Source organism: Tenebrio molitor, chromosome 6, assembly GCF_963966145.1.
Source record: "Tenebrio molitor chromosome 6, icTenMoli1.1, whole genome shotgun sequence".
In the NCBI taxonomy this organism is placed as follows: domain Eukaryota; kingdom Metazoa; phylum Arthropoda; class Insecta; order Coleoptera; family Tenebrionidae; genus Tenebrio; species Tenebrio molitor.
The window spans coordinates 2042925-2583311 of record NC_091051.1 but is presented as its reverse complement, the minus strand read 5'-3'; the positions used below and the strand labels follow the sequence as shown (position 1 = coordinate 2583311).

The following is a 540387-nucleotide window of genomic DNA, read 5'->3' as shown; positions in this document are numbered from 1 at the left end:
GTTAAAAATTTAAAAAGTGTTCGTACCGATACGAATATTATTAGGGGATTTGTGCGGAAAGGTGGATCGATACGCACCGGTTGACCTTAGTGTGATGCTGTTGCATGTCGGCCGATCTCCGCACACATCTCGTCGAATCAAGTATTTATGTTCGCTTTAAGAAATGTCATCCGTTGCTTAAATAATTCTTTGACGAAATTAACACATTGACATTCACCACACGATAATCGACTCGTTAAATTTCTATTTTATTCAAATCCACCGAAACTGTTTAATGTCCGTTTGCCGTCTTCTTAATTTATTGAAATAATCAAATTTTATCCTTGAATTTTAAGCAGAAAATGGGACACCACCATAAATTCTTACCTAGCGATATGTTAATTGATTTGTGATTTCAACTTTCCACTGACAACTCGATTCTGCGTAAAAGTTCCGAAACTCCGTTTAAACCAGGCCTGGCTTCAACTACCACATGCACGGCATATGGTTAATACGCGTGGGGTAATTTACCCTTTCCTCCGCATTGCCTCCACCGAATTACATTATTATTATTTTTATCGCTTCGACGTGTAATTTGGAGTTTCTCATCTCATCTGGTCACCTGTCAATGGAAAAAGTGTTGCCACCGTCATTATTCCTACAAAACGTTTCATTCATTTGATAAATGTTTTTTTTTTTAAACTAAAAAAATACTAGAAAAAATCCCGAAAGTTTGATGTCGCCCAGTACAATACCAAATTCACAACAAATTTTGCTGTTGTGAAAAAACACTGCAAGACTTGATCCAATCATCAATCTGCACAGTCCAATCGTCAATAATTGTCGTTGTCCAATCATCAACGTTCTCAGTCCAGTCATCAATCTTTTAAAATACCAAATTCACAACAAATTTTGCTGAAGAGCTACTGCAAAACTTGATCCAATCATCAATCAGCACAGTCCAATCATCATTTGTCGTTGTCCAATCATCAACGTTCGCAGTCCAATCATCAATCACAGGAGGTGACAATATTTGTTGATGTGAGGAGTAACTGGGCGAGCGAGACCGTCGATGATTTTACTTATTTGTGGAGGGATCGACTGGTCGACTGTTGGGCAATTGCGACGGTGCAGACAGTCATTTTTCCCCCGCACCAGATTCGGATGCAAACTTGGGGTTAGCAAAACAGGCGGGATGGTCCATGCGGTTTCACTTTCCTAGATTAGAGAGGCTGCGAGTCGCGACATCATTAGCCAGCAGTATTCGCCAGATTATTGCAGGTCTCTTCGTTCCCCTTTATTACTCCTCGTTCGCAATACCCCCGTCAGCATCACTTGACCACCCTGAGAGGCGAATCTCATTTTCGCAGTCTCCCAAAAATTGACCATTAGCTAATTGTTTGTATCGAGAAGGGGACGCCCGCCGACATTTATCCCGGAGTGGCCGCAATATATTTCCGCTTTTGCCATATTGCAAATACTTCATGAATCTTTAAGGCGAAGTGTAGACACCGGAACAAGAAGAATGGTCGGTTCCACTTTGTTCTTGGATTTTTTACGAGCAGATCTTCGTCGATCGTGTGGAGTAGTAGCGAAAATCCATAATTCGAAGGAAAAAGTGTTTGTGCATGATCGCGGTGTTTCTTTAAGCCCGTCTTATCGGCCTAATTAATCATGAAGAATTCAATGGACTCCGGTGCGCCGTCGAAGGGTGCAGGAAGTCGAGCGAAAGAGAGAGAACGAGGGTGGCATCCACATGTAGACACACATAGAACCGAGTTCAAAGGGATCGCTCCCGTGATATAAAAACATAATAATCCGGAGAATTTTGCGGAAGAGCCCGGACGCGGCTTATAAAAACTGACAGCGGCTCTATGGTAATGCATGTTTTAACAGTTTACGATGAAATATGGACTACCAGTTGCCAGTGATTAATTGATTGTGTAATTTAAGTGCAAATTGTGAGTTAGTTGCTTATGGCGCCGGCAGAGAGCGGTCCACTCGATAAAACATTAAATTATCTCCGGAATCCGGAACAAAGCACGCTTGCAGACGTCGACTACGGTTTTATGGAGACGCAGTGGCGGCGGAACAGGGCAAAAATTAGTCCCACATCATATTACACTCTATAAAGTCATTACGACACTTCCCCGACGTTATTTCTTACAGGCCTACGGCTATTAACGAGGCTCGCTAGGAGGGACGCGATGCCGTGGGGTTGTCAGCGAGGATCGGACCCTCTTAAGGGATTCCTTCTGGCAACGGATCCGATACTCTCGCTTCCCCACGTCCCTCCTTTCCTCGATGATTTATATAACTTGCATCAAAACAAAGAGAGAGAATTCGATGAGGACCCAAACAAGAACACCAAAAGAAATTTACGACAGGGTGAAGGGAGAAAATTGAACAGGAAGGGACCAGGAACGAAATGGGAAAGGAGCAGGAGCCGCTGAAGGAGATAATAAGAATAATAAAGTGTACAGTGAGAGAAGAAAAAAAAGAAATGTCGAAGAAGAGTGGAATATGGAAGATGCTGACAGGGAACAACTGTGTAAGGAAGAAAGGCGTTAGGAAGGGATGTTTGAAAGAAGGAAGGACAAAAAAGAATATGTGAAGGACAAGAGGTTAGAAATGGATATGAAGATAATCAAAATAAGGGTAATAATGGGGAGGATGGATTTAGTGCATGAGAAATGAGAAGAGAGAATAAATTTTGGCGAATGAAGAATGGGAACGTAGTAGACATTTTCGTGGAAAACGGGAAATAAAGATAACTTGGCAACCTTGCACGTCTGATTTGGTCCAATCACGCGCCAGGGCGCGCAATTCAAATTTTGTATCCTGCCGTTGCCCCGATATATCACAAACTCCCCACAGAAGACAGACTCCTGTTCCTTTCATCTCGCCCAAACACAAAATAACCAATTCCATCACCGTATTTTACGATTTCCGGCGCTCTTAATTCGTCTCGTTAACGATTAATTGGCGATAGATCCAGATCGAATCTCTTTGCGGCAAATCCAGCGTGCACCCATCCCTTTCCATAAACCTGTAATTGAACAAGACTGTAACCGATTAACGTCGGATCAACTTTAACTGCGCTCATTAACAATATGTTTACGTTGAAATTAAATCGGCAACTCTCATCGAATTCGATACGTCTAGATCCGCCATCACGATTTAATATTTAATCGTTTAATCGTCTCCGAGGCCAATATGTGACTTGAAATTGGATATTAATTGAGTTGCCGGAATAAACGATAAGGGACTCTTTTGGGCGGTTAATTGAAACTTTGTCAAAGACGAAACGTTGTTTGTGTTGTCGTTACCGACGTCGGCGGCGTTTAACTACGTTTATTGACCGAAATCGAAAAAGCAAAGAAATAGGTTAAGAGTTTGACGTTTCGGCGCCCAACATGGCGGACAAAATGGGAGTCGCGGGGAAGAATTTTTGGGGGCAAAGTGTCTGCCAGTAATTACTCCTCTAGAAAAGGAAACGGTGGAGTGTCAACTCCTATCTGGGATTATTTATTAAGCTATTAGTGTCAGCGACTCTTTTTCGGACATCACTAACAGCATCTTGCATTCCAATAATATTTATTTGACAGATGCCATTAGACATACAGCGTTTCCCATTCTAACAGCGCATTACGTCGCCAACAATGCCCACTAATAAGGACATATTTATTCGAATATAAATAAGCGAATAAATTCGAGATTTTATTCAACCGGACGGCCATCTATTAGATTTGTATGGTTTACTTGCGGCGTGATGGGCGGAAATCGATAGTTATGGCGATAAGCAGAACTAAAAACGTAGGGGTGGATCGCTGGAGCGGGCGCTTCTGTAAAAGGGCCACGTTACAACCCCGTGAATGATTTATTCGCCGTAAATAAATAAAGTCCGGAGTCGTTATAAGACGAAGGGATTGTGACGCGGTCTTGCAGATTTACAAATTAATACGGTGGGGTGGAAAGTCAAACGGGCCCGATCAAAAATAAAACCGCAATCGCCGCACAAAGGATAACGCGATTAAATTAATAAAAGCTTTTTTACATGTTCATCTAATTGGCTCGCAAATCTGAATTTATTTAATTCTATTTTCCCCTCGATGGCTTCGTGCCGCTCGAATTACGTTCGAAACGTGTTTACAAGAATTATAACGATTTCAAACACATTTATAATTTTTTCGACACGATCTGATCGGGGAAATTCGACGGGAATTAGTTTTTTCCGCGAACGGGCCGCCGCCCCCGGAGCGCTCCTCCTTTTTCGGATATTCCTATTTATTTTGATAATAACAAAGTGTGAAGTGACAAACAGCTGCAGTGTTGTAGAAGTTAGAACTAGGAGATTTACGGACCCATGCCGTACTAGGCTCTCTCTCGCTCGCCGCCCCTCTTCGTCACTCTTTTAAACTCCATTCCACTCTGAACCTAATCGATTTCGATGACTGAACGCCAACATTCTGTTTAAACTACAGACTTAACACGAAACAATAATTGCTGTTGTAATCTTTTAATGGCAACTCTTTGCCAATTTATTAACCGGTCTTCGGGAGGCTTGTAAGTGGTAAGGAAGGCTGTCGGGAGGACCTGCCGAAATTATTCAAATCGGGACGAGACAAAGACGTGAGCGTGCAAGGACAAAAAGTGACTTTGTTGGAGTTTTTTGATTTAATGTGACGGCTGCCTTGTGGGTGTGGTCGCTATCCTGTTAACACGTGTGTTTTTCGGTTCGGAACGAGCAGGTAGATGACGGAGCGAGTTCTTCATCTTGAAATGTGATTCTCCATCAGCTTCACAACGTTTTAAAGTGTGAAAATTCTAGTTTTGACGCTGCTAATTTTTTACAAAAAAAAAAGGAAAAAGGACGAAATTACAATCTTTTACCATAAGTTATCTATTTGTTTGTTTCACATCTTCTACAATTTCTCAGTTTTGAGCGACGGAAAAATCCAGTCATAACACTTTCCTCTTGGAATTTCTTTTTGGGAAATACACAAAATTAATTCTATTGGTAAAAAAACATTTTCCAGGGCTCGTTAGATCCTCAATTGTGCTTGCAGACATTTTCCAAGGAGGACCAAAAAATTTGAATTTTATATCATCAAAATAAAAAAATAAAAACAAAGAACTTTCTTTTATTTTTAATGAACACGATTCTATTTTTTTTTAATCCTAGATCCTGTCATATCCTCAAACATACTTTTATGGTGATTTTTCTACTGACAAAAATAATTTAATCTTGAGAAAAAATCGTAATTATTTTGGTTTTTCAAGACAAAAGATTTTTTCTTCTGACATAAATTGTGTGTGAAATTATGTACATATTTACATCTTCTCTTATATTTTGCCTTGTGAGTTTGTTTATTATCCTGTTAACCTCTATTGGTTCTCAGTTTTCAAAGATGGAAAAATTCAATGATAGTAAATAAATTTGATTCATTTTCTCTCAGAATTTCCATCTAAGGATTCATGTTGCATAAAATCAATTCTTAAAAAAAATTCAGAGCTTGTTAGAACTTGAGTTCAGTTTTCTGAAGGTCATCTGAAAAAATAAAAAAATTCACGTTTGTTTTATTAAAATTAACATAAAAGGGCTTCCAGTTTTTTAGAAACAAGTTAGACCACCAATTACTTTCACTGTTTGGAAAAAAAATTAAGTTACCAATTTTCTTAACTGAGCGCGAGCTTTGTCTTGTGGGTTTATACACCATCCTGTTAATATGTAGTTTTTCAATTCTCAAAAGTGAAAAATTCACCTTTTGTCTTAATTTCCATCTAACAAACTTCAAAATACATCAAATCTGTTGTTTTACGACCAAAATTCTTAGAAAAAATTCTCAAATCCTGTCAGATCCTTAGATTTGTTTGTAGACTCCTCCCCGAAAAAAGTCTAGACGAAACAAATTTTTTCGTCGAATGATCTTTGTAATGAGGAAGAAAATCATAATAATCGAAACATTTTCTCCATGTCCATAAATTGATTGTGAAATTAATTATACGTCCACTTATATTTTGCCTTGTGAGTCCTTTATTATCCTGTTAACCTCTAGTTTCTCAGTTTTGAAAGGTGTAAAAATTCAATGATAATGAACGACTTTGGCTTATTTTCTCTTAGAATTTTCGTCTAAGACTCCAAATCTACTCTGAAGAAATTCCAAAACTTGTCAAATCCTCAGTTAGACTCACAGACATTTTCTGAAGATCATCTGCACGATCAAAACATTTTACGTCATCTGATTCTTCCATTTTCAAAATGTTTCAGTAAAAAGAATATAAAAGTGCTTTCAGTGTTTCAAAAAAAAGTTGGACCACTCTTTAGGAAAGAAATTAAAGTACTATTTTTCCTTTTTAAGAGAGAAACCTTTGCGAAATGATTTGTGTACACTTTAGTTTTGCCTTGTGTGGGTCGTACGCTAATCTTGTTAACATATATTTTTTTCAGTTCTTAAAAGTGGAGAAATCTAACGATAATAAATCACTCTGATACTTTTCTCCATCTAATAAACTTATAGTTTATAAATACATAAAATCTGATTTTTATGACCAAAACTCTTAGAAAAAAACATCAACTCCGAAGACAATCTGGATTAACAAAAATTGTACATCAACTGATTGATTCCCACTTCACTGTTGCCTTGTAGGTTTGTACATTATCCTGCTGACATACTTTTGAATTCTCAAAAATAAATATTCTATGTTACAGCTCAGGTTACATAAAATCTATCTTGGTAGAGAAATTGCAAAAGAAATATTTTCCAGTTTGTAAAATCTACAAAAAGAATTGTATCGGGTCTTCATTTAAATTTCTCCTCAAAGTAGGCATTGAAGAGTCTATTGTGAACGGATCACGCATCAGCTTTTTAAATCTAACCTAACTTTTTGCGTTGTTTAGTTTTTACTCGGCAGACAGACGAGTGGTTCACAATCAACTTTGAGGATAAATTTAAATGAACATCCGATATACATTTCTTTGTGTCCGATTTTGAAATTTTGAAAATGTTTCAACAGCTCAGGTCTCGAAACAGAACAGCGCTGTTCGTTTTGATTGGTTGATCAGTTTAGAATAGCTCAGGTGAGTTCGTTCGGAGTGCTTCGAACCATCTCCGTTTTGCGAAGTCAATGATCATCATCATCGCCACAGCTTCTGTTATATCCGAACTCATAAAGCGCTAAATTTATATCCCGTATTTCCATCTTTCCAATTACTCTGAGTACTGGCAACAGTGAACAAAACAACGCAGCCTAACAGAATTTGTGAATTGCATAATAAATGTAATATTGTCACCGAGATTATAACCGAATTTACGTCGGAATGTTTGGATTGACGCTATTTAATTACGCCACCGTCAGAAGGAAAACACCGCAACCCTTTCCGAAAACTGGGAGATTTTTCCGTGCCCGGATAATTATTTACGGCGGTCGCCGCCCGAATATGGGGTAATGCGGCGGCGTTAAATTCGCCAGATATTTATACAACCCTCAAGAAGTAATTGCGAACATAAACTTTAAACTTATTCACCGAACTCAACCTGGCTGCCATGCGTACTGGGACGCGGCCTCCCCTTTATTCGACAAGTAGGATCAGGTTATTTCATTTTCCACCCTCCCTGTTCCGTCCACGATTCCACATCGCTTTATGACAGGGATAAGAGAGTTTAGATAGATATGTCAGCTATAAAATGTTGTTTCGTTCCTCGACGGATGTGTACGTCGCACTACGACGGCCACTTTCAACGTATTTGAATTTATCGCAGCAAAACGGTCACTGCGAGGACGTCGCTCTGCCCCCGCGCACAATCGATAGCTTTATCAAGTGATAAAGCTGTTTGGACATCTGTTACGATGCTTGTTTACCGATGGGCCCCCCGCGCCCCCCGACGATCGAATTACCGGGGCCCCAATTAATTACCGTTTCGTTGGTGTCGTCGAATTACCATTTCGGTCAAGTCCGGGAGGAGGTTCTTGGGGTGGACGAATCCGGAGCGATTGTGCAACGGCGAGGTCGTTAAAGCTTTTTACAGTCGATGATGAAGGGGATGAGGCTGCTGTCCTGTCATAAAATAAATAAAAGCCAAAGAGATACTTTTTCTCGGGCGCTGCCAAATATGAATAAATAAATTGTTTTTGCACAATTGGGTAAACATGTTTATGGTAATGGCTGCGATGGCTGGGAGTGACAAATACAAAATATTTATCACTAATTTTAATTTTTGCTACAAAGAATATTTTACAAATACGAGTACACCTAAGTATAGGAAATTATCGTGTAGGTCATTTTTCGCTGTTGCGAGGCCCCATCTATACATCATGATTTAGAGTTTTAAATTTGTCTGTAATGATGTCATTTTTACCTATTAAAAAATATCGGGTCATTTAAATTTATCCTCAAAGTAGGCGTTGAAGAGTCGATTGTGAACGCACCACGGATTACAGACCACGGATCAGCTGTTTAAACCCAACCTCACTTTTTGCGTTGTTTGTGTTTTTACTCTGCAGACTGACGAATGGTGCGTTCACAACTGACTCTTCCAACGCCAACTTTGCGGAGAAATTTAAATGAACACCCAATACTTCTTGGGAAAAAGAATCATATCATTTACATCAATTTTGCCTTGTGTGTTTACACACCATCCTGTTAACATATGTATAGTTTTCCAATTCCTCAAAACAGAAAAATCTAACGAAAGTCCATTCAAAAATCAAAAAACCACCACCTGTTGCTTTAGGTTGGTAAAATTTAAAAAACCCTAGGTAGATATTTTTCCATACATAAATTATGACATTTATTTGATTCAAAATAAAATTCAATTGCTTTGAATTCCGTTCAAATTGTTTTATTAGCAGCACGTTTCATTTATTTATTGATTCTTATTATTTTTACTTAAACATGCCCAGAAAAACAAGACATTTAATAAACACTTAACCTCAAAATGACAATTTTCACCAAATTTTACACTAAACAGCGTTGCCGATAGTAATTATCGAGGAAAAAGCGACGTTGGTGGTTTTTGATTTTTGAATTGACTTTTTTAGGTGCATAACGATCCTTGAAATGATAAAAATAATTTAATTCCGAGAAACAAAATCATAATTATTGTAATTTCTTAAGATATTTTTTTTCTTTTCCTGTTTTAATAAATAAGATTAAGTTTTTAAAACCCACTCAATTTAGACAACAACAAAGTCACTTTTTACCTACCTTTCGCAAATCTCCAAATTTAAAACCTGATAAAACTTATCAAGATGTGCTACTATTGTAATCTAAATCGGTCAGTGACAACGAACTTATTGTTCCCGTTGATAAAATTCTCGATTAATTTTAACCTGTTCCGGGTTTTAAATTGAACGATCGACTCATAAAAAGGAAACATGAATATTGCGACGTTAAATTCCTGAAATTAGTTTCACAGTTCTGAAAGCTCGTCCTTTGGCTGTAAAATTTTACGACGTGAAGAACACATGCAAAAAGACTGTCAGAACAAATTCCCTCTGAAAGTACTCAGTTTGCAAAACACGGTACTTACATCTTGCAAAAAAATTTTCAAAACACAGTCGTGAAGTAGTTTTGTAAAGAAAATCCAATTTAGTCTAGTCTGGGAAAAGCTGATCGGTATAGATCTGTTGCAAGGTATTTTTTTTTTTTTGATGTAGAAAAATAAACGCATCAGTTTACCATTTGGTAAAAAACTGTCGCGATAAGAAGGAAATTCTTTCAATATGTTATTCTGAGCATTTAATCAATATTACCTTGGGCGATATTGGCTGTAAAAGTGTTTACGACTTTGACTATGCTCTGCAGCGCGACTGTTTCCACCGATATAATATAAGTGGAGGAAAAGTGCATTTTTAAGCCGCCCCCAATTAAATCCGTCACTCGTGACGGCACGAATCTCGACACATGTCTGTTCGATGCATCCGGAACGAATTTTATTATTGCGGTTGGTATTCCGCAAGAATATTGCTGTTGCCATCGAGATTACTATTAAAACAGACGTACTAGACACAGAGAAAATAACTGTGTAGGTTGTTCAGAATATAGATTACTGTTTTATTCGCACAATAAGCTTGTTGATAAAACAGTGCCGTGTCAAATTGAGATATCATTTTTGTATGAGAGCGAACCGGAAAGATTCTTGGCGAAAGTTTATGAATGTCGAATTTGAATAAATCGTTCGCGGTCCATTTGCCGCCTCCATATTAATAAACAAGGCGTTTAGGGGAAACACGACGCCCCTTTTCAACTGCGCTAATTCCTCCAGTCTGTACCGGTCGTGCGATAGCGCGCACCGTCTTGTTGTGACACTTTTTAATTTCGGAGGGACTAGATGTCGCGGGAGGTTATCGAAAAATCGCTGTCGTCGAGGGCCTCCAGGTGGGGGCGCGATCGAATTAATTAGCCCCGTCGGTTCCATGATTAATTTTAGTTTAAACTAGTTCGGCGGGATTCATCCTTGGGAGGAGTCTCTTATCGTGATATATTTGATCCTGGTGAGAGCTGGGAACAGCGCGAACGAGGCGGCATACGGGAATAAACCTATAATTAGAATTCCTGCTATGTTAATCAGCTTGTTAACTGCTCAACTGGTGACATAATTTACCACCTCCAGGCGCGATCCATATGGAAATCTCCCGGAGAAAAATCGACGATCGCTCAATCGCTTTGTATCGATGGTCGACTGGAAGCTTGCAGATAACTCGTAATCGAGCAGCTGTTTCCTGTTGTGACGTCACTTCCGAGTTACACGCCGTTACACTTGCCAACTTGCACTGTTATCCAACGTGGGAGTGTATTTATTAACAGATTCTCGACGCGAATTACGACGGAATTCGGATGATTTCATCCAGTTGGGGAGGCCTAAGTAGCACAAAAATCGGCTCTAGTTGCACCCAAGTCCTCCATGATACTCCACCAATTTTCTCCAATTGGTCTAAAAAACCATTTAAAAACGTTGCAGGCGTGTTTAAGTTTATTCAAATCAAACAAGCTACGGAAAGGGGAACAGTTAAAATTTGTAATTATCCAGAATTGTTAAGAATTTTGCAGTTTTTGGAAAAAATCTCTTGAAAGGTGATGAGTTTGACAGATGTACAAGAAGAAAATGTTAAATATTGAGTTTCTACTTTTAGTAAGTTCTATCTTGCCGTCTATTCTCTCTGGTATCTCATTTTTTATCACATTTTCAACAACATAACCTCACTTTTTGACAGCTCACCTAGAATTTATCAAGATTCAAAATCGAGCCTCGCAGCCTGATTCTTTGACAGTTTAACAGCAATTGAAATTAAAGGAAAAGAAGAAATAAAATACGAATCCAATTTTATTACCTACACTGACCAAGTAGTAGGTTAATTGCAGTTTTTCAATCAATATTTTTGTTGTTTTTTTACTATGGCCTAGGCTGCCTAAAGACCACAAAAATCTTCTCCAAGACGCTGCATGTTGAACTGTTACGCCTAATTAGTCCCTCTTCACACTTAAATCTTCCCTGGTAACCCACCGATGTGATCCAATTGGTGTAAATCATTCCAAGGGTTCTAGTCATGTTCAAGAAAATTCAAATCAGTCAAGCAAGCCACAGCAAGGCCAATAGTGCAGATTTGTAATTATCCCGAAGTGACAAGAACTGTGCAGTTCTTGGAAAAAATGTTGAAAGCTGATGAGTTTGGTAGTTCTGCAACAACAATTTGTTAAATATCTAGTTTCTACCTTTAATAAGTTCAGTCTCACCGTCTTATTCTTCTGGTAACTACTAACATAACCTTACTTTTTGACAGCTGAACTAGAATTTCTGAAAATTCAGAATCGAGTCTCATAACCTCATTCTTTGATAGTTACTGAAATTAAAGGAAAAGGACAAATAAAAGTCGAATGTAATATCATTAATTTTATTGTGACTGGTGTTTTTTAAGTGAACTTGAACCTGGGCAAGTAGCAAGTTGATTACAAACTTGTGAAGTACTGTCTAAAGTCTTGTGAAGTTTTGGATTTTTTTTTACTGTGGGCTAGGTGGCCTAAATGTCATAAACATCTGCTCCAGGACTTCCACCGTCTTATCCCTGTGGTAAATATCTAATTTTTATCAAATTTTTAACAACATAACCTCACTTTTTGACAGCTCACCAAGAATTTATCAACTCAAAATCGAGCTCTTGACCTCATTCTTTGACAGTTACTCGAAATGGAAAGAGAAAAATTAATTTGAATGTAATTTCGTTAATTTTATTGTAACTGGCAATTCTTTATGTTTTTAGCCAAAAAAATCTGTTCTAATACTTTGCAGGTTGAATCGTTCCATCTGATTATCCCCTCGTCACACTTGAGCCTTCTCTGGCACCCCACAAGTCGCAACTGTGGGACCACTATTGTTCACAAAAAAATATTATCCTTGTTTGAGTGGTGCAAGAGATGAAAAAAGCATCGGAAATGGAGTAGCAGCGCTCGAAACGAGACAGCGAGTCTAATTTCTTTCTTTGGAATAGTTATTAGTGGAGCTGGTGAATATTTCTTTGTCTAATTCTCCTGATTCTCTCTACTCGTCGGTGGCAAATTCGTTTGTAACAGTTTTTTGTCGGGCGCGGTGATTTCAAGATCCTTTCCATTTTTCTGCGACTCCTCGAATCGCATTATCCTTTCCTCCTCGACCTATTCGTTGCGATATTGAAAACAATCGGGAAACCGTCGGCCGCATTTAGAGTCTCGTAAATATGTGTTTTATCGCATGCTTTATGCCGTATTTACAAGAACCAGTTTTCTTTTCATCACGAGAGATAATAAATTTGATGGGGGTTGGTGTGTCGAGGGTTAGCTCCCTCGCGCCAAATCGGGGACCGCCCGACAGAAAGGGGCTGTCGGTATCGAACTCGCATCGCTGCCCTCTCCCGTCCTCCGAAAAATCGGTGCATCGCCCTTGCGGGGGCACCTGAGGGCCATCGATCCGGCAACTGCAGTTAAATGATGGAAATCAGTGGGCGAAAGCCAATTCGGCGATGCGTTGTTTGATGTTTATTTCTCCAGTCAGGGTATTAAGAATATTCCCCAGTTCCTCAAAGTTTGATACGGTCGGGTCAAAGGGATGAGAGTTCTTGGGGCTCGAGGGGGAGGAGGACGGCGGAGAGAAACGGAGCGTCGCCCCAAACAGCTGCACCGGTCCGATAAAGAAATTCTCTTCGTGCGACCAACATGTGGACAATTTCCTTTTATTAAAAAAATCGCAACATTTTCATAGCCCGGATTTGCGAATCCGGGCCGTAATGAAACCGTCCGGATTCCCACGAAGACAGGTGGATTCCGATCGCGACTAAAAGGAACTCGACATTCAAATTGTTTTACACGCTCGACTAACGTCCCGCTCCTCGTCGCCGCCGCCGCGCAGCTCGCGCCCTCTCTCTCGCCGCCCCCGCTCGATCAAAGGATATATAAATGATGTTTAAGGGCCTCAATGAGATCTCGTGCCTTTCCTATCGAATTAACTTCATCAAGTGGTATTTACAGCTGCAATACACCCTTAATGAATTGGCGAATCAACAATTACACCCTGAATAATTGCATAAGCTCCATCCCCATTAGTTCGCCCCGCTAAAAAAAATCATCCTGACGCTGCAATCGCCCCTCAATTAGCGCACCTCCGACTTTGCCAAATACTCACCACTTTTCAAGACTCAACCAACTACTTTACGGGGGCGGTTTACGACTCCTGTTATTACATTATTTCTCCTTCTGTTGAACTTATTTATTGCCGAGCCCTGATATTTCCCCCGACTATATTTAATTTCCACCCCCTTCATAACTTTCCAACATCTAAGTAAATTCCGGACTAGGAATTAAGAAATTTTTTGATAAATCGATGCCAGAATGCCCTCTAAATAAAGAAACTGGACGAATTTCGAGACAACAACATCGGTCCGAAAGCAGAGTCCTGCGGGACGCTCTCCACAAGTCACATAATGCAACTAAACTGTTCCGGTAGGTTTAATATGCTTCTCTGGCACAGTGGTTGTTCCGCCGCCCCCTCACCTGAGAATTAGCGGTATTAGAATCCGGCGGTAACGACGCCGTCCCCAAAATTCCGAATCCCGCGTTATGACATCTCCTAGTCCGTTAAACAGTTTGCGGTGTTTATATCAGCGGGAGCGGGTGCTAACGAGCTCCTTTCGGTCCTAGTGTCAACTAAATGTTGTATTTTTTATGGGGGCATTAAGACAAGCTTTCCGAATAAATGGGAAGCTCCGTCTCATCTGACAAACGGCCGCGGCGCGCCTCTAAAAGACACCGGAAATAACGTAACTTACAAGCAGTGTGTTTTGAAACAACAAACCGCGGAAACGTTAGTTCTGTGTTATAACAACTGCGAACGTTGAGAAATAGGTTTGTGTGTATCACGCCAACACTTCGCCCGCAATATCTCATTACTATGGCAAATAATAGAGTGCGTGGGCCATAATTCGGGCGATTCTCCCCTCGAGACGGTTCCTTCGGTTGAAATATCCGTCAAATATTGAAATAGTGGCGGTCCTGGATTGGAGTCTTGATGCGCACCCAACAAGCGACAAGCCAAAGCTAATTAGGCGATGACACAGACAAACGCACGTTCGCAACGCTGTCGATGGTATTGACACTTGCGGACCGCGGTCTAAACGCGACCTTGGCGCTTGTAACGGTAAAGATTTGAAAAATTAATTGCTGATTTCGGATTTATTTGCATTCCGGCGGCAAGTGGGAGCCGAAAGAGCGTTTTGTCCGCCAACAATGATACTTTGCACAAAGGTACACGTGTGTACCGTGCAACAATGAGAAACATCCGAAAGGAATTTTTTCAGATTTCTTTAAATACATACATATTCAGATATTGTAAACAGGTGTAACGCCTGAATTTATTTCCACGCGGAGTGGAGTCGGCACAGCATTCTACGCAGAATTTTTTCAAATCACTCGATTCTTTTGTTTTTTGCATAAAGCCAACGAGGATTATGTTTATGCAAGAGTCACACTTCTCCCTCGGCCCTGGCGCGAGCTGCGCTTGTTTAAATTAGACAGATCCAAGTTTAAAATTTTTTTCGACCAAATAAAGCTTTGATTTTTCAAATATTTTTGAAAATTTTTTTACATGCAAATTTTAATTTTTGCGCTTAGAAACAAAGATTCAAAGATGGTACCTCTTATAGAATCACGTATCAAGAGGTCTGTGGTAAGATTTTTGAAAATTTGACAATTTTTGAAAATCTTTAGGAGTCGAAAGGAGGAATTTTGACTCTTCTGAAGAGTTCTTGTCTTCTAGGTTTAACTAGAAATGTACAGAGCGACTTCGAGCACCAGAGCTGTCAAAAATAAATAAATTTGGAAACTTTTCGACTAAAAAGGCGAATTTTGGCAAAGCGGGAAGAAAATCCCGTTCACAAATAAGTTTAGTCTGGACCCTCAGAAATTAATAAAATAAGAGGTTCTAGAGATTTTGTCAATATTTTTTTTTTCTTTCGTTACACTTTTGTGGATTCATCTGTCCAGAACTCCTCTTCTATTTCTATTTTAGAACCACGTCATCCCACACTTTACGAAGCAAGTGTAAACGACCTACGCAAGTTCAAAGCGCAAATGCGTGCTTTTTGCTTGTTCCAGCTCGTCGTCTTAATGAAGAATTATAGATTTCTTCATTATCGGCAATTAGTTGACGAGCTTCATAATGAAGGACGAGAAAATTGCCTTCTTTGAAAAATGATCCGGATTCATGGAGCCGTAACTCAATTCCGGTGACTCCGACTCCCGGATTATTCCGTTATCTTTGAAGGATCACAAAGTCACATTTACGCAGTGAAGTGGGCGCTGCAACAGCTAATTGATCCAAAACAAAGACGAACGCAGAAAGGTCCAAACATAAAATTCGAGTGAACTTGATGCATTTAGGAGTGTCTGATACGCAACGGTTGTGCTTGCGGATCACCGGCCAGGAAGTTTTCAACTAGTTACAGCAATTACAAAGTTTTTAATATGGTGCTCTAGCAGAACTTGTAAATAAGTAACACTTGCTCGTGCGCTGTATTATTATTTTGTTAAAAAGCCTCCGGATTTATCGGTCGATACTTTCAACATGGCGCAACTTTAATGTCAAATGAGTAAAATATCCGATTCAAGTTAAATGTTAAATTATCGTAGCGTAAACTTATTTTCGAGTTGTCGGGATGAAGAACTGCCACTTTGATCGAGATTAAGTTTGTAGCTTTTCAGTTTTAGCAACTTCATCAGTACGGTTTACAGCTCCTGAAAAAATATAAAAGATTTAAACCGTCTTAAGCTCATTACCGCCTTCGCTAAAGTCCTCCCCTTTCATTTAAGACTCGCGGCCAATAGGGGGTTTTACGATTGTGACTTGTTTATCCGACCAGTGATCACGTGTACGGACCCACGTACATAATTAAAAATACATTATTTACTACGGGCATGGCGCACAACAATTCTGATTGGCATTCCGAAGTGAGCAAGTCGGATTTAATGACAAATCTATGAATGATTAGTTTGCGAAATCGGTGTTGTACCCTGGATGTGTCTAAAAATGTAATATTTTATGCGAGCGATTGCTCTCGGAGAATTTTCAATAAAGTCGAATCGTTTGTAATGTAAAATTAAATTCTTCGGCGAGACTCTTTTGCGATGCAGATTCGGGCGCGGAGTCCTCAAAGCAGCTTAAGATTGTGCCACAATATAATAAGTTATTACGAATCTAGAGGGGGAAGAGCCCGGCGAGTAGTTCTGTACGATACGATAAAGATATCGCGTGTAATACTTTAATTAGAGTATTTTTTAGATGAGAAGTGGACGGGCGGAGCCTCGCTTTATATCGTAGTGCGATACAATTGAGACCACGTGACGGGACCATCTCTTGTTTGTTTTTGATTTGACAAATAAATCCTTGAACCTAGACGGAATTGTTCGGAGATGTACCGATCGGGGAGGCAAGTGCTCGTGTCAGGTGACTCCCCCGAATCCGATTTTAATTAATTCGCGAAGCGAAGGTTCGTAAATTAGCCTCGATGAAAACATTCCTCGGGAACGAGTCAACACCCGAGAAGGGCATGGGCGGAGTCACGATTCGCGTTGTGGTCAGATAGGGTATCGGCCACGTGACGTCCTCTTCTCGCGATCCCGCTACGGAACTGATCGATTTAATTGGGGGGTCGAGGTGTGGGGCTTCGGCGTGAACCGTGTCCGTTGTTGTTGTGAAATGACGACGTAATATTCGAGGGTAATGGGAGCGCGGTGCAGAGAGATCAGATAAGTCGCCGTAAAATAAATATAAAATAGCCATCCTTTTCTGAGATAACAGTTTTGTTTTGAAAGAAAAAATATTTGAGCAGCGGGATGCCGATAAGTGAGACGGAGGCGGGCGGCGGTCGAGGGAGAAGGAGCGACGATAATCGATAAGGGGCAGAGGAGCGGTGCGGGAGCGACGGAGAGGGAAGAAGACAACAAGTTGGGGCCGGAGAAAGAACACAACTTGCCGCTACCGCCGGCGTACCAAATGACTGTTATTGAACACTAATGCATATACATTTATTAGATTAAAATATCTGTTACTTGCATGCCGTTTACGGAGGATTTTCGGAGTCTGGCGCTCTTCTCGTTCCTTTTTCGACGCTTTTTGCCCAACATGGCAGCAGACATCATTTGCCGCCTGTTACCCCTATTAGTCTTTCCATTATCCGTACAACTTGTTACCGAAATCATTTTCAAACGACTTAATTCATTCCGGTTTTTACTCCGGTAAACGACGCTCACCACGCACATACGCACGCTCTTCGACGACACTTCCCAAATCTACTCCTCACGGTTTAAATCGCTGCCCCCATCGACCACTTCTTTGTTCCATCGCAATGCACCAAATACATTATTCACAAAGAATGCTCGCCCCCTTTGCCAATCTCACTCAAACTTCTAACACTCAATAACGGGGACGACCCACCCAAATCTGACCTCTCCAACAAACCAATCCTCTCCCAAAACTCCCAAAAGAACTAATTCTTACATGTGAGGTTAGGTCGCGACAGATCTGTCATCTGTCACTTTCTCTCAAAAGTGAGGTTACCGTCAACCACCACAATTTATGGTAAATCAATGCATTTTTCACCAAATCAATTGCTCTATCGCCGTTTTCGCAAAATTGCATTCAAACAGGTCCCAATTTGAGCGTCGAGAGTCGGCGATCAAAACAGATGTACCAGAAGGCCTAAAAATGTCCCGCTGCAAACATGTACCCACAAGGTGAGCCTCTCAAATGTTCTGACAGTTTTATTTGCAGTCTAGGACATCGACAGTCTCGCTGCACTAAATACCAGATGTACTTTTTACAACGGAGCAATCAGGGGGCACTTCCGAGTTAACTGTTAAATACCAGTTGTGGCGTGTTGAAAGTGTTCTAGATGCAAAAGCGGTGACGGTACTCTTTACAGGTTCAATAAAAATCGAATTTTATCTGAAACTGCACGTTAATTATCTTGACATTGTTACCTAACCTCACTTTCGAGAGGGGCGAATGACAGTCGAGGTCGAGCTGGGGGCACGCTCCAGACAGCAAATAACAGTCAAGACCGACTTTTAGGTGTTTTTATTAGAAACTTCCACCTGTTTCCTGACAAAAAACCGCTCACAAAACTAGTTTGTCTACGAAATCGGACAATCTGCACCGAATTAAAATAAACGGAATTTGTGTAGAATCTCTTTTTTGTCGGGTTCTGGCATTTAACGAGTGGACTCTCAATTTGATAAAGTGAAACTGCCACCAGAAAAAATTAATTTCCTTATATACAGGAAATCGACTGGACCTTGTTATTAATTGTTGTTAATGATGGTGTGACATTAACAGAAGTGTTTGTTTTAATTTAATACGAATAAAGCTATCAAGCGATCGAATTATTTAAAACAATTTGGATATAAAATAGGTAATTAAACAGGTGTCAAGGAAATGGAAATTTTATTTTATTTATTACAGAAGAAATTTAGTCAGAGATTGATTCAAAAATGAGAAATCTCTTTTAGTTTAAATCCGTATTTTCACTTTTTTATTCTTCATTTTTCTCTATTCCATTCTACAGCGTGATCAACAATGACTGAGTCTGTTGGCAATGAAACAATTGAAAATACTGGTGATTTTTGTCTAGTAATTGGCACTGACCACGCACTGACCGGATTTTTTAACTTGAGATGACATTAAAAACATTCTTGGTAATGCAGGTTATGTTTATACTATTACAAAAATTAACCTTCGTTGGTAAATTTTAAATTTGCCAAATTTCATTGTTACCAACAGACTCAGTCATTCTTGATCACTCCGTAGATTGTTTTCTATTATCTTTTCATCCAATACACATAGGTACAGTCGCGGAGTTGAGTAAACCGGGCTTACTATGATAAATAAATAAATAAATATTTTAATAGTAACCATAGAAAGAGTAAACCGACTTACATTAGCGAAAAAACATTGTCCTACTTTTTTCTGTCCGCGACTGTATATTTTACTTGTTTTTTTTCCTTTCGGTCTACTTTTTTCAAAAAATATTTTGGTTGCGTGTCGTCGCTCTGATGGTGACTGTTTTACTGTCGAAACGTGCGTTCAGTAATAAAGAATATTGGTGCACCTAAATATTTTGATGTTTTTTTTCCCTATTTTTTGAACACCCGTTATAAACTCTTCTTCTTTCTAACTGACATTCCTCACAACAATTCTCTTGTGCTTAATCTGTTTTTATCTTCATATTCTTTTCTTTCTTTTGTTAACTTCTTACTCCACATCTTTCTCGTTCCAGATATCTTCCTATCTTATCTTTATCTCCCTTTACTTCATTTCTTTCCTCCACGAAAATGTGCTTTGTCAGACACACTTAAATTCCACCAAATTAAATTTTATTAATCAGTGTTTACGAGAACTGTAAAATAATCGAATCTCATATCACTTGTGGCATATTTTTAACATACACAAACAGTATCGTTTCGAATCGCTTTTCTGATCAATTTTCCAATTTATCGTTTCAGACACACTCAGCGTGAGTAAAACTTGTATTGGGGTGAATGTACAATAGGCACCCCAAAAGAGGGGTCCAGACTGTTATTTACTCTTGCTTGCATCACTACCACAACACGCCATTATAGACATATGTCCATAAAAGTAAAAAAGGAAATTACAGAGCTACTTTGGCTTTTATTAAAACGTATCCGTACGTCCTTGGACCTTCAGCTGTCATTCTGTCGCCTTCAAAAGTGGAATAACGCTATTGGTCTGTCAAGATAAGTAAAGTTTCTTAATAAATTAAATGAAAGTCCACTTTTATTTATCTCGCAACAGCGTACCGCAGTAACAGATTGTATATTGGACAGTTTTATGTCTCAATACACGTTTCGTTTCACCAACAATCGACTTTCAACACTCAACTGGATATTCTTTCCGATTGCTCAACCAAAAAAAGACTTCTTTATCGCGGTTTGTGACAGCCGAGAGACACATCACAAGCGGACAAAAAGCACAAAAAGATTCCAAACTGGAACAGGTATGAGTGCAACGTGAGCAAAAAGCGATCAAGTGTGACACCGGAAGTTGGTGGAACAGGTGGAGCTCATCCAAACTGGCAAAAACCGAATTGATTCTTGTAATCGAGCCGTGGGTGGTGCGGGTTCAGATTTGGTGGTGCAAGTTCAGAGTGGCAGAACTGACACCCGTTGAAAAAGCGCGGTGCAGCGTGCGGGACTTCCTGGTTGGCGCGAGATCAATTAAGTTATGAATTCCTTATAGCAATTAGAGTATCCATCGGTGGGATAAATGAGTAGTGGAGATGGTGGAGGTATGGGTGTAATTACGCGAGATAGATGGGGGATCTGGTGCGACCATCGGAGAGTCTAATGGCAAAGAAAGCAAGAGCATCATCTGATAATTCACCTAATAAAACGATTACCGCACAGCCCGGAGCCAACGAACGACCTTCGCGATTTTTCTCCGTCGGTCGAAAACCCCGCTCTGGTTCAACGCTCAGGAGTAGCGGCGCAGAAGAGAGAGAAAATAAAATAATTCGTACGACGACCTGGAGCGGTCGTTCGTCGGAGCGGTCTGGAGCGGCGTCCTCCTCGAGGAGTCGGTCGTATCGACCGGCGGAGCGCCTCCAACAGGTCGATACGACCGGAGCGCCGTATCTCCTCCAGTTTAAATCATGTTCTCACCACGAGGCACAAATTATTCACGTCTAGACGAGGTTCTTTGATGTAGTCAGCGGACCTCGTCTGCATCAACCGTTGCCCTGGACGAGGAGAATTTATCGTCGGTGCGCCGTTATCGCGAATCCTTCGCGAAGTTTGTTTATGAAGCGGTGCGTTCGGACTGTTTCCACCTAATTAGAATCACCCCCAGCCCCGGCCAGGCCTGCCGGTAATTAGGATGAATAACGAGGTACATATTGTGCTGTGCCGATATTAATTTCGCCGTGACGGTGGAGTTCGCAGCGACGAAACGTCGGCCAGACATGCGACCGCCGTTTCATCAAAAATTCTGCACTGCTAATTATCGACGAGGAGCGAGTGGTAAATCTTCGACGGGAAGTCGTACATGTTGACGATTGAAAATTTCGCAGCGCCGTTTCTTCGTTAGCGATATTGATTGATTGTGCGATAAGACGGAAATGTTTCGATAGTCGCGCCAGAAATAATGAGGCGATTGCTTTTTCGGACGGTTGACGGTGAGGTTGGCGACGAACATTTTTCTTTGGAATTTCAAATTAGGGTAATGGGGGTCATTTCGTAGCATAACCTTGCACCTTAGGCGACTGTTGTGGGAAACCTTCACGTGGTAAGTGTGGAACATTTAGATGTGCGGCAAATGTCGTGCGCGAGATATCAAATTTTAATTAGCTTGTGTTTACCTAGTTACAGTTACATTTTTAATTAGGAATTATTTCAAAATTTAAGCAAGTATTTAACCAAATAGAAGTATTGCTTTTTAATTGCCCTCTCGTCATATTTTCAGGTCCTTGCTCTTATTTTTTCCTCTTCTGTCTACATTCTCTCAGCAGATGTTCCGTTCCTTTGAACAAATGTCTTTGTTTATTTTTTATTTTTAATGCTTCTGCATCTATATTCTGTCCTCTGTTAATTGAACCCGGATTCATTTCTTTTCAATTATCTTCCACTGAATCGTGTTTTCTTCTATTTATAGTTTCATCTTTCTATTCTTCCTTCTTTTCTTTCTCTCTTCGTTCTAGGACGTCTATTCTAGATTTCTCAATGTTGCGTCACACTTTCTTTCCTTTTCTTGTATTGTTCCACAGTTCAATTCTATTTTGACACGGGTTTTGCATCCGAAATATTTTATCGTTTTTCTCATTCTTCCTTTCTTTTTTTTATGTATTTACACTCACTGTATTTTTCTGCCCATATTCTTTTACCAGATACATATTCTGTTCTTCCTAGTAGATGCATATATACAGAGTGTCTCAGCTAAGACTTTCGAGCCTAATAAACTCAGTTATTTTCCAGCGGATTTTTGTGAAATTTATAATGCAGATATTTTAGACACGGCACACACGGCAACGTTCCTGTTTATGCGTTCATGACTGTAGAAGTTGAATAATTTTAGATTAAAACTGTGCAAATGCAAGAAATTGTGCCGAAGTGAGTGATTTTTTTAGTAAAAATGATTGAGAACGTCCTTTACGTAATTTCAAAGATTCTATGTCTTAAGGGTACAGAGCCCAAAGTACTTTTTTATTACACAAGATGTCGAAACCTAGAGCCAACAAAATGAAGCGCACCCCACACGGCAAAACTCACTTACAAAGATAGTTATACAGGGTGTCTCAAAATTCGCGAATTCCGAATTCACAGCGTGGTAGGGAAGGCCCCAGTGGAGATCGAAAAATACTTAAAAAAAAACGCTGTTCCTGAAGAAGATATAAGCACTTTAATTTTGTTTAATATACAGGGTGTCTCAGCTAAGACTTTCGAGCCTAATAACTCAGTTAATTTCCAGCGGATTTTTGTGAAATTTAAAATGCAGATATTTTAAACGGTGAAAAATAAAATCCCATTAATGCAATCACCCAAATTTTAAAAACGTAATTTTTACATGCCTTTTTAAAATGTTGAATCAATTAAGATTTACATAAAAAATTGATCGTCAATAACAAATGCTGTAGGGAAAAACTCGTCCTTGAAAGACGTCTGGTTTACAAGAAAAAAGCAAAAAACTGTGTTAAACGTGGCTGCAAATGCAAAAACGTAGACGCGTATGAAACAAACGCGCAATTTTGCAGAATTTTGGCCATCCCTTTTCGCAGAAGCGCAGGTGACATATTTGACGTTTATCTTGCTAACTTTACAAACACTTACAAAGTTAAAGACAACATTTGGACGTAATTTATTATACTGGATGCTTTAATTCTTCCATAAAGGACTAAAACACGATCGGGATATTTTAGCAAGGTAATTTAGTTCACGTACGCTTCCTGTGTCTTCAAATAAATTGACGACTCTCTTAACCTTACATTTTGACGGTGTCATTGAAGTTCTTACGACACTCTCCATAGGCAATTCTTTTTTTCCTTTGAAATTGAAATTTCTGCCGCTGTAGTCTATTTTTAGAGTATTTTCAATAAATTTTCACAATTTGACGTTTCTAATAAAGCGTGTCCAATTTTGACAGACTTTAAAGGGTGTACAAAATGTTGCTTGGCAATTAATCATCAATTGTTTCAAAAGGTAACTGCTCAAATACCTTCAAATTTTACATTAAATTTTTAACGACAAAATCTAATCTTTTCGTAGAATCAGACAAGTGATTTACTTAATTGTTTGTGTAGACCCCTATTTTTTAATGTTTAACAATCTAATAATAATCACGCATAATTTTCGATAAAGGAAACATGTGTTAAAATTACATTTTTTAACTTGAGGTAATTTTATTATTATTAATTGAACCTTCACGGTCTAAAATATCTGCATTTTAAATTTCATAAAAATCCGTTGGCAAATAACCGAGATATTAGGCTCGAAAATCTTAGCTGAGACACACTGTGTATATATTTTTTCTATTTCCTTTTTGTGTCTTCTTCTTTATCCTTCCTTTTTATCCCTCATTTCTTATATTCTCTCTCCCATCCCTTTTTTCTCTGTCATATCAGTTCATCTTCCTCTTTATTCTGTTCTCAGCCTCATTCCTTTGTTTTTTGATTTTGTTTTCATTTCTATATTTATTACGTATTTGAAATATTTTTTCTCTTTTTTTTTTCAACGTTATATCAGTTCCTTTTTACGATGTTTTCTTGTATTCATTCTCTGCGTATTCTTCATTAACTCTTTTTTATTTGTCATTGTTTGCCTTCCCTTTATTTGCTCCTTCATTCTTATTTTATTTTCTCTCTGACATTTTTATAATATTGTACAATCCATCTTCCTGTTTATTCTGTTTTCAAGCTCAATTTCTCCTTTTTTAATCCTTTTTGACTTCTTTCTACATATTTCCTTGTGTACTTAATTCAAGCTCAATTTCTCCTTTTTTAATCCTTTTTGACTTCTTTCTACATATTTCCTTGTGTACTTAATTTTCTTTTTTCAATATTTTTTCTTTTCACTCTTTCCTTTCTTTCTCTTTTGCCGCCCAACATCAAGTCAAAGTTTCTCTTTTCGATATTTCCTTGTATTAATCTTCATCCTCAGCGTTTTCTTTCTCAACTCCACTTCTTTTCCTTTTAATTGTCACAGTCTATCTCGTTTCCAGTTCAAATCCTTTCTTTTGCCTCCCTTATTTCTGCTCTCGCCCTCCTATTTCTTCTCCTTTTGTCCTAGATTCATCCTAAATTAATTGTTTTCTTGTCGAAACAATCTTTGTTCAATTCAGATACGTCACTACCTCGACCACTCCATTTTTTCTTCGAGATCTCACAAGACCTGTGCCCGAGTACAACGTGTTTTTTCCGCGTCGTCTCGCGGCGATACCATGGCCTATCGCTGAACAACGGCGTGACGTACCTGCAAACGCATACCGGAGACAAATGCGAAAACGCGTAAAGGGCTGGCAGAATAAATTACACGGTCAGAAAAAAGTCCAGCTGCGCCACAACACCCCGCTCATGCCCATCAGATCTGAATTAATTAATTAGCAATTGTAAACGTGATGGGGGCGTTTCGGTTGCAGTTTTTTCGGTGGGAGCGAGCAAAACCGCCGCCGCGTGCGAGTAATTAAGCGTTTCTTTCGATTCGAATCTGGGACCTGATCCGGCTCACCTGATCGATCGATCGGAATCGACGAATTAATTTTTATAATTGGAGGTGATCCTTTCGGCGCGTTAATTTATTAGAACCGTTAAAGTTGGCGATCCCCCGTATCGTATTAAACATGTATGTGAATATCCATTAGTAATTCCATCCCCGCTAACTTGGTGCTAACATACTGAGCTCTGTTTGTGTAGCAATATCTACTGCAGCGGCCCTTCCGTTTCCTGTCTTCTTCCTCTTTGTGTGGCCCGCGAAGGGGGCCCGCTGCGGAGCTGGTCGATTGCACGAACAGCATTTGCCTACTAACAGGTTATGCCGTGCGGACCAGCTGGGGTTCCTCCCGGCCGCCGTCGACGCCGCCGCTGGCCGACTGCGGATAAGCAAAGCCGATTTGAACGGCGGTTTTGTGGATTTTAAGTGTTTTAAATGTTAATTATGTTTACATGTGTTGCGGCGCTCCGCCCCCTTCTTCTGCCATATCGCTTCGGAAATTCTTTTCGGTCGTGCGCATCGATTTTATCACCTAAATCCAGGACCGATCTTGTAAACATTTGTAAGCCGGCCGTGTTGCGCCACTACTTCAATGTAAAACAGTAAACTTGTGAAGTCGAACACGGTTTATTGATGAGAGATGTGGAGTTTACTGTTTTGCAGCTAGACGATGCGACGGGATCTATAATTTTATTACGTGACCGGGGGCGGCGGACGGGCGGCTCCGACTCAGGGGGCGGAAGAAGTCAAATTCGCACTGTTTACCTCCCGAATGCTAACGCACGGATTTCGCACCCAGAAAAACACTGAGGTTGGGATGTTTACCGGACTAACCCCAAGGGCAAGGATCATCACTTAGCTCACCTAAGGAATGCACAGTAATTAACCAAAACTGATGTTATTATTATTATTACCCTCCACGTCTTTTCGTTTTCTTGACCCTCAAACTTCATTTTTTTTTTGTCCTAACGTTGGTAATCGTTTTTTGGACATCTCATGCCGTCAAGGTCATGCAAACTGTCGTTTTGTTTTCAGTAGTGAGGTTAAGTTACGCCAATACACGAATAGTATGAATTAATGGTCTGTAATGACTAATCACTAACTAAATCCTTTCGTCTGTTAATAATTTTAGTGATTTTTTGGTTTACTGCCTCTTCAGATACCGCTACCAATTTAACCTCAATTGTCAAAACACCAGATTTTGCAACTTATTGCGAACATATGTTTAAGCAACAACACCTTCGAAGGCTAATTGTGGGTAGCTTTTTTTCATAGCTCTCTACCTATGTAGTAATATCCTAATAAGACAAGAGATTTTCTGAAAACAGTAAGATTGGAAAGCTTGATAATGCGAAATCATATCTATTGTATTAAAACCGATAAAAATTGTCACAACAACAATACAGGGACATTTAAGATTTTAGTGATTTTTTGTTATTAGGAATCTGAACAGAATCGGGAGAGACCAGTTGAATTCAAACATTGAGGACATTTCGCCCACAGACACCATTTTGTAGTGCCTATGGGAGCTCAAAAAATGGAGGCTTCCAAGTCAATTTTAAAGGTAGATTACTCAGGAAGATGAGGGGAATCCAACGGTACAAGAGTCATTGCTGTATCTTCAAATAAGCGAGATCCTGTGTCTGTCAAAGAAAATGAAAAGAACAAAGAATTATTGCTCTGCAACCATTAAAAAATAAATAAATGAATGAGTAGTTATATGAAAAATTGAAGAAAAAGAAGACTTCTTTCTCCAAAGAGAAGAAGTCTGTCAAGTATGATGTATGAAGAGGGTTTAAGGGAGGAGTACGGGAGTAAATAAACAGAGTCCCTGGAGTGGTTCAACTGTCGAATAAAACAGGCACCCGAACTGGAAAAAAGCAAAAACCTGCGGACAAAGACGGTCCATAAAGTGATAAATATTAAACGTTGTCGGATTAAATTAATTAACTTTCGCAACCCCTTTACCGAGGCGAAAATCCCGTACATATTATGTCCGATCCAGCCCCGCCTGGGCTCGGGAGCGCGCGCTCGTCCCAAGTTTGTTTTATAAAGTTAAACATAAAGCCCCTGAATTATTTCAAGTCGGATAACACAGCTATCAAGATAATTGTTATAATTTTATTGGGATCGTGTACATCAGTGTCTAAAACAGCGTGCAGAGTTAGGAAGCGAATATTACACCGCAATTTATCGATCCCAAACAACTGGCGCTGTAATGTGATCCGAGGTTTTGACATGATGATCCCTTTAACAATAATTTACAGCACAGCCGTTATCAACTACCGCTGCACACAGCCCGATCGCACCTATCGGGGCGGCGCCCCCGAGACCGGCGCCCCCGGACGGAATCCGCCCTTTGCCAGATTTGGCGGCGAAGTGGCGCTAATCGCACGCGAACCTTCAAATTCGAACATTAATTACTGATCGGCGAATTAATCGAACGCGGGGGCGGCGATCACACCAATTAGCATTTTCAATCCGACCTGTATTTTAATGCGGCATGGGCGGCGGCTTTTCGAAAAAGTTGTGAAACCTCGCGGAATGCTAATCGGAAACTGGTTTGTTTTCGCCAAAAAAATCTCGCCGAAAAAAATCACGTCGAAAGTGTCGAAAGTTATAGTTTATAATGTAACAGTGACAGAGGCGGACTAATTATGGTCTAAGTTCGACTTTCGATTTTGTTTGTTTCGGTGGATGAACTCTGATGGGTCCCGTGCGAGACCGACTTTCCGCAATGGTAACGTTGGTAAAAATTTGTCCGGCAGAGCAATTTTCATGTTGGTAATGACAGCCCAGTGACGTCACTTCAATAACCGACCGGTTAAATTGTGTAGAAGAGAAGTTTTGCTCCTGTTGAATTGACGTCACGCAAAGTGGAATTTGCACAATATAGCGACGCGAGCCGACTTCCAATTAAAAATTAAACAAGTCGGGAAAATATCAGGAGGAAAATAAAATTGAAAGTGGCGAAAATGAAACGAATCTCTCGATTATTCGATTCATTCTTTTTCTCGCTCTGGCGTTGGTAATCGCCCGTCAAGGTCATGTACACCGTCGGGGTCGTCGTTTTGTTTTCCAAAGTGGGGTTAAGTTTTAAGAAGGTAATCTTGTAGTTTACGTCGCCCAAACTGCGCATCTCATACGCGCAGCCCCATAGACTCTGCATTGTTGCCAGATGTTAATTAGAATTAAATGCATCTTTTAGTTGGATGTGTACGACTCCAATACGTTTGTTAATTGATCTGTTTCTCTGGTTTAGTTTGTGTTTGGTACTTTTTTAACTTTGTTTCGAAACAATGGGTGGTAGAGGGGCTCCTGCACAGAATATAATTGTATAATTAAAATCACCGTCACGTGATGTTAATTGTGAATTTTCTCTTATTCGATACAAATAAATAAGTCTGGCAACGCTGTACACATTCAGCACGGTGCGCGAAGCGATGCGCAGTTTGGGCGACGTAAACTACAAGATTACCTTTAAGAATAATATTAATTAGTGGTGGTGAGTTTTTTCTGTTGTTCGGAAAAAATCTAACAGATGTGTGACTAAAGCAATCTCGAAGGTGTTAAAGTGGGATGACTCCCTCGAAGACCTTCAAAACACTCCCATCAAAATCTTAACAGAATTCAGATTACCTAATAATTCCTAATAACTAACTGAGCCCTTCGAAGGTAAGTTTTTGGTTTAATTTAATCAACTGACGAAGAGATGGGTAATTAAAAGTTTCTGAAAGCAATATTTTTGCGTTTATTAATTATTGTGTCGTTTGATACCACTATCAAGTTAACCTCACTTTAAAACAAGGTCTTGCAACGTATTGCGAACACATCTTTAAGCAGCAACACCTGTAAAAACTAATTGAGGGTTGTTTTTTTCCTCTTTACCCAGGTTTCAAGTTTGACGTTCATTCATGTAATTATTTAACGAAGATAATGAAAAAAACAATCAACCAATGAGAAAGAGCTACGTCACCGGATATTGAAATGGAAATCTAGGACACTTTAAGGTCTCACACTGTGCAAATCAGAAGACATTTAAACTTATTTGGACAAAATTTCTACATAGATTTTATTAGTTACGGTCTTGGAGTTTTGATAACTTCAATTTTTTGTTACTAACCTCACTTTTCAAAAACACCAGATTTTGCAATATAATTTTATTTAAAGAACAACACTTCTGAAGAAGACTAATCACAAAAAGTTGATATTCTAAACCGTCATCATTCCAAGTATTTTGAGGATTTTTTTGCTACTTTTCCAAACTAGATCCTAAAGTTTTCTTTTTCATTTTCTCTCATTCATTTCAAGCCATAAATATTAAAATACAAATATTATTTTTTCCATTTCTTCTCTCAACACCTTCACACCTTTCTTTCTCTTTTTTCCATACTCATCCATTCTTTTATACTGTTTCAGCTATTATTTCCTCTCACTTCTTGTACTCATTTAGCACACTTCTCAAAGTGGTTCCTTTATTTTTGCAAAGCTTTTTTTATTTTTGGTTTCTTTTCTTGACTTTACATGTTTCTTCTCATCATTTTTCCCCTTTAATTACGAATATTTCCATTTTTCACTCCTTTTTTCCGATGTTTCCTTTCTTTCTTATTTTCACTTCTTTAGATTCTGTTATTTCTTCCATTTCATCTAACTTGTCACAATCTAAAGTCTAAACCAATACATATATTCGTGATTTTTGTCAACTTTTTTTATCACGAGATTTCCAAATTTTTTATACTTTTTTTTTCCGTACTTAAACGTGTTTGTTGTTTTCAACTTTCTAGTAATTTTTTTTTTTATAATTCACCCCAGTTTCCAATTTTATCACTTCTTTTTAATCCACATGCGGTCAATAGTACGTGAATCCGAACTTCCAGGTGGCTATCACCACATCGTCTTGTGATAACTAGTACTTGCTATGTGAAGGTCAACGCACGTGAATAATATTTGCAATTTCTTCCTTATACGCTTTACGTTTGGACTGTGCATAACATTACTCTAAATTCTAAAGCTGCAAGAGAACAAAGTCGTTCATTTCAGGTCTTATGAGTTGGCAAATTCGATTGATTTCCTTTTTGTAAACCGTAAGAACTGGATCGGTTCCAGATAAATTTTCTGAAACATAAAAACGATTAACGTTTTTCTCATGTCAACAGCGATGTGTTTACTTAGGATAAAAGCAAAAATAACAATACTGGTAAAGGTCAATCGGTAAATTGCATTGTTGTGAAAAAAGTCGGCGAATCAAAAATAGCGACAGCCTTATCAAGCTGCAAATTTAGAAATTAATAATAAACATAAACTAAAACCCGCGAATGGCAGCCTTGAGTTGGTGAAACAGCACTCAAGGTTGCCCGTTCGTTATTTTTGTTTACAAAGCTGTTCTGCTGACATTTCGAGTGAGAAATTCTCTTGATTTCGATTTCGAGTTTGATTTTCGGTTGGATATCGACGCGACGCCACTGTTCGTCGTCTAATAATACTCGTTCGTGGAATTTAAAGCGCTTTTCGAGCCGACACTAAGCAGCGAACGCATCACATTCGGTGCGATAAGAGTTCTTCCGATTAATATTCGAACGATGTTGACCAGAGTTGACAAATTAAACCGAACGAAAGTCGCTTTCGTCCGGCTCGTTTCCTCTCATTAAGCGAAAAAATCGACGTAATAAAAGGATTCAAACAGCTTCACTAAAAATATTTACTCTCCATTGAACCGTAAAGAAGAGTAATGAAATGCTCACATCCTCGGTCGGGGCTTGTCTATTTTGACTCACAACAACCGATCCCCCTGATTTTTTCGACCATTTCGGGCACGTCCCGGACACTTGAACTCGAAATTTTTCCGTCGGTTCATTTATTTTAATTGTTGTTCAAATTCTTAATTAAAGTTAACGTTACGCACTAGCGAGCACTTTAGTGAAAGTAGGTTGACTTAGCCGTTTGAAATTGGTCAGAGACATACGTGACGTCGCTACAAACTGCATACTTTACTTCCTATTCTTGAGGCGAACGAATTTTCATTTTCTCCAAAAATTTGTTCATCATCAAGCGTCCAAACGCGTCCTTGTCGCGATGCTTCGACTCTTTCAAAAACATCCCTGACGGACTGTCCGTGCACTCTCGTCGATTTCGTCCAGAAGAAGCGTAGAAGAAGCTGAACAATAACTAAATGAATGTCTTTTTTGTAACGGATCCGTTAATTATTATTGCCACGTCCGTAAATAACTACTTAAAAAACAATAAGGCAGTAAACGATAATCAATGATTTTAAATTCATATTACCATTATTATGGCGATCATGATCATAAATCATTAGTTGTAAGGTCGTGAAAGGCATTAAATTATTGCCTTCGAGCGGGTGAGGCAGTGTGCCCCGAACGCCATCTCTCGTCCAGCGGCCCAAACAACAACCGCTAAAGAGCGGAACGTTCAAGGTTGCTGTTTTGGACAACTGTAGGTACGTAACTGTTTATTTAACAAATAAAATATGTTGGTTCTGATTAAATTTGTTATGGAACTTGTCACCTACAAGTTAATTTCATAATATGAATGTGTCATAGACAAAATAAGAACATATAGAACGCAAACTCCCTATACATTTTTTGGGCACAAAGCGTTTACCGCCATCTCTTATCTTGGTGACGGTGCAAAATCACAGCCTACTGGATGCGTTTACCTTTCCTTTAATTTTTTATCATTGCAAATTTTCACAACAAATTAAAACGTCAACAATAGGTACTTTCGATATTTTATTTTCAACAGTCTTTGATACAGTTCTGCTTTATTTTTATAAATATTATTTATAAATGCTATCGTTCCCGTATCCTACCATTTAAAATTATATTTTACCCCTTAATGTAAATGTGGTTAAATGAATTATTTTACCAATAATTTTATCTTCAATTTTATTTTTAAGTGAACGAAAAATTAACATTAGGTAGGTACTTATGTTTGAATTACCGTTGAAATTTTGCTTTTAATATTATCGGCCGAAGTTATGTTACTCAATATAATTTGGAAAATATTATGAATCTTATAAACATTTTTTACATACTCTAAAAACCCACACTTGCCACTTTCTGCTAAATTTTAGTATAAATCCAAAAATCCTTCCAATGTGCTGTTTTTTTAATCCAAAATTTTTTCCAAAGTAGGTACATATTGCGTAAATGAAGGACTCTTTCCTGCCAAAATTTTGTGTGCCCCGGATTTTTGTAAACTCCACAAGCAAAAGGTTTCTCGCAACGTGGGTGAAATGTCCCTCCCTCCAGATTAATATCAAAGAGTTTGTCAAAAAAGTTATTGTTTTTGTAGTTCCCAAGTCTTCATCATTTAGGTTTGTTCTACCTGTTAGTTAAAATATATATTAGATTATTAACAACAAATGTTATTAGAAATTACCACAGTTAACTAATAGCGTGATAGTTGAATTTATCATGATTATGACGACTCAAAACTTGAGTTGCATAGGACATCTTTTGGATCTTATCTGCATGTACATGCAGATCGTAATTTTGTGGTGGGCTCTTAATTCGCCCCACGCTGAATCATAAAGATAAACCTTCACTATATGGTCCAATTTCACACTTAAAATTTCTTCGTTTACTTCCCAAACCAAATCTTTTGTTATCCTATAATTTCTAATTCCTTTAATAAGATATGATGTATCAAATAATGGTGTAATCTCTTGGTCTTGAAGTATTATTTTTCTTCCAATTTGTTGACTGTTTTCTATATAAATTTTGCTTGATTCTCTCAACAACAAATCTAGCAATCTTAGCAGCGGTACTACATTATTTGTGAACGTGATACAGCCTCATTTTGAATTACAAGATAGTGACATAAAGATTGACACTGCTTTGACTGATTTTTAGATTATTGAGATTACTTTGATTTTAAAGTTTTGACTTTTTAAAACATTTGCGCCCTCTTGCGGTGTGGTGAGGGTGCGCTAAACGATTTTCCAAAAATTTATTAGGAACTTTTCATTCTATAGTATTTTATTTTCTCTATGGAATGTGTGATGGTCGAGCGCCATCTTTGGACGAATGAATCAAATAAGCGCCATTTATGTATAACTGGTTGCCTATCCAAATTAAATATTTTACTCAGTTTATTCACTCTCATATAGATAAACCCTTCTTATGTTTATCTATGCTCCTCATTTAAAGTCTCTTCATACATCATACTTGACATTTGACAAACTTCTTATAATAATGTCGATTTCATCAATTAAAGGCAGCTTCACGGTTCTTAAAACAATTGAAATCGCTTCTATTCTTCTATAAATCTATACGCGAAGTTTTGCCACCGAAACGGTTTTCTTTCATTTTTGTGTTATCCGTAATGATAAAGATATATAAAAAGGGGTATTTTTTACTTGTTTCGTTAGAAAATTTATAAATGCCGCCTCCAAGTTGTTGAGGCAGTATGGAGGTAGTTAAAGTCACTAGATGTATATTTAGTGACTTTAGAGGCAGTGATATTGGGCAGTGAGTCCCGAGCGCCATCTCTCGCGCAATGGCCCATACAAGAATCACAGCGAATGTCGTAAGTTCTTCTCGACAACAGTAACTGCATAACTGGATGATTAACAAAATAAAATGTGTTACGTAATCGGTTCTGATTAAATTCGCTGTCGAACTTGTCACCTATAAGTAAATTTAATAATGATAATATTTGATGTTCGAGCGCCATCTCTGAGCGAATGATTAAATAAGCGCCATTCATGTATAACTGGTTGCCTGATCAAATAAAACGTCATTAACTCGGATAAAAACTCTTACTTAAATCCAGTCTTTTTTAATCTGGTCACGATGTTTTGTTATGGAAGTTTCGTGTAGAATCTTTTTTTTTGTGGGAATGGAAAATAAGAGAGCTTCCGTGAGGCTGTATATTTTTTAATCGTCTTTATTGCTTCAACAGTACAATAAAAATTTATTATAATAAATATGTTCCCGCTGCGATACGTCCGAAAGCAAATAACGATTGAAACAGAAGAGCTTAATGACACGTACCATGAGCAAAATTAGTGCTTAGTTATGCTTCCAACAGTAACATGTATGAATTGGTTGATAATATTTTTAAAATAGAGATTTGATTAAGTAACGAAAACCTTTTTTTTTTTTTTGAATTTTTTTATGCTCGCACAAGCACCAAGTGTTTTTTATCAAGTCAAATGATGGACAAAACTCGAAGAAAAATTTAACAAATCGCTTTAGACTAGTTGGACATTTGAATACTTCTTCCTAATTGAATAGAAATGTACAATGTATATTATGTATATTATTCGATTTGCAGAGTCTGCTTAGAAATGAGTAGGAGTAATATTGCTATCTTGTTTTACCAGCAACAACAGAAAAGGAGAAAGTGTTTCGTTGTAGATTTGTTAGTAAAATAAGAGCGATCTGGGTTCGTCAACACAAAGAGTTGCTGATAAAATCCTGACTGTACAGTATAAAGTTGTTCTGTCTGTAAAATGTACAAATACTATAATTGAGAAGTTTAAAGTTCGGTTAAACATGTATGCATTCAAAACAAGTTTAAACTTCTCTTTAGTTTTGCAGTAGTTTGGTGTTTATAAATATAGAGCGCTAGTAGCGTGAGTTTTACAAACTACTATAAAAGCTCTTAGTTATAGAGCACAAGGCAAGTGTGGCCAAAAAATTCATTTGATGCTAATCATTAATTTAATGATAGACGTGAATGTTATGGCCGTTTGTATTTATCTAAAGCTATTGTTAATTAATCATTGTTCACCATATTTACATAATGTCGGAACAACGCAACATGCTGTAGATGTCACAATTGTACGAAAGCTAGATGAGTGATTCAGTTTTGATTTGTACAATAGAATTGAATCTAAGACGATTTGGACAGCGTTGCAACGTAAACGGCTGTTCAAATCAGAAGAACCGAACGAAACAGCCTAACTTGGTGGCAGGCGTACTATACTCGCTACGAAAACCGCTAAAATCCGCTAGAGAAAGTCCTTGGGTTTGCGAGAGGACGGCGTGAGCACCGGCTCATCCAGCATTTTGGTAGTTTCGGTGGGGCTGGTGGCCGAACTTTCGGGGGACGTCACTTTGCCGCTGGTGGGGGTGGGGACCTGGGGGGCCGTGCCCTTGATCCTGGTCTTCGAGCGCCTTTTCCTCAGTATGATGGGTCCCAAACCCGTGCCCTCCGACGTGCTGGGCCTCGTCATCAGCTCCGTCGGTCGCTCCGGCCCCGTGGAAGACTTTTGTTTGGGCTCGGAGTCGCCCTGCGGCGAGCTCGACCCGCTCTCGGGGCTCATCCGCTTCGCCAGCTCCGTCAGCAGCTCCTCCATCCGGTTCATCTTCTGGTTGAGCCGCTGGATCTCCAGCTTGACGTCCACCTTGAAGTCCAGCAGGCTGACCATCAGCTCCTTGTAGCCCGGCGGCGCGATCGGGTCCGGGAGCGGCGTCTGGTACATCGAGGCCGTCGACGGGTCCCGCAAGCCGCAGTCGTAGCTTTGCATTTTCCTGAGGGAGAGGTTGCGCGAGTGAGGCGGCTCCACTTCCACCATCTCCTCGATGGTGTCTTGACGCGTGATCCCGGGGGTGGAGTTGGTCGACACCTTCTGCAGCTTGGGGAACACTTTGTTGCCCGAGCCGGGGGTGGGCTGGCTGCCGGAGCTGCCCGAGGACGACGAGCTGGGCCGCTCCTTGACGGGGTCCTTGGCGCTCAGGCTCCGCGTGAAGGACTGCTGCGCTTGGGTCGAGCTCTCCGAGCCGGAGTCGAGGCTCGCCGAGCCCAGCAGCCGCCCCCACTTGCTGGCGCGGCCCGGGGTCGGGCGGGCGACCGTCGTCTTGACCCCGCCCCCGCTGCTGTCGTCCTTCTCCGCCACCGACGACAGCTTGGTCGTCGACACGACCCGCGTCATCGCCTTGTCGGCTGTGTCCTCGCCCTTCTCCACGTCCGACGAGTGCTGAGAGTTCGTCGTCGGCTGTTGCTGACTCCTGTCCCGCCTGAACTTCGAGAAGATCTTCCTCACCAGGTGGTCCTGGTTCTGGTCGAGTTGCGGCTCGTTTTTCCTCCTCTCGGCCAGTTCCTTCTCCCGTTTGACGTCCGCCACTTTCCTGAATATAAGCCGGTGTCGCAAGTTGTAAGTCAGGATCAAGTTCCTGGCGAAGCTGTTCGCGAAAGCTTGATAAAAGTCCAACACCTCCAACAGCTTGTCCCTTTTTATCGTATGTAAATCACAGTATGTTAAAGCACGCACGTTCGCGGCAGACTGTCCCACCGCGTTGTCCTTCCAGAAGGAGTCGCCGAAAACGTCGCCCTTGCCTGGAACGAGCACGATCTCTCGAGTGTTACCCTCGGTAATCGAATATCTCACCTAAAATGGCCACCACTTCGTCGTCTTGGATTACCTCGAGTGATCCGGTAACAATGAAACAAAGCGAATCGATGGACTCCCCGGTGTGGTAGAGAAGGTCGCCGGGGGCCGAGTGAGACATCGTGAAATGCATCGCTAACGCGCGCAGACAACCGTCGGAAGCCAGACGAAAAGCTGGATGCTCGTTGAACACTTTTCGATTTAAATGGACGCAAATATCAGCCTTCATGTCCTTGGGACAGAAATTCAGAACCTGGAAAACCATCAAAATACATTCGGATCCTCATCAGGCATAATACCGCTGCAAGTGGGACCGCCGTGACCTCACATAACCTCCTATAAATGTCAGTAATGTCACTTGTCAAAATTTGGCACGATGACGTTTGCCACCTGCGACGTCAACACATAACCTAACTTTTCCCAGAAACGAAACAATCTGTATTCGTATTTGCATTTATTTTAATGAGGAAGCGTGATGCATGAATCCTTTGATAATTACATCAAATTCCCCCTGCGAGCGTTAATAATGAAGGAGAGTCGCGTGTTTCTTTATTGTGTCAGGAGGTAGCAGATGGCGACAATGGGAGAGCGCATTTTAATAAAGTTTGTTTTTGACAGAGCCAATCCACTTTAAAATAATATTGCGAGACGGGAAGTCCCTTTGAGTTTTTATCAAATATTTAAATTTCTATTGGATATCCGTCGACGAAAATATTTGTCCTGAATGGCAATAAGTAAATCTGCATTTGAACGGCAAACAAGTCGATTGTCCGCGTCAAAAACAGGAAAACAGGAATCGGGGGCGAGGCGCGGCAGTACCTTGTCCTGATCGAGCCCTTTGGTCATGGCCCACGTCGAAACGACATAGTCCATTACTCGCTCCGACAGGGCTTTGGGGACTTCGTGCAGTTTCATGAACTCCCTGACGTTGTTCAGCATGTCGTGGTATTTGGCCGTGGCCGAAGTCATCTGCTGAATTATTGTCGTCACGTGACCGAAGATCGTTGCATAGAGTAGCGCTGAAAAGAAAAAGTTTTGCAAGGGGCGCACCGGTCGCCCCTCCGGCTTACCCGCAATGATCATCATGCAGATCGTGAAAATCCGCTCGTTGTCGGTCTCGGCGGCCACGTTGCCGAACCCCACCGACGTCATGCACGTCATGGTGAAGTAGAGCGCCGTCACGTACATCGTCTTCCTGGAGGGGCCGTTGATCAGCTCGGGCGTGTTGGTGTCGTTGGGCCACACGTACGAGTAGGGACTCTGGGTTATGTTGGCCAGCTTCCACAGCCAGCTGTACTGGACGCCGTTGTCGGCGTCCGACCGGCCTATGGAGTACCAGATGCAGGCCAGCCAGTGGGCCACCAGCATGTAGAAGCACAACAGCAGGATCAGCATGGCGGCGCCGTACTCCAGGTAGCGGTCCAGCTTGCGGACCACGCGGCCCAGCCGCAGCAGGCGCACCACCTTCAAGGCGCTGAAGAGGCTCCCGATGCCCTGAAAACGCCCAGAAAACCTTCACAAAAACTCGGGGGGCAACCGACAGGCAACGTACATCCTCGTCGTGGTCGAAGGCGTTGAAGACGTCGTAAGGCAAGCAGCTCAGCAGATCGATGATGAACCAGCTCTTGAGGTAGTTCATCCGGATGACTTTGGGGTCGGAGACGACTTCTCCCCCGGGTCCCACAAAAGTGGTATGAAAGTTCAAAACGATATCGATGAAGAATATGACGTCGACGATGGAGTCGACCACCAGGAGCGAAACATCTTCGGAAGTTTTATTCTTGAAGGCGACGTTGTACGGTACCATTATCGCCGTGTAAAACGTGAGACACAGAATGATCCAGTCCCAGATGGCCTTGAAAGCGCAGTAATGTAGCAGGATATGGGGCGGAGTCTTGGGCGCTTCCTGACGATACTGGGGCATGATGTCCGCGCTCAAGCTCATCATCTACAGACAAGAACAAAGAGAACAATCCGAGCAGCATGGAAGGAAAACTGGATGAGTGTCGGTTCGTCGATGGGGTACGACATGACTGACTTGTGCCAGATGGGACTGCTTCGTGGTGTCCTTGAGATTGGGCAGGTGCGACGAAAACTGCGAGACCAGGACCGAGCGGCTCCTGGTCACGGATCGGGCCAGCTTGGCGAACTTCGACAGTCCTAAAACTGCATTTGTGTTTGTTTACGTTCGAGGAGGACCTGCAGGCTCACCTCCTTTGGCGTCGTCCGTCTCGATGGGCTGCTTCAAAGCGGTGATGTCGCGGAAGGTCAGCAGGAACAGGACGACCAGGTCCCGCTCGTTCTTGATCGGCGAGATCTGCAGGAGGAGCCATAGCGGTGTTTCTATAAAGAGACGACAAGACATGATCGCTCGCTCCACCTCCGCTCTCGACACAATACAATACTGTATTGCTCTCTGATGATGCTTTAAGCTGCCAAACTATCAAAGCTGTAGTCTACGTTTTAAAACTACTCTATCAACTAGCTGATGTGTGGCTTTTCGTGCTGTGTACAACTTTACGGTTTTAAAAAAAAAACAATCCACATTTCTCCGTCCGAAGCTCGAGCTTCGACAGCTTTCCCGCAAAATCATCTAATCCAACTGGAAACGGATCGAATCCGCGAAATTCGACACGCGTCTGGATTCGCCGAGAGGAAACTTACCGATGCGCACTCTTAGACTAATGCCGGGATCGTTAAATTCCATTATTAAAACTAATTTTGTTTCTCGGTAGCCAGTTCCAGGCTCGCGAAGCACTCCGCGGGGATCAATTAACTAAAAGAAAGCTTCCGACACGCCCAAATTAAAACTTGGACGCTTTTTAATATCAGCTCTACCTCCGTCGAATCAAAAAATTCCAGGACGGACTGGCGGTGTTGTGCTCTTCTATTCTGCACGTGTCGTGTCTCGAACGTCGTAAAAATTTTAACGACGTCAAAATCCTTGATTTATTCTATCCTTCTGTATTTGACGCGATTACGTTAGCGCTACGCTAACTGCAAAATCGATACGTCCACTTTGCAAGAATCGCGCCCCAGCGAAATGGATACGAAGCGGAGACAAACTGATCATTTCGCTCCGAAAAAAAAAATAGATACACGTCGACCTCATCAATTATTTATATCGGCTACACATGTTAATCCGTGCCCTTTTTCACTCGTCGATTCGGTCATAATCGATTTCACCATTTCTATGAAAAATTGCTGAATTGCTGGAAGTGCGAACGTGGAGGCGGCGCCGCAAAACAAACAAAGTTGCTGTTATCGCCACTTTGCCGTTATTTAAGGGTGTATTTTCGTTTTTAATTGTGCTCATTTATTTGCTCTTCAATGGCAAACGCGTTTTGTTCAAGTTGTTTATTCGCAAACACGTTTTGAATCAGAATGAAACAGTTGACTAGATTAAAAACTCTTTTTTTATTTTAAATATCGCAAGATTATGTTCCGAGATGTTCAAGTCAAGTTATCCAAAATATTGCAATTCTATCTTGACAAGATAAGGCGCGCCCCACACGGCAACGTTCCTGTTTATGCGTTCATGACTGTAGAAGTTGAATAATTTTAGATTAAAACTGTGCAAATGCAAGAAATTGTGCCGAAGTGAGTGATTTTTTTAGTAAAAATGATTGAGAATGTCCTTTACGTAATTTCAAAGATTCTATGTCTTAAGGGTACAGAGCCCAAAGTACTTTTTTATTACACAAGATGTCGAAACCTAGAGCCAACAAAATGAAGCGCACCCCACACGGCAAAACTCACTTACAAAGATAGTTATACAGGGTGTCTCAAAATTCGCGAATTCCGAATTCACAGCGTGGTAGGGAAGGCCCCAGTGGAGATCGAAAAATACTTAAAAAAAAACGCTGTTCCTGAAGAAGATATAAGCACTTTAATTTTGTTTAATATACAGGGTGTCTCAGCTAAGACTTTCGAGCCTAATAACTCAGTTAATTTCCAGCGGATTTTTGTGAAATTTAAAATGCAGATATTTTAAACGGTGAAGAATAAAATCCCATTAATGCAATCACCCAAGTCTTAAAAACGTAATTTTTACATGCCTTTTTAAAATGTTGAATCGATTAAGATTTACATAAAAAATTGATCGTCAATAAAAAATGCTGTAGGGAAAAACTCGTCCTTGAAAGACGTCTGGTTTGCAAGAAAAAAAGCAAACAACTGTGTTAAACGTGACTGCAAATACAAAAACGTAGACGCGTATGAAACAAACGCGCAATTTTGCAGAATTTTGGTCATCCCTTTTCGCAGAAGCGCAGGTGACATATTTGACGTTTATCTTGCTAACCTTACAAACACTCACAAAGTTAAAGACAACATGTGGACGTAATTTATTATACTGGATGCTTTAATTCTTCCATAAAAGACTAAAACACGATCGGGATATTTTAGCAAGGTAACTTAGTTCACGTACGCTTCCTGTGTCTTCAAATAAATTGACGACTCTCTTAAACTTACATTTTGTAAAGCCTACATTTGGATAGTGTTCCACGAGAAAACGAACTGAAGTTCTTACGACACTCTCCATAGACAATTTTTTTTTCCTTTTTCAACAATATTGAAATTTCTGCCGCTGTAGTCTATTTTTAGAGTATTTTCAATAAATTTTCACAATTTGACGTTTCTAATAAAGCGCGCCCAATTTTGACAGACTTTAAAGGTGTACAAAATGTTGCTTGGCAATTGATCATCAATTGTTTCATAAGGTAACTGCTCAAATACCTTCAAATTTTACATTAAATTTTTAACGACAAAATCTAATCTTTTCGTTGAATCAGACAAGTGATTTACTTAATTGTTTGTGTAGACACTTATTTTTTAATGTTTAACAATCTAATAATAATCGCGCATAATTTTCGATAAAGGAAACATTTGTTAAAATTACATTTTTTAACTTGAGTTAATTTTATTATTGCTAATTGAACCTTCACGGTCTAAAATATCTGCATTTTAAATTTCATAAAAATCCGTTGGCAAATAACCAAGATCTTAGGCTCGAAAATCTTAGCTGAGACACCCTGTATAGCAGTCCCGATTTTTTTTTATTTCCATATTTGGACTACTGAAGTGAGCCCCTACAACGCTCATAATTCGGAATCGGAATTCGCGAATTTTGAGACACCCTGTATATAATTATTTAAACAATTAATGATAACGGTTAGATCAACAATTGAAAGTTTCTTTTAAATGTTTAAATGCAATAAATGTAATTTTTTCAAATTTACTATCAAATTATTAAATTCTTATTTATTTAAATAAAATTGAATCTTTTAATTCTTTTTGAATAAAATATAATTAATCAACTTAAGCACATACTTTTAATTTATTTTTTTTTGTGTTATTTAATAATATGCCATTTCACCTGACAAAGACTATTTTTATTGTTATTATTTATTACAGCGTAATAAGAAAGAAAGAAAGAACTATTAGCGACCGAAAAAACTTTTTGAAACATCACTTAAGGAATTTTTTCTTTGATACATATTTTATTTTTTTTTTTAATAAAACAAGATCGTGCACGCTCTACACGACAAGATTTACATTCTTGTTCATGTTTCATTACTGCAATACGACTGAATAATTTAAAATGAGGAACAACGCAACCCAAAGTGAGTGGATATATTATTTTACTTTTTATTCATTAAAAAGTTAACAAAATTCCCTGATCCGCCTAATGTTAGAGTGACACTTTTCAACTTTTTGTCAGTATTGCTACTAACTTTTTTATATTTAAAAAAAAAAATCAAACCAAAACGTTAAAGAAACTGTCGAGCTACACAATATAGATTATTATCGTTGTGTAATTAGGAAAAGATGCCGGTTTAAAAATGAAAATAGAACACAAAAGCGAAACGACATCGATCGGAGTGCTAGAAATGTTTTCTTCGTAAAATTATTATTTTCACGTTGTGTATCAGATTTGAATAAAACACACATCAGTCACAAATTTCTCCTTTTACACCTTTTCCAAAGGAGAAAATTAAAGAGTCGGGGGGTTGATGGTGGTAAAAAAAAAAATCCATTCAACCAGAAACTTATGTCGCTTATTAATGTTTAATTCATCGATTCGGGCGACCTCCAGGCAATATTGTCAAAGCACGGTGAATAATAAAAATCTAGGACGAAATGATTAAGTCCCCCTTTCGGCAACCAAAAACAAAACCGAACTTGCACATATCCAACGAAGCGAAAACTGGCGACCAATCGGCAAGTGGGTGATGTCGTGAATTTTTGACGTCCAATTAAGCGCTCCGTCGGACCATGTCATATCAATAAAGCGAACGTTACAAAATCACATTTCCAAAATTCCCTTTTACGACCCAGTTGCATGAACAAACATCCTTTTAAAGGATTAAAACTCGATATAATTTCTCTTTGGGAAAAAACCGCGGTAACGCGCGTGGAGCACGCAACACGCACAGTGACGCGATTTCCTTCGCGATTCCGGAAAAAAACTGCATTTTTATGTTACAAATGATTGAATAATTAAGTGAAATCAAGCGAGTGGCAATAACCGAGGCGTAAAAGCGGCCAAATTGGCCGTCACAAATACGCTTGCAGAATGAAAAAATTAGATTTCGTCCCGGAGGATGAATGGGGGGCGGCGCAGACGTGATGTTTACCCGAGAATCGCCACTTCGAATTGATCATGAATTTTTAAGTCGAGTGTTGATTGACATGCCAGTAACTAGCAAAAATTATTTACAGCATGCTTGAAACGGAGGAGACGCGACTGTCGAATCGTGTCGTGCAGGACCAAGTCCTCGAAGAAGTCGGAGTTCTCGTTTGCAAAAGCGAGAGAGTGAGATAAAAACAAAACGAAAGAACAAAACTCGTCGTAAAGAGGACTGTCACAAAGAAAAGAGGAATCGAAAAAGTTCAAATTCTACAAAGCGTAAATGTTACAGAAGAATTAATAATAGGAAATTTTCATAGCCTGAAAGAAGTGAGAAATTACTAGAACTACATACCTTCTGGAGTGCCTGTAGAAAAAAATAAAAACGAATTTTAATCAGTGCTCTCAACAAGGATCATTTAAACTAACAATTTCAAAAGGAAAGCCGGTCACTTTCAAATTTTCGTCGCCGACAACAGAGCTCTCTGTTTCTTATATTATTCAACGAACGGCTGGTGAATATTAAAGACGTCGTGAATTATTTAGGACGCGGCTCTTTTCGCACACGACTCTGCATTATTCAGCGCAACCTTCAGCTTCTTCGAGAGGGCTCTCGATAATTGTTGGGGCTCGGTCCCGGCGCATCCGCCAGATCTCGACGAATGCATTTACCACCGGATGGACTACCGTTCGCATATCTCGCGCGTGTTTCAACACCACATCAATCTCTCAAATCGATCTGGTCCACATCAAAGATTCAGTCGTGCACGGCTCGACTGCCGGGATTGGGTGAAAGCCCCATCCAAATTGAATTTGCACCAGGACTGAAATCTCTTGCATTCGTGGGAGGCGCGACCCGACAACTTTCTCCGGACCGAGGAGATAACGGCGGAAAACTAAAAAAAGACATTTATAGATTACACCGGAAGCTGCCAACTTTCGCAGTTTCTCAGGTTGCCGCGGAAAGTTCCGATTCCACCAGAACAAACAATCTACATTTCGTCCTGTTGCACCAGACGATTTATCGCCATAACCTAACTTTTGTGACGTACGCGGATTCGAACGGTGCGAAATTGAAACCGGTCGAGCGCGCGAAATTCGAAAATCACCCGTCCCAACTGAACTGAATTGAAGTGAACAAGTAAGAGGCGAGAGGGGAGAAATGAAACGGAAGAAGCAGAGATGAACGGTGGTGGTATTATAGGTTAGTCGGTGAAAAGCGGCGCACAGAATAGTTTCGTTGGATTATTTGGGGGTGTGTTCTGTACACTGCTTTCCAGCGGGTCGCAGATAGTCTAGACGGTTTGGTGATGATCTCCCGACTCGAAAGGTGTTCTGATCATGCAAACGTGTCCATTTTAATTATATAAGCGACTAAACTCTCTCTAAACATGACAACACTCAGCCAGTTGCAACATTTAGTACTAATTCCCATTCAAAATAATTTTATCGTTCAGTTTTGTTAAATTTGAGAAATACTGAAAGCTACATACCTTTGTTTTCTATACAGAACATGCGCGGTGCAGGAGAACGGACCGGGGCAAACACACAGTATAGTTAAGTACAGATAAAAATTTCTTTTTATTTAATTCTACAACTTAATTAACGTTTAACGTAATTAAAAGAGACACATTTCGCGTTGGCCGCATGGTCGTCCAGATCGATACGTATAGTTTATTGTAGGTGAAAAACCAGCGGCGGAGTCGTTTCTTTGTGTCAGAGGTCGCGACAAAGCTTTGGTCCTTTTGCTTTCGGCGGGGCTTTTCCTAATTAATTCCGTTACGAGCGAGATCGCATGTCATGGGTGGTTAATGCGAAACCAAACAAACCCAACTGAAAAACAAACAAACTCTAGCGACTCTCTATCGGGCCAAGTGTCGTCACTGCACTTGTACCATTTCGTATCACTCTTCGTTAACTCGAATCCTGCCATAAATAACGGAAGCACCGACTGTCGCGAGCGACCGAACCAAGCTCGACACTTACTGTTTTTCTTGTAGAGGAGGATCTCGAACTGGTCGTGCAGCTGGTGCTCCAGCACGTGGTCCACCCTGCTGATGGTCTCCTTGTCCGTCAGCTCGCCGAACATGAAGGCGCACCTGCACGACTTCTGCATCACCTCGGCGCGGTTGTAGCCGGAAATCTTGCAGAACGACTCGTTGCAGTACACTATGGGGTAGTCGACTATCTGTGCGTTCGCCAGAAGGAAACTGCTGTCGGCTGCAAATACAAATTCGCAAATTGATCAGTATTGATAGTCCGGGCTGATTGATGCTCGACGGCGATATTTTTCTTCGCCGTCGTGTCGCTTTATTGCGATTTCGACGGACCCCAACGACTAATGGGCGACGCGTGCTAGCCCCGTCACGCATCCTGGTCAAGGATAACCGACGGTTTTCTTCAAATTTCTCCACGACAGTCGTGAAGCTTTATAGGGCGCGATAAACTACAAATCCATAACGCATTTTAAATGCAAAACGAGGTCGCCATTAAAGCTACAATGTCGGGAGCCTCATCGTTTTCACTTAGACGAACCCCGCCGCACAATAACAATACTCTTCTATCAAAGCTGCCCCCGATACAGGTGCTTCTGCATAATACAGTACTGCAGATGTTGATTACCCAGAACAGTAGCGTCGCGTGCACGATTCTCGACTTATCACAGCAGAAATCATGTCGAAGAATAAAGACCCCATTCGCTGTTGTGGCATTTTTTGCTTCACAATTAAAATAAGAAAATTTGCGCAAATGACATTTGTGACACATCACAAACGTCACTTTTGACATTTGACGCTAATACCGCCGGCTCGTGGGCATAAATAAGAGAAAATGAGCGTTACCTTTGAAGTGGAGGGTAGTTAGGGGGAAAATGCGGTTTAATAAACTTAATCCCGAGAACTGAGATTATTAGAATACAAATGAACATTTCGAGGGGATGGAGTCGTTACGACTCTAGTGAGCGCTGCATAACTGTCGTTCGTGGCATTAAGCCCAGAATTTATCGTTAATTATCGATTTCGAACCCAAACGGTACAAATGTTTCATTGGAAAGTTGAACGAGCTGGGCCAAAGACCGGAGAATGTCGTTAAAAAATCAAAAAACTTGAAACCCCGCAACAGATGTCACTCTTGACGTTTGACAAATTACAGATGTCGCTGTTGACATTTAACGCTATTAACGTCGGTTTAGCGCTCGCATGGAGATATAAATCAAAGAAAATGAGTTTTACCTTTTGGAAATGCAGATAATCGGGGGGGAAATGTACGTTCGCGGGTTTAATCAGTTAAATCGAGATTACTGGAGGTGATCGTTGCAGTTCAAGTGAGCGCTGCAATCATGTCGAACGTTAAAGTTGAATTTATCGGTTGTAATAGCTTCCCAGCTGCTCAAATCGATAACTGTTACAACAAACACTTGATTAAATTCGTTACAATGACAGCTAATTGCGGGGTTATTAAAATGGTTTGTAATAATATTGTAGTGGTGTGCCTATAATACAGTCCTTTTTTTTAACAATTGTCAATGTCAAAATTTCCTCAAAGACCAGGCTGTACCGCCCTAAAACCTCTCGTTTGGGAACATCTGTATCATAAAATCTCCCTAGATCAGAAAAGTTTCAGGTGTAAGCAAATTTTATACCAAAAGGCAATAAATAAAGACGATAATGACCCTGAAAACTGCAACCGAACATATTCAGTAGTGCAAGCGCCTTTACAATTGACATTTTACGTTGCCAATCTAATAACCATCAAATAACTAGTAGCTCGTACCAACATGACAACACTTTGACAATTGTTTTAAAGAAAAAATGGACTTTACACGATGCACTTATAGTATGTTAAAAATTGTTGGTTGCCTAAACACGAGGAGCTTCCAAATGATAATAACAAATTGGAGTAATAATTAATGTCGTGCAGAAGTCCACAGACCATCAACAGAATTAAGACTTTCAAAACCCGTATAAAACATGGGAGACACTGACAACACTAGCGCTGCTCTAGCGTTAGGCCAAACTAAATTACCGAATTTACTCCTTAATCCGATCGGGAATTTCCGTTTAAAAAGAAGGTTGATTTGAATATTAATTAGTAATGTCATCAGTAATTTTGAATTTTCTAATTTCTGTCAAGGTTTAGTCAATAAATTGTATAAATTGTTCTACAAAATAAATTACTCCAAACCAGTACCTTGAGATAATTTTTTGTTATCTTTTTATTTGGTAAGTTATCTTTTTCTTTTTGAAAAAGTACGAAATATGGTTTTTCAGATCGCAATTTTTATTTTATTTATTTGGATATGGGAAAAATTTAACATAAATGCTTTGTAAACAAGATCGGCGATAAAAAATAAACATTTTAAATATCCAAAATTAGAAGAACAAAGGAAACTATGGATAGAAGCTTTAGGTAAATGTTGCACCACCCTTCAAAACAGATAAAGCCTTTATTTGCGAGAAACATTTTAGCAACAATTTCTTTGCTCAAAAAACAAAACTCCATAAATACGCCCTGCCGTCGATTTTTCTTCGTGAAGACAAACAAACTTCAATAAATAATGTTAGACCAGCTGAACAAATTGAAAATTCTACGATTACTGAAAATCCCACTGTAGAGAATCTAATCCTTCCTGTTATGCCCAAGGCCCAAAATAGACACCCAACAAAATCTTCTAGTGTGTTGCAAATACATACTTGAATGCAAGAAAGTTAGTAGTCGTACTTCAAAAGGTAGAAACATTTATTATATGGACCGATATCAGCGAAAAACAATTTCAAAATTAAAAAATCTTTTGCACGATTCTAAAATTATCTCCAGAAATTTTAGAAGTTAACGCAAAATCAAATTATTGAACTAAATCCACCCTTCAATTCAGTTTCACTCGCCTTAAACTAGCCCACTCATGCCCAAAAAATCCCAATTTACACACAAACTCGTTTAATGAACTACTAATTTGTTGTATATGTTAGAATTTGTATTAAAATGTTTAATACTTATTTAGTCGTTTCTATTTTTTTTAAATAAGTATCAATTTAAATCAAATTGAAAAAAAAAATAGGCAACTAGGTATAGAGAAAGTCAGATTATGCAACTTGTTATACATTAGTTTGGCCTAACGCTCGGGCAGCGCCACTTGAGCGTGTCTCCGAAAATGTAATCCCACTTGACAGTCTTACTATAGTTTAATTGTCTGTGCAGAAGTCTGTATTGAAGAAAACTCTTTTGCTGCTTTAACTAATTCGACACATTCTAATCTACACATTACACAAATTAAAAACAATGAAAACGGGAGAGTGATAAGTGCGCACTATCAAATGTCAAATTTACAAATCCAGAGGAGTCGGCAAATCAACGTATTTGTACCGTGAGATCATTTAAATTTATAATTAAAGTAGGTTATGACGTTTAAATTAGATCGGCAACAGTGTTGTGTTGTTTTAATTTAAAAGAAATGAAGCACTAGAAAATTCAAATAACGAGTGACTATTAAAATTTTCACGTAGGGTTGGCTATGGATCATTCTTTGTTTTCCGTTGCACCTTAGACACTGACAAGTTTGACATTTCAGTAAATGTTTTTTCTCTTAATTTGGCGTTTTATTTGACATTTGTCGTTCGTTGTTGCGTGTGGCTAAAGTAACAGAAAAAATAAAAACGCGTTCAAAGCCGACTCCAAGTGAAAATTTTAATAGTCAATTTTATTGACAACCATAGAAAATGTTACAGATACAACTGTTAACTCGCCGTTTCATATTTTGTATTGAATTTTGAAGCGTCAATTTGACAATTCAAATCAAGTTGTCAACAATGTTGCCAATCTAATTTAAAGTCATAGCCTACTTTAATTATAAATTTAAATGATCCCTCCGTAATAAATCTTTACAAGACATTGCGATGTTCTATTATTATTGTTGGATAGTGTTAGAGTTATCGTGTTTTGCTGTTTTTCTTGTACAGCTCGAAATTGGTAAGTTCAAAAACGTATTGCCTTAGAGAGTCCTATGCGATCTTGGGTGGGACAAACTTTCCTCAAATCTGTTACAAATATTTCCAACCCCTCCAAGGCCGACTGAGCCCTAACCCCACTTTTTCAACAAAGAACCGACACTTTACACGTTACAAAAGTTTGAATAATTAGTAAAATGTCTCGGACATGATTTATTTGTGCGGTGATTATCGCAACGTATAAGCCGTGTGTCGAAAAATGTCTTATCTGGAAGGCCCCACCGTGTTTCGCCGTATCAGCGTTATGCTAATTGAAATTTAAATTCTAATCTGTTGCCGAGCTTATGTTATCAGCCCTTTCGGCTATTAACTCCTTAAAATCCTTCTCGGGTAAAAAATGCTCAGCTCGGAGATGCCGGCTAACCACGAAATAATTCACGTGCTCTGTGTGTACAAAACATTCTCACGAAATTCGCACGGGGGGAAAAAATCTCGGCCCCCGTGTTCCGGTATAATTAGAATATCCAACTTTCCGAAAGTAATTAGCGCGACAAAGGTCGCCCCGTAATAAGCAGCGGCGAGGTTTCGGCGTCAAACGCGATTTACCGAAAAATTCACAAATTAATAAGCTGTCTAGGATTCGAGCCGGTCAAAAGCGACCTTTCTCTTGTTTAGATGGAAAATCTAATTAAGCTTCTCGGGGGCGGCTGAATTTTTCAAACAAATGCCAAGAACGGAACTGATGCACTACCAGAACCACTCACTGCATCTAAATATTGCAAAGAAAATTTTCTCGCTTCCTTTGAAGTATTGCAATGAACGCGCCTTCCCCGCGGCCACCCATCCAAATACCGCCCGCGCCCTGTCTTGCTCCACCCCATTTTCTTTATCGTTAACATTACTAATCGGCGTGCCCTTCCGAGTCATCGGGTCGACCTTCGAGATTACTTATCGACCGAATCTGATTTGCCTACACTCCTTGTTTTATCGACGAAGGAAGAAAAATTAATAGAGAAGCATTCAACGAACCGTGCCCCCTTTCGCAGAAGTTTATTTTTACGAGCCCGAGCGTGGCGTTTGAAATTTTCTTGTCCACCCACACCGGAGAAAAGTGCGTCGAGTGAAGGAAAATCGCCGCGAATCGATACGTTTGCAGTGAATATTCCGGGGCGTACCCGAATATTGTCGTGTGATTCTCCCGCGGAACGGATTAAGAAAAATCCCCAAGCACAATATTAGCCGATTGCATTTTATCGCGCTGCCGATTTCTCAGATAAGGCGAGCTTTCCTGGGCCGAGCGGAAGTCGAATTCTAAAGATAACGCAAAGCTCGACCTTGGTGGAGGCACGTAAGGTCGACCGACTCGATTGCACTCTATTAGTCGGTGTCTTCGGAACTTTTTTAGGCCTGAGTATGTTTCCACCAGCGCGATTTTGTATTTTGTCGATGCGAGTCGTTGCAAGCCAGTCCGGTATCGATTCGTTAAAAGCTCGACCGGAGGGATAGTTCGGGACGTCGCTCTCCCAAATGCGAAATTTTAATTTCCGTCGCTCCATTGTGTTACCTGTTGAGACGCGTCTCGACTTCTTTGTGCCGATACTAATTGAGCCCGGAAGGTCTGCGACTGATGGCGCGCTTTATCCAAAGCTGAATTATGAAACGTGGCGTTTCGGGGGGATCGTTTTCAGTCATCCCCCGAAATTAACGAGCCCCTAATAAATTTCGCCGATACCGGGATTGTCTCGTCTGCACCAACACAAAGTTGGCGTGTTTGCCGTAAGAATCAAATTTATTATATTAGTCGTCGTCGTCCTTCTCCCTCGCTCTTCGTCCTGGCGATTCGATTTGCATCGGCTATATTTTCATTGGCCACGGGGGCCGTTAAAAAGCCTAAATAAATTATCGGAGGAATAGTCGCGGCTTAATTAAACCGCCAGGTTTGTTATTTTTGTGACACGTCCCGGGAGAACATGACGCCCCTTTATCAAACACACCGCAATTTACTACCCCAATAAAATTTCGACGATCTACCCCTTCGAATAGTTTTCGTTTGGGGGGGTGAACTTTTCGGTAATGAAGCAGTCGACGGTATCGTGACGCGGTATCATGAATATTAATTTATTCGGCTGCATTCGGCTTGTACACTCCTGACTCGTTTTAAAAAGATTGCTTATCTAATAAATTATTCGTGGAAAATACGTAGTTGTCGTTTTTCTGCCTGAAATGTTAGACTAAGTGTGCGGATTGTTGTGGGCGTAATGGACAAATAATACAAAGGAACGGTTCGATATTCCACTGCGCGATTAGAAAATGCCATAATGTAGGTTTTATCGGGTGGAATCGAGATCGTTTGTCAAGCAAAAAAATTTCTACACCGAAGAAAAGAACAATGGTTTCGAACAATTTCATAACGTCGTGCAAGTAGTACCTGCTTTTGTTTTTTGTTTTGTTCTTGAAATGTCTGCTGGTAAAAAAGAAATAAAAGAAGCATAGGAACAGGTGGTGTTGAAAACAATTTGGAAGGGAAGAAATGATTATGAAACAGTTGTTCTGCAAGAAAGGCGACTCCAATCAATTTGGCTAGAAAGAACTAAACAAGAACACGGTGAGAGGAGAAAGTTGTAGACATTATCTAAGGGCCCGATTTCAGTCATGGTTTGCAAATAGGTGGTGCAGCGCAAATGTGTAGCTATCTTTGTCCTACACATTAATTATCAATATGCGTCATCTTTCTCTCTTGCACCGTTACCATGACAACAACAAGTGCGACCGTCGCAAGTCAACTTGAAATCGGTCTCTTAGATACTTCTAGTTCTGGATTGCTAGATGGTCTTGACACGTGTTACAAAGTGTATTTCAAAAGTGATGGTGCGTTCCACTGACAAGTGTCGAGCTGGAAAGTCTGCAGAAGTGCTTCAAAGAACAATTATGACGTTTGTAGTTTGTAAAAAATTGTAGGTAGAAAAACGTGGAAGACAGAAGAACGTCAAAAGAGTAAAAGCAGACACAAGTCTAAGATGAGCGCAAAAGAAAGCTTTAGTGTTGTTAGATTTGGAAGAAGATAGAAAAGAAAAAAAAAAGATACAAAACAGTATGCGAATGAAGATTTTCTTCTTCAGATGCAAGATACAGGGTGTTATTGAAAGTTGTACAGATATTCTCGGAAAAAATATCTAAAAATTCTGTCAAAAAATAAAATGACATTTATTTTTTGAGCTACAATTTTTTTAATTGCTTTTAGTCTTCTACGTTGTCCTACAACCTCGTAGGTAAAATTTCGGCACATTTTAAAAATACACCCTGTATATCATGTTTTATAAAATGTACGCCATTTTTTAATTACTCACAAAGTTCTTCTGACGCCAAGAAAAATTCAGATGATGAAATTTTCGTATAGAATTTGCAGAGCTTTGAGAAATCTGTGCAAGTGTGCAAATGAAGAAATAGAATCTCTTTGTTCAGATGATGAAGAAAATTCATCAATCGGTGAAAAATCTTTATATCAGAGATTCCTAGAACTCTAAAGACACCAAAAGATTTTTAAAAGTTTTTCTGGCTTCTATAAAAATCCAAGTGATAAGATTCATTTATACAGGGTGTCGCAAAATTAACGTATTCCAAGTCGGGGATCTTGTAGGGAAAAATCTCAGGAATCTCGAAAAAATAAAATAAAAATACGGGGGGGGTCTTTACAAAGATATATGGGTCTGAAGGTTCAAAATTTTTATCATGTTTTCTTCAAATAAAAAATATAAATGGTTGAAGATGATTATGTAAAATATTAAAATATAAATGAAAAGATACATATTTCTTGAAAAAACAGCTTTATCTCGGAAAAATAAGTTTTATTTTTCCAATTTTTGTTCAAAAGGGAAGTACAACATAGCTAGAATATTAACCAGGTACTTTTGAACAAATATTGGCAACTTTGATATTTTTTTCAAAATGACAGCAATTTTTTTTTTAACATTTTTACTTGGTCAACAGGATGTCCCCTACTAAGCCCCGAACTCGGAATACGATAATTTTGCAACACCCTGTAGAATTTACAGATCTTTCAAGAGAAGAATTTTAATGAATCATATAAAAAACCAAAAATCTCTCTTTTTGAAATGCTCTTTTGACTTTTAAATTCTTTGTAAAGTTTCTAGACTCATCAAGAAACCAGAAACTTCGTAAAATGTGAAAATCTGTATAAGCAAATGACGAAAAAGCTTCTGTTGGTCCAGACAAGAATCTTCAAATGATGAAGAACCTCAAAAGACGAAAAATATTCATATGCCAGAGATTTCTAGAACTCTACAGATACTGAACGATGTTTAACTTTTTTTACCCTCACAAGTCTGCACTTGCGACGAAAAAAGGTGAAATATGAAAACTCTGCAAATAAAAAAAAGAAGAAGTTGTGGCCCTGTCGATGAAGAAATTGAAAACGATGAAAAAAACCTTCATATGCAAATAATTCGTAAGTTTCTGCACTGAAAGATTTTTGAAATATGTATGTACATATTAGGCATTCACGATCTTTTTGGGACCGAGTTGGCTGTGATTTTTTCTTTTCATGTTGGACTAACTGACACAGTGATGCAACGGATGCAATTTTTTTTTCTGTCAGTGTCTGTTCGACATTTTCTTGCCACCGGATTGCCAGATTTATTATTTTAATATTCGTAAGAAACTAAATGAAGTATGTAAAAATAATTTAAATTTCCGTCAAAGGAACAGTCAAAATTGCCAAAATAATTTTATACGATAAAAAATTTCTATTAAACGATTTAATTTAATTTAAAAAGGACAGATCAGATTTAAGAGATCCGGCAACAATGTACCTATTCAGAAAATACAACCCTAAACTGAAAACAACCTAACCTAACACAAAAAGTGTCAATTTCCTTTAGGGAATTTAGTTATTACCGAGGTCCTGCCAACAAAATCACTATATGGTCATAGCCAACTCGGTCCCAAAAAGATCGTGAATGCCTTATATTTACAATTTTTTTCTGCCACCGAAAAAATTTCAAATGATTGCGATTCTTTCGTTGAGGTTGTCGATATTTTAATTCTGCACAAGAGCTACTACAAAATGTTTGATGTATGCAGTGATTGGAAAACATTTGTTACTTTATGTAATTTAGGTATTAAAATAAATTTTCCCCGGTATTGGTAGCCAGAATGTTGTTAAAAAGGAAAAAAAAACATCAGAAGATTATGCAATGGAAAATAAATGGTAAATAACACTGTTGCCGAGGGTCGCTAATGGCAATAAAAATAATTGTACCGGATTAAGCTCTTAATTGGAAAAGTTATGCCGAAGCCGCAGAATGCTCCTTTATCGATTACCACCCCCTCCCCGTCAAAATCCACCATCGCCCCTAATTGAAACGCATCTACCCATTATCTAGGTCAACCAACATCTTGATTTGTTTAAAACCTCTCCCGTTCATTTATTCCCGCAGCTAATCAAACTCCGCCGCTACAAACCGAAACCGCCACCGTCCAGTTTAATTGCCCATCAAAACCGGAAAAAACCATCCGACACAATAACAAATTCCATCAGCAGCGGCGGCGGCGTTGCTGCGCCGATAAATAATTATTTTTCGCATGCCACGTAAATAAAGAGAAACTGGAGCGGAGTTAAAAATAGAAACGACCTACAAGTCGAGAGGGTTGCGGAAAGAGACGGGACGACACGAAGGAGGTCGTTGACAGGACGCCTCGGCCGAAAATAGAACGCCGGGGGTTATATTTATATTAGGGATGCACGTTGCAAGTCGACGTTACGCAAATCAAATATTTATGGTGGTTGAAAAGTAGCGCACGGGGTGGATGATCGAGGGCACGATTGATTATCGACAATAATGCATCCAGGGAGAAGGGGGGAATGCACACGACTTACGTAATGAAAGGGGTGGAGTGGGGAGGATCAATCGAGTGAAGGGTGGACACAACAACTCGAATTGTCATTGAACAATTTTGGTGGAGGCGCCGGGACACGACACCCCCATTATTTATACAGGACGTTGCAAAAAGCCACCCCGATCGTTTGCAGTATTGATCGACGGCGCTTAATCTAATTACCTTGACTCAGATAATGACGATGTCCGATTAGTGGCACGCGAAATATGCATAAAATTAACTGGAAAAACAAGTTTTTTATCCGAACACTCGAAACTCGTTGTCACCCTATCCCCATCGTTCGTGTTTTGGAAAAGCAGAAGGGGCGAATAACTCGGTGTCGGTTTGCGTAGAGCGGCACGCGGGAAACCGCGAGATGCGATGCACCAAGCCGCACAAACTATTAAGCGCGTACCACGAAGCGGGGGTCGAAATTATATGTATTTACCTTGTGCGATCGCTAAATTACTTTCGATAACATCTTGATCATCCGTGAATTAATCAAGACGAAGAACGATCCGCGATCGATCTAATTTAATTTAAACGAGATCGACGATAATGAAGGGTGGTTTCAATAATTGACGAGGAAAAATGTTTCGACACATTTGTGGTTCAGAGTGTCTTTTTATTTTTAGTCTCGGTCGCAATTGATGCGTTTTAATTGGAAATTGGAATGTGCTCTGCGTGGGAGAACCACTTCAGATGAGATGAAAAAATAACAAAAGAACAAAAACACCGTGAAAATTCTTTTTTATTTTTTTATCTATCTCGTTACCGCACTTCGTCTGCGTTTTCGGTGAAAGAAGATTATATTTTAAAATAATTAAAAAAATGAAAGGGTTGGCAATGGTTTGCGGCGGTTGAAGTCACAATGTTGGACGCACTCAAGTGTTGAGGGTTATTTTGTGGACTTGAGGAGTTTAATTAAACAATTAATAACATAAATTGGATAAAAATTTCATCACAGGTAAATTCGGGTAAAATTATTTCTTAACGAGAAACTGCTTTTTCTAGACTTTGCGGTGACCAATTATAAAAATGGTGGATGCGCCGGAAAAGTTTGAATTTTTTTTTTTTTTAAATATCGGATGTTTGATAAAGAACGAGATGAAAAAAACTGTAGCGAAGAAAATTGGTGGATGCGTCGAGGAAAGTACAAATTGAATGTGTTAATGTTTTTAAGACTTTGCCCAAACGAACACGAAAAACGTTATTCAATATTCGGCCTGTTTGCATCACTCGGCTAACGCCTCGTGCTTCAAACTTCGGCCTCATACCTGAAAAGTGATCTGACAACGCTACTCATATGAACATAACTATTTCATTTCATCTAGAAAAAATTGACCGTGAATAAAATAATGAATTAAGCAACGAGAAGTAAAAAGTTGTTAGGTTCCTAATCGCTTTCCATTGTTTTTTCTTAACTGCAACTGAAAAAAAGCGATAAAATAGTGTTAATTTTCAGTTGTCGTCTTGCCGTTGTCGGTGTCGGTTGTGTGAATCTGCGGAAGCAATATCGAGTACTCAACATTCGTACAATTGTGAGAAAAGTTCGGCATCTCCGAGGCCCATGGATCTTATAAACGCCAAAGAGAACATCGTGGTGTACAACATCCTCGTCGTGTTGAGACTTGCACGTCAGCATAACATTTCACACAGTACTATTTGGCGAATATTAAAGATGCAACAATTATATCCGTACCATGTGCAAAAAGTTCAGTCTAGTGATTTACCACGTAGATAGGAATTTTGCGAATAGATTTTAGCACAAGACAACGTTGAATCAAACTTTTTAAATAATGTGATATACTCGAGAAGGTGTGTTTTTTTTATAACAATAGGGAAGCACTTGAACAAATACCTGCAATAATAATTAGAAAACGTGCTCAATGTTGTATCAAAAGTGGTGGTGGGCATTTTGAACATTGTTTTCTATAACAGATGTTAAAGTGTGCTTTTATCTTCCAAATCAACAGGTCAAGCAGCATTTTTACTGCAAAGGTAGATAAAGTGCTACTTTAACAGCAAGGGTAGATAAAGTAATTTTTTTTTATTACCCTAACAACGCTCATACTAGCGAGATTTTAAACCTGACACGATTAGTAATGATTTAAAAAAAATGTTTTAATAATAAAATACAAATGCTATAAAAAAAGATAGAATATTATACGACAATAAAATTAAATTATCTTCTCGAGTGTAATTAGCGTCTCGACGTTAAACAACGCTCTCGAAGATAAAATATAATTGCATCGTCTTGTATAATAAATAACTATTATGATAAGAATCGTTGGACTGTTTTTTATTTGGAGCTACCAAGAATTAAAAATTATTTTCATTTGGTTTCGTAATAAAGTGTGTAAATACTAAATAAATCCATGTTTTCACTTTTACTTACGTTCATTTTTTGTGGGTTCATTCTTTTTATTAGACACAGTAATGCTTTCATGGACGCGTACCTCAATTTCTGCAAAATTTTAGATGATTTTTAAAACGCTTCAGGGTATTTTTTCCCCAAAAAGTTACTAAAATTTAACTTAAAATTATTATACCATTTCTGATACACCCGGTTTGTATTTATTTACAATGAAATAAATTTTGTATGTTCGTTTTATAATAATTACAAATTTTCGCTTGCACAAAAAAATCTTGGCCGCGAAATCCTTAAACATCCTCGAGATTGTCTTACCTCGGCCACAAGCGGCCTCGGCGACAATTTTTCTCTCGATACGTTAAAGAAAGATTTCGTGGCCTTGATATAGGTACAAATAACTACATATTTGGTTTTTTGGTATCATAAGTAAGTCTTTGTGAATCTAAAAGTAGTGTCACAAAAGAACTTTTTGTGAAACTGTTTTGGTTTTTTTTTTTTTTAATACGTATTACGTTGGTATTGCTGTAATAGCACGCTGCCCAAGGTCCGGCATCTCTAGCGAGCTATTTTTTTTCTACTCCTATGTTTAAAACGCCATTTACCGCATCTGTTTTCATGACGTTAAGTGATCTTTTAAATACACCTTGACAAGCTGTGACTTTGCGCGCTTTAGTCACGAGGTGAAGTTAGCAACGGGCTTTTTAGTCACGCCCATAGCAAAAATCATGTGACACTCAAAATGAAGTTAGTTGTCACTTGTCAATTGACGTTTATCAGCTTCGAATTTTATGTTTAAATTAACGTTGAATAAGGAAGTTACGTGTTATATTTGCATTGTTCATTTGGTTGTAGAAGTATATTATGCAACTCGTTTATAAACTTCTCTAGACACTCGTTTATTGAACACTCGCTCCGCTCGTGCCTCATAAAACTGATGTCTAAAGTGCCGTTTATAAATCTTGTTGCACAATATTCTACAATATCGGGCCTTCAGAGAAATATATATTTAGATTTTAGAGTAGGCGTAGCCGACATTCTAATTCTGTTAACAGTGTAAAGTAATTTTTGTAGGTAACCAACTATTCTCCGGAGTTACACAGGTTACATAGTAAGCTTTTTCCCAATTTCATATTGTCATATTCCGTGGAGGGGGAATAGGGAGAATGCACTACAAATATTAAAAATATTTTCTAACCTAATTTTATTTCTTTAAAATGTCATTTTCTACGCTGGAAAAATGTTGCAAACAATTGAATTTCCATAGGTTACTCTAAATATAAATTTATTTGAAGGCCCGTTACATGTTGGTTAAATAAAACGTAGAAATTCCACTTTACAGGTTGTTCTCTGGTAAATTTAATCAAGCAAACTTTTTTCGCTACTTATTGTGAAATTTTTAATTTAGTAAAATAATATTTTCTCGTTTATTTAACCAAAAACAGTATTACCCAAAAGGCAAACAACAAAACAAAGAAATTATTTAAAAAATGGTGGGTGCGCTAGGACCTTCTGTAGTCAAAACATAAGGAAAATCTTCTTTTTCTAATATTTATTTTAAAATTAGTTCGGCGATAAAAGTGGCGATGCGCGGGAATAAATCCTGATTCGATGCTTTGATATTCTTGTTGTTTGACAAACTAGATATAATCTAGAAATGACTTTTTATAGATTTTATGGTGATAATAAACATAAAATCACGATATAATAAAAATAAATAAAGGAAATAACAATCGTAAATATTTCAACGCCTCTCTTGCTTAACAACTTGGATGGTTTTTTACCACAATTTTTTTTTATATCTATTGAGTAATATTAAAAGGAAACTAACGTAGATCCTATTAAAATATTCAGATGCAAATAATGTATACGATTACGATTCCAGTACAGAATTTTAATATCTTCAAGATTCTGAAAAGAAGAATTTTTGTGAAAACCAACATTTCATATTTTTTAATATCTGTCTTGTTGAAATTTGCCTGTTTGTTTGTCTTGGAACAGTGTTTTTTTGTGGAAAATATTTATTTTAGCGATGGATTCAATTGATTAATTCATTAAAGCATCCACTCATTCATTTTTTCGTTTACGATAACTTCTGCAAAAATGCACCGATTGCAATGTTTGTCTGTCTGTCAGAATGCTTTTTCCTGTGAAAAATATTTGTCTTACCAAAGATTTAATTGATTAAAGCATGTCTGTCTTGTTGAAAGTTCTTGCGAGTTTTGCATTCTTTGTCGATCGAGAAAATGTAAATTTTGTGGAACATGAAAAATCTTTGAAAGACTTTTTAATTATCCACAAAGTTTTTCTGGTGCCGAAAAATTCAGATGATGAGACTTTCGTATAAAATTTGCAGATCTTTTTAGATTCTCAAGAGAAGAATTAAATTACATACGTTGAAAACGTCCAGTTATCAGTTATCTAACAACTTGGACGGTATTTCTCCCACGATTAGTTTTTATTTCCTTTCTTTATTTTAATAAAATCAATAAGTCACTGTTGAAGATGAAACTAATGTAGGTTACATTAAAACTTGAACTAAAAGACAAAAAGTCTCATCTTCTATCGGAAATGGAAAAAAAATTATTTTCACGACTAGTTGTGAAATAGTTATTTGTGTATCAGGACCCAAAAAGTGCATCTTTTTCGTCCGAGTCTGAGCGAGCACAAAAGGCACTTTTTTGCCGAGGTGCACCCAACGTTTTTCGTGTTCTTTTAGAAAAAATTTTTGAAAAACATGAATTAATTGTAAATTTTGAGGTTATCTTTGACAGATCTCAAGTTAGGTATATAAAGTGAAAAATTTATATTTTTAGTTATATACCACTTTTCACGTTATGTATTTCGGGAATCGAACACGAAAACAAAATATTCTATTTGGATCGAATCGTGTTTCGCAGATTTTTTCGTCACAATTCAAAGAAAACTTTTATTTTTATCTGACACTAACAACAACGAGAAGCATTTCTATAAAACATTTCGCCACGTCCGTACTTTGACGAGGTGCTTGAAATATGAGAATTGTTTTTGTGGGGGGAACCGTAACCGACTCTCCCATGAAAAATGGTGGATGCGCCGGGAAAGGTCTCCCACATTTCAGTTCTCAATGAGATAGAAGTGATTTAAAAGCTGCACTTTACAGAATTCGCTACACCAAAACGTCACACTCCTGTCATCGATTGTGACTCTGCAGCCGACGAATCCGCCGAGAATCGAACAATCTTTCTTTGAGAAAAATCGCCGCCTCCTCAATCGAATTAAAAGGTGATCGACCTTTGTACGGCGACAGCTGCCATAAACCAAATTCACTTACTCGTGCCGAATATCGAACTCTTATGTTTTATGTATGAAGTTGTCAGAAAACTTGGGGAAATGGTTGCCCAACAAAACATAAAAAGATGAAGTCGAGACCATCCGAAAATCACATCGCGTCCTCGTGCCAACTCGTTCCGTCACATTTTATGGACGCGACCAATTAACCAAAATACGACTCTCGTGATCCCTCAATTCTTCTCCTGGTCCCTTTTAATCTGCTAATGATGTTTTTAATTGTTCGCCTCGCCGCCAAAATACGCAAAGGGTCATGTCATCGCAAAACCGATTCATCTCTTAACAACGGAGCAAAACCTTCCCGTCTTGTTCTCCACCTGCACTCGGCACAATTTGCATTCCCATCCCGGAAGCTCCATTATCGATTCGGAACCCATGAAAGCCCTGATAAATCGCCGGTACGACCTCGGCACTCCTCCACTAACCCACATGCAGGCCAACCTGCAAGGTCATTGCTGCACCGTCTAGACAACGCATCGAGTGCGATTATTCGCCGCGATCGATTCGGCGAAAAATTTTGCATGGAACGAGCATTTCCTTCCTCAGCCCTATCCGGAAGTTCGTCGCTAGGGTCAACACGTACCCGAGAGCCAACAAAATAAAAGTTAATTGAGGCTCCGGAGCACGCTCCCACGACCGGCTTCTCTCCAAACGTTGAACTTAAAAGGAGCCAAACAAATACATCTCGAGATGATAGAAAGGCGAGATAAGTGAAAAATGAGGAGGTGGCGAAGTTGGGGATTTGTTCGGGGGCGGTGAACTTAGTGCAAAGTGCAAAGGACTCGCCGTGGCACAGATTTACTAGCGGAAAATCACACCGGAGGGTAAATGTTCTGTTAATGGTTTACTACCACCTTAACAAACCAACAAATAAAAATTGGCAAGTGGTAATACTTTTCCAGTTAGTGTTATCCAGAAATGGGTGAATACCGATGGGAAGCTGGGATTAGTGTTAACAAGTTCTTTTAGTGCATCATCTGGTCCTAGTCCTCTAGGTCCAGGTGAGACAGAAAAATTGGACACCAGTTGTCTAGATTACCATCCCATCAGGAGTGTTCGCATTTATGGAAAAGCCATTCGGTTGTAAGAAGTTGCGTTATCTCCGCCGGAGATATCATGTAGACATAGATATCATGGCGAAGCTATCTCGTGAAACGTCGTTTGTTCGTGCCCGACACGCCACTATAATTTCAGTCGGGACAGTTTCTCGGGCCCCATCGAATCTACACGCATCCGCCATCTTGCCTCATGGGAGTTCCCATCAACAGAGGCGCAAAACTCAAAAGTCAAAAAAGAAATATTTGTAAAGCAGTTCGCGACGTGGCCGTGTCCCGTGCGTGGCGTAAACTTACGTTGCGAGTTCGACCTCCTGATGATGTTTTCGAGGAAGGTGTTTTGTGGGGCCACCAGGCCCCGTCTCCCTCCCGGCATTGTTCCGCTCGTTGTGTTCAAATGTGTGACGATTCGGGTGTCATCTCGGCTCCGACATCGTCAATCCCACGCAAAGATCCTGAAGAAGCCACGACGAACTGGACACTGTTAGCCGGAGTCTATATGCCGCAACTTCCGCACCATGACGACGCCGGAGTCAATTTGGTCGGGCGGCACATATTTCTTCGCACGTGCATCCCTCAACACTGCGCCCCGCGCTCGCACGCCCCCTCAGAGAAGCCGCCCCCGGCCGGACACTTCATCCCCGCGGTCCGTCGCCTCTTTCTTTAACATCTCCAAGTGCGGCGGCGAGACGGAGCGAACATGTTGCGACGGTACGTTCCATTATACTGACGGTATAAACACGGTGCCGGCTGGATATCGCCGCTGCTTTCGGGAAAAATCGAATGCGACGCCAGCGCCCCATGTCGGGACGCAACGGCGTCGTTTCGCACTAAACCACATCGGATTTTGAAGTAAGACGGCTAGATGAAGGGACCGCTCGTCTTTCATTGTTTTTCACCGGCATATTTTACTTACAAACAACGTACGCTCGGGTCAACCCTAACGGACACTTCAACTCGAAGAGGATAGGATGGGTTAGCACAAAACACAAATATTCGTTTCTAAATTATATTCAAACTAAACGTCGACACACAATTGCAAGGCAACAACCTGCAACAAGAAAAATAATTACATCAGCGTGTTTCGTGGTTTGGTCGCAAGAGGGCTCCACCGTCTCCACTCCGTCCCCTCTCCCCTAGATGGCGCTCCCGCTTACCTCTCACGCAAAATTCGCGTACTTCTCCCTTTCCGCGTACATTTCCGACAAAAACTTGAACAATCTGTGCGTCTCGTTTCTCTGAACAGTGTCGATAAGTTTCTGCTTCTGGAGCGCGCTCCGTCGAGTTTCCTCGTATTTCTTCACCAAATCTGCGAGATTCACCACAGCGATGGTGTTTTCTTCCAATTCTAGGATCCTCGCGCACATTTCTGCGCACTTGTGCAGGCTGGACTCCAGTTTGTCGAAGCTCCCTCTGTCGGTGACTTTGTGGACGTTTTGCAGAGCCACTTTTTTCGAAACCATTTCGAAAATCTCCGACAGCTGCTCGAGAGTCCGGGTCAAGTCGAGATTCTGACTCGATTCGACGAAAGCGTCGAGGTTTTTCTCCATCGCGTCCAGGAGACTGTCGATCAGTCCCGACATCTCCAGGTCTGCCAACTCTCGGTTCAGTTTGCGCAACATCAACTTGCTCTTGTGCAGATTGTCTTTCTGAATGGCCAACTGGTCGGACACGTCTTCCTCATACTTGTTGCAAAGTTGTGAGATTATTTCTTGCTTCACGAGGGCTTGCAAGTGGTCACTGGTGGCAAAGTCACATTCTAGCTCGTAGTCGATCTGGGGTTCTGCCAGATTTAACAAACTACCCTTGATGCTGGGACAACCTGTTAGGTTTGTGACACCTGTCAGGTCCAAACACGATTGAGACCTCACAGATTTCGATCCAGTTCTAGGCTTAGTTCCGGTACCTCTACGTTCCAAGGTCGTGGTGTTGGCGTTTGTTGGTGTCCGAAACTTTGACGCACTGGAGGGACCTCTGGACTGGCTCTTCGACTGGGGCGTCGACCTTTTGGAATTCATTTTGCACACAACTAACCGTTTCGCCGTTCAAATTCAAAATGTTTCTAGGCCAATGGAATGACAGTTCTCACCGGTTCGAATTCCCATTACACCGAAAACAATTTAAAAAAACGCTTATTCCCTCCTGAAATACAAATATGTATCATTTAAACAAGATGAAATTGTACAATTCAGGACTCGACCAGTCAATTACGAGCCCCAAACGTATTTTTTTAACGTCTAATAAATAAATTTGTTGACTTGTTTGTTGTGCAGTGTTGCCAACTCAACTCGTTGCCCTTTAACCTAACCTCACTCTCATAAAAATAACATTGACATCAACATGACATTGAGATGTCTTTGTAGTGCAGTGCAGATTTGGTGATAAAAGGTGCCACGATGCGTAGCCGGAGCAACTCGGGGGTGCGCCTCGACTACTACCAGAGACTGGTGCACAGGATCATCATGTCGAACCAGAACCCCGTCACTGGGTTGTTCCCTGCAAGTACGGAAAACAGTCACGCCTGGATCCGCGACAACGTGTACTGCATCTTCGCAGTGTGGGGGCTGTCGATGTCGTACAAAAAAATGGCCGACCAAGACGAGGACAGAGCCAAGACGTATGAACTGGAACAGTCTTGCGTGAAACTGATGAGAGGTCTTTTGATGGCCATGATGCAGCAGAAAGACAAAGTGGAGAGGTTCAAGCAGACGCAGAACCCTCTGGACTCGTTGCACGCCAAGTACGCGTCGCAAACGGGCCAGATAGTCGTGGGGGACAACGAATGGGGGCACCTGCAGATCGACGCGATCTCGCTGTATTTGCTGATTTTGGCGCAGATGACGGCGTCGGGGCTGCAAATCGTCTTCAACTTGGACGAGGTCGCGTTCATACAAAACCTCGTTTTTTACATCGAGTGCGCGTATTGCACCCCCGATTACGGGATCTGGGAGAGAGGCGACAAAACCAATCACGGCCTTCCCGAGCTGAACGCCAGCAGCATAGGCATGGCCAAGGCGGCGCTGGAGGCCATGAACGAGCTGGATCTGTTCGGGGCGCGAGGGGGCCCCTACAGCATCATACACGTGCTGGCGGACGAGGCCCAAAAGTGCCAAGCTGTCCTGCAAGTAATTTAATCTTCCCTTCGGGCGAATTTTTGTTTGCAATCGATGTTTCAGTCGATGCTCCCGAGAGAATCCAGTTCCAAAGAAATCGACAGCGGACTTTTGTCCGTCGTCAGTTTCCCAGCTTTCGCGGTGGACGACCCCGGCCTGCTCCAATACACCAGAGACCAGATCATCGAGAAGCTGCAAGGGCGCTACGGCTGCAAGAGATTCTTGAGGGACGGCTACAAGACCCCAAAAGAGGTAAAGTCACCGAGCGCACTTGACACGTCTTAATAAATCTTTCAAGGACCCCAGGAGGCTCTACTACGAGCCGTGGGAGCTACGGATGTTCGCGAACATCGAATGCGAGTGGCCGCTGTTCTTTTGCTACATGATCATCGACAACTGCTTCAGGGGGAACAAGCAGGGGGCGGCCGAGTACACCCAACAACTGGAAGACGTAAGGCTGTTTCTGTCGGTCGAGACGAGACGATCGTTTGTTTCCAGATCATGGTGAGGACCGAAGACGGGCTGAGACTGGTGCCCGAGCTGTACTCGGTGCCGGCGGAGTGCGTGGCCGCCGAGTACAAAGAACCAGGCACCCAACAGAGAGTCTCCTTGGGACACTGCCCGTTCCTGTGGGCGCAGTCGCTCTACATCGTGGGCAAGCTCCTGCAAGAGGGCTTCCTGGCGCCCGGGGAGCTGGACCCGCTCAACCGCCGCCTCTGCTCGGAGAAGAAGCCCGACGTAGTGGTCCAGGTGGTGATCCTGGCGGAAGACAACGAAATCCGCGACAAGCTCGCCGAGCACGACATCGTCGTCCAGACCATCACGGAGGTGGCGCCGATCGAGGTGCAGCCGGCGCGGGTCCTCTCCCACCTGTACACCTACTTGGGTACGTCTCGGAACCACCCGTTCGAACCCAGTTGATGGACTGGACTGTTGCAGGCAGGAACAAGAAGTTGGGGCTGTCGGGGCGGAAATCGCGAGACGTGGGTATTTTAAGCACCAGCAAGTTGTACTCGTTGGGGGATAAGATCTTCGCGTTCACGCCCCAGGTACGACCGAATCTGTTTGTATAATGTAGATTTTGTTCTCTATTTTACCGACCAGTTCACGGACATGTCTCACAATTACATTGCGAGCGACTATGAACTGATGATTGATATTTGCAAGAGCGAGATAAATTTCTTGAAGTCGAGCTGGCAGAACATGTTGGGCCGACCACTTGTTACGATCGCGTGCAGGAAGCTCCACCTAGGTACAGTAGGGATTTGACGGGTCAAGGGTGTGCCCCCTCTCCTCCCCAAAAAAAACTAACTGTCTTATTCGACCTGTCGGACTTGCTCTCATTATTTGTTTTGATTTTTTTGTATTTTTTTAATCGTGTGTCGCTTGTTTGCTAAGACATGGTATGTGGTGGTGTGTTGCATGTTGCGTCCTGGGTTGTTAGAATGTTGATATGGAGGAGTATTACACAAGTTACGACATGGCTCTCTTGGCTGATAAATTAGTGACACATTTCGCCTTCTTAACAATGAACTGGCGAAATATGCTTGGCAGGCCCACCATTACGCTTGTCGCCGCCAAAAGCTACTTAGGTAATGTTTTTCCGAGCAGATTGTCGATCGAGTCGCTTGTTTGATTCATCGTCGCGCCATGAACGACTAGTATTTGTCATTTTTAGACGAAGGCAAGATCCCTCTGGCGATGATCACCACGATGAAGAAGCTCAAGTCGGGGTACATCAACGGCACCAGAGTTACCCTAGGCAATCTCAACGATTTCTTGAGCACCAGTTGCATCACGAATTTGAGCTTCTTGGGATGCCACGAAGACGGTCTGCCGGACAGTAAGTCGCAGATGCGCGGGGTCGTCACGGATGTTTCTCAAAGAAACGTAGCAGTTGGCGGTGAAATTTGCCGCAAGCGTAGCAAAAAGTAAATTGATGTGATTACTTGGTTGCCTAACGACGAGGGGTTCTCAGGTGACGTAATTTAAAGTAAAAAAAAATTGTAAGAAATAATTAAGGTGATGAGTAAAAACACGAAGAAAAACGAGTGTGAGCTGTCAGATTGACAGATCCAGAGAAGGCGGCGAATCACTGCCAACTGCTAAGCGAGAAACGTTCGTGATGATCCTGCGTTCGGAGTCGGTGATTTAAATGCGGCCGCAGGACTCAACCCGCAAGTCCAGCAGTACCTGGAGGACCACCTGGTCAAGTCGCTGTCGAGCAAATCCTCACTGTTGGTGCATTCTTCCGCCAGGACGAAAAGCAGGAGTTTGAGGAGGCGAATGTCGGTCAAAGGGGCCATAAAGAAGACCAGGTCGATCAACGTTGACTGTAAGTTGGGGCTTTCGCACGCCAATCACGTTAAACTGAATTCAGGTGACATTTTCATGCGACCGATCCTACTCAAACACGGTATGTAACATTCATTTCTTAAATATTAAATAGAAAATGAGGTCACACTCGGGTTCAGTTGTGACCAGGGAATCAATCCCAGCACTGACTCGCGACTCTGTAGACGATAGGTGTCCCGACGAAACGTCGCAAAAGTAGAGACAGGCGCATAGGTTCCCACTCGTTTTTAGTACACGAGCCACGCCCTGCTTTTTATTTACCGCGATACGGCCACGCCTCGGTTTTTATTTACCACGGTGCGGCCACGCCTCGCTTGTGTTTGGTGCGGCGTAGCCACGCCCCTCGACCAATCACGCGTAACGCGTCCGTTTTTCGTCGTCGGGACACTTGGAAGGTAGCTCTGGCAGTCGGTGCAGATCTAGATGGTTGAAAACTTTCACAGCGGAGACTTTGGGGATGGAGGGCAACGCCACGATAGAGCGCAGGGGCTCGATGTTCATCACGAACTGGCAAGACGCCGTCGACCATTCGGGCCCGCAGGAGCACCTTCGCTCGCCGTCGCCGGAGGCCCCCAAGGCCGACCAGTCCAAACCCCCGAAGAAGCTCGTCCCGAGCGCGAGCGTCACCCGCCACAAGAACAACTCGGAGGCCCAGTACGCCGACACCGAGGTCGACGAGTTGTTCGCGATGCTCCGCGAGTCGGAGTCTCTCGACGAACAAGGCGACATCCTGCAGTACCTCGTCGACTCGAAGGGGCTGGACTTCCACACGGGGATGCTAGACTTCGGCAAACCGATCACGGTCAGAGACTTGCTGAAAGGCCTGTACGAGAAGGCGTGCCAGCAGAAGATGTGGGGCCTGGTGAGGCACACCGCGGGGATGTTGGGCAAAAGAGTAGAGGACCTGGCCAAAGCCGTGACCGATCTGTTAGTCCGCCAGAAGCAGATCACCGTGGGGATGCCGCCCAACAACGAACACACGATCACGGCCCCCTTGCCGGAGAGCGAGTTGAGACTGTTGATACACGAGGCGTACGGAGAGGACGACAGCACGGCGATGTTGACCCAGGAGTTGCTGGTCTACTTGGCGATGTTCATCAGAACCGAACCGCAACTCTTCATGGAGATGTTGAGATTAAGAGTGGGGTTGATAATCCAGGTGATGGCGACGGAACTCTCCAGGACTTTGATCTGCGACGGCGACGAAGCGTCGGAACACCTGTTGAATCTCAGCCCGTTCGAGATGAAGAACTTGCTGCACCACATAATCAGCGGCAAAGAGTTCGCCATCAGCAGCGGTAAGTCTGACAGGTGTCAAAAATTATTTGACAACTGCTGTCAAAAAAAAAATCCGCAAGGTGGCGACGTTTTTCGATATATCTATGGTTTCAGTGGGCAGAGGAAACTTCTCGATCGTCAGCAACAAATCCAGCCGCATCAGTAAAGTAAGTTTGTTCCCTCGGGAAACCGCGTCGCGTTTATTCCAACCGTTCCAGAAAAGCCACATCAGTCTGGGACAAGAGAGCGGTGACGATCTCATCGAAGCCGACCGCCAGGGGCAATGGTTGCGACGCCGACGACTAGATGGCGCTTTGAACAGAGTGCCGCGCGACTTCTACCCCAGAGTTTGGCACGTCTTGGAACGGGTAAATTCTCCGAGTGTTTTGTAATCGTAGTCTGCAAGTGCGTTTCAGTGCCAAGGAATCGACATAGCCGGGAAGGTCTTGCCGCAAAGTCTCACCCAAGAGATGACTTCCGGCGAGCTCAAGTTCGCCCTGGCCGTCGAGACCGTCCTCAACACCATCCCCCAGCCCGAGTACCGACAACTGATCGTCGAGGCGCTGATGGTGTTGACTTTGGTGGCGGAGTACAACGTGACGCCCACTCTGGGAGGGATCATTCAAGTGGAACACCTGGTGCACATCGCCAACGAGTTGTTCCTGGACGATCAGGTGCGTATTTCGTTTTGGCCGCGCGTCAAATCTCCACGTTGGCGCTTTCAGATGAAGTGCGACGGAGACGCGACTCTCTGTTGCGCCAAACCCAAAGAACTGAGGGAGACGTCCAAAATGGGGGGGCTGCTCTGCGGGGGAGCCGCTTACATATGTCAACACTTCTACGACAGCGCCCCTAGCGGCTGTTACGGAACTATGACGTACATGACGCGGGCCGTAGCCGTGACATTGGATTGTCTCCCCAAACAGGGAGAAGTAGATTGTACAATCAGTTAAACTATTTTATACGGGGTTGTGCAATAAAGTACTGTTATGAACACGAGTTTTATTATTTTGTTACCAACACTGCTCACCTACAATTCACGTCTCTTTGGCGAAGGGATTGATTTTGTTCAACCAAGCACTAGCTCCCCTGCGCAATTTATCGTGAGCGGAAAATGTAACCAGATTATGTAAAACCTTACCCAACCGCGACTTCTTCACCAGATTCCGTTTTTGCCGCCTCTTTCAACTTGTCCAACAGTTGTGACCTAAAAATGTGTTTCAAAGGAACCGGTCGGTTTTTAGCCTCGATTGACTCTTCTAATTTTTTACACGCCGCACTGAACGAGTAACCGTACCATTCGATTTCTTCAGAAGTATACTACAAAGTAAAAAGTAAGAACCAAGAAAACAACACAATTCGATTCTTACAGCAGTTAAATATTGTTTGTATTTGCTATAGACTTCCTTTTGTTTTTCAGGTTTGTTGTGATAACTGGGGCAGCCTTTTTCCAATTCTTGTAGTATTTTTCTTTTCAAGGACAAAGGCAGTAGCGACTTCAAATCACAAGCGGGAGTCTGTTCAAAAAATTTATTTTTTACACAATATGATTTTTTTTGTACCTTCACCTTTAATAGATAGTGATCAAACCCGTAATTTGAGTTGATCAGACTGATGGTGCGCTCTGTGACGATCACCGAAATGTATTTATCTAAGACTTCACTGTAGACAACCGAACGTTTCAAGTGTGGCATCCAGAAGTGGGGGACGCGCCTTCTGCGCCAGTCCCTCACCTGGAACCCCTGCACCACGCCTTCGCCCCCCCACATGTGCTCATTCGACTCTTTGGGGTAGATCACCTGAATTGGATAGTTCTGGACTGGGCTCCTGAAACTGTGGTCGAAACAATCTGTTTTGGTAAAAATGGCGCTTACACTTCTCCCGTGAGCTCGTTTCGTTTAAATTTCCCCTCCTCGGGGATGTAATGAACGGCCGTGGGCTCAGTCAGCCTCCATTCCTTGTAAAACTTTTTGTACGCTTCCGGCAACAGCGCTCCGGTGCCTTTGTCGAAAATTCCCGGTTTGCAGAATTTACCTAGAGTCTTGAGCGCCTGCAACGACTCGATATTAATCTCGACGGGGTCGCTACCGCCTCGACCGTACCATGGACGACATTATCGTGAATTTTCGGCGAAATTTGTTTAAAAATTTGACATAACCTAGAAATCACCAAAAGACCAAACGAAGTTTGACAGTACGGCGTGCAATCAAGGCGGCGCTCACAGCGGTCCCAAACCTAAACGAGTCGCCACTCGCTCCAAATCAAACAATAAAAAATGCGACTGGACAAATTCGACGGAATCAAATTTAATTCGCGATCGTGAAAGGTCGCCAGTTGAATTTACGGCGTGCTCAAATTGCTGTCGCGTCTTCGAGGTCACGAGCCGCCTCTGATCCGGTTCGTGCACCAAGGCCTGTCGGAAACGCGGTAGGCCAAATTGATTGTTGTGGTCGTTGGAACTACTCGACCACGTGGTCAAACGTCAAAGTCTCGCGCCTTTCTTTGGGGACCCGGACGAAGAAAATCCCTTTTTTATTTTGTAGCCCGCCAAGAACCAGGGATTTTAGTCCGTTTACCCGCTAAAATGTTAGTTTTAGCGGTAAAACGTGGGTTTTTTTTGTTGGACCGACCCCCACCACGCGCCGATAAGGGCAACGATTCTTCGAGTATGCAGTCGAGTTTTTCCTTAAACGGTTTCGGCTCGTTAATTTAATGGCACGTTCGAGATCCGCATAAAATAATTAAAAGGATTCGTCAACAAATGGGGATCGACGAAAACTCGGACCATCTCTTTATTAAAATTTATTTGTGTGTATAAAACTGTTCAACTTACATAATAACTAATGCAAACAGTTAAAATTTCTCGTTCGTACATTTATATAATTATATACAATATAGATATACACTTAGAACTAGGCACTATTTACAATAAAATAAACGTCTCCGGGGATGGGATTTCGTCCGAGTCGCTTCGCTCTCTACGAGGAAAAATAAATGTCCGCGCGACTCGCCGCCGAAACTCCATCGCCGGTCTCGATTCGTAAAATAAAATCTATAAGGTTTTTGCAATTGTATGAGAGACTAAAATGAGGTATATGGAACGTTGAACTATTGTGAGCAAAATTTATAAATAGTTATTGGCAGTGTAAGTGGTGGGAAACGGTCGTTATGTACAGGTGTCTAGGTGCCGGCGGCTCCTCCCTTATATACAACAAATTCTCTTAACAAACTACGTAGTCGCATGCGTAAGCATGTTACGCTAGTTTACCGCGATGGATAAATCCAGCCTTAGGTACGTTCAAGGCCCTTACAGTACAGTACAGTAACAGTAACATAGTATTTGACGAATAAAAATTTCAATTCACTATCATCGCATCATAGTTGAATTATTACGATCACATAAAGTTGAAATACCTACAGTTAGAATCACACTTTCTTAATAAACTAACTACGTAAGATTTATAGTTTTATACAATACTTTCTCATAATAATAATATAGTAGTTATTGCATTGGTTGACTTGGTCAAATTTGGAAGACGATTAAAATTAAGTAAGTCATCGCTCTGTATTAGAGCTAGCAGTCTTTGAAGGTTATTTATACTACGCAATCTTCTAAACAACGACTTGCGCAATTTCATTTGTTTATCTGTTTAGAAGCACGTTTAGGAACAGAACTTAGTGTAAAAAAAAAACAAAAAAACTGACTAACATTTAACTAACATTCACCCGGCAGAGAAGCAAGATCCAGTACAGATTAAAACGAGCACAACAAACAAAACTGGTACTTTTTCCCAATTGATCAGTTCGTTGGTCTGTGATATTTTTATTAACATTTTTTTTTCAATTTTTTTCGTTCAAGCGTAATTTATTGCCTTCCCCTAAAGCCATATCATCATCATCATCATCACGTCTTTGCACACTTTCCTCAAAAACAACTTGCGCGAAAACGACACCACCGTCGTGCTGATCACTTGTTCATCACACGTCAAAACATAACCTCGTGCACGTCCGTCGGCGTGGTCGCCGTCTTGTAGTCGCGCATTTTCCCCGGAGGCGGCGTACATTGTTCCGACCTGGTCACCTCGTCGTCACACACATTTTTCCTGTCCTCGACCACCCCCTCGAAGTTGTCCTTGACCATCCGGTCGATCTGCGTCACCAGCTCTTGCATCAGCTCCTGCAACGAGAAACCGCCCCGCGTCACTCCTCGTCCTCGTCGTCCCGTCGCGACTTTACTCACCGTCTCCGGCACGTCGACCATCTTGGCCAGCTTCTCCAGCAGCCCCTCCTGCGACTGGTGGTACTTGTTGACCCAGCCGAGGCCGCACAGTGCCGAGACGACGCTGGCGCAGGCCACAGCGCTGGGATAGCAGTGCATGAAGGCGCACTCTGCAACAGAACGACGACTTCCATTATAGCGGCGCGATTCGAGCCTTGCAATTATCGCGGCAAAAAGCCGACGAGGTCCCGAAGACGTGACGAAGCGCTCGCGGGCTCACCGCTCCTCGTTCAACCGCGCCGGCCTTGACTGGGACTCTTCCTAAATTTGGATCGTGAGAAATGCAGCGGCAGTGCCGGGGATGCACATTCCGCGACGGTGTGCCCGCCCGGTTTTTTCTGCGCAAGCTACGACGATCGCCGCGATAATTTAATTGAACAGTCGCCGCGCGGGGCCCCACGGGGCGCTCCAATGCACTGCCGAATCGATCCACGACCGACCACAGTATCCTCCAACAGGTGCTCCCCAGGGCTCCACTCTTCGATCCCCGTTTTGAACTGTCACTGCACGAAACACACGGAAAAATATCCGACGCGAAATTCCTCTTTCCTGGTTATTTGTACAAAATAAGAACAGTCAAAGCGCGAACGAAGTTATTTTGATCGTTTAAATCGAGAAATGAGCTCTGGTAATAAAAATGATAATAATGACGACCGCGCAGCAATTATTATAATGATGATGGTAATGATGATGACGAGTGCAAAACGCGTCTCTGGGACTCGGGGGACTCCTGGAGGTCCCGGCACCGTTTCGGTGGTTTTCTTGGTCCGGAATTCTCTGTGTGCGGGCCGCGGCGAATCGCCTTGCCCGCGTCTCAGACACAAGGCTATCGGGTGACGTCAGGGGTCAACAAACTGGCTTCGAAGGGGTCCCGTGTCCGGCGCGAAATTGGCCCAAATTGCGCCTCCGGTGCGTCCGACGCGGCGGCGGCGGCGAGCCCGATCGGAGGCCCCCGGAGCGCGTGGGTGTCCGTCCGTCCCGTGAAACGGACGAACGACCGCCGACTCCGGGGGCCACGGTTAGGTGCGGGACCTTGAGCTCTTTGTTTCGGGAGAGAGCGCGACCGTTACAGCAGACTCACCTTTTGCACACAGCGCGATGAGGATCTTGGCGTGCTTCTTCACCATGTCGAGGTCGAGGCGGACGGAGTCGTCCAGGTCGAGGCGGGCGAGCAGGTGGGGCAGGAAGTCGAGCGGGACTATGGCGACGATGTCCCACTTGAGCTTGCTGAGGACGAGCAGCTCCCAGGACTGCAACAGGACCATATCGAGAACTTTACGCGAGCTCCTGCGGAATTCGGTTTTTTCGCAGCGGCGGAGAGCGAGAGGCGTACCTGCGGCGGCGGGAGGCAGCAGGGATGAAGGTCGCGGCCACTGGCTCGCGCGGAATGTCCATTAGGCGGCGAAGACCCGTCCGGCCTGTTCGCGGGATTCATTAACAGGACGATCGTACAAATCGAATTAGCGAAATAAGATGGCGCGGCGCGAGGTTCTCATTACGGTCAACGGCGGCGCCACCGCCCCAACAATAGACACGGCTGTCGCGGCCGGCACTTCAAACGACAACCCCGAAAAGGTCCCGCTCCGTTCCGGGAAGGGACCACAAACAATCTACCTGTTCCGAGCAACAGGTACCTTTCCGAAGGAAAAGGATGTAGTCGCGTCCTTGGCGATTGACGCGATGACGGTGTCGTTTTGACAGGTCTGGAAAGCGTCGCCGACACACGGAAAAACTACGATCGACGTTTCCTAGAATGCGAAAGGTCAACGAACGATTACTCGCCTAATTATCACAAACAACGATGATAAAGAAAACTAAACAAGTCGCTTTAAAAACAGCTGACAGGTGAGTCGAGGTATTTAAACCTGACGTGGTGCAACGTTGCAATCCGGCGTGCCGCGGTGCGGGAAAATTCAACAAGAAGAGGATCTCGACCGGGACCTTTGCGAATGAATGTCGCGGGGTCACCACGAATCAGCTGTGCGTCGTGTCGCGTCGCGTCTTGTTTCTTATCTCCCGTTCATTCATAATTCGCCGCGTCGATTTAGTCTTCGACCACCACCACCACAATAATCACCGCCGCCGCCGCTGCCGCCTCGCCTGACCCTACCGCCGCGCTCTTCCGTGTTCTCCAGATTAGGCCCGATTGTTCTCGCGAGAAACAATCCTTATCGCGGCATTGTTCTGCCCCGGCCCCGCCGCCGCCCTCCAGAATCGATCAATCTCACACTGATAACGCTCTCTCTAATCTGAACGACTTCCGCTTCGGATTTTTTAACCCCCGGGGCTACTCACCGTCAGCATGGCCGTCGTTATGCTGTGGTCGGTGTAGAAGACGAGGGTCTCGGTGCTGAGGGGCCTGGGCTCCCTCAGCTTGGACGCCATCAGCATGCAGGCGGCGCCCAGCAGCTGGAGCTGGCTCTTCTTGATGTCGGTGGTCATCAGGAACCTGTAGAGGTAGTTCATCGCCAGGAGGAAGACCTCGTCTTGGCACGCCTGCTCCTCGCAGACCTGCAACGGTGAGGTTTTTAAAATTTAAAAACCCACTTCCCGTCTCGATTTAAGGCCTTTCCGGCGGCGAGTCAAGGTCGGGTGGTCGTCGCCGCCAGGTGCTGCGTTGTTGCCAACCGAAAATTCGCCCGTCCGGAGGTTCTTGACCTGGCGCCGCCGCTCCCGGTCTAAGGCGGTCATTTAAACTTTAAACGCGCCCGCGGGACTCACCTCCATCATCCAGCCGGCGACGATCTCCACCATCCTCGGGTTGACCTGCGACTGCTTCATCAGCAGGCTCGAGTTCGCGGGCAGGTACCTGCCCTCAGTCTTTAACATGTTCCTCAACACTCTGTCCTGGAGGAGGGTCTCGTCGTAACAGGCCGCGATGTCGGTGTCGGTCGTCTCGACGCAGTGCAGATCCATCCTCTCTCTCGTCCGGACACAAAGATTTAACACTACTCAAAACGGAATCGCTTCGACCGCTTCTCGTTCCTATCACATACGTCGAGGGAGTTGCTGGTGCTGGTTTATGGGTGCATGGAGTTGTTGTGTCTTTCGTCTTGTTTTTCGTTCGGAGGTGTTTCTGTTACTGGTGTTCAGTAACCAATGATTTCGCCTGGCAGACCCGTACGCCTAGGTTTCGGGTGTGTTCCCCTTCCACCGACCCAGCAACGACTCTCGTCGACGATCGCGGCACAAGCGCAGGATCGAACGACGATCATTCATGAGTTCTGCACTTGGACCTCGAAAATTCACAAACCGGTTATTCGAAATTCACGCCGGAGGCAGGAAAACGTGACGACTTCCCGCATTTTCCGCCGGACAGACAGACGACGCCCTCCTAATTGGGCATTGAAATCACCGCAGAGACGTAAATGCTTAAAAATGCAGACGCCGATGCGAGATGACGTCGCGCCGTCGGTGCATTCCGCAAAAGCCGTTTCGCCTCACCTGTGCCCACCTACCGACCGTGCATCGACAGCGGAAAGCTCGCTCGCCGACGGAATAACGGGGGTCCTACATGGGAGCCTTGCGAGCTTTTATCACATTTAAATCCTAGCCGTGACGTTTTGTTTATAACGGTCAAATACCAACGAAATACAAACGCGACAAACATCAAAGCAATATTGATTTGCTGGAAATAAACACAAATCATCGTTAAATTCTATGCCGGAAACGGTCGAGTCGGATTTTAACGAGAATTTTGCAAAATCGAATTATTTAAAGAAACTTCGTTTCTGCTAACAAATAAAATACTCTGCAGGTCTGGTTTCAGCGAACGACTTTTTTCCAAAGCAAAAAGTCGGTTAGAAGTTGTAATTAAAGAAATTATTAATGACTACCAATGACTGAACAATGCTAGATTCCATAAATGGAATAATATCGGCCAGAAAATAGGTCAAAAAGTTCCCACAAATACTCCGTAGACAATAACAGAACACTAAAGTCCATTCAAAAATCAAAAAACCACCACCTGCTGCTTTAAGTTGGGAAAATTTAAAAACCCTAGGTAGATATTTTTTCATACTATGTTGATAACTAGAAATTATGACATTTATTTGATTCAAAATAAAATTCAATTGCTTTGAATTCCGTTCATATTGTTTTATTAGCAGCACGTTTCATTTATTTATTGATTCTTATTATTTTTACTTAAACATGCCCAGAAAAACAAAATATTTAATAAACACTTAACCTCAAAATTACAATTCTCACCAAATTTTACACTAAACAGCGTTGCCGATAGTAATTATCGAGGAAAATGCGACATTGGTGGTGTTTTGATTTTTGAATGGACGCAAAGCTCAAAGTGAAAAACATGGTCAAAACTAAAGTCTGTTTTTTATGATCAGTTGTCAAAGTGTTGTCAGGTTGGCAGAAAATACGAAACAGTGAATTTTATAAATCACGTTTGGAACATTGATTTTTGAAATTGTCACCGATTGTCACATTTGACAATTGAAATTTAAATTAAACACGTGTCTCAAACTCATAAACATATGCAACATAACCTCAATAATGATCTAGGCTCTAGGGGAAATCTAGGGTGAAACCGAGGTAGAACTGGACCGAATGTCAGTGATTTTTTAATATGTATACAGTTTGGTATTTTGACATTGACAATTGATTATAAAAAAACGGACTTTAATTTGTCGATTATCACCTTTTTCCGTAAGATTCTCTTATCGAAATAAAATACAGACGTTCAAAATGTGCGATCTGGCGCTTGTTTTTGTTTCCGTTAACGAATGTTGTGGTTTCATCAGCTGTCAGATGTCAGACGTCATTTCTTTTTTGAACTAACCAACAAGACTTTTTCCAGGAGTTCACGGGTGATAATTTGATGTTCAATAATTTTTCTGAAGGCTCGATAGATAGTTTCACACAAAGAAATTTCCTGTTTAGATGTTTGTTGCTCTCGCAGGATACATTCCGCAACGGAACAAAATTAACATAAAATACAAAACTTCCATTGTTGAGGCATGCAAAAACAATTTGATGCCGACGTTGTGGAAAAAAAAACAAAAACAATCTGTTGAGGTCGTCATCTCTTATTCAGCGGAATTTGGAAAAAATTGGGCGCAAAAAATTCAAACATTTCACATATTTCAGCCGTTTCAGGGCAAGCCATTTCTAATTGTTTCAAGCTGCGAAAAATAGTACATTATTTAACGAATTCCTGCGTAAATTGGGCTTTTTTGGCTTGAGTGGGCCAAACGAGCGTTTTAAAGACCCATGAGTGCCAAAAAAAGACCAATTTACATAAGAACGGGTTGAATACAACGTTTTTCTGTTCGACGGGCCCCTTAAAGGCTCCATTTCGCTTAAAATCTTGAAAATTAGCTTGACGTTTCGTTTTGACAAGCCGTGACATTTATCAAAATCCGTTCACACAGGCGAAAATTCTCAAATTCTGACAGTATCGACCAAAAATTAAATTTTTAACACGTTCAAAAGAAATCTGCCATAAATATTTCACATCTCAGCGGTAACAACTCGAAGACGGTTACTTCTGCGAAATTTTCAACCTGTTTTGGTGAATAGAAACCCGTTGACTGTATTTAGGGCCAGCTTGTATTTGCGACTCAAACTGTCAAACTCGTGACAAGTCGTAAAATGGCCGCCTCCGACCGGAAACCGTTTCGAACCTTTATGAACGGGCGTCAGGACGCCGTACGCCGCCACCCCCGTCGCCGCCTACCCACCGACAATAACCGGTGCGGCGGGACCGCTCGGGGGTCTGCGGGGTTGATGATGTATCGGTCTGGGCCGTCCATTTAAAATTTAAAGGTCCGATTAGTGCCTGTGGTGGTGGAAAGGGAGGGTGGGCAGCCACTTGTTCGAGACGCATTCCACATGTGCGTCGACATCCTCGTTGCCGACTCAGCTGAGCTCTTCGATTTCGCGTCGTCTGGGAGCCGGCGTCGTGTGAACGGAAGCGGGAGGACTTTTTCAGCGAATCGCTCCCCGACGAGTGCGGCCATTTTTAAAATACCTGAATCGTTGTCGGCCCCCTTTAATTTATTCGTTTTGAGGGCGCCGATCGTAATTATCGGCCCCAATACGGTCCGCCCTCGGAGAGAGAGCCGTTCAGGTGAGAATCGATCTCCTCGCGGCCAATTAAGAGCGGGCGCCCTCTCGCACAGGTGCAGGGCCGGCTCCGGACGAGTTCGTTCAACCGAGAAAATCGCGATCCGACGGAGATGGTGCACGGGTAGTAAGAGAGTGACGGGAATCGTTAAGGATGGTCGTTTGGCGCATTCGCGATTAGGTCACATAAAGCCGGCCGTGTTTATGCCACTTTTCCCAGAAGAGGGTCAACGTATTCGCGAAGACACCCTGGGAATGTGATCGCGCCACGGGAGCGGATTCTGCGGACGTTTTCTTCCGAAAAAGGAGCTGGCTGCGTTTCTTCAAACTCCACATTATCACATTCGGCTATTTTTAGTCGCCGGTCGCTCGATTATTGCACGAGATGTTAATGTTACATGATGCAGCCACCAAGAATTCCATTTCTTCCGTTTGTTGTTAATTTTGTTTAAATATGCCAACGGCATGCGACCTTCCAGCGTTCGATAAACATTATGAAAGAATCTCGGGATATGTACAAGGTTCAAGGAAACCGCGACGGGGACGGTCGTGTTTGCACTTCGAAATCGTTCCCATGGACCCGCATGCAACAAATAACAAAACTGCACCGGTGCCAATTATTCCTAAAATTGTTGTTGTTGTTGTTGAAAAAACCAACCGATTCTCCTCATTCCTTCTCTGAGCAAGTAAAACCTATCCAAAGGTGGCCCCGATCGACGATCGCGTTGCATAACTCGACGAGAAACTGCAACACATATACCGGGTGATTCTCATCGAGGATTTGCATACGTCGACGTGAAGAGCACGTATCACGTGTACGGTTGCAACAGTTGCAGCTGAACTATCACTTTTCTGATAAGGCAAAGTTGTGTGCACTCGTGAATCAGCACAATTGCAACAATTTGCATACAAACCAATTAAATTACATTTACATCACAATATCTATGTCACTTTATGTTATGCGATGCGTAGTGTAAATATTCCCTTTGGAAGGACGAACGAAGCAAACAAACGGAACTGAACGTGTAGAAAGAAGCATCCAACAAAGAGGAATCCGTTGCGAAGAGAGAGCCAGTCATTTGTCTGTGGATTCGTTTTCTAGGTTAAAATTCTAGAAATAAATGATGACAATTTGATTTATTTTGACTTTTGAACTGTCATATTTGAATTTGACAGTCTAGTGTACCAACATAACATCGTAAATGTGTTGCCAAACGAACAAAAAACATGTCAACATTTTTGATTTTGGGAAAAAAAAATCTCTCGAATTCGAGTCGAAATCGGAAAAACGAAAGTCGAAGTTGGCGTTGAAGAGTCGCAACTCTGATCAGCTGTTTTCTAACCTCACTTTTTGCATATTTTTAATATGCTGTTTGAAAAATCAGTCTTTTTTAAGATGAGTAGTTGATCGGCTGTTCAAATCTAACCTCACTTTTTGCGTTGTTTGTGTTTTTAATCTGCAATTTGAAAAATCTGTATTTTTAAGACGAGTGGTTCATTCGCAATCGATTCTTCAACGCCAACCTTGACGCCAAAGTTAAAAAAACACCCTTTACCATCTCTTTGGGAATTGCTTACTAGTCCCAAAGGACCAAACTAACATCTCTGAAACAAATCGGAGAAAATTAAACGTGCCTGACCATAGACACTTGCATCGATTGATGAAAATAACATTATTTACATTATTATGGACCCCGCACTGCGCGTAGTGTAAATATTCCCTTCGGAAGGACGAAGGAAACAAACGGAACTGAACGATTAGAAAAAAGGATTCAACAAAGAGGAATCCGTGCCACCAGAATCAGAAGAGAGAGCCTAGTCATTTCTTAAAGAGTTGTCTGTAGATTCGAAATTCTAGAAATAAATGACAATTTGATTTATTTTGACTTTTGAACTGTCATATTTGGATTTGACAGTCTAGTGTACCAACATAACATCGTAAATGTGTTGCCAAACGAACAAAAAACATCTCAATCATTAAAAATCACTCGGTATGTCCAAGAATACTGTAAGGGAACTACAGCCGTTACAATTTTTGATTTTTGTTTATTTTCGTATTTTAAACATTTTTCAATTTTTACATTTCTTCAAATTTGATCTCTCGAAGCAAGATTGATATAAAAGATGTTCAAAAAGCGTTTTGCTAAGAGGAAACCAACAGTACCGGAATCATCTTCTTAAATTAGGTACTTCAAAAGAAAGCTACGGCTATCTGAATATTTAAAAAAAATGTGCGAAAAGGGAACATTTTTGATTTTGGAATAAAACTATCTCTCGAATTCGAGTCGAAATTGGAAAAACGGAAGTCGAAATTGGCGTTGAAGAGTCGTAACTCTGATCAGCTGTTTTCTAACCTCACTTTTTGCATATTTTTAATATGCTGTTTAAAAAATCAGTCTTTTTTAAGATGAGTGGTTGATCGGCTGTTCAAATCTAACCTCACTTTTAAGACGAGTGGTTCATTCACATTCGATTCTTCAACGCCAAATTCGAAGCCAAATTAAAAAAAAACACCTTTCACTATCTCTTTGGGAATTGTTTACTAGTCCCAAAGGACCAAACTAACATCTCTGAAACAAATCCAATCTTTAATTCCGCAGCCATAGAAATCGGAAAAAATGAAACGTGTCTGACCATAGACACTTGCATCGATTGATGAAAATAACATTATTTACATTATTAATATTATGGATCCCGCACTGCGCGTAGTGTAAATATTCCCTTCGGAAGAACGAACGAAACAAACAAACGGAACTGAACGAGTAGAAAAAAGGATCCAACAAAGAGGAATCCGTGCCATCAGAATCAGAAGAGAGAGCCTAGTAATTTGTTAAAGAGTTGTCTGTAGATTCGAAATTCTAGAAATAAATGACGACAATTTGATTTATTTTGACTTTTGAACTGTCATGTGTGGATTTGACAGTCTAGTGTACCAACATAACATCGTAAATGTGTTGCGAAACGAACAAAAAAACATGTCCATCATTAAAAGTCATCCGGTAGGTTCAAGAGTACCTACTGTAAGATCAATATAAAAGGGAACTGCAGCTCTTAAAAAACGAAAATGGCGAAAAGGGAACATTTTTGATTTTGGAAAAAAACCATCTCTCGAATTCGAGTCTAAATCGGAAAAACGAAGTTGGCGTTGAAGAGGCGCAACTCTGATCATCTGTTTTCTAACCTCACTTTTTGCAAATTTGCATATTTTTAATAAGCAGTTTGAAAAATCAGTCTTTTTTAAGATGAGTGGTTGATCGGCTGTTCAAATCTAACCTCACTTTTTGCGTTGTTTGTGTTTTTAATCTGCAATTTGAAAAACCTGTACTTTTAAGACGAGTGGTTCATTCACATTCGATTCTTCAACGCCAAATTCGAAGCCAAATTAAAAAAAAAAACACCTTTTACTATCTCTTTGGGAATTGTTTATTAGTCCCAAAGGACCAAACTAACATCTCTGAAACAAATCCAATCTTTAATTCCGCAGCCATAGAAATCGGAAAAAATGAATCGTGCCTGACCATAGACACTTGCATCGATTAATGAAAATAACATTATTTACATTATTATGGACCCCGCACGCGCCTCCATGGTACCCCCATCGTGCACAAAACAAAAATCCCTCTAATTGTAAGAGGGGTGGTTCGTGGCGGCCGTCTTCGATAAACCGCCATTTTCCCACCCCCTCGTCTTCACTTTCCGTTCGAGCGCCTTGACCCAAAACGAAGAAACCACCCCGACGGCGAATTTATTCGCGTCGTTCGCCGCCACCCCCGTCGAGGCAATTCGATAACACTGTCGCCAGGAAATTCGAGTCTGGCCGAAAATCTCCCTGGGTGTCGTCTTTCATGTGAATTCTGCAGCGAGTGGTTCTCGGAACGACCCAGATTTATTAGTTTGGAAAACAGACTTGATGAGTGGCGGTGGCGGTGGTTGTTGGGTGGGTGGTGTGCACAAAGAAACTTGTTAAAGACTTCCGACACTTCCGTCCCGAGCGAGACAGATTTGCTGTTAAAAACCAGTAAAACATTTTTATTGTGCTGCAACAGCGGCGGCTCATGGGTAGTAAAAGTGCGACGCATCTGGTGGTAAAAAATCCGCCCGATATCCAGCCACCAGAAGATAAACAATGGCTTTGGCGAGAAGACAATGGGCGAGTTGACTTGTTGCAGTTTCCTGTCTAACCGGAAGCGGTAATAAATATTAAACACGATTTAGAAGGAGTGGGCCGGGACGAAGGACCCCAAGCCTCGAATCGCGTCCGAATCTATCAACGACATCACTGTCGCCGAACTCGGCCTCCATCCGCAAAAACCACCTGTCCGTTGAATTTTTTGCGCGCCCACCCCGTAAATAACGTCGGATTAAGGTGAAATATTTTAGCGCCGTTACGGCTTTTCGCAGGTAAACGCGCGGCGTTTCGGGTGCAAACCTTGACCTGGAGGCGTTAGGAATTCCATCGGTCGGCCATTAATAAGACAGTTTACAAGAAGCGCGGCCTCTCAAACGGTCCCAACATCCTCCATAAAGCGGCCATTAAGTGCAGATCCGCTGCAACTCGTTCGCTAAACAAACAAAAACACAGAGAGCGGCGCTTCGAGAACGGATCCTGGCGGCGGTGGTGGTGGTGGTGTTTACGTCGGGGGGCCCCCAAACGGGGCCCGCTTTGTCGCCGGCGTCGCCCCGGATAAAATATATCGATCCCCAATGGCGAAAGATAAGTATGGGAAAGAAAGATCCTGTGGAATGCGGCCCGTTCTCGTTTACAGGGCTGTCTTCAGGTACTCGCTCCGTCGTTGTTCTCCGTCAGGTCTCGTGTTTTCGTCGAATTTTCGTTTTAAATGGGCGTCGTCCTCTTGCCGTGATGACAATAATAAAAATCGTAGGGGTCGAGGAATCCCTCCACCTGTTGCGTACACGCCCGGCCCGCTCTTGTTGTGCCAACTTTCGGCATCACCTCCTGGAGGCCCCGACGCTGCTCCAGATAAAGCCGTTCCAAAGTCGCCGCCTCGTTTATCGCCGATTATTGCAGAAGCGTCGACCGTCCTGGCCGAGAGGTTATCCTCTCGATTCGCGGAATTGCACTGCCCCACTGTTGCCTCTCCGACATCGCAAACCTACCTTGAACCTGTCGTAAACTCCGTCCGAGAACTCGACGAAGGAAGCGCTGCTTCCTCATTACGGGATTTTTTGACGAATTGTTTTAATTGGAGGATAGGGGGCGGGTGGATTCTTCGCGCCCGTTTGACCGTCTCTCAGACCTCCTCGATACCACCACCATCTGTAACGAATTATTCTCCTTATTTAGGGTGTCTACTCCCACTTTACACTTCTGTTAGTCCTTGATGTTTCCATTAATTATCAAAAGGAGAAAAAAACCTGATGTAGTGTTCCATTCCTCACGATTTATCTGTTATGATTGCCTGCGAGGCGTGATGGGCCACGGGGGAGGCCCCAAAAAACCTAATGGAATCAGATACATTTCACTTTTTTCGTGTCTCGACTCCTCCATTTCGAAAAACTCGTCCAAATTTCGTCGACAAACCGCACCATTGATCCACACATTTTTCTATCTGCCAAGCCCCTTGTTGTCCTGTTTCGACACTCCTGAGGTGTTTTCTTTGCCGAGATAAGCCGACTTTCTTAATACACATGCAAATCTAATTTTATTTATTCGGAATGCCGCTAAAAATAGTCACCGCAGCGACATAACCTCACTTCTGAAAACAACGCCATTTGCATTTCGATGTATTTGACCGTTCCAATAATTTCCTTCGCATCTTTGGTACGAATTTCAATCCGACAACACGTGCAGTCGCTTTTTTCTTGTTCGAACAATTGTCAAGTGACTCACGCTGGGCTTGATGAACTTTTATTGTAACAGGAGCGTAAATATTCAAAAAATGTGAACGGCAGCATTTATAGAGCTGATGCAATGTAATTAATTTGACGCAAGTTATCTCCGGAGTCATTGTATTTAATTTTTAAATACCAAAACAGCTGTTGATTTATTTATTTACTTCGATAAAGACACAACACTCCGATTGTTTCGTCGTCGAGCTTTCGGAAAAATCTTTGTTTGTCGCCTGCGCCTGCCCTTTGTGTTGTTCGGTTGATTCGCAGCAGGTCCGCATTATTGTGTGAAGAAGGTATTTTCCTTTTAACTCCTTGTAAAGCCTCCGTCGTAAATCTCGCATACAAATCTCGGAGGTGTTTTACCTGAAATTCCTAAAATTCCCACAAGAGACTGATAGAACGTCGAGCTCCTGGCTGGTTCGATTAAAATATTTTTTTTTAGACAACTGGCACCTAACCAGATAACATATGACCCAACAGAATTCGACTAAAAATAAATATGTAACGTCTTATCGTTCATTTCATTTATTCCTATCGATTTTTATGGTATTCCAAACGGTTATTTAAATTTTAAAAGCACTACCAGCACTCCCTCGCTCTTATCGAATTTAAATACATAAATATATTGTCACTTGTTATTAAAAACGTTACTTATCAATTTATTTTACCGAGTCCTTGCTCAAACATTTCTCCACGGGACAAACAAGCCCCACTCCTTTATTTGCCATTTTAAAGGGAGCTTTTTTCGGTTGGAGACGGCGACATTTAACCCTGGTAAAGGCGCGCTGCTGCTTTAATAATATGTTAAACACAAGGACGATGACGTCAAACATCCGGTGTTAAGTTTTTGTCCAATCTCAAGTAGACCCCCCCGATTTAAACGATGGTGATTAACCCCGACTGGAAGCTCTCCTTACTTAATTAATGCTTCGTTAAGGCTCTAAATGTGCTTTATCTCGTCGAACGTGAAAAAATCCTCTTATTTAGTCTGCACGATTGTATTAAATATCGAATCGACCTATTTTGGCTTCTGCGATCCCCGTAAAAGTGCTCAACACCGGAGGGTAGTGATAGGACAAGCTGGACAAACAATTAGGCTAATTAGGCTTCGCCCGGATTCACGTGGGACCAAAGCCTGACCTGCGCTACGGGAGCCATGTTGCGAACATGGCGTCCGGAAACTGTCATCACTGTCATTCTCACTTAACTCCTTGACCACCAGATCGATCCAAAAACGGAAACGGAGCGTGATGGGGGCTGGCGGCGTGACGTGCCCGCAACGCTTGAACTCAGGGGAATCCCCGACTAAAATATCTACAGAACCAAACACAAAGAACTCAATTTGATGTTACTTATCTAAGTGTTAAACGGAATCGATACAGGTAGGGTATCTTATCTTCTGAACATATTTACAAAGAATAAGTTCCACGGTAGTGCGTATTCAAAAAATTAAAGTGAAAGTTTTGTTAATCTAAAGATAAAGAGTCTTGGCATCTGTTCGAAGAAGACATTTAAAGAAATTTCAATTTTACGATGTGCTTTGACCGTTCCAGATGTTTCAAAGATCTTTGTCCTATCAAAGATCGCTACGTTGTAAACGTCATCACCATGAGCCGATATCACCATCACCATCACCACCACCATGGCCATTATTATTTTTAGTCTAATTGAGTTGAAACACGAGCCAATTCTTCATTGGCGTCGTAGATTTTCGTAAATTCTTCCCTTCTGGGTGAAATTTTTCCCCGGCGGTGTCTGGGCGCCCTCCCACGCAGCCCGCATCCCATTTTGGTTTATTTTGCGGTCTCGCCGGGCCGATTGTAGTCTGATACCCGGCCGAAATCGAGTTACCTCGTAAAATTTACAACGAACGCGTATCAGATCGAGCGAGAAAGGGCCCGCCGGTTTTTGCTTTGTTTCTCGATTCCCCTTCGGGGTGGAATTATCCCGAATCCGACGCTGGACCGACTTCACGGCTTTACAAATGATCGCTGGCGGGGGGTTAACAACCACTCTTCTAGGAATGCCGGTCATGTACCTGTGAGCTTTCCCGAAATTTATCGGTCGGCTGTCCGGGGATAATTTGAGCCCCCTCACAAATCAAACGGAGAAAATTTTTCGCCAGCCTCGGAGCCAATGTTCGATCGGCAAACATCATAAACGAATTAGCCGAATTGCGGATGCGAGGGAGGCGAGGTGAACACCCGTGGGGGGCCCCGGTTCACGTGAATTTCGCGAGGTTCTCCTACGCGGACGCGTCCTGGAGGAGACCGCGCGTGAAACTTTTTTTTTATTCTAATTGTTGCGCCAACAATGTTATCAACGTTCTTGGTCTACTTAAAACTTGTTTTTGTTTGACTGTTGCTCTATGTTAAGTCGCTCATTATCCTTGCAATTAGAGGTGCGTCTTTCTGTCTCCATCTTCGATAACCGAAATCCCAACCAAATTCCAGGTTAAGATTCCTGCTGCCATTTTTTGTTCCATTCGGATTTTGATCGACTTTTTTTCCAATACAAAGACACGGAATTCCAACAGTTGGACTTCCAGTTTGACTAGAAATAACCTAATTTACTGTCTTCGATTTTATGCTCATCTGGTTCAAGTGCCGACGAGTTTACGGTTTTCGCGGGAAAAACGTCCCAATTCGAGGTTATCGACGAGCTTTTTTTTCAAAAATCCTTCAAGCACAATTTTCAAAAGAACGTCTTAACCTCATCACCTTCAAAAACCAACCATCATTCTCGATTTGTACTACAATCTGCGCTCGACAAAGCTCAGACGTGACTTTAAAAAGTCACAGCCTAGAAAGTGCGAAAAATTAGAAAAAAAAATCGCTGATAAGTGTAATACCCGTCATAAACTATCTTTCGCTTTTTGCTTATTCAAATATTATACAAAATGAGCACAGGTAGTCTGCCTGGTGTGTACTTTTCTTATCTCTCTAGTTTCAACTATCTGGCACGCATGATTTTGGGGAAAGTTTTAAAAATATCGATTCTTCAGAAATTGTACGTTCACTTGTTCATTTTTCCAAGACGTACCACAGTTAGAAACGTTTATCATCCCGTGTCACATCGACCGGTACCACCTCCCAACAATTTGGACCGACCTCTAATTAATGAAAATTGAAAAATTGCCATTTATCGAACCCCGACCCTTGATTATAGTACTTCGAAAAGTATAGTGTGTAGCGATTAGAAAAATATTTTAACGGTAGTACCACCATCCACGGAAAGGGGAAGGAGGTAGAGCGCCTGGAATAGTTATTTTCATGTGAGTGGCGCTGTCAGATTACTTTTCAGGTATGAGGCCGAATTTTGAAGCACGAGGCGTTAGCCAAGTGCTGCAAAACAGGCCGAATACCTGAAAACTGACAGCGCACGAATATTGAACGTTTTTCGTGTTCATTTGGGCAAAGTCTTAAAAAACATTAATTTATTGTAAATTTTGAGGTTATCTTTGACAGATGTCAAGTTAAGTATATAACCGGGAAAGTTTATATATTTAGTTTCCCAGTTATGTATCTCAGGAAACGAACATGAAAAAAATTGTGTTTCATTTGGTGCCGGATCTGGTAGGACTATCGGCTGTCAAATTGAAAATGTCAAAAGTACCGCATGATCGAACCCGTGATTTACTATGTATATGGTACAGAGACATCACCGCAAATTCAAATTAGTTCAAACAACGGTAATAAATCAGCGTTCAATGCAATTCCAGCCAATAATTCCCGACCTAGAGCCATAGATCTAATTTCTTGCAGCAGGATTTCGGTATTGAAATGCAGGCGGTGCTCAAAATGTAATTGTGAAATGAGTAATTTATTTAATTCGTACGGAAGAGTCATCAATCAAAAGCTTTAATGGTCGGCGAATGCCCCTTATATAAGAACATGGTCGGAGGACAGGTTTTGAAATCGGTTTCTCGGTGGGATTCGTCTTTAATTTGTTGGAGCTAACGGTGCCGAGGGATGGTGGTACCACTCGGGGTGGGTCCGGTTTGGGACAGGTCAGTGTTTGGGTGGCGAGCTCTCACGCTCTCCCTTCTGGCGGGGATCAACCCCTCGAACTGATGGTGCTTTCTCCGCGGAAACCACCGCCGCCGCCGCCGGGGTGCCGCGAGACCCGAGGCGGCGATCCCCAATGGCCCTTCGCCCCCCACACGTCGGCGGACTGCACACGGCGAATAGCCGGCGCTGCATTCTTGCGATGCTATCGCCCTCTTTAATATATGGTCTGGCCGGACGCTAACTTGCAGGAACAAAGGATCCGGACTCGCAACACCTATTTAGTTGCTGAAATTGAAAGTAGATTAGTTTTTGTGCCTCAAAGGCCGACGGTGAGGTTTCGACGCATACGAATCCGCATAATCATCCTCCGGTTTTATACGTATGCTGATATAGGTGGAGGAATTCTAGGGGGCCGTAATGAAATTTTAACGACCGCTATCGTCGAATATTCGGATTAATAAGGAGTTTTTGCGGGGCCGCGCCGCAGAGGTCACCAAGGGGACCCATTCTGGGCGCGGAAAAATTCCAACGGCGCATTAACGTCTCCACAAAACCAACAGAAATCGGAGGATGGGTCCGTGATTAAACAACCGACGTTTCCACGTACCAAGGTTCCGGAAGCTTCTCTTCTTCGAAAAATTGAACCTCTTCGATCGGAGGAATTTGACCAACAAGGGAAAATAAGAGTGCGGGTGCCAAAACCAACAACCTAAATTATCATTGTGCGCTTTGGAAAACTGGCAAAATCTGCACGATCAAGAATGTGGTGGACGAAATTATGTCTACTGGTGGCGCCACCACAGCACGAATCTGCAGCGACTTGAGACAAAGAAGACGAAAAACTTCGCTAGACGAACGGAATAAATCAAGAACCATAAATGCGGCTGGGGTATTTAAAAGCCACCATCTCTTTAAACCTCCACGTTAAAAATATCGCTTTACCACAGCGACTCTGTCACCATAAACCTCGTCCAATAAACCGCGCAATATAATAATTTGTCCTTTTCCTAGCCGATATGGGCCATCGGTGCGGATCAACTGTAAAATTTTACCGAGACTGGAGCTGTGATTGCGAACAGATGTTGTTTTCTCGATATCGATTTCGTCTCGTGGTGACCGAATAAAAACGCTATTTTTCTGGTGCATTCTTGCTATGATTAAACGGATGGAAACCGGCTCGCTGCCTTCATTATTTTTAATAAAATGTGGCGTAGCTGCCCGATAAGGGTGATCATTCGGGATGTTTCGAATTTCTTCAAACGGAAAATATGCGTTTTGTGGCGGCTCACGCGTAAATTAACCCACCAGGGAGGGTTTCAAATCTTCACCTTGTCAAATGAAAAGAAGAAGAAAACAATCTTCTGTTTCGGTGTCACAATGAGCATTTTGTAACATTTAGAAGACAATTCGAAGTTTAATTGTCAATGAAATGACATTGCTTCGTCAATACCAACCCAATTCCATTAAAATAAAAGTCACTAGATAATTATTTTATATTTTTAAAATTAAATTAATGAATTCACAAGACATTTTTTGAACTCACTAACTTCAAAATGACATTTCGCAAATGCAACACTTAACTAGTGCTTCAAAATCATCCAAAAAGCATTGGCCTTTTTGAGCATTCTGAAAATAATTTGACTTGATAATAATAAAATCTGGTTTACAAAACGTCATTTCTCCAATTTGGATGTTGAAAATTTCGAAAGAATGAAAATAAATCTCTATTAATTCGACTGACACTTGGGCAAGCGCCATCTATTCACTAAATTGGGAACTATTGGGTAATAATTTAAAAATGCTAATGTTCGTTTCAAAAAATATTGTACAATTTGCACAATCGCGCAAATGAAGCACTCGCTCCTTCGTCGCTTGTGCGCTCATGTTTGAAAAATGTCTTGTCGCACTCGGTTCGTAAGTAACTATTGTCGAACTCGTTCCTTGAGAGCACTCTTTGCTGCGCTCGTCGTTCCCTAAACCCTCTCGTTCCACAACTCGCATAACTGTTGTGGCATTTTGTTCGTCAAGTCGGACATTTTTGGAACACGAAATGGATCGCGCGTGGGTCCCATGGGACCCGGAATTCCGGTGTTCCGGCGAGTACGTTGATGCAAAATTGGCGAATTCATCGCTCGAGGAAAAAAGGAGGGAACCCGGTTTCGCCGACACCTAGCACGTTACGTCATATTCGTGGTTAATTTATAGAGCCCGTCGACGGAAGGACAAACCGGCGGCCATCTTGTCGAAACGGAAAACCATCTCGGAACAGTTTGCGATTGCGAGTCCATTCCGACCCACTCCTCTCGTGAAAATAAATTATTTAAACAACATTCGAATGGCATGAGTGTGTCTTCCGGCGATTAACGTGAATAATTTTCGCACGTTTCTTAAGTAGAATAAAAGCTCCGGCGAGTCTTCAACGGCCGCATCTGATCTGATATTTCGCGTTCTCGTCGGGGGTCACGTCGAGTGACCCCCGTCCGTGTCACCCCTCACGACCCCGTTCTCCTGGCGAAAGAGAAAAAAACAAGAGAACGGAATCGAAACGAGTGTCAACCGACAAGACGGAGCGAAACTTTGATGAACACAGTTCAGGCGCAGATGTTAAGGATAAGTAAACTAATAAAAGTTAATTTTTTTCAGTGACGTAATAGCTAAAACATCAGGCATTTTATCCTTGATCGTGAATTGTCCGAGGCACCTTATAATAATACAATCGCGCCGGTTCTCAGACCTCTCTCCGGTCATGAAGAATTCCACAAACGTATCGTCGGCGTGCATCTCGGCGAAAAAATTTGCAAAAATTTTCGTTTAAAACAGGTATCCAGTTCAAGGTGAGAGAACATTGACTTTTAAAGCATTAATGGATTAGTCACTAGAACAAACATCGTCGTCGATTTTCGTTGGAAATTTTCGTGAGCACTCGACCATCTTTAATTGCTCGTGATTCCAGCAATTCTTCGACGATTCCGTCTTGAATTTTGATTCCATCCAGGCCGCGAAGGTATTTCGGCAACAGACTCGCTTTATAATTATCTCGTTGAAGAACACAATCCCGCTCCCGTCAAAAAACTGTGCATAATTCTTTCAACTTCGGATTTGTCACACTCTTTTTGCTCGATTTGTATTTATTCACGACATACGATTCCGATTATGGGGAAAAATTATCCTTGGACGACGTTTTTCTAGCTAGTTATGTTAATTTGCGCAGAAGAAGGTTAAACCTGGTGCGGTCGTTCTCCATCTTGTTGGCGTGTGTAGCCTTGCCATTGACACTTTGCACTCCGATAAATTTATTCATTTATTTGTTAATTAATTATTTATACGAAAATTTCACACAACAGCCTTCGTTCCACCAATCTAAATTGTAGATTTCGTCACTTGTTTGTGGTAAAAGGGACCGCTCTTCATAATTAAATTGTCATTTGTACACCCATATGTTTCACGACTCGAAACCCCTACTTGCAGGAATTGAATGAAACTTCACTTTTATTAGCTCTATTCCATCAATGCAACCGCATGAGTAGGGGTCTCTGATGATTAAGCATCGAGGGTCCAAATTGACAATTCAATCGTTCCAGATCATAAAACACATACATCAATTTAAATATTCATTTTCAAAAAACTTCTTCATTATTTTTGTTTTTTTCTGGGCCACTCTGTACACCACCCCGCCCGCTTAATCAGTCGTGCCGGTATTTCGTGTAGTCCGACAATGAGACCCGCACTTTATTACTGCGGTACCATAATTAGGGCCACGACTATTTGAAAAGGATAAGAAATTAATGGCTCGATTAGAATTGTTAATACATACTCCCCCGCCGCTCGCCGGAAGCAGAACCAGAAGACAATCGTGCGTGAGCGTCGCCGAATAGGTTTTTATTTGTGAAAAATTTTTGGCAAAGAGTGCAACGTACACCGCAATCCTTGAACACCCACCGAAAATCGTTACATAACCCGATACAGCCGTATTTTTTTTCGTCGTTTTTGGACAAAGTTCACGCTCACACCCACCGTAAATTAAAAATTCACCGACTGGTTTCGTTTCCTTTTGGTAATGTAACCGTCCCCGGATTTTGTCACCTGTTTTTGATCGAGACAAAAGCTCTTTTTTCTCGTCTAGCCATAACGGTCTCGGGTTGCAGACTGCAATGTAGACATTTGGCACGTGCACTTCAGGAATCCCCCGTGTACAGCGACAATGCTTTCGGGGAGGGGTTGAAAGCTCTTGCCCTCGACTTCTCCGAATTACAAAATTACGAAACGAATGTTCATAGTACGGAATGCAGTTGGTGGAAGTGTTGTCGAGGACGTGATTGGCGTTTTAACAACGGTTGCGTCGACAGACAATATGGATGCACTATTTCCTCTCCGTGGGGTTTTGCTGCTGGAATATTCTTCCTTGAACTCCCGGTTCCGGTTTGCGCCGGGAGTCGTTGCCCATCTTGACCACGTTTCGCACAAATCCTCCTCAGTTCTCCGCAGTGACGATTTCGGTTTTGCACGCTGCTCTGGACCGTTAGCTTTCGACAAGCCCTTTGTTACGCAGGGCTTTGTTTTCGCAGCTTTTGTCGCTTCTTCAAACTGGATGTTCGCAAAATAACCCTTACCAATTTGTCTCTTTCAAAAGGCAAATCTAAGAGAGTGCACACACGGTTACGTTTAAAAAGACGGATTCTCTAAAACCTTGCACGCTGAACGCATTTCCGGCAAAAATAATCCTTAATTATTATGATAAATAATTCGAGGCCATTATACTCGTACATTATTTTATCCACATCTGACAATCAGTGCGGAACGAGGAGTGTAACCAATTCCCACAGACATGCACCATAGTTACTGTATTTAAAAACCTCAAAATTATTTTGTTTAAACAATCTCAATTTTAAATCCAGTCGTGAGACCCAAGGCTGTTCCACACTATGCAAATCCTTTTGAGCGTTGATTGTGGTAATTTGAAGAGCTCAATTGATTTTTTTGTGATTCTTGATCACCCATTATCTTGTCAATGAGGTACTTTAGAATCTACACGGTGTACAGTTAAAGTAATAGCATATAATGAGACCGACCGAACTGAAAGCCAAACTATTTACACACATTTCATCTCTAAGAGATACCAATGAGGCATGGAGGTCTGTTCTTCATGGATATCATCCTTAATTCTGCCAAGTGACTGAGCTTCCTGTCTATTCACTGCATAAGCTTTATTTATGTAGCTTTCAAGGGGAGTGGAAAATTTCAACGTAAAAGTGTCTCCTCAATTTTCAAGTGTTTCTCAAAACACACACATTTTGTTTGGATGCTTAAAACACACGAATCAAATGAAAAATATTGTTGGCAGTTGATTAATTAAAGTGTAATACAAATGTGGTAGGGTAGGTATTTTCCAGCGCTCCAGCTAATCAGGCACTCGGCTCCGCCTCGCGCCTGAAACTTTACAGAATGGGCGTTTTTTCGTTTATGAAAGAAAAGATAATTATGTATAACAAATTACCACACAAAATAATTTTCAAAATCGTTTAATTCTGTCGAGTTAACGATAACGTACGCTGACGGCCCAATTAAGACAAATTAAACAGTCAAAAAGATAGGTAATAAAAATAAACTTCTTAAATTAATCGATTTATCAAACGATGCCTCCGACGTTTACCTTTCCTAAAAACATAATTACACAATAAACATGAGAAATCTTGTCACCCCTCAAACTTGTTCATAATTATCTCGGTTTTGAGCGAAGTCAAAACGAATCGCTGGACCCTCCCAGCGTGACCACCATAAACCATTGTCGAGAGGCTTTCTGGCCCCTGCAGCAACGTATAATACCCGGTCCTCGTCCGTTTTTATTGCGGAATAAGTAATTAGCGCTCGGGCGAGAAGAGCCGACGACATCGCGTTTTCTGTTTCATTCACCCCGATCGGCGTGTCATTGAGGAAAAACGTTTCGTATCGCGACCACCCTGAACACGGCGAAACCAGAGGAATTCTGTGTCGATAGGTCGGGGCGATAAGCCGGCCGCAACCGCAACACCGGATTTAAAGGGCGCGAAGAGCGGGAAAAGTGTCGACAGCAGCGCGCCGATATCCTCGGAAAAAATGTCGAAATTTGTTTACTGCTCGGTACAAAGTTTGTGTAATTGTAAAAGTAATGGCTCGGCCGGCGTTATCGCTGAACCGTGGCGGGCGCGAGAAGGTTTTATCAGCTGAAACGCCGCCGCTCTGAATAAATTATCGGCGATTGCGTAACGGGCGAGCTGGCGCGGATTGTTTAAAGGCCCCCTAGAACCTGCCTTAATTTCGGCCATCGACTCATTAATTAAGACGCTCATTTCCCATGTAAACTGCTTTGTTGTGTCGGATCAGCGTTGGCCGGCCGACCGTAAACGGTGATGGCCTTTTAAAAATTAAAAGGACCGCGCGCGCGCGCCTCCCGGACGCCGCCTCCGCCCATGGCCCGGTAACCGAACCCCCTGAGAATGCGGCGGGACCATCCGAAAACAGGAATTCCAAATTGGTGCTTATTTATTTATTCTGTATCTCCTCTTTCGGCTTCTTATCCGGCTGTTTACTGATGATCTCGGAGCTCGGCGGCGGCCGAGACCTACCAAACGACTCGTTCCCAGCCACCAGGGTAACTTCCAAGAAACGGGGATGAATCGGGGTTGGCCTCGCTGACATAAATATGTCTCTAGAACCGGTCGGGTCGGGTTTGCCGTCGCGTCGCTCTCGCCCGATCTGAATCCCATGGAGCGACGCAACAGAAAACTGCCGAAGGACCGGTGGCGCTTGGGCAGTGGAATTCTCACATTTTTCCCAGATATCACGGAAAATGGGGCCTTAATTAATCCGTCGGCCATGGAATTATACAGAGGCAATTAACGTCGGGGGGCTTGACGAATCGTGCTCGTTCGCCGTGAAATTGACAGGATCTTGTGTTTTTGATTCTGACCCAATTTGGTAATAAAACGAAAATAACTAGACACGATTGAAACATTCACACCGTCACAAATCACCAAGCAACGACTTAAACAACACATTTTATAAAATAATAATAATAATAATAATAATGATGATTATGACAGTACTAACGATAGCGACTCCAATCACCATGGTAACGATGGCTCACTTTAGACAGACCACCAACCTAAAAAGACGAAAATCTTTCAATTTTTTGATTTTTTCTTCTCCACCGGAATCTGAAGAATGCGACTCAATCAGTCCCCACCTAGTGATCTTCTCAATCGTGTCGTCCCATTTCGGTAACATTTGATCTTCAATTCCCATCGCCCTCGTAAAGTCTTCGTTTTTGTTTTTTATCGAACGGAACAACATGACAATCGTGGCGTTTCGCACATTAATTCTTACCTCTTTTGAATTTGTTAAAAGGCAATTTCTTGTCTTCGTAGATTCATATCTAATGGAGACACCTTTCAATCATCATTAAGATTACATCGACCGTTTCGAGACAAAGGAACGCACTTGGATTCTTTCGTTACCATTTTCTACCCTTTTACTTTTGATTGTTCGATTATTATTATTGAAAATGAGCGCTTAATTAGGATTTTACGTGGCGACGTGAAAGAGTCAGGGCGATGGAATTTTAATTGGACATTTCCATAACTCGGTTAGAAATTTCCACGCAAAGTGAAGGTGACAGTTTCCAAGTAACAGAAAAAATTATTCCGTGGTTTAACGTCGACCAGTTTAAAGTAGGTTTAAAGTTTAAATGGTAATTTTCATTTTTCTAGAAATTACTGCTTGCTAATTAACACTTGCCTTGTCAAAATGGATAAATGTTTTATTTATGTTCAAAAGAAAAACGCCTTGACAAGCATGAGTGTAGAACAAATTTACAACTAACTAACTTCTCTATGGACAGAATTGCTTCAAATTACTATAATATTGTTCACAATCATAATTACTTTCCACTAAATTTAACATTGAAGATGGCAAACCCATTTTTTCCACAAACAAATTAAATCTACTTCAGAAAAAGATATATTTTGAGCAATTTAAAAAAACTTCTCACAATCGGACGACACGCGTATTAATTTCAAACAATGGCATAATAATGTGTTTGGTACTGTCAAAGAATAATAGAAATACTGGATTCTCTCATGGGCTGTGACCTTGGAAAAATTGTAAATAAAAACTGAAAACTCAAATTCAAATACATTCAAATAGACGAGAGAGAGAGAGAGAGAGAGAGAGAGGAAACTAACACGAATGACGATGTTTTCCGATCGGTTTGCGCAGATATGACTCATAGCCCATGAGAAAATCCAAGACCTTTGCTAAAGTCCATTCAAAAATCAAAAAACCACCAACATCGTATTTTCCTCGATAATTACTATCGGCAACGCTGTTTAGTGTAAAATTTGGTGAGAATTGTAATTTTGAGGTTAAGTGTTTATTAAATGTCTTGTTTTTCTGGGCATGTTTAAGTAAAAATAATAAGAATCAATAAATAAATGAAACGTGCTGCTAATAAAACAATATCAACGGAATTCAAAACAATTGAATTTTATTTTGAATCAAATAAATGTCATAATTTATAGTTACCAACATAGTACATATGAAAAAATATCTCCCTTGGGTTTTTTTAATTTTACCAACCTAAAGCAACAGGTGGTGGTTTTTTGATTTTTGAATGGCTTTAGGTATCGCGCGTTCAAATGAAATCCTGGGCTGGGAAGGCGTTGGAAACCATCAATTGTTGTGCTTTTTTAATTTTATTTTATGTCCCGATTAAACATAAACAAATGTCATTCGTGTCAAACGGCGGGAAATTCAAACTTTACACTGTTCTAAACGGTTTAATTTTTCCAACGCCTACTCACTCCAGGATTTCATTTGAACGCGCGATACAAGAATAAATGGAAATTTCCAACAAACTAAGTGGAAATTTCCAAATTTCTATCACAGTGATGGAACAACTTTGAAAACTCCCCTTATTTCCCATTTCGATCGTGGAATTCAATTTTCTTCTTTACTGTTACAGAGAAAAGTGGTGAAAAAAAAAATAAACGGGAACTCCGAAGAGAAACGGAAATTGCCAAAAACACAAACAATAAATTTGTCCCAAAAGCCTCGTTTTCGCATTTTGTCCTTCAAACTGGGCCCCCATTCTCGTCGATGACTCTTTGCCCTGGAACAGTGTTATTTTCCGTCAGACCCCGATAACATTCCCACGTCACGTGAATTTACGATTGTCTGCCAATAACGCGTCGCATGCGGGCTGGTTGTGTTGTAGGTGAGGGCGAAAATGTCGCTTCGCTAATTTCGCTAAATGGCTTAATGGGACGTGTCACTCTTTGCCAATTACGACTTTCCATACTCGGTGGTCCCGATGGGAAACTCGAAAAGCCGCACCTGCGGTTCGTACGCACTATCCATTCGGAGAGCGCTTTAGCGCATGAATGGTGCTTTTTACTACCGATGGTCTGGTCTAGTCCATTCTTGTCGTAGTACTTGTACTTTGGCCATGGTGCAAAATCGGATGTGAATAGCGTGGGATCGCGATTCGATCTTGCTTTCTTTCAGGGAGGTCCCGCTGAAAGGGCACGGACTCCTTTATGCTTCTCGGAAATGGGTCCAGCTCTGGAGACGGCCGAGGTTCAACTAGCCAGATGTAAATTAATTCACGACGGCGAAGGCTGTTCAGGTCTGCGGTGGTGGCGCGAAGAAATGTAGTTTTCAGCCCGACCGGATAATTAAATTTTAGTTTTTCTTGTCCGGCGCGGCTGGAAAATCCCCTCCAGAGAAGATCGCTTCAATTATCGACCACCGTTGGGGGGATAAAAAGTCGAGTTTGTTGTGGGACGACAGATTCATAAATTAATAACTTGATGATGTGATGGTATCTGGACGAGCATCAGGTTTTCGTTTTCACAAATGGACAAATGCACCAATTAAGACAATAACAGGAATTATTAGGGATAAATAATTCATCGAGAGACGACGTTCGAATGAATGAAACACTGGTGTTTTTTTGTCTTAATTTTCCAGCTCTCTATCAGGTCTCTCATAAAAATTGATACAGCCTACATAAAACCGCAAGCGATTGATAAAAATATTATATTCATTCAAAAATGAAACCGGATGATTAAGAAACCACAACTTGTGCATGTGTTGGCAAAAACTGGTTCTTATTAATGTTATAATTTTTCGAATGTTTAGTTTTAAACGGCGTACATTTTGCGGTCGCTCGCCGCGAGAAACCCGAAGGAATTTCACTCGGCCAAGTTGGACGATGCCTTCGAAAACACGACCCTTCGGTCCTTCCAAGAACTCGCTAACGAGCCGCCATTCTACGCTGGGGGTAAGGGGAAAGTGGGGAAACTCGAAATGGGGGTTGCTTGTTTCCGATGCCGCTTTTTATGCACCCGACCCCAATAAAACTACCATTATCGTTCCGACAAAATATCGATCCGGCCAAACGAAGACTGATCTTCCGATCGCTTATCACGACGAGGAAAGCGATTAAAAGCTGTTCCGAACACCACAACGCCAACGGAGGAGGAAGCCGCAAGAAATAAACCGCTAATTATGTAACGACGATAAAACAACGGTACAAGGAAAAATTCACACCAATAGAAGTGGTGGAACTGTTGACAATGTAGCAGCCAGATGAATGAGCCTTGCAATTGGTAAAAACTTGAAGAAACAACTTTGGCAGCTGTTCAAATCAGGTTCGTTTCGTTATTTTTCAAAGTACTTAGTTAACAAGTTTTGAATAAAAAGTGGAAGCAGGAATGAGAGTCTTGCCAGTACTTTCCGGAGTGCTTCATCGCAGGAGTCGCCAAAGGTAAGTCGAACTGGGTAAGTGCTTCGAACACAAATAAAACACCATCTCTTTGTCACAACAATCTGGTCCTTTGAGCCGGACCGAAAAGTGGAATTTTTAAGAGACAAGAGGAAAAAACTGACGTACAGGAATCGAACAAACTTGTCTCAAGGCTTGCAAGTTTCATTTTAACTGTATCAATCACAATTACGGATTTTGGTACTTTGTTGGCAGGACTCCTCGCGTTTTGGACAAAAATTCCCTTCGAGGAAGACTGAAGTGAAACCGTCCAGATATTTAAAAGTACCTAACGGTACTTTTTGACCCCGAGCAAAGCCACCACCATCACGGTCCCATTTATTTGTATAATTAAGTCGCCATCATATCTGGGCCGTAAACCCAAAATAAATAGCACGATTAACCCTTTACGGTACGGATGCGTGTAGGCTGTATTTGCCCAGAGTCTATATTGTGGAGGCAAATATAAAAAATTCCTCATGTGGTATGGCGTTAGGTGTCGGCTGACTTTTCAGGGGTTGGTTGACACTTCTATGCTAACAGTAATGAATGTGCTCCTACTTCAAATAAAAAACATTCCTGGGATGGTTGTGGTCTTGTGTTTACCGAAATTATTTAATGAAAAGGATTGCGGTTTACCCAAGGAGCTCTTCCTGGGAAGGAAATTGTAAATTCGTAATTAGTGGAGTCGTCGTCAACACCCTGCGGGGGGCGTTGTGTGTCAACAGCGCACACGGGAAACGGATTTATTTTAATTTAAAGCCGCACACACACGCTACACATGGAAAAAAAATACAAGTAATAATAATATCGTCCGGTATTGTGTGGTAATAGTGGTGTGAGTCACCTGACGGGCATAAGCATGCGTTTGACGACTTGTCGCGTTGCGTCCGCAATATTTATGTCGATTTTAATTGAAGAAGAAATCACCAGGAAAAATGAACGGCCGTCAATATTGACACGGCAACGCCGCAAACATTCCACTCGGCCAATATTTAATTTACAAATTTGCCAGGAATTAATGGATCGCAAGTTTGAATAATGCGCCACGTCAATCCGACGTGGCAGACACGAAACGAGCCGCTCATGTATATGAATGAACGGCGGGCGTGGTGGGGGCGCCGGTGGTGGGGGTTAATGAATGAAGAGGAACAACACGTATGCACACGACGGTACCACCAGAAGAACCATTTATTGTGGTACACAGGACGTCGTAATTTTTTTTTATTGCGATCGGCGAATTTCCCACCCACGCGCGTCCACCCGGCCGCCCCCGCGTCCCATCGAAAAAAAACAATACACGGAAAAAATCCGACGAGTCACGTGGGCAGGTCGACGGCGGCGGCACATCAAGGGCCACTCCACCCCTGTCGAATTCCAACCCCGGCTCTCGGGATGACTTTGAGAATCGACGCAACAGGTAGAATGGGTGTTTGTCGGCCCCGATTGGATTTTATTGGACGTTGTGTTCGATCAAGGTCGATCGCTGGGGGAAAAAAATTTCGTAATAACAACGGAAGAATGAAAAAGGCAAGTGCGGTGGGTCCGCGAGGGCCCCGTGTTGGGGATCGCCGTTTTCGCATACTAATTCTCACCCATAAACGGCCCATTAAAAACAATTACATTCCGCTGTAATGGGCGCAATATGAGGAGTTAAGTGGGGTCGAACGTTGCTTGTACTGCGGACACTCGGGACACTCATGTTAGTCAATATAATCAAATTAATTGATGCAATGTCGTAATACTCCAGTATAGAACAATCGGACCGGCGGCCGGGCCTCGACTCCGGTTCACAACCGCCGAAATTAATAACAATCGAGGGGGGCCCCCGCGTACACAACGGAATCCTTTTTCCGACGACGAATGTTCTTAGTCCAGACAAAAGAAAATTTTACACGCGCTCAAAAATTATACCAGCGAATGTTTCAAAATAGAGAGAATAATCTATAAAATCTGTGAAATTATTTGTAAAAATCTTCAACAATAAACATCAAAATTTTCAAAAATTAACGTTTTTTTTTACAACCATTCAACAATTAAATTCTTTTTTTTTTCATCCCCTAAATTTTATTTGTTGTAACATAAACAACCTCTTTAAAGAACAAAAGAATCTACAATTTAAAATTAATTTTACAATAAACAGTATACACTAGAGTGCATTTCAAAGTTTAGTAAAAAATGGAAATTAAAATTGTATCTTTTGCACTGTTAAAAATCGAAAATTATTGGAAACTACTTCTGATCGGCAGCAAACACTTCTTTATAGTATCCAGACGGTACTACTTGAATTTTTTCAAAAATTTTCAAAACTTCTAAGTGCATTTTTGAAAGTCTTTCATAACAGCCACGGGGTCATTATAAATGATTGTCTCATCGCAGTAGGCGTTGGTGACGTAGTTGAATGTGCCGCAAGCTTTATAATATGAGTGCGACTAGCATCGCCGATAGGTAGCGCTGCTGGCGGTAGTGTAATGCATCTGTCACAATAGTGTTAATGGTAATGTTAATGTTAGTGTTAGCCAGAATGTTAATCTTCAGAACATTGGTGAAACGTTCAACCGTTCACAATAATGGTGATGGTGATGTTAATGTTAGGAACGATGTTAAGAGATTCAGAAAATGTCTGGTTCTTTAACATCTTCGTTAACATCTACCAATCACCATCGAGAATTTCACGCACGCGCAGGCGCAGTGACACTTCACACCACGTTGACAGCTGTAAGAGTAACATTCCGTTAACATTATTGTGAACGCTGGACTTTACTAACATCACCATTGCCATCTCCACTAACATTATAACATTACCACTAACATTAACACTATTGCGACAGACCCATAAATTTGTCTACTAGTTTGTCTAACGTTGCGAAGCTAGCGGCACATCCCAAATTTGTGTGGGTTTTCAACGCCAACTACAATGGGACAATCATTTATAATGACCCTGTACAAAGTGTCTATAAGAGAACGTATATCAAGAGTCCTGTTCCTGTGGCATTATGCGGCTCCATAATTTATTGTGTCGAACTATGTTGACCGTTGAAGCCGTCAAACCTGCTGTCAACAGTCGAATGTCAGATTATTAAATCTCACCGACAGTTGTGAGTTCGACGTCTTAGTTGCTTTGCTTGTAATTTCTTCAGTTTTTCATCTTACAACAGTTTTTATTAAAAACCTGTCATTAATGGACTTACATAACCTATGTTTTTCTATTTGGTATAGATATGCTACAGAGCGGCAAAAATCAAATATGTATATTCGAATTCCACAGCACTCTTGATGTACCTACATTCTTTTATAGACACTTTTTTTTTCAAAACCTCAACGATTTTTATAAATTCTTTGAACAATTACCCGATTATTTCCTCCAGTGGGAATGCATAATAGGATCTGATAAACCGATTTGTACCACTCATATATTTTTTTAGTGCTCTTAGAATTAATGCAAGTGATTACATGGGTGCCGTCGTAGATTGACTAGACTATATTGGCGATTCCAGATAAGCTTTACGCCCCCTATTGATGTGACGTTACAACGTCGTAAATGTCACTCGATTTGATTTAAACGTCAACACGCTGTCATTCTGTTTCCAAACAAAAGCGCACCAAAACAAGAAACACGACTTTTACGTTTCTCCTAGAAATAGGCAAAAATCTAAGAAAAGCATAATTAAATATGTAATAGCAAAGTAACTATAGACAGATAAGAATGAATTATATGCACATGATTTGACATAAATATGCATCTTGGTGACGTCCACGAGATGACAGATGATTTATAACCATCAAAAACGTGTTCTAGTTGGCACCTGGCAACTAGGGTACCTAAGTGGACTAGATTTTTTAAGTACACGTACAAACTTTTCGACCATGTTGGAATAGTTTATTTTGATGTTTTTATCTTTTTTGTTACTAAAAAATGAATTTCCACTTGAACTGTCAAAATAAACAAGAAAAGAGAAGTGGCATTCATGTTGTTTTGACATAATGAGAGGCCATGGAAATTTTGCGTTTAATTTGGTAGTAGGTAAAGCTGTCTGTTGAATTAGGTTATGTTTTTCAAAATTTGAGGTTATAAATAGCGTCAATGTCTAGTACATACATTGTTGTCAGTTTTACCAGTTTGCAATAGAAGAATAGTCAGACATCGCGGGAAATTCAGCAACATGTTATATTCGCATTTAAAGTAAAATTATTTTACAGAAAACAATTTTTTTTACGCATATTAATAAAAATTAGTAAAAACCTCTTGTTATAAAGAGCACTCCCGAGACTGTTGCTCGACATTTTTTCAAATTTTATTCGGTTATTTTATTACTTAAACTTCTCAACTCGTCAGTTGAGGTCAGCTGTCAAAATCCCACAGAAGTTATGTGGCAGTCTGTCAAATTCTTTCTCTTTTTGCTTAGTCTTGTCTGTCAACTAGATCAGTATTTTGAAAGTCTTGCGAATTTCCATCTTGTCTGATTTGTCAGCTTTGAGAGAAAAAAAGTGAGGTTATGAGCTAAACCACCATCCAGTTCGATCTCCCACCGTGTCAGACATTGCGGTTGTTAATTTTGACAATTTCCGTCGAGTTTTTGCATTAATCAATCATCTACAACCGTCGAAATGTGTTCGTCGACCAATCGGGAGCGTCCGTCGACGTCTTCGTCCAGTTTTGGAGGGATCCCTTGTCGGTGATTGGCATGTAATTGGACTTCTAGGAACAATATGAGCTTGGTATGTGGTTGCATGTAGGTGTGCATATTGCGCAGATAGGAGTTAACGTACCTTACGCAGGTACTTGGAGGACCACCACATTGCAGAGTGGACCATCAACATTGTTTATTTTGTTGTGGCTATACCGCATACTGTCACGTTTTGTCGGTAACTATACATCCGAGCCGCGAGTCTATAAGGCAAAAACGCCCCGGCCATATAAGACTCTCGAGCTTATAAATCGCACCAATATGGTTTATAATTGTTACAAGAGCGGACAAGATAATTGATCCAATTTTTTACCGACAAAGGACGACCTTAATGGAAAATCCCTTTTGGACGCCCCCCATTTACATACCAATTAACAGACAAGAAACGAACCGCATACGCACTCCTTTTTCCCGCCCTCTCCACGCGAGATGACTAACACTAACTGTGGAATGTGGGAACATTTGCAAGCATTATGTCATTCATCGACGAATTTGTTATATTGTTATGTATGCACTTACATAATTTTTCTCGTCCTGAACGTTTCTAGGAACGTCATTTTATGGTTTTCCAATGCACCGACCAGTGATGTCAGTTCTTTGGTACTTTGAAACCGCGTGAGAACCGGACAAATGGGATTTAAAGAAATGTGCAAACGAGTCTTTGATTCATTCTAATTTAAGCGCCAGGGTTTTTAAATCTTTCCACGAAACGCATTTGCACATTTTTCCAAAGATGCTCACGTACAGTGTAGCCCGGCAACGTTTAATGTCAAGGCGACTTGTATGTTTTGACCCCTTCGACGAACTCCATGTTTATCTTCCAGAACCCGTCAAGAAGTATATAATCTTTAATGCGCTATTGGACCGCGTTTTATTGAAAATGATGTAATGCACTGCAATGTAATCTCAATGTTATCTCAATTCTGATTCCACAGGAAGTTGTATGTATCAAGTTTATCTTTCGAATGGCATATTTATTTCATTATGTTCGGGTCTGTTTCTTCGCTTTCTTACGCAATTTCTCTTCTCCTCCAATTGTTGCTCCCATGGAGGTTGCTCCCAACAAGTCCAAACCATTTTTCCAGAAACAATTACGTTTTCATCGACCACTAAACTTGACATCTTTCATTATCTCAAATATTTTCAGCCCTTTAGTATGTATTTTTTTAAATACTTCACCGCTGACGGTTAAATCTTTATTTTTCCAAACAAATAAATGAGCAACCTCAACTTTTGGGTAATTCTCTTCGTCATTCGTTAGTCACAATGCTGACAAAACTTACCCAGTTGAAAACACCATCATCACCACAACTGCACTGTAATTTAAATTTTTTAAAATTTAAATAGCTCTACCGAGACAGTGTTTTATTTATATTTTGTTTACAACTGTACTATGTGTCAGTTATATCCACCCATTAAGCAACCGCGCTGATAATAACATCTGCTACCTTATGAACTTGACCGACATATACGACAGTTTTTATCAATCCTGACGATAATTTCAAAATTTCAATGAACAACATTTCCGTAGTAATTCATGCTTTTGTCGAACAAATTGTTGTCGAATTTTGCTCTCGTTACTCACGATATTTGCCAAAACAAACTACAAAGAAGTCCGACGATAAATATCCTTCTTTATGCAAAATGTACGTTCGTGTTATCAAGTTTGACTTTCAACTCGGTTCTAAGAATGGACGCCAACCTCACATTATTTTTAATGAATGGGTTTCACTGTGGCGAGTTTATCAAATTGTTGTCCAATTCAAAATATTTTGAAAATTTTGCGACGCCGAGCAAATTAAGGGAGTCTTTTCCAGTGCGGTTGAATTATTTAATTGAGTGGGAGGGGGAAAAGCAAAAAAAGAAAATGTGATACATTTTTTGAATAATTGACGTTATTCATCAAGTAACAAAGAAAGTCTTGTTAAAGAAATTAAGGAAACAGAAATTGTATTATTAATGTAGGAAGCAGATATAAGAGGATGTGAGATATAAAACTGTGAAAATTGTAGCGGAGAGCATGGCAAAAGCAAAGGCCGCCAGAAAAATTAATTAACGTTGTGAAGGAGAAAATGAGAGGAATGGAAGATTTGGAGACCAGAGAAGAAAGAAGTTGGTTAAAACACAATCACTTAAAAAGGTTAAAATATTTGGAATTTACAGTGAGGAAAATGTAGGATATCTAAGATAAATAAAATAATAACTGGGAAATGATGAATTATTACTAATTAGGTATAATTTTTTTCTTAAATAAAGATGACAATTTCAAAAGAATTATCACTTGATAGTAATAATCGTAATTATAATTATATCCGGCCTCGATGCTGTGGCCCCCTTTATATGATAACAATAATAATATGTATATTTGCCAATATAAAAAACAGAAAATTACATGTTCTTCTGGCACGTCAATAAAGTACATATCTACATAGTGCAAGACGAAAATAAGAAAGTAAATAATATAATCTTGCGGTAAAAAAAGAAAGAAAGAAAGATATAGTGGTATCACAGAAAATGACAAATTCATTTCAGAATAAAACCATTCAGAATAAAAACGACGTGATTAAAGTTGCTTTAATACGTTAATTTAAATTTCAAAGTTGAGATTGTTTTCGGCGAAACTACACCGGACAGTTACACCACATTCCATTTTCATCGCTCCTCCTCGCAACATCTTCGACAAAATTCGTTATCTTTGTAAATAAAAAAAAAATCCATCTGATAAGTTCCCCTGGTACTGTTGTGGTTACGAAATCGTTTCTTTTTTTCCTTTTCGTCATCGTTCCTCGTCGACAACTACCGACTTTTCAAGGTCCCGATTTTCCCATGTTTATCCGATTATCATCTCTTGGTCGGGCAATTAATTATATTGTTCGAGTTTTAGCGAGACGACTTCCATATCGGTAGGATAAAACGAAAATCGCGTCTCTCTCGGGCAGGTCGTACCTGCTGCACATGCTCGAAAAGTTTGTCGTCGATATCCACCCGATCACAATGGACGAATTGGCGATGCGCTTGACGCTTCCGCTATGCGTGCAATTAAAAACTTGACAGAATCGCCGTCCGTGTTCCCATGGAGAAAACGAGACGAGATTAGATCCTAGGCGAAGGCTGAACCGCCACTCTCAATCGTCCATTATCTATCGGAACGGATCGTTCCTCAAGTCTGGCAGTGTATTGTGTTACGCATCGCACAATATACATCCACCCACCAATAAAGTTGACTCCCTCGGGGACACCAAGACGCCGACCGTCAACTCCTCTCCTCCTATTATTATTATTATTATTATTATTATTAACAATACATGTGTGAGACCGTCAAAAACGCGTGTGGCCATCTTGTGGGGCCGTAATGGCAGAAACAATAGAAGTTGCGCCACGATCCGTTCAACTCAACAAAACGCCATAAACTTATTTATGAATTGCATACTTGCTTTTACGATCAAAATACTCCATTGGCAGCCGCTCCAAACGAGCCAGATATCCAACGGCCCGAGAATTTTATCGGAGAGTGATTGATAGTCGCGAACTTAAGGCACCAGAGCTTTTACACGACGACCGTTACTGCAAAAAAAAAAATCCAGTGCACCGGTCCCGGGGGATTTTCCTCTTGGCGCGTCAAATCGAGAAGTGCACGGGCGGAGCCGCGAATTCCATTGCGTTCGCATCGGATGCACGCCACGTGACGTGCTCTTCTCGTTCCAGGACCGGGTCGGGCACACGCCACTAACCCACAAATTCTCGTCCTCCGCAGTTCACGCACCCGCCGCGACCGGCATCCAAATCAAGGTAAGATCACTCTAGATTTCGGACACGTAGTCGTGAACGCGGCCTCGCAATTAAATTTCGGGTCTATTGTACTACCAGGGTCAGCGGGATTATGGGAGAGAGCGAGGCGGCGGTTCTGGCGTCCGGTAAAAATGCTAATCGCCGGATTAATTGGTCGGTGGCTGGTTTAATTGCCTGGCTGCCCTACGAATTTAGAGATCACCAAGCAAATTGCTCAATTGAGACGGACAACGGGCGCTTTACATTTACCAACCACCGAGTGGTACGCACATGACTTGAAAGGAAGAGAGGTCCGAGCTGATTCAGTCTTGCATGCATCTGACATCCGAAATTGCTCCGCAATGGAACACGTCTTGACGAAATGCGATCATGACGACGATCAAACATTTCGAGGGCGGTGGCTTTTTCGGAGACGAACCCCACAACGACTCGACGGGATTCAACTCGGGCCTCGATGGAGTACTAACGCGAACTTCCTCGAGGTGTTTTTGCGCGGTGTGTGGTCTTGCGTCCTTTTGCACGAATAAAATTTTCTACAAGAAAAGGAGCAACACGCACGAAACGTGTACACAAGAGGACCCATAGGTGAGCGTCAGAGGTGTTAATTTAACAAGACTGGATGCACAATCGTGGTCATTAAGCGTCTTTGCTACAAGTCGCTATTGTTCGGTCTTGACCTATCTTGTCTCTATTTTTATCTCCTAACTGCAAATCGACAAAATACAATTATGTATTATTATTATTATGGCAACCACCACCGAGTTAAATATAAAATTGTTCGATTTCTAGTTGTGTACAAGTTTAAATAGATTATTGTATGAATAATCTATTGGGAAATTCGTCGAAATATCGTATTTCTTCAGTAAAGCTGTGATAATAGATAATGTAAATAGTTTATCAACCCAAAATATGTAAATCAAATACGAGAGTGATAGATTTGGTACGAAAATAAATAATCCCAATAGAAAAACAAGAACATCGTACGTTGTATCCGGAATAAAATAAATATAATAATAATAATGATGATAATAATCTGATGTTTGCATCAAGTATGCTGGATTCAAATTGTTTTCTAATTTCAAATTCAGACAACGTTTCGATTATACTTATGTAAAAACATATGCAGATGACTTTTTTGACCGCGACCAGAATTATTTTCGATTTTCTGTTTTTAGAACTTATCACATTTTAAACGGCTAAAGTGCGACTAATTTTCGTAAAATAAAAATGCAACAATGCGACTGGAAAGAGAATAATAACAATGAAGTGTTGAAAGGAAAACAACTCGGTTTTATTTAGCTGGTAAATGTGGTATGTATTATATTTGAAGAGAGCAAAATCACTGAAAACTATCAGTTCTGGTGTCATTTTTGTCGAAAACGTCAATAATCAGTGGTGCCAACTTGAAACAACACCGCCTGCGTCGATATTTTGTTGTTGGTGATAAATTAAAGCTTTTAATTCGTTAATCTCGAGTAATGGAAGAATTCGATGAAACACGTTGTCCACGTCCTTCGTTAAATAAGACATTTTTCCGGTAAATATTCAGGAGAGTAACCTCGACTCCGTTGAGAAATCTGAAATTGAGACAGAGAACAAATAATAAGAAAATAAAAAGTTCTGCTTCATTTGCTCGACACACAAGTCTCGTTTGGTAAAACGTTTTACAAAACACAACACTAACACTGAAATCGAACAATTTTAGTTTAATTTGCAGCAGTTACAACGCACAAATGTCAGTAGACAGTGATGCCGACCAGATGTATCATGGCCTACTACAGTTTTTTGTGTCAGAGGGTAATAATGAGTTCGATGGAATGCGTATTTTGAAAATTTGAATTTCTCATCAACAACACGATTATCACCTCGTAATTAACATGCCAGCGGTTTTACCTGAAAAAATAAAACCGCTACTAATTGCGACTGCACTTGTGTTTTTGTTTTGGTAATTAAATAATTATTCTACCACTTACCTTAAAAAAGACGTTACTGTTTTGGTCTTGAAGGAGATAACATCGAATACCGGAAACGTGTCGAGTAAAAGGAAATATTTGATTAAAAGCGATAATTTTTGCTCGATTTTTCGAGTCGGTGGGACTAATGTCAACAAAAAAGTGGTGCCAACCTGATTCAGCACGGCCTACCTCGATCGACCAGGACATCGACGCTCGATAAATTAATCAAGTTTGATTAATAAATAGCACGAAAATTACAACAATCTGATTCATTCCTCGTTTTGGACGGTGCGTAATTATCACTTCCCACGCTGTTACAAAAAAGCTTTTTGTTATTTATATGGGACGGTAACCTCAATCGCGTAAATCCCGAGACGCGACGACAAAGACGGAAAAAATTAAAACTGGTATTAACTTATTGTACATATTAAAATGTGCATTATTCATCGCACACCCCGAGAACCCACTGGTTTTTATCGAGACGCACCGAAATTGTTGTTAATAATTACGCCGCACAAATGTCAACAATCGCTGATACCAACTGTACCACGGCCTGCTCTAATTATCGATTTGGGGGGTGCGATAAATAAATTTGAAGAGAAGCTCCACCAGAACTTCCGTTTTGTTTTTATTTGGTCAGTCGGATCGTTATTCTTTCGTTTACCTCTAAAAAGATGTTTCAGTGTGTATTAAAGGGGTTAACACCGAACACGGTAAAAATCTGGAACCGCGACAGGAAACACAGACACAAAAAGACGTTTACCTTCCCACTACACGTCGTGAGTTAGCGGTAATTAAATTCACACTCGGTCCGCAGAAGTGTCCAATAAATCGACATTTTTCACAAAAATCAATATTTCTCGATGAATTTTTGACAGTGTGGAAATGTCACAGTTATGCCAACTTGATACGTCATGGCCCACTCGATTTGTTTCGCTGGGTTAAAAATTTCCAATTACTTACGGAGTTAGTGCTAGAAATGAATGGAAACGTTATTGTAGGGTTAGGTATTTAATAGAAGACGTTGTTTGTTGGTGGGATTAGCGGTAAAGTGTGCAAGGAAATAAAAAGATTTTGGAAAAGGAAATTGGTTGTCACCTGTCATTTGTGGGTTGGGAAAAAACAAAATTAAGAGCGGGTAATTTGAATTATGACATAATGATGGAGATGATTGAGTAGCGTCTGCGGTGTTTGATCAGTTCGGGGTAATCATGTGCTAAATGTCTCCTGGTGATATTACGATGATCGTAGATGAGGCTCACGATGAGAATTTCATCTCCAGACATGTAAACACCGGATTATTTAATTATACAACTTTTTCCACAGTTTGTATACACTATTTACCCGGCAGGCAGGGTGGGAACCAAATAAAATTTATATAATGGTGCTATTTTACGACGCCCCCTAAAACATGGGAAAATTTAGGAGAAAAATCCCGAAGGGCGTTGTTCGGCGGCGTTTTGATCGCGCTGTACACGTATTCTTGGAAGTCGTTCATTCATAAGAAGCCGGCAAAAGCGGCGACGAAGAGAGCCCCAGCGCTCCCAGCGAGAGGGACCAAGACGGCGACACCGACAAAAACATCTCTCGTGAAGTTCACAGCGACCCAGACAATTACTGCTCATCTCTTGCGGGCGGCGATGGCGCCCGAGAGCCACGTTTTCGGTATTGTTTGTCGAACGGGGCCTCCGGGCGCGGTATAATCATATTTCATCTTTGGGGGCTCGCTGGGGCCTCCGGAACCTTGAACCAGTTCGGTCGCCGCGAAAAAATCGGACCAACAGGCCCAGATCTAACAACAAAACAGTTCTGGTGTTCTCGTCTCGGAGATGCTGAGAGACGGTTTATGGGTTTCAGCAAGGTCGAGTGTTTTGTCTTCAATTGGGAGTTTTTTCGCGGCACCAGCTCCAGATTGTCGGAAGGAATGCGGTAATAAAATTATAGCTGAGATAGTCGATAACATTTCGCGCTGCTGCTGCTGCTTTAATATTTCAGGTTTCAGGTCATCTAAAACAATGATTCGATACGATTTTATGTTGCTTTTACACGCTGCTTCAGGCTTCAGGTATTTATTATCCTACACATACCTATGTTTCATCCAAAACGCCACAGTTCATAACACACTATTGCCATACCAGGGGAAATAATCGTGATTGTATTATCGGACAAATTGCAAAAGCGTTTTTCTCATTTCCACCGACGGCTCTCACGGTGGCTCAGATACGCGACAAAGGCTCCTTATTTAACACCACATCACGCGCATTTCTCACCTTCAAGGGAAGAAGCTCTTTCAGGCAACCGAAAAATACAGAGTTTTTTTCAAAAACCTCCATTTCCTTGCTCTGAGAACAATCACGATCCGACTTGAAGCGGGAGACCGGAATTTGAAACATTATTGACCGTGTGGGCCGTAATGCGCCAACGGTGTTAAGGTGTTTGTTGGTTCAGATGATCCGAGGATTCCGAAGAAATCCATGAGAATGGTCAAGGAAAACATTCTCGGGGGACCACACCGCTCTTTCACACAGCAACGTCTTAATCAGACCATTCGAGCCCAGCAACCAAATTACATTTTTACAGTGTGCAGCAAATAATTGACTTTCCCAAAACATTATTGTGTTTTAATTTAAGATAAACCTTGATCGCACAAACATAAAGAAAAAGCAAAAGATTGGAATAAAAGGGTCGCAAAGCTTTGTTGGAACTTGGAATTAGTTCCAAACGACGTTGCTCCTCTAATGTATCATCGACATCGAACAAAAATCGTAAAATTGATAATGTTAACACAACAACAGATAACGCACCAAGTTTTGAGAATTTCCAAAAACGAAAAAACTTTTCGAGCATTCGTTCCAGGCGCAAGACAATCAACAAAAATATAACAAGAAATTTGAATTAAAATGAAAATGTGGTTCTCTGAATTCTAACCTCATTTCAGTCGACCATAGAAAACGACCTTGTGAGGTTGTTTTAATCTTGATTATTTTTCGACGCAAAAAGCACGAAAACATTATCTAAGGCGGATATCTATCACTATCTCGAGACAAAAATATGAATTTACATTATTTTATACAGTAATATCCAAAGCATTAAACATTTTTAAAACAAATTTGATGTCTAGCTTCGGAGTAATAGATCGATACAGTTAAAACTGTGGTTAATGGAAAAACTCATAGAACTTCACTGAAATATCTTATTTTTTCAAAATTTACTCACAACAGATGACACGAAAATTTTAAGAAGTGAAGTTTGGCATCCTTGCTTTCATTGATAACGCGAAAATCTATTTTTGTTGGATTCACGGGCGTTGTATTTCCGCTTTACTATTTTTACTTTTGTAAATCTTCGGTTACGCGGAAATTGTACATTTTTTAAATCTATTTCTTCGAACATTTCTTACGATGTGACGTTGTCAACGGCTGTTACTCGCGGTCGTGCAATGTTGCCATATCTATTTCATGTAAATCAACTTTACTCGCTCATTTATAATTTTTAATTTTCAGCGATTTAAATATTTAAAAATGCATTCAAGGGTCTGCAGCATTGTTACCGTGTAAATAAAATGAGTATTTAAAGGTTCATACAATTTTTTCTTCCAACAGAAAAACATAAATATGAAGCCGGAACCGGAACGTTATAGATATGAATTGGGGACTTGTCGTTAAGTTGGCACTACCAGCAAAAGTAACTAGGCGCGCCAATAAGGTATTTGGAATTTATGACAGATCTCACTAACGTACAGTTCATTTTAAATTATAGAGTACACCTGAAAAATCAAGAAGTCGATTTATTACAGTTTTTTCCACATGTAAATTAGCCTTTTTGAAATTTGAACGTCATATTTTTGAATAGGTTACGTAAGTTTGACAGCATAAAACGTCCCAGATCTTGAAATTAACTGTACAGTTCAATCATAACTTTTAAGCGGCCTTGAGTTTGACAATTCACATCCAAAACGTTTTTGCTTTACTTACTTACATTTATACCGGGTGACTTTTAATGACTGAGACAAATTTAGTGGGTTGACACTCCGGAATAATTGGTACACCTGGTCATTTGCCAATGAGTTGTTTGTTGATTTGCTTTCTCAATTAATATATGATAATGTATAATGATTTATTTTGGCTTTTGAACTGTCATATTTGAATCTGACATTCAAGTGTGCCAACATAAAATCGTAAATGTGTTACCAACCGAATAAAAATAATTTCAGTCATTAAAAATCACCCGGTAGGTAAATGAAATATAGTTTATTAGTTTTATCTAAATCCTAAACCTATTTTCCACTCAAAGAAGACGAAAACATCATTTAAGGTATATCGATTACTACCCCAAGATAAAAATGTAATTTTTATAATTGCAATGGGTCCAGTCCACTTAGGCTTAGGGCCAGTTTATAGAAAGAGAATTAAATTGTAATGCGCGATTAACACATGTATCTGAAACTTTGATTGGTTCAATCTAATCACGTGTTCAGTTAACCTCGCATTTGATTACAGTTAACTTAATTTCGCTTCTGTAAACTGGTCCTAAATGTTTTAAAATCGTTAGAAACGTTTAGTTTCGTAGTAATAAATCAATCAAGTTAAAAGTTTGAGGAGGTTAACGGAGAAACTCACTGAAACCTTACATGTTTACAAAATTCAACCACAATAAATCTAAGATAAAAATTTCTTAACACCAAATGTGGCAACGTCGCGTTCACTCGACACTAAAATCTTTTCTTCTCTTGTTGAGTTACTTGTCTTGGTTTTCCACTTCACTACTTTTTGTCTTTCAAATCTTCCACATCGTCTCGAAATTGTTCATTTTTTGGATCCATTTGTTCAAATACATTTTCCGATTTGACGTTGTCAACAACTTTTAATCATTCATATCTACTTGACATAACTGTCTCTAATCAAATTATTTACAATTTAAAAATACAATCGTAAGTCGTGCAATCATCAAATAAATAAAAATAAGCGTTTCAATGTTTGCATAATCATAATATGCAAAAAGTGAGGTTAGATTTAATGTGTGATTAATGCATAACAAAGTTTTCTTATGGGTGACAAGACGGTAGAGCTCGGTGGCCATTCCGTCAATTCCCGAAATATTGTCTTTCATTTGCTCGTCGAACAGTTCCAAGTAATAGAGTAAAATGCGACGTTTCGATGACGATAATTTAATACATATATTATTTCGAGTGTAAATGAGGCATTTAAAGGGACAAAACAACGAAAGTAACGTTTAAAAAACCGATAGCACTGTTACGTTGTAAATTTTAATCACAAATTTTTGTTGTTAAAGTCGCCAGAGACATCCGGTATATACGGCGACGTCTAGATATTCAGTTCACTGATGCGTTGGTTTAATAATAAATGCGCGTATACAAATGATAAATATGTAAATTGCCACTATTATTACATGTTTACCTAGAGATATTTTTTACAAAAATTTATTCAGCTTTACAGTTATGTCTACACACTAGTTAATTAAACAGTAGTGGCGGTATAACGAGCAACGTTATTTTTCCACGAAATGGCCACCTTACAGTCCAGACTTGACCCTAGAAATCGTAGACGCTAGAAGCATGTTTCGTATGACGTAACGAAAGCTCAAGCAAAATTCTTGTTTAAAAATCGAAGGCGAAACCGTTGGTCGGGACCAGTTCCGATTCACTTTCAATTTTCGCATCGTCGATGAAAAGTGGAAGATTGGGTCTGTTGTGGGAGTGGAAAACGGAGCTGGTGTCTTATGTAATCCGGTGCCGCCAAAAAGCGCTGTAGGTGTTCCGTACGCGAATTTTTCCCATGTTAGGTGTAGGCCGAAGGCCGCTCCGGAGGTGGGCGAATCGTGATGAATGGCCCCCCGGACGAATTTTCAGGGGACGGTCGCGATTGGTTCGACTTTCCGCCGTCCCCGAGAACCTTGGCGCGTCGAAAAAACCACATTCATCACGGCGGCGCTGCCTAATGACCGCAATAATTCATAAACCCATCCATATTATAAATTTGTCGCCTCGGGAAGGCCCCACGCAGAGGCCTCTTCACAGAGGCGCAGCCGGTATCGCCGGCCCGTTTTTATCGGCCTGAAAGGAAATACCACTGCGAAAACTGGCATCGCACCAGGCCGTAACGTCTACTTCCGGTCGATCTGGGTCAAAACCGCAACAGGTGCCGCCGAAAGCGCGGCCTTGGCGGCGGCGGATCCCGCAACATTCCGATTGGCGGGTTCGACGCGCATCGGCCGGGGGCGGCGGCGAGACGGACGCGCCGCGTTCGAACGACCAGAATGATTAGTGAAATCTGGTAACAGCTGATTGTGTTATCGTCTGCAGAATGCGCGTAGTGGGAGCGCCGTTTCCCACGCCACGAGTCGTGACAAGGACGAAGACTTGTAGAATGTATTCAGCAGGGCGGAGGGTAACAGGTCGGGACGACGGCGGACTTGGAAGCCCTCCAGCTAGCCGCAGACCAACGGCCAGGTCGACAGACTTCCTTTTCGAAAACGAGCCTTTGACGGACGCGCTGGGGCACTCGCGGACCGCTCGACCGTCAAACCGCTACAAAATTAAAAAACAACCGCCGGCTTGCACACCACAATGAACTTCTTTCTACTCACCGCGCCGCCGTTCGAGCTGTCAAAATTCTAACCTGACATTTTCAATTTCTCATCCAGACGCTCTTCTACAACTTGTACTCCACTTTTAAAGTGACAACGCGCTTATCTTCGATTTGTCTTGCTTTTTACCCAAAGAAATCGATTTAATAGTTTTGGATTAGTTGAGACGTCGAAATTTAACATTGACATTTACGTTGGTACACCTGATCCAGATTCAATTTATTTCTAATCATTTCCCATTAAATATGCTGCAAGAGTGCAAATCAAGATCGAAGACTAAAATCAATCTTAAAAAATTCATATAAAACAACTGTCACAACTCTACTCGTCCGTTTTTTCAAAATGGGAGCTAATAAAAACTGTCAATGTTCCTAACCTCAAATTTGAAGATTTTGTAATGATACAGTGTGGAACTAAAAAAGATTTTCTCGATGTGCACTTCAAATCAAATTGAACGAGATTTACCTAAACTTGACGATATTTCCCCTCGAGTAAGATCTTTTTTTTTGAAACCTGCATTTAGAAAAGCCTACACCAAGAAATTCCTCATTACCGCAATTGCAGCAGTTGGACAACAAGATAAGAAGAATCGATTTTATCTAATTGTGCCTGAGAACAGTTTCATTGCATTTGGTCAATGGTAAAGACGACTAAGAAAGAAAAAGGTTTAAAATAAAAGTCGGTTAATAAAACAAACTATTTGCGATTTAGACAAAATTCTTCACGTGAATTACTCTTTTATGATGCTTTATCTAATCTTCAACTGCAAATAAATTACACAAATTTGTACTTTCCAGAATATATGCGGCGAACAAACGGCGCCTATTTTATGCCAGTATCAAAATCTCCACAAGGTAAGTCTCAAAAGAGGCGTGGACGTTTGGATTAAGTCCCGATTGGGGCGTGACCGCTTGACGATTATCCAATCAATCATTTACTCTTAACCAATTACCGATTGCACATATAATGATCTTTAATAAGATTAAGACTGAGCTATGTCTTAATAAGAAAAACAATCAGGGACGCTTCACCTCGTTAAAAAATCTAGTTCGGGGTGTAGCTCATGTGTGGTTATTTAAAAATTAAAGAAAGACTCGAACAAAGTAGAATTTTCCAGTCATTGTCTAGTCCTGTGGCAAGTGTGACTTATTGAATGACTTATTTTTTGTAAGTCTCCTCAGTGTTAAAAAAACGTGTCAAATTTGCCATCCTTGAACACTTAAATTAAACATATTAAGTACATATAAACATATACAAACATATTTGGCAAGCCATGTGTTAATAAACTTTAATGTGGTTTATGCTTTGAACTTTTTAACCTTATAATCACATTAAAGTTTGTTAACACAGTGTTCTCTAAATCTATCGCATGGATACGTGACCAAATTCGACGTTCAAATCACGATTTTCGATTTTCAAAATCGACTCCACAATTTTTCGAAACGAAGCAAGTGAATCGTGACGATACGGTCGACCAGAAGACACAATATCCTCAAAATATGTAAAAATATACTTATTATCGTTCGACTTTCTCATGCGTCATTCTGAATGTCAACGCCGGCATTTTTAAATGTCTCGTTTATTTTGGTTCATCCGGTATAAAAATTGACGTTTGTCTTAGCACGAACGACAACTGTCAATTTTGACATTTGTCTTTTGAGGGAAAGAAAAGTGTTAATTTGGCGAATGCAAGATTCGTCGGAGTGTGATTGTGAGTATAAGTTAGTTAGATTTGTTGTAGGGAGTTAATTTGTGGTGAAGATTTTTTGGGGACGGCAAAGTGGTTTGTTGCCCCCCTAGGTAAAGTCTCGTTGGGGACACTTAGTATCTTGCTTATTGCCATACCTACAATGAATAATTCATGTGAAAAAAGCATAAAACTTTAGACATTATTATCAGAAAATTATAAATATGTATAAGCATATTCATTAAGGCCGCTCGAAGCGTAGACATTGCAGAGTCATCGAGGGACGTCGGTAGGGCCCGGAGAGTCCGTTCGAGAGCCATGTGTGTCGCTACAAAGCCGGGGGCCCCAGTTTAAGGGAATCCATTACGACCCTCGACTATTTGTAGTAATAAAATGAAGCAAGAGGTGATAGTAAATTATTAGAATACCGCGCGAGCCAATAAAATCTCTTGTAATTCTGTAGTTTGGCTAAATAAGGATGCGAGCAGCGCTGTCCGAGCCGGTCCGTCGTGCATGCGGAGCGCCGTTTCGCCTTACAATACGATTCCGATCCTGTTTTTACAGTCTAATGGTCTAATCCCTTGGCAGTTAACTTTACGACGGTCCGATGAAAATGTGCCAGTTCTTGTTAGACATTCCTCATTACTGGCCGGAGAGGGGCCCGACTTAATTCAAGGTCTCGGCCAATTAAACGCAGCCCCTGCTCATCTCCGACAATTAATTCCGACCATTAACGGGAAACTGGTGCGATTATGCGGGCAATTTTAACCATACGTCTTGTTAAACAGTGCCGCCGAAAAACTGGCCTTGGAAATTCGTAATGACGTAATTTGGACCCGTGTGTGGGCACATCTAGACCCGGCCGGTTGCTCTACTTATCTTCCCCAATTCAAGATCAGACGCTCATTCAAGCCGTCCCAATTCACATCCTCCTTATCTCGACTCTACTTATCTCCTCCTAGTGCAAAGATACCATTCTAAATATACTCTGCACACACAAGCTTTCAGTTGACCTGTCTTTCTTCATCTGCTTCAACGGTCTTCGGTAGTTCCAATGCCCCGTAGCTCAACTAATTCCGCCGCAATCGAACTACTCGAGACCGTGGGGCCCCACTCTGACGTTTGTTGTTGACAGTTGACAGCTGATTCCTAATTTTACACTTTAACCCGTGCCCGTGTCCTACGAATTCTTGTTAACTTCACAAAACAGGAACAATGTCGGAACGTAAAGTTTTAAACGTGAGTAAAGGTCGTATTGGAAATTGAAGCACCTACTTAACCTCACTTTTCAGAAATACTATCCCCCGGATTTCGATCCCTCGAAAATTCCTCGCATGAAATTGCCCAAAAACAGACAATACACGGTACGATTGATGGCACCGTTCAACATGAAGTGCAAGACTTGTGGGGAGTATATTTACAAGGGCAAGAAGTTCAATGCTCGCAAGGAGGATGTTGAGAATGAGGATTACCTAGGAATACGCATATACCGATTCTATATCAAAGTAAATGCTTAAAAAGTATTGATAACGTTATTTTTTGTCGAAAGAAAAAAATCACCGTGTAAAAAAGCTTTTAAAATTTTAATCAGGTTATGCAACCCACAATGCACGCGAGCAGAGCACGTGTTGCATAAGCAGCGCGCGTGTTGCATGATAACGTTTGGCCGGTTTAAAATGCGTTTGATTATGCTTGTTTTTTTTTTTTAACAGTGCACCAGGTGCCTGCAGGAGATTTCGTTCAAGACAGACCCGCGCAACACCGATTACGAGATAGAAGCGGGGGCGACGCGGAATTTCATGGCGTTGAAGCTGGCAGAGGAGCAGGCGATCCGAGAAGAGGAAGAAGCGAGGGAGGAAGAGGCGAGCAACCCGATGAAGCTGCTCGAAAACAGGACGAAACAGTCGAAGAACGAAATCGAGTTGTTGGAGTCGCTGGAGGAGCTCAAGGATTTGAACAGGAGGCAGCAAGCGGTGGACTACGACTCGATGCTGTTGGCCTACGACCCCACGATCTCGGAGCGGGAGCGTGAGGAGAAGCTGCAGCAGCTGGACGACGAATACATCAAGTATTACGTTCGAAATCGGAGCGATTTGGGTGGCTGAAATGACAGTTTTCAGGACGATCAAGTTTCAGAGGAGCGACAAGAGGAAGTTGGTCGTGGAGGAGGAGATAGTCGAGGAGGAGCCCGAGGTTAAGGTGGTGAAGGCGGAGAGTTCGTCGAGCGTGAAAAGTCAGGTTGCGAAGAAGAGCGCGACGTCGAGCAGGAAGTTGCTGTCGGGACTGGTGAAAATCAAGAAAGACGAGCCCAAGGAGGTGGGGAGCAAGGGGTTGTCGCTGTTGGGGGCTTACAGCGACAGTGACGCAAGCGATTAGGTGGGAAATAAAGCGAGTTTTTCGTTAGGGTTTGTTTTTATTGTTACACTATTACATTAAAAGGGCTCTAGAGATAATCGTTTCAAGGTTGCGTGAGAAAGGCCTGATGAATTTAATTCTTGATCTGAAATGTAAAAAACAAGGTATACTCGTACAAATCAGACGCCACGACAATCGACAGAATTAAATCCTTCAAACCTTTCGTGTTCCGAGTCAAAAAGTGCCGTCGTCCGTGTCCGAATTACCCGACTGGTTCAATCTGTCGTAAATATCGGTAATGGGAACCGCCCCGTAGAACTGGGACGTCGCGTTGAACGACTCGGTGAACGATGCGAGTTTCCTCGGGCCGTTTGTGGCTTCGTCGTTGTTTGAAGGTTTTAATTCGTGTCCGGGTTGGGCCGTCTTCCCGCCGTTCGACACCGTCAGTTTGAGCAAGTTAATGAAATCCTCGCACGACTGGTCGGCGTGCTTTTGCAATATCTGATACAGTTTCCCCCTCAACTCGATCTGCTTGCGCAGCTTGCCGCTGATCGGCTTGGTCTCGCACGACGACCACGAACATTTCACGTTCACCTGATTCTTGCCCCCGAGGGGCAGTTTCATTTTCTTGAGGTTGTCGAGGCGGGCGCGGAGATGGTCCACCTTTTTCACCGACATGCCAATCAGCGACTCGGACACGTATTGCGGACCGCTAACGCTACTTTTACCCACTTCCGTATCCGCGCAGCTCGCCTCCTCCGGCTTGTCCGCGCCGAGGGTCGACATGCAGATCTGGCAGCGGTTGCGGTTCCACTTGTCCCCGCACAGGTCGGCGCGCTGCTCGTACTCCTTCAGCTGCGCCTTCAGCTTCTCGTACGCCTTGTCCTTCAGCACCAGCTTCTCGTGGGTCTTGTAGATCGTCTTGTTCTTGAACTGGATCTCGTCCCGCGCCTGCGCCACAGATCAGATCACGTCCCGACGCCACCCCGCCGCACTCGTCATCTACCTACCTCCTGCAGGATGTCGCGCAGCTTGTGCGAGTATTTGAGCGCGTTGTCCTTCTCCAGTTTCAGAGCGGCCGCCAGTTTCGCGTGAGCCTTCAGCGAGCTCTGCATCTTGTTGATCTGATCCGTCTGCTGCTGGATGGTCGTCTGCACGTCGCTCATCTTCTGCTTGTACTCCATCATCTCCATCCAGTGGCTGTCGCTCGGTTTGTACTCGATCGCCGGGATCGACTCCGCCGCTCTCGTGCTTATCTCTTCGACCTCCCTCTCTTTCGCCTCCAGCAGTCTCTTCGTCTCTTCCAGTTGCTCCTCCAACACTTTGGACTTCTCGGCCAGCGCTTCCTTTTCCTTCTCCATCAAGACGAACTCCTGGTCTTTGATCTCGAGTTGCGTCTCGATGTTGCGGTAGAAGTTTTGCTGTTGCACTTCGCTCGTCTTCTGCAGCTTCTCCATCTCCTTCACCCTAAAGAAAAACAATTTGTAACATCAGTCGTTGGTCCAAACATCAACAAGGGCATCAATCACCTGACCGCCGACTCTTCTTTTGATGTTTGGACTTTCAAGGGTTAAATGAATTAAGACTTAAATTAGTGTGAGAATATATTTTACTGGACTATTTCAACGCATACACCGAAGGCATGATCAGCTCATTGAGGGCTTTCAAAGTAATATTAACTAGACACCTTGTGTCGAATTGTGATTGCTTCTCTGTGAATTTTTGCTGCAGAAGTGCTTCGTTCTTCTTGAAGTCGTCCTTTTCCTTCATCCACTGGACTTCTTTACGGCGCATCTGCTCTTGCAGCTGCCTGAGAACAATCGATTAATCCTCCTCGACTTCCTCTTACCCTTCCACTTACTTGAGCTTGTTCGACATGTCGGTGCTCTTCTCCTCGGCCTCTTTGGCTTTGGTCTCCAAATCGGTCACCTTGCTCCGCATCGTTCTGCTCTTCATCAGATTCTCGTTCCCCACTTTCTTCTCCTTCTTCAAGTCTTCCTCCAGTTTCTAAACACACGATTAAAACCTAAACAAAACTACCTCGAGCACCGGACTCACGGTGGTCTTCTCTTGCAACTCGCTGATGGTCTTCTCGTAGGTGGACTTCTTCTCGTCGAGCTTCCTCGTTAAATTATGGATGTTGTCTTCGCAGTCTTGAATCGTCTTCTGCTGCTGCTTGATCGTGTCCTCCAAGTCGGTGATCTTGAGGGTCACCTCTTCGCTCAAGTTCCTCATCTTCATCGACTTCTGCCAGTTGTTGATCAAGTCTTCGATTTTCTTCTCGTTTTCGTTCATGATCGTCTCCACCGACTGCTCCAACTCTTCCTTTTCCTTCTTCAGATCTTCCACTTCTGCCTCGATCTCTGACGGTTCCATCGCCGATTTGGACGCACTCTCCAACATCCTCACGACAATGTCACGCTTCACGATACACTTTTTGCAGACTTTGACGCACGCTTCCAACGCTTTCTCGATTGAATTTTTCAGGTTCATCGCAGTTTCAGCTGCGGGATTCTCACCGGCACCGTCCAATTGATTCCTCAAATCGTCCGTCTTCAGCGAGACGATCTTCAGCTCCTCCAGCACCACCTTCTTTCCCAACTCTTCCAGCTGCTTCTTGGTCCTCAGCAGCGACTTGTGCATCTCGAGGAGAGGTCTCTGCTTGTCCACCAGTTCGGAGTGGAGCTGCAGCAGGCGCTTCTTGTTGTTCATGAACTGCACCTCCAGCGTGTTCTTGTTGATGACCGGTCCGAGGGTTTGGCCGCTCGGGTGTCTGTAAGTCCCCGTCCCTTTGGGGCTCTTGGGGGCGTTGCTGCCCGACTTGAGCCTCAGGGGGATGCCCGAATTGGATTTTTTCTTGGCGGCGGCGGCGGCATCCTTCTTCGCTGGTGGGGACGACTTGGTGGTGGGTTTGGCCGATTTGGTTGTGGGAGTCGGGATTCTAGGCGGCTCGGGGAGCGGGAGTTCGTCTCTGGCGGGGGTGGGTTCGCGGCGGAAGAGTTCTTTTGTCTGCGGAACGCGCTTAATGGAGCAAAAGACCGATAGGGACGCTCTAATACTCACGGTTTCGCAGGAGCTCTCTTGGCTGCTCCCGTCGACTTCCTGCGCCTCCTGCTCGGGTTCTGAAAGGATCAATCACAGTATTTAGGCCGCGTTAATAAGTCGCGATTTTTAGTCGACCGTTCAGGAAATTGGGCTTTCTGGGGGCGGCGGATATTACCGACAGCGACTGCACTACTAAAACGTTGTCGGCTCGAATCAAGCCCCAATTAGCGCGGCGCGGCTCAACCACCCCTGATGGGGTCGCGCGAAAAAATCAAACAGAGGGTTGCTTACTTGCGACGATTTCTTGATGTATAGTAGTCATGACTAGTGCAATTTGAAAAGGGCCTTTCTCATAATTCGATGTACATTAATTTCCCACAGAGGAATTTTCCCACAACAAAATTGATAATGTCACAAAATTTTATAAACAAATGATTTTATAAATAAATAATCGAGCGAAAAGCGCCGACCTGATTTCGCCGAAACTTCGCAACTCGATTGAAAGTTGCGTCTTGAGCATTCTTCAATTTTATTATCGACTTTTATTTTATGTGGGGATTTCCGGTGAATCAAAGTTGCCCAATTCTATCAAACGGAATGCCGCGTGCAATAAACGAAGAACAAAATTAATCAAGTTGCATTAAGGGATTTGTGGGGCGCGCCGGGAAATTAGCTATTGATTTGGGATGATGTCGGTGGAGGGGTGGGCGCGTGCAGACAGGTGGTGAAAAAATTAGAATAATAATTCAATAACAAAGCAAAGGGAATGGAGTGAAAGGGTCGACAGGTTAGGAAGCGATTGCTGAGAGCGTTCGGTGAACTGTGGAGCAGGTGAAATGAAACGGAGGAGATGAAAAATTGCCTGAAAAGCACTGATTAAAAATGAAATTGATAAATGGCGATAAATAAATATTTGTAGTGGCGACATGTCGGCTGGTTATTAATAAATTGCAATTATAAATTTCGATTTAAATATGAAGCAAAATTTATTGTGTGTTTGTTTGGATAAAGAGATAATGGAAATTATCAAATTTATAAATTTAGAAACAAATGGTGGAGGTGCCGGGATATTTGTTCTCTAAAGATGGCGATATCTCAGTGGTCGTTTGTGCTAGATCAGATCTACAAACTGTGTTTTATAAATTCGATAGTGGCGAATTGAATACAAAAGCTGCAAGACTCTATTTTATTTAGTAATAGTCAAGAAAGCCGTTAATTTATATTGCAAACATTTTTTTAAAACAATTGTCAAAGTGTTGTCATGTTGGTATGAGCCACTAGTTATTTGATGGTTACTAGGTTGGCAACGTAAAATGTCAATTGCATGTCAACCACTTTGATGTGGAAGCGCTTGCGCCACTGAAGTCGCAATTTATTTTAAATTTAAAATAAAAAGTTAAATGAGTTACCACAAGCAAGGATCTGGGATCCTAACACAGCGAGAAAAATGAGGTATGATTAGATTATGTGAAAAAATGCAGACAAAAAACCCACAATGCTAATGAAAGAAATTTGTAGTAAAGCTGCACTGATTAGGAACTGATTACTTGATTAGAGAGGACTGGAAAAAATTGATGGGAAATCTACCAGTTGAGGAATTCCTCCAATAATAATTCAACTTTCCGCAGAATCAGATTCGGAAGGCCCCCAATCGTCTGAACATGAATACACTGCTTATATTACCCATTAAATAAATTCCCATTTTCCTTTTTACTTGAATATGTTCAGTTGCATTTTCCAGTGTCTTTATCGTCTTTATTTCTTGTCTTTTGGTATAAAATTTGCTTACATCTGAAACTTTTTTGACATTTTAAAATTACTGACATAACCTCAAACCTGATCGAGGAAGATTTTACGGTACGGTGTGGTCTTTGAGGGAATTTTGACATTGACAATTGTTAAGATAAAAGGGCAATAGATCTAATCTAAGAGATGCTATCTTTAGACGTAATTGTGACGAATCGAATGCAAAAACTGGATTATTTGTATTTCATTTCTGCGGATAATAAAGAAATCTGCAAATTTGTGTTTTGCAATAAAGTTGGGGGCGCCGAATATTTATTTCAATAAAGCATTATTTCAGTGACACTTTGCACCACATCGAGTCTTTTGTAGACTTGATGATGACAAATTGAAATCTGTAAAATCCACTTGCAGAAATTCCAAACATATTAATATCTTTGCATTTCCAAAATTAACATTTTTGGTGACTGTCCTAAGAGACAAGCACTTGCCTCTAACTTAACAAACATTCTTTTGGATACTTCCAGCTGAAGAGAGAACAACTTTCGACACTGTTTCTGTAATTTTATTCTCTATTAAAATACTAGTTCATGTTTTCGTGGCGTTTCATTTCTTGCATTTAATTCATTCCGCACGAATTAGTTCCCATTTTCATACTTATTTACTTATTCATGTTGTTTACCATCACACTACGTCACCCTAATCCAATAATAACACTTTTACTCTTGCTGCCACAAACCCCCCGTCTGTCTTCTCTGTATCGCTGTTTGCATAAGTTTAGGCTCTCTGAACCTGACGCCCCACAAATATTTTTATTAACCTATCCTTTTGTCCAATGTTTTTGCACCTTTGGTAAGACTTGTGTAATTTAATTTTTATTTTACATCACTTCGAACCAACCAATAGAAATTATCCGTCTCATGTTTTTGCTAATGTTTGAATCACAAAAATGGTGAATGCCAAACGATACAAGAAAAATGGTGGAGGCGGCGAGATGTTTAAAAATCAGTACCAGTTTATATCTCCGTTATCACTCGAGTTAGATCAAATCCAAGGGGAGTCATAAAATCCCAGTTAAGTAATTGTAATTGTTGAAAAATAAGTGTGCGGCAAGATCTCCCAGTCTGAATCTAATTGAGTAGTTTTGGGAAGAGTTAACCATCCGGAGTAGTCGGCGTTTGGCGCGCCACCCCTTTCAGTTCCTCCAAACAAGTGTCGAACAAAACTTCCTTTGAGCAGTTGACGAACACGGCCCCCATTATGTACTTGTGAGGCATCATCGATCGCATAAACCGGGATTATGCTCGTTATAATGACGCCTCTTCCATCCGACAATGAGACTACCTGCCAACTTTAAATCACTTCAAAGAAAACCCTCCCCAACCAAATCGAATTAATTATAATCTCGTTTCGCTTAATAAACGGCCGCGTCTTCCGACACCGGGAAACGTCTCGAGATGAATAAACGCCGAACTCGAACGGATCACAATGACTTCCTCTCCGTCGAGTGGGCCCCAAAATGCACAGGAAATTCAATTTGATTCGGTGACGAGTCGGTCTCGGTACGTGCCCGGCGCACGTTTTTACCGAAACGTTGCTATATACCGGAGTCGGCGTCGCGACGCCTCAGTTCGACGCTGCCTACGCCGGATCGACGTCACTGGCGGTGCGGAAGAGCGCAACACGCGAAGTAGTGACAGTTTCGGTGTGATCGCGATGGTGCTCATAACTGGTAAGTGCTCTCGCCATTTTCACTCATGTCTTCATGATCTCCCAATCGCCCAATAATTCTCGATTTTACAACGATTATTCAACTATCCAAGTGAACAACACGCAGCAACGACAAATATTTCCAAACAACTCAAATATTACTACTTCTCTTGCTCTTGCTTGTTCTTTTGTACGGCGAGGAGAGTCTTTACGAGAGAGCGTAATCGTCGAAATTACCTCGTTAGATATACTCGTTTGGTCTTGGAAATAGTCATTTCAGACACTGAATAAGATTAAAATTTAAACACAGGATTATACTTCAAAGAGTTCTCAAGTCTCTTCGATTTGTTGTAACTGGGATCAAATTTCATCGAGGCGTAGTCAAATTACTCGATTTTTCAGTCGCGTCCTGACAGGTTCATCCGGGGACACATCTGGTGACCTGGAGGGTCAGCGAAGTGTCACAGGTCTCCCAATAAGTCAATTCGCTGCACGGATGGAACATCTGTCTGATGCTTTCAACGGATATGTTTGGGACCGCTGACGTGCGATATTCTGTTGTGGGGAAAAGCATAAAGTGCAGAGATCCCTGTCTGTCAGATGTCATGAAAATCAACAATTTGGAGGAGAATGATTAATCTACATAATTTTAGGCCCCCGAAGTAATTAAATCGTTGTAAAAATGATCGGGTGATGGATTGTTTGACAAGTATGAAATTCAGTGGCTGTCAAACTTTTTGTTCGGACCTTGGGTTACTACCAACTGTGGGGAGTTTAAAAACGAGTGAAACTTTCATTTAGAATATTTTTTAACAGATGTGAAGTAGAGCAAACTTTTGGTTCTTTTTTTTAAATCACAATTTGGTTCAGTAAAAGAACCAATGAGAAGACGACACGTCACCGACTGTGCCTGGTCGTAATTGATGAAATTATCGATTTGCAATAAAATTAGTTTTTTAATTAAGATAAAAATTAATTTCCGTTCCATACAGGAAATTATTACTGCTTCTGAAATCTGCCGTTTACTTATTTTCTGCGAACTCGATTCTTGCTGGAACTATTAAGGAAGCAACTAAGGAAATTGGAATCGAGAACGAATGAAAAGAGAAAATATTGCAGCGAGGCCAACAGTTTTTTTTTTACACAAAACGAAAATGCTTTGATTTATTGGCGAACGATTTGAATAAATGGGATTTTCGTTAATTGGAAATTTTCTCCAGTGAAAAAAAAACTGTACAGAGTGACTTAAAAGATTTTCGTTTAATTGACCAGATTTGTAAAGCTTATGACCTTGAGAGTGTCGGGTCATTTGCGGCGGAACCAGAGGAAAGAAAGAGCTTTCAAAACAGAAATAAAGACAAACAGAACAAAACACAGCCAAAAATAATAATGGTGTTTAGGATTACTAAATATGAAAAAAATAGTTTTTTTGAGTTTTTTCTAATTTTTCATGACCTAGTTAAGTAGCATTTTGTAAAAAGAACTCGAAAAGCATCGCCTTAGATGTCGTATTAACGGTTTCAGAACTTTCAAAATTCAAAATTTCTGAAAAAAATTTCCAAAGTTTTTCGATTTTGGCCACAATTTTTTTCTTTCGAAAAATAGTGTAGGTGATAAAATGATTCTAAATAATGAAGAATTATTGCTTTACGACATTTTTAAAAGACGTTAAATTGAAGAAACTTGAAAATACAGTTTTTTGACAGTTTTTCGGAAACAGCAGAGCTTGATAAGATCTTTTTATTTGGAAAGAAAGAATTTGAGAAAGTGAATCCAACGGTGCCAGAACTGAGGACGTAGGGGCCATGTTAAGGGAGGAAAATTTTACCAAAAACTGAAAATTTTCGAAATATTTTGGCAAAAAAAATTCTCTCGAGTTATGTCTAGATTAAAAGTGGTGTAGCTTGACAAGAAGATTCTAAATATGCAGATGTATTTATAACCTTTACAAAGCATGTTAGGAGAAAGAAACTAGAAATACAGTTTTTGATATTTCTTCGAAAAAAATCATGACAAATGCATTCACGTTGTTTTGGCATAACGGGAGGCCATGAAAATTTTGCATTTAATTTGGTAGTAAAGCTGTCTGTTGAATTAGGTTATGTTTTTGTAAGTTTGTGGTTATAAATAGCGTCAATGTCTTGGCATTGTTGTCAATTTTACTAGTTTGCAACAGAAAAATACTCAAACATTGCGGGAAATTAAGCAACATGTTATGTTCATTTTGGCATGTCTGGCACTTTAGTGACGGAAATCAAACAGTGTGTCCAACGTTAAAAAAAATAAATCATGGCCTTCCACTATGCCAGAACAACGCGAACGATGTTAAAAAAACATTTCAAAGCCAAAAAGCAGGCTGAAAATGGGAATGCAACAGCCTGAAAATTATTGTTCTGGACGCTATACAGGGTATTTCCGGGTGATAATGAGCCCGGCGGAATAGAAAATGCAACCCACAATACATTGGAATGTCCTGGTTGGACATGGAGGCGATACATATCCGGCTTTATCTCCTGATGTATTGTGGGTTGCATTTTCTATTCCGCCGGGTTCACACATCTTGTTTTCAAGTAGGCAAGTTCTAAGAGACGTTCTAAGTAGGTATAGATTTGGAATAAAGCTGTAGTACTCGTGAGGCTCGAGAACATCTTCTGAAGCTCTTGAGATAGTTCTGGTGAAAGTACCTGTAAAGCTGTGAGTACTTCTGAAGTTCTCTAGATGATTCTTGTGAGATTCGCAGATTACAGCGATGCCCAGTTACTTTTGTAAAAGGTTTCAATAACACTTGAGGGCGTTTCTTATGCAAATCAGTACATTATGCGACCCACGAGATAAGAGTAAACCCTTCACAGCGTGCTAAAATACAATAAGGAGATAATCGCGCGTTAGATAAGGTTTCTGTGGCGACAATGAAACGCAGAAGCGTCAAGAAGTACAAGAAATGCGTAACAAGCAAAATTGTCGTTTAGACAAAACAATCTCGACGTAAAAAAAATCTAAAACGACACGTCAAGGTCTCAGATAATTTTCCAGTTTTGCAATTTTTAACGAGAATATTTTAATGAGTTGTTTTAAGAAGTCTCTGAATCAATACTTCAAATGTCAAGCTTCAGGTCACAAATCTCACATTTTGCAAGGTGCAACTGTTGCGAATAATTAAAAATAGCAACAGACAGAAGGAATCGAACACGGGATTGGATTCCGGGCGCGATCCATTTCCGTAAAATGTTCCGGTGGCCTGGTTTTTGCGATGCATCAACAGAACCAGTCCCGAAACTGCACAGACGTGATAATTATTTTGACGAGAGTGTGTTGCCTTCAAACCGAACAAAAGCAAACATGCTAAATAATGCCGAAAGCGGAGCCGGGACGATTAAAGTTTTGAAAGCGCAGCGAAATTAACTCTGTGTGTATCCCGTACACCGTTCCCGTTAATTATCGCCGGGCGTTTAAATTGTATTTGATGGGGGCGGCGTAAAGACGGTATTTTTCCGGCGCATTATCAATTTGCATTGTTCCAGGAGAGACGGCGAGAGCGGTCTGGACCTGCTTGGTATTCAGCGCTGCGGTCGGGGGCGTCAGCCTCCGCTGCAACAGGACTTCGCAAGGACCCGCCAGGAGCAACCCGGGGCACTTCCGGATCGAGATCTCTGGGAATCCGTCTACTTACGTCCCGGGGGAACAGTACACCGGTAAGACGGGTCCGGGATTTATCCGGGTGTTTCGCGCCACTTTTTCCCCGATGTCAAATCGATGGTCTAATTAAAGGGGTCCACGAGTGCCGCCTCCCTCGAATGGATTCTTCCGCCGCCTCACAATGCCTCTTAACTGAATTGTCCAATTAGTCGCGTATAATTTGCGACGATTTTTATTAAAGTGAAATGTGCACTAGCCAGGATCTAATTTCCGTTCCGGAGTGCGTATTTACATTCCTAAGCTGCTCACTGGATTTTAATGTTTTTAAAACAGACGGGGCACAAAAATGAATGAATCAGGGAGGCGGCCTAATCCGTCTCGATTTGTTCTCGGGATATAATTAGGTCCGGATTTGCATAATTCTCGACGGAATTATTTCGAATCGCGGAGTATTTTTTTAATTAAAACGCGAAATATAAAATAAAGGGCTATTAAACGTCGAACAAAGGATTTTAATTCCCACACACAGGGAGATGCTATCAGGATCGTTGCCTTTCAATGGAAGGGATGCTTTCGCTGCCGAATGTTCCCCCCTTAATAATCTAAAGACAAAATCAATTTCAATTTGCTGTATTTACCGACGACTTACTCCTTGCGTTTTTAAACGGATACAAAGAAATTAAATATAACCGGTTCGTCTTCGTTTAAGGAGATTATATTTCCGGATTCGCGTCTTGTTCTCTGCGCCCTTTTATTTCTATTCGGGGAGGCTTAAATTATTCACTGATCGCCATTAACAACCCCTCCCAAAGAATAAGAGGAACGATGGATAATGTTTTTTACAATACATACAATATTTTACGACGGAAACCCATTTGCTTACGATGACCGCGAAAGGACTCTTATTGCAAACTATTTAACTGCTTTTAAAACCAAATTACAATCATTAGTAATGGAAATATTGCATATCAACCATTTTTGCAACACAGTATTCTGTAATATCGGCGCATCTATCATATTTTCAAAAATGTTTATTATAGATTTACTTTGAAGTACTGAGATTCCAGGATTACTGCGTTGTTTTTGTCACAACCAGCTCTACAAGATACAGCTTTTAAAACTGATTTTCTTGAAAAAATTACAAAAATATGGATATTTATTATTAGGTATCTTGGTGCATCCACCATTTTGTATATTGGAGACGCCGGAATATTTTTTAAAGTAAAAACGATGATATCTCAGTGATCCTTGGAGCTAGGTAAAATCTATAAAGTGTGTTTTGTAGATTTTGCTGTGAGAAATTGAATTGCATTGGTCCATTCGAAGCAATTGTTTACAAAACATTGAAATTTGTTTGGGAAGAAGTGGTGGAACCGCTAAAAAATTTGTCCCTTCATTTTTCGCTTCTTATAGATTCAATAATGGCGATTGTGTACAGGAAGCTTCATGACTTTAAATTTAGCGATAGTCAATAAAACAGTTTAGGTTATAAATTTTTTGCATTAAACTGCATTACTGTATATCTACGGATAGTCAAGACATCTGCAAATTTGTGTTCTGCAATAATGGTGGAGGCGCCAGGATATTTTAAAAGTACAAACAACGATATTTCACTGACTGATTTGGACTAATTACACCTAAAATCTTTTCTTTATGGATTTAATTGTAACGACTGAAATTCAAAAAACTACATTCATGCATACTAAAGACAGCGGAAAATATGTTTCCCTAGACTGGTGGAGGGTTTCTTGTGTTTCCTTTGCCGCAACTAGCTCTACAAAACACAATTTTCACTAGGTTATTGATAGGGAATTTTAGATAACGCTAAATCCAGCCGCAGTTGGTATCTCTCGAAGGCGCCATTTTGGCAGAAACGTCTTCTCGCGTTTTTCGACGTGTCCGCAAATTTATAAAGTTTTGGTCCGAAATTTCCGAATTCAAAAAGGAAATGCCACGTCGTCTTCTCAAAATTGAGACCAAACGGTCAATTTTGACTTGTTTCGAGACATTTATTGAAGCCAACGGAAAACAACTCATAAAGACGAACATATTAAATTTAATCATGACACTAATTACTGTGGTGAGGAATTCATCTCTTTCTGGCAGGTTATAATTGCATAAATCTATATCGTTTTATTTTACTTTAATCCCGACTTTAGAGAACGGCAACTATAATAACGGTGTCGTGATACGGCCCATTTTTATTAAACAACGCAATTAATTGAAGGTTTGGTGACCTTCAGTAATCCCAGGTATTTTTCGCGTTTCTCTTACTGTCAAATGACCATTTCCTTCATTCTTCATTTCTATCGAGAATTGCATGCGGTGATTTTGAGGTTTTGAAAGTGAATAATCTGTACCTGGAGCTGGACATAACCCCACTTTTCAACAAACGTGATTTTTGTTAGTTTCTCCTACTACAAATATTAATTTCCGTTATTAATATTGATAAATACATTGAGATCATTGCTTTACATCATTGTCAAGTTTTGACATTTTCACATCACACAAAAATTTACTGGAAAAGACAGCTAAACAGCGTCTACTATTTTTTTCGTTGCGGTCACGATCAAAGTGAATAGTCTCAGGTCTTGAGACCGATATTCGTCGTTTGCACAGGTACGACTCATAGCCCATGAGAAAATCCAAGATCTCTACTTGCCCTCTAACTTAAGAAACATTGTTTTGGATACTTTCAGCTGAAGAGAGAACAACTTTCGACATTTTTTCTGTAATTTTATTTTCTATTAAAACACCAGTTCATGTTTTCATATCGTTTTATTTCTTGCATTTAATTCATTTCCCACCAATTAGTTCCTACTTTCACACTCATTTACTTATTCATATTGTCTCCCGTCATACCACGTCACCCTAATCCAATAATCACACTTTTACTCTTGCTGCCACAAATCCTCCGTCTGTCTTTTCTGTATTGCTGTCTGCATAAGTTTCGGGCTCGGTGAACGACATAACAAAAAGGTTAAACTACTGAAATTAAAAATGTTTGCATCAACGCAGCAACCTGAGACCATAGAAGAAAAAAGTGGATGATAACAAAGATTTTGAGCGGACAAGGTCACCCGGAAACGATGATAGAACTGACTGGAGAGAAGTGAAAAAAAATTGATAATTTATCGGTGAAGCTGCGCCGCCTTTTGATCCGCTAATTAAGAACGTCGTCGCTTTTTTCACTTCCGCCGAGCGGAACAGTCAAACCTCCGGAATATCTCTGCCCCCGCGATGATAGATGATGACAAGACAATGGATCATAATACGCTTCTTCCACGTACGCCACCATTTCACTTTCCTCTCCTAACGACTAAGTAAATCCGAGCAAACGGGGCCGGCGCGCGGCCCCCCGGCGGGGGCAGACGGTCAAGAATGATTACCCGCTGTTCGTGACACTTGACATAAACGCGAACCGGCTCGCGGCGACGCACCCGACAGATAAATCCGGGGATGATGCAAAACCAAGACAAATTTGACGGCGGTGCAGTAAAAAGTGCACCACCAGCCGCACCACGAAAATTATGTACATAATTATTAACACCCCCTAAGCAGCAGCCCCTAAATAACACCGAATGATAAATCTCGCGAGGGTCGGACAAGATTTAACTCGGACGGGAAATGTGGTTTTTTCCGGGAAGAAATGAAAATTATCGATTCGGGCTAATACGAGGGGGTGGTTTGACACACGTAATGCGAGTGTCGAAATTTATTGCGAATTCTTTTTCATATGTCACGCGCTGCTCCCAAAGGGTGCACCTCTGACGTTCGCCCCCGGGGCGCAACCCGCAAATTGTTTCTTAAGTGGATGTTTATTCCAATAAATTATAATCGTAATCTCGGTTTAGAGCAGCTGTTTCTTGTGTCGCACGGAATTTACTGCACAAACAGATTGCACCGCAGCATAAAGGAAATTTGAGAGGGAGGGAAAAAAGGGTTGCGCTCGCTCCGGACTCATTTCCGGGTGTTGTTTAAAAACTAAATATGAAGAGATGAAATGTAATCGCGTTAACGAGACTATGAGTAAAACAGTGATGTAAATAAAAATGGACGAATTTTCTTTGTGTGGGAAACGTACTCGTAAGGTTTTCCCTCGAGGCAAAACGAACAAATAGAAACTCGCTCGAGATGCTTTAATTGTGCTTGTAATTTTCCAATTTGTTAATTCTCGTTTTGTGTATTTTCCATTCAACCGCCAAAAGTGGCCGCAAAGCCATTTATAATCCGGCTTTTTCCTTGTTTTCATCAAAAACAATTAATTCCAGGGAACTCAACAAAATTCTAGCGCAGTCAAGCCGGATTTAAATATTTCACCCGGACTCGTCGACTTCGTCGAATCAAGAATTTTTATTTAACGTGATGGATCATCCCGTTCGCCGTTATCGGATTGCCATTAAACTGTTATTCGAAGATTATGATGTAATTAAAATGGAATTGTGGCGCTAGCAAATAGTGTATTGATTAGTTGCGGATCAACAGGAGCGCTCGCTGGCCCATTTAGATATTTACTTTCATAAAAATGGAATGTTCTTTGGGGAGGTGTCGTTGGAATCGATGGGACGTCAAAATGAAATTGTGCGACACGGAGTGGTGTAATGTAAAATGTCGAATAAAAACCAGCAGGAAAGAAAATGAATCTGTTCGATGGATGTGAATAAAAACATTTAAAAAATGTGGGACTGGGTAAAAAGAAAATATGAACGAGTAAATGAATAAATGAGAAAAAGGGAAATTAATTGGAGGGGAATGGATCACATACAAGAAAGCAAATACTACGGTTACGACAGCTGTAGTCTGTTTTTTTTTTAATCAAAGAACCACCAACACCGCTATTTACACTCAAAATAGAGCTGGCAACATTGTACACTTTTGATTATTAGGTTAGGTAGAGATATCGCGCGTTCAAATGAAATCCCGGGCTGGGGAGGCATTGGAAACCGTCAATTGTTGTGCTTTTTTAAAGCGTGGATTAATTAGAGCATGTTGACAGCTAACCTAAAATTTAAAGCCCAAAATATCTTACATTTTTCTTTCTCTGCAATGTTTTACACTAAGAATAGAATAACGTAACAATTCCTATTCTCGAAGCAAATATCTAAGGGCACCTTCTGCTGAAAACAAACGTGTATAATTATGTCGCGATTAAAAATAAACAAATGTCATTCATGTCAAATGGCGGGAAATTCAAACTTTACACTGTTCTAAACGGTTTAATTTTTCCAACGCTCAGGATTTCATTTGAACGCGCGATATTAGTAGCGTAGCATGTTAAAAAAGTTAATAACAACTAATAACAATTAATTTGAGAGTTTAATAAATGTCGCACTTTGCGAGGCATTTTTTATAACACGTTCAAATTTTAAATGCGAGTTTGCGTATGACATTAAAAATGACAGGCGTTGGCTGTTATAGCCAATAGATATCATTAAATTCCCTAAATTAGGTCGTCCTTGGATTAAAAACAGACTATAGTATTTTAATTTAGAATGAAATTACGGAGTAAGTGTGTGGAAAGCTGATACTTACAATGAAAAATATGAATGTTTTTGTTTTGTCTTCGGTTGGAAACACCTAAAAGTGTGTTTCTTAAATTACATAAGGCAGTAAATGTCGTCTCTTAGAACTGTCACCAAAAATACTAATTTTGGATTTGCAAAGATATTAATATTTTTGGAACTTCTGGGAGTAGATAAAGAAGAAAATTTGCAATGAGCAAAAATTGTGGATGCGCCGGGATCTATATTTATAAATGCATAAATACAAATATCGCGCGTTCAAATGAAATCCTGGGCTGAGTAGGCGTTGGGAAAATTAAACCGTTTAGAACAGTGTAAAGTTTGAATTTCCCGCCGTTTGACACGAATGACATTTGTTTATGTTTAATCGGGATATAATTGGACATGTTTGTTTTCAGCAAAGGGTGTCCTTAGATATTTGCGTCGAGAATAGGAATCGTTAAGTTATTGCATTTTTAATGTAAAACATTGTAAAGAAAGAAAAAAAAGAATGATTTTCTGGCTCAAAATTTTAGGTTAGCTTTAAAAAAGCACAATAATTGACGGTTTCCAACGCCTTCCCAGCCCAGGATTTCATTTGAACGCGCGATATTATTGTTGTTATTTTCTCAAGTAAATAATATTTAAAACTTGTATCTTGGAAAGCTTTTTGTGAGAAAAGGATGCAGCAAAACTTTTTCATATAAATAGTATTTTTGCCGTTTTCTTGACTATCCATAGAGATAAATTCATGTATTTTTTGTGATGTAGTGATTGGCTACAATTAAATCTATAAAAACATATTTTAGATTTGATAAACCTCAATCGGTTGCTGAAATATCCTTGCTTTTGTTTAAAAACTATCCTGGCGCATCCACCATTTTTGTAAAATATAAATTTGCAGTTTTCTCTGCTGCTGCTAAAGTTACAATCATGAGGTTTTTTGCATTCGATTCTTCAGAATCGAGTTTATAAAAGGCAGTTTTTAGATCGGATGTAGTACAAAAGGTCACTGAGATATCTTTGTTTTATTAGAAAAATATCCCGGCGCATCCACCATTATTCCAAAACAATAATCCAATTGAATCGACTGTTTTTCGCATTGAACTTGTCACTGTTTCTATAGATCTTGTCAAGGAAGTGTGAAATAAGTAAATCAGAAGTCGCCATCTTTAACAGTAGATATAAAAAAGGTCTAATTTGCAATTTGCAAAAATGGTGGATGCGCCGAGATTTGTAAAAATCATTGCTGCTATCTGTGTTGTGTCTTTAGGTAAATAACATTTAAAACTGGTATCTTATAAAGCTTGTTTTGAGCAAGACGACGCAGAAAACCTCGAATCTCTATGCCCAATAGTATTCCTAAAAACTTTCAAATATTTTTTGTGGGTCAATATTGGATGCTCCGGACTACGACAGCGGTGTTTTAAAGAATTGCTGATTTCTTAGTTTGTTTTTCTCTACAGAATTGTAGAATACAAAGTTTCAACATTCCACTTAATTCCAGATCCGACGAAAAAGATTTCCCGGCGCATCCACCACTTGAAAAAATTCCAAATTAGCATTTTTAAAGTTTAGTTTTCGAGATAGCGAATTTCGTATTTGACTCGTTCCGCTTTAACGAAATTCATGAACCGCACTTTATAAATCTGATCTATTTGGCCGAACAATAAATTTCCCGGCGCATCCACCATTTCCGAAGGCGTCGACCTTGAACGAATTAATTAAAGCCAATTATTGCAAACCTTCATCTAGGTGCGCACTTTGCTGATCAAGCAAGACGTCCATCAATTCCGGCCAAGTAATTGACTGTCGCTCCAGCCTCCCCAGAATAGTAAAATTCGAGTGTATTTGTTAACTCGAGCCCCGGAATCTCATTATATCAGCAAAAATCTTGTCCGTCAGCCTCTCCGGCCCGTCCCTTGTCGTCATCAATCACGCCGCAACTCAGTCTCGCCCCTCGCCACCCCCGCTTCTAATTAGCAAATCAAAAGATGCCGTCTCTTTAATCTCGATAATTATGAATCACGCGACTGTTGGCAGTTTTCTTGCGCAACGCCGCCGAGAGCGACGACGGAGAAAAATTCGTCGACTTTATGCTGACCATCTCGGGGGAGAAGCGCTCCGCCCCCGGCCCCGCTGTCCAGCTGTACGGGGACTCCCTGACCCGGTTCAGCGCCGATTGTCCCAACACGGTGGTGGCGGCCGACTCCCAACCCAAATCCGAGATCCAGGTGATTACGGCGAACTGTTTACGGATTAGTCCGGAATTCGCCCCGAGATACGCTTTTGAACGCTGTTGCAGGTATTGTGGCTCGCTCCGGCGACCGGAAACGGCTGTGTGGCGTTCAAGGGGGCCGTTGTGGTTTCCGAAGGGCTCTGGTACGGGGAGGAGGGACCCTTGACGAAAATCCTCTGCGAGAACTCGCAGGACAACGGCGACGTCCAACCCAACGTCTTGAAGCACTGTTGTGCGTGCGACGAGGCGAAATACGAAGTAATTATCTCCAGAGAGATTTTTTGACCACAATTCAAACTCGCAAGACCGAATCAGGCTTTACTCAAATAACAAAGCAATTTTTAAATTGTTGTCAACAATCTCCTCTTCTTCCCCTCGACGCTGCGCACCTTCCGCACCCCCATCTCGTTCTTCACCTCCAATTTGTTCTCCGACAAGGTCTTGTAAGTGGCGAACTTGGCCCTCAGCTTGTCCAAAATGTCTTCGTACTCTTCCACCTGCTTCCTCAAGACTGTCTCGTTCTGTTGGAAACTCTGCACGACAATCTTGGCCTTCTCGTACTTCTGCAGCAACTCACAAAACGCCGACTCCAAACTGGCCAAATCACTTGTACTGGCAACTTCCTCTTTCTTGGCGTTCCTCTCGATCACCACCTTCTTCAGGAGGTTGTCATAATTGCACAACACCTTCTGGAGCGCCGCCTCTTTGTTCCTATTATACTCCAACTGCTTGCGCAACTCCCTGTTCTGATTTTGGAGCTCGACGATTTGTTGCTCCATGTTGGCGACCTTGTCGTCCATCTCCACTGCTGCCAATTTCTCCGTATCACTAACTGAAACACAACCGAATCAGAGACAACTTCACAACACTTCACCCGACTCACTCTCCTGAGAACCGCGAAAAAAAATCCTGTATATCTGATTTAACATTTGAAACATTGTGTGACACATTTTGACGGGTAGATCGCAACCTGCTGGATCCAAATTGTGATGAGTTTTTTTCTCCGAGGTTACTTTCGAGGGTCTCTGGTCGAGGAACACTCACCCGAAGGATTTTCCTTCGAACGGGTGACTGACAAGGTTTAGCGACATCATAGGGGCGTCGCACACCGTCAACTACACCTTCTGGAGGTATGGGGATGTTGCCAGCGAAGGGTTGCGTCAGCTCGCCGAGAACGGAAACACGAGGATGCTCGAGAGCGAGTTGAAAGCGAAGGTAATTAAAGTCGGGAGAAAGAAAGAAAGATTAATTAGTTGAGATTAATTTTATCCTGCAGAGCGATCACATAAGGACCATCATCAAGGCGAGAGGAATCAGCTATCCTAATATCACGGGGAAGACGTTCGCAGTGTTCAGAGTGGACAATCGACACCATCTCATGTCAATTGTGTCGATGATCGATCCTTCTCCTGATTGGATCGTCGGAGTGTCCAGTTTGGAGTTGTGCTTGAGGAACTGCTCTTGGGTGGAGTCCAAGATACTGAACCTGTACCCGTGGGATGCAGGGACCGACGACGGGATAACCTACATTGTGAGGAAAACTATTTTAACAGATGTCACTCAAAGAGAATTACTAATGAAGGTTTCGGCAGTTTAAAAGCCATCAAAGAGCTGCCAGACCCCTTTCGTTTAATGTAGATTTTGTTGACTTTAATTTGAACAACCCCCGTTACCAGTAGATCTCCCTTGCAGTCCCCCAACCAGCCCTCCTCGCCCCGGCAGGCCATCAAGCGCATCAAGCCCAACCTCGACCCGCGCTCGCCCTTCTACGACTCCACCGGCGCCGAGATGAAACCTCTAGCACGTTTGTACCTTTCCCGGCAACGCCTCTACGAGAAGATCTGCGACCCTTCGATCGCCGAAGACTACGACGACAGCGACGGCTGCGAGACCGAAGAGTGGTCCGACTGGTCCCCGTGCTCCGCCACCTGCGGCAGAGGCGTCAAGTACAAGCAGCGCCGCTACAAGAGCGAGGAGAGCAAGTATGTTTGTCACAAGAAGCTGACGGAACGGGCGGGGTGCGAGGCCGTGCAGAAGTACTGCCCCCACCAGCCCGTCCGCGAGGTGGAGGACCCCATGTGCGTGCTGGGCCCGTGGAGCGAGTGGTCCAGCTGCAGCGTCACCTGCGGCAAAGGCACCAAGACCAGAGACAGGAAGTACAAGAACAGGTCGGCGGCGAAGAGTTGCGCCGCCTCCAAAGTGTACCCGCCGAAGTTGCAGGAGAATCTGGAGTGCCAGGGAGAGGGGAAGTGCGAGTTGGACGAGGCGGAGGAGGTGGGGGAGTGTCGGGAGAGACCTTGGAGCGAGTGGTCGCCGTGTTCGTCGACTTGCGGAAAGGGGTACAAGGTGAGGTACAGGATGTCGCTGTTGGGGCAGAAGTGGCCGGGGGAGAGTTACGACGAGGTGGAGGAGTTCGACGACGAAGATCCGTGCAGTCATGTGAAGATGAAGGAGAGCGTCGAGTGCTTCCAGAAGGCTTGCGGGGAAGAAGAGCAACCCGAGAAAGGTGATTCCAGATTGCTCTAGTGTTGTCATGGTTTTGGTTTAGGTGTGGTGTGCAGCTTCCCGAAGGACGTGGGGGCCTGCAAGAGCAACATCGACCGCTGGTACTTCGACAACATCAAAGGCAACTGCGAGATCTTCAGCTACAGCGGCTGCGACGGCAACGCCAACAACTTCCGCACGCTGGAGCAGTGCCACAAAGTGTGCGCCGACTACCAGAGTGAGTCCCTCTCTATCAACCCGCAACAAAACACTTTTCGTTGTTTTCCCCTCCCCCAGAGGAGCTAATCGCCAACCTCACGGCGCACAAACGCCAGCTCGACGTAACGATCTCGGGGGTGCTCTCCTACAACGTCCAGAACGACGCCATCAATGGTAATAACTGTGGTAATTATCTCTTAACGGCGGCTCAATCTCCAAGTGACCGCGCGCCAGTTTCAGCGCCGTCGTATCGACCCTACAGCCAGATCCAAGTGGTGAACGCGACCGACTGCGAGCTGACCAAGTGGTCGGGCTGGGGGCGGTGCAACGTGACGGGGCACTGCGGCGCCGGATACAGGACCAAGTACAGACAAATCAAAGTAGGTCAGGGCGAGTCGTAGACTTGGAAAGACGTGGCGGTTGCAGGTGCGGCCGACGGAGGGGGGCAAGGCGTGCTCGAAGAGGTTGACCAAGAGGAAGAAGTGTCACGTTCCGTGCACCAACGATCTCGACAGGAAGACCTTCAATTTCAACAGTTTTGATAATGTGAGGGTCGACTGCGTGATGTCGCCGTGGTCCGGTTGGACCAGGTGCGACCCAGGGTGCTCCCGCAACAGGTACCAGGAGAGGTACCGGCGCGTCCTGGTGCATCCCACCCCCAACGGGACTCCGTGTCCCAACAGGGCGGACAAGAGGCCGTGTCCCTGCGACTAGATCATATCAAAGAGCAACGATGTATTGATTTCCTGATCAACGAGTAGACCGCACCATATTAAGTATTTTGTAACATAAGGGAACTAAAGTTGTGACAATAACTTGGGCGATTGTAAAGAAAGTAGTTTCAGGTTTTTTCCAAATATACGTCGGACATTTAGGGAAGATTTGGCCGAATCTGATTTTTTTATTATTTCGTAATAAATGTATCAAATGAACTGGTAGCGTCAGTCTGTAGAAATTATGTTTTTACAATCATTTCAAAATTTCTAAATCGTTGTAGTGGTGCTTGCTCTTTACGTCTCGTCTTATTTGCATACATTTTTTATCTTACTAATTTTGAATATCGATATCGTGATTGTTCAACATTCACCAAATAAAGAATATAATTTAAGTACCATCTTGTTTTATTTCCCAAGGTCAAACAAGTCATCCCAATCTAAGCTTCTTCATTCCGTTGAAGCTAATATACTGCCGTTGTTTTAAAGAGGACATACCACTTTACACACTGTGAAAATTTCAAAGAGAAATATTGAATATTAACGATTTTATCTTGAATTGATTTTGAGACATTGCACCACAAGATTACAAAACGCTGTCAGTTACCTGATTGGCTCCGAGTTTTTCTATCAAGATGAGCGAAGGTGTTGGCCTTGTTTTGCAAACACCTTTTTATACGCTGTAAAAATTTCAAGGCGAAAAACTAAATACAAAAGAAGTTAGCTCTAATTTAATTTGGCCAACCCACCAGGCTTACAAAATGGATGTCAGTAACCTATTTGGATCTCAGTTTTTCCATCAAGCTGACCTGAATTATTGTTGACCTTGTTTTAAAAGGAGTATCAATGTCTATAAACTATGAAAATTTCAAAGCGAAATATTAAGTATTAAGAAAGTTATCTCTAATTGATTTTGACAGATTAACTCGCAACTCTTACAAAATGGCTGTCAGTTACTTAGCTGGATATCAGCGTGGCCAGCGAGCTGGGTCAAGTTCTTGGCCTTGTTTTATACGTCAGACACTGCTTTATGCATTGTGAAAATTTCATGGAAAAATATTCACTAAAGTCTATTTTTTCCTGGTAGGCGGATGCGCGCTCCATTTACGAAATCCTGCAACGAAATGCGGCGTCTCTATTGGTTAGTGGAATAAAATAACCAATAGGGAGGTCGCACTTTGTTGCGGGATTTCGTAAATGGCGCGCGCATCCGCCTACCAGGAAAAAATACACTTGTACTAAATTGTTATCTCCGGGTGGGCTCCGGGTCGGCTCCGGGTAGTTTCCGGGTCGGCTCCGGGTGGATTCCGGGTCGGCCCCGGGTGGTCTCCGGGTCGGCCCCGGGTGGTTTCCGGGTGGTCTCCGGGTGGCTCCCGGGTGGGCTCCGGGTAGTTTCCGAGTCCGCTCCGGGTGGATTCCGGGTGGGCTCCGGGTTGACTACGGATGGGTTCCGGGCCGTCTTCGGGGTGGGTTTCCCAGTGGGCTCCGGGTCGGCTCCGGGTGGTTACCGGGTCCGCTTTCCGTTTCTGATTTCTGAGAAATCTGGTTCTAGCTTCATCAGTTCTGTGGTACTCATCTCATCGTCGTGGCATGTTCCGTTGTCATTAATTTGACTTTTGAAATGCAATTCTTGTCTTTGGTAGACCATTTACAAAGAAGTAAGTCCAGTAGAAAAAGACTCTTCAGATATGAGTAGGTCTCTTCTAATTGAAAAAATTACCAAAGAAATAATATTTTTTAAGTATCATTCTAGTAATTACATTTTAAGTCTCTTTGTTTTCTATGAAATGACAATTTACCTTTTTAATTGCCTGACAACTGTATAATATGTAACGATAACAATGGATGTAAAAATGACGTGTAAAGCGATAATTTTTTAAGTTCTTGATAACGCTACTAAAGAGGTCAAAATTTTAATTATAGATTTATTTTAGGAAAAATTTAGTCTATTGGACTGTTGCTATAATAAAACTAAATTAGTCTTGATCCCCTTGTAACCCAATAAAAACAATTAAAAACCTGACCTTGAACGACCTCACTATCATTTTCTACTGTTACCGCAACTATTCAAGGCTTGTTGCTATGCAGGTTAGTTTTGCGTTCTCTTTTCTCCTCCTCAGTGGTCTACCCCCAGATCATTTAGAATCCTCCATCTTAAACAGAACCAAATTGAAGATTTTGCAGACGATAGGTAGAAGAGAGCATCTCTGGAACTCCTCCGCTTGGAAACTTTCATTTCAAACTTGCACGAGATGAACCAATGGGCCTTGAAAAGTGAGTCGATCAGAAATTTCTTCTGCGACTAGTTCTTCTCCTGTTGTAGTGTCCAGCAGTAAGACTGGACTTTTGGATTATAATCTGAACTGGCACAGTGACTTCGACGAGTGTCTCGAGGTGAGAGATGTGGTCGAGGGACAGTACTGCAGCGTCCGTTTGAAGGACATGGTGGAGGTGGTACTTTGTTCATGTTTGGTACTGATGGACAATTTCTAGGGGGGAAGCTTGAAAGGAAAGACTTTTCGAGAGATGTTCGTGGGGGTTTGTGTCCCCAAGTTGTGCACGGTGGAAGAGTTGAGACGCTTCTGGAACTACACTGAAGAAAAGTTCAAGATTCCAGTTGGTCCAGATTTCGACGAAGAGTTGTGTCTCTACAAGAACACACCAATGGAAGTTTACGAGATCGACTCTTGGATCTTGTAAGTTCTCCACAATCCCCAAGCTCTCACAACATTTGCCCTTGCAGTATTCTTCTGGGAGCAATTGCAGCACTCGTGGTTGTCAATACACTTTGTGACGTTTGCTTGAGCGGATCTAGAGGAAATCCGAAAATCTGCACGATGTTCTCGCTTTACACGAATGGGAAAAAATTGGTGTCTACCAGTTGCTCCAATGACACCTTGAGGTGTCTCCATGGGGTCAAGGTACTGAGCATGATGTGGATCATCTTGAGCCAAGTAACTGTCACGAAACTGTCGTCCATTAATATCAACGCCATCGACGAATGGAAAAATCGCTTGGAGAATTCAGTTTTCTTCGCGGGTCATTACGCTCTTGACACTTTTTTTTCCCTAAGTGGAATCTTGATCGTCTACACCCATTTGAAATATTCCCAAGAAGGTAAACCAATTTCTTTGGGATTTTACACGCGCAGATTCCTCAGGTACTAGATCAGAACAGTTGCGACAACGCAATGGTACAATTTGATCGTAGGTTGGTACCATCTCTTTTGGCTACTGTCTTGATTTACCTTAGCGTGATCAAGTACCTGGGCGAAGGCCCATTTTGGACTAGAGCTGCCAAACTCACTGCCCAAAACTGCAAAACCACCTGGTGGGCCACTCTATTCTTTGTCAGCAATTTCGTCAGGTTTGAAAATCAGGTAACTCTTCAATTTGGACAGATTCTGATTGATTTCTAGTGCGTCCAGCAGGCTTGGTACTTGTCGATGGAGGCTCAGTTCTGCGCCACGGCACCACTGGTACTCTATGGTCTCAAGAAGAATTTAACCAAAACCTTCCGAGTCCTCTTCTCGACTTGTTTAGCTTCAACGGTCTACACTTTCATCACCACGACTGTTACAGACATCGGATTCGTACCATTCTGGGAGTATACAATTCGATACTTGCGAGAACAAGCACAAACAAGTTTTTTTCCAGTCTTGATGGTTCACAACTGTTTTATGTCTATTTTTCTCCCGTCTCTCGCGCGCCATCTTGGTTGATCGGAGTGTTCTTCGGTTATTTGCTTCACCAATACAACTCCAAAAAACTGGTGGTCCCAGCCAAAAGCAGAACAGTTTCTTGGGGCGTCTCTTTGCACGTCATGCTGGGTCTCATTTTGTACCATCATATTTTCGTCAAGTACGGCCACAACGTTCTCCGTTCGGCCATTTTCAACAGTTTTTCGAGACTCTTCTGGTCTCTCGCTGTCTGTTCCATAATTTTCAACTGCACCACCGGACATGGAGGTGAGTCGGTACTACTTTGAAACTTCACACGAATGTTGTTGCAGGAATCGTCAACAGATTTTTGAGCCAACCTGTATTCACAGTCGGGGCCAAACTCACCTACAGTATGTACTTGACACACGAAGCCGTCATTCAGTTTTTTACTCAAGACCAAAGACAATCCGGGTACTTCAGTAATTTGCAAATCGCAAGTTCAATGCGTCCAAAAGATATTTTTATTTTGATTTCTTGTTGTTTTAGTTTGTCGAGTTCTGTGGCTACTTTGCGGCTATTGTGATGAGTTCGGTTGTTTTGTATCTTGTATTCGAAGCACCGGTAGTGGCGTTGATGAAGAATTTGCAAAATGACAAAAAGACAAAAAAATACTAGGAAGTTGAAAGTTAAATAAATTCAGTAATTGTTCACTTTAACTGCTTCTGGAATTTTCGGGTTTTTCTGGCTAGACAGCCTCAGGGCGTCCTCCTACATCGTTTTCCACCACTCAAACCTTGTGCAAATGAATTTTCCTTACCCTTTAGTTATACAAAGACATTGGCGCGACCTTGACGCGACCTTGAAACACAACAAGAGGGAAAAAAAAAGGATTTGCACAAAGTTTGAATGGTGGGAAACAATCTAGGAGGACGCCCTGATGCTGTCAAGCCAGAAAAAATGCGAAAATTCCAGAAATAGTTAAAGTGAACAATTACCATAAATTATTTAAAAAAAAATCGATGTATCCTAAAGAATAATAAAATATGTAATTTTCAATACAATATTATCTAGTTTGTACACTCTGTATGCACATATTCCTAAAACATGAAATTTTGGAAATGGAACTGTATATTATTTTCACCTTGAACGCATTTCATTATCGCTAAAACTTTTTGATAACTTGTTGGTGCATATTACTGCATATCGCCTTCGTTACCAAAGCGTCGACGATGAAATACATTTTTGCAATTTGTGTTCTACTTCTTGTTCCTATTGTTCAACCCAAGATTTCACTTCTTCATCCAAAAATGATGTTGCATTTATTCTACTCAGAAATGGTGCATTTGGTGGACATCCAAATCGGTGGAACTCAATGCGCTTCAGATTTGGAAGCATTCTTTGCAGACTTGTCCGACATGAAACTGTGGGCTTTACAGAGTAAGTTGTTCCCCCAAATCGGCAAATTTTTTATTTTCATCAATTTTAGTGTTTGACGCTAACAGTAAAGTCAATCCTGGTGTCTTGAACGCAAACCTACGCTGGTACGGCAATTATGACCAATGTCTGGACATCAGAGAGGTTGTTGGTGGACGCGTGATCGAAGGACAATACTGCAGCGCGTTTATAATTCCAAAAGCTAATATGGTTGCGTACTTTTTACAGGTAAAGAAAAAAAAAGTTGTTTGCAATCTTGACGCACAAATTGTAGTTATTGAAAATTCAAAATGAAAAAGCCAAGGCACAAATTCTCGAGAACATACAAATCTATCTGGGAATCTGCATCCCCAAATCGTGTACGGTCAACGATTTGAATCTGTTGGGCAACAGCATCGAGAAGCTTTTCAAAACTCCCTTTCACATCGCCTTTCAGGACGACTTTTGCACCTCCAGGACCAAATCGATCGCATCTCCAATTGATGCTTACGTTTTGTAAGTCGCTCAACATAACTTGTCATTCCTCCAACCAGTTTTAGTTGTTTTTTTGGCATCGTCTTGGCTGTCGTGGTCGCCAGTACCGCTTACGACTTTTATTTGCGGAAGCTGCGGAAGAAACCAGACTTGTTTGTGGTGTTTTCGCTTTACACCAACGGAAAGAAGTTGTTGGGGACACATTGCGAAAATGACAATTTGAAGTGTTTGAATGGGATCAGAGTCTTGAGCATTGTGTGGGTGATAGTTGGTCATTTATTTATTATTAGAATTAATGCTTCAAACACCAACAATCTGTACGTTTTGATAGAGGTACTCGTAGTACCGCTTGTGTCTCAATACAGATTTTAAATTGTCACAATTCCAGTGGAAAAATCACATCGAAAATTCCGTCTTTTTCGCGGCATCCTACGCCGTCGACACTTTCTTCTGCATGAGCGGAGTCTTGGTCACCTACGTCCAAATGAACTATTCGGAGAAATTTACCATCAAGTTGTCTTGGTTTTACCTGTTCAGACTCTTGCGGCTTGTTCCCGCTTTAGTGGCAACCATTTTGATTTCCGTCAGTGTAGTCAAATATGTTACTGAAGGACCTATTTGGCATGCCGTCCTCAAAAAATACCTGACAAATTGTAAGGCCACTTGGTGGACTACTCTACTCTTTGTCAACAATTTCGTCAAGTACGACGACAGGGTAAGGGGTACTTGAGGTACAGTGTGAGGTCTAAACAAACCGACAGTGCATCCAGCAGACGTGGTTCTTGTCAGTGGACACCCAACTCTACGCAATGGCGCCTTTGATTCTCTTCTCTATCAAGAAAAACCCTACCAGAACCTTTCTCGCCATCATCATCTTGTGTTTTGTGTCCATGGTGTACACCTGGTCCATAACAGTTGTCAAACATGTTGGATTCGTATTGTCTTGGGAGTAAGAAAACTGAAGCCTGCTTGTGAAGTTCGTACAAATTCTTTTCTAGTCTTAATACCGAAGACAATCTTTATGTTTACTTCTCCACGTTGTCCCGCATGCCCGCCTGGTTGATCGGAATAGTCTTCGGGTACTTCCTCTACCAAAATAAAAATAAAAAGAATTCAATTTCGCAGCTGGTCAACATCACTCTCTGGTTGGTGTCACTGTGTTCGATGCTTGTTCTGGTCTTATACCACGTGGTCTTCACGAGGCACAATTACGACGTGACCAGATCAGCATTTTTCAATTCTCTGTCGAGACCTATTTGGTGTCTTGCGGTGTGCTCCATCATTTACAGCTGCAGCACCGGACGCGGAGGTAAAAATCCCCACTTCTGACACTTTATACTTTGTTTTTTTCAGGTTGTGTCAACACTTTTCTCTCCCATCCGGTATTTGTCGTTTTGGGAAAACTCACCTACTCCATGTACTTGATTCACGTTTTGGTCATTTTTGTCGTAGTAGGAAATCCGAAAGAATCCACTCACTTCAGCAACTTCGAAATTGTACTTTTACCAAAATCGACGACCCAACTAATTACATTTTATTAATTGCATCTGTTTCAGTTTCACGACTTTTGCGGCATCTTCGTTGTGATTTTGGTCTGTTCCTTTGTAATTTGTCTTGTCTTCGAAACTCCAGTCATGTTGGTGATAAAATATTTTTTCGGACGAAATACTGAAATAAAGCGACCATAAAATCTTATTGTCTGTTTTTAATTCTGTTCCTCTTGTCTCCTTCACGCAAAGATTTTGAACGCTCTGTGTGCTGTTTGCCAAAAGATTCCCTAAAGAAGATTTCTTTTTCTTTTTTGGTAATTAATTTAGTTTCACTCATTTACACTTTCACCGCGAAATTTCTACTTTACTGGAAGTATCGGATGTTCATTTAAATTTCTGGTGAAAGCTGGCGGTGAAGAGTCGATTGTGAACGCACCACTCGTGTAAAAACACAAACAACACAAAAAATGAGGTAAGATTTACACAGCTGACGCGTTCACAATCGACTCTTCAACGCCAACTTTAACCGGAAATTTAAATGGTGGAGATCAAGTAACGACATAGAATTTCGGATGCATGGACAACTGGATTACAAATTAATTTGATCGGTCTTTACTTGCATAATAATAATAATAATAATAATATAGTTAATATTCAGGCATCTCATGCATGGCTTAAGAAATCAAATATTCACCCTGAGACGGAGGGTTTTATATTTGCAATACAAGATCGTGTTATAAATACAAGAAATTATAAAAAACACATATGCGGTTTACAATCGATAATTGATAAATGTAGGATTTGCGGAACTGAAGGGGAAACAATTGAACACATTATTTCTTCTTGCACCGTTTTGGCTCAAAGCGAATATAAAAAACGACACGATATATTCGCTAAAATTATACACATGAATTTAGCTGTTAAATTCAATTTATTAAAGAATACACAACCACATTATAGTTATACACCAGAAAGTTGTTTGGAAAATGACAGTTACAAGTTATATTTTGATAGAACAATTTTAACTGACATTCATATTAAGCATAACAGACCAGACATTATAATTTTAAATAAACAACAAAAGCAAGCGTATCTTTTAGATATAGCTGTTCCAAATTCACACAATATAACACAGACATATAACACAAAAATTAATAAATATTTAGAGCTGTCCGTTGCTATGAGAAATCTTTGGTGTTTAGAAAAAATTTCGATTTTACCACTTGTAATTTCAGCAACGGGAATAGTACCGCAATCTCTTTTTAAAAATTTAAAAATTCTGGATTTAGATAACACATTGGTAGTTGAAATTCAAAAAGGTATATTATTATACTCATGTCACATCGTGAGGAAGTTCCTTAACATTGACACAGAACATAATACACAACAAAGTCAAAATGTGGAGGCAAGACGCCGGTAATTATGTTGATAAGCACTGCACTATTACTTGATAGTAATATCCGTAATAGTGTATGTACTCCGGCAAAATTGCCGTGCCGCCGGGTGGAGGTGGGATAGAGTATAATAATAATAATAATAATAATAATTTTATTTAATAATAGTGAGAGTGCCGTGACAACTGTCTAAATGTCAATAAATTCGCTCTCTAATAAAAACGCGCCAAATGTTGTTGCAAGTGCTTCACTGCAATCCAATGGTGCTACACTAGTTAAAAAACGCAAAAAATGGACTATGGAAATGAATATTTTCATTATACGGGAATATTTTCGGATCACGAAACTACAGGATGTTGTGAGTACTTACAGGCTTGATTTATTTAAAGCATTCCAAAGTAAGTACCCCCAGTTTCCTGTTACTATTCAAAATTTAGCTGACCAGAGGAGAGCCATTATGAAGAAAAACTATATCCCTTCGGCAATTTTAGAAAAGATCAAAAATGATGTAAAGTTAGAATTGTCAATTAATTATTCTGACAATAATGAAGTTTCTAATAATTTAGTTGAAAATTCTGTTGAACCGCAAAGTTTACCAAATCATAATGACTCTTTCTGTTGTCAAAATAATTCAACACCAAACAACACGATACAAAACGACATAAATAATTTAGACTTGAGTTATAATGATATACATGTTATTAATCAAAATTTTTACTACCATCAAAATTTTAAAGAACAAATTGAAGATGAATTTAATAGAACTCTGAACGAATTTGAACATATAGAACCATTTAATAGACCACTATTACCTAAACAACAAAGCTCCAAAAAATTCTTTGCAATGATTGAAATTTTAAATCAATTCATTTTACCTAAATTTGTAAATAACACGACAAGTTTTAAAAAATTACACAGTATTATATATAGTGGAGCTTTAACAATTATCAGATTAAATGGATCAAAAGAAATTGGCCAGACAAATAATATAAAAGCGAAAGAATTACCAAAATGGGAACAAAGACTAAATAAACGTATTAATAATATCAGACGAGATTTAGGTAGAATAACTCAATATTTAAAGGGTATAAATTCTAATCATCTAAATAACTGTATTCAATCGATTTTAAATAAAAACAGAATACATTGTTTAAAATATAACGAATATAATGAAACATTAATAGAAATTAAAGACACTTTATTACAAAAATTGAATATTTATTCTAAACGATTAAAAAGATATAAAAATAATAAACAACGGAAATTTGAAAACAAACTATTTAGAAATAATGAGAAGTTGTTTTACAAAAATTTAGCAGATAATAAAACTCAAAATAATAATGGTATACCAAATATAAATGAAATTAAAGAATTCTGGTCAAACATATGGTCAAATGAAGTTCAATTTAATAATCAGGCAGAATGGATTCCTAATTTAGAAAATGAGATACCAGATAGTAATAATCCACATCATATTCAAATTAGCCTTGAAATTTTAGTTAAAAATATTAATAGTTCACATAATTGGAAATCCCCTGGAGGTGACCAAATTCATAACTTTTGGTTAAAAAAATTTACTTGTATTCATAAATGCTTACTTGATCACTTTAACGGATTTATTAGGGAACCTAACACATTTCCAGAGTTTTTGGCCCATGGTATAACATATCTGAAACCAAAAGATTCCGATACTAAAAATCCATCAAAATATAGGCCAATCACATGTCTGCCTACAATTTATAAAGTTATGACATCTTCCATTAAGGTAATAATTTACGACCATTGTCAAAAATTAAATATACTTAATGAAGAACAAAAAGGTTGTGTTAAAGAGTGTTTTGGTTGTAAAGAACAACTCATAATAGATACGGTAATAATGGAACAAGCTAGAAAAAATAATAGAAATATTTATACCGCATTCATAGACTACAAAAAAGCCTATGATTCAGTACCACATTCATGGTTAATTAAAATTCTTAAAATTTATAAAATTAATTTGGATTTGATTAACTTTTTATCACATGTAATGACATTTTGGAGAACTACTTTAAATTTATCAATAAACAATACTAAATTAAAATCCGAGCCTATTCAAATTAAACGGGGAATTTATCAAGGAGATTCTTTAAGTCCTTTATGGTTTTGTCTAGCCATTAATCCTTTGACAAATCTATTAAATAGCACTGGATACGGTTTTAATATTAGACATAATAATACCACACTATCAAAATTAAATCACCTTCTTTATATGGATGACATAAAACTTTATGCATCTAAAAAGAACCACATTTTATCTTTATTAACAATAACTGAAAATTTCTCAAATGATATTAGCATGAGTTTTGGTATTGATAAGTGTAAAACGCAATCAATATGTCGCGGTCATTACGAAAATTTAGAATATATAACTAAAGAAGGAGAAATCATTAAAAATTTAAATAAAGGAGAATTTTATAAATATTTAGGTATTAATCAATCAAATCATATTCAACATTCAATTATAAAAGAAAATTTAGAAAAACAATTTTATTTAAGAATTAAATCTATTTTAAAATCAAAATTAAACGGTAATAATTTAATTAAAGCAGTTAATACATATGCTGTTCCATTGTTGACCTATTCTTTTGGTATTATAAAATGGTCCAAAACTAATTTACAGAATATAAATATTCAAACTAGAGTTCTCTTTACAAAATTTTGTAAACATCACCCCAAATCTGCTATTGAAAGATTTAATTTACCACGCGAAAATGGTGGCAGGGGTTTTTCAAATCTAGAAATTCTACAACATAATCAAATTGCTTCACTAAAAAATTATTTTCTTAATAGAGCTCGTGATAACACTTTTTTTAATGCTTTGGTTTCAGCGGATAAAGGCTACACACCTTTAAATTTAAGTGATAATATAATTTCAGATATTGTTGAGCCAAATATACCTGACACTATAGCAAATATAAAACAAAAGTCTTTACATGGGAGATATTTTAAAGAGCTAGAACAGCCAGAAATTAATATTCAAGCTTCTCATGCATGGCTTAAAAAATCAAATATTCATCCTGAGACTGAGGGTTTTATATTTGCAATACAAGATCGTGTTATAAATACAAGAAATTATAAAAAACACATATGCGGTTTACAATCGATAATTGATAAATGTAGGATTTGCGGAACTGAAGGGGAAACCATTGAACATATCATTTCTTCTTGCACCGTTTTGGCTCAAAGCGAATATAAAAAACGTCATGATATATTCGCAAAAATTATACACATGAATTTAGCAGTTAAATTCAATTTATTAAAGGATACACAACCACATTACATTTATAAACCAGAAAGTTGTTTAGAAAATGACAATTACAAATTATATTTTGATCGGACAGTTTTAACTGACATTCACATTCAGCATAACAGACCAGACATTATTATTTTAAATAAACAACAAAAGCAAGCATATCTTTTAGATATAGCTGTTCCAAATTCACACAATATAACACAGACATATAATACAAAAATTAATAAATATTTAGAACTCTCCGTTGCTATGAGAAATCTTTGGTGTTTAGAAAAAATTTCGATTTTACCACTTGTAATTTCAGCAACGGGAATAGTACCGCAATCTCTTTTTAAAAATTTAAAAATTCTGGATTTAGATAACACATTGGTAGTTGAAATTCAAAAAGGTATATTATTATACTCATGTCACATCGTGAGGAAGTTCCTTAACATTGACACAGAACATAATACACAACAAAGTCAAAATGCGGAGGCAAGACGCCGGTAATTATGTTGATAAGCACTGCACTATTACTTGATAGTAATATCCGTAATAGTGTATGTACTCCGGCAAAATTGCCGTGCCGCCGGGTGGAGGTGGGATAGTAATAATTCAAAAATTAATTTAATTTAATTCAATAAATTAAATTAAAATTTAATTTATAATTCAAAAAGGTATATTATTATACTCATGTCATATCGTGAGGAAATTCCTTAACATTGACACAGAATATAAAACACAAAAAAGTCAAAATGTGGAGGCGAGACGCCGGTAATTATGTTGATAAGCACTGAACTATTACTTGATAGTATTATCCGTAATAGTGTATGTACTCCGGCAAAATTGCCGTGCCGCCGGGTGGTGGAGGGTAAAATAAATGTTTATTGCAGCCATCCAAAAAAAGCATAAAATAAATAAATACAAAGCAAAACCTTGCTAAAATGTAAAATTTTGGAAATTGGATTGTTTGTTCTTTTCACCTTGAACGTTAATTATCGGTAAAATTTCTTCATAATAGATAAGAGTCACTATTTACGCACATTTCTAACAATCGTAAACTTGTTAGTGGGTATAGCTTCCATTGCTAAACCGTTCACCATGAACTACATTTTTGCAATTTGTGTTCTAATTCTTCTTCCTATTGTTCAAGCGAAGATTTCACTTCTCGATCCACAGCTGATGTTGAATTTATTCCATTCAGAAATGCTACAAATGGTGGACACTAAAATCGGTGGAACTCGATGCGCTTCAAATTTGAAAACATTTTTTGCAGATTTGTCCGACATGAAACTGTGGGCTTTACAGAGTAAGTTGTTCCCCCAAATCGGCAAATTTTTCATTTTCATCAATTTTAGTGTTTGACGCTAGCAGTAAAGTCAATCCTGGTATCTTGAGCTTAAACCTACGCTGGTACGGCAATTATGACCAATGTCTGGACATCAGAGAGGTTGTTGGTGGAGGCGTGATCGAAGGACAATACTGCAACGCGTTTATAATTTTGACAGATAATCTAACTGCCTATTTTTCACAGGTAAAGAAAATAAAACGTTGATTGTAATCTTGACGCACAAATTGTAGTTATTCAATATTCAAAATGAAAGAGCCAAGGCACAAATTTTCGAGAACCAACAATACTATCTGGGAATCTGCATCCCCAAATCGTGTACGGTCAACGATTTGAATCTGTTGGGCAACGGCGTCGAGACGCTTTTCAAAACTCCTTTTCACATCACCTTTCAGGACGACTTTTGCACCTCCAGGACCAAATCCATCGCATCTCCAATTGATGCTTACGTTTTGTAAGTCGCTCAACACAACTTGGCATTCCTCCAACCGGTTTTAGTTGTTTTTTTGGCATCGTCTTGGCTGTCGTGGCAGTCAGTACCGCTTACGACGTTTATTTGCGGAAGCTGCGGAAGAAACCAGACTTGTTTGTGGTGTTTTCGCTTTACACCAACGGGAAGAAGTTATTGGGGACGCATTGCGAAAATGACAATTTGAAGTGTTTGAATGGGATCAGAGTCTTGACCATGGTGTGGGTGATAGTTGCTCATTTATTTATTATTAGAATTTATGCCTTCAACACCAACAATCTGTACGGTTTCGCAGAGGTACTCGTAGTACTGCTTTTGTGTCAATACAGATTTTAAATTATCACAATTCCAGTGGCAACAACGCATCGAAAATTCGGTCTTCTTCGCGTCATCCTACGCCGTCGAGACTTTCTTCTGTATGAGCGGAATCTTGGTTACCTACGTTCATATGAAGTACTTGGAGAAATTTAGCATCAAGCTGCATTCGTTTTACCTGTTCAGACTCTTGCGGCTTGTTCCCGCTTTAGCGGCAACCATTTTGATTTCTATCAGTGTAGTCAAGTATGTTACGGAAGGACCTATTTGGCATGCCGTCCTTAAGCAGCACCTGACAAATTGTAAGGAAACCTGGTGGACAACCCTACTCTTTGTCAACAATTTCATCAAGTACGACGATATGGTAAGTGGTACTTGGGGTACAGTGTGGCCTAAACAAATCGATAGTGCATCCATCAGTCCTGGTACTTGTCAGTGGACACCCAACTGTACGCAATGGCGCCTTTGATTCTCTTCTCCATCAAGAAAAACCCCACCAGAACCTTTCTCGTCATAATTACCTTGTGTTTTGTTTGCATCGTGTACACCTGGACCATAACAGTTGTCAAACATGTTGAATTCTTAGTGTTTTACAAGTAAGAAAACTGTAGCCTGCTTGTGAAGTTCGTACAAATTCTTTTCTAGACTTAAGCAGGAAGATCTTCCTTATGTCTACTTCTCTACATTATCCCACATGCCCGCCTGGTTGATCGGAATAGTTTTCGGGTACTTCCTCTACCGAAATAAAAATAAAAAGAATTCAATTTCGCAGCTGGCCAACATCACTCTCTGGTTGGTCTCACTGTGTTCGATGCTTGCTCTCGTCTTATACCACGTGGTCTTCACGAGGCACAATTACGACCTCACCAGATCAGCGTTTTTCAATTCTCTGTCGAGACCTATTTGGTCTCTTGCGGTGTGCTTCATCATTTACAGCTGCAGCACCGGACGCGGAGGTAAAAATCCCCACTTCTGACACTTTATACTTTGTTTTTTTCAGGTTGTGTCAACACTTTTCTTTCTCAGCCGGTATTTGTCGTTTTGGGAAAACTCACCTACTCCATGTACTTGATTCACGTTTTGGTCATTTTTGTCGTAGTAGGAAATCCGAAAGAATCCACTTACTTCAGCAACTTCGAAATTGTATTTTTACCAAAATCGACGTCACAACTAATTATATTTTATTAATTGAATCTGTTTCAGTTTCACGACTTTTGCGGCATTTTCGTTGATATTCTAGTGTGTTCCTTTGTGATTTGTCTTGTCTTCGAAACTCCAGTCATGTTGCTGATAAAATATTTTTTCGGACGAAATACTGAAATAAAGCGACCATAAAATCTTATTGTCTGTTTTTAATTCTCTTCCTCTTGTCTCCTTCACACCAAAATTTTCAACGGTTAGTAACACGCTTTGTGTGATGTTTGTCAAGAGATTCTGAAAGAAAATGTATTTTTCTTTGTTGATAATTAGTTTAGTTTCATTCGTCTACATTTTCATAGCCAGATTTATACGAGGTCATTATAAATGATTGTCCCATAGCAGTAGGCGTTGGTGACGTAGTTGAATGTGCCGCAAGCCTCATAACATGAGTCAGACTAGAATCGCCGATAGATGGGTCAAATCTATAGGAATTAAATTTAAAAAAATCAATTATTTATTTACATTTTTTAATGAAGCCCTGCAACCCCGGTTTTTGCGAAAAAGATGCCACATGTCAAAAACGATGATAGATAAGTGTTGACAAAAGGACGTTTTGAACTAAAAATTTAACGTAGAATCCAATTTTGAAATAAATGTGGTCTTTCTATAAAAAAAAACATGGCGTCGATTTCCAGTATTTCCGGAAGTGTCGCCATTTTGACAATATTTTATTTGAACTTGGAGCAGTCGTTTATAGTTGGCTACCAAATGTCATATTAATACGATTTTGGGAAATCAGAAAGTTTCTAATGAATTGAGAAGGATTTTTTAAAAGAAAAGAACACGAAGAAAAAGAAAAATTTTTTTAACCAAGATTATACATAATTATAATAGTGATTCAAAATGATTGTGGATAAATATGGCAACTATGTACGAAAATTTATGTGGCAACTGTGTTGGTGAAGTAGAGTTGAAATTTGTATGACATTTCATTATTTCATCATTGTAGATTAACTTGACAATTTTCAAAATTGCGCGACTATGAACTGTCAAAGAAATGTCAACTCTATCTTACCTACAGAGTTGCCACAAAAAATTGCATATTGAGTTGCCATACTTACATTCACAATCATTTTGAATCACTCAATATACAGGGTGTCTCAAAATTCGCGAATTCCGAATTCAGAGCGTGGTAGAGAAGGACCCAGTGGAGCTCGAAAAATAGTTAGAAAAAAAAATTCGCTCTTCCTGAAGAAGATATAACCACTTTAATTTTGTTCAATACATAGCAGCCTTCATATCCACAGTGACAAAATACTATTCTATTAAGTACATATAACATTATTTGCTTTGCGCACTCTATATGCATATACATATTCCCAAAACGTAACATTTTGGAAATTGCAGTGTTTGTTTTTTTCACCTTGAATATTAATAATCGCTAAAACTTCTTGATTATGTAAATTTCTAACAATCGTAAACTAGTTGGTGCATATCGCTTCCATTGCTAAACCGTCCACCATGAATTACATTTTTGCAATTTGTGTTCTAATTCTTGTTCCCATTGTTCAACCGAAGATTTCATTTCCCCATCAACAGCTGATGTTGAATTTATTCTACTCAGAAATGGAACAAATAGTGGACACTAAAATCGCTGGAACTCGATGCGCTTCAGATTTGGAAGCATTCTTTACAGACTTGTTCGACATGAAACTGTGAGCTTTACAGAGTAAGTTGCTCTTGCAAATCGGCTAATTTTTTATTTTCATCAATTTTAGTGTTTGACGCTAGCAGTAAAGTCAATCCTGGTATCTTGAGCTTAAACCTACGTTGGTACGGCAATTATGACCAATGTCTGGACATCAGCGAGGTTGTTGGTGGACGCGTGATCGAAGGACAATACTGCAACGCGATTATAAATCCAACAGCTAATCTAACTGCGTACTTTTCACAGGTAAAGAAAAAAAAATGTTGATTGCAATCTTGACGCACAAATTGTAGTTATTCAATTTTCAAAATAAAAAAGCCAAGGCAAAAATTCTCAAGTACCATCAAAACTATCTGGGAATCTGCGTCCCCAAATCGTGTACGGTCAACGATTTGAATCTGTTGGGCAACGGCATCGAGACGCTTTTCAAAACTCCTTTCGACATCGCCTTTCAGGAAGACTTTTGCACCTCCAGGACCAAATCGATCGCATCTCCAGTTGATGCTTACGTTTTGTAAGTCGCTCAACACAACTTATCATTCCTCCAACAGGTTTTAGTTGTTTTTTTGGCATCATCTTGGCTGTCGTGGTCGCCAGTACCGTTTACGACGTTTACTTGCGGAAGCTGCGGAAGAAACCAGACTTGTTTGTGGTGTTTTCGCTTTACACCAACGGGAAGAAGTTGTTGGGGACGCATTGCGAAAATGACAATTTGACGTGTTTGAATGGGATAAGAGTCTTGAGCACGATGTGGGTGATAGTTGGTCATTTAGTTATTATTAGAATGGATGCCTTCAACACCAACACTCTGTACGTTTGGACAAAGGTAGTACCGCTTTTGTGTCAATACAGATTTTAAATTTTCACAATTCCAGTGGACAAATCACATCGAAAATTCCGTCTTCTTCGCGGTACCCTACGCCGTGGACACTTTTTTCTGCATGAGCGGAATCTTGGTCACCTATGTCCATATGAAGTACTCTGAGAAATCTACCATCAAATTGTCTTCGTTTTACCTGTTCAGACTCTTGCGACTCGTTCCCGCTTTAGTGACAACCATTTTGATTTCTGTCAGTGTGGTCAAGTATGTTACAGAAGGACCTGTTTGGCATTCCGTTCTGAAAAAATACCTGACAAATTGTAAGGAAACCTAGTGGACTACCCTACTCTTTGTCAACAATTTCATCAAGTACGACAACAGGGTAAGCGGTACTTGAGGTACAGTGTGGCCTAAACAAATCGATAGTGCATCCAGCAAACGTGGTACTTGTCAGTGGACACCCAACTGTACGCAATGGCGCCTTTGATTCTCTTCTCTATCAAGAAAAACCCCACCAGAACCTTTCTCGTCATAATTACCTTGTGTTTTGTGTCCATCGTGTACACCTGGACCGTAACAGTTGTCAAACATGGTGGATTTTTACTGTTTTGGGAGTAAGAAAACTGAAGCTTGCTTGTGAAATTCGTACAAATTCTTGTCTAGTGTTAAGCAGGAAGATCTTACTTATGTTTACTTCTCCACCTTGTCCCGCATGCCCGCCTGGTTGATCGGAATATTCTTCGGGTACTTCCTCTATCAAAATAAAAATAAAAAGAATTCAATTTCGCAACTGGTCAACATCACTCTCTGGTTGGTCTCACTGTGTTCGATGCTTGCTCTCGTCTTATACCACGTGGTCTTCATGAGGGACAATTACGACGTGACCAGATCAGCGTTTTTCAATTCTCTCTCGAGACCTATTTGGTCTTTTGCTGTGTGCTTCATCATTTACAGCTGCACCACCGGACGCGGAGGTAAAAATCCCCACTTCTGACACTTTATACTTTATTTTTTTCAGGTTGTGTCAACACTTTTCTCTCCCATCCGGTATTTGTCGTTTTGGGAAAACTCACCTACTCCATGTACTTGATTCACGTTTTGGTCATTGTGGTCGTAGTAGGAAACCCGAAAGAATCCACTCACTTCAGCAACTTCGAAATTGTACTTTTGCCAAAACCGACGTCCCAACTAATTATTAATTAAATCTGTTTCAGTTTCACGACTTTTGCGGCATCTTCATTGATATTCTGGTGTGTTCCTTTGTGATTTGTCTTGTCTTCGAAACTCCAGTCATGTTGCTGATAAAATATTTTTTCGGACGAAATACTGAAATAAAGCGACCATAAAATCTTATTGTCTGTTCTTAATTCTGTTCCTCTTGTCTCCAAAATTTTCAACGGTTAGTAACACATTCTGTATGATGTTTGCCAAGCGATTCCAAAAGAAGATTTATTTTTCTTTGTTGGTAATTACTACATAATTAGTTTCACTAGTCTACACTTTCATAGCCAGTTTGGGAGTATGAAATTCAACACTTTTGAGATCAAGTTAAAATAAGTTTATTTACGGAAAATAATTTAGAGTTTTGAAATTTACCACCCAAAAAATAACGTTCATAATCAAGACGGCAATCATGATGACAATAAAGTACGGATTACAAATATTTTTTTTGAATTGAAAAAATTTCTTGGCCGGCATAATATGCTTTGACAGTCATTGCAAAGGAGATGGAATAAAAAGATGCAAAAAAGTACTACTTTCACTACGATTTTTCGTGTAAAAAAGTGCCACTTCCATTAAGTATGATATGCAAAAAAAAATTATAACTTCTGAAACATTGGAAATAAATAATGGTTTTTTCCTAAAGGTTTGGCCGATCCTTTGCGCCATTAGGGACATTTTTTAATGTGTCAAACCCCTACAATAATTTTTCAAAATGATAATAAATAGTATATTATGTTATGAGGAGCAAAAATGAAGTTTTATGTGCTGCGGCTGGTAGATTGGCTGCCGAACGCAGTGAGACGTGTTAAGAAATCAGGTAGGAATTTCAAATGATTTAGCTAGTTTACTTTACTGCCGCTCATCAGCGGAGATAATAACTTCGCGGACGCCCTCAGCGGACATAAATAACTTTATCTGCCGCTCTCAGCGGAGATAATAACTTTATCTGCCGCTCATCAGCTCGTTAGATGCCATGACAATGAAGTGACACTTTAGCATTATCAATGCAGCAGGATAATGTCATAATTTACGGACGTTTGAAGAAAAAAAAAATGTATAATACATATAAAGACAATCTGGGTACTCCATCAATTTGGAAATTGCAAGTTCAGTGCGTCTGAAAATATTTTGATTTTGATTTCTTATTGTTTCAGATTGTCGAGTTCTGTGGCTACTTTGCGGCTATTGTGATGAGTTCAGTTGTTTTGTATCTAGTATTCGAAGCACCGGGAGTGGCGTTGGTGCAGAATTTGCAAAATGTCAAGAAAATTGAGGCTCCACTTTCCAAAAGACAAAAGAATGCTTGGAAGTTAAAAGTTAAATAAATTCTTTTAAAAATCGATGTAATGTATTCAAAAGAATAATAAAATAATTTCCAATAAGTAGATACAACATTATTTGCTTTGCTCAATCTGCATATACATATCCTCAATACGTAAAATTTTGGAAATTACACTATTTGTTCGTTTCACCTTGAATGTTAATACCTAATCACTAAAACTCCTTAATAGCAGATAAAACTCACTATTTATGCAAGTTTACAAACGTAAACTGGTTGGTGCATATCGTTTCCATTGCTAAACCGTCCACCATGAATTACATTTTTGCAATTTGTGTTCTAATTCTTGTTCCCATTGTTCAACCCAAGATTTCACGTCTTCATCCAAAACTGATGTTGAATTTATTCCACTCAAAAATGGTGCAACTGGTCGACACCAAAATTGGTGGAACTCAATGCGCTTCAGATATGGAAGCATTCTTTGCAGACTTGTCCGAGATGAAACTGTGGGCTTTACAGAGTAAGTTGTTCCTCCAAATCAGTTAATTTTTTATTTTCACCAATTTTAGTGTTTGACGCTAGCAGTAAAGTCAATCCTGGTATCTTGAGCTTAAACCTACGCTGGTACGGCAATTATGACCAATGTCTGAACATCAGAGAGGTTGTTGGTGGACGCGTAATCGAAGGACAATACTGCAACGCGCTTATTGTAATAAATAATATAACTGGGCATTTTCCACAGGTAAAGAAAAAAAAATGTTGATGGCAATCCTGACGCACAATTTGTAGTTATTTAATATTCAAAATGAAAAAGCCAAGGAACAAATTTTCGACAACCAACAAAACTATCTGGGGATCTGCATCCCCAAATCTTGTACGATCAACGATTTGAATCTGTTGGGCAACGGCGTTGAGACGCTTTTCCAAACTCCTTTTCATATCGCCTTTCAGGACGACTTTTGCACCTACAGGAACCAACCGATCGCATCTCCAATTGATGCTTACGTCTTGTAAGTCGCTCAACACAACTTGTCATTTCTGCAACCGGTTTTTAGTTGTTTTTTTGGCATCGTCTTGGCTGTCGTGGCAGTCAGTACCGCTTACGACGTTTACTTGCGGAAGCTGCGGAAGAAACCTGACTTATTTGTGGTGTTTTCGCTTTACACCAACGGGAAGAAGTTGTTGGGGACGCATTGCGAAAATGACAATTTGAAGTGTTTGAATGGGATCAGAGTCTTGAGCATGATGTGGGTGATGGTTGATCATTTATTTGTTATTAGAATTAATGCCTTCAACACCAACAATCTGTACGTTTTGACAGAGGTAGTACCGCTTTTGTGTCAATACAGATTTTAAATTATCACAATTTCAGTGGCAACATCGCATCGAAAATTCTATCTACTTCGCGGCACATTACGCTGTCGACACTTTCTTCTGCATGAGCGGAATCTTGGTCACCTACGTCCATATGAAGTACTCGGAGAAATTTACCATCAAATTGTCTTCGTTTTACTTATTCAGACTCTTGAGGCTTGTTCCCGCTTTAGTGGCAACTATCTTGATTTATGTCAGTGTAGTCAAATATGTTACACAAGGACCTATTTGGCATTCCGTCCTCAAGCAATACCTGGCACATTGTAAGAACACCTGGTGGACTACTCTACTTTTTGTCAACAATTTCATCAAGTACGACGATATGGTAAGTGGTACTTGGGGTACAGTGTGGCCTAAACAAATCGATAGTGCATCCAGCAAACGTGGTACTTGTCAGTGGACACCCAACTTTACGCAGTGGCGCCTTTGATTCTCTTTTTCATCAAGAAAAACCCCACCAGAACCTTTCTCGCCATCATCATGTTGTGTTTTGTGAGCATGGTGTACACCTGGACCATAACAGTTGTCAAAGATGCTGGATTCGTACTGTTTTGGGAGTAAGAAAACTGAAGCCTGCTTGTGAAGTTCGTACAAATTTTATTCTAGTCTTAATGCCGACGACAGTCTTTATGTTTACTTCTCGACCTTGTCCCGCATGCCCGCCTGGTTGATCGGAATAGTCTTCGGGTACTTCCTCTACCGAAATAAAAATAAAAAGAATTCAATTTCGCAGCTGGCCAACATCACTCTCTGGTTGGTCTCACTGTGTTCGATGCTTGCTCTCGTCTTATACCAGGTGGTCTTTGTGCGGCACAATTACGACGTCACCAGATCAGCGTTTTTCAATTCTCTGTCGAGACCTATTTGGTCTCTTGCGGTGTGCTCCATCATTTACAGCTGCTGCACCGGACGCGGAGGTAAAAATCCCCACTTCTGCCACTTAATACTTTGTTTTTTTCAGGTTGTGTCAACACTTTTCTTTCCCATCCGTTGTTTGTCGTTTTGGGAAAACTCACCTACTCCATGTACTTGATTCACTTTTTGGTCATTTTTGTCGTAGTAGGAAATCCGAAAGAATCCACTCACTTCAGCACCTTCGAAATTGTATTTTTACCAAAATCGACGTCCCAACTAATTACATTTTATTAATTGAATCTGTTGCAGTTTCACGACTTTTGCGGCATTTTCGTTGATATTTTGGTGTGTTCCTTTGTGATTTGTCTTGTCTTCGAAACTCCAGTCATGTTGCTGATAAAATATCTTTTCGGACGAAATACTGAAATAAAGCGACCATAAAATCTTATTGGCTGTTCTTAACTCTGTTCCTCTTGTCTCCTTCACACCAAAATTTCCAACGGTTAGTAACGCGCTTTGTGTGGTGTTTGTCAAGAGATTCTGAAAGAAAATGTATTTTTCTTTGTTGGTAATTAGTTTAGTTTCACTCGTCCACACTTTGATCGCCAGATTTATACGAGGTCATTATAAATGATTGTCCCATCGCAGTAGGCGTTGGTGACGTAGTTGAATGTGCCGCAAGCCTCATAACATGAGTGAGACTAGAATCGCCGATAGGTGGCGCTACCGGGGTAGTGGAAATCTGTCTGCATCTACAAGTTTGTCTAACGTTGCGAAGCTGCCGGCACATCCAAAATTTGTGTGGGTTTTCGACACCAACTGTGACGGGACAATCATTTATAATGACCTTGTACTACATTGGGAACATGAAATTTAAACACTTTTTAAATCAAGTTGAAATAAGTTTATTTACCGAAAGTAATTACTACAGAAATTTTAATCCGATTGGAACCTATCAACAACTTCTTGACAGCCGTTGTCATGACCACAAACATATGCCTGGCAACCGTTGCCACGGGCAAGAATTCCATGCTTTTTAATTTTTTACTCAAGACCGAAGACCATCCTGGTGCTGATGGGGACGCTGAACGGGGAGATTGCGAGTTAGAAACAAATCAACAACCTATAGTCTGTTTTTTTTTTTATCAGAGAACCACCAACACCTCAATTTACACCCAAAATAGAGCTGGCAACATTGTACATTTTTGACCTAGAATGAAAAATCTCATCCAATCTCATCATATAAAAAGTGAGGTTATGTAGAGGTATTATTAGCACAGCATGTTAATAAAGTTAATAACAACTACGAGTATGTAATAACAAATAATTTGAGAGTTTAATAAATGTCTCATTTTGCGAAGCATTTTTAATAACACGTTCAAATTTTAAATGCGAATTTACGTACTTTCAAGGACATGACAGGAGTTGGCTGGTATAGCGAATATACAGGGTGATTCACGTGGCCCGTTTTTTAGAAACTTTCTGATTTCCCCAAATCGTATTAATATGAAAATTAGTAGCCGACTGTAATCGATTGCTCCAAGTTCAAATAAAATACATATTTTCAAAATGGCGACACTTTTTTTCAAAGACGTTCGTAATTTCGACAGAAATGCAGCAAATTGGCAATAAGAAAGTTATTCGTCGTCAAACTAGAGACAAAATTTGTAATAGGTTTGATTATATGAGAATAAATTTTCCTTTTGAACCACTGACAAAAATTGGTTTCCTCAGAATTTATTTTTTCAATCTATTTAGTGAAAATTTAAATTTACCTAGACATTCCTTTTTACGGCGTTTATGAGAAATTTGACACTGACAATACATTTTTGTGACATTTCTCAGTTTTTTGTTTCCGCCACCAAATATGAAAATACTTGTATGTCATCTTTTTCTCAAAAAGCGGGGTTGCAAGACTTCATTAAAAAATTTATAACTCCTGAACCATTGGAAATAAATAAGCGTTTTATTAAAAATTGAATTCCTCTAGGTTTGGCCGATGTTTTGCGCCATTAGTGACATTTTTTAAATGTTTCATACGCCTACTACAATTTTTCAAAATGATAATTAAAAAATATATGTGGTACAATATAAAGACAATCTGCTTACTCCATCAATTTGCAATTGATTGATCCGAAAATATTTCTATTTTGATTTCTTATTGTTTTAGATTGTCGAGTTCTGTGGCTATTTTGCAACTATTGTGTTGAGCTCTGTTGTTTTGTATCTTGTATTCGAAGCACCGGCAGTGGCGTTGGTGAAGAATTTGCAAAATGTCGAGAAAATTGAGGCTCCACGCTCCAAAAGACAAAAGAATACTTGGAAGTTAAAAGTTAAATAAATTCTTTTAAAAATCGATGTAATATATTCAAAAGAATAATAAAATAATTTCCAATAAATAGATACAACATTATTTGCTTTGCTCAATCTGCATAATACGGTGCGATCAATTAAAAAATAAATCGAGTCAGCGTGTTACCTGTGGCAACCCATGCTATAGCGTAGGCTCCAAAGCAAACTCGATTTATTTTTTAAATGATCGCTCGGTACACATCCCCAAAACGTAAAATTTTGGAAACTACACTGTTTGTTCGTTTCACCTTGAATGTTAATACCTAATCACTAAAACTCCTTAATAGCAGATAAAATTCACTATTTATGCAAGTTTCTAACAATTGTAAACTGGTTGGTGCATATCGTTTCCATTGCTAAACCGTCCACCATGAACTACATTTTTGCAATTTGTGTTCTAATTCTTGTTCCCATTGTTCAACCCAAGATTTCACGTCTTCATCCAAAACTGATGTTGAATTTATTCCACTCAGAAATGGTGCAACTGGTCGACACCAAAATTGGTGGAACTCAATGCGCTTCAGATATGGAAGCATTCTTTGCAGACTTGTCCGAGATGAAACTGTGGGCTTTACAGAGTACGTTGTTCCCCCAAATCGACTAATTTTTCATTTTTATCAATTTTAGTGTTTGACGCTAGCAGTAAAGTCAATCCTGGTATCTTGAGCTTAAACCTACGCTGGTACGGCAATTATGACCAATGTCTGGACATCAGAGAGGTTGTTGGTGGACGCGTGATCGAAGGACAATACTGCAACGCGTTTATAATTTTAACAGATAATCTAACTGCGTATTTTTCACAGGTAAAGAACAAAAAATGTTGATTGTAATCTTGACGCACAAATTGTAGTTATTCAATATTCAAAATGAAAGAGCCAAGGCACAAATTTTCGAGAACCAACAAAACTATCTGGGAATCTGCATCCCCAAATCGTGTACGGTCAACGATTTGAATCTGTTGGGCAACGGCATCGAGACGCTTTTCAAAACTCCTTTTCACATCGCCTTTCAGGACGAGTTTTGCACCTACAGGACCAAACCGATCGCATCTCCAATTGATGCTTACGTTTTGTAAGTCGCTCAACACAACTTGTCATTCCTCCAACCAGTTTTAGTTGTTTTTTTGGCATCGTCTTGGCTGTCGTGGCAGTCAGTACCGCTTACGACTTTTATTTGCGGATGCTGCGGAAGAAACCAGACTTGTTTGTGGTGTTTTCGCTTTATACCAACGGGAAGAAGTTGTTGGGGACCCATTGCGAAAATGATAATTTGAAGTGTTTGAATGGGATCAGAGTCTTGACCATGGTGTGGGTGATAGTTGCTCATTTATTTATTATTAGAATTTATGCCTCCAACACCAACAATCTGTACGTTATGACAGAGGTACTCGTAGTACTGCTTTTGTGTAAATACAAATTTTAAATTATCACAATTCCAGTGGCAACAACGCATCGAAAATTCTGTCTTCTTCGCGTCATCCTATGCCGTCGAGACTTTCTTCTGTATGAGCGGAATCTTGGTTACCTACGTCCATATGAAGTACTTGGAGAAATTTAGCATCAAGCTGCATTGGTTTTACCTGTTCAGACTCTTGCGGCTTGTTCCCGCTTTAGCGGCAACCATTTTGATTTCTATCAGTGTAGTCAAGTATGTTACGGAAGGACCTGTTTGGCATGCCGTCCTCAAGCAGCACCTGACAAATTGTAAGGAAACCTGGTGGACTACCCTATTCTTTGTCAACAATTTCATCAAGTACGACGACAGGGTAAGCGGTACTTGAGGTACAGTGTGACCTAAACAAATCGATAGTGCATCCAGCAAACGTGGTACTTGTCAGTGGACACCCAACTGTACGCAATGGCGCCTTTGATTCTCTTCTCAATCAAGAAAAACCCCACCAGAACCTTTCTCGTCATCATCGTCTTGTGTTTTGTTTCTATCGTGTACACCTGGACCATAACAGTTGTCAAACATGTTGAATTCTTAGTGTTTTACAAGTAAGAAATCTGAAGCCTGCTTGTGAAGTTCGTACAAATTCTTTTCTAGACTTAAGCAGGAAGATCTTGTTTATGTTTATTTCTCTACATTATCCCACATGCCCGCCTGGTTGATCGGAATAGTCTTCGGGTACTTCCTCTACCAAAATAAAAATAAGAAGAATTCAATTTCGCGGCTGGTCAACATCACTCTCTGGTTGGTTTCACTGTGTTCGATGCTCGCTCTCGTCTTATATCACGTGGTCTTCATGAGGAACAATTACGACGTGACCAGATCAGCATTTTTCAATTCTCTGTCGAGACCTATTTGGTCTCTTGCGGTGTGCTCCATCATTTACAGCTGCAGCACCGGACGCGGAGGTAAAAGTCCCCACTTCTGACACTTTATACTTTGTTTTTTTCAGGTTGTGTTAACACTTTCCTTTCCCATCCGGTATTTGTCGTTTTGGGAAAACTCACCTACTCCATGTACTTGATTCACGTTTTGGTCATTTTTGTCGTAGTAGGAAACCCGAAAGAATCCACTCACTTCAGCAACTTCGAAATTGTATTTTTACCAAAATCGACGTCCCAACTAATTACATTTTATTAATTGAATCTGTTTCAGTTTCACGACTTTTGCGGCATCTTCGTTGATATTCTGGTGTGTTCCTTTGTGATTTGTCTTGTCTTCGAAACTCCAATCATGTTGCTGATAAAATATTTTTTCGGACGAAATACTGAAATAAAGCGACCATAAAATCTTATTGTCTGTTCTTAACTCTGTTCCTCTTGTCTCCTTCACACCAAAATTTTCAACGGTTAGTAACACGCTTTGTGGGATGTTCGTCAAGAGATTCTGAAAGAACATTTATATCTTTGTTGGTAATTAGTTTAGTTTCACTCGTTTACACTTTCATCGCCAGATTTATACAAAGTCATTATAAATGATTGTCCCATCGCATTAGCCGTTGGTGACGTAGTTGAATATGCCGCAACCCTCATAACATGAGTCAGACTAGAATCACCGATAGATGGGTCAAATCTATAGGAATTATAAAAAAAAAACAATTATTTATTTCCAATGGTTCAGGAGTTATACATTTTTTGATGAAGCCCTGCAACCCCGCTTTTTGCGAAAAAGATGCCATATGTCAAAAACGATGATAGATAAGTGTTGACAAAAGGACGTTCTGAACTCAAAATTTAACGTAGAATCCAATTTTGAAATAAATGTGGTCTTTCTATAAAAAAAAACATGGCGTCGATTTCCAGTATTTCCGGAAGTGTTGCCATTTTGAAAATATTTTATTTGAACTTGGAGCAGTCGTTTATAGTTGGCTACCAATTTTGGGAAATCAGAAAGTTTCTAATGAATTGAGAAGGAATTTTAAAAGAAAAGAACACGAAGAAAAAGAAAAAGTTTTTTAACCAAGATTATACATAATTATAATAGTGATTCAAAATGATTGTAAATAAGTATGGCAACGATGTACGAAAATTTATGTGGCAACTGTGTTGGTGGGGTAGAGTTGAAATTTGTATGACATTTCATTAGCGTGCATTTTATTTTTATTATATCATTGTAGATTAACTTGACAATTTTCAAAATTGCGCGACTATAAACTGTCAAAGAAATGTCAACTCTATCTAACCTACAGAGTTGGTACAAAAAATTGTATATACAGTGAGCGGCAAAAGTATGGAATAAATTCATTAAAAATTAAACAAAATTTTTTTCAAAAAAATCTTTGGACTGGTCAATTTTAGTTTATAAAAATACATATTTTAGTATAAAATAAAATTCCAAGCAGTCATTTGTTTTCGAGTTATTCAATGGAAACCCCCTATTTTTTTTCTTGATTCTGATAGCCCTTTTCATTGTCTAAATAACAGTATAAAATTTTTGTTATCTTACATAAGGAAATTTTTGAGAAAAAAAAAATTAAGTTGGAAAAAATAAATTTTATAACGATCAAAAACAAGTCAAAAACTGTGTTAGTAAGTATTTAAAATTATGGAATTAATTTTCGAATTGCCATCCCCCAGCTTGTTGACAATAAGCAAGTTTATGAAGAAATTCCCCCTGTTTTAGTTTTATCCCAGCACCCAATCAAAATTAAAATTTCTATACGTTGTGTTTCTGTTAAATGAGTCATTTTCGGAAATGTTTTGTAAAACAAATAACACATACGAGTAAAATTGACACTAACATTTGACTGTTTGAATTACCTACTTGATTTTTTGACTTGCTTTTCTTCGTTATAAAATTTATTTTTTCCAAATTTATTATTTTTTTTCTCAAAAATTTCCTTATGTAAGGCAACAAAATTTTTATACTGTCATTTAGACAATTAAAAGGGCTATCAGAATCAAGAAAAAAAATATGGGGTTTCTATTTAAAAAAAGTATCGATGACGTCATCACTCGAAAACAAATGACTGCTTGAAAGTTTCTTTGGTACTAGAACATGTACTTTTATAAGCTAAAATTGACCTGTCTAAAGATTTTTTTGAAAAAAATTTTGTTTAATTTTTAAGGAATTTATTCCATACTTTTGCCGCTCACTGTATAGTTGCCATACTTACATCCACAATCATTTTGAATCACTCAATATATAGACCAATGTATCTTTGTGGGGGGACTCCCGATTTTTTTTTTATTTCCATATTTGGACTACTGAAGTGATCCCCTACAACGCTCTGAATTCGGAAATCGCGAAGTTTGAGACACCCTGTATGTATAATATAAAGACAATCTGGGCACTCCCTACTCCATCAATTTGCAAATCGCAAGCTCAATGCGTCTAAAGAATTTTTATTTTGATTTCTTGTTGTTTTATATTGTGGAGTTCTCTGGCTATTTTGCAGCAATTGTGATAAGCTCTGTTATTTTGCATCTTGTATTCGAAGCACTGGGAATGGCGTTGGTGCAGAATTTGCAAAATGTCAAGAAAATTGAAGGTCCAAAATACAAAAGAATACTTGGAAGTTGAAAGTTAAATAAATTCTTTTAAAAATCGATGTATCCAAAAGAATAATAAAATAATTTCCAATAAGTAACATATTTGCTTTGCGCACTCTATATGCATATACATATTCCCAAAACGTAAAATTTTGGAAATTGCAGTGTTTGTTATTTTCACCTTGAATATTAATAATTGCTAAAACTTCTTGGTAACAGATAGTACTATTTATGTAAGTTTCTAACAATCGTAAACTAGTTGGTGCATATCGCTTCCATTGCTAAACCGTCCACCATGAACTACATTTTTGCAATTTGTGTTCTAATTCTTGTTCCCATTGTTCAACCGAACATTTCATTTCCCCATCAACAGCTGATGTTGAATTTATTCTACTCAGAAATGGCACAAATAGTGGACACCAAAATCGGTGGAACTCGATGCGCTTCAGATTTGGAAACATTCTTTACAGACTTGTTCGATATGAAACTATGGGCTTTACAGAGTAAGTTGTTTTTGCAAATCGGCGAATTTTTTATTTTCATCAATTTTAGTGTTTGACGCTAGCAACAAACTCCATCCTGGTGTGTTGAGCTTAAACATACGCTGTTACGGCAATTATGACCAATGTCTGGACATCAGAGAGGTTGTTGGTGGACGCGTCATCGAAGGACAATACTGCAACGCGTTTATAATTCCAACAGATAATCTAACTGCGTACTTTTTACAGGTAAAGAAAAAAAATGTTGATTGCAATCTTGACGCACAAATTGTAGTTATTCAATATTCAAAATAAAAAAGCCAAGGCAAAACGTCTCGAGAACCAACAATACTATCTGGGAATCTGCATCCCCAAATCGTGTACGGTCAACGATTTGAATCTGTTGGGCAACGGCGTCGAGACGCTTTTCAAAACTCCTTTCGACATCGCCTTTCAGGAAGACTTTTGCACCTCCAGGACCAAATCGATCGCATCTCCAATTGATGCTTACGTTTTGTAAGTCGCTCAACACAACTTGTCATTCCTCCAACCGGTTCTAGTTGTTTTTTTGGCATCGTCTTGGCTGTCGTGGTCGCCAGTACCGCTTACGACGTTTACTCGTGGAAGCTGCGGAAGAAACCAGACTTGTTTGTGGTGTTTTCGCTTTACACCAACGGGAAGAAGTTGTTGGGGACGCATTGCGAAAATGACAATTTGAAGTGTTTGAATGGGATCAGAGTCTTGAGCATGGTGTGGGTGATAGTTGGTCATTTAGTTGTTATTAGAATTAACGCCTTCAACACCAACAATCTCTACGTTTTGACAGAGGTAGTACCGCTTTTGTGTCAATACAGATTTTAAATTGTCACAATTCCAGTGGCAACATCGCATCGAAAATTCTGTTTACTTCGCGGCACCCTACGCCGTCGACACTTTCTTCTCCATGAGCGGAATCTTGGTCACCTACGTCCATATGAAGTACTCGGAGAAATTTACCATCAAATTGTCTTCGTTTTACCTGTTCAGACTCTTGCGGCTTGTCCCCGCTTTAGCAGCAACCATTTTGATTTATGTCAGTGTAGTCAAGTATGTTACGGAAGGACCTATTTGGCATGCCGTCCTGAAGCAATACCTAACAAATTGTAAGGAAACCTGGTGGACTACTCTACTCTTTGTCAACAATTTCGTCAAGTACGACAACAGGGTAAGCGGTACATGAGGTACAGTGTGGCCTAAACAAATCGATAGTGCATCCAGCAAACGTGGTACTTGTCAGTGGACACCCAACTGTACGCAATGGCGCCTTTGATTCTCTTCTCCATCAAGAAAAACCCCACCAGAACCTTTCTCGCCATCATCATCTTGTGTTTTGTGTCCATGGTGTACACCTGGACCATAACAATTGTCAAAGATCTTGGATTCTTGCTGTATTGGGAGTAAGAAAACTGAAGACTGCTTGTGCAGTTCGTACACATTCTTTTCTAGTCTTAATCCTGAAGACAATATTTATATTTACTTCTTCACCTTGTCCCGCATGCCCGCCTGGTTGATCGGAATAGTCTTCGGGTACTTCCTCTACCAAAATAAAAATAAAAAGAATTCAATTTCGCAGCTGGCCAACATCACTCTCTGGTTGGTCTCACTGTGTTCGATGCTTGCTGTCGTCTTATACCACGTGGTCTTCATGAGGGACAATTACGACGTCACCAGATCAGCGTTTTTCAATTCTCTGTCGAGACCTATTTGGTCTCTTGCGGTGTGCTTCATCATTTACAGCTGCAGCACCGGACGCGGAGGTAAAAATCTCCACTTCTGACACTTTATACTTTGTTTTTTTCAGGTTGTGTCAACACTTTTCTCTCCCATCCGGTATTTGTCGTTTTGGGAAAACTCACCTACTCCATGTACTTGATTCACGTTTTGATCATTTTGGTCGTCGTAGGAAATCCGAGAGAATCCACTTACTTCAGCAACTTCGAACTTGTACTTTTACAAAAATCGGCGTCCCAACTAATTTATTAATTGCATCTGTTTCAGTTTCACGACTTTTGCGGCATCTTCACTGATATTCTTGTGTGTTCCTTGGCGATTTGTCTTGTCTTCGAAACTCCATTCATGTTGCTGATAAAATATTGTTTCGGACGATATACTGAAATAAAGCAACGATAAAATCTCATTGCAAAAAATTCTGAAAGAATATTTATTTTTCTTTGTTGGTAATTAGTTTGGTGTTACTCATCTTAATTTTCATCGCCAGATTTCCACTACACTGGGCGTAAAAAATTTAACACATTTGCAAACAAGTTAAATAAATTTAAAAAATTGTACAAAAATGCAGAAATAAAAATACAATACTTTTCTTTGTGTTTCAGTTTCAATGTATTCCCAAAAATTTCCATCAATCGAGAATACAAAAAAAAAAAAAATATGTAGAGTAAGGAAATAAAATACCAGAGAAAATATTTTTATTATTTTTGATTTGTCCCTTATTGACTGCGCCTGGACAAGTCTAGAACCATAAACCTAGTTCACAAATCAAATCAGAAATATTTCACTTTTGGAGCTACGCCTGATAGTGTTGCTCTATTTAAATAACAAATAATCATTAGTCATTAAATGAAAACTATTGCTGTTATCTACTTAATTAGCATAGTATAACATAGATAGTGTCAGCTATAAAGAAAAGGTGAACGGAATCGAGGCCGGAGCTGATTACTACGTCATTAATAGCTGCAAATAATGAGAGCTTGATTACTGATTCAGTCACACTCAATTTCACGTCGTCTTTGTCCTTGTTTTAGCCACAGTACTCGCAAGCACATGATTTCAGCTTGGATCAAGCAGAAACTTCGACAATTATTATAATTATTCAAAAGGGGACACGGCATCGAGACCGGATTTATTCATGATTATGGATGATTAAGTGTCCACGTCACAATAAAAACGTTTTCATCGTAATTATTAGGACCACAGTATAGGGTTATTATAAATGATTGTCCCATCGCTGTTGGCGTAGTTGAATGTGCTGCAAGCCTCATAATATGAGTCAGACTGGCATCGCCGGTAGGTGGCGATACTGGCGGTAGTTTTTACCTCCGGAAATCTGTCTACTAGTCTGTGTCATGTTGCGAGGCTGGCGGCACATCCAACATTTGTATGGTTTTCAGCGCCAACTGCGATGGATGTTTTTCTCTTAACGAAGAAAAAGTGATGTGACGCTGAGTAGTACCAAGATTACAAAAAAATCAATTCTTAAAATAATCTTATTGTTTCATTATCTTAAAATCTCTAGACGGTTTTATCAGATGCAACCGGCTTGCTTATCTGATTTGTCTCCTATTGATTACGTCTGAACTAAAACTACGATCCTAGCCTTCAAATCAAACAAAAAAAAAAAATTAACCTACGCCCTTGGTAGTGTTGTTTTATTTTAAATTTTATTTTATTTTTAAACTATTCAAATTGTCTATACAGTTATCACAACATAGATAACACTCTTGTTTTTATAATATTTGACAAAACTCGAACAACCAATTACAATGTCCATCACATAACTACGTGTTCTACTCCATTGTAAGTACCAAAATAGTACTTGCATATCGTTTTCCACCTAACTAAATTTTATCAGAAAGGGAAATCCCTGCTGAAAAACGATTTAAAGCCAATTTTTGCATTTGTTAAATATGTTAATATAACCCATTGGTACTGCAAAGTAGTACTTTACAATCACTTGAACACGCGCGTTTAGTTTTATTTGTTTTTAATCTATTCAAGACCTTAGTTTCCTAGTTTCCATTTGAAAATCGTCTAGTGAGGTACCACCATGAAAGTAGTACTTCTCCTCAGTTCTCTTGTCGCCTTCCTTCCTCTTATTTTAACTAATGACGATCTCTTCGATCCTCAAGTCGTACCCTATATACTAAAAGAAAAATTAATATCGATCATTGGCAACAAGCTCGGAGACACAGAATGTGGTACCGATCTAAAAATTCTTGTTACAGATTTGTACGGTGTCAATCTGTGGGCCGTCAAAAGTGAGTACCTACTTTTTGTAACCAACTCATTGGAAATTGTTTGAATTGTAGTGTGGGACGCCTCTGGGAAACTTCCAGCTGGAATTTTGAGCGGAAACAGTCACCTAACAGGAAACTACGACTTTTGTCTCACCATCAAGGAACACGTCCACGGTCGTACCATAGAGGGACAGTACTGTACCTTCACTTTAGTTAGTAGCAACAGCACCACCAAGTCCCAACTAAAGCGTGTCATTAACGAAGTAAGTACCAGAAATGTGAGAAAGCGAAATGGTACCCAAAAGTTTCAGGTGGCAAGACAAAGAGATGTCTTTGATTACGTCTTCGAAAACACGGCACTGCTTGGGATTTGCCTACCGAAATCGTGCACAGCTGCAGATTTGACACGGCTTGCTACGCAAGTACAAGAGCTCAGTTTCCGTTTCGACGACAAGTACTGTCAGTACCGAGACAAACCAGTAGAGTCTTACGGAATCGATTCATACGTTTTGTAAGTCATCGAGGGTGTGTAAACGCGCTGATTGTAAAATTTCAGTTGTTTCTTTGGTATTGTGATCTCGGCGGTACTTGCGAGTACCGCGTATGACGTCTATCTCCGTTCGACTAAACCCAAACAATCCACCGTTTTTCGTGTCTTCTCTCTTTACACCAATACAAAATCGCTGTTTTCGACCACGCCCGACAATGACAGACTTACCGTTTTGTATGGCATAAGAGTACTCACTATGGCGTGGATCATTCTAGCCCATTTGGTCTCCATTAAAAGTGTTTCAATAAGCTCAAACACGTTCTATACTATCCAGGTACTCTTTCTCTTGGTCTGGCTCAGAACTGATTGTTTGTCTTTCAGTGGTCAAGATTCTTGTCGTCTAGTTTCGTCGAAGCGGTGACCTACGCCTTTGATACATTTTTCGCCATAAGCGGCCTCCTCGTCACTTACGTCCATCTCAAGTACTCGGAAAAAATCCGAATCAGTTTGTCCATGTTCTACACTTACAGGATTCTCAGGTTGGAACATTAATAAAAAAAATCAATTTTTAGTTTGTGGTTCTAGGTTGGGACCAGCGCTGTTTGCCACGGTACTGATCTACACCAGCGTACTCAAACACTTGGGCGAGGGACCGTTGTGGCCTTATTTCGTCGATGCTGTCACGGCGAGGAGCTGTGGTGGGACTTGGTGGGCCACTTTGCTCTTCGTCAGCAATTACTTCACATCCAACAGTCAGGTACTGCACGATCGCGGTACTTCAAATTGTGAACGGTACTGTTCTAGTGCATCACTCAAGCTTGGTACTTGTCTGTGGACACCCAACTTCACATACTGGCCCCACTCTTTCTATTCAGCATCGGGAAGTACCCAAGACAAGTGGTCAAAGCAATCATCTGTATCTTTATGGCTTCGATGTTCTACAGCTTCATAGCGACTCTGGTCAAAAACTTGGAGTTCGTAACGATGCTTGGGTACCACACTAGTACAAAACTTTCCCCCATTTCATTCGTTCTTCCAGGTTCAGTACCGACTCCGTGGAGTACCTCCACTTCTCGACTTTGGCACGTTTGCCCTCGTGGCTTGTCGGAGTCGTTTTCGGCTACTTCATCTACCACTCAAGTTGCAACAACACGAAAATCCCCAACCGCATCAACAACATCTTGTGGACAATCTCTCTTTCGACGATGGTGGTTCTCGTCCTCTCCACTACCATTTTTTTGAGGAAGTACCACACTCTCCTCTTTTCAGCAATCTTCAACGCCTTCGCCAGACCCTTGTGGGCAACCGCTGTGTGCTTCATAGTCTTCAGCTGCACCAAAGGATGCGGAGGTGACCTAGACGTTTGCAAAATTTCAAATAATTTCGAAAAATTCCAGGACTGGTCCACAAGTTTTTGTCGCACCCTGTATTCGCGGTTTTGGACAGACTCACGTACTGCATGTATTTGGTACATGGGGTTATTGTGTTTTTGATTGTAGGGAGGCGCAGGTATCCCACCCATTTCGGAGATTTGCAAAATGTAAGTTTTTGGAAATGGAATTTTGAAAAAAAATAATTTGACTTTAGTTTTTGGATTTTTGGGGGACTTACGCCCTGAGCTTGATTTTTGGAACATTCTTGTGTCTCGTCTTTGAAATGCCCCTCTTGTCGATTATGAAATTTCTCCGCAGGATCAAGATGGGCCAAGAAACAAAGGATCGAAAATAAAACACCAAAGGAAAATCCTTGACTCCTTTATTTGTTATTCTGTCATGCAACAATAAATTTTTTTATCGCACAACCTAAACATGCAAATTTTACTTTATCCAGTCACATAAAAATTGCTTCATTTAGTAGTACCGAGTCTTACCGGTACTGAAACAGTAAAATTATTTCAAAACCAAAAGCACCAATGCTTTAGAGAACCAAAGTGCAATAATTGTCACTGTCTCGTACCACCATGAAACTCGTTTTCCTTTTCTTGGTACTTCTGTACTCTCCCTTTTGTTCACCAATCAACTTTCTCTCCCCACACTTCATATCAACTCTAGTAAAGTTAAAACTCGATTCATACATTGAGCGCATCATCCAAAATCCCAGATGTGCTTCAGACTTCAAACTGTGGATTTCAAGCTTGCTCCGTGGAGAACTTTGGGCCATCAGCAGTAAGTACTGTAAGTACTGACCAAGTAGTCTCCTCTACATCTGTGATTGCAGTGTTGGATGCCAGCGCCAAACTAAACTCCGGCTTTTTAATGGGCAATATCTACTCCTTCGGAAATTACGAGCAATGTTTGGCGATCAACGAGCCAGTCGGTGGAAGTTTGATCAAAGGACAGTACTGTAATCTATTTCTCGAACCACTTAACCACACGTTTGATCAGGTGAGAAAATAACTATTGCTAGTCTCGTAAAAAAATCGTGTCTTCTCAGATGGTGCAACTGATGGGTGTCGATCCGGTACCACCTCTTGTAAAAGAAACACTCTTCGTCTCGGACGTTTGCATTCCGCATTCGTGCACAAGTCAAGATATGAACCATCTTTGGGATGCTCTGGAACAGGTTTTGAAGCCCCGAGCTCGCTTTGTTTTCCGCGATGAGTACTGTCACCATGAGGGGAAACCGGTACGACCCACCGCAGTCGACACGTTTTCGTTGTATGTTCAAGGGTGCTTTCGAGATTTCATTTCCCTTTTAGCCTGTTTTTTGGAGGTATTTTCGTCACAGTACTGGCTAGTACTGCTTATGACATCTACTTGCATTATACCAAGTCCCAAAAAAATCTTTTGGTGATTTTTTCTCTTTACACAAACTCCAAGAAATTGTTGTCGACGCGTTTAGAAAATAGCAGCCTGACGTGTCTGTATGGCCTGAAGTTCTTCAGTATGTTGTGGATCGCATTTAATCATTTCCTACTAGTCAGAGCTGTACTACCTAATTCTAATGGTATCTACATAGCCACTGAGGTGAGTACTTTTGTGTCAATTTCTCTCTTAAGTTGTCGAAATTTCAGTGGAAAAATCGCTTCGAAAACTCCATCTTCATCTCTCCACAGTACGCCGTAGAGACTTACTTTTGTATTGGTGGTTTGCTGATCTCCTACGTCCAGTTGAAGTACTCGGAGAAATTCAAAATCAATGTTTTGTCATTTTACATGCACAGAATCTTGAGGTGACTCTTTCACCATAATTTTCAAACACCACTACAGATTTTTTTCAGATTGACACCAGCTCTACTCGCCACGATGCTATTGTATCTCAGCGTGATCAAACACGTTCTTGAAGGTCCCATCTGGCTCTTGATGATGAAAAAGATCGTAGGGAACTGTAGCAGTCGCTGGTGGGCCACAGTACTTCTAGTTTCTAATTTCCTCCCATTTCGACAACAAGTGATCCACTATAGTCACAAAACCACACAGTACTAATCAATCTGTTCTAGTGCATCGAACAGTCATGGTACTTGTCAGTAGATACACACTTGTATTTGATAGCCCCTCTGATTCTATTCCAAATCAAAAGAAGATTCTCAAGAGTCGTTTTAGCGATAGTTGCGATTTGTTTCTTCTCTATGGTGTACAGTTTTGTGATGGTACTGGTACATAAACTAAAAGCAGTGCTGATCCTGGAGTAAGACACGCTTACAAACTAGTTCAACTAGGTGACATCTGCTTTTAGTACCGACGACAAATACTTGAGCTACATTTATCTGTCACCAATCAACCATGCACCAGCTTGGTTGTTTGGGGTCTTGACCGGGTACTTACTCCACCGCCAGGACTCCAAGATAATCCACATGACCAAAACGACGAATCTCATTTTGTGGGCTGCTTCGCTCGGTACCACAACACTTCTTATCTTGGGTCAGACTGTTACCACCAGAAACTCCAACAACTTTGTCTTGTCAGCTGTCATAAACTCTTTCGCCAGACCCTTATGGTCTCTCGCAGTTTGTTTCATGATTTTCAGCTGCAGCACAGGACACGGAGGTCAGTACCAAGTTTACAAAACCTCAGATCTGCGAAGATTGTTTCAGGTTTCGTCAACACTTTTCTCTCCCATCCCCTGTTCATTGTTTTGGGGAAGTTGACCTACTCTATGTTCTTGACCCATCTAGGAGTCATCGATGTTTTACTTGCGGGCAGTATGCGCCATCCTGGCTACTTCAGCAATTTTGACATAGTACGTCTCATGATTTCAATTGTTTTGGTATCAAAGAAATGTTTCAGTTTTGCGACTTCTGGGGGATATTCGTCGTGATCTTGGCCTGCTCTACTGTGATGTGTTTAGTTTTTGAGACACCGGTTTTGGCGTTGATGCAAAGTGTGGCGAGGAGGAACCATGCGGTACTAAAGAAACCTGACGAGTCTTGATTTGTAAACAAAATAAACAAATAAATGGTTTTGCGCAATTCTGTCTTTGATTTGTATCATATTACACGTGTAGATACTCCGTGGTGGATCTCGATGGTACGATCAGTACCAGTTGACGATTTTTAAAAACAACTCAAAAACCAACTGCTTTCGATCATTTTTGAAATGTTTGGAGACTGTTGAAATGGATGCAAAGATGGAAAAAATCCAAGGATTATAAACAAAACACAAACGGAGAATCCTTAAGTCCTTTATTTATTATTCTGTCACGCAACAATAAAATCTTATCATTCCGTAACCTCGACATGGAAATTTTAATTTATACAGTGACTCAAAAATTTTGTTAGTACCGAATCTTATCGGTACTGCAGTAGTAAAACTACAACTAAAACTCTTTATCAAATGTAAAGTGTGTTTCAAAACCATCGTCATTGTTTGGCACCATTCGCAATGGTCACCATGAGACTACTTGTCCCTTTTGTGGTACTTCTCTACCCTCCACTTTGTCCAACATTCAAATTACTTTCTCCACAACTCATAAGAGGTGTTCTGAAATCCCAGATCTCTTCCCACGTTGACCGCATCATTGAAAATCCCAAATGCGCTTCAGACGTCAAGCTGTGGGTGTCAAGTTTGCTCCGTGGAGAGCTTTGGGCCATTAGCAGTAAGTACCTAATCGAAACAATCTTTCCTACGTTGTTGGTTGCAGTGTTGGACGCCAGTTCTAAACCAAATTCGGGTATATTGAGCGCTAATGTTTACCACTTCGGGAGCTACGAGCAATGTTTATCCATCAACGAGTACCTCAAGGGAGACGTTATTAAAGCACAGTACTGCAATGTGTTCATCCAACCACTTACGAACAGCTCTTTTGATGTGAATAACGTGAAGAAATTACTATTGGTTGGAATTGACGAAAAATGCTTTTCAGATGTTGAAATTGATAGGGATGGATCGGGTACCACCGATTGCAGCAGAACTTCTATTCGTTGTTGATGTTTGCGTGCCGCATTCTTGCACAAGTCGCGATCTGAATCTTCTTTGGGACTCTATCGCGGAGCCTTTCGAGCCCAAATTCCGTTTTACTTTCAAGGATCATTTCTGCCACCACAAGGACAAGCCGGTACGACCTACCGCGATCGATACTTTCTCATTGTAAAGTTCTGATAGTCTGCTTTCGCGGTTTAATTTTTCATTTGTAGCCTGTTCTTTGGAGGCATTTTAGTCACGGTACTCGCCAGTACCGCCTATGATATCTACTTGCACCACACCAAATCCAAAAAAAATCTGTTCATCATTTTTTCTCTTTACACAAACACCAAAAAACTGTTGTCCACGCAATGTGAAAATAGTACCCTGACTTGCGTGTACGGACTGAGATTTTTCTGTATGTTGTGGATCTTCGTTTCTCATTTTATTCTAGTCAAGATCGTATTGTCCAACTCCAACTCTTTTGAAATCTCTGAGGTAAGTACCTACTTTCGAGTTATTTCCCTCTCAGATTGTCCATATTTCAGTGGAAAAATTACTTCAAAAACTGTATTTTCATCTCTGGACAGTACGCCGTAGAAACTTACTTCTGCATTGGCGGCTTGCTGATCTCCTACGTCCAGTTGAAGTACTCAGACAAATTCAAAATCAACCTTTTGGGATTTTACTTCCACAGAATCTTGAGGTAAGTTTTGGACCACAATTTTGATCAACTCAACAGATTTCTTCAGATTGGTACCAGCTCTGCTCGCCACGATACTGTTGTATCTCAGCGTGGTCAAACACGTTTTCGAAGGTCCCGCTTGGCTCCTACTGATGGAAAAAATCGTGGGGAACTGCAGTCGCCAGTGGTGGACCACAGTACTTTTCGTTTCTAATTTCCTCCCGTTCCGACACCAAGTGATCCACTGTTGTCACAAAACCACCCAGTACTAACAAATCTGTTCTAGTGCATCGAACAGTCATGGTACTTGTCAGTGGACACACACTTGTACTTGTTAGCCCCTTTGATTCTATTCCAAATCAAAAAAAGACCCTCAAGGGTCATTCTAGCGGTACTTGCGACTTGTTTACTCTGCATGATCTACAGTTTTGTCGTAGTACTGGTACAGAAACTGACAGCAGTGCTGCTCGTGGAGTAATACACGTTCTACAAACTAGTCCAACTAAGTAACATTCGTTTTTAGTACCGGCGACAGGTACTTGCACTACATTTACCTGTCACCAATCAACCACGCACCAGCTTGGTTGTTTGGAATCTTGACTGGGTACTTGCTCTACCGTCACGGCTCCACAAAGATTCAAATTCCCAAAAAGACGAACCTCATCCTGTGGAGTACCTCGTTCTTTGTCATGACGCTTCTTCTCTTGAGCCAAACTGTTGCCACCAGGAATTCACACAACTACTTCTTCTCGGCTGTCTTAAACTCTTTGGCTAGACCTCTGTGGTCTCTCGCAGTTTGTTTCATGATTTTCAGCTGCAGCACAGGACACGGAGGTAAGTACCAAATCTTCAAAACTGGAGATCTGCGAGGGTTGTTTCAGGTTTCATCAACACTTTTCTCTCCCATCCGGTACTTATAGTCTTAGGAAAGCTGACTTACTCTATGTACTTGACTCATCTAGTGGTCATCGCTACTTTGACAACTGGAAGTCTACGCCAACCTGGCTATTTCAGCGGTTTTGACCTGGTACGTATCAAGATCTGAAGTGATTTGGTACCAAAGAGTTGTTCCAGTTGGTGGACTTTTGGGGGATATTCATTGTGACCCTGGCCTCCTCTGCTGTGATGTGTTTGGTTTTTGAGACGCCAGTCTTGGCGCTGTTCAAAGGTTTGGAAAAGAAGTACGACCCAGTACTGAAAAAGGAGTAACCAAGGCGAGGCTTGATTGGTCAATAAAATTAAAAATAAATAGTTCTGAGCAAATCTGTCTCTTTTTCGTATTACATAAGTAGTTGGTGGGGCTCGATGGTACGATTAGTACTATGAGAAAAACACGGGTTATCACGAGTTGAACTTTCAACACTCCACGCAAGGCTTATAATAGTTCGAGTGGGTGATAATAGACAACAATAACCACAATACTAAAATAACCAGCGCGATTAGCGTTTTATCTGATTTTGTATATTTAGTTTATCTCATATACTTTTCCATGCGTGGTTTCAGAAGCTCGAGTCTGAACCATGAAAGTAAGCATCGTCGTTTGTCTCCTTTTTGTCGTTAGTACCCACTGTAGCTACATATGTGACGTCTTGGAAAGCTCCGTCGAAGACGAGGTCAGTCCACAATGCATGGAAAAGTTGCGAATCGTGTGTAACAACCCGGACCTGCTGTGGCGAAGTAAGTACCACCCAAACGCGTACCCCTCTCACCGCACTCTTCCAGTGTTCGACTCCTCCTCCAAGTACCCCATTTCCGGAATGTCGTACAGCAACAACAAAGACTTGGGAAGCTACGACGACTGCATCGACATCAACTACGAAGTGTTCGAGGGCAAAGTGATCGGAAAGTACTGCGGGTTGAGTGTCGCAGTTGTAAACCTGTTCCTCGAGCCGCTACCCAACCCCTTCGCGATGGACATCCCACCGAAGAACTTGGCCCAGATCCCGACGGTACTGCCGGTACTCAACATCCTTCGCTTGTTAAATCTGCACTTGTAGATCAACTACACGAAAAATCTCGACCTGCGAAGTACCTTGAGGGACGCCACCGACGACTACTCCATCACAGTTCTGTCGCTGTGCGTTCCGGATCAATGCACTCCCGAGGAACTCGGCAAGTTCTTTATTTGGGGACAGTTGGAGAACATCAGTCTGGTCAACTTCATCACCGAAGTACCTTGCATGACGAAAGACTCAAACACCACGTTCGAATGGGGCGACATCTTCTTCACGTGAGTACCAAAACTGTTGCCTCTTCGTGACTGACTCTCCCTCGCAGATCAGTACTTGCGCTGGTTCTTGGATTGGTCGTGTGGTGCACTGCGTACGATGTTATGCTGATGAAGCTCAAAAGGGGTAAGTGGAGGTGATCTTTAACTCTGAAGCATTGAGATTTTGCAGAGCCGGCCCATCCGATTTACTTGGCCTTTTCGGTGGTGACCAACGGTAAGAAGATTCTTCACGTGAACAGGAGTACCAACCCGAACCAGATCCAGTGCTTGAATGGTCTGCGGTTCATCAGTATGATGTGGGTGATCGCCGGACACGGCTTCGTAGCGATGGAACAAGTACCAATCATCAACTACGCCGAGGTCGGCGCGGTAAGTACCAGAAGTGTCACAATTCGAGTGCAACCACCTCTTCCAGTACATCGACAACGTGAAAGCGCAATACATCGGCGCGGCACCCATCTCCGTCGACACCTTCTTCTTCCTGTCTGGATTTCTGCTGGCGTTCGGTTATCTCAAAACTGCAGCGAAGCTGCCACCTCTCAAGCAAGCTCTAGGAGTACCGCTGATGATGGTGCACCGCTATTTGAGGTAGTTCTTGTGGAGGTTTCGACGAGGGAGTGACCGGTTCTTCTAGGTTGACTCCCGCCATGGCTATGATGTACCTCACGGTGATAACCATCTACAGGCTGACCGGGACCGGACCTCTTTGGGACATCGTGGCCAAGACGATGCGAGACCCGTGCAAGCAGTACTGGTGGAGCTTCTTCCTCTACATCCAGAACTACTACAACTACGACGACTTGGTGAGTCTCCAACTAGTACTTTCTGGATAATCTTTTGTTTTGCAGTGCATGACCCACACCTGGTACCTCTCGGCTGACATGCAAATGTTCATCTTGGCCCCTCTGGTACTCATCCCCGTCGCAATACTCATCAAAGCAAACCGTTCGAATCTCGCGATCTGGAGCCTCTTGGTCTTGATCGTGATCTGCGTCATCTTCCCCATGGGCATCAGATTCGCCGACCAGACCATCGACAAGTAACCACCCCAAACGCATCCCACCCTTTCTGACTTCTTCTTTCCAGCGTGTACGACACACACTCGCGTTTCAACAACTATCTCATCGGGATGCTCTTGGCGGTGATCATGCGGGACCCCAGATTCAGCAGGTTCCCCTTTCACAAGGTAAACACTTGGTCCCGGTTGACCCCCACTCACTACACTTCCTCTAGATCACCAACTTGGTAATCTGGTGCTTCGTCCTCGTCGCGTGCGTCGCCTTCAACCTCTACTACCACAGTATAATCCGCGTCTACGAGCACACCTCCGACACCCTCTTCTACGGACTGTACAGACCTCTTTGGTGCTTCTCCCTCGCCTGGTTGATCTACTCCTGCTACCACGGCTACGGGGGCCCCGTCAACTGGTTCCTGTCGCTTCCGGTCTTCCAAATCGGGGCGCGCTTGTCCTACTGCATGTACCTTCTCCACGCCGTCATCCAAATGTATTGGGTGGGACTCATCAGGACCCCCTTCTACTGGGGGGACTACATGGTCGTAAGATCTTCTCCGCTCTCCATCGTCCCAACTCTTTCATTATCTTTTTCAGTTCTACATCTGGTGCGGTCATTTTGTGGTGACGATGGTGCTCTCAGCTGTCTGGTGTCTGGCATTCGAGTCGCCCATGATCACCATCGAAAAATACCTTCTGGGGGGTGTTGGTGAGTCGATGCGCAAGTCTTACTTGTTGCTAATATTTTTGTTGCAGGGAAACGCCCACAGAAAAAAAATACCGAAGGCTAGAATTACCTAAATGTATTTATTTTTTATTAAAGTTTTTTTGCAACGGATCTTGTTTTTTTTTTTGGTCTGGGTCTAGGTTGAGACGCGCCAGACTATCAAGGTTTCCACTTGCTCCACATATTTTCGCAAAATTCTCCGCCGATAATGACTTTATCGATAATGACAGTCACTAGTTAATTCCACATTAGACATAAGACATAAAAATCTAAGAGACAAAAGATTTACTCGAGTGGGTGATAAAATCTGGGTACTTCACGTACACCTGGCACTATTATCTATAGTTTATTTTTTAATCAAGGAACCACAACACCGCAATTTACACCCAAAATAGAGCTCGCAACATTGTACACTTTTGACATAGGGTGAAAAATCTCAATATATAAAAATTGAGGTTATTAGAGATATTAGATATTATTAGATTATACCGAGTGACTATAAATGATTGAAGGAAAATAGTGGATTGGCAACACTGATGCAGTTGGTAGTGCAAGTCTTCTCGTGCATCATCTGTCAATCATTCCTATTTAGGTTAGGTTAAGTCACGAAGTACTGCTCGTCAAATCTTAGATGGCCGCTAAGGATGCGCAGAAGAGGGAGTGCGATGCAAGATGTGGAACCGAGATGCGACAAGGTGAAGCGGTAAAGTGGGGTATAATTCTGAAAAATACACTCAGATACAGAAATCGACTTGTCCTATCTCCGCGTTGTCGACGAGATTTTAATCCTGTAGCTGTAATCTACTGACGTATTGCGAGTCCTCAACGTATTTGTGATCTGCAATTTTTATTACCTAAATAATAATAAATAGGTACCTTTCCCACTAAATTTCCGACGGCATTGTAATTTTTTCATTTCTCCTTTTTAGTAAAAGGACACCCATAAAGTTGCTCTTATTGTTAACACACGTTGTACATTTTGATAATTACGTCTCATTAAATTTCAAAATCATAAAGCACTGTAAATTTTATTGAAGTACCTGTTCTTGCTATTTTGTCGGTGGACGAGTCGATTGGACCGTTCGCTTAAATTACAATTACAAGCAGATGTTCGTTATTCGCAGTGCTTCAGCCACTTTTACATAATGCCGTAAACAATTTCCCAGAATTCGAATACGGTAAGATGAGGCACAAAGAATTATTCATTATTTTAATAAACTGTTATGTATTACGAAATCAAAGACATTATTCCATATACCTAATTCATAATGTCATATTAATCGTTTAAATTTAAAATATTAATAACATAATTACATAACATTTTTGTTTTATATTTAATACAAAAATTTCCGATAATATTGCGGAATCTGGAAAAGTGCCCCGAATGCTTGCAGCGTTTCCACGTTGAATGGCAAGAGAAATCCTCTCGAAAAGGAATTTCTTTGATTTTGAATCGCCTGATTCCGCGATAAATATGTTTCACTGTGCTTTTAAAAGCCATGGTTTGGAGTGTACCAGTGTTTCCATTGCTACTCCTACCGTTACCATTGCGCATCCGAATCTCAGCGGCCATCTAATATTTGACGAGCAGTACATTGTCGATTTAGATTTTTTTGACGTTTGTTTCAATTTTAAAAATTGCGTGTGTCATGCCAACGATGTTGCCAACTAAAGATTTCAAATGTGTTACCAACATAACAAAATAATTTTCAATCATTTATAGTCACTCGGTAGTAGCGCAGCATGTTAATAAAGTTAATAACAACGAATAAAAAAGAGTGTGTGCTTAACAGCGCACGACAGAAGTGAAAACTTCTATGATGCTGGTTACTGATTTTACCTAAGTAATATAATAATAATACCGAGTGACTATAAATGATTGAAGGAAAATAGTGGATTGGCAACACTGATGCAGTTGGTAGTGCAAGTCTTCTCGTGCATCATCTGTCAATCATTTCTATTTAGGTTAGGTTAAGTCACGAAGTACATTGTCGATTTAGATTTTTTTGACGTTTGTTTCAATTTTAAAAATTAAGTGTGTCATGCCAACGATGTTGCCAACTAAAGATTTCAAATGTGTTACCAACATAACAAAATAATTTTCAATCATTTATAGTCACTCGGTATGTACTTAAGTCGTGGAGGGAGAAAAGACTGGAGATGGCATTTCCTATGCTTCCCATGTTAAAAATCCGAACCCTCTAAAAGCACGTGCAACAACCTTTTATGACCCAGTCCACAATGCGCTAGATAAAGAAGCACAATGCGCCTGGAAGGAAGGCGAAGGAAGCCATTGGCCTAGCGTCTATATTCAGAAACCTTTTATGACTCTGTAGTTTTCGCGGGCCGGTACACTTATTTGAATTAGTGCCATCTCCAGTCTTTTCTCCCTCCACGACTTAAGTACTATGGCGGCCAAAACATTTTGGCCGTCACTTTCTTGACATTCAAGTAAAATATAAATAAACCTTTATGAATCGTAACCCCACTTTCGATTCTTGTCATTTTGACAATCAATTTAAATTGTTTGAAACTCAGATATTCCAAAAATCCGACATGAATGAACAAAATTAGAGCAATCGTACATAGATAACCTGAGGTAAGCGTTCTGTGCAGTAGAAATGACAAAATAATTTTGAGTTTTGAAATTTACCACCCAAAAAATAACGTTCATAATCAAGACGGTAATCATGATGACAATAAAGTACGGATTACAATTTTTTTTTTTTTTGAATTGACAGACAATGACGGCCAAAATTTTTTGGCCGGCATAGTAGGTACCTATTCTATAAAAAATATATCATTATGGATGACTTGGAGAAATAAGGAGCAAGGCATAAATAATTAATATTATTTAAATCCAATGGTGTTTTTAAATAAACATAAAAAATCTGTATTTTTCAATAGAAACTGCAAATACGTCCGCTTTTAGAGGTGCACTCTGCCAAAATTTGTGAGGTTAGGTTTGGATGTTTAAGTTTTATTTTCTTGACGGTGATATTGAACACAACAGAAGTTTTCATAGCAATACCCTGTATTATAATAATGTGTCCATTTTCCTCTTCACATTTTGCTACACAAATTTTTCCTATAGATGAATTGTTGAAGCCATATAATTGAGAATTACGTATTAAATCCTACATTCATCTGTAAACTTACAATATTTGCCGTGTCTTTATCGATTATATTATATAAAACTATACAAGGTACAAGCCACAATACATTTTCAAAAAAAGCCGGACATTTTAATTTCAGTAGCCAGCTTTTTTCGGAAATATAGTGTGGGTTGCATTTTAAATTACGTCAGGCTCATTATCATTTGCGAACATTTTTAATAACACGTTCAAATTTTAGCTGCCAGTTTGCCTCCTTTCAAGGACATTAAAAATGACAGACGTTGGCTGGTATAGCCAATAGATATCATTAAATTCCCTGAATTTAGTAAAATTTTATATTTACAACAGGTCGTGGTTCTTTGATTAAAAAATAGACTATAGAATTTTTTCTAATTACTCCATTTTGAATAAAATAATATGGCAATTGACCGCCATCTTCCAAAGGGGTACAGCCGTGGCTGGAGTCACCGAAAAAATCTATTTTTCAACTCACTAACTTCAAAATGACATTTCGCATCCAAAAAGCATTGGCCTTTTTGAGCATTCTGAAAATAATTTGACGTGATAATAATAAAATCTGGTTTACAAAACGTCATTTCTCCAATTTGGATGTTGAAAATTTCGAGAGAATGAAAATAAATGGCTATTAATTCGATTGACACTTGGGCAAGCGCCATCTATTCACTAAATTGGGAACTACTGGGTAATAATTTAAAGATGCTAATGTTCTTTTCAAAAAATACTGTGCAAACCTGGATGCGCGAAGACGTTTCGGCACATTCGCGCAAATGAAGCACTCGCTCCTTCGTCGTTTGTGCCTCAAATAATGCGCTCATGTGCGAAAAATGTCTTCTCGTAAATAATTTACGACGAAAGCTCATTTTCATTAATTTTTCCCCTGTCATTTTTATTAATTTTTCCCCTGATAACGAACAAATCAATTAATTAACTTCAACCTGGTCGACCTTTACCTTTGTCCATCCAGATAGCGTAAAATTAGATTTCAAAACGATTAGTGATAACATTACACCACTCGAAGCAGATAATCTGAGTCTCGGTTATTGGTTTACTCTGACACTAGTAGTCCCATTTTATTTACAACCACTTGGACCTCTCTGATTGAAATGCGACTCTTCGGTGCAATTCTCTTCGTTTTCGCTTTGGTGCAGAACTGTAGGTCTGATGGCATGTGCGACTTCTTTTACAATTTGGCGGCGAACATCACCGCCCCCTGCCTCAAGCAGTTGGACACCGTTTGCAACAACAGTACCCTGGCGTGGCAGAGTGAGTACCTACCTACTTGTTCCTCGACGTTTGCAAATTATTCTTGGTGCGCAGTGTTCGACGCTTCCTCCAAGCTCCTCACGTCTGGGATGACGTACAGCAACGTCATCGACTACGGCAACTTCCCTGAGTGCCTCGCCATAGACTACGAAGACCAAGATGGTCGAATCATAGGAAAGTACTGCGGCTTGTCCGTGATAATTGTCAACATATTTCTGACACCGCAAACTGAAGAGGTCTTGACGCGGTACGGTTTCGAGACCAAACCCACGTCGCCCCAAACGGTACTGCTGAGGTACTGCTTGGCACTCTCTAGTTGTCCGTTTTAGATTTCTCGGGACTTGTTCGAAACGATGGATGCCGAGTTGAGGGACGTCCTAATCGACGACGTTCCGTACGTTTTGTCCAAGTACTCGTCGTGCGTCCCCGACGCGTGCACCCCGCGAGAAGTGGGGTACTTCTACTTGTTCGGACACCTCCCCGACATGAACATCACCCTTTTGATGTACACCGATTTGCCTTGCGAGACTGTCAATTCCAACACCACCTACGAGACCGGAGACGTCGTCGTGATGTAAGTCTAAACTCACCTCTTCCTCTCATGACACCAACTTGCAGAGTTTTCTTCGTGGTGGTGGCGCTCTTGATGATCGCGAGCACAATCTACGACGCGCTGTGCCAAAACTTCAACACAGGTGAGACCAAACCAACCCAACGATCGGGTACTGATCGGTACGGCAGCGCCGTACCACCCGCTCTTGCTCTCCTTTTCGGTACTCTACAACGGCAAGAAGCTCCTGCAGATCAGCACCAACACCACCGAACAGATCCAGTGCTTCAACGGGATGCGCTTCATCAGCATGATGTGGGTGGTGGCGTTCCACGCCGTCTCAGTCTTCCAAGCGGGGGTGGTGGGTCTCGAGAACTACCCAGAAGTGGTCGAGTGGGACCAAACCTGGACGGCGCGCTACATCCTCTCGGGGCTGCTCGCCGTCGACACGTTTTTCTTCATCTCGGGGTTCCTCCTGGCCTTCAGCTATCTGAAATCCGCCCCCGACCAGAGTCCAGTCGCGCAGCTGATTAAAGTACCGAAGATGTACCTGCACAGGTACTTGCGCCTCACTCCGTCCGTGGGGGTCATGTATTTGGTCACCATCACGATCTTCCGGTTCTTGGGGTCGGGTCCCACTTGGAGTCTCATCGCTAACTTTATGAAAGACGCGTGCAAAAAGAAGTGGTGGGAGTTCTTCCTCTACGTCCAAAACTACACCGATCCTGACAACATGGTAAGAAATTGATCTGTACCGTGCTGCGGTAGTACCGTGGAGTTTCAGTGCGTCAACCCCATGTGGTACCTCTCGGCGGACATGCAGATGTTCATCCTGGCGCCTCTGGTACTCATCCCGACTTCACTCTTCATCCGGAAGCACTTCAAAGCGACGATTTGGGCCTTGATGGGACTCACGGTACTCTCAGTCGTGATCCCGATGCTGATTCGGTACTTCGTCGACGAAGCTGCCGGCAAGTGAGTCATCACCAAAGTACCAAACCACGTTCTACTCGATTTTTAGTATTTACACAGCCCACGAGCGTTTCAACAACTTCTTGATCGGCATCACTTTCGGCGCCTTCATGAGGATGAAGAAACACAAACCTTCCATCTTCAGCTCGGTGAGTACCACACCAAGGGAGTCACCAAATCATGCTGAAATCAGTGGGCGAACTTCGCCCTTTGGGTCGTAGTCATTGTGGTCTCCTTGTTCTTCAACATCTACTGGCACGACGTCCTCAACAACTACGACCTCTTGAAGTACACCCTCTTCATGGGCTTCTACCGACCCGTCTGGTGCTCGTGCCTCGTCTTCATGGTGTACTCGTGCTACCACAACCAAGGGGGCCTCATCCAGTGGTTCCTGACCAGACCGGCCTTCCAGATCTTGGGAAGGATGTCGTACAGCATGTACGTCCTCCACTTCCTGGTGGAGATCTACGCCGGCGGTACTCTCAAAACCAACGTCTACTTCAGCAACTACTTCCTGGTGAGTTTTGGACTCTGCACAACATCTCGCTAAGTCTCGATTTGCAGTTTTACAACTGGTGCGGACACATCATCGTGACCATGATAATCGCCTTCTTCTGGGTCCTAGCTTTCGAATTTCCGATGCTCACCATCGACAAGTACCTTCTAGGGGATGGTGAGTACCACGAGAGGGTCGTGGCGTTCGTAATTTTTTTCTTGCAGACAAAAAGTCGGACAAAAAGACCGGCACCTGGTGCTTCAAAAGGACAAAGGATTGCAGCGAATGATAAATAAAACTATTTTATTTTAAAAAATATTTATTCAACCCCCTGACAATAAATAAATAAATAAATAAGCTTAAAGGGTGGTTTCAGTGAGCAAGCGCCTGTTTTGCTCGATTCGAATTTCCAGAAAAATCTCGTCGTTCTTCAGGAAGCACCCTTTGGTGAGGGTCCCGTGAGGTATGAAAATGTACGAGAACGACGACTCTTGCGGCTCTTCGTTCTCCTCATCCCCCGTCTGCCTCTTCGCAACGATATGCTTGGAGAAATTCTTCGGCTGCAAAACGACCATCAAGAGGGTCAAAAAACACGACAGACTTACATTTTCCACGTTCTCCTGGTCGCGCAGCGTCACCGACCCCTCGATGTGACAAGGCCACTTGAGCAAGGCGTCGTGGTCGCTCTTCAGCACGTGAATGGAGACCAAAGCGTACCGATCCTTCCACTTCTTCAGGCCGTTCAAGTACACTAAAATCTAGAGTGGATGTCGAGCGCGTCCGCGATTGTCACCGACTTACCCTGATCTTGTAGCCGTAGTCGTGGGTGTAGAAGATGGGGCTCTTCAGCACCGCGTTGGACTCCTTCGACTTGGCCATCTTGTCATCGAAACTCGAGATTTTCCAAACCAGGTGTCCGGGAGTGGCAGTCCTGCAGTCCGCGGACGCCAGGTTCTCCAGAATCTCCAGGTCCAGGCGGAGCTGGTCGACTTGTTGGGCGAATTTGGCAAACTCGCGCTCTTGGATTTCCAGCTTCTCGGCGGTTTCCGACGCGATTTGGCTGATGGTCTTGATGTCAAAAACCACGCTGACGTTCTTGGTCTTGTGCTCGTCCATTGACTGTTTCAGCTGGGCGACGTCTCTCTGGATCTCGTCTGCGGCGCGTTTCTGCTCGTTCCACAACTCCCCAACTCTGTCGCTCTCGTGTTCGAACAGCTCTTTGAACTCGTCCAGGTTCTTGGCAAATTCGAGGTTGGCCTGTCTGTTGTAGTTTTGTTCTTTGAGGAACGTGTCCCGTGCCAGATTGATGTCCATCTGGAGCTGCTCCGCGACCATCAGCTTCTGCTGGCAACTCATCCACTGGTACTCCCCCTCGCTCTTGCACTTCTCCAGCACCGCCACCGCCTGCTTCAGCGCGTCCAGGCGAAAGTCCACCGCTTTTTTCCACTCCAGGACCACCTGGGTCTGGTACTTGAGCTTGTCCAAGTCTTGCTCCTTCCACGTTGGCGCGTTGGACGTCGAGGCCAGCTCGTAATTCGCCAGTCTGGTGGAGAGCTTCTGGAAGTCGCGTTGCAGACGCTCCAGTAGATCTTTGCTGGGGGCGGCGTTCTGTCTGCGGTCCAGCGAGGCGGTGGTGGGGCCGTCGTCGTAGGTCTCGATGCAGTCGGTGGTCGTGGTGAGCCTCGTCATGGAGCGCCCCGGTCTGTTGGGGCACTCCTTCTTGTGTTGGGGCATATCCATGCGGGGGACGTACGAGCCGCATTTGTTCGGGCACGTGATCAAGACGCTGCCGCAGACGGACGTGTGCCCCTAAAATGCGGTCGATAAAATAGGAATCTTTTCGGACTTAAATTTATAATTATTTTTGTGCGATGTGACAATCAAGTGCAAATACAAGACGTGTTTTAACAGGTTTTGATGACGTGAGGTGTTGAAAAAAGTGTCTAAAGAACTGACCTGAGTCGCGGAGTGTTTTGTAGTTTGATACTAACCATTTCGGTTTCGTTTTGGATCTTTTTGTGGCAAAAGTAACAGGTAAAGGGATTTTTGTGACGATCCATCGTCACAGGTCAACACCTCAACTGGCAAACATTCCGCAAGCGGAGCGATAAGATTAGGTGAATGAAAAGCGATAAAGGATGTTTGAGCGATGCGTAACCAAAAAATGAGACAAGGTTAATTGTATACCAGCTTTTATTAATCCAATTAAAGTATAATTAATTAAAATGAAACCGTTCGACAGTGGTCAAAGCCAATACTAAAAATTTCCGAAGGTCCTAATCCTAGATAAACGATACTGAAGAGGTACAGTAGAAAAAGAAGTAAAAACTGAAATGACACTCTATCGTGGAATAATTTAATAACCACAACGTAATTGTGCTGTTTTTGATCATTTTTAACACTCTATTAAAGCATGATTATTCCTTTGGGCGGAGTCACCCCAAAGCGACAAACTCGATATATACACACAAGCGGCTTCGACGAGACAGATCCGACACTGCGACCCACGCCATCACTTTGAGTCCACCCCTGTTGAGACAAAAGAACCGTTACAATTGACTTTAGTGACTTATACAATAAATTTCTGTTTTTAACCATAATTAAATTAAATAAAAAAGGACTAATATCGAATTTCGGTGGATGCGTCGTCTTAATGCCTATTCCCGGGTCTAGGTCCGTTCCTGTTTTGTCTAGGCCTGTTGCTGTATCCGTTATTGTTCTGGTAATACGACTGGTTGGGTGCGGGTCTCGGGGGCCGGTTCGCCGCGTTCTGCTGTTTGTGCACCTCCTCCTTGAGCACCTCCTCGTTGCCGTTGCCCGCGACGGCCATCGCCTGCGGGGGCAGACTCGGCATGTTCTGGAAGAGCGGCGGGAGGGGTATGGGCGGCGGCGGCGCGCCCACGAAACTCTGATTGGTGAACGTCTGGCTCGGAATCTGTTCGGGCGGCGTGTCTATCTCAGACTCCTGCAAGAAGAAGAAGCTTCCCGTGCCCAACATCTCGGTGATCGGTCTGGGGGGCTGCTGCTGTTGTTGTTGTTGTTGCTGCTGCTGCTGTTGGTAGAAGAGTTGCTGCTCGGGCGTCAGCGTCTGCTCCATCGGGGGCTGCTCGGCGGCCGGTGGGGGGATCATCGGCGGGGGCAGCGCGTCCATCGACAACATGTCGATAGGGGGCAGCTGCGGTGGCGGCTCCTGCGGCGCGATCGGCTCCAGGCTGAGCGGTGCTTCCGTCGGGGGCGCCTCGAGTTGTTCGCCCTCGACGAAGTTCTCAAACACCTTCAAGACCTCCATAACTGTCTTGTCCGAAACCGAGTCGAGTACTCACCGGTGCTTGGTCGAAGTAGCCGCTCTCGTGAATCTTGCCGAGGACTTCCTTCACCTGGTTGTACGTCCCGCCGAATACTTCTTTCGGCTTGCCGTCCACCACCGCCAAGAGGTGCTCGGCGGCGGCTTGCACCTCGTTCGTGAAGGCGGTAGGATTGCCGGCTTCGTGTTTCGGGGTCACGGCCGGGTACAAGTCGTCCAACAACCTAAACAAAACAAAACCGACATCGTGACGACGCTGTTTGGGACCACGTCCATTTTGCGACTCACTTGAGCTCGGACTCGGTGAGTTGGGCGGCGCCGTTCTTGCCGTGGAGGAAGTCCTCCCGCACGGCCTCGTTGCCCATCTGGTTGAGGGCATCCTGGACGAGGAGGATCTCGCGGAGGCGCGCCAGCTCAGCCTGGTTCTTAGCGGCGGCCTCCTTTTTCGCCTGCTTCTTGGCCTCCTTCTCGGAGACGACCGCGATGCCTAGGAACTGTTTGTAAATGTCTCGGGCAAACTCCAGCGTCTGCGTCACCTCATTGTACTTAGCTACGGCAGTCTTCTGGTCGGCGTTGAGCTCCTTGCCGGCGTTCTGCAGGTCCCGGTACGACTCTAACTTCGACTGAAAGCAACGACAGCGTGAAGGCGACGGCCTCGATTGCGAAATCGTCATGAACGCGGCGGAGCTCCGTACCGCTTCGGGGCCCCGTGTGACTCACCTTTCGTTTTTCGAGGTTGCGGATTTTGTGTTCCACGAGGGTTATGACTTGGCGGAGGGGCGTTGCGGCCGACGACGAGTCCGGGAGAGCGCTTTCGGGGGACACTTTGTTATCAATTTTAACGTTCGCGGCCGACGGCATTATTTTGAATGTTTTTCGGTTGCGACTGAACACCGACGACGTTTCCCTACTAGGCGGAGCAGGGCGGGCGATGGCTGTGGAATTTTTTCAACGGAAATAACACAAGGAAACGTTCGAGATTTGTTGACAGCACAAGGGATCACTCCATTGAAAAGCCGACACTGCACTGGCGGAAGCCGCCATTGATGCCACGCCATTGGTCGACACTGCCGGAATTCGCTCGTCGGCGGGAGATTCGAATCGCGCGGGACAAGAAATTCTCACAAAATGTCAAAAAACGTTTTATTCGAGTGGTGTGCTCTCTCAAAAATCACCAAATCTTTCTTTTTGTAAGAATATAATAAACAATATCACTTTTTTATACAAGTTTTAAAAAAATCGAGCACAAGAAAATGCACAGCATGACATGGCGATCAACCATCACTAATAAAAAGTTATTACCTAATCTTCTCTAAACTATATTCATTACATAGTTAAACAATACAATTTTATTTTTATATAAACTCTCGTCAAATATAATATACACAATTTTGATATCTTCAGTGTCCTTAAAATTTAAGTAAGAGTCATTTTTTATTACAAAACATCACTGCACGTACACTGAATTATTTTTCATCTTCAGACTGTACTCTATACAGTCGATCTCCGCCCAAGAAGTACGTACCTCCAGAAACAACTGAAAACAAAACACGATCATACATGCGACCCCGCCTCCACCTCGCCTCTCACCTGATTCAACCAACTCTCGTCCGCCAACAGTTCGTTTAATATACAGGTTGTATCCTTGTTAGGATCACTAGTCCGTTTTTCACCGACACGTTTCGCACATTCAATATACATCAAGTACTTCTGATGAGTCACTTTGTTTGACAGTTCGACGCGCGCCGCGCACAATCTGCACATCAAGAAGTTCTGCAAAAAAACAAAACAAAACGATTTTCAAACCGAACAAATAAAATGTGAACGTTTAGTCTGCGGTCCGCACAACTGAAACAAATTTATTCATAGCAGACTCGTTTGGAGGACGATCCATCGAGACACGAATGCTGCAAAAGAAAATCCAATTCGACATTCAAGATGTAATAATATTTCGTGTGCGGTTCGCTTCTCGTTTTTCCCAGACTTGCATTTGTGTTTTAAATTAGCGACTTACTTTCTCGTTCATGGCCTTGGGATCCGGCTGACACCCCTCCAGGGTGGTGGAGTTGTAAGGTTGTCCGTACATGAGCACCCTGACGGCGACTTCGAGCCTCCCGCAAGCCGCGCAAGTCTTACTTTGGACGTCCGACGGGTTAACTTCTCTGATCACGTTGAAACACGGCCACGTGCAGACCGCCGCTTGGACCGCCGGCGGCCACCTCAACAGCGCCAGCAATTTCTTTTTCTTGCTGTCTGTGATGTCGTCTATCGTTTTTACGTTCGACAGGAAGTAATCATCTGGAATCGAACCGTCATTCCTCGATGGTCCCCCCAAAATCGATCTGTCTTTACCTTTCTCTTGGAAAATTTCCGTGAGGAAATTACTGTCCAGAGCTTGCGATATCAGCGTCTGTATGTACACCTCAAAGTTGTCCTGATAGCCTTCGCAGTCTTTCATGCACTTTTGTTGGTAGTCGTGGTCGATGACCGTCATTTCGTTACGTAAGAACTCCACTATCGTCTCTACTTGGCTCTGGCATTTGTACCTCACCGGTATCGAGATGTATTGCTTTTTGCTTTCCGGCGTCCACGACGTATACTGAAATGACACTTTTAGAACCAACCGACCCGACACGGTGAGTGATACCAACCGTTGAAATGTTTCTGTACAGGGTCGAACCGTTCTGTTCGAACGGTTCGTACTTTTGAAGAAGAGTTTTCCCGTCCACCCTCCAGATGGCGGGCCAGTCTTGACTCAGTTCAGACCTGATCACCACAAAATCGCCCGGCTAAAACAAAATTTCCACAACATTAACAAACGAATAACGCGCCCACACACCTCTCCCCCCTCACCTTATGTTGTCTTCCCTTTAATCTTTTTGACTGCATGTGCACACAAAAAAATTTCCAAAAAAAAAACATTAAACGAAACCTACTCACCTTGAAGGGATTCTCGTCGTTGGCGATCAACGTGTTGTTGGACAGAGAGGCGGCGATGTTGTCCTCCAGCGTCGGCGGCGCGTTCTTGTTTTTACTCCCTGCAACGTGAACGTTACATAAATATTACCAGCATCGAAAATCTACGTAACGTGATATCTTTTTACCTTTGTTTTTCTTGTTGTTGCCGTCGCTGACGTAGCCGTCGATCTCTTGGATGCCGGCTCCTTGCGCTGCCGCCGTGATCAGATTTCGTTTCTTCTTGGAACCAGCTGAAAACCCAAAACTGCACTAGAGATCAAAACGAAAAAATATCCTTACATTTGCGCGATTTCTTCGAAATCGGGATGATCTCCTCTCCGTCTTCTTTCGCTTGCGGCGTCCAGGCCGGATCCGAGTCCGAGTCCTGAAACTCGGGCGGTTCTTCGATGTCGTCGTCCGCTTTGATCAGATGCTGAAGGTTGGTCTTTTCCTTGGCCGCCCTCTTCGTCGACTCCCTCCTCGGAATAACTTCGTTCTCCTCTCTCCCCTCTTTGCTTCTGTCTTTATGCGACTGCTTCTTCGGCCTCTTCCTGTCGCCTCCGCTCTTCGTCGACCTCCCTTTCCTCGCCTTGTCCTTCCTGTCGTCCTTACTCTGGCAGTTGAACTTTTTGCTGCCCCCGAAGAAATCGTCGTCGGAACTGATTCCATCACTGTCACTGTCGAAACTGTTCCGTTTCCGTTCTTTCGGCAAGGGGAAGTACCTGGGATCGTCTTGGGGGTCCCCTTGCGACAAGCGCGTCACCGTGATCGGGGGCGGCGGTGGCTGTTGCGTCATCCCGTTCGTGTCGGCGGGTTTCTCTTCGTTCGCTTGGGGCTTCGATTTGGCCCACGAGGTCTGCTGCTTCCTGTTGCCTCGAGCCACGGGAGGCGGCGAACTGTCCCTCTCCCCTTGCAGAAACTTCAAGTAGCTGCTCATGAAGCCGGAGCCGGGACCTGTCGGCTTGTCTGACGTCTTCGTCATGGAGTTCACCGGTTTGCTGGTCGGGGCTCTCGTTGTGCCTTGCGACAAGAAATTCAGTTCTTCCTCGATGTTGGGAACGACCACTTTAGGCTGGTCCTCTTGTTGCTGGAATTGGGACGGTGACGGTTGCGCGTTTTGATCGGGGTACGTGTTGATGGGGGCCAGCTCGACAGTCACGGGGAATTCGGCCGAGTGGGGTGGCAGATGGAAGGGGGCGAAATATGGCAACGGGGGCGGCGGGTGGTGACCGTGCGGGTGCGGCACCATCAAGCCTTGATGCTGCTGGTGGATCGTTTGCGTTGTGAAAATCTTCGACGTAGGCGGGGGCAAATTCCACCTGTTGCAACAAACAAAAATCAAAACATTTTTTTTCTCGTATTTATCGACCTTCAATACCTGTCAAAATCGAAATAGGCGCCGTTCTGTTGCTGGTTCTGCGCCGCCGAGCTGTGCGCCGGTGGCGGTATCCTCGGTACCTCGCTCGGTGGCGGCGGCGGCGGTTTGTCGCTGCTCTTCCGCCGCTTCACCGGCGGCTTCACCTCTTGTTTCACCTCGATCTGGGGCACTTGACAGCTCTGCTGCTGCTGCTGTTGCAGATTCTTCACGATACTCATGGGATCGCCTCGGCAGCTCGACAAGTCTTGCAGCGTCACCTGGTGGCCACTGTTCGAATCGAAATACGCTTGCTGTCCCACCCGTTGTTCCGCCACAGCGTTGTAATTGTTGTTTGTCTGAGCGGCGCCGGTGAATTTGCGAGGGGCTTGTTGTCGGTCCTCCCAGCAGTTTTGATTGTTTTGTTGTCTGTCGTACCTCTCTGGAAACGTCTTTTCCGTATTTAGAGCCCGAGTTATGACCGACGGATAGGCCACGTTGCCTGTCTGGGCGGTGGGTCTGGGAACCGAAACGTCCAAAGGGGAGGGTGGCGTCACTTGGTTGCTACTCTGTTGGGGCGAGGAAATAGAGTTCATGGGGCTATTGTACATGGGGTAGGCGGGACTGGGGGCATGTCCCAGAGGCGAGGCTTGAGAGTGCGCCTGAAGAGGACTCGGCCTCCGCGGCACGACAACGTTGCAATCGGGACCGTTGGAATTGTAGTCGGATCCGCTTTTAGGCCTTTGGAAATCCTGTTCCGGCGTGGCGTTCTGCTGGTAGTGCCGATAGTTCGAATTCTGGAACTGCGGGGTCCTCTTTCCTGAGTAGTTGAGCCTCCCGGGGGCGTCCATTATCGAAAAACTGATGGGGGAGGACTGACTTTGGGGCTCTTCGTTGTTACGCGGCCTCTCCGTCTGATTGGCCAGGTCCGGATAGATCTTGGTCTGGGCCTTGGTCTGTATCTGGGGGGTGGCTTGTTTGATGGGCCTCTGCGGGTTGGGGGAGGTGAGATAGGCTCTGGGGGCTTGCGGCACTCGGTACTCCTTTGTGGCGACGGAATTCGACGGGGAGGAGACGATGCAGGACTGGATGTTGGAAGCGTTGGACGAGGTGAAGGACTTGGTGGTGGCGCTGTCGGCGAAGGTCGCCTGGAAGAAGGTGCCCGCCGCCGCCTGCGAGGGTTTGGATGGGGCGGCGGGGCTCTGGGCGCGCGTCGCCGCCGTTTTGGCCGCCGCCAGTTGCGAGTTCAAGTGGTTGAGGCTCTGGGCGGCGGCGAAGTGGGCGTTGAAGTTCTCGTAGGCCGCCGTCTTCGCCGTAGTGGTCGGCACCACGCTTTCGTGCGGCAGAATCCCGAACGGGCTGTTCTGCTGCCAGCCGGCCCCTTGCTCGAAGAAGGCCTGCTGGTGGTAGTCGCCGTCGGGCTGCTTGGAGGCCAGCGCCCGGTGCTGGGTGACATAGTGGGCGGCGGGTTTGGTGCCGGCGTGGTGGAACAGCGGGCTGAAGACGGTCTCGTAGCCCACCGGCGTGGGGGACAGGAAGCCGCCAGGCAGGAGTTGCGCGGTGGTGGTCGGCGGCGCACCCGTCGTCGGCAGGTGGTGGTCGCCCTGCACCCCCGCCAGACGGTTATAAGAGGCGTAAGCCGACCATGGCCCCACGGGATCCATGACTGTCTCTTAGCAGTGGTTTAGCCATCCCATCTGCAAACAACGCCGAAATTGACGTCGAGCGAGTAACCTTGACTGGCTTTTCGGAAATTCCTGTTTGGGGGCCGACAACGGCGGCTTATCGTGACCTCCGACGTGAAGCCGACCGCCGCGGCGGCTCTCCCGGGGAGCACCGCCGCCGCGGGGGCGCCTTCACGGCGGCATCGCGCCCGCCACACTTACTTCTCATTGAGAAAATTCCGATTCAGCAACGATAGCCCTCGTCGGTTCTGGTAAATATGGCTCCATGTCTTTGAAGTCGCACCGATCAAGATTCACGCAAAATAAACAACATAAAATTAAAATGACCTCACTAACACAACTCCAGTGCCCGGAACACGTGAGTCACAGGATAAAAAACTAAAAACATTCATAATTAATTCGGTCATTTGCGTATTTACGACATCGTTTAGCCACCAAACTTTATTCCGCCATTTTATTATTTCACTAACAATGGGACCAGCGCCATCTTTGTTGGCCTTCAAATAGATCCGCCAAAATCAAACCACCAAGCTTGTTTACATGGAATTTATTATTACAATTTTAATTACAATCTCATCTAACGGAATTCTCGACTATAATTAACGAGTGTACAGGTTGCGAAACTACTTTGGCTTGTCGGGTCTAAAGGGCTCCAATCCGGATCGCCCCACACGTATCACAACAACGAGGTGTCAACATCAAAATAATTTCACAATTTTCTTACAGTATCACAATCAACTCACGAAATTCAAACCGTTCCATCCAATGTCAGAACTGAAAGTACAAATTAACTTACAAAATCACAAAACAATGAGTAAATTTGATCCCTGTTTGATCAGTACAAAAAATCGGCGGGCACGGGAAGACAATCGGCTCAGTCACGTAACGAAAAATAACATTCTCTTTGCATAAATTACTGGTAAAACGAATTATGTAAAAATAAAAAAACAAAATCTGTTTACTAGACATAGCTTTGGCAAGGTTAGAGGAATCGTCTTTTTTTTTCTAAATGATTTAGGCCACTTTAAACAATATATACAAATTACAAAAATATATGTACACAATATCACCCTGAAAATGAATCATAATATCAGCGGTAAATAAAGAGACTAGAAGAATTAGACGTGAGATGAAGGCGATGAAATTCCATGAGTTACTGAGTTTTCCAGGACGACGTCCAGTTCGTCCAGAGGTAATAGAATTTGTCTGAGGAACGTCAACAGGCCGCGGTTCCTCAAAAACGAACCTTCTTCGTACATTTCGAGGGTCACTTTGCACCCGGCCATCGGTACCAGCATCCGATGCAGCAAATGCTCCCTTAAACAATTTTACCTGTCAAGATGACAGAAGGCGGACTCGAAGCGTCGACCAATCACGGGGACACATGAGTGACCGCGCTACCAACCTGAGCGAGGCAAAAACAAAATGAACTAGAAATTTACCTGACGCTGAGACAGATAAACAACTGGAACTTTCCGTCCTTCCCCAAAGCTTTGCTGGTGCACATAATCTCGTCGACTAAATGACAGTAACATCTCCACACAGCTACAGTTTCCTGGTGATTGCGTTCTAAGCTGGCCGTTCGATTTCCGGCGCTCTCCTCGAGCAACTCCCCCTCGAACTGTTCCTTGACCCTTACTACAAAAAACTGTTACGTCTGCGAAGGTACACCTGTCACACCTACCGAAATAATCCCACAGATGGTTTTTCCCGACGAACAGTCGCGCGGATTTGAACCCTAAGAAGAAGACATTCTCCAGACAGTGCACCAGTCCGTTCTCCCCGCACAACAGCGCCGTCAAAGTGGTGTTCCTCTCTGAGTTCCTCCTGTAATGCCACTTGACGATGTTATTGACGCAATCCCCCAGCATGTGCTGGATCTGGGACTGTTTCAGCTCGGTGCGCGGAGGCCCCGGCGAGCGGCACCGCGGCGGAGTGCGCCCCATGCTGCCGCTCTGGTTCAGCTCCTCTCCTTCGACCTGCGTCGGCATCAGACTCCCCACCAGGAGTCGCTCGGTCGACCCGTCGTCCACCCCTCGTCCCAACCACCTCCCGCAAGGGAACTTGTAAGTGTGTCCGGTGATCTCGTTGCGCACCAGGACGTAGTCGATCATCCAGCGCGCGTACAGCCCCGAATTGTCGTGGCCCAGCCTCAGAGTGGTCAACACGCCGAGGTTGTGGTGTTTGTAGTCGAAGTTCGTCGTCGTCTTGGGCACCGGGATGCGCCTGGTCTCGGACAGCGTGCCGGAAAGGACGACCCACGCGTTGGCCGAGGTGGTGGCGCCCTTCTTGTTCGGGACTATCACGATGCGGTAGGGTATCACAGTGGTGGCGTAAGTGCTGGTGAAGCAGAAGTAGTCGACGGCGTTCAGCGACAACAGGTGGTACAAAAACTGCTCTTTCTCTTCCTCGCACCGCAGGAAGGCCGAGCGCTTGTACAAGCCCCTGAGGATGCTCTGGTCGGACAGCAGGGCGCGCAAGTGTTTCGAAAGCTGCTTCTTCTCGAGGGCCAGTCGCACCCAAGCTTTCGCCATGCCGATTCCGGTCTTCACGTCGGTCATAGCTTGCACGTTGCTAAAACAAAAAACAAACAAAACGTTCTTGTTGGGGGTTGCAGAATTCTGACACACCTGACGTCGAATTGAAGAGACGCCGGCATCGGGGGCATCTCGCCCTTCAAGGTCTTGTTGTCCCGCCCCCAGTTCTCCAAGTCGGCGGGGTTCAAATATTTGTTCTCGAGCTTGGGGTGCTGGTGGGCCTCTTGGTACGTCATCAGGTGTGACCACAGCGCCGACTTGCCTCGCTTCCTCTGGAGGCCGTGCGACCAGACCCTTTCCAAGAACTCGCACAGAGAAGCCACCAAAGTGTTTTCCTCGACGGCGCCGAAATTGTCGGCGGCGTTGTTGCTGGAGAGGGTCACTCCTTCGGCCCCCAACTTCGCCAGCAGCATCCTCTTCGTCTTCGCCTTGCAATCTTTGAGCAACTTCTCCACAAAAGTCCAGTTGGCTTGAGCTATCAGAGCTGGTGACATGTCCTGACTGGTCTTGTTCTTGTCGGGCAAGTGGGGGTGGCGCGCGAACGACAAACCCTTGCGCAGAGCGCTGGCTCTGGGGATGCTCCCCTTGTTCACCACGGGCGTCTTGTTCAAGACCTCCTTGTCCAAAATCGGGAAGTACCGAGTGGGGGTGGCTTTCGCGTTCGTTATCTCCCTCGGTGTGGGCGACTCGAAGTCCGGATTGGTCAGTCTCCTTTCCAGAAGCTTCTGAGTGTCGTGCGCGCTGGTGCAAGGTTCGTAGCACAGCGACCTGATCAGGTTCTCGCCCCCGTAGCGGTCCTTCAGCAACTTGATCCGATTATCGAAGATGATCAAGTTGTTGTCTTCCTCCCCCCACAACGACAGTATCTTGTTGTCGATCAGGGTGGCGAACATCTGCGACTCCAAGAACCTCCACAAGAAGAGTCGGTGCTGCTCGGGTTGGTCCGACAAGAACGACGCCTTATCGAAGTTCTGCATCGAATCTCTGTTGTTGAACCAATCTTCCTTGTCTTGATTGGGGAAAATCACGAAGTTTTCGTACGAGTGGAAAATGTGCACGAAACGGTTGAGAAAAATCTCCCGAATACAGTTGTTGAATCGGAGGTCCTCGATGTACGAGTCGGTGGGTTGGGGGGTCTCGTTCTGGTCCAGCGCCACCCCCGTGCGTCTCACTATGTCGGCGATCCTCTGCAAGGCTTCGGACCGTGCGGACCCGGGCGGCGACGGCGGCCTCTCCCCCTCCAGAGTGTCGTGAATCGACAGCTTGCGCCTGTTCTGGGGGCGCCCCGGCAACGTGCAACTCCTCGACATGATCTCCTGGGAGTTGCGACTGTTCTCCGAGTTGGGCACGTGCACGCCGTACTTGTCCAGCGCGGACCAGATCTCGGCGGTGAAGGCCTCCAGGTGCGGAAACGTGGCGGTCTCCTCGGGCCGCTGCACTTTACACTTGTCGATGTCCACGTAGCAGAGCGTCGCCTCCGAGGCGACTTTTATGTTCTCGGAGGAGGCGTACAGTCCCATGAGGAACGGGACGGGGGCGTCGAGGAAGTGGTGCAGCGACGCCGGCAAGATCGGGACGTAGACGTGGGGCCAGGTGAAGGGGAACAGCAGAGAGGTGATGCCCTCCGCCACCACCATCAAGCGCTGGCAGTCGGTGCTTCGCAGCAGGATCTGGTTCTCCAAGAGGAGGCAAGTGAAGATTTGCACGACTATGTCGACCCCCAGCCAGAGGAACATCAGTCTCATGGAGTAGTCCAGGTGGGGGAGCTCGAGGGGAGGGGCGGGGCACTGCAAAACCGCCGTGACCGGGGGGAGATGGGGGTCGCACGGAGGTAGCGAGATCAGGAGGCTCTTCCCCGGTGAAGGGAGTTCCACTTCGTGCAACAAGTTGAATACGTAACTCTCTAGGCTGAGGCATGTCGAGGTGACGGCGCGCTTAGGCACGCACCTGCGCACAAGTGTCAACAATTAATAGTACATTGTACAACTAGTTATGAAAATCATACTTTTTTCATGAATTTGGAGCAAATGAGGGAAAAAAAAGAGACTTTCATAACGTGTTGTACAAGACATTTTTTTGCATATTGTTGTAAGTTGACAAATTTGGCCTAAAAAGACTTATTCAAAATAAAAAAACAGAAATGCATACATTACGATTTTTTGTTAAAAAAAGTGCTACTTGTATTACGATTTTTCGTTAAAAAAAGTCAACTTTCATAATCAATATGCAAAAAAACTATTGATAATTTACCTAAAAAGATTTTCTAAAAATATTTTAGCTGCTTGCACGTACGCCGACTGACTGATTATGTTGATGCTCTTCGACACAAAAAGCTTGTCTTTGGATATATCATAGTAAGTTAAAGCTGCCCCACTGGGATTGTGTGTACTTAGCTTAAAGTGTCTAGGGAGAGAGCGAGACTGGGGCCCTTGATTCTGCGCATTTTGTATAGCTTTGACCTTCAAACCGCTCGACAATTCGGTAATATACATCGCCTAAAATTGGAATTAATATTTTTTATTTTTAACAAAAAAACAAAAAAAAAGACCTGAAGAGTTTGCATCGCGTTGCAGATGTCCCTGTTCCTGACCTCCTCATAAAACACCAAACTGAACCCGTAGCACCGTTTCCCGTCCTCCCTGGTGATCAAAAACGAGTGAAAAATCGGCGCTTGCGTGACCGAGTGTTTTTGGGTCCTGAATTTCAGCCCTTGGGGCAAGCAGAACTGTGGAACTTGCGTTATTGACGCCACAAAACAACCACGCGACTTACCATGCAAACGGCGGAGCTATCGAAAGGGTTGTGGGACACGTTTTCGGGGTAGTGCGCCAGGACTTTGCTTTTGTACGAGCGCTCAAGAGGGGAGACGTGCAGGTTGTCTTCTGCAAGAAGAGAGGGTTACGGTTTGGGGGAGGTTTTGGGACTAGTACCTGAGAATTTGTCGGGTTCCAGGCCTGAATTCAGATCCAGGCCGCAGATAACGAAGTAATCCGCGAATTTGTTCATCTTGTCCTATTAACTTAACCTAAAAGTTGTTTGAGACGAAAGCTGTCAGGCAGAGAGCAGAAATCAATGGTTTTTATCACAATACATTTTTACTTAAAATTAACGGTTTGTACTTTTTGCGTCTTAAAAAATATGTTGCATATTTACGCTCTAATTTCTTTTAATTTTCGGCCATTTTGTGTTTTTGTCGGAGGCTGCAACTTTCTCGACACTTTGACCTACCAACACAAGACCCACTCTTCATAATCAACAACAAAAAAATATTTCCATCAAATTTAACGTTTCATTGCATTTTTATCTGCATGACGATTAATTTGAATTTATTGCGTAAGCGTATTGACCAGATCGGGACCAGCATCTTCGGGAGTAGTTCAATTGCGACGATTTGTCATCATCTGATTGTCAAAAGTGTCAAACGTCAGAAGTTCAAAGTTGTGTATAAAATGGCGTAAAGATTTGTTTAGAAGAATATTACTAGGGTGTGGCAATTAATAGTAACTATTATTAATAATTTAAATTATTTATTAAATCATTAGTTATAAAAAATTTGTTTTTTGGAGCGCCCGCGGTACACACCTCGGACTAGTTTCACGCCGAGCGTGCAGGTTATACAACTCCTTTTTTACTGTATTTTGACGAGTGAATCACAAAAATGTTAATATTTTGCTACAAGTCGCAACACAAAAACGCCACCCTTATACTTGACGATTTAAATTAAACAATGTCACGATTAGCGGACTATTTTGTCGTTGTTGGTTATGATCACGAAAAAGAAAGTGAGTATGTCATCCCAACTCCTACATTTTAAAAATTTTCCACAATTTCAAGGGAGCGGTATCAGTAGCGGCATAATTTTGCAAAGATTTCCGGAAAAAGACTGGTCAGACACACCGTTTATCGAAGGAATCGAATGGGTACTAAATTTGTAGTTGATAAAAACAAGACAACAAGGATTTTTTTTTAGTTTTGCCAACCGCAAGGATGGGCCCTCTCAACCGAGCGGCAAGAGCCGAAATTCTTTGTCTCTGTACTTACAGATATAGACGCAAACCGCCACTACTGCGCATGTCTGTGCTTCAATGAAACTGTGTCAATCACACCCAGCAAACCCGTCGACGAGGAGGAAGACACCGTCGAGAGCGAGACCCCTCTCGTGCGCCCCATCCCCGCGATCTCCCACCACAGCATCATGTACGCCCCCAAATGCCTCGTTTTGGTCTCGCGATTGGACTACATAGAAACGTTCAGGAACTGTCTGGGGATAATCTATTCAGTCTATGTGGAGAGCATGCCCGTCCCTCTGGAAAATCTCGTGGGGAACATACTCGGGTGCATTCAGGTCCCGCCGCCGGGGGGGCCCCAGGTCAGATTCAGCATAGGGGCGGGCGACAGACAAGCTCTACAGCCGCCGTTGAGCCCCTCACTTCCGGTAACGCACACTTCCGTTAATCTGCTGTTCCATCAGTTGGGTAAGAACGGGTGGAGCGAGCCGCCGGAGTGATTGCAGAGTCGCTTTTGCAGGAATTCGAAACGTTTTAGTTTTGTTTTGTGCCATAATGACAGAACACAAGATTCTGTTCCATTCGAAGAGTTACAATCGACTGACTGAAGCGTGCAGGGCGCTTACGGCGCTCATGTACCCCTTTAGGTACTCCCACGTCTACATCCCCCTTTTACCTGCAGCTCTGGTCGAAGTTTTGTCCACCCCCACGCCGTTCATCATGGGGGTGCACTCGTCGCTCAAGTACGAAGTCGCCGAGTTGGTAGGTATCTCTGTCATTTTACAAACCTTCCTATCATTTTACAAACCTTTCCAGTCATTTTACAAACCCTCCTGCCATTTTACAAACCCTCCTGTCATTTTACAAACTCTTCCAGTCATCTTACAAACCTTGCTGTCATTTTATAATTACCAGAAAAATATTTTCAGATGGACGTGATAATCGCTGACCTCGACGGCGGCTCCATAACCATTCCGGACGGCATCTCCTTGCCCCTGCTGCCCGAGCCCCTCCTCAGCCACACCCAGGAAGCTCTCAGTCTGATCCTGCAGCCGGAATTGAGCTGCGCCGACCACGCGTTCCCTCCGTTGGCGGTGCGCGCCCCCCAGCCCGTGATGCTGGACAAAGAGATCAGAGCCGTCTTCATGCGAACGTTCGCCCAGCTGCTGCAAGGCTACCGCAGCTGTCTCACCCTGATCCGCATCCACCCCAAACCGGTGATAACCTTCCACAAAGCGGCTTTTCTGGGCGAACGCAATCTGAAAGAGTGCGAGTTCACGACGAGAGTGTTGGACTGCATGTTCTTCACGAGTTTCGTGGCCGAACGGGGGCCACCGTGGAGGCCGTGCGACGTCTGGGACGAGCTGTACAGCAGTTTGGGGGAGCTGTTGAAGGCGGAGAGCCAAGATTCGAGGCTGGTGTTGGTGCACATCCAGGAGTTGGCCCAGCAGCTCTACACCAACGAGACACCCAATCCGCAGTCGTACTCGCAGAAGATTCTTGTGCCGCCTGACGGGGCGTTCGCCAGGATACACCAGCCGGTGCTGCCGTTGATCAACGTGGATCAAGTGCAAACGATCATCGACGAGGGCCTGACGAAGAACAACCTCAAGTCGAGGTGAGTATGGCGGTGGAGTGGCGAAAATGGACGGAATTAATTTTTTATTGTGTTTCTGGATTGCATTAGTGGGGATTATGCTTGGTAAGTTTTGGTGTTTCGTAATTCTGTGCTTTTTGTATTTCTTTTTGCGATCTGCTAATCCCGCAAAACCTTCTCAGTACTGGCCAAAACGGTAAAACATCATCCAAAATTATTTTTATTGCTTTTTGTTTTGGCCTCATAATACTTCTCACATTTTCCACACGTTCATCTCATTTTTCCTCACTCCCAACTGTCCTCTAGTGCACTTTCGCATCATCTCAAAGTGCAGAAACATTTAAAAAAATACAACTTTATTCACATATCAAAGACTCACCAACACCGCAATTTGTATTGAAAATACCACGACGTGCCTATTAAAACCGGCCTGTGCATTATGAAAATGTTTCCCAGAAAGAGCCACTTTTCGCCGATGAGGTCGCGACAAACGGGCGCTTCACTAAAAATAATAATATAACAAAGAACAATCAGAACACTAAACACAAAAACAACGAACAATATGGAAAAAATGCACGAATTTAATTTCAAACCAGCAAAAAACAAGGAGTTTTTTTACTTCAAATTGAAAATGTCATTTGAAGATGAATAATTTTCGGTGACAAAAACTTAAGATGAATAATATCCCCAAAAAGCGCCCGCTCTGCGGGGATCACTCAAACTACTCTTTTGAACATGGCGGTCGCGATGTTAGATTAAAATTTAACCAAATCCCGTTTAATTTAATAAAATTTTATCGTCTTCAGTCACTGTGGGATTATAGGAACCGAAGTCAACAGGTAGTGGATCTTTGATGTGCGAACAGAATTGAAATCATTATTTCCGAAGTGTTTTTTTCCACAAGGCGATAAATCGTGTTTTTCTAGTTACGCATCAGTTTATGCAATATTTTTTTTCACTAGGTTGGCCTCGCTGCGCCCGATCCAGCCCCGCATCGTACCGATGGGACCGCACATATCGAACCTGAACGAAAACAAAAACATCGTCAGCAACTCGGCCCGACGATTGGAAGTGTTGCGCAACTGCATCAACTGCATATTCGAGAACAAAATCTCGGACGCCCGGAAGACGTTTCCGGCGGTGCTCCGGGCCCTCCAGTCCAAACAAGCCCGTCTGGCCCTGTGCAACGAGCTGGCGCAGCACGTCAGCGGCACCAAAGCCATGCTGGAGCACCAGCAATTCGACCTGGTGGTGCGGCTGATGAACTGCGGCCTGCAGGATGACTCTTCGATGGACGAGCACGGCGTCGCCGCCGCTCTGCTCCCCTTGTCGACGATCTTCTGTCGCAAACTGTGCACCGGCATCATCCAGTTCGCCTACACTTGCATCCAGGAGCACGCGGTCTGGCAGAACCAGCAGTTCTGGGAAGCCGCCTTCTACCAGGACGTCCAGAAGGACGTCAAGGCGTTGTACACGGCGCGGTGCGACGGCGTGAGGGGCGAGTTGCTGGCGAGTCCGACGTCGCCGAGGGACAACAAGGACTACAGCTGGTCCAATCGGAGGTCGATACTGAACCGGGTCCAGGAGTCGACGGCTCTGGAAATAGCGGCCGAACAGATGAGGATATGGAATTCGATCGATCCCGAGAAGCAGAAGGAATTGATCACGTGCGAGGAGAACACTATGTACAGCCAAGCGATTCACTACGCCAACCGCATGGTGTACCTCTTGATCCCTCTGGATATAGGGAACAAGACCAGCAAGCAAGAACTCTTCGACGACGAGAGGGCCAGCAACAGTATGGCGAACAGGTCGGTAAAGCAGTGGCGATGTGCACATTCACGACACTTGTTTTCAGCGTGGCGGAAAGCGACAGCGCCGACGCCGAATCCGGTTTCGAAGATCAAGATCCGGGAGAGACCGGAATGACGGTGATCCGGATGGTGTCCCGCTTCATCGACAAAGTCTGCAACGAGGGGGGAGTCACGCGGGACCACATCAGAAACCTCCACCAGATGATCCCCGGGGTCGTCCACATGCACGTCGAGACCTTGGAGGCGGTGCACAGAGAGTCGAAGCGTCTGCCCCCTATCCAAAAACCGAAGATTCTCATCCCGAACATGTTGGCGGGCGAAGAATCGATCATGGAAGGGTTGCGCGTCTACCTTCTCCCCGACGGGCGAGAAGAGAGCAGTCCCGGTCTGCTAGGAGGTCCTCCGCTGCTCCCGGCCGAAGGCGCCATCTTCCTCACCAACTACCGAATCATCTTCAAGGGAACCCCCTGCGACTCGTTCGCCTGCGAACAGGTGGTGGTCAGGTCGTTCCCAGTGACCTCCCTGACCAAAGAGAAAAAGGTGGCGGTGCAATACCTGGCGCATCTCGACCAGTGGCTCCAAGAAGGCCTCCAGCTCAGATCTTGCACTTTCCAACTGATGAAGCTGGCGTTCGACGAAGAAGTCACCGCAGAGAACGTGGAAACATTGAGGAAGTACATCCACAAGATCAGACACCCGCCCGATGTCTTCCACCACTTCGCCTTCACCGGGCAGGTGGTGGTCAGTCAGACGCCGCTCCACAAGGGCAAAGAGAAGAACGCGACGCTGCGAGGTTTCGCTAAGAAGACGCTGCTGAAGACGGCGCGCAAAGCTGGCTTCAAGCAGAAGTCGTCGTCGAAGAGGCAAAAGTACGTTTTGCCGAACACGACGATCTACAGCAGCAACAAGTACATGACGAGTCCGGGACGGATGAGTCTGCCCAACACGGACGACTACAGTCACGACGACGACTTGTCGATCGACGATTTCGAGACGGGGCCGTCGTCGGTGCCGCCGGCGCCCACCGACGCCAAGACCCTGGAGCGCCTGGTGGAGCGGAGCTACGTCAGGGACTGGCAGAGGTTGGGGTTGTGCAACGACAATTCATCCCCGACGAACGCGAGACCCGCTCCCGATCAATTCAGACTCACCACCGTCAACTCCATGTACATGATGTGCAGAAGGTGAGCACCAGGTGCACAAATGTCGGCAACGCGCTACACTTTCGCTTGCAGTTACCCGGCTTTGTTGGTTGTTCCGGCGACGGTGACCGACGAGAGCATCCGACGCTTCTGCCGGTGCTACCGCCAGGGAAGGATTCCGACTACGACGTGGCGCCACCCCCGCACCAAAGCTCTTCTGCTGCGCGGCGCAGGCCACCACGGCAAGAGTGTGATGGGGATGTTGAAGAGCCACCCCACTCCGAACGCCTCCACCGAGACCACCTCCTCCTTCGAACAAGAAAAATATCTGTCGTCGTTGGTCTCCGCCACTCCCATTTTTTCCCTTCGGCACGGGTCCGCCTGGGGCATGTCCGACAGCTCGCTAAGTGTCAATTCGTTGTTTTTGGCAGCCGACGATCCGCTAGGTGGCGCTACTCTCACTCCGGAAGTGGCCCGACGGTCCAAACCTCTCAAAGCGATGGGAACTCTGGCGTAATCACCGATCAGCCGTCGGTAGACAATGTTGTAATGTTGGATGGGTTGCAGGATGTTTCCGAGGTCTTCGGGTGGCAAAGGCCCGAAGAATTTTGGCCGTTGGGGGTCGCTGAAAGACAGGAGACAGAGTTCGCAAGCGTCTCTGGCCAACGTGCAGCAGACCAGAGGCAACATCAGACATTCGACGGACGCCGACAGTGCAATATACGGAGTTCACACTCTTCAGCGGGCGGCTTTGTACATCCTGGGCGAGAAGGCGCAGATGAAAGGGGTGAAAGTGGAGTCCGCCCCCAAGACCGATTTCATTCCGGTGGAGTACTACGACGTGAGGCACACCAAGACTGCTTTCAAGAAGTTGATGAGGGCGTGCATACCGAGCTCGGCGAGCGACGTCCCCGAACAGAGCTTCCACAAGTGAGTGAAAACTGTTTTGGTCGGAATAAAAAATGAACGCGAGCGTTCCTCCAGGTTGATCGAGAATTCCGAGTGGCTGCAGCAAATCCAGAACATCATGCAGCTGTCGGGCGCCGTCGTCGACCTCCTGGACCTGCAAGGTTCCTCCGTGGCGATCTGCCTCGAGGACGGCTGGGACACCACCGCTCAGGTGTCCTCGGTAGCGCAACTCTGCCTCGACCCTTTCTACCGCACCCTGGAAGGCTTCCGCGTCCTAGTCGAGAAGGAGTGGATCGGCTTCGGGCACCGCTTCAGCCACCGCAGCAACCTCAACGCCAACTCTCAGGCGTCAGGTTTCGCCCCCACGTTCCTCCAGTTCCTCGACGTGGTCCACCAGATCCAGAAGCAGTTCCCGATGGCGTTCGAATTCAGCGATTTCTACTTGAGGTTCTTGGCTTACCACTCGGTCTCGTGCAGGTTCCGCACGTTCTTGTTCGACTGCGAGCTGGAGAGGGTGGAGAGCGGGGTCGCGGCGGTCGAGGACAAGAGAGGGTCGCTGACGTCGCACCACAAGAGCGTCGACACCATCTCCGACGACGAGAACATATATCCGGGGGGGCGAGTCGCCGGGACCACTTCGGGGACCAATCTGGGGCAGAGCGTGTTCGACTACGTGGAGAAGCAACACGCGAGGACTCCGCTCTTCTTCAATTTCATGTACACTCCGGATTTCGAGCATCCGGTGAGTTTTACCGAGGCGAGGGAGTGCCGAGTAACGAAGGGGTTTAGATTTTAAGGCCGCAGTCCCACGTGCCGTGTCTGGAAGTGTGGCAGTATTACCTCGACGAAAATCTCAACCACGGGCCGGAGTACGACCTCGAGATTATCCAACTGGACAGTCAGCAGGAAGAGGAGGCCGAAGCCGCGGACGGAATCTCAAACAAGTCCTCCAGAAAAATCACCACGCTAGGGTAAAAACCAAACCCGTTTTTCTTTCGCTTCATTTCACTTTCCTTTTCAGTTATGATTGCGTGAACAAGTGCGTTCCAGATGCTTTTAGTCATTTACTCGAAGAAATCCACAGGTTGGAGACCGAACTGGGGCACTTACCTCAGAAGTGGAAGGTCCTCTGGGACAAACTGGAGCTTCCCACGACAGACTCGCTCACCGTAACTCTCGCTCAAATTTTCCCTTCTCTGTTTCACAGTTTCTTTTGCAGAGACACGCTTCGTTTAGCACGGCTCTAGTTCGATCGCACGGTCGCCTGGTCCACAAGAGATCGACTCTGGAGATTTTAATGCGGGGCAAGATGGTCGGGGCTGCCGAAACCTCACTAGTCTACTCCCACCCTCACCGCTTCGAAAAATACAACTACACGACGCCGACTTACTGCGACTATTGCACCAGTTTGTTGTGGGGACCAGTGAAGGTGGGTGTTTCGGCGGGCTAGTGCGGTCCAACAAAGCTGATTCGTGATTTCAGACGGGCATGCGGTGCATGGACTGCGGCTACAGCTGCCACGAGAAGTGCATCGAAGGGGTGCCGAAAAACTGCACGAAATACAAAGCGATAGCGGACAACAACGCATCACAAACGATCACCGGCACGGGGGGCGACAACGGATCGGTCAGTTCAGGTTAGAATTTTTTGACAGACAGCTCGGTCGGTAACTGTCACGGCCGCCTCGATTCCAGGTAGCGCCCGTCAAACGTCTAGTCAGCAATACTACGACCAGTTTTCGTCGAACGTAGCGGAGAATCGGACCCACGAGGGTTACCTGTACAAACGAGGGGCGCTCTTGAAGGGGTGGAAACAGAGGTGGTTCGTCCTCGACTCGATCAAGCACCAGCTGAGGTACTACGACGCGATGGAAGATTCGCACTACAAGGGTTACATAGGTAGGTGGCGCTGCGACGTTTGTTTGACAGGTGACAGACGAACGGTTTCAGATCTGGCCGAAGTGATGTCGGTGTCGTCGGCGACTCCGGCTCCGGGGCCCCCCAAGAAGACAGACGACAAGTCGTTCTTTGACGTGAGTGTTGGTACGGTGTCAGGTAGGTTGGTTGTGAGTGTAAGTTTTTGTTGCAGTTGCGCACCAGTCGCCGCACGTACAATTTCTGCGCGGCGGATGCCGCCTCCGCACAAGAGTGGATCGAGAAGCTGCAAGCTTGTCTACAGTAATACTCCTACCCAAAGTTACTTTTAGTCACATCCCTATAATAGGTTGACAATAAATGTTTCATTTTTTAGTCATTATTTATATTTTTATAAAAAGCAAATGTTTATTATTTAACGCACAAGTCGTACTTTTAGTTGTCGCGCGCTGATTTTTATAATTGTACTTTGTAGGATACATTTGTGGCTCAAACAGATAGTTAGGTCAGGTCTCGAATGTTTCTCATCTAACATTGATATTTCGTGTCAGGTCCACTTGGATCGCCGCCCGAGCTCTCTAATATCACGCAAGCATATCAATGTTGTTCGGTTTGATGTCGAGAACTGTTTGTTAAGTTATTGTTTACATATCATTTATTCATGTGTGTATATTACATTCCGTGTTATTAACACCTGACGCTCGAGAGCGTCCTCGGGGACCCTCTCGTACGGCACATATAGCCTAGGTGGAATCGCTGTTATATTTGTGATATATTGTTAATTATTTAGGTTCTTGATCACGTTAACACGTCTCAAAAGTATATTTCCCTAGCTTAATATGCAATGTGAAATAACTGCCAAAGTTAATAAACCAACATTTTAAAAAAACTAATTCTTTCGAACGGGTTGAGCTTGCACTTTTATCAACTGAACGCGATTGCACGTATACGGTGTGTCGCGAAAAATCGATCCTTCGAAATAATCGCATCTGTCAGCTGTCACGTGTCCAGAGTGACGCAAAAACATGACTGACCTTGGCGATGTGACCAAACCAAAACAAGTTGTACGTTTTGATTATCAATTTATTTACAATGTATTGTTGATAAGGAGTATAAATATAAGAACGAATCGTACAAAATAAGTTGAAAAACTAACTCTTCGTAATAATTGTATATAAAAATATGTAGCAAAGTGTCTGCCGACAAAACAATTTCCTAGACATCCAACATTAGTATCATATGTGGATTACAACTGTATAAACATCACATTTCGTCTAGCTAACCTATCACTTTTCCCTTGAGTTATCTAAAATTAAATTAACGACTAGCTATACAATTTCCTTACTTGAGTTAAGAAGTTTTTGATTGCTACTCTACGGGCACCAAAATGGAAGATTTTCACAGAAATGAAGGAAAAAAATTGCTCTGATGGAGTCGCTCAAATGCAAATTAAACTAACAATCATTCTCTCCATTATCACAATCTTTGACAATCAGTTCGAAAAATATTGCTGTATCTGCTCGCCTAACTAAATTAACTAATCACTGGAAATAACTTGTGGCACTTCCTCCTGTTCACAATTCAAACTAAAAGAAACGTTACATGCTGCTGCTGGAATCACCTGGAAAATGTAAAAGATTATCGCTGTACGACGGTGTCGGCGAGGCTCGACTTGCTGAACTGAAGCTGCTCGCCGAGCTGATGTCCTCGACGTCTTTGCTGTTCAACTCGGCAGATTGCTCTCCCCCTGAAACCACTCGAAAACGTTAAAACAAAACGAAAAACCGAACGAACCGACAGAAACTAACTAAACAATGAAAAACCCAACTCCAGATGAGATCTCTTTATTTTTATTTTCTATTTTCTTTAGTTTAGTGTAATGAAATACAGATTCACAATGACCTTAACTGTACTTAAAATAAAACGTTAAAATTAGACTTATGTACAATTTTACAGAATTTTGTCGAAATTGAGGTGAACACATTTAATACTTATACGTTATTTTAAAAATTTTAAAAGCTGCTAATCCTCGACCACCATAAAAACAAAACGTCACGGGAGCTGCTCGTTTCCGGTTGATTCGCAAAAACGCGAAAATTAAAGAGAGATGCCTTACGTACGCCAAGATTACGTCCTAACGTCGACAAAAAAAGGTTTTGTCATGGTTATAAAACTCCACCGACTTGATAACTGTGTTGGGGGGACTCGAGACGATTTTCGAAACGAAAAAAAATATATAATTGAATAACGCCGTAAAAAGATGAAAATCAATTACACTTTCAAGCGCAAATAAAAAAGCTGATATATGCATTAACGCTTCATTCCAAATGTGCAGCGACGTCACGACGACGACGCCCTCTCGCACCTCCATAATTAACTAATTCGTCAGTTCGCTCCACACTACCGCTTTATTTACGTTTTTTCTTCGACTTCCTCCTGGAAGCTTTCGACGAGCTTTGCATGATCTGCGTCGGGGCCACATTGTCATCCTCGACGTCGACGATCGGCGGAATCTTGCTCGAGTCATCGCTTTCGGTCGTGTCCGCCGGGGAACTCCCGTTCTCGTCCGACGACTTGTCCATCTTCAACAGATTGAAATCCTCCCGAGATTCGTTCTTCGTGTTGACGCTCTCGACGTCCACGTCGATCAGATTCTTCGGCAGCTTGACCGTGACCGTCTCCACCGACCCCTCCATGTCCATGATCTTCGGTTTGGTCGCCGCCACCACGTTCCACGACTTTTTCGGCGGATTGAGCAGCGTCTCGCTCTCGATCAAACTCGCGTTCTCCTTCTCTTTCGTTATCTTCACGCCTAGCTTCGCCTTGGGCTTGCGCGTCTTCCTCGTCATCAGTTTCTCCTCCTCCGACGAACAAGTGATCTCCGATTCGGTCTTGGAGTCGCTCTTGTTCAGAGCGTTGGTCACTTTCTCGCTGCAATCCTCGGCGTCCTCGAACTTGAGGATGCTCTCGAACAGCGGACACTCCTCCTTGATCGGCTCTTCGATTTTGAATTCTACCGGTGGCAGATCGCCGACGAAGCTGTCCAAGACGTCGAGAGCGCTCTTTTCCAACGAGCAATCTGGAAACGGGCATTGAAAACGACTTCCTCGAGGGGCGCGGCGGACTGGGGCAAAAATCTTCTCGCCCGAATCCACTCGCTCCGCCCCGCTTTCCCACTCACCCTGCACTTTCTCTTCCCTCTTCTTGTTGTTGTCTTTTTTGGCTTTCGTTTCCGGTCTGTTCTGGTTGGCGGTGTCGAGGTGCGCTCTAGTAATGGCAGTTTTGTTGTCGCGCGCCTTCGCCACCTTCGGCGAGCCCTCCCTCGACCTCGTGATATGTTTGGAAGATAATCTGTTGTTCTTCTCTTTGATTTTATTGTCGTCTTTCTTGTTGATAATTTTGACGGCCACTTCCGTGTTGGCTTCCAGACTTTTGGTCAACATGTTTTCGGGCGGACACGGTTTCGGCTTGCTCTCCGAATAGAAAACGGCTTTCGGCGCCACTACCGGCCTGAACAGGGCTTCGTCGCAGTTCTCGTGTATGACGGCGTCCTCGACCACTTCCTCGGCGGTCTCGTCGTCGGACTGGACCGTCACCACCGTCCCTAACGGGTTCACTACTTTGGCGACTGTCGCGGTCGGTTTCATCGACACGATCACGCAATGCCCACCTGAACAGAAAAAGCCAATGGCAGGTATTACTGAGGCGTCAAAATCGCAAAACGCTTACAGCTGCTCTATAACAATGGTGAAGAAGCATGCAGACATGCAAGGGTCGCACCGGTCGCACCTCAACCGTGTTCCGGAGATAAAAAAAAGAAATTAAAAAATATATAATGAATGCGGGAGGGTTAAAGTGCACTGTCTCGACATAAATGTTAATCGTCAAGTGGTCAGTTTTCCTGCCTTTGGCTAGTTCTGGTTTAGGCCGCCGTCAAAAGTGACAGCGGGGGAGACGCGCTCACTAAATAGCAAAGCCAGATGGAAAATGAAAGCACAAGAGGTCTCGCGGAACTGCCCACCCCCGACTATACTTTTTTTTTAATCATCATTATTCCCGACCTCTGTGCCCCGTGAACGGATGATAGGAAAATTAAACCAGTCACCAGGTGTGAGAATAGTCTGAATGGAAAATTTTTGTTAGTTTCATTTTCCACCAGTTGTGATCGTGTAATTTGTGTCAAGGAAAATTCAACCACTTTGTCCCAGCTATTGTGAATACCAAGTTGGGGGAGTTACAACACAAAAGACAAATTCCGTTCCGTCTACTCAAAATGGCGTTTATCAACAGTCAAATCGTCAATTAAGATTAACGTTAATTGACACCTGAAACTGACAGCTTAAATAACAATTTCAAAATTACGTAATACCTCAACTCTGCCCTTCGACGAGACATTTTTCCATTTCAACTTTAATCATCTCAACACAAATTCAATTTGACACATGTCAATTTGCACCGCTGTCATTCATCGCGACAACAATACAAAAACAAAAACTCTAAATTTCGCAACCTGTCACAATTTACCAAACGCATCCAAATAAGTCCAAGATGCAAACGATCACCAGAATAAATTGGAGGTTTTGCGATGATCTTTCGAATTAGTTTGGCATTGCATTTTGGAACGTTCTAGAAATGCAGTCGATTTGGAAGTCTATCTATGGTTTTCAATCTGGCGTAGTAGGCCGTGCTGTCGTAACAAGTGTCATTTGAACTGTCAATAAACGTTTTTCACATAAGATATTTCTTAAAGTAAATTTATTAATTAATTCACTTCTTCAATCCTTTTTTATTTGTTATCGGTACGGATGTCTTCATTGTGTTGTGGATTCCCTGCGAGTTGTCCAAATTCAAATATCAGAACAAAGCGTGATAGTGGTGCAGGTAAAAAAGTATCACCACGACTCTATTCGATAAAAAGTGAATAAAAAGAAAAAAACACAAATTACATCACTAGCATTACCGTTTTAGTTACTGGGACCTTTAAAAAAAGACAACGAAAGAAACCTGTGTTACCTGTGTCTCTTATTCCCGGAGATTCCAACATGGCGTCGGCCAGATCCTCCTTGAGTCTCGTCTCGCCGGCACTTCCCACTTCTTCGCACGCCTTGTGATATGTGTCCAAGAAGAGTTGCTCGCAGCTGCTGGCCGATCCGGATTCGATCAAAATGGCGTTGGCTTTGCTGACCGGCATGTTGACCGGTTTGGAACGTCTCACGTCGACGGATCGCGTCTCCAGGACCGTCCTGCAACCGAAATCGATCGATCGTGGATTTGCGTTCGTCTCGAACTCTCACCCGTTCGTGATGGTGTAAGTCTTGAAGGTGAACTGGGGTCCCATCCAGAGCCTCCTGTGGGGTCCTAAGTGCGTGACGATCTCCACCTGTGACAGCCAATGGTCGTCGTTGTCGTCCGGTTTCGTCTTCTTGTAGAGAGGCACGCTTTGAGCTACGAGGTTGAGGTTGTCTTCGGACATCGGCAGCGGGACGTCGGCCGCGTGGAGGCGACGATGGAGCGACCACTGCGCCTTGGCGCACACCTTCAGCTCTATGGCCGTGTCATTGCAGACCCTCTCCTTGGGCACGGACGCCGACGGGTGCGGCTCCAGGTCGTACTGAATCAAGGTGCCGTAACAGGACATCACGAAGAGACTCTCCACCGGCTTGACCTGGGACTTGTGAGCGGCGTCGCGCGGCCCCTTCGACACCTCCATCCAGGCTCTCGGCGCCGAGAAGCACGCCACCACCCTCAGCGAGATGTTCTCCTCGGAGGAGGACGACAGTCGCTGGCGTCCGGCGTGCGACCGCGGGGGCATCGCCCCCGTGTTCTGCACGTAGACGGGCTGGCGGATTTGAGCAAGAGGGCTGACCACGGTGGGCTGCGGGTACGGCGGGAACCTCGGGTTGCGGTAGGGGAACAGGTAATTCACCGGAGTCTCCGTCAGCGAGACCGGACTGCTGGAGCGCCCCTCGGAGGTCAGTCCCGCCGAGCGCTGGTACCGCGACATCTTGTTGACGACGTGTGCGGTGGCGTGGGTCCGCACGCTGATGTTGCCCCCGTACGGGGTGACCGGAAACACGTGCGTGGTGCCCCTCAGCGTCGACACGGTTATCCAGCGGGAGTCCGGCGAGAAGCACATGTCCTGCACCTTGGCCGAGGTGTCGCCGCGGTGCAGGATGTACAAGTGGTGGACGGCGGCCAGCGCGGGACCCCCTGGATGGGGCTGTATCCGGAACACGTGGAAGTCGTGGCCTCGCTTGTCGCTCGTCAGCAACAACATCCCGCTGGGGTCGAACGACAGACACACGATAGCCTCGGTGTGGGCCACGAAGTGGGCTATCACAGCCTCTTGCGGAATAAAGTTTTCTTTAGAGTTGATGTTTTTATTCTGCAATCGCAAAACGATCACTTCGTACCCGAATCACGCGCCTTCAACTGCCTCACCTCTATGTCTAGAATTGTTACTATGCCTTTCTGCGGCCCGTCCGCCGCCCCTCCAGCTTGGGGGCTGCTGGTCGACGAGCCCGGCTTGAAGTGCGGATTCCCGGTCAGACTCCCCGCCACCGACTCGGTGAACTCTCTGATCCCGCGCCCCAACGACTTAGCCGCGTACAACACCGTAGCCGTGTAACTCTGAAACTCATCTCGATCAACACCGAAACCTCCACAATCGACTCCCGTTACCTGCACCCCCTCGCCTTCATTCCCACCGCCGCTCCTGTTGCTCGCGACCAACTTCTTCTCGGCGTAAGCCAACCACCTAGCTCCCAGCGTTATCGGATTCGGTTGAACACCGGGACTCAAATAACAAGTCGTGATGCTTGCGCGACTTTCTAACGTGAAGGCGTCGAAAACGGCGATTTTCTCCGGGAACGACACCACCACCGAGTGTCGATTGGCCAACACGTTCAGGATCGATGTTTTGAATTGGATCTGTTTCACCTGAAAAAAATACGATGTACAGGGGGGAACCTAGAGGTGACGGAGCGTCATCTACCGGATCCGGTACTCCCCCCTTCAAGGAACGAAAAGTCAAAGTGCTGTAGTTGCTGACGGAGTCGCAGAGGGCGATCAGGGGCCGGCTGGAGGCGAACAAGTCGACGCTCTCGCCGCCAGTCTTGAAGGGCGTGGGGATCAGTCGCAGCACGCGGAGGGTGCTGTGGCGCCACGACAGGATCTCGGTGGCCTCGCCGGTGGCGGGGATTGCCCAAATCTGCAAAGGCCGCATAAATCAACTCACGCGACGACAAAATGGACGTTTAAGCGCAACGGCACACCTACTTTGGTAGACGGAAAATCGTGAAGCTGCAACGTCCAGCATCTCGCCAGTTGCCAACAGCGAACTCGCCCGAGGTTAAATAACACTGATTCTAGGTAAAGATATTTTATGATTTGTCATCATCAAGAGGTTATGTAATGTAATTTGTACATTTTTCTTTATGTCAAAAAACGATTTGACATTAGATCGTCACAACTTGATTCAAAAATAAATTCTTGATTGTTCAATAAACATTTTGTATCGATTATTTGGCTTTAAAAAATTAAAGAGCATTGTATCGTTCCTCTAAATTAAATATTTTGTTGAGAAATAAAATGACAATTGCTGTATTTTTTTTAAATTTGTTTACTCAAACATCACGCAATAAGTGACCATCTCTCATGCTTATCTATTGCCGTTCAAGTCCCAGTGCACCGTTTAATTTTTAAAACATTACTCACGTTTAAAATTTGTATCAACTATCAACATTACCTCTGCATGATAATTATTTTCTGTAGAACACCCTGCTGATCTATTGACGTGAAATAATCTATTTTTGTAAAGTATTTTTGATTTTGACAGTTTGCAGCAATTGACACAAGCTGACTTGATGTCTTGTTTAAAATATTTTTAAAACCTTTTTGGAATCTGCAAAAAGGTTGTTGCTTTGAGAATTGTTGTAATTTCACGGTTTTAATTGCATTTTAATGTTCAAAGCCGAAAATGACCGCCAGTGTTATCAGTTTTTAATGGGAAGCTGATTGTTGGGCAAAGACAGGGTTGTGAAGTTTTCAAGTATCAAAGTGCCACCTACGCGTTAGTAAAAAAATGGAGAAAAAAAATACATGCCTGTATGCCTGTGGTGTACCCCAGGACGAGTATCAGCGGCGGGGGTACGACGTTATCGCCGTCGTATGGGAGCCCCGGGGCGGCGTCGTCCTGGTCGATCTGTTCGAAGTGGGCCCATTGTATCTTGTCGTCGAGTTCCGTGGGCACGTTGTACACCGTCGGCACCACTTCGTTGATGAATCCCGCGACGCTGTCCAAGATCGTGGGGTCGGTAACTTGTTGAGGTGCGACTGTGGCACTCCCCCCGCCCGATCTCGTCAGAGATCTGGAGCGACGAGGCGATTCAGCAGACATGGTTTTCTCGTTTTCGTACCTGCAAAAAACGGCGACATTGAACTGTTGGACAAAGGGTGTGGGTAAACAGATGAAGGACAAAGGGTTAAGCGATCCGGGCCCGTTGACAACCTCGCGACGCTGTCGACCGTACGATCGGCCGCAAAAGTGTCGGGTGTGCGGGTGAAATCACCCGACTCACCTTGTTTTCGATGCTGATCAACATTTCAACTCCCGAACTGCGTCATTTCACTGCTGAAGATCTAAACAATGAATGACGTCAGATTTTGACGACAACTCGGGCCTAGATCGACGCGGGGGCGCCCGAGGGCCCCAAACTCACCATCAAACCAGCTCGAGGGTCACTTGAAACTTTTCCAAACACTATCAATCAATATGCATCAGTACAAAGAACTTCTCCTAACGCAACGAACTGTCACTGTCACAACATAACAGAAATCAGCTGATTGGACAACATTGGCTGTGCGCTCGCGGTCGATTTAATTTTAGCAAATGGAGGGGCGACCCTACACAACAAACAGTTATCGCCGTCGTAAACATTTATTTAAACAATTATCGCCGATCGCAACTCGCGAAGCTCTCCACGAAATGCAGATTTGCATTTTGATGTTGGTTTTCGCGCGTCTGGGGGCGACCTTGAAACCCGACGTCCTCCTCCTTGTCGTCGACGACTTGAGACCGGCGCTGGGCGTCTACGGCGACAGGAATGCTCGCACCCCCAACATCGACAACTTGGCCTCCAAGAGTTTCGTCTTCACAAACGCATTTGCACAAGTACGTACTGAACAAAAGTGAACAGTGGCGGCACCAGGGGGCACCCCAATGGTCCTGCTCAAACCCATTTGACCTTCACATCTTCACAAACAATTCTGACAATAACAATTTTCATATATTTAGGCGAACAATCTGCTGAAATTATTCTTTTCATAAACAAATTCAAAGGTTGCTGTGACAATCTGACGTGGCGCGAAATTCAAAATTTTGAACTGCCGATCTGGGTACTCCACCTTCAAGGTTTTTCTTTTAGACTGAGTCCTGAATCAGTGGTTCGTTTGCAGCAAGCTCTCTGCGCCCCCAGTCGCAACTCTCTTCTAACCAGTCGCCGCCCGGACTCCCTCCACCTCTACGACTTCTACAGCTACTGGCGCGACTCCGTCGGCAACTTCACGACTCTCCCTCAACTCCTCAAAGAGAACGGCTACTATACCCAATCTGTGGGCAAGATTTTCCATCCGGGGATCTCGTCCAACTTCACCGACGACGCTTTGTACAGCTGGAGCGGCAAGCCTTTCCACCCCAAAACCGATGCCTACAAAGAGTCGAAAGTTTGTGTCAACGCTGACGGACAACTCGCCCGCAATTTAATCTGTCCCGTGATCGTGAAGTCCCAACCTGGGGGTACTCTACCCGATCTAGAATCTCTCGAAGCCGCCTCCGAGTTTCTAGACAACAAAGACAAAATCACCGGCGGCAAACCGTACTTCTTGGGGGTGGGATTTCACAAGCCCCACGTTCCGTTGAAGTTCCCCGTGGAGTACTTAGGTGTAAAAAAACCGGAGTAGCTGGACGGGTAGTGACTCCACTTTTTCCAGATTTGCACCCTAGGGATGAGGTGGTACTGCCGACGAATCGGTGGCGGCCGCCGCTCTTGCCCCCAGTGGCGTGGAATCCGTGGCTCGACGTCAAAAATCGCGACGACATTCGCCGCCTCAATCTGTCTTTTCCTTTTGGGGTGATGCCGGACAACGTGACGAGAGAGATAATCCGCAGCTACAACGCCGCCACCAGTTACATCGACGATCTCATCGGACGGCTGTTGAAGAAAGTTGACTTGGACAGTACCGTCGTGGTCTTGATCAGCGACCACGGTACAAAAACACGAATTCAAGCTTCATATATTGCAATGTTTCATTTTTTGCACTCAGGATGGTCCAGAGGCGAACACGGCGAGTTCTCGAAATTTAGTAACTTTGACGTTTCCACTCGGGTCCCACTCTTGATCCACGTCCCAGGATTGAGCCGTGCGGAAGTGATCGTGGATCAACTTGTCGAACTGGTGGACCTCTTTCCTACGCTAGTAGACCTCACTCAGGCGGCCCCAGCTTTAGAGATTTGCGCAAGAGACGGTCACAACTCGAAGCTGTGCACCGAGGGGCGCAGTTTGGTGCCGATTTTGGTGGCGAACGAGCGCAAACAAGTATTTTTTCTTTCGCACCAATCAATTCTTTGTATCGGAACGAGTTTCAGGTTTCAACAGGAAAAAGAGCAGTTTTTTCGCAGTATCCGCGACCTGGGGCTTTCCCCACTCAAACCCCGGACAGTGACAGACCCAGGCTCAAAGATATCAGTATCATGGGGTACTCGATAAGGACGCCGAGGTACAGGTACACCGAGTGGATTAAATTCAATCACACGTCTTTTATGGCCGACTGGACAACAGTTTATGGGAAGGAATTGTACGACCACCTCATTGATCCGCAAGAAAACATGAATCTGGCCTCCAGAGGGGAGTTAAATTTCGTCACGAGTTCCCTGCGAAAGCAACTGATCCTAGGATGGAGATATGCTTGAATGAGGCACTTGAAATTCGTAAATCTGTATATTTAGAAATAAGACCAATAATGTAGACACGTGGTATAAATAAAAAGATTTTCGTCAAGACTTTTTTGGAAACGTTTGAACTGGCTTTGACCTTGATCTTGTTTCGGAACGCACCCCAGATTTGTCAAAAGCTGTCATCTGTCAGCTGTCAACTTGTATTATAATTCAATAGTAGAAAATAAATAAATAAATGCAATATTTGCTTCCTGTTCCGTTTAATTATCTTGTAAACGGCGATGGAAATAACGGAATCGTCTGAAAAGTCAGTTGCGCGCATGGAACAGTGAACAGTTGTACACACCGAACCGGTGGAAAAGTTTCGAAAGACCTTTGGGGGAGTTTCTCCGGGAAGGATGTCCGAAGATCGAAGAAAAATGAACCGGCCGAGCACCGGGACCGTGCCAAAAATCAAGTGCAGGAATAACACGTCATACGTGAACGAGAGGGACAGTCCCAGAAGCTGGACCAACAATCTGGTAAGTGCGTCAAAGCTTCCGCGAGCATCACGGTGTCCTCCGTCTAAAAATAGGTTTTATATATAGCCGACACGTTGATTCCTATTTCTGGCATGTTCCTTGTAGGCGGCCGACTTCCACAGGCTGAATCTGTCCGACTACTTGAGGAATTCCAGGCGGAATTTGCCGCCTCACTGTGGGATGAACGCCGCCACCGTCGACGAGCAGCGACACCTGAACCCCACCGGTAAGTAGTCCGCGTGAAATTCGCGTCGTGACCCGATTTTGCAGTGAATGGAACTGTGACGCCCAACACCAGCTCTTCCACGTCCAGGCGGAACTCGTCGGGGACGGTGCCCAAGTGCGACAACATCACCAAGTACCCCGACAAGCGGCAGATCGAGGACAAGCTCAGCCAGATCCGGGAGTACCTCCAGATCACCACGTCGCTCATGTCCAGCATGAAGAACACCGACGACCAGGTGAGTTGGGGGGCCGATTAGCCTAATTAAAGTAGTTGATGAAAATTTCGTGTGTTCAGTTGGGCGACGCCGCCGAACGAAATAATTTGGCGCAAATGATTAACGATTTGAAAGACAGTGAGACAAAATTAGTCAACATTTTAGAGAGTATTGGCGAGGATGGGGCCGAGGCGGGGGACAGAAACGAACAGGTGACTGTGTGTAGTGTCCTTGTTGTCTTAACGCCCTGTCAGGCTTGTTAACACCGCGTCTTCAGTGTGCTTCTCATCCACCGACTTTCATTTTTTTCGTTGAGATAGTTTTCTGATCACGATCGGTGAACATGATCGCTTTCCAGACGGACAGAAACGACAACTACTCGGAAGGGGACAAGGTCGACCACACCAACCGCGAGATGGAGCTGCTGCGCGACCAGCAGATGACGCTGCTCAGTCTGCAGCAAAAGGCCGAGAACAAGCTGAAAGACGCGCGCCAGATCCAGGAGAAACTCATGATGGCCCAATGTGAGTACGTTCCAGAGTCGTCTCGGTCGTGCGGAACTCCGTCTGTTGCAGACAACGTCAACAACACGACCACCCAACGCGACAAGAACCTGACGAGCGTCCAGGACTTCGACGCCGCCATCAGAGAACTCGAAGAGAGAACCAAAAGACTGAACGAGCCGCGAGGTTCGAATTCGAACCTCCAAGACAAGCTGCTCGCGGAGGTGGACAGTCTGCAGAACCAGATCGTCAACTTGCACAACGTCAACGACGACAGAAACCAGCTGATCCAGGTGCTGGACAATCGCGACAGCGAGCTCCGCGCCCAACACGTCGAGCTCCAAAGCAAACTGAGCGAGTTGCAGACGAAGAAGATGCAAATCGACCAGCTGGTGGCGCAGCTCCAGAATCTCGAGGACGTCGACGACGACGACGTCGGCGTGCAGGTCAGAAGGATCGTCACGATGAAAGACCAGCTGTCCAAGTTGAAGGACATGCTGGAAATCGTCAAGACCACGGAGACGGTGATGCAGAACTCGAATGGCAGTCTGGAGGAGCAGGAGGCGGCCTGCGACATCTGCACCAAAGCAGAGAATTTCCTGCAGAAGGACGTGGAAAAGAGGAGGACGCCGGTGCCGGTGCAGCACGAGAGCAACGTCCGCTACGACAATACGGGGGCGCTCAACAAACAGGTCAACAAGAACCCGATGACGTACGACAGGCAAGCCGGGTTCGGGGGCGCCAAGCCCAAAAGCAGCACCAACAGCAACAAGGTGGCCTTGCAAGTGGAGCTCGAGGCCAAGAAGAGGGAGTTGGAGGAGATCATGGGCAAACATAAGGGTAAGTCGAGTGGTGACGACAGAATTGACGTTAAACGTCGTGAAGTCAGTCAAATTTAAGGCAGAGCTGCCAATCGCATAAAGCAAAAAGCACCACATGATCAAATAAAAATTAGAGTTAAAAATGACATCCAAGTTACCTATGAAAAGTAAAAGCCACTCATTCTTGTTTGAAATGTCATTGTTCTTATTTAGTATTTTATTAATTAAGCAATAAACGGTAGTATTGTGTGTTTTATCATTTTCACAAGATGGTTTTTACTTTGGACAACAAAAAATGTATGTTTGAATCGTGTTTTGTGACGAGCATGTGACGATTCTCTAATCGGTTATGTATTGTTATGCTTGCATAAATATTAGGTGATCATCGATTTTTGCTTTTCATCGGTAAGTTTGGTGTTTTATTTATCATGCGGTGCTAGACTGACAGTTATGGAATCGTCTTTGTAGCTGGCACTTCAAATTTGAATCATGACGTCGGCACCGACAACAAATCCGAATTTAGCTGTTCAAGCAACGCCTACTTCGATGCGGGACCCGGGTGGGTCCCCATGATGCCGGATCACAACCGCTTCGACTCGAGCGAAAGGTAGGCAAGAGGTAAACAGAAGAAAAAATGTAAATTGGAACGTATCACTTGTAGCGACGAATGTCCGGAAGACATCAACGAGTACCCGGCCCTCAACGGCCACCCCAACCAGCAGTTCTCCATTCCGGTGCTGAACTACCCCCAGATGAAGCCGGAAAAGTGCCGGTCGGACCACAGCGCCGACTACGTCCACTTGCAAGACCCGGACCGTCTCTCGAGCATGCCTCGTACTCCCGAGCGCAACCCGCGCGAGAGGGCGCGCTCCAACAGCGAACAGGGCGGCAAGAACCAAGTGCAGAAGCAACTGGAGCTGATCAGGAGCGTGTGCGACTCGATGTTGGAACAGCAGCAGAGCGTGAACTTGCGGAACAACTTGACACCGAGCTCTCTGTACTCGGAGCCGAGGAGGTTCGCCTCGCCGAATCCGCACTCGATGAACGCGCTGGTGGAGTCGCCGTGGGCGCAGGACCCCGCCGCCTACCCCGGATGGTGCGTTGAAAGCTGTGAGAAATCACGGTGACCCGACCAGTTGTTTCAGGTTGGCCACGAACACCCTCCAGACGCAAGCCTTCATGCTCAACACGCTGAACCAGTGCTGCCAGATGTTGTGGTTGCAGCAGCGCGAGCTCATCTCCTTGAGACAGACGGTGAATCAGATGCAGGAGTCGCACTTCGACAACCAGAGCCATCTGGCGTCGCCGATGAATCCGGAGGCGCGCTCCAGGTCCAACCAGAAGGTCAACCAAGTGGCGGCGGCGTGCTCGATGCCCAACTTGAACCAATACAACATCCCCTCCGTCAATCTCGATCCTTCTTATCAGAATAACATGCAGAATGCCAGATTGCTAGATCAGTGTTTGAATAACGCCAATTTGTCCGGCAGCGAGCACATTAACAACAGCGTTTTGCATGCCGTCAATGCTAACATTAACCCGATGCCGTCGCAGATGTGGAACGGACAAGCTCTGAATAACCAAGTCGCCCCCGGTAACAGAGCTAACAATTACTGGGACAATTTCCGAAGGTAATCCAAACCAGAAAATTTTATTTTAGTTTTTCGTTTTGTGTTTCGTTTTGCGTTTTATTTTCGTTCCCCTTTTACCCCAAAACCCATCCCCCCATCCACCGATCGGGGCGAGAATCGATCGACTCTCGAACAAGTGAGATTCTGAAAGGTGGCGCCTCCGCGACCGATGACCACACCCCCTATCGTTTCAGCTACTCCCGCCAGAACCTCCTCTCGACGAAGAGCAACGAAGGCTTCCAGAACATCTCGACTTTGGAGCAGCGATCCAACAACCCGTTCGCCATGATCTCGATGTCGAAGAGCAACTCCGACCACACCTCGTCGCAAGAGAACACCCCCCTGAGGCGGGCCCAGTTCGGACGAAACTCCTCCGACAACAGGAACAACTCGGCCGTGCCCCCCGACGTGCTCAACGTCAATCACAACGTGAACAAGTCGACGGATCCGAGGAATCTCAACGAGAACGACTACGCCTTCGCCTACAACGAGATCGGTTCCAACAACTGCAACATTCCCGAAGAGCAAATCTTCAAGGAGTGCGTTTCGGAACCGACCAGTCGGAGGAACGAGTGGCACGAGGAGCAAGTCGAAGAGCAACACCCGAAGTGAGCGAGTCCGGCGAGGGGAGTGTCAGTGCTTGAGGAGTTGTTGCAGGTCGAAGTTGTTCGAGGAGTTGCGCGAGAACGTCTACAAGGAAGTGGTGACTTTGATCTCGGCCAACGAGACGCGGCCCCACTTCCTGATTCAGCTCTTCAGGGACTTGCAGATGATCAGTTCGGACCCGTTGAGACTCAAGATCCTGCAGTCCATCCAGACGATCATCACTCACTCGTTGATCTCGTCGAGTCACCACAACAGACAAGTATGCGATCGGTCGAGCGGGAGGAGCGACGATCGTGATCGGTTGTTCCAGGTGCTGGAGCCGCAGCCCCCCGATCCGGTCATGACCGACGGCGGTTTTTCGTTGCAGTCGACGGTGTGGTCCAAGTCGCTCAAGAATCCGGCCGTGACCTCGAGGAACACCTTGCACATGGTGCGTCCAAATCCAGCGTGAAAAATCGTAATTGTCGTTTTTCAGGAGAGCGAAACGGCGGAAAGCGAGAGCGTCATCAAGGAAATCATCCCGTTCTTGAACGACCACGAAGACGACGTCATGACCCATCCGTTCTTGGTCACTCTGAAGCAGGTGTTGCTCGAATCGGAGTCGTTCCAAGAGACGGTCCGCGATTCCGTGTTCAAGAAGCACTTCTCGAACGTGCTGGACGAAGTCCTGGCGCAGTACCACGGGAAAAAGTGAGTGTCGAGGAGTCGAGCGTAAAAGTGGCTGAACGTTGTCGCGTTTAAGAGTTCGAGACGTGAAGATGCACCTGATCCAGACCACAAACGAGCTGCTCAGAGGCGAGTTGTCCTTCATACAGCTGATCCAGGACACCTGTCCGGAGAACTGCGACGGCAACGACATCACGGCGTTCGATTCGCCGCCCAGCGCGGCGACGAACGGCCAAGGCGACGCCGTCCAGATCCAAAACGGGGACCTGGCGGAGGCGGATCAGGGCCGGGTCGAAGACGACGACGTCGAGGAAGAGGGTGCGGTCGGGGGGTTCTGGGAACTGCAGTTGGACCCGCCCCCGGTGAGTCACCACGAACGGGAACGCGTCCAAGTCGCGATTATTTTTGGCGCGATCGTTTCTGTCATCGCGATTTGGACGGATCAACAACGAAAATATGTTTCAGGTGAGCACCGAAGAGGTGGACGTCGCGGCGATCGACTTCCAGAACTCCGCAGAAGTAGGTAAGTTGCGATCGGCGGGGGCGAGAGACTAATTCGGGGCGGTTCCAGTCGCAGACCCAGTTCATCAAGCAAGGTTTGGATCAAGTGCCGACTCGCTTGCCCACCAAGTCTCGCTCGAACACGCCGAGCAAAGGTAACGAACCGTCGTCCGCCGAGTCGTCCAGACTTTGACCCGCGTGATTTCAGATCGGTCGACCTCTTCTCGTTCCGATCATCCAGATCAATTTTAATTTATTCATATGTCGCATACTCAATAGGATATTTTAATTAACAATGAAATAAACGAGAAAGGACTCAACTGAAGTTTTATTTGACCAACACAAAATACAAAAATATTAAACTCTTAACTAACTAATGATACAAAAGCTCCTAACTGTTAATGCGACTATTTACACAAGATTTGTCAGGCGTGATTCGAATTTCCTCACAAAAAATCCGCCGCGGTTCTACAAACCGTCACTGTTCCAGTGATACAGAGCACAACCATGCGTCTCTTTTAGCAACTCTTCCAGCAACTCCTCGCCCGGATCGGGTTTTTTCTTGGCACTTATTTTTTCTGAGGAAAAGAGCGGGGTTGAGATGGTGGGTGCAACGGCAATTAAACTACAACACTACGCTAAAATCTTATATGTAATGGCCCATGATGCACCGCGGCATGTCAGCGACATGGCGCAACTTTGCCTCTCGATTTGGCGGCGTGGGGGCGGGCTCGCAGCCGAAAGGACTAGATTCTGAAATGCAATTGTCGAATTAAGATCGACCCCACCTCCTGCAGCGTTAAGCGGCGACTAGGCAACCAGCGATGCTGGTCGCGCTTTTGAACGGTGCTGCACCCCACGCTGGTGCGGACCGCGCTGTACACTAGCGATAAGCGCAAAATCGATGCGAACAAATCAAAAATCGTTCGGGCAAATTCGACAATCGTGGGGCCCCACGGGAGCCCCGTTCGCACTCCCCGGGGTTCTAAAAATAAACACGACTCACCGTTTTGCCGCCGCTTTTTGAACTCCCGAAAGTTGTCGGCGAGCTCCCAGGCGCGCTTCCGGCTCCCGCGGTGGCTGGCGGTCTCACATTGGACTTCCATGTAGCACGCGTGGGGCTCCAGGGACTCGTTCTTCCGTTTGTCCAACGGCGCCTGGTAGCCGTAGTATCCGTTGGAGGAGAGGTTCGTCAGGGCCCCCGAGACGCAGTTCATGTTGTCCTGGACGATGGGCAGCATGTTGAAGTTGAGGTTGTCTCGCATTGCTGGAGTAACCGCGTCGTGCAAGCGTCAGCTGCTCGCTTCCTAGTGAGATTGCGTAGCTAAATAAATTCCGGCTGCCGGTACCGCGCCGCAACCAACTTTCACTTCTGACAGTGACGCCGGTTTGGCGCCGCTTTTGCTGCCTTACCATTCAAGAAAACCAAGACAAACTCGAGGAAGTCACGTGGGGCGTGGGGTCCTTTTAAAACGGCAATTTTCTCAAAATTCTACTTTTGAAGGTCGGGACCGTTCGGGCGACGCGACCCAGTCCGAGTACTTTTCCGTTTGGCAGCCGGTCTTGTAAATTGTTTTCTCGACCCCACGTTCGATTATATCGATTGGAAACAACGCGCGACGATGACTTTCACTTTCAGAATTAGACCTGGCGCCGACTATACCCCCGACAAGCCCCAGTTTGGCCCAAGTTGACATTACACCTGCCATACATTTTAAACCAATCGAATTGTCGCGGCGTCAGACCTGCCAACCATACACAAAAAAAACCTTATTTTCTTCTACATTAAAATCTTTCTACGTTCGAAAACGCACAAATTTCGACCAAATCGTTCACATCTATTAAAGATTACTCGAACCAGATCCCCACAAGATTTATTTACGTTTGATTCTAGTATTTTTGAAAAGATCTGAACAAACCGAATCCCCCTAGACAGGTGTCACCCCACTTGTCTCCCCAACCAACTGTCACACTCGCGACATAACCTATTCTCGCCAGTGATGATAGTTTAGAAATTGTTTATTACTCAAATTACGATGATCGAGACTACGCCCTACTCGCTTTTCAAGACGGTGTTCCTCTACTCAGCTCTGATTTTATTCGCACCGATATCGACGTTTTTTGGTTTGAAATACTTCTTCTTTGAAGGTGCGTCACTGGAGAAATCATTTAAACAATGTAAAAGTGTCGCTTTTAGGTCTGATCGGGACTGGAAATCTAGCTAGTAATGTGTGGTCAGCGGTCATGGCGGTGGTCGTTTTGCACATTGCGCTAGGAATGTTCATTTACAAAGCTTACTTTGAAGCAGGCAGAACAAAAGTGGATGAGAAAGTGGATTAAAAAATCATATTACGTTCCATTTTGTAAAATAGTTGTTTTGTATAAGTATTAAAGTTGTGTATGTACAATCAAATACATTTTTATCGCTATTAAGACAGGAAAAAAGTGTAATCTAATCAGGCAAGTTGACTTAAGTCACGTGTCGCAGCGACCTCTCTCGTAAACTCCCGACAAATGTGAAGTACCACTTGTCCCGTTTGATTGGTCGGTCAATGACCGGTGGTGCAGGATTGGTGGGGATTTAGCGCCAAAAAGGCAGCTTAAGTAATCATGTAGTTACTTAATTTGTTTATAAATGTACAAGTTGAAATAAATTTTGATAAAAAGTATATAGATAAAAGGTTTTTCTATCGATCGATGAACGGAGATAACGGACACCGAAATTGGATGCGTCATGTAACGGTGCCGCTTTTTTAATCCCGACAAGCGATGGTTCTCAGTGTTCGGTGATTGCAAAGCGAACTAGACTTACGCAAATGCGAGAATAAATTACAATACATTTGAAAAAAGCAACTCGTCAAAAGAATTACTTAAAAAATAGCTTTGCCGTCAGTCCAAGGTTAGCAGATAAGAATTATTTTTCGCCGTTTTACATTTGTAAAGAGCGCGATAAGAATTCAGTTTAAAAGGTGTCGGTTATTGTGGTGGTGATTCACAAAGACCAACATGAAAGACTTGAACGCGTTGAGCAGGCAAGAACTGGAAGAATTTTTCAATTCTTTCGATCGCGTCTTGTGCGATGTTGACGGTAAGTTTAGCACAACACCATGAATTGTTACACACGGAGAGATTCAGGTGTGTTGTGGCTGTTCCTGGAGCGAATTCCTGGGACGGACGATGGAGTCCGCGCCCTGAAGAAGCTCGGCAAGAAGGTGACTTTCGTCTCCAATAACTGCACCAAAACTCTGCACTTCTACACGAAACAACTGCAGTCCGCCGGTTTTGACATCGAGCAGGACGACCTGATCACCCCAACCCTAGCGATGATCGCCTACTTGAAGAAGCTCAACTTCACCAAAGAGATCTACGTTATCGGCATGACTGCGCTGCGGAAAGAGCTCGAACGTGCGGGATTCAACCTGGCGGACAATCCGGTACTGTTGCATTTTGCCCCGACTCGGTACTAACTCGCCTTGCAGCCAGATCACATCGAGGAGTCCTTGCAAGACTTCGCCGCCAACACCATCGTCGACAGCGGAAAGGTGGGCGCGGTGATCGCCGACGCCGACATCAACTTGAACTACCTCAAGCTGCAGAAAGCCGCCACGTACCTGAAGCGCCCCGAGGTGGTCTTCATCACGGGCGCCACCGACTGCAAGCTCCCCATCGGCCTCAACCACGTGCTCCTCGGCCCCGGCTACTTCCACAAGATCCTCGAGGACATAACGGGCCGCAAGCCCATCGCCATGGCCAAACCCAGCCCGATCCTGAACGACTACATCGTCGACAAGCTGAAAATCGAGGACAAGTCTCGAGTTTTGTTCGTGGGAGACTCGTAAGCGGCCCGCGGCGGCGAGCGCCTAATCTGTCTCGTAGCATTTCAGAAGACATGGCTTTCGCGGCCAAGTGCGGCTACAAGAAGCTCCTGGTTTTGAGCGGCCTGGCCAAGAAGGAGGCCCTCGCTGATTGGACGTACCCCGAAGACTACAAACCTGACTACTACGTCAGCAGCTTAAAGAGTATCCACGATCTAGCGTCCAAACTCTGAATCTGACATCTCTCCTGTTATTTGTCTATTGTAAACACGTAAAACAAGTTTCGAGTCGATTGTCACAATTGATAATGACTGTGTTAAATTAAGTAAATAAACTTGCGGTACTTTTAGCCAAGGTTATACAGATAAACTCGTTTTCTATTTCTATCTAGTGATAAGTAGTGACAAGTAAAAAGTGCACAGTTAAGCATGAAAAATCTGAGCGCCGTGACCAAACAAGAACAAAAACAGTTCTTCGACTCTTTCGACCACGTCCTCTTCGACGTAGACGGTAAGAGCGTGATTCAGAGCGACCGGAAGTATTTGTTTGTCTATTAGGAGTGTTATGGCTCTCCCAGAACAACATTCCGGGCGCCAGCGACGCAGTAAAGTCGCTGAAAAGTCTCGGCAAAGGAGTCTCTTTTGTGTCTAACAACTGCACCAGGACTCACGACGAGTACTACGCTCAGTTGAAAGCGGCAGGCTACGACTTGGACAAGAACGACCTGGTCCTCCCCGTCCTGGCCATGATCGACTACTTGCAAAAGCGCAACTTCACCAAAGAAATCTACTTGATCGGGATGACCCCCATGCGGTCCCAGCTGCAAAAGGCAGGCTTCAAAATCGCAGACCCCGCCCCCGACAGTATCGAGGAGTCGGTGCCGAAGTTCGTGCAGATGAGCATCGCCAAAAACGACAAAGTCGGCGCTGTTATTGCAGATTTGGACCTGAACGTCAACGTGATCAAGCTGCAAAAGGCCGCCACGTATCTCAAAGATCCGGAAGTGATTTTTATCACGGGGGGGTCAGACAGGAAGTTGTGTTTTGGACCGGGGCAGTTTATGATAGGACCCGGGGCCTTTCAGGAGGTCATTGAGGACATAACTGGGAGGAAAGGAGTCCGGCTGGCTAAGCCTGGCTCCGGGTTGAACGATTTCATCAAGGAGAAGTTTGCATTGAAGGATGCGTCGAGAGTACTTTTTGTGGGGGACTCGTAAGTATTTGGACTTGTGGGGAGATGTTATTGGGTTGTAGAGTTCCACAGGATATGGGGTTCGCGACGAAATGCGGCTACAAAAGGTTGCTGGTGTTGAGCGGGTTGACCCAAAAGGAGGAAGTACCGACCTGGAGATTTGCAGAAGAGTTGCGGCCTGAGTATTACGTCGACAGTCTCAAAGATGTCTACGAGATGTTGAAGTGAAGCAGTTGGATAATTTATTGCGAAAGAAATAAAGACAAAATATTTGTACTGGGATTTTTTTGTCAATTACCTACTTACATGGTTTTTTTTCGAGAAACTTTTTGTTGCGAATCCGAACCAAATCGGGGTTCACTTAATTAATGTCTTGGACGAGTGGAATAACAATACTGGAGCGGCTTTGGCACAAATTTGTAATTTCTTCGCGTTATCACTTTTTTGTTTGTTCCTCATAATAATTTCTTATGGCCCTCTTCTCTCGCGTCAATAGAACCCCCCTAGTTCGTTTTGAACTTTCCATTTTAACCTTTTTACAAAATACACTTAAATAATTTTGCAATTTATTTGACAATGTCAATTTAAACAAATGAATAGTTTGAAAAATTAAAAAAGCATAGATGACAACTGGGCAATATGAAAATAACTAGTGATTTAATTTAACCAACCTAACAACTGGAATTTTGATTTTGACAGTCCAGAAGTTTTTTGAATGGACTTTAGAAAAAGTTCCGACCACAGACGCCATTTTGTGGTTTGGAACTTTGAAAGCCAATGCCAAAAAAACAATCCACCTCGAAGCTAACTTCTTCAAGGTCATTTTACTCGGCAACTATAGATCCTAGACTGGACTAGTTTGCAGAATATCAATCTGGAGCTGAGAGAAACCGAATTCAAACATTTTCAATATTTGACCTGTTTTGATATCGAGCAAGGTTGTCTCCCGGTTTTGTTCGGGCAGAACTCGCTCATCAGCCGACCAATGAGTGCGTTTTGCCCGCTCATTGGTCGGCGGGCCAAACGCTCTCATTGGTCAGCCAATAGATGACGCCGGCCGAAATTCGTCGACTTTCGTTCACGCCCTAAACTTGTGCGTTTCGTTCACTCCTCCCCTTTCCCTCTACAAAAAAGACCGCGACTCCGTACAAGCGAGCTGGACAAAAAGACAAAGCTCCACGGGCCACAAATCGACACCGGCCCCGAAGATGGATTCGACCGCCCCAGAGCCACTTTAAAGAAAGTTATGTGCAGAAAAATGAGTTGTTTTTTTTACGATTATCTCGAAAATGAAAAGAAAATTGTACGATTTTCTTGGCTCAAAAGAAGCGCCTTGACGAGAGGAAGTCAATGGCGTAAGATTCATTGCGATATGTTGATTTATAGGGGAACTATGGCCGTTTACATTTTTTTTTCTTCAGCGAAAAAAAAAGACGGGAACCTACTATGTAATTTCTTTAATTTGGTTAAATACCGTCAAGGTTAGATCCGCATTTTTATTGTCGAGAGATAAGACAGTTTATCTCCGTTTAGACGTTAGTAGAGTTGACATGAAGGACCTGCAATCTCTCACCGTCCAAGAACTGGAAGACTTCTTCAACTCGTTCGATCAAATCTTCAGCGACGTTGACGGTAAATCTTCCCTCGAGTAAATTTTGTGTGATTTTCCGATTTCAGGAGTGTTGTGGAACGTCCTGGCGACCATCCCAGGTACTCAAGATGCGGTAAGATCGTTGCAAAAATTAGGTAAAAACATTGTTCTTGTCTCAAACAACACAACAAAATCCCTCGAGTTGTACCACCACCAACTCCAGTCCGCCGGTTTCGATTTCGCAATCGACAACATTATCACTCCGACGTTGGTGATGGTCTCGCACCTCAAGAAAGAAAACTTCTCGGGGAAGATTTTCGCCCTTGGGCCAACCCCCCTGAAGCAGGCCCTCCGACAGGCAGGCTTCCAAGTCGTCGACAGCAAAGTACAATCCACCTGTTTCAATTCCTTAACACTGTCGGCTCGTTTCCAGCCGGTGTGGATCAAAGAGACCCTCCAGGACTTCTCCAGGAGCGTCTCCGTTGACGAAGGGAGCGTCGGCGTTGTCATCTCTGACGTTGACCCCAACTTGAACTACGTCAACCTGCAGAAGGCCGCGACGTATCTGGAGAGTCCAGGAGTGTTGTTCATTTTGGGGGCGACCGATATGAAGGCCCCGATTGGACTTGGGAAAGTGGTGGTGGGGCCGGGGTATTTCCACAAGATTCTCGAAGAGGTGAGCGGGAGGACTGGTCTGCGTACGGCCAAACCGAGTCTACGTTTGGCCCAGTTTGTAGAAGAGAAGTTCCAGGTCAAGGACAAGTCCAGGGTTTTGTTCGTGGGGGACTCGTAAGCGGTGAGTAGGTGCGGAGGTGCTAATTTGAGGGCAGGATTCCAGAAGACATGGGCTTTGCGACTAGCTGCGGCTACAAGAAGTTGCTGGTGTTGAGCGGGCTGACCAAGGAGGAGGCGCTGGAGGAGTGGGGGTTTCCGGAGGAGTACAAGCCGGAGTATTATGTGGACAGCTTGAAGACTGTGCACCACTTGATTGCGGCCGTTTATGGAACTACATTGTAAAAAAAAATTGAATAAACAATTCCTACTTAGCAAATTGAGGTTTATCTGTTTGATGTGGCTTAGCCGAGTTTTTGTCTAAGGTTATGAAACACGAATCATGTGATGCGCATTAATTGTTAATGCAGACATTTTGTTGAAGTGTCAACATGAAGGAGTTGAATTCTTTGAACGATCAAGAACTGGAAAGTTTCTTCGACTCCTTCGACCAGATTTTGACCGACATCACCGGTAACAATCCCTCTCATAACAATTGTCCCTCACTGAATCTTTCAGACGTATTTTGGACCATTTCCAAAAACATTCCTGCCGCAGAAGATGCTATAAAATCCCTAAAAAGATTAGGGAAAAAAGTTGTTGTCGTTTGCAACAACACCACAGTCCCTCTCGACTCCCACCACAAGAAATTCCTTTCCGCTGGCTTTGACGTGGACAAAGACGAAATCGTGACACCCACTCAGATCCTGATCTCCTACTTGAAGAAGATCTCCTTGACCAAAGAGATTTACGTGTTGGGGATGCCCGCTTTGAAGGAGGCTCTCGCAGGAGCCGGCTTCAAACTGGTGCAAATCGGGGTATTGTTGCGATCTTGCTGAAGCAACTTTTTAATCGGGAAGTTTCCAGCCGGAGCCTCTTCACGAGACTCTTGCAGAGTGGGCCCGGGCTGGCGTCATCAACGGAGACAACATTGGGGCAGTCGTTGTGGATGCGGACTTGAATCTCACTTACACTAATTTGCAGAGGGCGGCGGATTTGCTGGGGGACCCTGAGGTTGTCTTCGTCGCGGGGGCTTTGGACCAGAGACTTCCGATCGGACAGGACCGAGCTGCCATCAGTCCTGGATTCTTTTGCAAGATATTGGAAGATATGACAGGAAGGGTGCCGCTGCAACTCGCCAAACCTGGTCGACTTCTGGGGGAGTACGTCGAGGGAAAATACAAAATCGAGGATTCTTCGAGAGTTTTGTTCATTGGAGACTCGTAAGAGGTGAGTTGTGGGCAAATGTGCTAGTTTGATGGTAGAATTGCAGAAGATATGGAGTTTGCGAGCAAATACAAGAAGTTGCTGGTGTTGGGTGGGGTGACGGGAAAGGAGGCTCTTGAAAAGTGGACGTTTCCGGAAGAGTACAAACCGGATTATTACGTCGACAACTGGAAGACAGTCCACGATTTGATTTGCCGCATTTTTGAAAATAAATTGTAATTTGGACGGTGTTTTGGATGGGGTTTTAAATAAAAGAAAAATAAAGAATCAAAAATGAAATCTTGAATTTTTATTAAAGTTCTTATTCCAAGCCCAAGCCATGACAGACAGCCATTTTGACGGCAAATGCCCAAATGGTTTCAAAGCAATTTGTTTGTTCCGGCGAAAAAATGTTAAATCTCACAAAGAAGTTTTATGTCATCGACAGTTGTAGTGGATTTTCGCTAGGGTTGAGTCACAAAGAGATGATAAAGACAATCAATCTGTAATTTGTGTGACTGTGCACAGTGAGAGACATAACCTCACTTTCTAACCAAGAACTGATTCTTCAACTCCTGGATAGGTATTTCCAGAAGAGTATAAACTGGACTATCACGATCTGGACACCATCCAGAATTGTATCTTGGGTGTCATACCACAACGTAGCAGTCGCGAATGGCGGCAAAACAATTTCTTCATGTTTGGACAGAAAAATGTTAAATGTCACAAAACAGTTAGGAGTTAATTTCCTTGGCAGTAATAGTGGAGTTTTCGCGAAGGTTGAGATGAAAAAGATCATGTGCGGGCATCATTTCGATCAATTTAAGTCACAATGAATGACTTAAACTTAACCTCACTTTCTAACCAAGAACTGATTTTTTTTTTCAAGATCTGGTTGTTTCCACGAGAGTACCTACAAAACAAACTCAACTATCACGACCTTAACACCGTCCAGAACCCTATCTTAGGTTATTTTTGTTTCAAGTCAAAATCCCACATAATTTTTCAAATTAATTTGGCGCATCTGACGTCACACTTAGGGAGTCTGTCAACACTTTCATTATTTGTAAATCTTTGGCGGCAAATCTGACCTTCCTTGTACCGCCGTTGAATCAATTAATTGTCCATAGATCAATTAATCAATCTACAATTATTTTTTTCACATTCCATTCCATTTCCATTGTGCAACCACAATATGTTCCTTGTTTCGCAACCTCTCGACATGCAAAACTTGTGTTCTCTTGGCCGCAAAGCTCAAAAGCTCTTTTTCAATTATTTTGACAAAATCTGCGATGTCAACGGTAATTGTGTCACTTTGCAAGCGTCAACTCTCAGATGTGTTGTGGCTTTCCAACAAAAAACGTTTAAAAACGCTCGGAAAATATGTAGCTTTTGTGTGTTACGATTTAGACAAAAACAAACTGATCACGCCGATTCCGGCATGATTTCGTATCTGAAGAAAATCAACTTCTCCAAAGAGGTTTATTTTATTGGAATGGCAGTAACGGCACCGTTCAGGAACACACAATCGCCAAATACGAGTACAACGATATAAAAAATTCGACGAAGAGATTCGTTGAGATGTTTCGAAGATGACAGAATCGGAGCTTTGGTGGTGGACGGCGTGACGGCAACGTGAACACGACTGCGATGCAGTTGCAAAAAGTATTTTGCAGAATTACCGAAGATATGAGCTTTTCTACCAAGTGCGGCTACAAAAAATTGCTGGTTTTGAGCGGACTGACGAAGGAGAGCTTGGATCGTTGGATCTACCCTGAAGAGTACAAGCCCGACTACTACATCGACAGTCTCAAAGACATCCACGACTTGCTGCTCAGCTTGAATCAACACTGAATTGTAAAGCTTCCAAGCGTGAACTAAACAAAGAAAAACTAATCTCGTTGTTTGTTGAGGGTTTTCAAGTTTAGTCCAGTTGTGTAACTGAAGCCAGAACGAAGCACTCCAATTCCGGTCCCAAAAAAGAACAAGATATTTGTACTATGCTGGCAAGATAATAATCAATTAGGCACTTGAAGAACCTCCGCTTCGACAAAGAAATCTTCTTGACCTCGTTTTTGTTGGCTGTCAAATCAGTCGTGTATAGCTGGTTGCCTGGTTCGCGCTTGGTGCAGTGCAATCCTTCGACATTTCGCTCTCCACTGCTACGTAAACAACCTGAAGGACATCCGGTAATACTCAAGGCTGTGCAATTAACCGAAACCGTGTTGAAAATACGAATAAACTCGAATTTAATTAGTTTGTGTATCTGTCAAACTGGTAGTGTATTACTGGTTGCCTGTTTGGCTCCTGGTCCAACCGCAACACAATTTTTTCTTCCAAACGGAGTCACATGTCCTCTTTATCTGGTTTCAGAAGCGAAAACAAGACTGAACGGTAAGACCAAATAAATATTTATTTCGAATTGCACTACAACGATTAATGCTCGTTGTTTTTCCATCTCTCAATCGTTATCACCTCGGAGATAAGTTTTTATTTTAAAACTTGTTTGCCGAATCAAAGCCAACATAGATTGCTCGGTTTAACTAGTCCGAACTAATTCCTGAGTGGTTTTTAATGACTGCAGCATTGTAAGTTGAAAAAAGTAATAATTACGTGTCCCGATTGTCGCGATAATCGCAATTATTACATTATTATATTTGCTTTTTTCTCGTCCGTTTTTTTTGCAAGAGAAAATATTGATACCGTGTTTAATAAACGTGATTTGATTCCAGCGAAATGACGCAACTGAATCTAAATAAATCACGAGCAATGTTTGTCGAAAATAACAGTCTGACTATATTAATTTACAACCAATTATGATAAGAACTTATGGTGAACATATTTTACATAACGGACTTTTTTAGTCGGCGAAAATGGGTCTGAATAGTGTGACACAAACTGTGCTCGTGACAACTGTGGTGACCGCGGTCACCGTCGTGGGGGCCCTGGTTTACAAGAAGTGGAAGCAGATCAAGTTCCCCTCGAAATGGGAGAAAGTCGGGACCGTGAAGAAGCTCCACTTGTACCCGCTGAAGAGCGGCCACAGAGTGGAGCTGCAGAGGGCTGAGGTGACGGACGTGGGGCTGCGCCAGACCAAAGACGACGACAGCGTGTTCCAGCTGCGAGACAGGCGAGTTGCGCAACTGTAAATTTTCCATCGGTTATGTAACGGTTTCAGGGTGCTGGTGGTGTACGGAGCCAAAGACAATGAGTTTCGCACGGCGAGGACCTACCCCAAGATGGTCTTCATCGACGTGGCCATCTACGACGAGGACCATCTCGCGATCGACGCCCCCACCATGAGGACCCTCTACGTGAAGATCCCTAAGCGCGAAGAGAACAACACCACGAGCGTCAAGTGCTGGCAAAACGAAAGAATCCAAGGCATCGACTGCGGCGACGAGGCCGCCTCCTGGTTCTCCCGCTACATCATCGAGCGCGACACCGGCTTGCGCCTGGCCTACAACGACGCCAACCAGAGACGCGACATCACCAAGACCCACCAGAAGATCCTCAACTACTACAAGAACCTCGGGAACCAGTCTACCGTGAGTGCGTCGCTCTCTGCACCAGCCGCGACTAACTGAGCTTCCAGGGTCTGTACTCGGACCTGACTAGCGTCTCCCTCATCAACCAGCACTCGGTCAACGACTTGAACCACCGAATCGGCAACTCCGTGGTCGCCGTCGAGAACTTCAGACACAACATTATCGTCGACGGTCCCGACTTGGAGCCCTACGACGAAGACACCTGGGACTGGATCAAGGTCGGCGACGACGTGGTCCTGAGGAACGTCAAAGACTGCACCAGGTGCACGCTCACGACCATCGGCCCCGAAAACGGAATCAGGGATCCGGAACGGGAGCCTCTGCGCACTCTCGAAAAGTATTTAACAGCGCTCCCGGTGAACACTCTTCTTACGGGTTTGTTGCAGGTATCGCAAGCACAGCGGACCCGAGGCCAGTCCCAGACTGGGCGTCAATCTGGACGTCAGAAGGACCGGATTCATCAACGTCGGGGACCCGATCTACATCGCCAGGAAAGAAAGCGAATAAAGACGATTCTAGCCCACAACAAACTTGTCCTGTATATTATGTAATCAGTTGTACTAGACCATATTTATTTCCGTTTCGTGCCTATAGAGTCACAGTAGATTGTCCGCTATGCTGTCGTGTTTGGGAACACAAAAAAAAATTATATTGATCGTTTATTCCAAGCTTGTTTGAGTAAAATATGACCTGATCTAAGCAAAACATTGCACAAAAAGAATACTCAGCACATAACAGGTATCGCATGGCCTAGATTTGAACGAAAAACGTTAAACATGTAGACCCACACTTGTGCAGGTTATGCAACCAACAATTCACACTTCAATGGACGTCTTATCAAAAAGTAATAAAATATGCAAGAAAACGTAACGATACTAAAATAATACGATTAGGATTGGTGCGGATATCACATCAAACTGTTTTTAATCTATCAGACTTCCTCTGATTTGATCAAACCGATTTGTTCGCTTTGCTTGTTGGGTTTCGGCGGGTTTGACACTGGATTCTGTGAATAGAGGTACACCGCGAACATGACAGTCGCGATGGCAAGAACCGTGTTCAAATAAATGGGGATGCTGAAGAAGACGTAGCTCAACACAGCTGTCAGGACTAGCTCCAAGGCACTTGCGAAAGTTTTCAAAATAGAGTTTAACGTTTTTAAAAAGAAACTAGTCACGATTCCAATCGCCGCGTTGTTGAACATCACGAGTAATACTTTGTAGTGGAATACTTTGACTAAACTGTCGGAGGTGAAGGCAGTGGCCAAGCTGCCTCTCACCCCTAACAAAACTACATTGCACACTATGGAATCTAAGTACATGAAAATATTCTGGATGAAGATATTTACGTCAGCGCCTTGCTTCTTTAAGAGATACTCGTTGTAAACGCCCGCCAGACAGGAGCAGAAGATCTGGATCAGGATGAAGATGCCATTCAAGCCTATGTCAAGTTTGGTGGTTTTTGACTCATCTGAGCTGGTCTCAGTCAAGTTGACTTGTTTCAACATGCACCCACAAGTCAAAATGACCAGTGACAACCACTGCTTCCTACTGAGAGTTTTGCTAAAGATGACCTGTAAGTCAATAAGTAGTGGTGAAGAGCTGGAGGGGAGGTACTCACTTGAAATAATATTCCAGTAACTACAACTCTCAGTTGAAGTAATAAATAGTACGTTGTGGGGTCAAATACTGACAAGTTGATGAAAGAGAGGTTGTTGTAGAGACAATACAAGAAAGCAGGTACAAAATACAGTCCTAGGACCTTCTTGTTTTCAATTACATTGTGGACTAGAGATTTTGGGGTGTTGCTAGAAATCTCCTATTAGAGGTTTGTCTTGGGGAAGGTGTGGTACTTACTCTTTGCAGTAGAGCACAGAGGAGGCAATTAATTTAAAGACTTCAGTTAGTAGGACTACTGTAATGATGTTGTAGTCATACTGGTTGTCTGACTTTTGTGAAGCTGTTACAAGTATCCCTGGAAGAGAGGTGTTAGTTTTGGTGACTAAATTAGAGGTGCATTTTTACCTTGTCCTACAAAGAGTAAAATGTATGAGACAAAGATCACAAAGCTGAGTTTGGTGGGGAATAATTCGGTCCACGCCAGTGTCGACATTTTTACATAATTTAATACGTGGACGACAAAAATTTTAAGTATTCCGACGTTGACTAGTTAAGTAAATACCATTTTATTATCTATCGACGGTGATCCATTCTCTACAAAAACTTTTAGGTTATGTCACAACTAGGATTATTTAAACTGCGATAACGTTGCATAATTTTTCCGATTCGGCAACGGAGGTTCTTATCTGCAAATGATAAAACTCAAAATCCGTGGTTTTTCCATTTAAACGCCGAATTAATTTAAATAATTTGAAAAATGTGAGGCACTTTAACCACTTCCACAAATGTCATTTGTCACAATCATATGAATTGTCAATTGGTGTTGGAGTGAATCTTTAAAAATCTATAATCATCCCTTGATTTAACAGTTGTGCGAAGTTGTCGTTGATTTAGTTGGAAGTAATGACGATGCACGCATCGATGGGTGACGGAAATAAGAATCGAGGTGTGATATACAAGGACAAGAGCAAGCCGGCCGATGTCCGTCACAGCAACATCAATGCCGCCAAAGGTAAACACAATTTTTTTAAGGGAAATACGCAGAAAAAAGTTGTGTAGAGAGGTCGTGTTGAATTTTCACGCTTGGTTGTACGAGGGGGTAAAATTTTGTTGGCTAACTCGGTCCGGTTTCGATGTTATCGAGCTTTTAATTTGCAGCTGTGAGCGATGCACTTCGTACGAGTCTGGGCCCCAGGGGCATGGACAAAATGGTAAAAACGTAAAAATCATAAATTTCGCGCTCGTTAATCGATTTGTATTAGATTCAGACCAGCAACGGCGAAGTCACGATAACTAACGATGGGGCCACTATTTTGAAACAGATGAACGTGATTCACCCCGCGGCTAAGATGGTGAGTCAGGTCGGGTCACCGCAACGAACAAGGGGGAATTGATGTGTGATTCTTGTAGTTGGTGGAGTTGTCACGCGCCCAAGACGTAGAAGCAGGCGACGGGACCACCACCGTGGTCGTTATAGCGGGGGCCCTGTTGGACGCCGCCGAGAAACTGCTGTCTCGCGGTATACATCCGACTGCCATTTCCGAGTCTTTCCAGAGAGCCGCGGTTTATGCCGTCGAAGTAACGAGACCTTGGAATTGGGATTTGCAATGTTTTTATTTTTTTTTTTAAATTATAGATATTGACAAGTATCTCGACTCCAATTCAGTTGGATAATCGCGAGCAGCTTATCAAAAGCGCGTCCACGTCTTTGAACTCCAAAGTGGTGTTCCAGCAGTCCAGCATATTGGCTCCTCTGGCTGTGGACGCCGTTCTCAAAGTGGTGGAACCAGGTGGGTTTGAGACGTCGAGAGACGAGCTCAAACTGATCGTGTTATTTTTGTAGGGCGCGAACAGGTCGTGTCGCTGTCAGATATTAAAGTGATCAAGCAGATCGGGGGCACCGTCGAAGACGCCGAATTAATTGAAGGTCTGGTCTTTCCTCACAAAGCCGCGAACGTGAGCGGCCCCAAGCGCATCGAAAAAGCGAAAATCGGTTTCATCCAGTTCTGCATTTCGCCCCCCAAGACCGACATGGATCACAACGTCGTGGTGTCCGATTACGCGGCCATGGACAGGGTATTGAAAGAGGAAAGGACCTACATCTTGAATATCGTAAAACAGATCAAGAAGGCCGGTTGCAACGTCCTTTTGGTAATTTCAGTTGGTTGAAGTTTTTCGTCTTGTGCAGAAGAGAAATTTCAGATACAAAAATCTATCCTTCGGGACGCCGTCTCCGACCTGGCCCTCCACTTCCTGGACAAGATCAAGTGCATGGTGATCAAAGACATCGAGCGTGAGGACGTCGAGTTCGTTTGCAAGTCTCTGGGGTGTCGGCCCATCGCCTCCCTCGATCACTTCACCGCCGAGAATCTGGTGACGGCGGAACTGGTGGAGGAAATCGGCGTCGGGGGCAACCGCATGGTCAAAATCACAGGTGAGATCGGAGAAAACTTGTCCGATCTCGATCACTCATGGGCGGTTTCAGGGGCTCACAATGCCGGCAAAACGGTAACGCTGTTGGTCAGAGGGTCCAACAAGCTGGTCCTGGAGGAGGCGGACAGGTCGCTGCACGACGCGTTGTGCGTGATTCGCTGTTTGGTTCGAAAGAAGGCGCTGATCGCGGGTGGAGGCGTCCCGGAAATCGAGCTGGCGTTGAAGTTGGCGGCCTTGGCGGATAAGAAAGAAGGAATCGACGCCATCTGCTTGAGGGCGTACGCCAACGCTCTGGAAATCATACCGTTCACTTTGGCCGAAAACGCCGGATTGAATCCGATTCAGGTGTGTTGAGCAGGTGACGACACCAGGTGGCGCTACAGTATTGTCAAGTAATGGCCTACTAAATCAGAACTGCGCTGCGCTTATTATTGTTATAAGCGAAGCGGCAGTTCTGATTTAGTAGGCCATGGTCAAGTAAAAAATGCCATCCGAGTTGTCTATGAAAAAAATTTGATAAATTGACATTTGAAATGTCACCACTACTGTCGTTTAGAATTCTATCAAGCACTTGACGGTAACGTTGCGTTTGGCGATTTTCACAAAATGAAAAAAGTGTAAGGTTTATGAAAACTATTTTGTGACGGACAAGTGACAGTTGTGTAATAGACTTGCCCAAAAAATTGTGAGTCATCAAAATTTGTGCAGAATACTTCGCCAGTGGCGGCGCAAAAACGTAATTATGGAGGTGAATCTAAAAAAAAATCAAAATTGCCAAATTATTTTTTTTAAAAGAGAAATTACGTCGGTGGCGTCGCCATCGGCCCCCAGCTCCGCTGTTTGTGTAAAAATTACATGACAAGACAGTTTTGTTTTTTACCGAATGGTACATAATGCGTGGAGTTAGACTGTTACAGAGTTGAGAAATCGGCACGCCAAGGGCGAAACTTCGGCGGGGATTAACGTGCGCAAGGGTGCGATTTCGGACATCTTGGAGGAAAACGTGATCCAACCGCTCTTGGTGAGCGTCAGCGCCATCACGTTCGCCACCGAGACGGTCAGGTCGATTCTGAAAATCGACGATATCGTAAGTCCAACTTTCAACATGTTCTTCCCGTTCATAATTGTTTTTTTTTTCACAGATTAACACATTCAATTAGATAGATCTTTCGTTTGTTTTGTAACTCGTTTTTCAAATAATATACGTGCACCACATGTAACTACTGATAGTATTAATAAATGACTCTCGCCTAAGTGTAGTTTTATTCGGATTAGAAATAAAGACAAACGATTTTTTTACAAATGACATCCTATAATAAAATATCTACAATTTTAAACAACAATAATAAATATGCAAACTGCAACGCGCTTTAGAAAACTATTCTTTAATTTTTAACTGCTTTAAAATCTGTTCGGAAACAACCTTGGTTGCCTTGTCGGCGTTCGGGATCAAAAACCTGTCCATGTCCGAAATGATCAAATTCTCCCCGTCCGGCACGCCGTACTTGAACGTGATCAGTTCGGGGTGGCGCTTCCTCGCCGTGATTTTGACAATCGCCGACAGGGGGCGTTTCACTATCACCTCGGCGACGCCTTTCCTGTCGGCCATCTCTCTCAAGACGATCAGCTCGCTGTTGGTGACGATCAGGTGGCTCCTGTACATGAACCCGTTCACCTTCACCTCCTGGCAAGGGAAGTGCTCGATCACCTCCGGCTGCTTCAGCCACGACTGGATCTGGACCAGCTCGCGCGTCTCCTCGTCCTCCACGTTCTCCACGTTGGTGACGTTGTCGTGGTCGTCGTCTATGCTGAACACGGGCGCCACGTTCCTGTACCTCTTGCCTATCTTGTCGCTGCTGCTGACGTGCCTCTCCTGCACCGGGCTGCTGTTGGGGTTGACGATGTAGTCGATCAACTTCTCCTTCACCTCGGCGGACTTGGACTTCATCGCGGCGGAGATCTTGCCGAAGAGGTCGGTCGACTGGCCCGACTTGACGGTGGCGTGCGCGGCCTCCTGGTAGAGGGGGGCGCACACGATGCACTGCCTCGGGCTGTGGTCCTGCAGGTACTCGCCCACGTTGTCCGAGAAGTAGTCGTGGATGGCGGTGTAGCCGCCGGTGAGGAGCGACACGTACTGGGTGTGTTTCTGGAGGAACGACGCCACCACCATGTGGGTGTACTGGTCCTCCTCGTTGCGCCCCGACCCCAGGAAGCACAAGTGCTCGCCGCCCGCGCTCGAGTTGTGCGCCAGCGCCTGTTTCTGCGCCGACAGCAGCCCCTGGACGGCGGTGCCGAAGGCGCTGGGCTCCTGCAGCATCAAGTTGCAGTCCAGGTGGAACGCCGTGGGCAGGTGTCCCGCGTTGTACTGCTCCACCGGTCGACAGTCCACCAAGAAGAATCTGACGGCGTCGATGTTGCCGGTCTCGTGAGCGGTGTTCTCCACCAGCTCGTTCACGGAAACTGGAAGACACAGCGCCTGCGATACAAGCGCCGACTCCTCCCCCCGGCCGTTGTACAGGTTCTGCATCAGGTCCGTCCGGAAGCTGACCGGGGTCTTGAGGGCGTAATACTGGGCCAGCGAGCAGAAGTCGCCGACGTCCTCCGCCTCCAGAGCGCACGGCATGTTGGCCAAGTTGCCGACGATCACCTCGCGGGACTCCCCCTTCATCGAAATGATCTGCTCGCGGGCGTTGATCACCATGATCAGCGACAAGAAGAAGATGAAGAAGGGGTCGGACTGCTGGAAGTAGTAGTCCCACATGTTGATCACGACCGGGAGGTTGCAGGTGGCGGCGAACAGGGACTGGAACCAGGTCTGACAGTACTTGTCGGGGGTGATGCGTTTCGTGTCGAGGAACGAGCACAGCTCGGGGTCGTGGTAGAGGAGGAGCAGGCGCAGGATATGGAAGGCGTTGCCTTCGGTGTGGCAGCTCTGGGGGACGTAAGTGTCTCGGATCGCCTCAAACAAGTTGTAGGTGGTCGAGCGGGGGACTTTGAGGGTCAGCAGGGGCAAAAGTAATTCGATCCATCCGTTGTGTTTTTCGTACGCGAGGTTGCGACTTTTGCAGTAGAACGTCAGAATCGACTCCAGGTCGGAAACCACGGACAGTTTGTCTTCTTCGTCGTTTCCCAGCTTCGAAACAAAATTCGTACAGTCTTCTCTTAGCACCGATTGGTTTGGCAGGTCGTAGATTTCGTTGAAATGATCCAATTGGTTGCCCTTGTCCCTCACGTCCAAGCATATCTGCAACGGAAACGTTACGTAGCGGGGACCAAGCATCGTTGCCGTTGCATTTATCGAGTAATAAATTGATTAGTAAAATTACGAGAAAGCGTTTCGTCACGGTCTACAAAAACTAATAAATTTTATACGACTCGGAAATTTTCCGCAAAAAATCTACCAGTTCGGGGCGCGTTGGGGGGACTTACCTGCCAAACTTCGGACCTCAGAGGGTCGGGCAAGGGTTTCCCTTTGCAGATGCAGTAGATGTCGGTGACTGAGCACTCTTCCAGGAGCGCATTTTCCAAATCGGCCACCCTGACACAGAGACACAATTCAGGGGTGGAAAAACAAAAATAAATAAACGACAATGCAGTCAAACACGACACACACGTACATAAATAGCACGAAAGTGTCGAAAGTACGGACAATTTGGGAATGACCTACCAGCCATTGTCGTCGTCAATGCTTGCCATTTTCACATATTAAACGAAAAACGCGACTGCTATTCGAAAAATACCACATACAACGTGTCAAGACTGACATCCAAAACAGGTGATAGAAAAGTGACACATTTGACACACATTACAGCTGATAAAACATTCTCCTAGGTCGGTAATGCAGGCACCTGCATCCAGTTTTTATCGATTTGTCGGCTTTTGGACGACTTCCAAGCCGCATATTTTTTTTATTTCGGTGATAAAACGCGTTCGATTGGATAACCGATAACCGTTCTTACACTATAAAAAAATGGTACCGTTACAGAATTATTAAAGAACGACAAGATCGTCTGTGGCATTTTTGTGTTGTTTATAAAATCGGCTCTTCGAATGTCGTCTCTAACTTGAATAAAATCGTAAAATACGCCGCATTTCTGATATTTAATAAATTTGTGTTTACATTCGCAAAAAATAAAACAAATGGAATCCAATTGTGTGGACTAAATTTAATAACTTCACACGAGTTTAATTTTTTAACGGTTGGTCTCGTAATCGCAGTAAAAAAGTCCGATGAACTGATATGAGTTTTAGTGAGACTATTAAAAAACGATTATATTTTGACGAACTTTTCCTTTCAAATGATTGGAAATTCTTTGGAATGCCCACTGAAGCGTTAAATTTTGTTAGGACGTGAATATCGTTCAAAAATTTATGAAAAGTAAATTTTACATCGATATTTTGCGTTCGATACTGGAACTTCGTTTAAAACAGTTTTGGGAAAGTATTATTTTGTGAAAGTGATCAAAAAGAAAGGGGGAAAAGAAAATTTTATTTAAAATTGAGTGGCGGTCTGTCAGCCGGCTGTCAAAAGTTATCGGCTGTCATACCGGTTACATAACCTCATTTCGATAAATAACCAAATAAGATAACAATTTTGTGTGCGGGACCCCTAAATAACCGTGAAAGTGTTAATAAATGGCCTCATCTAACACCGGTTCGAGTTCTTCAATCCCTAAATGGCAAATCGCTCTCGGAATAGGCGCGGCGAGCGCCCTAGGTCTCAGCTATTGGTATTTGAGAGCCGGCAGAAAGCCGCAATTAAAAGACACCAGTGACACAATTTCCATCGACGAATCAGTGAAAGAGCCCGAGAAAGAGCTGACCCCTCTGGAGGTGGCGCAACAATACAAAACTGAAGGAAACGACTTGTTCAAAAAAGGTAAATTCGACGAAGCCATACATTTCTACAACAAAGCGATAGAGACGTGTCCGGAACAGTTTAAAACAGAATTGGCGACGTATTATCAAAATAGAGCCGCGGCCTACGAGAATCTGAAGAAATGGAGCAGCGTGATCGCAGACTGCACAAAAGCCATAGAGTTGAACTCAAAATACGAGAAGGCGCTGATGCGGCGGGCCAAAGCCGAAGAAGTGGTGAAAGACTGGGAGAACTGTCTCGACGACGTGACTTGCGTGTGTTTGCTGCAACAGTTCCAGAACCAGACCGCTCTGCTGATGGCGGATCGCGTTTTGAAAGAATTGGGGAAAAAACACGCGCAGGAAGCCATGCGGAATCGCAAACCGGTGATCCCGTCCAAGAGCTTCATCAAGACTTACTTCTCGTCGTTTTCTGAGGACGTCGTCTACAAGAAGTTGGTCGAGGTGGGCGATCCGTTGGGACAAGGGGACCTCACGGGCTTCCCCAAAGCGAAACTGGCCTTCGCTACAGAAAAGTTCGACGAAGTGATCACCGCCTGCACCGAAGAAATCAACTCGAGCGAGTCCGAATCTCCGTTCAAGATCGAGGCGCTGTCGCTCAGAGCCTCGTTCTATTTCCTCACCGGATCCCTCGAGAAAGCGCTGGAGGACTTGACCACCATCATCAACACCGAAAACTGCGACGTCAAGATCAAAGTCAACTCGCTGATCAAGAGGGCGTCGATCTTCATGCAGAACGAGAAGCTCACCGAGTGCCTTCAGGACTTTGACAAAGCCGCGGAAATAGGACCGGAGATCTCGGACGTCTTCCACCACCGCGGCCAGGTCAAGCTCCTCATGGAGAAGACCGACGAGGCGATCGTCGACTTCAAAAAGGCGGTCGATTTGAACCCGGACTTCTCGGTGGCGTACGTCCAGAAGTGCTACTCGGACTACCGACACGCCATGCAAATCCAGGACGTGCAGCTGCTGATGGAGAGTCTGGCGAATTTCCGCAAAGGCATCGACAAGTTCCCCAAATGCATGGAGACCTACGTCCTCTACGCCCAAGTCTTGACGGAAAAGCAAGACTACCAAGAAGCGGAAGAGCTGTACAAGAAGGCGGCCGAGATCGACGCGAACAACGCGTCGATCTACGTGCACAGGGGGCTGCTTACGCTCCAGTGGAAGGGCGAGATCGACCAAGCGGTCGACATGATGAAAGAAGCGATCAAGATCGACGACAAGTGCGAGTTCGCCTACGAAACCCTGGGAACTGTCGAAGTGCAGAGGTAGATCGTCGAGTCTTTCGGTTTTGTCGTATTAATCGATCAATTGCAGAGGGAATCTCGTCATCGCCATCGAACTTTTCAACAAAGCCATAGTTTTGGCCAGATCCGAGATGGAACTCACCCACCTGTTCTCGCTAAGAGACGCCGCCACGTCACAGTTGAAAGTCACGTCACGTTTAGGGATTGATTCGCAACATATGAGTAATAAATCGTAATGTTCCTGAATGAATTTATATGTTATAATCACACCTGCAAGTCATGGGCTTTTTCAAGTCGCACTGGGTAAATTCTTGTGAAAAGGTTTGTCACTTGTGGGTACGAATTAGCTGATTAAATTGTTGTAAACCTTCCCAAATTTATTTAGTGTAAATACGGCATTCCAGAGAATTACCCGAAAATTTTTAGTGTTTTTAAATATACTGGTGCTTAATAAATATATCAATTTCTATGCGGTCGCCCTTTCATTTCGCGCTGGTCGACGGGGGTCACATGGTCGATGCACGTGACGATTTTGACCAATGACAAAATTCGAACGTCACGTGCCGCATTATTTACATTTGACGGTATTTAAGCGGTCCCGCCAGAGGTCTTGTTTAAGGCAAATTGAACTTATCGCGCGATAACGATGATAAGAAAGTCGGGCACGAATCGAGGGTCATCCCCGGACGGCCCTGCACCTCCCCACTTTTTCGCGTGGGGAATGAATCATTCGCTTTCTTATTTTTGGTGCAGTGTTAAAGTGCGCACAAAAGATGCGATAACAGTGGCTTATTTTGCAATTTCAGACTTAAATTAAGTCAATTGCGAGGGCCGAGTGGTATTCGATTGCAAAAACGAGAATGTGAATGTTTCCTTGAAACATGTCGAGGAACACGCGTGGTACGAGATTTTTAACACAAAACCCAACAAAGAAATTCACTCGAGACCATTTCAGAGTACGAACCCATCGGCGAAGCCTCCTGCCAGCGTCTAGACTTGAACCTCGAAGACATCCAGTGCGATATTCAAGGCTTTAAAACCAGCCCCACGCGCTCTTTCCTCTACCATTTTTTCTCCGTAGCCCTCCTGGGGGTCCCCTACGTGATATTTAGCTGGTTTTCGAGACTCAAATCCGTCAGATACCGCAAATGTAGTTTAAAACAAGCGAACGTCGTCTTAAGTGAGGTTATGTCATCTATTTTGGGACCCCTCTAATCGAATTTTCAGTCACAGACGTGCACGGTAACCATGATTTCGCCCAAATCAAGACTGAAAACGCGCGGGTGCCCCGCGGGGGGCACCTGCTCCTGCGATATTTCCACTACCGACACGCGAAATTCGTGTGGAACCCCGACGAAGAAATTTTTGGGGCCCTGGAGCGGTTGGTACCCCCGCAAACGACCGACGAGTACCTGTCCAACATGGACGGTCTGTTTTACGACGACTACGTCGACTCGTGAGTAGACCAGAGTCGGTTTCGCCCCCTTGACTCCAGTTTGCAGGTTGAAGCTGTATGGCCACAACAAGATCGAAATTAAGGTCAAGTCGTACTGGAGACTGTTCATCGACGAGGTGTTCAACCCGTTCTACGTCTTCCAAGCGTTCTCGATGACTTTGTGGTGTTTTGACCACTACTACATTTACGCCTGTTGCGTTTTTATACTGACCATGTTTTCTGTGATTGCTGCGCTACGACAAACTAGAAAGGTGAGCGAGGCTTATTTCGTTGTGAATTTAGTTAATCGTTTAAAAGCAAAGCGAAGCTTTGCATGATTTAGTTGAATCCTCCAAGTGCCATAACGTGAAGGTTTTGCGGCGAACTCTTTTGTCTGAGACTTTGTGCCAAGACGCCGATCCTTCCGAACTCGTCCCTGGGGACTTGATTGTTCTTCCCAAGACTAATTTTGTATTACCCTGTGATGTAGTATTATTAACGGGACAATGTATTGTGAACGAAAGCATGCTGACTGGTAAAAAATACAAATGTTTTGTCTTGTTTTCTTTTTAATCGGTTATCGAACAGGTGAAAGCGTGCCCGTAACCAAGACAGCCCTCCATTCGAGCAACGAGACTTACGATACGTCCGCCCACAAGAGACACACACTCTTCTCTGGTACTCATATGATACAGAGTCGATATTACGGGGGCGAACATGTCCTAGCGAGAGTCGTGAAGACCGGTTTCGACACGACGAAAGGAGCTCTGGTCAAGAGCATCCTCTACCCGAGCCCCGTAGGCCTCCAGTTCTACAAGGACAGCCTCAAATTCGTGTTGGCACTGTTCGTCGTGGCGGGCGCCGGAACCGGATACTGTCTCTACTTGTACATCCACAGAAAGGTTCGATCGTCGCCGCCCCCACGAGTCGCTTCTAACGATCTTTTGCAGGCTGACATTCGAGAAATGGTGATCCGAAGTCTCGACGTGATAACGATAGTGGTGCCACCTGCACTACCCGCCGCCATGACAGTCGGAATAGTTTACAGTCAAAGCCGCCTCAAAAGACTCGGAATATTTTGCATAAGTCCGCCAAAGATCAACACTTGCGGCAAGGTCAAGCTGACTTGTTTTGACAAGACCGGAACCCTGACTCAAGATGGTCTGGACGTGCACTCCGTCCTTCCGTCCGTCGACTCGACATTCGCGGAGCCAATCGCCGAGTGCGATCTGGATGATCGCAGCAGGCTCGTGCAAGCCATGGCCACGTGTCACTCGCTCACGCAGATCGACGAAGAACTGACGGGGGATCCGTTGGACTTGAGCATGTTTCAGTTCACGAAATGGGTACGTCAAAACTGTCATTCGCGTTTTCAAGGCCACGAGTGTCATTTGCCAAAATTATTTTTTTTAGCATCTCGAGGAGCCGGGGGAGGATGAAACGACAAGATACGACATGTTGGCCCCGAGCATAGTGAGACCGAGTAAAATAGTCAAGTTGGAGGAGATAGGAGACGCTCCTGAGTTCCCTTACCAGGTGGGAATTATCCGTCAGTTCCCTTTCTCCTCGACGCTGCAAAGCATGTCTGTGATTTGTAAGGAACTGAGTTCCCAAAGCATGGTCGCCTTCACTAAAGGTGCCCCAGAGAAAGTTTCAGCCATGTGCCATCCTCAAACTCTTCCCAACGACTTTGCCACTCGACTCTCGCAGTACGCCGCTCAAGGTTACAGAGTCATAGCTTTGGCGTACAAAGAGATGCCGGCAAGATTCAAGTGGAAGGAGGCACAAAGAGTGAAGAGAGACATCGTGAGTGGCATTTATCATGATTTTTTTAATTGTTGAGGGTTGTGTTGTCAGGTGGAGTGCGATTTGATTTTTTTGGGGCTATTGGTAATGCAGAACACTCTAAAACCCGAAACCACGCCGGTGATCCGTCTTTTGCACAACGCCAACATCAGAACCGTCATGATCACAGGTCGGTCGAATTTCCACCCTCGCCCTCTTCCTAACGGTGTAATTTCAGGAGACAATATTTTAACCGCAATCTCTGTAGCTCGCGACTGCGAAATGGTCAAAACAAACGACCAAATATTTGTCGTGGAGGTCAAACAGAAAGATTGCTGCGCCCCCGAGTTGGTTTATCAAAGCATCGGCTCGGCCAGCGTCCCGACTGGTTGCCCCTCGAGCGGTTGTCTTTCGCTCGACTGCAGCTTGAGCGTATGTTTCGCGTCGTTGTTTCGGACGGTTCTGATCGGTCAGTTGCAGCACCAGCACTTGGCCATCGACGGAAAAACCTGGACGCAGATCAAGGCTTTCTATCCTGACCTCCTGCCGAGTCTGCTGGTCAGAACAACGGTGTTCGCTCGTTTCCAACCCGACCAAAAGACGCAACTCGTCACGTACATGCAGAGTCTGGATTATGTCGTGTCGATGGTGGGAGACGGCGCCAACGACTGTGGGGTAAGAGTCGCGTTTTTGACAGGCGAAGACTCGAGTGAGCGATTTTAGGCGTTGAAAGCCGCGCACGTCGGAGTTTCGTTGTCCCAAGCCGAGGCGAGCGTTGCGGCTCCGTTCACGTCGGCGATCCAGGACATTTCGTGCATCGTCCACTTGATCCTGGAGGGACGGTGCGCGTTAGTTACCAGTTTCGCCGTCTTCAAGTACATGGCGCTGTACAGTCTCATCCAATTCACGACCGTCTTGATTTTGTACAAGGTGAGAACTGATCGAAAGCTTGACAATTTGACTAATCGTGATTTAAGCACCACTCGCTTTTGTCCGACACCCAATTCCTCTTTATCGATCTGGTGATCACGACGACTTTAGCTGTCACTATCGGGAGACAAGGTTGGTATCGCTAAATTCCCTAGGAAATAAATGACGCAGCGTTGCAGGTCCGGCGAATAGACTCGGAGTGAAGAGACCACCAGGATCGTTGGTCGCTGCCACCAACTTGATTCCCATCGTACTGCAAATTTTCACTTGCGTAGCTGTCCAAATCGGTGCCATGTACTTTCTCTACCAGCAAGACTGGTTCGAGCCAGTTCCCGACAGAGCTAAAGGGGAGGAAGTGACGCAGTGTTGGGAGAACACGGTCATGTTCGTCGTTTCGTCCTTCCAGTACCTCATCCTGGCGTTCGTCTATTCGAAGGGCAAGCCCTACAGACAGATGTTGATCAGGAATTTTTGGTTCTTGTTTTCCGCCCTCGCTTTGACCTGTTTTCAAGTGTGGTTGTTGATCGCACCGTCGAAGGAAGTGGCAGAATTTTTCCAAATCATGTATCTGCCGCACAAAGCTCGCGAACAAATCTATTTCAGGGACAAGTTGTTGTTGATTCCGATCGCACACTTCCTGGCGGCCATCTTTATCGAGGTGACAACAATGACATTTTTATTGATTGATGAGGTTATGTCACAATATTTTTTAAGGTGGGTGTTGCTGATCGGAATTGGTTGAAAAAAGTCATCCATTGCATAAGACGCAAGCGACTTCCCAAAAACAAGTACAAATTGTTGTTACAAGATAACGATATTAGTCTGAATTTATTGCCTTAAGTTTTAAGATATTACACGAGAGTATTATGTTTATACTGGCTTGATTCAATACAGAATCTAATCAGAATCGATCGTTTTATTTATCGTTTCCTTATCACGTCTTGTTTTTTTTTATAATCTTTTGAACAAAGGTGTAGTCGATTGATATGTCGTTTGGAGTAAATTGACAATCATGGCGCCTTTCAATGTAGACAAAGTCATTAAAACGCTACTCAGCGGTAAGTGATTCCGATTATTTTGCTCCACTACAGTTTTATTGTAGCGCAAGACAGTAACAAGACGAAGAAAGTCAACCTGAAGGAGGATGAGATCACCACGTTGTGTCACAAAGCGTCGCAAATCTTCCTCGAGCAGCCGATGCTCTTGGAGCTCGAAGCCCCTTTGAAGATTTGCGGTAAGAACCAAACGCCAGTCGAGTTTGTAGTATTTTGTGGGTTCAGGTGACATCCACGGCCAGTACAGCGACCTCTTGAAGCTGTTCGGGTTCGGAGGGTACCCCCCTGAGGCGAACTACCTCTTCCTGGGGGACTACGTCGACAGAGGCAAACAGTCGCTGGAGTGCATCTGTTTGTTGCTAGCGTACAAAATCAAATACCCCGAGAATTTTTTCCTGTTGAGGGGCAACCACGAGGTGGCTTCAGTTTGCAAGATTTACGGATTTTTCGACGAATGTGAGACTAATCAGCGACCTGACTTTGACAACACTCAACCTACTCTATCTAGGTAAACGGCGGTACAACATCAAACTGTTCAAGACCTTCACCGACGTCTTCAACACTCTACCGGTCGCGGCGGTAATCGACGACAAAATCTTCTGCTGCCATGGCGGAATCAGCCCCGACTTGTTGCACATAGGCCAAGTCAGGTCGATTGTGCGGCCGTGCGACGTCCCCAACTCTGGTAAATTTTCGGTCGTGTTGGGGCACCCCTAAAACTGTAATTACAGGGTTGCTGTGCGACTTGCTGTGGGCCGACCCCACCCCCGAGTTGGGCTGGCACGAGAACGACCGCGGAGTGTCTTTCGCTTTCGGCCCCGACGTGGTTTCCAAATTTTTGCAGAAACACGACTTGGATTTGGTCTGTCGAGGGCATCAGGTCCGTCTTCACTTTTATCTTTTCGTCCGCTAATACTGTTTACTGTTTTCAGGTGGTCGAAGACGGCTACGAATTCTTTGCCCAAAGAAAACTAATTACCGTGTTCTCGGCCCCCAACTATTGTGGCACTTTCGACAACGCGGGGGCGCTCATGTCGGTCAACAGCGATCTCTTGTGCTCTTTTCAGGTCAGTGGAAACGCATATCCCACAAACATATCATCATTAAACGTCAGTTTAGATAAAAAAATTATCTCGCTGCAACTGTTATCCTAAAAGGATTAGCTTTATTGCTCTTGTATTATCACCAGTGAGTCACGCTACATAAAAACTGACACGTGTGGCTTTAGGCTAGCGGAAAGAGATAACCACTGATAACATATTTATTTCATCATATCTGCAAACAAGTGCAAATGCGAATTTTTTACAGATTTTGAAACCACAACTGAGGACCATCAGGTGACACGCTGAAACTGCAATTGTCCAAATACACAAAATTCCTACAGCTATACTCTTATCAATACCTGTTTAAAATACAAGTGCTTATATCCTGATTGACAGCTCGCAGTGTTGTTAGATGTGTGCGTCGTTCAAAAACTCTTCATCGTGTAACTGTGCATATTTTGGAAATTCGAACGTTTCGGAATCTTCCTTGTCGTCGTCGTCGTGGAATATTTTTCGTACTGTCACAGTCAGCACGATTATTCCGATGACCGAAGCCACGATCACCACATACGAGACAGTGTCATCTTGAAAAAAAAAGCGTTTAATAAATATTTAAACAAACAACTCGAACTGACAGTTTCCTTTGGTTTTGTCCCGATACTGCGCCAGAGAGTCGTTGGGAACTATTCTCTCGGGTCCTGTCGGGACGACTGTCGCGGCGGCTCTAGAAGTCGGTGTCACTGCCGGCGGATCCGTCACCTGACTATACTCCAAACTGAAATCAATCGTTTATTTAGTTATGTACAAAGTGAGACGCCACCTAGACCTACTAGTAGTAACCCAAATATTTGCAAGAACATTTGACGTAGTTGGCGATATTTTGGACGACTTTGCAGTTGGAGCGCCACTCGCTGCGGTACACCAGACACTGAAAACACCAATCTAAAGAGTGTTCGAGCTTCGGAAAGCTCTCACGTTAGGTGTGCCATCCGCAGATTTATTCTTAGGTAGGTAAATGACGATTTCAGCCGCTTCATTGATGTCGCTGGTGTTCAAAATGTCTGCGAAGTAAATCACACCAGTCTTGTCCAAGTAGTCCTTGAAAATCGCCTTCCCGATGCACTTCAGTCTAGCGTCCTTCACCACATTGCCCAGTCTGATCCTTGCAAATACCTGCCACGAGTTCCCCTCGAACGGTACGGAAATGAGATTGTTGAGCAAATTCTTGTTCAGTTTTTCCACCGACAGGATCACCGTCTTCAATTCTGCAAAACAAAAATTCGCTCAAGATTTCCGCTCAAGCCGACTCACCTAAAGTGAATTGAGCTTTCTTCAAGCTGACACACAGCTTCTCCATGTAGGTGGGCAACTGTTTCCGCAACTTCTCCTTCTCCAGACTGATCTTGTGGGGGTCGTTGGTCGTCGTGATGATCAATTCTGAAATTTCGATGTAATTCCTGATGTCGTGTAAAGAACTGGCCCGTTTGACTCGATTCCATAAAAGCTTTCTTTGGGTGTATCTTTCCGACTCGTCGGAGAGTCTATTCCGCAACTCTAACACTTTCTGCAAGTGTGACAATTAGAAAAAAAAAATGCAATCAGGTCCAGGTTTACGTTGATGACACTTTCGGGGAGCTGCAAGTGAGAATTGTAGTCGTTGACGTTCTCCATTAAGTCGTTGGCGATGATTTTCTGGTCGTCCGTGTAGTCCTCAAGCTTCAGGAGCTTGTCGATTTCTTCGGCGACTCTGTGCGAGATTACCTCGCGCGTGGAGTTCTCCTCTTGGGACTTGTAGCTCTGCAAGATGACGAAACCTTCGAGGAAAGCTCTGGAGTAGTCGGCCGCGTTCATTCTCGTCAAAAATCTCTGCAAAATCGCTCTAAAAATCGTCAAAAGTGTGGACAACCACGGTCGAGTAAATATTACTGAAGATCGACTCCTTCCGGTAGTTTGGTTTGTATCAGCGGTCCCAAAACTCGCCCGCACGAGTTGAAGTTGTCGCAGCCTTCCACGAAAGTCTGAATTCCATCCTCTGCAAGAGTGAGTCAGTCCAAGACTAGCAACGTCTCAACTTTACCAGAGTAAGGAAGTGTCGCTTCACAATTGGTCACGTCGCCTAGATTCCATAGAATCACGTCGCGGTTCCCCAAAATATATCCAAACTTGTACAAAATGGGACCATCACCGTCTTTATCTTCAGCTTTCGAAGTTTTGAACATGAATTTCGTGAGGAAAGCGTCACCGTCAGAGGGCACCACTTCCAGATCTTGCACGCTAGGTGGCGCGTTCGTCTCGATTATTACGTCACTCGTCGCTGTCACAGAATCGGTTAAAACCGCTCCAGTTTCGTTGAATTCATCCAGGACTTCGTCACTCGACGGACACGTGATGGTCAAGCGGAACAAGTACTTGGCGTCTCCTTTCAGGCCCTCCCAGGAATCTATTTCACATTGTACAGGATTATTGCAAATTTTTCCTACTGTGCCGCCTACAATACACAGTGGACTGTACTTTGAAAGCAACTCGATGTGATTAAGTGGTTGTCTAAAAAAAGGTCACAAATAACAACTGATAAAACACTTTTTTGCTTATCATAATGAAAGTAGCACTTTTTCACACGAAAATTCGTAGTGAAAGTAGTACTTTTTTGCATCATTTTATTCCATTTCCTTGGAGATGATTATCAAAGCAAACCTGCTTTTTTTGTAATTTTTCATAAATCCCTTTGCACCAAATTTCTCAACTTACATCGATATGCAAAAAAATAGTGTGTACAACACGTTATGAAAGTCTTTTTTCACTTCTTTGCTCGTTAATCAAACTGCAAACTCGTGAAAAAGAGAATGACTTTCACAACTATTTGTACAAATAACTATTTGGTACCTAAAATAACTCGTGACACCATAATTTACATTTCGAAAAGCGATAAACGACGAAAAGTGCAGACAAGTACGAGCTGTCAAATACGTAATGTGTAAATCACAGCCGCCTACGATTTTAAAAACAATGGGCCGGATCACGACACCCTTATTAAATTTAATCATGACTAGTTACCATGGTGACGAATTCATCTCTTTCTCGCAGGTTATAATTGCATAAGTCTATATCGTTTTATGTTTACTTTAATCACGATTTTAGTTATGGGCAACTTTAATAACGGTGTCGTGATATGGCCCATTGTTATTGCAAATACTGACCAGAAGGTGGCGGTATGATCAGATTGTGTCTTCTGTCAACTGTCCCATTGTTGAATTCTTCGAGTTCGTGCAAGAAGAAATCTTCTTTGGTGGTCACATTGACGATCGCGTCGACGTTTCCAGGCTAGAGACTGGAAAACTAAAAGTACTGAGAAAAATGACAGAACTTACCACTTCGGCCAGGTCCAACGGTTCGTAACCATCTTCAGCAGGTGACGTCCACTGGAGGGTGCAAGAAGTTTTCAATTCGTAGACGGAGGCGTGGATTTCGATACCAGTCGACGGGTTTGAAGGGAACTCGATTTCTTCGATGTCCACTATGGGGGCGTTGTTGTTGACTTCCACGATACAAGAGTCGGTCAAAGTGGCGTCGTTCTTGGAGATTTCAATCGAGACTTTGAATCTGTAACGTCGACAAGACGGTCGCGTGATTTTTAACATTTCTACTCTTGCACCACTCACGTTCCAGGATTCTTAAACCCTGACTCCACTTCTAACTCACTGTCGTCACCTTCGACCTGACATTCTTCGTTGTTGGTCAACTCGAGACAAGACCACGAAATCTGCAAGGTCTGTGTCAAAACAAAAAGTCAACAATCTTGGTACTAACTGTCATCTCTTCGTCACTGTTGTCCAAGTCTCTGACGTACGCCTTAACTCGTACCGAGCGACCAGTCCCGGTGGCCAACCGCTTTACAGGGAGCCGCAACAACACCCCTTTACTCAGTACCGTCACAGTCTGCAAGCTCTGCAAAAAATACTACCATCAGTACTGCATCGATTCGTTGGGAATTGGTACATTAGCTATAGTGGCGCCATCTTCCACGCTGACTAAATCGCACTTGATGGTGTAGACCAGCGAGCTGCGAAAAGTGTCAGGTGGTACCACCAACTCCGCACTTCTGCTCGGAAACCGCGTCGAGTTTTCCCCCACAAGCTCCCACTTGAACTGAAAATCTCAATTACGCAAAACTCGAGATCGTTTGTGGGGTTTACATAAAACGAAGAAACGTTGGAGCAGATGTTGACGTCTGCGCTTACGACATAAGCGGCGTAAGCGTACGAAGTGTCCGGAGCCAAGAGAAAAAGCGAGGCCATGGGTTTTGTTACATTTTTTCTGACACTGTCGTCGACGTAATCCAGCGTCAGTTGTCTTTCTTGTACGACGGTCCCACCGATCAGGGTCACGTTCAAGATGTATTTAATGCCGGGAACGAACTGAAACAAGCTCTTGATCACTTTTACACAAGCTCTGTCTAGTACCATTGAATTGTTGACTTCGACCAGTCCACTTTGAAGTTTTTTCGTGGGATACGTTTTCAAATAGCGGTCCAACTCTCTGACAGACCTCCACAGCAGCAACGTACATCTCTGATTGTTCTGGCACTTTTTCCCGATCGTGTGAAAATTCACGTCGAATTTGTAGCCCACGTTTTGGGCATCTTTCCCTAAAAGCCTGGCCCAGATTGTTGTTTTAATCCACACCTGGTTTACCTGATCGTCGTCATTTCTCTACTGACGTCCCTAACCCCGCCATCTTTGTCGCAAATGTACTCGGGCAGCCCGATCCTGATGCTGAGGTCCTGGGATCAATCAAATAAAAACTGCTCGTTCTGATTTATTAATTTACCTCATCACACCTAACTGTTATTATTACAATAAATGCGACAAGATTTTGTGCGTTCATTCTACGTGCGCCGATCCTATTGACCCTACTGGACTCAATAATCGAATGATATTGACCTAGTTCCTAGTTGAGTGTTTGTGTTCCATCACTAATCAAGTTACTATAACGACTCGATTAATTCATTTCTTATCCTCGCATGTTGACCAAGCTAATTTTGAATTGGAGCAACACAATTAAGTAGATTGCTATGGTGGCCACGCTCTGCAACAAAAAACTCCTCAAATATTGGTGTGACTGTTTGTTGTTTGTACCGCTGTGATAAGTTCGCGGTTGACCACGGTGTACCCTTTCAAGGACACTTTGGGAGGGTTCATCTGGATGGCGGTCAGGAACAGTTCGATCTCTTTTCTGGTCGCCGGGTCCACTGTGGTCAAGTTGACTTGCATCAGCGACACTCGAACCTTCTTGGAGATGCGCAAGGAGGCTTGATGGGAGCAGTCGCAGAAAACGAACAAGAGAAGAAGACAATAAGTGGCGTCGACCAGAAGACCTATCTCTTTGAAGCTGAAGCGGATGCCGTGGTCGACAATCTCCGAGGTGAAGCCGTAGACCTTGAACAATGGTGGTAGAGCGTGGTCGCGTTGACACTCGAGCTTACAGCCACGGTGATGTTGGTCATCATGAAGAGAGAGTAAGTGGAGTAGGTGCGCGCGTAGGCGTTGCCGAGCTTTTGCAAGAGTTCGCTCAAGGACAACCAGAGGACTCTGTAGTGGGCCACGATGTAAGCGCAGCAGTTGTGCTCGATGTCCTAAGATTATCCGTCAAGAACAAATTGATCAGATCGGTTTGACATACGTTCTGGAAGCTTTCGGCCAATGCGGTACTCGCGTTTCCGATAGCTCTGCAGTTGATGTACCAGAGGGCGCAGTTCATATTGATCATGGTGATTATGTGCAAGTAGGCTGTGGTGTGGTAGAGAGTGAATCCGTCCAAGAGGGCGCTCAGAGTTAGGAGAAACACCACCGCGAGAATAAGACATCCCAGACTGATCACGATGATCAGAGTGCTCAAAAGCGGGAATTGAAGATTCTTGCCTGCAACGAGAAAATGAGTGGGGTGCCATCGAGGTCAAGACTAGGACCGGTGATTTTGTAGTAGTGCAGTTGGAACGTCCCCCAGCTGTTCTTGTAGTCGCACACTTCGTAGGCGACGCCCCAGCCGACGAACGGGACCCAAAAGTGCGGGATCAGGTAGATTATGAAGATGATGGAGTAGATGTACTCGTCGAATTTTTTGCTCTTGTTGAGGAGGATGTCGAAGCGTTCGTAGCCGACCAAAACGACGAGCACCGAAGTGACCACGTAGAAAACGTAGGCGTAGAGCATCGGGATGCTGGTCCAGCTGAAGGTGATCCGCCCGATTTGGCCCCTCTGCACCGGCATCACCCCCAGGACCTTGGGACTCGGGTTACGACAGGCGACACAGCTTCGGGGACTTACCCTGAATAGCACCAGAAGGAGCTTGTGGTCGCGGAAGAACTGGTCGTGCTCGTCGATCACCTGACCGTCCGCGGAGTCCAGTTGGGCCCGTTTGGCGATGTCCCGCGCCCGAGCGCTTCCTCTCACCCATTTCGCGATCTGCGAGATGTGGAGCTCGTTGCCGTAGAGGTCGGCCAGGTCCGACACGTCCATGATGAAGCGAGCGAATGGGAATGCGAGGTGAAGGTGTTTGCGGTGCAATTAAGTCGCTGGATAATTCAAAGGATCGATCGAAGGGCAAGAAAACGAGCCGCACGATTGAATTTTTTATTACAAAGAAACTCTGAAATTTACAAAAATATGTATACACAATAAGTTAACCCTGAAGAATTTAAAACACAACAAGCGAGAAATAAAAAAGAAGACGAGATGAGTGCGGTGCTAAAAAATCGAAACGTGTTAAATCTTCATAAAAAATGGACGTCAACGATTGAGCCTCGTAAATTTCGCGTGGGAAAACCAACCGAACTGAAGAGAAACCAGACGAAATGCACATTGGTCCTAAACTACTGTACAAAATCTACCATTATTGTATGATTACGTCGTCATATTTCCGCGGAACGAAACCAAACATCCAAAGGCAAGATTGTTGATTTTTTTATTATTAGAAGTTACCCAATTGTCCGAATAAAAAAGTCGCGGTTCGCGCCAGATGGACTCACGAAATCCCCCTTTCGTTAAGTACATGCGCTCGAAAATTTCCCATTTTCCGGCCAAACTCGACACCTGGAATGCAGTCACGCGTCTCACAGTCCGACAGAAATAGTTACGATTAAAAACGAATCAATCACAGTCGTCTTTGCGCGATCGAATTCGACCGAGATCGAACAATTTGCTCGTACGTTTTGATCGGTGGTTGGCTCGCATCCGTCCGACCTGTCACAGGTAGAGCCTCACCAGACAGATCAGGTATGCGAGGACGGAGCGCTAGTAAATCAGATAACTGCAATAGTGGTAAGCTGCTTGGAAAATCTGCACGTGGATGTACGTCGAGATGATGAAGAAGAGGTGCAAGATGGCGAAACGCAAGTAGTCTTGTTCGACTAGCTGGCCGTGTCCGTTGTCCCCCGGGAACTCGCCCGTCCGGTAGAACATCTCCAGCATCTTCTCCTTCTCCTCCCAGCGGTCGAACAGCCACTTGGTCAAGTTTTCGCTGTCTTGGGGCAAGTCCTTGCACGGGTACAGTCTGTAGAAGAGGGTGGTCCGACAGGGGGGCCGGTGCCCGAAAACTATCGACGCCAAGTCGATGGGCTCGCCGTTCGGGTACGCTATGGTGATGTCGAGGACCCACTCGAGCGCGGACGCTGCAACAACCCTCCGTACATCACTGTCGTCACCCCTCCGCCTGCACCCACCTCTCGAGTCGCAAGAATTGTTGTTGACCACAGATTTGGGCCCCACAGTGTCCATGATCGCGTGCATCGCTCCCACCCTCGGCAGCGACACGTTCTGCAGCAGCGGCAGCCCGTTCTTCTCGGCGTACCGCTGCGACACCGCCTTGCGCTTCCTCAAGAAGCCGCCCTCGGGGAACAACACCATCCACTTGCGGTTCAGCGGCACGTACATCGCCAACAAGTGCTTGACGAGAGCCTGCAGCGACTTGTCCCGCTTGCTCTTACCCTTAAAACCGTCAATGTCACATCAAACAAACACGACAGAGGCGCTACCGACCGACATTATGAAGAAGTCTTCGTGGAGGACGCTCACGATTCCGAAATTCGTGTACTTGAACAGGCTGTCCATTATCCACATGATGTTCGGGAGGATCTGCTTGCGCGAATTGAACGTCGCCATCAGGAGGGGCACGTCGCCCGTCGACTGGTGGTTGGCTATCACGAGGGTCCGGTCCTCGATGCATTTCCTTATGTCATCTCCTACTTCGACCACTGAAAAAGAAATGATATAAAAACGATCACAAAGCATCGTTCGGATAAGTTGCGACGTGTTTTTTCTGAATTTAATCGCAAAAAAGGAACAACCAAGGTTGCTGACAACCAACATGAAATAATGATAATGAGCGACGAGCGGTAATGATCGACACTAATTTTCTTAATGAATGGAAAAAGCACCAGCGTAATTTTTATTTTTTTAAATTATTTTCAAATATTTCAGACATTTTATTTGTGATTACTAGAGTGAAGTTAGGCGATTTAAGATTTTGTTGTTGTAACAGTGTGACACATGTCAACTGTCAAAGTTACATTATTAACAAACTAATATTTTCAAAATCGTTTAAATTATTAAATTTTGCGTAAAATTGTACAATCAACGTATTCCGTCGGTTCCCGGTTCAATTGCCACACTCAAAATGCGGGAAAAATTCAAATTTGACTCTTTCGCACTTTTACTCTGACCCTTACGCAAATATTTATTACTGTACAGTTAGATGAACAAAGAAATAACCAGATAATATTTATTGACGTTGCATGTTTACTCTGTTAATTTATCCAGTATATTTTCTTTAATTGGGCCCGAGTTGTTTACTTAATGATAAGAATAGTAAATGCACTGTGTTATTGTTAGTTCTGTAAATTATACAACTTACATTAAATATTTGACATGCGTCTAACGTGATTGACGATTAAAATAGAATTTGCTTAATTAAACAACTACTACGAACGTTTTTCAACCGAAGTCGTAAAATGCATCAAGTTTAGTTGAATCACCGGTTTGTTGTGGTAATTTCGTCTGTTAAACGAAAACAATTCAAACAGCTAGCGGTAAAAGTACGTTGAAAACGAGCGAGTAACGCGTCTGGTCGGCGACACGGCGCACATCGCTCTTATCATGAGGTGACTCTCACGAAACAATACGAATTTGGGGGCAGGATTTCAAGGGTCACGGGCAGAACAATAAACAGCAGCGCTATCATTGTTTGCGATTCGTCCTTAATCTGTTTCTCACAGCATTTTAATAATATTTTGCGGTGATCGACTCGGACAAAGTCGATAGATTGATGGTGCGGCCGCCTCCGCGCGGATACAAACCGGCCAACCTTGTACGTTGAACGCGACGCCTCATTTCTATCATCGTTGGTCGTCACCTTCCATGCTCGAAAATCTATGTTATTGGGTTACCAAATTCACAAAACCGGATTCTCGCAATCACGCAACTATTGTGTTGCGAAATGAGCGGCATTTTCAACTCCAGAAAAACTAGTCCGTTTCGTTTTATCTTTACGTGACGGTGGATTAGAAGTTGACGCGTGTATTTGCTTTTATCTAATAGCAAATTAAATAAGTTTTAGGTGTTCCAGGTACGATAACGTGTCTCGAGAGTTTACGCAATAGCGGCGACCTTATGTCGGGCGATGTTACCGTCGTATCCCGCTGACCAGCTCCACATGGAGACCATCGCCAGCAGCCAGTGGAAGAAGTATCCCTCTATCCTCCAGTAGACGTCGGGGTTGACTTTTCGCAGCGGCGACAACAATACCATCCACACCACATACGTAGGAATACAATACACGTTATTCACTAGAATAAAACACAGCCTAAATAGCGCTCTTGGTATCTTGTACCAATTCCTGAAACAGAACAAACAGTTGAATGGAAGATCGATAGGGTCGGGTGGAGGGTGGCCGGGGCATCGATAGCTCCCTTTGTGTCGAAGGGGGCCCGGCCAATTCATCCGACTACGCATCGGAACAAATTAAAAAAACAACTCGAACAAATACAACCGTCTTTGATGCGATAATGCGGCTTAATCGTCGTGGGCGTAATGGGCCTTTTGTCGACCAATTCGAGATGGGCAATAAATCTGCATTGTCCGCGCTCGATAGAATGTTAGGTTATGTTGTCGGAAGTGTCGGTGCCGCTGAGCACTCGACTCATTCACCTTCGACACCTGTCTCGAAAAGGAAAAGATGTCACCGAGGCCGCCCCCCACATTTCCACGATTATTATGTAATAAGCGACAATACGATTTGGAAAAAATCCACTCACCGCATTAAATATCGAATATTATCCATGCTTCTGCCTCTTCTTCACTATCTTTGTCTCATTCCTCCGAGTTGGGCCCCGATTTTTGCCAAAAAACAAACCACAACACTGCACCGCCTTGTGTTTGTACGAAAATAAATAATCGATGGTTCATGCACGCTAACCCTTTGAATAAATAAAGAAAATGCAACTGCACATTGGCTGGTAAATTTACGATTTTATTTTTATATGCACACTCCGAATGGTAATTATAGCTGCCGATTTGTCCATCATTGGGTCTTTTCGTGTCGAAATTCGAATTATTTCGATTGTGACGGACGCTTCCGGGAAACAAAACACATTTTATAATTTCACGTCGAACTGATGGTTTTTTCAGTAATTTTTCTTTGCGTTGCCGCTATCACATTACAATTTCACCTGCGGTAATCAATGAAAACAGAGAAATGATCTGATAACAATGACAAACTTGACGGGCAGTTAAATGTCAAACTGACAAGGCGACTCAAGCGCCATCTGACGCGCTACGACCGGCGCCAAATTAAAAACGTGTATTTGGGTTTTGTACATTTAATCGTCGAGAATGTCGTCGAGCCACTGCTCCAGGTCGTCGCCGCTCGACTCTGTGGGCTTTGGGGGCGGCTCCGATCCACCTAAAAAAACAAATTTCGAAAAATGCGCAGTCGCCAAATCGACGTTCATTACTTGGTTCTGGCGACCATTGTTTAGACGTCTTGTCGTCAGGGTCACTCGCGCCGTCTGACGACTCGCCCTCTGACCCGAAAACCGGATCCGCATCTTTTATTTTGTGATAACTCGACAAATATGACGAATAATCACTTATGTTATCCTCAAGGGTGGTCATCAGCCTGTGTTGATTCTCCTAAAGCGCAATTCACAGATTAATCGCACAAACACGTGTCAGCACACCTACAGTAAAATAATTGTTTTCTATGCTACTTCTGACATGGAATGGTATTGTAGACAAACTCTTATCTAACAGGGTTAAGTCTAGATCGAACAACATTGAGGGATTTACGGGTTCCACAATTTCTCGGACGTCGTCCTTGTCGCTTTTGAATTGAAAGTGGCTGCCGCGAGTGATGGGGGCGTTGGCCAGAATCGCGAAATCCGTGCTGCTGCTCACTTTGTTCTCCACTTGTTCCTGCTCGTATCTGTCCCAGTTTGAATCCAGCGCGACCGCAGATTTCGTTTTAGCCGGCACATGACCCGCTCTACCCTTGTTGTACTTTTTTTTGTTCGTGCGGTGTTTCAACCCCCTATGACAAGCCCGTTCGAGATTAAACTACTACAAACTAGACGCTGATGACGCACCTGCTTTTTTGGCTGTCGTCTTGGTCCATTTTATTTCGTAACGAACCCAAAAAATAAATTAAAAATTACAACACATAACCTTAACGTTTGTTTTGCATGGAGGAAGTGGTTGATGTCACGTGGCTGTCAGTATTTGTTTTTCTTTTTTCACAAAAAAACTCATACGTTTTTTAAATTTATTAACAATTTTCTTCACTTGAATTTCGCTTCTGCGAGAAAAAACTGATTTGGAACAGTTAGTCTCGATTATATAATAAATATTTGCTTTTTGTTGTTGGTAAAGGCAGTACGCAATCGATCTTTGCAAACACGTTTTCTTTTTCTAATGAAACTGCGTGACTCATTCATAATCATAACACAAATATAAAACAGAGTTTAATTATGAAACCGGTAGGTATTCAAGAATTGGAAAACGTTTTTTTTTTCTATTCTTTTTTTGATCTATGGTTTTGTGTTTATGTGAATGTGACCTTGAAAATTGCAGAAATGGCGTCAAAGTTTGGTATTTTCCTGTGCTAAGTGTGCACATTTTGTGTAAAGAATTGTCGTCGAAACATCGTGGCTGCCAATCGGTGAGTTTACGCATTCGATTTTGAGTAAATTTTTATTAAACCCGAACCGTTCAAGATGTCAAAAAGCACAACTGACATATCGTTAAGTAAGACATTGTCCTGGCTCCTGCGACACGCTGCGACCAAAGAAGGCTTGCCGTTGTCGTCAGAAGGCTTCGTCCCGGTCTCCCAAATCCTCAACCACCGCCAGTTGAGGGGTAAATACACCGTCGACGACGTCAAGCGAGTCGTAGCCAACAACAACAAACAGAGATTTTCTTTGCGCGCCAGTGGCGGAGTCTTGGAGATCAGGGCGAATCAGGGACATTCGCTTCCGGTGAGTGCCCGTCTTGATCGCTTCAGATGAAAAACCGCAGTTTCAGACCGTCCAGGACTTGGAGTTGGTGCCACTGACTGATCCCTCATCCACCCCAAATGTCATCCATGGGACCTACTTGGAGCATCTCGACGAGATCACGCGAGTAGGCCTGAGCCGGATGACCCGCAACCACATCCATTTCACCCACGACTTACCTTCCAACAAACACGTGATCAGCGGCAGCCGCAAAAACGCGCAAGTCTTCATTTACGTCGACCTCGCGAGGGCGCTTGCTGACGGCATCCAGTTCTACAAGTCCGCGAACGGCGTCATTTTGAGTCCTGGCAACGCGAACGGCGTCTTAGAGCCGAAATATTTCCTAAGAATTGACAAAAAATGACTTCCCTCCCCACCCAATACCATCAGTGTAAAATATGCAAAGTACCCGTCGTACCGTCCGTCTGGGCGCAACATATCAAGGGCAAGAAACACGTCTCGTTTTCGCCCAAAAAAATTGTTGTGAAAGGTAACGAAAATTTCGTCAGTTGGCTGTCGGTAACGAGTGCAATTTCAGGAGATTTCGATAAAGAGAAGGCCAAGGAAGTCCATGAGTACTTCGCCAAGTTCGGTGTTATCACCAGCGAAAACGTTAAAACCGAAGAGGGGAAGGTTTTGGTGGAGTACACTTTTGAAGAAGTGGCGGCGTACACGGAGATCGTACAGACGGAGCACAAGCTTTTCAATCAGAAGTTGGAAATTTGTTGGGAACGGGGTAAAGCAGTCGTCCCTCAAACTGCCGCTGCAAATAATTCGAAACAGGTGCCGGCCAAGGGGGCTCCTAATGCTGCTAAATCTGTAACAGAACAGGTGGCACTGGTGGCAGGTTCGTCGGGAGGCGTGACGAAGACAGCTGCGCAAGACAATCGCCCTTCCACCATCCAAAAGATGGCCGCTGGTGAGTATCTTCCCGGAGTTATGACGTCAGCGAGGGTACTTCTCGAACCTTTTGTGTGTCGCTCCGCAATTGTTGTCCAATTTGTCTAAAATTTTTGGTTAAATAAAGATGACTTTCTGCCCTTACCTTTGGCCTCGGGTGCGTTCGGCCCCGTCGTAAATCTCGAACAACCGCCGACTGACACGACTCTTGAGATTGCGTTATCACATCGTATTTATCAGTTGTGCGATAACGACTATAACCTATAACGAGCAATTCGGTCGTGCGTTCAATTTTCGTACCGTGAAACCATAGAAATGCCCTTACGGCCTGATTTTACCGTTTTAGCGGAGTCCGCGACGTACAAGCTTCAAATATTGGCGAGCGTGAAAGAGGGGGCGACGTTCGCTGACCAGATGGCCATCCTCGAGAACAAGCTCAAGGTCGACCAAGCCCAGGTCGAGAACAACCGCAGATTGATTCGCAACGACTTAACCGCAGCCCTGTCCCCCATGTTCGCCCTCAACAAGATCTACTTCTTCGGGTCGAGCATCACAGGTCTGGACGTGCCGGGCAGCGATCTGGACGTGTACATAGCGAACGTGCGCCAACAGTTCAAGTCTGAAGTGATGATGTTGAAGTTGATCAGAACTCTGATCTTCAAATGCAGAAAGTTCTGCGACGTCTTGTTGATCTCAGGGGCGAAGATCCCCATCATCAAGTGCATACACACGAAGACGCAGATATGTTGCGATCTCAACATCAGAAACAAACTGTCGGTTTGCAACAGCGAGCTGATCAAGTATTATTTGAGTCTGGACGAGAAGCTTAAGCCGCTCATGATCATGATCAAGTTCTGGGCTGAGCGCTGCGGTCTGAAAAAAGTCAACTATTTCTCGAGCTACGCCCTCTACATGATGGTAATTTTCTACTTGCAGCAGGAACCGTACAGTCTGCCTTCAGTATTAGAGTTGCAGAGGCCCACCCCTCCCGATATCGTGGACGGGTGGAACGGCTCCTTCGCCCCTCTCGATTTCGAGAGCGAGGCGCTGACGCATGCCTCGATGTTAGATTTGGTAGCGGGATTTTTCAAGTTTTACAGCAAATTCGACTACGCGGGCTACGTGGTGGCCCCCTACGTAGGCAAAGGCATCGAAAAGACTGGTTTCTTGAAGCCTTTCGACCTACCAGGTTACTATCACGCCTATTCGAGTCAGCACCAGGTGTTTCAAGTGAACGTCAGCATCTGCATCCAAGATCCTTTCGAACATTCGAGGAATGTCTCAGCTTCAGTTCCTCACAATTGCGTAGGGAAATTCGTCGTTCTGTGCAAACACGCCGCACAGATGACGACGCAGTCGGAAAAAGGACTGCTGTACAAACTGCTGATGAACATGAGTTCACCTCTCAACGAGTACGCTTTTCTAATGAAGAAGGACGAGGAACGAGACGAGAAAGAGTGGATACAGTCGATTAAAAGTACAACGTCCAAGTTGCTGAAGGAAGTGTTGCGTTACGATGTTACCGAGATGCCGTCGTTCGGAGCCGACCACATCAGTTACACTTGTGTGGGAAAGTGGAACGTCTGGGAGAATAGAGTGAATATTATGAAAAATTTGCAGAGCGAGCTTCCTCACGATGTCAGCGAAATAGATAAAGAAATCGCTGTGACGACATGTATCGTAAAATATTTTCCAAAAACTTTGCAAACTTGGTTGGTGGTAAATTTGACATTTAAGAAAAACCCCTGCAGGATGGAATTCTTGGCCAAATCAAAAACTAAATGCAAGGTGTTCCTGCACGTCAGCCATTTTATTCGTGTCAAATTGGAAGAGTGCATGGAAAAAGGGGCAGTAGAGGTGGATGATGTTGCGAATGAGGCAGAAACGGAAAAAATGGCGGAAGGCGAGATCCAACCTGTTACAAAGTCTGCGGAAGTCGAGGAAAACGCGCCAAGTAAGTTGAAATTGAAGTGGTGACAGGACGTGATTTGGGGAATTTTAGTTTAGATCGTGTACTGCGTTTAATTTCAAGAAGATGGCCGTCGTTGTTTGAGTGGTATGTAAATTTGTATTGTTTTTTTTTTAGATACCACGGTGTCTGAAGTGTCGCAAGTGGACAATATGATCAAAACAGTGGAGGAGATAAAGAGTGATGAGAAAAATTGCGACGAAAAAGAGTCCAGTAAACAGGCAGAAAGTAAAGATGTCGGTAATGATTTTGACAGCGTGGAAAAAATACAGAATGAAGTGAGCCATGACGTCAAGACAAGTGAGAGTGTCACAAATGACGTGGGTGAAAAGTCAAAAACCCAAGAAGAGGGAGAGATCGCGGACGAGGAGGAGGAGGAGGAAGAGGACGTGCCGGCGGATTTCTTCGACGACTTCTCCAATCAGGACTTCATGGACGGTTTGGACATTGTCGACGCGTGGGACGAAGACACCAAAGTGGCGGAAACCGAAGCCGTCGTCACCGAGGACTCCGACAAGAAGTCCCACTCTCCCATCAGATTTGTTTCGAAAGATTCGAGAAAATCATCGGAAAAGCGTTTGAAAAAGCAGGCCAAGTCTAGATCGAGATCGCCTCTGCGGCGGCACAAACGTTCTGATTCGCACGGCCGTAAGCGGTCCAAGTCCAAGTCGCGCGACAAGATGCGGGCGGACGTGCGTCGCGATCCTGAAAAGACGCGACGCGACATCACCAGAGACAAGGTCAAATGTGCCAAGGACAAAGAGCAGAAGTTGGTGAGCGACAAGCTGAAGATAGTCGAGACGGGGTTGGTGCCGCCGGGTACGGAGATGGAGGCCGATTTGGGGACGCTGCTCCGCGACAGCAAGCCCCAGCCGACGAGCCCCGCGGAGAAACCGCGCGAAGCCAGGCCCGCCGAGAGGAGGTACTCGAGGAGGAGCGGCAGCAGGGAGGTGCGTAAGTCCGCGAGGTACTCGCGCAGCCCTCCGATCTACAGGGTGCGAAACAGAGAGCGCGAACCTGGATATCGGGTGCGTAGACGCACCGGGAGCATCGACTCGAACGTGTCGGAGCGGGAGCTGTGGATACGGTCGTCGCGGAAGAGGACGCGCTCCAGGTCGAGGGAGTCGCAGCGGACCAAGCAGAGGAAGTACGAGGAAGAGAAGAAGAAGAAGAAGACGTTCCTGGAGGAGATCAGGGACAAGCTGAACGAGGTCAGGCCGCCGGTGCCCCAGGCCCCGGTGCAGGTCATGTACGGATACAGCAACGGCCCCCAGCACCAGATGCCCGCTCCCGCGCCGGTCCCCGCCCCCGCTCCCAATCAGTTCTTCCAAGTCGGTAACAATCCGGCCTTGCAGCAGTACGATCAGAGCTTCTTCATCGGTGAGGGGTATCAGAACGTGATGATACCTCATCAGCAGGTCGATTTTAATATGATGGGGAGTGCAGGTAATGTAGTTCAGCAAGTCCCAGTCGGTCAAGTGGCGCCGATGCAACCGGCCCCGACCGCGGTTAACTTGCCTCCGGTGCCGCAGCAGAAGGCGCTAGTGTCGCCCAAGGTATCGAGTGATAGTGTTGCGAAAGCAAACGAGCAGAAAGATAACCACATGACGGATGATATTGACAAAGTAATTCGTTGCATATTAGTGTCTTACGTTTCATATAATCGTTTGTTGGATTTTTCTAGCTCTTTGCCGACAAGAAGATTTCCCTATCAGATTTTCTGACTATTACCGCCAAATGTGAAGGTGTGCCATCTTTTTGTTTTGTTGTTTTTTCGATCGTGCGCTTCTGCCAACTGCTCCCAGCGGAAGACGTCTAACAAGCGCGACGCACGCGTTTGTCAGCGGTGGTCGTAGTTTCCGCCGGGAGCAGATGGTAGATCGCGACACCGCAACCCTCACAGCCGATATTAATATGTTTATTTCGTTGTTAGTTCAATCGTCAAGTCCGGAACACCTCCAGAAAAAGATCAAGGGTAAGTGCGATGTTTGTTTTGTTAAATGTGCTCTCGAACCTGTTGGCCGACCGAAAATACAACGGATTGCTGCTTGCAGTAATATCGCGGTGTCAAGACGCCATCAAGGCGATGAGCGAGGACCGTAAGTTCAGCGGACGGCTGTTGGTGAAACCGTCGACAGAGGGGAAGAACAAATCGGAAGTGAAGTACCAATCGCCTCTCCGCAGGATACCGATAGTGCGTTTCCAGTTCACGTCACCGGCGAAGGCGTGCGAAGAAGTGGACAGTTTCGCGACAGTTCTTGACAAGATCCTCCAGAAGATCGGCGTGCTGCAGGAGATCGTGGACTTGAACGAGTCCACGGAATCGGTGGCCAAAGTGCTGGCGAACAGCGCGTTCAGCGACGAAGAAACGGCGGCGTTGACCCTGAAGGCGTGCCTCTTGAACTCGAAAAAGCCAACGGACGGCGTCGGATGCGAGGAGTGCAAGAAACGCAAAGCGATAAAGCACGCAGAAGTGGGTTCTCAATGTGCGAAAGAGACGAACAGCATAGGTGTGCAAGTGAACGAAGAAGACCTTAATCCGTCGAGAACACCGTCGAAGAACGAGTCGATAGCGTACCTCACTCCAGCGCAGCTGTTGGGCAAGGACAAAGACAAGGAGGCGGAGAAGGAAAAAGAAACGGCGGAGGTGTCGGAGAAGATGGGCGAAAAGATGAAAGTCGAGACGAAAATGTCGCCGTCCGACCGCAAGAAAGAGAAACCGAAAGCTCCCGCCTCGAGAGGGGGCAGAGGAGGTTTCAGGAAAACGCTCAAAGATAAGCCTCCTTACAATTTCGACATGACCGGATACGAGTTTCTCGAAAGAAGAAGACCGCTCCTTGAGGATCCCAGAGATTTCAGGAACAGGTACGGCGGACCTGTGCGTTTTCCAAGACCGTTCCCGGACGAAGTACCACCTCACATACTTCACCTCCACCAGTTCAGAGAAGACGCGAACTTCACCGATTTCGCACAGCCCTTGAGAGGCAGAAACCCCAAGTTCGGACCCAGATTTTAAGTGCTTCGAGACCGACTCGCGTGACATTCAGAGTGTTAATTAAGTTTGAATCTTCAGTTCCTGCGTAACGAAGTAGTGAGAGACTGTCAGACCACAAAAGTTGGACTATTCTTTTTTTTTTATTTGTCGTTGTAGTTACCTAAGTTAAGCTAGCTTTAATTTTTTCGTATATTATGAAGCTGTTATGGAAAATGTGAAATAAACAAGTGCATGAATGGATCCGTTTGAGTCAGTCCCTCCGATCCGGCGGTGGTTGCGAAGTTTTTGTTTATTAACGTCCCGAATCCGTCGCATCGGAGCCTGTATTAAAACCGGTAAATGTCAGCTTGGGGTAGGCAATGGAACAACAGCGTCCGTCTAAGAACGCAGTCGCCCCAATTTAAGTATTGATCTTGAGCGAACTTGTCTGGCGTGCAAGGAGACCAGACAGCCTTCGCGATCTCCTCTCGAGCAGGCACCGGCTGATGCTGGAGCGGTTCCGGAGCCACCGCTCCGCCCCCCGGAGCTAATCCCGCTCGTTCCAATGTTTGCCGAAATAATTCCTGACGAACGCGGAAATTGCCAGCGTCGTGGCGCTAGCACATCGTGTTTGCGTCTTTTCCAGCGATCAACAAGTCCGAGGGACCCTCTCCTCGGCGGGAAATCGCGGTCTCACCGATCAGTCAGACAGGTCGGGGGACGAAGCGACCTGCTGGACACGAGCTGCAGGTCCGGCCGTTCGCCAAGACCAACCGGGTTAGCGCGAATCGAGTCTGGCGAAATCGAGAACGGACGCACAAGTGACGTTCGTGGGGATTTGTTATCGCCAGACTGATGAAAAACGAGACGGAATTTTCTTTTATCGATAAGAGCAGGACAATCACGGAACCGATTTCACCAAGCCTAAAATATATAAAAATTCGAGCACCTCGTTCGCGGTCTAATAGTTAAAATTTATGAAAGGTCAGGCGAGGGGTGATTCGTTGCATGAAAAAACGATCGGGGAGTAATCGATGGTTGTTGGTGAAATAATTTTATTTTAAGGTAAGTGACGTATTTACTTCGAATCCACTTTTTTATTCATGTATTTTATCGACTTGCAGCGACGATAATTTATGATTTGTATGATGAAAATGTGCAATAAATGCTTATTTAAAAATGGGCAAATGATGTGTTTTTTTTTTCCTTCATTAATGTGGCGTCTTAATTGGATATTAATGTGGCGTCTTAATTGGATAAGGACGCGTGGACCAATTAACTGGTTGCCAGTGCTACTTGCACGGTATACAGGGTGTTAGTAAATGGTTGGGAATAAATTTCGGGGTTAATTCCTTATGAAAAATGTGGCTTGAAACCTAAATAAAGTTTTTCGTTAAAATGAGTAGTTTTTTCAAAAAAAGAAAAAAATTAAAAGAAATGTATTCTGACATATCTGTATTTTTTTTTGAAATACTGCGAAATAATGGTTTAAAGAAAAAATTTAAACGTGGAACGTTGAATTAAAAAAAAAATCAAAACTAATGCGACTTTAGGCAGACAAATGAACTAATTGGAGAAATTCTCCAACAGTGGACTACATTTTTTTTTTTTTTTGAGAAAACTACTCATTTTAATGAAAAACTTTATTTAGGTTTTAAATCACATTTTTCGTAAGGAATTTACCCTGAAATTTATTCCCAACCATTTACTAACACCCTGTATATTTAATTTAAAGGGCCTCAACTGTCCTGGGTCCTAACGCCTTTATTAAATCCGGCTGTGATGTCGAAGATGTTTTTCCAATAGGTGGATAAGAAACAAGTGATAAGATAAAAAGCTATCTACATATTATCTATTCATTTTGATTGTGACCACTCCCTAGTAACTTTTCAGTTGCTAGGTTATTTATGGGGAATTTTAGATAACACTAAATCCAGTCGCAGTTGGCAACTCTCGGAGGCGCCATTTTGACAGAAACGTCACGCTCACAGAAGACAGAATGGAGCACGACTTGCGCAAACGTTTTTCGACGTACACTGTGCGCATATCTATAAAATTGAGTTTTGGTACAAAATTTTAGAATTCAAAAAGAAAATGCCACGTCGTCTTCTCAAAGTTGGGACCAAACGGTTAATATTGACTTGTTTCGAGACATTTATTGAAGCCAACGGGAAAACAACTCACAAAGACGAACATCACCAATAAAGTTAACTCTATTTGTGCTTTTTTGTTGTACATTTTGGCTAGTAAGTGTTGTAGTTTAATACCTTCTGCCTTTTCATCCCCTGTAAATCATTTTTTTGAACTTTCTGTCTGATAAGTTTTTATCTGAAAATACTTATTTGTATTAATCAATGCTAATTGATTAGTAATCCCCAGGCATTTTTCGCGTTTGTCTTACTGCCAAATGACCATTTCCTTCGTTCTTCATTAATATCGAGAATTGCATGAGGTGATTTCGAAGTTTTTACGTTAAATAATCTGTACCTGGATATAACCTCACTTTTCAACAGACGTGATCACAGAATCAGACAGACGTTTTTAGTTTCTCCTACTTCAAAGATTGATTTCCGTTATTCATATTGATAAATACATTAAAATCATAGCTTTACTACCGTGGTCAAGTTTTGACAATTCTGACATTTTCACATCATGTTACACCACACAAATATTTAGTGTAAAACGTATGCAGCACACAGCTAAACAGCGCCTACTATGTTTTTCGTTGTGGTCACAATCAAAGTGAATAGATATTATTTATCTTACAGGTGGATGCGTATTTAAGATAAGAAACAAGTGATAAGATAAATCGATATCTCTTTATTACCTACTTTAATTTGTAATCGAGTTATCTATCAATCGGAAATCGTATACATATATACCATTCACGATGTTTTGGCATAAGGGGAGGCTATGGTTTCATTTTTTAACGTTGGATACATGTTTGATTTCTGTCATCTCTGCTGTCACTAAAGTGCCTGACATGCGGACCTATCAAAATGAACGTAACATGTTGCCGAATTTACCGTAATCATAATTAAGCGACTTTAAGACGTATTGATGGTGTTTGTATTAGACTGCAGAACATATTTTGAGTAAGTTACAATGAAGTCAAGTTTTTTTTTTGTGTGTATAAATTGAATCGTAGGTGAGTACAAGAAAAAAATGTAACACGGATAGTGAAGGAAGAAACAACGACCCAAATGAAATGGCACAGGGGTTTTGTAAGACCTATTATAACTTCGCGATATAGTTGTGAATTTATGGCTTCAGTCTATTTTGAAATGTACTCCTGAAATTTGCCAATATTTTTGTAGATATTGTGAAGAACTTATTTCGGAAGATTGGGCAAAATTAATGTGAAATCTTTCATTTGAAAACGTTTTTCCTTTAAAAATTTCATTAGGAGAATCTGACTCGGAATTTGATTGGGATTTTGAAGCAGGTAATGATGATTCAGAATTTTCTAATGAAATTATGGAAGTTGAAATTCTTTTGTGTCATAGACAATGGGTGTGTAAATATTTTGCAGAAAAATTCGAATAAAGTAAGGCTTAATAAGTAGGTATAATATTTTATACAATCTAGTTCTAGGAATGTTTTGGTTAAAATGAAAAATTCATTGAGAAGTTACTAACTGGTTGGTTAAGACACTGTATAGGTGGGTTATCTAAGTGGTGCATAAATTAACAGGAGCCCGGTCCCTACTATTCTGTAGTTTGTTCAAGTCAGTTTCCTGTTTTGTTAAATTGGATTAAAAATGTGTGAGTATTGTTATATTGCAAACTAGTAAAACTGACAACAATGCACTAGACAATGACGCAGTTTATAACCTCAAACTTAGAAAAACATAACCTAATTCAACAGACAGCTTTACTGCCAACTTAAATGCACTTTTTCCATGGCCTCCCCTTATGCCAAAACATCGTGAATGGCATATATACATGTCGTTTCTTGACCCTAACGCATTTATTAAATCCGGCTCTGAGTTCGAAGATGTTTTGCCAATAGTTGGATAAGAAACAAGTGATAAGATAAAAAGATATCTACATATTTATCTTACAGGTGGATGCATATTTAAGATAAGAAACAAGTGATAAGATAAATCGATATCTCTTTATTACCTACTTTAATTTGTAATCGAGTTATCCATCAATCCGAAATCGTATACAATGTCGTTTCTTGACCCTAACGCATTTATTAAATCCGGCTCTGAGTTCGAAGATGTTTTCCCTACAGATGGATAAGAAACAAGTGATAAGATAAAAAGATACCTACATATTTATCTGGATGCGTATTTGATAAGATCGCTCTTTATAGTTATCTTAAATACAGATTAAAGCTTGTTTTCGTTGATGTGTTCTTATCTTATCCACCTGTTGGGAAAACAATGTTCGAACGGAGATAAACTGCCTTTTCGAAGGAGCACGATTTCGAGGCATAGATGCATTAAAAAGTACATCTATGTGTCGATGTGACAGGTGTCGCCTCCTATAGCCTCCGCCTCCGTTTTGCCATCTGTCGGGAGTCGGTCGACTTGGGCACTAGTCGGTTCGCACAAAGTCGTGCGCGTCCGCGGCAGAGTTCGGCGATGCCGCTGCACCCAATAACAGTTGCCATGTTGCTTGTTGTGTAGGACAGTGTAGGATACAACGGTTTGCTTCGCATTTCCAGCCGCGAAACCTCACAGAAATCCCGTTGCGACGCCCCCTTCGCATCGTCCGCGGTGTGCCCCCGTGGCGTAGAGTGGTCGACACCCTCCCCGTCGGCGTCGGTGGCGGCCGGCCGTTCCCACACACGTGTCTGCACTGTCTGCGCGTCCGACGTTCTTGAGGTGAACGAACGTTCTCTAAAAAGTGAAGGAACTCTCGGGGGTGTTTTGTTATTGGTTATGACCCGTCGGTGATCGTCGACCTGAGGGTGGCGGCGTGCACTGCACGCACATTTGTTGTTATTTGTGCTTTTGACCCGAGCCGAAGGTGCGTTCGCGGAGCAGTCCATTCGGAGGGGAGTGCGCGTGGCGCCGAGTTCGCGGCCTCCAGGCCGAGGGTGGCGGCGATGACGGCGGTGGCCGTGGGGGCCCGCCGCTGAGGCGCCCGATCCTCCCCTGTCCGGAAGTGGCGGTGTCTGAGGCCTAGCCATCGCTGGCCTTCGCGAGGTTACTGGCCGAACCACGCGGTATTGTTTACGACACCATGTGCCGCTAGTGCTCTTGTTGTTGGTTGTTGTTGTGGTGGGATAATGAGCCCCGGCTGCTGACACGGCTCAGGTACTCGAGGGCTCCGTTTATGGTATCGAAGGAGCCCATGGCGTGGCGCACGCAGGACAAGCCCATGCTCATGGACAAAAACAAGCCCAAAAGTAAGTACAAAACACAGACACAATCCCAGCCATCCCAGCTGATCCCCATTTTTCACACAACCCCGACGCCCACACACACCATTCTCGCCAATATAATAAGCACACACGACTTGCCAAATTAACTGCACGACGATCAGACCGAAAGACCCGTGACGTCATCGACGTGCACTAGCCGCCGGGATAAACGCATCCACATCCCGTCTCCCGACCGGGATAAGTCGTAAACTTTGAAACTGTTATTGTCGACTCCGCGTCCCGAACCGTCGTTCTTCGCCGACGTTAATTTTAGCGTAATTGGAGACGCAACCCTCACCAACAAATTTCTTGATCCTCTATCTGTCATTTCCAGCGGCCCAACAACCAGAACCGACAATAGAGAACGACCGGAATCACGACCTGCAACGACAATAAAAGACTTTTTAATTCGATAATGATGATTTACGAGCCGAATTGCGTCGTCGAAACACCAAAACAAAAATGTCGCCGCCGTCTGCTGGACAAAATTCGAACTCGCAACCTGTCAAAACGTCTTATCTTGAGAACAACGTGCGCGTGAACATTTCTGTAAATGGACAATTAACGAACGAGCCTCGAATCAAGTCCTTCGCCAAGAATTCCACGAAAAAGGAGATCAAAAATGTTAATATTGTCAGTCACGTTTGTTGTTTTGCTTTTGTGGGAGTCATCGAGCCGTCGGAAATTCGCGATTTGAACAGTCGACGTTCTGCAAACGAACAACTCCAAAATCAAGAACAAAATTTTTCAAGACAGCAAAGTAAATGATTAAACGATGAGAACAGGTATCCATAAATTATGTCCATTGTTTCGGTTATTTTCCGCAAGCGTATGACTTTTAAGCTTTCTGTGTGAAAATTTTCCTGCGTGATTCATACCGAGTCGTGAAAGTGCTTAATGTTGTAATTAATAAGCGTACATGACTTGCGAAATCGAGAACACAACGGTAAGGTTTACACCCTCGCATTTTAGAGAAAGCACCCTTTGTTCAGGTGGACCAGATCTGGCAGATTCAGTTTATCGAAATGTCAAATTTGTTAGGTTTCTTGGCTCCCCAACGCAAAAATCTGAAGGCGAAACGTAAAAATCAAAGCGTTGCATGGAATAGATAGCTCGAGTTTCGTTGTGCATTGTGTTGACATTTTTTGTGTCGTGTTGTGCGTCGTGCAGTACGAATGTAGGGGGTGAGGGTGGCAGACTTGCTAAATTGCGTCGCACCCTCGCACTTCCAAGAAGTCTCCCTCGATCAGGTGCCATGACGTCATCCGTCCTCTTGACCGATACTGCGATCCGTGAGGGTCGCGATCGCTTTTTTGCTTCGTTTTGATGTTCAACTGTTCGACCTGATCGTTTGTTATCGCGGCGGACTAGATTTCCAGCAGAAACTGAAACGCAAATCACGAGTTTGGAAGTTTTATCAGTCGGCCAGGTAGTCGGGGGTGGTTTGCAGGTCCGAATCGGGGTGAGATCCGCGCGTGGCGGGGAGTCGACGAGCGTGGCGATTTTGTTGCAAAGCTTTTGTGTTTGTCGACGGGATCACGATCGATCGAGACTTGCGGTGACTAGTCGAAATACGAGGCGCCAATAGATTTTGTTTATAATGTGTTCGAGTGCAGAGGCAAGAGATAAAAATCCGATCTGTCGAGTGTTTGACGTCATCGGTGTGGGGTCCTCGTTAAATCGATGCATTCCGCGTTCGTTTTGTGACGTCGTAAACGTCGAACTGTCATTGTTCGGGAATCGCATCCCTCCCGTCGGTGATTCGGGGATAATTGGTGGTGCAACCTTGAAAGCGGGATCGCTGGATCAGCACCTGTCACATCCAGTGGCGTTATCGGGCGAGGTTATCGCATTCGATCAGTCGATCAGCCAGTTCTCGAGATAAAGATGTTTACCAAATGATAATAACACAATGACAATAAAACAATGATAAATAAAAATAACGTCTCGTCGCCGTTCGATATCTGATAACTGATATTTATTTATACAAACACAAATATGTCGTGTGTCGAAGAGGGTACCTGGACGGGCACAGTTGTTTGGCGACACCTGGTGGCCGAATAAAACGTCAACTGTCATCTTGACAGTGTCATTTTTGTTTTGTCCCGATGATCGGGACTTCGACCGGAACTTATCAGTCTGGTGAATGATAATAATTAGTCCGTTCAAATATTTGTAAACGTTTCCCAAACATGACTAACAAGCAACAACATTCGAATAACAACAAATAGAAACAAAACGCTGTGACGTCACGTACAATCGTTTCGATTGGCCGAGATAAACAAAGCATCCGAGAAATTCGGTTGTTCCAAATTCTCGATCGCATCAACAAGATAACAGCTGATACGAGCCCAAACAAGCACGTGCTAGAAACCGATTGACGTCACATAATTTACGAAAAATCATTTCACGGATCACTTGATTTGCTTCTCGGCGAATAGGACACGGGTCCGGTGGAGAATGTGGCCGAACACGCGAACAATTGTCGAGGGACGAGGGTGGACGTTGGGAGTTTGGCGGCCACAGGGGGAGGTCTGATCTGACGTGTTGGCGTTTTGATTGACACACGTGTGAAGTTTCGAGGTCGCCAGTCGAAGAGACGCATTTTTGCGCGGCCGGGTCGGGGGGGAAACGTGATTTTTTTTTGGGTAATCAAAGGTCAGTCTTACCCCCGTTCTGTGCAACGAGGTTGCGCAAAGACGACCTTGTCGCCCGCCGCTGTTTCGCAAGTTGTGCAGTTCGCAAGGAGAAAAGGTTGCGAATTTGAGCCACCAGCGACGGAATAAAGAGCGCAGTTGGGGCAATAGACCATGAGAACCGTGGAACAGAATGGTATTTGATTTAATTAAAATTGCACCAGAACCGGAGCCATTCCGGATTTGCGCTCGAAAACAGTTTGTTCTAATCAAACAGATAAACCTAGAGGGAATCGGAATGTTACAAAGTGTAAACGTTGACTGGACGCAAGAACAAAATAATAATAATAACAACAGGAATGGTGAGGGCGATGGAGTCGTCAACGAACGAATTCCGTAGCAGTTAGAGTGACGGAAAAAAAATTGCACAACAAGCGCCAATCGGAGGACGGTCTGAGGCCGTTCAAAGTTTGAGGTTATGTAAACACTTGTGCGACGCCAGTTTATCTATCATCCGGCCCCGTCATGTAGGTGCAAATATTGTTCGTGGGTATTAAATAATAGCGTCATGGCGGTATTTACGGTATCAATCACGGGCTGCGAGAAAATCCCGCCGGATTAATTTTTGCGGTTTTTGTATTGAGAATATTTCCGCGCTTATTAATCATCCTCGGGGGTTGTCCCGGTCAGGTCAGGTGGTAGAGGTGGTCCCGTGTCCGTCGCACCTTTCGGGGGCGACGACCCCGCGCCCCATTTTGTAAATAGCGCGCGTCTTTTTTTAACTCGGGTAAGAGATAGATAATATCGGCGTCCGTCGATGGACCAAAGTGCACCACCCCCGCCGCCCGGTCGTCAGGAGTGTTGGGGAAGAAGGACGAACGTTATCTGTAGCACACGCGAAGATTAATTACGGGGAGCAAGACCGCCGTCTCCAACAAGAAAACTGGCGGAATTAATTAATGCCACAATAATATCTCGGCGTGTCAGGGTTGCGATTGTCGCCGGCGCTAATACGTCGATGTTAATTAGGGACGGACGGGGGCGGTTTTTCCGGGGGTGCCCCGGAAGCCGGGACGAAATCATCCGGCGAAGATCGTCAGGTCGGGGGCCTTACGCAACCGGGAGCAGATGCGGCGGCGGCGAAGTTTTCCCGAACACCTAGTAACAAAGCGCGCTCTCTATAAATACCTGGCGCTTTGTCTGGCCGGCAGTCGGGGGCCACAGACGGCCTGGAAATAGACGGCAGCGGCCGCATTGCTAGGAAGTCATCTAACCAAACTCGCGGGCTATTATCGTATCTCGTGTCGGTGTCGTCCCCGCCAGCCTCGCCCGTCCGAAACTTAATTGTGATCAATTAAGATTCCTCGCGGAAATTTCGACGAGACGCAAATTGATTTTTTTTCTGGTCTGCGGCGGCGGCGGCGCGCCACCCCCGTCGCCTTCCTCTCCGGAGCCACGGTGCGTGATCCGCGGAGGAAACGCGAAAGCGATCGTTTCCGAAGTGAGCTGTCCGCGTGCACGTCGAGATGATGGGATTTGGTTTGACGACCGGGGCTCGTACCGGAAGTTTCGCCGGCCATTGTGAATTTTGGAGAATCCGGGGATCGCCGCCGGAACGTGACCGTCGCACGGAGTTCGTGTTGCAACCAGGATGTCGTAATGCATCGACGAGCGCCGCCATCCCAGGACGCCGTTGATGCTGCTGCGGGTTTTGCAGATCGAGGTGTAGGTGTGGATGTTGCGACCGGACAGATTAAAGGAGAATCTTGCCGAATGGCAAAGGGGGCAGGTTGAAGGATGGGCCTTGGGGCGCGAAAGGAGGAGGCAAATCGTGTTGATTCGTTTTCTTGCAAGAAATTCCAAAAATTTTTGATCGCCCTGTTCGCTTTTTCATGAAATTCGTCTGGAGAACAAGACGAATTCAACAGTGTTAAAAAAATATCTCTTTGGTGCCTAATTATGAGCGAAATTCGTTGCGAACCGAAAGTGAAGTGTACACCTAAACATTTATAAAGAATCAGAATCTTTGAAATTAAGACCAAAAGAGAAGAGCTCCTTTGGAAAAGTGTTGCATCAAAATATCTTCCATAATGAAGATTAATTAATCTATGGTCCTTTTTGAGATGGTTAGATGGAAAGAACTAGAAAGAAATGTTTTGTGCATTTTTTCCTCCTCAAGCTATAGTACATACTAGATTAATGGAAACCAATTCAATAAAAGAGGGTTTTGCAAAGAGGAATCCGGTGGTGTCAGGATGATCGCCTTGGGTGCAATATTGAGAAAATGGTGATCCATTTTTCAAAAAATTGCCAAAATAATTAAATACAATTTTGTCAAAAAATTTGTCTCTCGATTCGGTTTTAATGACTCGAATTCGGAAATTGCAAAACTTGCAGTCTAGAATGCATTTTTACCGAATCTGAACAAGAAGTCAATCCAGAATAGATGCTTTTTTGATTTTGTCAAGAAGTTATCGTCTTCAGGATCGGTTGAAGTTTGGATCAAATGCAAATATTCAACGAGCTAAATTCAAAAGTAATAATTTTTCCGCCGTACAGCGCGATACTAACAAGTACGAATAGAAAAAATAAAGAGATACAGGGCTACATTAACGTTCACTAATATAAAGTGAATGGGCGGACTTGTCAAAAAAACTAGAATATTTCAGCGACGCCAAAATCGTTCCTTCAGAGCTGATAATAGGCGAAATCCATTGACAATGGAAAGTTATGTGAACGTTAAAAAATTGGAAACAATCATGGTCACTCAAATTAGGACGTTTGAGAAAGTGTTGAGGCAAAAATGTCTTTTTCGAATTTGCGTCTCTAATAGGTCTATAATAGGATTCAAGTTGGAGTCGTTTATGGCTAACTATTAAAGCAATTGTGGTTTAATAGATCTCTAAGAAAATTTTTATCAGTATTATTGTCATTTACGCCAAAAAAACTTCCAATATTAACGTTCAAGCTCTACTTTTTAACATCTGTTGCAGATGTTGTTGCATCCGTTACCTTGAATTACCAATTAATACAAAATTCCCTAGAATTTGAAAAATTTATTTTTTTATTTAGACATTAAAAAAAGGGTGCAAATTCGAAAAAATAACATAAAAAACTCGTTTTATAAGGACATTGGCGCACTCGTCCCATAGAAAACTCCCCGACGGATCGTTTTCTACATCTGGGACACGTGCGCCAAATCAACGCTTATAAAACTTGCTCCGACCATTTTAAGGGTGGTCAGATGGAAAAAAAATTTTTGCGATTTTTTGCGAAACGATCAGAACTAAAGTCCATTCAAAAATCAAAAAACCACCACCTGTTGCTTTAGGTTGGTAAAATTTAAAAAACCCTAGGTAGATACTCTGTTGGTAACCATAAATTATGACATTTATTTGATTCAAAATAAAATTCAATTACTTTGAATTTCGTTCATATTGTTTTATTAGCAGCACGTTTCATTTATTTATTGATTCTTATTATTTTTACTTAAACATGCCCAGAAAAACAAGACACTTTAATAAACATTTAACCTCAAAATTACACGTTTCACCAAATTTTACACTAGACAACGTTGCCGATAGTAATTATCGAGGAAAATGCGACGTTGGTGGTTTTTTGATTTTTGAATGGACTTTAGATGGAAGCTGACTTGATGAAGAGGATTCCATCTGGACCAGAATCCTCGTCCTCAAAGAAACAATGACCATTTTGGCGATCTTCGATAGTTTAAAAAAGTTCAATCGTCCACCATACCACTCTGACCTAACACGTAGTGGCTTCTTACTTGAAAAAAAAAAGCTACGTGGTTGAAGATTTTCTAGTGAAAGTGCCTTCGACGATCATTTTTCAGATAAATCTTCTGATTAAATGTTTCCAAAAGTAAAAAAAAAATTGGTATATTTATAACATAAGCAATGCGTTCGTCGATGCCGGTGAGGACTACATCGAAAAGTGAAACCTGAAATTTTCAGAATTCTCTTGTGTACTAATCTCGCTTCCGCCGGACACCTGGTTCTGCATTTTTTAGAATTGACGTGACGGTTATTGCGGAGGTGTAAAATTTTTCTCCGTAACATATTTGATGACAGAAAAACATCTGAAAAAAGTTCACCTTTACGAGAGGTATAAACAAGCGGTTTCAAGGATGTTCGTTGCGATTAACAACTCATATTATCGAAGGGATTAACAATTTTGCCATAATCATGCAATAGCTCGATGATGCAATCAGTATCAGAGCGCGTATATGATTGGTAAGCTCGACGGCAATTTTATTGGTCGAATTGCGTAGCAAGTGCACCCGACGAAAAAATTTCCACCAAAATAAATAAGCAAAACAAACAAAAACCGTCTGAAGATAATCAGCTTATTTAAAAAAAAATAAAATAAATAAACAGTAAAATGCAAAACAGTGTTCTTTGTTGATGATAGACGGCGGTTAGAAGGAATGGCGGCAAAATGGTTTCTTCTTGGCAAAATTCGACGAATGGAACGTCCTTTGAAGAAGCGGGGCCTTGATGTTCTTCCTGGTACGGCACCATGCATCCTAGATGTGGATCACTGTACCTGTTTTTTTCATCCTAATTTTTAATAAATGGGAATTTGTGTAAGATGGTCGGAGGGCGGCACTCTCTTTTGACTTTTAAATTTAATTATTTAGCGGTAAAGTTTTGATGCGTCGTAAACTTTTTTAATTTCCTTTTTTATCCTAGACTAATTTTGGTTTTTTTTTTTGCGGCGACGGTACAGAACCGGGTCCAGGTGTTTTCTGCAGTTGTGCCAACGTTTCGCTACGCTACGTACATGCAAAGTAAAAGTTGTGGTCTTTCTTAAAGTGGGTGCTGAGTCATTTCGCTTTGCACACTTCTTATGTCACACGTTGCGCCATCGTCTCGACCCGACTGCGTTTCTGTTCTGATGCAATCCGTCTTCGGTGCTCCCGAACTTCCTGTTTTCGGCTGTTCCTCAATGAGTCGGCGGCGTTTCCACATGTTCGGTGGAAAACCAGGGTGGGGATGACACATGCACGCTAAAATTACAATGTGCACGCTAAAAATAGGCTTCCACGAAGCGCAATAAACATTGCATGATTATTTTTATGGCGGCGTTCGTTCTCTCGAGCGGGTCGGTGGGCGCAGCGCCGCCCCACGCGAAACCGGGTTGCATGGGTTGATCGGCGGCCTGAGGATGGCGTACGAAACGTCGCCGATTGACCGACAGACAGAGGTAACGACTCGCGGAGCGGTTCCGCCCCACCTGCAAGGTGCCTCCCGCCCGCTGCCGTCGCGGCGACCCGCGTCTCGCCTCCCCCGACCCCGTTCCAGCCGGACTCCCCGATTGTGGACAAGGGGCTCGGAGATGAGAAGGGGAGAAGTGTGGAGTCATATTGATCTGCGCGGCGCACTCGAAAATGCCACCTCACAAATGCGATGTTCAACTTGAAATATCTGAAGTATTGCAGAAAATAAACTCGGGGGGCGGGAGTATTTTTTCTGGCGGCGGAAAGTTTTGGAGGTGTCGCGCGTCCGGGGGGCGTCGAAATCGCGGAACTTCCGGATGACCCCTCCGGGTCGCGGGTTTCGTCCCTTCGTGCGGTTCGGCGTCGGGGGAGGTCTCGTTTTTTTTGGCTCGCGCATAATCGAGCAGTCGCGGCGTTATTTACACAATCCGCAATTTCGCCCCAGGAAGAGTCTCCTGTTGTTCCCCCGCCCCCGGAAAAATTCCGCAGGCAAAGGAGACCGCCGCCACCTAAAGTGCACAACCGCTTCGATTTGCTCGACTCGAGGTGCACTCTTCCAGATGCGGCTGATTAATTTTTGCGGCGATTAATTATTCGGCGGGGGGCTTGATTTCCAAATATCGGAAAGAGTCGACGAGGGCTAATGGGCGATTCCCCGAGTGACACTAATCCTTATTGGGCACGTGATGGAAATTTTCGAACGTTGGCGGCGTCGGATGGACTCTTAATCGGGGGCCTTCCCGGAAAAATCCGCCGTCCGTTGGAAAATGCGCAGCAAAAACTTGTCCACCTTTCCGCCTGGTTAATTCCGGAAATGTTGCGAACTCGCCAGCGCAAGACTCTGATGGAACGCGTCGCGATAACCGTGGTAATCATTTTGCGCGAAAACTGCGCGCCATTAGTCTTATAATTGCGTGTTCCAGATGCTTTATGAATATTGGCTGCGAGATTAAGCGTCTCATCTTCTCGTTGCGTGAACCCCATTGTTCGAACCGCACGGTCGACGCAGTCAAACGCCTCTTTGTTTACGATCGGTGCGCCAGATGGATGTCCTCATTGTCTCTGCGGGTCCCTGTTCGGCGCGAAGGACGTCTCGCCTCCCGTCCGCCGCCCTTTTCATCGTGCGCCTTTTGGAAAAACGGTCCTCGAGGAGTCCGTACCTTACCGAGGAGATGCATGCGCAATGGATGCACTTCGAGGGATATCGAACAGCGGACGTGACGCGGTTTGCACACGGGAGGGAACTGCGGTTCGATCGTTGCCGAAATTAACACCTCCACGACCGAACGGGTTGATAACGAGGGCCGGAGACGAAGCTGGAACGCGTTTCCGATGGGTCCAGACGGGGCGGATGGTTCAAGGTGGTCGTTTGCGCCACCATCGCTCGCGGTTGCATCATTTTGTGACGTTACCGGTCTTTGATTAATGTCCTTGTCAAAGAGAAACGATAACGGTTGTTCAAGACGTGTCAAAAATCAAATTGGAACACGCTTTTGGTGGATGGGTGTCGAGTTCCAAACGAACTCGATGGGACTCAAGTTTGCCAGACTTGGTGCTCGTTATCGCCACAATTACTCTATCAAATTGTATGTTTTTTCGTCGCTGTTTTGGACTTTGGACTGTAATAAAATTGTCGCAGACGCACTTTTTGTATCTTTTTAAATTTCAGATAACTGGAAGACTAAAAACATTCGCGTGCGTCGTACCGAATTCATCCAAACAAACCGAATAGGATTCAGGTACGACACTCCAGGTGTCTCTTGTCGCTCTGGTTGGTATATTTTTTCTTGTTCTTTCCAAACCAAACCACCGTCTATGCCGTCTCACGTTTTCGGATCGTGAAGGAGTGTTCCAAACGAAATTGATAGGATCCCGGTGCGGTCTCCCCTGTGGCCGTTATCGCTACAATTACCGTATCGGATGGCACCCTTTCATCCCTTCCGGGCTGGATGCGTCGTTCAACTTTCATGAAATTATCCCAATTCGTCCGTCGACGGCGTCCGCGATCTTCCGCCTCCGTTTTCATTATCGCCTCCTCCACCGTTTCCTCCGCTCTTCGGTTCGTCTCCTTGTTTGTTTACGTCTGTGCGGGCTCGAGCCGATCGAAAGGGGCACGAACTGTCGCCCCCCAAATCGCTTTTTACGAGTTCTTGAACCGCGGGTAACGCGATCCGCCTGGGAGCGTCGGGGGTTTTCCCCGGTCATCGGAGAAGAAATGCAGCGGCGGAGGCGTCCTCGTCGGCGGCCGCCCCCGCCTTTGTTCGGAGAAAGTGTGTCGGCGCGCTCTCCCCGTCGCCACGGCAACAGGATGTTAATTTTAATTGTTACCGGAGGATCCGATCCGGCCGTCGCGCGTTTCCTGCGATCTTTGTGCGTCTCCCCCGCCGGTCGTCGGGGACGTCATCGCCGTGGCCGCAGCCTTGACATCGTTCAGCGAAATTTACGACTCGGTCGAATTTAGGTGTCGGCCCCGCCGGCGATAACGCTTCGAGCAAAGCGGTCGATAAGCGATCGATAAGGACGCAAAAGAGGCGGCAGGTGTTGCTCGTGACGTCGCCCAGGTTCGAAATTCGGCGGGATCGATTTCGGGGGGCGGCGAAAGAGGCGCCGCTCCTCGGAGGCGTACGTGTGGCATTTTCACGTGTCACAGTTTCTCGGCGTGCCCGTTTCGCTCTCTCCACCTCTGCGGACGAGTTCCTCCCGCTTGACGACAAGCGCGAGGCGCAGCGGCGGAACACGACGCATTTTCCGACTGCACACGGAAAACACGTGAAGACGCCATCTTATCTATTGACTTATCAAGGTCGCGCTCGTCTCTGTGCTCGCACTGTTTGTAAACAAACACGGGTCGCTTTCGTAAAGTCTACGAGACCGTCGTCGTCGTCGTCTGCGGCGCAGTTGGCGGGGAACGAACCGGTCGATGTCGACCGCCGAAATCGAATTTCCCAGAAGAAGGCGTCGCGGAAGGCTTTATCTCGTCGGCGGCGCCGACGAACAAATCCGCACCGTCATCGTCGCCGCGTTCTGTTTGTCGGAATCGGCGAAACGGTCGGGTGCGTCGGAAGGCCGACGAGGATTCGTTCGCTTGTCGTCAGGGGCGTTCGTGCTTGATGTTTCTAATGGGAGCGCAAGGTCTCCAGGCCTGATAAGGAGGCAAAAAATTGCGACCTAGACGAGGAGGAAAAAAAAATTACAACTGTTACAATATTTATTAGAATTAAGAAGAAAATAACACAGCTGCATGACCCCGGCGTTTGACCCCGAATTAGCTACCCCGCTTTTTTCTGTATGTGTCGTTCTGCTTTATTTACACCACATTGAGGGTGTAAAGGAACCGAACTTTATTTTATGCTAGTTGGTAGATTATGAATTATTGTCCAGATGTTGCGGACTTTGGTGCATTCTTAGGATTAGGTAACTGCAGCTGTCTTAATTGGTTTTTTTGCATAATATCGACCCCAACGAAGGGTCTCAAGTTTTGTAATAGCCCGCCTATAAAGGGGGAGATTTTTGTGTATGAAAAACAGTTCAGAATTAAAGTTTGTTAAGGAAACAAGTCTTTGATTGCATTTTCTCCGATACGCCTTACACTTTATTTGAAGTTTGAGTTTCACTGGATCCTGACAGAGAAGTGAAGAGCTCAATATTAATTTATCAGAAGTGGGATAAACTATTTTTCTTTAATAATTTATCAGAAGTGGGATGTTACCTGTGATACGTCCGCGAATTAAGTGTAGTACGGAAACAAGCTAAAGTGAATTACTGAAGTTTCGATTGTGGGTTTCGCGATTTCTCCGGGACTCTGAAGTGTATTGCGGGAAGTGAGTACGGGTACGTGGGTAATATCGTATCGTCGTATTCTGAGGGTGAAGCCTAGTAACGGGATGTCTAGGTCGGGTTCACCAAGTGCCGGTGAGTACACTGAAGAGGAGGTCGAAAACGCCAGATTATTGTTGGAACTGAAGAAGAAGCAGGCGGAGGACAACACAGAGAGAATGCAATCTTCGGCGCATGCAACAGAACAGTTGATGTCTGTGGATGCGGTGGTGGAGCTAATTAGGAGATTGGTTCCATCAGGGGCGTCACCTGCAGGGTATGCAAGTGATACGATGACGACGGGTGAACCGACACCTGGAAATTTTTGTGTAATGCCAGATCTGACGCAAGGGTTGAAGGCGTTCAGTGGCAGAGGAGGGTATTTCGAAGCAAGGAACTGGCTTCGGGATATAAAGGCGATGGGTAGAAGACAATTTTGGAACGAAAATATTATTTTGGAGATGGCGCGACAACATCTCCAAGGCAGCGCTCTAAATTGGTATCGTTACCATCAAGAGGAAATTCGAACTTGGAGTGAGTTCGAAGAGAAATTTCGGGAAAAGTATGAAGATACGCGAACATTGACGGAACGAGTTCATGAGATGGAAGCTCGTGTACAAGGGAAAGATGAAAGTGCGGAGGACTATTTCTATACGAAAATGCGATTGTGTCGGGAGTTAAAATTGGAGTTCCAGGAAAGTAAAAAGCTAGTGTTGATGGGACTTAAGTCACGAGAAGCGGCTAGGACAATTTTGCTTGCGCGACACTATGACGAGACAAGTCTATTAAAGGACATTTTAGACAGTGAACAATTTTATAAAGGACAGTTATCGGGTTTACGCGAGAATCGGACGGAGTGTTTGGCTGAAAAAGGTAAAGACGTACTTTGCTTTAAGTGCCAGAAAAGGGGGCACATTTCGAGAAACTGTACGGCAAAAATCGGCGAAACGTCAGGCTCGACAGGAGAAGTACCGGTTTCCTTCAGCAACAAACAGTCTGCACCGACAGCGACGTCACAAGTGATGTGCTTTAAGTGCAATGAGATGGGACACTATGCGAATCAATGTAAGAAGAGAGAGAGAACAACAGAAGATTCGGCAAGACAAAATGTAAACGTGGCAACGGAAAACAACATTCTGTTCAATGATTCAAATCTCAAGTTTTTCAAAGATGCGAAGATCAATGGAAAACAACTAAGAAGTTATGTAGACTTGGGAAGTCAGGTGTGTGCTCTGCGCGATGATTGTATTGCTCAGTTGCGTTTGAATTGTAACTGGGCAAATACCAAAGAAATTGTGGGATATGGTGGTGCAATCACTGCAACCTTGGGGGACGTAGATGTGAATTTGGAAATAGATGGTGTTGTCGCCAAGGTGAAGCTGCAGATAGTACCCAAGGAAAGCCAGGAAGTGCCCTTGTTGGTGGGACATCCGTTTACCGAGCAAGGACATATCCAAGTAATCAAAACCGCGAATGAGCTTCTGATTCGTGAAGTACCTGTGACAGAAAATATATCGACTTCAGAAGTGGCTTCCTGGGCGAGAGATATGTCGGTGATACCGAATAACTTCTTGGGACACGTCGTCGTAAAAACTGATGTGCGCGAACGTGAACTCTGCGTCGAAGGTGGTTTACGCGAAATCGGGGGTGTTGTTCCGCGACGTGTGGTAACCACGGACAAGGAGGGTGAAGCAGATTTGCCCGTATTAAGTATTTGTGGTAGGGACGTTACCGTCATAAAGAACGATAATAAGACAACAGGTGAACCGTATCGCGAAGATGTTTGCCGAGTTGAATTAAAAGACAATCCGATTAAGGTATCTGAAGTCAGGACCGAACTAAGTGATGACGAATTTCTCGAGCTACAAGAATTGGGGTGTATCAACGTCTTCAAGATGGATCTCCATCTGACAGATAACCAGCCAGTCTTCAGCGAACGCGAGGAGGTACAGGAACAGAAGAAACCGGATATCAACAAAGAAATGGACTCAGCGTTTGCAAGTGTTGTGCGAAAGAAAAGTGACGAATTTCAGGTGTGTGCGGATTACAGTGATTTCAGCAAGAAAAGTGATAATCAGCTGGATCGGTTGCGAGTGTTGTGCGACGCCGGTGTCAATTTGGCGTTTCAGAAACACAGCTCTGGACACTACCTCATAAGTGGAGCCGTCACCGTGTTGCTGCTGGCAGTAATTTGGGTGGTAGCACTGTTCTTACTGCTCTGTGTGAAGAGCGAGACCTGCATTTTTCGCTGTGGGTCAATAATTGTTACATGGCTCAAAGGGTGGAAGAAGCGTCTGTTGTACGCACCCATGGAGAAACGGAAAGATTGTCTCCCTCACCGCGATATTGACAGTTTCGAAAGTCGTAAGTTAGTACCAAAGTATCTAGGGCCAGGCCCATACGAAATTGTGAAGTTCATTGGTAATGATAGATATATGATACAAGATATTGAAGGTGAACAACAAAGTAACCGTCTTTACAAAGGCATTATAGCAGTAGATAGATTAAAATTGTTACCTGTTTAAAAAAAAAAAAGGTTAATATTTGTACACGTACTTTGTAGTTGAGAATTTTGTATTTAGGTTACAATAGAAATGTATGGTAGGTTAGATTTATGTTTTGATTAATGACCATCTGGAGAACGTCCTCGAGGACGAGGACTATGTCAGGAAAGGCCGAATTGTTACAATATTTATTAGAATTAAGAAGAAAATAACACAGCTGCATGACCCCGGCGTTTGACCCCGAATTAGCTACCCCGCTTTTTTCTGTATGTGTCGTTCTGCTTTATTTACACCACATTGAGGGTGTAAAGGAACCGAACTTTATTTTATGCTAGTTGGTAGATTATGAATTATTGTCCAGATGTTGCGGACTTTGGTGCATTCTTAGGATTAGGTAACTGCAGCTGTCTTAATTGGTTTTTTGCATAATATCGACCCCAACGAAGGGTCTCAAGTTTTGTAATAGCCCGCCTATAAAGGGGGAGATTTTTGTGTATGAAAAACAGTTCAGAATTAAAGTTTGTTAAGGAAACAAGTCTTTGATTGCATTTTCTCCGATACGCCTTACACTTTATTTGAAGTTTGAGTTTCACTGGATCCTGACAGAGAAGTGAAGAGCTCAATATTAATTTATCAGAAGTGGGATAAACTATTTTTCTTTAATACAACGCCCATCGTTTTGCGCGTAGTAAGTCGATCCAAGCAGCCTCAAAACGATCTAGAACTGCCAAGGTCCAGATCTAGGGCAGTGGTGCAATTAAATCGATACTGGAGCAAGCGAGATAGTTGGTAGAGTTGTATTGTTTTGTTGCCAAATTGTCAAAGTACAGATCTTTCGTCAAACTGACGTAAGAGGACCAGGGATGATAATTAACTCGCCAAGTATTACGGTTAAAACTGAATCACCATTAAAAGGTTAAAATAGCAATCTGGTAAACAATAAAAACGTTGGAAAGAGAAAAACAAAGAATCAGAAAAGTTTTCTAGTTTGACATGACACGAGTATCACGACCTGAGTGATTTTATTTGGTTGGATTATCTTCGTCGAGTCGATGTCGATCATACAGGGTGTCTCAAAATTCGCGAATTCCGAATTCAGAGCGTGGTAGGGAAGGACCCAGTGGAGCTCGAAAAATACTTAGAAAAAAAAATTCGCTCCATATCCACAGTGACAAAATACTATTCTAGCTAAACTCCATTCAAAAATCAAAAAACCACTACCTGTTGCTTTAGGTTGGTAAAATTTAAAAAACCCTGGGTAGTTATTTTTTCATACTGTGTTGGTAACTGTAAATTATGACATTTATTTGATTCAAAATAAAATCCAATTGCTTTGAATTTCGTTTAAATTGTTTAATTATTGCTCAGCATGTTTAATTTATTAATTGTTATTATTTTAACTTAAACATGCTCAGAAAAACAAGACACTGACGGCCGTATTCACCAACGCCAGTTAACGTTAACTGTAGGTTAAAATACTTCGTTACTTTAGTTACCTATTGTTATAACAATGTTTTCGTATATTTTAACCTACAGTTAACTTTAACTGGCGTTGGTGAATACAGGCCTTAATAAACACTTAACCTCAAAATTACAATTCTCACCAAATTTTACACCCGACAGCGTTGCCGATAGTAATTATCGAGCAAAATGGCGACGTTAGTGGTTTTTTGATTTTTGAATGGACCTTACGTCGCCGTTCCATTTTTAAGAAAAATTACAAAAATTTAAGGTTTTTTTACTTCAAAGTAAGCTATTCTTCAAAAAATTGTTTTGGTCCCGATTTGTTTTTTTTTAATTTGCATATTTGGAGTACTGATCTGATCCCCTACAACGCTCTGAGTTTGGAATTCGGGAATTTTGAGACACCCTGTACTTTAGATCACCTTCGACCACGTTCAGGAAGACTTCGAAGGCCACCAATTTTTTTTTTTGTCGTCTTTAGATGGTCGAAATTTATCGGCGCGGCATCGGATTTGGAATCCGTCCGGGGGCCCCATTAGTGGTCGCTTTTTTGCGGTGACCAATTTCAGAAACGAGAGTTGTTTGCGAGGATCAGTGAGTCAGTCCACCTGCTGCCATCGACATCTGCGAACCGAGCCGCAGACCTTGAACCGGTCGGTGTTCTTCACGGATTAAATAATTTTCATTGTGGTCCGTTCGGTGGCTTCTGTCCCCGTCGTCCCCCCCCGCCGTCGTTCGCAAAATGGGAAGCGGCGAATGGGCGTCGAAGAGTCCCGCTGCACCGGGACGGGTGCATCGGGTGCGGTGCAACGTGGGTGAGGAGCGAAAAGGCCGTCGCCTCGCCAGAGAAATCGGGTGGAGGCGGCGGGCGAGCCTCTCGCTCACTCGCTCTTTCTTTCTCGTTGGCGACGCTCCATTTCCGCATTTTCCATCGGACGCGCCGCTTTCCAATTTAAATTCCATCATCTTGCTCGTCGACCCCGATCCGGCCCCGCAAGGACTGCGGAGAAGAGGGCGCGACCGATCGGGCGTCGGTGATTTTTTCGGGACGTCGCATGGTAACAACGAGTCCTCGGAGGAAAGCGGCGGATGGCCGCATTGTCCGTAAACGACCGGCACTTGCATTCCCGTCGTTCCGCGGCGGTTCTTCACCTCGGCGGAAGATCGGCCGTCTGACCGAACCGTCTGTCTCGGCTCGACGGACTTGTTGCTCTTCGCGTGCACTTCCGAGTCGACGGGGGCGGCCGGAGACGACGTCCGAGGCGCGATTTTTCGAGCGCTCCCCGCAGGTTGTTAACTCGGTAATTGGCAAGTAAACAATCGTTTTAATAGCTCGATCGGCCTAGCAACAGCCGTCAACCTTGCTGCGCGTAGGCACGACGATGACGACGATTATGCACCTGTTTTAAAATTCACAGTACCGTTTCACCGTTCGTCGCCGAGCAGTTTTGGTTTCGCGGCGGCGGCGGCGGCACCAAATAAATTTATTCACCGAAACGATGCGAGACCTACGTCGCCGCCCGTCTGGCCGACGTCTGCCGCACCGACCTGGAGACGTCCGCCGACGGTTGATCCGCACGCCGTTTGGCAACGGGCGACGAGTCAAAGTTCAGCTTATTATTTATAAAAGGGGGACGATCTGGCTCGCGCTGCCACCACGACGGGATTATCGACTCCGATCCGAAATAAAAATTTTCACTCGCAAAGGTCAGCCACGGAGAGAAGGTCAAAGGAGCTCCGTTAATCGAGACTTCCTTTTGGCCAGCCGGAACGTTCACGAGGGGAGAGTCGATTTACAAGTTGGCAGAGGAATCCGGGGACGGTAACGAGTCGCCGAGAAAAGGAACAAGTCAGGTGGAAGGGTCGACACCGTTACGATCGTCGCCGAAGTTTCGCCGTCAAAAGTCGAAACAACTTTTCCAAAAAAAAAATTTCATCGCAACTGAGATCGGTTTATCGTCCGCTCGTTGGTGGAAGCGACACATCAGCGGACGATTGCCATAAAGGAAGTCATGAAATCGAAGAGTTTTGTGCGGGAAGGCACGAACATCGGACGCAAGATGAGATCGCGATGCGTCCAGGTCCTTCGAAACGGACCGCATCTGACGATGGCGACACTTGGAAGTTTTAACGTGCGGGACAGCATCACAACACCCATCCAGCAAGTGGTGTTTGGTTGTGCGAACGAAAAGACGCGATATTAGGAGGAAAATATGAAAAGTAGAGATGGCAGACGAGTTTCCAGTCTCGGAGGGAGACATTCAAAGAAGCAGAAATTGAACATTGTTCGTTCGTATCTGGGTTGCATTTAAGGTTCCGTTTCTGCTGGTTGGAAACAAAGAGAACACCAATAAAGCGAGAATTTGAATGGACTGGATGATCCGGAGGGAAAGTAATGTTGTTTTCTTTTTTTTGAAAAATCTTTCTGTGGGTGTAGTTTCCATTCGCCTTTTCCACCCCCGTGCGTCTGGATGCGGTGGGCGTCGCGATCTGCGTCATCCGCGAATTCCTCGATTCGGCCATGGTGTTATGTCACAGCGCTGAGCGCGCGCTCGTAGGAATTTTACGGCCAAATCGGAATGTAGGCATTCATATTTTTATGCCGGAAAGTGGGTCAATGTTTTCGCTAATTACACCGAGTTCAGCGGTGTCGGATCGGCGGTCTAAAAATATACCGCATCAGGCGTCTCCCCGAGGTCGGTCCCCGACGTATCCGAAGGCCGTCGTCCGATCGGAAGATTTTCCGGGAGCGTCGTTTTTTTTCGTGGTGGCCGGCCGATTGTTCCGGGACTGCGTTCTGTTCGGCTCCGGTTCTCGTCGCCGTTCCCCGTCTGGCCGCCCCCTCGCCGAATTGATTTTCGAACAAGGCGACGTGATTTATGTGTCACGAAGTTGGTGGGAAATCTGCGAGAGGCTGTGCGAGAGCGGAAGCGGCGGCGTTCGGGCACCGGATCGATAGCGCCGCCGTCGTGTTGCAGCCGGCGGTTTGTTTGGGTAGGTCAAAAACTATTCCGGATGGATATTGTGCACGTACCTGCACGGCGGACGCGTGATCGGCCTCGCGCCACCTGGGGCCCCCCGATCGCTAATTGATTCCCGCGATCCGTACTCGAGAGTCCCGGACTCTTTTTCTCCACCTGGATCGATGCTCCGCCGTCACGGGTTCCTCAATTATTCCCGGCTCTCCCTAATTGACACGTTATTGACTCGTTATCACCGTTCTGCATTTGGCCGAGCTAAATCTGGCCCGTTTGCACCGGGCCTTTTGAAATTTTAATTTTTACGTTCAATAATTCATGGAGCGCCGAGGCACCCCGTCGGAAAAAACTCGACGGCGGGGATCGATAGGTGTCCTATTTTTGGCACCGCCACGTCTTTTTGGTGAGAGCGGCGCCCCATAAATCGGGGGGCGGCCGCCGACGATGACGACCCCCCGCGGATAAATCCCAACTGCTGGCTCACGTCCCGGCTTGTCGCGGTCGCCGACGGGGACGTCCCCCAGGTCCTGGGACGTGGGTCGAGATTGCAGCGCACGTGACTCACCGAAATCCGATTTACACCGCACAAAACGCCAAATTGTTTCTGTTCGTGTCACTTTCCAATTTATTTTTCTCGGGGGGTGTGAAACACAAGCGGTGTTAATCTACCTAATGCGAACGGACTTTTTTTTTACGGTAATCTTGATGCGGATTTGTCAAAATATTTAATTAGTCGACGTTGGTGGCGGTCGGTCGGTCGCGTGGGTACGCTTTAAGCTAATTTAAATGTCACCAGAGAGGAGCCGGTTTCATTGACTGGGCGAGCGGAGGTGGGACCGAAAACTGGGCGATTTCGCCCAGTCCATTGATGAAATTTTTAAAGAGCAAACTCGACGGCGAAGCCAAAAAGCGACCGTCTAAGCCCCCAAAAAACGAATTGGCGGACGCATTCGCTGCATTTCAAAATTTTTAACTTCCTCTAGAGTCGTTTTTGAGTGTTTTTTCTTGGCACTCTGAAATTACCCCCTGTGGAGACCAAACGGCTTTGGTCGGGGTGACGTTGCCGCTTCGAAAAATGGCAATTTGACGACGCTTTTGATGTGGTCCGCTTGATAGTTTTACTCGTCCAACTTTGATCTTGCACACTTCGGATAAACACGACGAGCAAACAATATTCCAATATCAGAAGGTTTCCCGCGTAAGGTCAACAGCTTTGCCAGCTCTCTATTTAAATTAAGATCAAAGTGTGCTTTGACTTGACGGGCATTTGTTTTGTCTTAAGTCGCGCGTGGTTTCGACTTTGTTGTTTGACTTGGTCGGGATCAACTTTTTTAGGCGATCTCTACGTGTCCATTTTGATCGGGGTGAGGCGGCGACGCAACACCACCCCTGTCGATGCCGCCAACCATCGCACCCGGTTTTTTTCCTCCCTCGAGCCGACTCGTACAGTCTTGTTGAGTATAATTTGAATTTTTTCGTGACATTTTTTCCGCGTCTGCCATAAATATTTATGAGGTCGACGTTTTCACCTCCCTTATTAGTCGGTCGGCGGCGGCGGCGGATTGTTTTTTTTTTTCGGTCACGGGTCCCGGCGAAAATTTTCCAGACGCGGAGCAGGTGTCCCATTTGACAAGTGTTAAGGGTTGAACGGGGATTGTTTCGTTGCAACCGGGGGAAAACGATTTTCCCAGGAGCCGGTGCAGTAGATGGGTGGATCGGGTCGGTCTTAATCGGGGGCGGTTCCGCCACTTGGGGCACGTCTCCTGGAGCCGGGACAACTGTTGCCCGGCGGCGGGCCACGTGGACCATCGATAATTCATCGAGACAGTTTTTAGTCGTGCAGTCCGGGCCTGTTATTATTCACCGATGGCGCTTCAGGGTCGCTCTTAATTATTGATGCGATCGTTAAGGGGCTCCGGCGGTGGGGTCGTCGAACCCCCTAAAAGCCTGCGAGCTTTCGGTGCCTTTTTCCCGAGGAGATGGCGGCGACGGTCTCCCCCCGATAAATAATGGAGCGTGCATAATGGGGGCATAGTTGGCGGTCGTGATGTAAAAGCTTGCGACCTCCTCGCATTCCGGATGCCGCCGACCAGACCTTCTCCGATCGATGGCCGCCCCCACCTGATCGTTCTCTTCTTTTCGACACCTCCGCGAAGAAGATCGATGTAGCGCGCCGGCCCCAGGTGCGTCGCTGCATCCACCTGAAGGCGTCGAGCAACAGCGTCATTGCGCACCCCGGATTAATGACGCGAACGGGGAGAACGGAATTATCCGGTGCGATATCGTGATACGATGCACTTAATTCGGTTAAATGCAGTTTGCTGTTTGTATCTCGGGCTAATCGGATTGATCTGATTAGATTTGCGCTGCGACGTACGTCGGACAATGTGGCCCACGCCAAGCTCCTCCTCTTCATTTTTCCCTTTGTCGGACCGGTTTGATTAATTGATCGGATCGGTCCGCCAGTTTAAAGCGGATTAATTCGCCGCCGCCGAAGTCGCTCCGGTCCCCGGAAAAAAAATCAACGTCGCTTCGCATTTGCGTCGACCGTCAGATCTCGTTTGTTAATCGACCGGAAAACCGGAGTTCGATCGTCACACCAATATCGCCGAACGAGACGTGAAAGCCGATTGTCGATCGGCTAATTGAACGGCGGAGTGCATCATCCGTCGTTAAAAATTCATTCGTCCTTTTCGGATTTGATCGCGTCTTGTTTCGGGGGCGGCGGGTGACGCGCCACCCCCACCCGGACGACGGAAAAATGTCGACGATTGCGGCCGACATTCGGTCCATTGAATGCGTCTGGTGGCGGACCGTTTTATGCCCCTGTTATGATCGTTACGCCGCATTAAAATGTACAATATCGGGGAAGTTTTCTAACGGTGGACGCGAAAGATAAAACTTTCCGTATTGTCGGGCACTTATCGAGATTTTCGCCGAGGACCGTTTATAAGCGTGACGATAATAAATCACACAATTGTGGCCAGAGATGGGGGCACCCCCGCACACTCCGCGGGGGAATAGGAAATCATCGCGGGAGGGGAGCTTGGCGGAGGTCAACACTTCAAAAAAAAAAAAATCATCGATTTTATTTTACCCCTTTCCAAATTACGACAGTTTAAAATTATCGTTTGTGAATTTCTGAACCTGTCGTTCGTGAATTCCGGTACCGTTTGGAATTGACTTGACAAAATCATCAGTCAAATCATCAGTGATGTGAATTTGTCTAGATTTAAAGAATTTCAGTAAATCAGTCCCAAATTAAATTAATCAATTCGTGAAACAACCACATTACTACTTATATCGAAATTCTGGTACGTTGTAAGAGAATTCCTGTAATTATAAAATTACAGTAGATTTTTTTTCTAATAAAAGATTTGGACGATTTTAACTTTACGAAAATTGCAGACAGTTTGTGAATTCCAATTGCTGGACTAGAATTTCACTAAATACTCAAAACATTTCTAATGTAATGTTTAAATCTGGATTATTTTTTGTCGAATTGTGGTTGAAGTAATAAAAACAAGAAACATATCGATTAGTGTTCGTGAATTGTAACAGATTGAGAATTGTAGTGAATTAACGGAACATTTTGCTTGCATACAGTGAGTTTTTTTTAAGACTGGCCATAGGGTTTTACATGCTAATTTTTCAACCCCCTGTAACTTTTGTTCCGATAAAAATATTCAAACCATTTTTGGAACAAAGTTGGAAGATTTTTTAAACTATCGGATAGATTACAATTTAATATCCCAAACCGTCGAAAAAGTTGTGAAAAAAATATTTTTAGGGCGCCGAAATAATAGTACGGCCGCCAGAGTAGCGCCATTGTCGGCTCAACCAGCACCTGACGATCTCCAATTTTGGACGCTTTCGGAATTGAATTTCGCAGCCGAACAACTTTTCTATCTACCATTTTGCCGAAAAACGATGTTTAATTCAAAAAAAAAAAATGGAGAGATTTTTCACTAAAATAGCTCTACGCCACTAAATACTGCAATGGCTAATTGAGATCAGCGCTAATATGAAAAAAACATCCATTTTCATCCAGAAAACGTGTTTTAACGCCGAAATCGAAATTCAAATAAATCTACCCGTATAGCAAAAAATCCACTTCGTAAGAATCTGGTTGTTTCACGTTTTTAGGTAGCTTAGTTTTGGAGATATGAACGGTTTTAGGAAAATCTTTCTTATTTTTTTAAGCCATTACGCAACGTTTTTCGCCAAAATGGCAGAGAGAAAAGTTGTTCCTTTTGATGAGTTCTATTACCAGTTAAAATTAATGCACTTATTTCAGAAACACCTTGTATAATTTATTATCACAATTATAACATATCTATCTCCGTATTTGCGATGTAATCTACAAAATCTGGATTGGTTACAGTTAAAGTGTGATTTATGCCAGTTTTTGTGTCAGGAACGGACACTTTTAGTACAGAATTTTCATCCGGATTGAAATTCCCGCCAAATGGGGCCACCTCAAGGAGTAGACCATACAGGGGTCAAACAATCGATAGTGCTATATACTATCGATATATGCAATAGTGCTACAACACTACTATCGACGCTATCGATAGTATCGAAAAAAGATTAATACATAAGTGCAAAAACAGTGTTCGTTTATTACCGAAACATTCCAAATAAATAACAATTCTCGCTTTATCAACCGTTACCAACCTAAGCAATAAACATACAGCATTCTGCATTACCGATATATTACCAATCGCAATCGGATATTGAAATAAAAATAGTAAATTACATTTTTAATGCAATTGATTTGATAGTTGAATAACTATCGATGATTTTGATAATCGTAAAATTTGTACAGGGTGATTCAAGTTTTACCGCCCGAAAAAATTCAGGAATTATTGTGTGACGCTGTAGAACATTTTGCAAACATTTCAAATTTTTTAATGAAACGAGTAAATATTTGGTTTTAATTCAATAACCGCTACATTAATTTACATAATTTTTCACTGAGAGTCCTTTCAAACATTTAGGAAAAATTTGATGTCATTGAAATCATGAAAGCACCGATTAATTTAAATAAATGGAATTCGATATTAAAATGCAAAATTTAGCTATGATTTATTAATAAATTGGGCGGTCACTTCAACAATAGAGGTTTACATGGGTTATTTATGGTACCCTTAAGGGACTAAAGAATTATTAGAAAAGTTCTCAACAGATGTTTCCCAACAAAGAGGTATTTATTTATGACATTGCATGTAAATCTTGATCATTTTTCGCTGTTAATGTTAAAATTGGAATAATTCAAAAACTAATCCTTTTCTTTTGTTGCGAATTTCATAAATATGTTCTTTGAATTTATTGTGAATTATGGGCGTGCACCGAATTTTTTTTTTTTTGGCAAAATCGGTTTTTTAAACTTTATGGCTCTGAATGAAGTGATACGGGAAAATTGATTGCACACGTTTGAAGCCTTACATGAAGGGAATGTAACCCTAAAGTTTCGTAATTTTTACTAATTTTTTTAATAGGGTTAATCATGTGGGCGGTAAAAGTTGAATCACTCTGTACAGTTACCGATAGTATCGATAGTGCTATCGACGGTGTGCCCGCCCTCCATACTCAGTAGGGTCACTAAGATAAGATCCCCCATTATCGATCTATCTACAACAGCCACGTGTAAAATAAGTTAATTGTTCACCGATCAAAAAGAGGGTACAATATCTAGTAACCAGTAAGTATGTAGTATCATATCCTGAACGTTATCAACAGACATTTTGGTTAATTTGGCTCTTCGCACGGCCCCTGATATTTCCACGATTAAAATAACCTAAAAAGGAGCAGTTGATACAACTTATCATAACAGAACTTAACATTTACCTTCCACAATAAATAAATTCCAGTAAATAGGTAAGTCAATACAACATTATCCGAAAGCGTAGATTAATTGGAGCATGTTGACAGCTAACCTAAAATTTATAGCCAAAAATTTTTCTTTTTTTTCTTTCTTTGCAATGTTTTACATCCAAAAATAGAATAACGTAACAATTCCTATTCTCGAAGCAAATGAAAACAAACATGTTCAATTATATCCCGATTAAACATAAACAAATGTCATTCGTGTCAAACGGCGCGGGAAATTCAAACCTTACACTGTTCTAAACGCGCGATATTTTTTGTATCGTTTCCAAATTCCGGTACGTTATTGGGAATGGCAATGATTTCGTTCCAGACTTCTCAGCAAATTGTTACAACATGCATTGTTTAAAAACAATGAGAATTGTAGATTGTTGTTTGTGAATTGCAGTAGTTTTAATAAATGTTTAACAATTCCAATAACTTGTTAAAAATTTGTTGTTATGTCTATTCGGAATTGATTTGTTTTCAGTTAATTATGTCTCAACACTACGAGTTTTATACAGGGTGTAATCAAACCGTTTATTTTAATTACAGGCTGTATAATACTATATGCTGTTCGTGAATTCCACCACACGTTGAATTTTTTTAATGCACCGTTTGCGAATTCCGACTTGTTAACACAAGTTCGAATTGTTTTAGATTTTTTTCGTATCTGTCCGTGAATTTCGGGACTTAATTTGAGATTCGATCGCGTCGACTCCGCTCCATAAGAAACAGGTCCGAATCTGGTCCTGCGATAGCGTGCCCGGAAAGCATTCCTTTATCCCGGTGAAATATCGTCGGGACGCGGCTCGCCCGGATTAAGGACGAGATAAGATCGGAATCAAAAATCATGCAATTAAAAAAATGTCACCGCCGCTCTCTCTTCGCCTCCCTCCCTCCCCCGCGACCGGCTCTCTCCCCGGTCCGTCAGGAGAAATTCCGTCGATGCATGGAAAATGGCGGAACCGTTCCGTGACCGGAGTAAATTCCGCACTTTCTGTGGATTTTTATTTATTTACTCGTCCAATGAAATTTTGCTTTGTCTACGGCGCGAGCGTACGCCGCCGCCGGATCCCGGATTTTTAAATGATGAGCATGGAGATTTTACGCGGCGGTTGTGTTCATGTTGTATTTTTTTTGCGGCTCACCTACATTATTAAATCGCCGAATCGATACGTTGTGTTTCGCCCCCCTTTTTTTTTCCAGCCCTCTCGCGCCGTTTCCAAATCGGAACGAAAGCGGTGATTTGATGCGACGTCGGCCTCGATTTGAATTTTTCCTTCTCTCCTTTCGTTCCTCCCGTCGACGGATCGAGTGCACTCCGGGTACGCGAAAGGCGGCGCCCTTGAAATTTTTCCTCGAGGTTGCGGCGGGCGGAGGTGGCTTTTCGCACGGTCGCTCGCTCGTTCGATTGTGCCGCAATTAGTTAATCGGCAGGGTGGATTTGTGCACTGGCGGCGGCGGCGCTCCGAAATGGGACGATTCGATTGATTCGCCCCCGCGGGGATGAAAAGAAGATATCCATCGGGGACGCCGGAATTGACGGTCGGTGTTCCTGGAATTTTTTTTTTCGTGAAATTCGGGGATGCCGCTGATTCATCTTGTCTGGGAATTCCGTCCCATCTAACTTTATTATGTCGGCTATTGTTTGAGAATTCTAGATTTTTCTGCGGGGTTTCTCTGCCCTTCGATGAATGATTATGTTGATCGTTACGTGAAAAGTTGGGTGAGAATTGCCGTGCACTGTTTGAGAATTTGCTGTGCGTTTGGAAATTGATGAACATTGTTTGGGAATTCCGTTCCATCTTAATTTATTCTGTTGGGTCGGCAGGCTTTTTTTATCCTTTGATAATAATTATGTGATTATTTCGTGAAAGGTTGTGTGAGAATTGTGGCACACCGTTCGAAAATTCGCTGCGCATTTGGGAATTTCAGATATTTTGTTCTTGCTTTCTGTGCCCTTTGATAGTTATGTTATGTTGATCATTACATTATGTGGGTTGTGTGAGAATTGCAGTAAACTGTTTGAGAATTTGATACGCGTTTGGAAATTGATCGACGGACGTTGTTTGGGAATTTCGTCGAAATTTGTTCTACTCTAGTATTGTTTTTGTTTTCTTTGACGATTTGAAAATTCGTGTCTTTGGAGATCGCGACGAGCCAGTCTGAATTGGCCTTTTGGGGTCGGGTCGGCGTCGACGTGGCCTCCCCGACCGTCGGTCCTCGTCCCTCCCTGCGTATTTCGTTACTTAATGCCGTCCTACGACCGCCGTAAAGAAGCGGAACGCCTCCCGTAATAAATTTTCAATTATCGAAAAATATAAGTGCATGCAGATAAAGAGCGAGCAGCGTCCCGAGCCCGTATTTATGCGTCTGGATGGGAACGACGCCGGTTATTTAGTCGCTTGATATTTGCGAGCGTCACTAATGATGCTTATAACGTTTCCATCCGAGCGGCCCTCATCCCCCTTTTCACTCCGGTTAACTCCTTAACTGTTGTGCCAAATTGAAACGATGATAATTTGTTCGTCGCCGACCTCCTGCCTCCTCCCGGTCCCCGTCGTCGGTTAATTTTGCAGGTTTTTCCGAAAGACGTCTTTCGTCGAGGCGTGAATCGATACCGGGAGAGCCAACCGGCCGGACGTCGAGGACCGGAACGGAGCAACAAACCAACCCATCGGACATTAAATCAAATCCGGGCCCACCATAAATTTGGGGGTCGTGTTCACTTCAGCAACAGTTTCGCCCCGAAATTAAGGCAAGAAGCGCAACACTTGGAAACTTTGATTTACACGCAAAAACAGCGAGTCGTCTGCGAACCCGGGACCGCATAATGAATGCATCCCAACTAACGTAACGTCGAGCGTGTGTGCGGCATCTCGCGGCGGGATAATTGAACGTGTCGGCGGCGGCCGCCCCCTCGCGCCACGCTTTCCGTATCATCCCCTTTTCGGCCGCCGCATCACCGGGTTCTCCGGTGACGTCAATCACACCATACATAATTCATGCACTAATGATCCGAAATGTAAATAACACCATTCACCCGTCTAATGACGGAAGAGTCCCGCGATTGGTCCCGCCCGATCAACTGGAAGTTTACACTCTCGCGGTCATTCGGTGACTTGATCAAGTGTAAAATGTCACGTGACTCCCGATTGACAGTCCCTTTGTGCGTGTAATTTTCCACGCGTTGACGCGAAAGGGACGGTCGAAGATGAACCACCGATGATTGTAGTTGTGATTGTTTCTGTTGCAGTGCCGGTATCCAGTGGAAGCGGGGACACCACGCTGCGGCAGCGTCATGTGCCGCTGTACGGCCGCCTGGTGGCGGAGGACCAGCTGGGGATGGGTCACATGTCGAACCCGCCGGCCGACATCCAGGCGATGCAGGCGCGGATACCGCACACGTTCAGGGACTCGTCGGCGGCGCCCCTCCGGAAGCTCAGCGTGGACCTGATCAAGACCTACAAGCACATCAACGAGGTAGAGTCTGAGGGAGGACGGGAGAGAGAGGGTGGTAGGCAGCGAAACGCCTTCCAGATATGTAAACAGGGCCGTAAGGGCTGATGGGGGCGGCGAACGGCGTCTGGCACGGTACAATTACCGTTTTCGCGTCGTCGACGCGCGAACGAAAAAACCCGATAATGGCACTTCGGAAAGTGGAAAATTGCGGCAGGAGATGACGGCCGCGGTGACTCACTCGGATATTAGGGCTTCCGAGACGGCAAATCCGCACTTCCGCGAGGATTTCCTGGGAGTTTTGCACGCGCGAAGGCAGACGTTCCTGGGGACCTTCTCGGGGCCATCCCGTGCGGACAGCCAGACGCGATAATCTCCCAACGAACTCGGAACAACAATGTGAGGTCGTGGCGGCTGTTGCTATGCAATATCTGAGTCGCGACCTTGCCGCATTCGCGAAACGGAGACGGAAAAAATACGATGAGACAGTACGGGGGAGAAGGAATCGAGTCCGGAGCCCCCGTTGAAAAATTCGCGCCGCGGGCCCCACCCGAGCCGCCGCCGACGGGGGCAACAACATCGCCCGCCGCAAATGATTCCATTTGTTGATGGATCATCGTAACGACATTCGGCCGTCACGGTCCGGATTTTGAGGATTACGTAGCGGACGGCGCGGGGGCGGCCGATGACGTGGGCGGTCGACGTCGTAAATATCAGCCGGATCGGGGTGGCGGCGCGAGACACTTCCGAGAAATAAATGTACGACGTCGAATCCGTCGGATCGGTGGCTCTTTTCAGACGTCGCGTGTTCCCGCCGCCGCCGCCGCTCCCTTGCCTCTCGCCCCCTCGAAGAAATTTTAATCGTGCCGCCGGATGTATTTCACGGAATTGTTTTGTTTGGGTCGGCATAATAGAAATTCATTATGAGTAAGTGGCGGCGGGGCGGTCCGCAGCTTTTTAATTACCACGGCTCGTGTCCGTGTTCCGCGAGGGACGGCGATTGCCGGGCGGAGGGGTTGGGAAGGCCGAAGTGGGGGTGTTTTCGTCGCGGCTTGTTCAATTTTTCGGGGGCGGCGCGGGCACTGGTATTTTCCAAAAGTTGACTGGCACCGGGCTCCGCACTCGCCCCAAAATTGGAAAGGAAACGGATTGTCGTGATTCTCACAATTATTATTTCGCCTTGGAGCTCTCCATGATCCGTGCGGAAAGTCGACATAACCTCATATTTTTATCCAAGTTTTTTTCATCTTTAAAAAGAGTAGTCTTTATTTGATTTAAATTTGCTTTCGAATAATCTCCAAAACTACAACTGTACAAATGTTTTTTTTAAGAATACCGTGTTCTTCATCGTTATTATTATGTAATTATTAAGATGTATTGTGGAGGTTCTCTTTTGGTCAAATTAATTTCGTTGTGCCACGCCTCAATCCAAGACAACATACCTAATTATGTCATTTTATCCTCAAATTTCTTTTAATCGCGCCATTTAGGTCACCAATTTCAGTTACGTGAGAAAATCTAAATTTAATATCAACTTTGAAATCAGACTGTATCGTTAGAATTAGGAGTAGGTTTCATAATTTATTTATTTTTGAGTTTCTACTGTTTACTCTTGTATTCCCGGTAACTGGGTGCTTATCTGTAGGAAATAAAGAACATGTAAAATATTTATTTATTTATTTATTATTATTTATTAATTAAATCTGTCAATTTGAAATCATGTTGGCGACAATGGATTATACCATTTTGTGTTAATTTATGAATCGTTCGATTATTGAAGATGTAATGTTAAATCACATTTCCCAAAAGAAAACTTATTATTTTCCGTGTACCTAAATATTTTCGAGGCTTTTTTTTTGAAAAACTGGACGTGTTGGAGATGAAAGCGAGGGAGTTCGTGTCGGATTGTGAGGTTATGTCAAATATGAATTTCATTTAATTTTAGCGCTGCGCGTGCGAAAACGAAGTAATAATGGTGAGATGAAAGTTGTGATGTTGCAAGAATTGAGAGGGCTGTTGTGTTAACGTTCGGAATGGGAATTTTGAAGGTCAAGCGGGGCAGTACCGTCAGCGGTCAACGTCTGTCGGGCCGCAGTAACGGCGGCCCCAGTTAGGGGTCTGTTATGCCTAAGGTTAACGCCTCTGTTATGGTCTCCAGTTTGTGAACAATTATAATGGCAATTACGCCACGCGTCAGCGACGAACGGTTCGCCCCAATTAATTAAGCACCATCGCCTCGAATTAAAGACCAATTAAATCGCGTACCTTTGGTCGTCGGGCGGGTTCTCGTGCAAAAAAATAATAACAACGTCGACGGTGGTGATGATGATGATAATGACGGGACGATATTGGCGATCACGCGCCCCCAATGTGTTGACTGTCGTCCGCCCTGTCACCGGGCCGTAACTTTTACTGGCGTCGAGGGTGCGTGCCCGGCATCGTCAAACAGATAATAACTTGGCAACCGTAGACGAACTCCCAATATATTACTAATATCGGCGATATATCTCGGCGCGGGGGCGCTCCAGCGACATCCTGTCCTCCCCCTGCCGGAGCCGATCCGCCCGGAGGCACGAATTCGGAATCAACCCGTCTAATTGAAAACGAACGCGCGGAGCGCACCGAGTTTCGCCCCCCAGAGTGACTGTCGAAATTTTTATTGCAACAAACGAGACCGGCTCTCGTGCACGAATTGCAACCGGGATGCGCCGCGGATCGCATCGTCCTTCGGCGACGATTCCGATTAATTGACGCGGCCGGTTCGCTAAAATGTCGTTTTCACCGGTGAGGATTTGTTTTTTGTGCGCGCGTGTGACGGTCATCGTCTGCGATTTTTGTTATTAATTCGCTCCGTTTCCGAACGGAATTAATTCCGGAATGCAAATAACTTTAATTATACGAACTAAATTTTAATCACGTCGTCCTGGGGGAAATTAAATTAGAAAAAGTCGCGTCCGACCGGAAAACGAATCGTGCGGCTGAGATCTCGGGGAGAAAAACGTACATGTGTTGGTAATAGATTTAGTGCGACGTCCCACTTATCGATCGTGTCGTAGGTGTATTACGCGAAGAAGAAACGAAGAGCGGCGCAACCCCAAGAAGACACCTCCCACAAGAAGGAGAGGAAACTGTACAATGACGGTTACGACGACGACAATCACGACTACATCGTGAAGAATGGTGAAAAGTTCCTTGACCGATACGAAATCGACTCGCTCATAGGCAAAGGCTCGTTCGGGCAGGTCGTTAAGGCCTACGACCACGTGGAGCAGTGCCACGTGGCGATCAAAATAATCAAGAACAAGAAACCCTTCCTCAACCAGGCCCAGATCGAGGTCAAGCTGTTGGAGATGATGAACAGGGCGGACGCCGAGAACAAGTATTATATAGGTGAGGCGCGAAAGGGTGAGTCGGGGTTTTCGCGTGACGACCGATTGTCTTTTTCAGTTAAATTAAAGCGCCACTTCATGTGGCGGAACCACCTGTGTTTAGTGTTCGAACTGCTCTCGTATAATCTGTACGATCTGTTGAGAAACACGAACTTCCGCGGCGTCTCATTGAATCTCACGAGAAAGTTCGCCCAGCAACTGTGCACGGCCCTATTGTTCCTCTCGACGCCAGAACTGAACATCATCCATTGCGATCTGAAGCCCGAGAACATCCTCCTGTGCAATCCGAAACGTTCGGCCATAAAGATCGTCGATTTCGGGAGTTCTTGCCAGCTGGGACAGAGGGTAATCCCGCGCGCACACCGACCGTCGCACTAGCTCATACTGCTCTCCTTTCAGATATACCAGTACATCCAGTCGAGGTTCTACAGGTCCCCGGAGGTGCTGCTCGGCATCCCCTACGACCTGGCGATCGACATGTGGTCGCTGGGGTGCATCCTGGTGGAGATGCACACCGGCGAGCCTCTCTTCAGCGGCGCCAACGAGATCGACCAGATGAACAAGATCGTCGAGGTGCTGGGAATGCCGCCCAAGAGTCTCCTCGACCAGGCCAACAAGACGAGGAAGTTCTTCGAGAAGCTGCCCAGCGACGGACGGTGAGGGTCGAACGGCGGGGACGGCGAGTCGCTCATATCATGTTTGTCTTGTCCGAGCAGGTACGTGCTGAAGAAGGCGAAAGACGGGAAGAAGTACAAGCTGCCGGGGACGAGACGACTGCACGATATCCTCGGCGTCGACACGGGGGGTCCCGGGGGCAGGAGGGCCGGCGAACCGGGCCATTCCACCGGCGAATATCTCAAGTTCAAGGACCTGATTTTGCGCATGCTTGATTACGATCCGAAATCCAGGATAACTTCGTATTACGCTCTCCAACACAACTTCTTCAAACGAACCACGGACGAGTGCACCTCCACGCCTAACAGTAACAGTTCGAGTCCGGCGGTGGCGTCCTTGGACATGTCCCTCACGAACAGTTCGAGTAGTCAACACGGTACGTCCGGTCTTGTCAGTCTTCGATGACTGGGCCGCCCCTTCCTCTCTCTCTACATTCTTTTCTTGTTCATCTATTTGTCATTGTTGAGACGATAGTTGTGCTCTGCATTTTTGTTGCGCGTTTTATGCTTTTTCTGTCAGTCGCAACGCTTTTATCTCTCAAATGAATCGGGGTAAGTGAACCGGGCAAATCGGAACGCCAGCTGCCATCTTCCAAGATGGCGGCGCTGTTCGATTTACCCGGTTCGGAGGGTGGTGAGAAAGTAATTTTTAATTTTTGTATGTGTGCAGACGTTACGGGAAATCAACGATGACTAACATAGTGATACGGTGCCGAACCGTAACTGCTCTTACTAACACAGGTATTGATTTAGTTGATCATAGTATTTATATTTTTTTAGCACTTGCATCGTACTCTTTGCAAACGAACAGAACTGGAAGTGTCGCCCGCCGCCCCGATCGAGTCGAGCGCCGTCACCACAAGAAGCCGTGTCGGCGGCGGTGACGTAACGACCGCGAGATTCGGTCCCGCCGCCGGAAGAAGACCGAACGTCGAGAGCAATCAGAATAATAATAGTCGTTGCATTGTTATCCGCGTGCTATTTTTAGAAGATCTCGTTTATTTTTGGTGTGTTGATTAATGAAAGAAGCGACAGAAGTACTTGACGAGTTGAAAGGTTAATGAGCGTTGTTAATATCATCGTCGATTCCGTTGCGTCAAAATTTTTTCAAGAACGGAGACGCTTTTAATCGGTGAAAATTTAATGGTCTCGAGTGGCCCACCCCCGCGCGCATGGGAAAAGGACGAAAGTTTGTAAAGATTCAGATCGTCGTCGAAGAGACACGACGAAAATTCCTGTTGTATCCTTTCTGCTATTTTTAGGCCGAGTAATAAAGTTTCGAAGTTGGCCGTGGTTCGGTTGACGGAACGTTGACAGATGTCAAAAAAAAAAATTGAGAGTTCGGTGCGCACCGCCAGTTCTGTTGAGCCCTAGAGTAGCCGTAGTGGTGTGAGAGCGGGCAGGCGGAGAGAATGCCCCCCGTGTGACCGTTGTTGGTGGTGTTGCAGGGTTAAATTTGGTGGGACGGTCGAGAGAGCTGTCGAGTCACGGCTACCAACAGGGCGGCTACACGACGATGGAGTGCGACCCGTCCCCGTCGCGGCATCCACACAGGCAGCGCTACCACCAGGCCCCGATGATTAACTACGGTCCGGCGTCTTTGCAGTACGCGCCGTATCCGGGCCCCATGACCGACGGTAACGCCCCCAAACACAACAACAGCACGACGGCGAACGGGCCCCCGCCGCCCAAGCAGAACGACAGAGACGACAGTCCGATGGTCGGAGTCTGCGTGCAGCACAACTCGGTCGCAATACATTGAGAGAGACTCGGCGATGATTTGATTTTGTTCGTTGAATAATAATAGAGTAATAATTCGTTTTCGTGCAGTGTGAGAATTAGTAGAGGCGGGAGGTCGAGACGACGGACGAGGCCGTGTCGGATTCTAGTGAAGTGTGATGGTTTTTGATTTTTGGTTAATGTTAGGGAGCTAATTTTCTCGAGATCGAGATACTACCGACTGTTGTCGAACATGTGCGTACGTTACGGTGATTTTTAACGTGGTTCGATGGTTTGACGGACACCAAGGGGGACCGACACTACAACAGACTTGGGGCAGTGACGCTCTGTTGTGTTAATTGCGGATCACCGATCGAATGTCTCACGGATGATGAAATTTGAAAATCGGGAGGAGATTTTTATTAGGAACTAAGTTAAATGAGGATAAAGTAATTTATGCCTAGTATTTAAATATTAATGATTAATTATAGCGAGTAGCCACATATGTATACATGTTTCCTATGATTTACCGTTAACTGTATGCAAGTTGGCTCTGGTCATCCACCAATCAGGATATTTTTTTTCCGTTGCTGAGTCGTCGACAAAAAACGCAAAAGCATCGTTTTAAGTGTTCGCGTAAATAAAATGATTAAAGATAAGATAGACAGACCTTGTGATAATTTCCAAGCACAGCAGCAAGCAGTATTGAAACGAGTGATTCCGCTGATTTCTGAACATACCTCATTTTTATCAAATTAGCAATATCGCGTTGGACACGAGCGAAAGAGATTTTTGTATTTTTCCAAAGCCAGGGCCATACCAATCCACTACCGCAAAGTACAGTGGTAAATGTGTTCAAAATATGATACCAGTTTGTACATGAGGCTCGAGAGTTGTTCGTCCAGTTCGATTTTATAATTTGGCCATGGTCGACTAAAGTTGCCGCACTGCGAGACAACTTTCGAGTCGTTTTGTAAATACCTAACTTAATGAATAATCACTAGAATTGTATTTATCGATACACTTATTTATTTACGTCATGTGCAGTTATAATCATTCACGATTTAGTTGACGGAAAAAAAAAGAGTAACGCAATGAATCTCAACCATGTAGAAATTATTATTGATAGTAGTGTATAAATTATGCGATCTATGAATTCCTAATTTCTTTGTTATTTAAATAAATTTACATCAAAACGTCGCCTTTCATTCTTACTCCTAGTATTCCTAGATCCTAGCTAGATTTCTTTTTCGATCATAGGAAAGCTTCAAGGAGTAAAGTGAATCAATTAATTGTAGCGTGTGAGACTACTACGTTCAAATTATGAATCTCTTTAATTCATTATGAATCTCTTTGCACTGTTGATAAATTTGAAACCGTAATTCCAAATAAATCAAGCCCCGATTTCTTAAATAGAGTATTTCTTTACCGAGTATTGTTTTCGGAGGGTTTGCATTGTATTTACTAGTTTCGTTTAGTTATTACTTAATTTTTGGGTGAGTTACATGTTTTTTTTTTAATATTACTCTTAAGCGTCTTGTATAAGTAGATAATTTTGTTAAATAAATTTCATAATTACGAAACTTTGTTTCATTTATCGTACCCGAAAATTTCATTCACATAACGCACTGAAATTTTCTTTTTCAAATTAAATCTCCCGCCAATTGCGAGTCACATGCCAGATACCAACCGTATTTCCGCAGGCAACCAACAATCCCTACCCGCTTTAAATTCAACTCGTCTTTTAGGTGTAAAACTTGCATGAAAATAAAACAAATTCCCGGTCGACATTAAATTTAACTCGTTCAATAAATAATAAGATAATTTCATCAATATTTAAATTTAATTGTTCTTTCGAAGCGCTTCGATTTGCAAGGCAGCTATGACAAATTTCAAATGACAGTTGAATTTTGTTTTCCGGACGTTTTTTACGTCAGTGCAAATTGTTGAAGGTTTCCTTGCAAAATTCAATTTTGTAAAAGATGTTTGTTCGTAAAACTGTGGAGAAGTCATCTCTGGACTATTTTTGTACAATCAAGAAAAACGCTGCTTTGGAATTGGCATCAGACGCGTGTTGAAGGACGTAAGAATTTTTTTTATTAAAGCGCTGGATATAATGATGTAAAAAAGAGTTTTTTGTCGTTTCAATGCATAAATAGTTTCCCTACCGTGATAGTGGTAACGCTGCCACGATAAAGAACGTTTCACAACGATCGTTAATCATAAAGGCCAAAGAAAAAACTGAAGAACTTTCCACAAGAAACCAAATGTAAGTACATCATCTACCTAGTAGGGTAAATGGTATACTTCAAACCAAGGTATGAAAGTGCTTTCTTGCAGACCGCAGGCAAAGATTATAAACCGAGCCTAAGGTCTGCAAGGGCACTTTCTTAACAAGGTTTGAATACAAATTTTTTCCTACCGGCACAACTTCGTTGAAAAAAGTCAAAAACGATTAAAACGAAAATTTTGAGAATTGAATAGTAGGCTGGGTTATTTGTTTAATTAACTTGTCATCGCATTTGAAGATTTGACGTTTGTTCGAAAATTTGATATAAACAGGATAAAGTAATCTACCTACCTAGCTTATCTGTTTATTTTCCAGATTATATGATTGATCTACCAACTTGCTTTATTGAATTGGCTTTCATTTATCAATAACTTATTTCACTTTTGACAAACATTTCATGATTAACTTTCTTACCTTAGCGAGAAGGTTGAATTTTCTCACCTCAAATGAGGTATCCACAACCTACATTTCTAACCGGTAGGGAAAAAAAATATTTTGCAAGTTTTTGCAACCATAGCGCGCATGCGTGCTAAGTTTGAAAATCTGAACCTTTTCCTCTTGGAATGAGTTCTTTGAAAGCTTCTGGACGTCTTTGACCGTGTAAATTTAATTAAAGTCGTCTCGAAAGGATAAGGAACTTCATTTCAAGAAGATCTGATCGAGAACAACTTCCCGTTGCAGTTGCGAACAGGTAGATGCATTCCTGTAATTCGTTGCTGGTTGTAATTATGTATTAATGTGTGCTGTACACCAGCGCTTGGTTCATAACTGCAAAGCAAAGCTTTTATTCAACAAAATTTGCATAACCATTTTGTCCATTAACGTCGGTGCACATTGTCACAAATTGAGTTTTGAAAATTCTGATATTTATCAGAATTAAATGTCTCACTCGGTAGCATTTTTCAATTGGCAGATTTACCTGATCGTTTTTCAAACGTTTTTGCACAATAATTGAAGAGCGGGTATTGGGAGCATCGAAAGTCATGGTTTAAAAAACAATTTCTTTATTTCAAAAACATTTATAATACTTAGATGATCCATTAAATGAAAATATAAATTCATTTAGCGATGGACAAATAAAGCTACTGTACAAATAAATACCGAGAATGTAAATCGAGTGTTGAACGAACAGCGTTGATGTAACACAATAATTTCCCAGCGAGTTATGACAGTCTGTAGACAACATATATGACATTAAATCAGTACATTTTGTGTTGAAATATCGAATAATGCAACAGCACACAAAATATCCTACACTGGCAGGCGGAGTAAAAATATATTATATGTATCGTTCGGTCGTAACAAACATCTCTGTTGTCGTCGTCTTGTATCCGGTAACAAAACTAGAAAATTCGGTGAGATGTGGTGAGTGAGAAGACTGCAAGGTACATAGCGGATAAGGTTTGCTTTACTATTCATGAACATAGATCAGTCACAATGATATCTTATAATTATTAAGTAAAGCAACACAACATACATATCAATGATTTTTTTCATTTTTTCTTTGCCTATCTAAGATAAATTCGTTCATTTAATTTAAAATTATTAAAAAGGTAATAACTGGACTATATTTACAATTTTATTCTTGATACCTCTGTCTAATGGCTGATCGACCGTTCGAATCTCGGGCTATTTAAAGCTCTAAATTGTAATACCGTTTGTTTCTATGCTCTTCCGAAACTGTGTCTGTTTCTCGTTACTTTCTTTTTTAAATTCTAATAGTATTTTATGCAAATATTTACACGTTTCCGGTTCGATGCGAATTAGTCGCTCCAACAGTCAGTCATGTTTCAAAAGTAGGTTGTGTTTGTAAAAAAAATTGTTTCGGCTGGTTAATTCGCACCAACTCGCTTCATTTTTTTCTTCTTTTTTTAAATCACATACATATAGGTAACATATCGTAAATAAATAATATACATTTTGGCATCTTTGAAGTACATACACAAATAGACTTTGGTATTGGTATAAAATGTCTCACATTCTCATGTAAGCTTGGTACATCACACTTAGTTAATTGAATACAGTTTCACTTTAGTCTTGATCTGGTCACTAGCATAGATCGCTCCACGAGAACCACCATCGCTCCTGACACGACGGCGACTTCCTCGTCTCCCTTTTCCTCCGTTTCTTCTTCGATGAGTCGGTCTGCTTCTTGGAGAACTTGACGTTATACGGGTCCTCGGCCAGTTCAGGGTATTGCAGCACGTCGTGGATGTAGTCCCCTTCGTACGTCGACACGTAGCCCGACTTCATCAGCTCCTCCACCTCTCCCGACGACCACTCCACCGTCCCGGAGAAGCCGCTCTTGAGCGCCTCTTTCTCCTTGTGCCAAGCCTTCCTGATCGCCGACAGCTTGGCGTGGTGCAGCAACCTCTGCTTCTCCTTCTCGACGGTGGTGCCGTACCTCAGGTTGACCACGGCGTTGGCTCCGTGGATCTTCACGTCGAAGTAGTTGTTGCCGCTGCCGTTCTCCCTCGCTATCTCGTGGAACGTCGTGTTGACTTGACCTTGCAACCTCTTCAACTGGCCCTTGTCGTCGTTGGCCTTCCACGTCTCCTCTTTGACGAAGTAGAAGGCGTCTTGCTGGGCGCTGTGCACCACGAAAGTGAACGGCAGCAAGTAGGATCTGTTGAAGACGGAGGTGTAGACGTCGCGATAGATGGCGTTGGCGGCGGGCACGCTCGACACTATTGCGTGACTCTGCGGCGTCTTCGACACGAGTATGCCTTTACCGAAGGGCGGGTCGGAGGCGGCGCCGATCTTCTTGGGGACCAAGTCCATGACGTCGGTTTTCAGTGCGGATTTGGAGGGGGCGGACAGGTCCTTGGCGGTGGTCATCTTGCGCGTGTTGATGTGAGCCAGGAAGCCCGACTGGATATCGGTGGAAGGTGCGTGCATCGTCAGTTGGCTGCTGAGGGTTTCTTTGGACGGATTCCAGAAGGTCGCCGGTTGGGTGAGGAGGGGAGGCATCCGGCCGCCTGGAAGAGCGTCGGGGAAGAGCTGGGGGGCGAGGCCTTGCAAGTTGTAGCCGATCTTGTCCAACCAATCCAGATGATCTACGAAGGCACGGTCAAAAAACGAAAAACAATTGAAAGTGACGGTACCTGTGGGTCTATCTCGTCTCACTCCCATGTTGATGGGGTCGTTGCCGTTGAAGCGGTACAAGTGCAGTTGAGTGGGCGTGGCCACGCGTTCCAACACGTTCTCCCAAAGAGGAGACATCCATTGGCCGATCAGCGGATCGTAGACCTTCCCGTTGGGCATGTGTACTAGTGATGTCACCTGCAACCCCACCGATAGTCAATTGTCGCTATTCCGTCTCACCCTTACTTGATCCAAGAGGCCGCCGCAGAAGTCCACCGGAAGGTACAGATAAGGATTCGAATCGTAGACGATGTGACCGTAAGGAGACCTCATTATCTCCCTGATCCCCTCTCCGTATTGGTTGAAGATCATGACGGGAGTGCCGCACTGATCGGTGGCCACGTAATACTTGTGCCTGTACACTTGAGCGTAGATCAGATGTCCTCGATCGTCGTACACCAAAGACATCAATTTGCCATCTCGTGGAGAATAGATCTGGCTGACTTCCCTCGGTCTGTATTCGTTGTTGTAGAAGAATTGGGTGACGTTTCCGTAGTTGTCCTTGCGCGCCGACAATCTAGACACTCGTCAGTACCGTTTTGGGTACGAACAATTTCATACTAACCTGTCCATGTGGTCGTAAAAGTACCTGACGTCGAAACGTCCCCGCTTCGTTGCCCTCACCAACAACCCTTTAGCGTTGTAGTGGAACTTCTCCTCGCGAGCGTTCTGGATCACCAGACCCCTGCTGTCGTACTTGTACTGTCCTTCTCCGAACTTGATGATGCGGTCCATGGGGTTGTACTCCATCGGAATCGTGTTCCCTCTACAATCCCCCAATCAGACGAGCCAAAAAAATGTTTTTTTTTCGTCGTACCTGTACGTCAGCGAGAGCATGTTTCCGTTGTCGTCGTACCGGAAACCCCAAGGTTCTTGCGCCTCCACTCCCAACAGCTGTCCGTCGCAGTCCCACGTGTAGTTCTTGATGTTGGTGTACGGATTGACTCCCACGTTTCTCGTGTAGGTCCTCGTCTGCGCGATCCTGCCGTGCATGTCGTGACCGAACTCCATCCTGAACACCTCCATTCCGTGGATGGTGAGCGCCACTTGCGTCTCCAAGAAGCGGGAGCTGATGGTTCGCGAGAAGAGAGCCGTTCCGTCGTACACTTGCGTCTCGTTGTTCTTCGGCTTGTTGATCTTGAACAGTCCGATCATCTCCAAAGCCCCGGTCTTCCAGTTGTACGCCAGGTTGTACTGGGGGAGGTTCTGGCCGCCTATGCGTCCCTGCGCGGCGATCAACCTGTAGTTATTGTCGTAGTCGTAGGTGAACTTGGCGTTGCTCAGTCCTGTTTTGGCACCGAAGTCGATACGTTCCTCCATCAGGAGACCGCCGATGTACTGGTAGTCCCATCGGTACTCCAGATCGGGTTCCACGTGCGAGATCTGGCTGGGCAACCCCGCGGTTTCGGAGTAGTGGTAGAGGGTCTTGCCGTCGCCGTGCACCACCTCCTTCAGCCGTCCGTTGGAGTTGTACCTGTAGACCACCCGAGCGCCTTCGCCGGGGTACACGGTCTGGAGGAGTCGGCCCGAGTGGGAGAAGTGCTGCAAGTAGGCACGGAGGCTGCCGGGTGGGGTGTAAGTGACCCTCAGGAAACCCAGAGACGGTTGCAAGCTGAACGAGTGGCGGGTGCCGCTCGGCAGAGTCACGTGTCTCAGACCACCGTCGTCGTCGTACGACAAGGAGAAGCTCCTCTGGCTGGCCAGCGTGATCTTCGACAACATGTTCCAATCGTTGTAAGTGAACATCTGCGTCCCGTCCAGATTGCTGGTGATTTCCGAGAGCAATCCGTGCCTGTCGTAGCTATATTTCAGTTCGCTGGTGCCCCATTTCCAGGCATCGATCCTGTTGAAGGTGTCGTATGATATGTTGAGGGTGTCCGCTCCATTGTGCGGAATATATGCTAATGGCAACCCGGCCGGGTCGTACGTTATTGTCAACAGTGGCAGTTTGTCGTGGTCGTAAAATATTTCTTTGCTCGTGAATTGGTCGAATTCGATGCCGAGAATCTTCGTATTGTTGACGTAGATTTCCCGATTGAGGGTCTGCTGGGGGTTGCGCACGTCGCCCACCAGACTGAACGAGGTCGACATGAAATTCTGGATGTCCTCGCCGAACGCTGTGGTCTGTTCGGACCAGACGGGCAGCATCTCGGCCTCGACGGGCAGCGACACTTCCAAGAGTGGGTGGCGCGCCACCGCCGCTATCTCCATGCGACCGCCCCACGCCGACGTCACCGAAACGGTCGAGTTGGTCAGGGTGACCGCCTCCGTCACTTCGGAATCTGCAACGACTAGGATAACACCCGAAGGAGAAAGACACACAAGGACTCACCGTCGATCATGATCACTTTCTTGTTGGCTTTGCCGGTGACGGTGAGCTGCGTGGGTGGTTTGCTGACGGTGATCTCCAAACCCTCGTCGGAGGCGATCTTGGAAGTCAGTTCTAGGGTCTCCCCGCTCGAGAGGATCACCCCGGTGGCTCTGCCGATCCAGTCGTACTGATAGATGAACGTCTCCCCGCCCTGCAATCGCGCGTTTTACAACTTTTTTTACAACCCCTTTGCAACTTACCCCCGATCGACTGGTGAGCAGTCCTGAATTCATATCGTAGTCCAGTTCGATTTCCGAACGTCCTTTCTCCGACAACTTAACCAAATATCCCACCCCGGATATTTTCAGTTCGGATTTATGGTCCTGGGTGTTTTCAATCGAACTAACGGCATTACTGTAATCCCTCAAGAACTGTATTTTATTACCGGAGCTGTCCGTGACAGTGGACAGCTTCCCGAAACTCGTGTTTTTCGAATAGAGGAACGAATATCGGGTCTTATCCGAGGCCAGATCTTTGGTGGCGACATGTTGTCCGTATCGATTGAACACGTAAATTTCCCCGGCCGCCGGATACGGTATTCTGAACTCGCCGTTTTCGTCGTGGGTGGGCAAGTAGTGCTGCAGCGCCAAGATGTGTAGCGAACCCTGGTCCGCCACGTGGAGCACCCCGCCGGGTGACACGGTCAGCGCGGAGATCGCCTGGAAGCGGGCGTTCGACGACAGGAGAGTCTCGGCGTTACTCGTGGTCTCGTCGGTGTTGCCGCAGATGCAAGCCGGGGGCGGGTCGCCCGTGCGCGGGCTGGCGGTGGTCGCGTTGTTCGAGCAGTCGCAGTTGCTCCTGGTCCGGTCCTGGATTTTCCCGGCGAAGTGCGTGATCTTCCCCGAGGAGTCGATCAGGCGCACGTAATTGACTTTGCGTGTGTCGGCTTCGGCGATGTAGAAGTCGCCGTTGGGCGAAAACGCCAACGCGAGGACCGTCCCCAGGACGTCTTCGCTCTGGGTCTTGGTCGTGTTGTCTTCGCGGTGGCAGTGCAGAGGCGTTCCCGCGACCACTTTGATCTTCATGTCGGCCGTCAGCTTGAGGACGAGGCGGTCGTCGACGAAGTGGAGGGAGCCGTCCAGAGGACTGAGGGCGAGGCCCGTCGGCCATTGGAGCTGCGCCTGGAATTTTCGCCGTGAGCTGGAAAAAATGGAAATCGAGGGATGACTCACTTGACCGGCTGCTAGCGCTCCGTGGCAAGGTATGGGACTCCAGTGGTTGTGGTGTCCGTGATTACCAATCAACGTGTGAATTATGCCTTTGGGATCGACCGCTCTGATGTTGGTCCCGTCGGCGATATACATAGTTTTGTCGGCGGCAATCGCCAGGCCTTTGGGATGCGCCAGACGAGCATATTTCGCCGGTCCTTCGTCACCGCATTGACTGTCGTCCCCAGGTATGCATCGTTCACCGTTACCGACGACCTGCAAAGCGAACGTCTCGCTAGAGAGCCATCACCGATCGAAAACCGCGACCTACCGGCTCGCTGTTGATGCTGGGGTCCTGGACCGGCTCCAGGGAGAGGACCTTGAGGATCTGGTGCTTCTCGGGGTCGGAGACGTACAAGTGTCCGTCGGCGGGGGAGATGGTCAAATAGTATTGATAGGCGACTTGAGTGGCTCTGGAAATTTGAAAATGTCTCGACTCTGAGGGCGAGAGGGGTCGCGGTGGTACTGACCTCAGCTGGAGAACCGTGTACACGTTCCCCTCGGGGGTGATTCTTCGTACCAAATTGAAATCGCCGACGTATATGCTCCCGTCGGGACCGCTGGCCAGCGACCCCGGTGTCAACAGTTTGGCATCCTTGGCGGGACCCCCGCATTGACCCGGGCAGTCCAGCGACCGCTGCAGCCCGGTCCCCATCACCACGTTCACCGTCCTGGGGTACTGTTTGAAGTGCAACGTCGAGCCGTCCCCTTTTTGTAAGATTCCCTCGTGGAAGTTGTAGTGGTGGTGGATGTCGAGACCCCATCCGCCGATGTCGGAGATGTCGACGTCGAACCCTTTCAAATCCGCCGTCTGAGTTTCCCAGACCGGCTCCGCGCAACTCGAGTGCTGATACCCGATGGACACCTTCGCCTGAGCGATCCCGTACACCTTTTGCTTGTACACGTTGCGCTTGTTCCACGCGAAGATATGCAAGAGATCCGGATCCGCTTCGTAAGTCTTGACGTGCAGCGACCCTTCGACTTCCACCCTCACGTGGACGTGAGTCAAGGTCTGGGGAATGGTGGGGCCCGTCAGTCTCATGTAGATGGTGCTCAAGTAGCCGGTGGCTTGCGAGCTCTGGTACATCAGGTGGAGGTCGGAGCCGGGGATGGGGATCGACTCTTGGACGATCTGCGTTTCGGCAAAAATGACGCTGCCGCCGGGCAGACCGCCCACAGCTTCCGGCATCCAAGTTCCGGTGATGACCGGTTTGAGGAGTTCCGGATCGTGGTCGTCGCAGGTGGTCGGCAGGGCTCCGTTCGGGTTGAAGAGGGATCTCGACACCCCCGGAAAGTTTATCGCCGGATTCCTGGTGAGGAAGCTTTAAAACCGGAGTTAGAGGAGTTAGGGGGGGTCGAGAGGGCGGTGGTACCTGGTGTGCAGGTTCGACACGTCGGAGTCCTCGCTGAGCTGCATGTGGACGGGGGGCAGGACCACGATCTGGTTCCAGGGCACGAAGACCGTCCTGGTCAGGGGCTGGAAAGGCGACCTCTGGAACTGGAGTGTGACGGCGCCGCCCCCGTTCACGAGCACGTCGAACCTGCCGCGGGAATTGCCCCATTAAAAATGCAAGACATGGGATCGGGACAATTAAATTATTAGAGGAATTAGATTTCCCGGAGCGCTCGGTTATTCTCTTCCTGGTAAAACTCGAAAGACACGACCTAATTAACGGCACTATTGCCGAACGACTCCCATTCTCGAGACGTTATTTTATTATCTGTTTAATTGCCCGGGTCGATTCATGAATTTTAAGGGCGCCCCCCGGCCGTTTGTTTGCCGGGAAAAAAAATACGCCAAGCCGCAACTCCACCCCTCCTCGTGCCGATCCTAATTTTTCGCAGTTTTCGCGGAACCCCTTTGAACGTCCGGACGAATTCGCGCAAAGCAACGTCCCTTAATAATGCATCAAAGCATTTTAAATTTCGACCGGGTTCCGAAACGCGGGGTCGTCGAGGTGCTCTAAATAAATAAACAAACACCCGGTAGGTCCCGGCATGAACAGTGGAAGTTTAGGAGCGGAACGAGCCACATCAAAGTAATGGATTCGCCGTAATTTTCCAACGCATAACAACTCGTGACAAACTAATCCGAAGAACGCTTTGTACGCTTTATTAATTAATCATCAAACATTGCTTCCTTTAATAGGAAATGCGATTTAATTAACAGAAAGAGGGGCAATTAGCTGCAACAATAAATATAGTCATGTCGACGTCGAGAAGGGCGCTCTCGCGTTCGTTCCTATTTTGCGATCGTCCCGTGTATAATTAATTCGCGAAAAAAAAAACAATTCACGGACAAGGATTTCCACATCCGGCGATCGTCGACGAAATCCGGACCTAAATCCGCGAATTAATGGGGGGAGGGGCTTTAAATATGTATGATATTCACGAGAGTCTATTAGAAATGCTAACAATAACTTGCAGCGCGGCCCTTAAGCCGACATGATTTAGTTGCGACGTGCCGGGGAAGAGAGGCAAATTTTATCTGCTGTTTTTAAAAGGACAGTAATTTCAGCTTGTTGGGGTTCACTCAAAATCTGACGATTTATCGTCGTTTTTTTCCGTTTCAATTTGAACAGTTCGGGCTTTCGCTTTCACCGTCTCTTTCTCGGATGAAACGGTTTTTTTTGGAAGTCTGTCCCTGTCGAGAATTTCAAAGAAAAGAGGAAAAAAACACAAAAATACTCTGGACATTTTTATTTTCCTGAAATGTTTATGCAAAATTCGAAATCACGAAACGACAAGGGACAGCATTTTTGAAACTGTTTTATTGTAAATTTACGAAAAAGTTTAGAAAAAACCGTCTGAAGGAAAGTTGTAAACGACTTTTTTCTTAATTACAATAAAAAGCCATTGCCATCTAGACAGCGTGTGACGTCACGAGGAAGGCCAAAATCATGAAATTGGTTTACATTTTCCGAAAGTATCAAATACGGTGTTTTAATCATTCTTGTGGAAGACTGACAATTGTGAGATAAGCAAAAGCTTGGTGGCAAGTGTATATAATAATTTCAGTTGATAGGAGGGTGTTTAGTGTTCATCGAACGTCGCAAAAGACCTTGAAACCTGGGAAGTATTTTTATACCGTATCAACAGTTTCGTGATTGTAAGTACAATTTAACTGAAAAAATATTTGCTACACACATAATTAAGATGTAAGAAGCATTTGTTGTGATTTGATGTTATTTAAATGATTCTCAAAATAAAAATACACAAACTTAACCTCACTTATAAATGACAATTTTCGCGTCATTAATGGCATTTTACTCCACGAGGCAGTAATTGTAAAGCCTAAACACATCGTTCTACTAAGAAAAAAAGAGTGCTAACCAAAAATTTTATTGTTTTTATTAAATTCTGGAGATTTAATTCGATGAAGCCTTTACTGTGACGTCACGGTCAAAAACAATTGCTGCCTTAACTCTTTGTGTTCTAGATGGCAATGGAAAAGCTGTAAACTGCAGCCTTTGAACTTGACTTGAGAGTTTAAAAAACCTGAATACATATTAAAATAACAAGAAGATTTGTTGCGCAATCGTCTTTACTTATCCGAACAAATACCATGCTCGATTTGCGCTTATTTTGTGCAGCAGTCTCCGAATCGTTTGGCTATTCAGCGATCGTGATAAATGTGACAAATAAAACTTTGTAAAATGACTCACCATCCTCCTTGCCTGGTCAAGGTGAATCCGAACCTCGATTCCCTATCGACCGAGACCCTTATGCCGACAATCCCAAGTCCTTGAGGTGTAACAACTTGACCTCTCATTACTGCTACACGGCTGTCAACAAATTCCGGTAAGCAAACGTTAAACTCGTGACAAATCCGAGACGTTCGCAATCTCAAAAGAGAGGAGAAAAAGATGAGAGAAAGCTTTGAGAGTGCAAAGTCGTTCTGGTTGCTAGAATAAACTCGGCCAGTTATTACAAAGCACCCGATCGATCCGCGAGCGAGCGAGCGCTCGATCGATCGGCGTGGAGCAGCTCGGAGCGCGATCGATCGAGCGCGTTCAACCGTTCATCATGCACCGTTTCCAGCACTGATCATAAAAGCCGTAAATATAAGCTGTGTTTTGCTGCAATAATGATTTTACAGCACAATAAAATACCGAACAGGTGGAGTTAATGTGTGACGGACAAAATTCCGGGACGCTTTTATTGTCGCCGCTCTTCATTATTACAACAACGATGTCCAATGTGCAGGCATTGTTCCACCACTACGTAATCATGAAAATAATTCAATAAAAATTTAACATCGAAGTACCATAACACCAAAAGTTTTGAATGGGTCTCCAATTTCGAGCCGACCGGTCGGTGCCCCAGGTCTCGGAGCGCCGAAACAAGAAGTCGACGTTCCTCGCCCTGGGGGTTAGAGCGCTTCGAGCGCAGATCCGGTCGGCGTGATCGAGTGTATATGGTGGTCGATCAAAATGCAACGATGCAATAGAGGGCACTGGTGTTGGGTGGGTGTAAAGGACAGGTTGCACAAAGGTCGCGGGTAACTGACAATGACACGAAGACAAAGGAGGGACTTCGGCCGAGCCGTCATTTATCCGTCAGCATTACATATAATTATTTTTTTTTCGTGTACAATGTTGTTTCTTTGTTGTTGGCGCGTCGTCGGTTCGGTGTCCGGTGGTGGTCACCACCACCGTTATAAAACGCCGATGATGTGTGTGTCGAGCTTCGGGAGACATGATTGATTGATTGATTGATTGATTCATGGTATGATAATGAATGTGGACGAGTCACAAATGGCGTTAGCGACAGATACAAGAGCTGGAACATTCAATGCAACTGAAAAGAAAACGGGGAACCCTTGCGGAAGACCGGAGGTGACGAGAACGAGCGAGCGAGCGAGCGAGTAGGTTAGGTAGCAGTTAGTCGGTCGGCGATCCGCAAGAGGTCCGAGGATCACGAAGCAATGAGTAAATGAACAAACACAGAGTATACACAGATGTCGGACAAACAAATGTGGGAGAGGAGGCGAACAAACTGGGGGCGCAGGCTACAGGCAGCACACGGACAGACGAACAGACAGACAGACAGAACATGGGGAGATGCTGCCACTTACCGCGGTGTAAAGGAATTCCAGAACTCGCTACAAGTGAAGGTTGCAGCAGCGACATAGGGGACACAGAAGACAGGACAATTACTAACCACACGGCAATACTCTGCGGCAGCGCCGGAGCGCCGCCGCACGTACTACGTAAGCGGGGGCCGCCGCGACGGAGGCGGCCTCCGTCGCGGCGGTCCGGGTACATGTTCGAGACGGACACCGTTCGCACCCGCACTCACACGCCTCCGGACGACACAACACAGTCAGAACAAACTCTTAGCTACAGACAATGACAGACACAAGTTAGCAAAAGGTCTACTAGCAAAACAAACAAACATATATATGTATGTAGTACGTAATATAGAGAGAACGGACGGACGCAAACATGATCTAGAGAAGCGGGCTGCTAGACGTGAAACAACATTGGCTGCTCAACTTGTGTCCGCCACCGGCGTGATACGTACCTAGGGCTAAATGGGTCAGTCACAATACCATTTAAAAAAACCAACATCTATATCTATATTATAATTATTATTATAATCAATTGATTAATTATTATTATTGTTATGAGATCAAAACGAAATCAGACTGGGCCTCGGCGGCGGTGTACATAGAAATCGCGCCGAATCGCGGACCCTGTTGGTCCGCAATCTGAGCGACAGACTCGGGCTTCGGAGACGGGGAGACGCACACAGGGATTCAGACAAGACAAGACACAAATGAGGTCCCGGGGCGCCCCTGGGGCCCCGGGCGGATGGGGTATCGGACGGTAGGGAGGGGGCTCCGCTGGGGGTGTGCGGTGCCCGAGCATAAGCGGCCAGCGAGTGTCCGCCGACCTCCGACTCAACGTGCAGAGCTGATTTCCTGTGAGCCGCATTTGAACGGTCTGCGTGACTAGATTTTCTGCTCGTAAGCTCTAAGACATCACTCGACACACTGCGCCATCGTCGACCACTTACCTCTCCGTGTATTCGTCCATGTGGGAGTAGGACTGCACCGAGTTCTCCTCGATCAGGAACTTGACGCGCTGGTAGAAGGACGCCGTCACCGACGGTGGCTGCTTCCGCAGGAGCACCTCGACGGGATCGTTGCTCGACAGGCACATGATGTGGTCGGTGCAAGTGGAGTGGGAGCAGCACTCGCTGTCCGAACAATCCGTCATGCCGTCTGACGAAAAAAAGACACACACGCGGAACGCGTAAAATGGAGATCCACAGAGAGTTGCGGAAGCCACGGTGTTTCTCGCATCCCGAGACTGAATTGGATTAACAACTACTACTCGGACCAGTTGTCGACCTCAGCTGCGTTTCGGCCGTCAATCTCTGGGCTCAGCACAAAAAGTCTCACTTCTACTCTTAATGATATACATTTTTCGAGAGTTAAAAAACACCGTGGCCCTTAATAAATCGATACGCGCTTAGACCGTAGTGGCTTCTTCGCTTTAGGTATTATCGACAAGAAACACAACACCCCCGTATCGCAGCCGCCGCAGTGCGTTGCATAAACAGATTTGTTGGGGGGCGGCGCGAGTCACGTAGGAGCCCCCCCCCCGCACATGAGCAATAAAACTGGATAGTCGGGTGTCGAATGTGTTTTTGTATCGAATTCTAAATTTGAAATGTTGACGTATTTCGCAAATTAGGAGGGCAGGTGCGAGGAGGCAAGGCAAGGGGTTAGTAGCGGGAAAAGTGATGCGATTTCGCGAGTTTGATCAATAAAGCGGTTGGCGTAGGCACGAATTGAAAGGGAACGGCGGAGAAAAATTGAAAGAAGCCGAATTATGACGGCGACGGGAGATGCGGGCTGCGACTTTACCGTGATCGTTGTCGACGTCGTCGTCGCAGTTCATCTCCAGGGGAATGCTGCAGTCGGATCCCGCCCATCCCTGGATGCAGACGCACTTGTACAGGCCCTCCTCCAGGGTGCACTGTCCGTGTCCCGAGCACCCGTTCTCGCATCCCGCTGAAAGAAAAACAATCCCAGATCAGTCTGCTCTCGCGCAAGCAATTAGGGCGAAAGCGAGTCTCGTTTCATGGAGAACGCTGAAATGATAATTGTACGAAGAGAACGTATTAATTTCGACGTTTAGGTAGAGCGAGCGCGTGAGAATGGGAATGCGGAAGCTGTGTGCGATAAGTAAATTAGTTCCCGAGCGCAAACACATAATCCTCGCGGAAAGGGTTCCGACTTGTACAAAGTACTTACGTAGGGTGCAGTGGCGTCCGTTCCACCCTTGCGAACACACGCACGTTCCGTTCCTGCACTGGCCGTGCTCCTGGCACCTGGGATCGCAGGGCAGCTGTTCGCACCTCGGTCCCGTCCATCCCGGGTCGCACCTGCACTTGCCCGAGTCGCATCTTCCGTGGGGGCCGCAGTCCAGATTGCAGAGGGCTGGAACGGAAGAGGGCAATATCACTCGGGACCATGAAGACATTATTCGATGGCTCGATATAACGCCTCGTAAAAGTCGAGGGTGAGAAAGAGGAGTTGGCCTCGGATGTTTTTATGTCGCTTAATGACTCGGGGAAACTTTTTTCATCTCTTTGGGTACCTTGCGAGCAGTCGGGGCCGGTCCAGTGGCGGTTGCAGATGCACTTGGCCGCCTCCAGGTCGTAGACGCCGTGGTCGGAGCAGGTGGGCAGACACTTGTGGACCTGCTCGTCGATGACGTCGCACCGGGGACCCTTCCAGCCCGCCTTGCAGTAGCACTGGCCGTGGACGCAGGCTCCGTGCTCGGAACAGGTGGGGTCCTCGCAGTCTGGCTCGTCGCAGGTTTCGCCCTTCCAGCCGGGCTTGCAGTGGCACGAGCCTCGGACGCACTGGCCGTGCCCGGAACAGTCGGCCACGCGACAGTCGCTCTCGGGGATGTCGCATTCGGCTCCTTTCCAACCCTCCTCGCAGTGGCACAGTCCTCCGCCGTATTGACCGTGGCCGGAGCAAAGCACCGGACACACACCTGCAGTAAAATTTCCAGTCTTCAATGTCTTCAATTTCGAAAAAAATCAGAACGACGACGACGATAAGTTTGGGGAGTCGCGATCGATCGCTTCGTCAAGCGGGGAGAGGGTTATTAATGGTGAGTCTGTTTGTCCGAGAGCTTCGTAATGGAATTGGGAACAGAGCGGTAGATAAAGTAAATACTCACTCTTGGAACAGTCGATCCCTTGAAAGCCGTCGATGCAATCGCACTTGCCCAGGTAGCAGGATCCGCGCCCCGAACAATCGTTAGGACAAGTCGTGCTGACACCCTCCGCTTCGGAAATGATGAGGGATACGCTGTGCGGCTGGAGTTCGTCGTTATAGACCGACAGGAACCAGCGGCCCGTGTCCAAGTACTGCAAGAGGCTGACGTTCACCAGCATGGGTTCCATGTCGGCTTCCCGTTTGGCAATCACGTGCTCGTCGATGACCAGACCCAAATCGACAGTCGGATGGGGCAGATCGGTGGCGGCGTCCTCGGGATAGCTCAGCTTGACATCGTGGGGCACGTAGAACGGCCCCTTCGGTTCCGAGTCGGCCAGGATCTTCCTCGTCCCCTCGTACGAGCTGGAGATGCTGTCCAGGACGTCGGTCCTGTGGGCGTTCCTGTTCTCGTAGCCGAACCTGTTTGAAAGACCGAAACGGTGCACCTGGGAATCGGACCGGAGAGGTCAATACCTAAACTGGGAGACCTCCTCCTCGTCGTCGTCGTCCGTGGCCCGCTTCCGCCGCAACCTGTGGTCCAGCCGCCCCCCCTTGATGAACTCCACGAAGTCGTACTGCGTGACGCTGGGGGCGACGTTGCGACGTCCGAAGACGGCGAAGTTCGCGCCCCAGGGCAGCGTGAAATTGAATCGGATGAACGCCGGCTGTTTGTTCCTGAATTCGGAATTCCAGAATTGATATGGTGGTATTGTGACGGTGTGCAGGGTGTTCAGCTCCCTCTGCTCGAGGAGAGGCAGAGGTGGCCATTGCGTCTGCGGTTGGCTGCGCTGCTGCGGCGGTTGAAGGGAGCTGTGCTGCGTGGTGGCGCTCGAATGCTCCGCAGTGCTTGTCGGGAGGGATTCTACAATAATTGACAAATTTTAATCCCGCTCTTCCTGCTCTTCCACGCTTCAGGGGATCATACCTTCGGTCGGCATTTGCGTCGATACGGAACCCTGCGTCATCTGGTCGTGCGTCACGTCTTTCACGTCTTGCACTAATATGCAGTTTGACGAATCCATATTCGGTTTCATCGAACTGACGGCTGCAACGGATTTGGGCAATTGCCATTAGTGTTCATCGAAGGCTTCCGCGTCAGACTCCCTACGCCTTTTTTTTTGTTGAGAAATTTTTCCAAAAATCATAAATGCAAATTGTACAAAGTGGGGTGCCCGTATCGATCCTTCTGTTCATCCCTGCTGGTGAATTTAAAATTTACAACAGATCTGAGGAGGTTCTTTTTTAAATTCTATAAAAACAGGAACAAAACAAAAGCCTTATCGTGATTATAAATAAACAAGAAAAATTGCTCTTTCTCTCCGAGAAAGGATTAAAGACAAAAATTGAAATTTCCTTCAAAGTTTTATTTTAATTAATCTCGTAAAATTTTAACGGAAGAATGAAAAAAACACCCGATGAAAATATATACAGGGTGTCCCATAAGTGCGCGGCAAATTTTAACCACGAGCTACTAGGCTTCATGTAGAACTCGGAAAAAATATTTAAAAAATTCTATGTAAAAAAATAAAATGACATTTAATTTTTGAGCTACAATTTTTTTTATTGCTTTTAGTCTTCTACGTTGTTCCACAACCTAGTAGGTAAAATTTCGGCACATTTTAAAAATACAAATACATGAAGCCTAGTAGGTCGTGGTTAAAATTTTTCGGGACATTCTGTATTTTACGTTGACATACATTTTGCAAAGGACCGAATTTGATTTTGAAATTTAATTGTCAAAATTTTGTCACATTTGGCAGTTCATAATGCGAGACTGCTAAAGCTCTAAGCTGTCGGATGTTTTTTCCCCTCGCCACCCTCGACCGTTCACTTTCGGACAGATTTCCTCCCCGAGGAGTGGTTATCTCGACCTCGTGACAGTCGGTGTATTTTTTACGAGGTGCCGACTCCTCATTACCGCGACCCCTCCTCAAAAACCTAACCTCGTTTTCCCAATTAAAGCGTGACTTGTTGCGGCGCCCCCCGCCGATATTTATACCCGATTGCCATCATCCCCCGTCGTAAAACCGCCCCGTTACGGCACCACCCTCCCCATAGTGCTCCCGCGCGTTTTACGCCAATATTTGCAATATAACGGGGCACGATGCCCCCATTTAACGGTTATGTTTAGTTATAAAACGGGCCGGGGCGATCCCTGAAATTTACAATGCGGCACGTAGCAACAAATCACGGCGACAACACAAAGAGCCGTAAAACCAATTTAACTACCTGCGAAATACGCCAGCATGGCCGTGAGGGCGACCGCCAGCAGGATCAAGCCGATGCTGAGACACTTCCAGGAGCACCGGTGCTGGCACCTCTTGTCGATGTGGAACCTGGACGGGGAGTACGGCGAGTAGTGAGGGGGATGGGCCGACTGGGCCGGACGCAGGGGGAACACCGGCATCACCAGCGGCGACTGCTGGGGACCCCCTTGCAGTGAGTTGCTGCTGGCCGGAATCTGCTGAGATAGCTGCGTCTGTTGCAGCCCCGGGGCCAGCCTGGAACAGAGGTCAGCGTAAATCTTAGTTTTGATTGGTGGGCGGTCCAGGTGAGGGGAACGGGCTGTATTAATTTTAATGGGATTTTTTTTTGTGCCGCTGCCAGATTTGGCCGGAGCGAGATTCAATTAAAAGTTTGTATTTGCCTTGAGGTATAGTTTCCGGTATTACCGATCTATCGACGGACGGGCGGCAGGGGCAGGAGACGGAACTTTTGCGAGGGGCGAGTTAGGTGTTAAATATTTGTTCCGTTCGCCGCAAAAAAGATAAACGGTTCGATCCAGTTTTTAACTCATCTTTTGTATTACTTTACGGCTGAGCTGAAAACATTACTAATCTTCGCCATTTTAAATTGGGAAATGGTGGAGGCGCCGGGCAAATGATTTTTTCCATGATCATTGAATTTCAGTGGTCTTTGCTCACTGAGCTCAGTGAGCAAAAATGGCAATTGAATCACTAGTGAGGAAATAGTATATTGTTATATAAGTGAGGAAAGGGATGCATTGCTAAACGAGAATGACAATTGGATCACGAGCGATAGCGAGTTGATCTAATCATTCAAGTTTAGCAATGGACCTTTCCTCACGTATATAACATACTATTTTTTCCAACGTCAAGAGCTTTCGGTTTATCTTGCATAGGTATTATCAATTTATTATTTTATACAAATCAACATACAAGTAAAATTTGAAAATCACGTTTCCATGCTCACAGTAAACAATAAAATTTAATTAATGAATGTCAAGTCGTGTTGTTACCAAAACTTGAAAATCAATCAGAATTTACTAAACAAATAGTGATGGAAGTAGAAGATAGTGTTGTAAATTTACCAAATACAGAAATTAAAGAAGCAGCGAACTAAGTATCTTTGGAGTTATTATCTATAAAATCTCGAGCACGCTACGGAAAGGAATACAATGCGTTACTGAGATGGAGACAAGTAGTAAGAAGCGCTAGTTTGGCTTCAACGTCAAGCTCTGTACCGACACGTTATTTAGAAGAAAAAAAACAGGAACATTTGGAGTTTTAATTCGTGTAAAAAATTGTACATTTAATTTCTATAATACTGATAAAAAAGTTAAGTATCTTTGTAAGTGCTAATTGTTAATAAAGAATTCTTACAAATGTATATTTGAACGTTATTTTAAAGAAAGTATGTACATACCTAAATGGGGATCAAATTTTTGTTTTACTTTCCCCACTAGTGAGGGAAGTGATTTACTTTCCTCACATGTGATGCAAACGCCTACTTTCATCTCTAAATTGAGTGATGGAAATGTCATTTTCAGACTTGACGTTGGAAAAAAATATTTTCTCACTAGTGAGCAAAGTGAATGTTTTTCAAAGACAGAATCTGTTTGAATCGTTGTGCATATCGATAATTCTTTTAATTTTTAAACATGTCGTTGATGTCGAAAGCCACACGCTGTAGTGTTTGGTCAAAAAAATCCGCAACATCCAGTTCTGCATGGTAATTCGGTCGGCTCCAGCTCGGCAAAAAGATTTCTGAAAAATCCGCTTTCCAGTTCTGTACAACAAGCTCTAGTCTAGGTGAATTGCAGGCCGATTTCGTCGTGTTCGCATATGAATTTTAATGTGTTTTTTGTGTCGGTCGGCGGCGGAGCGCCAGTTTCGCCAACCGCAAAAGACAAACGCGGCGAAAATTCAATTAAAAGTTTTTATTTACACCTCGGCGCCTCAAGTAGTGGTAGTTTTTTTTGTCCCGTCGTTCGAATTTGAGGTGTGACGTCTCAGGATGCAATTCTAAACAAATCTAATTAAACTTGGTCGAATAATTCCGAACAAAAGGGCGCGATGAAAGTAAATGGGAGCCGGGATGATTTCACGGCGGTTGGGTCGGCCGTCTGTGCGACACACGAACGGAATATTGCATTACGATTCTAATCATCGGACCATTTGGGCTACGTACGCTGGTGGAAATAATCGGCGGGGAGGCCGCACGAATTAAACATGTAACGGGAATCAAGCAGCGCTCGAAAAATCCAATCTATGTCGAGCCGATTCGGTGCAACCGGACGGACACGGCGGGACTTTAATCCCGAGGAGACCGCACTTGACTAGTTCTGGGACCGGCGGGATGATTATGTAGACGTGGACCGTACGTCGTTATGGATGCACCCCCGTAGATATTAAAAACTTGGACAAATTGGATTGAAGGAGTCGACAGGGGGAACTGCAAGCTCGCATCGGTCGAGGAAATGCAATTAATCTAACGTATTTTTGGACCAGTTTGTAAATAGCGACGCACCGAACGATTTATCACAGATTTGATCTGTCGGATTCGATAAGGAACGAAGAGGGTTTAGAAAATATGCAAAAGAAAAACGTGCTCCACAAATATTCTGTTGGGTTCAAATCGGACAAAGACCGATCATACGTAATAGATCAGGTAGAAAAATTCTTCCAGCTTTCGATATTTGATCTCCGCTATCGCAATTCGCTTATACGAGCTTTTTATCGCAGCATTTTTTAACTCTATCAGCGATATGCGATATCGTTATTTCCCAACTATTTTGCAACTTCCTTTGGGAATAAGGTATTTATTTAAAAAAAGCTGCAGGACTCAACAGCATCAAACGTGGTAGCTATTCATCCACATCTGCGAGAATTTCCTGATTTTTTCCGATTGAGATTGGGAGCATTTCGGAAAATGCATCTCAAAAAATTGTTCAAGAGTTTTTCCTTTGGGTTTTCTAGGAACTTACCTTACAAGTGAAATTAAAATCTTATTTTTGCTTTATCGTGTTTCTTTTTTGCGTATCGTAATGAAAGTGGCACTTTTTTACACGCAAAATCCTAGTGAAAGTGGCACTTTTTTACACGAAAAATCGTAGTGAAAGTAGTACTTTTTTGCATCATTTTATTCCATCTCTTTGGAGATTTTTTTTTAAATTTTTCATAAATCGTTTTAGACAAAAAAGCGTATACTACACCATACACGTTATGAAAGCCTCTTTTTTTTCACTCATTTGCTTGATTAACTCGGGCTACGCCCTCATTAATTAAACTGCAGATTCCTGAAAAAAAGTATGACTTTCACAACTATTTATTTGACACCACCTTCTCAATTCACAAACAATTTTTTACGAAACTGTCAAACTTCGACTAAGTACAGTCTCTTATAAATTTTAACTTACTGCCAAATCTTCAGTTTTAAAGAAATAATGTTTAATTCGAGAAAATAAAATTTATTCTTCTGAGAACTTTTCTTGAATGTGATTAAAAGAAAAAGTTTTTTAAAAGGTTCTTCTAGTTTATTTAAAGTTTTAAAACGTGGCAACGATTTTCTTAAAATTTGAATTTTTTTTGAGAAAAATTGCTAAAAGCATTGTGTACACTCGCTTGAGGAAGGAGTATTTGATTCGACTGGTGAATAAAATAAGCTCTGCGTTTCAATACACTTTATTCTAATACATAAAATTTACAAGAACTAGTTATGATGGATTTGCGATTCAACTTTATTTTATCGTGTCTGGCACACCATTCCATTATACCTTCACACTAGTCCGAGTGCTCTCGGATAGGATCGTAGTTTTGTTCATCCATCTAGATCCTTTAGTTACAAATTGCTTCAAGGAAACATAACTTTAATGTTTTTATGACTTTATTTTTAATTTTTTAAATAAATTTAAGTAGTCGTACATTCTTCAATTCAAGAAGATGAAAATTCCAATACGAGCCGTAGGCGAGTGGTGGAATCGTCCGAGTGAATAAAAGCCATTATACGCGAGTTGAAGACTACTTTCTCCACGACTATACCAAGAAAAAACAACTTTGAAAATTGAATTTAGTTTGACTCTTAATATTTGACAAAATTGTGCCTCGTTTGGCGGTTGCTACGCGATACGCGACTTATTATTTACAAACGCATCCGATTGGCGATCTGCCGGTGATAAAGAATGCAAATACGAAGGATGGATTGGCCAACAGCCGTGGGTTTTTATCACTGGGTGTGGAATTGATATCATTCTTTCGTTGAACATCCAATAAGAAAGTTTTCATTCTTTAGTAGTCGTGGAGAAATGAAATTTCTTTTATCTGTTGTTCAAAATTTAATTTTTTTCATATTTTCATCTCAAAGCTATGTTTTTTTTAACATACTTTCTCTTGAAAATCTTATTGCCGTACGCATTTATGATTATTTATTTGATCTTTTGGCAAACATACAGTCGACTTTAATGTTTTATAATTTTAAATCAGAAAATTTCCAACATAATTGTTGAGCTCATTACAAACTTCAAGTTAAAACTTTCATTAAATTCTACTCGTTATTTTTTTCCCACTTGATAATTATAAAAATTAAATTGCATCTTCTTCCTTAAAGCTCGGGAAATCTTGATTCTTTTGATCCTTGGGGAGCATGTCAACCCCGCACGGCCTTTTTTGCCGCTAGCCCCCTGCTCCCTGCACCGCATAATGGCCAAATTTTTGCCGCTTTCTGACTCATCATGATCGTCCGATGTGGTGGCAATATCCGATGCATCGTTATTGCTTATGAAAATGCAATTACACGGCCGAGCGACCGTAATGCAGGCCTCGCCCAGAAATATATAAATAAACCATTGATACAAATTGCTTTTATTCATCCATCAAATTTGCATGATAATAACGTCAAGCCGCAGCTAACGTATTAATATGCATTAGATCGGTACTAATTATTCAGTTATTATCCACGGAATGCAACTGATTTTTGCCAGATCTAATGAGAAGCACGAAAGCGCGCCCCCGCACCGTTTTATTGTCGGCAGTAAAATAACAAAGACTTCTTTATTAGTTTGATCAATTAGACCATAAATCCAATTGAAAGGTCATTGCGACCAATAAAAGGCAATTTGTTGATACCGGGGACGAACAACGGTCGCGTTTATCGTCCGACGAATCAAACTTTTAAGTGTCCCCCCGGTCGCCGTAAAAACGTAATTTTGAGAGGGATGTCGCGGCCGACACGAAAATGTCGCCGGTGCGACAAGTTGCGCGATCTTGTAAATACACCACCGATGGATTAAAGGCGGCAACACCGCAACGACTGCCATCGAATTTACATTTATATAGCTTATTCGAAATTTAAACTTAATCTATAAGACATTACATGGGAATTTTATTACGGCGTTAAATGACTCGGAAAGCAGTGTAATGTCGAGTTATCTGCGCGCATTGTTTAGTTACACAGAAAAATCGCGGCGACACGGTGGGCGGGGCCGCTCAACTTCTCCATTTCTTATTGGATACGGTGTTTTGACAGGGTTTTAATTAGCGCTAGCGTTAATTAAGTGATTAGTTGGGACGGCGTTGTTGTAGTTTTGTCCCGGAGCTCGTTAGTTTTAATTGGTTTTTCGCCAAAAAACGAAAATTATGAACGCGATGGCGAGGACCTCCGGAAGTCGACCCCCACTCTTTAAATTAGTCTGCACGTTTTTTTCTAGTACGGAGTCCCACCGATGGCATTATCGTCCCGTTCCGTACAAATGATTGACGTTAATTGGTCGGGCCCCAATTAATTGTCTCTGGAGTGCCCCTCGAATGAATCATCCTGACCCCGGCCGAGGCCGAGAAGTGTAAATCCGCCGCTCGCGAAGACTCCCAATAAATAAAACGCCCGGATCATTACCGCCGTTCGATGAAACAATTCCGGTTCGATTCCGGTCAGCGGCGTCGGATTTTTTGCGGGCCCGTCCGTTCTATTATTAACACCGTGAAAGCGAAATTCAACAATAGAGAGGCGGAAGCTTTTACATTTTAAAAATTCTTTGTGCGTCGATCAAAAAAAAAGTCGCCTAATTGGCCCCGTTCGTAATTTAATCGCGCGAGCGGGGGTGCGTTTTTTTAACTGTTGGCGTCGATACTCGCGACGATTTAATTAAATTCACCCCGAAAATTGTTAGTCTATTAACGCACTATCGGAAAACGGCTCCGGGACCAGAATGGGAATCGAACAATGCTCAAGAAAGGTCGATTTAAATTGCAAAATGGCAACGTTGCGTTAAAGTGCACGGGGTAGCTGGTTTTTGCCCGGCCATGAATAGAAATGGGGGTATTGTTTCGGGGGTTCGGGGAAATTATTGGGAAATTGAGGAAATAAGAGTGCGAGGGCGGAAGGACTGCACTGCGGGGAGGTTCCCTAAAATTAAAAAATATGGGCAAAAAGGGGGATTCTCGTCGATGATGAGCTTCGAAAAGGCAAACTGGAATGAACTTGTCCTAATCAAAATATGTAGCGTCTCGATGTATCGCATTAATTTGTGTTTGATAAATAAAAACGCTCTATCTCTTTTAATCATTTTCAGGAAATGAAAAATACAGGGTATTTGTTCAGAAGTACCTGATTAATATTCTAGCTATGTTGTACTTCCCTTTTGAACAAAAATTGGAAAAATAAAACTTTTATTTTTTCGAGATAAAGCTGTTTTTTCAAGAAATGTCTTTTCATTTATATTTTAATATTTTACATAATCATCCTCACCATATTTCAAAATGAATGTCAACCATTTATGTTTTTTTATTTGAAGAAAACATGATGAAAAGTTTGAACCTTCAGACCCATAGATCTTTGTAAAGACCCCCCCTGTATTTTTTATTTTATTTTTTCGACATTCCTGAGATTTTTCCCTACAAGACCCCCTACTTGAAATACGTTAATTTTGCGTCACCCTGTATAATACGGGGTGTCACGGAACTGGGGAATCAGATTTAAAGGGCATATTCCTTAGTCGTTATGAAAGTGAAAAACGTTAAGAAAAATATTTAGGGTACAATAACTATCTTAGTTATGAATTTTTCAAATTGAGCAATAGTGTTCGAGCAGTTTTCACCAGAAAGTAACGTATAATACACAGGAATAATAAAAATTACTATTAGAATCATGTTGCTAAGCAATTTAAAGTGTTCGTTGAATTTACCTGAAATTGAACAGCGATCTTCTGATTGGTCAACTTTAATTGTTAATTACAAAAAATCTACTACACTTTGACAAATTTTTTTAGCTCTAGTGCCTTCATTTATCACCAAGGAAAGCGCACTCTAAGTTTGATCCGCTAGTTCTGGGACACCTGTATATCCGGTACTCTTACTAATCGGTATTTTTGACTAATCAGTATTTTATTTGTGCAGATTTTATAAGCAAATATCACATAATTTTATTTTCAATTATAAATATTGTTTATTTAAGGTAATTTAATTAAAATGAATAGATATTTTTATGTAACAATCGTCCTGTGAATTATAATGTAAAAAATAAAATTAATAAGTGATGCCAAAGGAATCAAAATTCAAATTAAACAGTTGCAACTGAAAGAGTGAAGGGAAAATTTGTTGGGAAATATTTAATCTGAAACATGATTTTATCTGTTGGAAAATTTCAGTCCCGAATTCCGTTGTAGAGATTTCCACGAAGTATTCTCGGAAGACGATTTCAGGACGAGCAATTTTTCTCTATATTTAAAACGGCCCTGAATAAATAAATTCTAAGAGTTTTACCCCGGAGAATTCGCCACAAATTTCAGCTCGTTTTGTTGGAGGTTTTCAGGCGATTCGCTTCAGCTTTCCCGATACCGGACGTTCGGGGCGGATTTAATTAAACTCGTCGTGAAAATTGGAAAGCTGAAAAAAGTCGATTCGAATACTGGAGGGCAGGCACCTGTTTTTTTTCCGGTATCGCGACGCGGAAGCGTGAAAATTGCAGCACACAGGAAAAAAGCCACCCACCCCTCAGCGGGCGTAAAAATTTACGACTTTCGTGTCGTTATTAAATTCGTATAATATTAAAACGGAACAGAGTGGTATAGTGTTAAATGTGTTTGTGGGCGTAATTTATTATTTTCGAGCGCGTACGAGGGGGCGGCGCGCTATATATAGTCGACCGGACCGGAATTAGTACGCGGCGAACAAATGCAAAGTCGCAATTAAAACGTTCGACCATTACCTCGGTTCGTGCGAAAAAGGCTCCGCGTATATGTTTCGCACCCTCCTGGGCAGGGGTGGCGGCCTCGGACCGTAGCTATCCATTTCTGCGAGGACACTGTCACATCACCACTCGCACTCTCCGGCGACGCTTTCAATGTTTTCGGCTCGCATTCGCCTTATCGCCGGATCTCGGGGTGTAAATTAATAAAACAGTAATTAAATTCGAAACGTTGTGTTAACATGACGCAGATGCGATAACATCGCCGCCAAGACACGCACCGTTCAACAGTTTGGGACGAAGTGGGGTTGTCCGCAGTTCGGGGCGAACTCGATAGCGGCCGGCGCACGCGCACCCTCAACCCTCACCCTGTCTATCTGTCGCCGTCACCTCAGTCACCTGCATCGGCCGCCGACCGGCGTGCTCCGGACCCGCCACTGGAAAACGCCTTATCGAAACGGCCGGCGAACATGCGAATCAACCGATGCCGACGCCGCCACCGACGCCTTTGTCGACGAGGCGGCTATTTTTCATCCGGCCCGGAACTGCAAGAGATTGATATCGAGCGGAAATGGATGTGTTGCGGTTCGAATGATGCTTTACATGCAAATTGAAAAAATACATCAATCAGGGCGGCGCGCGCGGCGGCTGCCCCCACAAATTATCCGCAAATTTTTGACCTTACAACCCGACGTCCCACTTTTTACGCTACTGCTCCTTCTATTTGCTTTCTTTCTCCCCACTTTCTTTCCACACCTCCGCCCCCTCCCTAACACATTGTTCCCCAAATAATCACATTATTTTCTATCTTTTACTTTTCAAAAACTAAGACCCCACAATAGTTATTTTCATATGAGTAGCGCTGTCAGATCACTTTTCAGGTATGAGGCCAAAATTTGAAGCACGAGGCGTTAGCCGAGTGCTACAAGACAGGCCGAACGCACGAATATTGAATAACATTTTTCGTGTTTGTTTAGGCAAAGTCTTAAAAAAGATATTTCATCAACTCCAACTTTTTTCGGCTGTTTCGTTTGATTTTGAGAAGATTGCATAGCGCACCCCGTATTTTTTATCGGGCCAGATCCGTTTTAGTCTCGCGTCACGATTCGAGCCGGAACGTCCGCCTCTTTCTCACATCCAAAATTTTCTCATTTGCTACTTCAATAAACCGCCCCCATCAACCCATATTACGTGGTTATGTTGTCGAGTATTTTAGCTTTAATAAAACCAAGTCGAGCCCGACCGCTGTCGGGGTTATGGTGAGAGTCTGAGGGCTGATTTCGTAAACGCATTCATAATTATTTATCCGTCAACAATGCTCGCACGCCAACAATAATATTTGTCTGTGCGCATAATGTATTCTATTTTCTTTTTTCAATTTCCTTATCCGAGATTAAACCAAATATTTTTATTAGTTTGTTGGTATAAAGCGGAAATTAAATTCATTTTACAATACAAATGACGGGGGTGGTTTTTCGCCATTTTTTTTGCGCCAGCCCTCCGTTACGGCTTAAAACGCTTTATCTTCGCTCTGTTCCGCGTCGCGTTTCCGATGAAAACGTTACCAAAAATACGACGAAGAGAGCAATCCTCGCTGACTTTTGATTGATGAGTTGTCATTTCTTTCGACTATTGATTTTTTTGTTAACCGACAACTTGTGGCAATCCAATAAGTGAATAGGGGCGTCGAATCGATACTAGGTGTAGTAGGTACAACACGAGGGGTGGGAATTATTTACCCCGGTTAGAGTTTAGGGAAAAATGTTCCTTATTAAATGGAACTACGAGAAACCCCGCGTCAGCACTAGTTCTCTCATAATCCGCACGCTAGTTTGCTAATTATCTGGGGCTTTTATCTCGAGTGCGCACCATTTGCATAATAATCGTCTCCGAGTCTGTTTCTTGTGCGCGTTCCGGTCCTGGAGACGCGAAACTCCGAGTTTCGATTTTTGCCGGATTCAATTACCCGGAGGATCATGATTTGTCGGTTTTGATGGCGATCGTGCGAAGAGGGTCCCGCCATTATATCGCGTCGATTCAGCATTAATTAATCTGATATCGGGCCGGTCTGCAAGGTGGCTTTACCGGAAAGCGTAAAGCTCGAGTGGCAGATTTTGCGCCGAGGTCTGGTCGGGAGCCGCCCCCGCACGTGCCCTCTTCGGACCGAAAATTCCGGTCCGGACCGGGGGCCGCATCTGCCATTCCGGTGTCGCATATGCCCCCGTCGAAATCATATCTGAATCTCGGTGGCGCGGTGCAGTCGTCGCGCCTCTATCTCCGCTCTATCTCAAATTACATCAATTCGGGATCAATATCGGTGGAGCGGCCCAGCGGATTGACGAAGAGGGACGCATCCGCCGGCTCTTTGTAACGAACAGGCTCGCTGTCACGACAAAATACGGCCGTTCGAGGACGGGGCCCCCGCGTTATTGCGTTACTCCCGGAGCTTTTTTCGACGGGCGAATCGAATTTTTCACGACGAAAAAACCAAATTTTACACAACAATGTCGGCTCGTTGCGACGGTCCCGGAAACGGAGCTCCCGAGACAGGCGCGACCGTGTGGGACCGACCTCCATCCTGCCGCCGATAATACATTTTTCTTATGCTTATCGCTGGATTTCTCCTGATCGACGTGGAAACGTAATCACGACGTCATCATTAATTTCTTCGTTCTTTTCGTGTCGTTGCATTTCGCTTCTTTTCCCTCGCTTGTTCATTATCATCATTATTATTATCTTTAATTAATCCCCGCCGACGTTTTCATTATCGGCCCCGACGAACTTCGTTTTCTTTTACTACTTCAATACGCCAGATAACATCTCGAAAACAATCTGTCAAGGAACGTGTTCGTGTTAAAAAAAACTTCCTCTCGTGACGAAACTAATTCGGAAACTGATCCGAAATCGGGGGAACCCGCATTGTTTGTCCCTGAAGACGCTCTTCAGCCCTCAATTATGCAGATGAGATTATGACCGCCACACCCCGTGTCACTGATTTGAAATTATTTTCGGATTAAAATTTTAATTTGATTTCATTGTCGCTGGAATTTACGCGGCGCATAAATAAATGCCGCCAGAAAATAAAAGCGTCAACGGAAGTGTACTATGCCCACGTAAATGATGAAATTATGGATCAGGTGACGTTTTGAAACCAAACATTCGTTGCACATATTAAATTCGGTTTGATGCGCGATATCTTCCTGACAGGTTATGAAAAATAGCTATTTTCAATACAAGTGAGCAAAGTAGTGCATTTAATCACGGAGTACGGTAGTTGGGCATCTGAGCCGAAGGCGAGGACTCCAACCGCAAAACATTCACTTTGCTCACTAGTGAGAAATATTTTTTCCTCACTAGTGATTCAATTGCCATGGATTTACAAAATGATTTCTTGATACAAGGTTTTGGAACAAAAGTAATACACGATCTGCTCCATCAACCGTTGTTAGGGTTGAGATTTTTTTTTCAGTTTTTGGATGGGGGTGGGCATCCCGGCGGCAGATGAAGACGACTTTGGGCCGGCGCACGCGCGTGCCATTAATAAAAGAATTAATTTAGTGTCCGGTTCACAACCGCGTTCGGAATTACCGCGAAAGTGCCTTTTTCGGGACCGTCGCCCCTCTTCCAGGTGCGCACTTTAGAGCGTCTCGTCGCGGGTCATCCATCAAGCGTCGCCGAAACACAAGAACCCCCGGCAATTTTTAATCTTCTAGTTGGGTGGTTCCCGACACTGCACATCTCCGCACAAGAATTGTTTTCCTTCCGAAGATTGTTCTCAACGTTCAAACATACGCTTCGCTGCCGCGTTTTTTTTTGTCCTCCCGTCCCTCCCGTTCTTGTATTCTATTCGGTGGCGGCGGCGCTCTTTCGAATATTCAGATACGACAAACAATAGCCATTTCAGTTTCTTCACGAGAACTTATTTTACAATTTGGTCCGAAAGTGGATTGTCATTTTTGTATTCGGGGCCACGCGGACCAACATTGTCCGGATAATTTTTTTCGGTAAAAACGCCGTCGACTGTTATTAAAGCTGACAGCTCGACGACTTGGCAGACGTCATGCCGTTTTTATTATTATACAAGGTGTGCAAATTAGCATATATATTTGTTTCGCGTGATGTCTGGGGTCGTGGCGGGGATTTTTCAGGATTATTCATGGATCGCATCGGCGCCGCTCTAAAATATTCAAGCGAGCGGAAGAGAGGGGCGGACGGAGCGCCCCCGTCCTGCGCCTGAATTTTTCAAAAGCCGCCGCCGACGAAAACGAAGCCTTTCGCGACCACCCCGTAGTCGGTGGCGCCTGTTGATTTTTCCCCCGAAACTGCATTTCAATTAGACGGGGCCGAGTAATGAAATTTTATAGTGAGGCGCCCCCGCTCGCGCGCGCTACATTCTTTGTGCATTACGGCGGTGCCGCCGCCTCGACTTGAGCTAACATATAGGGTGGTGAAATTGGTAAATTCGTAACGCTAACACCATTAGAGGACCGGGGAAGGGATGGGGGCGCAAATTGCAATAGGCCGCCGGATAAACTGACTCCGCAGTGCGTATCCCAGATTGACTCGTGTGGGGTTGGTTTTATTAAGCGCGCCGGCTAATTCACCTCCGAAGCGCCGCCGAACATCCGAAATCGGCCTTAATCAATCATTCATCGGGACTTTAAAATTAAAACATGACGGCGGCGGCGGGCGCGGAGGAGGAAGGACCGGGAGGCCGTATCTGCGGAAGGCAGCTCAAGTGATGAAACATGGCTATAAGTGAGATATATTGTAATGGAGGAAGTCCGTCATTACTCAACACTCGCCTCGAGTCGCGCATCATTTATTAAATCTCACTAACTCAGACACGACTTTTCTTGTACGAATTGCGATACAAAACGGAAGGGGGCGGCGGAGTTAAAAAGAGGATCTAGGTTGTGATGGTGTCTTGCGCCGGTCGAAAAGTGACGCGTTACTTTGTCAAGTTTTTCCGCTGTGGAGACGGTTTTCAAGAAATTTTGACATTTCACACATTCTCTACAATGTACAAAAACTTTAAAACCGATGAAATGAATCAGCGGCCACCAATAATATAGTGGTACGTAAAACCGACAGCCAATCGTCGCACAGTCACGTGATAATTGTCAAGATACAACGCTTGCCTCGATTGAAATGTTAAACTTCTAAACAATTACGTAATTTAGTTCGAACAAGACAAACATTCATAAACACATTGCTGTTTGTGTTTTATTTCTTTTTTCTTGCTCCAGAAATTATTTGTCGTTACTTGGACAGAAGTATTTTCCGATATTTCTAAGTAAAGACCCAAATCTGTTAAAATCTTAATACGACGAACATACTACGGTCGTTTCATTTCATTTCATTTTGGTATTGTCAAAATCTAATATATTTAACCTTCAGGAACTCTATTGAGACTCACAAAAAACAGATTAACTATTTAACGTCGTGAATATTTCAATGTTTAAAATTAGGCAAAGTACTGCAACTTTGATAGCTTCACGGACGACTCTAACTTTATTATTCAATCCATCGAAACCAATATCCAATATTGATATGTACCAATAATGATTCAAATTCCCATTTAGATTTAAAGTCAATTTACATGTTTTTGTTTAACTATAATTTCAAATTTAATCACGATAAATACAAAGTAATAATCTCTTGCATAAATAAATATATTGAACGGGTAAAAAGGCCAACAAATCTGAACATATCTGATGCAATAGCTATTTTCAATACAAGTGAGCAAAGTAGTGCATTTAGTCACGAGCACGGAAGTTGGGCGTCTGAGCCGAAGGCGAGGACCCGAATCGTACGAGTGATTAAATGGACGTTTGCTCATGCGTGTTGAATCTGATTTTTTCCATGATCATAAAATAGAGGCGCGGAATTGAAATTTTGGGCAGAATTTTTTTGTCACTTTTTGAATTTTGAGTTATTTGCAGTAAGTGTATTTAAATCATCGCTTTCACCTGCTGCTTACCCCTTATTATACCGCAAATCACTATTTTTTAATGTAACTAAATCAAAATGACAAAAACACGCCAAGAGTAAAAAATGATGATATTAACGTAAACCTATCATTATCTATCTGCATCACTATTTTTCATAACTGTTAAAATCACTAAAACAATAACTTCTACAAAATTAGCCCAACAGGGAACTCACGAAAACAATTTTTCAGAACAAAACGTGGATCAACAAAATTCCAAACAAAAGAGGTTATGTTGTTAGGCTTTGCGTGTTTGTGATTGGTTTACAGATTTTAGTTTAATCAGTGATACCAACACGTAATGTATTTAGCATGAATTTTTCCAGAAGTTTTCCCCAAACAATTTCACGTTTTTTCGTCAATTGAAATCTAAATAACAGATTAAAAATTTAAATAAGGCAAAAATAAGACAAGCTTTAGTTATTAATTGTCAGAAAGTATTTTAAAAACAGATTTAAAAAACTTTCTGTACAAAATTTTTGGCACTTTCTATCGCCAAACTCGCAACACATTCACTTTGCTCACTAGTGAGAAAATACGTTTTCTTCACTAGTGATTCAATTGCCATCTTTGCTCACTACTTTCAGTGAGCAAAGACTACTGAAATTCAATGATCATGGAAAAAAGATTTTTCTAATGACGAGGTAAAAGACATCAGGAAGTGCTTTAGTTTCACAATTATACCTAGTTACTTTGTTAAATGTTTCGTTTCATCCAAAAATTAATATCTGGTGCCACAAAAAGGTAAATTTTCATTGTTCTCTATCGTGTGCAGCTGTTTAATTTTTTGAGTAATTGTGACAAAACAAATCGATATTTCAGATTCTGTTTTGTTTCTGTTTAACAATCAAAGTGAATGATGGGTCGTTAATTAAATTAATTATAACAACATGCGACTTATTTTCCAATGAGTTTCGCACAAATACAGGAAAATGCTTAACATAATGGATACAAAAGGATCGCAGTAATATAATGGTCAATTCAAACTATTGAACTGAATTTGCTAAACGCTAAAAAATCTAGTCGGTTGTCTTTGTGAAACATCTGTCACTAACGATGCGTGCTAGTGAAGGCTTACCTTAATTGTAGAATCTGTGAATTGATACATATCGCGCGTTCAAATGAAATCCTGGACTGGGAAGGCGTTGGAAACCGTCAATTGTTGTGCTTTTTTAAAGCGTAGATTAATTGGAGCATGTTGACAGCTAACCTAAAATTTAGAGCCAAAAATATTTTCTTTTTTTTTCTTTCTTTGCAATGTTTTACATTAAAAATAGAATAATGTAACGATTTTTATTCTCAAAGCAAATATCTAAGGGCACCCTTTGCTGAAAACAAACATGTTCAATTATGTCCCGATTAACATAAACAAATGTCATTCGTGTCAGACGGCGGGAAATTCAAACTTTACACTGTTCTAAATGGTTTGATTTTTCCAACGCCTACTCAGCCCAGGATTTCATTTGATATTTTTTTTATTACTTCTTACAAAAAGCGAACTCTATAGCGGTGATGAGAGAATTGTTTAATTAAAAAATATAACTAAAAACATTTCTGCGATTTTCTCTTCCCTTTCACTTATATTAAAATTTAGTGAACGAGTTAGGCAACATGAGGAGGATAAAAAATTCCTTGCGCTCACTAATCCCAAAACACCAAAACATACGAACTGTGATGATGTCACGTTGACAAGACACGTGTTGAGTTTTGTTTTGTGCATGTGAATTTTTATCTCTCGAGTTCGGTGCTAATCGTGCGCGTATCTGGCGGCTAGATCTCGTCCTTCGTTGTATTTTTTTGCTGGAAAGAAGCCTGACGTCATTATTATTTTGCGGTGTTTCCCATCTCCCGGTCCCGGTCCGAACACGATGCAGATGTCGCGATAAAAGCGTCTCTAAACGGTCGAAACGTCACGTATCTGTTGCGAAAGTTGTGCGAGTTGCATCCAGTCTGACGTATCCTGAAAAGTCTCCGGATCCGCTCCGGTTTGTACTGCGGTGACTAATAATCTGTCATCGGTCGAACGCCTAAAAATCCAAATAGGCATTGTAGTAGCTTAAACTGGGAAGTTAATAAAGAAGAATGGCGCGCGCGGTAGCCGACCCCCTCATCGAGTGATTTATAACATATAAGGGTTGAACGGTTTTATTTGTATTGTGGATATATGATTAAACTGGCACGTAGCCCCTGTTCGAAAGGCCGACAATATGTTCTCGGCGTGGAGGGAGAGAGAGGGCGTCGGTGGCGAGCGAGAGGGATGAAAAGTGGATGTTTTTAAAAATGTTTGCTTGTTTAAACCGGGGCCGATTTAAATCGGGTCTCTTCTTATATCCACACAACGGTGCGCACTCATTATACTACATCAGCTTTGAAAACATCGCAATTTGTTCAGCACCGTGAGTCTGAAATAACAGTATCATATTCTGCATTCCGGAGTTTCGCCGAATAAAAATAACAAACGGGAAATATTCAAATTTACATTTGATGGGTTGAGAAGCTGCCATCTCTGCGCGTTTCGATCCGTTTTAAATGAAACGCTGAATAAAATTCAATTACGGTTATTCTTTTATGAAAGGTCGGGCTTTTACCGGGGGTCGGGGAAAAATTTCGAAATGCTTTATTTTCGCCGCACTAACATGCCGTAATAAGCTTTTTGGGGCGGGGGCGGTCGACCCCCTTCCGCCGAATCGTTGCCACGAGAGCATCACTACGGCAATATGCCACTCCATTAGCTCTAATTCGGTTACCACAGATACAGGCACGACTCTTCGGCTAGTCCAGGAAGTGCACCTCGCTACGCGACTAATTAATGTTTTAATGCGGCCCGGGCGCCGACAGGGGGTGCATTTTTAATACCGCCGCCGTATTGTCGACGGAGGTCGCGTGGCTTCAGCCAAAGAAGAAACATCGGGGGTCGACGGGACCGGTCGATATTCAATCACAAAACAAATTAGTTCGCCGTTAAATAAAGACGAGAGATGTGTTCGATGCGGATGACAGGATTCGCCTCAAAAGGGAGACAGGAACTCGACGTAATAACGAAATGAAATAATCATAAATGTGATTGAAAATGGCGACAACAAAGTCGCCCACGGAGGAAGATCGGAAAAAATCAGATATCGATGTAGATGCGGTTACGGCTGGTGTACCTCAAGGTGATCGTCCCGGGCCCCCGTTTTCACAGTTTTTTTATTATTGTTTTTCGCGTGAAGAGCAGCGCAGTTTGTCAAGCGAAGAACATTTCGCAGTTTTCGAGTGCTACAACTCGAATGTTTTTTGTGTATTCGCCTACAGTTAAAAAATCAAAACAAAACTAGCTCATCGGATTAGGTAAAAAATAGCTATTTTCAATACAAGTGAGCAAAGTAGTGCATTTAATGACGACACGGAAGTTGGGCGTCTGAGCCGAAGGCGAGGACTCAAACCGTACGAGTGATTAAATGCACGTTTGCTCATGCCTGTTGAATCTGATTTTTTCCATGATCATAAAATGCAGCATTTTTTTGTCACTTTTTGAATTTTGAGTTAATCGCAGTGAGTGTTATTAAATCACTGCTTTCAGCTGCTGCCTACCCCTTATTATGCCCCGAATTACTATTTTTTAATGTAAATAAATCAAAATGACAAAAACATGACAAGAGTAAAAGATGAGGTTATATTAACGTAAGCTGTACCGGGTGAGTCAAGTTTTACCGCCCGCACGATTAACCCTATTAAAAAATTAATAAAAATTACGAAACTTTAGGGTTACATTCCCTTGATATAAGACTTCAAATGTGTGCAATCAATTTTCCGTTATCACTTCATTCAGAGCCATAAAATTAAAAAAATCAATTTTGAGCAAAAAACTTTTTTTTTGTATACGCTCATAATTCACAATTAATTCAAAGAACACATTTATGAAATTCGCATCAAAAGAAAGTTATTCGTTTTTGAATTATTCTAATTTTAACAGTAAGAGCGAAAAATGACCAAGATTTACAGCTACAGTGTCGTAAATAAATATCTCATTGTTGGGAAACATCTGTCTACAACTTTTCTAGTAATTTTTAAGACCCTAAAGGGTACCATAAACAACCTACGTCAACTTCTTTTGTGGAACTGACCGCCCAATTTAATAATAAATCATAGCTAAATTTTGCACTTTAATATCAAATTTCATTTATTTCAAAAACCTGTGATGTTTTCATGATTTTAATGACACCAAATTTTTCCTAAATGTTTGAAAGGACTCTCAGTAAAAAATTATGTATATTAATGTAGCGGTTATTGAATTAAAACGAAATCTTTACCTGTTTCATTAAAAATTTGGAAATTTTTACAGATTGTTCTGCAGTGATACACAATCATTCCTGATTTTTTTGAAAATTTTAAATTCATTAGAAGTGGGTGTCTAGGGCGGTAAAACTTGACTCACCCGGTACATACCTATCATTATCTATCTGCATCACTATTTTTCATAATAATTTCTATAAAATTAGCCCAACAGGGAACTCACGAAAACAGTTTTTCACAACAAAACGTGGATTAAGAAAATTCCAAAAAAGAGAGGTTATGTTGTTAGGCGTTGCGTGTTTGTGATTGGTTTACTGATTTTATTTTAATCAGAGATGTCATAATGCGTTTAGCATGAATTTTGCCAGAAGGTTACCCAAAGCAATTTCACGTTTTTTCGTCAATTTTAATCTAAATAACAGGTTACAAATTTAAAGAAGTCAAAAATAAGACAAGCTTTAGTTATTAATAGTCAAAGTATTTTAAAAACAGATTTAAAAAACTTTCTCTACAATATATTTGGTGCCCTCTATCGACAAACTCGCAACACATTCACTTTGCTCACTAGTGAGAAAATATTTTTTCCTCACTAGTGATTCAATTGCCATCTTTGCTCACTATTTTCAGTGATCATAGAAAAAATCCTTTCTATTTTGTACAGAATGATTACAAAAGCTTTATTTGTGCTTTCATAAAATTTAACTTTGTTGTTTGCTTTAACGGGAAACTTCATTGTTATATTAAGCATAATAAAAATATGTAATAGGTATATTTCCATTATTACTTATATATTAGGGGAAAACAATGAAACAAAAGAATATTATAAATAAGAGATGGGTAGAGTAAAAAACAAAGAGGGTTGGAAACAACTGATAGAGAGGAAATAGGACAATAAAGAGAACAGAGAGGAAAATTTCTTGAGTATTGCGATCCATCTTTAAGGTGGGCGTTCACTAGACTCTATTATTGTATTTATCAGATTTGTTCGTTGCGTAAGATACGGACTAGTGAGCAGATACCTTTACCTACATTTCGCTATGTTATAACACCGTGACGGATGGGAAGCTTTCAAAATCACGGACTACGCAAAAATTTGTCAAGTATTTTTCATGTACCGACCCTTTGAAAAATGTCGCCCCGAGCATATCCATTTGGGCCCACCCTCGCAGTTTTACATTAGTCTCACCTTCGACACTTAATTAATTCATCCGTTTTCTGGTTGTCGCACCTTTTTTCCACATTGCGGACTGGTCTCCTTCTTTTTCATCAGAAAAAAATTCCCCCGACGCGGTGCATAAATCGCACCCGGCCGTTGCAGAAATATAAAATTTAATTGCATTCCGCATTTGCAATAAACCGTCGTCGGTGTTCGGTCCGACGGACGTTTTAAATAAATTCAAACGCGATTGCACGTTAAACGGTCCAACTGTTTTGTTCCCGGCGGTAATTTGTATTTATTTGTGTGACGACCCTCGAGTTTATAGTCGTCGGTCACCACCCCGTTTTGGGGTTTAGCGCATAAGTAGAGGAGCTACCCATGCCAGGCCAGCACTTTTCGTGCTTACCCCCTGGAAATGACACAATACCCGATACAATACATCCTCTCGTCTGACAAGTACCTAAGCTCTAATCCTCTTCGTGTATTCAAGGTCGGGATGATTTTTTTTTTGCCGAATCGGAATTACGTTGAGCCGCTGGTCCCCCTTTCGGCGACATTATCTAATATCGAGGGATGGTTTACAGTCCATTTCGCTATCAGAGCGTGTAGCGTTACGAAACGCCACAATGGCGATTGGCCGGAGTAGGAGGCCACGAGGTCCTACTTATGCTCGCGGGGCTAATAGATCGCAGTTCGAAGACCCGGAACTAGCAGTTAACGCACGGCATTTGGCAACGCGACGCGCCCACCCTGCCTTCAAGTTTTTACGTCGCTCATTCCGGAAGCGGAAAGTTTCAATTTAGAGTCATTTGTGCCAGCCACCACGGGGGGGGCTGGAAGAACACATGTTACCCCCGCAAATGTCAGGCTGAGGTGGCCTCACGCCTCTAGGTTGGCGAGCTGCAACCTATCTTTCAGAACCCCACTTTCACTTTCTCTTTCTCTTCACTTTCTCTTCTTCTCTTCTCAGCGATAGGTGACCGTACGGCAATGTTGGGTCCCTTTTCCTCTTTAGTAACTTGCCGGAAAGTCATCTCCTTCTTTTCAACCCCATCTTTCTTCCTGTCCTTTTTTTGACCTGCGAGTTACGGCAATTAACATCAGGATAGACGTGCACGACTTACCGACACAATACCGTCCAAAATCTGAATTCTCCCGCTCGGTATAATTTCGAGGTAAACAAACCGACGCCATGACGGTCCACCTGTCATGACACGCGCACGTGTAGTACCACCGGAAATGCACATTTTTGATTGCGCAGTACCACGCAAGCGCAGCCCGCCTTATAGCACAACTGAATAAGGTCGAGAATCGCGCGCGTGACGATTTTCGCGATTTATGGGACTGCGGTACCGAGATTAAAAATGCGGAAGTCGGACACTTCGTCGAGAGCCGTCGAAGCGACGCCAGCGAAGCGCCTTTTAGAGTTCGTGGTCGAGTGACCCCTCGCACTATAGAGGTAATTATCGTTCAATTTTGAATTCATTTCACTAAGACCATGTATTAGGGGTGGTTCGATCCAGTTTAGAGTCAATCCCGTTTGGATGAATTGATCCAGTACCGTATCGCAACTTTAGAGTACCGAAAATTTTTGAGTAAAGGAGTGCCGGAAGGACTTCGATTTAGCGCCAAGAACCCCCTTTTTCGCTGAAAGCCAGATCGTTCGCAGGGCGATTCGTAGCCAGATCGTTCGCAGGGCGATTCGTAGCCAGATCGTTCGCAGAGGCGACCATTTTGGAGAACATCGTTCGCAGAGGCGATCGTTTATTTTGAGCACCGTATCGCCAAGGTCACACCGCAAGTCAAAAGGACGCTATTCGAGGAGGCAACAGACCCGTCATAAAGCTAAGTCGCCATATTTTTTACCGCGGCATTGCAAAATTTAGGAACGCCTCGAATTTCTCGCTTCTCGCTTTCATAATTTTTGTATGTTCACTAAAAATTTTTTTGAAACTTTGCAAATGTTTAGAATTTGTTTGTAAGAACCTTTTCATTCAATCTCCAGTGTCAACTTAAAGAAATTTCAGTCAAATTTAACGTTTCGGAACTTCACCGATTTAAGCTTTCCTATCAGGATCAATTTTAATTTTTTGTCAAGGTGACACCCCAATCTTGACCTTGGGTTTCATTAAGTTTACATTTAATAATTAGCTCGATCAGAAGGAAGTCTAAGTTCGGGAGGTTCCTCATCAGGAATCAAAACATCTTTTATTTCGTCGAAGAATATCATGTTTAGTTTAAGATTCGGTCACATGTGAAAGAAAAGCTTTTCTGGTTACGACCAAAGTAGATATTAAGGCCACCAAAAAGTACTGGTTCCGCATCTTTCAATTTTCATCTAGTAGTTACAAGCGAACCATTATCGCATTCGTGTGAACCAGTACCGAACCACCAAAGACTGTTCTGTGGATAATTTTGCAGTAACCGAATAAACCAAAATTTGTTTAACGATCAGAAAGCGTTTGCTTTTACTTACCTTCGACGAGTAAGATCTGAGCACTTGTCCCGGCAGCTGGACAAGCAACAACCAGCTCAAGACAATAGCTGCCTGGCGCCCATTTTTTAAAAATCCGAACCCACGCCCTCTGCCCCGAAAAACCCCCTGGGAGCCCGGAGCTGTCACTGGCCAACTTTTGGTCACACAAATTTTGACGCCCAGAACGTGGGGCTCGATTTTTTGGAGCAACCACAAATTTTCGTTTATCGTTCATCTTCAGTGAGGCTCAGTCACTTTTTTCAATCGGAGCAAAGGGAGTTGGTAAAGGTTTATTGAAAGTTGAATTTTTTGATTGTGTGTTAATGAGAAGCGGAAATTTAGCGGCGAATTCATTGTTTGAGTAGCGGTCTTATCTTGTACCCTCGACGACAAAAACCTTTTTTCGGAATCGACTATCGTGTTGCGCGCTGTTTTTTGGTAGTGTTTTGACCGGCGTTTTTATTGCGTTACCGACCCGTGGAATCGCGGTGAGTCTTCGTCAAAATGGACGAACAATTCAAGGTCAAGCATTTACTAGCTGACGAGCTGACGTATGAATTGCGTATACGCGGCATCACGACCAGCCGAAACCAGGACGATAAGAGGAAACTGTTAGCGAGAGCTCTGTCCAAAGAACTAGGTCGACCGGACGAATACTTTCTGTCACTTCATGACGCAGAGTATGATCACGACACCGAGGTCCAGGCCATTGAGGACACCCTTGAGAGCATACGCACGATTTTGACAGAATTTGAAGGAACGGCGGAAGACATGATCTTCAAACGGTTGAAGACCCGTCTAACGCACCTTTCATTTCGCATTCGGCGAATGAGACGCGAGCGAGATGCGGAGTATAGAAATGAGGCGTACGCGACATGTTTGTTGCTCGAAGCTGATCTTCACGACAAGGCAGCAGAAGCGAGCCCGGTTACGGTGGAAGCGCCACCAGTCGTCGCGACTACTCCCATTTACGTGCACCCTCACGCGAGATCTCCGGAACCGAAACTAGTGCCAATTCACACCTGGGGCGTATCTTTCAACGGGGAGGAAAATGGAATGACGGTGAACCAGTTCTTGGAACGGGTAGAGGAACTGTCGGTAGCGCGAAACGCAACCAACAGGGACCTTTTTAACGCGGCCATTGATCTCTTTAGCGGCAAAGCGCTGATTTGGTATCGTTCTGTTCGGAGCAGATTGAGCGATTGGGACGAAGTGGTTCAGTTGTTGAAACAGGAATTTCTTCCACCGGATTTCGATGAATTGTTGTGGGACGAAATCAAGGGCAGGCTTCAGGGCAAAAGCGAGTCGATAACCATTTACGTTGCGGTTATGGAGACGCTTTTTGCTAGACTTAGTCGACCACCGGCGGAGATAACCAAGGTAAAGACGATTCGGAGGAATTTGCTTCCATGTTACCTTAACCAGCTTAGCATCACCGAAGTTGTCACCGTACCGGAGTTGATTAAGTTGTGCAAAAAAGTGGAGGAGTTATCGGCTTTGCGGCAGAAACATCGCGCTGCACCCAAGTCATCTTGCGTGTTGGAGCCAGAGTTGGCATATGTTCGGGCGAGCGAACCCGCGAAAGCGAGTCCACGCGCCATCGTCGTGAAGGAACCCTCAGGCAATTCAGCCAGACGGAGTGAACCCGCGAGTTCGTCCTCCAGGTCGTTCAAGTGCTGGAATTGTCAACAGCCGAATCATTCGTTCATGAACTGTCGACTGAAAAGAAAGCAGTTTTGCTACCGTTGTGGGGAGCCAGACGTCACCTTGGCGACCTGCAAAAAGTGTAATCCGTCGGGAAACGCGCAGTAGGGACGCGGCAGACTTGCGGCCGTGCTACGTTCCTAAAACATCCCAAGGCCGATGTAAACGCATCGATCATCGCGAAACGTACGGACACCCAGTGGAACGCTTGGTTAGACGAAGTCAAAGAGTTTTGCAAGCCTTCTCGGGCAAATTCCGCTTCCATTTTCGTCAGCAAAACCAATGACAATAGGCCATTTATCAGACTGCGTCTAAACAATAAGGAAACTGAAGGACTCGTGGATTCCGGTTCGAATTGCACTATAGTTGGTGGAAAAGGAGCCGATTTAATTCATTTTCGCGCAGGTGGAAAAACTTTCCCATCTCGGCTAAAAACCATCAGAACTGCCGACGGAAAACAACATCCGGTAACCAAAGCTATCGAACTAGAAGCAGTGTTAGACTCGTCGAGACGGCGAATTCGTGTCTACTACGTGCCAGATCTTCAGCATAGCGTCATATTAGGGTGCGACTTTTGTAGATTATTCGGACTCAAGATAGATTTCGCGGGTCACAAAATTGAAGTAGCGTCGGATATCGTAAGAGTACCAGAATGTGACGCGGTGACGGAGTGTGGCGCGGATCGGCATGAGATCACCGAGATCATCCGGAAAAATTTAGATTTGTTGAGCAACGACGGAAAGTTAGGGAGGACACACAAAATGACAGTCACAATCGACACGGGAGAAGCATTGCCGATCAAACAACGTCCGTATTGGTGGTCTCCGTACATGCTTGCGGAAGTCAACAAAGAAATTGACCGCATGCTCGAGAACAATGTCATATCGCCTTCTGACAGTCCGTGGTCTTCTCCAATTTTGTTAGTAAAGAAATCTTCCGGTGAATACCGACTTTGCTTTGACGGTCGCAGGCTCAATGCCGTGACAAAACGTGACAGTTACCCATTACCGCGTGTCGACAGGATTCTCAGTATGTTGCGAGGAGCAAAGTACATCAGTTCGATCGATCTCAAGAACGCTTTTTGGCAAATCCCGTTAGATTCAGAGTCTAGGCCGAAGACAGCTTTTGCGATTCCCGGCAGAGGTCTTTTTCATTTTAACGTATTACCGTTCGGACTGACAAACGCAGCCCAGAGGCAGCAGTGTCTCATGGACAGAATTTTCGGACCTGAACTAGAACCTCACGTCTTTGTTTACCTGGACGATCTAATCATTATCGCCCCGACATTCGAGAAACACGTACAAGTTTTGAGGGAGGTGATACGACGTCTTCGAGACGCGAAACTCACCGTGAATGCGAAAAAGTGTCAACTTTTCCGCTCAAGTTTGAAATATTTGGGTTTCATTGTCGATGAACATGGTCTAGGTACCGATCCAGACAAAGTAGCGGCCATGGTGAGCTATCCAGTCCCGAAGACTAGTACCGAAATCAAACGTTTCGTAGGCATGTGTTCTTGGTATAGGCGTTTCATCCCTCATTTTTCGACCCTCATGTCCCCGATAAACGCGTTACTTACCGGAAAGCGAAAGCGACAGAAAACGGAGTGGACTCCTGAAGCTCAGGAAGCTTTTCAGAAAATCAAGGATGCACTTGTTTCAGCACCCGTATTGTCAAGTCCTGATTTCTCGAAACCTTTCGTGATCCAAACTGACGCTTCAAACACCGGTCTAGGAGCAGTTTTAACGCAAGATTTAGACGGAGATGAGAGAGTGATCGCGTACGCCAGCCGTTCGCTAACAAAAGCCGAGCGAAATTATAGCGTTACGGAACGAGAATGTTTAGCCGTTTTGTTCGCGTTGGAAAAGTTCAGACCTTACGTTGAGGGCACCCATTTCACGATCGTGACGGACCATTATTCATTGCTCTGGTTAAACCGAATGAAGGACCCAGCAGGCAAGTTAGCGCGATGGAGTGTCAAGCTCAATCAATTTTCATTCGATTTGGTCCATCGTAAGGGCAAGCTCAATGTAGTACCGGACGCACTATCGAGACTACCTGCAGAAATTGCTGCGGTAGACATTGACAGCTTTCTCGGCGTGAACTTGAATGATTTGGACGAGTCGTACACGCGACTTCGCGACAACATAATCGCCAATCCTCAAAGAAATCCATCATGGAAAGTCGAGAACGGTTTCGTGTATCGATTCGTACCGAACAAAATTGTACTACCCGGCAACGTCCCGGAGTGGAAGCTTTTAGTACCGCGAAATCAAAGAACAAAAATTTTAGAATCATGTCATGATGCACCGACATCAGCTCATTTCGGGTACTACAAGACACTTTCAAGGTTATCAATCAATCACTTTTGGCCGAAAATGCGTCGTTCCGTCATTCGTTACGTTCGAAACTGCAAGGTTTGCAATGAGCAAAAAGCACCGAACACCGCTCGCGCAGGGCTTATGGGAAAAGAAAAAAAGGTTCAGTTTCCGTGGCAAATGATTTCCGTTGATTTGATTGGTCCATTACCGACGTCCACGAAAGGATATTCGTATCTCTTAGTGATCGTAGATTGGTTCACGAAGTACGTTGTACTATTTCCGTTACGAAAAGCTACGAGCTCAAAAGTTACAGAATGTATCGAGAACGGAATTTTTCTTGTGTATGGTGTACCGCAATTCATTTTGGTCGACAACGGCAAGCAGTTTGTCGGAAACGAATTTGTAAAGACTTGCGAGAACTACAAAGTTCAAAAGATCTGGTTCACAGCCAAGTATCACCCTCAGAGCAACCCTGTGGAGCGATACAACCGCACAGTTGGCACTGCCATACGAAGTTACGTCAAAGGCGCTCACAAAAAGTGGGATGCCGAGGTGGCAAAGATCGGGTACGCGATTCGCACAGCGGTCAACGAAGTAACCGGATTCAGTCCAGCATTTCTCAATTTTGGTAGGGTAGTACCCTGTACCGGTGAATTTTACGGCAAAGTAGCGGAAAATCCGGAAACCTTGACGACAGCTGATCGCGAAGATCACGCGAAAAATTTAGAACACCTCAAGACCATCTTGCAGGATGTAACCCAGCACCTTCACAAAGCGCACGAACGCAACGAACGCTCGTACAATCTTCGGAAGCGCGACGCTGAATTTTTTGTAGGCGACAAAGTTTGGAAACGCAACAAAGTACTTTCCAGCGCTGCGAAAGACTTTGCGCAAAAATTAGCGCCACGCTACGTGCTGTGCACGATAACGAGAAAACTATCGAAACTCGCGTACGCTCTCGAAGATGAGAACCGCGCAGATCTAGGTGTTTGGCACATGAAAGATTTGAAAGAATTCAGAGGATCTCTGGCAGAAGCCGAAGAACCGTAGCGAGCTTTGCATTTCACTTTTTCGTACCGTTCAATTTTTCGATTAATTCTTTTGTCCTCCTTTGGAATGTTGACGACAGTAAAATTTTACCGTGGAGTTTGTTCAGGAAAAGTTTATTTAAGAACCCCAAATTATGACATTTAACCGGACTTGACTTACATCATACCGCAGTACTCAAGTACTAATTGACATTGAGATTCAGTTTTCAATCGTTTGATACGCGCAGATATCGACAAGCCATTTTCGTGGCGAAACCAAAACTTTTCCAGTGATCAAATTTTGACGTTTTTTTTTGTGAAGACTTCATCTTCGTTTTTTTGTAAAAAGTAAAAGGCAACTGAGTTACCTTTTCCTTTTTCTTTTTGAGGAGGGGGGTAGTGTAGCGTTACGAAACGCCACAATGGCGATTGGCCGGAGTAGGAGGCCACGAGGTCCTACTTATGCTCGCGGGGCTAATAGATCGCAGTTCGAAGACCCGGAACTAGCAGTTAACGCACGGCATTTGGCAACGCGACGCGCCCACCCTGCCTTCAAGTTTTTTACGTCGCTCATTCCGGAAGCGGAAAGTTTCAATTTAGAGTCATTTGTGCCAGCCACCACGGGGGGGCTGGAAGAACACATGTTACCCCCGCAAATGTCAGGCTGAGGTGGCCTCACGCCTCTAGGTTGGCGAGCTGCAACCTATCTTTCAGAACCCCACTTTCACTTTCTCTTTCTCTTCACTTTCTCTTCTTCTCTTCTCAGCGATAGGTGACCGTACGGCAATGTTGGGTCCCTTTTCCTCTTTAGTAACTTGCCGGAAAGTCATCTCCTTCTTTTCAACCCCATCTTTCTTCCTGTCCTTTTTTTGACCTGCGAGTTACGGCAATTAACATCAGGATAGACGTGCACGACTTACCGACACAATACCGTCCAAAATCTGAATTCTCCCGCTCGGTATAATTTCGAGGTAAACAAACCGACGCCATGACGGTCCACCTGTCATGACACGCGCACGTGTAGTACCACCGGAAATGCACATTTTTGATTGCGCAGTACCACGCAAGCGCAGCCCGCCTTATAGCACAACTGAATAAGGTCGAGAATCGCGCGCGTGACGATTTTCGCGATTTATGGGACTGCGGTACCGAGATTAAAAATGCGGAAGTCGGACACTTCGTCGAGAGCCGTCGAAGCGACGCCAGCGAAGCGCCTTTTAGAGTTCGTGGTCGAGTGACCCCTCGCACTATAGAGGTAATTATCGTTCAATTTTGAATTCATTTCACTAAGACCATGTATTAGGGGTGGTTCGATCCAGTTTAGAGTCAATCCCGTTTGGATGAATTGATCCAGTACCGTATCGCAACTTTAGAGTACCGAAAATTTTTGAGTAAAGGAGTGCCGGAAGGACTTCGATTTAGCGCCAAGAACCCCCTTTTTCGCTGAAAGCCAGATCGTTCGCAGGGCGATTCGTAGCCAGATCGTTCGCAGGGCGATTCGTAGCCAGATCGTTCGCAGAGGCGACCATTTTGGAGAACATCGTTCGCAGAGGCGATCGTTTATTTTGAGCACCGTATCGCCAAGGTCACACCGCAAGTCAAAAGGACGCTATTCGAGGAGGCAACAGACCCGTCATAAAGCTAAGTCGCCATATTTTTTACCGCGGCATTGCAAAATTTAGGAACGCCTCGAATTTCTCGCTTCTCGCTTTCATAATTTTTGTATGTTCACTAAAAATTTTTTTGAAACTTTGCAAATGTTTAGAATTTGTTTGTAAGAACCTTTTCATTCAATCTCCAGTGTCAACTTAAAGAAATTTCAGTCAAATTTAACGTTTCGGAACTTCACCGATTTAAGCTTTCCTATCAGGATCAATTTTAATTTTTTGTCAAGGTGACACCCCAATCTTGACCTTGGGTTTCATTAAGTTTACATTTAATAATTAGCTCGATCAGAAGGAAGTCTAAGTTCGGGAGGTTCCTCATCAGGAATCAAAACATCTTTTATTTCGTCGAAGAATATCATGTTTAGTTTAAGATTCGGTCACATGTGAAAGAAAAGCTTTTCTGGTTACGACCAAAGTAGATATTAAGGCCACCAAAAAGTACTGGTTCCGCATCTTTCAATTTTCATCTAGTAGTTACAAGCGAACCATTATCGCATTCGTGTGAACCAGTACCGAACCACCAAAGACTGTTCTGTGGATAATTTTGCAGTAACCGAATAAACCAAAATTTGTTTAACGATCAGAAAGCGTTTGCTTTTACTTACCTTCGACGAGTAAGATCTGAGCACTTGTCCCGGCAGCTGGACAAGCAACAACCAGCTCAAGACAATAGCTGCCTGGCGCCCATTTTTTAAAAATCCGAACCCACGCCCTCTGCCCCGAAAAACCCCCTGGGAGCCCGGAGCTGTCACTGGCCAACTTTTGGTCACAAGCGGTATCGGTCTCCACTTATATTGTGTGTTTTCGAGGATCCTATTACTTCTTCTGGAGGAGGGAGATAATGCACGGGGAAAAATCGCCGGTCGCTTTCAATAATATTCCCTCGATCGGGGTTGTTCCTGGTCGCGTCCAATAAAGCCGCGAGTCCGTCAAAATCGGCCGAAAGGGTGCGAAGACGAAGGAGAAAGTTTCTGGAGATTTTTGCCTCGGGGATTGGCTCCCTGCAAACATCAGCGAGAGAGACGCGACCTCGGAGGGAATTAAAATACATTACATGCAAATTCGGAGGTGATATTAGGAGGCAACATAAAAAGGGTTGTCTTGGAGCGGCGGCGGAACCCGCGTCATTAACATTCATTGTTAAATACAATATTTGCAGTACGCGCCTTCGCTTTAGGAATCAAGCTAATATTTGCTATTAATTTCACTAAAAGCCAGAATATTTCAAATTTAATTCGCCCCGAAACTCATACCCTCACCGGCCGCCATAATAAAAGTTGCCTTAATTAATTGGCCGCGTTTAACTTCTTGTTGCTCCAAACAAATAGCACTCTTTACTGCCCCGTAATTAACAGCCCGGCCCCCACGATCGTCGTTAATCGCGGGATGGGGCCCCCAGAAACGCTCCGACATGATTTACATTCATACGTGAGATGATTTAGGGTAACGGCCCCCGAAAACGTCTTCGAGCGGTAACTCAACACCGACAACCAAACAACAAGCCCCAACACATGTTCTACGAGGACGAATCGTAAACATGTCGTATTGTAGACGTCGAAGATGGCGGGCGAAAAACCCGGATTAAATATTCGTCATGCAAACCGGATCGGGCGAAAACTGCAACGCTGATTAAGCCGGGACAAAGACCGGATTACCTGTTTCCGGATCCGACGGAAAAATTCGAGCATTAATAATATCGCGAAGAAGTGGTACGATCGGGACATCGGTGGAGGGAAGTGGAGCGGAGTTTTGCCAAAGAGTAAACAAAGTGGTCTTCCTCCCGAACAAAATGTGGGAATGTTTATGAAGTTGCAAGGATAAGCGAAGCGTGAGAATCTTAAAACAAACACGTTTCGCGGGAGTTTGCTAGTTTTTCTCGCCCAAAGGATCTTCCTTTTCTGTCACATATTAGGAAACAAATTCCAGTTTCGGAAATATTTTTCTGTTAATTTCCGACACATTATCGCTTTTGAATTGACTTTTAGGCCAAGGTTGACGTTGATGTTTTTTTACGTAGTATCGCGCGTTCAAATGAAATCCTGGGCTGAGTACCTAGGCGTTGGAAAAATTAAACCGTTTAGAACAGTGTAAAGTTTGAATTTCCCGCTGTTTGACACGAATGACATTTGTTTATGTTTAATCGGGACATAATTAAACATGTATGTTTTCAGAAAAGATATTTGCTCCGAAAATAGGAATCGTTAAGTTATTCTATTTTTTTTGTAAAATGTTGCAAAGAAAGAATTGTTTGGCTCTAAATTTTAGGTTAGCTGTCAGCATGCTCCAATTAATCTACGCTTTAAAAAAGCACAACAATTGACGGTTTCCAACGCCTCCCCAGCCCAGGATTTCATTTAAACGCGCGATATAATCTCCACCGCAAGTATCTATTTAATCTTCACGTTCGGTGTTGAAACTCGCGTGTGCCGCTACCGCGCTCTTGGGTCCGAGACTACAAGGTGAAAAAATGTTTATCTTGATAGGTTAAAAGTTTGATTTGTTGCATTCGGCATGTTTGAACTTTGTATTTTTTGGCAAGCTTTGAAAACTGGGGTTTTAAGTGAATAATAGATTTTCATTATTTATGAATCAAGGATGAGACAAAAGAATATTTCAGAGGTCGACAAAAAAATTAAAACGAGTTGAAAGTTGGGTAGACGGGCAAAAAAAGATACACAAAAGGAAATTCCAATAAAAAAACCAAAGTACAGGAGCAAAAACAGCTAAAGCTAATAAGGGAATTGATGGGATAAAAAATTGGGAAAACATTGTCAGAAGCCAAATATAAATTGGAATACAATTTAATATTAAAAAAATGACCAATAAAAGTTGAGCAGACTTTTTATTTCTTTTACGTTAAATCCGGACTTTTTGTGATACTTTGATGTTCCAGAAAGTAAATTCAAACGGTATTTTTCGTTCCGCAAGTTCAGGTCTTTTCTTGTCTTCAATTTTTTTCACTTTTCTACTTATCCAATTTTTTTTTGATCCTTGAAATGTGCCGTCACTTCTATTTCATTCTTTGTTCCTTTAATAATTTTTTCTATACTATTTCTTTAACACATATTTTTTATATTGTTTGCTCTTTGTCACCTCATCATCTCTTTCCATGTTTTAATTTTTTTTATTTCAGTTTTGTGGAATTTAATCACATTCCTTTGCGTCTTGTCTTTTCGCCCTGTCAGCATCTTTTACACTGACAAGCGTTGATCCTTGTTTATCTTCTTACAATTATCTCAGATTTTTTTATTGTTTAATTGAAAATTTCTTGTAATGCCTCGACTTTGTGTCATGTTCCAGGATTATACACTTCGATGTGATCCTTTATTTGTCTGTAAGTTTTTAAATTTCTACGTGTCGCTTTTGAACTTCACTTTTTCTTCAACCATGTGCAAAAAAATTAAAAATTAATTCGTCTACGAAACCTTCTTTGAAACGTTTTTTTTTCAGTTAACATACTTTTTCTAATCTTTCGTCTGCGTGAAAAGTTTCCAACATTTTCCTCACCCCGTCAGCTGTTGTTCCATGGATTTCTTTCAACTTTATTTAATTATCTGATCACACTTTCGTAACTCTTCTTGAGCTTGCGTTTGGAATTGTTCTGTACACAACTCTTCTTGAGTCGCCTCTTCATTTACCTTTTTATTCCGCGAAATAAATGACCTTCGTTCGCCGCATCTCCGACTCATCCGCGGGGGATAGCGGCACGTCTGGCCACACATGAGCGATTACGTTTCTGTTGGGGTTGCGGTTTCGCGGATATCGGTCACGGTGAACCGCACTAGTGCACCGTGCAATAGTCCGGTAAAAAAGACATTTCCGTATTGATGGCGTCCTCGCAATTCCGTCGCCCGAATCGGTTTTACATCGTCGTTTTATGTAAAACGTTTAGATTTTAATGGGCCATAATTCAGGCGGCTCTCCGTTGTTAATCTCAAGAAAGGCACAGTTTTAAGAGTTCTGGTCCACATATTTCCCTGTCTCGTAACGACAGCCGCACCTCCATAAAACGGCTCAAATCTCGCGAATTTATGCGAAATTAAGCAGACGTTACGATCGGACATCGATTTTTCCGGCGCCCTCACCTACCCCGTGACGCGCACCCCGATCCACCTTCGCCCTTCAAAGCGAAGAGCGAGCTTCCAAAGCGGCTTACGTTCGTCTCACTACTTAACATCTCGAGCCTGTCCCGTGCAGATGCCGTTATCAGGACGCTTTGTTTCAGGCACTCGATGTTAATCGCGTGGCCATTGTCGACGGAGTCGAGATGCCGTATGGGGGCAAAAAATCGTCTCCGGTTTCCGACGAGAGAAATGAATTTTTATGGTCGGAACGACCGTCCCCCGTTTTCCAACAACTTTTACAACAACAATGCAGCAATGAACGTTATCTGTGTAATCACCGACTCGGCTTCATTCCGCTGCAATCGTATTTCAGAAGTTTAATGTCTCGCCGGGATATAAGGAAAAGACTAACTGCATGCGACAAATATAATTAAAATCGGGGAGTTACTCGACCGAGTGGCGCGACCCCGACCGGTTTTTCCCCCGACTCTCGCTGATTTTTTTTCCTTGAGCTCCCTAGACACCGTCGCAGGCACCGGAAAAAATTCTACGTTTTCTTTCGGTGGAACAACCACAGACTAATAAGTTTCTTGATTCATACATTTCTTTCAAGTTTTAACAGTTTCACGCACTAACCACTCGAACGATCCTTTCAGTCATGCAAAAAAAATATTCAGAACCACTCTGCTTTCGTAATTTACGACCCTTGCAAGTTTACGAGTGTGTACAAACATTTTCGGTAATTGTTCACTTTAACTACTTCTGGAATTTTCGCGTTTTTTCTGGCTAGACACCCTCAGGGCATCAGATTAGATTTCAAAATGGTTATCGATGCAGTTGGCCCTGAAAATTCAATTTTAAGTTGGTAGTACGCCCAATATAGTAATTTTAGAGTTTTTAGTTTACCTACATTTCAATTGTCAAAAAACGTCAAAGTCAAGAACATTTTAAGGAACGCCTTATAATTATAATAAATAATGGTTCTAAGCAAAAAACATCTGGCAACATCAGAATATTATAAACAATTGTTCGTAATTGTTTACTTTACCTACTTCTGGAATTTTCACATTTTTTCTGGCTAGACAGCCTCAGGGCGTCCTCCTACATCGTTTCCCACCACATTGACGCGACCTTGAAACACAACAAGAGAGAAAAAAGGGCATTTGCACAAGGTTTGAATGGTGGCAAACGATCTAGGAGAACGCCCTAAGGCTTTCTAGCCAAATGCGAAAATTCCAGAAGTAGGTAAAGTAAACAATTACCCAATTATTATTTCTCCACTTGTCATTTAGATTTTTATTGATATGTTCAGTTTGTTCTCTAAGAATGTACTAAAATGTATTCCCTTTTATACTTTACTTGTCATTTCTTTTAGATCATAACCTCAAACTGTCAAAATTTATATTTAGTTACTTTTTTGTAACTAAATCTAAAGGCCGGTGTGCATGCTCATGGATGGCCTACTGCGTCGACAACCATTTACCATTTTGCAATCTAATACAGATACCTTTTTAAATTGACGTGAGAATGATGAAAGATGACGATCTGTGGAATAAGCATGATGTTTAGAGTTACTCGTAAGGTCAAAATGTTTAGAGGTTTCAATATTTTTAACGTCAAATGCGAGATTAGAAATGGTCGAGGTTATGGTTTGCTACAAAGTTGAATAAGTGGTGACAGAAAAGTGACAACATGTTGACACTTGACAAATGACACATCTTTAAACAGAGATAACTGTGATGAGTAAGTCGGGAAGGTCATCCTAAGAAAAATTACATGTGACCTGATGATCTTGAAATATGAGTATGCTTCAGTTTTTTTTTGTTCTGTTATGTTGGTAACAAAATCACTGCCCCGCCACACTGCTTGAGGTGTCATGATGATTCATTAATTTTAATGACAAGCACACACAGAAAAATTTTCTGCTTTACGTTAATAAACATTCCTGTTTTTACTTGTGGTGTATGATTTAGTTGCACACACATCCATTTGTTACTCTATATTAAGAAAATTTACACGGAACACAGCTTTACTCCTTAGAAGAAATGAGAAAAAATTACGACAATTTCCTGCAACCAAACCATTTATTTGCAATATCGTTATTATACACAACTAATACTTCCTTGTGTGAAGAAAATCAAAAAGATTTGTTTGAATGCTGTAAGACATTTGTTTGCGTTTAATAACATTTTTTTATGGGAATGAGCTGAGGAATGATTTTGTTTCAAACAAATCAAAAAGGATATAAATGAAAGAACAATTTAGTTACCATTATTAAATTTTATTCATAAGAATAGAATTACGTTCTTCCGATATCGGGTATCGACGAACGTGCTTTTGTAGTAAATTTTTGTAAGGATGACAATGCATTTAACATATTGGCATTTCGACTGTGCCAACGTCTAATGTGTGTGTGTTCTTGTGAATTGTGGAATTTAGTAAAAATAATCAAAATGGAAAAGCAATATTGGGACCTAGCTAGATTCCTTATTGAAAAGTGTAACCTAGAACATTTGGTGCAAGTCTTCACAGGTGAGTACCTACTTTTACCTATTATTGCGCAACATTACATATCGAACCCTGCAGCAGGATTGTTTCTAAGGCAGTACTAAATTAAAATAGAATAAATCACAAAGGCTAATGGATTTTAGTATTTTTATCATATTTTCACGTTTTTAGCTTTAGTAATGGGCAGCAGCTTGTAACCACCTGATCCTGATAGAGTTATCACTTATCAGTTCTCACCCATCCCGTTCCTACAGATGAATTTCATATTTTTGTTCCTCGCTCTAAGTCTGTGCACTATGGCGTTCGCGCCACAGAAGTTATCTAAAAATGTAGGTTCAGGGTGTAATTTGGCGCGCATTGTTGATATTAATTTCTGAGGACTAAGTTATCCAATTTTTATAATGGTCATTGCATGTTCAAAAGTTTTTGAAATTTTTTAAGAATAAATAAACAAAATATCTAATTGTTCCATAATGTCACTAAACTGGGTAATTTCCACACTCTTTTAAAACATGGTTAACCCCAAGCTAAGCATGTGAGATTTTATTTTATTAGAGTTAATTTCTGCCAAAAATTAAATATCCACTTGGTTACTTCCACTAATTGTCGCAAACTTTTTGAAATAACTGGGTCCATTATTGAGTAATCTTACCATACATAAATAAGTATTAATTACACACATTACCTCATTCTAAATTTCTAAATTTATGAATTAAAAAAATACTGGATTGAATAATCAATTCTCCTTCTTTATCTCATCAATAATATTCTATAAAATTTTGATGGTTATTGTATATTAGTGAGTCTATTTGCACAGTTGTTACTTTCAATATAAAGAACTAATCATTCTCTCTTTATCTATCCTTATGCACTTTCTGTGTGAATGTTCTGTATATAGGAACTAAGTAAATGTGAAAATATGTAGATACCTCGTAGCATTATTAATGAAAAATTTATTATTATAAAAAATGTTCATTGTAGAAAACCAAATTACTCTAGAGGAGTTGGAACAACTAACAGGAAATGATGAATTATTTTCGACAATTGTACCGTCAATAGGTGAACGATTAAGAATAAAGAGACATTGGCATCATAATATACATAATGCACAACCGTTACATGTAAGCTTATTTCGTTTAATTTTTTTGGTTTAAATGAGTATACTTATTATGCTTACTATTTTTGTGTGTTTATCTTTCTTGTGAATCACATGATCACGTGCACCATAGAATAATACGTTCCTGTTCAACAGGGCGATTATCAGCGACCGTCAGAGGATACACCTGACATTACAGATTCAGAAGTTTCCACCATCACCATACCATCAACATCAAATTTATCTGCAAACAGTTACGAGTATGTCAATGACAGATTGAACGCTGAAATAGAATTTGACAACGATACCGAAAATGTTCAATCGGCAACAAATCAACCTCTCCCGAACACAATATTGAATGCTGAGATATTAATACTAGAAAGTAATAATGAACATGAACAATCAGATCAACCTCTCCCTAAAAAAATGAAGCTTGGAGATAATACTTTCCATCAGTGCATGGTGGATTTTGACCTAAAGAAATTACTTGCTAAAACTGTTACTGGCCAAGCCATAATGGCGTCATACAATGACAGAGGGTTGAGTCCTAAGTGCCAAGGGTATTTAACGAACATAGTCATCTGTAACTTTTTTGATATCGATATAAAGTTAGTACTTATAATTACGTAAGTGGTAAACAGTGGGTGTGTTACAATGATTATTTTTCTCCACCAGCGTCCGCCTCACGAATGACATATTGTCACAAGTCGCCAATGCGATAGTGGATTTATTTCCAAAAGAATGCAAAGAAGTGTACTTTTCTGCTCCAGTTCCTAAAAGGTACTCCAAAACCAATACAGCTGGCATAGCAAGAGGTAAACTGGTAGACAAAAATCGAAACATGTTACAATTTTTAAGAAAATGCAAAATGCTATCCAAAAAGGATACCTCTGAAGACGATAATGGAGGAAGTGGAGATGAATCTCATGTTGGTATGTAGACCTATGCATATTAGGTACCCCCATTTCCGCGTGGGGAAGGGGCTTATACCATAATGAGTGGAAATGGGGTAACATTATCTAGGTATATTTATAAAACGAATTACATTGTAGATTTGGATGATGTAATGAGAAGCGCAGATTGGCTCAAAAACAATTGCGAGCCATTTGAAAGTGTTTTAGCGCACTGGAAAAAATCATTCCAACTAAGAAAAAAGTTTTCTTCTCCTAACTCCAATAACGACCCCATTACGATATCATCGATTTATGACGACTGGCCTATTTTAAAATTATCCACGGGATATTTACTGGTAATGCTTTAAATTATAAAATAACTGGTAGGGAACCCATTATTTCACAAGTTTGCGCAACAAAACCTAACGTTGAAATTTTTTAAACGAATAATTATGGGGCACCCCTGCACACGTTTTCATAATTAGGTTCCCTTGTTTTTTTCAGATAGAAAGTGATTTCGAAGAACTATATAAAGACAAAGTTTGCATGCTTTTCGAACATTGGCCATCAACATTTGAAAGCGTGTTAGAAGTATCAAAAAACAAGAAGCCGACCAACGGCATACTGTTTGAATTGCTGAATGGCGGAAAGCTTAAAAAGGGTAATTCATAATTATCTTGGCGCGTTCTATATAAATAAAGTGCGATATGATTTCTGTAGATTCCGAAGATGTCATTAAGTTTTTAGTGTTGTTCGAAACAGTTTCGAACAATGCTAGCAAAGTGGTAAAGAAAGGAGGAAAAACTTATTGGAAACCTACGGTGGCAGAATCTCAGGAGGGTTTCATTCTTCACGTTAAGGTATATCATTCTGTTTATATTGAAACAAGTATATTAGTAATAGCAATTGCAGGCTCCAAGTAACATTCACGATGCCATTGAGGCGAAAAGGACTAAAATGGCCAGCTTTGGGATGACCGTCCAACCATACATCATCATCGTCGGCCCAACATTTTACGACATCCAGACTGTTCATCTCTACATCCATGACACTTTATATACAGTGCCAACTCTGCTGAAAGCCGTTGACGTATGTTTCAAGTCTTTTATAGTTTTTGACTTACAATATCCGTTGGAGGCTGAACATATATGGTTTCTTATCCAGTGGATCATTTACGATATTCATTTAAAAAGTGATAAAAAACTGCCCCAGATCTTCCAACTCCACAATCAAATTAAAAATCAAAAATCAGTATAGGATCACAATGTTACGTTGCACTTTATGTCGAAAAACCTTTTTGAAATGCAATATTTTTATTTTTCATCTGAAAGTACAACATCCTTTGCAGCAAAATTATTTATGTGGTTATCAATATTGTTTACGTAAATTTTCCAATGTATTCAGTTTGAAGAAACATATGAACAGCAGTAATCATTTGGTTGTAGCCTCAAACCATATTAAGACAAGGAACGTTTGCGTGGACAGTGACTTAAGTAATCGAAGTAATGTATCTCAAAATGACAAAGATGATAATGCTGCCATTTCTGATTTTGATGAAATAAACACTAAAGATATACCAGTTCAACTTACAGACACAGATCTGACTCGATGTCTCTTAAAATTTATTGGATCCTTATATTGTAATCCCTCCATAACAAGAAATCTTGTCCAGGAGATAATCTCGCATAGTTCTGAATTAATTGATGACATACTAAACTATATTAAGATTGAGTTAACAAAAGCCTTGGATTCCAACCTTCATGGAATAATACAGCCGATATTTAACTTCAGTGTATTTGAAAACTTTAAAACAGAATATAAACGTTTTAAATACATGGAATCTGAAAAATACCTAATACAGCCAAAGTCTGTTGTTATTGGTGAAATGCCGGACAGTCGTAGAAATCCGGAAAATACAATTATCATGAGCTCAAGAAAATGTGAGGCGCAAGTAATTCCTATGCGAAAATGCTTAAAAAAATTTTTGGAACTTCCTGGCGTTTTTACCGTCATTCAATCATTTATTGTCAGTGAATCAAATAAGGATCAGGAATTGTCTAGCATTTTTTGTGGGAGCTTGTGGAAAAATCTACAACACACTTTTGGTGAAAAAATTGTTTTGCCGATTTTACTGTACTATGACGATTTTGAATCGAATAATCCTTTAGGTTCTAAAGCTGGTATACATAAAATAGGTGCCTTATACTATACAATTGCTGGCATTCCACCTTCTTTTTCTTCAACGTTAAATAATATTTTTCTTTGTCAATTAATGTACAGCTCTGATAGGTCAATGTTTGGAAATAGAAAGGCATTTAATTCATTACTTGAGGAATTACAGTTTCTAGAATCGAATGGTGTTACTTTACAACTTCCAGAAGGTAATTTGCGAGTTTACTTTTGTTTGTTTGCTGTATTAGGAGATAATCTGGGACTTAACTCTTTGCTCGGATTTACTGAATCTTTTAGCAGCCATTATTTTTGTCGTAAATGTCGAAGCAGCAAAGCTGAAACTCAGGTGGCCATTTTTGAAAATTATTCCACTTTGAGGAATCAACAAAATTATAAGCTTGACGTCGTTAACAAAGAATTTGGGGTTCAAGGTTCCTGTATTTTTAACAGTTTAAAAAACTATCACAATGTTGAAAATATCACATTTGACTTAATGCATGACATTTATGAGGGTATTTGTAGATATGATATGGCGAAAATTATAAAACAACTTATATCAAAAAAATATATCTCACTAAATTGCTTAAATCACCGATTGAAATACTTCCAATATAACAGCAATGTTGACATAGGCAATCCTATACCAGCCATTTCTGACCATCATCTAACTAAGGGTTGTTTAATAATGTCGGCTTCAGAAATGGCTGCTCTTGTAACTTACTTTGGAATAATAATAGGTGACAAAATACCAGAAGGAGACGAACATTGGAGGCTATATTTGTTGTTATATGATATAGTCGACATAATTACGAGTCCTGCAATTACAACTTCTAATTTGAGCCTTTTAAAATGTTTAATTGCCGAGCATAACAGTCTTTATCAAGAATTATTCCAAGAAGGCTTGAAACCCAAGTATCATTTTTTAGTTCACTATCCTTCAACTATGCTATGTGTTGGTCCTCTAAAACATCTATCGTCCATTCGTTATGAGGCTATGCATAAATTGTCGAAAGTTAATGCCCACATTGTTAACTCTAGAATAAATTTGCCATATACGTTATCACTAAAGTTACAATTGCGATTGGCATATAGACTTTTGAGTAATAAGGGAATCGAAAATTCGTTTGAAACTGGCAAATTCCTTGGTACTTTACAGAATTATAACTTAAACGATGCATTTCCTACAGACTGCATCAGTGACTTGTATGTAGTTAGTTGGGCTAAAATTAATGGAATATTCTATAAGATCGGTTATGCTTTTCACGATAAAACAAATGACGTAAGTGAACCAATTTTTGGTGTAATTCGAAATGTTGTCACAGACTGGAGCGGTAGCGTTTACATTGTTTATGACAGTTGTGTCACTGTGGGTTTTAACAGTCACATGGCAGCATTTGAAATCGAGATTTCAACTAAACAAAATAGAAAAAGAATTATAAAACTTAATCCACAACATTTAATTATTCCTCGATCCATTCATATAGGAATTGATGGAACACATATGATTGCAAAAATTATTCAGTAAAGGTTTTTCGGCAATTTTATAAGCTTTTCCGTTCGTAATTTAGTTAAGTAGTCTAGTTAGAATAGTTAGTTAAGTAGTTTAGTTAGAACTGCAATGTTACCATGTATACATAAACCAGTTCGTAAGTATTTCTTAAATAAAAAAATATTTGCAAAATATATTTTTTTAATTTCCAAATATGTACCTACATACCACCTATAGATAAAATATGTAAATTTCAGGAATAAACAATAAATTTGCCATTAATAAATCCTTCACAACTAACAGCCGATAATTAATTTTTCAGAAGACTATTTTGATACTCTGAAATAAACAACTATAGAACGTTCTATCCACACATTTTGCTGCAACTGTAAAGCTAGAGTACATGCTAATAAACTTGCAGTTTCTAGAAATAAATTGTAACTTCTTATAAATAAAGAAGGTAAGAAAATTAAAATATACATTTGTTGTGCGCAGTAAAGCCAACTGGAGGCTAATAAAACTATCGAAATTTGTTCGCAATGTTTTAATTCTCACAAACAAATTTAAGTGACTCCAAATAAGCAAAACTCCAAATTTGTAATTAAGCGTTTGTGGTCAATAGCAAACGTAATGCAATTAAATGGTTTAGTTCCTATAAATAAAAGTTTAATTCGCCGCCGGTAAAGAAATCATTTATTGATGAATAATTAATTTTATTTATTTGAAATAAACTGTTCTCTGTGTGCAAAATGACTTCCGCTTAGACAATTAAGCAGTTCCACCATCCACCACAAAATCGCATCTGTCAAAATTTTCTGTTCTTATCCGAGTGAAGGATGAAGTTTGTTTTTTCTAAGGTGTAATAAGGGGTTTTAATAAATTTAAAAAAATATAGGTAATTGTCTTTTATTTATGAAGAAAATGATTCGACTTTTCTAATATTTATATAATGGAAATAATGCATTATTATGATTATTGTATATTCGAATAATAGTTATTTGTGTATCAAGGCCAAAAACTGCATCTTTTTCGTTCGAGTCTGGGTTTGCTAGTCGAGGCGCAGTCGAGGCTTGAAAACAGGCACTTTTTGGCCACAAAAGACATCATTGGAAAAATTACAAATTTATTTTGTATCTACTTTTTCCAAATAGATACATTTATTAATACATATTAACAATTTTTTATAGTATTTTTTATCAGCTTATCAACAAACCGAGAAATTTACTGTTGGCAATACAATTACATACTTATTTACATAGTTTATGGTGACCGGACAATTATTGCGATTATCATCTGCGATGTCTGGCGGCGTATTAGACATTAGACATCACTTTGGCTGTTATTAGATATTTTCTCATTACGTTGTTGCTACCGATTTTATGAACGTTCATTTTGTTATTATGCACCAAATAAGCACCACAAATAAACGATGCAACACTTTTTCGGTCAAATAAAATACATACTTTGGTTAAATTTAACTGTTAAATATTCATTTGTTTTCAGTCGGTTTACTCGGTTTTGTTGGTTTTGTTGTTAACTTACTAAACAGATGGCGCCACGGTCCATGCCCTGAAAAGTGCGTCCGAAAAAGTGCGTACGAAAAAGTGAGTCCGAAAAAGAGTTACTTCTTGTCTGCACGGACATTAAGGGTGCCAAAAAAAAATAAATTACATATTCTAATTTTGATTTCACGTGCACTTTGGAGAAGATCACTTTCTTCCAGTTGCATCACCAAAAACAGCAGAAAATTTTCAGTAAAAAAAAATCCAGCATCCTGAATATTAACTAAAGCTTGATAACGCTTTGTTAATGTGTCAGAATTGATACAAAACTCCCATTAAAAGCTTAATTTCCGCTATTATTGGTATTTATTCATTTATATGTTTGATGAAAAACTTTGTTACAAATTCAGTTTTGCGGTAGTTGCCTTTTTCCATGAAACGCACAGGATATATTAAATACTTAAACATTCTGTTTTACGTTTTTCGCGTTGCGATGTGTTTGTGCAGCGTTTTAATTTATAAAATACATTTTAAACATTCACATTCGTGGAAACAATCTGCTAAATGCAATTCGTGTTTGAAGGTAATTTCGATCACGCTAATCGTTCGGGTTTGCAGCTTCAAAAAAATGTCTCGTGCAGAGACCTCGACTCGTTTTGAGCGTAACAAGAAGTAGGCTTTTACGATATAATCACCGGGAACGAATTTTAAGTCTCTCTCCCGGCAGATTCAATCGGTGCCAAATCTGTTGACGCAACTGGCAGAAATTTTCAAAGCGCCACCTTATTGTACACAAACTATTCTTCCGATCACGCCTGCAGCGGCAGATCCTCTTCGGATCGATTTCACCGAATTCATCCCCTCGACCTTTCACCTTTTCTCACTCTCCTCTTCAAGTCTTCGTCGCTTCTGACCGCAAAATATTTAATTTCTGGTGTCGAATTGGTGTCGTTGTCGTTTCCGAACCGGATGAATTCGTTTTTGCAAGCTCGACGAGCGGCACAGTCCATTTGCGCCCTGACGACGTTATCGACCGAAACACGTGTCGAGCAAAAGAAATGTGCGGCGGTGGCAAGTGTTAGTTTTCGACCTGTTTACACGATTACGTCGTTGTTTGGATTGGCTCGAACGAAACCGCCCGTGTTGTGATAAACAACAGGGGTGTTGTTTTGAGCAGTCTCGGCTGCAATAAACTGGAAATTCTGATTAGAGGCGCCCTTACGCCATCCCTCGATGTTATTATTATAGGTCTAATTGTAACGTTAGATGAATCCCATTCGGTCCCGAGCCGATATTGTGTGTGCCATAGTTCCGGCCGGGTCTTATCTGTTGAAAAGCATTCAACTCGTTCGGGGGGCCCGTTCGATTCCAGTTAATTAATACTCGGCGGACCGCCGCTCGGGCGCAAACACGCCCACACCTGGGAAATTCGTAAATCGCCGAGTTGGGCGCGAGTTGTCGCCCGACCGATTCCGGGGATTAATGGAGATCTTCGGGAACGGGACGAAAAATGACGGCGGGTCAGGTGGGCCCGTTCCGGTTCGCTCCGGGCGCCTTGCGAGGCGTCGGATCCGGAGGGAGCCGCCGACCGTAACGATGACATTTTTCTAAATGACTACACGAGAATACCGGGATATTTTATACCGGTCGATGCGGTTACGGCACAGGGATTCCCCGCCAGCACGCGACAACCCTTATTTATTTCATGATTTGCCTCTAAATATTTATAACGTTTCTATCCCCGGATAAGGCCGCTGTCTCGTGATAAACGGCGGCAATCTCGACGAGCGCCGGAATTTTTGTAATTGCGGCTTCCGGAAGGCTCAGACCTCCGGAATTTATTAAAGCCGGACGCCGCCAAAATTCACGCACCCGTCAAAGCACTCGCGTGATTTTTTTCAAACACCACCACCACCCCCGTCGTCCGATCTATTTTCGGTCCGGTCCTATTTTCGACACCGAACGCCACTTTACCAATTAACTCCGGCGTAATTACGGCGGCGAGGGGGCGGCGGTCGAGAGGACGGGATCGTGATGCTGCTGCAACACGTCTTCTGTGTACATAACAATTCCGGGTTTCTCGTAAACGCCGCTGCTTGCCGGTTTTATGATTACATCGCTCTGCAGAAAGTGGAATACGTCTGAGAGACGTCTCCGAGCCTCATGAAAATCTTATTAAACCGAGAATCTCTACATTAAAGTTGAAAGGTTCGAAGCAATGGCCTAATCAATTCAGACTTCCGGAATTTCCGGACTCGCGGGGAAAAACCGCCTTTTGACGATCACCCGAAGACAGTCGAGCGTCTCGCTGCCACCATGTGGACTGATTAACATTTAGCTCCCCCCCTAACCCCACAACCTGTGCATCCCGACCACCCCCGCAAACTCACGAAACTTGATTAAGGGGTTCGGATGAGAGGGCACGTCACAAACGGATGGCATTCTTATTATATATCCGACGCACAGACATAAAAGCCGACTGAATAATGTAATTAAGACGTACAAAAGTCAACTCGGGGTTAATAGATAAAAAAGAGCGATAGGGAGATAAGTAATAGAATTATAAGGACGTCCTGTGCTTAGGACGTCAGTCGCACTGTGTCGGATAAAAGCTTACCCGTGTCACGGGACTGATAACGGGACGTTCGATAGAGGGCGCCAGATAAGGCCCGCACATCCCTCCGCATTAGAACTTCATTATTTGATATTGTCGATGGAGGAGGAACGGTAAAGCAACTCGACCGCCGAGCCTCTGCAATCCGGTTAGCTCTAATTTCCGGCCCTTTGCAGTCTAATGGCCCCGTCACCTCTTGCAGGTTCCTGCGCAACGCCATTAACCGATCCTGCCCGAAAGACGCACCTGTTCCGTCAAAGAACTCGATCGCCCAAAAGAAGACAACCACGAACAATTTCGCACAAAAAATCGACCGAGTTTAGGTCGGTGAAGGTTCGTCAGAGAATCTGTAACTTGATCTTGATCCGCGGAAGAAAGAAGAAGAATTTTTCTATTACGCGGATCTCGATTAGATTGATTGAAAGAGAATCGGCGGATCCTTGCAGCGGTGCAATTCCCACAATCCCCGGCGAGAGCGGCGTTTCCTTTAATTAAGTCCTAGATCATCCCTTCGCCTTTTTATTATTTCAATTTGAATCCGCGAAGGAGTCTAAATCCTGGGAGGCCTCGTCGCGAAAAGAGCGCACTCGTCGGTTCCTTTCTTGGCTCTCGCGTGGCCCACATAAAAAAAATAACGCCCGCCAACTTTTTATAGAATTGTTATATTTGCGCGAGTCACAGTGGCAAAATGGATGTGTCTGGTCCCATTGTGGGGCGGCTGAGAACGCGTCGGTTCCTGCGGGAATTGAATTCGGCGCGATAACGCACTGCTTTGCTGGAATAAACATAAAGGATGACACGCGGGGCGGCTCGAAAAAAATAAAACGACGCGGACGAGTCCCCCGCATCGACGCTTTTACGACGAGCCGTCCGTTTAATCCGGCGGCCCCGATATTGAGTCGGGGGCGGCGATCTCCGCAAACAGCAATCGAGCGCCGCGCAACAAGCAGAACTCGTCCGTTCAAAGGACACACGTGTGTGTTACTTCGTGAGGATTAAAACGGGACCGGGACGTATTAATTAGAGTGCAGTCGACAGGGTTGGCGGGAATTATCAACGGAGAGACGGAGAGAAGACCCGGGATCTGACCCCCTGCCGGGTAAAAATTGATCGCTCCACGAAATGTAAACCGCGCTAACGAAGTCATTTCCTTCGGAATTAATGATCCGGGATTCTATTTCAGGCACCTACAGGGAGAACACGTCAAAACCGCTCCGTCGAGCTAGTTTTTCCGGGGGAGATGGGACTCATTTTTTTAGGGCAAAGGTCGGTCTCGACTAATATTCCGGAATCAAAATGGCCGAACCGGGCAACCCCTTTGTTTGCACAGATGTATACAAAGGGGATGAGAGGTCTCGGCGCGAAGAAAATGGTCTTGGAAACCGATACAGGGGTGAGTGATGCACGTGTCGGGTGTACAGCGAATCTCGGCTGACAAGGGTAGGGACCGATGTGTCTGGCGCGTTGCTAAACCGCCAGGATTCGATATGACAAATAATAAAATGCCACAACAATATTCCTTGCAGGATGACGAACCAAAAATATACGTCTTGTTTTGGCAAAAAGGAGGAAACCGCGTTTATTCGCTTATTAACGCGGTTTATTCGCTTATTAACGCGGTTTATTCGCTTATTAACGCGGTTTATTCGCGTATTAACGCGGTTTCCTCCAAGTCCAGACTTAAATCCCATCGAAATTTTGTGGTGGATTCGTTCATCGATTCCACTTTGAGTGTTACAAACACAAACACATATTTTATCTTTTCTTTAGAAGTTGACAAAATGTATTTGCGCGTTTGGAGGAAACAAGGCCGTTTGTCGTTTTCTTTGGCCCAACCCTCTTCGATTTGTCTCGTCCCTTTCGTGCGACCTTGGTCAAGTGTCTCCCACGTCGTGATCTCGGTCCAAATCCGCCTTTATTTGCCGGGGATTTCCCGAATAATTGGAGATCTCGAGGCGAGTTGGCGCGCTCCTCGAGACCACCACCTCTGGGTCACGATTCAAATCGAACCGTCGATGTCGTCCCCGAATCCGGCGTCGTCGCCATAGCGACAGCATGTGACGATCCCCGGCGTCCCCGTTACCTGGCAACTCCTATCAGAAGCCCCGACATGTGAAGAAGAAGACGTCGACGGAGGAGTCGTCGTTGATTCGATCAGGCCGTGAAAAGTTTTAATTGCGGACGGTGGAGTCACGTGTTGGTGCCCCCCCTGGAAGATCGATAGGTGTGACACATGAACGGTCCGCCGGCTCCGACAATACGCCTCATCAGCGGCATTGTCATTGTCTCCGTGCGTTGTGCCTCGATGATCACCGGCCGTAATTAACTTGTTCGATTACGCCGCGGGGGTGCATCCGCGGGGGCGCACAAAGGCCGTCTTGACGCGTCAAAGCGGCCAGGAACTGCGCTTCGGGGATCAATCGTCCGGGAGATTTTCGGGGGCCCGCGGATCGATCGCTTTGAGGAATCAATTTTAAAGCAATTAATCGGCGACGGCGGAGGCCGCACCTGAAAGAATTCCGTCGAGTCGCTTCATATCTTGTTACAGAATTTCGGGGAGCTTTGTACAAGTTTCGGTCATTAATTGAACTTTCATGAGGTTGCCTGGAACGAAAGTGATTTTCAAGTTGGGAACTCGCTCGAAGGGCGGATTTTTGTACGTCATGAGAAAATATCGATTCGCGAATCGGAGTCAACGCCGTTTATTTTTAGACGGGCGGCGTTTACGGGGTTGTGATCCTTGCCCCAAAAAAGTCACACGCTCTGCAACACCGTCGCCACAAAAAAAAAAAAAAATGCATGCGGCCCGTGAACAAAATAAAAATGTTCGCGGTGCTACAACATAGTGGTAGATTTTGGCCGACTCCGACGGAAGATGTCGTTGGGAAGGAGGAAGAATGTCGACCGGATTCTCTTATCTGGCCCCCCCGAATATTTAAAATATTTGGGGCACGAAGAAGCCATTAAACCTCTGAGAAGACGTCGCTCTTCCGCGACGTCTGCGTTAGGATTTAGGCCCTGGAGAGTAAGTCGTCCTTTCTAGTCGTTAAAGGAGGCTTCTCAGAATTACACGTCATGCGGATGGAACATTCAAATTAAGTCGAGTACAGTAGCATCTGTAGATAGACCGCCCTTGTTAACAGCGTCTCTTGTAGTTATCTGCGCTAAAGTACAGGCCATGCGCTCTCTAATTACAGACTATAAACTAATGGAATACGTCGCTTTTTGCTCCCAACAAAAACCCGATGACTGTGTCGGATAATTTAACGCCGTATAATCTTGGTATCTGCTTTCAAACAGATGTGATTTTGAATAATAATCGACTCGGCTATCGACGATAGACGCCAGACGAGTCGAAACACAAACAGTGCTGCATTTCCTACAAAAAAAAGAACAAAATAACAACGGACGGGGCGTGCGAATCCTCTCTGATTGGTCGTTAAATACCTGTTGCCCAGTTTTTCTACTGTTTTCGCAGTAAGTGGGAGGGGACGAGGCGTGGGACCTCCCACCGCCGGACGCGGGGCACGATCGCTCTTTCCCTACCCTTGACCGTTTCGCTTCGATTGTTTAAAAACTCTAATTGATCCATTGTTCGCGTTCGAAGAACGTTCAGGACCTAGACAGGCCGGAGATTATCTATTAATGTAATTTATTTTGTGGTGTGCTGTTCTTAAATGAAAGCAATTTGCTCTCTCTCATTTATTAATGAAGCAAAGCAGATGGAGTTTCCGGGAGCGACGGAGTATGTTTGCGGGTTCCATGCACACAGCTCTTTGTTGGCGAAGTTTGTTCTCACGTAGCAATCAAACAAACTCAAAGTAACTTATACATTTGTTTGTCTCGCTACAACATAAAGTGTACACAGATTTCGGTTTTGATGTCAGTCTCGACCCATAATGGCGGTCTTTGTGTTGAAAATCTCGAGATGAGATTTTTTTTCCTCCGGAACCACTCGATCTCCATCGTCGCCGGTTAATAATTTAACAGATCTGAAAAGTCGCCGCCCCCGTGTCGCGCCGCAGCTGAAATCGGTGCTGTTCGACACGTGTGCACCGGTTACCCGATAAGAGAGGAAGGAAAAAATGTTTTAAACACCCTGACGTGACTGGCGGCAATCGCCCAAATTAATTAGACCGATTAAAATCTCCAGACACGTTACGAACTTTATGTACCCATTAAATATAAATTTCGTGTTGTGTGCGTTGGGCGTTTATCATTCGAGTGTCTGAATTGACTGATTCCAGGGTTTTGTGTCGAGGCCTCTTGTTTGTAATTTGCGTCTCTGATTCGTATACACGAGCACCCTCCTGATGTTTATTACACACTGCACCAAATTACAGGACGTAAAATAATACAGAAGACGGGGAATCCGACGTTCTAACGGATTTGTTTGCCACCGACAGACATGACGGTTACATTTTAAACAAACGGGGTACGACCGGCGCCACTTCGACGCCGCGCTCCTCACAAAATTCTCCAGGAATCGTTGAAAGAACCTTGGTATATTCTTGCGACAAGAGAGGTCCGAGAACATCACCTTGAGGATCACCCGTTCCTGCTTGTTTGTTTTTTTTTTTTTGTTTTTTGTTATAGCCTTTCCCCTTTCACCACTTGGCCTATCAGGTACCTTTGCGGCTTGTTTTTCTCTTTTTCCTTATGTGCTGCGGCGGGGCTCCGGGGTACTTTCCCCGGCCACCCACGCCCACCCTCTCTTCTCCTTTCTCCTTTTTCTGGACGACACAACACGAATACAACAACACACAACATCCATTGGAGGCCCATCCGCCCTGGGATTCGAACCTTGCTGACCTCGCGGTGGTGTCGGACGAGTGTCGCTCTTCCTTCCACCACCCTACCGTCAGCCCCCGATAGACACACACACATCTATGGCCCGGCGGAGGTTCCTTCCTTCGAAAAAATCCTCCCCCTTTGGTGAGATTCGAACCCACTAGCGCCGGGACCGCGACCTCGGAGCACTGTCTCCGACAGCCATGCGGCCACCGAGCTACCTTTGTTTTTTGTATTTTTGTACGTCCAAGAGGAGCTCCCGAACAGATAATGGTATTATATCACTAAGAGTAGAAGTGTCTCTTTTTGTGGTGAGCCCAGAAATTGAAGGCCGAAACGCAATTGACAGTCGACAACTGTGAGCGATTTTCGACCGCTTGAAGATAAAAGATTTTCGTTCCGTTTTCCTTCTTGTTTTTAACCGTTGCCCCCGTTTAACGAAAATTACTTTATGCCCCGCGTAAATCACCCCTGGCGGCACCGAACAAACAAGAAGCACAATTTAAAAAGTGAGAAAATACGTTCCGAATTCCTACACCTCCGCCCTCCCACCCCTCCTCGGAAAAATCGAAATTTATTCACCCCTTGTTTTGGTGGCGTCGTCGTGTTTTTGTGTACACGCGTCCCATCCATCTAGTTTTTCGGTAATTCCCCAAATTGATTAGGACTCTTCGGCGCGGTGTAACCGCGCGGTTAAAACCGTGTAGTTAATCAAATATTCATGTGACCGATAGTGGCGCCCATCAATAATCATTACAAGAACACGATAGGGCATGTCGGCGTAATTCACGTGTGAGGTTGGGTATTTTTAATGGGATTTTAACATTGAAATGGACTTTGTGCGTGCGAAGCGGCAGTAACCGTGAGAGCCGGCCGGTGCACCGACCAGACACAATCCACGTTGTCGGGGGCCGTCGTAAACAAATCCCGCATTCCGTACAGGGGGCGGCGCGGTCCCTCTCGTTAAACCATGATTAAAAACAAAAGGCGGCAGTTACGGCACCGGCGGGTCTCTTTACGGGACACGAAGGGGTCGGAAAAAACACCCCCGCACAGACGCGAATCCTGCACGACAGGAGATAGCATCGGGGAAGGGCTGGAAGTGCACCGGAGGACGCACCCACCGACCGGGGCGATAATCCCACGATCGGCAGGAAGGGTTGCAGGAAGGAAACGAAGAATAAATCGTTGACCATTCTCGGCGCGAGCTCGTGCATCATCCTGTGGGGATCGACGCAACGATCGCGACCGGTACAATTTTTTCCCGTGAAACGAGAGGGCGTTTTAATTTTTCAATAAGCGCCCCGTAACGAGCCTCCTCCACTTCGCACCTGCTTCTGGTTAATTCATGTAATCGTGGCAGGAGATCGCGTGACCCGCGACGATTTTAAAAATTTCCCGTGGAAAACGTCGAGATCAATGACTGATTGCGATTGAAACGACAAACCAACAACAATTATCCGCGTCTCCGCCGTCGACGATCTAATAGCGCGGATGGAAAAAATCTCCAGGAACTGTCCCATCAACATCTGTCCCGCTGATAACAGGACCGGCGAGTTTCACGGACGCGAAACAGAAATCGTCTTGGTGGCGGAGACTCAACGAAAACTGATAAAAATTAACGGCCTTGTTTCGGATTTGTATTCCGTCCCTTTATCTTCCGGTGATTGCGTAATTTATCTCGGCGATAAATTCTGGCGTCATTGGCGCATATTTATGTGACCGTTTTCGTAATTTATCTCGACGAGGATTTCATTTTTTAATTGGTGCAAAGACGACGGACGGACTTCAAAAGAAAGAAAAACGGGCGCGGACAAGACGGTCAATTAAGCGAGCGTGAAATTTATCTGTTGGCAGGGTGTCAAGTGTTGCTGAACCTGGACGAGGTCCCCCGCGAACCCTCCAAATTTGTACGCGACAGAAAACATTCGAAACTGATCCCGGAGCCCACATCTGGTGCTTTTCTGGCGCTATTTCGGCCACGATACTCGCGATCGCGAATACTCGCGGAACTCGCGATCGCGAACACTCGCGGTACTCGCGATCGCGAATACCGTCCAATCTCGCGCCAACAAATTCAAAATGGCTGTGAAGCAAAATTTGTTACCACCAGGTACTGACTTATCTCGGACGTGTTCGTGGATGACAGTTGAGAAGTTGAGGTTATCTAGGTATAGTTGTTTAGGCGGTACCACCGGTACCACTTTCATAACTTTGATTTACTCCAAGCAGTACTCCACGAATCAAGTCTTCATCGTTTGCTCGTACCAGTTTCAAGTTTTGTCGATTTTCCTGCAAACGGTACTATTACCAAGAGCGAGCAGCGTTGCTCGTTAAAATTAATTATTTGACGCCGGATCAATTAGCGACAACTCTTTTAAATTAGTTTGTGAAAAGTGGGTCGAAGTAGCTGATAGAGCGTCGAAAACTGGAGTAGACCTGAAGTTTTCCTTGACTCGGGAGTGACTGCGTAGTAAGATCTCTTAAACTATCGTAACGGTCCGAGAGTGGAGTTTTCCTCGCGATCTTTCTGTGCGCTCTAAAAATAAACGAATGATTAAACATCTCGGTTCTGGAAGTGAAAAAGCGTCAATTAATCACATGACGCATCTGGTCCCAATTAAAACGAAATTATTCCATTTCCGATGTTAGAGCCGGTCCGGGAAAAAAAGTCCGCCTCGAGGGACCGACCAAGTACCCGGCTATTTGCGTTTCAATTCCGAAGAGCAAACAATACAACCCGTAAATAAACACGTGTCATTATAAAACATTAATGACGCGTCCGGAGTAATGATGATTAATCATTTACGCTGGGGCGCGAGTGAATATTCATGAGTCCGGGAAAGAGGGACCCGTAGCCGGGATTCGGCCGGGCATTCGGAACAATCGACTTACCTGTGCTGGGGGGCCGTGGCGGCGGACATGGGGGACCTGGCGGGGTAACCGGAGGCCCTGGGGCTGCCGCTGAGCACGTACTCTGGAACAACACGCTCTATCAACAACGGAATCGTCGCAAGACTCGAACCCAAGTCAAACAACTGCGATTAATAATGACCCATTTCGACGATGAGCGAACGCCGGAGGCGGACACGCATCGGGGCCCGATCGCCCCCTCACCTTGAACTTGGACAGCGGTCCCTTCGCCGCCCCCGAAACGCGAATTAATTTGGATAACGGGCGAAGGAAAGCCGGGGAGCAGTCACCGACAGAGTCGGCATTAATTTTCCGCCCTCGTGTTTATTGTTTTAAAGTGGGCGGCAGCGCGATTTCACCTTGGCGGCGGTGCGATCTGCGAAATACACATAGTTCTGCACTGTGTGTCTGTGTAGGTCTCATGGCTTTGTTGTGGTGTTTGGAGGGTACGGAATAATGAGGACTAGCAGTACTAATCAAGGAGTCGACAGTGTCACGAACACAATGTGCTCAATTGAAGGGGTTGCGCTCCTATATCACATATTAACATCTTCCCTTGTAGGAGCAGGATTTAATAACGATCGAGTGATGGATTGCGACTGACGGGGCGGAAAGGACGCCGTTATGGACATTTTTGGGCGGTTATTAGCGTTGTTATTACGGAAACGTCAAGAACCCAACAAAACTCAATCCCAAAACGGCGAAACGACAAAATTGCAAAATGAAACATTTCAGGGTCATCGAAAAAACAATTCTTTTTTTGGAAAATCATGTGTCAGGACAGGCCCAAAATAATTTAACTGAAAGACAGCACATTGAAAAAACAGTAGAAGCTCTTTTTGTGCAGACCCCAGTTGTCGACCTCAACTGCGTTGCGCGGCCTTCAATCTCACGGCTAGCCACAAAAAGACTCATTTCTACTCTTAATGACATAATATACTATTTGAAGATTATTCACTTTCCAGCAGCAGCCAGATTATTCGGACCATCTCTTTGTGAGAATCTGGTCTGAATGGTGGACAATATGTCGGTTGGAGATTGTCAAAAGTTGGCGAAAGGTCTTCCCGCCTTCCGGAAGTCCATCACTGTCACTCAAGCGGCAAAGTAATCGCCTACGGGGATCGGCCCCGAATGCAAAACATCGACTCGCGTTCGTACGAGACTGGATAAAATCTGGAGGGAGAGTCGGAGCTGTTGAGCGTTAATAAATTATCGATGCGACGAGGGTTGCGTACCGACCGTCGACCGTTTCGCAAAGTTAAACGTCTCCGTCGTTGTCCTCGCAAATTTTCCAAATCGCCGATAAAGATGATGACGGTTGAAGAGCGAGAAACGGGCGACCGCCACCTCGTCGGAGGACCGCTAATTGATGCAAAGACAACATTTAATTTTGCAAATAAACAGAGAGGACAGCCGGAGGGGTGGTGTATCAGAGGGAGGCCATCCTCGACGTTATCGATCTGGTGGAAAATGTAGACGGTCGTCTTTAGTGTACCGCTTGCGCGCTGTGATTCGCCCCGATAAACATTCATTACCTGAAACTCACCCCCGCCAGTCAATTTAACCCTCCTCAATTTAGATTACTGTCCGAAACCGCTTCCGTTTCCTTGTTCCTCACGGTCTCAACACTTTTTAAATTAAGAGCAAAGCTCCATCAATGTTCGTTAGCGCTCGCCCCCGACGAAATGATATACCTCGGGTTGAGAAAACGTATAAATGTTTCGTTTTTGCTTTATTAGAAGAGGTCCGAGGAATCACCCCCCTTAACTAACCGGGGGCGGCAATATTTCACGGTCGGCTGGATCCGACTATCCTTAAATCAAAGTCTCCCGGCAACGGATTCAAATAGCAATTAGCAATTAGCTCACTTCTACGTGTATTTGGAGATCAACACCCCTCGGCGGCGGTCGATCTTCCCTTCGTCGGGTCTCACCCTAGCGGATTTTTATAATGAAATTCTTCGATTCGCCGCCACGTTTGGTTCGCATATATTTGCACACGTTTTATGACGGCCCATAAAAATTCGACTAATTCGATATATCGACGGCTAACGTTTATAAACAGCCCCGCGTTTGTTTGATGCATCGCTCCCTTGGCTCCGACTGTTGCGAGGGGTGAGTCGATTGTCAACTCGACACCGTCAGGAATTATGGCGGCAATTTTTCTTATTCCATTTCGCAACACGTTCGGCGAACATGTGAGCGTATTTCGCTGATTAAATTTAAATTGGCGGGGAGCGTCCCCCGTTGAAAAATGAGATGCGCCGCGCATCTCGCGGTTTCCTCGCGTTAAAATCTTGCCCCCGCATCGATCACCCGACCAGATTTTTTTCCGCCGAGAAGAGACCGGGTCCCGGTGCCGCCCCTGCGGCGCTCCGGAACTCACGTGTTAATTATTAACCTCGGCACGGTGATTTACGTTGCGTTGCGTCAAACGAGAGCGTTCCGGTGAACGTCGCTTCGCATTAGCGTCATCCCCCTGCGACCCCCTTCGGTGGTGGTGGTGCGCGTGCAGTTGTAAAACTCGATGGGACGAAATAAAGCGTGCACGTGATCGATATATAAATAGTGGTCGCCACTCACCGATCCTGTCGATGTAGTCTACCATGGTTGGGGGTTCGGCCCGCAGAGGTCGCCCCGTTTCGCGCCTTCTACCCTCCGACACTTGTTTGTTTTGAGCAGATAAGATTCACATTTGGCGGAAAGACACGCACTGGCGGACGGGGCGCCGAGGATTGCACCGCGGCGGGAGTTTCTAATATCGATTGGCCCAGTTTATAACGGGGTGAAGCGCCCTCGTTCAGTCGTCACGTAAACCTATCTGACGCCCCCCGAAGCACACCTGCACCACCGAAAACCTCCACAGCGCCGCTCGATCGAAATCCTCAACGATCGATCGGAGACCCCCTCATGTCCCCACGAAAAATTCCAAAAACTCGACACTTTTGTCCCAGTTGTTGCATTTTTTTTTTGTGGGCATTTTATTATTCGACCCTGCATCTCCCGTTGCGGTAGCGAGTGTATCGCTCCTGTCCGTCCTGTCTCGCCGATCTATCGATCCCCCAGGACGAGGATGGCCTTGTCAACGCGCCGTTCGATGCCGGCCGAGTCTTATTAACTTTTCTTTTCCCGATGCCTCATTGCTGGAATTTTCGTGATGTTATATCATTTATGGTTGGTATGCGGAAAATTCGCCGGAGGGACGGCTGTGAAAAGCAATCGAATTGTTGAGAGATGTGGCCGATTTTTAATGGCAGCCGCCGGCTTCCGACCGAAATTTGGGCAATAACAAAAAAAAAAAAACACGCCCGCGGTGAGGTCCGCAACATCAAAAAGAGGTTTTTTTTTGGTGACCTTCTCAATGGATGCTGAATTTCGTGCGGTATTGGCCGAATGAAATTATGATAAATGGAGATAATTCCTGATGAGTAGGCCTTTCAAATCTATAAAAAAATTTAAGGTAATGGAATGAAGCGAAACAAAGAATTCAGGTAGTGTTAATTTTTATTTTACAATCTGCGGTATTTTTTTAATATTATTTATGTCGGTTGGAGTACTCGCCTTCGGCTCAGACGCCCAACTTCCGTACTCGTGATTAAATGCACTACTTTACTCACTTGTATTGAAAATAGCTATTGTATGTTTTTTGAAATTAATAGTGGAGATAGAATCATGCTGTTTTTTGGATATTACTCATCTGCTTATTGTTTTTGTTGAAGAGATATCCTGGCTCGTCCACCATTTTTACATCCATGTAAAATTATTTTTCGTTGTAGTTTGCCACTTGACGCTAATTCCTCTTCATCACCTGTCCGGTGAAATCCGGCTTGCAACTTTTGTTTTTACACCGGAAACGAGTAAATGGCGAGGACGTTCGGCATTACGTCTTAAAAATTCCGGTGAAAAATTCTCAGTCTCGGTCCAGCACCTCACTTGGAGGAGTCCATTTTTGCGTCTCTTTTCTTAAACCTCATCACGAATGCTAATGTCTAAATGGTCTCGTTGAATGGAATCCGATTTTAATAACAATGTCTGCTCGACAGGGCAAATAGAGCACCGCCTAATAAAAGACCGCCCCCGTCTCCTATTCTTCTAGTTCCGTCGAGGGAGATTACCAGGAACTCGTGTTGCCTGTTAAGTATTGAAGATGAAAAACTATGTCCGTTCTTTCGCGGTCTCGACTCCGGGGGCAATTATTCCGGCATGCGAGCTGCACAAAAATCCTCCGGTGCACAAAATCAGAGCGGCGAAAGGGGTCGCAGCTCGAACGCGAAACGATGCATAATGGACGAGATTATGGAGCACCGACCGGAACCGGAAGGGGGCCCGGTCAGGTGAGATGTTAAAACGCGTTACTATGACTACAACGTTGATTACTACATCTGCGACACGCGGAGGCGCGATTTCGAATTTAGGCGATATTAAAATTCCGGTGTCGCTTTTAATATTCCGGTCGATTTTATAATTTACAGGGAAATCGGTGCCTTAATGAAATTTAAGTCGCCGATTTGCACATATGGCCGGGAATTTGTGTCGCGTCCTATGTGCCATGTTTATTTATTAATCCGGCGAACAAATGCATCGCCACGTAATTGCATTCGGCGCATATGCCGCGGCTGGTCCACCCCACTCCGGGGGTCGATGCGATCCGATCGGGGATCACGGGGATAATGGAACGGTTCGCCGGACTCGAACGACTCCACCAGGATCCGATTCCTTCTGCGAATTTATTATTTTTTTAGCGGATTCCGCCCCTAATGATGTATGCCGGCGAGGAAAAAAAAATATTCGGCTTTGGGAAAAAATTTATACGTGCGGGCAGCTGCTCCGCCGAAAAACGTTATCGTAAATTCGCAACTTTTCAGAAACTAATTTGTCGGCGCTTCCAAAGACAAGAAGTTATAGTGTATTGGCCGGAACGTTTTTTTTAAACGTCAGCCCGGAAAGTGATGTTATAAAATGTGACCCCGACTTTCTATGTAATATTCTTCGTCTAAAATTTAATTAATAATTTAGACATTCTTTCATTTTTTTTATGTTCAAGCAGTCGAAAATCGCGCCTTTGTGTATATCCATAGAGACGGTTAAACTGTCATTTTTTTTTTGAGCGGAGTAGGACTTCAAGTCCTAGGAGTAAAAGTGTGTCACAGGCGGCTCGACCGGGTCAAATGTAAGGTCATTTGAAAAACATATTTGTCACGATTTATAAAGTATAAAGTCTTTTTTGTACTCATAGCCTTGAAAGCAACGTTTCCAACATCCAACGCTCGCTCCGAAACGAGTGCTTCCCGATCGACTGGAATGTAAAAATTGCAAAAAACACTGGCCCTTTGAGGCATTCAAAAAAAAATCTGTCTTGATAATAAAAAAATTTAGTTCATAAAATACAACTTCCCTGGGTTTTCCTCCATTAAAAAATTACGGAAAGATTTATAATCGTTGAAAATTGTTCCTACAAAATTCACAAATTATTGCAAAAATTGAAATTTCAAGTGAAGCAGTTGTTTCTAATAACCAAAGATCACTGCCTACTTGGTTTTATGTTCGTTTATGTTTAATGTATTAAAACAAAAAAATTTAATTTAATTTTCCTACAAAAAATATTGTACGAACCACTTGCTTGAATCTTCCGTTCATTCGCGCATTAATTAAAGGCACTCGCTCCTTCGTCGCTCGTGCTTTAAAAAATGCGCTCATGCGGTAACATCGTCTTCCCGCACTTGGTTCGTAAATAACTATTTGTGCCTCGCCCAGTTGTCGGCTTCAACTGGGTTTCGGCCTTTAATCTCTGGGCTAGCCACACTTCTACTCTTAATGATATAATACATATATATGTACTATTTTGGCCGCCTTTTGGATTGACCTTTTTCTTGTAGTTTAGATGGTTTTGGTGCTGCAAAAACTTCAAGGGATTAGATTCTGAAAGGAACGTTTCGATTTTAATTAGGGGTGACACTTGTCGGGCCCTTTTGTCTAAAATTCGATTACCGCCCCTTTTTGACCCCATCAAACACCAAATTAATTCTGTATTGTTTTATCGGTTTTCGGTTTGGGTTTTGTGCGGTGCGGTCCTAATTAGCGCCTTCGGGCGTCGCGCCGTCCCCCCAGCGCCGCACAAATCCGCACGAATATGGCGAACAGTGTAAATACAATTAGATTAAGTGTCAGACGTCCTGGCACAACGCGTTTATTGTTATTGTTATGGGCGAAAAGTCGGAGTTTGAACTGGCGTAATTTGTCGAGGGGCCTTCCCCCGTTCGGATACGGCCAAGATGTACAGATTGCATAATGCAGCATTGGAAATGTGCCACGCCGTTAGCGCTAATGTTATTATCCTGTCTAGGACAATAAAGATATAAAGGATCACCGGACGACGTCGTCTGCGATCGGGGCAAATTTAATCATCGTATTTCACCTGACGCGAGGAATCGGCCGATCGTGTTTTGCTAATGGGGACGGCGGAGGGCGAGAGATCGCGACGGGAATATCTCGAGGGCGTTTCCATTTTTATGCGATTCTGCGACAGATGCTGCAATCGCTGCGCCCAACCGACCGTGAACCCCATTGGTAAACACGCGTCGATGCAACTGTGAATGCAGCCCACATCGTTACACTAACAAGGTAATCCCATTGTGTCTTTCCTGGGAGACCCTGCTCGATAGACCGTATTTGGACAAGAATCGTTTTAACGTTTTCTAATGTTCTACGAAAAACGGGGGTCCCAGAGCGGAGCCTTGCCGCACGCCACAACAAAACTGCAACCGATTGAAGCGTTGAGATGTGCAGATTGTGTGGAAAAGCGGGGTCCTCGGTCGGACCTTTGGGGGTCTCCGGTCGGCGTCAGGAGAGGTCTTTATCCGGCGCTCGCCTCTCCGTGAAACCCTGTTTAATCCCTCATTAAAAATCCCCCTGATCGATAAGGCAGCGCTAATGTTAAACGGCTATCAAATAGCCCCCGGCCGGATCCAGTTTGAAACAAGCCGAAATGAGCTACCGAAGTCATGAATATTCACGGCCACGCTCCATCCTGGTGGACGAAAAGCGTGTACATTAGCGGAGCCGCCCCCTCGCCGAAGGACGTCCGCCGTCTACGGCACATGTCGACGGTGGCGGCGATCAGATTTCCAGTGGTCCCGCTCACCTTGTTATTTATCCTGCCGGACGCGGTGCGAAATTTAATCGAATCCGTCGCGGGGTGGTACGAAAAAGCGCTGGCGGGGGGCGGCGAGCGAGCGTGTGTCCACCTTTCGAATTCAGCTCTCGTACATTAAAATGATTTCAATAAGGCCGTGTGGCTGCGCCCCTTTTAATATTCATATCTCGTTCGAGCAGACAAAAATCGAGGAAGGCGGCGGCGGCGGCGGCCACCAGACCCACTTGATGGAGCCCGCTTATTGCGAATTCCTGTTGTCACGCGTGTTGTTTTAACCGGAGCCGTGACAAACGCGTAATTGTGCGACTGTCACGTCGCAGAGGCCGACAAGATTAGTATTGGGGGCGGCGGAGGGGTCGGAGGGAACCCACTATCGGCGCTTAAATGGCGACGAATCACCAACAGGCACATATTTTAAACGAGATAACAACGCGAGCCCGGAATTTAACCAATAACTACGTGGCAACAGCTCCGGGACATATGTGACATATTTAGATATAAAAAATAATCCGCTTTTCTGACCATTAGGATGCTCTTATCGAGGACGGATGAGGGGAACGCTTGTAATCTCGCTTTTTATGCGCCCTTTTCGGGGGCGGACGCACCGCCGGCGCTCCCGGAGCCGCCCCCCGAAAGCTCCGACCGCGATTTCGCTAATTTATGTGATCCGCAAACAAAAACGGAAAGATTAGTTGATCTTCACATTTTAGAATTCACTTTTTCAAAACTATTTCTTAACACTACCTATCGAGTAAAAAAATATGTCATACCGGCAGACTGGTTGCACTCCTAAGAGTTGAAAATAAACTTTCAGTACAACATATTTGGCGCCTCTATCGACAAACTCGCAAAACATTCACTTTGCTCACTAGTGAGAAAATATTGTTTCCTCACTAGTGATTCAATTTTTTAATTATTTTTTTACTGGATTGCCGGCTGCATTGTTGGTTGCATATCTCAGTAAACACATGGCGCAGATTTTTTCCAAAAACGCCTGTTTTCATCAAAAACTAAACCTATTGCAGCAACACCGTAAAAATTTGGCGAGTTGATCCCACTTTCCTGGATCATCTTTCCGCTCCGGGGTTGTCCTGATCTTCGGCAAGTTTAACGAAAACATCAGCTCCGGGTGTTCCTTTCGAGATTTCACAACGAAAGCAACTCTCCCGTCGGCAAAAATATCGATTTGCATAATCGACGTCCTCTTTGAAAAATTCCGCAGCAAATCTCGGCTAAATGGGCGGTAATCGTTCACGCCGCGCGCGTCTCTGATACGTCCGTCCGACCATTTGTAAGCGCAAACGTTCGCCTTTTTGTTTAATTCCGTTTCGATTCCCTCGGCAATTTGCGGCCGAAATAAAAAAAAAAAACAACACCCACATTATGACTCAACAACAAGTGATGTTGCACGATCGATCTTAACTGTCAGAGAGGAACGTCGATTCCGGCCGAAAACAAATTGCGTTTATGAAACGTATATGTCACGTACACAATACCTAGTTAACGTTGCTTTTGTGCATGTGACACAGTTTTCATTTGGTGCGCGTACACGGGGGGCGGCGGACGACTTCTCCCCCGGAAACGCTGCAGCATCTCATCAGAAATCGCTAGAGGGTGGCTTTATAGGTATTTTGTCGCCCTAAGTGAGTCTGTTACCTAAAGGGAACTTTATCCCTTATTGCTTCATTCTGAAAGCTGGATATTGTAACTGGTTTATCGGGGGACTTACGTGCCAATAGCTTTTGTCTGTCGACGTGTTTTCTTTGCTTTTGCTTCGGCTAATTTTAAAAAAATACGCCCCCTCCCCTACCTGCACCGCCGGAAATAACAATAATCCGGGAACGGCGAAAACAACAATCGTGTAAATTACACGTGCATTATGGACAACGGCGTGTACACGCCCCTGTCGATAATTTCATTTGAATTATTTATCGATCGTAATGCGAGAAATATTACAGGTGGAATACAATAATGTCGTCTTTATAATGTACATTGACAACAATCCTACATTTGTGTTTAATAATTAACGCGCCACTCATTTTAATTAGAAATTCAGTTCAGTTTTTCAAAACAGTTGAGAATTTCTGAAGCTCCATCGACAACAACAAGGCGAAAATACCTTCGATGCTCTAAATGCTTCGTTCATTAATTATTGCGTTAATTAAGAGTTTCTGTGATTTTAAATCACCACAAAATAAATTGTCGTCTTAGGCGTTGAAGTGATCGGCTTTGATTAAATATCACAGATTGGATTGAATGAAAGGAAAGAAAGTGGTAAAAATGCGCTTACCGTGAGTGTCAGAGAATGATATAACAGTAAAGAAAGAAAAACTAATATACTGAAACGAAAAAGAGAGCTCTGAAGTACAAAAGAAAATACTAACGGGCCTTCAAATAAATTTATATTTAGAGCAACCTATGGAAATTCAATTGTTTGCAACATTTTTCCAGCGTAGAAAATGACACAAGAAACGTCTGACATTTTAACGAAATAAAATTAGGTTAGAAAATATTTTTAATTTTTGTAGTGCATTCTCTCTATTCCCCTCCACGGAATATGACAATATGAAATTGGGAAAAAACTTACTATGTAACTTGTGTAACTCCGGAGAATAATTGGTTACCTACAAAAAGTACTTTACATTGTTAACAGAATTATAATGTCGCCTACGCCTACTCTAAATATATATTTATTTGAAGGCCCGATATAATGTTGACAAAAATGAAATAAGGAGAAGCTAAAAATATATTTTGATGGAAGTGGAGAACAGATGGAAGGGGACAGATGAGAATTAAGCACACGTGAAAGAATATCAATAGGCAGGAAAGGGAAATAAGGATTAAGTGAGTACAATGCAGTTTATAGAACCTTAGATAACATAGCTGAAGAATACCAGCGAAGAAACACAAAAATATGAAGAACTCAATGTATGGAGATGGGAAAAGATAAAGCACATTCATTAGCAACATAATTGCAGTGTAGTATCGATATAAGTGTCGAATAAAAGTAAAATAACAAGGGGCAAGAAGTGGCAGTTTTTTCTTTATTAAAAAAAAAATTATTAAACAAATTTGCCGAACTAGAGAGTTGTTTTGTAAATTTCCTATAGTTATTGAAACACAACAACTCTGCTAAATTAATTAAAATGAGTTAAAATTACACGAGGCCAACAAAAACAAAATTTAATTTTGAATTTGAACATAATTATTTCATTTAATTTTGTTAATGTTAATGTAAACCGTTGAAAACACACATCAAACTAATATTTCATCGACGCATGAATTTTTTACCATTTTCTACTAAAATGATGAAATTATTGGAAAAAGACTGCATTACTGGTTGCATATCTCACTAAATATACAGACTGATTCACATAATTTTCCGACCCTAACGAAATGCCGTCAGAATACGTTTTTCTTACATAACTTGATCCAAAAACATGAATAATTTTAAGCTTTTGTATGGTCCTGACATCCCTCACAAAAGTCTCAATCATAAAAATTTTAAAATGGCAGTAATTGACAATATTTTTTAATTTTAGAAACTGACTCATTTATCAATATCATATCGATCCTTTCGTAATTGGAGCACATTTTAATTAACAATAGCTATTTTCAATGCAAGTGAGCGAAGTAGTGCATTTAATCACGAGTACGGAAGTTGGGTGTCTGAGCCGAAGGCGAGGATGTCAACCGTACGAGTGATTAAATGCACGTTTGCTCATGCGTGTTGAATCTGATTTTTTCATCATAAAATAGAGTCGCGGAATTGAAATTTCGGGCAGCATTTTTTGTCACTTTGAATTGTGAGTTGATCGAAGTAAGTGTATTTAAATAATCGCTTTCACCTGCTGCTTACCCCTTATTATGCCGCAAATCACTATTTTTGAATGTAAATAAATCAAAATGACAAAAACATAAGAATAAATAAAACTATCATTATCTATCTGCATCACTATTTTTCATAACTGTTAAAATCACTGAAACAATAACTTCTACAAAATTAGCCCAAAGGGAACTCACGAATACTGTTTTTCACAACAAAACATGGATCAACAAAATTCCAAACAAAAGAGGTTATGTTGTTAGGCTTGGCGTGTTTGTGATTGGTTTACTGATTTTAGTTTAATCAGTGATACCAACACATAATGCATTTAGCATGAATTTTTCCAGAAGTTTACCCCAAGCAATTTCACGTTTTTTCGTCAATTGAAATCTAAATAACAGGTTAAAAATTTAAATAAGTCAAAAATAAGACAAGCTTTAGTTATTAATATTCAGAAAGTATTTTAAAAACAGATTAAAAAAAATTCAGTACAACATATTTGGCGCCCTTTATCGACAAACTCGCAAAACATTCACTTTGCTCACTAGTGAGAAAATATTATTTCCTCACTAGTGATTCAACTGCCATATTTGCTCGAGTTTTAACCGATTGACGTATTACTGGTTGCATTTAAAATTCGTTAGGGTCGGAAAGTAATGTGAATCAGCGATTCGACGCATGCAGATGATCAGGTGTCCGAAGAAACGACAGTAACAAATTTGTTGCATGTTTCGACAAGTTTTTCTTTGATTTTTCCCTCAACAACTGCACTTCGTTCCGCACACCAGTCGCTCCGTTTCAATTAAACGAAACTACTTCCTTCTAATAGTGCGTACCAGGACTGGCTCCCCGGCAAAAATTTTGTATCGCCATTATCATCCCCCGGCCGCAATCTCGCGTCCATTTCTCGGCATTAGCCGAGATTGGGCCAATATTTCCGAGGCAGTATTTCCTAATTGTTCGCCGTTTAGTGACAACGGGGTCTTCGTGAAATATGAACCCGACGCACGGCCATCCCTTCTCGCCGACTTGTTCGACGCATCCGGTCCGTGGCGCAGGGGGATGAGACAATGTAGCCGGCGGGAATACAAGCCCGACGTCGTGCACCACCCCCGTCCGTCGATACAGACATCAGGTATTCTCGCATGATTAATTACAGGCGGCGCGATCGGGATAACGCTAAACGCCGGATTTAATAACAATCGGAAAGTAATTTAGTCGACGAGGTGGAGGAGCGGCGGCGGCGGTGCAACGAGATGCACCGATCTTTGAGAATCGACGAGGGGAGCAAGTTAGGGTGTGTCGTGTTTTTCACCGACAAAAGACAACAAAGACAATATGGAGAGACTGCCTTTTCGGTTTTATTTGGGTTAATTAGAAAGGACGCCGCATATGTTTTTAGAAAATGTTGTTGTCCTGGCGCACCCGCCATTATTGGCGTCCATTTTAATTTTTTCCCTGTTCTCGACCGTCTGAAAATATAAACATCTTAACGTTCTTGTGGCTTCATTAGTTCTATTTTTTTCCCCCGGCAGCTCTCCCTTTTTAAGGCTTCCTCTGCGGTTCGGAGCGTTTCTGTAAATCCAGCCGACATTCTCGTTAGGAAAACAGCCAATTGCGGCTTCCAGTTAATTAGTACACTCTCAAAATATGTCGGAGAACGAAAATTTGGCTTCCGGCTGGCAAATTCGGGGTCGTTTATCCCCGAAATTCTCCCGGACCGCCCGTGGCACCCGTTAATGATGACCCTCGGATGATTAAAATAATAACAACAACAAAAAAAAATAATACGGTTGCAAGTTTATGACGCGGCGGCAGCGGGTGCGAATTAAAATTTGAATTTGCCGAAATTAATTGGCGAGCGGGAGTTCCGCCACTATTAGTGATTATTAAAAAATGAGAAGGCGCGTAACGAGATCCACCCCGATTTGCTCCCCCATGGCGGTGACGCAGCATTCAATTCTGGTGGAGGTTTTGCCGTTCTCGACTCGCCACCTACTCCATCACGAGCGGCGTGAAAGCGTGCGGGGGGCGACGGCTGGATCGTCTTCGAGACCCCAAAAATCTTTATTATTCGCGAGATTTTGGAAAATTGTCGATGCGTTTCGAGCAAAGAGGAAATAGTTATTTACGTATAGAGGGCAGAAAAATTAACTTTACGCCCGCGGACGAAGTTTGAGGCCCGACGAAGGAGGGCTTTTATTCGTCCGAAGGACGTAAAGGTCTTTCTGCCTGAGATACGTACAACGCTTTACGCACAAGTTTTTCTTTTAATAATATATCTAATTGTGTATTATAGAAACATTATTTTCCCATTTGCGGGCTTTTTGCTTTGGTTTACCGCCCACCATATGTAAAACTCAAGGTTCCTTCATGGTAACTAAGATGTAAACCAACTTTTCTAATGCCGTTGTGCGTAAAATTAATTTTAACGGCGCCTCTTCGATGCTGACGCGGTATTTTTGAGCTTTTCGAAAATTTTGAAAAATATTCCTTCTTCGAGAGTGTTGTTGGGGAGGTACAACCGCAGTACCGATGTCATTTTCCTTCGTCATGATTAACGATGGTCGTAAACCGGAAGCCCCCCCCCCCCTCCTACCAACTCCCCCGAATTACCTCCGACAGTGTTATTGTTTTGAAATATTCAGTGTAACGACGTCAAGGTGAAAACGTCGATGCGCGCTACAGTGGCGTCTCGACGCAGGAGAGAGACGCCTCCGAGTGAGACGAACGGGTCAATATTCCGGTACTTTTAGTTGACCGATCCACCGTCGCCGTCGCTAGCGTCCAGCTCCGCCATTAGCCTAATTGCGCATGCACATATCGCGCGCTCTTCTTTATTTTATTACCATTAATCTGTTTAAAATTGCACATCTGCGACATTGCCACTGTCATTTTACCAAATTGCACCGGAGACGACGGACAATCAGGAATTAGTAACGGGCGGCGGCGAAACCGTACGCCCACCCCCACTGATGTATTATACCGCCGCTATTTATCACGGGGCTTTATTGAATATGAATAATGACTACAAATGTCATTTTTCAGGGGCCGCCATTAACGCCACCCCCATCTCTTGCAGGTATCGAGTGTATTTTTCTTGCTTGCTCGATTATCGGAAAATGATTAAACACTTCGGGGGTAACCGATCCGGCAAAGACAATGACACCCGGATGCCGAACGTTTTTACCGGACGCGAATTAACCCAATCGGTGGGGGCGGCAGCGGCGTCCACAAATAAAAATGTCTTTCAGCTGCTGTTGCCTCGTACAAAGCCACATCTCATCTTTAATTTTTCTTTTTTCCTTCCGAAGATATTTCTTGGCTGTCTATTTTTTATTACTCCATTTTATGCCCTTTCACATCTAATTATTTCTTTTTTTGTTTATTTTCATAGCCCATTTATTCAACAAGACACTTATCCGGAGTGCCTCAGAGGTCAAATCTTGTACCCCCATTATTTTTATTATTTGTCATAATATGTTTTTACATTCTTTTCTTTTTCGATTTTTATCACCTTCAGTTTGTAACACGTTGCAGGTGTCTCTTTTATAAGACCGAAAAACTATCCTCGTTGATATGTTCTCAACCCCAAGTATGCGACATCCCCCCCTAGCAACGCACGTGGAGTTCAAATGCTAAGAGGGTGAAAAAACAAGTGAAGGGCTTATTTCTAAAGCATTTGACAGGATAAGCACAAGAGAAAAATTCAAATCTAAATCACTAATAGCGATTCCATCTCTAAACCTCTAAGTATGGAGTGTGTACCCTAGCAACGTCCAATTCCACCCCTAGGAGGGGTGCACAAAAAATAGACAGTTTATTATGTGTAGTATCGATTAGGACAATTTCTGACAATAAAATTTAATTTTGCTGTGACAGCAAGCAAACCGTGGTAGTTGCCGGTAAGAAATCAACACGATGTCTTTGATTGGACCAGACGACATCTGTCGCTCGCCTGAATGACGTCATTTCATCAAACACATGACGAGCTCTCGGCTGAAGTTTTCTTAATTTCGTTTTGTTGCGCTGGTTACGACCGCCCATAAAACAAAAGATACACGGCATGAGTGATCCAATCAACGACTTCACGCACAATCCTCTTGACGCATACATGACACAAAACTGCAACTTGTTTCGCCGTCGCCACGCCACTGCCCTCCAGACACCGCCGGGGGGCGGGTCGGCACCGCTAATGCTCGCCCACGGACACGGCGTCGAAATCGGCCGCCACAAATTGCATCCGAATTGATTCGACGTGTTTTTTCCAGACGGATTAATCTAGTCACACTTCCGATTAAATCATACGAGACGCGTCTGGAAATAACCGCCGCCGCCGCAAAAAATCTCAATCGCATCGAGAAATGCGGGACCAGGCCGGAGCCCGCAAAAATGTAAATAATTCTTCTCAACGCGGAAAAAGCTAATTGTTTGCAAAGTCGAAATTTCAATATTGCGTTTTTTTTTTGTTCTGGTTCGATCGGACGAATCTTTTATCTTTGCGCGTGTGTGCGCGAAGACAGGCGTGGAATTACTTCGAATTGAATTCATCACTCGGTTGCTCACTTGAACAAACAACAAATTACTGGTCCGCTTCCGATTCGCCAACGCAATATTTTCATATGTAAATAGTGGGTGGTCTGTTTAAATTTTACGCTAAACTATTCATGCACTCATGATCCACTTGACAATGTGCAGGTCTAAATGCGAATTATTTTCTGCAAAAGCGACCACAAATGCCGGTTGTATTTTTAATTTGGCGCTCGATGTGCGTTATTGGGAATTTATGCGATGATTGAATTCCTCCCTTCCATTAAAATCATTTGGCATAAACACATAATACAGCCGATGCAAGTTTTATTGTCATTTACGCGTTATGGACCAGAAGTTTCCACTCCAACACTGATTTACCGTTTTTCAATAGGTTCTTTGTTTCCAGACTTTTCACATCTTTTTTTTTAGAAAAATACTTCCAGATAAAAAATAGAAGTGATTTTGCCGATGCGAACGATGCGACTTAGTGAGCGCCAACCTTAACGAGTCAATAACAGCTATACAGGGTGTATCTGAATTTGACCGCCAAACTTTCAGGGCAGATTCTACGACCAAAAATAAGCATAAAACTCTTAACACATATGGGGCCAAAAACGCTTAATTTGAGAGATAATCAACAAAAACAATAATTAGGACCTGAATTCCTTGGATTTTGTGCTCAATGCAAGGAGGCGAAATTTTGACAAGTTTTGTAAATTGTTCATAGCTCCTTTTTATTTTTGTACGTTTTATCAAAAAATTCCACCCGACTCCTTTTGTTGCTGGTAGAATTTTTTAGTCGATTATCTCGCAAACTAAGCATTTTTGACCCCATATGTATTGAGAGTATTGCTTATTTTTGATCATAGAATCTGCCCTGAAAGTTTGTCGGTCGAATTCGGATACACCCTGTATACAGGGTGATTTTGAAAGTTGTGCAGATATTTTAATCACGAGCTACTGGCTTCATGTAGAACTCGGAAAAAATATTTAAAAAATTCCATGTCAAAAAATACATAGCTACAATTTTTTTAATTGCTTTTAGTTTTCTACGTTGTCCTATAACTTCGTAGGTAAAATTTCGACACATTTAAAAAATACACCCTTGTATATCATGGTTTAGCAAATGTACGCCAATGCGAAGTAACCTATAGAAAATATGCTTTAAAACAAGGAAACCGCAGTTATTTATATTCTGCGATTTTAAATTATTATGGAATAAATTTCCACAATAAAAATCTGTGATACCGACTGCGTTGTTGGTTGCAGTTTTGTCTGTTGCGCTGCGCTGATCGGTTCTAATTTTTTCACGTATTTATTGTGAATATCACATACTGAAAGCAACAAAGGAGATAAAGTAGCAAATGTGCAGAGTGCGGGAATATTAGAGATGGAAAAAAAATATGTAATTTAAAAATTAAGAAAATTTAAAAGAAGTAATTTGAAATTAGAAACAAGAAAAGGAGCTCACAAATGCACACGATGAAGGAGAAATCCTAGGAGGTGAAGTAGAAAGCCGGAGAGAGGAAACGGAGAAGCGAAAAAATTCATTGGGGGAACTGGAGAACAGATGGGGGAGACAAATGAGACAAGAATTAAGCACGCGTGAAGGAATATCAATAGGCAGGAGAAGCAAATAAGGATTAACTAGTACAATGCACTTCGTGGAAGCTTTGATGACAAACGAGCTGAGGTAGAATCTAAAGATTACCAATTAGGATAAGAAAGAATTCTGCGTAAAAATGAGAAAAAAATGTAAACTGGAGAATGATAAAAGATGCGGAGAGTGCGTCATGCCAATGGAAATGTAAAATAATGAAATGAATAGAAATATTCTTTTTTACACTTTTTTAACCTTTCAGGATTTACAAAAATTAAACTTCACTTAATTTTTCTTTAAATCAATCACTCAACAAAAATTTCCAGTATTGTTACGTACTTTTTCTATTTTAGATGATGTAATATGAAGTTCATAATAGTATATTAAAGAACGAGTTTTATAAGGGCTTATTTGGCACACGAGTCCCAATTGTAGAAAACGAGCCGTAGGGAAGTTTTCTATGGGACGAATGCTCCAATGCCTTTATAAAACGAGTTTTTTATGTTATTTTTTAGAATTTGCACCCTGTTTTAATTTTTAAAGAAAAAATATTAAATTTTCAAATTCTAGGGAATTTTGTATTAATTGGTAATTCAAGGTAACGGATGCAACTACACCTGCAACAGATGTTAAAAAGTAGAGTTTGAACATTAATATTGGAAGTTTTTTGGTGTAAATGACAATAATACACTGAAATATTGATAACAATTTTCTTAGAGATCCATTAAACCACGAGTGCTTTAATAGATAGCCATAAACGACTGCAAATTGAATACAATGATAGACCTATTAGAGACGCAAATTCTAAGAATTTATTTTATTTACTTTCATACTGTAACGTGCCATATTTCACTTTTTTTAGGTGTTATAATGGCAGTTTTTACGGCACTAGTGCGGGAATAAAGCAGGAGTGCGGTAAAGAGTTTGAATTTAGCAAACATGTTTACAACTACATATTTATTAACATAAATTACACAGTTGGAAACATTTTCTTGACTTTTGACTTGACTTTTCAAACCGTCTCATCTACTTAGACTCTCTAGATTAAACTTTCACTTTCTGACAACTCATAATAAATAAGCAGTAAACTTTGCTTTCGAATCCGATCATTTTCAACTAGAACGAGTTCAAGATCAAAGTCCCCCACATCGTTCCATGAAGATTCGCCAAAGCTCATTACTCACGACACGCGACAATCATAATCTCCCCCCACTTTCTGTCGCCACATCTTTCCAAAACTAGAAAGTTTTTTTTTAATTAACCCAAAAAACTAGTCGCAACGATTGCAAAGAAGTATCGACCTTGTTTCGGCGAGGAGGTAACGCGCTACAAAAGGAAAAGCGATAATCGTTAACCCCTTCTGTAATCCCGCGACCGTATTCAAAGGTGAACCACCCCGCGATTGGCCTTGTCGTTCCGCCGCATTTAGACACTGCCTCGGCGTAAATGTGCAAATGCGATATGATGTATCGTGTGCTACCGCAGAGTAAACCACTTTGTAGAAGTTTCACACCCTCGTCAGTTTTTCTGACGCTAACGGTAATCCTTAAAGCACACGTCGTCACTCATCGATTGTATGCAAACGACGTTCTCAATAACGGAACTTGTAGACGATAAGAATTTCATTTTTTTTCTCTTCTCTCTACCCTCCGACGAGCCGCACCTCGCCGCCGAACGACCTTAATTTAGGCAATATGGCCGAATGGATGTGTTCGAACGAGGGGTGGGTCGCGTCTACACAGCTGGCGACGCGAAACCGAAGGGACGTCTTTGATTAAACCGCACCGCACACATCGCCAGCGGTATCGCACCGAACTCGACTGCGTTTTGTCGGTCTGGTGTGATCCAATCAACGACTCCACTTTGGTTGTCCACGTCGAGTGGATCTAAGATAAGCTTTCGGCTCACCGACTCGTCTGTCGAAAAACCTCCGTGGCACCGTCTCCAGCTGTCCGGCGTGTCGTTTCCGGACGTCCCGGAGTTAATCGCGCTCGACCTTTTCCGGACACATTCCCGTCGCCATCCGCTACTAACGTCAGCTTTTGATGGCGTATCTCGTCCCCAATCACTGCTAATGCACCACTAAGTGGCAATAAAGTTTACAAGCGTCGCAGGGCCCCGACATTAGTATTCATCGACCGTATTAAGACCATCCAGCGAACTACTGACCGCCCTTTTATCGTGAATTAAACTAACGACCTCGCATAATTCGCGACATCCGCTCCGTCGACTCACCTCCTTGCGTCAGAAACTGGGACTCCTGTGTGGCGGCACCGTCGCCGACCGGCAAGGCGTAGTCGGTGCGGCGTCGGAGGGTGGCCGAGTGGAGAGAGGGACCTCGGGGCGGCACCTCCGGCGGGGCCGGCTCCGGGGGCGACTCCTCGTTCACGTCTGAAAAGAGGGTCAACGGTATATCGTGATCGGAGCACATCTGAAATTATAATCGGGAAATTATTTGTAAATAATGAGGAACCTATTCGGCACCGTGTTTTACCCCGAACAAGTAAACTGATGAATTTTCATGAAAATTACGAGCTCATGCAAATCGCACTAATAACATGCAAATTTATACGAAATTATTACAAATTAAATAGATTTGCAACGGCCTACGAGCCTGATACAGACGGCTGACGACGGAAGACGATCAGCCGCCTCTCGACGAACAGGAAACTGTTTTAAATAAGAGTAAAGTACCTGAACGTCGGCAACGGACGACACTCCGCTTAAAACCGAAGCAGAAATCTTTTCACGAACATCTACGGATGTGCCAGTAAAAAAAAGTTCAAAGCTCTGATCTGATTTCCTAAACGCGAAGGAGGTAATTGCAGCTCCAGTTGGTACGGTATGCCCTTGGAAGGTCAATTGTCGAAAAAAGTAAGGTTAGGAGGTTGTTTGTTGAGATTTCGTGCAAACACGTGGGCAGCTGTGATTCAAGTTACAACGAAATGCCTACCAAAAAAAATCGGACGAAAATTTTAAATTAACGTCAAAAATTGAGGCGTAAAAGCTACAATTTCGAAGCGACTAAAAATCACGTTGATCAACTGTGCAGCAATTAAAATTAATTGTCTTCAAACGACGTAACTTTAGATGCCATAATTAGTAAGCTCTATCGCAGAAGATATCCAGTTTCATTTCTGAGGCTACAGAGGTCCAAAATTGTCGAAATTTTTCACACTTACCTGGATATTGGTAAGGTACATTTTATTTTTTTTTTTAATAATTTTTCACTTACAAACAAAGCCAAAAAAAAAGAAAAACAAATTCTACCAAAAAGTCAAATTCTGATTTTTATACTAACCTACCCAGATTCACTTCCTATAAGTATTTACGAAATCAGCGGAAAAAACACCGATTAGATTTTGAATTAAACGCAATTTTATATTTTAACTTTGAAAATCATTTTTAATTATGACCAGCTACTTGTTCTGTTGTAAATTTGGTGACAATCGGAATTGTCAATTTTATGGCAAAGCTGTAAATAAGAGGCTCAAAACGGTCGGCTAGTAGAGAATGATCCTTTTGTTGGCAAATTATACCATTTGGGCCACAAATCACGCGTCTGACTTACGTTTAAATAAAAAAGCGAATAATTTAGCTAACCAAGTCAAAATGTGTAATTGTGCTTTGTGTTTGATGGGCTAGCAGGTACAGATTCACTTAGTGCAAAAACTTTATAGGTAAATTGACAGTTAATATCAGAAAACTAACAAAACTATTACGTCCTTATTTAATAACAAAAAAAAAATTAAAAATTTTCAAATATAACATCAATTATGAGTTAGGTATACAGAGTGTCTCAAAATTCGCGAATTCCGAATTCAGAGCGTTGTAGGGGATCACTTCAGTAGTCCAAATATGGAATTAAAAAAAAATCGGGACTTCCCCCACAAAGATACATCGCCCTGAAGGTGCACTCTTTGAAGTGCGTTTTTTTCAAATACAGGGTGGAAAGTGCAGTGTTTATTGTTATTTATGGTGTAGATGATTGTGGAAAATAATAACGTAAAACAATTTTTTGAAAAGTAGCTTTACTTTGGAGTAAAAAATCTTAAATTTTTGTAATTTTTCTTAAAAATGGAACGGCAACGTAGCTAGAATAGTATTTTGTCACTGTGGATATGAAGGCTGCTATGTATTGAACAAAATTAAAGTGCTTAAATCTTCTTCAGGAAGAGCGATTTTCTAAGTATTTTTCGAGCTCCTCTAGGTCCTTCCCTACCACGCTCTGAATTCGGAATTCGCGAATTTTGAGACACCCTGTATAAAATTTCGACAATTTTATTTAATTAGAAGTTGCGATTTCTCGCGTGCGCGTTTTCGACGCCCGACCCTGTATGGTTGCTGTGTTGGTCTTCACCAATACCTGATTTAAACCACCTGGAAAAAACCGATTACGGCAATTATACCGTTATAAATCTTCACAATTTCTTTCCCTAACTCACAGTTCCTTCGATTCAAAACTGCAACAAAAGTCCCCACGTTCTATTATTTCAGGTTAATTTGTTCCGCTTTGGTAAATTGTGATTATTTTGGAACTGAAGCAATTTCAGATCGTTACAATAACACTATACGGGGCTAGCGATTTACTGAAATTGTATACCTAATTGTCTTGAGCTAAATTAATTTAACAACCTATTCGTAATTAAAACGTAATTGCTCCTAAACTGTTCTAGTTCATCTTCCCTTTTTCTTCGAGATCGAACGACAGAGATAATTTTTCTTTTTTTGGAAAACCGTTTTTTTATCGTGCGTCAAACAGTCCTCCATCATCCTCCGGAATTACCGCGCGGCCCTCGTACAATTTCCACGCGCACTCATTAATCCCGCTCGTCATTGTTAATATCGATCACGTATTTCCGGCGTGTTTGTTAAGCTTTGACTTTGTGAAATAACGTTTACAAAACCGGGGCGCTTTTTTTATTAAGACAACAACGCAACAAAAGCCGAAATACGATTAATCATCCGCGTTACGAGCCAGAACTGGGACCCATTTTCCGACGCGAACTAATTGCGGCAACATTTCCCGACGATCGATTCAAAATCGGCGGCCGCTCAATTCCACACGCATTTTCTTATGGAGTTTCGTGCCGCGCTGGGCAAATGTGACGTCGTCCTTTAGCCGCGTCGCTGATAATTAAGTAATCGAGTTAAGCGACGGTGGATACGTGTAGTGGCGCCACCTATCCGACTCTAAGCCAATTACAAGTCGTCACTCATTACCTTAACTTCGTTCTCCGGCTAATTAGATTTGTCCGGATGCGACACAAAAGTGTCGGAGGCAGAGCACAATGGAGCCTCCATTCCAGTTGCGGTCCGCAACTTTTCGGGACAGGGAGGGAGGTAAATATCGCTTCGAGGAGTCAGATATGACGATGAGGAGGAGGACAAGGTTAGGTTTTGTTGTTTGCAGGTCGGGATGTCAAGGTGAAGCGCAGGGAGGGGCGTTGCGCCTTCGACTGTACTCGTCCGGCCTTAATGAGCCCGGACGATGCGGTTTTCGCGTGATATTTTCCAAAAATACGGCTTCCATATATCCCATTAGCGCTCAGCGCTGCGGCAGCTATGGAACTTTACGGCCAACTTTATAATTAGATCGGCAAATCCGATAGCCGCAGTCCGGCTGGAGCTGAAATCCCTTCAGCAGTGTACATCCGACGGTCCACCCGCTTGTCATTGTAAACAGCATCAGTCGGCTTTAATTACTGGGGGCTTTTTGATGGAATAAAACTCATTAACGTTTAATTGCAATCCTAAATAGTTTTGATGCACTTTTGTGACGCGAAAAGCTAACCCCCAAAAACGGCCTGGAATCCCCTTTGGAAATTTCATTTCCAACGCGAGAGCAGCTCCATGGATTTTTCCATTTAATGCAAACGACCTTTTTACCGTTACTGAGGCAGAGCCGCTGCTGCTGATCGTGATAGGCGATGTCGGTGCTTCCCGCGGCGGGTATCCTGCCGTCGTTGCAGCTGTTGCAGGAAGTGGCGCTGCTCGAAGAGGTCATACCGCCGGCCCTGTGCCGCCCCCGCCCGGTCCTGCCGAGGGTGCTGTTCGAGAGGGTCTTCTTGTTGCTGGCGTAGATCACCTCCCCTGCAAAACCAACACACGCACATCACTTGGTCAAGAACGCGAGGTCCAACGCACCGTTGTTGCCGCGGAGCCGGTCCTGCGGCGTGGCGTAGTGGATCCTCCTGGTGTTGGTGTTCTCCATCGGAAAGGGCGACGCCTGTCGGTGCAGAGGGATGGGGGAGCGGGGCGAAACGAGAGTGGGCGGCGGGGTCGGGAACGGCGTCGTCGGGTTGTCGGTGGTGACTGCGTCTTCGGTGTCGTCTGATCGGTACGAGCGATCCACGCCTGCACCACAAGAAAAAAATGAGACCTTCGCCCTTTGACAGACGATTGGTGGTAATGGTGGCAAATGAGAAACAATTTTGTTGGCGATCGGAAGGTCGATTAGGCCATTTCGGGTCGGTAATCGCGCCGTAACGCAATTTGCGTCCTGTCTCGTCGTCGAGGAAGTATTTAAGATAAAAATGCATCCGAGGGCGGAGGAACAATTCGGGTGGGCGAGCCGCGAGGGGAGAAACAAAGGGAACGACGTTCTAAAACCGACAAGGAATTAAATTACCCGTCTTATATTTCTCGTTTTATTTAACGTATCATTTATAAAAAATGTAATTTAATAGAATCTGCCCCCAACGTTACCTTGTTACGGAAGAGCATTTTCCCAAGTCGCAAACTTTAGTTTACCTCGGGCGTCAGATTCGGCGGAATCTCTAGAGTACCTTGAAAAATAAATCACGTCTTTTCTAATCATATATGAATGACTTCCATTCCACTTCCTAAAATCCAATCCCACATGTAATATCGGAAATCGCGGCGGTGGCGGTCGCCCCCCACGCCCCCCTTCGACCGCCGTCCCCGCCTAATTGGACTCGGATCAAAATTTCCATGTTGCTTAAACAAAGAGCTCACCTGAGTCGCAATTATGACGCCAGAAAAGAGGGACAGGAAGTGGAGGAAAATTCGCGCAAGACTGCCTGAGACCTGTCTCGCCTCCCAGGGGCAAACAACTCAAGATTGAATATGAAAATTTAATCAGGTAATTTCATAGGGGATGATGCCTCGATGCTTTACCGAGAAATTGTGTTCGCTGCTCCTTTGCCCACTTCTTATCAACGTCCAAATTTCGCGCTACCCAATTACCGACAAATTCGGCGCGATTATTAGGTGAGAACGGGGTTGAGGGTTGTTTCGCCACGGGCTAAACGGGGTCGAAATGTTATTAAATATATCATTATTACTTTTACAATTTAAAAATGATTTTTTCCATGATCATTGAATTTCAGTGGTCGCTGAAAATAGTGAGCAAAGATGGCAATTGAATCACTAGTGAGAAAAAAATATTTTCTCACTAGTGAGCAAAGTGAATGTTTTGCGAGTTTGTCGATAGAGGACGCCAAATATGTTGTACTGAAAGCTTTTTTAATCTGTTTTTAAAATACTTTCTGAATATTAATAACTAAAGTTTATCTTATTTTTGACTTATTTAAATTTTTAACCTGTTATTTAGATTTCAATTGACGAAAAAACGTGAAATTGCTTTGGGGTACATTTCTGGGAAAGTTCATGCTAAATGCATTATGTGTTGGTATCACTGATTAAACTAAAATCACAAACATGCAACGCCTAACTCGTACGGTTGGTGTCCTCGCCTTCCGCTCAGACGCCCAACTTCCGTACTCGTGATTAAATGCACTACTTTGCTCACTTGTTTTGAAAATAGCTATTATTTAGACTTCAGTTAAATAAGTCGGACAAATAAAACTGCATTTCTTTATCTGTGACATTAGTTGTGTAATTCTCAGAATTATAAAGTGCGGAAGTGGTGGATGCGCCAAGGAACGTTTATATAAATTTCTAGATATCTCCACTTTATGTTAAGATAGACAGAACTTACAAACAATTCTGTTTAAATTTTAATACAACAAATCGAGCAAATAAAACGTCAGTTATGAAATGTTTAAATTTATAAAATGCAAAAATGGTGAATGCTCCGGAAAATTTTAAAATAAAATTGTTGATATCTCTGCTTTATGTTGATGAAGTGACGATTTTATTTACATTTTAGTGCAGCAAATCGAGCAACCAAGACAGCGAATCTCTATCTGCAACGATAGCTGTGAAGTGTTCAAATTTGCAAAGTGCAAAAATGGTGGATGCGCCGGAAAAAATTCAAATAAAATTTCTGATAGCTCGGCTTTATGGCAAGACAGGGACAATTTCAAAATCACTTTATTTGGGCTTTAGTGTAGCAAATGGAGCGAATAAAACCGCATGATAGTAATAAATTTGCAAAATGTAAAAATGGTGGATGCGCCAGAAATTTCTTAAAAAATCGAATGACGTCCAAAATTTGAAAAAATTCGCGAACAGAAGGAAAGTGGTGAATTTAGCTTGACGGAAACAAGGGAGCATGCGGCAAGTCGCGTAAAAAATAATTAACTCGGACGCTAAGTACCTGGATTACCTCCCGTTTCGGGAACGTCGTTCTCCCGAAAATTATGCTTTTCAGATTCGGGAATTACAGCTTTCATGAAATTTTTCTTCGGGAACACAAAAAAAAACCGAGACGTATGTTCGTCTCTGTGAAACAAAGAACACCCCTTCCGCCGCTCCTTTTTCAGGTATTTCGGCGTCGTTCATTAATCAAACATCCGTTTCGGGTCATTCCGAAGCGGCGAACTTTCGGCGTCGTTTAAACAATAACATTTTAGTAAAACGTGAAAGGTATTTTGTGTAAGTGGATGTAAACACAATTAATTCATAATGGAAGTTCGGCGCCGCTACGTGTCGCTCGTGTTTGTGTTGGTTGAGGCGAAGAGGGGCAGCCGTGACGCCGCCACCTTGATTGATAGACTCTCCCTAATAAAACCAATCACCCTCCTGCCGGAACCGTCCCCGCTGTTTCTCTTTTAATCACTCACCGCTCTTGATGCGAATTTAAGTTCGACGGCTTCGCTTTAATTATCGATATGAGTTCTATCAGTCGACCGCCAGTCCCGGGGGCGGGGGACACTTCAATTGTTGGTTTAATCAGTTTTAATCGCACACCCCCGCATTCCGACGGGGGGGACATTTCCGATTGCCGCAACTATTCCGTAAACAGCGACCCAGGACGAGTTAATTCCCCGGATCGTGAAATTTTCAATCGGGGGCGGCGATCAACCAAATCTTCACTGTCTGACTGCACCGGACAAAGAGGATCTAATATTGTATTTTTCCGGGGCCCCGGGTCGTACACGAGCCCGACAATGCCCCTCCAGGAATCCGGACAATAAACGCGGAACATTTCTCAAAGACACTTTTAATTAAGTATCTCGGGTCAGGTGGAGGCGATAGGGCTTCGTCTATCAATCAGACTCCCGATTCCGGGCGGATGCCACCGGAGCAGACGGTCCTTTTTCAGCCTCTTTGACCTCCACCATGTAAGCGAGACCAAGTGTCGTCATGGTGACTCGAGTGCGTTCCTGTTGCATGGTGACGAGGGGGGAGAGGACCAACGATTGACCACGCCGCCCCCCGACCGATGCAACAGTTCCGCACTAATTATCCAAGCTAAATAAATAAACAATCGGCAGAAGGAGGCGATGAACGCACCCGAGCGGAAGCGACGGAAGAAAATAATAAAATAACTGGAAGTGCTCCTTCCGGTCGGGGCAATTTGTTTCGGATCGAGCGGATTTGAAACGGCGGAGCACCAGGTATTTGTCTAATTGCGAAGAGTTGCAGGAATTTCATAAAGATTTCATAATTGTGATCTCAGACAAAGCGATTGGGCTCAAGAAGCATCTTCACAGTGTTTAAAAAGGAAAACTTTCAACAGACGAGGAGACACATTTTTTTCCCGACATCGACGGATTTTAAAACATTCGACCCTTATAATTGTCTCAATTTGCATCGAGACGGAAAATTGACCTGTCCAATGACATTTGCTAAAGATCAAACGAACAAATGGTCAGATTTATAAATTGCAAAAATGGTGGATGCGCCGGGAAATTTTCCAAATAGGAGCTATGGAAGAAATGAAAAATTTAAAAACGTCAAAATATCAGTGCACCAAATCGAATAAAGTGGACCGAAAGTCTTTATCCTTTGCTAGAAAAATGTATATTTTTCTGTTGTTATTATCATTACCATCTAGAATAACACAAAGCCTTAAGGCAGCAATTGTTTTTGATCGTGACGTCACAGTAAAGGTTTCATCCGAAAACGAATTAAACCTCCAGAATTTAGTAAAAACAGTAAAACGTTTGGTTAGCATTCTTTTTCTTAGTAGAACGATGTGTTTAGGCTTTACAATTGCTGCCTCGTGGAGTAAAATGCCATTTGTGACGCAAAAATTGTCATTTAAAAGTGAGGTTAAGTTTGTGTATTTATCGTTCTTGCGTAATTTTTACTTTGTGAATCATTTAAATAACACCAATTCACAACAAATGCTTCGTACATTTTAATTATATCACGGAAATGTTGATAGGATATAAAAATACGGATTAACTGTTTAAATTTAACCTCACTTTTTGCGTTGTTTGTGTGGAGTGGTTTTTGGCTCTTGGAGAAGAAAAAGATGGAACGTTCGCTTCGGAAGGAATATTTGATTATTCTCGGATTTGAGGTGCATCGGTTTAATTGTGGTTTTTCCGGTTCAAATGAAAAAATCAGCGGTCCGCCTAATATCGGGAGACTCCAGCCGAAAGCGCCACCGGCTGGTGGCAGTTCCTTGATGATCTGCAGTCGGCACAATGACGTTGATTTATATTCACGAAGTTACTTTTGTGTCGGGAATGGATAGGCGGATATATCCGGGCGTGTGTAACCCACGCACACCGCCGACTTACCCATCGCCAGATACACAGAGAAGGCCCCCGGGGCGGCTTCTTTATCCCGCCGCCGACCCCAGCATCGGCATAGAAAAAGATTACTCATCGCCGAGCAGCTTGCAGTCTGCGCACGTTTACTTCTAATATCATTTTGATATTATTACCATATCAGCATGTTACTTCGAATATAGATTATCGAATTATTCTTGCTGCATTATAATACACGAATTGAATCCTGTCTCGCGGAAACAAGAGCCGAACGATGGCTTATTTCGATGCACGCAGAACGGCTGCACTATATTTTGTCAAACAGGGACGTTTCGGACGTGTCTGCATAACGAACGCGTCTCAGACGTTGTCGGTGCATTGTTGGTTGTCTAAAGCGCGGCGGTGTCCCCCTCGCATGAATAAAAAATCGCCGACGATGCAGCGAGTCCTGCAAAGTTAAATTAATCACTTGAAATATCTCTCGGATAATTACTCGGCGCTCGACAAATCCGACACTTTCCAGCTGAAACTGCAAATATGTTGGTGCTGCAGCGAGAACACGATAAAGCCGAGTCGCTGGGTCGGTCCTGCTGGAAACAGGATTTTTTTTGGTCGACTGGCGTCGCTTTTAATTAATAAAAAACGCCTAATGGAATTAAAATCATTTGTTAAGTGGCTTGTTTTCGTCGTCATAGAGACCACCAGACTACCCCTCGCGGTGACGTCGCTCCTGGTAGAATTTCTTGGGGTTGCCGGATTTGTCGACATGATGTATTGTTTTCTTTGATGGGGCGCGCAATGAAGCGTCCGCTTATGAAACAGACGGACCCAAGGTCGGAGGCCGCGTCCATCGGGAACACTTTGGTAATTGGAAACGTACCGAGCCGGAATAAAATATATAAGAAACTTCGCCGCCTGTCTGATCGACGTACATGCGATTTCCGCGACGGGGTTGTTGCCCTTGGCAGGTTCGATAAGGGCCGGTGATAAATGAGCCATCCCGGGTAAACAGTGTCCTTCATTTGGGCCGGACAAAAGCCGGCTAATGATTTCTGAAAGCCGGAGCGGTGTTTTTCGTGCGTTGTTAATCTGTTGCTTGGGTAGTGGTTTAAGGTGCGAATCCGACCGGGATTAGGGGTGGTTCTCGGGGGCGGCGGAGTGCGACCGAGTGGCGGCGTGATGGATGGGGTTGCCGAGCCGACACCCGGTCGTGGTCCACGTGCCCGCCGTGTCACGTTCGCGATTTGTGTTCGAGGAAACCGCACGGCCGATCGAAGTGTTCCCGAGGGACCACGATGCTGGATGTTATTACAGTTGTTTTGTTTCCCGAGAATTACGCCCTTTCATCTCGATTCGGAAATCGACCGCTTCAAGGCCAACCGTTCTCGACCGCAACGAAACGTCAAAATGTAGATGCGTGCACAGTTGGTTGCCTACGCTGCGGCAAAATTTCTTCCGGAGTTTCCAGTTCTCGATTGAGAAAAATTAACGGTCTCGCCTGCAACGTTGTAGCTTCACCTCCAGGACTCGCCCTCCGTCGGTAATTAAGCGGCGGAGCGCCGGAGCGTAAAAAATCCAAACCGTTTTTTCCCTCGTCGCCCCCAGAGACCCCTCCGAAGTTTATAATGCCGGACCGGCGTCGAGAAAAACAAGTCGGTTTCGCGAATTGTTTACTTTCGGAGGTCGCTCGCCGCAGGTGTTCGACGTAGACGATCGTCGTTCACCTCTGACTCCGGACCGGCGTTTTATTGCGTTCGGTCCGAATCCGACATTTAATTTTCTCGGGGTCCCCTGTGGCCCCGCATAAATGGAAATTGCCCCACACTCGGTCTCGTTATTGTTCCAAGATACCGCAAACAAACGCGTCGCGCCGCCTTACGAGCCCAACCCCGATTTATTGAATTATTATTCGCTCCCGAGGCCGCACCTGACGTCCGCAACGAGGACATCTCCGTGGAATTGCGCAGGTGGCGGCGTTCGGGAGCCGGACAGCTTCTTCGAAACGTCCGAAGGGTTGAATTGATGGTGCGCCGGGCCCGGGGACGGGGCGGGGCGGAAGAAGCGCGTGCTTGTAAATGAGGGGGCGACATTTTTCACTTTCGGCACTCGCACTTCGGTTATTTCTGTCGGGATGCGGGGGCCGCGTGCTAATAAACCCTCGGAATTTGTTATCCTTGAAAATATTTTTTTCTGGCGGCGCTCTCTCCACCGCCAGCGGAAGCAATTACCGCGTCGGTTATCACGTCTCAATTTCACGAGAGCGAAATGTGAAAACCACACACGTCTTTTTGTGTTGTTAGTAACGCTCACTAAAACTTGAGCTTTTACGCGTGGAGTGAACTCGGATATGGATGGAATCTTGGTAAACTTGTTAAATCTAATCCAGCTCGTGTGACGCACTCTGAATAGAAAATATGTATAAGATTTGGTCGCGCCTTTGAAAACTTCTCAGCCGCACTTTTCCCGCAAGAACCGCCGCCGCCGTCTGTCCCAATTAAGCCGACGACGGACCCCACCGACGAATCGATCGCCGGTGGGACATTAAGTGTCCACGAGGCCCGTTAAATTTGATGGTTCGGCAAGAAAATCTTTAGCAGCCGCAGGGGCAATAACTGTTGTATAAAGTGGGCAACGTTGAACGACTTGGAGAAAATGTGGCCGTTAAACATTTACTATTATTGGTTCTGGTGTGGCGAAATTAAAGGGAGGATACATTAAGTTGTGAAATGCGAGGTTATGCCAGATATAAATACGGCAGCGGGGGTGCTAATGTAATTTCCAGAGTCAAAGCACGGCCTCTTCCCCCGCCATAAAGAACGGTTAAGCGTTGTTTTAGTGGTGCCGGGCCGCGGTTTGCTTTCCAGACTTTATGCCATCCCTCCGCTTCGGATATTATGAGTTATTATCGTGTATAGGTGCGTTCCGTTTCTCCCCACGCCGCAACGCGTAAAAATACCTAAAAAGGTATCGGTTCATTTCCAAAACCGAAAATTCTGAAGCTAAATGTGAAGAGGAAAATGGACAAATTATCATAATACAGGGTATTGCTATGAAAACGTGTGTTCTGTTCAATATAATAAACCATCGTCAAGAAAATGAAACTGAAACATCGAAACCTAACCTCACAAATTTTGCCAGTCTGTTTACATCTAAAAGCGGACGTATTGGCAGTTTCTATTGAAAAATACAGAGTTTTGACGTTTATTAGGGGCTATCGAGTACGTTAAAAGTTATCAGGCCTTAAATCTAGGACACAAATTTGCTGTTCTGTAACTTCAGAATAACGGAGACCGATAAAATGGTAAAATTTGTTGTGGATTGAGAATTGTTGATTGCAAACGAGCCCTAGGGCTTGCGCACTGAGCATTACATTCATATTTGACAATGTTAGTATTTAATATAAGTGAGGTTAAGGTAAACAAGATTGAATGCTGAGAAGACAGCAACAATTGTGGAAGGCGAGTATTTGGATTAATTTTTTTAATTTTTGCTCCCGATGTTGACCATCTAGTGTGGTGTTAACCTGATGTGAAAATGTCTAAACTTGACAATGATGGTAAAGCAAAGATCTCAATGTATTTATCAATATTAATAACGGAAATTAATGTTTATAGTGGGAGAAACTAAAAATGTCTGTCTCATGCTGTGATCACGTCTGTGGAAAAGTGGGGTTATGTCCAGGTACAGATGATTCAATGTCAAAACCTCAAAATCACCTCATGCAATTCTCAATAGAAATGAAGAATGAAGGAAATGGTCATTGGTCAGTTAGAGAAATGCGAAGAATACCTGGGGATTACTAAACGTAATCAGACCTTTCAATTAATTGCATTGATTAATACAAATATTTTCAGATAAAAACTAATTGGACAGCAAGAAACGTGAAGTTCAGAAAAATGTTTTATAGAAGATAAAAGGCAGAAGGCATGAAACTACAACACTAGCCAAAATATACAACAAAATAGCACAAATAGGGTTAACCGAACAATGAATTTAAATACATCAAGACACAAACACATTTGCAAACAGGGTTTACTACAGAATTCTTCCAAAGAGTTGTTCTTCCACCTTTGTAATCTAAATAGACCTTGACATGAATACCTCACAAATTTTGCCAGAGTGTTTACCTCTAAAAGCGGACATATTTGCAGTTTCTATTGAAAAATGCAGATTTTTGATGATTATTTAAAAACACCATTCGATTTAAATACTATTAATTATTTATGCCTTGCTCCTTATTCCTCCAAGTACTACCATCCATAATAATATGATTTATAGAATACGTATTACTTAAAATCAATAACGAGCGTCGTAGAAGTTTTCACTTCTGTCGTGCGGTCTTAAGCACATACTCTTTTTTTACTTAATTTAAAAAACAAACAGGCGGCGCCGTTAAAAGTAAAATTGTCGGGTCGCATCACCGTTTGGGCGGGAACGAGCCTTCCGGAGACGTTTATTAGGAAATTCGTGCGAAAGTGTGTGACGAGAACGGCAACCGACAACTCACTCTGGCGCTGCGGGTCCCCGCCACAATTTTAAAAGCCACCCCGGCCGGCCCCCAGGTAGGGTGGACGCGTCTCTTCGCTCCGGACATCGCAAACACGTGTTGATTAATTTACGGGCGAGATGGCCGAATCGATAGCGGCGCTCCATCGCCGCCCCCTCGGGCCGTGGGTGGCGAAAACGTCCGGAGCGGGCCTAATTAGAAGCGACGCAATAAAGCCGAATGCGAACGGTGGCGTCGGCTCATTTAGCGTGCGCCCTAATTAGACTAGCGCTAATGCATTCGTTGCGACGGGGGATGAAGGCCCGTCAGGGTCGACCCGTGTAAAACGACGAATTCACACGTGGAATCAATTATTGCACGTAATTGCCACCGCCAGATATGACGCCAATATGCAAATGTCTGACCGAACCGACCCGGGGGGATGAAGCGGACCAATTTAGTTCGGTTGTTGTGCGTCTAATGACGCCACTTGTTGCTAGGACGGGGGTGGACGCGTACTGATTGCCGGTTTTGTCGCGATGCCGCCGAAAACAGTCGCATCCACTCACTCGAGTACTCCTGCTGGGCCTGGGCCAGCAGGGAGGCGAAGACGTGGCTGTCGAGCGGTCTGGTGGGAATCTCCTCTTCGCTGGAGCTGTAGCCGCGCTCCTGCCGCCACTCCAGGCTGCGTTGCCGTCTCATCCCCGCCGAGGCCTTCAGCCCTCGCCGTCCCAGCGTCCCGCTGCTGCCGTCCATCACCAGCCCATCTGAAACAAGAGCGGAACTTGCAGTGGCGCGATAAACATGATCGACGTGCCAACTTTTCTACTCTTATCTATCGCCGACGAGTCGGCAGGATTCCGTTTCCGGTCGACAACTTTTACTTATCGACCCTCTTTTAATTAATTTCGTGATCTCGACGGTCACGTGATCGACACAAAAAATAATTTACAACCTGTTGAGCAGGGGCGGGGGACGCGACCGCCCCCAAGACCTGATTCCTGATGGATATCGCGGCCACGCAACCGATCACGTGACGGGGAATGTTAAGTCGACCTGTCACATAAATTCGTAACTGTCAAATTGTTTACGAAAAGCGCTTTAAAAGCCGGAAAGTTCCGGAAATAATGAATGCGACCGCTCCGAATTTACTACACCTTCCGATAAAAGATAGCGACTTTGCTTGACATTTCAAATTTTATTCAAATAAATTCAAATTTATTTTATTCGTCGCTAATTTTTCTTTTTATTTCTACCTGAACCGTCAATGTTAAAAATTTGGATTGCGCTGTTCACCAAAGTATAATTTTCACGGAGCTAATTGATGATTACTGGACGCAATTAAAATTATCGATCAAATTAATAATTAATCAAGACCGCCGGAACAAATTGCAATTTGCGTCGTTCTAAAGCGGCGACGATTTTTATGAAATTTTCCGCGGAAAATCGGCGGAAAACTCGTCGACTGCATTGGCGTGTAATTCGAGCACGCAGCCCCGATTTTATACCCTTTAATAAATTGCTTTAGCAGATATGAGTGGTGTAAAAATTTAATAGCTTGCAATTTTCGAACTTATGGAAATTTCGAAAATTTAATAAGCGGAAGTCGGAGCCGCAACGGTCCGAGTGCCCTTCAGAACAAAAACAAAAAAAGAGAGACTCGCCGCCCCCGATTTCCATCGCATTGCATTATTAAAATCGCCATAAAACATTCTAATTTAATAAAGTGGAACATTATCTGTTCCTCTTTATTATCCTTCAATTACTATCTGCGCTAGTTTGATTATTAAATAAAACCGGTATTTACGAGCGCCGAATGTAATTTTGATGCCCCCATTAAACGTCGATAATTCAGGAATCTGCAGTGGCGGCTAAATGGAAAAAATCACAATCACGCGCTAGACGCAGTACGTGATCCGGGACTAATCCGGCGGATCCGGGGGCGACGCAAATCGGTAAGAGATCGGCAATTATCGATCCCGGTGTCATTAAAGCCGCCGACAAACAAACAGGGCGCCACCCCTTCCGCCGAAATAATAACCCCCTCGTAGGAGTCTTGAAAAGGCGCGATTTGCATCATACAGGAAGGCAATAATTGGAAAGGAGCTCCAGAGCGGAAGCTGCAAATTTCCGGGAACGAGACTCCGCATCCACCGGTGCATCCTGGCAAAAATGAAAATGCTCACCGACGGCATCCGAAACGTCGACGCAATAACCGTAACTTTATTTCGCGCAAACAATTATTTTTCGAAATAATTCTTAAGTAAATCTGCCGAGATGAAGGAAAGAATCCGTGAGTGGCGACGTTAGACTAGAAAATTGCAGAGGAGGAATGGTGGATGCGCCAGATACAATATCGTTGGTATTTGATGAGCCAGACGCGCTCCGTTTTAGACAAATTTTACCAAAGAACCAATAAAGAAAATTGCACGAATAAGCGAGAATGTGGAGAGGTTTGGCGTACCGCGGCTCAAGACATAAAGAGAAATTCGAAAAATTGTCCGAAAGAATTTTACCGATCCTCCGAGAGTCTTGACGATTAGGTGGAGTTAAGTCGAAAGGGCGAAGGACAAATCTGCAACATCTTTGCGGTTCGATTCCATGATTTGTCGATAATTCGACCTCTTTTGCTCACTAGTGAGAAAATATTTTTTCCTCACTAGTGATTCAATCGCCATCTTTGCTAACTATTTTTACCAATCTTCCAAATCGTTCGATTTGTGGTGAGGTCATCGATTCCTTTTTGAAAAAAAGGCCTCAGTTAACGAACTGTGAAATATTAAAGCCGACCTTGTGTCTGATGCTCCTTTTTGTACGCGCAGACCTTGAGCAATTCAGTTAGGAAAGCCTGCCGGGGTTAATGTAGTGAAAGAGGCTCTAAGTAAACATCTCCACTCATAACTTATTAAGGAGGACTCTAGTCCTAGAAAACGTGCAAAAGTTCGCATCCGCTCCATGCAAATCAAATTTGAATTATTCATTATAATTTGAAGGAACGTTTAAGTTTTACGCCCCCGATCCCCCGCAGAGTACACACACCTGGCGAACTTCCCCCTAGGAAATTCTCTCCCCCGCTTGTGTCAACTGCGCCGAAAAAACAATCCCCGCTAATGAGGCACGATAGGGATGTTTTCGTGTCGTTTTTTTTTCAATCTTCTTTAATAATAATAGAGGTTTTTGCTCTGGATTCCGGTGGCCCGGAGCTAATCAAAACAGACGACTAATTATTGTAATTAAAGTCTTGATTAGGAAAGAACGTCGAACAAAACAATTACTTAATGAGTCTAAAATGTGTTTACGCGTTAGTAACCGCGGGCTGTGTTTTCTAAGTTTACTCTTCGCCTCCCTCCGAAAAAATTTTATTATCCACCCCGAAATGTTTTATAAATAACAGCCGGAGGGTGGCGCGGCGCGCTTCGCAGGTAACTCGCTGCTAAATAGTTGGAGAACCTAAACAGCGGGCTTGTTAGCAAAAGTTTGCGGTTGCGAAAAGCGGAATATTATAAATATGGATGCGCCGGGTGAAAACGGGAGAAAGCCGAGAGGTGCATTTTTTGCATCTGCGTAAGAAGCGTGGTGGGGTCCATTTTCCGGATATTATTCCGTGAAATCCGGCCTTGACGGGTCAGCGCTTCCATCGCACCCCGGGTCGCGCTCTTGCGGCGTCTTAATTTTTTTCCGGCTTGTCGAAGCAAACAACTTCCGGAATTGGCCTTGAGGGCGGCGGCCCTTCTTTGAGTGTTCGCCGTCAGCCTCCTCGGTCCAGATGCTGCTCATGAATTCCACCCCTCTGCATATCTCGCAGACTGTTGCGCTCGACTCTCAAAGGCGGCTGCGGAATTCCAATTTCTGGCACACACAAAGTTTCGGTACGGTACCTAGCGCGTACTGCAGCCAACAATCCGCAAACGCTTTGTAAGACTTTCGTCTTGGTATTTCCGACATACCGCCGGAACAAACCGGAGGAAGAACACACGGCCCTCGCCCCCGATAACAACTTGACGGTTTTATAACTTGTTTTCGCCGCAGACACGAAATTAATGTCTGAAATATGAATACGGCCATAATGAAAAAGAACAAGTTAGGCGGCGGGCGACTCGTTAAAGGGGCAACGCGCCGGCAGGGGGGCGGTTTATTGAAGGGGCGGTTTTGGAAAATCGACGATCCGGTCGAGTGCGCCGACGAAGAAACCGGCTCGGGCTTGGAGTGTGACTTGGTAATTTCTTGAGTCAAAAGCTACACGAAAATAATGAGTCATCAATCTCTTACCCGTCGCAACGAAATGTCACTAGCTTTGATGGTGAATAATTGATTAGTAAACCGCAATTTTTTATTTCTATAATATTTCATTCAATAAATATAAATAAAAAAATATATTTCCGCTGTCGATATACAGGGTGTTATTGAAATGCGTGACCAAATTTTAGCTTCATGTAGAACTCGGAAAAATATTTAAAAAATTTTATGTCAAAAAATGAAATGACATTAATTTTTTGAGCTATAATTTTTTGTAATTACTTTTAGTCTTCTACGTTGTCCCACAACCTCGTAGGTAAAATTTGAGCACATTTTAAAAATACACCCTGTATATCATATTTTATAAAATATTCGTCTTTTTTGATCTAATTTTTTACAAATCAATTATCGGGCGTTCATCCTCAAAGTTGGCGTTGAAGAATCGATTGTGAAAGCACCACTTGTCAGTCTGCAGAGTAAAAACACAAACAACGCAAAAAGTGAGGTTAGATTTAAACAGCTGATCCGTGATCTGTAACGCCAACTTCAAAGATAAATTTAAATGAACATCCAATAGAACAATGCAACTTTTTACATGTAACGGTAATGCTGATAAACTGCAAGTTCCTGATTTTACAAAAATGGTGGAGGTGCCGGGGAGATTTCTTTTTTTTAAGAAACATTCATATTTCGATTGTCTCTTGAGCCAAATGTAATCTAAATGCAGAATTTTATATATTCTATTCCGCCAAATCTAATAAAAAAAGGAAATTTCATTCTCCACCGATAGTCTCCGGAAATTACAATTTTGCGATTTGTAAAAATGGTAGAGTGGCCGGAATAGTTTTCTTTTAATATTAATATCTCCAGTGTCTCTTGAGCTAAAGCTAATATAAAAACTGTCCTTTATAGATTTTATCATGGAAAATCTAATAAATAAAATTAAAAGTTTGTATCTCTGCAAGTTCTCTGGAAAAAGCAATTTAAAAATGGTGGAGGCGTCGAGTAAATTTATTCTTAAACGAAAATTTCTCAATCGTTACCTAGATTAAATATGTTTTTCCATGATCATTGGATTTTAATGGGTAATGGTCATTGAAAATAGTTAGCAAAGATGGCAACTGAATCACTAGTGAGGAAATAATATTTTCTCACTAGTGAGCAAAGTGAATATTTTGAGAGTTTGTGGATAGAGAGCGCCAAATATGTCGTATTGAAAGTGTTTTAATCTGTTTTTAAAATACTCTCTGAATATTGGTAACTAAAGTTTGTCTTATTTTTGACTTACATATTTAAATATGTAACCTGTTATTTAGATTTCAATTGACGAAAAAACATGAAATTGCTTGGGGTAAACTTCTGGGAAAATTTATGCTAAATGCATTGTGTGTTGGTATCACCGTTAAACTAAAATCAGTAAACCAATCACAAACACGCAAAGCCTAACAACATAACCTCTTTTGATTCGAATTTTGTTGATTCACGTTTTGTTCTGAAAAACTGTTTTCGTGAGTTCCCTGTTGGGCTAATTTTGTAGAAGTTATTGTTTCAGTGATTTTAACAGTTATGAAAAATAGTGATGCAGATAGATAATGACAGTTTACATTAATATAACCTCATTTTTTACTCTTGTCATGTTTTTGTCATTTTGAATTATTTACATTAAAAAATAGTGATTTGCGGCATAATAAGGGGTAGGACGCAGATGAAACCGATGATTTAATTACACTCAATTTCGATTCCGCGACTCTTTTTTATGATCATGGAAAAAATCAGATTCAACACGCATGAGCAAATGTGCATTTAATCACTTATGCGGTTGGGGTCCTCGCCTTCAGCTCAGACGCCCAACTTCCGTACTCGTGATTAAATGCACTACTTTGCTCACTTGTATTGAAAATAGCTATTAAAAGGCTAGATTTTGTTGCGACGAACATTATTATCGATCTTCATAGAAATACGCTGATGAAGAGAAGCGCGTCACAAAATAATTGTTTGCTTTTGGAAATGTTTCATTAGTGGTAAACCACCTCCGCCGTCCGTTGGGTTCGTTTTATTCCGTGTACATCTAATAAAAACGACTCCTCTAATGGGATCCGATGGCATCGGCGATGAATTACTGCCGCGATTGGGGGAAATGCAATTCTTGTTTATTACGGTGTAATGTGAAAACATAATAAAGACGTCATTTGAGGGATTTTATAGTTCCTTCGTGGTAAATGTCATTACATCGGGTTTAATATTACGCTTAACACCCAATAAATTTCTATATTTCATGCATGTAAAGAAATTAAATATTTTACAGGTCGATAAGTCCAAGTTCCAACACCGCGAAGAACGATAGCAGCAATTACTTATCTCCTGGCACAGCGCTCCATTTTTGGTGACATTTGAAATTCCCGAAACCGCGTCCTGACTCGACTAATGTGATTGGGTCCGATCCCGATCGGATTAATTCTCGATATGGCGCAATTTAATTAATTACCAATTAATCTCCGATCCGATCGACGGACGATTCGTTTTTGGACGGGATCTCCATATTTCCACGAAACGTGCGTCAACTCTTGTTTGTTTTAGGGATCCCTCCTTCGAGGTGATGGTCGTCTTGCGGGTTTCATCCCCCGCCCCTTTGCGCCGCACAACCCTATGAATTTTATATTTGCAACATTTTTTTATATATACATACGTACACCTAAATGGATTCCATTCAGCCGCTTTTATGAGACTGTCGACCGTTTCATAAATATAAAAGCGACGTTATTAAATATTGCGACTACAAGAAAACGTTCTTTCACGAATTAACATAACTCCCGTTTGGTGTGACGTTCCCCGAACAAATTGCTCTAAAATTGTGACTAACGGTGTCACAGCGAAAACATCATCAGTCATCTTCAGCTCGGGACCAATCAGATCGAACGTATCGGCGCTCATCAACATATGGAAGTCCGACGAGGAAAATTCCCGATAAATCTCCTGATACCGCGCGGTCTGCTTGATAAAGGGCGCTTTAAGAGATTTTCTCGTTTTCGCAGTGAATCGATGTCGAATGAAAATATGAACGAAAGTGATTTCTTGTATTCTGAATAAATAATACGCTCGAATAAAGCGTAAATTGTCGGCGTTTTATATGCGCTCGGGTTGGGATCACTGTTTTTGCACGACACGGAACCACGACGGAATCGGGAAAGTAGCTGTTTCGCTCTGAGTCTGCATTGTGAAAAATGGAGATAACATCCGTCGCCTCTTCAGCCAGATGAACTGACAAAGAGAGTCGAGAAAAGTGCACACGAATAAATGGTGGATGCGCCGGGATATTAAAAAATCTACTAAATCTGTTATTTATGGCATCAAAAAGGATCTTACTTTACTTCTAGTCAAAATGGACGAAAAACGGCATCTAGAAACTGATATTTTATAAAGTGTTGATATTTCTGTCGCCTGTGACAAGTAAGCAAAGAAAATAGTTTATTTATAACGGGCCTTCAAATAAATTTGTATTTAGAGTATGGAAATTCAATTGTTTGCAACATTTTTCCAGTGTAGACAAGAAACGTCTGACATTTTAACGAAATAAAATTAGGTTAGAAAATATTTTTAATTTTTGTAGTGCATTCTCCCTATTCCCCCTCCACGGAATATGACAATATGATATTGGGAAAAAGCTTACTATGTAACCTGTGTAACTCCGGAGAATAATTGGTTACCTACAAAAATTACTTTACACTGTTAACAGAATTAGAATGTCGCCTACGCCTACTCTAAATATACAGGGTGTCCCCAAAAAGAAGACGAGTCCATAACTCCGTTATTTATCGGAAGATTTTAATTATCTGTACACCAAATTAAATGGTTGTTAATAGGCTACAAAATGGCCTAATAAATTCAAGTATAGTCCCATGGGCTTCAAGGGTAAACTGTCAAAATATTTTTTTTCAAATGAGATTACATATTTTTTTTAGTAATTCTGATAGAGATTTTTATTCTGAAAACAACAATGTATCACAAGTATACACTTAAATACCAAAAATTCAGAAAAAAAAAGTAAAAGAACGCTACTATCGTCTATGTTCCATTTTGCGCTAAACATTGGCGGCATATCTGCGCAATGCCACATGTTATTATTTGTCATTTGTTTTTCCAGCTACCTTAATTTGGTTATTACATTGTAACGCAATGCATTTTGAAAGCTTTTCACTTGGTGCTCGTCATTTATTTCAAAAGTTAGTGTTATTTTTTTATGTGAAGTTATACTTGTGATACATTGTTGTTTTCAGAATTAAAATCTCTATCAGAATTACTAGAAAAAAGTATGTAATCCCATTTGAAAAAAAAATATTTTGACAGTTTAGTCTTGAAGCCCTTGGAGCTATACGTGAATTTATTAAGCCGTTTTGTAGTCTATTAACAACCATTTAATTTGGTGTATAGATAATTAAAATCGTCCGATAAATAAGGGAGCTATGGACTCGTCTTTTTTTTGGGGACACTCGGTATATTTATTTGAAGGCCCGATATATCTTAATATAAATAAATAGCGAAGTGAGCAAAGTAGTGCATTTAATCACGAGTACGGAAGTTGGGCGTTTAACATATTTGGCGCCCTCCATCGACAAACTCGCAAATTATTACACTTTGCTCACTAGTGAGAAAATATTTTTTCTTCACTAGTGAGAAAATATTTTTTCCTCACTAGTGATTCAATTGCCATCTTTGCTCACTATTTTCAACGATCATGGAAAAAATATATTTTATGGTTTGAGAAAATGGTGGATGCGCCGGGACATGTCTGCACATGAAACTTTCGAATCACAATTACAAAAAAAAAAATTCCAGTTTTCTACGTGGAACTTTTCACAATTATTTGTGCCTTTCGATTCGCGTCCACCGCAGCAGCAAAACAAACATAATAATTCAGTTCATTCATTATTGTTTAAAGCTCCATGAATAAACCATCACCGTTTGTTTTATGTGTGTTGTCTTTTATAAAACTAATAAATTATTTTGTGCTTGTTTTTCAAATGAATTAAATATCGCATCGCGGGTCTGTTATTCTGTCGCTTTTTATCTGTCAACTCGATAAACAAACTCGCCGATTGTATTAATCAATCCCGTCATCTGAAACGGTTCGATCGGTTCTCCTTCGTACATAAATTACACTTTCAGACGTCCTTCGCCATTAAATAACCATAAAGTCCCAATTTTTACCGAACCGTGTGACAAATCGAGTCCCGAAATAGAAACCGACGTTCCTTTTGTACCACACGATTCGAGGCGACTGTGACGTCTTTCCTTTTTTTTTAAATAGAACAACTCTTTAATTTTTTATTCGTCCGTAAAAAAAACACGACCAACAAGAGAAAACCCTTTTTCCGGCCATAATTCGTTCGGAAAAACACGTCCACTGGATGTCGTGTAGTCTTTTTTCTCCGTCTCTTCTTCCAGATTCGCCACTCTTCGACCCAATTTACACCCGATCGAATTAAAATCCGCCATAATTTATTCAGCGTCGCCGAAAACTCCCTTCTAAGACTTAATGGAAAAGAAAGAGGTTCGGTACGTTTTCCGGTTCTCACACGGCCCTGTATTTTCTATTTCCTCCATTTTGATCTCATGCATTTTTAATGGCGTCGTGATCATGTTTTGCCTACGTTTTATCACGTTTTCCATTTGAATTTCATCGACACGTCTTCCAAACACGAAATTCAATTACTAAACCGTCCCGTTTTTCTCTAATTGGTCGTGGACAACAGCAAGACGACGTCTGGCGGCGAGTAGACGAAACGGGAGGTTCGGTCGTAGACCGTCGGGCGTCGCTTCGACCGGTAGATGTCGCCACGTGACTTGGAGGCGGAGCCGTTCGATAATTGCAACGTCAGCGCCTACTTCTCTGCCTTAACAATCCAAACGTTATTCTCCTAGTCGAGCGTGTTTTTTTTCGGACCGTGTCCGCAACGGTTGTGCATCACAAAAGGGCCGATCGATCGTTTCGATAGAGCAGGGACGGTGCATTGTTCCGGTCGGGTTATTAATGTTTTTATTTGGGGCGCGTTTAAAATTAATCCGGGCTTTGTCCGGCAACGTCCGCCCCCATTGCGAACCACCCTTGGACCCGACCGCTACCCTACTTACCCAAATATCATTAGACGCGTTTGCGCGTCAAAATCAACCACCATTAATTTTTCAACTTATCCCGGCGAACGCACACCCTGAATAAATAACACCGGAATTATCAAACCGGACCGGAGTTTTTAAATAATTCAGTCTGGTCGGCGGCTCTTCCGACCGGAAATTGGAAATAGGATATGACACTTATCTGGGAAGGGTAACATAATCTCTTACCTCCGGGGACCGTGTCTGGGAACAACACGTCCATTTTTCAAAGGGATGGCGTTAAATTATATCACCCCCGGAAGGATCGATCGCCTCCTTTGCATGCACCGCCGGAATCGGGCCAATAATGGAATATTTTTCGCCAATTAAACGGGCCCCCGGAAAAATATGGAAGGGGGGCGGCGACGGCGGAGATGAATATTTTATTGTCGGCGGCCCAGACGCCGGCCCAACTGTTTGTTCGCGCTCCTTTTTCGGATTAATTTTAATTTTATAATGCGCACGAGTCGAAACTGTTGCCAGGGATTTTCCTCCAAAACAGAATTATCGGAATGGGGCCCCATTGTTTGTCTTCCAATTTAAATTCGACGATTGTTTGCCGACTAATCGATGCAACACAGCCCCAGAGATTGCCATATTTTCGAAAAAACCGACGCCGCCCCCCATCCACCTTTTTTGTCACTTTTCCCTCTCATTCGAGACGAGGCGTTCAGTGAAAGCGCATTGTGAAACGACTCAATTGAATAAACATTTAATTACATTGTCCCGGTTTCACTCGCCTTCCAACCTATTTACCCTGCAAACTGAAACTTTTAAGACTGTACATTTCTCGACAGAACAATCACTTTTCTAACAATCTAAGACTGATAAATAATTATTCAGCACCGAGAAACTCCGATCTCGATCGATAGCCGCGTTTTGTGTACGACCGTCGAGTTGAAAACGACTGTCACTTGTTTCTATTAGGGGCGGTGATAAGAGACGGCACGCCATCAATCAGTTGTTGAGGGGAAAAAACACAACGTTTCCTCAACCAGTCGATCGCTTTGTAATTTTCACGTCGATACGTTTTTTTTCCGACGTTTCCGTTACGTTTCTTCGGTCCCAGTTTTGCAACCTGAATAAATTTTTCTCGGAAAAAATCAACATGTCGGTCCACCGATACGATCTTGTTCGACAGTAGGGAAAACAATGCCGACAGAACCAGATTACGATTCGGTCTATTAATAACGTCAAATATACATCAGATACGGGGCGGTCGCTTTTTTAATACCCCAATCTGACACACATCGCAACTTTCATGTCTAGATTAAATCGATCACTCCGAAACCGACGTCGTTAACACGTCAAACGGCGCAACTCGAACCGCTACCAATTAAAGACGTCTTATCAACCAGACGGTGCAAATGGGAACAAATTTGACACCCAGAAACGGTCGATGTCGCCTCGATACCGTGGAGGTTGTCGGCGTTCGCGACCCGGGTAGTAGGCGTTCGCGACCCGGGTTGATGTTCGGTTGATATTCGGTTGATCATCGCTCAACACGTAAACCGCAAATTTGGCCGGGTCGGACCTGGGTCTTCGCCTCGCGTGTCTTCCTCCAACATCCACCCTCGTGCGTACGCGGCAATTATGATTAGTTCCACGATAAACATTAGTTAAATTTGCTTAAGCTTCGGGGGCAATTACTAAGAACTATTATGGTTAACAAAACACACAGAGCGAGCACTCGGTGTAATTCTATTAAGATTAGTTTCAGAGCAGGATGTTCTCAGAATATGAATGTTATCTATAGTCCGCAGAATTACAGGTACATTGTGCGGCGGGGGGCTCAAGAGAACCCGAGCCCCACCCCCGGAATTAGACGGGTCTCGTTTCCAGACGGTCGAACTCCAGTAAATAGTAATTAATATGGGCCCGGAATGCCGAGGAGTAGTTCTTCGGCGAGGAGGGTCGCCTGATGAAGAATTATGTCTGCGGAGGTTCCCGCACCCCCACCATCTTTATCTCAAAATCGAGACACTAGTCATCATCGTCGCACGAGAATTGCCGAGTCGCCTCCCCATCAATCCATTAATTAAATCTGCCTCGTCTTCCGAAAGATGGTAAATCTTTCTAATTCGATTCTGGAGTGGCGTCGCTCCCTCGGCGCCCGAATCACTTCCGAAACATTTAACAGTTGTTATTGAGCATCAGTAAATAATTAGGGAAACGAGAACCGATCCGGTTCGACAGGTAACAACTTGACGCGCGAATCCGGGAGGCAGAAGAAAAAAAATCGACCGCCGCCCCCTCTCGATAAATATTCAGCTCGTCCGGGGGCATTAGCGTAAAATAAGTGGGATCGGCGCTAATAAAATCCGAGTTTCCGGTAAATTGGCGGCTGCACTCAGCCAATACGCACACACCACATTAACTCCGAGACTGGCGCTGACAGAGAACACTCAACAGACGTGCATTATAAGGTTTTTTGTCGGGGGAGAGGTCCTTACGTCGATCTAAATGTTCGCAGCTCTCCACTCTCTCGGCTCGATTATTAGTCGGATACCTATTAATGTCAAATTCATCAAGCAAAAAGCGCACAAACCCTAATCGACCTCTCGACACTCGTAACACACGCTAAATTATCGCGAGACGGGCACCCGGAATAATCCGGGAACTCGATCACCGTCGCCCACTCGACCGGTCGAAATCGCGTCTTTTCGCAACCGATTTATCAACCAGCGCGTCCGAAACGCGTGAAAGAGCGCGACGGTGATCGCGGAACAAACCGCGAAGAATCGCGAAAGTCGACCGACCTGTCGAAATCGCGTCTTTCGGCAAAGCCGCGGTTGAAATCCGGTTGAAAAGTAGTTTTTGTCGTTGAAAAATGTGCGATAACGATCGCCGAGCAAAACGCATCATGTCCTTTGACGGATGATGACAAATCTCTCGTTAATTTGGCGTCGTAAGTGGCAATTATCGTCGCCCGCCGCAAAAACGCCTTTGATCCGGGACAAAAACGATCTCCTCGATGTAACATCATTAAAAATTGTTCTTGTATCATCTCGTCCCGGCGTAATCTTGGCTTGTCCTTTACGCGCACAAACCCTAATCGACCTCTCGACACTCATAACACACGCTAAATTATCGCTCGACGGGTACCCGGAATAATCCGGGAACTCGATCCCGGTCGAAACCATGTCTTTTCGCAACCGATTATCAACCGGCGCGTCCGAAACCGCGTTGAAAACAGGTTTTTCACCGCGAGAGAGCGCGAACAAACCGCGAAGAATCGCGAAAGTCAACCGACCTGTTGAAATCGCGTCTTTCGCCACCCGCGACGCAAACCGCGGTTGAAATCCGGTTGAAAAGTGGTTTTTGTTGTTGAAAAATGCGCGATAACGCTCGCCGAGCAAAACGCATCGCGTCCTTTGACGGATGATGACAAATCTCTCGTTAATTTGGCGTCGTAAGTGGCAATTATCGCCGCCCGCCGCAAAAACGCCTTTGATCCGGTACAAAAACGATCTCCTCGACGTAACATCATTAAAAATTGTTCTTGTGTCTTCTCGTTCCGGCGTAATCTTGGCTTGTCCTTTATGCGCACAAACCCTAATCGACCTCTCGACACTCATAACACACGCTAAATTATCGCTCGACGGGTACCCGGAATAATCCGGGAACTAGATCCTGGTCGAAACCGCGTCTTTTCGCAACCGATTATCAAACCAGCGCGTCCGAAACCATGTTGCAAACAGGTTTTTCGCCGCGAAAGAGCGCGAACAAACCGCGAATAATCGCGAAAGTCGACCGACCTGTTGAAATGGCGTCTTCCGCCAACCGCGACGCAAATCCGCGGTTAAAATCCGGTTGAAAAGTGGTTTTTGTTGTTGAAAAATGCGCGATAACGCTCGCCGAGCAAAACGCATCGCGTCCTTTGACGGATGATGACAAATCTCTCGTTAATTTGGCGTCGTAAGTGGCAATTATCGCCGCCCGCCGCAAAAACGCCTTTGATCCTGGACAAAAACGATCTCCTCGACGTAACATCATTAAAAATTGTTCTTGTGTCTTCTCGTTCCGGCGTAATCTTGGCTTGTCCTTTATGCGCACAAACCCTAATCGACCTCTCGACACTCATAACACACGCTAAATTATCGCTCGACGGGTACCCGGAATAATCCGGGAACTAGATCCTGGTCGAAACCGCGTCTTTTCGCAACCGATTATCAAACCAGCGCGTCCGAAACCATGTTGCAAACAGGTTTTTCGCCGCGAAAGAGCGCGAACAAACCGCGAATAATCGCGAAAGTCGACCGACCTGTTGAAATGGCGTCTTCCGCCAACCGCGACGCAAATCCGCGGTTAAAATCCGGTTGAAAAGTGGTTTTTGTTGTTGAAAAATGCGCGATAACGCTCGCCGAGCAAAACGCATCGCGTCCTTTGACGGATGATGACAAATCTCTCGTTAATTTGGCGTCGTAAGTGGCAATTATCGCCGCCCGCCGCAAAAACGCCTTTGATCCTGGACAAAAACGATCTCCTCGACGTAACATCATTAAAAATTGTTCTTGTGTCTTCTCGTTCCGGCGTAATCTTGGCTTGTCCTTTATGCGCACAAACCCTAATCGACCTCTCGACACTCATAACACACGCTAAATTATCGCTCGACGGGTACCCGGAATAATCCGGGAACTAGATCCTGGTCGAAACCGCGTCTTTTCGCAACCGATTATCAAACCAGCGCGTCCGAAACCATGTTGCAAACAGATTTTTCGCCGCGAGAGAGCGCGAATAATCGCGAAAATAACGGATTTATCAACCGGCGCGTCTGAAATGCGCGAAAGAGCGCGGGAACAAACCGCGAATAATCGTGAAAGTCGACCGACCTGTTGAAATCGCGTCTTTCACCACCCGCGACGCAAACCGCGGTTGAAATCCGGTTGAAAAGTGGTTTTTGTCTTTGAAAAATGCGCGATAACGATCGCCGAGCAAAACGCATCGCGTCCTTTGACGGATGATGACAAATCTCTCGTTAATTTGGCGTCGTAAGTGGCAATTATCGTCGCACGCCGCAAAAACGCCTTTGATCTGGGACAAAAACGCTCTCCTCGACGTAACATCATTAAAAATTGCTCTTGTATCATCTCGTCCCGGCGTAATCTTGGCTTCTCCTTTATGCGCACAAACCCTAATCGACCTCTCGACACTCATAACACACGCTAAATTATCGCTTGACGGGTACCCGGAATATCCGGGAACTAGATCCTGGTCGAAACCGCGTCTTTTCGCAACCGATTATCAACCAGCGCGTCCGAAACCATGTTGCAAACAGGTTTTTCGCCGCGAGAGAGCGCGAACAAACCGCGAATAATCGCGAAAGTCGACCGACCTGTTGAAATCGCGTCTTTCGCCAACCGCGACGCAAAGCCGCGGTTGGAATCCGGTTGAAAAGTGGCTTTTGTCGTTGAAAAATGCGCGATAACGATCGTCGAGCAAAACGCATCGCGTCCTTTGACGGATGATGACAAATATCTCGTTAATTTGGCGTCGTAAGTGGCAATTATCGTCGCCCGCCGCAAAAACGCCTTTGATCCGGGACAAAAACGATCTCCTCGACGTAACATCATTAAAAATTGCTCTTGTATCATCTCGTCCCGGCGTAATCTTGGCTTCTCCTTTATGCGCACAAACCCTAATCGACCTCTCGACACTCATAACACACGCTAAATTATCGCTTGACGGGTACCCGGAATATCCGGGAACTAGATCCTGGTCGAAACCGCGTCTTTTCGCAACCGATTATCAACCAGCGCGTCCGAAACCATGTTGCAAACAGGTTTTTCGCCGCGAGAGAGCGCGAACAAACCGCGAATAATCGCGAAAGTCGACCGACCTGTTGAAATCGCGTCTTTCGGCAACCGCGACGCAAAGCCGCGGTTGGAATCCGGTTGAAAAGTGGCTTTTGTCGTTGAAAAATGCGCGATAACGATCGTCGAGCAAAACGCATCGCGTCCTTTGACGGATGATGACAAATATCTCGTTAATTTGGCGTCGTAAGTGGCAATTATCGTCGCCCGCCGCAAAAACGCCTTTGATCCGGGACAAAAACGATCTCCTCGACGTAACATCATTAAAAATTGCTCTTGTATCATCTCGTCCCGGCGTAATCTTGGCTTGTCCTTTATGCGAGATTGTTGAACACGGCCCTGCAGATAATAGAATTAATTCGGGCGAACACCATCCCGGAATGACGAGGAGAGCTATTACGAAAGACATAACTCTCTGCGAGCCCCGTAATAAGCAGATGCGAGCTGAACACCTCTGGGCCGCTAATAAACAAGGTACACTTAATTAGTTTCATCACCAATTTCCTTCTTTGCATACCTTTCCTGTCGGAAAAGCGCCTTTTAAGACCGGAACCCGCGCACTCCTTATTAATATTTTTACGTCGAAGTTTACGGGGGCGTCCTGAAGGGGTTAATAACGGCGTCGGGGCACCGATGAGCCATGCATAATGTATCGTCTGGTTTTTGTTGCAACTCGTAAACGTGACGAAGTCGCGAGGAAAATTTTAATAATGCACACGGACGTATACGCCCCGGTCTCGGGTAAATACGACGCCGGGGGTTGGGGGTGGGGGGCGCGCATGGAAATTTTCCGAACAATGCGCGACCGTTAACGATTATGGCAACGTAAACCGAAAGCCATCAACTAGTTTGCCGGAAATCTTTCATAATTTTCTCGCCGAGGCCGTTACGGCGCGGGGTTCCCGTCCCCGCCGCCGCCGCCACCGCCGTCTAATTCCGTCGTGCGAATTTTCGAATCGTTCCTTGCCAGGTCGCGATTAGCGCCAGCATCCGATAAATAACTAAACGCTCGTCCGTGTTTTCTGCCGCGTAATAAATTCCGTTGGCAAAATTTCACCCTGGTACGGGCTCCCCGTTATCGGCAATTCTCTCGATTCATTTCTGTTGGAGGCAATCTTTTTATTTATTGAAAAAGTCAAGTCTTATGTTATATTTCCGCGTCTTTTGTGATCGAAACGTTGTCGACATCATCATCTGGGTGTACAATATTTTTTTTCCTCCTCTCTCGACCGAACATTCGCTGCACATTTTTGGTCGGATGCGCAGGAATGATGTTTTCGTAGAGTGCACGGCCGATTTCGGTCCTTTTCAAAACATCGACATGTCAGACCGGAATATATTCATAGCGGATATATCTGGCCGGGTTGCTGGATGGCTTCCGTTGCCCATTGTGATTCGCCGCCGTGTGCCATTTTCTGATATCTCCCCTGCATTTTTCTACGTAACGTTCGGAATACCAAAGCGTATCACCGCGAAAATGGAGACCGAGATATGTGAAGCCGCGACGATACAGAGATCTCGCAATTAGTAGACGCGTTCTAATTGCACCAGAGGGCGCCTCCATTTACCGCTCGCTCACGCCCTCTCGCTGATCTCCATACTTAAACGGCGGCCAACATCGCTCTCGCCTCCCGCTCGTTTTCAATCACCCAGACAAGGTGAGCTTTCTAATTAGCTTTCGCGGCCCACTTCTGATCGATGGCTTCCGGAAATACAGTTCTGTGTCGAACAGTACCGAGGCGGAAACTAGAACCTAATGTATTCCGAGCCGAAGGAAATTTCATTTCTCGTTAATAACGTCGGCGAGAGAGGGTGTCCCGGATTTGTTTGTCGTGGAATGACATCGCACCATCTAAATTTTAACGTGGGAACGTGACCGGCCCCGTCGAAATAATTGATTCTGGTGCCCCTCCGCGAAACAACCCCCGAAAGATCGATGGCGTATCGTTATTAAATCATAAACACACATCGCAAAATCGAATCGTTACGGTGGGTTTTGATAAGTTTGCGGGAATCGCGTTGGCGGCGACGAAACTGACACTCATCCGGGGGTGGTGCCGCCGGAAACGGGCTCAAAGATCAATTGACGCGGGGGTGGACCGCTCCGCGTCTAAAATTAGTTTGTTTGGTTGTTTTTTTAATTGAAACTGGATCACGAACGGACGAGTTGGAAAAAATTGGAGAAGAAGCCGGATCAGGTTCGATGATGGATACGGGAGGAACGCATTGTTGCGAAGATAAATTGCAACAGTGCCAAAATACGATTCCGGCGGTGTACGAAGTTGATTCGGAACCATGAAAGCCCATCAGTTTGTTAGCAATAAACACATTAGACCGGCTCTTCACGTTCTTTTTCGATTCGTTCGCGTCAAGTGTGATTGGCAGACGTTGATCTAATAAGACGTCCAAAAAAATCCATTTAGATATTTGTTCCGGAAACGTACGAGATTTTTGTAATCCACTCACCTCGCATACGTGTAAATCGAGTGCAGATGGGGCCGAGACGTCTAGACAGGTGGATCGTTCTTGAAAATTACAAAAGCTCTTGGCGCGAGCTTGGACCGACGAAAGAACGATCACGATCGAAAAAAAAAGAGTGTGTGCTTAAGACCGCACGATAGAAGTGACAACTCGTTATTAATTTTAAGTAATATTCTATAAATTATATTATTATGGATGATAGTATGTACTTGCCGTGTCGTGCTGCGAACGATTTTCGCTGAGCTGCGAACGATTTTACCGTGTCGCATGAAACTAATTCACTGCCCGGGAATAAAATGTATGTAGCGCGCCTAAAGAAGTTTTCACTTCAAAAATGATACACAGAAAAAACTAATTAATTCCGCATCCCGGAAGGGCTGCGCCGCCTCCCTTCGAACACGTCCTCGAGCCCCGCTCGAAATCCTCTAAGTAAATCGATAGTGTTAAATGTTTAATTCCCCGAAGCGAATTCTATATCGGGAACGTAATTAGTATCTGCGTAGGTTATTTAACGAATTATATCTGGCGGGATCGATAAACCTGAAGGGTTTTTGAGGCTAACGAGCCCAGGATAATAACGGCGCGGAGCGCTTTTTTACTCCGTCCTTCGTGCCGAATCCAAATATATTTGGAGGCCCCGAGATTAAACTCCTGTTTTGATTGGACGATTTTATGGACAACCGTAACATCCAAACGGCAAATTGTAGTGTTTTATGGTCGGCGAAGTCGTTTACTTAACTATATTGTCATGGATAATTTTAGATAATTTCCCCCTAGAAGTAATTACGTACAATTTTAATGGAGCCGGCTCGCATTATACACTTTAACGGCCGCCACGGCCGCTAAACCGGGGACAATTACACAAAAATTTTCCGACGCCCACGTCTTCGCGATTAACAGACAGCGCCCGCGGCGTCTTGGAACAAATCCAAAGAAAATTAAACAGACTCGACGAGTTGTGGCGCGTTTTACGGCCGACACTTGGCTCCGAACCGGTCCAATCGGGACGCGATACATAAATTCCGCGCAATTGCGTACAATTACGGATAATTAGGATTTAATTGTAATTACCCCATCGACGTCATCCTCACTCTTACTGGATCCAATTAACTCCGCTCGGATCAAAACTAGTCCAGTGAAATTGTGACAATTAATTGTATTTGTGGATCTCCTGATCTCCACGTTTGATGATCATGTTATGGGCGCGATTAAATATCGTCTTGAGAGCTTTTGGCTCAGGAGCTCCCCTTGCGCGACTCCGTCGCGAGATTTCCGAAAAATTCCGACCTCGTATTAGCCCGTAATAACTTAAAACGCAAATATATATGAAACGCATATTTTCATAAATTTCCCGGGGCGATGCGTTAAATTTAAGACCCGGAATCCCATCTGTTTCGTGGCTTTGAAGAAAGCGAGAGGCGGCGGCATTTTTGCGGCAAAGCTCGTGAATTGTGACTTATGGCTTTGTTCAAAACAAATTTTCATCTGGCCGCTTGACAGCACCATTTTTAAGTTACACCCGGATCCATCGGAATTTATTGCTATCATTTTAATTCACTTTTTTTATTCCGGGGAGCTTGTTGTGCGACCGGAATTTTTTTTGTACTTTATCGCCGGAAGCCGGCGTAATTATCGCCGAGTTTTTTCCCACACAAAAGAATTATTATGCAAATGCCCCCAATAGGTAACTTCTGTTACGTGTTGAAGTGTTTTTTTTTTGCGGCGAGGGAGAAACCCCTAATTGTATTCGTTCCGGGTAAAGTTTGATATTTGCGACATTTTTTTCTCTGTCGCTGGAATTTCAAACGTGGCGGAATAAAAAGTTATTTTTAAGAGTTCCGTATAATTAATTAAAATGTAACAAACTGCCATAGAGAACGGTACCGCAGGATGAAACAGGAAAACAAATTAAAATTTCAATATAAATGAGCGAGAAAGGGAGGAACGAAATTAGTTAAAAGGAGACGGCCGAGAGAAGGAGAACGCTGCCGGATGAACGATGCAATAAGAAGTTAGAGAAGTGTTTAAAGAAAACAATTTGAGGAAGAAGCAAAGTAGACTAGAATTAAAGATACCTCGGCCCGGATTGTTTATCCAATTAACATTTTTACGTAAACAATACGCTCCGACCGGACCCGTAATTATATTTTCCCTCGGTACGTCGTCCGGGCTTTCCGGGTCGCCTGATTACTCCGGAAACGATTGATAGATTTCGATTACCTGAATACCCGTCGGGGGACCACCCGGTCGAATCGCTCCGGCCAAACACTCACCCTTGCTGATTGCTGAGATTACGTCGGGCGTCAACGGTATCGCAGGAATGCGCCAAGATATATCCACCGATTAGTCGACGAAAGGGGTGCGTTTCACCCCCGCATCGATTATTTCTCTTTTTTGCACGCTCGTTAAATTTAAAACCTGCCGTCGACATAACAATCTAACGCGCCCGGAAGATTTTATGTTTGAATTCACTTAAGGATATTAGAATCATGCACGACCGGAATGGTCCGGGCGGAGCTCTCGCCGCCGCCACTAAACCCGACATAAACAACCCGGACCTGTCTTATTCTCTCCCCGTTTTTTTTTTTTAAACTCGACGAAAGTCAATTTGTTGGCGCTATCAATCATGGCGCGGTTAGACGGAGCGGTTCGCTATTGAATTACTTATTTTCAAAAAAAAAAAAAATAATCCAGGGAGAGGTTTTATTCCCAACTGGCGAGTGTTTATTATCATTCGTTCGGCGAAATGCAGGACGTAAAATTTTTAAAGTGCACTTTGCGCTTTATGGAGGTTTTCGTCGCCGCAAGGTGAATAATTCTGACACTTGTCTAAACGCTAGAAAATCATTTTTTCCATAATCATTGGATTTTAGTGGTTTTTGCTCACTGAAAATAACAAAGATGGCAATTGAATCACTAGTGAGGAAATAATATTTTCGCCTCGCCTTTGGCTCAGACGCCCAACTTCCGTACTCGTGATTAAATTGACTGCTTTGCTCGCTTGTATTAAAAATAGCTTCACATGAAGTTTTTTTAACACCGGGAAACTCTCTTCGAGCTTATCTCTCTTGGAGGCAAGAAATTATGGCGCCGCCCCTTTCTGGCCGACGTTGTTCTAAAACCCACTGTAAATAAAAACGCAATTACTTCAATTACAAGTAATGATCCCGGAGCCGTTGTTTGTTATTTTGGGACGTGTTGTTTCGACAAACACCGCTGGATGTAACAACAAGAACGGCACGCCGGAAATTCCGGTAATGTATTTTTGAAGGCCGGCGGCGAAATCGTAATATTGACAATTAAAACGACGATGAAATTATTGCGCGAGAATTTCGGGATCGGTGTTGATTTTTTTTTGTTACATAAATACATAATCAGAAAACGAATCCGTGTACTTTTTCGCGTGGGATTAAAAAAAGAAAACCTGCAAGCTTAATCGCATTTCCGGTGCCTTTACCTCTGAATACTTGAGTAATTCGGTTCGGCCTGTCACTTCCGGAATAATTACTAATCTCACTAATGCACAAAAGTGGCTCATTCAAAATTGAAAATACTTCCGTTGGCCGCCCACGGCAGAGGGTCTTAGCGCGAAATCCACTCTCCGTGGAAAAATCGTCGGCGGCAGGAAAACGTAAACTCGTGAATTTCCACGGAACTCGTTAGGGAGTCGACACGGCATTAAGGTGGAAACGGTATTTGTAATGATTCATTTTAATTAGCACGAAAACAGAGAGACGCCAGTTCCTGAAAACTCGACATTATTAAATTTCGAACGTCGAATTATTTACGCGGAACAATGTGAGCTTTAAATCGGCACTTAATAATTAGGGACGAGGATTGGGATCCGACGTCGGAGGGAGCCATATTAAACCCTTTTAGTCCCCGGGTCGTGGCGGTGCACTCTCCATATTTTCGCGGAATCACTTACTTAGCACCGGGGATAAACGCGAACGCATTCAATTATACTGAAATGCTGAAATCCTTTTAATCAGGAATTCAATGCGCCCACTCCTCCACAATTATAGAGTGTTGGAAATTCACAAAGCCGGGACGAAATACATAATGGATTTAGGAACGGCGGGGCTGGACGACCAGGTCTGGACGTTAATGACGCATTTGATGGCGGTTTAATCTCGAAACACGGCTTTTTTTCCATCTCGGCGCCCGCCACCGACTCGCTTTCAACAAGACGGAGGCTCACCCCGCACCGCGATAAATTCGCAAACGAAAAACTTCACTTTAACGGTAACAGGGAAACGTTTGGCCTGGCGGTGGCAGTTTAAAATTTATTCCCCGGTGGCTCTGAAAAACTCCATTTTTTTTTTTATAAACGTTTCGTTTGTAAAATTAAATTATTTAAGCCACCGTTCAAACGCCCAAATGGACCGATTACCAGTTTATCCTGACAGGTGTTAATTTAAATTCACAATTTCACATTTAAATTCCCTATTATGATATGTATAAATTTAAATTAAACAGTAACAGTTTTGGCTCGATTTTGACATTTATACAGGGTGTAATCGAAATACACGGAATAATTTTAACCACGAGCAACTGGCTTCATGTAGAACTCGGAGAAAATATTTAAAAAATTCTATGTCAAAAAATAAATTTGACATTTAATTTTTGAGGTACAATTTTTTATAGTTGCTTTTAGTCTTCTACGTTGTCCCACAACCTCGTAGGTAAAATTTCAGCACATTTTTAAAATACACCCTTGTATATCATGTTTTATAAAACGTACACCAGAATTTTTTAAATATTTTTTCCGAGTTCTACATGAAGCCAGTAGCTCGTGGTTAAAATTATTCCGTGTATTTCGATTACACCCTGTATAAAATTTAATCCTCTGGCTGAACAAAAAGGAAAAAATTTCTATGAAACGTATCTCCCGAGTCCTGATAACCAACCCACTCGTCTCGTGTCACAGAAATGCCTTTCCGAGTAGCTTATCTGAGAAATTTAAATGTTGGCATGTTACGCCGAAAGAGAATTTAATTGGATTACTAGAAAAAATATGTCAAAAAAATATTCTTTTGCATAATCGAATTGGAGCTAAAAATAGCTGCATATTTTTTTTCAAAAAAAATTATATATTTTTTTTTTGGTAAGAAATAATGTTTATTAGGTGGGTTGAAGACGCGGGTGATGGAGTTTACTTGAAATTGAAAAAAAATAGAGTGGGCGAGAAAGTGACAGTCGTTTCCAGTTCCGCGGTTTAAACTGGAAATCTCGGCATAAATTTTAATCTGAGGTTGGAAACAATTTCGCAAAGTGATCAATATCCAACAGTTCAAGCAACAAATCAACTTTGCCGCTTAAAATATTGCTTTTTGATAAGATGAACCGATTGCAAAGCAATTCATTTCAATTTAACCGCACTCGCACAAAAAACAATAATTTTCCAGTCCTTGAATAAATAATGGCACACTTACATAAACTTTAATGATTTATTATTTGTAATTCCAATTAAATGTGTTATCGTGCACGACCTCCCGCAACGAGTACCGCACGAATAATTTTTGTGGAGTTCATTAGAAATTTCGTCGTCGAGATGATCGCGCCGCCCCCGTGAAATTTTCCCGTCACCGACCCTGCCACGCTAATGAACGCGTTATGACGTGTAATACGGCCCAGTCCGGCATGAAAAACGGTAATTGTTGTGTGCCGGCTCGGAAATAGGAAACATTGTATGTGAAAACATTTAGGCGAGGAAAACACAATTCCCGGCTGCTGAACACGGCGAAATTCATGTTATTTATACAGGAGGTGTTCTCTTACTCGTTACAAGAGGAGATCTTTATTGCTGGCGTCGAGCAATCTGGCACTAACAACGCCAGTAATTGATAGCAATAAATGACATTTCGCTAACAAGCGACATGCGACACTCAATTTGTAGTTTTCCTCCTCTCCTCCCGTCTAGTCGATTGGAGTTAGTCGCGACGCCCTCGGTTGAGGCTCACGTGGCCCCCCGATTAGTCCCATTTTAAGAAATCACGGTGTAATTAATCATGAGCGAACGATGGAGAGGGTGCGTTCCAAATTTCCATCTGTCATTAAGGACGCGTAATTGGCGTAACGAATGGTGCCGATTGAAAAAAGCGAACGCGGCCACTACTGACGCCCCGTGCGGGAGTTTTGCAAAATGGAGAGGTGGGTTCGGTTGAATAATTGTGTCGAGTCGTTTGTGCAACGCAGTACGCAGTAATATGGTGAATTACTCCTCGAACACTAAAGCTCAGATTAAAATTGTTAAAACGAAACACCGTGAACCTTCTCGGGGTCGTTTTCTGCGTTGGCAGGTAGTGGGGTAGGAGCGAGGACAAGGTGCAAAGTGAAAATCTCCCAAATACCAACTGTCATCTTTAAAATATTTTGAAGGTTCTGTCTGTTCATCTTCGAGAACTTACAACAGCACGACAACAGTTGATATTTATCGGCTCCTAATTACAGTTGGTTGCAAAAAAAACGGGAACTGTCAGAATAAAATTGACAGACAATTTTTTCATAGTGTGAAACCTTCTTACGAGAAATAGACTAAAGTCCATTCATTTTGTATTGAACTTTTCAAGGTCAAATAATTTAAATTTTGGCACTGTAATTATGTTTTGTAAATAGTGACATGCATATAACCAACATAATGTGATTTAGCAATGCTCAATTCAACGTTTACGGTGTTTACCTGCATGTCACTATTTACAAAACATAATTACAAAGCCAAAAAATAAAATTATTTGACCTTGAAAAGTTCAATACAAAATGAATGGACTTTAGAATTATTTGATAGGTATTGTCAAGTAGATACATTTAATTGTCAAATGGACAAAACCAAATTTACATTAGGAAAATTCTCTTTTCCCCAACTGTACCTAAATATGAAAGATATAGATACAGTTGGCAATACTACGAATAACACAAATGACCTTGTAGATTTTTGAATATTCTGCAACTGGACAATTCTGCTTCATTCCTTTCTGCTGATGAACCTGCATCCGCCAATATTAGTCCGGATATTGGGTGATTAAAAATGATTGTGGATAAGTATGACAATTATGTACGAAACTTTATGTGGCAACTGTGTTGGTGGGGTAGAGTTGACATTTGTATGACATTTCATAAGCGTGCATTTGATTTTTTTTATACCATTGCACATTGATTTGACAATTTTCAAAATTGCTCGACTATGAACTGTCCAAGAAATGTCAACTCTATCCACATAAATTTTCGTACATAGTTGCCATACTTATCCACAATCATTTTGAATCACCAATATGTTTTTTAAACATTGTAACATTGTTGATGAAATAAAACAAATTCATCATTTCTTTCTTTGTTCTCTTCCAATCTCTTTTTTGTTCTTTCCTCTTCGTTAACCGTGTTGATCGTTTTTTCTGTTTTATTCCATTTTTACTAATTTCCTTTGGGGAAAATCCGACTTTCAATTAATCGCCCCCTATCGATTATCGATATTGTTTGCACACACCAGAACCTCCCCAATTTTAATAAACCAGCCGAATTTTCCCTGGAAGAAAACAAAACGCTAAATTTTACGATGCGAACTTATGTAGAGCAACACGAGCTTTGCGCAATATGTCCGACCCGCTGAACATGCACATACAAAGCGTCCAATCCTGAAATTTTTATTTTCCTTGGAAATTATCCTTTCAGGCGAAAAGGAAAGAAGTCTCCTCGCAGCATTCCGGTGTATTTCCTGTGCCTGTTCTTGTGTTTCTCCTCGTGTAGTGTTGATTTTGGGGGCAGGAAACGTCTCTTTCACGCGACGCCGTCCCCGCTTCTTCGCCGGAAACACGCAATGTTTTCGTTAATGAAACGAGAACGAAATTCAAATGGCCCCCCTCAGAAAACGGCCTCGCGTCCCTGCCGGTAACTCCAGACGTGTTTAGATATCTTTTATGGATACATCATCGTATCAAAATCACGAGCCATATACCCGAGTGGGGCGTTAGTGGAACTATCTCCATTACGGCCGAGACAGATACACGGCATTGCTCTCAGCGCCCTCTGTGGCGGCGGCGACGACGACGCCCGATACCGCCAACGGCGGCGGCAATCGCGTTCACGCTCTACTTAGCCCCGATACACCTAACGAGACCCGATCTCGTGCGGGAACAAACCGACTCGTACGTCTCTCGCCGGGAGAAGGGGCGGGGGGGTTCGAAACACCGCTACTCTTGAGGAAATGCAAAAGTGCAGTCTCAAACGTCAAACAAAATGGATCGAGTGTTTCTCTTTAGTGCTCTTTAGACCGCTCAAATTTCGTCCGTTGACGCGATGCGTACGGTGCCGCTAGTGGGCGCCCACCTTAACCCTCCTGTTTTTGGTGATTTTTGATTAAATTTGGCGAGGCAAGTTTGGGAGCAAGCGCTCCGGGAATATTTAATTTAATAAACGACAACTCGCTTAAACACCTCTTCCTTTATGCGGGGGCGCACATAGCTGGCTTTTTAATAAAACCGGAACAATATCGCGTCAATGGGGCCCCTCAAATCCTGCCCAATTTGACCTACAATTGTGGCTTTTTGTACGTTAATTAAAACGGAGCGGCGATTATCTCAGGTCTGCCGGTGATAAATTTGATTTGCACACGTGTTCCTGAGCTTTATCGACTGGACGGACGTTTGTAGGTCGGCAGGAGTACGTAATAACGCATTTGCAACTGGGTGTAATTGCAGTTAATACGTGTCCGGAGGACGAAAGATCCGCTGCGTTGCGATGAGGGGACACGTTATCTACCCGATGCAGCCGCAATTTATGTAGCCATCAATAATCGATAGGGGATGGGGTGCCAAGTGCACGTCGGCTGCAGATAGGTGTGGAGTGCATTTGTAGGCAAATTACCTATTACAACGGTGCATCCGGCGCACTGTTTCTACAGCGAAAAACGTCCGACGAGAGCCCACCTATATATCGGCAAAATGGAATGTCGTCTACACAGAAAGTACCCGTCTCACCACCTTCTTGCTCCTTTCGTTTTATGCACTCGCCACTTCCACTCGTGTTATTGCAACCTTTTCGATGCAGTACTATCCGAGTACCACGAGAGAGATCAAGATGGCCGCCACTAATTTTAATCGCTGCACGGTCCGGACTCATTTCTGCCGAAAAATAATGTTTGGATAATTTTCAACCGCTCGAGTGTCATCACCGGACCAGCAAAAGTCCTTTCAGCGAGAACTGAAAAATCAAACTGGTCGTGTTTCGTTCACTGTTTTGCATGAAAAAGAGAACACTCCTGCTTTTTAAAATAATACGACTGGTGCAGATAATTGGGGTGTCTCGATGTTTACCCTGGATCCGGTAACTTACCGAATGTCTTTGAGGTAGTTCTCAAATTGATAGTTGTTTACTTTATGATATGTATTTCTATTTTGAGATGCAGATGAAATTTATGGCCTCTAAATTTAGACTTCGGGCGTTCCTCTTTATGAAAAGTAAACTGTATCAAATTTTACGACCAATTTAAGTTCTTCCTACATTGTAAAATTTATTCTAATGACATATTTGTGGAAGTTGGGCAAGAGTTGAACACCAGACGGCGTAATTCGCGCTTGTAGCTTTCAGTACAAAGCATTACGAGAATAGTTTTCGACGAACGGGACGTCTGTTCACTTGCAGAATGTTCGAATTGCCACAAGGTCACCGATGTCATTGGATACGTCAACCGAAAGCAACGTACGAAAAATTCTCGACTAGTACTTTATATTTATTTAATTCTGAAAGATTTTTTCTCCAACACCGATAGATATTGTGATTTGAAAATATCTAATTTGAACTGTCAAATCCAGTCAAAAATGTGTAAAAACTTTTCGTTTTCAATTCTCTCCGAACGCCACCCCCGTTGATTTTTTGCGTCCTTTTTGCCGTCCCTCCAGGCCTCGTTTAGGCCGAACTGACCGCGGAATAACTGCACGCTCCCTTATCGACCTCCCCCGTTTTTTAAATGCACGTCGCGTCCCGAAGGATCGTGTCAACGTCGACGAACTAATCTGTCGCTTGTTTTTTGGATAAAAATACGCCAAATCTCGGCCTTGTTTACCGTAAATCATAAACTCAACCCGCGGTGGCGCTTTTAAGGGCTTAAGTTTCGTCGGGGAAAAATCCGCCCCCTCGATCCGTTGTCTCGTGTAAAACGTCGAACCTGCCCGCGGTAGCCAATAAATAAAACCGCACGCAATTGCGTAATTATCGACGGCGAATTAGCCCCGGAGTCGATGTCGCCCCAGATCGGTGGCGGCGAGTTCTCTCTTTTTTCCTCGCCGAGCTTCCACCCCCCCTAAAAATAGTAATTCCATCGGTGCGCACTAAAAAACTCTTACAAATGGAAGTGTCACAACGGGAGATTACCTCCACGCATGGCGCGCATATCTAAACGGATGCGTCTACAATAACGGTGGCGGTTTTTTACGAGCGGCGGGACTCGTGCCGTAACGAAAATAAGCGATGTCTATGTTAATGTGTGTCAGTGTGGCAGAAATTTCGCCCTCTTACCTCCGGCGAAATCAATAACGGCGACGACGACGACGACTCCGGACCCGTGATGCGAGCTGCTCTGCAGATGCGAAAATGTTACGCAAAACGCGAAGAGTGCAAATGTCACTTTGCGACGGTCCAACCGGCGAGGAAGGAGTGCATCCGTCACGCGAGATGACGACGCTCTTGTTAGGAAGAGATTTAATTCTCTTTACAAATTCAGCTGAGATGCAAGTTGGAACTTACATAAAGCTGTGATTACACCGTTATGCAACGGGATTTTTATGCAAAGTGCAATGGAAGTGACACATAAAACGGAGACGACTTTGTTACATAAGTGCGACGAACGTAAGCGACAAAACTTTATCTCGCGGATAACCAGGGACTGTCAAACGGTCTCTGGTGCTGCTCCATCCTGGAAGTCTAATTCTTCAATATTTCAACATTTTTGGGCACAGATGGAAGTCAAATGGAGATAAATCAGGCGAATAGGGCGGATGTGGCAGCAAATCAATTTTGTCATGAAATCGAAACTTCTTAAATTTCGTCTTTGATTTGTCGAAAAGGTTACTAAAGTACTCTTTCGTTATCGTTTGGCCCTTTGGAAGAGGTTGCATTTCAGAATATTGAAACCATGTTTCTTGTTCCTATTCGAGATACATTTTCCGGCTCTTCTCGTGCCCACCACAGACAGCTTGTAGGTCCTTTGGAAAGAAATCCCAACGAGAGAGATTTTTTTTTTGCAAGAGTTTGATTTCAGGAAATAGTTATTTGTGTACCCCACGAATTACAAAGCAAAAGATATCCTTGATACGGATTTTTTCGGAAGCAAGTTTGGTTTTGCAGCGCCTGCTTCGTCTGCAATGTCCGGCGGCGCATCAGTCATCGCTTCGTCAATTTCACTGTCGCTATCGACTCCGGCAACGTTCATTTTCTTACTTTTTCGTCAGATAACCACTACCAGAAGTAAACGATACAACACAAATAAAACAATTTGGTTAGGTAAATTTAACTGTCAGATATTCGTTGATTTTCAGTCGGTTTACTCGGTTTGTCGGTTTCGTTGTTAACGTATTAAATAGGCCAACAAATGGCGCCACGGTCGATACCTTGAAAAGTGCGTACGAAAAAGTGCGTCCGAAAAAGTCTTCCCCGCGAGATCTCGTCTTCATTTTTATTCTTTACATTTATATAGAAAATGTTATCAATTACTTTACAGCTTTGCTCGTACGGAATATGTATGTTGTTTGGCTGACGAACATAAAATTAAATTAAAGAACCTTTCTGCATAATAATGGTAGGCAGTGTAGCACACCTACTCCGTAATAACTGATACATTATATTTGTTGACGTTTCTGCGTCTTTCGCCCTGATATGTGTACGTAATACGTGCAAATGGGGAAAAGCAAGAAATGCTGTTAATTGAGGACCAGAACGAAATTGCTTTGTCGGGAGCCGAAACAACTTTTTTCCGTGTTCCGGCCTTTGTGACCGGCGAGCTTTTATTAATATTAATTTTGTGTGTTTTCTGAATGGTACGGGGTTAATAAAATAATGATGGCGCCCTTCGCTTCAGTTTAATTTTAATTTTACGACGTACATAAATATTAGCGTAACATAATGGTGGACAAACATGTAGGGACTAAATTGTGTGTAACAAACCCTAAACTTATAATCTAATATGGAAACACTGACAAATCGCAATTTAATTTGTGCCCGTTTTTTTATTTTTAAATATCCGCCCCTTCCGTTCAACGCTCGACCATAATGGCCATCCATAAATTTAAATATCCGCTCGTTTAACAGCGCGATGGAAATAAAAAAAAAAAGAAAAACTTTATAAACGTCGACTATTCGCATGACCTCAAACCAAAACAAACGATAATCGCTCCCGGAAAAGAGGAAAAATTCCGAAACGGCAATTGTTATCGCGAACGACGCGATGTCGTGCAAAGTCACCCATTAAAACATCCACCTGACAGTTTCTTCATTAATTTTTGATGCAAACCGCGATGTAAATTTGAATAATGTTCATCGTTCATTGTTTGCCCGATGTTGATGGTCAATGAAAATTACGACTTCCGTGCCGCACACGCACACCCGGACCGGAATCGCCGTTCTAGGCCACCAGGCGGTGTCACACAAGGAGCCGCTCCGGACCCGTCTCTGTTCCGCTCTGGTGTCGAAATCTCGTCGGTTTTTTAGACGTTGGACGCTCGCTTCCCGTCCCGGAAAGCTCCGGTTCTGGCCCGGAAGCGAGTCGACCGCCGCCTCCGGAGCTTTCCGCCTTCGACGTGTCCATCCATCAGGCCGGCTCCGGGCAGACGAGGCAATTTGCGCGCTCGAGATTCGCGATGAATCATTTATGCAGATGTAGATAAGTAAAAGCTTTATTTTCGGTCGGATGTGTTTTTCCCCTCCCGGAAAAGCCCGAGTTTCGACAGGAGTCTGATTGCCGTAAATTAAAGCCGACCTGGGCCGCCGTGGAAATGTCAGCAGTGCATTATTTAGTTTTGAAGTGTTTTCCGCTTTGAAAAGCTGCGGCCGTAAATTTTAAATACCCGGAGTCCTGCGCTAACCACTTTAAAAGATAAAAACGTTAGAGCCGGCCCGAGTTTATGGACGGAGTTACATCTTTCCGTATCTCGTCGTTTAACAGCCGGAATATTAATATCAAAGCCGGCGAGCGAAATTAAATTCTCCGCGAATAATCCGGGGAAAAACCGCGCCGAAAAGCCGCATGTTACGTAAACGATACGTCCGCGTTACGTCACACCTACGTTACACCTGTGACATCTCGTCGACATTTCTCCGGTTACCTCAAGCTTACGAGGGGTATTTTCGGGCGTCGACCCCCGGTGGCGGCGATAGAGCCGTCAACCGTCGAAAGAGGGCGCCGCTGCTTAAAATGCACGCCGTCCCGTCTCCAATGAAAGGTTTCCATCGGGGCTAATTCTATGCGGCATTAAACTGTCTGTTTACTGTTGCGTTCATTACAGATGCGCATTCACAAACTTCATCTCGGTCCGCCCTCCCACGCCGCCCCCTTTTAAATTACAGACTGTTATGCGACCTCACGAATTACTAATTTCAAACTTCTATAAATAAAGACGTTTGAAATTTTATACCGCGGTCGAAGTTATTCGGAATTTGGCGGCCGCGCGACCGCCCCCTCTCGCCGCCCTACGTCTCGTAGTAATTTTCTCCGTGCCCTTTCATAAATTATCGCTCCCGTTTTCAAGAGGGCTTTTTATTAAAACGGTTCCATTAACACTAAATTAAACAACGATTTGCATTTTATGAATAAAATACCGCGCGCCGCACAAACAAACATCAACCGGATCGCGCGCTCCGGGCTTTCCGGAGATTTGCAACAATAAGCAGGTTAAACGCGGCGCAAGACGTAATCCCGCACATATTTCTTCTTTACTCGTTATCATGAACAAGTCCAAAACAAAAACAAAACAAACAAACAAACAAAAACTGCCAAGGAAGAAGTCCTGGCTCGCTTTGTTGGGGAGAGTCCTGCGAAAATACGAGCTCCATGGTCAACTTGATTCGGATTGAAGGGGATGAAATGTGGACGCGTCGAGTGTAACTAGGACTCATTGGACGTTATTCGTTTGGTTAGTGGAGCACGGGGGTGGTTTACACTGACGCGGCTTTCATTCGATTTTTATTTGAAATCCGATTTTTGCATCCGATTTTTTCAGGAAATTACACCAAACTTTGTCCTCTGATTGCGTCCAGATTTGTTTGGATGGGAATTCGAAAAACGATCGGTTCGTTTAACGGCAGAATGGGTGTTTGGCGACAATTGTAACATTACATTCGTTACGCGCTAGGTATTACCACAATAATTGATGTAAATTTAATATGATCGACAGCTTATCAAGCTCAACCTAAAACCATTTTTGCGAACTGCAATACACCAAAAATACGAAATTAACTTTTCTGCTGTTGCACCTGAAAAAGTCAACTTTCATATAAAGCACATCGAATTAACCTCATTATCGACAAAAGTGTGTTAAAATATTTCTTTTAAAGACACAATAATTGATCTCGAGAGCTGTTTGATACCAAACATCTATAAAACAGAACTTTGGAGGTTATGAAAACTGACCCTACGCTAAATTGCCATTGCTGGACTGGTCCATATTATTTCTTGGACCGTCCCCATATCTTTATGCGACAATATTTCTATTTTCTTGACGATTTACGGTAAAACGGAATAAAACGAATAAAAATGACAGTTCGCCATCTTTTCCGACTTACCCCCTGTCGATAACGTCGGGTGGTATAATTATCCCATGTGTCACATCTGTCAATGACAAAACAAAAACAAACATCGAGATTAATGTTATTCAAAACCGGAATTTGTGTTGTGTTTCCGGTATCAGGAGTACATTGCGCTGTTTTATAGGAGCGCAGTGAAATGAGAATATATGGACTAGAACTTGGAAAAACGAAAAAAGGGAAGAGAGCAGGGGGCCTACCACCGACTCGTGTGAGATTTCTCACCGGTGAGTTTTGTCACCAAAATGACGTCATTTTAATGAAAAGTGCTAAAACCCTACTATTGACGCTGTGACTTTTCTCACCGGTGACAAAAGTCGAATGAAAACGCGTGAGATTTTTCGATCGCTTTATTATGAGTGGAATTATGGTGAGATTTGACATTTGAAGTGTGTTCAATTCAAATGAAGAATAATAGTTGGTTATAATGAATAATATATGAAATGTTTAATTAAACAAAGTGAATATTGAATATTTTTGGTTTATTATTATTAAATATCAGATAAAATTTGAAGAAAAACGCAGGTAGGTAACCAACCAAACGCTCTTTTTCTACATCTTGATGAGACTATTATTACTTGCACTGTTAATTCTACGTTTCTTTCTTTAACACACCCCATAGTGTGCCCAATAGTTTTTGTACTTGTAAATTGTAAAATATGCATTACAATACGTGCTTTGCGTGTTTTTTTAGGTTGAAGTGGACTCTGTGGATTATATTTGTTTGGAATTATTCATCTAAAAGTGAACCATCCCTCCATCTATGCCTCTATGGGCAGTAGATCTACTTCTGGCGCGAAGTCGGTGGTAGGCAGCCCCCCTGCGCCCTGCGTGTGTTCTGCGGCCCTGCCCTCGCCCCTCGTTCCTAGATCCTCGTTCGCGGTGTGAGTACGCCGGACGCCGGTTGTCTCGCTTTTCGTTCGTTTTCAATTCTAATCCATTTCAATCCGTTTGTATTGTAATCAATGCTATCAAATAATTTACCGTTCAAAGTGTTACCTTTTGTAAATTCAGTTTGTCAACTTTGTGTGTTGTTAATCTAATTCTAAGTGTTGACGTTATCCGTTCGTTTTTCTCTTCTTCACCCACGCGTTTCAGTTGTAGGTACAATTCGCAACAATATTCTTTGTGTTATTTTGCCAGTGGTCTGCAATCAAACTTGTGCATAAAATGGATGATTTAATGATGCTCAATTTAATTGAGAATTTGGAGAAGAAGTAGATGTGTTATTGAGGCGAGCTGCTGGAGTTATTTAATTTTATTGTGATCTTATATGCGTCTGAAAAGAAGACCCAGTGATTTATCTATCCATACTCAAGTAATTAAGCTAATAAGGTTTTTTTTTGTCTGCATTATTTTTTTATTTGTTGGCAGCACACCTTCTATGCTACGAGCAGCTATCAGGCTTATGTTGGATGATGTTGGATACAGTTGCTTCATAAGCATTTCTCAACAAACTGTGAGTGACGCATGAAGTAGGTAACAGAAGCCTTGAGCCAGCCCAAAGTAGGTACTAAATACTTATATTAAGTATCCTAACAATTTGGAAGCCCTTAGAAGTGTCAGACACAAATAAATTCATCAGTTTCAGTGAGCACATGTAACTTTAATGCATTTTTTATTTATCGTTTTATTTACAGGTGGAGTTTCTAATGGTCGGGTTTTTTGGACGTGGAGATCGACGAGGAAAAGGATTTGGTGCTGAACAACTATTAGGACTGGCAGGCTCTGAAGTCACTGAACGAATTGATTGGGTTGGAGGATGGTCAGAACCAGGAGCATTCAAAACAGCAACTGGTGTCAACACTGCAGCAATAAATTCTTCAGTTTGTGACAATGACTGAAAATTGCAAAACTGTTCACTCCACCTCCTGTTTTATTGGCTTTTCTCTTATTCACAGCATCTTCTTATTGTCTTGCCAGATCTGTAGAAATTAAAATAAAATGTTGAAATTAAGCCTTGGATATTTTAATAGTATACAAATGAGCTGTCACCACCAGTTTTCAGGTGCGTGGCTGACTGTTTGAAGCACTTAGCTTGCTGAGTACTGCAAAATAGGCTGAGCACCTGAAAAGTTACCTATTGACAAAAAATCGGTTCTAATTTTTTGATGTTATGTTTGGTAGATGTCAAATTTGTATATTTAGTTATATTCCACTTTGCACCCTTTGAACGATGTAGATATATATAAATTCTAAAGTAACGAATATGAAAAATTACCTTTCTTCACGCTTTCCACTCTTTTTGCGGAGAATTTTCCAGAAATTAATTCTGGGTGAGTCCGCATAAACTCGACCAAAATTTCTTTTTGCTCTTTCGTCACTTTTATGATTGATTATAAAGTTTCAAAAATCGTGAAAAATGATTTGTTAAATGTCAAAACCACGATTGAAACCTATATGTTGCTAAGCAACGAACGCGAATTGCAGCGTTGCAATATCTAACAGATGAGAAAACTCATCGGTGAAATTTCTCATCTCACGCAATGTCAATAGTAGCGTTTTTAAAAAATGAGTGACAAAATGCACGTGAGTTTTTTCACTGGTGAGAAAACTCACCGAAGTCGGTGGTAGGCCCCCAGATCTTGATAGGGTGAGCTGAAAAGGCAAAGGTGACTTGGATCGTCTATCTGGAAGAGATCAACGGCCCCTAAAAAGCGAATAAAGAATTTCAAGAAAGAGAGTCGTAGGTACAAATTCAAAAATCGTGATGCCCGCATAATTAATTGGCTTTGTGATTTGGTTTTTTAATAATGCGGGCTTAAAAACTAAATCGTAATTTTTTCCGTCAGGTTGGCATCGTCGGTGTTTGACAAGTGTCGTATTTCTCCTCGAACGACAGTTTAACGGGGCCCCATTCGTGTGATTTTTATCACCATCCGTAGTGAAATGAAATTAACGATGACATTTTCATTTCGCGTCCCCTCCAGTCGATAACATCGGACAGTATTATTACCCGATGCGAGGTCCGTCCATAACCAAAATGTGAACAAACAATCAGACGTGGTGTGACAAAAAAGTGAAATTTGTGTCGGTCATTTCCTCAATCAGATGAACCGTGGCGTTGTTTCATTTTGGAAATATGCTGAAATGGGACCGAAGTTGAATGACAAGATAGAATAATCTAAGGGACAACGAAAATCTGACCGAGTTGTGTTCGATTCAAATGTCGGAAATCGTCGAGTTAAGAACGTTTTTTTAAATTTTATTGTGAGCAGAGCCGGCGGATAATTGCGTATTAATTAATTACTCTGTGCGAATATCGAGTCGCTTGTGACAGGTATTTTAAGTTGGCATCACTGATTGTTTACATGCCTGCAGTGACAGTTGTTTTTTTAAATTCCGATTTGTTGAATGTTTTGTGTTTTTTATCAACTTTTGACCAGTTCGGACGACTTTTTTTGCCGACAATTAAACGGACGACTGATTTAAAAGCGGTGAGTATCGCACATTACGCCGCACCGTCTCTCTTTTGTTGTTTTAGAGGAAGCGGAGCCGGCGGTAAAAAAAGAGCTGAAAATGGCACGATAAATAATTTACGGGTGCGAGTTCGAGTCAAGACGAGACGCCCGTCGAGTGGGGAAGAGTGACGCGGGGGCTGTCGGCGGTCCGTCAGCTGTCGGTGCATTTTGAGGTTATGCGATGGTGAAGAGGCGGCGGATGACCTTTTGTCGTCGGCGCCCCGCGAGGCATCATCGGCCCGACGTAAACCCCGCCGGTTTAGAGCTCGAGCGTCGCTTTGAAAAATTAATAAACGTGCGGAACAGTCGGCTTGTCGCGCGTAAAAATAAATATTGAAACGCGGGTTAGTTTTTATTGTTATTGCTGCGACTCGGTGCGCCCGAACCCATTACCATTATGTGTTTTAAAGTTGTCAGGGCGGTCGCGCCGCCACCAGAAATAAAGTGCCTGTAAAGTTGCCACCCGTAAGATATTAACGCCCCTGACAGGCAGCCGCCAATATGCGGGCCCTCGCAGATAACACGCCGTTGTCGCTGGGGCTGTATTGGCGTTCGTCTTTCGTATTCAAATGTCACTTTTGCGAGTCGTCTCGTCTCGTCGGGGGGAGGCGGCGCCCCCGCGTTCCACCTCCCCCCGGGGGCCGGAGATAACGAGGCCAATTAGCGCGCGGGACGGCGACGTACGTACACACGCTTGTTTTTTTTTCCGGGGCTCCCGTGAAATATCATCGCAATTTCGCTATTCACAGACGGCGCGGAATTATTTATCGGTGAGAAAAAGGTGCCGGAAGATTGTGTATTAAATCTGCATGGGGGGCGGCGGGGTGCCATCAAAGGAGCTGAGCCGTCTCCAATTTATTTTTATCTCTTTATTTAAATTCTATTCGCAGTCGGGGTGTTGTGTGTGTGTGTCTGACAATGCGACAAGAAAATATTAATACGACAGGGGCTTTCAGGCAAATATCAATCGTCGGCTGTGCGCACAGAGAAAAAAATAAAAACGCGCCGAAACGAATATTTGATGCCAGGTTAGTCTCGCAAATGAATTCCAGCACAAAGGTTTATTTTGCACGGGCGCGAGAGGGAAATATCGGGCACAATGTACAACTGACAGGTCGCTATGTGTCAGAATTGGTTTCAAAATGATGTTTGTAATATGCGATCAGATAAAGAGTTGGTAAAAAGCACTTTTTTGGTGAAAAGAAACAAATCTATAATGGCACGTTTTTATGCCCGTAATAATTTTCCTCGTCTATAACTTCAAAGATAAAAAATGCGAAGTGTTTCTTTGATCATTTTCCCCTTCACTTGTTTCAAAAACAAGCAAATTAGAGATCTTTTTCTTCAAAAACTATTATTTCTCTGAAATCAGTGATCTTGATCTGGTGAACTGGTTGTTTTGACTCGAAGAGATTAAAATATGGAGGAAAATTGGAGTTAAACAAGCTGTTGTGCGTCTAAAAACGCTTGGAGTCGACGTTTTGGCAAAAACTGTAGCACACGTTTCGCAACGTGACAATGAGAAATAACGACTGCGTTGCGTTATTTTCCTGTGTCATCTTTTTTGATCCTCGGATGAAAAGCTTAATTCTTGCGCCGGATCGTTAGGCAACCGGCTGTACGGCCATGACGCAAGAGCGGCAGGGGGTTATCTAACAACCCGTCATTCCTCCGTGCTAATTCCAGCATGCGGAATCGAAATTGATAAGCTCTGGGACACTTTCGCTTCCAGTAACCCTCGGCATTGTAAATTCTCCCCCGGAATTATTTGTCCCGGTGCAAAGGCCCAACTAAAGCGCTTTATGATCGGCCCATCAAATTTCACAGGACCATTTTCCAGCGTCAGCGCGACGATAAAACGGGGTCAAAGTACGTGACTAATGAAACGAGATACAGAACGAACTGTTAATCCCCGGGCCGCGCCTTCTCACCTAACCCTGTTATTTTTTATCGGCGGTGGCGGCGTCGTCTCTCCCTCCTTGCACATTTGGGCCGCGCGCGTTCGTGACGTGCACCCGGAAAGACCGCCACCCCAGGCGGCGTAACCGATGCACCACCGGTCAAGCTGCCTGCCGGAGGATCGGAATTTTTATCGACGAGAAGGAAGGGTCGGGGCGGCGAACGTCGCCGCGGAGTCTCCGAAGTTGGCGGAAACGGCGGAAGTCGATCCGTCGGTGGATGTGTGCGCGACGAAAACACGCCAAACTACCAATAAAGAATGCTAATGGTGCGATTTTTAATGAGGGAGCGGTGCGAGACGCTCCGTAATCAGGATTCGATATATTTATGCGCATATTTTAGAAAATTCCGGGCGCTCAAACACGGCTCTCAGACAGCCAGGTACGGAAAACTAATGTTTATGCAAATGGATGCCAATTTACACCACACTCGAGATTGAAAGGCTGCGGTCCGGATAAATACGACCGGTTTAGACGAAATTGGGGCCTAATCAAGACCGCCGGGGAGGAAAAAAACAGGAGAAAGACGAGGAGGAGGAGGAAAAAATCGCCGGTTTGTCTGTGTGTTTTTCCTTTCTTGAGATTATGTACATAATTAAGGATTTTTCCGGCCGCTGGCCGTGTTATAGCGATACAGCTCGATAAAAAATCAAAGCACATCCCTCCAAGTTTCGTAATTTAATCTTTTGCCAAAACTTTTTTTTTCACTGGCTGAAAAAATTGTTCGGATCAGAAAGTCGACTGTTTATTCGAGTTGAAGTTCGGTATTTTAAGTGAGAGTGGAAAAATCGATTCGCTGAATAATTTGTGGTCGCTTTACAACAACTTCGACGTCTCATAAACCAATCCCGAGCCGTGGAAATTCCTAACTGGCCTAACTTTTACCTTTCCGATATTTCTTTACTATGTACTAGTAAGGCCCCCTCAGCACACATTATTTTTTTAAGGAATCTACACCGTTTTTTAAGGTACCCTTTTTAAAAAGTTGAAATTTTAGGAATCTACCATGTTTTTGCAAAAGTACATTTTTTTTAAAAGTCAACATTTTAAGGAAAATACCCTGTTTTTTTCCAAACGTGAATACGGTTTCGTCCAAACAAATTCACCTTTGAAAACACTTAAAATTCGCCTTTTTGCCCTGTTTTTTGTTGGATGTTTTGATGAAGAAAATTATTTTAATCACAAAATTACCTCGTGAAAAACAAAAAATATCACAGAAATGAAATTCACGAGGTCTTCAAAAAACATTGTCTTTATTAATACATATATCTTACTACAGTTTCAAAGTCAAATAATAATTATAATGTGATGTATAAAGCGGAAGGTAAAATTGAATTTGAACTGCCCCATTTGATTTTAGTACTTTCAATAATCACTGTCCGAACAATTGAAAACTTTATTAAATAAAAGCCATAGTTTTGAAACACATAAAACACAAAAAAAATATATTGAAGAAGTTATTTATCATTTTTATTCCATCATATTACTTTTTAAATATGTATTCGAACGAAATTGCGATGAGTTATTGGATAGGATGAGTTGAATTCAGGCATAGGGAAAGTTCCGGTCATAGACCCCATTTGTTGGCGTGGGAGCCAAAAATAGGCAAAAATATGAGTTTTTTGTTTTTTTGTGAATTTCTCTTAAACGAAAAAAGCGACGTAAAATTTTTTCAACTCAAAAGAAGTGCATTGAAAGGAGGAATCCAGCAGTGTATAATTCATTATCATATTATGTTTAATAAGGAAGCTACGGCCATTTAAATGTTTTTTCCGACTGCAAATTTGATAGAAGTAGTATTTGGTAGAAGTTTCGGCTCAGAAGAAGGGCCTTGACAAGAGCAATCCAACGGTGCAAAATTCATTGCCATATGTGGCTTAATAAGGGAGCTATGGGCGTTTAAATGATTTTCCGAAGTGAAAATTAGATAGAAGGGGGGGGTACGTGGTTTTTTTCCAAAAATTTTTTGTCGCCGATTCGAACCAAATTGCTGTCAGTTATTGTATAGGATGTGTTGAATTCAGGTATAGTAAAAGTTCCGGCGATTGAACCCATTTTTTGCTGTGGGAGCCAAAAATATGGACTTTTTGGTTTTTTGCGAATTTCTCAAAAACGGAAAAATTCAGGTAAATTTTTTTCAGCTCAGAAGAAGCGCCTTGACAAGAGCAATCCAACGGTGCAAAATTCATTGCCATATGTGGCTTAATAAGGGAGCTATGGGCGTTTAAATGATTTTCCGAAGTGAAAATTAGATAGAAGGGGGGGGTACGTGGTTTTTTCCAAAAATTTTTTGTCGCCGATTCGAACCAAATTGCTGTCAGTTATTGTATAGGATGAGTTGAATTCAGGTATAGTAAAAGTTCCGGCCATTGAACCCATTTTTTGCTGTGGGAGCCAAAAATATGGACTTTTTGGTTTTTTGCGAATTTCTCAAAAACGGAAAAATTCAGGTAAATTTTTTTCGGCTCAGAAGAAGCGCCTTGACAAGAGCAATCCAACGGTGCAATATTCATTGGCATATGTGGCTTAATAAGGGAGCTATGGGCGTTTAAATGATTTTCCGAAGTGAAAATTAGATAGAAGGGGGGGGGGGGTACGTGGTTTTTTCCAAAAAATTTTTGTTGCCGATTCGAACCAAATTGCTGTCAGTTATTGTATAGGATGAGTTGAATTCAGGTATAGTAAAAGTTCCGGCCATTGAACCCATTTTTCGCTGTAGGAGCCAAAAACATGGACTTTTTGGTTTTTTGCGAATTTCTCTAAAACGGAAAATTCCAGGTAAATTTTTTTCGGCTCAGAAGAAGCGCCTTGACAAGAGCAATCCAACGGTGCAAAATTCATTGCCATATGTGGCTTAATAAGGGAGCTATGGGCGTTTAAATGATTTTCCGAAGTGAAAATTAGATAGAAGGGGGGGGTACGTGGTTTTTTTCCAAAAATTTTTTGTCGCCGATTCGAACCAAATTGCTGTCAGTTATTGTATAGGATGTGTTGAATTCAGGTATAGTAAAAGTTCCGGCGATTGAACCCATTTTTTGCTGTGGGAGCCAAAAATATGGACTTTTTGGTTTTTTGCGAATTTCTCAAAAACGGAAAAATTCAGGTAAATTTTTTTCAGCTCAGAAGAAGCGCCTTGACAAGAGCAATCCAACGGTGCAAAATTCATTGCCATATGTGGCTTAATAAGGGAGCTATGGGCGTTTAAATGATTTTCCGAAGTGAAAATTAGATAGAAGGGGGGGGTACGTGGTTTTTTCCAAAAATTTTTTGTCGCCGATTCGAACCAAATTGCTGTCAGTTATTGTATAGGATGAGTTGAATTCAGGTATAGTAAAAGTTCCGGCCATTGAACCCATTTTTTGCTGTGGGAGCCAAAAATATGGACTTTTTGGTTTTTTGCGAATTTCTCAAAAACGGAAAAATTCAGGTAAATTTTTTTCGGCTCAGAAGAAGCGCCTTGACAAGAGCAATCCAACGGTGCAATATTCATTGGCATATGTGGCTTAATAAGGGAGCTATGGGCGTTTAAATGATTTTCCGAAGTGAAAATTAGATAGAAGGGGGGGGGGGTACGTGGTTTTTTCCAAAAAATTTTTGTTGCCGATTCGAACCAAATTGCTGTCAGTTATTGTATAGGATGAGTTGAATTCAGGTATAGTAAAAGTTCCGGCCATTGAACCCATTTTTCGCTGTAGGAGCCAAAAACATGGACTTTTTGGTTTTTTGCGAATTTCTCTAAAACGGAAAATTCCAGGTAAATTTTTTTCGGCTCAGAAGAAGCGCCTTGACAAGAGCAATCCAACGGTGCAAAATTCATTGCCATATGTGGCTTAATAAGGGAGCTATGGGCGTTTAAATGATTTTCCGAAGTGAAAATTAGATAGAAGGGGGGGGGGGGGTACGTGGTTTTTTCCAAAAATTTTTTGTCGCCGATTCGAACCAAATTGCTGTCAGTTATTGTATAGGATGAGTTGAATTCAAGTATAGGGAAAGTTCCGGCCGTAGACCCCATTTGTTGGTGTGGGAGCCAAAAATAGGCAAAAATATGAGTTTTTTGGTGTTTTGTGTATTTCTCTTAAACGAAAAAAGCGAGGTAAAATTTTTTCCACTCAAAAGTAGCGCATTGAAAAGAGGAATCCAGTGGTGTTTAATTTTGTATAGCACGCCTTCTACCTTAAAAAAAAATTAAATATACCTTAAAGACAGGGCAAAATGCTTAAAAAAACAAAGTGTTCTGAACGGGCCTCACTAGTAGTTACTTTTGCTTCTTTTTCTTTCATCGGATGTTTAAAATTGCAGCGATTTCTCCGTACGTGCGAGAATTTATAACAATACGGCAAATGGCCCGCAATCTCATCGTCGTTCACAGGAACGGGAGTGCGCGAGGGGAGGGTGGACGAGTAGGCAACCAGTAATACGGCCGATAATGTAGATTCCCGACTTGACGTGTCGCCAACAATTGCCGATCGTTACAAACATGCTGAGACGTCGAAAAATTACAGCCAGCAAGAACGAACCGAAGACAAGAAACGAATAAATCTTAATAGACGTCGCCGTTCAAGCGCGAACAAATTGATTTGAATTACGAGTCGCGTAAAATCGACAGTTCTGTGTCTGGGGGCCGTCCGAAATCATGTTTTTCAGATCAATTAGTTCTTCTTGTTCCCGTTTCTGATTTCTTTCATCCTCGCGATGTCGTTTCGTTAAGTTTACCATTTGGTAATGCGACTTATGTGGGTCACGTATTTGATCGATAACTTTGGAAGAGGTTTTTTTTTTGGTTTTTATTTTGTTCTGTTTTTTTACTGCGCAACCGAGAACAAAGTTGTAATTCAATTTTTTCGTGTAAAAATTGCCCTCCGCGAATGCACCGTCACGCTTATTGAATAGGAAGGAGCATGTCCTATTAATTAAAAGCAACACCGAACTAGTGATAAACACAAGTTTAACATTAAAGTTGGCAGGCAAAGTTTAAGACGCAGATTTAATATAATTAGAGAAGAACGGCGCAAACACAACGCGGATCTTAATTAATTAAAATAATTGGATCCGAACGTGTGCGTTTTCTTTATTCTGGGAGCGCTGGCTCCGGCGAAACAAAGAATCTAGGAAAGACGAGATTCGAGAACAACAAGTTCCTCATCGGATCATGCCCGACCTCCGATAATAAAGCTGCCATAAATAGAAGTTTCTCCGGAAACAACGGCAGCTTCCGGCGCCGCCCGCGGGAACGGTCCACCTACGACGTTCCGGGAGCGGGTCGAATCGGCGAAACAACACGTTCAGCAAACCAGTGGGTTAATTCGGCGTAAAGGCCAATTTGTCAACGGTTTATCCAAACAAGTCGCCGAATAATCCGCCATATATCAGGCGCGGCCGCCGAAGAACCCGAAGAAGCGCGGAGGGCCCTTCTTGCCCGGATTTCGAGTCGAGTCGCTAGTTCCTCTGTGTACTCAGCGCTCCGCGACCGCCATAAATCTACCACTTTACTGTTGGTATAAGTTTCGGCTTTTGACTGCGGCTCGTGATCCGCCTTTGCGAGTCGTGTCTGAGGCCTAAGCCGGCTCCGGGCGTTTCAGCCCGGACTCCGCAAGAAAAAACAAGAACTAAATCTATACGCATTTAGGAAGGAAAAAGAAACGCTTTGTTTGCCCGGCCGGAGTGCACCTGTAGAATTGCGAATTCCGGCCGGCTCCGGGCGATTTTTAAACAAATGAATCGCTCACAATGGAGTCGAACTTGCCGGGATCGGGGCTTTTGTTAACACAATTATGACGCAACCCCGGAGAGAGCTCGGCGAAGAGAAGAAAATCGTGCTCGTGCCGAATGTCTCGTCCGGAAATGTAAATGCCGCAATTTTTCCCCCATAAAATAATTAATTTCGCGCTTCATCAATCATTGTTTATCATTTTTGAGTGATGCTCAAGAGCCTAAACCCTAACAGATGAAGCTTTATTATATGAACGGTTCAATTTGAGTAAATAATGAAGACATCAATCACGTCCAATTTTCTGTCTGTTCAGGAACAGCCCTGCTTAATCCTGCGGATCGAAACCCTCCACCTACCCCTCCCCCTTAAAAAAAAAGAAAACGAATGATCGATGAAATATGTAAATGGCGACCAGGTCCGGCCTTAGGAAAACAAGATCGTCCGTCGATCCCTCCCCACAAAGCCGGACTTTCAATCTTCAAGTTAACAAAGTTAGCCATGAAATTCTACGTCAAATAAGCTCAAAGTTTGACAGGTCAATATTTTATGTGATAGGAGATCGGAGTTTATCGGGGCGAGCTTTTACGACGGTCCAGTCGTAAGTAAAATTAATTCAGGTGTGGCTAATCAAGATGGCGCCTGCTAATGCTCCAATAAACCGCCCATTTTCTTCCTCTGACTGTTTCTGACTTCCGATCACACAACTCCCAACATGGCGACGTTTATGACAAATATTCGAGACAACATCCGGAAGGTCACAAAAGACGAGCACGAAAGAGAACAACGATGAAGAGTCCGAAGCTCAAAATTGGATGAATTTTGTGAACGTTTTTTGAAGTGAAAACTTTTTTAGGCGCACTACATACATTTTATTCCCGGGCAGTGAATTAGTTTCATGCGACACGGTAAAATCGTTCGCAGCTCAATGAAAATCGTTCGCAGCACGACACGGCAAGCTAAAATCTCGGGAGTCAGTGCAGAGCCGCAGGAGTAGCTGTATACAGAGTGTCTCAGCTAAGACTTTCGAGCCTAATATCTCGGTTATTTGCCAACGGATTTTTATGAAATTTAAAATGTAGATATTTTAGACCGTGAAGGTTCAATTAGTAATAATAAAATTACCTCAAGTTAAAAAATGTAATTTTAACACAGGTTTCCTTTTTCGAAAATTATGCGCGATTATTATTAGATTGTTAATCATTAAAAAATAGGGGTCTACACAATCAATTAAGTAAATCACTTGCCTGATTCAACAAAAAGATTAGATTTTATCGTTAAAAATTTAATGTAAAATTTGAAGGTATTTGAGCAGTTACCTTTTGAAACAATTCATGATTAATTGCCAAGTAACATTTTGTACAACCTTTAAAGTCTGTCAAAATTGGGCGCGCTTTATTAGAAACGTCAAATTATGAAAATTTATTGAAAATACTCTAAAAATAGACTACAGCGGCACAAATTTCAATATTGTTGAAAAAGGAAAAAAAATTTGCCTATGGAGAGTGTCGTAAGAACTTCAATGACACAATTCGTTTTCTCGTGGAACACTATCCAAATGTAGGCTTTACAAAATGTAAGGTTAAGAGAGTCGTCAATTTATTTGAAGACACAGGAGGCGTACGTGAACTAAATTACCTTGCTAAAATATCCCGATCGTGTTTTAGTCCTTTATGGAAGAATTAAAGCATCCAGTATAATAAATTACGTCCAAATGTTGTCTTTAACTTTGCAAGTGTTTGTAAGGTTGGCAAAATAAACGTCAAATATGTCACCTGCGCTTCTGCGAAAAGGGATGACCAAAATTCTGCAAAATTGCGCGTTTGTTTCATACGCGTCTACGTTTTTGCATTTGCAGCCACGTTTAACACAGTTTTTTGCTTTTTTCTTTCAAACTAGACGTCTTTCAAGGACGAGTTTTTCCCTACAGCATTTTTTATTGACGATCAATTTTTTATGTAAATCGTAATTGATTCAACATTTTAAAAAGGCATGTAAAAATTACGTGTAGCAAATTTGTGTAGCAAAATGTGAAGAGGAAAATGGACCAATTATAATACAGGGTATTGCTATGAAAACTTGTGTTCTGTTCAATATAACAAACCATCGTCAAGAAAATAAAACTGAAACATGGAAACCTAACCTCACAAATGTTGCCAGTCTGTTTACCTCTAAAACCGGACGTATTGGCAGTTTCTATTGAAAAATACAGAGTTTTGATGTTTATTAGGGGCTATCGAGTACGTTAAAAGATCGGAGACAAATTTGCTGTTCCTTTACTTCAGAATAACGGAGACTGATAAGATGGTAAAATTTGTTGTGAATTGAGAATTGTTGATTGCGAACGAGCCCTAGCGCTTGCGCACTGAGCATTAAAGTCATCTTTGACAGTGTTGGTATTTAATATAAGTTAGATTAAGGTAAACAAAATTGAATGCTGAGGAGACAGCAATAATTGTGGAAGGCAAGTATTGGGATTTATTTTTTAAATTTTTGCTCCCGATGTTGCCCATCTAGTGTGGTGTGAACCTGATGTGAAAATGTCTAAAGTTGACAATGATGGTAAAGCAATGATCTCAATGTATTTATCAATATTAATAACGGAAATTATATTTATAGTGGGAGAAACTAAAAACGCCTGTCTCATGCTGTGATCACGTCTGTTAAAAAGTGGGGTTATGTCCAGATACAGATCATTCAATGTCAAAACCTCAAAATCACCTCATGCAATTCTCAATAGAAATGAAGAATGAAGGAAATGGTCATTTGTCAGTTAGAGAAATGCGAAAAATACCTGGGGATTACTAAACGTAATCAGACCTTTCAATTAATTGCATTGATTAATACACATATTTTCAGATAAAAACTAATTGGACAGCAAGAAACATGAAGTTCAGAAAAATGTTTTATGATGAAAAGGTAGAAGGCATGAAACTACAACACTAGCCAAAATATACAACAAAATATGTAGCACAAATCGGGTTAACCGAACAATGAATTTATGTACTATTCCGGACACGGAATCTTGGCCACAACTGACATTTAACTGACAAATATGTGTGAACTGGCCTTTATTGAATATAACCCAACTTTTGACTCGATAATGCTATTTCCCTGCTTTTTTGATGTCACAATAAAAACTTCAAAGTGATTTTTAATAATTGTCATTTATTAATGACACTAATGATTGGTTTACATCATTTTTTTTAGAAATGTCAAAAAAATGTTGGCCAAGATTCCGTGTCCGGAATAGTATATCAAGAAACAAACATATTTGCAAACAGGGTTTACTACAGAATTCTTCCAAAGAGTTGTTCTTCCACCTTTGTAATCTAAATCGGCCTTGACATGAATACTTCACAACTTTTGCCAGTGTTTACCTCTAAAAGCGGACGTATTTGCAGTTTCTATTGAAAAATGCAGATTTTTGATGATTATTTAAAAACACCATTGGATTTAATAGTTATTTATGCATTAAGAGCATAATTTTGCATTTTGCTGCTCGCATCGTCATATTGATGCCAGAGGCGCTAGCCGAGGGCATTAAGACGATAAGAGCAGCAAAATGCAATTTATGCTCGTAATGCATACAAAATTTTATGCGCTGCCCTCAAAAATTGAAAAAACCAACACAAAAATTTCCTTGGTATTAATTTAAACAAAGTAGCCAAAGATTGATAATTTTTCCAAACTACCGTAACTACGAAATTTTGTAAACAAGTGGCAGACATTTGCTTTTGTGTGCAAAAGATTTTTCAATTTAGCTGAAAATGGTAAGAAGACTATACAGTACACTGAAGATGTTTGTCTCGCTTACTTTTTTGAAAAATCCAACAACTACAAGTCTTCGAGTTTGTGGAGTTTTTACTCTATGTTAAGAAGCACCTTGCTAGTAAGAAATGGAATAGACATCAGCAAATACTTAAAACTTCAAGCATATTTAAAGTGACAATGTGATACTTACAAACCTAAAAAGTCAAAAGTCCTTTCAAAAAGCGAAATTGACAAATTTATTACGGAAGCACCAGATGATACGTATTTAATGATCAAGGTAAATTACTTTGTTGCTTTTATATTTCAATAGTTAATTTGTAATTATTCTAGGTTGCTGTAATCGTAGGAATTGCCGGTGCTTGCAGATCGCAAGAGTTGTGCTTTTTAACAACAAAAGAAATTGAGGATTTGGGCTCTGCGATACTGATAAGACTAACTGAAACGAAAACAAAAGTATCAAGACGGTTTACTATAATACAAAATGAGCAAAATTTCTTAGAACTTTTCCGCAAGTACTTTGTTTTGCGGCCTCCACATACTAAACATAATCGATTCTTCATTTTTTACAAAAATGGGAAATGTTCCACGCAACCCGTAGGCAGAAATACGTTTGGAAACATTCCATCAAAAGTAGCAACATATTTGAACCTTCCCGACCCCAAATCTTATACCGGACATTGTTTGCGTCGCAGTTCCGCTACTTTACTTGCAGATTCTGGTGGACATATTACAGACTTAAACGTCACGGAGGTTGGCGTTCTGGTACAATCGCAGAAGGATATATAGAAGATAATATTCAAAACAAGCTCAAGATAGCCGAAAAAATTCAAGGGAAACGTCAACATGAAAAAACAGTAGTCCCATCAACATCCAGTGCTTTTTCAAATGACTACACTGAAGAACCGGAGGATAAGAAAAGTAAAGGAGTTTCCATTCTTCAGACAAATGCGGAGTTGAACATTCAAAATCGACAGAATCAAATATTTTCAGAAAAAATCAATTTACCTTCGATTGTAATTAATAGTTGTAACAATGCTAAAGTAGAAGTAAATTTTTCGTTTAATTAAATTGTTACTTTATTAAGAAATACGCAATTTCATGTAATAGAATTTTCTTTAGAGCATAAAAATTACGCCAATGCTTTAGAGCAATAAATTACCCTTTTATGCACTCTAATGAGGTAAATAAAACGGCCAAAATTGCTTGGCAGCGCATAAATAATATTAATGCCTTGCTCCTTATTCCTCCAAGTACTATCATCCATAATAATATAATTTATAGAATACATATTGCTTCAAATCAATAACGAGCGTAGAAGTTTTCACTTCCATCGTGCGATCTTAAGCATACACTCTTTTTTTTCTGACGGAAGAGTGAAAAGTTGCAGGTGCTGGTGTCAATTTGTCGAGTGTGCGTCGGTCAGAAGAATGACGCGATGGTGGGGGTGGAGACGACCCCGAAAAGACGCGTCTCTGTCTCCGACAGGAGCTCACACGGATTGCTAAATTACGTGTAATTAACAAATGCACGATCTAATTACGACCAGAGACGACTGTAAACAAGAGTCTAAGACAAACTCCAAGTTAGTTAATGCCTTAGTTGCCGGGAACAAAAGCTCGCGCTATAATACTAAGCTCATTGTACAAACTACAATGGCATACTGATTTAGTGGGAACATTTGGAAACAGCGCCCATTCTAATTTTAAAGCGTTTTTCGATCCCGACAAAGGGAACTTTCATACAAATGAAAAGTTAATTTATCAAACGGTACTTGGAAGTGGATGGCGGTAGGTGCGAGGGCACTCATATATGACGGCGCAACTCAATCTTCCAAGATTGAAATTTTAAATCAATTCGAGCGATTTCGAGAGCGACACGAGAGAAGATTACATTACCGCGGGTCGGGCGCCAGGAGGTTGCTCCGCAGAAAGCGCTTCATTATTCATTACAGCAACATTCCGCCGTATTTATCAATCAATTGGGAAAAATTCCCATCACTCACCCTCTCGATGTGGACGACCAGAGTGCGCCGCGCCGCTTCCTGCCAACAGAAAAACAGACGACAGATTAAAATGTGCGGTCATGGCGTGACGAGGTCGGCTTATTTTCTATAAAACCGTAACACCAAGACATTTTTATACGAGGAAATGACAGCGAGCCGAGAGGAAACAGCACGTGCACGTCATGTTTTTTTTCTTGGGGCGCTCGCTGATGCCGTCTCTTCGGAGGGAATATGGAGCGGACGAAATTGTTTCCACAAAAATAAATTGGCAGCAGTTTGTCGGCGATGAAAGCTCTTTAACGGAACTATTCAATATTTCAGCGGACTTTAATTAACGTTGGAGTTTCTTTCGGCGGCCGTTTTCAGGGGATCAACCGCGAATTAAATTCCGATGTGGCCGAGTCTGTCCCCTGAATGGAGGGAGTGCTCACGGTATCTAACGTAAATATCGCCTTAATAACAGAAACTTGGCGAATAATACCGTGAATATTGCATATCAATTGCAAACCGCTTTCCGCCAGGGAAGTCGTACACAGCTGACTAACATGATAACAGGAACCAATTTTCCGTCGCTTTTTCAGCCATTAACCCGAGAACATGTGCAACACAATACACCGAACCTTGAGCGAATCGATGGGAACTGCTAATGGGCGAAATCGTCGATTGTCGCCCAACCGGGGTCCTCCCACCACCTGTTCATTTATCCTTTTGTTTCGTTCGCAACTAATTGCGGCGATAATTCATTGGTCGCGTTGCGAGAAAATACGAACAGTAATCAAAAAGCCCTTTGTTAAACAGAGTCGTGCATGTAAGCCGTACATTTCTTTGCTGGCGAACATAATTTACCTGTCAGAGATAGCATTGTGCCATTGTTTGGTCTCTCGGCGAGATCTTTTCTCGCCTAACAAGTTACTCGCAATGTCGTTGCAATTACAGCAGAGAGGGAGCTGTCCCGGATATGCGTTGCGGAAATGTCCGATCGTTTAAGAGTTTGTTATTTGTGGAGAGCCGTATCCTGTCCATTATCTCTCCGCCGAAGGAATCGAGAAAGTGCAAAACGTAAATCGGCCGGATCGTGCGTGAGGAATCGCGTGTCGGGACTTTTCCGCCTCGAAAATTCCGTCGGGGCCGGATCGGGACAGACTGCTGGCACCGGACGAGCTCGCAATCGCGGATCTCGTCTAATCCCGATCGGCGTCCTTAAATTAATATTTGCCGAAGCGGACGAGTTCGTCGTGATCGCGGCCGTCGTAAATCCCGGAGAAATCCGGGCCCTGCGAAATTTAATTGTCTTAAAAGTTGAAGAAGGACCGCAGAAATCGGCCGCTTCGGATGAGAAGGAACGGCACAAAGCGAACGCAATTACTCCCTTTTTCCCTCTCGATCCGGGGCGGTTACGTAGGCGGAAACTGAACAACAATACCGCAATTTCGGTTATTTAACTGAGGCTGAAAAAGACACCGAGGAGGGTCCTCTCGAGTCTCGACTGCAGCCCGTCACTCGTTCGAACTTATCTGCTGCACCGAAACTCTTTGAAGCCTCGACTCTCAGACGATGCTATCGCGCCGCCAAGGGTCTAGATTAATATGCGGCGGGGTTGTCGACTTTTTCTAATTGCGACGGTAGGAATTTACGACGCCTCCCGATAAATAAAGCTCGCTCGACACCGTTTTTCTTTTTTAATTATGCAACTGGCGAAACGAAAACGCAACGAGTTTGTTGAAAGTTATTTTTTTAATCGGAAATTTTAATTAAAAAATTCTGGACGAAAAACAAATCCTGATGGTCTTGCCGGGACGACAATTTGTTGTATTTCAATTAAAAGCCCGGCATTAATAAAGTTGCGCTCGGTGAACTTTTTTTTTTTAACAAACCGCTCTTTTAATATTGTAAGGGGTTGCGGTTTGGTTTTTATTACTTTTAATCAAGACTGCGCGCTATGGAAATTTTTGGAGGGCACCGCCGAAAAAAATCATTTTTTTTTAATTAAAACTTTGTCGTGCCGCTTTTTTTGAACACCGTCGTGTCGAGGATCGGCCGCTTTTCGATGCGAAAGTGCGGTTTTTGTCCCGGCATAAAGCACGAATTTAAGCCGGTACGTCTGCGAACTTTATCTAATTTTTATCCCGGGAAAGTTTGGAAATTTTCCTATAAATTTCGCAGTGCAGACAACAAACGGATGCAACTATCGCCATTGTTTCGTTTCCTCGTCGTTCGTCATCCGTTTGGGAAAAATTTATCGCCGCCACCGAGCGAAGATAGGACGTCGGCCGACGAAACGTCGACGAACTTCTCTCCGCCGGTCTCTCCCCTTTGACACGTCCACGTTCTAAATTTAAATGCCGTCTTTGATTGGACCGAACACATCCTCGGAACTGTTTCAGACTTCAATTAGATTCGCATGTGACGTGCAACTGCATCTATTATAAATCCATTTGCACGGCGGACCGAATCCGAAATAGAACACAGTAAATAATTGAGCTAAGTGTGGTCAAGATCGGGAAAAATCTGACTCCGATTACGGCGCCCAGCATGTGGCGACGCCAGAGTTCTGGCGCCCGACATGTTTGCTTAAGAAAAAAAAAGGCCCCGAAGGCTGCTCAGGCTTTCCAGAGCCTTTTCATTCAGCCACATTGACGGGAAGATTCGGGATAGGTACGGTGAGGATGGGTGCCGAGGTCAGGTGGTTGGTACTGACCCAGCATTTGTCTTATCTGTGATATGAGACATACTACGACGTGATCGTGTTGGGAAACCTCTGAAAAAAAACCCACATCTGATCAGGCGGTACTGGGGTTAGAACCCGGGACCTTCCGAATGTAAAGCGTCACGCTATGCGCTTGGCCACAGTACTCGGTGGGTCTTAGTATGTTTTTGTATCTTCATATGTGACTCAATATGAAAAATTGTCCTTTTCAATCGAGCCCCTACAAATACCTGAAATTTTTGTATACCTGTCTAGCCAAATGTAAGTGGCGACTTGCGGCGGAAATTCGAAAAGTACTACCGTGGAAAATTGTTGGGTTTAAATCCAATCAATCATACATCAATTTGCACCACGAGCTGAGCGAAAAGTCGTTAATCGCTGCTGAATTTTTTAACAGATTAATTTGAAACGTCATCCTCTGCCGGTGATTGATTTTCCGGTTACGATTTGTCGCCCAACTCGTGTCGGGTGTTTGTCCCCCGACGCCTGTCCGCTGCACGTCTTGCACTTTCGTTCCGTCGATTTTTTTTTCCAACGCAAACAAACATCCGTGTGTTTCCTTTTCGATTTCAGTTCGATTCGTTTCGCCTTTCATTGGATTTATCGGCCAGATGCATCCGCAACGTTCCGGAATTACAGGTCACGTGTCGCATCCACGTAAAACTCGCATTAGGGCGCGTATTTCTTTTATTGACCCGTTGGGGAAACGTCACCTGTCAGGACGGCGTCTCTGTTATCGCGGGCCGGAGGTGGCGCCACCGCCGCCTCCTCACCCGGTGCATCCAGACGAAAGAATCATTTGCGAAACGTTATTACTGCCGACCGTAACGTTTGCATCAGAAATGAGTGATCGCGGAGGTGGCGGAAAAAATCCAAAGTGTCGGAGAGGGGGGCGGGTCGTGCGAATAATTATTAATTAAGTCGAGGCAATTAAATTTAATCGTAAAGTGGTGAGCGGGAGCGAGCAGTCGGCATGCAACCCGCCCGGCTGTAAAGCGGGCGAGAGATAAGATCAGCGTTAGGCCAGAAGGATCCAGTTCTTTGTGTTATTTAAGGATTTTTTTATTATCATGGCTCTGTTTTTACCAGATGAACTCCGCCATCTCGGGGGGATTCCGCGCCGTATATTCCACAATTTGTTGGTTTAGTAACGTTTTCTTATCCCGCAGAGTTGCAAGCCGAATCCCCGCGTCTCGTTAATGGACCGCCGAGTAGGTGAGCGGACAGCTTATCCCCACCACCGCCCCGCCCCCTAACACCTCATATTTAATTCACGGCGTGCATCCCGGATCCGAACGAGCCGAATCGAACAAAATCATAAATAAACCGAAAATCGATCGTCATAAATTATTTAAAATATAATATTATTAACGGAACGACCGAATCGTAAATAATTGCAATTCGGTGCGACATTACGGCATAAAATTCGCTTTTTCCTAGTTGTTTTCGGCGTGTCCGATGAATTATGGAATTGTATTGCCGCAAATCCGATTAATTGCTGTGACGTCACGATTTTCCCGACGTAAACAACTCTTTGTTGTCTATTGATGACGGCGGCGACCGCACGCTAATGAACACCGGATGTCGAACAACACTTCTGGCGTTTCCGAATCGAAAATTAACATGTTCGGCCGGGGCTCTGATGGGAAATGCACAAAAACAGAAATGTTTGCGTTTTTATTGCGTGTACAATAAAAAAATATATGTTTTTTTTTTGTGTGTTTTGTTTTTATGGCACCCTCCTTCGTGTTAATTTAAATTTACAGCAAGAACGAAAGGCGACGTAAACATTTCGCGTTAATGTTTTTAAAATCGGGAGGGGGATTTTTTTATTGTTGTTTCGCGGGTGCTTATCTAAGGCGACCCTTACAAATTTGCGTCGTTTATCAAGCCGGTCCGATTTTGTTGCTTCGTCGCTGTGCAAAGTCGGCCACGCCACGTACTAAACGACATATCGCAAGTTTTCAATTTTAAATCTGTTAATTAAATACGAAAATAGCTTCGCGAAGACCATTTTTCATTCTTAGATTAGGATTTTTGGGGGCGTGCATGAGTGATGAGTGACCTGGTGTGCGTGAATAACATCCCCGAAGGCTGCGCGTGGGTGGCAAGATCGGCCAACGCGACAAACACTCTTATTTTTGCAACTCCTCGAGGGGTTACTTTCATAATTTCGCAACAAAAGAAAAACCGAAGGACTAATCTGGTGTTTCACCCTTTCGATTTATCACTCTTCACTTCATTGGTTCAAGCTTTCCTTGCGAAGGAATGTTTGGTTTTTTTTGAAATGAAACTTCTTTAGGCGCACTACATACATTTTATTCCCGGGCAGTGAATTAGTTTCATGCGACACTGTAAAATCGTTCGCAGCTCAGCGAAAATCGTTCGCAGCACGACACGGCAAGCTAAAATCCCGGGGGTCGAGATTTTTTGCGGAGCGATCGAAAAACAATCAACTGTGCGTCACTTGTCACTTTTTAATTTTCAGTATTCACTGTCTTGTGACCTGACTGACCTCAGTGCACAGCTGCAGGAGTAGCTGTATATAATATCTAATATATAAAATTCTCGTGTCACAGTTTTAGTTATCATACTCTTCCGAAACGGCTTGACCGATTTTGATGAAATTTTATATGTATATTCAGTAGGTCTGAGAATAGGTTGTTATCTATTTTTTATACCCCTAAGTGATAAGGGTCGTCCACCCCAAATTTTTATTTTTTATTTTTTGGACAAAATTATTTATATTCATTTTTTTATGATGTAGCATTAAATAATACATACAACCCTAAATTTTCACTCTTCTACCATCAAGCCCTATTTTTTAATAGCGATATTAGGGTGGAGGGAGAAAAGACTGGAGATGGCACTAATTCAAATAAGTGTACCGGCCCGCGAAAACTACAGAGTCATAAAAGGTTTCTGAATATAGACGCTAAGCCAATCGCTTCCTTCGCTTTCAGTGTTGCCAGATTGGGGGTTTTCCCCCCAAAAATGGGGGTTTTTTAGAGAGATGGGGTAAATTTTGGGGGGTATAAATGTTTGGGGTTTTTTTTGGGGGACAATAATTTTTGGTGGTATTTGTGGGGGTGAGGAACATATTATCAATATTCAAGATAAAAACACTATTAAAAAAAAAAATGTTTTCAAATTTATTTACATATGAATCTACGAGCAGAAGATGTAGCAATTTTAGAACTTTTTTCAGGAATACCCTAAATTCATAGGTAGGATAACAGTCGAATGCAAAACGTTTTGGTCGCCAACGTCTCTAAAAAATTATTCGTTTATGTCAGAATTTTGTAATTTACATTGTGTAATCAAGCCTTATTGTCATCAAAAATAATTTAAACGTCAATTAGTATCCTGCGTTCATTTAAATTTATCCTCAAAGTTAGAGTTGAAGACGCACTATACGTATTACGGTTCACGGATCAGCTGTTTAAATCTTACGTTTTTACACGAGTGAAGTGGTGCGATCACAATCGACTCTTCAACGCCAACTTTGAGGATAAATTTAAATGAACGGACGATAGCATCATGGGCCTGACATCGCCGCGCCAATGTCACAATTAACGTCAAAGTTTGTCAAAAAACGACATTGACGACCAAAATATTTTGCATTTGACTATTGTAGATTTCCAAAACTGCATTCCGGTTACTAAGTCCCATCAATCTTTTACATTTTTGGGACTTCCTGTGCGTGCCTGAAGGCGTATATTCGTTTTTTTCCTGCGTTAAGTATATGTATTTGATTTTTTTTTGTTTTTTCAAAAGTTGATGACTATAATAAATAAATGTTTTATTTATTTGAAATTTTGGGGGTTTTTCTGCAAAATACCATTATTTTTGGGGGATTTCGTGCTTCCAGTTGGGGGATTTTAAAAATATCATCTGGCAACACTGTTCGCTTTCCTTCCAGGCGCATTGTGCTTCTTTATCTAGCGCATTGTGGACTGGGTCATAAAAGGTTGTTGCACGTGCTTTAGAGGGTTCGGATTTTTAACATGGGAAGCATAGGAAATGCCATCTCCAGTCTTTTCTCCCTCCACGGATATTAATAATTAAATAATTTTCAACCCCGGTCGATAACTTGATCGTTCAGTTAATTCAGTGATTTCATATAACCTCAAAAGTACTCGACATGTGTCACGAGCTCACACCAATGATTTTTATTGTGTTACACATTGTTGGATTTGTCTCCGCCCCGATTAGCAGAATAACTATTAAAACATCGAATAACTAACGAAAAAAAATTTATGAAGAAAATTCATTTTGAAAGGTTATGTCATCTGTCATTGTGCGCGCTTGACAATTTGAATTTATTTGATATTTAACGTCAGCTGAGTTTTGACACCAAGTGTGATCAATGGTGATCAACACATATTACTCTTACCTACTTTTGCATTGTAAAGGGTGCGACAACATAACTTCCTTTTTTGGAATGCGCGCCATTCAGACTGTAATGGGGCGGGAGTGGTCTCATTCGGAAGCCGTGGTCCCGTAGTTTTAAAGATTTGTTCCCTATCTCTGTCAGCTGCCATCATGCGTTGGAAGCATGGAGGTAGTATTAACAGCAGGGAGCACTATTTGAAAAAAGCGGAAATGCCGCGTAAATGCGCACTGCCATAAAGTGGTACTAAATACAGAGCGCACCATGTGAAAAGATCCCAGCAGAAGGCCAGCAGTGTCACTAACGCTTGCGCGTAGTTTGAGAAGAGTCATAAAGTGCTACCAGAGAGTGGCCGACTGATAACGCATCTAAAGCATTGATGGTATAGGGCTATAGGGAATGCTCCCTCCTGTTAATACTACCTCCATGGTTGGAAGAGTGGAGATGGAGACCCTGCGTTTGCCGTCGAGGTCTACTTTTCAAACTGATATTCTGTGATCGCAGCCCTTCCGAAATCGCTTCAATGTTGGGTCGTGTCCAGAACCAGAAATCAATTGTTACATGGGTCACTACGTTCAGACAAACCGGGAGTGCGACAAGACGAAGAACTGGAGTTTCACTTCAATAAGGGGCAATTTGTAGTAGAGAATTCGCTCGCCAGATTTGGCCCCTTGCGATTTTGTTTATGGGTTTTTTTGAAATCTCGCGTTTATATCAACCATCTAAGGACCCTACAAGACCTGAAGGTCAACATCCGTGCAGAAATTGCACATCACGTGACGTGAATACGAATGAATAATCTCCGTCGGAGGGCGTACTACTTAGCATTAAATTAAGGTACAGTTGGTTGCAAAAAAAAAACGGGAACTGTCAGTTAAAAATTAACACATTTTTACAATTTTTTCATAGTGTGAAACCTTCTTACGAGAGATAGGTTAGAATTTGAGTCAAAATTCAGACATTTTTAGAAATTATTTGATAGGTATTGTCGAGTAGACAATTAACTGACAAATGGACAAAACCAAATTTACATTAGAAAAATTTTCGTTTCCCGTTTTTTTTTTGCAACCAACTGTATTAAATTTGTGTATGCATTAAATCATTAAATTTCATAATTATTCATTTTATCTTAATAAAAAAACTTAATTTAATTCACCTAATAAGTTAACACACCATTTATTGATTCTGAGGCGGTACAAAGTTCGCCGGGTCAGCTAGTAGTTATATATAAACCATAAAGACAGGACAAATAGGTAGCGTTTTTAAATTCATCAACTTTTTGCGGTGAATTGGTGGACTGTCAATCATAAGTTTTTTTTGTGTTGAACATTTATGTTGTGCAAAAATGTGATGAATAGGGAAACGGATTTGGTGGAAAACTGATGACTGTGCTGACGTCATGACACCTGAAGTGTAAACATAACCTAAACATTTTTTCATTATTATTATATGAATAAATATGTGCGACATTAGTCTTCTTGGGACCATAATATTGGTAAAACGGATTACAATGCCTTTGGAAGATTCATCAGATGATGATTTATTAACTTCCTCTGATGAAGAAATTATTTTAAACAGAAGAAAGACTCATGAAAAAATTAGAGGATATGTGAATAATGTTGCACTTTTCCAGTTTTTCCCTCGTTTTGCTTTGACATTGACAGTTTGACTTCGACAAACTATTTTGACATTTCCCCCACTATTCGTCCACCAAACAACCAACTCCCATTGTAGATGGGAAAGGTGAATTTTGGTTGAGCCCAACATGAAAATTTTGGTGAATAAAGAAACGTGTTTTCTTAAGCTCAACATAAATCTAACAGTAATAGAACAACGTTTTGGTAGAAAACTGATTCCACCGATTGATCCATCGATGAATTTAAAAACGCTCTCATATTGTAAGTTTACAGATGGATGTAGGACTTAATACGTCATTTTCAATTATGTGGCTTCAACAATTCATCTATTGGAAAAATTTGTCTAGCAAAATGTGAAGAGGAAAATTGACAAATTATCATAATACAGGGTTTTGCTATGAAAACTTGTGTTCTGTTCAATATCATAAACCATCGTCAAGAAAATAAAACTGAAACATCGAAACCTAACCTCACAAATTTTACCAGTGTGTTTACCTCTAAAAGCGGACTTATTGGTAGTTTCTATTGAAAAAATACAGAGTTTTGATGTTTATTAGGGGCTATCGAGTACGTTAAAAGATCGGATATTATCAGGCCTTTAAATTTAGGAGACAAATTTGCTGTTCTGTAACATCAGAATAACGGAGACCGATAAAATGGTAAAATTTGTTGGGAATTGAGAATTGTTGATTGCGAACGAGTCCTAGCGCTTGTGCATTAAATTCATATTTGACAGTGTTAGGATTTAATATAAGTGAGGTTAAGGTAAACAAGATTGAATGCTGAGAAGACAGCAATAATTGTGGAGGGCAAGTATTTGGATTTATTTTTTTAAATTTTGCTCCCGATGTTGACCATCTAGTGTGGTGTGAACCTGATATGAAAATGTCTAGACTTGACAATGATGGTAAAGCAATGATTTCAATGTATTTATCAATATTAATAACGGAAATTAATATTTATAGTGGGAGAAACTAAAAACGTCTGTCTCATGCTGTGATCACGTCTGTTGAAAAGTGGGGTTATGTCCAGGTACAGATCATTCAATGTCAAAACCTCTCAACGACTTCATGCATTTCTCAATAGAAAGGAAGAATGAAGGAAATGGTCATTTGTCAGTTAGAGAAATGCGAAAAATACCTGGGGATTACTAAATGTAATCAGACCTTTCAATTAATTGCATTGATTAATACAAATATTTTCAGATAAAAACTAATTGGACAGCAAGAAACATGAAGTTCAGAAAAATGTTTTATAGGAGATGAAAAGGCAGAAGGCATGAAACTACAACACTAGCAAAATATACAACAAAATAGCACAAATAGGGTTAACCGAACAATGAATTTAGATACGTCAAGAAACAAACATATTTGCAAACAGGGTTTTACTACAGAATTCTTCCAAAGAATTGTTCTTCCATCTTTGTAATCTAAATCGACCTTGACATGAATACCTGATAAATTTTGCCAGTGTTTACCTCTAAAATCGGAGGTATTTACAGTTTCTATTGAAAAATGCAGATTTTTGATATTATTTAAAAACACCATTGGATTTAAATAATATTAATTATTTATGCCTTGCTTCTTATTCCTCCAAGTACTATCATTCATAATAATATAATTTTTACAATACACATTATTTAAAATCAATAACGAGCGTCATAGAAGTTTTCACTCCTGTCGTGCGGTCTTAAGCACACACTCTTTTTTTTTGTTTTTTTTTTTTTGAGTTCGCTAGAGTTCCATCGAAGTTTTTTTTATGTCAGAAGAATGCATCATCAAACGAACGTCACGAGATCTCTCGATGTTTTTGTTCTGGGTTTAACGGGTCTAATTTTCGAATTGGGTCGAGACGAATTCGTTTGGAAAGTTTGCAGGTGGTCTATTAACGTTTCATTTTTTCCTCCATCTTTCACTCCGACTTTGAGCATCTGAATTTTAAGAGTCGGTGTAATTTCTTGCGCCTTCCGTCCGATTTGCGTGCCGCGCAAATGACTCGTTTTAATTCGCGTGAAATTCGAGGGGGACGCCTCCTTATCTCTCTCCCGACGATGGAAAAAAATGTTTCTTTCGCTTTTGCGGCTCCCGTTTGATTCATCGTCCAAGTTGAAGTCATAAATTACGATCAGCGTGTTGAAACGGCGAAATTAAAAGGAAAAGAAACAATTATGCGGATCCGCGGTTTTGTCGCAGATTTTTTTTTGCCGCCGCCGTCGTCGCGTCCTCCTGCTCCTCCGGACGGAAAGGGGAAACCTAACCATATTTTGTTACATAAAGCGTGTAATCTGTTCAAGATTCCCGCTGCTTCTTCGATATCGAGTTTCTCTCAACACAAATTGAAAATCTAACTGGTTTAGTGGAGTATATAAAAGCTTGAGGTAACATCTTATCTCGAGCATTTACCCATCTTTCCATCTCATTTCGCCTCCACAGGACCTTTTGACCCTGTTTCGACCGGTTGACCTCGGCGACCTCCGGACACGAATCGCCACTCAGGTTTTGATCGTTACGGCGGCAATTCTTCAGCGGCAGTGCCGCCCCCGCCGACTCGTCGCATACAAACTCGGTTTTAATTCAGGCGGACAGTCATTGTCGTATTGGTGGCTGCGGAACCATCAGGCGTACAAATTGTTATCCTGCGCCTTTCGCCAATTTGAGCACTTGGGGTGTGAGGAAGATGTTGTAATTGTTGGAGCAAAGCCGAGCGGCAGGATTTTAAGTATTTGATTTGAGAAAGTGGACGGATCAAAGCGATTTTGTATAATTGTGTGTTTTGCAGCTCTCGTGACGGCAATTTCCGAAGACTTCGCCTCCGGATGGGGTCGAATTAGGGCTCCGATATTTACGTTGACACTAATTCGTTTTGTTGTCGGCTAGGTTAAGCGCTTATAATTAGACGGCCGCCTCCGATGCAACATCTGTGTTATTTTCATTCATTAGAGTCGGCGCGTTTAAATCCAGTACAAGTTGAAACGACCGTGTCGGATCTTCTATTTCCAGAGGCGCAAGAATGTGCACGACCAGTCGGGACTTATCAGTTCTCCTATCAACGAACTTTATAAGGACTTCCTGCGAAATTCCGACGTTCTGCTTGCAGACATTAGGAGTCGGCGAACGCTTCGTGCCATCGACGTCGCCATCAACCCTCCGGGAGATTGTTCTAATCCGGGCTAATAAAAAAGAATCGACCCGCACCCCATCCCCGTACATCTCGACCGAACACGCTTTTAATAAAAAGGAACAACAGTCGTCGGGGGTACACTTGTTTGCACGATCTGTCTCTGCGTGAAACGGGCTGCGAGCATCAATTAAGAGACGGTTTTATTGGAGATAATGGAGATCGTCGGGTTGGTCGTAACTGTGGCCTAACCAGTCGTAAGTAATGAGAGTGTTAATAAGAATGGCGGCTCCGAGAAGCGTAACTCGCTACGAGATGAGATATGTACCTCGCGCAAGGATGGGGTTTCATATTGTGCCGTCATAAACAGACGCAAATTTCAGATCTCGTAGGCCGCAGAGATATGTTTCTTTGAATAACAATTACAAAGGACGAGACGAGGGCTCGGAAAGATCGGAAGATCGGATTAAGTTTGATGACGACAGGACGACGACGAAACATCACCGATGGCCGGTGCATTGCCATCTGAAGTCTGTTTTTTTATAATCAATTGTCAAAGTGTTGTCAGGTTGGCAGAAAATTCGAAACAGTGAATTTTGTAAATCACATACGCAACATAACCTCAATAATGATCTAGGGTGAAATTGAGATAGAACTGGACCAAATGCCAATGATTTTTAATATACAGTTTGGTCTTTTTCTGTATTTTGACACTGACAATTGATTATAAAAAAAAAACGGACTATAGAACTAGAACAAAAACACCAGGCCAGACAGCGTGTGACGTCACGAGGAAGGCCAAACGTCAAAATTTGTTTGCATTTTCAGAAAGTATCAAATACGGTGTTTTAATCATTATCGTGGAAGATTGAAAATTGTGATGAGATAAGCAAAAGCTTTGTGTCAAGTGTATATAATAATTTCAGTTGATACCAGGGTATTTGCTGTTCATCGAATGTCGCAAAAGACCTTGAAACCTGGGAATTATTTTTATACCCTATAAACATTTTCGTGATTGGAAGTCGTTGTAAGTACAATTTAGTTGAAAAAATGTTTGCTACATATGTAATTAAGATGTAAGAAGCATTTGTTGTGATTTGGTGTTATTTAAATGATTCACAAAGTAAAAATTACGCAAAAACACAAACTTAACCTCACTTATAAATGAGAATTTTCGCGTCATTAATGGCATTTTACTCCACGAGGCAGTAATTGTAAAGCCTAAACACATCGTTCTACTAAAAAAAAAACGAGTGCTAACCAAAAATGTTGCTGTTTTTATTAAATTTTAATTCGTTTTTCGATGAAGCCTTTACTGTGACGTCACGATCAAAAACAATTGTGTTCTAGATGGCAATGGCCGGTGCCGGCGAAAAACGTGGTCGTTGAATAAATCAGCTCGGATGATTCCTGAACGTTAATCACGGCTGGCAAGTCGGAATTTATTTACAATTCGGCCGTCGCATCGCAATAATCAGCATGGAAAATGATGGCGGCGCGGAGCCACGGATAAATAATTAATTATCCCCGGATACGGCCGCGCATCGGCCAAATACGGAGTTAATCCGGCGTTCATTGGACCGATCCATAATGCAACACCCTGTTTAAATAATATGTTTACAATTGCGGTAACGAGGCCGGAGTCGGCGTTGCCTCATCGGAAAATAATAAAGAAGTGAGCGAGAGAGTCGACCTCATCAGCGGATTGCTTTCAGATTTGGGGGAATTTCGGGGTGGATTCTGGTGGCGGCGCGACGTGCGGTTCCGACCCTCAATTTCCTCTTTCCAGTAAATAATAGACATTAATACGATCGCGGGTATTTTTTGTCCCCCGGTTCGCCCGCCGCCGCCGCCGCGATTTTTTCCCCTTTCGGGGTCGTGTTACATGTAAATTTGGCGGAAATATGGGAGGCCGCATACATAAGAAGAAAAACTATGCATGCATCAGACGAGCCGCCCCTGGCAAGGTTGGACTTTGAGACTTTCAACTCTCGACCCAGGCGCGATGAAATATTCAGCTCCTGTATTTTCAGGTCAGCTACTTTGGGCACATTTTCATTTTTAGCAGGAAATTTATACTTAAGGAGAGAATTGCAGCGCGCGTGCCGCGGCGGCTCGCTCCAATCTTCATTATTTATTATTCGCACGAAGGGTAAATAACGGGGCGGAGGACGCGAAGGGGCGGCACTCATCACAGAACCTAATCCAAAGATCATCCCTTTGATCTGCCCAAAAAATAAGGAAATGGCGCTAATGTTTATATTATGTATCAATTTTTTATTTATTTTTCTTTGGTATCGTACTTTTTACTGTGTTCGTTTTTATCTGCAGTACGAATTATTATTCGATCAGAGAAGTTAAGCAATACTCGTCGCGGTCCATATTTGGACGGGAGGCCACCGTTTCACTGTCATCGCTTCATTATTAAATGTTACCGTTTTAAATCACGTTTCTGGATCCACCAGTGGCAGTTCTGCTCCTCGCATTTGGTATTTGCGCCGGAGGACGAGCACCTGACGGCCACTCGGATTCACCGGAGCGTGCCTCTAACCGGAGCCCTAATAGATGCTAAACAATGGCTTCGCGATTAGAACCGAGCTCGGTGAAACGAGTCGAACTTATTGTGTCCTTCCAGTCTGTACGTCCGCATTGTCCTCTGCGAAAATGGCCGCCGTCCGCCATTATCCCCCCTCTCATAATCTGATGTATCTGCGGCTCTTAACGTATCGCTAAAAACCAGTGTTGGTTTTCGATTTCGTCTGCGCCAATAAAGCGCCAAATTAATCGCGCAACATAATAGCCCTTTCCGTTGTGTCGGTCTGTGTTTTTTTTTTCCAACCCCCGCCCCAATCCCAGACTCCGCGCAACACATCCGGCTTGTTTTTCCGTTGGAAAATTAATTTCTTGCAAGTGCAGCTGACGTTTAATCAAATATCATTAATAACCGTATCGAATAAAACTAGAAATTCGCGTGTGCCGCAGCATTGATTGTTAATAAACGTTGCAAAAAGTGTGCGGGGTGAGCGTTCGCCGACCGAACACCGATCGGTAATCAAAAGCGGTCGAAGATAATCCGCCCCCGGGAAATGAGGTGAACTTTCCGCTCATCGGAATCGAGGCTGGGAGCTAGACGACGCTCACGCGGACGTCTACTGCGACGGAGGGACAACGTTTCGTAATCCGGGATGCCCGAGGGGTGGCCATTGAAATCGACGCGAAATTAATCATCGACGAGCGAGTTTGCTCGCAAGACGGTGCGCGCCCCCACAAGGTGACTGCGTCGTGCCACACAATGGACGCGAGAACGTGTCCATTAGCGCCAGCCGTTATTTTAAATTTTCTCCGTTGATCAATAATAAAATTATTAAAGCATATTTCCTATAGGTTACTTCATTTATGTCATTTTATTTTTTGACATAGAATTTTTTAAATATTTTTTCCGAGTTATACATGAAGCCAGTAGCTCGTGGTTAAAATTTCTGCACAACTTTCAAAAACACCCTGTATAATAAACTATTATTACGGAACTGTTTTTTTTTTAATTTGTGCTTAGGTCGTAAAAATATCGTACGTTTTGCTTTGTAATTTCATTTAAAATTACAGAGCTGACATAACTAGCCGAGTCATTATGTTTTCCATCCAGTTTTATTTATTAGTGATACAAATCTTTTAGAAACTAATTTATTCACATAATTAGGGGTTATTTCAGTTGTTCTAAATTTGTATTAAAATCTCGAGTTCGTGTATTTATAACGGGATTAGCAGGGGGACTTAAATATTTTTTTCAAATAATTAACGAAGTTGTCACACCGGGAGAATTAATGAGTTTGAGGATTTTGTCCTTTGAAAAATAAATAAAGGTAGAGGACAAATTGATTTCGTGTCCGTTACCGGTTTATTAAAATCGTCATGTCGTTCGTCCCCTTTGATCCTGTGTGCTGTGTGTGTGTGTGTGCACGCCGTCAGGATTAAAAAACTTGCAGTCCTGTCGCTAATGCGCTTAGGTCTGTGCGTTTTCATTATTTTTTTTCCCGGTGCTGTATTCCCCAGGGATGCCGCCTTAATCTCGTATAATTGAATCCCGAACGTCATACGGGTCATAGGAGTGGGCCGAGCGGTTCCCGACATGCACCTTGTTTACGACTTGGAAGTGAATGTCTACCCTTGAGCTCAGCCTTTTTCCCAGGAGGCAAAATGGCGCATACCCACTCGGCAAGAAATAAAAACACAAATAAAACCTGACAGCGGAGCTCTCTAAAGTTTAGTCCGTAATACCTTTACTCGAGCTAGTTTTAATATGAACGTGGGACGCATAAAGCGAACGTCAATCCGGCCGAAGAAGTAACAATGTCGGGGACGGCGGGCCCGATAATGGCCGTCGAGGATGCTCCTTGGGAGGGTTATTGAAATGCGCGGAGGAGACGCGGCTCGCGTTTCAGACGAAACAAATCTCGACAGACTTAATGAACGGTAAACAAAGTCTAGCGGAATGGGTTTGCGGGGTCGAACGAGCCTTTGTCCCGTCAGGAACGGGACTCCTTCCAGATCTGATTTAATGAATTCGGGGCGATTAGGTGATGGTGTTTTCTTTTCGGAGGGGTCCCGGGGAGTCAATTAACCGCAGCCGGTCCTGATGGAATCCGTGTGTGTCGGGGTGACGGGAGAGATGGAGGACGCTCGCAGGATAATGGAGTCCTTTCAAGAAAGAATACGCTTTCAATTGGAACCCCTCGCGACCAATAGTGATTGTGCCATTTCCGAGTGACAACACGGGGGTTTTTATTAAGAAAGTAACCGACGAACACAAAAGGACTCCGTCGAGGACCGACTGCAACGCTCGACGGTCCGGCCACTTTCAAAAGCAAACAACCAGATGACGCCACGCGACGTAACTCACCTGAATTTATCGGTCCGGGCGGTTCTCCAAAGGCTGAAACATGAAAAATTCAAAAGTCAATTTTTCATCGGAAGTGTTAATGCTGAATAATGAAGAAGCGGCCAGATTACGAGAGCGGGGGCGGATTGGCCCGAGTCGAAGTGAGCAATTCGAAATTTCTCAGACACGATCGAAATGTCATTCTCCTCCGTACTTTCCAGACTTGGACTCGGTGTTAATTTCCCTCTGCGCTGTGCTGGAGGTATCGATCTGAGGGGCACTATCTGTCCCCGGCGGGGCGTCATCAGACCAGTTCTCGATATGCAATTGTGGATTATATTTAGCTCTGGCATCGCGACAGAATTGCACATTTCTTGTCCCGAACGGCCCGACGCCGCCACTCGACTCCCGTCCCGCCCTTAATCCTCGAACATTCCGAATTTCGAAAAACGGAGATAACAACTACTTTACTGCTGGAAACGTTCCGATATTGCCAACAGAATGAGACTTTATAAGAGTATCGAGTCCGGAAATGAGGACTAAAGCACAATGTCAAATCATATATGTTCGGTGAAGTGTGTAATCAATATCTCCGACTTATCTTGCCTTTTATATATGATTGTGGACCGGGGCCGCAATATGTTTTGCGAATTTGTTCCGTTTCCACCTTGCCGAAACGATCAATCCTGCAGCGAAATAATTAATTTGAGAAAAAAAAAGTGTAGCTCCGAGGGTAGGAAATACGACGCTCAGATTTAATATAAAGAATGCGCTGTTTGCCCTCGCAATAATCGAGAGACCTTTAACATTATGCCGGTAAATTGTGAAACAATTCGTCGGTCGAGTTATAAATAGAGACATTAAGTAAATACTGCAAGTCCATTGTGAAAAGATAAAGTCAACATGCGGCGGCCGTTGAGTTGTGTTTGATGTTTAAATGGAGGGCTCGGACTGGTGCCAGGAACTGACGGCTGAATGGGAAAAACACCAACTACGGTGCCATTCATTTAATTGGGAGTTCCGGTGCCAAAAGTTTCGGAATGTATAGCGTTTTGCACCTTTTCTTCATCGGAAATGCAAACGAACGCGGTTTTTGACAAATTTTGGAAAAGATGAAATTTTGACGAATTTTGAAAATAATACAGGGTGTACAAGTACCGCCTTTCCTTGAAGGTATGTCATTTAGGGATGTAGTAGAGTGCTGGAAAAATATTTTTAAAAAATCCTGACATGATGAAAAGTTTGAACCTTCAGACCCGTATATGTATCTTTGTAAAGACCCCCCCTATATTTTTTATTTTATTTTTTCGAGATTCCTGAGATTTTACCCTACAAGACCCCCGACTTGGAATACGTTAATTTTACGACACCCTGTATAACTAAATATATAAAACTTTCCCAGTTATATACCAAATTTGACATCTGTCAAGATAACCTCAAAATTTACAATAAATTAATGTTTTTTAAGACTTTACCCAAACGATCACGAAAACCGTTATTCAATATTCGTGCGCTGTCGCTTTTCAGGTCTGTTTTATATCACTCGGCTGACGCCTCGTGCTTCAAATTTCGACCTCATGCCTGAAAAGTAATATGACAGCGCTACTCATATGAAAATAACTACCGTGAGGTCGAAAGAAAAAAAAATATAGTAGGCGCTGACCAAACATTTAAGTTGGCAATTCGTAAGATTTCAATTAACAGATGTCAGTCTTAAAAGTTAGGTTAGTGATTTTGAGAATGTTGAAATCTTGATTTTCATAAAGAATTGTGTGACCTGTCGGTTGTAAAAGAATTTCCTCAGCTAGCGCAATGAAACAATAAGATTTAAAACTCCCGCACTTTTATTTAACGTCAACGGTGAGCACGGAGCACGCGCACGCCGCTCGTTTATAAATCGATCCAAGATCCAACGATCATCGATCAATCAATATTATCCAGAGAGGTTGTTGTCGGTTGTGGGGCTCTTATTGTCGAGGGGTAATTTCATTCACAACAGACACACGATAGAGAAAAAATTGCAAATCTTTTTCAAGGATAAGCTGAACTATACCAAATGATAGGTTAGTTTCTTGGGTTAATCTCTGCAATAATTCTTTGTTCATCCTCTTCAATATTTTCAGCTTTTTGTCGGTCGTCTACTGCCTTTTTGCGTAGAACACTACCTGTTTCCAAAAACATGTTTACGCATTTGTAGACTTTCTGGGCAAGTTGTTGGTTAAGTCCCTTGAAAATCCGGAAACTTTTGTTGAAATTTAAAAACTCGAGGTGTCGAATAGAACCAAGCCTTTCTCCATTGCTGAAGAAACATTGGACAATGAAAATGTGTTGCTCTAAAGTGAACATATTGTAATAGCAAATTAATAATGACAATTACCATTGTAATGACATTTGAATAAAATTTTTACATGGTGCCAACTGAAGTGTATTAATCATGGCCATCTGGATTTTTTTTATTTTCGATCGCACCGTATTAGAGTTTTGTTTTTCATTTGGTTACGGAACACGTGCGATGGTTTTATATTTAGTGGCATGTTTTGAAATGAAGTTTTTGTGTTAATTGAGCAGTCTATCGAGGAACTGTCACATTACGATTCCCGTAAACAAGCCCTCCATCATGATCGCCTCTAATTCGTTCGGTGGCGTAGTAATTACTGTCACCGTGTATCGATTTCGCGGATAAAGTAACACACAGAGGCACGTAAACAGAGTAAATTAATAGGAAAAAGTTCGTGACAGGGCTGTAGGTACAATTTATAACGGCCGGAGCACGTATCTTTAAAAATCAATTTACTAACAGCACAACCAAGAGCGAGAGCGACCTCTGCGTAATATCATCATCATCACCGAAGGGTGTATAAAACGCGACTTTAAAACTTTCTGAAACACGTGCGCCGATAGATAATCGAAGCCGATATTCGACTGGTTGGAACGACCGCCGCTCCCGGCTGCGGCGTGTGCAAATGTCCCATCAATTTTAATTACAACTTTTGACAGTAATTCCGGTAACGACATGAAATATACAGTGGCGGCGATGCACACGAGAACGCCCTAATCGATGTTTACAACGCCGCCGTTTTTGTACGACAATGCAGATTTATGACGATCACGCGAACGACTTTCGGGCGTTTTTTCCCGAGTTTGCAGTCGATTCCGGCCAAGTTATTTAATTGGGACGCTGATGAGCTCTCCCGTCGCATTTCCACGACTCGAAATTCAACAAGTTCCACTAATTTGGAGCGTCTGATTCGACGCGAGTTTGCATAAGTACTTTCCGTTCCTCCAGGATGTAATTTAAAAGTGGTAGTTAAGAGGAATTCCGAAGGGAGAAATATCACGACATCAAATCGAATAGTTCGCGTCACGTCGGTCGACGTCACCCCCTGGCGCCATCTAGCGTGTCGAAAACGAGAGGGAAATTCGAAAAATGATCGCCACCGCCGGCCGACGTCACCACCATCTTGTCGGTGATTTGCGATGCTGACCGTTGCACGTGCGGTCGGGTCGCGTCGGTAACGAATGCTAATGACGTTCCGGGTTCCGGGTCCTTCGCGCCGGATAATTTGCATGGCCGGGACCGGTCCGCTGTCAATTTTTGCCGGACGACGGCCATCTTGACGTGTGCCGGTGTCACGTCGTAATGCGCCGCCATAAATCGTCATTGTCGAGTGTGAAGGGCGAGGCCGAAGAATTATGACGGCGATCTGAATGTTTATGAGTCTTTCACAAAAAAGCCGGGAATATATCTTGCGACCTGCGGCCGTCTTTTGAACCGCATCCGGCGATAAATCGCGGCGCACTCTGGCGGACGCGAGCCGAACGACATCCGCCATAATTAATCCTCCGGTTCGGGCGTCACGCGCACAATAACGCTCTTATTTATCGCCACCCTCGGATAAGTCGTAATTAAATGAGACCTAATCTGGTCGGACCTCCGACTTTTATAGTCTTCGGGGCTGGCTCGCGCCGGCCGATGGCGTGCCCGGTATCGGAAGGCAAGGAGCGTCTGTCTGACAGGTCGGGCAACCCGACCATCCATCACCGTTGCAGATTTACAGCTAATTTGCCGCACAATGTTTGCGACATGCGAAATTAACTGGCTATTGTCTGTTACGGTTCGGAACGGGCTTCCGGAATCGTTAAAATCGACGGCGCTAAGGCACAATTCACACTTAATGACGCGCGTGATGTGGGCGCGGAATGCGCACCATTTAGGTGACAGATTGCGACGAGATGGCGCCACATTCGATGCTGGGTAATTGACCAAGGGGGATCACGGGACAACACCGAAATGACGCAAAACGAGAATGGAAAATGGGAAAAGTGGGCTGACGCAGAATCTGCAAGTGGTGAAATGTTTACAACGGAAAATTGGTACTGGAAGGAACGCGTGAAATTGCAGAAAGTTGCAAGAGGCGACCGTTTTTCAGCAGAAAGTGATCTATAATTTTGACACCACATAGATGTTGCCCTCTTGACACAGTTTCTTATTTTTTGTAACGAGAAAAGAAAAGACAATTTTCATTTTGGCTGGAAAATTTCACCAAGACATCTCTTGTTCGCATCACTTGAAGGTTTTGGAATCCTTCGAGTCGAATTTGGCACGCGCCGCGTTAACCCATCTCGACGCCATTTTCCCCGGCCGCCATTTTGTCACATCCAATAATTGTTTCTCCAAATCCAACCGTTGGAGACTAATCCATTAGAGTAATTGGTTTTTGCAACATCATTATCCTCGCTTTTTTTCCGCTTCCCAGGACCTAATTTTATCCTGTGACGTGTGCCGAATAAAATTTCCCCGCATTATTTACAATCCGACATTGCCGTCCCGCTTAATTAATTTATCTCGTTAAAACGCCAGCGTTTGACAAGAATTAGCATCAGGTAAAAAATTCCACTTTTGAAAAAAAAAATCAACACCGAGAATCTGGCCGAGAATTTTTTTTTCCATGCCGTCCCTAATTGGTGGAATTACGTGCGGCACGTGTTGCTTTGTGTTTGTTGCGACTCACGTGTAAGTAACATGAGCTAGGTCAGGTGTTGGGGACACGTGCCAACGACCGCGGCAGGATGCGCTCTCGCTGAAATGATGGCGTTTTTTCGCAGCTAATTAAAGTCCACCTCTTTGGCAAGCCTTTCGCGTCTGTTCATTCATCGCGAGTGGCACCCGGTTCCGCTCCAGGTCGGAGTGACAGACTCACTCTTGTCCGGAGTAAATGGGACATCATCAGTTCCAGGTGGGCGCAGCGGGACACTCGAGGGTCCCGTCTTGTCAACGTAACTTGTTTACGCGTCGTAATATATATATTTTTTTCTATTTGCGTCTTGGGGGATCGATCGCGGATGATTTATTTAGGGCGACGTTAAAAATTCAATGTCCGTGTGGAAGATACCGAATTATTTATTCGACCAATCAAAACACATTACCGTGGATCGTAAATTGAATTCGAGGGTTGCCGGTATTTTATACGGGAAATAGAAGGATCCTTTTATTAAATATTTCACGAGAGATTGATTTTTTTTTTGGGGGGTACAGGAAAATTCGGGGGCGGGGTCGGAAAACGTTGTACAACACCGTTAATTCTGATTTGATTGCCGCTCGTGAATATTTCAGGAGCGACTTATTTTCGTTACTGGAGTTACGACAGGTCGGTCGAGGGAAGGTGGTTTTCTTGGGGGTTAATCTGCCATCAAATTGCTCCACGTTTTCGAAAAGAACCGCCGCCGTCATTAAAACACCTCGATTTCACGAACGTACAAACAATGGTCAAGTTTTCATTGTTTTCTCGAGCTTTTATCAGTAATGGCCACTAATCACGTCATAAAAATAGGTTTGTAATATGTAAAATACGAGATAATCAATATAATCTAACATATTTTGCCTGTGCTCAACACGGGACCAATTTGTACAAAACTGTTGATTAAATTAAACGACAATTTTTGCTTTTGTTCCGTTCATTTTCGGCACGTTTTTTCGGTGGTTGGTGCTATCGACCGTTCAATTACGAATCTGCATTACCGACTCTATTCAATAAAAAAGGAATGTTCTTTACACCAGTTGACAAGTTTCGCTTTTGCAACTCGTTGTGTGATTCGACGCGTACCATGTGACCTAGTGAGCGCCCACCTTAACACTCCTTTTGTCATCTTTCCAAAATTTCACGTTGTCAAAACGCCAAAATATTTTTCTTTCTGACGAACATTTCAAACAGGAAATGTTCATTGTTTATTATTTTTTTGTAAATCATGACATCTACTTTGATATTCTACGACAAAACATCCAAATTGCATAATTTTCGCATTTTTTTATATTTGTTTGATCTTATATTCCGTACTCAAAGATTCATCAAATTTTTTAAATTTTATTTTGTAACCTACGATAATATGTCCATTGCGTACAATACCACTTAGTGAACGCCCACCTTAACATTCCTTGTCAACCTGTTTGAAATTCCCGCGTTCAAATGAAATCCTGGGCTGGGAAGGCGTTGGAAACCGTCAATTGTTGTGCTTTTTTAAAGCGTAGATCAATTGGAGCATATTGACAGCTAACCTAGAATTTAGAGCCAAAAAAATCTTTCTTTTTTTCTTTCTTTGCAATGTTTTACATTAAAAATAGAATCACTTAACGATTCCTATTCTCGAAGCAAATATCTAAGGGCACCCTTTGCTGAAAACAAAGATGTTCAATTATGTCCCGATTAAACATAAACAAATGTCATTCGTGTCAAACGGCGGGAAATTCAAACTTTACACTGTTCTAAACAGTTTAATTTTTCCGACGCCTACTCAGCCCCGGATTTCACTTGAACGCGCGCCAAGTTCCTCCAGTTTTGCTTTGATTGTTCTCTTTCGCGTTGAATTTTGTCTTAATTTTTCTGAAGAGTTTATCAATGGTATTGTATTTATTTGCATTGTCGGTATTCCTCGTATCGATTTGTCAGTTGGGAAGAGACCTCGGTGAGCCCCCGCCTTACCCTGCCCCGTCATGTTTCCCCGGTTTCGCATCGTCAAAACCGCACCACCTTTCATAAACAATCCGAATTTATGTCCGACCGTGCCGCCCCTCCAACATTTATCAATAATGCATCGAAAGCGGCCAGCGCCGCTGTTACCGTAATTAGTTACGTGTAAATTACATGTGTCTTGTTGTAACTGGCGGTGGTTTTACATGATTTGATCGCCGTCCGGACACGAGATCGCCGGTACGTGAAAAACAGCACGCGTCGCCGGTCCGGGGGCGGCCCATTACCATAAGGAAAACATTCATCGGGGGATTTTTGGCGTTGTTTGTTGGTTCTCTTGCGGCGGTGCGATTCCACCTTTGTTGATTAAAACTAATTAAACGATCAAAGGGTCGGCGGCGGCGTCGCCCGCGACTCAGCCAACCGTCTCGGTTTTGCGTTTTATTTATTATTTTCCGTCGGTGCGAATTAGCACGACGATAAATCGCCCCCCGAAAAAAAACCTCACCGCGTCTCGCCAATTTCGAAAAACAAACAACTCGCGTAACTCAGCCCGTTTGTCCGAATTGATCCTGCCGTATTGTCGCAGAGCAATAATTTATTTCGTTTCATATTGCGCCCGGGCGAGAAACGTGTCCGTGAAAAATGAGATAAAGCGTCATGCTGCTGAATTCGCGACGACTTATTCAGATAAGGAAGCCGTTCGATTATGATAAAATCCCTTTGTAAGAATTGTATCACGCCCCGGCCGAGGGAGGATCCGCACCTGACGCACCCCCACGTGATTCGACGCATAATTCAATTAGCCACAGGTCTGGATGGGCCGATTAGTGTTTCTGTTTCTCGGTGCTGCCAATTAGGAGTGGACGGTTTTTCTCGTTTCTTTTTTTTTTTTAGTCGAGTGTGCACGCACTAATGGATGTGCCGGAGAGATAATTCAGAAGCGGCGGACTTTTCAACCGTTCAAGTTTTCTCCTCATAACGATTCGGAGGATCAAACTGTATTGGCTCCGTATCGATGGAGTGAGACTCGACGGCTTCGCTCCACTCGAGATAAGGAAATTCTCAAATGAAGCGAAAGAATAACGTTCTCAGCGTGTTGATCTGGCGAGAGTCGTAGGTGTACAAAAATAAATTCTATCCGGTGGCGGTCGAGGGGATGTTCTAATGAAGCCGCGTAGGACGTGATCGGTCCAGGGCTGTGGCACACAGATGAAACTAGATAAAATACATAGTAACATTTCTGCAAATCAGTTTGCAGTTAGCTGGTATTAAAATATTTAAAATGTTGTCAAAAGTGTATTACTGGATGGGTAGGCAACCAGACATACAATTGGCTGAATAACAATGAATTGAGAAACGCATCTTCATGAGAAAATACGTGGGATTTGGGGTTGGAAGTTGGAATTGGCGCAGCTCAGAGAAGTGAAAACTTCTTTAAGCACACTATATACATTTCATTCCCGGGCAGTGAATTAGTTTATGCGACACGGTAAAATCGTTCGCAGCACAAGTGAAAATCGTTCGCAGCACGACACGGCAAGCTAAAATCACGGAAGTCGAGATTTTTTGCGGAGCGAACGAAAAACAATCAACTGTGCGTCACTTGTCACTTTTCAATTTTCAGTGTTCATTGTGTTGGGACCTGACTGACCTCAGTGCAGAGCTGCAGGAGTAGCTGTATAGAGGGTGTCTCAGCTAAGACTTTCGAGCTTAATATCTCGGTTATTTGCCAACGGATTTTTATGAAATTTAAAATGCAGATATTTTAGACCGTGAAGGTTCAATTAGTAATAATAAAATTACCTCAAGTTAAAAAATGTAATTTTAACACAGGTTTCCTTTATCGAAAATTATCCGCGATTATTATTAGATTGTTAAACATTAAAAAATAGGGGTCTACACAAACAATTAAGTAAATCACTTGTCTGATTCAACGAAAAGATTAGATTTTTTCGTTAAAAATTTAATGTAAAATTTGAAGGTATTTGAGCAGTTGCCTTTTGAAACAATTGATGATTAATTGCCAAGTAACATTTTGTACACCCTTTAACGTCTGTCAAAATTGGGCGCGCCTTATTAGAAACGTCAAATTGTGAAAATTTATTGAAAATACTCTAAAAATAGACTACAGCGGCAGAAATTTCAATATTGTTGAAAAAGGAAAAAAACTTTGCCTATGGAGAGTGTCGTAAGAACTTCAATGACACAGTTCGTTTTCTCGTGGAACACTATCCAAATGTAGGCTTTACAAAATGTAAGGTTAAGAGAGTCGTCAATTTATTTGAAGACACAGGAAGCGTACGTGAACTAAATTACCTTGCTAAAATATCCCGATCGTGTTTTAGTCCTTTATGGAAGAATTAAAGCATCCAGTATAATAAATTACGTCTAAATGTTGTCTTTAACTTTGCAAGTGTTTGTAAGGTTGGCAAAATAAACGTCAAATATGTCACCTGCGCTTCTGCGAAAAGGGATGACCAAAATTCTGCAAAATTGCGCGTTTGTTTCATACGCGTCTACGTTTTTGCATTTGCAGCCACGTTTAACACAGTTTTTTGCTTTTTTCTTGCAAACCAGACGTCTTTCAATGACGAGTTTTTCCCTACAGCATTTTTTATTGACGATCAATTTTTTTATGTAAATCTTAATTGATTCAACATTTTAAAAAGGCATGTAAAATTACGTTTTTAAGATTTGGGTGATTGCATTAATGAGATTTTATTCTTCACCGTCTAAAATATCTGCATTTTAAATTTCACAAAAATCCACTGGAAAATAACTGAGTTATTAGGCTCGAAAGTCTTAGCTGAGACACCCTGTATAAACGAAAAAGACACGACAACTATTGTAAGTTTACAGATTTCAATTATATGGCTTCAACAATTCATCTATTGGAAAAATTTGTGTAGCAAAATGTGAAGAGGAAAATGGACAAATTATCATAATAAACTTGTGTTCTGTATCTGTTCAATATAATAAACCATCGTCAAGAAAATAAAACTGAAACATTGAAACCTAACCTCACAAATTTTGTCAGTCTGTTTACCTCTAAAAGCGGACGTATTGGTACTTTCTATTGAAAAATACAGAGTTTTGATGTTTATTAGGGGCTATTCTGTATCGAATACGTTAAAAGATCGGATATTAATAGGTCTTTAAATCTGGGAGGCAAATTTGCTGTTCTGTAACTTCGGAATAACGGAGACCGATAAAATGGTAAAATTTGTTGAGAACTGAGAATTGTTAATTGCCAACGAGTCCTAGCGCTTGCGCACTGAGCATTAAATTCATATTTGACAGTTAGTATTTAATATAAGTGAGGTTAAGGTAAACAAAATTGAATGCTGAGAAGACAGCAATAATTGTGGAAGGCAAGTATTTGGATTAATTTTTTTAATTTTTGCTCCCGATGTTGACCATCTAGTGTGGTGTGAACCTGATGTGAAAATGTCTAAACTTGACAATGATGGTAAAGCAATGATCTCAATGTATTTATCAATATTAATAACGGAAATTAATATTTATAGTGGGAGAAACTAAAAACGTCTGTCTCATGCTGTGATCACGTTTGTTGAAAAGTGGGGTTATGTCCAGGTACAGATCATTCAATGTCAAAACCTCAAAATCACCTCATGCAATTCTCAATACAAATGAAGAATGAAGGAAATGGTCATTGGTCAGTTAGAGAAATGCGAAAAATACCTGGGGATTACTAAACGCAATCAGACCTTTCAATTAATTGCATTGGTTAATATCAATATTTTTAGAAAAAAACTAATTGGACAGCAAGAAACATGAAGTTCAGAAAAATGTTTTATAGGACCTAAAAAGGCAGAAGGCATGAAACTACAATACTAGCCAAAATATACAACAAAATAGCACAAATAGGGTTAACCGAACAATGAATTTATGTACATCAAGAAACAAACATATTTGCAAACAGGATTTACTACAGAATTCTTCCAAAGAGTTGTTCTTCCACCTTTGTAATCTAAATCGGCCTTGACATGAATACCTCACAAATTTTGCCAGAGTGTTTACCTCTAAAAACGGACGTATTTGCAGTTTCTATTGAAAAATGCAGATTTTTGATGATTATTTAAAAACACCATTGGATTTAAATAATATTAATTATTTATGCCTTGCTCCTTATTCCTCCAAATACTATCATCCATAATAATATAATTTATAGAATACATATTACTTAAAATCAATAACGAGCGTCATAGAAGTTTTCACTTCTGTCGTGCGGTCTTAAGCACGCACTTTTTTTTACTTATTGGATGGAATTGACTTTGACATGTTGAATGACGTGAGTGACCTTGTCTCTCTTTGCAATTGCACTTGGTCGTTGTACTTTTCTAGTGTGTTCCGTTTACCGAGAAGCAGAGTGGCGTTGAGTGATTTTGTTGGCAATAAAGAACGGCGTCGCACACCTCGACACAATGAAATACAAAGTGCGCAATGCATAAAAGCAAGTTTTTATTTGAAGCAGAAAACTGCTGACAATTATAGCGGCATTAATCTTAAGTTGCCTTTTAGCTAGAACAACTGCTTTTATAAAACGGCGTGGAGCACAGTTAAAATAAATCACGGCCCATTCGCGAGAAGTCTAACTTTTTAGTAGACCATATAGAGTCAAAAACCTCTAAATAACTGCCTCACTACGTTGACAATAAAACAAACCGCCCCCTTTTCCTAACAGATTCCGAAAGTGTTTCCGCCGACGTCCTAAATCAGAAAAACTGGTGCGTTCCCCTCGCTTTTTTTTCCTCCACCTGGTCCGCTTGATGTTTTCGGATGGCGAAGATTAACGCGTCGCCAACTAGTCGGTTTCGAAACGTGCCAGATGCATAAAAGCGAACGATAAAAATCGTGAAGGATATGTCGAGGGGCGGGCGTCGCGGCGCATCAATCACACTTAGTCATAGAGGAGAAATTAGTCGAGGTATATTTGTCTGCGAGGTCACAGTCTAGAGCGAGAGGAGTCTGGCCGGTTGGCCGCGTCGGAGGCGAGAATGTGAGAGAAGATAAAATCGAGAGCCAAATTGACGAGAAACGAAAAAGAGTAAATACCGACGGAAAGTGCGGACAGGACGAGATTAAAAAGAATTTGGACGCGGTGACGATCAAGGGGAGCGGTCTATTTGAGAGTTGTTGAAAAACTTGACCTTGAGAGGAGTCGCGAAAGTTGAAATAAATGCAAAAACGTAAATTTATCGTGGTGAGAATCGAACACGGGGAAAAGTGAAAGTAATAAAGCTTGAAGCAAGTAAGAAAGAAGTGTTTCCAGACGGTTTGGAAAAGTTTATTGTAGGTAGAGGTTCGAGGAAAATTATTTTCCGATAAGACCAGAGACGGTGACGAAAAAATTTTTCCGCCGAGCTGATGAAAAAAAAAAATTGTTCATAATTGGAGATGGAAATGCGAATTTATTATGTTGGATTTTAAATTTACTGGAACTAATGAAATTTTGAAAAAAGCTCTAACAAAAACCTCCGGGGCATTTACAGGTCAAACGTGGAAGCTGATCACGCGCTTTTTAGTTTGGGAAATAATGACATTTAAAAATAGGATTATGTAAGATGTAACAAACGTGAATTTGAAGCAAACAAAAAAGTTATTGTAAACGAATCGGCTGTATTAAATGTGGAAAATATTTATAATCGAACGTTGAGGGAAAGGTCGAATTGAATAACAAAATAGTGTTGTAGTATTGTTTCGTAAAATCCAACAAAAAATTAAATTGAAGAGTTGAATGTTGGCAAATTAATTTGATAAAAGCAAATATGTAAGGTAATCTGGGGGGTCTTGAATTTCAAAAACAAAACAAAAATAGAGGCCAGTGTAGAAAATTCGAGTATCGTGTTTTTTCCGGCGCTTTCTCTTTAATATCATCTCAAGGAAAAATACAAAGATCAACATTTTTGTTGGTAGAAATATTCGGACGTCTTCCTCATTTTTGGTGAAATTTACCAATATCAGAAATATTGTTGCAGATAGAGACAAATGTGTATTTTCTTTTGTTCGCTTCGTCAGGATGAAATTTATAAATGTCAGTTGCTATATTTCATCTCGATAAGTAACGAGATATGGTGAAATGTTTAAATACAGCGTGTCCAAAAAATCTGGAAACACCCCAATAAAATAGAAACGAATGATTTTCGAGATAAACGCAAAAACAGGTGAACTAGCGTTTTCAAAAAGCTTTCTGTTGAAGGTATCTGTTTGGTGTTTTTGATGACCTTGAAAGAGTTATGATGTCATCAGAGGTTTTTTAAAATGGCAACGTCGCATTTTTACTACCGTGTTTAATAGATCTTTTAATTGTTTACCCGACGGTCAAAAAAATTTTCAATTTACGTAAAAAATTTCCTGAAAAAACCTAATTGGTTATTAGAAAATAAAGAAAACTTTAATTTTGAAAGGCAACTACAGGGTGTCTTAAAATTATCGTATTCCGAGTAGGGGACATCCTGTTGACCAAGTAAAAATATTAAAAAAAAAATTGCTGTTACTTTGAAGAAAATATCAAAGTTGCCAATATTTGTTCAAAAGTATCTGATTAATATTCTAGCTACTTTTGAACAAAAATTGGAAAAATAAAACTTTTATTTTTTCGAGATAAAGCTGTTTTTTCAAGAAATGTCTTTTCATTTATACTTTAATATTTTACATAATCATCCTCATCATATTTCAAAATGAATGTCAACATTTATATTTTTTATTTGAAGAAAACATGATGAAAAATTTGAACCTTCAGACCCATATATCTTTGTATATTTTTATTTTATTTTTTCGAGATTCCTGAGATTTTTCCTTACAAGACCCCCGACTTGGAATACGTTAATTTTGCGACATCCTTTATAATTCTTACAACAAATGTTCAAAATGTTGTCCTTGAACATCTTGACAATATCCTAAACGATAATAAAATTCGTTTTTGATGTTTTCTATTACTTCAGCAATGTTTTTTTTATAACATACTTAATAACTTTTTCAAGGTCATCGAAAAGACCGAACAGACACTATCAATGAAAACCTTTTTTAAAACACTAATTGACTAGATTTTTTTCGAAAATTATGCATTACGTTTTCATTTGGGTGTTTCCAGAATTTTTGGACACACTGTATAGCGGCGCCTTCGTCATTTGTGGGCTTGATAAATTTTAAAAATTTTCAGCTCAAATACTAAAAGTTGGAGTTTTTTTCTTTAAAATAATATCAGGTTATTAAAATATAAATGGAGAGAAAAATCCGAATTGAATAACAACATCGGAATATTTTCAATATTGTTCCGCTGAAATCCTGGCGAAGTTTGAAAATTCGAGAATCTGAAATGCGAAGTAAAAAACATGAAACTGAAAACTTGGAGAGAAATTTCACATAAAAAATTGTAAAATATGTAAAAACTGAAACCCCGTTAAAGTAGCAACCGCCTTCCGGGCGTATTAGCTGACGTGCTTTATTACGCTCTGAACTAATTAATTAAAAAATAAAATAACGAGATAATTAGGTAAAACAATAGGTTGAAAACGAGATTTAAAAAAAACGTTAGTTCGAAACAGCCATTACCGGAAAAAACATCGCCCGTTTGTTTTCCGTGGAAAAAAGCTTCAGTCTAAACAACTTTACATTATTCGATTGACTTTTTATTAAAACCTATCAGATCCGGCGCCTTTCAGCCGTCGGTAATGGTCGATCGAAAATGGTGGATGCGCCGACAATAAACGAACACAAAGGTTGATGAGCGGAGCATTAGCTCAACACGAATCAATCGGTGATTGTGACGGAGGAGGTGCAACCGTCATCCTTACCAAATCGAACATGAAAAGCTATAAATTTTAAATCAAACGCATCGATAAATCGAACGAAATATCGTTCTGGAAAGTAAATAAAACTTGTGTAATCATAAGTATTGCAAAAGCCATTACATTTGCCTGAACTGAATTGTGAACGCTCGTCATGAAAGACCGGCGAAGTATTTTCTGTTTATCGCTTTGTGAAATGGGAAACGTGACGATGATTTTTTTCCCCCGGGGTCCCTAAATTATTCAAGCGGCAATAAGTCGGGCGATAATTGCGACAACATTGAAATTACAACGTCCCGGTCGGATTTGAGGTGGGTCGCGTCGCGTGCACACAAAAAAAACCCCAACAAATATATTTGGCAGGAAATTCTCGGCGAGATTTGATTTTTGTCCGGGAATATGCTTCGAGCAGAGATGAGGCCATAACCTACAGTTTGGGCGGCCCCTTAGTCGCAGCGAATCCGTTTCACGACTATAGATTCAAATTCAGGAGAGCCGGGAATCCTGTATCAGGATAAACGAGCGGTCCCGGCGACATGCACACACTCGCACACAAAAACCGCTTAAAACGCGGCGCCCTCGTATTTATTAATCATCGCAACTCGCCGAGGTTTAAGTAAATTACGAGGGAAGGAGGGACCCACATGAGCGCCGTTTTTACAGGGCGCTAATTGGGGTGAGCGTCAAGGGTTGAATCGATTGTGGAGCGATAAACGGTAGGAGGATGGGGTTTTTTCGACGAATCCTTCCAGAGTGCCACCGGAGAAAGTGAATAAATAAAGCGGGGCTGCAGTCGCCGGTGCTGCTTTGATGAAGGTTTCACTTTCGTTTGCGGATGAAAAAAATATTTTTCTCCCTACCGGTTAGAAATGTAGGCTGTGGATACCTCATTTGAGGTGAGAAAATTCAACTTTCTCGCTAAGGTAAGAAAGTTAATCATGAAATGTTTATGGTAAAACTGTACCAAAATACAAATGTCCGAAAAGTGTCAAAAGTGAAATAAGTTATTGATAAATGAAAGCCAATTCAATGAAGTAAGTTGGTAGGTCAATCATATAATCTGGAAAATAAACAGATAAGCTAGGTAGGTAGATTACTTTACCTTGTTTATATCAAATTTTCGAACAAACCTCAAATCTTCAAATGCGATGACAAGTTAATTAAACAAATAACGCAGCCTACTATTCAATTCTCAAAATTTTCGTTTTAATCACGAATATAACCATCTTTTTTGACTTTTTTCAACAAAGTTGTGCCGGTAGGGAAAAAAATTGTATTCAAACCTTGTTAAGAAAGTGTCCTTGCAGACCTTAGGCACTTACAAACCTCGTCTACGACTCGGTTTATAATCTTTGCCTGCGGTCTGCAAGAAACCACTTTCTTACCTTGGTTTGAAATATACTATTTGGCCTCCTCAACTGTAAATGACATGTTTACACATTTTGAACAGCTACGGTATCTTGATTTTTACACACTAATAAAACTATCTGTCATTTTACCGCACGGAGTGTGTAAAATACCACGAAAATTTTAAGCTTTCAAGGACCTACAAAGAAAATGTTAGCTTCCGATCAGTCTTGTAGTATAAATCGTAAGCATGTCAGTTATCGGTATAATAGATAACTTTCTGGTATTTTATTAATCAAATGTCAGTCTTTGACAGGTTTTGCAAAATTATTGGTTACAACAAATTTCAAATTTGAGAAAACGAGTCGTCGGCCAAAAAGATTAATACATTACAAAAGCGGTAGGCATTTTACATCGCTCGGTTTTAAAACCTCGCGCTGTAAAATGTAGTCTACCGCATTTGTAATGTAAATAACCATTACCAGTCGCAGCGTGTGGAGTTACGTCTTTGTCATATGTTGCAGAGTATGCAATCGAAATGATGCAACAACGAAATTTATTCACATCGATAAAGATGACTCGTTGATATTATTTTGTCACAGCACGTTTGGAGAATTCATCCGGCTCAAGAAACGAGAGGTGATCGCATTTTTCTTGAGACTTTATCCAAGCAGAATTCCTCAAAGTCGAAACGTATGGAGACGTATTGTTTTCTAGATTCATTTTGTCGTTTAGACAATTCGTATATGTCATGCAGCTCGAGAAATCAAAGAAAGTCGAAGTAGGAAATTATAAAATATGATATACAGGGTGTATTTTTAAAATGTGCCGAAATTTTACCTACGACGTTGTGGAACAACCTACAAGACTAAAAGCAATTAAAAAAAATTGTACCTAAAAAATTAAATGTCATTTTATTTTTTGACATTTGAATTTTTTTAATATTTTTTCCGAGTTCTACACGAAGCCAGTAGCTCGTGGTTAAAATTATGCTGGTTCATTCTGGGACACCCTGTATGTATTACGAAAGGTTAATAAAGATTAATTAGGAATTTTGAGATTTTCTTTGTTACTTTCTCCCACTAAAATTTCGAACACTTAAATTACACTTAGTTCCGTGAGTAACAGAGCTAGAAGCAATTTAAAAGTATTCTAACTTTTTAACCACGAAAACATTCATAAATCTGCAAAGAATAAATTTGCTTCTAGATGTATTATTATAACAGTTCATTTCATTTCATCTGTATCAAAAACTAATGAGATTACTTTTTTTTGGGAAAGATATTCCGGCGTCTCCACCATTTTTATGTGAATCGTCAGCTCGAGAATCAACCGAATTTCCCAGAACCTTCCGCATTTCAAATAAAATAAAAACCTATTGCCTCAGCATTAATCCTGAGCTGAACCTGAAAGCAATAGTTGTCTTTGGTCGTTCCATCAATTACAAAAGGGTCATCAAACCGCACCCGCTAAATACCCTTTTTTCAATCCCCTCTTACGCACAGTTACACCTTGAATCGATTCGTTTTTTCTTCCGCCCCTATTTATGTTTTTATTGCTTTTTATTTGCTCCGTTCAACACCATCCACCTTAAGCCGGAGTCATCCTTCACTTGTAGTTTCTTTTAAAGAGTCGTTTGCGTTGCTATTGTTTTATGCGTCCATAAATTCCGCCGTTTCTTTTTCTGTTCGCGTACTCTCCCCCCCCTCGGCGCCTCCCCTATTATTCTTGTATTTTTTTGCCAGTCGAATTTAATAAGCTTTATGCTGCGGACGTAAAATTTAAGGATCCGTTTAATGGGGGCGAAACAGTTTCATTTCGTTCGGGAATAAAACACGTTCTCGCCCTAATTACAAGAGAAAGTGGCATTTAACGATGCCCCGGCCTCACCCCTTTCGAAGGGTCGTTCGGAATCGCGACAGTATTTATCTATTAAGTTGCGGCGCGGCTCTTCATAAATCACACCGGAATGATTAATACTCGGCGGCAACCTGGAAGAATGGAACATCACGAAATTCATAAATTAGCCGTTATTATCAAACATAAATCCGTTCTTGAGGCGGCGATATCACACAGATATCCGCAATCTGGGGTCCGGGCGCGCCCTTCATAAATACGGCCGGCGGCGGCGGCGGGGTTCGTTCCTCCGGCGTGGCGTTCCACGTGTATTTCACCCGCGACATTTCTCTATCTGGGCCAGATAAGGGTTGCTTACCGTAAGAGACTACCCTTGTCGGCGGTAAATCTGCACACGACATGCAACCCGGCTGCATCACGTTATTGTTGCACACGATTTCGAAAATAGCCGACGTCGGAACCGGCACGGATTAATGGTGGAAGCGGCGATTATGACGTCCGACATTGCCGTTCGGAATAAATGAGTTTCCACCACCCCGCATTGTGAGCTCTGGACCCGGATAAATGGATGGGGAAGTTGGACCGGACATGTTACGTTCAAAGATATTCATTCTTCCGACAAATTAAACCCTCAACAAGTTCATTCCGATTCAATCTCGTGGAAGGAAAATCTGCGAGAACGGACTGTTTATTAAAATCCTCCCTTTTATGTTTCACGGAAATGACGGCAACTTGGCCCGAAGACGGGTGCGTCTGACGATTGCGAATCAAGAGAATCCGAGGGCGCAGGGAACGATAATTCGAGTTTAGAAAAAAAAAGAAACAACAATTCAAATCCAACAGTTATTGGAAAAATGTCACGTTAGAACGATCACTGTTTGCAAGAGCCAATTGAAAGCTTTAATGCGGACGTCCGGATTATAATCCACCCCTTATTGATGACGTTGCAAGTTTTACGTGTTGAATTTACCCTGCAGTGTGCAGCTCAGGAGCGGCAAAAGTAAAAAATGGGTTAGTGGAATAATTAAAGAAAGCGAGATTTTAGAGTCTTTCTAGATCAAAGAACAAAAATAAATATACAGGGTGTTATTGAAAGTTGTACAGATATTTTAACCACGAGCTACTGGCTTCATCTAGAACTCGGAAAAAATATCTAAAAAATTCTAGGCCAAAAAAGAAAATGACATTTATTTAATACACCCTGTATATAATTTTATAAAACGTACACCAATGCGGTTTCCTTGTTTTAAAGCATATTTCCAAGAGGTACTTTGCATTGGCGTACATTTTATAAAACAAGATATACAGGGTGTATTTTTAAAATGTGCCGAAATTTTACCTACGAGGTTGTAGGACAACGTAGAAAACTAAAAGCAATTTAAAAAAAAAATTGTACCTCAAAAAATAAATGTCATTTAATTTTTTGACATAGAATTTTTTAAAATTTTTTTCTTCTACATGAAGCCAGTAGCTCCTGTTTAAAATATCTGTACAACTTTCAATAACACCCTGTATGTATTACTGCAATATCCTGGTGTATTTTTTAATGTCACGGTGCATTCACAATTTTTGTAGTTTATACGTTGTACAATTTATAGATATGCACATTTTTTTATTCATTTTATAATGAGAAATGTAGACAGAACTGTTTTTAGATTTCTTCTATTTTAAACATATCGCGCGTTCAAATGAAATGGGCTGAGTAGGCGTCGGAAAAATTAAACTCTTTAGAACAGTGTAAAGTTTGAATTTCCCGCCGTTTGACACGAATGACATTTTTTGTGTTTAATCGGGACATACTTGAACATGCTTGTTTTCAGCAAAGAGTGCCCTTAGATATTTGCTTCGAGAATAGGAATCGTTAAGTTATTCTATTTTTAATGTAAAACATTGCAAAGAAAGATTTTTTTGGCTCTAAATTTTAGGTTAGGTGTCAACATCTTCCAATTAATCTACGCTGTAAAAAAGCACAACAATTGACGATTTCCAACGCCCAGGATTTCATTTGAACGTTTTTCCAAGAAAAGCGCCTTCATACGTTCTTTTTTGAACTAAATGCAATCTGACAGGTGCATTTCAGAGATTTTATTGAGGGTCGAAATCGCACGTTTGCTGTTCCTAAAAAATTCAAACGTGCAGCATTCCTCCCCCGGATGCCATAATACAAACGTTTAACTTTTGGAAAAGTTGCACGGCACTGCACGCGCCCCATCCCCCGGGAGTCCGCAAACAATCTCGCCCTCCCCGATTACGGGCGAAATTTTCCAATCAGGTGCACAAAACCGAAGCGAAAAAAAAATTTGGTCTGTGCCGCGCGCCCGATTCATATTTAAATAAAATGCAAAACCATTTAACTTCACAAAGATTAGGAAAATTAGTTTTTGGGGGCAAGATTCCATTATGTACATCCTAAGTGGATTAAAAAGTTCTCGTTGTTTTTCTTTTAAATTGGACGGAGAATGATTCTTTTAACGAAGCAATTAAGTCGTACACTTAAAATGTGTCGGTCGGTTCGGGAGAAAGGCAAAGATAAGATGAAAGGGATATCTGAAAGGGTCGGTTCCGGGCGACTCCGGGAACGTCGATATTGCCGAAACAATAACGCCGAGTGTGGATTAGGCAAGTGGCCGCTGACCCGGTGCACGGCCCCACTTCGGAGCTCCGATATTTATCTGTTACGCACTCCCACGGTTACGCTCCAATTTAGATAAAATTGCGCAAGGAGGCGTTATCGAAAATTTAAACGACCTCCGGAGCGCATACAGAATGGGCCCCGACTCCTCCAAAACTACCTCCCGCGATAACCAACGTTTAAAATAAGTCGATGGTGTCCTTTGATCGTGTAATTTAGTGGGTAAACACGTCGCTCGAGGTGCATTTTGCATTTGTTAAAATTCTTCGATCCAGATGAAAGGAACTAATTTCGGCTCATCCGAGCCGTGAAATGTGGCCGCGCCTGCCACGTCCAACATAATTAACGACCGTTTGTCATCGTTACCTCGCGTAATTAGCCGGCGGAAGTGTTGACCCGACGCTGCAATCGACGACCTCCGATGACCGCCACCAGAAGAAACCTTCCGATTCTTCGTCCTTGGTCGGAAATTCACAGTTGACCTGGCGTGTTCATTAATCATGCGACGAAGCGGTTCACCCCCGGAGTAATGAAAAACGGGACGCTTTATCATCTGTTTTGCGGCCCGTTTAGTTGCAATAATATTCTAGGGGAATTTAATTTGGAAAAAAACACAACACGGGGGACACCTGTGCGAGTTCTCGTCGAGGTGCAAAAATCCACCCCGAATAAAATAAAGCGTCGTCCATTAAAGAGCTTTAAAAGTTTTCGGAAACATCACCGAGAGCCGTACGTTCGTTTCTGAAACTCGAACGGCATCCCGAGTCGCGTTACGGACACGTTATCGACGCGACGTGCCGCAGGTCGAGGGGAAGAACCGGCGGATGACGTACGCCGAGAACTCTTAAATGCCGTTATATACATCCGCATTGTGTATTTGCCCGGAGAAGTTTAAAGCCCCTTTAATAGCTCATTAAACTTTCTTACATCGATTCGTGTTTTGTACCTGTCTCCCGGCGAGGACGGTGAAGCGCGTACAGGCTGTCCCGGAAGGGGCGCACGATACGTTCTTATTTCACCGATTTAGAGTGGAAATTACTTTTATTAATTTGTTCGATTCCTCCCTTGAAAGTGAGTCTGTATCCACAGTTACCACGGGGTGAAGGTTTCACTTTCGCTCACTGGTTTTTATTCACGCATAATTGAAATTCAATTTAATGAAAAAGAATTTGTATATTGAAAATAATAATTATAACACGCAATTCGCGTGAACGAAAGCTTTGCCTTCCTCTCTTACTTTAATTAATTATGTATTCTACATTTTATCCATGTAAAATAAATAGTCTATGTCCCGTTATCGTAGGTGGACATTTTTCGCAAACGTGGGACCAGTGAAATATTGTGTTTGGGGGACGACTTTGTTCGAAATATTTTGAGGATGGTCGATAAAACAGCGACTGATGGGTTTTCGGCTAATTTATGGGACCGAAAGGTAATAAAATCTGTGACCGGAACTTGTGTCTCCGTTGGTGAAATCGGGAGAGATGTAAATACGTTCGGAAAATAGATTCTGATTAGAGAGTGGGAGAAAATAGTGCGAGAGAAAAAAATTGCGGTAGACGGAACGAGACAATTTCCTCCTTGTATTGCTATTGTTGGGGGGTGGCGTCCGGGGGTGGGCCCCCGGTCCAGTCGGAATTCCATCCCATACATCCGTGATTATTAATTCAGCGTCTGGGAACATGGCGGGGCGTCGTGTAACAACACCGTTACCGGCCGTAGATCCGCCTCGGCGTTAATATCATGAAAGTTTCAGGCGTTCGGGGGCATTAGCTAGATTTCAAAAGGCTCTAAGCAGATTGATTAATGTTCCCGAAGAAAAGAATAATGAGCTTTGTGTACGAGGCGTCTCGGGTGCGGAATTGTCACAAAACGAGCGCCAACTTGCCGACGCTGATGGAATTTTAATTGTTGAAATTTTTCGACGCGCCATGCGTCAGGTGGAGCGACGTTTGACGTCGGCCGCAGATAGCGCCCCAAACGGCCACGGAATCGTTCGTGATGGTGCGGATCCTCGACGACGACAGCTCTCGAATTTAATTTAACCCGAGTTTTTCACCGCGTGACAACGACGACGACGACGAAAAACTAACCGGGACCCCATTGTGTTCCTCTAAATAATTAAGGCACTCCACTCTTCTTAATTAATTTCTTGTCTAACGTTGATTTTATGAAAGGGATTATTAAAGTGCGTACACGAACAGCTTTTGCTGATGAACCTCCGATAATAATCAGTGGGGGCGCCACACTCAATTGGGACGTGATTAGCCGGTCCTCGCGCGTTTTTAGGCGCACTACATACATTTTATTCCCGGGCAGTGAATTAGTTTCATGCGACACGGTAAAATCGTTCGCAGCACGACACGGCAAGATAAAATCTCGGGAGTCGAGATTTTTTGCGAAGCGAGCGAAAAACAATCAACTGTGCGTCACTTGACACTTTTCAATTTTCAGTGTTCATTGTGTTGTGACCTGACTGACCTCAGTGCAGAGCTGCAGGAGTAGCTGTATATAATATTGTTATATACAGGTGTCCCCAAAAAAGAAGACGAGTCCATAACTCCGTTATTTATCGGAAGATTTTAATTATCTGTACACCAAATTAAATGATTGTTAATAGGCTACAAAATGGCCTAATAAATTCAAGTATAGCCCCATGGATTTCAAGGGTAAACTGTCAAAAAAAAATTTTTTCAAATGGGATTACATATTTTTTTTTAGTAATTCTGATAGAGATTTTTATTCTGAAAATAACAGTGTATCACAAGTATACACTTAAATACCAAAAATTCACAAAAAAAAAAAATGTAAAAAAACGTCTATGTTCCATTTTGCGCTAAACATTGGGGGCATATCTGCTCAATCCCACATATTATTATTTGTCATTTGTTTTTCTAGCCACCTTAATTTGGTTATTACATTGTAACGCAATGCATTTTGATAGCTTTTCGCTTGGTGCTCGTCATTTGTTTCAAAAGTTAGTGTTATTTTTTTTTTATGTCAAGTTATACTTGTGATATATTGTTGTTTTTAGAATTAAAATCTCTATCAGAATTACTAAAAAAAAGTATGTAATCCCATTTGAAAAAAAATATTTTGACAGTTTAGTCTTGAAGCCCTTGGAACTATACGTCAATTTATTAAGCCGTTTTGTAGCCTATTAAAAACCATTTAATTTGGTGTATATATAATTAAAATTCTCCGATAAATAAGGGAGTTATGGACTCGTCTTTTTTTTGGGGACACTCTGTATAAACGATAAAGACACGACAAATATTGTAAGTTTACAGATGGATGTACGATTTAATACGTAATTCTCAATTATATGGCTTCAGCAATTATTCTTTTGGAAAAATTTGTGTAGCAAAATGTGAAGAGGAAAATGTACAAATTATCATAATACAGGGTATTGCTATGAAAAGTGTTCTGTTCAATATAATAAAACTATCGTCAAGAAAATAAAACTAAAACATCGAAACCTAACCTCACAAATTTTGCCAGTCTATTTACCTCTAAAAGCGGACGTATTGGCAGAACAACGGAGACCGATAAAGTGGTAAAATTTGTTGTGAATTGAGAATTGTTGATTGTGAACGAGCTCTAGCGCTTGCGCACTGAGCATTAAATTCATATTTGACAGTGTTAGTATTTAATACAAGTGAGGTTAAGGTAAACAAGATTGAATGCTGAGAAGACAGCAATAATTGTGGAAGGCAAGTATTTGGATTTATTTTTTTAATTTTTGCTCCTGATGTTGACCATCTAGTGTGGTGTGAACCTGATGTGAAAATGTCTAAACTTGACAATGATGGTAAAGCAATGATCTCAATGTATTTATCAATATTAATAGCGGGAATTAATATTTATAGTGGGAGAAACTAAAAACGTCTGTCCCATGCTGTGATCACGTCTGTTAAAAAGTGGGGTTATGTCCAGGTACAGATCATTCAATGTCAAAACCTCAAAATCACCTCATGCGATTCTCAATAGAAATGAAGAATGAAGGAAATAGTCATTTGTCAGTTAGAGAAATGCGAAAAATACCTAGGGATTACTAAATGTAATCAGACCTTTCAATTAATTGCATTGATTAATACAAATATTTTTAGATAAAAACTAATTGGACTGCAAGAAACATGAAGTTCAGAAAAATGTTTTATAGGAGGTGAAAAGGGAGAAAGCATGAAACTACAACACTAGCCAAAATATACAACAAAATAGCACAAATAGGGTTAACCGAACAATGAATTTATATGCATTAAGAAACCAACATATTTGCAAACAGGGTTTGCTACAGAATTCTTCCAAAGAGTTGTTCTTTCACCTTTGTAATCAAAATCGGCCTTGACATGAATACGTCACAAATTTTGCCAGAGTGTTTACCTCTAAAAGCGGACGTATTTGCAGTTTCTATTGAAAAATGCAGATTTCTGATGATTATTTAAAATCACCATTGGATTTAAATAATATCAATTATTTATGCCTTGTTCCTTATTCCTCCAAGTACTATCATCCATAATAATAAAATTTATAAAATACATATTACTTAAAATCAATAACAACGAGCGTCATAGAAGTTTTCACCTCTGTCGTGCGGTTTTAAGCACACACTCTTTTTTTTTTCTTTTTTAATCTTCCAGTTTCTCGTTTCCCAAAAAGTTATCGCCCAACGTCAGGACCCGGGTCCGCACACTCTAAAACCTAAACACAGATCGAAGTGCAGAAATGCGAAACGCTTCGTCGTATGATTAATGAATGCACCAGGTCAACTGTGAATTTCCAGGCGTCCTCGCTTGATAGTGCGAAGGCGACCTCTGTCGACCCCCCGTCCGCAAACCAAAGCACTGTTCCATCCATATCGATCACTCCACCAGATTTAGAAAAAAAGATTGTATATTCTTGCCGTGCGACCTTGAATTGTAAAGCGAAACTCCGTAAGGGAACGCATGGGATTTTACACCAGAACCGGTACGGTTTATCTAGTGGGTTTGGTTTCGTCGTTTTAAATCTAAATCTTGTTCGAGTTTAATTGTTGTGGTCTGATTGTTGAGCCAAACGACAGTTCCTGCGGGAAGTGGAGGATGTGATGGTCGTTATTTTGGTGCGAGGTGATCGATCGGTTCGGTGAAGGGTAAGAAGGATAGGTGAGGGTCTAGGTGGTGCGGCGTTAAATAAAAATAAACCGCCCCCGGTGGGCGTCCGACGTCACGTCCAAACAAAGGTATGAAAGGTTGTTAAATATTTTATTTATGGTCAGTTTTCCAGATAAACACAATTAGTCGGTGTCACCTTCAGGAAACTTACGATAATGAACCACCATCAATAAGGGCTGTCATTTGAACAAACAGCGGCGCATATTCGCGCGACCGTGACGCTCCCATTAAAGCCACATCGTAGCCGGGGCAAGAACAATACCGTCAGGAAGTCGCTTCCGACGACAAAAACTCCGCCACGTATTGAAATTTGGCGAGGGGGCGGGCGGTGGATGTTTAATATCGGGGCCCGTCGGCGCGATTGATAGTTTATTAAAAGGTGCGACCCGCAAACCCACCCCCTTTCGACAATTAATCGATCCCCCCCCATCGACTTTTTAACGTTATTTCCTTGGCAACTTCCGGCGATGGAATTTTAATTCGGCGCAGGATTATGCCATCCAATCCGAGTAAATATAACGAGGGGGATTTAAAGAGCTGCTGAACGAGGGCCAAAGAGTTTAACGTTTCGAACACTAATTAAGGGGAAAAATGCGAGGGGGAGTCTTCCAGGTGGAAATTCGAACGGAAGGGGTCCGGTGCACCATCGACTGTTGGGATTTATAGCGGCGAACCGGCGCCGCCGCCTTAATTAAACCGGCGAGAATTTATTCGCAGGTAATTTTTGTCATACGAAATGATCGCCCCCGGAATATGCGCCTTGCAATAACAAAGACCGCAACAAAAGGCCCCATGAATCACCGCCAACAATGTGCTCTCCGCCGCCTCGCCATCGCCAAGTTTTAGATTTTTGTTTAGCCGTTGGGGAAAAAATGTCGGCGAATTTATTACGTAAACAAACGCGGAAGAGTCCCAGTTAATTGGGGAATTTTTCGAATCGACCGCTCCACTCCGCAAACACAAAGGAAAAAACCAAACCTAAAGCTCCTCGCCACTAAGCTTTCCTTAAGCTGTGAAAGCTCTATCCTTAAATGAAGCACTTTCACATCGATTACGCAGGATCTGCACGAAAGTACACAACATTCGAGTGGAGTGCCGAAATGGAAGCGGCTTTCGGTTCATAATTTAATTCGATAATGAAGAGCTTTGCGGACGCGGCCACATAAACTTATTAAGGACCTCGGACGGACAATTGAGACGATTCCGTTCGGAGCCGCGCCCGAAATGCTAATTTCACTCAAGAAGCAAAGCGAGTTTGAGCACAAGAGTCATCAAATTAGAGACACAATGTCAGTGGGTAAGAATTTCGGGGTGACGCGAAGAGAAGTGGATCGGAGACGGAGCCCTGAGGAACACCATCTGTTTCGGGATGCATAACAGAAGATGTAGATATCCTCCAAGAAACTTGACTAACTGCTGTTCGGGATTTGTGAATCCCGACAGGATAAACCTTCTAGGAAATCTGTTAATAGCCGGAGAAGGAGGCAGGATAACAAAGGGAGGAAAGAAACGAGTCTTTTGAAAAATCTCTCCTTTAATGCACCTCTTGTGCGCGGCGGCGCTTGAATTTTTGATACCCCTTGCGGGGCGTTAATTATGGAGCAACATCTCGGTGCTCGAAAATAAATTATTAAGTTTCTCGCAATGCCCGCTGACAACTGGTTAGTCGGTGGAGCTCGCCGGCTTAGTGAGGTTTCCACGGTGGGATTAAACATACCCTTACATTTTCTTAATTATCTCGCCCCCATCCGGTTTAATCACGGATATCCCAAAAATCCCACATTTTTCAGGTTTCCCGTGCGATGACCGCAGCGTCGATGAAAGGCACAATATTGTTTTTTTCTTTTTTTTAATTTCGCATTATTGCCACGCGAAAAAACCCGAATAGGTTCCGGTTCTCCGAAACAATGTCCTTTCAGACACACTGCCTGAAAGCTTCATAATTTTATGCATGACGGGATTACTCAACAAAAGACCATTTCAATAAACACGACTGACATCTTTTTAAATTCGAAAGCTCGTAAATATATGGGACGCGAGCACGACACGAGCACTCCATCGATTTACAATTACCGAACAAACCGCTCGCGTTTAAGCGAAACGCTCGCCCCTTCACCAAAAAAAACGCGAGGTAGGGGGCGGAGGGGAAATTAAATTCTCCGATTTCCGCCGATGGATGATTTACAAATAGATGAATTTATTATGGAAATTTTAATGGCCGAAGACGAATGCGAGCGGAGGTGTAGATAAAACCGACCGAAATACGTACACGTCTGACGTCAAACCGACAACCATAACCATAATTCGCGAACGTTTGCGTCGGAAATAAAAACGTACATATCTCATGACAAGTGACAAACGCGCGGCGGGTGCGGGCGGGGACGGGGGCCTTGGCACGGCGATGATGCGTGCGTGGTAGGCAACCAACGGTGCGGCCGGTGGTGCAGTTTTCTGCAAAGGCTCCGGTCGGCGATCGAGGGGACTCCATTCGGAGGAGTTTGAGTTGCGTTTTTCGGTTTGTTTGCGACGGCAAGTCCTTTTTCAGGTCGCCACCGAGTTGTTTGTCGGTCGACGAGCAGGTCCGCCCCTCGACCATCAAAGAGAATAATTAATATAATGGCCCTCGAGCAAGTTGCGACCGAATTCTGTTTAACGTTGCACAAGAAAACCAATTAATAGTAAGTCTAATTTAACATTTACTGGCAAGGGTCTCTGTTCTTGCCCGAATTTGCGTAAGAGGCTTAATAAATTCGTAATTAGAGAGGCGGTCGACCACTGACCGAATCTCGAATGTGAACGCACGCGACACGTTCGATCCCGAACGATTTTCTCGATCGGGAGGGAATTTTAAAAAAAAGAGTGTGTGCTTAAGACCGCTCGACAGAAGTGAAAACTTCTGTGACGCTCGTTATTGATTTTAAGTAATATGTATTCTATAAATTTTATTATTATGGATGATAGTACTTGGAGGAATAAGGAGCAAGGCATCAATTATTAATATTATTTAAATCCAATGGTGTTTTTAAATATGTAATCATCAAAAATCTGCATTTTTCAATAGAAACTGCAAATACGTCCGCTTTTATAGGTAAACACTCTGGTGAGGTATTCATGTCAAGGCCGATTTAGATTACAAAGGTGGAAGAACAACTCTTTGGAAGAATTCTGTAGTAAACCCTGTTTGCAAATATGTTTGTTTCTTGATGTATATAAATTCATTGTTCGGTTAACCCTATTTGTGCTATTTTGTTGTATATTTTGGCTAGTGTTGTAGTTTCTTGCCTTCTGCCTTTTCATCTCCTATAAAACATTTTTCTGAACATCATGTTTCTTGCTGACCAATTAGTTTTTATCTAAAAATATTCGTATTAATCAATGAAATTAATTGAAAGGTCTGATTACGTTTAGTAATCTCCAGGTATTTTTCGCATTTCTCTAACTGACAAATGACCATTTCCTTCATTCTTCATTTCTATTGAGAATTGCATGAGGTGATTTTGAGGTTTTGACATTGAATGATCTGTACCTGGACATAACCCCACTTTTCAACAGACGTGATCACAGCGTGATACAGACGTTTTTAGTTTCTCCCACTTTAAATATTAATTTCCGTTATTAATATTGATAAATACATTGAGATCATTGCTTTACCATCATTGTCAAGTTTAGACATTTTCACATCAGGTTCACACCACACTAGATGGTCAACATGGGGAGCAAAAATTAAAAAAATCAATCCAAATACTTGCCTTCAACAATTGTTGCTGTCTTCTCAGCATTCAATCTTGTTTACCTTAACCTCACTTATATTAAAAACTAATACTGTCAAATATGAATTTAATGCTCAGTGCGCAAGCGCTAGGACTCGTTCGCAATCAACAATTCTCAATTCACAACAAATTTTACCATTTTATCGGTCTGCGTTATTCTGAAGTTACAGAACAGCAAATTTGTCTCCTAGATTTAAAGGCCTGATAATATCCGATCTTTTAACATACTCGATAGCCCCTAATAAACATCATAACTCTGTATTTTTCAACAGAAACTGCCAATACGTCCGTTTTTATAGTCTATTTTTTCCTGGTAGGCGCGTGCGTGCGCATTTACAAAATCCTGCAACGAAATACGACTTTCCTATTGGTTACTTTATTTTTCTACTTACACTAGAGAAATGTGCAATATTGCAGTGTTCTGTACTGTCAATCAGGTCCAAGCTGCCATTTTTGTTTCATCGTTTCTTAGTTTTCCTTTCGTGCTTTGTATCTGTTTTGTTTCTGTTTTGTGTGTGTTTTGTGTTGTGTCCGTTTATTTATTAAAAAAACAGTTCTTAGTTCTTAGAGGTTAAGAAGTTTTTATATGTCAACAAGATGTCTCAATTTCGATCACCAAATAAACGGCGTAAGTTGGATTTATGCTAACAGCAAGTAACAGTTTTTTATTAATGCATATTTATAGCAAATTTCTCACAAGCCGAGAAAGAAATGATCTTTAAAGTATTTCGTGGGATCTCCAAGGATTTTGCCGAGTTAACCAAGAGTCCAAGACGGCTCAAATGGAAAAAACTGCAGATTATACTGGTATTGATTTCTGAGTTTTTTTTGTTGTTGTATAACAGCTTAATTTAATTACTTTGTGTTGAAGGTTGTGGATTTAGAACCTTTCAACGATACTTGGCGGAAGAAAAGAAGTGTGGGCAATTACAGGCACCGAAGAAACCTGATAGGAAATGTATGATTCAATTGGATGAACATCAAAAATATCTCATTCGAAAAACAGTGCACTCATTTTTCTCTGCAAACAGAATTCCCACAATTGATGCTGTGTACAGGGAAGTGCAAAACAATGAATGATGATGATTATTTTATTTTATTTTTTTTTAAATTAACGATTGAATCCAAAAGTATCGAGTTGTTTTGTACCCAATTTAACTCCTGTATTTATAAAATAAAAATAAAAAATGTTGTACATATAATATTTGTTATCAATTTTTCCACGGGTTTATTCATAAACTTTTTTGTTTACATTTTACAAATTATACAAAAATTAAATCATAATCATGAGTTTTAATGTGCAACCACAAATACTGATCCCCTAGATAATATGCAACCAAAAATACTAACAATTCCTGCATCCTGCTAAAAATCTTAGCTATGTGATTCTACCTTTCGGAGATGCGCACGCACGCGCCTACCAGGAAAAAATAGACTTTAGAGGTAAACAGACTGGCAAAATTTGTGAGGTTAGGTTTCGATGTTTCACTTTTATTTCCTTGACGATGGTTTATTATATTGAACAGAACACAAGTTTTCATAGCAATATCCTGTAGTATGATAATGTGTGCATTGTCCTCTTCACATTTTGCTACACAAATTTTTCCAATAGATAAATTGTTGAAGCCATATAATTGACAATTACGTATTAAATCCTACATCCATCTGTAAACTCACAATATTTGTCGTGTCTTTATCGTTTTTATATAACTATATTACATACAGCTACTCCTGCAGCTCTGCACTGAGGTCAGTCAGGTCACAACACAATGAACATTGAAAATTGAAAAGTGACAAGTGACGCACAGTTGATTGTTTTTCGCTCGCTCCGCAACAAATCTCGACTCCCGAGATTTTAGCTTGCCGTGTCGTGCTGCGAACGATTTTACCGTGTCGCATGAAACTAATTGACTGCCCGGGAATAAAATGTATGTAGTGCGCCTAAAGAAGTTTTCATTTCAAAAATTGAGGAACGCGTCACAAATTGGGGGTTGCGACCCTGCGTCGTGGCCACGGCACACTTTCGGCCGGTCGTAAAGTTTTAAAGCGCGCTAATAAATTTATAGATAAGCCGTGTCGGCCCCGCTCGTTTGATTCTAATTAGATCCGTTAACGTGTCTTTCAGGGCGGCGGCTCAATTATTCACGGGATATGTTCGAAATTAATAATTACGATACGTTACAAAACAATGGCAATTAACGGGAAGGGCGGGGGCGGCAGCGTGTCATAATAGGTATGTCAACTCGAATTCTCCACTGTAATTGGCAGCATAAACACCGCTCGGAAGCTCGATTGACGAAATTCGAGCGGCGGCAGGAGTATGGCGTCGATCTAGCATATTAAACACCCACATATCCAATTCCGGCCTAATTATCGCCTGTTCACTTATTCAAAAGTCGTCCGCCGAACGAAATCGCTTCGAAATATTAATTCCCGCGACACAAAAGAGCGGAGGCGGCGTCCGGCAAATTTGCATCGGGTCTCGTCGGACGGCTTAAATTTAGCGAAAACGGCGCAAAATAAAATCTCGCCTTAATAACAGTATTAGATTGCGTTACTTTTTTTCCCGTGGAGTTTTACGCCCGATTTCCGAGCGAACTTCCCCGACACGCCTAATCCCTTTTGACCCCTTCGCAAAAAATAATATTTTAAATGTCGAAAGTTGAATCCGTTGTTGCTCTCAAGACCCGAACAGCCCAAAGCACTTACATTTTTTAATGCGCGAACCGCCGATAAAAATCGATCTCCCCCTTAATTTCACCCCCGCCCCCCGATTTTACGACGGCCACATAAAATTAACAAATTGCGGTGTTTACGGCCGAGTGCAGCATCGCACCGCCGCCGCCCTGTCGATTTCTTCACTCCCCAGGGGTCATAATTTTTTACGAGGTCCCATCATCAGATGCAGCCGCCCAATTAATAACGAAGCGCGCGAGGGGGAGGGGGAGGCCGTCGAGTGTGAAACAAAATTTTTTCGTCGTCGCGGAGGGTCGGAATTGTTTTATTCAAAGTTTTCCTTCCTGCTGCATCGATAGATAAGCGCCCGGGCGCGCTTCGCGTCTTGTCAGCCTCTTCTGGAACCTTTATCTTGTTATTTTGTTGTTTGTTGCCATATTTCGCACGTAAAAAATACATAAAGTTCGAAAAACGAATCCCGGCCTTCGCTCGTTAGGGACGAGATTTATGGCGTTGCGGCTGAGGAGTCGATCCGCGGTTGTTGAACACCGAACGATGATCAAGCAAGAAAATGGCTCGGGACAAGTAGGCAACCACACGTGCAGCCGATAACGCAGTTTTCTGTCCAGCGGTTGCACTAGATGACCGATCGGATGTGACGAGTTAGGCGACCAGCGGTGCAGATCTGCATCGAATACGGAACACGGGACCGCGTCGACCCTCCGTCGCCCCCATTAATGAATTCAACCCTGCCTCGATCGTGTTTAGCAGCAACAAGACAATCCTGGCGATGATTGTAATCGGGTTAAACTATCATAAATCTCATCGGGTTACCGTTATTAGCATAATAAACTCGATCAGCAATTTGAATATAATTCAAGGGTATGCCTTAACACCTGATTCCGTATGCATGAATCCTCGACTGCTCGATCATATTAGCCGTGAAGTCGTAAACTACAAATATTAGATTCCGGAGGTGGATGCGATCGCGCGGAACGCGGTTTCCCCGCACGACACATGTTCCGGGGCGGTGTAATGCAAGATGACAACGTGTTCCAGAATCCCGATGATGGTAATGATTGTTTTTCATCCAGATCCGAGCGGGAAAGCTCGAAGTGGGCTCTTTTTTTTTGGATTAATACCACGAGGACTATGCTAATGAGGCGGCGATTTTTTCTTCGCCCGGGACGGGTCATTTTTCATTTTCTAAATGCGTGAGGGTTGGCCATGACTTTGTTACAGTATAAAATGTCATTTTCGAGTGAAAACGTCAGTGTAAAAGCACAAACGAGAATTATACATTCAAATTTACAATCGTAAACAAGTCTTAAGTACTTCTCTTTGATTTTAGAAACAATATTTTATACTTAACTTAGATTGATCTTCTTCCATCATTCCACTATCAGTACTATCACTATCTTGCTTCATGTTTTCATAGCGTTTCAAGATGCTGCACTTGATTTCTTGAGACACAACTTTCGGCATCGTATTGAAGAAAATTTTTACTTGATACCTGACATTTGATGACAGTTTGTATTGTCAAAATTACTGTACTGTGTGAAATGCGTCAAAAAATCATGGCCAACTCTCATGCGTTTAGAAATGAATGCGTGATAATTTCTAGATGCAGGCAACCAACAATACGTGCGCGCGATGCGATCGCTCGGACGTCCCAGCAGCGGAAACAATGCACGGACGTAGAACTCACGATTATTCGAGTTATTCAGCGCAAATTCCGCGAACGGATTCGTATCATCGTAATTAATGCTTGGGGTGGGATTTTAATAATGTTAACAAGGGAGAGACGGCAAAAACGCGGTGCTGTTTGGTGGGAATTGTCGAAACGAGCGATTTTCGTCGTAAAAATCGGAGCGTCTGGACCGGGTCCGGGTCCCGGAAGTGTGGACCGTCCCTCCGGTAAGTTTGTTATGATTATGGTCTTAAAAAAGGCAGCGCCTAAATTGGGGTTCAATCGATATCTCTGACGTTTCGTCCTTGGTCCCGCCTCCCGCCGCATCGCCCCCAAAATCGCACACACACACACACACACACGCGCTCTCGTCAAATTCCGGTCTGCGAAGAACCCGGACCGCACAGACGTTAGCACAGGCGAAATTTAATCCCGCCGTAAATCCATCTTAATCCTTCCGAACTCATAATTTAACATGCTATTGATCCGTGTAAAGTTCAAAGCCGCATCTACTTAACCGGCGTGTTTACAAATTCGCCGTGATCGCGCGCGATTCCGGCCGGACAAGGGGGAAAAATCCGGTCGACGGGACGTAAATCCGGGACGTATCGGTAGGACATGCAAATGGTCGTGCTCGTAAATCCGAATTAGTACAACTGTAAATGGAGTCGATCGAGGTTTACTACTTACCTTGGAGGGTAGTGCGTCGCGACGCTGGCACCGCCGACCGCCTCCTGAAAAATTTAATGGCTCGTTACGGGAACGGGATGCGATTGTCCTTATTTACTCGGAGAGTCGATCGTTAAGAGCTAAAAACCCAATTTCGGCCGGGTTTGAGGAGCGACAAAGTCGAAAAAGGGAATGCAACGACTCTCCCGATTCAATTAAGGAAAAATCAAAAAGCGATCAGACGAGGAGTGATCGTGGGATTATTTTTTTTTAAGTAATACCCGTCCCGGTTTTTATTTTAAACACGACCGTTCGTTTTTGTTTGTACTAATTGTACGCCATACAAGAATTTAATTAAAACAGATATTTACAAATATAACCGAATATATAGATTTCTGTTTTACAAATAAAACTCGAAACAAGAGCAATTATTTTAATTGGACGTTGCGTTTGTTTTTTAGCGTCCAAAATCCCATCGAAAAAAATTTAGTTTCGTAAACAGATAATACAAAAAATTACGCAGACCAGTTTTCAATTTTTTCCGACGCAAGGATCAACATTTTTATATGTAATAGGAGCCACACGTTTTCAAATGCTGGCCGTTTGGTCTGCAAAGACTGTCTTGTCTTGAGCTGTGTTCTAGACCCTCTATATACAGGGTGTCTCAAAATTCGCGAATTCCGAATTCAGAGCGTGGTAAGGAAAGATCCAGTGGAGATTTTTTTACTCCAAAGTAAAGCTATTTTTCAAAAAATTGTTTTACGTTATTATTTTCCACAATCATCTACGCCATAAATAACAATAAACACTGAACTTTTCAGCCTTCAAAGAGTGCACCTTCAGACCAATGTATCTTTGTGGAGGGAGTCCCGATTTTTTTTTATTTCCATATTTGGACTACTGAAGTGATTCCCTACAACGCTCTGAATTCGGAATTCGCGAATTTTGAGACACCCTGTATAAAGAATGTGAGAAATGCGAATAAAAATAACTTGCTTTTCCTTTTTCCCTCATTTACATGGTGATGTTTCTCTGAGAAAATATTGGTCTCCATTGTTCTTTCAACATTTGGTAGTAAACTGCAAAGCCAATCAATGTTGAGTTCTTTTTTTCTGCGGAAAGCCTTAACCTAGTAATAAACTAAGTTAAAATTTGATATTTTGCTGATTGATGATAAAAAACTCTCATTTTGAAAGAGTATTGCGAAAAGTGCCAGGTCAAAGTCCAGATCTGAACCATACTGAATCTGTTTGGTACTTTGTGAATCTGGTTTTTAAGAGTTCAAACTGAATATTTCTTATTGTTTTGTTAGTGAGTATAGTTTTTTTTTTTACCGAACGAGGAAAATATATTCTCATTTTTGTATAGCGTGCATTAAGGGAGAAAATCTGATTAAAAGTTATAAAAAAAATTAATGCAAATTCAGTTGTTTATTAGCTGACACAGTATTATATATCTTGATGATTAACAAATACAGAGAACAATTAAATATTTACCAAAACTGTATTTCAGAATTAGTTCGCATTTTGTAATAAACTCGTTAATTCATAATCACAGCGTTGAATAATCAACGATTACGACTGGAAATATTGCACAAATCGGAATGAAAAACAAAATTTTGCATCGATGATAACAATAATATTTATTGCCACAATAAATAAAACCTTTTACACAAGGCAAAATTAAATTTCAGATAACCAAAATGATGAATGACGAGAGAAAGAAATTAATTATTATTGTTATTATAAATAAGTGGCGATAAATACCGACAATAAATTGAACACGTCAGCTTTGAACAAAAAATAAATGGCAATTAATAAAACTGGCAGGTGGGTATTGACATTTGGAAGTACAACGTGATCAAGAATGACTGAATGTGTTGGTAACAATGAAAATTTTAATGATTTTGGTACCATTGTAATCTAAACGCATTTCCGGCTGTCAGCTTTGACATAGTCGACAGGCGTTTACGATCAAAGTGTCATTTTTGTAATAACATAAACCACGGCCTCCTAGATTCATAAGAGACGAGTCTGTTATGAATCTAGGAGGCCGTGGGATAAACATACCCGACATAACCTATTTTTTTTAATGCCGTGTCAAGTTAAAACATTCGGTCAGAAAAACACCAATATTTTTCAATTGTTTCATTGCCAACAGACTCAGTCATTAGGTGCGTTTTGTTGGGTCATCCAGACTGAACGGAATGCATCCCACCAACAAAACGGCTTAAAATTTTTGACAGTTTTGTCATAAAATCCCCACTTTCTAACATTCAAACCGACCATTCTATGTAGTTTAACGGAATGAAAAGTTTCGTCGGAGTCGGTTTTGTGCACCAATAAAACGGTCGTTCCACCATAAACCGATTCCGGTTATGTCCCAACAAAACGTACCTATTGTTGATCACGCTGTAGTATGTCGCTTCTAAGCGAGCCGTAACCTCAAAAACACAACTGTCAAAAATGTACAGTGTCTGCAACATTCCAAAAATAAAAGAGGGAAAATATTTTGTTTTATCTGTGGCACAGTTACAAACGTTCTTCGTTAAAGTTGAAAACAAATGACAAACGTAATAATTTGGCATTCGTCGTTGAAAGAGTTTATTCAATTTTAGGAATGTTTTGCGGGCTGAATTGAATTTTGTGGAACGCAACAGATGGAAAGTCGCTTATCGCGACGAGGGGTGGCACGCGTTGGGGGGTCACTTCCCGCGAAAGTGGCGAAAAAGTCGCCCCCAAAGGGTTAATTCGTCGGCGGTGTTTGCGCATAATGCCTCCGAACTTCACAAAATCCTCATCAAAATGTGCAACGAACCATTAAATGAAAAGCCAATTTAATTAAACAAAACATGTAATTAACAGAAACAAGCTTTATTCATAGACTTGTTTCCCGTTAGCCTTTTCACCGCTCCTGCGATATTTATTTTATGCCGTAAGGCGACAGCGTACGCGAGACCTTTAAACTGCTGCTCAACAAAGCTCGCACCGCACGGATTAAAAATGGCCACGTTTTAATTAAATTCCGTTTGTTTATGTGTCCGGTAAGTGTTCGCAGACTGTTTTGGAAAAAATCGATCAGATCTTGAGGAACCAACGTGAATCTGCATCCAAAAGTGCCAAAAGTGAGGAAAGTGCAGTCGAGAAATTTTGAAAATTTTGGAGTGGTGGTGCTAAATATGGCGGAGTGTTTGAATTGGAAGCAGATTTGAAAAGGTGAATCTGCGTTTGGATCCAAGTTGGAGTGTGGCGTGCTAAATGTAGAGAAGGTGTAGAGGGAGAAATTTTGAAAATTTTGGAGTTGTGGTGCTAAATATGGCGGAGTGTTTGAATTGGAAGCAGATTTCAAAAGGTGAACCTGCGTTTGGATCCAAGTTGGAGTGTGGGGTGCTAAAAGTGGAGAAGGTGTAGAGGGAGAAATTTTGAAAATTTTGGAGTTGTGGTGCTAAATATGGCGGCGTGTTTGGATCGGGAGAAAGAAAAGAAGCCGAAGCTCTAGGGCTAGTTTGGTCATTTTTGGAGTAAAGTCGGGAGTGATGAGCGAAGAAGAGTCGGGGTCAGGCGCGTTAGCCCTTACCTAGTCGAAGAGCTATCGAGTCCGGCCCTGCCAACACATCAAACTCCAATCGCCACAGTTCTCTCGTGGGTTATTTATTAATAAAACCGTTCGCATTCACATGCTATCGCGCACGTTTTCGTCTCGAGCGGAATTGCGTCCCGACACCTGCGAAGTTGGCGGCGAACTGAACGACGTCGACGACGGCGTCGTCGAATATACCCGACGCGCATACCGTCAATTCATAATTTTTCGGGAGGCGCGACGGCTCTCTTTCTTCGTTTTTTTTGCACTCGCCACCGCCGCCGGAACCGTCGAAGGCCCGGCTTTAATTGATTCTGACAATGTGAGCCCTCCTAATTAGGGGATGTTGGTGTCGGATGAAAATTTAAGCCGGGGGATGATTGGAAGGCGCCGTTGCGATAAAGTTCACGAAATGTCGACGTTCAGCGGTGACATTACCGTCGCACTCTTGACGTGTTTTTCGCGGGGCGGTTCTCGGGGGCGGCTAGGTGCGAACGGGCCGACGCAACAAAGCTCTCATTAAACATTTAAATTGGTTCATTATTTATGTATTGTAATCGTGTACGAGAATTACCGGCTGTAATTACATGGGTTTTTCGAATGACCCACTGTGATTAGAATTGCACGGCTTTGGGAGCGGAATTAATGGGGTCGGGGGACGGCGCGCCGCACCGCCGGAGCAAAAAATTTCGCAGGACAGGGAGGAATCAGGGCTGGGACGACGCTAGAAAAAATGAAAAGTTCCGGGGGTGCAATCGGAAAATTTGGTCGATTTAAATAACGACGAGTCACGGCCAATAAGCCGAAATGAACTCCGAGACGCTGTCACTCCCTCAGGACCATATTGGAAATTCCGTCGGTGCTGTCGTCCAGGTCCAGGAAAGAAAATTGGTCGAAGCGACAATTAGAGACGCGAGCCGCCCCCGGAGAAGGTGTCTGAGGCAAATTTGCCGCAGTGAAATATCTGCAGCGTTATTAGATACAAGCGGCGATAACCGCAAGATGTCGAAACGGTCAACTGCACCCGGAGACCGTCCGGGAACCGTTTCCGGGTGGCTCCTTCCGGCCGTCGCGAAATCATAAATTCGGCGGGGTGGGGAAAGGTGCCAAACAATAATTAATCCGAGGACAAGGAGTCGGGGTGATGACGAGAGAATCTGTTGGATAATTGGGCGGGGAAAGCCCCGATCGCCGCCGCCGCTCGCGCTCCTCCCCACAGATCTTCCTGTTTGCGACGAAAGTTAAAAGAATAAACTTCAAACACGACTGTTTGTTCCATTACGGAAACTTAAAATTTAATTTTTCGACTTTCTTTAAGCGATACAGCGGCGGAATATCAAAGAGCTCCGAGCTGCAAGGAAGAATAAAAACGCGAACAATGTAACAGTACTCGGCGCAAATTCATATTGCATTCTCGAAACGTAATAACGCGAAACGCCAGAAATTCATATTTTGATGATATTAAAAGTAGTTGCCGCCCCGCGCGCACAGACCGATACACGCGGATCAGGTGGCGACGGTTGATTTGCGGAAGGGTGGCGGCGATTTCTCTCGGGGAGTTTGTCCCGCGACCGTCGCCTTATTAGCGATCTCGGCGTAATCAAAGGCCGATTTCGAGGAGACTCCGATCGAGGGAGCGGGCTCGGATTGCGCGAATTACAATGGAAACGGCGCCGCTAATGGGCCCTTGCTTACTCCCGACGATAAATAAGGAGGGCGGGATTTATGGGGGCTGCGGATGTCTTATCTCCGGTGGATTTCCAGCTCTCGGCCGGATCTGCCTTATTGTTTTTAAATTGCTCATAATTTTCGACGGGGATGGATCTGGCCCAGGGGTAAATGCGCCGCCGGGACGCAACAAGCGAAAAGATTTTGAGATTTTAATTTTGACACGAAAAAAAATCTGACGTGTTGGGTTTTCGAATGTGTTTGTTCGGCGCATCCACCGTTTATATTTTCGCTAATCTGGCAAATTGTCGTCGGCTTGTTGGAAGTGTGAACAGTATTATAAATATAGTATAATTCAGAATAAGTGGTATCGCGGTAGGCGTTGATTCTCTAAAGTGAGCTTTATGTTGTGTCAAAAAATTTAGTAAACATGTGAAACCGTCATTACTTTATTCTGAGGTTATGCGTTACATAATTTTGACATGGTTTTCACCCACAGCAGAGATAACCCCCAGACAAATAATACACTTTTCATAAATGAAACAAGGAAATTCCAAATACTTATTACAAGAAAATAAACACAAAACGATTCCAATGATAATATCAAGGCCAAATTAAAAACGAAGGTTACCAACAGCATCGAAACTAGGGTATTATTAGCAAGGGTCTTGCTGCCAACGTAAATTTGAATTTCCAACGCCTACCGCGATGCCACTTATTCTGAATTATAATATACCTCAAAGAGTACTGCATGGTGATAACTGAAAATTTAAAACAACATGTATAAAAAAAAGTAAATGCAAAAAACTCCTGGACTGTCAAAAATAAATTTTAAATAAAATGCTTGTTTTGACTGTACTATTCCGGACACGGAATCTTGGCCATAACTGACATTTAACTGACAAATATGTGTGAACTGGCCTTTATTGAATATAACCCAACTTTTGACTCGATAATGCCATTTCCTTGCTTTTTTGATGTCAGAATAAAAACTTCAAAGTGATTTTTAATACTTGTCATTTATTAATGACGCTAATGATTGGTTTACATCATTTTTTTTAGAAATGTCAAAAAAATGTTGGCCAAGATTCCGTGTCCGGAATAGTACTTGGGTATAAAAAATTTTCGCTAGAATGTACCCACGTCAAAATCTAACAAAATATATTTAGGTTATGTTTCTTTATAATCATTGAACTAAAAATGTTTTGAACACTTGAAGCGAATTGCAGCAACTAAAAGACTGGGGCAATTTGTCAAAGTGTTGTCATGTTGGTATGAGCCACTGGTTATTTGATAGAAATTAGGTTGGCAAAGTAAAATGTCAACTGTATGTCAGTCATTTTGATGTGAATTGTGAAGGCGCTTGCGCTACTGAAACCGCAATTACATTTAAATAAAAATAAAAACTCCAATGAGTTTCCGAACAAAACGAGAAAAATTGGCTATGATTAAATTACGTGAAGAAATGCACACAGAAAAACCGACCATGCTAAATTGCAGTAAAGGTGCTCACATATTCCAGGTATTTTCTTTTAATATATGGGCCAATAGTGTTCGTCACTGCGAGGAACTGATTAGAGAGGACTGGAAATAATTGATGGGAAATCTACCAATTGAGGACATTCCTCCAGATTCCGCAGAATCATATTCGGAAGACGTTTGGGGGTTAGATTCTGAAAATGAATAGGTAAACCGTTGCACTTTTCAGTGTCATAATCGTCTTTATTTCTTGTCTTTTGGTATAAAATTTGGTTGCACCTGAAAGTTTTCTGACTTGAAAATTACTGACATAACCTCAAACCTGATCTAGGGAGATTTTACGATAGAGGTGTTCCGAAACGAAAAGTTTTAGCCTGGTCTTTGTTCTTTGAGGAAATTTTGACATTGTAAATTGATTTAAAAAAAATGGACTTTAACAACTGCAATTTTGATTTTGACAGTCCAGATGTTTTTTGAATGGACTTTTAAAAATTGAAAAAACCCCGCCCATCCACCATTTTAGTTTTTGCGAATGGGCTCGTAGTTCCAAAGACAAACTCGATTACACATAAAGAAAACTTTATTCTCATCCGTACAATAAAATAAATAGCTAGAATTAAAAAAAAAATGTCTACCCAATATCATCTACTCGAACCACGAAGGATGTGGATGTCTGCACCCTAGCAGTTTCTTCATCACGCCTATTTCTATGTTCAAGGACGCATCCTTGATGACCTTGCGTCTCGACCACATCTTGATCTCTTTCTTGAGATTGTCCACCGTTTCTTTCGTCCTGACGTACTCCATTATCTCCGGAGCTGCGAAATTGCTAACCTTCTCCTTGATCTTATAATAATTGTCCTTGACTTCGTCCAGCTCGCCGTACAGCTTGTAGATTTCGTCGTCCGATTTCGATATGTCCTTCTCGATGCTTTTGATGGTCTCCAGGATCGACTCCTTACGGTCGATCCTCTCCTGGAGAAGCTTCTTGTGCTGGCTCAACTTCAAATTCCCCGCGCCCGTCATTTTCTTCAGTTCTATCAGCAGCAACGTCTTCTTCTCGATCTTGTCCACCAGGTGCAGGTTCTCGATTCGTAACTGTTCGAAATCGATCTCTTGCAGGTTCTCGCCGATCAGCTGCTTCTGAACGAGCACTGCCGACAACTTCTGGTACTGCACCTTCAAAGAGCTGTACCTCAACCTGATCTTGTCCGCCATCAATCGAGACTTCTTCGACCACTCCTCCATGAACCTGACGAACTTGTCGAAAGGGATTTGGTCGTAGTTCTGCTTGAACTGTTCGAACTCTTCGATCGACCTCTGCAGCTCTTCTTTTCGCGTCTCCATCTCTTCGATTCTCGACACGAGGTGGAACTTGATGTCGTGAGACCTCTTCCTGACCTCGTCGGCGCGCGTCTGGATCTCGTCGGTCTCCCTCATCAGCAGATCGCTCTTAGTCGTCACGTTGATTTTGGGGGGTTCTTTCTCGGCGAAACGCGCCACCGCTGCCATCACCACTTGCGTCATCGACATCACGGACCCCTTCTTCGGACTGGTTTTCCCGAAGAGACTTACCCTTCTGGAGGACACCGACATCCTCTCGTTCGCACGCTTCGCTTGCGCCAGACTGGCTTCCATCATCGTCAGAGCTTCGGGGTCGTTCTTCGCCAGGAAGCGCTCGAAGATGGCGTTCTCGGTCTTCAGGTATCTCACGTTTCTGTGCAGCTCGTGCACTTTGGCTATCATGGTGTTGTTGTCCAGCTCGTGGAGCGGGTGGACAACCGGCGCGATCTCCTTCTCGTGGTGGTAGTACTGGTTTAATATGTTTGCGGTGAGTTCAGTAGTGACGGATTTCCAAGAGTATCTGCGACTGCGTTCCGAACTGATGGAAGCTCTGCTTCTGAAGCTGATCGTCGAAGAGGCCCGAGATTGTTCATCGTCGTCGTCGGACAAATCCGATTTAGACCTCAGAGACGATCGGTCGCTGCGCACGGTGCTATCCGAAGATTTATCGCTACCTTCTGAAGCGTTTTCGCTGCGTTCGGAAGCGTTTTCGCTATGTTCGGACGCGTTTTCGCTATGTTCGGAAGTGTTTGCGTTCTTGGGGTCCGCATCGGACCCTATAGAAACAGTCTTCTTCGAGATGACACTTGTTTGACTCATTTTTTGCGGAAATTATTCAAGGAAAACAAAAATGACACAAAACACAAGTAAATCATTTGACAGACTGGTGACAGCGGACAGTTGTTGGCTGGATCGGGTCACGGCCTCCTAGATACATAAGAGACTCGTCGTCGCATTCGTAGTTCTAAGCATTATTTTTGTTTTATAGGGTGCGCCACAATAGGGGGCTTAGGTGTTTTACTGGTTGCTCGCCTTGCAGGAAATTATTATCATTATTCATATGTGTATTTGGTTGCATATACGGCTCACTATACGGGGAATTGTCAAAAACACACATTTTTGACAGGCCGGATAAGAGACTCGTCTGTTATGTATCTAGGAGACCGTGGATGGCAGTCTTCAGGATCCACCAATAGGATTATCATTATTCCTCTTCTTGTGTGCACGTGACGTGGGTCGATTGTGTCATTAGGGGTTAATTTCCTTCTCTCGAATGGTAATTGCTTGGAAGTGGCAGGCCAGGTCATGTCGAAATAGCGCATTATTAGCTAATATGATGATATTACGTAACGTTTTCGAAGCCGGCCGGACGTTCCTCGTTTCCTGACCGCCGAACGAGAGGTTCATCAATTCATAAGCGGGACGCATTACCGGTCCCCGGATCGCTCCGGCACGGTCCGCCGGAGTTCCGAAAGTGGCCGGTCGTAAGTCCTCGCCGAGTTTAATTGAATCTGACCGGGGTTTTATTTTTCGTAGGTCATGACGCGCCAGCCGCCGAGTTAATAGGAAGCGCCATCTTGGCCATTGTGACACGGAGCGCAATTACCCGGAGATTACCTTGAGGGCCGGCGGATGCACTTTTCGCTATCAGCATCGGAGCTGCGGTTAATTGGGGCGGACGACGGGACTCCCGGAGTTTTTTCGGTCAATACGCGCGGAGGCATTGCGATTCGGGTTGGCGCGGCGCGAGTTAGTGAGCACTAAAATAAGATGTTCGGGCCCCACGTGCTCTGCGGCCGAACTGCCCCCGAGGGACGGACCGTCCGGGGGCCGGAGCCGCCCGCTCGCCCTGCGGACGGCCGCCGCCGCGGAACGTACGGACCGACATTCATCACCGTCTCTCCTCTAAGTAATTGGAATTTCGCAAATATCACAGCTGCTGGCAGTCGGTCTATGTATGACGTGTAAATTATGCGCTTATTATACAAGAGTTAATTTGCGCTCGCAGACAGATAGAGCCCCGGCTATGGCGGTTGTTTAATGAAGTTCTGCGGTGCGGATGAGATGGATCGCCGATTACCTACCTGCGCCGCCCCCGCGACAATCACGACGGTTCGCAATCAGATTCATCAAAGGTACAATAAAAAACGCAACAATAAAATACAACTGACGCGGCTCTCTCGACGATAAACGTTCTTAATTGGATTTGCTGGAGGAGTATTTGTCAAACAGACAATTTCGTCGGCGAAAAATGCTAAGTTACCAGTTGAATATCGTTACGCCAATTATTAATTCAAAAGGAGAGATTTTATCAAAGGAAAAAAATTAAACAAAAAATGGACACGTCATGTAAATTGTGTGATCGGGAAATTTTTCATTGATTAAGGAAAAACATTCAAAGTTAATATTGCACGTCCAAATGAAATGCTGGGCGTTGGAAAAATTAAACCGTTTAGAACAGTGTAAAGTTTGAATTTCCCGCCGTTTATGTTTAATCCGGAAATAATTGAACATGTTTGTTTTCAGCACAGGGACACAGAGCGCCCTTAACTATTTGCTTTGAGAATAGGAATCGTTAAGATGTTCTATTTTTAATGTAAAACATTGCAAAGAAAGAAATAAAGAAATAATTTTTTGGCTCTAAATTTTAGGTTAGCTGTCAACATGCTCCAATTAATCTACGCTGTAAAAAAGCACAACCATTGACGGTTTTCATCGCCTTCTCTGAGGTCAGGAAGATCCAATTTGTCCGACGACAATGAAGAATCCACGACCTCCTCGCCGACGAGATTCGTATCCAAGAGCAGGTTGAGGTGTGGCTCTTTGAAGGTCCAGTATGTACTACAAATTGTCGATGGTACTCGTTCAAAAACAAGGAGAGAATCTGGAAGAAATCGATTTGGAAGAGTTACGAATCGAGAAGAAGAGGTTGTTGCTGATGGAACTGAAGAAAATGAAGGGCGATGGGAATCTGAAGTCACGTCAAGCTTCTCCAGGAGAAGATCGACGAAAAGGAGTCGATCCTGGGGGTTATCGAGAAGGACGCAGCCAGACCTGATCGGTGGAGCCGTACATGGTGGAGCAAAACTAGCAAAGATGCGTCCATGAATATGGAAATAGGAAAAGATGAAAAGAGTGCCGGATGCAAACACCCACGTCCTCCGTGCCTCGACTAGATAATAATCTATAGATAATTTTTTATTGTGGCCATTTATTTTATCGCAAGGATCCGAATAAAGTTTTTATTGTGCACGCGACTTCTTCTCCGGACCTGTTGGCGCACTTTCGGAAAGTTATTATTTCATCGATCTCCGACCAGACTGAATTATTTGTGCCGCGCCTCGAGCATTTTGTCACTTACACAGTTTCGTCTCGTTGTTCGAAAGGTCAAGCCGACAATACAGGTGTTTCAAAAATGGCGCCCAATCTCCTAAGGGTCTTAAAGAATAGAAGTCTGGTAAGGGAAATCTCAATACAAGGTTTGATCGGGCACCATTTTTGAGACACCTGTATATCGGCACACGTGGTGCAACACTCAGGTATTAAATTTCCCACTTTCGAGACAGTCTCGCAACTAGTGAAACCGATATCGCATGTTTGCATCTCCCGATGACTAAGCTCGATTAAGTGAATCTTTTTGTCAAACGTCTCCGCTCGTCGAACAGGTGGCGGCGACGGTTATCGCCCCCGACAGGTCGACGATTGGAGGGGGGCGTGTCCGGCTGCTGCCCCTCCGTATATTTCTTGTCGGTGCGGAAAAGTTTGATGTTTCGGGTCGTATATATTGGACAGCGCGAGGCTTCCCAACTTTGGCAATCTTGGCTCCCCGGAGACGGAGCGTGCCGCTCGGGATAACAAACTCGACCCTCATATGTCCGTGGATAATCTGGAGCAGGGCACGCACGGCACACCTACCTACCGCACTCTCTTATCTCTCCCCGTAAGAGGATGCCGCCGATCCGGAAGCTCGCATCTTCTGCCGCAGATTATGATGCCTAATCTCGGGGGCGACGAGCCAATTGACAGGTCAAGGACGAAGGGAGCCAAAAATGGCGGAGGCGCTGGGGCCGGGCATTACCATCTAAAACACAAAGCAGCAATTGTTTTGATCGAAAAACGAATAAAACCTCCAAATTTTAATAAAAATACCTCCGATTTTGGGTTAACACTGTTTTTTTTAGTAGAACGATGTGTTTAGGCTTTACAATTACTGCCGCGTGGAGTAAAATGCCATCAATGACGCGAAACTGTGTCATTTAAAAGTGAGGTTAAGTTGTGTAACTATTTACCGTTCTTGCGAAATTTTTACTTTGTGAATCATTTAAATAACACCAAATCACAACAAAAGCTTCTTACATCTTAATTATCTGCCCAGCAGAATGATTAAAACACCGTATTTGATACTTTCTGAAAATGTAAACAAATTTTGACGTTTGGCTTTTCTCGTGACGTCACACGCTGTCTGGGTCCGGATCTCGCACGGATTCGGATTTTTGCGATTTGCGTGCGTGATCTACGGCCCCCGTGCGTCGGACAGGGGGCTCGGTCGCCGCCGCCACCTAGCCGCCGCGGCGATTCCGAAATTAATTGGAGGGTTTTTTGCAGCGCGACGACGTCGGAGCAAAAACGCACTTCTTTGTCTCGTCGAAATTGAATTCCGTTTGCGTTTCACAAAGAAAATTTCTTAAAGCAATTTGACTACGAGAGAGCAAGTATTTTATTATTACGTTAAAAGGCTTGCGAGTCGTTATTTGCGGCGAAACATTCTTCGGCCGGGATCGAGTTGATCAAGGGCGAAAACCAGTGCGAAACTAATCTATATTAGGAAAGTTTGCAGAAATTGTTATTGCCGCGAGGATATGTTTTGGTGGGAGATTAATAACTACGGTTTCTGGCCGACTTACGCCGCGCGAATCCATCTCGGCTCTGCCGGCATTTATCACTCCACCGGAGAGATGTACGTGAGATGACGTCGATTAAGAACACGAATATGCCGGGATCTTGTTGTCGGAGCGACGTAATGAAGTTTCGAACTTGCACCAACAGCGGTATCTTAATTGGTTCTATTATTCGGGGAGGCGGAGGCGGTGCCACCGGAACGAGGCTTTGTCTCCGGGCCCGGCCACCAGGTGAAGAGCCCCCAATCTCGCAAACACCACTTCGAAACACCCCAAACCTCGAATGGCAATTTTTAGAAACGATTAATTCGTAACTGGCAACCCAGCAATACATTTTGACAGAAACAACTTTTTCCAAGTTGGCAGTTTTGGAAGGGAAAAGTTGAAATAGTGAAGGGAAAAATTCCGGCATCCCTCTGCGCGCCCCACCATCATCATTTTATTAGGGTCTGGTCTTAATTAAAAATAATTAAATGAAGGCCTCACTTCCGCGGCCTCCCTAATCCCCGTTCGCACCGCCATTAACGCCGTCGCCGTCCAGGTGAGCCGGATCCGGGTGAATCTCCGGACGAATCCGTCGTACGGCCACGCATGAATACGAAATTAAGACTTAAGCAAGAATTTATGATGTAAACACGGCGTAAAGTCGGAGGGAACTGGTTACTTTATGGCATTACCCTAAGCAAATGTTTGGGTAGCCGTTGCCGACGTCCACATTTATCGGCTGAGCGTGGTAACACCACCCCCTCTCTCCTTTTTCCCACAAATATTTGCTCGATTTTTTTCGAAATAGCTGCGCTCGATCCGGTCCCAGTTGAGTCATCAGGCGGGACCGGCCGCGTAAAAAACACACGAAATCATCGTTTAAAGCCGTCCCCGGGGGCAGATTAAAAGCGCAACCGATTGCTGCGGATTCCCCGTATCGCGAACAGGGCGGACCGAAGATCGCGCCCGTTCACAAATGATCATTTAATTGGACCATTCGAAAAGCATAAGTTGCCATAAATTAGTCATCGTTTGAGAAACATTGCCACTTGTTATTTAAATGTTGCCAATTAAATAATGTTATGTTAAGCATTTGACAAACGTCGCGGTTTAAAGTTGCCATTTGTGTTTGATGTTGCCATTTCTTCGTTAATTAAAACTACTCTCGGTAGTTGAAGCGCTCGTTTTTTGGTAATTATTCAACTAAGGAGAAGGAGTTAATGGCGTGTGATGTCCTGCACGGGGTCAGATAACACGACTCCGGGTGCAATTTAGTTTCCGGAAACGAGCGAAGATTTGCGTCTCTTCGACGAGTTATCGGGACCCGGAGCTGTTCCGTTGTTTCCGGCAGAGGTGGAGTCCGGCCGTCCGTCCTTCACTATCCCCGTAATTCCGGTCCGGCTAACGAAATTATTAAAATCGTCCGGAATAAGTGCGGACAAGAGATTAAATTTGTTATGTGCGCCCCCGACGCAAATATTTCGCTGCGGTTGCTGAAATTCCGGGTACGCGGAAGAAGGGGTCCGGGGACGATCGAAGAGGATAGGAAAAGGCCACGCGCGCGTTCGTGCCGACCATGCTAAGCCGATATGAGGAAGGGATTTGCCGTAATGACATTTTAAGTTTTGACTACTTCGTTCCGAGCAACGGCAAAGTACATTAGGGGGTGGAATTTTTTAAGATTTCTCTTCCTTCCGCGCGCTTTTACACCGCCCCGTCGTAAAAACATGTTTTAAGACAGAAGGATGTTTGAATAAAAAGAGGTTATTTATAGGAGGGAGAGCCAGGAGGTTCGCTCCGCCGCGTCGAAGCTGCTCCTTCACGTCCCCGTGATAAATTAGAAATTTCCAAATTAATTTGTTGCGTCGTTAAAAACGCCAAACAAAACTATCAATTATCGACGGATGCGGCTGCCAAATCCGGCTCAGGCTTTCACGTTTTAAACATTCATGTGGTGCCTTCTTCGCTTCAAAGACCGCAAGGTTCTGAATTAGTAAGCTTCTTTACCTAATTCGGAAAGACGAAAAGAACAGCTTACCTGAAACATATTCCGTCGAAACAAATCTAAAAATAGTGGTCGGATGGGGAGCGGGACCGAGAGATGCAGATACGCAGAAGCACCAACCAAAATTCTTCTTATCGTGCACCGGCTTATTAAATTTTTTTCCGGGCCCACTCAAAGCGAGTGTCT

At 43.1% G+C, this 540387-nt stretch overlaps 48 protein-coding genes, 12 long non-coding RNA genes and 1 pseudogene across 101 annotated transcripts; 39 read left to right on the top strand and 22 right to left on the bottom strand.

Moving 5' to 3' along the window:
- Positions 1-11288: 11288 nt before the first annotated feature.
- Positions 11289-11857, bottom strand: LOC138133938 (uncharacterized). The gene is made up of 2 exons (XR_011160576.1): positions 11717-11857; positions 11289-11660 (listed from the first exon to the last, which is right to left on the bottom strand). It is a non-coding gene; the product is annotated as an uncharacterized lncRNA (long non-coding RNA).
- A 5942-nt stretch (positions 11858-17799) lies between these two features.
- On the top strand, positions 17800-27355 carry LOC138133637 (uncharacterized). 2 transcript variants are annotated; one of them, XR_011160458.1, is made up of 3 exons: positions 17800-18083; positions 18152-18238; positions 26658-27355. It is a non-coding gene; the product is annotated as an uncharacterized lncRNA (long non-coding RNA). The 2 variants fall into 2 exon arrangements; XR_011160459.1 differs by lacking the exon at positions 26658-27355 and adding an exon at positions 18785-18882.
- A 6755-nt stretch (positions 27356-34110) lies between these two features.
- On the bottom strand, positions 34111-62589 carry eag (ether a go-go). 4 transcript variants are annotated; one of them, XM_069049930.1, is made up of 9 exons: positions 62097-62586; positions 45193-45426; positions 38787-38918; positions 38614-38741; positions 38128-38523; positions 37646-38069; positions 37395-37594; positions 36576-36828; positions 34111-36523 (listed from the first exon to the last, which is right to left on the bottom strand). In XM_069049930.1, the coding sequence occupies exons 1-9, from the start codon at positions 62173-62175 to the stop codon at positions 35196-35198; spliced, it is 3174 nt and encodes a 1057-aa protein (XP_068906031.1). In that variant the 5' UTR covers positions 62176-62586; the 3' UTR covers positions 34111-35195. The 4 variants fall into 4 exon arrangements, with proteins under 4 accessions (XP_068906031.1, XP_068906032.1, XP_068906029.1 ...); XM_069049931.1 differs by having other exon boundaries at positions 38614-38735; positions 62097-62584; XM_069049928.1 differs by having other exon boundaries at positions 37395-38069; positions 62097-62589.
- Positions 62590-62794: 205 nt separating this feature from the next.
- LOC138132450 (uncharacterized) lies at positions 62795-63980 on the bottom strand. The gene is made up of 2 exons (XM_069049932.1): positions 62957-63980; positions 62795-62850 (listed from the first exon to the last, which is right to left on the bottom strand). Exon 1 carries the CDS (start codon positions 63815-63817, stop codon positions 62960-62962), a length of 858 nt encoding a protein of 285 aa, XP_068906033.1. The 5' UTR covers positions 63818-63980; the 3' UTR covers positions 62795-62850; positions 62957-62959.
- Positions 63981-64101: 121 nt separating this feature from the next.
- Positions 64102-69539, top strand: LOC138132448 (probable phosphorylase b kinase regulatory subunit alpha). Of its 4 annotated transcripts, none has more exons than XM_069049923.1 (13): positions 64102-64924; positions 64976-65164; positions 65211-65363; positions 65411-65798; positions 65852-65961; positions 66357-66504; positions 66591-66755; positions 67080-67328; positions 67711-68565; positions 68660-68712; positions 68764-68913; positions 68962-69219; positions 69271-69539. In XM_069049923.1, the coding sequence occupies exons 1-13, from the start codon at positions 64196-64198 to the stop codon at positions 69496-69498; spliced, it is 3675 nt and encodes a 1224-aa protein (XP_068906024.1). In that variant the 5' UTR covers positions 64102-64195; the 3' UTR covers positions 69499-69539. The 4 variants fall into 4 exon arrangements, with proteins under 4 accessions (XP_068906024.1, XP_068906025.1, XP_068906026.1 ...); XM_069049924.1 differs by lacking the exon at positions 66357-66504 and adding an exon at positions 66017-66164; XM_069049925.1 differs by having other exon boundaries at positions 64103-64924; positions 67080-67247.
- mRpL28 (mitochondrial ribosomal protein L28) lies at positions 69533-70940 on the bottom strand. Its single transcript, XM_069049933.1, has 7 exons — positions 70827-70940; positions 70648-70788; positions 70420-70595; positions 70114-70372; positions 69916-70062; positions 69687-69865; positions 69533-69634 (listed from the first exon to the last, which is right to left on the bottom strand). The coding sequence occupies exons 2-7, from the start codon at positions 70657-70659 to the stop codon at positions 69583-69585; spliced, it is 825 nt and encodes a 274-aa protein (XP_068906034.1). The 5' UTR covers positions 70660-70788; positions 70827-70940; the 3' UTR covers positions 69533-69582.
- Positions 70941-71331: 391 nt separating this feature from the next.
- Positions 71332-76069, bottom strand: LOC138132807 (G1/S-specific cyclin-D2-like). Its single transcript, XM_069050463.1, has 5 exons — positions 75546-76069; positions 75120-75335; positions 73906-74074; positions 72786-72934; positions 71332-72722 (listed from the first exon to the last, which is right to left on the bottom strand). The coding sequence occupies exons 1-5, from the start codon at positions 75738-75740 to the stop codon at positions 72531-72533; spliced, it is 921 nt and encodes a 306-aa protein (XP_068906564.1). The 5' UTR covers positions 75741-76069; the 3' UTR covers positions 71332-72530.
- Positions 76070-109316: 33247 nt separating this feature from the next.
- Positions 109317-110913, bottom strand: LOC138132839 (uncharacterized). Its single transcript, XR_011160196.1, has 2 exons — positions 110023-110913; positions 109317-109626 (listed from the first exon to the last, which is right to left on the bottom strand). It is a non-coding gene; the product is annotated as an uncharacterized lncRNA (long non-coding RNA).
- A 7472-nt stretch (positions 110914-118385) lies between these two features.
- LOC138132837 (splicing factor YJU2) lies at positions 118386-120700 on the top strand. The gene is made up of 4 exons (XM_069050507.1): positions 118386-119536; positions 119590-119802; positions 120010-120365; positions 120418-120700. The coding sequence occupies exons 1-4, from the start codon at positions 119513-119515 to the stop codon at positions 120671-120673; spliced, it is 849 nt and encodes a 282-aa protein (XP_068906608.1). The 5' UTR covers positions 118386-119512; the 3' UTR covers positions 120674-120700.
- LOC138132836 (myosin-6-like) lies at positions 120691-124146 on the bottom strand. 3 transcript variants are annotated; one of them, XM_069050504.1, is made up of 8 exons: positions 123989-124145; positions 123716-123774; positions 122711-123661; positions 122514-122659; positions 122340-122462; positions 121659-122119; positions 121385-121603; positions 120691-120797 (listed from the first exon to the last, which is right to left on the bottom strand). In XM_069050504.1, exons 1-8 carry the CDS (start codon positions 124017-124019, stop codon positions 120730-120732), a joined length of 2058 nt encoding a protein of 685 aa, XP_068906605.1. In that variant the 5' UTR covers positions 124020-124145; the 3' UTR covers positions 120691-120729. The 3 variants fall into 3 exon arrangements, with proteins under 3 accessions (XP_068906605.1, XP_068906607.1, XP_068906604.1); XM_069050506.1 differs by having other exon boundaries at positions 121663-122119; XM_069050503.1 differs by having other exon boundaries at positions 120691-121603; positions 121663-122119; positions 123989-124146.
- A 48-nt stretch (positions 124147-124194) lies between these two features.
- Positions 124195-126035, top strand: LOC138132838 (uncharacterized). The gene is made up of 2 exons (XR_011160195.1): positions 124195-125149; positions 125216-126035. It is a non-coding gene; the product is annotated as an uncharacterized lncRNA (long non-coding RNA).
- Positions 126036-126553: 518 nt separating this feature from the next.
- Positions 126554-142334, top strand: LOC138133657 (spondin-1-like; annotated as a pseudogene).
- Positions 138832-139520, bottom strand: LOC138133658 (transforming acidic coiled-coil-containing protein 3-like). Its single transcript, XM_069051598.1, has 2 exons — positions 139410-139520; positions 138832-139358 (listed from the first exon to the last, which is right to left on the bottom strand). Exons 1-2 carry the CDS (start codon positions 139474-139476, stop codon positions 138868-138870), a joined length of 558 nt encoding a protein of 185 aa, XP_068907699.1. The 5' UTR covers positions 139477-139520; the 3' UTR covers positions 138832-138867.
- Positions 142335-143330: 996 nt separating the features above from the next.
- Positions 143331-155140, top strand: LOC138133531 (nose resistant to fluoxetine protein 6-like). Its single transcript, XM_069051473.1, has 9 exons — positions 143331-144216; positions 144266-144387; positions 144436-144638; positions 144686-145102; positions 145153-145321; positions 145361-145548; positions 145599-145909; positions 145954-147040; positions 155025-155140. Exons 1-8 carry the CDS (start codon positions 144195-144197, stop codon positions 146184-146186), a joined length of 1665 nt encoding a protein of 554 aa, XP_068907574.1. The 5' UTR covers positions 143331-144194; the 3' UTR covers positions 146187-147040; positions 155025-155140.
- Positions 147551-149206, top strand: LOC138133532 (nose resistant to fluoxetine protein 6-like; the record flags this gene model as incomplete). The annotated part of the gene is made up of 6 exons (XM_069051474.1): positions 147551-147844; positions 147900-148226; positions 148273-148460; positions 148510-148820; positions 148865-149007; positions 149068-149206. Coding segments are annotated over 6 exons (1395 nt in total), but the record flags the coding sequence as incomplete, so codon positions are not given.
- Positions 154954-157133, top strand: LOC138133099 (nose resistant to fluoxetine protein 6-like). Its single transcript, XM_069050902.1, has 9 exons — positions 154954-154975; positions 155025-155200; positions 155248-155468; positions 155513-155780; positions 155836-156162; positions 156207-156394; positions 156444-156754; positions 156799-156941; positions 157002-157133. Exons 1-9 carry the CDS (start codon positions 154954-154956, stop codon positions 157131-157133), a joined length of 1788 nt encoding a protein of 595 aa, XP_068907003.1.
- A 1307-nt stretch (positions 157134-158440) lies between these two features.
- On the top strand, positions 158441-160819 carry LOC138133576 (uncharacterized). Of its 2 annotated transcripts, XR_011160420.1 has the most exons (7): positions 158441-158667; positions 158717-159472; positions 159522-159848; positions 159893-160080; positions 160130-160440; positions 160485-160627; positions 160681-160819. It is a non-coding gene; the product is annotated as an uncharacterized lncRNA (long non-coding RNA). The 2 variants fall into 2 exon arrangements; XR_011160419.1 differs by having other exon boundaries at positions 159522-160080.
- Positions 160820-162242: 1423 nt separating this feature from the next.
- Positions 162243-164639, top strand: LOC138133082 (nose resistant to fluoxetine protein 6-like). The gene is made up of 8 exons (XM_069050875.1): positions 162243-162489; positions 162539-162711; positions 162759-163292; positions 163342-163668; positions 163713-163900; positions 163950-164260; positions 164305-164447; positions 164508-164639. The coding sequence occupies exons 3-8, from the start codon at positions 163212-163214 to the stop codon at positions 164637-164639; spliced, it is 1182 nt and encodes a 393-aa protein (XP_068906976.1). The 5' UTR covers positions 162243-162489; positions 162539-162711; positions 162759-163211.
- A 2242-nt stretch (positions 164640-166881) lies between these two features.
- Positions 166882-169286, top strand: LOC138133336 (nose resistant to fluoxetine protein 6-like). The gene is made up of 9 exons (XM_069051209.1): positions 166882-167128; positions 167178-167353; positions 167401-167621; positions 167666-167933; positions 167989-168315; positions 168360-168547; positions 168597-168907; positions 168952-169094; positions 169155-169286. The coding sequence occupies exons 1-9, from the start codon at positions 166921-166923 to the stop codon at positions 169284-169286; spliced, it is 1974 nt and encodes a 657-aa protein (XP_068907310.1). The 5' UTR covers positions 166882-166920.
- Positions 169287-170528: 1242 nt separating this feature from the next.
- LOC138133122 (nose resistant to fluoxetine protein 6-like) lies at positions 170529-174309 on the top strand. Its single transcript, XM_069050926.1, has 9 exons — positions 170529-171993; positions 172043-172218; positions 172265-172485; positions 172530-172797; positions 172847-173173; positions 173218-173405; positions 173455-173765; positions 173810-173952; positions 174007-174309. The coding sequence occupies exons 1-9, from the start codon at positions 171786-171788 to the stop codon at positions 174136-174138; spliced, it is 1974 nt and encodes a 657-aa protein (XP_068907027.1). The 5' UTR covers positions 170529-171785; the 3' UTR covers positions 174139-174309.
- A 1380-nt stretch (positions 174310-175689) lies between these two features.
- LOC138133120 (nose resistant to fluoxetine protein 6-like) lies at positions 175690-178330 on the top strand. Its single transcript, XM_069050924.1, has 10 exons — positions 175690-176003; positions 176055-176245; positions 176294-176493; positions 176539-176806; positions 176854-177011; positions 177058-177229; positions 177277-177464; positions 177512-177822; positions 177870-178012; positions 178060-178330. The coding sequence occupies exons 1-10, from the start codon at positions 175793-175795 to the stop codon at positions 178198-178200; spliced, it is 1983 nt and encodes a 660-aa protein (XP_068907025.1). The 5' UTR covers positions 175690-175792; the 3' UTR covers positions 178201-178330.
- A 96-nt stretch (positions 178331-178426) lies between these two features.
- Positions 178427-180872, top strand: LOC138133121 (nose resistant to fluoxetine protein 6-like). Its single transcript, XM_069050925.1, has 10 exons — positions 178427-178637; positions 178690-178856; positions 178906-179129; positions 179171-179438; positions 179486-179643; positions 179692-179860; positions 179911-180098; positions 180147-180457; positions 180505-180650; positions 180698-180872. The coding sequence occupies exons 1-10, from the start codon at positions 178433-178435 to the stop codon at positions 180839-180841; spliced, it is 1980 nt and encodes a 659-aa protein (XP_068907026.1). The 5' UTR covers positions 178427-178432; the 3' UTR covers positions 180842-180872.
- A 386-nt stretch (positions 180873-181258) lies between these two features.
- LOC138133081 (uncharacterized) lies at positions 181259-186575 on the top strand. The gene is made up of 22 exons (XM_069050874.1): positions 181259-181505; positions 181551-181717; positions 181773-181996; positions 182044-182308; positions 182359-182516; positions 182563-182731; positions 182782-182969; positions 183019-183329; positions 183377-183522; positions 183570-183702; positions 184014-184172; positions 184218-184444; positions 184493-184725; positions 184773-184849; positions 184895-185094; positions 185141-185313; positions 185360-185528; positions 185574-185764; positions 185812-185911; positions 185959-186282; positions 186335-186446; positions 186494-186575. The coding sequence occupies exons 1-22, from the start codon at positions 181292-181294 to the stop codon at positions 186526-186528; spliced, it is 3975 nt and encodes a 1324-aa protein (XP_068906975.1). The 5' UTR covers positions 181259-181291; the 3' UTR covers positions 186529-186575.
- A 4049-nt stretch (positions 186576-190624) lies between these two features.
- Positions 190625-193246, top strand: LOC138132731 (nose resistant to fluoxetine protein 6-like). Its single transcript, XM_069050338.1, has 10 exons — positions 190625-190864; positions 190919-191148; positions 191194-191438; positions 191483-191559; positions 191606-192150; positions 192199-192389; positions 192436-192535; positions 192580-192903; positions 192951-193059; positions 193107-193246. Exons 1-10 carry the CDS (start codon positions 190705-190707, stop codon positions 193169-193171), a joined length of 2046 nt encoding a protein of 681 aa, XP_068906439.1. The 5' UTR covers positions 190625-190704; the 3' UTR covers positions 193172-193246.
- Positions 193184-195017, bottom strand: Traf-like (TNF-receptor-associated factor-like). Of its 3 annotated transcripts, XM_069050356.1 has the most exons (4): positions 194874-195017; positions 193684-194691; positions 193488-193640; positions 193184-193442 (listed from the first exon to the last, which is right to left on the bottom strand). In XM_069050356.1, the coding sequence occupies exons 1-4, from the start codon at positions 194940-194942 to the stop codon at positions 193242-193244; spliced, it is 1431 nt and encodes a 476-aa protein (XP_068906457.1). In that variant the 5' UTR covers positions 194943-195017; the 3' UTR covers positions 193184-193241. The 3 variants fall into 3 exon arrangements, with proteins under 3 accessions (XP_068906457.1, XP_068906456.1, XP_068906460.1); XM_069050355.1 differs by having other exon boundaries at positions 193184-193640; XM_069050359.1 differs by having other exon boundaries at positions 193184-193640; positions 194839-194979.
- Positions 195018-195057: 40 nt separating this feature from the next.
- Positions 195058-197201, bottom strand: Capr (Caprin). The gene is made up of 4 exons (XM_069050361.1): positions 196907-197201; positions 196475-196809; positions 196206-196410; positions 195058-196156 (listed from the first exon to the last, which is right to left on the bottom strand). The coding sequence occupies exons 1-4, from the start codon at positions 197045-197047 to the stop codon at positions 195533-195535; spliced, it is 1305 nt and encodes a 434-aa protein (XP_068906462.1). The 5' UTR covers positions 197048-197201; the 3' UTR covers positions 195058-195532.
- Positions 197202-197489: 288 nt separating this feature from the next.
- LOC138132725 (uncharacterized) lies at positions 197490-202667 on the bottom strand. 2 transcript variants are annotated; one of them, XM_069050329.1, is made up of 10 exons: positions 202385-202667; positions 200523-202195; positions 199445-200463; positions 199291-199395; positions 199040-199224; positions 198838-198975; positions 198539-198785; positions 198201-198484; positions 197777-197959; positions 197490-197723 (listed from the first exon to the last, which is right to left on the bottom strand). In XM_069050329.1, exons 2-10 carry the CDS (start codon positions 202160-202162, stop codon positions 197634-197636), a joined length of 3891 nt encoding a protein of 1296 aa, XP_068906430.1. In that variant the 5' UTR covers positions 202163-202195; positions 202385-202667; the 3' UTR covers positions 197490-197633. The 2 variants fall into 2 exon arrangements, with proteins under 2 accessions (XP_068906430.1, XP_068906431.1); XM_069050330.1 differs by having other exon boundaries at positions 199127-199224; positions 202385-202666.
- Positions 202668-202715: 48 nt separating this feature from the next.
- pns (pinstripe) lies at positions 202716-207992 on the bottom strand. Its single transcript, XM_069050331.1, has 8 exons — positions 207651-207992; positions 207493-207602; positions 207269-207445; positions 206971-207215; positions 204814-206667; positions 203868-204757; positions 203626-203821; positions 202716-203500 (listed from the first exon to the last, which is right to left on the bottom strand). The coding sequence occupies exons 1-8, from the start codon at positions 207724-207726 to the stop codon at positions 203302-203304; spliced, it is 3747 nt and encodes a 1248-aa protein (XP_068906432.1). The 5' UTR covers positions 207727-207992; the 3' UTR covers positions 202716-203301.
- Positions 207993-208176: 184 nt separating this feature from the next.
- Sbf (SET domain binding factor) lies at positions 208177-216438 on the top strand. Of its 2 annotated transcripts, XM_069050317.1 has the most exons (18): positions 208177-208502; positions 208555-208640; positions 208691-209195; positions 209248-209489; positions 209657-210345; positions 210415-210429; positions 211287-212135; positions 212183-213322; positions 213374-213793; positions 213848-214210; positions 214265-214931; positions 214979-215160; positions 215211-215358; positions 215409-215618; positions 215672-215825; positions 215884-216087; positions 216139-216221; positions 216278-216438. In XM_069050317.1, the coding sequence occupies exons 1-18, from the start codon at positions 208448-208450 to the stop codon at positions 216368-216370; spliced, it is 6105 nt and encodes a 2034-aa protein (XP_068906418.1). In that variant the 5' UTR covers positions 208177-208447; the 3' UTR covers positions 216371-216438. The 2 variants fall into 2 exon arrangements, with proteins under 2 accessions (XP_068906418.1, XP_068906419.1); XM_069050318.1 differs by lacking the exon at positions 210415-210429.
- Positions 216439-217125: 687 nt separating this feature from the next.
- LOC138132728 (breast carcinoma-amplified sequence 3 homolog) lies at positions 217126-224923 on the bottom strand. 2 transcript variants are annotated; one of them, XM_069050333.1, is made up of 11 exons: positions 224784-224922; positions 224643-224703; positions 224168-224480; positions 223058-223273; positions 222745-223002; positions 222505-222693; positions 221358-222448; positions 221077-221306; positions 219245-219733; positions 218480-219142; positions 217126-217810 (listed from the first exon to the last, which is right to left on the bottom strand). In XM_069050333.1, the coding sequence occupies exons 3-11, from the start codon at positions 224459-224461 to the stop codon at positions 217662-217664; spliced, it is 3579 nt and encodes a 1192-aa protein (XP_068906434.1). In that variant the 5' UTR covers positions 224462-224480; positions 224643-224703; positions 224784-224922; the 3' UTR covers positions 217126-217661. The 2 variants fall into 2 exon arrangements, with proteins under 2 accessions (XP_068906434.1, XP_068906433.1); XM_069050332.1 differs by lacking the exon at positions 224643-224703 and having other exon boundaries at positions 224784-224923.
- Positions 224924-224953: 30 nt separating this feature from the next.
- Positions 224954-227120, top strand: Ids (iduronate 2-sulfatase). Its single transcript, XM_069050352.1, has 5 exons — positions 224954-225235; positions 225520-226003; positions 226054-226329; positions 226387-226658; positions 226709-227120. Exons 1-5 carry the CDS (start codon positions 224954-224956, stop codon positions 227030-227032), a joined length of 1638 nt encoding a protein of 545 aa, XP_068906453.1. The 3' UTR covers positions 227033-227120.
- Positions 227121-227227: 107 nt separating this feature from the next.
- On the top strand, positions 227228-233026 carry LOC138132724 (pericentriolar material 1 protein-like). 5 transcript variants are annotated; one of them, XM_069050325.1, is made up of 17 exons: positions 227228-227538; positions 227644-227764; positions 227809-227999; positions 228059-228190; positions 228337-228502; positions 228554-229321; positions 229771-229909; positions 229964-230398; positions 230448-230933; positions 231128-231541; positions 231591-231798; positions 231850-231969; positions 232015-232229; positions 232282-232567; positions 232671-232728; positions 232777-232861; positions 232915-233026. In XM_069050325.1, the coding sequence occupies exons 1-17, from the start codon at positions 227416-227418 to the stop codon at positions 232997-232999; spliced, it is 4032 nt and encodes a 1343-aa protein (XP_068906426.1). In that variant the 5' UTR covers positions 227228-227415; the 3' UTR covers positions 233000-233026. The 5 variants fall into 5 exon arrangements, with proteins under 5 accessions (XP_068906426.1, XP_068906427.1, XP_068906425.1 ...); XM_069050326.1 differs by having other exon boundaries at positions 228035-228190; positions 232671-232724; XM_069050324.1 differs by having other exon boundaries at positions 228035-228190.
- On the bottom strand, positions 233017-234878 carry LOC138132751 (uncharacterized). Of its 3 annotated transcripts, XM_069050374.1 has the most exons (3): positions 234120-234878; positions 233713-234013; positions 233017-233284 (listed from the first exon to the last, which is right to left on the bottom strand). In XM_069050374.1, exons 2-3 carry the CDS (start codon positions 233969-233971, stop codon positions 233175-233177), a joined length of 369 nt encoding a protein of 122 aa, XP_068906475.1. In that variant the 5' UTR covers positions 233972-234013; positions 234120-234878; the 3' UTR covers positions 233017-233174. The 3 variants fall into 3 exon arrangements, with proteins under 3 accessions (XP_068906475.1, XP_068906474.1, XP_068906476.1); XM_069050373.1 differs by having other exon boundaries at positions 233713-234878; XM_069050375.1 differs by having other exon boundaries at positions 233017-233459; positions 233713-234877.
- Positions 234879-235452: 574 nt separating this feature from the next.
- LOC138132747 (uncharacterized) lies at positions 235453-236890 on the top strand. Its single transcript, XM_069050369.1, has 4 exons — positions 235453-235794; positions 235842-236140; positions 236186-236541; positions 236583-236890. The coding sequence occupies exons 1-4, from the start codon at positions 235713-235715 to the stop codon at positions 236752-236754; spliced, it is 909 nt and encodes a 302-aa protein (XP_068906470.1). The 5' UTR covers positions 235453-235712; the 3' UTR covers positions 236755-236890.
- LOC138132749 (uncharacterized) lies at positions 236891-237988 on the top strand. Its single transcript, XM_069050371.1, has 3 exons — positions 236891-237031; positions 237079-237733; positions 237775-237988. Exons 1-3 carry the CDS (start codon positions 236950-236952, stop codon positions 237938-237940), a joined length of 903 nt encoding a protein of 300 aa, XP_068906472.1. The 5' UTR covers positions 236891-236949; the 3' UTR covers positions 237941-237988.
- Positions 237989-238141: 153 nt separating this feature from the next.
- LOC138132746 (uncharacterized) lies at positions 238142-240354 on the top strand. Of its 2 annotated transcripts, none has more exons than XM_069050367.1 (4): positions 238142-239344; positions 239390-239688; positions 239737-240092; positions 240134-240354. In XM_069050367.1, exons 1-4 carry the CDS (start codon positions 239263-239265, stop codon positions 240318-240320), a joined length of 924 nt encoding a protein of 307 aa, XP_068906468.1. In that variant the 5' UTR covers positions 238142-239262; the 3' UTR covers positions 240321-240354. The 2 variants fall into 2 exon arrangements, with proteins under 2 accessions (XP_068906468.1, XP_068906469.1); XM_069050368.1 differs by having other exon boundaries at positions 239737-240099.
- A 26-nt stretch (positions 240355-240380) lies between these two features.
- LOC138133078 (uncharacterized) lies at positions 240381-243361 on the top strand. The gene is made up of 5 exons (XM_069050873.1): positions 240381-240548; positions 240594-240892; positions 240942-241297; positions 241340-241517; positions 242880-243361. The coding sequence occupies exons 1-5, from the start codon at positions 240467-240469 to the stop codon at positions 243132-243134; spliced, it is 1170 nt and encodes a 389-aa protein (XP_068906974.1). The 5' UTR covers positions 240381-240466; the 3' UTR covers positions 243135-243361.
- A 171-nt stretch (positions 243362-243532) lies between these two features.
- Marc (Mitochondrial amidoxime reducing component) lies at positions 243533-245496 on the top strand. Of its 2 annotated transcripts, none has more exons than XM_069050364.1 (5): positions 243533-243674; positions 244145-244410; positions 244459-244828; positions 244876-245165; positions 245215-245496. In XM_069050364.1, the coding sequence occupies exons 2-5, from the start codon at positions 244154-244156 to the stop codon at positions 245333-245335; spliced, it is 1038 nt and encodes a 345-aa protein (XP_068906465.1). In that variant the 5' UTR covers positions 243533-243674; positions 244145-244153; the 3' UTR covers positions 245336-245496. The 2 variants fall into 2 exon arrangements, with proteins under 2 accessions (XP_068906465.1, XP_068906464.1); XM_069050363.1 differs by lacking the exon at positions 243533-243674 and adding an exon at positions 243713-243868.
- On the bottom strand, positions 245475-246988 carry senju (UDP-galactose transporter senju). The gene is made up of 4 exons (XM_069050365.1): positions 246853-246988; positions 246685-246802; positions 246449-246635; positions 245475-246401 (listed from the first exon to the last, which is right to left on the bottom strand). The coding sequence occupies exons 1-4, from the start codon at positions 246938-246940 to the stop codon at positions 245760-245762; spliced, it is 1035 nt and encodes a 344-aa protein (XP_068906466.1). The 5' UTR covers positions 246941-246988; the 3' UTR covers positions 245475-245759.
- A 328-nt stretch (positions 246989-247316) lies between these two features.
- Positions 247317-250134, top strand: CCT4 (chaperonin containing TCP1 subunit 4). The gene is made up of 10 exons (XM_069050353.1): positions 247317-247459; positions 247606-247658; positions 247710-247799; positions 247858-248025; positions 248084-248237; positions 248291-248598; positions 248650-248881; positions 248933-249225; positions 249788-249967; positions 250023-250134. The coding sequence occupies exons 1-10, from the start codon at positions 247351-247353 to the stop codon at positions 250038-250040; spliced, it is 1605 nt and encodes a 534-aa protein (XP_068906454.1). The 5' UTR covers positions 247317-247350; the 3' UTR covers positions 250041-250134.
- Positions 250125-252709, bottom strand: TBC1D23 (TBC1 domain family member 23). The gene is made up of 3 exons (XM_069050339.1): positions 252548-252709; positions 252310-252418; positions 250125-252124 (listed from the first exon to the last, which is right to left on the bottom strand). The coding sequence occupies exons 1-3, from the start codon at positions 252574-252576 to the stop codon at positions 250259-250261; spliced, it is 2004 nt and encodes a 667-aa protein (XP_068906440.1). The 5' UTR covers positions 252577-252709; the 3' UTR covers positions 250125-250258.
- Positions 252710-253162: 453 nt separating this feature from the next.
- Positions 253163-255477, top strand: Tom70 (translocase of outer membrane 70). The gene is made up of 2 exons (XM_069050351.1): positions 253163-255029; positions 255079-255477. The coding sequence occupies exons 1-2, from the start codon at positions 253516-253518 to the stop codon at positions 255242-255244; spliced, it is 1680 nt and encodes a 559-aa protein (XP_068906452.1). The 5' UTR covers positions 253163-253515; the 3' UTR covers positions 255245-255477.
- Positions 255478-255657: 180 nt separating this feature from the next.
- LOC138132729 (polyamine-transporting ATPase 13A3-like) lies at positions 255658-260065 on the top strand. The gene is made up of 15 exons (XM_069050334.1): positions 255658-255908; positions 255964-256188; positions 256236-256464; positions 256511-256715; positions 256762-256978; positions 257032-257345; positions 257394-257789; positions 257857-258249; positions 258301-258418; positions 258467-258660; positions 258709-258903; positions 258952-259158; positions 259206-259290; positions 259338-259816; positions 259873-260065. Exons 1-15 carry the CDS (start codon positions 255890-255892, stop codon positions 259996-259998), a joined length of 3402 nt encoding a protein of 1133 aa, XP_068906435.1. The 5' UTR covers positions 255658-255889; the 3' UTR covers positions 259999-260065.
- An 8-nt stretch (positions 260066-260073) lies between these two features.
- Positions 260074-261886, top strand: LOC138132748 (serine/threonine-protein phosphatase PP1-gamma catalytic subunit B-like). Its single transcript, XM_069050370.1, has 7 exons — positions 260074-260216; positions 260261-260392; positions 260439-260669; positions 260722-260898; positions 260945-261093; positions 261146-261280; positions 261522-261886. Exons 1-7 carry the CDS (start codon positions 260171-260173, stop codon positions 261552-261554), a joined length of 903 nt encoding a protein of 300 aa, XP_068906471.1. The 5' UTR covers positions 260074-260170; the 3' UTR covers positions 261555-261886.
- LOC138132730 (uncharacterized) lies at positions 261461-266229 on the bottom strand. 2 transcript variants are annotated; one of them, XM_069050337.1, is made up of 18 exons: positions 266084-266229; positions 265948-266036; positions 265717-265909; positions 265450-265671; positions 265253-265402; positions 265064-265201; positions 264916-265016; positions 264625-264856; positions 264454-264577; positions 263334-263696; positions 263183-263288; positions 262871-263135; positions 262568-262820; positions 262232-262521; positions 262087-262184; positions 261892-262031; positions 261616-261840; positions 261461-261564 (listed from the first exon to the last, which is right to left on the bottom strand). In XM_069050337.1, the coding sequence occupies exons 1-17, from the start codon at positions 266138-266140 to the stop codon at positions 261665-261667; spliced, it is 2997 nt and encodes a 998-aa protein (XP_068906438.1). In that variant the 5' UTR covers positions 266141-266229; the 3' UTR covers positions 261461-261564; positions 261616-261664. The 2 variants fall into 2 exon arrangements, with proteins under 2 accessions (XP_068906438.1, XP_068906437.1); XM_069050336.1 differs by having other exon boundaries at positions 261461-261840.
- On the bottom strand, positions 266203-267771 carry LOC138132741 (gustatory and odorant receptor 22-like). The gene is made up of 5 exons (XM_069050360.1): positions 267222-267771; positions 266936-267174; positions 266739-266888; positions 266392-266691; positions 266203-266341 (listed from the first exon to the last, which is right to left on the bottom strand). The coding sequence occupies exons 1-5, from the start codon at positions 267769-267771 to the stop codon at positions 266267-266269; spliced, it is 1314 nt and encodes a 437-aa protein (XP_068906461.1). The 3' UTR covers positions 266203-266266.
- A 101-nt stretch (positions 267772-267872) lies between these two features.
- LOC138132743 (acyl-CoA:lysophosphatidylglycerol acyltransferase 1-like) lies at positions 267873-272055 on the bottom strand. The gene is made up of 5 exons (XM_069050362.1): positions 271563-272055; positions 270936-271144; positions 269290-269504; positions 268974-269238; positions 267873-268922 (listed from the first exon to the last, which is right to left on the bottom strand). Exons 1-5 carry the CDS (start codon positions 271586-271588, stop codon positions 268546-268548), a joined length of 1092 nt encoding a protein of 363 aa, XP_068906463.1. The 5' UTR covers positions 271589-272055; the 3' UTR covers positions 267873-268545.
- Positions 271757-274016, bottom strand: Aven (Apoptosis and caspase activation inhibitor). The gene is made up of 4 exons (XM_069050372.1): positions 272892-274016; positions 272491-272836; positions 272262-272439; positions 271757-272209 (listed from the first exon to the last, which is right to left on the bottom strand). The coding sequence occupies exons 1-4, from the start codon at positions 272918-272920 to the stop codon at positions 272127-272129; spliced, it is 636 nt and encodes a 211-aa protein (XP_068906473.1). The 5' UTR covers positions 272921-274016; the 3' UTR covers positions 271757-272126.
- Positions 273519-274151, top strand: Tpt (tRNA 2'-phosphotransferase). Its single transcript, XM_069050872.1, has 3 exons — positions 273519-273779; positions 273826-274076; positions 274127-274151. Exons 1-3 carry the CDS (start codon positions 273519-273521, stop codon positions 274149-274151), a joined length of 537 nt encoding a protein of 178 aa, XP_068906973.1.
- On the top strand, positions 274013-279901 carry LOC138132723 (uncharacterized). Its single transcript, XM_069050323.1, has 7 exons — positions 274013-274287; positions 274336-274716; positions 275044-276651; positions 276784-278291; positions 278351-278411; positions 278600-278641; positions 278721-279901. Exons 1-7 carry the CDS (start codon positions 274158-274160, stop codon positions 279680-279682), a joined length of 4692 nt encoding a protein of 1563 aa, XP_068906424.1. The 5' UTR covers positions 274013-274157; the 3' UTR covers positions 279683-279901.
- A 2499-nt stretch (positions 279902-282400) lies between these two features.
- LOC138132759 (uncharacterized) lies at positions 282401-283760 on the top strand. The gene is made up of 3 exons (XR_011160174.1): positions 282401-282735; positions 282789-283187; positions 283235-283760. It is a non-coding gene; the product is annotated as an uncharacterized lncRNA (long non-coding RNA).
- A 351-nt stretch (positions 283761-284111) lies between these two features.
- Positions 284112-320348, top strand: mnb (minibrain). 8 transcript variants are annotated; one of them, XM_069050348.1, is made up of 8 exons: positions 284115-285001; positions 312781-313007; positions 316040-316373; positions 316431-316717; positions 316772-317028; positions 317089-317423; positions 317717-317787; positions 318495-318634. In XM_069050348.1, the coding sequence occupies exons 1-7, from the start codon at positions 284929-284931 to the stop codon at positions 317737-317739; spliced, it is 1536 nt and encodes a 511-aa protein (XP_068906449.1). In that variant the 5' UTR covers positions 284115-284928; the 3' UTR covers positions 317740-317787; positions 318495-318634. The 8 variants fall into 8 exon arrangements, with proteins under 8 accessions (XP_068906447.1, XP_068906449.1, XP_068906448.1 ...); XM_069050346.1 differs by lacking the exon at positions 317717-317787 and having other exon boundaries at positions 284112-285001; positions 317827-318636; XM_069050347.1 differs by lacking the exon at positions 318495-318634 and having other exon boundaries at positions 317717-317868.
- A 1694-nt stretch (positions 320349-322042) lies between these two features.
- Ten-a (tenascin accessory) lies at positions 322043-528989 on the bottom strand. Of its 9 annotated transcripts, XM_069050307.1 has the most exons (30): positions 528820-528989; positions 525265-525308; positions 490692-490724; positions 473941-473979; positions 424141-424338; positions 414362-414571; positions 414104-414307; positions 410450-410605; positions 391086-391167; positions 338253-338524; positions 336949-337068; positions 336498-336885; positions 335986-336443; positions 335392-335796; positions 335046-335231; positions 334656-334802; positions 333800-334007; positions 332856-332882; positions 331444-331563; positions 329152-329319; positions 328249-329100; positions 328050-328191; positions 327743-327994; positions 326771-327691; positions 326532-326721; positions 325017-326481; positions 324765-324965; positions 324386-324716; positions 324160-324337; positions 322043-324111 (listed from the first exon to the last, which is right to left on the bottom strand). In XM_069050307.1, exons 5-30 carry the CDS (start codon positions 424325-424327, stop codon positions 323105-323107), a joined length of 8877 nt encoding a protein of 2958 aa, XP_068906408.1. In that variant the 5' UTR covers positions 424328-424338; positions 473941-473979; positions 490692-490724; positions 525265-525308; positions 528820-528989; the 3' UTR covers positions 322043-323104. The 9 variants fall into 9 exon arrangements, with proteins under 9 accessions (XP_068906408.1, XP_068906412.1, XP_068906410.1 ...); XM_069050311.1 differs by lacking the exon at positions 332856-332882; XM_069050309.1 differs by lacking the exon at positions 473941-473979.
- On the top strand, positions 373031-379468 carry LOC138132734 (uncharacterized). Of its 2 annotated transcripts, XM_069050349.1 has the most exons (7): positions 373031-374754; positions 374886-375337; positions 375405-375661; positions 375782-375978; positions 376127-376283; positions 376343-376482; positions 376535-379468. In XM_069050349.1, exons 1-7 carry the CDS (start codon positions 374602-374604, stop codon positions 376877-376879), a joined length of 1701 nt encoding a protein of 566 aa, XP_068906450.1. In that variant the 5' UTR covers positions 373031-374601; the 3' UTR covers positions 376880-379468. The 2 variants fall into 2 exon arrangements, with proteins under 2 accessions (XP_068906450.1, XP_068906451.1); XM_069050350.1 differs by lacking the exon at positions 373031-374754 and having other exon boundaries at positions 374873-375337.
- LOC138132757 (uncharacterized) lies at positions 421905-423307 on the top strand. The gene is made up of 3 exons (XR_011160172.1): positions 421905-422641; positions 422700-422890; positions 422940-423307. It is a non-coding gene; the product is annotated as an uncharacterized lncRNA (long non-coding RNA).
- LOC138132753 (uncharacterized) lies at positions 457221-458995 on the top strand. Of its 2 annotated transcripts, XR_011160168.1 has the most exons (4): positions 457221-457922; positions 458137-458356; positions 458413-458628; positions 458679-458995. It is a non-coding gene; the product is annotated as an uncharacterized lncRNA (long non-coding RNA). The 2 variants fall into 2 exon arrangements; XR_011160167.1 differs by having other exon boundaries at positions 457221-458356.
- On the top strand, positions 466469-473006 carry LOC138132754 (uncharacterized). Its single transcript, XR_011160169.1, has 4 exons — positions 466469-470726; positions 470784-470974; positions 471024-472215; positions 472269-473006. It is a non-coding gene; the product is annotated as an uncharacterized lncRNA (long non-coding RNA).
- On the top strand, positions 482268-484252 carry LOC138132755 (uncharacterized). Its single transcript, XR_011160170.1, has 3 exons — positions 482268-483584; positions 483643-483833; positions 483883-484252. It is a non-coding gene; the product is annotated as an uncharacterized lncRNA (long non-coding RNA).
- LOC138132758 (uncharacterized) lies at positions 500652-501744 on the top strand. The gene is made up of 2 exons (XR_011160173.1): positions 500652-501107; positions 501166-501744. It is a non-coding gene; the product is annotated as an uncharacterized lncRNA (long non-coding RNA).
- On the top strand, positions 518107-521448 carry LOC138132756 (uncharacterized). Its single transcript, XR_011160171.1, has 3 exons — positions 518107-520836; positions 520894-521015; positions 521080-521448. It is a non-coding gene; the product is annotated as an uncharacterized lncRNA (long non-coding RNA).
- Positions 528990-532531: 3542 nt separating the features above from the next.
- LOC138132739 (cilia- and flagella-associated protein 263-like) lies at positions 532532-535851 on the bottom strand. The gene has a single exon (XM_069050354.1). The coding sequence runs from the start codon at positions 534130-534132 to the stop codon at positions 532615-532617; it is 1518 nt and encodes a 505-aa protein (XP_068906455.1). The 5' UTR covers positions 534133-535851; the 3' UTR covers positions 532532-532614.
- Between the last annotated feature and the right edge of the window lie 4536 nt (positions 535852-540387).

Excerpts from the sequence above, each read along its gene's own strand:
- LOC138132450 (XM_069049932.1), bottom strand. The coding sequence starts at position 63,817 with ATGAATTCCAAAAGGTCGACGCCCCAGTCGAAGAGCCAGTCCAGAGGT.
- LOC138133336 (XM_069051209.1), top strand. The coding sequence starts at position 166,921 with ATGAACTACATTTTTGCAATTTGTGTTCTAATTCTTGTTCCCATTGTT. Across the intron at positions 168,316-168,359 it reads TCATCAAGTACGACGACAGG|TGCATCCAGCAAACGTGGTA; the intron begins GTAAGCGGTACT and ends ACAAATCGATAG. Across the intron at positions 168,548-168,596 it reads GAATTCTTAGTGTTTTACAA|ACTTAAGCAGGAAGATCTTG; the intron begins GTAAGAAATCTG and ends ATTCTTTTCTAG.
- Marc (XM_069050364.1), top strand. The coding sequence starts at position 244,154 with ATGGGTCTGAATAGTGTGACACAAACTGTGCTCGTGACAACTGTGGTG. Across the intron at positions 244,411-244,458 it reads GTGTTCCAGCTGCGAGACAG|GGTGCTGGTGGTGTACGGAG; the intron begins GCGAGTTGCGCA and ends TAACGGTTTCAG. Across the intron at positions 245,166-245,214 it reads CCTCTGCGCACTCTCGAAAA|GTATCGCAAGCACAGCGGAC; the intron begins GTATTTAACAGC and ends GGTTTGTTGCAG.
- LOC138132729 (XM_069050334.1), top strand. Across the intron at positions 259,291-259,337 it reads TGTCACTATCGGGAGACAAG|GTCCGGCGAATAGACTCGGA; the intron begins GTTGGTATCGCT and ends GCAGCGTTGCAG. Across the intron at positions 259,817-259,872 it reads TGGCGGCCATCTTTATCGAG|GTGGGTGTTGCTGATCGGAA; the intron begins GTGACAACAATG and ends ATATTTTTTAAG.
- LOC138133081 (XM_069050874.1), top strand. The coding sequence starts at position 181,292 with ATGGTCACCATGAGACTACTTGTCCCTTTTGTGGTACTTCTCTACCCT. Across the intron at positions 183,330-183,376 it reads CTGCAGCACAGGACACGGAG|GTTTCATCAACACTTTTCTC; the intron begins GTAAGTACCAAA and ends GGGTTGTTTCAG. Across the intron at positions 185,095-185,140 it reads ACTACGCCGAGGTCGGCGCG|TACATCGACAACGTGAAAGC; the intron begins GTAAGTACCAGA and ends CACCTCTTCCAG.
- LOC138133078 (XM_069050873.1), top strand. The coding sequence starts at position 240,467 with ATGAAGGAGTTGAATTCTTTGAACGATCAAGAACTGGAAAGTTTCTTC. Across the intron at positions 240,549-240,593 it reads GATTTTGACCGACATCACCG|ACGTATTTTGGACCATTTCC; the intron begins GTAACAATCCCT and ends TGAATCTTTCAG. Across the intron at positions 241,298-241,339 it reads GTTTTGTTCATTGGAGACTC|AATTGCAGAAGATATGGAGT; the intron begins GTAAGAGGTGAG and ends GTTTGATGGTAG.
- Traf-like (XM_069050355.1), bottom strand. The coding sequence starts at position 194,942 with ATGGATCGTCACAAAAATCCCTTTACCTGTTACTTTTGCCACAAAAAG. Across the intron at positions 194,692-194,873 it reads TCCAAAACGAAACCGAAATG|GGGCACACGTCCGTCTGCGG; the intron begins GTTAGTATCAAA and ends ACCGCATTTTAG. Across the intron at positions 193,641-193,683 it reads ACTACGGCTACAAGATCAGG|ATTTTAGTGTACTTGAACGG; the intron begins GTAAGTCGGTGA and ends CATCCACTCTAG.
- LOC138133082 (XM_069050875.1), top strand. The coding sequence starts at position 163,212 with ATGATGTGGGTGATGGTTGATCATTTATTTGTTATTAGAATTAATGCC. Across the intron at positions 163,901-163,949 it reads GGATTCGTACTGTTTTGGGA|TCTTAATGCCGACGACAGTC; the intron begins GTAAGAAAACTG and ends ATTTTATTCTAG. Across the intron at positions 164,448-164,507 it reads ACTTCAGCACCTTCGAAATT|TTTCACGACTTTTGCGGCAT; the intron begins GTATTTTTACCA and ends AATCTGTTGCAG.
- mnb (XM_069050340.1), top strand. The coding sequence starts at position 284,929 with ATGGTATCGAAGGAGCCCATGGCGTGGCGCACGCAGGACAAGCCCATG. Across the intron at positions 313,008-316,039 it reads CCTACAAGCACATCAACGAG|GTGTATTACGCGAAGAAGAA; the intron begins GTAGAGTCTGAG and ends ATCGTGTCGTAG. Across the intron at positions 316,374-316,430 it reads CGAGAACAAGTATTATATAG|TTAAATTAAAGCGCCACTTC; the intron begins GTGAGGCGCGAA and ends TGTCTTTTTCAG.
- LOC138132725 (XM_069050329.1), bottom strand. The coding sequence starts at position 202,162 with ATGGATCCCGTGGGGCCATGGTCGGCTTACGCCTCTTATAACCGTCTG. Across the intron at positions 200,464-200,522 it reads GCCTATTTCGATTTTGACAG|GTGGAATTTGCCCCCGCCTA; the intron begins GTATTGAAGGTC and ends TTGTTGCAACAG. Across the intron at positions 199,225-199,290 it reads CAACAACAAGAAAAACAAAG|GGAGTAAAAACAAGAACGCG; the intron begins GTAAAAAGATAT and ends TTCACGTTGCAG.
- eag (XM_069049928.1), bottom strand. The coding sequence starts at position 62,175 with ATGCCGGGAGGGAGACGGGGCCTGGTGGCCCCACAAAACACCTTCCTC. Across the intron at positions 45,427-62,096 it reads CAGGAGGTCGAACTCGCAAC|CCGACAGCAGTTTCCTTCTG; the intron begins GTAAGTTTACGC and ends TTGTATTTGCAG. Across the intron at positions 38,742-38,786 it reads GACGGACGACGCCAAAGGAG|TTTTAGGACTGTCGAAGTTC; the intron begins GTGAGCCTGCAG and ends ACACAAATGCAG.
- LOC138132724 (XM_069050324.1), top strand. The coding sequence starts at position 227,416 with ATGTCCGAAGATCGAAGAAAAATGAACCGGCCGAGCACCGGGACCGTG. Across the intron at positions 227,765-227,808 it reads GCGACACCTGAACCCCACCG|TGAATGGAACTGTGACGCCC; the intron begins GTAAGTAGTCCG and ends CCGATTTTGCAG. Across the intron at positions 232,230-232,281 it reads GCGCAGTACCACGGGAAAAA|AGTTCGAGACGTGAAGATGC; the intron begins GTGAGTGTCGAG and ends GTCGCGTTTAAG.
- pns (XM_069050331.1), bottom strand. The coding sequence starts at position 207,726 with ATGAACAAATTCGCGGATTACTTCGTTATCTGCGGCCTGGATCTGAAT. Across the intron at positions 207,446-207,492 it reads ATAGCTCCGCCGTTTGCATG|TTCTGCTTGCCCCAAGGGCT; the intron begins GTAAGTCGCGTG and ends CAAGTTCCACAG. Across the intron at positions 204,758-204,813 it reads TCTCTTCAATTCGACGTCAG|CAACGTGCAAGCTATGACCG; the intron begins GTGTGTCAGAAT and ends TTTTTGTTTTAG.
- LOC138132731 (XM_069050338.1), top strand. The coding sequence starts at position 190,705 with ATGCGACTCTTCGGTGCAATTCTCTTCGTTTTCGCTTTGGTGCAGAAC. Across the intron at positions 191,149-191,193 it reads AACCCACGTCGCCCCAAACG|ATTTCTCGGGACTTGTTCGA; the intron begins GTACTGCTGAGG and ends TGTCCGTTTTAG. Across the intron at positions 192,904-192,950 it reads ACTTCAGCAACTACTTCCTG|TTTTACAACTGGTGCGGACA; the intron begins GTGAGTTTTGGA and ends CTCGATTTGCAG.
- LOC138132448 (XM_069049923.1), top strand. The coding sequence starts at position 64,196 with ATGCGTAGCCGGAGCAACTCGGGGGTGCGCCTCGACTACTACCAGAGA. Across the intron at positions 66,756-67,079 it reads CGAAGACGGTCTGCCGGACA|GACTCAACCCGCAAGTCCAG; the intron begins GTAAGTCGCAGA and ends ATGCGGCCGCAG. Across the intron at positions 68,713-68,763 it reads AATCCAGCCGCATCAGTAAA|AAAAGCCACATCAGTCTGGG; the intron begins GTAAGTTTGTTC and ends CAACCGTTCCAG.
- Sbf (XM_069050317.1), top strand. The coding sequence starts at position 208,448 with ATGTCACGATTAGCGGACTATTTTGTCGTTGTTGGTTATGATCACGAA. Across the intron at positions 208,641-208,690 it reads TTATCGAAGGAATCGAATGG|TTTTGCCAACCGCAAGGATG; the intron begins GTACTAAATTTG and ends ATTTTTTTTTAG. Across the intron at positions 216,088-216,138 it reads GCACTACAAGGGTTACATAG|ATCTGGCCGAAGTGATGTCG; the intron begins GTAGGTGGCGCT and ends GAACGGTTTCAG.
- LOC138132749 (XM_069050371.1), top strand. The coding sequence starts at position 236,950 with ATGAAAAATCTGAGCGCCGTGACCAAACAAGAACAAAAACAGTTCTTC. Across the intron at positions 237,032-237,078 it reads CGTCCTCTTCGACGTAGACG|GAGTGTTATGGCTCTCCCAG; the intron begins GTAAGAGCGTGA and ends TTTGTCTATTAG. Across the intron at positions 237,734-237,774 it reads GTACTTTTTGTGGGGGACTC|AGTTCCACAGGATATGGGGT; the intron begins GTAAGTATTTGG and ends ATTGGGTTGTAG.
- LOC138132743 (XM_069050362.1), bottom strand. The coding sequence starts at position 271,588 with ATGGATAATATTCGATATTTAATGCG. Across the intron at positions 269,239-269,289 it reads AAGACTTCTTCATAATGTCG|GGTAAGAGCAAGCGGGACAA; the intron begins GTCGGTAGCGCC and ends GACGGTTTTAAG. Across the intron at positions 268,923-268,973 it reads CAATTCTTGCGACTCGAGAG|CGTCCGCGCTCGAGTGGGTC; the intron begins GTGGGTGCAGGC and ends GGGTTGTTGCAG.
- Capr (XM_069050361.1), bottom strand. The coding sequence starts at position 197,047 with ATGCCGTCGGCCGCGAACGTTAAAATTGATAACAAAGTGTCCCCCGAA. Across the intron at positions 196,810-196,906 it reads GCAACCTCGAAAAACGAAAG|TCGAAGTTAGAGTCGTACCG; the intron begins GTGAGTCACACG and ends CGTTGCTTTCAG. Across the intron at positions 196,157-196,205 it reads GCTACTTCGACCAAGCACCG|GTGTTTGAGAACTTCGTCGA; the intron begins GTGAGTACTCGA and ends GAGGTCTTGAAG.
- LOC138132748 (XM_069050370.1), top strand. The coding sequence starts at position 260,171 with ATGGCGCCTTTCAATGTAGACAAAGTCATTAAAACGCTACTCAGCG. Across the intron at positions 260,670-260,721 it reads TTACGGATTTTTCGACGAAT|GTAAACGGCGGTACAACATC; the intron begins GTGAGACTAATC and ends TACTCTATCTAG. Across the intron at positions 261,094-261,145 it reads TGGTCTGTCGAGGGCATCAG|GTGGTCGAAGACGGCTACGA; the intron begins GTCCGTCTTCAC and ends TACTGTTTTCAG.
- LOC138132837 (XM_069050507.1), top strand. The coding sequence starts at position 119,513 with ATGTCGGAACGTAAAGTTTTAAAC. Across the intron at positions 119,537-119,589 it reads CGGAACGTAAAGTTTTAAAC|AAATACTATCCCCCGGATTT; the intron begins GTGAGTAAAGGT and ends CTCACTTTTCAG. Across the intron at positions 119,803-120,009 it reads TATACCGATTCTATATCAAA|TGCACCAGGTGCCTGCAGGA; the intron begins GTAAATGCTTAA and ends TTTTTTTAACAG.
- Aven (XM_069050372.1), bottom strand. The coding sequence starts at position 272,920 with ATGGACCAAGACGACAGCCAAAAAAGCAG. Across the intron at positions 272,837-272,891 it reads GACGACAGCCAAAAAAGCAG|GGGGTTGAAACACCGCACGA; the intron begins GTGCGTCATCAG and ends GGCTTGTCATAG. Across the intron at positions 272,440-272,490 it reads TAGAAAACAATTATTTTACT|GAGAATCAACACAGGCTGAT; the intron begins GTAGGTGTGCTG and ends ATTGCGCTTTAG.
- LOC138132807 (XM_069050463.1), bottom strand. The coding sequence starts at position 75,740 with ATGGATCTGCACTGCGTCGAGACGACCGACACCGACATCGCGGCCTGT. Across the intron at positions 72,935-73,905 it reads CATCGCGCTGTGTGCAAAAG|AGTGCGCCTTCATGCACTGC; the intron begins GTGAGTCTGCTG and ends GTTCTGTTGCAG. Across the intron at positions 72,723-72,785 it reads TGGTCGACGTGCCGGAGACG|GAGCTGATGCAAGAGCTGGT; the intron begins GTGAGTAAAGTC and ends TTCTCGTTGCAG.
- CCT4 (XM_069050353.1), top strand. The coding sequence starts at position 247,351 with ATGACGATGCACGCATCGATGGGTGACGGAAATAAGAATCGAGGTGTG. Across the intron at positions 247,460-247,605 it reads CAACATCAATGCCGCCAAAG|CTGTGAGCGATGCACTTCGT; the intron begins GTAAACACAATT and ends TTTAATTTGCAG. Across the intron at positions 249,226-249,787 it reads CCGGATTGAATCCGATTCAG|ACTGTTACAGAGTTGAGAAA; the intron begins GTGTGTTGAGCA and ends GCGTGGAGTTAG.
- LOC138132747 (XM_069050369.1), top strand. The coding sequence starts at position 235,713 with ATGAAAGACTTGAACGCGTTGAGCAGGCAAGAACTGGAAGAATTTTTC. Across the intron at positions 235,795-235,841 it reads CGTCTTGTGCGATGTTGACG|GTGTGTTGTGGCTGTTCCTG; the intron begins GTAAGTTTAGCA and ends GGAGAGATTCAG. Across the intron at positions 236,141-236,185 it reads TCAACCTGGCGGACAATCCG|CCAGATCACATCGAGGAGTC; the intron begins GTACTGTTGCAT and ends CTCGCCTTGCAG.
- Ten-a (XM_069050307.1), bottom strand. The coding sequence starts at position 424,327 with ATGGACGGCAGCAGCGGGACGCTGGGACGGCGAGGGCTGAAGGCCTCG. Across the intron at positions 391,168-410,449 it reads CCAGTTTCTGACGCAAGGAG|AGTACGTGCTCAGCGGCAGC; the intron begins GTGAGTCGACGG and ends GTGTTGTTCCAG. Across the intron at positions 338,525-391,085 it reads GCCACGGCCCCCCAGCACAG|GCTGGCCCCGGGGCTGCAAC; the intron begins GTAAGTCGATTG and ends CCTCTGTTCCAG.
- LOC138133531 (XM_069051473.1), top strand. The coding sequence starts at position 144,195 with ATGAACCAATGGGCCTTGAAAA. Across the intron at positions 144,217-144,265 it reads GAACCAATGGGCCTTGAAAA|TGTCCAGCAGTAAGACTGGA; the intron begins GTGAGTCGATCA and ends CTCCTGTTGTAG. Across the intron at positions 145,549-145,598 it reads GGATTCGTACCATTCTGGGA|TCTTGATGGTTCACAACTGT; the intron begins GTATACAATTCG and ends GTTTTTTTCCAG.
- LOC138132836 (XM_069050503.1), bottom strand. The coding sequence starts at position 124,019 with ATGACTACTATACATCAAGAAATCGTCGCAA. Across the intron at positions 123,775-123,988 it reads ACATCAAGAAATCGTCGCAA|AACCCGAGCAGGAGGCGCAG; the intron begins GTAAGCAACCCT and ends TGATCCTTTCAG. Across the intron at positions 123,662-123,715 it reads AAGAGAGCTCCTGCGAAACC|ACAAAAGAACTCTTCCGCCG; the intron begins GTGAGTATTAGA and ends CGCGTTCCGCAG.
- Tpt (XM_069050872.1), top strand. The coding sequence starts at position 273,519 with ATGTCAAAAAGCACAACTGACATATCGTTAAGTAAGACATTGTCCTGG. Across the intron at positions 273,780-273,825 it reads ATCAGGGACATTCGCTTCCG|ACCGTCCAGGACTTGGAGTT; the intron begins GTGAGTGCCCGT and ends CCGCAGTTTCAG. Across the intron at positions 274,077-274,126 it reads GACGGCATCCAGTTCTACAA|AGCCGAAATATTTCCTAAGA; the intron begins GTCCGCGAACGG and ends ACGGCGTCTTAG.
- LOC138133099 (XM_069050902.1), top strand. The coding sequence starts at position 154,954 with ATGAAACTGTGGGCTTTACAGA. Across the intron at positions 154,976-155,024 it reads GAAACTGTGGGCTTTACAGA|TGTTTGACGCTAGCAGTAAA; the intron begins GTAAGTTGTTCC and ends CATCAATTTTAG. Across the intron at positions 155,201-155,247 it reads TAACTGCCTATTTTTCACAG|TTATTCAATATTCAAAATGA; the intron begins GTAAAGAAAATA and ends CACAAATTGTAG.
- TBC1D23 (XM_069050339.1), bottom strand. The coding sequence starts at position 252,576 with ATGGCAAGCATTGACGACGACAATGGCTG. Across the intron at positions 252,419-252,547 it reads ATTGACGACGACAATGGCTG|GGTGGCCGATTTGGAAAATG; the intron begins GTAGGTCATTCC and ends TCTCTGTGTCAG. Across the intron at positions 252,125-252,309 it reads TGAGGTCCGAAGTTTGGCAG|ATATGCTTGGACGTGAGGGA; the intron begins GTAAGTCCCCCC and ends TTTCCGTTGCAG.
- LOC138133120 (XM_069050924.1), top strand. The coding sequence starts at position 175,793 with ATGAAAGTAGTACTTCTCCTCAGTTCTCTTGTCGCCTTCCTTCCTCTT. Across the intron at positions 176,807-176,853 it reads ACACGTTCTATACTATCCAG|TGGTCAAGATTCTTGTCGTC; the intron begins GTACTCTTTCTC and ends TTTGTCTTTCAG. Across the intron at positions 177,230-177,276 it reads ACTTCACATCCAACAGTCAG|TGCATCACTCAAGCTTGGTA; the intron begins GTACTGCACGAT and ends GTACTGTTCTAG.
- LOC138132741 (XM_069050360.1), bottom strand. The coding sequence starts at position 267,771 with ATGGACGTGTCGGACCTGGCCGACCTCTACGGCAACGAGCTCCACATC. Across the intron at positions 266,889-266,935 it reads TGGCCGAAAGCTTCCAGAAC|GACATCGAGCACAACTGCTG; the intron begins GTATGTCAAACC and ends GGATAATCTTAG. Across the intron at positions 266,342-266,391 it reads ACCGCGAACTTATCACAGCG|AGCGTGGCCACCATAGCAAT; the intron begins GTACAAACAACA and ends TTTTTGTTGCAG.
- Tom70 (XM_069050351.1), top strand. The coding sequence starts at position 253,516 with ATGGCCTCATCTAACACCGGTTCGAGTTCTTCAATCCCTAAATGGCAA. Across the intron at positions 255,030-255,078 it reads GGAACTGTCGAAGTGCAGAG|AGGGAATCTCGTCATCGCCA; the intron begins GTAGATCGTCGA and ends GATCAATTGCAG.
- senju (XM_069050365.1), bottom strand. The coding sequence starts at position 246,940 with ATGTCGACACTGGCGTGGACCGAATTATTCCCCACCAAACTCAGCTTT. Across the intron at positions 246,636-246,684 it reads TCTGTGCTCTACTGCAAAGA|CAACACCCCAAAATCTCTAG; the intron begins GTAAGTACCACA and ends GGAGATTTCTAG. Across the intron at positions 246,402-246,448 it reads TTACTGGAATATTATTTCAA|GTCATCTTTAGCAAAACTCT; the intron begins GTGAGTACCTCC and ends ATTGACTTACAG.
- mRpL28 (XM_069049933.1), bottom strand. Across the intron at positions 70,373-70,419 it reads AACGAGCTCACGGGAGAAGT|GAGCCCAGTCCAGAACTATC; the intron begins GTAAGCGCCATT and ends CCACAGTTTCAG. Across the intron at positions 69,635-69,686 it reads GGTGAAGAAGTCGCGGTTGG|GGGAGCTAGTGCTTGGTTGA; the intron begins GTAAGGTTTTAC and ends TAAATTGCGCAG.
- LOC138132730 (XM_069050336.1), bottom strand. The coding sequence starts at position 266,140 with ATGAACGCACAAAATCTTGTCGCATTTATTGTAATAATAACAGTTAGG. Across the intron at positions 263,697-264,453 it reads GATCATACCGCCACCTTCTG|ATTCCTGGGAGGGCCTGAAA; the intron begins GTCAGTATTTGC and ends AATGTGAAATAG. Across the intron at positions 262,522-262,567 it reads GAAAGCTCAATTCACTTTAG|AATTGAAGACGGTGATCCTG; the intron begins GTGAGTCGGCTT and ends TTTGTTTTGCAG.
- Ids (XM_069050352.1), top strand. The coding sequence starts at position 224,954 with ATGGAGGGGCGACCCTACACAACAAACAGTTATCGCCGTCGTAAACAT. Across the intron at positions 226,004-226,053 it reads GTTCCCCGTGGAGTACTTAG|ATTTGCACCCTAGGGATGAG; the intron begins GTGTAAAAAAAC and ends CACTTTTTCCAG. Across the intron at positions 226,330-226,386 it reads GGTCTTGATCAGCGACCACG|GATGGTCCAGAGGCGAACAC; the intron begins GTACAAAAACAC and ends TTTTGCACTCAG.
- LOC138132728 (XM_069050332.1), bottom strand. The coding sequence starts at position 224,461 with ATGTCTGCTGAATCGCCTCGTCGCTCCAGATCTCTGACGAGATCGGGC. Across the intron at positions 223,274-224,167 it reads GGTACACCACAGGCATACAG|ATTTGGGCAATCCCCGCCAC; the intron begins GCATGTATTTTT and ends CGGCCTTTGCAG. Across the intron at positions 221,307-221,357 it reads ACTTACACCATCACGAACGG|GACGGTCCTGGAGACGCGAT; the intron begins GTGAGAGTTCGA and ends TTTCGGTTGCAG.
- LOC138132746 (XM_069050367.1), top strand. The coding sequence starts at position 239,263 with ATGAAGGACCTGCAATCTCTCACCGTCCAAGAACTGGAAGACTTCTTC. Across the intron at positions 239,345-239,389 it reads AATCTTCAGCGACGTTGACG|GAGTGTTGTGGAACGTCCTG; the intron begins GTAAATCTTCCC and ends TTCCGATTTCAG. Across the intron at positions 240,093-240,133 it reads GTTTTGTTCGTGGGGGACTC|GATTCCAGAAGACATGGGCT; the intron begins GTAAGCGGTGAG and ends ATTTGAGGGCAG.
- LOC138133121 (XM_069050925.1), top strand. The coding sequence starts at position 178,433 with ATGAAACTCGTTTTCCTTTTCTTGGTACTTCTGTACTCTCCCTTTTGT. Across the intron at positions 178,857-178,905 it reads TTAACCACACGTTTGATCAG|ATGGTGCAACTGATGGGTGT; the intron begins GTGAGAAAATAA and ends GTGTCTTCTCAG. Across the intron at positions 179,644-179,691 it reads TACATGCACAGAATCTTGAG|ATTGACACCAGCTCTACTCG; the intron begins GTGACTCTTTCA and ends GATTTTTTTCAG.
- LOC138132723 (XM_069050323.1), top strand. The coding sequence starts at position 274,158 with ATGACTTCCCTCCCCACCCAATACCATCAGTGTAAAATATGCAAAGTA. Across the intron at positions 278,292-278,350 it reads TGACGGATGATATTGACAAA|CTCTTTGCCGACAAGAAGAT; the intron begins GTAATTCGTTGC and ends GGATTTTTCTAG. Across the intron at positions 278,412-278,599 it reads TATTACCGCCAAATGTGAAG|TTCAATCGTCAAGTCCGGAA; the intron begins GTGTGCCATCTT and ends TTTCGTTGTTAG.
- LOC138133658 (XM_069051598.1), bottom strand. The coding sequence starts at position 139,476 with ATGTGTCACACAATGTTTCAAATGTTAAATCAGATATACAGGATTTTT. Across the intron at positions 139,359-139,409 it reads TTTTCGCGGTTCTCAGGAGA|TTAGTGATACGGAGAAATTG; the intron begins GTGAGTCGGGTG and ends GTTGTGTTTCAG.
- LOC138132739 (XM_069050354.1), bottom strand. The coding sequence starts at position 534,132 with ATGAGTCAAACAAGTGTCATCTCGAAGAAGACTGTTTCTATAGGGTCC.
- LOC138133122 (XM_069050926.1), top strand. The coding sequence starts at position 171,786 with ATGAACTACATTTTTGCAATTTGTGTTCTAATTCTTGTTCCCATTGTT. Across the intron at positions 172,486-172,529 it reads CCAATTGATGCTTACGTTTT|TTGTTTTTTTGGCATCGTCT; the intron begins GTAAGTCGCTCA and ends AACCGGTTCTAG. Across the intron at positions 172,798-172,846 it reads ATCTCTACGTTTTGACAGAG|TGGCAACATCGCATCGAAAA; the intron begins GTAGTACCGCTT and ends TCACAATTCCAG.
- LOC138132734 (XM_069050349.1), top strand. The coding sequence starts at position 374,602 with ATGTTCATTGTAGAAAACCAAATTACTCTAGAGGAGTTGGAACAACTA. Across the intron at positions 374,755-374,885 it reads ATAATGCACAACCGTTACAT|GGCGATTATCAGCGACCGTC; the intron begins GTAAGCTTATTT and ends CCTGTTCAACAG. Across the intron at positions 375,979-376,126 it reads TATCCACGGGATATTTACTG|ATAGAAAGTGATTTCGAAGA; the intron begins GTAATGCTTTAA and ends TGTTTTTTTCAG.
- LOC138132751 (XM_069050373.1), bottom strand. The coding sequence starts at position 233,971 with ATGCGAGACAACCTCAACTTCAACATGCTGCCCATCGTCCAGGACAAC. Across the intron at positions 233,285-233,712 it reads CAAAAAGCGGCGGCAAAACG|AAAAAATAAGTGCCAAGAAA; the intron begins GTGAGTCGTGTT and ends TCTTTTCCTCAG.